We start from the raw sequence: 504,398 nt of genomic DNA, 5'->3' as shown, positions 1-504,398 counted from the left end.
AAGAACATGTTAAGAATTTGTCAACCAATTTCAGATCTTGTGAAAATAAAGTTGGGACAGTGATTTAAGCAAGTAATAGCAGCAGCCCTCGGAAAAAAAAAATGTTTCTGATTCTTAGATTTGCCGGCTTCAGATTTTGCTGCATTCACAATCACAACTTTTACAGCTGTCTCTATGTGCATTCTTGTCATGATTTAGGAATCATCCAGCTTTGTGTGATGATATATTTTATTTTACTGTTGTCAGTCTTGTAATGAAGCCCTTTCAACACTCGAGAGGTGCTGCATAAATAGCGACTTAGTGATTCACACAAGTAACTGTAATGTATCATTACAAATCTAGTAAATTTTAGGGGATTCAGTTGTCCGCAAAATAATTTTCTGATTTCCAACGTATGGGTTAGCGCACAATTGTGGGCCAGTTCAGGACAGCAACAAAGGCTCAGCTTGTCAAACTCAGCTCTTTGCCAATTTCACAGTACAATACATTCATCAGTGCATACATTTGTCAAGTTAATAGCTCAACATCCATAAAGGTGCTTTCAGTGACTGAGCAGGGATGGCGTCCCTGCCTCTACTGTAGGTCAGCAGCAGCAGCAGTGAGGAGAGGGAGAGCATCTGGAACGGTGGATATCAGTGAAATGTACTGTATCAGGACCAGTGCATCTGCTTGGGTATCGCTGTCTCAAAGCGCCCTGGTGTCATACTAGTTTAACAGGCTCAGTTATGACTTTTGAGAATACTGTATTAGCATGCTACATTTGAGTGAACATTTCATACACGCAAATATGTTTGCGTTCATAGCATTGCCATCATGACATTTACGTGCCAACAGTATCCTCTAAAAGATGTGTTTATACTGATGTAGAGCTGACTTTGACATGCTGACGCCAGGCGTACTGTAACAAGCTTTAGATGGCCACAAAGCACTAATCAATAGAGATGCAGTAAATAGGGAATTTGTTCAACATTGGACAATTCAAATGAAATTGTGACATTGCTACATTATTATTATTATCATTATTATTATTATTATTATTAAGTGCCTGTTATCTATCCCTTTAACACATTTAAAGCTGGAGAAAACTTATAGATGATACACAGAAGAGTGACATTGAATTAGCTTCAGAATTTTAGACCATAAATGTTGATCAATTACACACTTTTCATCTCCTCCTGAGAGCTACGCCTTTAAGGGGGGTTGTGCATGTGGGGAAATCAACCACCAGACAGAGACAAAGGATGACTTGAAGTATTGGTGGATGTTTTATTTTTGTCCCCTGTTGTACAGTATATCTGTAAATATTAACTCTGTTACAGTAACAATGCTCTGCTACAGTAACAATATTATAAAATATAACAGCATTGAAAGGGAATACAAAGACTACTTCATAAAAGCCCTCCATTTGAGAACACTGGCACAAATTACAGGGCACTCATTTCTTATATATCTAATTAGAATCATTGCAATTTATGACTGTTTTTATATTGTCAAAACATACTGTACATTGCAATTTAGTTTGAGCCACTGCAAGGTCCATAAACAAGCACATTTACTCGTATGGCATTATGCTACCACAGTGTTGCTTACATGTATCCATGGATATGTCTGACAATTTTTACACCTAATACCTTGCCTATGTACTTTTTTGCTGTTCTGTTGAAATCATTATATCAGCTTATTTCAAATGAATGTTTCATATAATAATCTATTTCTCATTAAAAGGCTATATTTAATAAGAAGAGCAAGGCTTGTTTGTACCATTTCCCTTTATAGAAATCATTATGAATATTTTGCACACAACAATGCAGTGCATACTCTGTAAAAAAAAATATTTACCCAAACTTAAGAGCCCTCTAATTTTAGTACACTGGCATGGTCAAAGGATTGCCAAAATACTCTTTCTTAACTACAGCCTTCGGTTCCATGGAAGATTGTCAGCATGAGTATTATCCTGTCTCTGAGGTTTGCTGATAACAAAGATTTCTTCCTTGGCCGACCAGTTCTTTGTGTGGCTTCACATTTTATTGTTTGCTGAATGCAGTGAAATAAATAATGCTTGTGCCTAAGGATTCACATTCAGTAAGGCAGTGGAATTCATCACCACCAGATTCTGCATTGATTCCCCTATCATACAGACCCAGCAGTACTGTCCATCTATTTATCCACTTAATCATACCCTGCTTTTGTCTTGCAGCACTCTGTTGGCTTGAAGGGGTGCTGGTACAAGGATCAGAGCAGAAATGCTCTTAGTCTTTAACATTTATACAATATAATATGCTCCGATGATGATTTGAGGGATATGTAAGCATCTGTCACGTAGCTGCAGCAATGACTTGAAGGGGGTTGCAAATGCAGAACTGTTGTTACATTATGACTTGTATGTCCACTTTGCAAAATATTTTTCAACTTGACATAAAATCAAATCCGATCAAATCTTTAGTATAAGTGTAAGTATTTTATGGATCATTAAAAACATCAGTTCTTTTGCTTGGAGCAAGGAGACAAGAGGCTTCCTAGAGAAGGCTTCAGTGAGGAGAAACAAGACTATCTATTGATTGTCAGTCTGTTAAGATAAGTGTCTCTGTTGAAATTGCAGCACTGAAGTTTTAATATTGGGTGGGTCGCGTTATAGCACAGCTTTTTCTGCACGATGCATTCTAGTCTCATAAAAGGCATCGTGCCCCTTACCGCACACATCCACAATAAGTACAATTGTGCCATTAATTATTAATAAAAATTCTAACAATTTTGTTGAAGAGGTGAGTAGAAATTCTGTTGACACTATTTTTTTTTATTTTCCTTATTTATTATCCAGTATTATGTAGAGTATATTATTATAGTATTGCATTTGACATTGCATACTAAAATTAACCCCCAAAATGTATGTGTGTGTGCATATATAATAGAATACAGATAGCCATCTCTCTTCTAAACCAACAGGGCAAAGATTTACCCTGTGTTGCTACTCATTCAGTGGTCAGAAAATAAGACAATTATGCTTGTAGTGATTAGAAAGGATGGACTCCACTAAACTAAATCAACCAATCTTTGTTTATGGACATCTTTGTTTTAGCACAAGCAGTTCATCAAGTACATCTCAAAAATGTATCCATGAAACACACAGCTCATATGATTATCACTTGTTACAAGATGTGGTAAAGTGTGAAAAAGAATGCAAAATATAAAATGTAGCATTAAAAAAAGTAACTATAGTTAATCATTATTAACATTTTGGTACATTATATTATTACATTATGCGCAGTGAATGTTTGCTTTGTTATACATCTGTACTGCAACCTTTTTGTAAGACAAGTGCAAGAATTTAATAACATTAGAGCAAAGACGCAGTGAACATATTTTTTTAAAGGGGAAAACGTTTTATTTGGTGGGCATAAATGATTGCTTAGTCCCCCAGAGCTCCTTTCTTTTCAAAGAAAATGGTTCTGTCACCCCAGGCTGTGATTTGAACTAAAAGGATGGGACTTACAAAAAGAAACAGAGGGATAGCTTTTAAGATAATTTGATTCAAATGCAATAGAAGTGAAGCTGTTCAAATGGCTACCTCACATACTGAAATTCCCTTGGTTGCAGCATATACCATACACTGTTGAGATTTCACTTCAGACACTCAGCAACAAAGATTCGAAGTTACTCCAAAAAAATAAAAAAAATGTTAGAAATGTTAAAGTCGATTTCTGCATTGTAGTGGGTGACTGTTTGGCTCATCCTCCATGAATCAAGAGAAATTGAATAACACATATTGGGTTCCCCTCTACTTTTATTCAACTGAAAAATACCTGACAAGATATTGTAATCCGAGCATCTTAAGTGTAACACAAAACTTGCTAGCCATCTCGCCATCTCTCTCACGTTTAAGTACAGTGGCACCCTATATGTTTAGAGCTTTCTCTTAACTGTAGTTGGTGAGTTGTTATAGAGCCATCCATACTTAACAGTGAGGTCATAAATATTGAATGAAACAATTTCACCTTAAACTTTTAGTAGTGATAGCATTTGCGTTGTGTGGTCACTCTCCAGGGTATCTGGCATGATCCTGAATGGCAGGTTAGCAGACCATTAGTAATTACCACGAAGATCAGGCTCAGAAATACAAAGTACAACTGAGAAGCACAAAGAAATGCTCTGAATCGGAAACCAAAAGATAAGAGAAAAAGAAATGACAGCCTACAGAGTTATGCTGTATCTGTTTTGAATGCAAATCCCATGTCTTTGCATTTCTTATTGGCGTTTTTTTTGTCATATTTAGGAATGTTGTAGGGTTTTTTTGGATGGCTAGCAATCGCCCATTTATTTGTGTTTTAATAAACAGACAAAATGAATCCCATAGACCTGGCCACAAAAGCATTGCTCCCAGATCAGAATTTAGTAATAGACCGAGTCTTCAAAGCTGTCAGATGCGCTGAGTCACATCTCACAAAGTCACAATTGTTTACCTCACCCTACTGTGTGGTGCCTACATCTCTCAGCTTGCATATAGTTTTTAAATAATAAATGTTACAAACTAATGTGTTCAAATGTAATATTTAAATGTTGCACCATTAGAAAAATATTGCTTATATGGCACAGGGCCACAGTGGAAGCTTTAGTTAAATTGAAAACACTTTGATACTGATGAAGATACAGATAAAGGATTTCAGCATGTTTTATTAGAATACCTCCAGTTGCTTCTACAACCTGGTAACCCCTACTTTTTATTATCAGTGACTTCAATTCTCATATCAATATTTCTTGTGACCCCCTTGGGTAAGATTTCTTGTCACTTAATAGACATGATTTGCTTTGTACATGAAAAGACCCATTGGAACAGTATCACACTTGATCTCGCTTAGTGTATCACTGTTTCTGATGAAATACTTTTTACCTCAGCAGCCATTGTATCTGATCACTATGAGATGAAATCTGTTTGGAACTGCTGTATTAAAAAAAACTACCCAGGTCAACACTTTCAACGCCAACAGTCATTTTGTATATCTGCCTAAAGCTCTATAAAGGTATTTCCTGAACAATATTAGTCTCAGCGAATTAACTCATGATAATTGCTTCACTATTGAGTGAGAACTACAGACATAAGGGCCTTCCTGGATCTCAGAAGTCATCAATGCTAATAAAAATACTCATTGGTTTCTTTTTTTGACAAGATAGCTATTCTAAACCTTCTCACTGACCACATCCTTTCCGTTACCTCCAATGATTTCTTGACATTCGTTAATGACATATTCGACTTCTTAATTTTCTCCAATCACAAATGATTGACCTAATAAGACATGTAATTATCAATTTAACTAATGAGGTCTCTGGTCTCTCAGTGAATGCAAGCCTAGTGCTTTGGTGCCCACCAGCATAACACTGTCAGTGAGAGACAGGCTTACTAGACGTGTTTGCAATTAGTGCATGCTGCCAAACTAGCATCCTTTCCGTTTAACCTGCTCACTGCCATTTCAAAACTCTGACATTAATAAAGGGATATATATATTTTTTTTAAATTATTGGTAGATTATTAAAGTCTACCAAGTGCACGTCAAGTCCTATTCCAGACAGCATATCAGTTAGTACCTGTATCGCAATAATCTTGCAATAATACCAAAATGTTCCTGGAAACCCCAAAACTGATGGCTCCCAGCTGTCACTATACTTCAACACTTTGCTCCGGCTCAGTCTCGGGCCCCCAGTGAACCATAAACACGCATAAAATGCAGTAAGTTCTGAGTGTGAGATCACTCACAAAATTATATAAGGGTATATAAATAAGATCTAAGGATTATGATTATATAAAACATGAAATATATGAAATGTGATTATTTTCAGGTCAACATACAAGAAATACCTATCACACTCCCAGTCGAAGGCCTCTCTGCTGCTAGCCACCTGGTAACCCTTTCTGTTTCCTGATAGGGAGCATCTAAACTCGACCATAAACACGCCTATTCATTCAATTGTGGGGTGTCTCCATGAGATGGTGTTTTCTTTTCAAAAATATTCACAAATAATTTGTGACAAATGTTAATTTCAGCCTAAAGCCAAGCACGGGCCTTGCAAGGATCTGCCGTGGATGTGCCAGGGCCTTATTATGGCCCAGATAGCAAATGCATATATTGTGTATTTGCATATATTCTAGGTGAATATATGCAAATGAGCAAAGTTCAACTTTTCTCCGTGACACCTACACCAAGAGCTCCTAGCAAAGTCTGCGGGGTGACGTGAAACATCTGTTACAGTAGACTTTTGCCAGCAGTTGGGCAGTTGTTGATTTTAACAACTAATGTAACAACAATAAAACAATTATTGTTATTTTCCTAAGTCAGCTATTCATTTGGCCAAGTGAATAAAATTTGCTGTCACTCTCAGAAGCATGCCTTGTGGTGGGTTTGCGCAGGATGCCCCGTGTTGTGCACGTGACGGCGCTAGCGATGATTGATGATTTCACCAGTCAGTGGTTTCCACCTTTGACTACAGGCTCAGATAATTTGGGAACTCAACAGCGCGGTTACCAAAAAACTTGGTACCAAGTACTAGCCGTCATTTTTGTCAATGGAATACCAAAAAAAGAACAGTTCCAAACAAGTACACTTGAACTGTGTAATGCAGTGGAAAAGGGGGTTATCAGTGACTCACAGCTCCTAAACAAAGCATGTTTGTAGGGAAGTTTTCCAGCAGCTCTTATACTTAATATACTACAAATGTACACAAAAGCGGATCATCAGGAAAAAAAGCACAGCGAGAAGTTAATATACTTGTGTAACTAAACACACAACAAGGTTAATGAAGATAAACAAACATGAAGATAGAAATAATGTAGAGTCAACTTAATTGGCTGTTTTTCACAATTTGATTCCTTATGTTTACTCATGTAATTCAGTCAAATCCTGCTAATACCAATAACTTATTTCCTCCATGGTTTAATATATATATATTCTAGCTGTAGCAATGTTAAAAAGTTCCCTCTGAATATTAAAGGTATTCAGAAACATCTTTAGTGAATGCATTTCCTGCTTAATTTGTGCATGGACAACTACAGAAGCATAATTTCCTGTGTACTATATTTACAATTTTTTCCGGCTTCATCTTTCCATCCAGCTCAGTAAAACGCCGTTATATTGCAATATTTGAAATGAATGAATGAATGAACAACATCAGGGACACCAGATTGTGTTTGTGACATGCAGTAACCACCCATATCTGCTGTAATAATATACCATTGAGCCTACAGCTGTAAATGTTCTGTGTGCAAAAGAAAGTTTCTTTTTTAGAATTAGTATAGTATTATATTCTATTATAAATTCAACTAATCTTTAAATATGTTTAAAAAGGAACATAATTACAACACAAACTATTTACTGTAATCTACCTTTGACACACTATTATGTGTTTTTTTTTAGGATAAGCAAAAGTAGCATTGATTTTATATACTTTGTTTATTTTCATTATTGTTGTGCACTGCAGCACAGGAACAGGGAATCTAGAGAAAACAGATGCCTTCTATCAAACGCATTGTATCCAGTTAGAATTTGAAGGAGAAACAATGCTCTGTGACTCAGTACAGCACAGCAGAAAGTGGCAACAATGTGTGTCACAAGGCTTAGAAAAAAAGAAATCCAAAATGTGATGCATTTAAATTTACATGGGATGTGCAAACACACGGGAAGTTCAAGGGAACAAAGGATATTTTGAAGCACAGAAAAGAGAAATGAAACATGTTTGTTAGAGTTCACAAAGCACAGAGCCTCTAGACAACAGGAAACCAAACTAGAATGATAAAAAATGGGGACAATGAAAAACACACACCCCTATATAATGGATAAGTGGGGAAATGATCCAGCCTTAAACAAATGTCAACTAAATAAAGCCCATTAACAAGGAACAGGTGAACTTATTGTTGAGTTAGTGCTTTCCTCTAGGCAGGAAAACAGCTGACAGGAATAAACACACTTGTTAGTGTACACTCTCGCCTTGCAAGGAATTAGACACAACCTGGCAGGTAGCTCTCCTGATAATTGAAGACACTACACCGTAAACACCTCAAGGCTGTTGTTATTCTAGAATCTTGTTAACAGCTGCGGATGACAGGAATGTGTGTGTGCCAATGTTAAGGGCATTCTACAGAGTGAATGCTGTGACAAGCCACACAAAAATAATAGCATGAAGTATTTTAGGTGCAAAATGTTGTCATATGGCTCACAGCTACAAGAATATGACTTGAAAGACTGTAATGCAGTTTTGTGTGTGGCTGAAAACTAGTGTGGTTTGATGATCTGTCTTGATATTATGATGTTTTGAGTTCAGCAGTGGTGTTATTTATGATGGCCCTCAGGTACAGAGCAAAATCTCAAATTTGCAAAGAAAACATGAAATAATGAGTCAAAGCAGCCTTTCAAATCACAAAAAAGCACAGTAACACAATACATCAGAGACTAACAGAGTGATTTTATGAACAATACAAAGGCACCAGACAATTAATCACAAAAAAATCAATCCAGAAAACAAATTTTCATGAACCACAACCGCAGAGTGTGTGATAAAATCAACACCCAAGACTACAATTGGGATCGGTTTGTTCTAAACAAATCTTCTGTTTTGATGCACAAATGGATCTGTAGCCTACATGCAAACCAGAAGTTGTTATTTGAACAATGCAATTCCTCATTCAATCACAAACAAGCAAAAAAAACAATAGTGTTGTAATATCCTACATATTGCTATTATTTACTATTTCATGCCTCAGGCTGAACAAAACACAATGTAGCACAAAGCAAGCCCATGTCCATTGTGTTACGAAGGCTGTACCCTATGCTGGGTAATTACAGTATAATTAGCTATTAGCCACAGGTAGCCGCGATTCTGCAACATCAGTGACTGGTTTAATTTCTATACTTTTGTTGAGCGCTAAAATATAATGATCTAGTTCTGTACCTTCTGTGAAATCTAAATATGTCCCGGATGCTTAGGAAGGTGACGACACATGTGCAACTCATTTTCAAGTGTCTATGGTGGTATGAAAATCAGTCTACAAGTTATAAGAGCAGCCAGGATCATAGGCGTTAATCCGCCAGAACGGCCTTTCAGTTTTAGCAGAGGAGTTATTGGACTGACTTAAACTATTTCTGGGTGTTCACGCCATCATTTTATGGTAGATTTGCGCATCTACCCTTTGGATGTAGATTTACGAAGCACAGTCACAAGCATGACCGAATCCTCTGCTATAAACCTGAATTATCAGCTGCCAGCTTTAGGCTCTTCAGATTCTGCACTAATGGTAAGATTGATGTTTATGTAAAGTGTGAAGCTGTTGCTGTCGTTGATGTAACTGCGGTGATGGCTGGATTGGGTCGTGATAATCGGATATGTAATTAATGATGCAATATGCTTGTATGTACATAGTACATCCTGTAATGTTCTGAATTCTGAACATTTTCTTTCTTGTTTCTTGTCTCGACTGAAACGATCCTCTTTTTTTTTCAAAATATACTACTTCTATAATTTTCAAGGTGTTCTTGTGGTCTTCAGTTGCTGCTTTAACTAGTTTTGGTGTTGGTTTGGAGCACTTACGACACATATTTCACTTCAGTGTACATTCATTCTATATATTGAACATAACATTCATTTCCATTAAGGCTTCTACCAAATAACTTCTATTTGAAGGCTGACAAAGCAGACTTTTTTTTTTTAATATTTAACTCTTTAATGTATTAACAATAGGTGAAGAAATAAAAGGTGGCGTTTCCAGTATTACTGCATTACAGATTGGTGTTGATAAGGAATCAGACTCTTTTTTTAAGCAGCCTTGAGCTTGCTTGCTGGATGATGAATGGCTATGTGGTCTTCTGTTGTCTGGTGCCTTGTGGAAGTAAGTTATAAAAGTAATACTTGGTTTATATGTGAAAGATAATATAATTTCCATCAATCTTTGTGACAAAGTTATCTAGACTGTTTAAATTTTTCTGTCTTGAAGCTGCCATTGCAGCAATCATCACCATTTTACACAAACAATAAGTTTGAGTTGGCCTGACAAAATATGAAAAAAGATGTAATGTCACTTTTGCTACCCCAGGTATCTATATTAATTGTCATGTTTTTATGACTTTTTAAATCCCAGTATTAACCAGTTTTAAACAACTGACATTCCCCTTTTATGGCAGAAAGAGAAGAGCCCCCATTTAGCCTTGCAATAATTATTCTAAAATGCACTTCATGAGTGGTATATTGTTTTTAGTTTGAAGTTCAGGTGACCTATCTGTGAATTTAGAAAATGCAACAAATTTGGAAGAAAATTATCATCATCATGTCCATTATGTGGGCATAGATTTTTTTTAAAGGGTTAACAGGGTCATTTGATTAAAACGGGGTCAAAATATGGACGGTCAAATCTGCCCAACATGTTGCTTCTCCCCAGTGTATATATGCCTGCAAATAGTCCTAAGAGGCTGTTCATTAACACAGGACCTCTAGTTTCGCTGCCCTAGTTTCACTGTTTGATTGACAGAATGGGGCAATTTATTTACATACTGATGACCGACAGCTTCACCTTTCCCACTTAGTTCTTTGCATGAAGCTGCTGGCGGCTGTTTTGTCTCTGAGGCCTAAGAACGGTGTAGCATAACACACTCATCTTTTGTGAACACTAACAAACTAGCTCTCCAGCCCGCTTGATCTAGACAGGCACTGGCGAGATTGATGGCTGTGACTTGAAAGCTGTATTTCAGAAACTGCCTTCTCTCCCCTGACAATATTCTATAAACTGCTTCCTCTGGTAAATCTGGTGAGTCCCACTCCATCTGTCTCTGTCAGGGGGGAGACACACACACACGCACCGTGATCACAGTTTGAAAACACAACCCAGGGACACCTCTCAAGTCTTCCCTTTCTACTTTCTAGGGATTGTAGTAGGATGGAATATTACATAGACACATCCATTTATCAGTATCAGGATGGGTGGGGTCCAAGACAAGAAATTTGTCTATTCGAGGGGTCACTGTGCTACTTTTATTAAGGACCTGCTTCTGTTTTAGGGACAAGCTCCTCCTGGGTGTTGAAGGGAGCTCTGAGAGCTAAATGCCCAATTAACCTTGCCTGGCCCAGGCACATTTTTACAAATTTAAATGGTTCCCAAATGGCAATAGGTAATTAATTAATTTTAATGGGACGGCATGCTCACCTCATTGTTGAAAGGTGCTGAGTTCATTCGACACTAATCAATGGGATTACCTTTGGCCTTATTTTGCATGCTATGGAGAAGAATCTTTGGCAAAACAAATTATGATTTGTAGGACAAGTAATTAGTCTATGCTGATACCACACTACTCAGCCATTGTAAGACAATGAGAAAATGTATCATTTTGACATAGCAATTTTGCTGCTAACTGATATATCTGGAGAATATAAATACAAATGTTTCTGGGTGATTACCTTAAAAAAAAATCTTTTGGAGGGCTTTGCATATTGAAACTTTTATGCTGATATTTTGCTGAAATTATGATTGCCTCTTAGCAAGAGGGTTATGGGTTCTAGCTGGCTGGCCAGCTGGGGCTTTTCTGTGTGAGGTTTCCATGTTCTAACCATGTCTGTGTGACTCCCACAGTCCAAAGACATACAGATGAGGTTAATAGGTGACTCTAAATTGCCCATTGTCCATCTCGGTGTGTGTCAGCGTTGTGATTGAATTACCTGTCAGAGGTGTATCGCATCTCTCAACCATGTCAGGTGTGATTAGCTCCAGCCTGCCTGTGTCCCTCCAAAGATTTTTAGAGATTTTTTAATAAAAACATTTCTACGATTAATGTGATAAATGTTAACAGCTTCTAACAACAGCTACTGCTAACTGCCTCGGAATCAAGAAATAGGAGAAGTCAGACTGAATTACTATGTGAAGAGAAAACAACATTTCTGTCTAATTGTCAGGCTGATCATGAATCGCTTCTTCAGCCAGCTTTCATTTGTTTGTGGCAGTTCCTTTGTTGAACCCCAGTGAATTGTGAATAGGTAGTAATAGCATATAGCTTAATTTTGCCCCCCTTGCTGTGCTGAAAAATATAAAAACATTAAAACAGATGAGTTGTTGTGCCATTCACGTTGTGTTTAGTTCTCTCACAATCAGTAAACAAACTTAGACACGTCTGCAATGATTTTATCAGCTCCTCCAGACTGTTGAATATATTAAAGATCCTTGGCTGAAGCATACAGTAAATGGCAGTAGGATTACTCTGCTACCTTCGTGCTGTACGCCGTAGTTAACAAGCCTGTCACCTAGCAACCTTAGCCACGCGCATTTGTTTTTGGTGTAATGTCTTTAGGTTGTTTGCATTATTTATGAAGCCGTCTCGGTTTCATTTGCATTATATAGAAACTAAAATCACCACAGGACCCTCTTCAATCACAACAAATAAGGCAAAGGCTTGTTGGCCTGGAATGATAGTCAAGGCTGATCTCTAACAAATGAGAGCGTTACAAGCTGCTATTTGAAGATTATGTAAATGAATGTCAAGAATGATACACAGGCACCTTTGAACCTACATACAACTGAGCCGTGCTGCACATTAGTAAGGGATAATGTACAGCAAGCCGGTCATTATTGCAAAACGAACCCCAACAGATCTTGAAGAGGTTCATTTTGCAATAATGACTGTCACGGTACCTTATCTCGCTTATCACATAGCTCCGTACTAAAGAAATCAATAATTTGACACAAAATATCTATTTAAAAATGTTTTTATTGATTTCCAAATAATTTTATTGCTTCTGCCATCAGAACTGCACCCACAGCAATGGTCTGTTATACATATAGTTATATAGAAATAACAGAATACCGTAACTGATCATTATTCAACAAAGCCATGTAACAAACAATAATAATACATGACAAATAAACCATGCTGAATAACTTCCCCTTGACATGCCTAAATACAGTATACAGTACTTTCACACCAGGAGGCAGCAAAATGTTGTGTATTTCAATGTACATAAAGTGGCAACTTTACTGCTCACCCTAGTCACAGAGGCAAAGAGAGGCCAGCTGGCTGCCACCCCATGGGAGAGCACACAGTTTTGCCATCTGCCACCAAAATTTAGCAGGTTTAATATGTGCCTCTTGCCGCTGCAGTAACAGCCAGGAACCAATTCTGCTGCCAATCAATGATAGGATGAAATATTACACTGACAAACAAAGCACAAGACACAGACTATGTTGCATTTTTATGTGCATGTGAATGTACACGTTTATGTAATGACAGATATGTTCCAAGCTGTGTATGACTGCGAAATGTGACAGGGTCACTCATAATGTGGAGTTCACAGTGGAGTGAATACACAACTCTGTAGCTCTACAGAGCTTTTGTTTTGATTTTATCCCAGCATGTTTTTCTGTATGACTGAATCCAAGCAGATCCCGTATAACCCCTGCAGGAGACCATTATGTGATCAATAAAATCTATAAGCTGAACATATGTGGCGTGCGTCTATCACTTTATATTGATGCTTTTCTGTCCCATGTTGACTAGAAAATCAGTTAATGCTGCTTTAGAATGGACACAGTGGCAATACACACACAGTAAATGCCTCTAGAAGGCTGAACACTGAACACTTATTCCCTTATGCGATGAATTCAAACATTTGCATTATCAAAATCTGTTTTCAAAGAAATGTAATGCTACTCGCAATGTTCCTTCACTGTATCAGACACAATTTTCCCATTCAGCATACCAAATCCAGCCTGTTTTCTCAGGGCATCAATAGCACTACTTTATCACCCCCTTTGGCATCTGATTCCACAACACCAGGCACCTTTTGGTGTCTGTAGGAGATGACCCAGCAGACTGTTCTGTGTGAAACTGAAAGTGCAGCTTAAGTTATGCAAATTATGTAAGATATGTTCTTATTCTAACACTATACTGTAATATTTTCCTTAACCTAACCGACCAGTAGTCAACTGCAACAATTTCAGAGTGTTGCAGACATGCTTTTTATTGTTACCATGACGACGAAGGTCTGGTAAGCCTGTGGCATTATTAAATGGCTAGGTTTGTCAATATTTGACGAAAGGGAGGTGAGGAATGAGAATGGGTTGTCATATCTGTAGAGGGTTTGCTGTTAATCAGCTGAGTATCCCTTCAATATGCATCCATATCAACAAGTTGTGTCATGGTTCAGGTCCAGCAATTACACATAATTTGTAAGGGTAATAGTTAGACTTTGGTTATGGTTAATTAAGGAGATTTACACACATTTCAAAGAGTTTACGTGTGCACATCACATTTTTGTCTCTTTACAGTCTCTGAAAATTTTGTAATTTGATCACATTTTTTCCATCACTCACAGTGTTGTCTGTGACAATGTTGTATAGGACCTCAGCAATATTTGGTGGATGAGGCCTAGTCATACAACTCTGAGACTTAAAAAAGTGCATCCTAATTTCAACTAAAAGAGCAGGGACAAATAGCATTGCTCATATCTAGAAGAGTGTCACCATTGTTAGCCAAATACAAGTATTGACAATCAAATCCATTGGTATTGCCTGGCAAGCAGAAAGCACCAACCTCTTATCAATTCTAAAGAAGTTCCGAAATCAAACAAACGGTTATCAATATTACCCCACCACCACCAAAAATTCTGAAATATCCTTAAATATATTCTGTCAGTTAAATGGATACAACAGAAAACCTTTTGGCTTCACCCCAGGACTCAGGCAATGCACACTAATGGAGACTGGCAAAGTCCATGCAAAACTGTCAAGGCTGATGAGTTAAGTAGGGCAGGGATTCATCTAAATTTACATCAAATTTGTAACCTTGCAAAGATGAGTGTGACTGATTCACTGTTCGAATTGATGAGTTGATAGCGCAACTCATGTTGCCCACTCCAGGACGGAGAGGCCATTAAATACAGTGACCTTTTGTCTTTCAACGTGACAACAATGAACTGATGAATAGGACTGAATATTTCAACAATTTAATCCTGCCTATTTAAGTCACCCTCTGTCTGCCCTGTGCTCCATCTCTTACTTTTTACACACTGTGTCTCTATCCTCCCCATCTATCTCCCATTTTTAATCCTTTGCTCTGCTCTTCCTCTCTGTGCATTCAACCCCCTCTCAATCTGTTTTGATCCAATTCTTAACAGCCGTGTGCACTTCTGTAAGTAAGAGTGAATCACCCAGGGGGCTCTCATCAAAGGGCTGCCAGGAAGACAAAGAGGCTGGGCACCCCTGTGCTAACTGCCAATGTCCTTAAAGGGGACTTGCTGGCAATGCCACCTTTGATCAGTCCACCATGTCTGTATTCCCCACAGCACTGGGACTGTTAGATAGCTCTCTGTGTCATACTGTAGCATTTAAACCAACACTGCCGGTTTAGGTAGCCTCTTATCAAAACAACTTATACCCATTGTGCTTCCTGCTCCCTATTGCTCTATATTTTATTGGAGGGAACTTCCTTTTACAGTTTTAGTAGTATCAATTAGCACTGTGTCCAATATGAAATCTGGGTCAGTTAAAGCTGGAATAGGCATTTTATTTTTGGTGTCATTGTGCAAAAAAAAAATCAATAATAGCCTTCAGCATATTGTAATTAAAGTGATCTAAGATAAAACTAGACTTCGGCACCTCCTCTTGGGTCTCTTTTCAGGCTTTAGAAAATCAAGCCTGTGACAGGAGACTTTGGCCAATCACAGGTCCTCTCAGAGAGACAGCGTTCATATTGGCTGCCCTGCAAATGCAGTGTGCATGTCACCTCAGATGCCGGAGAAAGCCTGATTCAGTGGCAGTTAGTCCTGCAGAAAAAGGTTCTATTTCGGCGTCAGCAACAACTGCCTACACTGCCAAGCAACCCGGAAAGCAGGGAGATGGAGTGTGAAAGAGAAGCTGATGATAAATGCAATAAAACACGAGTCAATATTGGCAAAGGGTTTCACAGATACAGAGAACTTTGCAACAAAGCTGCGAAAGTCATTTTCCTGTAATGTGTTTAAGTTTAAATGTGTTAAAGTGGTTCATTGGAATGTGTCATGGATGTAACGTTATTATAAGACCTCCTATAATACATCCACATATATGTAGATTTACCATGAAAGCAGACAATTAATAGCTAAGTTGAGTGATGCAGATAGTTTAGCCTGAAATGTTAACCAAACGCTCGTAGCTGCAGCAACTTCATTTTACCTGTACACATCAAGTGCATGCAAATGTCTGTGCCACTGACCCATGCTCGTCTCGTGGGAAGCTGTATTTTTCAAACTCTGCCTCTGACTTTTCTAAAGAACGGCCTTCTCTAGCTTTAAGCAAGAATATCCACTTGATACATATGAAAAAGGTTTTTAAAACACTCAGTCTTGCTGTGCATCATCTTAAGTCAGGGAACTTTTTTACCCCACTGTGATTTCAAATTTGTGATGACGCATCCTGGCATTGATGTCGCAATGGGGGATGATCAGAAGTAGTATAAGGGTTGGAGTGAGGGTCCTCCTACTTCACGCAGAGTAGCAGGCTAAGGTTTTTGATATGGCAAGGTCAGGCCAAAGTTTAAGCCACCTGCTGTCAAAGCACAAGGACAAGGGCAGCCTTGCAGCGCTGAGCCAGTGCAGTGTCTGTCAAGCTGTGCACCAACACAACTGCCATGGCCTTCCTTTTCTTTCATACCAACAACTTCCTTCTTGCTGCCCCTCTACAAAGGACGAGCAGAGGGTGGGAATGGTGCTGTGTCCCTCCCCTCCATCTGGTGCTGCATGCCTCTGTCAGGATGTCAGCCTGCACATAGTAATGAAGGGTGTCATCAAGGTTACTGCAGGCTGGAATGTTGCCTGCTCCTCCCACCCCTCCCCCCTTTCTCTCTCTCTCTTATCTCATCCATTCACTTGAAGCTGACCAATGAACACACCTTAAATTAGTTAGAAGTGGTTTTGATTCAGAAGACAGGCAGAAGATAATGAAATATTATTTCATTTATAGGATTTTATTTTAGGCTGAGCTAATGAGGTACTGATAAAAAGGTAATAGCTTTAATTGTAGGGCCTACAATGCAATATGTTAACTGGTGCAGGAGTTACCTGGCATGTGATAAGACATGAGTAATTATTCATAAAAAAGTAATTAGTTATATTAGATAATATTGAATATTGTTCTAAGATGAATAGTTGGTTACAAATTAAATATACAGTAATCATAAAAAAGTCAAGGTATTTTAAGGTAAACATGTAAATAGTTTTTGGACCTAGATGTGCAAGAATGGACAAAATTTCATACAGATTCAAGATCTAGCTGTACAATTATGATAAGTGAGGCATTAAACATTTCATGTCTTCTTCATGATTGTCTGCCAAAATCGCCCAGAAGTGCTTCGATTCTGTTGAGTTCCAAGAATTGCAATGATCATTAACTAAACATTAACTTTTAATCACTTCATCATGTTTGTGACCCTTCAACTAACATGATAAATGGTATCTTCCTGAAGACTAATCTATAATGTGTTATTAATGATAGCATAATTAAAATAGCGGGCCTCTCACTGAGAACGGCTCATCTTATTACTCCAGTTATCCCAACGTCGCAGAGAATGTTCTGCATATGCAGAGTTTGTTCTTGAAACATCAACCTCTTAAACCATTCATTTAACTACTATATGCTGGTTTTTAAAATGCGCATAATGTTATTAGTGTTTAAATATGTGATGCTGTGGAACACTGTGGACAATGTATCTTATCTAATGTTGAAGCAACATTACAGGAAACTTATTGCCACCATGTAGCATTTAAGATAAATTCAACTCAGGCAGAGGCAGAGACAGAAGGAAGCCTGATATTTACTTTCCTTCAATATAATGCTGTGTTGAGGATGAACGTAGTTGATCTCTCATGTGTCTAGCCACTGAGCAAGATGCCATCAGTGGCATCTCTGGGCTCTGGATCTCGGTGACATTAATTTTCCCAGTGTCAGTGCTGATGTATGGGCCTATTGGATGAACATGGTAGGGAGGGCATGCTAACCTTGTGGGAAACTGTTTGGGGTCAAACCTTACCCCTCTTAGAATCTGTGCCGAGGAAAAGCATGCACATTGCATATTTTCACACTAACAAAATGGAAACTCTGCAGCCTCAATTGTTTTGTATATTGTTTATGCCAAGATACTTTCTAACCTAAATCCCATTTGCCACTTTCTGACACAAAACTAATAAATCACTGCAGCTGACACATCAAATAAATTGATTATTTTATCAGTTATGAAGTATTCAAATCTATCACATTTAAATGAAGTTGTAATTCCTACTTTTATATGGAAATTGAAAGATATACAGGACCTGCATTAGAAGACAATTTTGGAAAATCTCTGCCAGCGACATTCAAGTTTCAGCCCTCTGGCTCCTAAAAGAGTCAGATAATAAGACTGAATTAATTTCCCTGTTTCAAACCTGGTGGTGAATAAAAGGGTTTTGTGTCTTATCTCTCAATGGTATCTGCCTTGTAGGGATACAATACAGAAGAAAAGAAAAGAGGAACATTCTCAACTGCTCACTACAGATCCTTGGAATGAGGGCATGACACTGCACCCATGAATCTCTTTGTGCAGCATAACGTCTCTTTGAATCAGGATAGACTCTCCATCCACACACCTGAAATAGTGCTCTTGTGAGAGGGGAGAGTGTAGAGTGTAGGTGTGGGACAAGGTGGACTCTGACCATTGCTGCTCAACCTTGTCAGACAGCAAAGTGAATACACCTTTGCCAAGCTTTTAAAGAACCATTACTGTCATAGGGAGTATTCTGACACAAGCTATGAATGGGACCACAGAGGGAAGTAACTTGACAACCTTGGCTTTATAGTCCACAGACACAGATATGCTCTAATGGTGCCAGAAAATACTGGGTGCAGTGTCAATAATCTAAAAGGAAAACTATTGCTTTTCACAGAAAACAGGTCAAAGATGTACACAGTAGATGTCCTAGCTTATGTAACTATGTAACATTTTGACAAAAGTACAATTCAACCCCTTGTGAGATCCCTTTGTTGTGCTTACGTCCTCATTAGGATTTAGTCGCCAAAAATTATCGCGTATGTTGGCATGCTAACTTTTTTCCACGCGTATGTGACTGTAAGTTTTAGCAAAATCTTTTTGCTTTTATAGCAACACAAATAAACAACATTAATTCAGGCCGACTATGTCCTTCAAGAACAATTAGGTCTGGGAAGGAGTATCATTTTAAACTCTATAACAAATATGCAGGGATAATTTCTCTTCTGAAGGGAATTCCATAGTTCCAATTATTAGCACTTTAGCCAGATTAACTGCTCTTAAATTCGGCTTAATTATCTCACCTGCAAAGAGAATTAGGCCTTTATTAGAAACAGACACAGTTTTTATTTAATGCGTTTTCTCTAAGTTTCCCTGTTTGGTAAGCTCATTTTTTCACCTTAGATAGTATTATTTGAATAATAAACTTCCATTGTTTGAATAGTAGCTTTTATTTGATCATTTACTTGCTTAGAAATGGCAAGCAGTTTTAATGCTACATGCATCATAATGTATTGGCCACATAAATCCACTGTAAATACATTATCTGAACTGTTACCGTTTTTTTTACAGTATGCAGTCTACAGTACATGTCAATAGGATTTTTGGGCTACAGAGATCTTGGTGAAATATTTTAACCTTTCCTTTCTCTTACTAAGCCTAATAGCATACAGTGATGTAAAGACATTTGGGTCATTGATCACTTATCTACTGACAACAACAAAGAATGTGGTCATGTTAAGGTTTTGTGGTTACCACCCCGCTATTTACAACTCAACTCTAATGACCTAATGAAATATAGAACATACAAATGCTACACAAATTTCATGTATAGTCAACATAGTTTTATTTTAGTTCTGTTTGAGGAATACGGAAAGCAAAAAAGAAAAAAAAAAAAGATTACCATGGTCAGTGGAAAATATTAATGGAGGAAGAAGAGCTCTGTGGCTTTTAAATCCCTGGCCTAATGGACTGTATTGACCACATTAATAAAACAGGATATGTGTTTCTAATGTCCTCTCCGTGGTGCATTAGGCTTTGCTTGGTCTGTGGTTCCATTTGTTTGTCTGGATGGCAGCTGGGTGCAAGCAAAGATGTGAGTCCAAAACTCATCTGATCTCTTGCCGAATGCAGTCAGAAAATCATCAGATCGCCCCACCATGCTGTGCAATGAAGGTTTCTAGAGAGTATTTATTTATTTTTATTCTTTCAATGTGAGTCAGTGTTGGGGGACATCCTTTACTTTTGATTGTTGATGGGTCATCATAATAAAACTGTGCAAAGTGTGTTCACTCTGATAGCATTGCCATTATTAGCATTTATTTTCAGTTACCATGATTATAACATACTGCTTTTGATTAGGATATTTTTGATTCACCGCAGTGCAAAATTACACTTTGCCATTTCCAGTGTGCGTATTCTTCAAACAGCTGAAGCCATCTATTTGTTCATAGCTTAAGTGACAGGTTGAAGCAATGCTCTCTGGGAATTTTAACTACGCTCTTTGAAGATGCTAATGGCATGAGGACACATTCTCTGTCTCTCTGCCAGCCCCTTCAGCTTCAGATTCTCATTTCCCCCAGGTCTTTGCATTTTTATTGAACTTTCTAAACCTGCAATTTCCTCCCTGTCCTGCAGTTGTCCCAAGTGTGTTCCACCCCTTCCACATTACCTGAACTCCACACCCACCAGCTCATCTGCTCCTCATTTTCTCATTAGTGCTTTAGTATTTGAAGCAACCATCCTCCTACAGCAATTACTGCCAGACTGTCTATTGTGCCCCTGCCATATAGCTTTCCAGCCCTTCTTCTTGTTTGCCTGCCTTCTTGTTCATCTCCTTTTATGCCTTTTTTTTTTTTTTTTGCTTTCTGTCTTTTTTGATTCTTTTGCCTTCACTGATTGACTGTCCGTTGCGGACTTCTCCTTCGAAACAAGATACAGACACCTGAGGAGTTTGTTACAAATCAAGTTCAACGTAGCCGGGCCTTTCTTTGCATGGGCCCTTAACTCGCAATCAGTGGTAAGTGACATCACAAAGATTGTTATCAATTTTCTTTGTTAACCCAGGCTCTCCTCCTCAGGCGTTGTGCATGTTTCCATGAAAGTGGGCACTTAATGTATCATTTGATTTTTCTTTCACACAAAATCAACCAATCACATGCCACCTAATTTGGTCAAGAGGAGCAGGTTGTAATAATGAAGAGCTATTGACAATATTGTTGCAAGTAAGGCAAACACAGAACACTAGCAGTATAAGTTAATATTCATATAAGGTTAATATTATTTCTATTGTGGCAGCAGTACATTGTAGAACTCTCAAACTTGATACAGCATCTTTGAAGATTATATTTAAGAAGTACATTCAGGTCTGACACTGTCCCATAATGAGGGATACCTGGAAATCACTTTAGTTTTTGGCTAAGTCATAGTGAAATTAATTTTATTGATTGAATATTATAATAAATATCAATAGACTAATCAATTTTCTAATCTCTTCAACTAGCTTCAGTGTAAAACAGACTTGGCACTGCAAGCATGAAAACACAACACAAAGTGGTTATCATCATTATCAATAAACACGTCTCCGTATATCATGTATTCCCTCAGCTGAGACTCATAAAGGCAATCATGGAGAATAAAGGCCACTTTCTCCAAGTGATGAGTGAAAGAGCACTTCCTTTTACAGCTTTTTAAGCCAAAACTCAGAGCATAACCTGGTGCGGACCAAATCAAGTTTGCAGCACAAGTTACCATGGTTATCTAGCCAGTATAAAGAGAGACACCTGTGTGACACTGAAAACTCTGTACACCCCTCTGCTGTGTTCTCGACTTCTACTTCAAAGTCCAAACATCCACTAGCAGATCTCTACAGCTAAGCTAATTAACCAATGCCAGAGAAACAAAATCAAGCTCTGGCGCACACATGGCAATTACACATAGGAGATACATTTCAGTGTCCGGCTGTGCTCTTTAAAAGGAAGACAGTGCTTTTCTCTCTGTCTGTCTAAAAGAAGACCTTTTAACTTTTTAAACCAGTCAAGCACAAACTCAATGTTGCGTTCAGTCCTTTTTCACCCTTGAGCAAGCATTGTAGAGTAGAGATTCATGGCTTTGCTAATTAAATTTTTCTAAACCTGGTGGAGCCCCTGGCAGCCATTATCTGCCAACAGGATTTTGATTAACTGGACATGAATACACTATTATCTAGAGTTACTGTTTGGAGCTTATAAACATCAGCCCCCTAATTAAAAAGAATAATGCAGCACATATCATGTCCAAAGCAATCTGCATCTTGCTCAGCTATCATGGGAAAAATGAGGAAAGTCAAACACCTCTTAAGTTAATGCATAAAACATGATAAAAGCAAAGTGATGATTTGTGTTTTGCTGTATATTAGGGGTTGAGTAGAGCAACATTCAGTGTTTTGAATCCTGTGTAAAACAAGGCAAGTCAGAGAATGAGCCTGCTGTTTTGTCACAAACTGAAATGTGTGTACTCTTTTTACATACAGGCTCTTAATGGTGCATCGTCCTTTTGCATAGTCAGTGAGATGTAGGGCGACATTTTCAAAGTGTAGGGAACATTCCTTACTGTGTAAAAAGGTAGAGTCGCAAAAAAATGTGGCATGGATTGAGTGTTCTCGCACTAAATATACTGTATGTAGTAGATTCTGCGCAATCCATTTCATATGACATGGCCTATTTCTCTCTGGAAAGACTTGGAAACAAAAAGGCAGTTGCCCTCTTTGGTTAATATTAAATTATAAATACAATCTCATGTTGACAATCTGCAGGTCCAACAGCTTTGATAACAAGTCAGCTTGTCAAAACCCACACTGACTTTGTAGTGGTACAGAGACAGAACAGGCCGGTGAAATAAGTAGGTCAACGAATAAAGTGAAAATTATTATGAAAACTCAAGTCAATAATGGCTTTTGTCAACTTCTTAGATACATTCAGTCATGTCAGGGCTAAGCACGATCAAAGCAAACACCTCTGTACAATGTAATACAATCCAAGGGTAGGCCTTACACAACATCCAAGTTCTTTTCTTTCATGGTTTTTTAAATGTTATGTGTAGTCAAGTTAAACTCTTGATCTCATGAGCAGAATGACTACAAGATGCAGTGACACTAATATTTTATTACTCACAAAAGGGAATCATGATGTTAGATGCAGATCATACATGCACAACCGCCACATCTTATTTTCATATTTCTTCTCTCCATCATACCTACATACATAGAGCACACAAGATTTCCATAACTTTTGGACTGGTTTACTACTGCTAACATGACAATTAATTAAACACAGTGAGATTCCAGATAAGAAAAGCAATCACGCCATAAAGCAATTTACAGGTTCTATTTTAATTAGCTTCACCACAGAAAATAGGAAATTTTGTGGACAGAATGACAGCCAATCACAGAACTCAGCTCCAAACAGGTAGTACGGTATATTTTTCCCCTGAGAGATGTCAGGGCAGAAGAAAGAAATGAGAATGAAATAAAGAATGCTGGCTGCGCCGGAGATGATGCCCATCATTTGACGCCTCTTGTGCAAACAGGCCTGCATAGCCTATTCAGAAATCTATTGTGTGTGATTCACCTGCAGAGTCAATCTTTCAGCTATTCCTCGCTAGCCAATGACATTTTTAGTATTAGCTTTATAATACTGGGACTGCGGGTCATAAAGGTCTAAGCATTTTTTTTTCCTCACCGTTTTCTCCTGTACATTGTGACATCTATGAGACCACAAACGAATGTCACCTGACAAGAGAAGAAGGGGAGGTGCAGCAGGATATGCCAACCGTTCAATGAGTCGCAGAGAAAAAAAATAAAAAATGCTGCTTCTCTGAGAAACAGGGCACGTGCGTACTCGGTCCTCTTGCACTGATGCAGTTGCATTGCTTCTGCAGTCCATTTAAAAGTAGATAGTAATAGACACCACAGGTTGATTTTTCGATTTGTGTTTTATTTGTATATAGAAAAGTAAAAAAAAAAAATCAAAAAACAAGATTATGGCACTTGTGTTACTGAACCTGGTAGGAGTTGGTAAGGAAGCAGTCAGCAGCGTTGCTTTAAAAGAAAAGCAATTGTTAAGAGGGATTGCTGTTTGGTGAGCCATATGCCTTTTAGTTTTTTGTTTTGAATATACATTAAGTATTATAATAAATAATAATCACTGAATTCAAATGACTGATGCACATTCAGTACTTCAGTAAATACATCATTTATGTCCATGAGTTTCAATCAGGGTTTCCTTTTTCCAACACACATTCAGACAGCAGTGTACTGTATCCGTTGCTGTGTGACTACATGTAGCGAGGGAGAGGAAAAACATACTGGGATTAATCTAACATTCATTGAACATCTATGAAAAATGTAATCCTACATGGATGAATATGTTCCATAAGTAATGCATGACTTTGCCTCAAATAATTAAAAATGCCAAGAACCGGTGAAATAGGTTCCTACGATCATGGACTGATCCAAACCCAGATAAAGTAACCTTGCAAACCATTTTTTCAGTCCCACTCAGAGGAGGACGGGCAATTACATGTGAGGATCGCCCTTTGAAGGTTGCCCTTTGAGGATGATATCTTTTACTTTGGCATCAATCTCTGGAATCAGTACGGACCTTCCACAGGATGTTAACGCAATAGAATGTAGATATCACCCACACAGCTTCAAAGGGACTCTAGATGTCTTGATATATTTTTTTTAATCTTCTTGTGATAGCTGCTTAACGGAGGTACTCTGAAATTATGTGAATGTCTTTGCCTGACATTAAGTGAGGAATGATAAGATTCAGTAGCATTTACTGCTTGGTGTTTTCCTGATAAAATACAGCTGCTGACCTGTTTTAGTGAATGTTGAGACGATAGTCTTTTGCCATCAGATGTATTTCTGTAGTTTTCATTGTCTTTACTTTCTTGAACATACACTGTCGTAGATTTATCTAGATTTTGAAGCACGGGCCCTACAGCAGCCAAGGCTTCAGCTGACTCCCATCCTCCATGTAATTTTGTTCTGCCTGCCACAGGCCACAACATAATTTGACATAACGGAGTCTTACCTCTTCCCCCGCCTGAGAATATTGTGACCTTTCAGTATAAAGCTTCCATGAATCCAGTTCATCACCATTGCTTAGGGATTTGGTAGTGGTGGAGTGGATTGGTTTGAGAGAAGCCTACAGGAAGCACTCTTCTTAATGCTGGCACTGGAGTGATGTTAAAAGTGTTCCAGGGCTCTATAGCAAAGACCCTTTCCCTCAATTAGATTGATTCAGAAGCCCGTGGCTTTAACCTCTGCTGGAACACAATTTGTCTAATTTCTCTCTGATTTTAGTATGTCTAAAGCAATCTCACAAGTGCCTACAGATTCGTGTCTCTGAATGCTCTTTGCCTTGAGCATCATTTCCACTTTCATCCATCCTGTTTGTCTATACAGCCCACCTTTCTGAGACATTTAGCAATAGATATCCAGTACAAAGTTGCCTTTATTTACTAAGAAGCAAAGACTTTTGTGTGTCAAATGGAATGTTTAAAGCTGATTCATCTGATTTATCTCTGTACCTTTGATGTGAAATGGTCAACACATAACTAACCTTTTTACTGTGGCTCGCACCCCCAATTACTCCCATGAAGGACTGAACATGTGTATCTATATCAGAGTGAACGAGGTGTTCATGAAGAAGAGAACGCCCGCTCGAAAAATCCCTGAATAAATGATATAACGAGATCTGTACTGTAAAACCATTAGCATAAGTCTTTTACAATTATTTGCTTAGTGATAGGTATGGTACTTCAAGTGCAGCCTTGTGTGAAAAGCACTGACCAGGGGGCTTATTAATAACCAGTTTGAAAAGTCAAAAGAAACCCTACAGCTTCCAGCAAGTCATCCCAGGTTATAAGAGAGACTGTGAAACTTTTTTTACGAGAACTCAAGGTAGGAATGCGCAAGAGCTTTTATATCAGTGAGGAGCTGTGGTTTACACTTCTGTGCAAGGTCAGATTGCTTTGTTCATTCAAGATCATTTTCATCAATAATTTAGAATGCTCAAAAGGAACCACAATGACAAGCTCAACTGATACTTTCCAAACTACAATTTCCAATTTGATAAATAGATACTACGCTGAAATGATTTTGAGATGAAACATATTATATTTTTTTATTACATTTACATTGATTTGACATTAGGAGCAGGTGAAAATAGCTCAAGAAATTGTCTAATTAGTGCCATTGAGTCACTTATGTTGGCAAGCGCGACTGCCAACACACTGATGATGACATGAACATGTGTCCCAACAATGCCCCCAACAACACTGAGAAAATCTACTATATCCATAAATTCTGTTGTTGGCTCATAAGCTACACACATTTGACAGAAATAAAAATCAATGATGGCTCTGGAACTGCTTCATTAAATAGCCTAAAAGCTTTACTTCAAGAGTGAGAAATCTGAGGTAAAGATCAGCCAGACACATTGTCCTTGCACAATATAATCCGCAGCACTTAAGTAAATCCCTGCTATTCAGCATTTGGTCAACTTCTCACTTTGCAAAAGAAACATCCAAGGTGCATTCCTTCAACAGCTCTTCACCTTTGGCACTGTCTTGTGAGCACAGATGCCTTGTGAATAGTTTTATCTATAGAAAGATTTAACTTAAATATCCGGAGCAAGGAAAATGTCACCACTTTAGGAATGTCCTGAAAGGTTCAGCCAGGGCAAAACCCGGAAGGCTGAGTGGTCAAACACAGATTCAAGGTATTCTGAGTCACCAAGTCAACTTTTGTAGGTTGGGGTGAGTAAAGAGACCTCTAACCCTTCCATTTTTGTAGTCTCCTTCAGCTAACCCATATATTGGACATACAGTAAATGTAACTATGGATTTTATTTTAACATAAAGGCTCTGATTCTTGAGTGAGAAATAATTTAAAAACAAGAGAAAGTGAAAGTTCAGGCAATCAATGCTACATCTATGGGGAACCACAAAGAAATAGAACCAGCGGGTAAATAATTGAGAGATAGTGGGGCATGACATGCATAAGTAACAGCAGGAAGAAACGAGCAGCGAGTTTGACATCTTAAATTAACCACCCTATTGGTGAGGACAGTATGCACACTCAGCAGATCATGGATGCAGCATCATGAGGTACATGAAGGATATGTTTCTATTCAGATCCTCGAGCCAACCTGAGACCAGATGTAGCCCTAGGGAGAAACAGGCCTTTTTTTAGCGATGCAGAGGAGATGACATTGTTGTAAATATTTATAGGAGTGTATCCAGGTCTGATGTTGAGATGGCGCCGACTTTAGAAAAAAAAAAAAAAAAAGAGGATCTACACGGCTCATTTGCCTTAGACAATAGATATGATACTAAAATGACAAAAATGAAATAATTGCATATTATCAGTCAGATGGCAGACAAGTCATTGATGCTTAACTTTAATCTCTCTGCTTAGCATGGATTCAAATGTATGGATAATGATCTCTTATCCTTCTGATGTTGCTATTGCTGCTGGAAAAACATTCAGTTTCTAAGCTAACCTTACAGGGTTTGACTTTGATGACACTGTGACTCTCCCCATTGTCTCAGCTACTGCATTCTATAAAGAGATAGTGGCTTAAATAGGATTTTCTCCTCGGGTGCAGGAGCAATAATCCACTTTGTAACATTACCTAACATGACAGGCAAATTTCTCAATTTCCCCTAAGTGGTGGGGAGTCAACACTTTGCTTAGGTTTGCGTTTCAAACCTGAGAGCACAAAAACATTTGTGTATTAAAATGTCAAATTCCAAAAACAATAGTAGACTCACTGGCCCTGTTGTGGCAGCAGTTTTATTATCAAATGCTTTTCATTATTTGTCCTACATTTGGTATTGCCATTTGGTCAAAAATGACAAGTTTTTTTTTTTCTTCTCTCAACCACTGCCCAGCCATCTGTAGTGTCCTGGAGTGGTCCCTAAACGCAACTCTACAGTGGATGCTCAGACATGGCACACAAGAAAGGAAGAGAAAAACATGTCATCAATCATAAAAGCTTAAGGCCAGGAAGGCAACAGCACCATCATGCCATTCATCTCTTGCTCTTTCATTCCTTCTATCTTTCCTGCCTCTTTACATCCCTGATTCCATCCCTCCCTCCATCCATTTTTATCTCATGCTGATCCCTCCTTCCTTGCCATTTGCCTCCATTTTTTATCCTTCCACCCTCCCTCCATTTTTCACTCTCACTCCATCCCCTTACTCCAGACTTAATCCCATTTTTTCTTCATCCACTCCCCTGCCTTTTTTTTTTCCTTCCGACTTCCAGGCTCTGTCCATGTTTGAGTTGTGTGTGTGCATGTGTGGAATAGTTGACCAGCAAGCAGGTGTTTCTCTAATGTTATTTCCCAAGGCAATGCTCACAAGTACCAATGACAGTGGTAGTCTAGGAGATTGAAACACTGTAAAGATATCCCGTTAGCTTGTGTTGTCATATAAAACATGTAAATTAGGAATTCTGTAATTCATTTAGTCAGATTGTAGACCTTTTCTGTTCTTCCCATAGCTGGCGCTTGTTAATTTAACAGTTCTGGAATCACTTATGTTGTCAGACACAAATTAGAATTAGCAGCATCATGATTGCAACTTGTAAGCCTTTACAGTGATTTACACTGATCAGATGAAATGATTCTGTACCATTTAAAAATCTTAAATTGAGTTTGTGAACTCCACAGGTGCACAAAACAATATTCCTTCACATCTCTCCTGAAGACTGCAATACTATTATATTCAATGAAAGTGAAGGGCAGGTGTGCCAGCTGTTTCTACACAAACTGGATCAAATCCATTTTTATCTTCATGGAATCTTGTAATTTATATTATGTGTCCACAAATATGAGATATTAGTTTTTTTTTCCGTTTGACATGCTCCCAACATTGGGCTATATAGCATGCCTGAATTCAATCTAAATTCAACTTTCATTTATTTTCGATTATATTCGATGTTGAAGTGTGTGGGTCTGAAATGTTCAGCAGTTAAAACCCATGACCATGGCTTTTTTCCCTGTATCCTGAAAATGCGATCAAAACACAGAATAAAACACTGAAGGGAGAAGGTGTAAGCCATGTACAGATTGCAAGGCAGCTACATCTGCAGCTTCAAAAATAATGGCTCACTGTAGTTTTTCAGCTGCGGAACAGTTTAATCACATTTTTCATATGATAGGGTAAATATTAGAGGGAGGGTGGAGAGAGGAAAATGTCTCAAGGACAAAAGCATGATGCATGCTTTGCAGTGTGATGACTGGAGATAGGACTTATCTCCTGGATATCTTTTATTGCTTTTATATTTGCTCCTGTCCTTGGGTTCTTCGTGATTTGGAATTTGTTTCCTTGAAGTGCATTTCTCCCTGCACACAGAAAAATAAGCACATTGAAATGCCAGGCAAAACACTTACCTCTAAAAGATTTTCAGGTAGAACTGCTCCATCTCAACAAAAGGCATATGAATAACACAAAAAATGTATCAAGTCATTCTGTGTGTTACCTTGTGATATTATGCAGAGAGGGCGTGTCATTTTATGCACGAGTCTCAGAGATTACCTAACTAAATTGTGACCATCGCCTGAAATGTCTCTCACCAAGCTTTATTTAAAATTGTAACTGGATATTGTTTCTCAGAGAGCTTTATTTTGAAAGTGTAGCCGGACGTCGCATATATATTACTGCTAACTTGACTGCGGCATAGTTTTGAAGCATAGGTGAGGCGAACGGCGTTAATTGGTACACGAAAAACTTAAACTGCATAGACATGACACGTAAAATGTTCTTGAAAAAGGGGTGCTAATAATACACCATCCCATGAGACCACACTGAGTAGAGCAAGACTGTCAGTTGGTTGCTCTAAAAATCTTTGGTAATGTTTTAGATGTGGGCGTAGATGACAGATGTGACGCTATGGAATAAGGGGGTGACAACATGGGATCTTACAAACAATTTATGCCGTTATTTTTATCTACAGGGTCTATATGACTTGAGGAATCAAGAGAAAATTTGTACTGTAGTTGTTATTTAACCACTGGGCACCTATTCAAACACGGTGCAGTATGAGCATAGAACTGAGCAAAAACATGGGCGTTCAGGGAGAATGGAGTGATCTTCAATAAAAGAGCTCCATAATTCACTGCTAATAAACCCCATAACCTAAAGTAATGACTCAATATGTTTGTTTATTGTTAGTGATGAAAGAAGTGGTCTGACCTGTGATGCATTTCAGATAATGACTGCTCTCTTTTGCTTTTCAAAAACCCACCACAGCAGCAGCACTGCAGAGTTCCTGCTTCATTCACCAGGCCAGAACACATTGAAACATACGTGATGTAAACATATAATAATATATATAATATGATATTGAAAAAAATGTTTTATGATGAGCTTGTCTAAAATAAAGCATTATAATCTCAACCTTGTCATTCCTATAATCATAATACAGTGTCTGCTTAGTGGTTTTGCAAAGACTAACTCGTTTGTAGACTCAACTTTAAGTGCAAGAACTGATGAGAAGAGAATGTGGGAGCACACAGAGAGTTGAATTTTCACTGAAGATCAGATACAGTTTCAGAGCAACTGAGGTTTTATCAATTTGATCAATTCTGAACTAATGAATTCAGATCCAAATTATGCTATTCAGATTCAGTCTATTCATGTTGAGCAACAGAAATTTGTATACAAATGCGCTCACTATAAAATGTCCTGTTTGTACACCAGTTAGTAAGGTTCTGCCAAGTTGTTGTCGGACAGTATTTTAGTCAAATATTAACATATGTATGACTCTGATATAACAGAGTTTTGGTCTATTAATTAGGTATAGGCTAAATAAATGTGATCGTCTGTGTCAATGGCAACTTCAAGTGTTTCAATATAACATTATCATAGGTTCTAAAAAGGTTCTGAGCATCAAATTGCAGATAATATTATACTGTGCAAAGGGGACACTACAATAAACACTGGTAAGAATTTCATAAATCAATCCATGTTCACTTATATTAATGAGTGGTAGAATATAAGATGCCACTATGTGACAATGGCATCTTTATGAGACCAGTCCTGTTCATGACATCTAAAATCTATTTTTAACTATTTGATTAATGCTCTATGACCCACCTACCACTATTAAACACATTAAGTGTGAAACCACTCACAGTCGTCCCGTCACCCAGCTATGATTTTGTGTAGATGAGAAGTTAAAGAGAGGTCACACATGGCTGAGTGTGTACAGTGCAAAACTGAAGTTTCAAAATGTCTGTTTTTAGCTGGCCAGCAGGTGATAAAGGACAGCCAGTGTGCTTATTCACAGATTTTAACAAAGTGAATGAATAACCAAGGTTAAGGTGCTCTAGCTTATGCAGCTGCCTCACCCATGGGAGTGAGTGGATGGCAAGGAAACCATGGGGTGCTGTCACTTTCACCATGACAGGGAGCATGCAAAGGCCTAATGGTTTGCACCCACTGTCAGCTGAAACCATCCAGCAGACCTCACCAAGGACTGCTTGGGAGGTGTGTAGCTTTGTCGTTTACCCCTTGTGAGACAGCTTGATGAATGGATATGTGAGTGAGTGGATAAATCCTTTGCCCCCATAGATTTGTTGCCTCATTCTGTTGTGGCGAGTTCCCATGTTCCCTTCAAATTGTTTCAATAAATAATCATTCAAATATGTCAGGAGACAATGCAAACATCAGAATACAGGAAAATCTCATGGTGCCTCACAGAAATGGTAAAACAATAATAGTCCAGCATTAAAACTGATTAATTTACACAAAAAAAACCCCAATGGAAGTATAAACCAAAATTAGGGTTAAAATTAGATGAATAAAATTAGAAAAAAAATATTTATATGAGAAAGATTAGATTTAAAAACGAATGGGTCGGCGGCCCTTATCATTCCCCTAATTGGCCCCAGCGACGAGAGGGCACAATTTCCCATGCTTGTTAGCTTTGTCCTTGGCAAATGTAAAAGATTTGAGCTGCCAGACCTGAGTGCCTGGGGTGAGGCCTGAGTGGTGAGGAGCTGCTGGTATCATTTATGGCTGTGAACACCGGGAGGAGCAGCCTAACGTGAAGATAATCCATTGGTTTATTGGGAGCCAATGAAAGGTGTGGAGGACTGGGGTGATGTGCTATGATTTCCATGTTTTGGTGAGAACCCGGGTGGCACTGCTTAGGACATATTGAAAGCTCTGGATAGTTTTAGTTGGTTGGTCTTTAGGTGACAAAAAGACAAAGTTACTGTGTGCATCAAAGGACAGTGATTAGTCCAGCTTGACACTCAGGTTTGTGACAATTGAGGGGAGAAGGATGGAGTGGAGAAGGATGATGATAAGGGTAAGACCTGGCAAAGCCTTTTTTATTTGATGGGAGATGCCAATGAAAATGACTTCTGACTTGTTGCCATTTAGCTGCAGGGTGGTGTGGCTCATCCAGTGATGAATGTCATTTGGTAGCCTGGGATAATGCTAAGTGTTTGTCGGGATAAGTCTGTAGGTAGAATAGGCATATCATCTGCATAGGAGTGGAATTTAATGTTATGGCCATATGGCTATTTATAAAAAGAGCAGGGGCCCCAAGACATGTTGCATCTCATCTATGAAAGGCAGTGGGTGCGTGAGATTAAAATATGCTCATGACTCAAGTGCTTTCAATTAACATTGTGTAATCTAAGTGGGAAACCCATCCGCAAGTCTTTCATGAAAAAGACACATATATGGACATGCAGAAATGTGCTTCACTGCTGTTCTCTCTGTCACTGATACAATAGCATGATATCCATTAAACCACTGATGAGTACAGAATGACTGAAACACGTTGGATTCTCACATGTACCTCTTAAGTGATTTTAATTAGCCACAAGATCATCCACAAAGGCCTGGGCTTCAGTGTACAGTTACTCAAGATGTGGTCAGAGGATGTGAGGATGTGTCGCTTATAATAAAGAAAAACAGTTGTATTTCATTCACTGCATGATCATAGATTGCATGATCATACATCTTAATAAAATGTTGGTGTAACTGCTTTCACAACAGTATTTCACATACGGTAAAATATCCACTCAAACTGACACATTTACAGAACAGTATTTGACAGTTTTACGTAATTACAAACCGCCCCTCGAAAACTGAAGAAAAAGTTTAGCAGGCCTTTAAATTATAGCCGTGGTTGTTCTGACATCAACTGCATTTAAAGGGGCGGCAACAGCAACGACAGCACTGGATATCAAGGTCAGTCTGGTGTTTCACTCCTGCTGCATTACATCCATCTCTTCTGCTGCATACCAAAAATGAATTCTTGCCGCATACTTTCCATTACAATATTACAGCACATTTAGTAGACAGCTTAGGTTATTTCCTCTCATGCTGACAAAAACAATATCCCTCTCAGGTCTTAATGAGGATTGCAGAGCCTTTCATATTACGGTTCCACATAGGTTATCGCATCTTGGCCTCTGTGATATTGATGAGAGGCAAGTGACTGCATTCATGAAATTAAGGTCCTAGAGTCACTGCAACAGAATTCACAGCAGTTAGCATTTCTAGTGATGATTTAGGGGGTCTATGTAGTGGCAAGTGCGTGGTTTATAGCTTAATTCATGCTCGTAATTCAACAGCAACATCATTATACACTTTGTAACAGTCATACACAAGGTGAAATAGGAGGGTGAAAGAAAATAGGCACAAATGATCATGATGAGGACAGAGAGAAGAAAATGAAAAGCGAGTAATAGTATTTACGGGAAAGAACTGGAAGGTGAGAAACAATACTACAATTGAAAAACCCTGTTACGGTGGTTGGCAAATAGTGGTAAATGGATCAAATTTGGCTGCCCTGCAAAAAAATATTCAGTTCATGTTCATGTTCAATGAAAAGTTCAGTTTTTCCTTTCTTAGATTGCATCAACACTTTTGCAATTATTTTCAGAAATCCTCTACCGCTACTGCAGGTCACAGTATCAATAACAGGCCTATGTAAGTCCCAATAAACATGACTTGTCTCAAGCACGAATAGGTGGCAATCTAGACACAGCATGCTACCTATTTGAAGAAACAACAACAACAGTATTTCCATCTACCACAAATGGAACAGGTCTCTGTTTATTGAGTGCTGACAATTACATTTCATCAATTGCAATTTCAACTTCAAGTCTTGTAGTGAAACACAAAGCACTGATTTGTGTATATGATTTAGGGCTAAAACTATTAGTTTACAATTATTGAGGATTTGATTCTTTTCTCTGCTTTATATAACGCTTCACACTAAACCTAATATCTTTGGGTTTTGGACTGTTGGTCAAACAAAACAAGACATCTGAAGACATCACCTTGGACTGTAGGACATTACAACAGACATTTTATGCTATTTGAAATATATATCTATATAGATATCTATATCTATCTATATCTCTATCTCTATATCTATATATATAGATATAGATATATATATATATATCAAGGCCACGATTCATGACATTGCACACAATGTACTAAATACAAACTGTATTTCATGGGCAAGGAATAATAATAATAATTATAATATATAATAGAAATTATATGAATCTGTTTTATTCTTAACAGAAAAAAATTCTCAAAATTCAAATACACACTGCATATATAGCTGCGTCTCCACTGTGCCTAGAAATGATCTAAAAAATTATTTATTGTTCTTTAATTAAGATGGGCTTAACCAGAGGGCGTTTTTGGATGTTACACCTGCCAGTGTTTACATGTCAACAATATGGTAGTGGAGTGAAATGAAGCATGAAAAAATACCATTGTGGTATTAAATATCCATATGTAAGATGCCTGAATGAAGAGGAAACTGTTAATTTCATATGTTTGTTTTCACTGCCAAACCTGGAAACCTTGAACCTGATAGGATGGGAAAAAAAGCCCACTTAATTTTCAGCACAAAATCATTCCTCACAAATATGATGTTTTCCTATTATTTTTGGAACTGCCCAAATGTAACAGTGATGTCACTACTGTCAAACTGGGAATGTGACAATGTCCATTGAAGTCACACACTTTTGTGAACAGCCTGATTTTGCTCTAGCACATCAATTTGTGCACAGCCACTTTGTTTTCCCTTTGATGTAAATAAAAAATGAAATTCTACTACATTCTTTTGCCAGATCTGTTGAAACAAAGTAGATGATGCACTCATCTGTTGCATCCCATTAACCCAGAGTTATGTTAAGAACTGAGAGAGAATAAGTGGAACAGTAAATCTTGAGAGAGTTCAATTATGTAACGATGAGACAGAACCTTAAATTGTTGTAATTGTACATTTTTGTCATCGTGGAATTTTGTACACAGCGTGTGTTTCCAATGAGCCCTGATGAGTTTTCACGCTCCTGTTGGTTTCAATGCTTGGGACAATGTATAAAATAATGAATCCGTAAGAATCAGTGTGATTTTCATAAGAACTAAAACCTTTGTGCGGTTGTTTTGAGACGACTGGATGGTGGTTGTGCAAGATTTAATTAAGGTGACCACAGCGAAACTACATGCACAATGTGCACCACTGAAATTAGAGGCTGCAGATGGAGCTTACCTGCTGACTTCAGATGGCTGTAAAGAGAGTTAATCAACTGAAAGGGAAGGCCCTCATACATGCAAGCTGTTGTGGATGACATATGCTATAAGAATCACAATCTATCCTCTTGCCTCACAGCATTATTGCCCTAATCAGATTAAAGCTGTGTTTTTTTTATGGTTCATAAATACATAAAAGGGGTCTTTATGATTTTAAAAGGTTTATGTTGGTGATGAAAACATCCCAGAACAAGACTGTTGCAAGAAGAGGTCAATCTTGACACCGAAATTGCAAGTAACTGCACAATTTATTACTCAGAGATCTGACAGCCTGGTAGCAACTGTTTGTTTGCTTAATTTTCTTATTTTTACTGTAATTAGACCCAATTTCCTTATGAGACATTTTCATTCTTTTCACTCTTTTCTTTCACCATTCCAGACATTACTACAAAGCAATTTTCTGGAACATCACCATCAGATGTCATAGCTGTCCCCAGGAGAGAGTGCAACAGTGTGAGCTATTCAAAGACAGGTCAAAAAAATGGTCAAGCTTCCCAGAAGGCAGTTGCTGATGACAACAACCAGTTGACAGATGGAGAGGGACCCAATAACTTAAACTAAGACTGATGTGACAGGGGGCTGCCATTAAGGCACTGACCAGCTGACAGACTGTGTCATACAGACAGACAGAGGCAGGCAGACTAAAGGGGCAGATGCACAGACAGACATTAGGCAGAAAGACGCAAAGAAGGGTCTGATGGATGACAGACAGATGCAGCAGCTATTGGCAATTTATGTATGAAACTTTGATTTAACATGATACGGACTATGTAAAAGTGAGGCACCAGACGTCAAGAAAATGTTCATTTGTTTTTAGCGATGCAGCCATGAAACTCTATGAATATTTTACTCAGCATGTGCATCATACTGTAGCTGAAATGAAGAGGACAAGCAGATACAGGACCTTATTTCCGCTATCATCACACTATATAAAATGCTTGGACTTTAACGCTTTTGACATTTCCCTCCATGTTTGTGCTTGCGTTGTCCAATATATGATCTCCATAATGATGGTGCCCCTGGTTTTGCATTAAAGGTTCAATAGGTAACTTTGATAAAATATATCTTTCTGTCAGGTTTGCTGAAACTGCCATTCTATCCTGACAGTAGGACATGAGACAGGCAATCTGTGAAAAAATCAACTTCTTCTGGCCCCTCCTACTGCTCATAATTGTCATTCGCAAGTATCCACCGTGTCTGAAGGAAAACAACCAATTAGAGCAGGAGGAGTCTGTTTTGCACTGTCAATCAATTCCCGTGCACACGCTGCACAACACCCGCGCACTTGCTCTCACCTGGTCAAGCTCAATATGTTCAGCTGCAAGTGACTTTTCAAACACTGTGGTTTGAGAAACAACCACCGGCAATGAAAAACATGTTATTTCAGCTTTGTGGAGTATAGTTTGTGTTTCATTTTCACTCTGGGGACACACACACACACACACACAGGAGGTGGACACGCAGCGAAACCGTTATATGTCGATTCTCTGCAAGCAGCAGTTTGCAGGCTGCGCACAGCAGAAGTGCGTTTCTCCAGGCCAGTCAACAAGCCGCTCAGCTCCTCTGCTCCTTTATAATCACACGTAAAGCTGATTGTTATCAATAACCTCATGGATTTATGATGAAAAGCCCCCCCCCCACCTCTCTCTGGCTCTGCCTGTATGTCTGTGTGCCATCTCCCACCTAGACCTAGACTCAACTGACAAATATGAGAAAGTTTGTAATTTGATAAACAAAATCACAAACAGTAATATTAACTCATTTCTAATGAATATAATAGATGTGCCTTTGACATTTCATCATATGTGGGGAAAATAAATAAATAAATAAATCGGGGGAAAATCATCAGCCAGCAGCGGGCAGGAGCGTTGATGCTGTGGTCCATGATTTCCACAGTGGGCTACCTACAATTGGTGGCTGAGCCATAACAGGGCCCAGATAGGCTCATGACATATTTTCCTAACTGCTGGGTACCTCACCAAATAATTGTGAGAATAAATCATTATCATTATTGACAACCAAAAGGAATGACTCATAGTTCTCAACAGTTCTCAAAACATCACCAGTGTTCTTTTAGCTCAGACGGCTGTATTTAGCGCTGTCTGCATGTATACAATCACTAATGTCTACCAAAGTAATGAGTATGAACTGGGTGTTTGAACCCACAGCTTCACTGTTTGGGTTCACTCTCACCACTCTCTGCTGTTTGCAGCAAAAGATGCTCTAAAAAAAAACACTGTATGTTACCTTCTCAACACCAAAGGGCGGCTAAACATCAAATACAAGCCTACATTATTCAGGTGGACAAAAACTTGAATGCTAATGTTGCACTGTAGCTACTGGATGTGTAAACAGGCAACTGTTTGCCAACATGTTAGCCATATCAACTTAGAATATATATATCTAAGATTGGTTACTGCCACTTGAAAGTCTGTTCAAAGCAAGGACATTGAAAATGACCCATACTGAAATCAAGCAGTCCAGTCAGTGGTATCACACTTTGTATGTGGCACAATTTACAAATTTCACAGTGGGTTGATTCAAAGGAAATGCAGTCTCCACACTTCATCACGTGACGCTCCTGCAGTCTTTTTTTTCCTTCACAACGTCGCTCTGGATCGTGTGGACTGTATCACAAAGGCTACAGCTTGAAAGCGACAAAGCGAGTGATTTAAAGTAGGAATTACACTGTTCATGAACTGCACATAAAACATATATTTCAAACATTACTTTTTCATGTGAACTGACAGTATACTTCACAAAGTTACATAGACATAATATGTATATGTACCTTAATACACCTTCAGGTCAGGATTCAAAAAATAGTGAAACGCAGCATGTTGGGCAAGACCATGAAGTGCTCACTTTATGCCCTTCCCATTGTTATGGAAACAAAAGTGGCAAGCCTGTCAGTTATGTGAATGAATCATGACAGTGAGTGTATGACATGATGATAAGCGTTGCTGCTTTGATGGCAGCAGTGCGAGGCAAACAAATATCGTTGGCATACACTGAAAGCTTCATCGAACAAATTTAGCAACCATCAAGTTAAACAGCCCTCGATGAATCTGTATTTTTTTTTTTCAACATTATTTATAGACTTGCCCTTCTGTTTGGTTTTCTCAAAACTTCAGAATGTGAAATGTGTTTTGCTTTGTCAATTGGACACATACTCGTTATGCTGTTGTGATTTTTCTGGTCTATCAAACATTTTAGCATTCTCTGCATTACTTAACACTGCAATAAAAAGCAAATATTTAAGAGATGACTGACCAGTCCCCCAAAAAGACATCACCGCGATACTTCAATTTGTCTGGAGAATTCCAGATGAATAAATCCACCCGTCAAAAGCGTCAGCTTTTGATACACCACCAAGCTTCTTTTTAACCTTCTGCAGTCATAATCACCAATTCCTTTGTGTGACCTTGCGTTTCACCTTGTGGTACCCTGAATAGAGCACATCAAAGAAACTTCAAGCACCACATCTGGCCCTCTAGAAAAAAAGATGAAAAAGTGCTGCAACCTCAGGCATAACTCTTAGAAGTAGTAATCTCCTGTGGTTTAAGGTAGCTCAAAATCTAAAAAAGGACTGTATTGAGAGACTAAATGAAAAGGAGAAGAAATCATCTTTCCATCTCTCTGTTCAGCAATCAGTTATCAGCTAATCTTTCCCCTAAATGCAGGTTCATTTTTTTTCGCTGTAGGTAAATTTAGTTTTACAGGCTTTGTTTTCCCTGTCCATAGAGACTATGCTTGCATAATAACAATGGGTTGACTTGTTGCAGTGTGTAATACTGTATGTGTGGATTTGCTTTGACCTGAGCATATGGGAATATGACATGTATTTTTTCTCTAAAATATAACAAAATAATCTCATTGTGATTTCATATTACCATGAAAATGAATTATTCACCATACAATGTACTTTGGGTCGAACACCTTAATCACAGTATGTGGCTCTTTCCCATTTTCTTCACTTTAGGAGATAACTGTGCATGTCCAGGGTCCAGGGTCATGACAATTAAATGATCTTGATATAAGGCAAGGCATTACATGCTGGGGACTGGTTAATGTTTGCCGGTGTTATCATCGTGTAAGGGTCATCCCGTTTTCCCTGGGGATGCTGTGGTGATGGTGTTGGAGTTAATGATTTCTCAGGGGACGTATCAATCCATGCTACACTCAAATGTCACTTCAATTTAATCATTCAGTTAAAGCGCTTGTGATTTCGAGGCATATTATCAGACTCTCTGAAATGTTTCCTACGCTGATAATTCATATTTTGGACATTCCTTTTTTAGTGACGCACATTCTTTGGTGTCTTTGCCGTCTTCACCTAGTTTACTGATAAGGCAACAGTATGTCCAATCATTGAGTGACAATGCATTTTGCATATGCCACCTACTGGAATACAAGGGGTGGCCTGTTTATACAATGTCAGAATTTTGTTGAATTTGGTCAGATCATCACAATTAATTCAGTTTGTCCATGTTCAAATGGTGTTTAAAATTCAAAATTAAGAGTCAGAGCCCTACTAATTAGTGTGCCTTGCATGCTGTGGTACAATGATTATTACATAGAAACAACTGTTACCCCACACAGATATTCTTTTGTCCAATTTGATCTCTCCTCAGGGTTACCAGTTCAAACCTGTCTGATATCTCTCTGACTAAGTTTTGCCACGCCTGCAGAACAACTTGAGGAAAGGTGTGCTCCATTTGGCCTTTCCAGTATGCTACTTTTTGCAGCAGTGGTGGGGGAAAGATGTTCGTGTGCCGGCAGCAGGGTGTTACTTGAAATGTTTATCAGCTGATGATCAAACAGTGGCAGGGTGTCAGAAGGCTCCTTAGAGACGGTATAAAGCTACGCTTTCATCAGTGGCTCTATGACTTTGATGAGTGCCTCGTCCATTTCCACAACCCTACCCCCACCCCCAACTAGTCCTGTTCGCTCCCATCCCCTCGTCTACTTGAACATATGAAAACACGTAGAATATGAATATAGGTGGAAGGCATTATACAGACAACTATTTGACTAACTAATCAGGCCGTTTAGCATTTTAAAAAGTGACACTGAGACAGTCACACACCACAGCCGGTTACACAGAGGAGGGAGAGGCGGTTGTGATCAACTACATGAAGGTGTAAAAGAGATAGGAGGAGAATTACAAAGAGAGAATGAAAGAGGTTGAAATGAAGAAATTGAACTCAGAGAGCATGCACATCAGATAGGGCATACGAAGGCATAGAATTACATAGACAGAGTGAAATAAGATTAAATTAAGAAGAGGGAAATGGGCAGCGAGTATAAAGAAAAGGCAGCAAGTATGAATAAGAAGATAGGAGGAGAGGAAGAGGCGAATATGAGTGTGATAACAAGAAATGTGTTTAATGATAGCAAAATAAGACAATTTCTAAACCCATGAAGAGAATCGAGATTAAAAATTTTCAAGGTAACAGGACAGAAGGGTTTCAAAACATGATAGACCAATATGATAGGGCATTATGCAAACGCACGATATATTGAAATCTGAATCAAGTGTTAAAAGTATATTACAGGAGTTACAGCAGTGTTTGGAATGACTGGTGCAGTCAAATTTTCAGATACTAAGATGATTATTGATAGAGCCACAGCATTAAAACAATAAATGGCTGCGGACCGATTGATCTTATGTTTCTTGCCTCACGACTGAAGCGGCAACAAGGAACAGAAAAAGCTCTGAAATCACAAGACAAATAGTTAAAAAAAATAATAGATAATTCTGGATTATTGTTTCATGAGAAAATAAGAGAATAAAACAAGCTCCCGTGCTCCTTTCTGTAAAACTGGAGAAACAAAAGAGTTGGAAACCAAATACATAACTTTTAGTCTTCCTTGAGATTAACCTCAATTTAACAGTACATTGAAAATCACCACCAACAAGGCTTTGCCCACCTCCCACAGCCCAAGCAGCTCCCCTAACCTCCAAAGAAAGAGGGGATAAAAAAAGAAGAAATGCCAGCTCTGTGCTTACCTTTGTAAGGCACGCGCCAAAATGATCACACACGCACTCATGAACACACAGAGACTGATGCACCCTCCCAAACACACACAAATCTATGTTCGTGTCATTGTCATTTAGTTGAGTCTGTATATGTAGAATAGGATAATAGAATGACTATTCTTTCTGATTAAAATCACATCAGTCAGTTTTGATGAGAAACAGGTGTTGATTATGGCCGCCAACAACCATATGAGCTAAAAAAAAAAAAAACATCCTCTAGACAAGTGTGATGATTTAGCTTCTCGGAGACACTGAGGGAGGCTGTTGGGGGAGAAACAGCAGCAAAAGCTTTGTCACCTTAAAGTTTTCAGTCTTGACCTTGGGACAGCCAGAAGTCCCTGTTGCAAGGACATGCAATGAATGAGAAAATAGATAATGGAAAAGATGGCAAGCAGGCAGGTCATTTTGCCAGAGGCAGGGTGATATTTCTGGCATGCAGGGCGAGTCTGTCTGAACTGGTAGGTATAGGTCATATTGAAAAAGCAGTACTGCAGTTTTTTTTGCTGCTAAGCTGCAGCATCAGACACATTGTGACACGAGGCTACATTTCTCTTGTCATGGGGCTATGTGAAGTTCACAGTGCCATGATGAGGTGATTATGAATATTTGAATAAGGTTCAGAATATCCACAACGAACTGTATTTGGTGACAACTTTGGTCTTAACTTCCTGAAAATTGAACCTGTGATGTTTCATGGTGAAATATCTTAAGGCGAGGCAACTTGTGGCAGTTCAATTATATTTATTAGAAAGTGGCTCAGCCAGTATATTTTGGTTACATGGTGGTCTTTCTGTGATCCAATTTTCTCTTGGATCCCAGTAGGCCCACCGTGTCCACCCCAGCTTTATGTCCACTTATTGTACACCTAGTCTTGGACACATTTGTGAGAGCAGAGGATAAGTTTCTACTGTTTTCCATCAGGATACTAGAATAGGCAGTACATGAGTAAGGCTTTCAGTCATAATTCTATGTGGTTCATGCAATGATGTGATTTTTCTTTTTCTTTGTCAGGCTCAATTTGATCTATTTCTTCGCCCACCACATGCCAGATTATCTACAATCCACAAGGAACGCAGGTCGTCACATTTTATGACTCAAAAGTCACGAGGGACGCAGAAAGCAGTGCTCTCATTGTGCCTGGTCAGTGCCCAATTACTGATCTACACAGAAAGATATTCATTTGAAATGTGAACAACCCTGTCTGTTCTGCTCAAGGGAAACTTGACCAGTGGATACAGAAATCACAGGGAGAAAGAAATGAGGAGATAATAGAGCAATTTCTAGGCTCACAAGTGCTTGAGACAATAGTCCATGTTGCCGTTGAATCCTTCACTGCAGGTCAGGTTCTGGGGGCATCCACTTAATCAGTAATCAAGATACAAAGCACAGGTTGGGGCACATAGAGTTCAAAGCACTTGTCAAATTATCCAGAGAGTATTGATCCTGTATTGATCCTCCCATCCTCCCTCCAGATGGGAGTGTGGGAGTGGGCGCTGTCCCTGGTGCTGATTGGTATTAGAACATCTTGTCCCGGCTGGAGCTCACAACATATTGTCTCATCTTTTCCCAGGCAGTGGGAAACTGCCCGACAAGGGAGGAGACAGATGACGGGCGATATTGAGACAGATAGTTTGAAAGAGAAGTGAAGGAGAGACACTTTGTAAAGTTTTTCATTTTGCCTTATTTCAAAAGCAGACAGCAGCCAGAAATATAAGGAGGGGGGGCTGAACCACAGATATTACAGGATAAAAATGCTCCTCTCAGATGCTTGGACACCAGGTGCCATTATTTATATCCACAGATTGTACAAGACGCACTTTCTGTTTAGCCCGAGGGCTGCTAAATTCCTTAATCTACTGCAAAAGGTTAAAGAACATATGACCAACACAGCTTCCTGCATGTGTGATTCTTTTGTGTCACACATTTGTGGCTGACAGGCACTACTGTGGTGTATTTGGTGAGGACTTACACACGCATTTCACGACACGCAGTATTCTGACAGCATTAATAGGAAATCGGGTGTACCTGGCAGCAGCAGTTGTGGGAGGACAGTCCATAGATTTCCATAGCATAGCAAAAAGCACCAGATGGTGATGATGTGACGGGCTATCGAGTCACAGGCAGCAGTTCTTTATGCCCTCTTATTCACCTTGCTATAATGCAACTTTTTCATAGAAGGTAGCTGACAAGAACAAGCATTCACCCACTCCGCAGTGCACAGCAATATTAGTGAAAGGAAAACTAGACTGTGATGTAATGTGTAAGGGCCTGATCCCAAAAGCAGCATTTTGAAGAGGCAGGGGGCGACTTTATTCAGTTCAGTCAAAGACATTTTAAGGAATGTCAAGGAAATTACCTTTTATACCAAATATAAACATCTATCTAAAATGGAAGGTCTCTGTCTGTCCCTTGATTTTCCCCGACAATCTTTCATCCGATTAACTTATCACTTGGGGGTCGTATTGCTGTGGAGTCCGTTCATGAGAGCACTGCAAGCGGCAGTTCCAGGGGCCAAGCAATCGGCCCTCTCCAAATGGGCACGTGTCGTGGACGGCCATGCGCTCTAGATAGGCATGTCCCCTGACTAGGCTGCAAGCAACAATGCTGGGAGCAGGCACCCATTCCACCAATTGGGCACTACTTCAAGGGCAGTTAGATTTGTCAGAAATGCTCACCTGTTTGTGGGCGTTCTCAGAGAATCTGAGCAGCAAAGATGATTCTGCTGGGAGACCTAATCTCCTTAACACACACGTGTACACACACACACACGATATCTTAGTTAAATCAGCAATGCCAGAAATCTTCCACATACAGTATGTCCAAGGCTGTTGAGCGGATGTTAGTAAACGAAGACAGCAAATTGCATGTTAAGCTACTATGTCAGTCACTAGTTAGCTGGTAGTCAAGTGGCTGAAGAATGAGAATGAAGAAAACAGATGATCAGTTGCATCAGCCAATCAGCTAATGCATCTACAGTGCTCTGCCTAAACTAATGCTAATCTCCATTTATTTTCACTGCAAAATAATTGCTCTCCATGCTACTTAAATATATAAATGCCAAACTAATGTTTCACTCAGGCAAGTGGTTGTTAGGTCACTGTATTTGTCCATGATTTGATTATGACTTATGTTGATTAATGGGAAGATTTACCGAAAACTGTGCTTAGAAAATGGCACTATCAATTCTCAGAAAATACGAAAGGAAAATCAGTAGGAGATAAACTTTCCACTTTTAAAGATCTATGTCCTCGACATGTTGTTTAGTCAACTGTTTATTCAATGAGAGAGATACTGTGGGTTCTTTTGTTCTAAATGCACGGATGCTTTCTCGAGTCTGCCATAGCTGGCGCTTTCCTTCACACAATTTAACTCTGAGCCACAGATCATTCCAAATCACAGAACACTACAAGATGGGTTCAATCCACAGTTGTACACTGATTTTCAGCCAGATATTACGTCTGCATGCATCTACACAAACACATCTCCCTGCAGCAGGAACAGTGTTCTCAGAAAATAAGGCCCTCTTGTAATGAGAACAGCTCAGAATACTTCTGGTGTCAAGGAAGTAGTCACATTCCAAAGAAACACAAATATGCTACTATTCAGAAATGTCATATTCATACTTCTCTTATATTGTATTATAAATGCATGTAAATGTGAAAAAAAAAAGATTGATATTGACGTGGGTCTTTTTTCTACAACAGATTTTTAAACTCTGATGGGTGCTTGTCAAAATAAACACAAATACTCATTGTAATCACTATTTACTTAGACTTGTAATATAAGCCAAATATAATGATCTCTACTTACTGGTTATAGCATCTGGCCTGGTAAAGACCAATCAAATGAGATCTCCATAAAAGTCTGATTTACTCGTCTTTTGGATAGTTGCTTTGGCAATAGGTAGTGACATGGGCTGCGCTAAAAGTCCCCTTTTGGGGCTGTATAAAGGGTGTGTCTAAAATGTGCACATGCACTCTCAGGCAAGACCATCACCACGCCATCTGTAGTCACTCCACAGGAACATAACCAGCACCATTTATTGCACATATGATTACTGGTTGGCATACTTTTTTTTTTTCTTTTACAAGCCATCTGCTCAGGAGAGGTGAGAAGGGATTTGTGAAATGGGAACACTGTAGCATATTGATTCTGCGCTTTAACACATCGATTCTGAGCACTTGGGTGTATTTTAATTGTATGGGGTAAATGTTAATTTCTAGGGGCTGATCTTTGCATTACATAATGAGCATATACTGTCATATTTGTTGTCTGAGAAAAATTCACAGAATCAAATGGCATCCTGTGCAACACATCTCTCAGCCACACAATATTTTGATCACATATTGCTCCTGTTTGTTCAAAAAAAAAACAAAAAACAAGCTGGCTCTTTTAGGTGAATGATGGGAGCTGGCTCATGTATCTGAGGGGCCTTGTTTTCGTGTGTTTGTTTTTGAGCCCATGCACCCACAATGTCTGACTCATTTGGTAACAAAGCTTTGGAGACAATTCAAACAAGACTGGAGGAGTGTCTGTCTCCCTCTGGTGTGTCAGTGTGTGTGTTTGTGTGCATGAAGCTGGGAATCAGTGCCTGACTGTTACTGTAGCCTTTAGAGGAGAGCTCTGCGCGGTCGTAATGAAGTGTGATTGTACTTAGGTGTCGCTGTTTGTTTTTTAATCCTTTTTTACTTGATGTTCTGAGATTTTTCAATTAGGGGTATAACTGAACACTAATTTTATGTAGCTTTATTTAACTTTGATGTGTACTGAGGAGTCTGAGTATTGTCCAAGCACTTTTCTCAGTGTGCCATTTTTTGTGGTCTTTGTTCTGATAATTTAGCATGAACAGTTCAGTGGTTGACTTTAATGGTTACTTTGCAATTTCAGTGGATTATAAAAAGCCTTACAATTAGTCCATACATCTAATGCGACTAACAATATTTTTTATTTAAAATATATGAAACATATTTCAAAATTGCTCTTTTAGAGCTGCAACACTGCAGTGCAAATATTCAGCCTCTCTATATTTTCCTCTGCACACACTGGATGATTCTGCAGTACATGATTTATATAACATTAATCTTGAATAATTTACAATGAACAAAACAGATTAATTCTCCTCGGTCACTGACATTGCCTTTGCCTTTGCACTACAGATGAGGATACAGTGTACTAATGATGTCAGTATAAATAAAAATATACAGATTTATAACAGCCAAATCCAGTAATCAACTTGTTGTTAATTGTCGCTTAATGTGACGCTGGTTTTAATTTAGTATATCTGAAATGAGCCTGTCTTACTCCAGTCAGGTAGCATCATTACAGATGAATTGTAGGGCCATGGGGACTGGAGAGAGTTAGAGTAATCTGAACACAGGATGCTTTAAATTTATAGTACAAAAAGCAAGTCATGGCTGCAATGTGACCCAGCAGAAACAGAACAGAACTTTACATTTGTGAACAAGTGTGATCTGAGAAGGCAGGAATGCAGACTTATTTTCTTGCCAAAAATTATACTGATGTGCATAAACACTTAATCATCTGTGCCACTCTGCCCAACACTCAAACGGTTCACTTGGCAGTAGCAGAACACTTTGGGCCAAAGATCAATGACTGACTTTGTAGCTGTCTCATTAGGCTTGAGGTGTTATGTCCTGGGTGAGAAGAAGAGCTGAGCTGTCAACTGATCACCACCTGGTGGTGATTTGGATCAGATGGTGCACAAGGGAGTATGTAAGGTATTGTGGTGTGTGTTACTGTATGTACAGTGTGGATTTGTTTAGAACATGTCTGTCCAAAATGATTTAATCTTTCACCTCTAAGCAAACTTTTACCAAATGTGGGCAGAGGTCAGGGACATTTTCAACATTGTTCAAACCCTGCAGCATGGTCACCGTCAGTGATTGAGGCTGTTAAGCTGAAGAGGGAGGCCATCCAAGCCTGGCTGGCAATGGTTTAGCTCCAGACTCAGAGGACAGGTTTCCACTGGCCAAAAAGCCTGTGTAGGCCAAAAGGCTACTGTGGTTGCAGAGGTAATGGGTGTGCTTGGAGAGCATATGAAGGATGACTTTTAAATGGTTTCAGTCTGAATAGCAATTTAAGACTCCTCAGCCAGGCAGAATATTGCTGATTCAACTGGGGGGTATTCATATTATATTTAACATTCATCTCAGTCTTTAATATTCATTGTAATAATTGATATATAATTTGCTTTGTTTCTGTATGCTAGGGGACTGTCTTCTTCCTCATAGTGTCACGGTTGGTTGTGCAGGTTAATGGGGATACGACCCAAATGCAGACAGAGGAGGCAGAAGAATAATTTTCCAAGATTTATTTATTTTTTTTCCCAATAACTAAGGCTTTCCAGCAAGCACAAGCAGACAGGTTCAGGTTCTAGCTCAAACCAACATTGTAACAGAGACAAAATCACACAGGGACAAGCAGAACCAGGAGAGTGGGAAAGGTTATATCACTGCAGGACCGATTGTCAAAATGGGAACAGGTGAGTAGATGGGTGAGGCAGCCAGGTGATCAGAATGAGTTGATTGCAGGACAGATGGGAGTGGTGGGGTCTGGAAAGCAAGATACAAAAAGTCTGAGAGCATGTGGGGAAAGACAATTAAGAGGGCTGAAGAAGTGGGAATGCAGCTTGAGAGACATAGAGCCAAACTGTGACATATAGGTTCTTTTATCCTCGGATTAACATGAAAGTATCCGCATCATGCCACCGATATGCAACACGGATCACCACTGTTATATTGGGATGATAGCTGGATCTGTTGTTTTTGGGGTGTTTCTTCTGCTAACTCAAGGCTTAAAGGTGGATCAATATTGTGATTTTTGGGTTTTATTATTCTCCCATCATAATCTCACATGCTGCCTGGTCTCACTCGGGGAGTGCACAGAAGCACAAAGCCCCTAATGCCAAGAGCAATTGCGAGCCGTTTGTTGCAATAAATGATTCTAAATCCTTTGACGCGTCTGAGTGAAATTGTGTGAGTTCAGGCGGTGCACTGAAGTCATGCACACCATTAGCTGATAAGTACTAGCTGACTCTTACAATCACCAGACACATTCAAACAAGTCAGTAGGACAGCCTTAATAATCTAACAAGCTTACATTCTTATTCTCAGTCTTCTAATCATTTATGCTGCCTGTACATCTACTGGTTATGCTGCTTACTCCTGCTGCATATGCAGATTTTTTTTTCCCTCCTCCACCTCCTTTTGCACTTATTACCATCCTGGAGATGGCATCTCTTGCCTTGTGCATTATGTATATCCCACATCTCACTGGTACGTACCCTCTGGGTTCACTTCTGTATATTCCTTGTAGTTTTAACGTGTTTCCTCAGAATCTCATATGCTGCTTGGATTCATTTAGGGAGCGCCATCATGCACAGAACCTTTTACCTCTGAGTATGGACATACAGTGGGGCAAAAAAGTATTTAGTCAGCCACCAATTGTGCAAGTTCTCCCACTTAAAAAGATGAGAGAGGCCTGTAATTTTCATCATAGGTACACTTCAACTATGAGAGACAGAATGGGGAGAAAGAATCCAGGAAATCACATTGTAGGATTTTTAATGAATTAATTGGTAAATTCCTCAGTAAAATAAGTATTTGGTCACCTACAAACAAGCAAGATTTCTGGCTCTCACAGACCTGTAACTTCTTCTTTAAGAGGCTCCTCTGTCCTCCACTCGTTACCTGTATTAATGGCACCTGTTTGAAGTGGTTATCAGTATAAAAGACACCTGTCCACAACCTCAAACAGTCACACTCCAAACTCCACTATGGCCAAGACCAAAGAGATGTCAAAGGACACCAGAAACAAAATTGTAGACCTGCACCAGGCTGGGAAGACTGAATCTGCAATAGGTAAGCAGCTTGGTGTGAAGAAATCAACTGTGGGAGAAATTATTAGAAAATGGAAGACATACAAGACCACTGATAATCTCCCTCGATCTGGGGCTCCACGCAAGATCTCACCCTGTGGGGTCAAAATGATCACAAGAACGGTGAGCAAAAATCCCAGAACCACACGGGGGGAGCTAGTGAATGACCTGCAGAGAGCTGGGACCAAATTAACAAAGGCTACCATCAGTAACACACTACGCCGCCAGGGACTCAAATCCTGTCAGTGCCAGACGTGTCCCCCTGCTTAAGCCAGTAAATGTCCAGGCCCGTCTGAAGTTTGCTAGAGAGCATTTGGATGATCCAGAAGAGGATTGGGAGAATGTCATATGGTCAGATGAAACCAAAATAGAACTTTTTGGTAAAAACTCAACTTGTCGTGTTTGAAGGAGAAAGAATGCTGAGTTGCATCCAAAGAACACCATACCTACTGTGAAGCATGGGGGTGGAAACATCATGCTTTGGGGCTGTTTTTCTGCAAAGGGACCAGGACGACTGATCCGTTTAAAGGAAAGAATGAATGGGGCCATGTATCATGAGATTTTGAGTGAAAACCTTCTTCCATCAGCAAGGGCATTGAAGATGAAACGTGTCTGGGTCTTTCAGCATGACAATGATCCCAAACACACCGCCCGGGCAACGAAGGAGTGGCTTCGTAAGAAGCATTTCAAGGTCCTGGAGTGGCCTAGCCAGTCTCCAGATCTCAACCCCATAGAAAATCTTTGAAGGGAGTTGAAAGTCCATGTTGCCCAGCGACAGCCCCAAAACATCACTGCTCTAGAGGAGATCTGCATGGAGGAATGGGCCAAAATACCAGCAACAGTGTGTGAAAACCTTGTGAAGACTTACAGAAAATGTTTGACCTCTGTCATTGCCAACAAAGGGTATATAACAAAGTATTGAGATGAACTTTTGTTATTGACCAAATACTTATTTTCCAACAATGTGATTTTCTGGAAGTTGGAGAACTTGCACAATTGGTGGCTGACTAAATACTTTTTTGCCCCACTGTATACTGATCAGTAGGTGCAAGTCTTTTCTCTCATCCAAAGTGTGCTGGAACATGTTCCAGCTCTGTTTGACCCTGAACAGTATCTATTCATTTGTTATTCACGTGTATGTGACAAAATTTTAGGGAAAATATAACATCATCTTTGCATTCCATTCCATACACTGTACTGTAAGAACACTTGCAATAGTTACCTCAATGCACTAATTAAGAAAAGTATGATTTCAACACATGGTTTAACTCCTGGAATAACGAAGTACATGACAAACTGTAAGGAAAAAAGAAAAAAACAACATGATATACACAGGTGAAATCTGCCCATGTTACCCTATCTTTCAGTCTGCCATATCTGCTGCACCAACTGATGGGTTAATGAGGGGCATACATGTCCTGTCCTATTTCCTGCAATCAGCTCACTCAGACATTTTGACAGGAGGCAATTATGGACGAAAAATACTGAGGAGGCTGCAAAATTGCTTAGACACACATACACAAATATATCTATTCAGAGGGTCAAAACTGCATCAAGGATAAGGTTTGATGCACCTGATTGGCATACACTTAGGAATTAAGCTTTTCCTGGACCATTTAAACCCAAACCTCAATCACCTTTACACAAAAAACAGTTGCTATACAGTGGCTACATGACTTGGGGTCATGAACAGATATATTTCTTCCCATGATTAATGGGAAAAGTTTTTATGGTGAGCATTCATTAAAATGTAAAAGCAGAATGATAGCAACTATCGAAAATTTAAACTTTCTTCACATACAGGAGACTTTACATATGCTCACCTTTTAGGTCATATGGGACATTATCTTTACACATCAAAGGATAACCCCCATATTTTTAAAACATTGTCTTATTTTTACATATTTTGGGTTTGAAATGACTGCTGAGCACAAAAGGTTTTGGAACTGGTCCAGTAGATCGCCTCAGCTGTCAGCTGTCAGCCATACAACAAGCCTGCTATTGTTTCGAGCTATTGTCATTTTACCTCACAGAACACGTGAGTGGCTGATCTATGTTTTACACCAATGTTCTAACTGCTCAAGGCTGAGCTGTAGACTAGCACCTCCTGAGCCTGGTGGTTTGTAGAAGGCGACATAACGGCTGTTTCTGATGTAACAAAAAGCATCTTACAGGTCTACGTCAGTAAGGATCCTTTCCCCAATGTTGTCAGACACATAGAAAAATAATCCGAGCCTGTCAATAGCAAAAACAAGCACTTTTAGTGGATGTACTCTGTTGCAATTGCCCTGCTGACGGCTAACGAGTCATTTCTAACCCAAAAGATGTAAAAGAAAGAAGAAAAGGGGCCAGGTTTAGATATACCTGAGTATTCATTTAAAATAGGAGCAGGCTTGCACAGCTTTGATTTTGCATGAACTACAGTGGCGAGTAGCTAGCAGCTGAGATTATCTGCTTCTGACTAGGGTGGAGGTTGGGGTCATTAAAACAGTCTGCCTGTGCATCTCCATCTTGCTGAGTGATTGAGTGATAAGGCAAGTCACAAATGATGCTGGCCAGGCATATATCAACCAAATACCCGCCTCCATACCTGTGCATCCCCAAGGTGATATTGACTAGAGCTTGATAGAGAAAGGCACAAGAAAAATGTCTAAACTCAGCATGCTAACATCATACTTTAATCAATCTGATATGTCAGAAGCTATAAGTGTACTATTTTGTATGCTGTTAATTAGAAAAAGCCTGGACCATTAATGTATTAGGAGTCGCTATACGTTTTTTTAGCTTCAGTATGTTTCACTCATATGTGTTCATTGACATGCAAAAAAATCATTTGGGTATCTTCAGTAACATTCAGATACTGCTTCTAATTATGATCATCCTCCCTCTCGAACGTTTGCTAATCAAGGTATAAGACACGTTTAAATAAAGGGCTTAAGAAACACATTAAAAAGCCTTAGACTAATTCACAGATGCCTGGTTTCTGACAAGAAGCTGATTTAAAAAACGAAAAGTGTCTCCTAATCTGCCCTTCCACCTTGGGCAATCTGTCATGATTGACAGTGTGTGTTCAGTGGTAACAACACAAACATTCAATCTGACTGTCGAGGCCCCACAAGGCATTTAATTTCTCTCCAATGAGACAGCTAGGGAGTAAACCCTGTGATTACAGGTATAGCACTGGTTAAAGTTCAGCTTGGCAGGATACTGCTCTCTGGTGATTCAGGCGCATTAACATCCCAGACACTCAAGATGATTTGCATGCATTGTCAGCCCTTTTAAAACATCACACAAAGCACTTGAACAGCCTGCTGCTGCTGGGGCCAAGAGGCCTCAGACCTCCCTGCTGTCAAAGATTTGTACACTCACAACCCTAATCGTGGTGGTGGTGAGGTTATATCTTATCTGAGGAGAGTGACTGTAGAGGTAGAGCTAATTCATTTTGTTTATCTCATTAAATAGCTTTAGTGGGTATTAGGTAAGAGCTGCAGTATAACTTGACAGGTTGAAGGCTCCAAAAATAACATTTTTGACATACAAATAGTTTTAAATGAAGTTAATTTGATTGACTAGGATTGATTAAACTCTGCTAATATGTTCAGATTACCTGGTAACATGACCTTGAGCACAGGAGTAAGAGCTGCACTTATCCTCTGCCTGGTTGAAACACTGTCAGAATTTAAAAAAACTGACCCATCCAGAAAAACAACTATGGTGGGAAAATGTTCTGGGCAGTGAAAGATAATCATTTAACTAAATCTACAAACAGGCACAAAATGAACACCCACAATGACTGAGATGGACATCAGACAAATTTAGCCAAGTTTAGATAGCAGAAAGAGGCCAGCATTGACTGGACAAGATTAAATACTGTTTGTTTGGAATTTTTTTTATAATATTTTAATTACTCATATTCATATAAATTTGTGTCTGACAAACATGCATTGATATTTTAGCGTTTCAGATTACACATTTTCAAAAAAAGATTCCCATACCACAAGCATATGGAAACAAAATTAGGGTCTTGTTACATTGTCATTCATCATGAATAAATAAAGACTGACTAAATAAAGATAAATAAATAAAGACACACACACACATGAGGAGGATGGAGGAGGAAGAGGATAGTCCATAGTCCATTACAGTTGCCTTGCTGGCCTGTCATCTTGTCTTGATGCTGGAGCAGCCATGAATCTTCAAACCCAGCTGCAAAATAAATAAAAATGATCGAATTGATTGTAATCTGCGAGGCATTTAATCAGCCTTTTTGCTTTCAGATTTCCAAATGTTAGCTGCCCCTTTGTTTCTGTTGGCAATGGTTGTCTCGATTTGTTAGTCTTTGAAAAGAGTTTCAAGTCCTTTGTTTGCCTCACACACATAGGAGCTCACTCTGCGTTGCCAACCAGATCCAAATCAAATAAAATGAAATGTCCAGTGAAACTCTCTGCAGTATGGTGCCCCCCCCCTATTGGCAACGACCTCTGCATCTCAAATTAAGTTTTTCTCACCGCTCCTAGTGTTTTGAGTAATATTTTTTATAAAGGTCCTTGTAATAATAGTCAACTAATAGGTAATAAAGCCCTTGTAATCCCTTATAATCTAACAATAAACATGTTTATGATGCCGTTGTCTCACAGCAAAACGGTTCTGTCTATCTCTACTGTATCAGGCCTATGTGTATCTTATATACTGATATATGTGCATCAGCCCTGTGACTGACGACCAGTCCAGGGATTGGCTTCAACCTTGGGTGTGGCCTATTTTTATTCGACCAAGGAACTTGACTACAAGGTGGTGCTATGTGGTCCACATCTCCAATTCCATTGGTATCCTGGTAACAAACATGAATAAATAAAAAAAACTAGTTTGTGTATGTAGTAAGGAAAAAAAAACAGCCCTAATCCTATATGTTGTTTTGTGCCACATTTCTTTCTTTTTTTTTTTTTAATAAGTATTAAGTGCATCCCGCAAGATGTCCCCAGTCCTGAGAGACTCAGAATGCATGTGTGTTGTACTTCTGCTCAGATCATGCACCCAGCATGGTTGTTGCTGGGGTTACTGGAACTTGATGAGCCTGTACATGATGTCCCGGTTTTCTCTGTGTGACACACCCTTTCACCACCACACACCATTTTATATAAATCCGCTCACTGGAGAGGACAGAGTATTCTTCCAAGCATTCTGTCTTTGTAGGCTATATTCCTTTTTTGAGGAAGGGAGTTACGAAGTAGGTTAATTGTAGCTAATCAGCTATGTCACGAGAGACAGTGCAATCAAAAGTGTTTAAATGGAGACAATTTAGCATATGATTATAATATTTTCAAGACTCTTGTCAAAAAACCAGGGATCAACCTATTAAACTATTATCTAAAATCTGCGTTGAACCTTTTGCTACAAGTAAAATGAACTTTTGTTGCCTTTACAATCCAGAAAATGGTGGTAGGGAGATCTATATTGAATTGATTATTTAATTAAAATGTCTGTATTCAATTTATATTAGATTTCTCTGTTATGGGGAAGGTCAACAATATGCTTTGCAATGTTAGTTGTATAGAAATCATGCCACAGTGTACAGCATTCCTCCCTTCTTCATATTAACACCCTCTGTTTTGAAAGGTGCTATATAAACAAAGTTTGTCAAAGACGTTTCCAGTCCTTCGCCAATAAGAGGCTCACGTGAGTGTGTCAGATGGTTTAGACTGCATCCCACTCTGCTGCACACAGGCGTACACCATCTAACCAGCAGGAGTCACAACTGTTGTACCTATGAAGTGATCCCTCACTAGCCTCCCACTAGAGAGCAGACTGGAGTGTTCAGCAGGAAGATTTTCTTTAGGCTTGGTCAGGAATAGGTTATACATATAAACTGATGTGACTAAGTCATGGATGCAGCACAAGCTTCATTCTAATGTGTGTGTATGTGTGTGTGCATCCTGCATTGTTTTGCCCATCTTGTTTATGTCACTGAATATCTCTAGAAGATAACCAAATTAAGTAAGGCACTCCTGATCCATCAAGACATCTGCTTGATCAGGCTTTTTGTCACACAGAATGAATGCTCCTTGAGCTTGTACAAGCATTCCGACTCCTACTCATGACTTGATAATGGCTCCATCCTTGAATCTAGTGAACCTCTTTACAAAAAGTGTTTATGCATGTGTGCAATAATCAGTGTTGAGGGGTACTGAAACAAAGTAATGCGTTACAGATTAATGTAGTACTTCACTTTTGTCTTCCCAGTAGAAAATATCACGTTGTACTTCTTCTTACTACAACTTGTATTGCTTTTGCTTTACACTGCAATATTGCCTGAGATGCATTGTGATGCAGTGTAATTGCCAGTTAAAAACATAACCGTACATATTTCCACATATACGAATAAGGAGGACATACACAAAATCACTCTTTTATACCACAAACCAACAGCAAGGCTGGTAAAAAAAACAAAAAAAACAACCCAAAGCTCACTACAACGGAAAAAAAATGTTGTAGTGAGGCTCAATTGCATGCCTAAGAGATTCAAGGAGGCACTGGCAGTTTGCTATGACTGCATCGAAATGAACTCTAAATTACATCAACATATAAATGATATAAAAGAGGTAGATACGCTCCTCTCTGCTTTTGTGACAATGTGACAAATTCAAGCTTTGGTAACTTAGTTGAGCATCATTCTTGGTTTGGGGGTCTTTTGCCACTAGCACTGTGTCAGCTTGTTGTCTTAGCAGGTGCATGGAGACATTTTCTGTCATGCACACAGCAGTGGATATTGTCTCTGGCCTTGGCACCGTTTACCATCTTGTCCTTTTGCGCAACACATCCAAAGTGATGTGCATTCTCTATAAATCAAAAGTTGTACACCACTCTGCCATTTTCGTCTCATCTCCTGCACGGACACGAGCCAGTGTCACACAAAAGGTCAGACGATTGTTGCACAAGCATACGTGATAATCTGCCCATTATGTAGATAATCGAAGAACTTGTGTAATGCAAGTAACAACATAATAGTTTGATCAGTAACTGTATCATTATTGAATTTACGAACTGTATCCTGTTACATCACTACGCTACAGACAAATATAATGTCTTATAAAACAATGCATTACTTTTGAGCAGGTTATCTACAACACAACACAGTGACAGTGACAACATGTGGGTTTTGGGAAGATCACACTTCCCACACTTCAAGACTACTTGAAAACAATGATTCCATGTGATGTTTTACATGTAAATTTACATTGATGTATAAGCGGCAAGGATACTCTTACTCATACTCATACTTACCTCTTAGTTGCATCAGTTTCAACCAGTCCTGCATACCCTCCTTAGGGTAAAGAGCTTATATTTCAGACCATGAGTCACAGACTTCTGGTTAACACAGGTGAGGTTTTTGATGATGCTGCAGAGATTGCTTTCACTTTTTCCTCCACATCATTACTTTTAACACCGTACGACCTGCAATCATTGGATATTTTCGTTCATTAGTCATTTTTGGCCTTTAAGTAAACCAGACATTTACACGAAGCTCTTCTGACATGCATAATATTTTCAGCAGCAGTTATGATGTAATCTTGCAGATGCATGAAATTGCCATGTGTCATTACTACATCATGGTTTAATGATATTTTATGCTGCATTATTCTTGTGTGTGCAGATTAATTCCAATTAAGTTCAAGGCAATGATATTTTATTTTTATTTCAAAGTTTTGTATGAATACAGTTGTCATGTCTCGTTAATTATGTGCATTTGATTTAGTTTAGTCACGTCTCGTGTCTATGTAGTCTCATGACGTCCTGTTTTACTCCGGCGATGAGTTGTGTGTTTGTGTTCATGTTTCAGAGTCCGGTTGTGAAATCAGTGTAGTACACACATGTCCGCAGGTTACCAAATACTAGTCCAAGTAAATTATCAAATCTTTAGTAATGATTAATTTTAATTTTTGAGTTTCCATTTATTCATCCAATTAAATGTATGTGGTTTTTATTATATCAACATAAAGCCAAAATTACAATCAACTTCAATGCTCTTAACTTATGTTTATTCTTATATCAATTGATTAGAATTTAAATTCCAAAGAATTCAGTTCAGCTGTCACAGGCTACATAATATTTTTATGGTTGAATACCATGAGCTTGCAGAAATGTTTACTCAATATGCTCAAGGTGGCAAAGACAGCTTGGAACACAGCCTGGCACAGTATACTTAGAACTGGTTAGAGATAAGGATAACATTTGAGAAGCAGCTCTAAAGTGTCCAATCAATCAGGATCATGTGCCTCTTGGCTTACCAATTACTTTTATTTATGTCAGCTATTGCACATTGCAAAACAATTAAGTTAAAGTGAAAGTGACCATGAATGTGAGCAGAGAGGAGGAAAAGTTTAGCAGTACATTTTTGTTGCTTTTTTTAAAATGGCAGCCACTTCTCAAGAACAGCGTAAAGCTCCTGCGTGTTATTTTGCTGGGAAGCTAAACAGAAAAGGTTAACTGTGAAAATACCATAGCAATACATAGCAAAATGCTGAATTCCAGGAATCACATGCATTTGACACTCTACACAGGAGTGCCACTGCTGCCCAACCGAGCAGCACGTCCGGTACAAAGGGTAAATCTATACCCTGTTATAATGGCATCAGCAGACGAAAAGACCTAAATGAAAATGAATGCTGTACAAACATTCTCTGACAGACACTGTGTCAATCAATAAAGCACTGAACCAAAAAGCAGAACCAATGATGACACCGGTGTCAACAAACTCGTATCAATTCCCATCCCTTTGTAGAATCCACGTAAAGTTTAAATTAGCTTAGCTTCTTACATCATCACATCTATCTTATGTAATAGCAGTGAAATCATATTAACTTGCATCAGTAGGTTCTAGAGAGCAATCGTGGCTAGTTGCCCAATAAATGTGGTAGATTTGGTGGCGGTACGTAATCTTTTGTATCATAATGCAAACTCACCTGCTCTCACCACTACAATCTGTCATGTTGCCGCAAAATTAAAGACTAACATGTCTGGATATGCTTTTAAATTTAAATTTTATTTAAATATATTATTTGTTTAGTTGAACTTTAATGATGAAAGTATTGTGTAAATGTACCACCAATTAAAAGAACAGTGAACAACTGATCAGCAGGGGAGGTGGAGAGGTCAGTCAAACTTTGTCTGGGTACAAATAAACAATAGCATAATAAACTGACCTATTGGTCCCCCTTTTGGATATCATTAATGAGTTTAAAGTATATTGCTAGCTGTTTTCAGGGTTTGGTGTCTCCCAGAGCGAGGAGCCAGGGTCAGTCTGCCTTTCATAACAAGCTGCCCTCATTTTTAAAAACAGTGCCTTCACACCACTGTGGCAATGGGATGGAGAGTTCAGAGCAGCTTCTCTTGAGAGGAATCTAATATTTCAGACCTGTAAAGTTGTAAGTTTGAAGATACAGCAGTCCAATTATGATGACAACAGCCGATGACATCCCTTTTTTTAATTTGCATTTCAGAATATAGGCCATTGACCGTTAGCAGATCACATCTTTTAAAAACGTGATGCTGTGAGATTTTACTTGGAATTACAGGCCCCTTTCAGCAAGACGATCATTGTCTGCGCCTTCCAAAACTGTTACATATCAATGTTGGAAAATAAATTAGCTTTATGATCTAACAACTATATTAAGGTTTGGTTGGATGTGGACACAAAAACAGCTCGGTTAGGTTAAGGAAATGATGGTGCTGTCGGTTAAAATGGCTGAGATTAATGGCTAAGGCTAGGGGAGCTTTGTCATCAATTAATTAAAGTTCGGGAACAATCTTGGTCAGGAAAGACAGCTCTCTCCCATGTTAAAGTCCAACATTTTGTGGCAGCAGCTGCAGTCCTTTTATTAGTGCCTAAACTGGATGTACTTCAGCACTGTTCTGCTGGGCTCTAGAAGTGGTTTGGCAGTCAATGTAGTTACTTCTCACATTGCAGCTTCACGCGTAAAGGGCAAGCCGGTACACCGAGGTGTAAACAGCTGTATTGACTAAAATCTACTATCTGTTCCTGACGGAAAAAAAACTGTGAGATAGATGGTGAGACGCAGAATTTCTTACACATAACAATGTCTCGAACACAGCTTGTTTTATGTATTTAAACAAAAGATCACAAAAAATCAATGCTGTCTTGTTTTTTGTTCTTGTTTTTCAATGTAAGTGCAGAAAAAAAGGACAGAAGTGAGGTACAACATGTGTAATTAGCTGTTGATTTGCTCCAAGGTGGCAAATGGTGTACAGTGGAAAACATGGTCAGTCTTGACACCAAAGATGCATTGCACTACTGGACTGCCAGCGACACTCACTTTCTGTGCTTCTCCAGAGTTAAGTTGAAGTATCAGTCAGTGAGGAAAATTACATCGTCACTCATGCTCACTATATCTTTAATATTCTGGTCTTTGCTTTACTCACTTTTGATTTTTGAGTGATTGTGCGCATCTTTTTTGCAGCACTTTTCAAAACAATATGTGGACTGTGTTTTGCATTTGTGTGAATAAATTGTAATGTGATTACATGGACCTTTTTGCTACACAAGGGCTTTTGTGACGATATAGAAAATAGCATCCATTGTATCACAACAGCATGAATTAGGCATGCTATTTTCACATGATTTTTTAGGATAGAAAAGTAAAATCAGTATTTTGGAATATGGTTTTTGTCACAATGAGAGAGGAAAATGTTCAGCTTTATACACTGTCAAACACTTGTAATAAGTGGAGGCTGGAGCCTGAGTCACGATTGTAATGAGCAAATGTATCACCCACCTCCTCAACTGCAAGACTTTTTTCATAAAAAAGTTTTTACTTTTTTACATCACCATTTCATGGTGGTAAAATACTGTTTGAACATAAAGAACATTTTTGCATTCTTAGAAATTACTAGAGACCAGTCTTTTGTCAAACTAAAAAATAGATGTGGGTGTTCTGAAAATGCCAAATCTCTTCTAGGCTTAGGAAAAGAGAGTAATCAATTCAGTTGTGCCGGTTGCTTGGTAACTGAGGTCACGCTTGGACATTTTCATAGGTTATATATCTACTCACAATGATGTCCCTGAGCAGTAAACTAGCTATGCTACTTCACCAGTTAAATATGTCTGTCCTTGTGCACACATCAACACAAAGCATTTCAGTATTACTATCTACCTACAGAGAATCAGGAGCTGCAAGTGAAACAGCTACGTGAGCTGCATGGCAGGCTTGGTTTTTACCTTCAGGCACTGGCTGTCAACATCTCGACCACAGAATTACAAATGACAGAGCAGTTCCTAGAATCACAACCATCAGTTACTGCAACCCAAAAGATGGTGGCCATACGATGTTAGTGAGTTTTGTGTTCTGGAAGTCATGAGCTGAAATGGATTACGAATGTAATGTCTGATGTCTCTCCTTTTCTTTTTTTTCTTATTTTGCTTGATTGTTCTTTTTCCAGTGTGCTGTGCACTTTATTTAGCTCATCTGTGCAAACCACTGAAACCCATCTTATACTGAAGCATGGAATATTGATATGAGATGACAGCATATGTCAACAGCCACCTTTCAGGAGTCAGAATGAGCCTCAAACACTCATTCTGCTCTTTATTATTTATGTACAAGAGTATTGTGTCTTTAAACAGTATTAATACTGATTTCCCTTTGAAATGGAGGTGTATTTCTTTCTTTTTGTGTCACGTTAACAGCCGATGGCCTCTTTGTGTTTATTATTTGTTTATTTGTGTTCGTTATTTGGGAATATAATCAGGTTGGTGTGGGACAAATTGATAAACCTTCACCACTCACTCACTCACAGCCAGATTGTTATTCGGTCCTTCATGCAAGACTCTCCAACACTCATTCTCGGGCTGATCGCCTGTTGCTGACACAGCCTGTCTCTGACCAACCCGCCTCGTCTCTGTCCCGGTAATCACCTCAGCCTTCTGTTTCTGACCACGAGTTTTGTCCCTGTCCTTCCTGGATCCTGTTGGTTTGTGGCTCCCTGGCTTTCGACTGCTTCGATTCCCCGGGCTGGTTTCCTGATCCTCCGCCTGGCTCAGACTCTCCCCCTGCCTGCTATCTCCCGGTTCGCCTGTCTCGCCCAGTGCTCACCCGGCTCACCCGCTGCTTCGCAGAGCTGTGCTCCTGCTGCAGTCCTCACAGTACCACCAGCTCCCACTGGACTGTCCTCCGTGAGTGTGAGCTTTCCTCACCGATCCAGCTTCACAGCTGGAGTCCTGGGGCGTCCTCCAAACACACAGACTCCAAACCAGGTTGTTGTTCTGAACAGAGGTGAATTTTAGAGGCAGTGCAATTGCATACAAAGTTAATGGAGAAGACATAAGATGCAAATTTGCATCTAATTGAGTTCAAAATGTTTCAACTTCATGAAAATTATGAGATGAAAAAGGGTATAGACTGGAGGGATACAACAAAAGTGTGTGGTCAGAGGCTGAGCTGAACACAAGCATAGGCACACTCCTCCTGACCTTATGCAGTCTGCTCCTTTTCTCATTTGTCCATCTCAGAAAATTGTACATTCTCATTCCCAGGCACATACTCTTGAGATAGACTTGCAAACTGTTGCGGTAGCTGTTCAATTATAAACAGTGAGAAGAGAAATAAAAGGGGAGATGTCAGGTGAATGAAAAAATAGTGGACAGGCGTAGGCAGCTGAGACATGCACTTCTGCAGCAGGAGGTGGAGGTGAAAAGGCTGCCATCTTTACACAGAAGAGAAAACGGAGTGAAAAATGAACCAAATAATACTGTATTTATTAACACAATGTTACATGGATGTCACAAAGGTCACGCTGAGCTTCAGCAGGCTGTTAGGGTTGATTAGGAAGAGCGCAGCATGCACAGTAAACGTTAACGAGAACTATAAGCCCATCACCAGTCATTTCAAGGTCATGTGGCTGAAGTTGCGAACCTCTGGGACATGCCACTTGATTAAATACGTAGAAAGACATTTCTTGTCCTTCGGGGCTGTCACTGCATCTGATAAGCTCCACTAATCAAATGTTTTAGACAGACAGTTGGGGCGGGCTGGGGTAGGCTTGAGACAACCGTCATCTAACCAAGGCAAAAATGTTTACAGCCATAGTCTATACAAGGTGAACAGTCTGCCATGCTTTCTTAGTTACAAAAATTCTGAGGGGGTTCGATTATTGGACATGCACTTTGCATGCTGATCCAGTTGGTGCCTCACAGAGGAGGTAGGATTCCTATATAGCCTATATAGAAGAACTTCTGAGGCTGAATTCAACATAGAGCATAGAGGACCCATGCCAGGCCAATCTTGTATTAATTATTTTTTACTTTTGCATTTATTCTAGGGCAACAATGTTTTGTACCTTTTCGTTTTTGTGCTTTATTATTCAATTAAAGCACAACTTAACTTGAAATACAGAATACACAAGAACAAAAACATGCTGCATATTACCAGCTGTGATATGTTACAGAGCTCCAGCATGGTACCATATGTAGAGGAAAGTCACAGTAGAGTGCAAGACGCATGCACATCATCATCTGTTCACAATTTCACCACGTTATTAAAACGTGAACAGGAAAATTGCCATATGTGCCGTCTTATGTCTGCAGATCCACTATGCACAGTATTTAAACGGAATTATCTTTTGTTATTCTGAGTGACATAAAAGAAAATGTTTCTATGTACCGTAGGTTTGCTTTTATATGTATTCATTTATTTGCCTTTTTTGATAAGCAGTGGGGATTATTCTTCTACTACTTTAGATTTAAGTACAAATTGCACATCTCCAACATATCTCTCTCTATACACATGATTAGAGTAGCTATTCAAGTACGCATTTTCCCTTCTTTAATTCTGTGAGATCATTATAATTTTTAATAGGGTGATGTTACAAAAGCAAACGCCCTTGGAATACATTGGCTGTAATGTGCTATAATTAAGATTTGGATATTTTACAAGGTGAACCACAGGACAAGTTTTGTGCTGCTGTAATAAAGCAACAACGCTGTTTTGCATAAGATTTTACCACAAGATGGCATTGTGAAAACAGATGAGATATGTCACACTTCTGTTACCTACAGGAGGCAAATATAATGTAACTTTGTTATCAGGATTTTTATCATTTTGGACTAGTCGATGTCATTCCGAGAAACTTGATTAAAAATGTGTCAAAACAAAATTTTACTAAAATGTATACCATCTTTTGACAAAAATATAGAAAAATATGGATATAGCACCAGTGTATTTTTGGAAAGGTATGCTTTGAAGCCTAGCTTACTGTTTGCTGGTATCTTTCTTTTTCCATTTCTGAAGTTAGAAAATCCAAATTTGAGCAAAGCTGAGGAAGCTCGGGTGCTGCTGAGGTGATACAATTACCTCTTACTGTCAATCAGCAAAACCAAATGTCTACTCTTTAAATCTAAAAGCTTGAGTGAGGAGAAATTACATCACGCACATGACACTTGCTCAGTCATTTCTGCTTTGATTTGCATAGGACAATTTAGATTACCTCTTGAAGCCAAAATGGCTGTTATAGGGCTTCTTGAAACAATTCATGTGAAATCATGTTTATTTGGAAAGTAATGGGAGGCTAACCCACATGCACGTTGTTTTGCACGAGTCGTTCCACTGAATTGCAATGAAGGTGGTTATCCTCAGAACCACTAACCACATTTATGGGAAATATGCCCGGCTAAAAAATACTAGAATTTCCCTTTAATTCCCTCCAAATCACCCCCAAGACACACATTAAATTAAGTGAAATGAACTATTCAAAGCCTAACTCCGTGTTGCAAAAGATGTGTTGATTGCAGCTGAAGGCACCTCCGCCTTGGCATCACTCAGATATGCTGGTTAGCTTAATGCTGATTTTAACAAAAATATTAAAAAGTAGATCTAAATTCCAGCTACTTTGCTTAATCAGGCTTGCTCAGACTTCAAGTGTGCTCAAGGCAGACGCATTATTTTATCATATATCCCACTTGGGACTCAAAACAAATCATTCTAAGCATGAGCAGCAGGTAGGCCTGCCAAGGAGCTATTCTCTAAGCTCAAAATTATGAATTAATTATCATAACTTCCCCACAAGGAGCAAATGGACCCACAATCAGATGCAGGCAGTTGTTGCAACAAGAGAAGGTGCCCCCTGCTTTAGTCATTTTTCTTGTAATAGTTTCCTGTAATTGTTGTTTTCTTCCCAGACAATGGTGATGACACAATGAACGCTTCACTATGACATAAAGGGAAGCTGCTTGAAAGCTACAGATTGATGGTGATTTTGGGTCCCTTGTGCAGCTGCAGAGGCAACGTGTTGCACATAAACGTGCCAAAGCAGAACACCATGAGGATTTCTACTCCTCCGTGAAATGAACGCTCCAATCTGCAGACAACAGAGTAGAAGCGTGCTGACGTTTACTATGCACTTATTGATACAAGTCTACCTTTGACTTCATCTGTCAGTAGCTCTCTCATACATCTCACTCGTGCGCCATCTACATTTTGTTCCTGCCGTTTGCTCTTTCGCTCCCTTCTTCCTGTCTGTCTTCACATGTGGAAATATTGTGAGAAGTATTGACAAATGCCTGGATCATGTTGCCAAGAGCTAATTGCATCATATCGTCACAGGCATGAATGCACCTAAAGTGTGATTAAGTGCTTCTGCTGCACCAATGAGTCTGAAAACACATGCAGCAACAATCAGTGACAGTTTTTAAACTCTATAGGGCAACAAATCTGACATCTGTACTGTCTCCACATCCATGCTAGTGAAGCTGTTCCAGGTTGTCAGTTAGAGATAACTTGAATGGTGTCCCTGTCTTATGTATGATATGAAAAGTATTACTATTGCATGATTGACTAACTGTGTTAGCCTCCCTGCAATGCACTCCAGCTCCTTAGAAACATCAGTGGAACACGTGTCAACCTCTTTGTGTCAGGGGGCCCAGCTGACCTTGTCCATCTTCTGCACCACAGCCGAAGTCCTTCAAAGTCATCCACGGTGATGGTCAGCGGTGGTAACAGCCTTTGGGAGGTTTAAATCAAGAATCAAGGCGAATGCTTCTCAATCAGAGTGACTTCTACTTCACCTTTTCACTGTATGTTCCAGTCACTTGCTGTGCTCTGCACTATCTGTGAGAGAAAAGACTCAACCCAAATCTAAAATAATACAAAGTATGCAAAAAATAGTATACATCCTCATAGAATTTATGGCCAGTAGCTTGTACATTCCATTAAAGACACATTAGAGTCCTTTGCACAAATCAAAAGGCAAACTATAAAAAATTTTCTGGCTTTTCAGCAAGACGCTACAGGTGGCTAGGGTAAATATTTTACTAATAAATATCGGCATGCAACTTCTCCAGCTGGTTAGTTCCATTAAGATATTTCCTTTTTTTTTTTTTTTTTAAATGTTTAAATATGCAATTGAGGTATTATCTAATTAACCATGTACTCATTTGAAAACATTTTCAAAATAGAAATCTGAACATTGGATGAAGCCAGTTTCTAAATTCTTGTTTTATTTCATTGACGTATTAGAGTCTAAGCGTTTTACAAATTAAATGTTGGATATCTTTGGATATCCTTGCATTTTTTATCAAACCATAAATCAGAAGCCGTGGAAAAAACAAAATTTTGCCATGTTTTTAGGAATAAATTATATATAAATCGGGCTATGAATGATATATGAACACATTTTCCAGTAAAAACCTTCAGGATATAGATAGGAATAAAAATGTTAAATTTGATTTGGAGAAATTGTCAGATGGAAATAGAAAAAGTATAGGAAGATAAACACTTACATTTTATATTTTGGATGTTTTTGTTCTAAATGTTCGAAAGAAGACATGTTGTGGGAGCGACAAAGCCCAAAATCTCAAAATTGACGAGTACATGAAAAAACTATGTTTTTACCTTGCCTTCACACAATGCCTGGAATGTCAGCTTTCTTCTTCATGCAGGAAAGAATCTCCTATGTGCAAAGTATTTATGCATAACATAAAATATCACAACATAAACTCTTAATTATATGCTTTTTGTCTTCTCTTTTTTTCACCACTGCAGAGAAAGCGGGTGTTTGGTTACCAATAGCGTGTTTCATACAAAGCCTCTATAGGTTGAGATACTTACTGTGAAATAACAATGTGCATGATGGAAACAGTATCCGGTAAACATACAGTCTCGGTTGTGGCCTTTCTCAGAAGCATATAAAATCATCTGCCAGAGGTTCACAAGGGAGACATTTTGAGCTTTATATACAGAGGAATGGAAACTCTGGAGGGAATTTTAATGTGTTTTTACCGTTCAAGTACATTGTATGATGGCAGAGTGAGGAAAGAAGGGGAAAGGGATTGTGTGGGTAGTAAATAGGTATTTCAGACTCTGTACTAAAGACTATTTATGTATATCCTCCATTAGATGAAAGATGTCCTTGTTGGCAGTTCATACAAGATGCCTTTTTAGCACATATATCTACTATGTATTTGAGCATTTTGCAGTGCACATCAGAGATAGCGACATTTCCATGTTTGTCTTGGGGTATAGCCATATCTACACGAGCGTACTTGATTAGTGAAGCGATCACTTTTCTGCACTCTGTGAAAGTATTAATAAAACATAAAATATTCTAAAATAAACTGGTGTCTTAATATTTTTACCACTGCAGAGAAAGTGGGTGGTTACCACGAGCATGTTTCCAACAAAAGGCTCTATAGGTTAAGATGCTTACTGTAAAATAACAAGCTGTATGTAGTGTATGCAGCTGATGTGGTGCTTTATATAGCATTTAACAGGGAGGCTGGTGTGTCGGAGACGATCAGCTGATTTCATGAGGGACCTTGCCATACCATTAGCACTAATGTGGTATTGATATTGCTTGTGGCTTACAAATAGGACTATAACAGAATTTCTTGAATCAAATGTTTTCTTCTTTATTCATTTCTATATCTCACGTGATGCTGTGTACAAGACCACGTGAAAAATCTAACAACTAGATATTCAGATGCCATCATTTAATTTCTAGTTTAGTAAGTAACTTTTGCCTCCCACCCTCCACCAGCCTTTTTGTGTGTGTATCGTCTGCTCTCTTCATAATTACTTGACAGTAGAGTCTATTATTGCTTTTGAAAAACTCTGCCACCCCAAGTCATATCCATTTTATGTAATATGGCAAATATATTTGAACTTCCTATTAAAGGCTGCTGTCACAGTTGTCCTGCCAAACCATTTCTTCCGGGCATATTAAAAATATTTACTGTTGGTGCTTGTCCCTGGTGTTTATTTGTTGAAATAAATTCCACAGTGCTCTAAATGCTGTCATTGCTGCTGAGCAGTGCAGGTATTTCACACCATCCATGTGGGCCACAAAGCCTATAGACATCAATGGGGGAATGTTGGGTGTGTGCGCTGTTATGTCTCCATAAAACTGTGTGTAGTGGAGGGGTGCGTTGTGTGTTTTGCAACAGGGCACAGCATGGCCATATTCTGTTAATGGCACTGACTGTTACTGTGGGACTCTGCAACAGAATCTTAAAATTACCAGAGCTATTGAGGGTGCCATAGGAGCCAAACCCACTGGTTTTATAGTTTTCTCTAGAGATACTAAAGTTTTTATCCCCAGGGACCATAAAGCGGGCTCATAGAGCTGTAGCTCCCAAACCAAATACTGAGGAGTGTCTTCACCTCACATTAAACAAACTGCATTATTTTACACAGAAGGTGTGGATTCTAGACCTTGCCAAAGATGGAGACGGCTCTCCTGTAGGGATGCACCTGTTCACTTTTTCTTTATTTTCTCTGAAGAATTTATTAAATTACATGCTGCCTTCCAGTCAGTGTGAGACCAAGATTGAGTACAGCCTATACTTTCCTGCTGTCTTTCCTGTCAATCTTAATAGTTATTGCTACAAATTCAACACCCCGAAGGCTGCAGCCAGCTTCCACCACAAAAGATTTACCCACAGCTAGGCGAGGCCAAACAAGCCTCATCAGATATCCTTAGAAGCATATAAAACCATCCCCCAGAAGTTCAAAAGGGAGACAACGTGCCACTTTTATCACGTCTTTTGAGCTTTATATATGGAGGAATGGTAACTCTGGAGACAGTAATAGTGTGTTTCTGATGTTTCAAGTACATTGTATCACGGCAGAGCGAGGAAAAAAGGAAAATAGGGTAGTGTGTGTAGTAAATAGGTATTTATTAAATGTATTATTGCTTATCCTCCATCATCCTCCATTATTTTCAACATATAAACCCACTATGTGTTTTGTGCATCCTACAGTGCATCTCAGATATACTGACACTTTGTTTTGCCTGGTTCTCTCCTCATTTGGATCCTAGTCCAGTCCCATCTCAGGTCTCCTCCCTCATGGGCTCTGCTGCAGCCCAGCTCAACCCTTGCACCTCGTCTCGCCTGGACCCCTGAGGGTCTATTTCCAGGCCTGGACCTTTCTCCTCCCTCTCCGGCCTCAGTGTGGCCTGTACACAGCAGAACCACTTTTTTTTCATGGCAGCGACATGAAGCCCTGCCTGAACCAAGTTTCTCAGCGCCAGCAGGTATGACCCGAAGTCTGTGAGCTGATGTTCAAAGCAACAGGAGCACACAAGCAAGTTAGCACCGAGATTGCTAACTCGCAAGGAACACAGGAGCGACCATGCAACTAGCCATCCTTTCATAACCTGGCACCTTCATAACCCACACTCACACACACAGATTTACAAATAGGCCTCGACTGAGAGACAACTACTCCGTCAAGAACTTAGAAATCCTTCAATTAGCTATCAATATAGTGGTTTTGGTTATAGTTATTATTAAGTTAAATCAAGTTAATTATTAATAATAATGACAAGTTGATAGCTTAGTTATTGTATGAGACTGAACAGGCTAAACTGGCTTTCATTTTCCTTATTTATTGAAGCGGTGCCCCTATCGAGGTGTACTTTACAGAGTACTAAGCACAACAAAGTAGAGTAAAAATGCATAGAAGAGACGTATAATAACCTGGAAAACTCATTGCCTTTAGTGCATTCAAACACGAGGAGTTGGCAGCTGGATGTCACGTGATGTCACGTGATTTAAGCAATTTCCCCCTGGGGATCATTAAAGTAATTCTGATTCTGATTCTGATGAAGACGCATGTGGGTTTTTTGTTGACTGTTCTCTTGTCTCTTGCATTACTCTTAACGTTCCGGCTCTAAAAGCTTTCCTTGAAACCTTCTGTAACTTACTTGACAATAACACATGTGCTTGTTACGCATTCATTATTCTTTCATGGTGCTTTTGTTCACTCCATTTCACAGCGTACACTTAGCCTTGACCTTACCTTCTGATTAGGTTCAGCTGTTTTCAATTAAGTAAGAGGGCATATCACCTGTCCACCCACACCACAGCAATGCGATAAAGGCCACTGGCATGAGTCAAAAATGCGATTTTTTTTTTTAACAAATTGGCTGGATAAAAACAAATTGGAAGTTCACAAAACATTTTTTGACTAGTGGATTTAAGGACATAATGATACCTATTTGATTCCCTCAGATACCACGGATACTCTTTTTTACCTACATAATCACAACACACACCCATGGCAGATATTAATTTGTATCCAGCCATGCTACCTTGAGAGGTGTAATATCCCAGCAGGCCTTTGTATTTCTCATCATCATTGCTGTCTTTATTTATGCACTCATTACATTTTGATGCAGTAGCTCCAGCTGTTACTCGCGCATACCATTTAGTTCAATAAAAACTTCACACTTTAAGCGATTGATATAGCAGAGCACCTGCCAAAAATGAAAGGCCCAGTCAGCAGCATGCACATTTGTTCACCTGATTTGTTTTGTTTTGCCTCTCCGCTTTATCTGACTTGTATATCTTCTCCTGTAGGCTCGTAAATGTACCTTGTACATGTGTTGAGGTGCTTGATAACTTCAAATGTCTCTTTTGTTGGGGTGAAACCAGGAAAACTGGTTCTGAGTGAGCATCCTGGTGCATTTGTCTATACTACACACTAGAAACTGTCTGTAATGAGACAGCCATGTACATTTGCAGTACCACTACCTAAATGCTGAAAAATAAAATTACTTACACATGTGCTCATCTGTAAATTGGAGGTGGCTGCCTCTCTGGCAAGTTAATTAAGCAGTGTAGATGCGTACTGAGAGCTGGTTAACAAATGTAAATGAGTGGCTGATAAAAAAATATCTGTCCAACTGTAACTGTATCCAGAGGCATTCTGTTTACATGTATGAAGCTGACCTATAAACATAACCTTTTCAACCTGCAACGCTAACTAGCTGTTGGAAAACAGCACAGTGAATGGGAACACACCGACTGCAGCACTCCAATAATGCATCTTAAACTTCTGTGTCCTCCTGGCTTTGGAGGTTATGATCTTATTATCTGCTGCATATGTTTTTCACAACCCAGTAGTGCTGCTGTTTCCTGTGAATTTGTATATCAGATAGTATAGCAGTACTTTGTCTTTATATTAGGCATGTCCTAAAGGAGCCATATATTTTGTTCAAATAAGATCTTTACTCTGACAGCCTTCACTTCGATCTCTCAGTTCCTCCACTATGCAGTAAACAGAAAATACATTTTCTGGGATACTGTCCCCAATTGATCCAATCAGGAAAGAGAACTCCTCAAAGAGATGATCATCTCTGTGCCGTGGGTGTATTACAAGACCTTATATCTTATTAAGATCAATTAGAATTGCTTGCCTGACAGCATATGCCAAAAAAGTTTCTAGCTTCCCAGCTGCTTCCCAGTTACTTCCCAGGATATGGCCCGCTTAATATGTGCAGTAGTGTTAATCCCATCATGCCTATGGCCTAACCAGGTTATGTGAATGGCTCACACAAAGCGATGATGTCATTAAGAAAAAAAACCTAAACTTTTTTTGGGCTTTGCAAAAGTTTTTACAAAATTAAACCCCTTTGGCTTAAAAATATATAATAAAAAAACATCTGTTTTATAATGGTGGTCTATGAGGAAAATGCTTTTTGGTCCACAGATGATTATTTGTTGCAATTCTGTAAGTGGCCCTTGGGAAAAATTGGAAGCAAGGCTGAGCAGCAGACTTAAAATATATCCACGTTCATGTGCAGGCAGTAGAGCAACAAACTCTTAATACCACACAGCTTTAATGCATTGTTAGTCTGTGACTTTAGTTGCTAGCAAGCAAGATTTATTGCCACTGTTTGACTTTATTGTACATACTGGTTAGTAGCAAACCAGTCAGTACCAAACTGATACTGTAAGATGCTGTGAGGAACAATGCTGCGTGTTCATTTGTTGATAGAGGGAGAGAGGTGGGGAGGAGAGAGGATGTGGAGAACAGACAGGAAGTTAGCCGTAGCCATATAACTGGTATCGAATTGCTGCCCCTTTAATGGAGCCAGCACTTTTTGTAACAAGCGACTTGTTTTTTTTTTACCGTTTTTTCATTATAAAGGGGAAGGCTTATCTCAAAATGTGTCGACTCACCTGTGAGATCTTCATCTAGGATGAGAGTAGTTCCCCTCAGTTTATGGTCCTACTTTAATCTAAATGCACACAGAATGCATGCATATATTTTACATTTAAAAATGCATGTTACTTGCTTGCTTGTTCACTCGCTTGTTTACTTGCTTGCTTACAATTGATTTCATTTATGTTGGACAGTGTGCCGTGGTGCACAAGTGTGCGTCCTGGGGAAAACAGGGCAGCTCTGTAAGAGGCCAATGATCAAAAGATGGACATGACTTAGCTGCACAGTTTCTTGATCTTTGTTAAGATGACAGTTTAATGCAGGATGATATGATTTGCTCAGTATTGTAATACTGAGTGAGGATGAGTGCAGGGAGTTTCTTCCAAACAGCACATATGTGTGAGTATGGAGCACAGGAAATGCTGATGAGAAAACACATACATTTTTAATGATTTGAGACTTTGGCCTAATGTGACACTGGCAGATTAACCTACTATCCAAATGTGATGCCACATCCCAACAGAAGACATTGCAATTCCTTGGCACAGGTAAAGCAATTCATTTAAGTCTTAGATAATTAAAGTGTTTTATCTTTGTGACATTTATAATGTCCATCTCCTTCTTGGTAAAGGGCAGGAGGACTGATTAGTTCTCATTAAATTTATAGCTTATAATGCTGTTGAAATCCTCAAAGACACAGTGGGCATTAAAGATTGAAGAATGAATTAAAAAATATATCATCAGCAAAAAGAACTACTTTTCCAGTAGCAAGTTTGATTTGGTAAACTACTTGCACATTTGCATCTCTTTTTTTCATTTATCTATTGAAATTATGAGCATATCATCAGGCTAAACACTCAATCAATCAAATAATATTTTCCTTATGACAGAGGAAAGGCACCAAAAAATTCAAAGCACTCCCTGGTTATATTCATATTTTGACTTCCAAGATTTTCTAGTCAGCTGAAGAACAAAGCCAAATCCATGTTATCCTTTTGGAATTTATTTTACAGGTATGACAACATACTTTGTAAAAGCAGTGGTGGCTGGACGCTTGGATGGCTGGAGCCACAAACACTCAGACACAACACACACTGTTTTCTTTTTTTCCAGCTTGAACAAGTACAGTACTTAACAAGTACAAGGGGAATACAGAAGGAATACAGAAGTAGGTATACTCTGCTGGCAGTGAATGGTAAAGCTATCAAAAGCAGTGTAAGTCCCTAACATACACAACTCCAGTTATATAAGGGTTTCAGCTAATGAGTGATACCATGGCATGCCTCTTGCACATACACATACACTTTTTCTTTTGTCATTTACTGCTCAGTCCATGCTAACATTCACTTAGGATCCAATGTGTAGTATTTCTACATTTACTGCAGAAAAAAGGTGTAATAGCTAATTGAAAAGCATACAAAGTAAAAGCCTCACTCCACTTATCTCCTCACTAGAATCAGCCACAGTGTACTAAATATTCCTGCCAATCTGAAAAGCATGAATATCTTCCATCCTGCTTTGTGGTCACATCTACAGCTGGACAGAGTCACAGACTTTGGATAGAGCCCCAGATTTGTCAAAGACAAGCTTATGTACATGGTTGCTTCTTCTGTTGCCCAGCAACTGATCTCGTCTCATCATGCATGCCTCACCAGATGCGGTGGTTCAAGAAGGACTGGCACTTCCAACAGCGACCATCAATGGAGAGTGCATCCTTTGACTTTCCAGGAAAGCCATAGTTGATGAAAGTCTTCTAAAGAAAGAAGTCCGTGTATCTTAATCCAATTCATGTTGTTTCACCGACTCAAAATCCATGTTAAATTTCCAAAGACTCTCCCTTGTTGCAGTTAATGTTCATGGCTAGTGATTAATAGCCTTTTTCAGCACTCACATTATCCTATTGTATCATTTAATGATACAATCAGTGACTTTTTTTTTAACAATGGTAACCAAAATGATTCTTTTCTGTCGATTACAAATACTCTGCTAGTGGAAAAAGACCTCAGTTCACAAAGGCATTACGTCACAGTAAGGTGGGGGTCTGAATGAGTTAAAATTAATATTAAGACATGGTGTCTCAATATGCTAAATTACTCTGCTTCTTATTTTTAATACTTTGACACAGTAACAGCCCATATTAGATGGGCAAAGAACTAGTTTAAGCCACTTCTTATTTACATTTATTTGATCCTCATATGTTAGCGTGAGGGAGCAGCCATTCTTCTTGGCGTTCACAAACCAAAAGGAACTTACTAGCTCGAACAAAATGGAAAAAAAATGACCAGAACAATCTGCAGCCCGGACATTGAACTGTTTGCTGTTGGTCTTCGTCCACGTTGCCTGCCACAGGAGTTTTCACATGTTGTCATGGTGACTGTTTACATTCCTCCTTCTGCCAACCCAACCTCGGCGTGTGACGTCATCCACTCCGCCATAGCTCGGGTACAGACTCTACACCCGAGTGCATTCACCGCTATCTCGGGTGTCTTCAACCATGTCACCATGGCAAAGGCACTGCCCAACTTCACCCAGTACGGGAACTGTTTCACCAGAGAGGACCCTGGACTCTGGACTCACCTGATTCACTGTTGTGTTTGAAGTTTATTCTTATTCTTTTGGAGCCGTGTGTAACAAAAAGCAATTGCCCCCTGGGGATTATTAAAGGAATTCTGATTCTGATTCTGATATTAGTGTTGAATTAAGCTCACGGGCATAATGCCAAATTTGGCACAACTAAACATGTGTAAGTAAACTTGTAAAAAAGGTCTAAGGTGTCTTAACACTGACCCACCTCACACATGTGTAGTAAAACAGCTGAAGTACAATTATGGTATGACATATGGACTGAAACAATCCATTTATAATTGCCATAGGAACTATAATACATCATGTCAATATTTTATTTGCAGCCAAACCAACTCTGCATGGTTACTGGAAGTGCTTTTTTTGAGCTGCTTTTTTGTCGTAACATCTGTATTATGGATAATGCTAGCTATTGCTCTTCGTATGTTTCAATACAAATCTGTTTTCTGCATCAAATGCAGTCTGGTTTGTGCAATAGCTCTGCAGTGTTTTCTGTTTGGGAATAATGCTTATGAGTACAGACACAGTTTACTTTGTGCAGAGAAATAAACAGACAGACTAGATGAGATGCAAAAAATTTTAGAGTCCACATTTCTTTGACAGATAGTGAAAGCACTCCGAAGACATGTTTGGTCCACTTTTGCTAGGATTAAGGGTCTGAATTAAACATACAGGCATTCCAGCTGAGAAAAGCACCTGGTAAGCTTCGAGGAAAACATCTCATAAGCCTGTGTGCTGCTGGGATAAACAGGTACAAGCCATTCAGAGACACGCTCCAAACACGGCATCAGAGGCTCATCGGAAATAGACCAGTCCAGCTGAACAGGAGAGGATTCTGCCACCAAGCCAAGTACTCCGCAGAGAATGGGTTGGGTGTGGGGAGGTATGAATAGCTTGGAAACTTCCCTAATCTCCCCGTCAGAATTCCAAGCTTGTGAGAAGGAGGCATAGTGCTCATTCCTAGCGAGTGGGATGTGCACTGTGATCTCCTAGTCATTGTTTGGTGCAGACACGGGGACCTTACAGAAAAGTTCATTTTAGCATGTACTGGCAAAGCATGCTGGCAAAAGAAACATTATGAAATTATATTTAAAACATAAGTTTCTACCTACTGATCTATCATTACCAATGGGCCCATGGACCCATCTAGAGGGTTCAATTTGTCACAGCTGCAAAGACAGTCAACAAGAAATGGGTGCTAATTTCAAAAGCACAACACAAATGTAATTGGCATACATTTCTTTTTTTATTGATGTCATCTATGTTTTAGGTCACCTCTGTAAGATCCACAAAAGGCATTTTCCACTATCGGTTACCTGAGCCGTTTTTTAGCCTATCTAATTGAGATAAATGTCCCTGAATAGACCTCTGCTTGATTTTTGGACTGTGCTGGTATATCTGATGGGCCTGTCAAGGGAAACAAGATACACTGATTGTCTGAATCACATATGATAATCTGACCCTGAGCATGAAATGTGCTCCTCTCTGATTCAAGGTTCACTTGATTAAGTCAGTGCTATTGTTATAACAAGTGATGACATTCAATGCCTGGCTTTACTGATGGTGTAGTTTTTTTAACGACAAAGGTCGCATCTATATATAACTGTCTGCATGAAAGACAAAATTCTGTTTGCTTGAGGGCTTTTTCACAGAGACATTAACATGTCTGTTTATCATGTGTGCAAAGAGCATTTGCAAATTTCATTTACTCAAATGGATAACTAAGACTTAATATTCAGCCTAGTCTTTTATTTAAGGTAAATATTTAAAATTTCTCACCTGAAATATAACTTAGTCCAAATGCATTTCTTGGCCACTACTATTTTAAATGTCTTAATATAAAACACAGGCCTGAGTATCACAAATTGACTTCCCTCATTTCATATACAGCACCTCTTTATCGTGTTGTAAACTTATTGTGTTTTGATTAATTTCAAATTGCTTGCTTTGCTTCAGTAGAGTGTGAAATGCACTTTCCCTTTTGTAGTTTTTCAATTTCTATCATTGTGAGCAGGGGGAAAGAGTATGGGGCAGGCAAAGCGAATGAACACATGGATGTCTAGTGTAATTAAGAAACTGAAGTATTAGAACAGGCAGAGCCTTCACCAGCTATAATTCATCAAACATGGTCTTAATTAAATTGTTTACACAGATGTCTGCAAGCTGGTCCCTGCAAAAGTCATTCCATTATAACAACACAAAATTATTATTGGACGCATAAGGAAAGTTTTGTGTTGATGTCCACTGCACTCTGTAGGGCAATGTGAACAAAAAGAGATCAATTCCTGTTTTAGATGAGCAAATTCAAACAAATGCTATACCTCCTTGGAAGTGTGGAAGCTGCTATGAAGAAGGGTCTATTCTTTAGAGTGGCAGCTGTAAGGGGGGTTGGCAGCATGATGTTTATGCATTAAATACTTCACTGTCAACACATAATTGGATTTTGATGGGCAACTGCTAGGTGTTTATAGTTCTTTTCAACATACTGATTCCACGAATTCATAGTATTTTATTTATTTTTTTTTGCAAGCCTTAAATGTTGAAATACAGTAGCCGGCTCCTCATACGGAGCTGCAGATTTGTTTGATTTCACTGTGGATGTTTAAAGGATGAATAAAATTGTCTTTTTTTTTTTTTCTCACACAGAGGAGACGCCATCATTTTAGTATTCTGTCCATTACATGAGGTGAATGAAATTATTCCACATACAACAGTCAATGGGGCTCCAGAGTGAAGAAAGGGCTCAGGGCTGCTTCCCTTTTTAGCCTGTTAACAAAACACTGTATCTTTAAAGTCTGAGTCACACCCTAACAGGGCCATAGGAGGAATGTAACCGCTGTCTCAAACTGTCTCTTTTATTAGCCCAGAGCAGACCAGTGGTCTGACTGCTCTCATTCCCAGTGTTATCTCAGGGATTAAGGGCTTGCTGTCTCTGACCACCCTCTCTTCGCCTGGTCACACAGATATAAACAAACACTCTGAAGGCCTTTCTCAAAAACACAGGCACACAAACACACACTCACCCACACATGAGTTACCCAGTGGAGTTAGAGGGGAGTGACTGACTTTAGGTTAGGATTTGGAGGATATAGTTTGAATTTTTTTTCTCTGGCTCCATTGTGAACAGAGCCTTGGGGTGGCCATAGTGAGAAAAACATATATATGTGGAGGCCAGGCTTTATTACACTGCTATGCTATTGCATGCATACAAGACACAGTTCGCGGCCATGTTCGTGGCCATGAGATAAGTGTACACACAGAGAGCGATACACTGTGTGAGCCGGACCAGCTGCAGGCTTTTGCGAAATGCGCGGAAGCTTCTGCTCAGCGCTTTCAGGCCGAACCCCCCAATGGGTCGCCTGGGAGAATGTTCCGACATGAGCCAACAGCAGCTCTGACCTGACATGTCTCCATGACGTCACAGTGCATCTCTGTATGCCTGCCTTCAGTGCCACTTGAGTCAGGTTGGGACACACGCACAGCTCCTCATACACACCTTGAATGACAGGCTCACAGAGAAAGGCCAAGTAAGGAAACTTTTTTGAACTTTTGATGGCGCATTGTGGCCCACCGATGCGGCTCCCAACAGGATTCGTCCCCATATATGCCAGATGACCAGTACATCATCAGAGGCAGGCCATGCCATATCTGCCTGGCTCATGTCGGACAGCTCTCCAGGGCAACCCATGGGGGTTCGGCCTGAAAGGGCTGAGCAGAAGCTTCTGCACATTTCACACAAGCCTGCAGCTGGCCTGGTATGCACGAGCTCAGAGCCAGATGCTGCATGTCCAGCTCACAGTGTGGGAATTTGTTCATCAAAAATGTATCCCGTGACCATACTTTGATTTATTTGTGCCATACAGTTTTGAATACAGTTTTGTTTGAAGGGCAGAAGAATACAACCACACGATGACAAACGCATATTAATAATTAATTGGTTTATTTTGGCTTACCAATGGAATTTGCAGGCTGTAAAACCAAAAACAATGGCCCAAAAGAGGCTAAAAAGCTACATAGAACATGTTGTTTTAGAAATAATTGTGTGTATTCATCTCCATTCATCTTCATGAGCAATGCCCCATGAGTTCATCACCATGAGTTATCACTTTCACATTACCCATAGTGGTGAGACTATATATAAATATTATTGATTAGTGCAGCTTAAAAAATAAGAGAGAAAGTGTAGGCATAAGAGTACGACACTATAGGTCAACACTACAGATCCATACAGGTTACTGTAGCATTGTGGTATTGATATTCAGTAAGAACTGCAAGACTTGACCAGACAGTTGTTTTTTTTTCCTTTAACAGAAAGGATGTCATGTTTGAGCGCTTCACATCTGAGGGAGACAGAGCAGTGAATATGTTTACATGTAATGTTATGCATATGAGTCGCATCCTTTTTTAATCATATCTCCCTATACATGATTGTACTGTCATCCAGGTTCCTGATCAATGCCAGCTTTCTGCGCAATTGTGTTGTCAGCTCCTTGACATGCCCATGAGTCTCCACCACTATAACTCCACTGACAAAACCCACAATATAATTTGAAAGGACGCTATTTGTTTTATGCCTGCATGGACACATGCATTGCAACACTGTAATTCTGCTGTGCACTGTCACTCCCTGATTTTAGCTATTTAGTCTTATTGCCAGATATGGAACACAGCAATGACAAGGAGTATCTCAACATCTTTGCCATGTAACATATCTTATGTATAATCACGTTGGTTCTTTTTTTTTATTTACTCTGTATCACTCAAGCTGCTGATGTGCTTGTGCAAATAGCAGACTGTGATCAGAACCTTTGTGTCTTAATACTTTCAATCTTAAAAGCTGATCATAACAAGAGTACTTAAAAAGTAGTGGCGTACCAAAGTTTCAGAAAAGCTTTTGAAAATGAGAGAAAATCAATTCAGATGATTTTTTTTTTTTTTTAAATCTGATTAAAAAAAATGGCTCCATTCAATGTGTACAGACAGCTGACAGCTCTTTATAGATTGCAGTGACCAATGAAATTACCACTTTGACTTCAGTTGTTGAAAACAGTGATTGGTTCAATTACTGCAATAGCAGTGTACTGACTGAAGTCTTGTTTGAAGGAACCTGACAGAAAACAGGAACAATAACAAGTCTGACCCTCCACCACCCATCCAGCCAACATCACATCTGGGTACAGACAAAGCTTCTGCTCCAGAATTTTGGTGGGATGCTCAAGCTACAAAAAAAAAACCAAAAACTGACCATACAAAAGTTAGTTTTTCTGTGATACTATTTATTTGATGTCATATTACTCATACTGGTCCATTCAATAAGGCGTTTACCTTTGCTGAAGTGTAAAGATGCCAACTAGTAGCCACTGTAACTATGAGATTACCATGAATGTGAGAGGCCTGGAATTAAGTCACTTTTAGGGCAATGCCATTTTGAACTTGGGCCACTGCGGCCAATATATGGGGCCCCAAAGTCAGAACCAATGCTGCATAACAACAAGTAATATTACACTGTATTAAGATAAAACAGTATACAATCAACAATTAGGAGTTAGTGTATTAAAAAAATGTTAAATTATATGAATATAGATCGACAAATATTCAGCTGTACATGGAAGACATTTCGAGTCGCTTGCAATTACAATGTAATCAAATTAAATTACAAAACAAAAAATAAAGTGTCTAAATAAAACATACTAAATAACATTCTGCCCATATGAAGTTGAGAAGTTACTGCATTTATGTTATTGTCTCATATGCGACTTTGCTAATTACACAGTTGTCGGCTGTCTCTCTCCTGCTAATGGCATATACTAAATGTAGTTTATTTACCGTGTTGGAGACATGGCAACATCCTGGTAAACATACATGTATCAATACTTACACTGTACAGTGTTTAGTTGCTTATCACATAATGGTAATTGTTGTTAGCTAGCAGGTTAGCTGTTAATACCGTAAATATGTTAACATAAACGTTAAACATATAATGCGATGTATGGTTGTGGGAGATATGTCATGCTCCTGTTGACGTCCAGCGTGATGATGGAGACACTGGGAAACGCCATGTGAAGTGAGGAATGAGGAAAAATTGTGAAATCCACAACTTTCTTTTAAGGGGACAATGGTCAGTTGAAAACAGGGTATGCCAAACTGGCCATTAGAGTAGTTAATTTTAGGAGGGGCATTACAGTCACTTTCTGGGGCACCCACCACGCTGGCCATTTGGCTGTGGTATAATTGTATATGGCATTTCAGCATAGGTATTCTATTTAGCCTCTCTTGCAGCGGACACAAATGTGCACATACCCACTTGCAAGTACACACCAAAAGGCGACAAATTAGCTGCCAGTTTTACTAGCCATGTGACCTCAAAGGCAAAGACAAGGGAGATAATGATCTTAGTCTAAGGACAACTACACACACATACACACACATCTGAACACCACACTGTCTAGTGACTTCAAGCTCTAGATTGACGGATCAGGGGGGAATGGCATGAGGATAAAGAAGGGTGAATGTGATTATCGCATGACAGGCTGTAGCCGTCTTAAACTGAGTTGATAAACTGTGGCGCATGCATAAAATTTAAGTTGCTATGATTAAAATTGTGGCACAGAAGTGCACATCCTTTATATAACCTCCTAACCCCCCACCCCATAAATGAAATGAATGTTTTGTTTGTTCATTTATCATTCACTGAAGGGTATTACAGAGCAGTCATCTACAGAAAGCCAAGTGACATATTACACATTTATAAACTAGACGCAAAATGGAATTGCCTTGCTTGCTTTTACCCTGCAACAAATGCCACACTTTACATAGAGTTGGGAATGCGAACACAGTGGACACATTTGAACCAGGCTAGGTGTTGCCAGTAATCTGAATACATGGTATTTTTGGTAAAAGTACTGTAATTATAAATTTTTCTACATTTTAGAAAATAAAAACACATTAATTTAGTTTTTTCTATTTTATCATATAGGAATGATCTATATATAATTATATAAGCTGCTTTGATTGCTCTGCTCAGGCAGGTAGGCCACATACACTGTATATTTTCTTTGAATTGATATTGGCTCTGAATGTGTTTCTAGCATTTATAGCCTTAAGTGGTTGACCTTTCCAGTACATTAGCCTTTAATAAAGCATTAATTAAGAGTCCCTTTAGGATGAGAGCTTGCCAGGTTCCTAAATATGGTGGAACACTCTAAGCTGTAAATTACAGGAGGGAAAATGCAATCTATGATTCATGTGTTCATGCCAAAATACCAAAACGTATCATTGAGCAGTGATACTATCCAAAGAAAAAGAACGGTTTGGCAGACCTTCTGTCTTTTAAAATCTATAAAGCCATGGCATAAATTCAAAGGCAAATTGTACACATTGCCCTTATGTACTATTATTTTATTTTTCTCAAAAGAGAAAACCATCCTCTTGTTAAGATTAATATGCAATAACAAGTCCCAAAGTGTGCTGATCCACCCAGAGACATCTTACATAAAATAAAAATAATAAATCCCCAGCTACAATAACATTCTGAGAAAAAAAGAACATTGTTCCAGAGAGCAGTGATTGCCATACTTTCAGCAGTTAGCAAGCAAAGCTATTTTGGGACCCCTTTCCCTCATGGGCTGATATGTTGGCTGCGCTCTGATCCCTTTGTCCATCAGACAGACAGAGCATTTTCAGCCTAATGCAACTGGACCCCCGCTAATGACAGCAAATAGCCCTGTCGGCTAGATGACAGCAGCTGGGAACAATACTTAATGTTGACATCACTTGCTATGGATATCTATTTCAGGTTTCTTCCTTTTATAGGTGTGCTGCTGGAAATTGTTATCTAGCTCCCCAGACAAAGCACATATAAAAGCTTCGGAAAAGGACGTGACCCTCTGTGCTTGGGAATCACTACCAATCCATTCTGAGTTTTGCTTGTTTCTGAGGAAGTACTAGCTCACCTCTATATCCCCAACAGCATGGCACCGAAGAAGATTGAACCAAAGAAACCGGAGCCCAAAAAGCCAGAGCCTAAGAAAGATGCTGTTCCAGCTGCTAAGCCAGCTCCTCCTCCAGAGCCACAGCCTGAGCCACCCAAGGAGCCTGACTTTGATCCAAAAAGCATCACCCTCGAGTACAGTGCTGACCAGATTGAGGAGTTCAAGGAGGCCTTCACCTTGTTCGACCGCACACCAACTGGAGAGATGAAGATCACATTTGCCCAGTGCGGTGACGTGATGCGAGCTCTTGGCCAGAACCCTACCAATGCAGATGTGCTCAAAGTGCTTGGGAAACCACGGCCAGAGGACATGAGCTCTAAAATGGTGGACTTTGAGACCTTCTTGCCAATGCTGCAACACATTTCCCGTGCAAAAGATCAAGGCAATTTTGAGGATTTTGTGGAGGGGCTCAGGGTTTTTGACAAGGAGGGCAATGGCACCATCATGGGAGCGGAGCTGCGTCATGTGCTGGCAACACTGGGAGAGAGGATGACAGAAGACGAGGTGGACAGACTGATGGCTGGACAGGAGGACGCCAATGGGTGTATCAACTATGCCTCCTTTGTAAAGCACATTCTCTCTGGGTGAAAGGGACCATAAAGACTTCATTTTACCACTGTTTTCTCCACTATCTGGATCCTTGCTTAACATTTGCTCATTTAGAGGTGAGAATGTCAGTTTGTGACATTCTGCTGTCAAAAGCAGCAGTTAATGTTTAGTGAAAAAATATTGGCCCGAAGACCTATGAATAGTTCTTTTTAATAAACCCTCTGAAATATAATGAAATGCCAGTGAGATAAGGATATTGACATTCATAAAGAAAACTCTATTAATAAAGGAAATATGATTACAAACTGCCTCACCAATGTCATTTGAATATACGCAACATTTAGTGAAGTGAAGAATTACAAAAGATGACTCATGCAGGATTTCTGATAAAAGTGCTCACTTTGTGTCTATTCAACTTTTTACATCAACTGTGTTAATGTGATTAGGGAAGAGTATTGTTGGGACAGCAAAAAACAAATCCATCTGAAAATAGAACAGATTCGATTCTATTCTAACTTAGACAAAGAGCATTTGAATGAGCATGCTTGTTATTGTGCTTGAGGGGCAGCTGCTGTAGATTAAGATATACTCCCACATTCACATTCACACATGCACGCAGACGTCCAGTTCCTTTTGACAAATACATGACAGGTGCTCCAAGGACAGGCCCTCATCTGTTTTGCAATGACTGACAGAAGGATTTGTGCTAGCTTTTTAACACAAAACTTTAATACTATCATTATCATATTTGGTGAACAATGTATAAACAACATGTTTAGGTTTTACAGGTTGATTGACAGTTTTTTTTTGTTGCAGAGAAAAGTGCCATGCACTTTGCATGAAAGTCCTCAATTATAAGAATGTGGCCACCTCTTGTCGCTGTTACTCACTTTAGGAGATCAGGACATCAACTTATTCATGTCTCATTAACTTTAACACCAGTAGTTAGGATTACTCCCAAACAGCCACATCCTCCACATTGGAGAATGTTACATAAAAAGCTTTTACTGGTGCATTAAACATTTTTTGACAACTAGGGGGCAAAAAGAATCGTGGTTAGATTGATACATGTTCAACCTTATTCAAAAGTCAATTGTGCTTTTTGGCTCATCATTATTTTGCACTGAGTAGGGAGCATACATTTAGCCTGTGCGAGTTCATGTAATGGAAATGGCCGACCATAGTTTATGTAAGGGCATGGTGAGAGCTGGAACTCAACCACACGGACCAGTGAGCTGAAAGCAGTTGAAAGCTGGAAAAAAAAAGAAAAGAAAAAAAAAAAGGTGCAGAGTGGGGTTTTCATTCACAGTGGAGTTGGCAGTACTGGAAACCCACATCATGCGAAACCACTTTTTCAATGTCAAAATCAGACACTGAGCTTGTTTGTGTAGTTTGGTATTTGACGTTTAAAAGCAACTGGGGTACAGCATGTCTCTTTCTGCGAGTTGTATTTCTCTGCTCAAACAATTCTCACCAATATTCAGACCTTTCTGTGGCACAATGTACCAATGTACCACACAATACAACTCAATCATGAAACATTTCCATTTTATAATTGCCATGGAAAGGTGAGCATTAAGTTCAGTTAGTAGGAGTATTCCAATTTGGATGAGAAGTTTGTTCTTTCATGTCAGCTGTTGTACAGTAACTCTCCTTTTGGAGTCTTGTTTGTTGATTATAACTTACATTTTAACAACTCAGAATTATTACAATTTGAATTTCTTGCTTTTAAATATGTAGAAATACAAGTCAATGATAGAAACCAAAGTTGGAGGGCATGATTGTCTCCTTTTTAGTTGGAGGACATGATAGGCTGCTGACGATTGCAGAAGATAACATGAGCTCAGAATCACACAGAAGGAATGAAACCATTTGTTGCTTAAAAAAAAACAAGACACAAAACTGTCCAAGACATTTGGTGCACTGATTTGGAACAATGACTCATTATATTTCAAATGTACACTTATTTTTCTACAGGCACATCTTGGAGACTGAAGACCTGAACTTAATGAATCAAGTAGATCAATTAAACAAACACTGATTCAAACCTTACAGGCAGGGGCAGAATAGGTCTCACTCTTACCCCCAGGAGTTAAATAATGCACAGTGGTTCACCTCAGTCTGGTAAAGGTTGCAGAAGATGCCAGAAGCCAAAAAAAAACCATTAGAGCAAAAAGACAAAAACATATTCTAGTTTCTGTGATAAAGACAATCTATAATGCTACACAAACACATAAGTCAAACCATCTGGACCTACTGATAACCTAAAAAATAGCACCTCTTTGCATTCTTCTGACCTTGTCTCATTATCACTGGGCTGACATCTCTGTGGCTGAAGAAATAACATTAAAAATACGTACAACCACAAATAGACCACAAAGTTCTTCAAACTTTACAGTGAATAATAGAAACAAACAGTTCATGAAACTAGCCTGAGCTCCCATCAATAGCAATTGTTTCTTGTTTGTTTCAGTAAACACTATTTCAATGTTTCATCTCTCAGACTGCTATGCACAGTGTCATTATTTGCTACTGAATAATTCTAATTAACTTTGCTGGCTAATTGTGTCATAGCCAGTTTAACTTTTATCGCTTGAACTACCCAACTTCATGGAATATATCCATTATTTTAATGCTATTGGCTGCAAGCTGCTCCAGTATGCTTGTCGTTTCAAGGCGGAAACGAGGCACTGACTCTATTCATGTCCCTTTTTGCTCTCTGTTTTGAGGACGTGTACATGTGTGGATAATCCCCTGGTGTTGGTTAACATGTTACCAGTGTGTGTTTCAATGTGAAGACAGCCAAAAAATACTAACAGGCGAACAGAAATAGGTAACTCAATCATGCTGAGAGAAAAAAAAAAAAAAACTTTTTCTCAGCGTGTTTTTAGAAGATGATGCATATAGTTGGTTGGATTACTTTATGCATTCTTCATTGTGTGTTGTAAGTCAGTATAAAAATCGTCCATATCGTATACATTCATAATATGCATATGCATAATATAAGAGTTACGGTTTAATCTTTTTCTGCAGTACAGATGTGTACCAGCACGGCCTATACTAATACATGAATACAGGCACTTTGATGTGAAGATGTGAAGTAATGGAATAAGGTGGTAACACTTGGCGACTTTGAATTTGTCCTCTAGTTATTTTATGGTGTAACTATCCTGGTCTAACTATTCTATTGTTATAGAGTATGTATGGCCTTCTTAACAATAAGCTGGATGTTTGGAAGGAACTTAGAGAGAATTATATTGTAGTTATTGAGCCTATTCTATTACTATATTTTCAGCTAATTTAGCAAGAGAAACACAAGGTATGAATCACACACATGGTCAATATACTCTTCTAACAACAAACTGTGTGTTGAGGTAAGTGAAAAAGAAAAAAAAACTGTTATCACCCTCTTCTCTGTACTTACACGGTAAGTTAGATATTCGGTAGTAGTTCTCCTCTTGGTGCATTTTGTTACAGGTAACTACAGGGTATGTGGGCTGTAATCTAAGCACTGAACTGTAAGCACTGTTAGTTCTGCCCTTGTTGCATTTAGCTGCAGGGTAAGAACTGTACACGACCATTTTATTACATTTTGATGTCATTACTAAATTGGGCACCATTTCAATGTTGTTCTCAGTTCTAATATATTGTCTCAAATGTCCACAACCTCAACACCCAAGACACAAGTTACCCTGCTGGCTAACCGACAAAGCAAACGTTTGACAAGGACCTAAAACGATCCAAAACAGAATGGTCATCTACTGACGAACAATGCACACACACTAAAGGTTAATACTGTGTAAAGGAAGTACTGTTGATGAAAAAAAAAATACTTTCATACCTTAAAAATGAGTCGCAACAGAAAAATTCGGACAAGTTTTTCACTAATTCTGTTCAGTGCAGTTTGAAATCTCACAAGTCTCCCCTACATAACCCCTTTGTTGAAGTTGTTGAAATAGAATCCAATCAGATTTCTCATCACTCCATCTTTCCTGCAATGCCCCTGGAATTTTGTTTAGTGGTATGTGATGCTTACAGAAGTTGTGTCACAAGTTGTGTACACAGAGAGAGAAAAATTATTGCTTTTTGATGAATTATTTATTGAACCACTGATTATGTACACACAATATGTACCCACAAATAATAACTAACATACACATGAAAGAATGAGTAAATGCAACTATGAAGTAGTGAATGAATGAATGAACAAAATGAATAAAAACAAATGAATGCAGTAAACCATGGATGAATAAACGATTGAATGAATCTAAATATAAATGCAGCAACAAACTTCTGCAGGAGAACCAACAAATCCCATCAAGCACATGATGCATTAATTAGCAGAAAGACTGGATGAAAATGAAGTGGATAACACTTAGCAGTGAGCAGTAAGTCACCAGTGATTCTTGATGTTAATTTGAGGATCTTATTAATCTGACGCAATTAAGGAATCTTAACCAAAGCCAATAGATGGGGAAAAAAAAAAAAGTCTGTTCTCCTTTCCCCCCAGCTGCCAGTTACAGTGCGAAAACTTCTCTCCTCCCATGTTAAACTTTCTGTTTTATGAATGTATTTCTCCTTGTCAGATATGTATCAATGGGGTTAGAAAACTACTGGCCGATCCCAAACACCCTTCATGCATAAGACAGGTTCAATCCAGGTTACATTAATTAGTATATAAAATCAGTACATCAGTACAAAATCTGTGTCTTGTACCTCTTTTCAACAGTTCCAATTTTATACTGCAGAAAAGGGACTTGGTGGGCTTTCAGCTGCACAGTTTGTATATGAAAGACACTAACAGTAGTTTATCCAGAGGCTGCACTGAATTAGAGTAACTTAATATGAAATAAAGGATTTGTATGTTTGTCAAACCAAAAATTAAACAAATGCAAAATACAAATATGTTTAACGGTAAAGGAGCTGGTTTGTGAAATAGTCTTTAAAAGGAATACAACTTGTCATACTCTGAATAGATAAAAAAAAAAAAAAAAAATAGCTATTTACACTGGGTACAAATAGCCAGACAGGGACTATTGCAACACTCGGTTTACTCGGAGCGAGGCTACATACAAGACTGCCATCCAGGGGATCAGGGTTTGTGAAACTAGATTACTTATAGATCACTTATATATATATATATATATATATATATATATTGTAGACTTTATAAACTAACATATTTCAGTTTTCTTTTCTTAATATCAGTTTCACGCCGGTAAGTTTAGGAAAAGGTCATGATTTGGGTTGATATAATAAGTCAAATGCAAATACAAAAAGCACTTAAAACTCTTACCAACATAAACGTGGGTGGAAATACTATTTGCACCAGAGGCATATTGTTGGCTACTGACACCTGGGTGCAAATAACATCTACTTAAATAAAAAAAATTAGCAGATGCAGGTCTGTGAGCTTTGGTCTTTCAACTTGAATTATTTTTCATAATTCAAGTTGAAAGACCGAAGTTGAAAGTTACTGATTTCGTACATGTATGTTAATACATTTGTTTTACTATCTGTATAAAGGGACTAAACGCATGTTCCAGCTTAATGTATTAAAGTTTGTGTTACCTCATTTTCTATTATTTAAGCATCAAAACATTACCATGTCATAATAATATGATATAATAATGACAGCAGTACTTCTCAAATGGTTAGTTCACATAGCATATTTTTTTATAGACATTTTATTTCTGCAGGGTTGTCATTTTGCTCCTCCATTTGTACATTTCTTGAGTTTTGGCTGCCCTGTTTTTGTGACCCCACAGATCATGAAAAACCAGGTTCAGAGTGAAGTTTCAGTCTCTGTAAAAGAGAAAATTCTTTGGTATCAGTTGAAAATGAAAAATGTATTTCTTTATCACTCCAGCTTGATAACACTACATCTCTAATAGTTATAAAATATGTACCTAACAGTTAAATAATAAGTAGTGTATACATTCACTCTATGTTTCTCCCATTGTTACCCCCATATTCCATCACTTTATATCTTGTTCATGTATTAGGGTGTACAGTGCTGGTACTCTGTCGGTACAAAAGATGACATTGTAACTCCAGAGTTATTACAGTGGGCTGTAATCTAATCTTATCTACAATTGAATTTGTATGTGTGACAGACTGTGTTTCAAAGCTGTTTTTGGCTTACTGTACAAGGAGTAGAAAGATGCATCTAAATGGAAGAAGAACAGAAGTGGCACTTAGTCTATGCAGCTGTCAAGTACATGCAAAGGAGGTTCTTAGTGCACTGGGCATCCAGCGTACCCGGCTGAGAGGCAGCCGGTAATTTAGACCCATCGTGATTAATCAGCAGCTGTTAGCTTTAAAGCCCTTTGTCAAATATGTGGGTCTCTTGGCTGAGAGGCTCCACCAGCTTGTGTACATAAGTTTTCATTTTGGTTGTTCAGACCATTGTCTGAACAAAAGGAGGACACAACATGTTAAATGTTTACAGAATGTGTCAAAGAGGTGATATGTCTAATTTTCATAGCCATGGCTTCTGCCTTTGTTGTTTTAGAGTACATTATATTAAAATGTCAGATACACAAACTGCTCTCCACATGGCTCTAGCAGCCCAGGTGGCAGCATAAAACACCACACTACACACACACACACACACACTAGCGTGGAAATATCAAGTGGCATTTCTCATTTAAAGTGGTAATTTGTGAGATCTTCATACTTTGCCAAGGGCAACGTGGGGTATTTGGTGCCAAGCAGTTATTGCAGTAGCAGCCTTCACTGTACTTTATATTTGGTGTCACACTGTAATGAGTACTGAGTTGTCTCTTACAATGAATTTAATATTTTCGTACCAGTCTTGTCATTATTGTTTTTCTTCTGCCAGAAATGCACCCCAGTTGGTTGTTGGAAAGGATGTTAATGGGGAAAGATAACAGCAAATATGAATATGACTATGAACTTTCATGAACTGTAGATTATCATTTAAGCATTTCTTTATAATAGAGCAAAAAGTGTATAGATTTCTGATGTCCAGTTTAACACTGTTAAGCTCAATAGATACCAATTACTACGGGAGTAATGACAAAGATAAATGGTAACCTTGATAATAAAACAACCAGGAGTCAAAGAAGGTGTTTCAAGGTCAAGATCAGCCAGCATCATTTGTTGGCCGCCTATCATTTTTCACGGGGAGCAACAAATTCACCACTCTATTAAGAATAGATGAACTCATTTCATTTGCTCGGGAGTCTGACTGGATTTTGAATTACAAGAGCAGGTCTCATTCATGGCTAAGGCCTGATTTAATATACAGTATATGATATACTGTGCGCAAAAATTCTTTGAATATGATGAAAAGGAGTTAATCGAACCTTGAAGCTACAGACCCCGTCAGCTCCTTAACATTGTCCTATACATGATGAGATTGCTAACACTGCTCAGTAGCCGAGAATGTAGACACTTCAAACCAGATACAGCATGATGGCATGAAACACAATATCTACTTCTGAAATCCACTTCAGCCAACTGTCTCAACTCCTAATTCACAGCCTTACGTGCCACATCGATGATTTGGAATCTTCTCTTAGCTGACACTAAATGAATAAAAACATGTCAACGCTGATATCTATGTTTGCACTTGCAAATGAAAGCAGTTAAATAGTTAAATGGTCTCGGATTTGAGCCCCTTGAGATAGCTTTCAAAACTAGTATCCCTCCTCCTATTTGCAACAAAGTCACATTGCAGATTTGTAAAACTTTGTGTACCAGTGAGTAACAAAATCAGCAGGCACTGAATTGCTCATATTGTCATTGTGATGCACGACAGCAGTGCAAGCTTGTTAGCACTAATGACATTGGGCAGTGGGCATGTGTCCTGTTGGCAGTTAAATAATCACAGTGATGCTGTGCTTGAAAGAAATTATAGCTAAGGTATGGAATGCACCACTTCTTTGGTTAAGGCTGATTTTGTCCATAAATTCGAGTAGTAATATAGTCCTGAAGCTTTTGAGCTCTTAAAACAAATCAATTAGGTGGATTAATCAACCATCTGGTATGCTCCTGGGGCCAGTGAATGCAAAATCAAGGTGTTAAGCGCATAAATTAAACATTCTATAATTGCTGCAATTACCTATTTTTAAATCACATCATGCAGGTTTAAAGCCGAGAATCACAATCTGAAAAAAAACCCCAGTGCAAATGCCACAGCTAATTTGACGGCATTTCTAGATAGACATCCAGTTTTCTTTTGTCTTGTTTTAGATTGATACAAAACACATTGTTGGAGTGATAACAGAATGAGAAGTTAAATTGCAGATGATTGACAATGTCAATACAGTCTGTAGCTCTTTGATAAGCCTTTTGTACGAATGTCCTTTATAGCACACTGAAGGCAAAGCCTCTATAATAAACAGTCTCCATCCACACAGCTGCTTTCATTACCGTTCATTCAACACATACTGTGTCCGGGGATCAATACTTCTTCACCTTGTGTAGCGTAGAAGCCAGATTAGATGCAGCTCCAAGGGCAATAATGAGGAGTGCTTGAACCGCCTTCTCACACACATGTGAGCCTGTAATATTTAAACTGATCTGTCTGAGAGACATCAAGGCCAAGTGCTTTAGCATTAAAACACAGTTTGTGATATTTGCATACAAAGAGATGCAATTCGTAATAAGGGAATAATTCTAAGCAATTACTCCTAAATATGATAGATGCACTGTAAGCTTCAGTATGATTGGATAAACCCACAGGACTCAATTGAGCACTTGAGTGAAAGTGTAAGTATCCTCTGAGAGTGCTTTGGAATTCCCTTTTGGTTTCATACAGTTTAACTGCAAATTAAAAGCTGTGATTGGATTATTTTATTTTTCTCTTAAAACGGAAAAGTTTTCCCTAAGATATTGATGCATACTTTCATATTAAATTATTGAAGAGCATCAGTTAGCACCGTGGCCTTTCTCAAGGTGCAAAAACAAGGTGCACGATTTTCTACAGATAATCAGGCATTTTTTACATGTTCCAAATTCCACTTTATACAGTAAACACTAATCGTCCCACGCCATGGTCACACTGCATATATCTATACAGAGTGAGACAACTCTGATAAGCTTTGAAGCTGCTGGGGCAGTGTTCTTCCTCTGTGATTTATGGATGGTATGGTGTTTTGGATTTCTCTCAGATTTCCCTAATGGTTTCCTAAAATATGTCTTAATTAGAGTGTCTTATTGCATTATAGGATGTTGAGAGGCAACAGAGAACATAATCATCAACCTCGTTTGTCTTATTAAAAGTTCTGAAGTCAACTCCTGAATTTCAGAGAGAAAGCTGAAGCTAAGTTAGTGTGGAGACATAACACAGGCCTTTATTGGTTCATATGTCTTGGAAATGTATTAGGGTGCCTAATGAACCTGTGTGCCATCTTGTAGGCAGCAGCCCACCACCATTCATTTTATTTCAACACAATATATCTAAAGACTGGCAACACAACATACAAATGGTTTGAATATGGAGATGCTTATTTGTTTCCAAGAACATTACAGACTTCACAACACTCCACAACAAGACTATAATGTCTCTCTAATGCCTCATAGGAAAATGAAGCCTTAGAGCAGAGCTACCACTAAGATGTGTTTCACCTTTAAAAAAATCCTTCATTTGACATTTATTATTCTAGTTGGCCTATAAATAAAAATAATTTCTTAGTGAGGACAATGTTTTTCTGCCAGTTCCATGCCTGCCCATAGGGAAGGTGAGCCCTTGCCTAAACCTCCAGAGATGTCTCCTTTGCCATCCTCAGCTGCATGAGGCTATTATTTTTCTGTAGTCTGTGCTTTTCGACAAGGAGTCAAGCTGACAGTCATGCTCGGAACTTAACACCTCAGCAACTCCTATCAGAGAGAAATAAGCCAAATACAAGTCTGACTCGTGACTCTGAAGTGTTTTTTTTATCAAAAATATTTATTCATAATGTCCTTTTTAAACTGGTTTAACATGTTTGTGTCATGTATACTGTTATTTGATTCATCCATGAGCTTTCACAAAGTGCTCTGACGTATTGTGAACATGTAAATGTGCATTTGGTATATTTTTTTAGCATTTCCAGAAAAATATGAGGAGATACTGCGGGGGGGGGAAAAACAAAGAACCATCAGTTGGAATGCTATATTTGACAACATAAAGACTGTAGATATGAATGTTAATCGGCTGCCTGTTGGCGAGTCACGGTGATTGGACATATTCATTTAAGATTTCATTTCATTGTAAGGATGCCACCCAAACCAATTTCTCTGTGTTTGTAGGCGGGTGCGCATAAATTAACTAACATATCAGTTCTGAAACTGGCATGTTGTTTAAGACCTTTTTGTAAAAGAAAAAAAAATGTCTTAACGTCTCCGCGGCCACATGGAAACGCAGTCCCTACTTTATATTCTGCAAAGTACTACTTCTGAGCATATATGCACAGGAAATTGTAAAAACAGAACACAAGCATGGAAACACGTTGAAGACATCGCTGTTAACATCCATGTCAATCACAGGGAATTTAATCATTTGGCTGTACGTTGTGTTGATGTTTTGCAGTTCTAGAGGGGAACACTTAATGTAAATCTATGTCCTCAGGTCTAATCTTAATTGAGTGTTCTAGACAGTGTTTTCCTTATTTTTTGCCGTAACTGAGAAACCATTGTAGGGATTACAGTCACAGCCTCTGGCCAAAACATCTAAGTAGCACTAAGAGGAAACACTTTCTTACATTTCTCATTAAATATTGCAGATTTGTTTAGCTTCAAGTGTGCTTTGAATTCCACGGCGAAACTAACTCCACACTCACTTTCTTTTTTTTTTTTTCTGTTTTTCGCTCACAGGTGCAGTCTATCATGCTGCGATTGTACCCCTGACCCCCAACAACTACCCACTGAACCTGTGTCAGACAATTAAAGAAAGTGTCTTTAAAGCAAAGGATGAAATAGCAAAGTATATCTTTCAGGGAAGGAAATTAATTAATCCGCTGAAGTAGTTAGGCTTCATTACAGCAAAGAGGATGCCTATTTTCCCCTCCTTTTCCATGTGGAATTAATTTCTTTTGATCAGTAAGCGTTCTCAAAAATACATTAAATATCAGCATCAGTCGTAGCCAAGGGATTCACAGTAACTTTCCGCTGTGATGTTCTGCGACCCAAACAGTGACGTTTCTGATGAAGTGATTTATCTGCATCTAAACAGTCGCTGTGGACAGACACACTAGGTGGATTATTAAGTGAGAAGGAGAGACGAGAGCTGTTCCCCAGACAGAGTGGACAGATGACACCTTAAAGCATTCATGTTAACCACTTTCCGAAGTCTGAATTATCAAGAAAGTCCGTCCGTGCAATCATGGCTCGCAAAAACAGTTTGTGTTTTTTTTTGTCATCACGATCATGGAATATGTACAAATAAATCCTGTTTAAAATAACACAGTAAATATGTTTTAAAGAAAAATGTTTCAAGGTATATTTCATGTCATTCGGTTTAAGTCTATTCTAATGCTACATGAAGATAAGTGAAGCTGACACGGCCATTGTAATCACATCTGCTCACAGCGCCAGTGAAAATGTGAATAATTGTGGAGTCTCACGCCCGTCCACTCAGTGTGAAGAGCTCTAATGCACAGTCCGCATAATATCACCCATACTTTGTCTTTAATGGTTTCATGGTGCCACGGCATGTTATTTTCTGATAACCAAGAGTGTCTGTCTGTCAGTAAAGTTCTGGATGGGCTTTCAGCACATCAGAGTAGAAAATGGCCGGCCTATAGATAATAACTAGCACATTGTCTGCTGTAATACATCTAATTGGATATGGAAAGACTATGGCAGTGATGTGACAGCTGCTTTTTGTTTTTTTTTCTTCTAAAGACCAGAGACAAAAGGGACGGAGTAAAGGGCTATCTAATAGTGCTGCCAGCTAACCAGAGCAAGGGGTCACTGTAGCTTGTAGAATTGAGCGCCACAGACTATTGTTCCTACACTGAATGCTAGGAGTCATATAATTCTTCAAAGCCTGCAAACAATGGGCCCACCCCATTCTTTACCTGTCTCCCTCAAGTGATGAAGTGTACCTTGCACATCTCTGTAGCAATTTATTAAGCACCCAACTTAGTTTAAAAAAAGAATTGTTTTAAATAGCAGCCAGCTTTATTAATGTTGACACTCACAGGTCGTATCATTTCAGCTATAATAATGCAGCAAGTAAGCAGCATCACGCGGAATTTAAAAACTTTTGACTAAAGACGTGAACCTTTGTCCTCATTAGCTGTCACATGACGCACAGCGTTTGCTCTTCGCCGTGGGGTACATGAAATGAAAAAATGTGATTTACAGTGGCCTCTGCGTGATGTATCTCACCCTTTATAGCTGATTCAATCCCTACAGCCAGGAAGGCACGCGTCTGCCTCCAGACTGCTGCAATATAGCCTGTAAAATTCTGAGCACACTTGAAACTGTTTGGTTGAGTCAGGCCAAGAGCAACAGACTCCAAGAACAATAATCCAATTTAATCCAAGAACAATAAGTTTTTGAACTGCAACCATTTATCATTTATTTCATTTCTTTAGCATTTTTACAGTAATTGTGAAAGGGCACTCCTATAGCAGAGACATACTTGTTAATTAACTTTTTTTTTGATAATTAGCATGGTCATTGCAGAATTTCTCAGATTTAAGCAAACTATTGTTTAATTCTCAACTTTGGCTCAACTTTCATGTAAACACAGTCAAGCGTAATGTATTAATGAATTCATTGGCAACAACATGCAGCAGATAAATGTAATGGAGTGAAGTATATCTTCCTCTGGTACACAGTACAGGAGAAGTACTGGTATAAGTTGCACAAAATCAAAAAAACTAATAAGTATATTTGCTGAGGAACTTGTATCTAAGTTAGCTACCTATGAAAGAAACAGACATGAGAGTGGTCTGACTCTCAGCAAGAAAGCCAATAAGCGTATTTCCCAAAAGGTCAAATTATTCTCTCAATACAAAAAACATGCATGTCTGCATGATGTTAGTTTTCTCTCCAAAGAAGTTCTGGACTCAATATTAAAGTGTCAGTCCATCGTGGTAGAAAGAGAACTGCTTTCTGAAATGGATAAGAGGAGCTGATGTGGTTGTTAGCAGTCCCTGGCAACACCCACTGATATGTAATGTATTACAATGTATTCGCCCTAGTTCCAAACAAGTAGCAAGCCCTATGTCAGTGCGCTGCATGCCTCCAGCCAAGGCCATACCAAAAATCTACCTCGCTCTCTTTCCACTGCACGCTCCTCTTTGCTTTCTGCAGTCGCCGTGATCCACATAAATAAGGCCCTAAATGTACAGAATTCCATGCAAGCTACACCCAGTAAAGAGCCCATTAGGCTCCAGCGTTGTTGAATACTGTCAGGGCAGTGCTCTGAAAAGCAGCAGGTGTTCCTCTCCCTGCTTGCTACATCTGCGTGGAACCTCAGCGTGCTGTCGACAATCTCCAGGAGCCTAACAGCCTCCCAGAGTATCGAATGTTCCCCATAGGATATAAATAAATGCTGTGCAATATACGTGATGTAACGTGTTGGTTATGGACAAATTAGGTTTTTGCCAAAGTAGTGAAACCATTCACGAAGGATTATAATTAAAAACACGTTTTAGAATGAAATAATTGAATTGTTAAAGTGTGTAGTGTGTTAATTTATAAGAGTAACTCATTTTCCATTAATCAGTTCAGCCCCTTTCCTGCAGGTACACAAGTTTGACAACTGTCCATCATCTGGATCCTATTAGTCCCATTACCGGCAAAAATATGTACACATCCACCTCTGCAAGGCAGAAAGAAATGACAGTCAGTTTTGTCTGACCTTGTAGTAAACTAAGGCCTCCCAATTTAACTGTATAACCTTAGTTTTTGGCAGTGCCTGTCAATTCCAGACCCTAAATATGCCCCAATTAGCTCCACTATGGTTGTCACTGTCCTTGACAAGACGGTTAGGGCAAGGAAGAGCCTTTCAGGGTGAATATTTTATATATTCATTTTATTTTTTTGCAACACAGGTCTTATTTGACCATCATTCCTTCAGGCTATGTTGACATTTCAGTAACCAACTTGAGAGGTGAGATCAAGGAGGTGATGATACAGCACTGCTAGAACAAAGTCGAGAAAGGCAAGTAACACAAATGATCAGGCAATCCATTTGTATTTTTTTGTAGTAATGCACGTAGAAACAGACACACACAGACACAAATGGTGATTTGACAGTTCTGACAGCCACCGTAGCATCTATTAAAGAAAAAATGCTGCAATGCAGTTTTAAGAATGCATTAAAGAAAGATTGCCTCTAGATTCCCACTAGCTTTACCTTTCCACATCTCAGATCAATGTTGTCTATCTAGTGAGAGCTTTTGATAAATGGGGAGTCAATGCAGTTTCCTTCTCCCCACTAAACCACGGGCATGCTCTTTTATCAAAACAAAACTTGAATGCTTATCATAACCCAACCTTTTCAAAATATTTAGAAATTGTTATGAAAATGAGGAGAGACAAGATTCAGCATCCAGGAATCCAAGCAGAGACAAATTAACGCTAACAGTTGCTCTTACTGTGATCTCTTAATTACCGCGCCGAGGTAGCTGACTCAGCATTGAGGTGTGGACACGGTGTTCCTAAACCCGACTTCATACAAAATGCTTCCATCATTTTTTTAAATATTTTTTCTTCTTGCCACATTCACTAATGACAGATGCTTTAGAGGCTTCACTAAGTGTTGCAGTATCTCCAGAATGGTAAATGTTTAGAGCCGACAGCGGAACAGAGGATTCATATGAAAGACGGTTATAATACATTATTTATTACAATATTTATTTATTACATTATTCGTGACAGTTAATCAAACAGAATGTAGTATCCATATCGTGGTGTATAAAGTGAGTCAAATGTGATGCAAGTAGGGAAAACGTACACAGCTACAAGACAGTATATCACACTGCAAACCACATACTGCAAAAGGCAAGCAATAACTGAAGATGCAAATAATACAACAGTATATTTGTAAAGTATCCTAATACAAATAAACTATGAAGAAGAACTTTGCTCTTGCCGCCCTCGCATACAGCACAGGTGTGGAGGTGGACAGCGTCTCTGGGAAACATGATGTTAGCTTCATGGGTCTACAGGAGTTAGACATGAATGCTGCAGGGAATTTGACACTTGAACAAGCAGGAAAGAAAATGTTGGCCATAATGTATTTTTTCTTTTTCTTTTTCCACTGCTAGAGAAATATCATTTGTAAGTTTTTCTACCTTTACCTTTAGAAGAAGGAATTCATTATGCAATCAAAAAGGATTTATTAGTGGATAAGCCCCACTGCCCTCTTCTTCATGGGCTGGTCTTGACTGAAATTGTATCAACAATCTGTCAGGAGTTATTGTCTCTGGCCTTGAATGAGATTCTGTGCTGGCTGTGATTAGAGCTTCTCATGTCGTGTTTTTTTTTTTTTTTTATCTCCTCCTGTAAAAAAAAAAAAAAATGGAAATGAAACAGAATGACAAGTAGGAGCACACAAGCAGAGAATTGCACTTAACATGGTCTCGTGCAACACAAAGAGAGAATGATAGAAATAGCCGAAATGTTTTTGGCAGGCTGACATTTGTAAAACACAGCCAACAGGATACCTTCCCGTGTTGCATTGTATCGTGACAACAGACAGAACCTGATTGGAATGTAACCATATGGTGCTCTTTCTTCCACCCCACAATCTGACAGTGACAAAATCTAGCACATGAATCAACATGTTTACCTCGCCATATTGGCAGCGCTGGTGCTGTGCTGGTGCCAGTCAGAGAATGCTTCTAGTGTTGGAAGCATGGCGTTAAGTGTTAATCCGACTGTTGATTGAACAAACTGTAGCTTTTGAGCCAGACGAAGACTTGTAGAAGGCCGTGAATCTCAACACTTATTAATTAGAGCGATGAGAGGGTGCGGTTCGAATAAAGTATCGCAAAAAGAGAGAAATACATGATGGTCGAGTTAATAGACAGTATGCCTACGTGCCCCCGACCCCCTCCACTCGCTGATCCAAGGGAATATATGAGTGGAGCTAAAAACCCTTTAATCCACTGGCTTGTTCTCTGAGCAGGATCTCTTTGAATGTGCACCTTATCTGTCTTTTGGAGACATATCTAACTACCTCCCTATTACTCTCCCATTATACGCTGCCACTCTGTGGCATTTTCACAAAACCTTTGCTTCAGTGAGAAAACACGATGGCCCCCAATTGAAAGCATGTTAAAAAGGTCACACATCCAAACAAATGCCAACAATGCCAAAGTATTTTCCCCTTAAATAAACACTCAAGCAAAGCAGAGGCTTGCTGCACACACAGGGAGAACCCAGGCTAGTTGAAAGGACTTGATGTAATGTGAGCTTGGCCTTTAATTAAACAGCACAGGATTGATTTTTTTTTTTTTTTTTTTTTTTTTTGGCCACAGCTGAATGGGAATGTAGGAGAAACTGTCATTATGACGTCATAGTGTCCAAAATGATGAAATGGCTTTTAAAGGGTAATTAAAAGTACTACTGTATCTGCAAAGTTCAAGCCTGTCGTTAGAAAATGCTGATTATTGCTTGTTTTTCTTATATGAATGTGTCAGCCTCTCTCGGTTTCCAAACGGATATTTTCTAGTCTTTCCTCATGAGCCTTTCATAACAATTGTCGGTGAGGACTTGAGCGCGGCTTGCATGCATGATAAACAGCAGCTATGATGTTGAGAGTAAAGGCTGTGCATTTGACTTCACTCCGTAGCTGACAGCTCAACTTGCTGTGGATGTATTCAGCGTGACTTTTGCCAAGGTTATATAGACATTTATCAGTGCTGAGCTCTCGCTAAACACAATAGAAGAGGAAGAAGAATGAGGGTGCTTTCCTCAACTACAGGGCGCTGTCTGAGCCGGAGATCTCATAAGGCAAATGCCATGTTAGCGGAGAGACAATGGTGTCATAGGAAGCAATATTTTGTTAATCTACTCCTCCACATACATTCTGGTACTAGCATTCATTACGGGGAATCTCTGTTGGAAATCAGCCATAGACATGCATTGCCCTCTAGGGGTACTAGCTGATTTCAGTGAACTGTGTAAGAAAATCAATAAAACAGGCAAAAATGGATTTAATGAATGGATTTTTATTCTATTCCAGGGTCACATATGACAGAAAACTATAGGGTGGGGGGCAAAAAATAACATGTGAACTATTGAGTCATTACAGTCCACCATGACTGTCTTTGGGGAGACAGCACGAGCACTTGATTTACTGTAAACCAAAGTGTTGCTTGAACCTTTGTACGTCTTGCTATGAGGCAACACAAACTCTGAGCCACTGAGAGTAAATATTGAGATATGAAACAAATATATTGACAGTATTTATAAGCATGCATGAACACCCTTCATATGTCTACATCCAACATTAGTGGACAGCACATTTTCATGCACATGAAGTTGCCAAACATGTACTACAGCAGCCTCTTTTACAGTGACTACTCTTTATGAGGAACACATACACAAGTTAATGAGGCAAGCAATGCTGCATTTTAGGAGGCAAAACTATGGTGCTGGTTAAAACCAGGAATTAATTTGGATCAAGTCCCCGAAATTTTAACATCCATAATGGTGGAATTTGTCAACATAATGAAGAAGTAAATGGCGTGGGGTAATAAATGAATGTGTTAAATGAAATGGAAAATGAAAGGTTGATGTAGAATGAGCCTTTTTTTTGCAGTTTCATTGTATTCTGTGCTACCATGCTAAACCCCTGCATCAGTGTCACGCAGGCAGGCCCTGCCTCGGACCACAAAGTAAACCTCAATCAGGGCTGTCAAACCTGAACAACACAACACGGAGTGCAAATGTGCTTCTTCTTCTTGGTGATGACAGAAGAGCATTTTGTGAATCTGTTAAGAGGGTTCAATATACAGTCAGCAATGCTGGAGATTTGGCCGCTGGCCAACCATGGCAGCTCTAAAGACATATTTAGAAACTTTGCAACATCCGACTTGATACGTCCAGAGAAAAACACGAGAGACCATACACGGAAGCCAGGAGAAGAAGAAGTAAAACTTTTATGGCGTATGTGCTGGACCAGCAACTTTCATTGGAAGAAATGTGTGCCATCTTAAAACAGCCTATTCACAGTATCCATTTTTTGTTTTTTTAGCAGATTACATGGACTGACTGACAGAATTCTCTTGCAGATAGTGATTGTATGTATGGCTAGGATTTGGGGAAAAAAAAACATTGTACACAATGTTTCTTCCTTCCGTATTCACTTTTTCAAACTCTCTGTCGTGTTCTTACAAAACCAGTCTTGCGGGAAGTGTTAATTTAATTACAATCTTCATATAATGTGTTTTGTGCACTACTCAAAGTTTCAACATTCAAATTGTTTCAGTTTCTAACATACTGCAAGACCTTTTGAAATAATTCTAATTGTATAGTATGTAATTACAGCAAGTAGCTGACCTATGAGGTAGAGGTAGCAATTAATCAGTCAGATTTACAGAATCATTAAGCCTCTGCCTTTCCTCAAGGTGGAAGTATGGATATATAACTACTCAAGTTTTGAAGTAAAATGATTGAACGCAATACATAGCCTACTATAAAGTATACCTGTATTCATGTAAATTACTTACTGTTTAATTGATTACCTTTATTTGGTATTTTGTATATCTGAGGTTAAAATCAATACAACTGTTCAGATTAATTTAGTCTTTTGATTTAAGTTTCATGTATATGCTTTCATTTGGATCAGGGCAGTTTTTCATAAGCACATATATGCACACCTGATGAAATACTTTCTTTAATAGCACATAGGGCTACAAATCATGTTTGATTTTTTTTTTTTTTTTATTGATTTTAAGTTCTTCCCTGGTGGCCAAACAATGAAAGCACCTGCTATTTGAATGCAACTCTCTACCGTCTTTTTCTTCGTCCTGAGCTCCTGCAGTGATATCATGAGGTAAAAAGCTCTCTGGGGCCTCTGTGGAAAACTACCCTCAAGCTCCAGAGGTGCTGTGCAACACAGAAAGATCTTCATCCCACACAACAGCTTGACTTGATTGATTAACTGCTTTGCCGATCTCCTTGGTCTCCTTGATATTAGAGGAAAGTAATAATGCTCATGCCTCTAGGTATTTTGGAGAGCTGCACAAGGCAAGACAGGACCAAATTGCTTACCAAGAGAAGAGGAAGCCTCCTCATTCTGTGAAGAGTAGTTTAGCCAGTTACAATGATGAGTACAGTGATGACCTCAGCAGGTTTAGGGTCAAGACATTCAGGGTTTGTTTTTCAAGCGTGTGCATGAGAAATGACTGAACTTTTTTTTTGAGTCTTAAGTAGGATGATTGCGATGCCATCCTACTCTTTCCTTTAAAGTCATAAAATGCAGCATTACAGCAATGTCCAACTGTAGTGTGGTAGAACTTTAAAAAACTTTAATTGTGAAGTTCAACCTTTTTAAGGTGATATTTGGAAGAAGGATGTACTTTTATTTTGCTCATTTAGAGCACATGTTTTGAGAACAAAACATTATTTGTTCAGTCTTAGTTTGCTTCTTAGTCATTTGTGCTGTATTACATTCATGTTTTGTATTTATATGTTTAATATGTCAACAGACGCTATTAAAAAAATTAGCAATTAACAAAATTGTGTTTTTTGGCAGAATACTGTTATGTTAATACACAAATCAGATATCAGATATCTATTCATGCATTTATGTGTTTTTGATAATGATCTATGGTAACCTACTTTTACATAGTGCACAAAAACTGAAGCTAGCTGCAAAGGCTTACTGTAGCCGGATAAGACACAATGAAAAGACATGAGCCCCTTGGTGGGGCAGTCAAGACAATGGACATTCAAAATTAGTTTCATGGCAAAATCAACAATGATGAACATGAAGGCGAGATGGAATCTTTGAACTGCTTCAAAGAAGTGCCCACAGAGGTGGAGCCTGCTTTGCAGGTGAGCATTCAAGCAGCAATACCTGCTGCCCCTCTGACGTGGGGATTATGGTCCTGCACAACCATTCATGCCACAGTATTCTAAAACTGCTTTCGGCATACAGACTCGAGCCATGGCTGTATTTTATGCTAACTTTACTAACTTCAAAGTGCTTAAGTTGACCCTCTTAGCACTTTCGGGGACAGTGACATGAAAGATCCATCTCAGAGATGCACCAGGTCAGAAACTGGGTGGCTAGGAGAGACTTTCCTATCTCTCACTTCTCTACGAGAGAGAGGCCTAACTAAGACAATTTAACCTGAGCAGGTTGTTGATGCATATGATGCAAAGGCTCCACGGTGGATACTGCTTTTTTTTTTTTTTCAAATTAAATCACAGTTTCATGTATGCAGCCCACTGATATAGGCAACTGTTTTATGCATAAACAAGTCCTACAGAGAGTTGGTTTTGAGTTGTTTCTTTTGTTTCTGCTCTAATTATAGCTTTTATCAGAGAGAGACGCAGGACAGAGGTCCACACTGCCATCAAGAGCACCGGTGGGCGTAACTTGGATTGTGGAGTGACACCCTCCCTTCTAATTTAGCTTCCCTATAGAGTATATGACAGTAAATGTAAATAATCTAGTATGAGGAAAATTATTTAGCTTCGTGTTTAGCGGATTTCCTGCACGAAATGTAAATACAACAAAGTATATATATGGCATCTCTTTGTTACCCTATGTGAGTTTACATCAACTGGAAAATGTAAGGAAACTTTATCATAGCCATTTTGTAACCTGAAACCAAGATTTGTTTTTAGTTTTTATTTCATTTTTTTTATTTAAAAAACTGTGTATAGAAGATGTTTTTAAGGATTCACGAGACATCGCAATGGCAAGTTAGCAAATAACACGGCAGCTTTGAACAAAGTAATGCGACATCATTCATAATATTGTCCTCAAGGATAAGTAAACATTCAAAATAAATTCAGAGTTTTCGATAACAAAAATATAAAAGTCCAAATCTGTGTGGTGTCTTTGTTGCCGTGAGTGAATTTAAACGGTCTGTAAAATGGCCATCGGCCTGTCCACTCCTGCTGCACTCTTTGTGAATCCCTCTCTATCCCTGTATTCATTCTGCAGCAGCCCGTCTGTCCTCCTTCCCTTTCCGCTCTCCAACCTCTCAGCTCTCTCTAATGCCTTCCTCTCTTGCTCTTTTCGCTCCAATGGACTCCTCTCCCTCTTCTCCTTTCTCCTCTCCATTTCCTGAAGCTACACCAGCCAGTGCTCTGGCTCCTCGTGCTTCATAACTAGGGTGTCCTCCTCTTCACAACCTGCCCGTCTTTTGCCCTGTGCTTGTGGTGGAGGAGAAACCGCTGCCGCGTCCTTGGGGGAGTCACACTGGGCCAGAGGATTAATGTGATGTTTAGGTCTAAGCGTATCGTCCATCATCCTGTACCACTTCCAGGATGCAGCAGTAGTTTCTCTTCTCTCTGTTGCCCATCCCTGTGGGTGGGTACTTTAGCGTCTAAAAAGAAATAAAAAGACATTCTATTATTTTAAGGTGCTGTAAAATGGCTTGAGCTGTCATAAAGCACTGCCTGTACTTTTCTTTGAAATTTTCCCATTCACCTTTTACTATTTGGATATATTTTTCCCACCAGGCTTTTCTTTCATTTAACCTGTATAAACGCAGCTGCACGGTCAATGACAATCAGAGGGAATTTGCTTGTAACCTTTTAAATGTGATTCAAACTTACTCTTCCTTTGTGACACATTTTAATATCTTGCCTTTTCCATGAGCCGTTTCGTTACTGTTAGCTGTTAGAGCCGTTTGGACCAGCAGCCAGTTTCACGGAAGTGATTTCACGACTGTCACTTGTAAATTGCAGATACCTTTGGAAGTTCTCCAGGGCTGTTGCATGCTCATGCATATGTGTGTGTGTGTGTTTGTCCCAAGAGCTCATAATAAAAGGGAGAATAAATAATCTCATGCTAAAGATTGCATTTTGCATTAAACTGATTATGTACGTAGCTTGCTAAAAATCAAAAGGAAAATCCCTATCTACTTTACATCTAGAGAAATGACCAAAAATACAAATAGAAAAATCACTAGGGGTTCTACTTTTAACCAAGAAGTTGTTTAGTCAAGCAAATTACAACGGCACAGAGGCAGTATGGTCACAGCGGTGGTTATCTACCTCTTAATTTTGCTGAGATAAATAATCAATTAAATTGGTTTGTCAATTGCAATGTTAAGACCCTATTGGTGTAGATAGTTGTTGAATATTTGTGTCAAGTACAACTACCCCAAAATTATAGTAAGTACTTCTCATTGGCAAAAAGGTAAATGATTATATCTGTGGAAATCAATGACCTCCTGAATGCCAAGACCAAGGATGAGAATGAAGCACAAGGTAGGCCCTACACCTGGATTTTCGCCCTAATTCACCTTGCACACAGCAAACATCAATGTTGTTGTGATGCGATGACTTCAAAAATGTATGAAGCCAAATGTGACACTTTAGCTTGGACTTCTTTTAATATGCAATGCTTCTCTTAATATATTAAACCAGATAATACAGAGAAAATAATGGCAAACCTTCCATGCACAATTCACATGGTCCGAATTTCAGAACCCATCAGCTATTGGTGTAACCTATATCCAGAGATAATCAGGAGAGACAACCAGACAACATTTCAGATATTTTTCAGATACATGTTTTTAAAAGTTTGAGAAGATAGCTGATGGCTTCTGAGACTGCATTTCAGCCAATGCATTATTTTGCTCTGACTACAGTAAGACTACAAACAGAAACCAGAGTGCTTCTGATCCCCAAAAATCTTCATACAGACATCTTCATTCATATGCAGAAACCTTCATAAAGAGATGAGTCTAGTAATGACAGCTGGGCCCTAACTTCAAAACCCCTAGCATTTCTGCTCAAAATCTGGAGGTGGAAATGCAGATTCAAAGACACATTGCTCTATAGGCTGTATTAAGTAGTGGGCACATTCCCGCTAATGTATCAGCAGGAGAAAGAGTGAGTTGACAGGGAGTGCATGACACATCGCAGACAGGGGAATAGTGTCATCTGACTCCAAGGGCACTATCCTTTTAGCCCCTCGCAGTATGTACGCCGGCTGCTTCGATGAAATGTGAAGTGACAGCTCTGTGATATACAGTACACTCAGCCCTTAACATAATCCAGTGCCCCTTTGTCACAAATGTGACTCCTTTGTTTAGTTTTTAACACGGTGTAATGCTAAAAAGATGGAGTGATGAAAGAGATAAATTAACAAGCATGTCGTTAAAGCATTTCAAATGTGAGGACAGAGCAAAAAGATAGTTTGAAACATGAAAGCAAAAACTGGCGCTGATGTTGGTAAATCATCCTTCTAACATGATATGATATGATATTGCATCTGTCATAACCCAATAGAGAATTTCAGAGAAAACATTTCAATACCAGCTTTGACACTGTTATTCAGGCTCTTGCTGTCCTATTGTGCTAGAAATGTTGCCAAACTAGCATTTAATAAATTAACTCTGTCTTACAAACATTGGCTAATCTTAACAGGTGACTAAATGTGTTCCCTTAAATTAATCTAGCGATGTAAAATCAATCAGCTACCTGAAATATAGAAGCAATTTCATGAAAAAAAAAGAGAAAAAAGCATTTAAATAATGAAATCTCAGACAGCATGTGTGATGATGCATGAAAGCTTTACTGTCATTTATCTAAGTGAATCAATTTTTATCGTAAAGAGCTATGTGAGAAAACAATCACACTTCTATAGATGAGTGTATCTACCCCACCTTAACACAGTAGTTAACATAATGATTGCTGTGTTAATATTCCTACTGAAATGAAAATAGACTGATTTCACTTGTTTAGTTGTAGGGAAAGTACATTTAGTGCAGTGAGAATGTATTAGGACACTGATACATTTCTTCTTGCGTTGTCTTGTGGCCACACAAACACATCAATCCATCCAGTCTCTAAACTGTTGTCCTGTTCAGGCTCGCAGGGGATTGGAGCCTTTCCCAGCACACGTTGGGTGAGAGACAGGGTACACCCTTGACAGGTCGCCAGTCTGTCAAAGGCTAACACGTGTAAACAGACAAACACATTAACACTTGTGGCCAAATTAGTGCCCCCAAATTGCTGAATGTCCTTGGACTGTGGGAGGAAAGCAGGGCATCCAGAAGAGACCAATACATACCAGAGAGAAGTCCACATAGAGAGGACCCAGTCAGCCTGCCAAGGATTTTCTTCATGTGACGCGGCAGCGCTGACCACTGAAATACCTCGCTATCCAAACGCAGTCATCATGAACAGGATATTAGAGTTCTGTCTAATGTCAGCATTTTAGAAATGGAATGAACTTTTAGACTGTCCTCACTCGGAAAGTTACATCATTGATCATTTCTTAAAATGCTTAATATAAAGTATGATCTTCCATCTCCTAAAGACAATATTGGCTTGAAGGAATTCTTTGTGTAACCTTACCAAGGGTTAGGGTTAGGGTTACCAAAGACACTGCTAAATTACCCATTTTGTTGTTTTGACATGAAAACGTGATGCATTCAAATTTTCACTTTCACTCACTCTCTGACAGTAACCACACACACACACACATGCAGATTTGCTAAAAACGAACAAATAAACCAGCTATAAACTGAACTGTCAGCCACTCAGTAGGAGACGAATACCAAGCAAATGTGGTTGACGTGATACAAAAAGAGAACTATATTTACAGCACTCTAACGGGCTCTTTATTTATCTTGTGACAAATTAACAATATATATTTATTAGCATGCCTTGAACAGCTTCTGGTGAACCAGAAGTCGTCCTCCCACCTCAATTATATTTTCCTCCTATCATTTGATTTTTTCCAAAACATTAACACCCCTACATTCTGCATATAACATACCTTGGCTACAGTTATATTTAAAGATAGAGCAGAACTAGGTGACTTTGTTTAAAAATCATTGCATGAAAATACTTTTGACACAAGTCAAATGTAATGGTGGTGTGCAATTTGTGCCTTTTTTAATACTTAATATTCACCCTCCTGAATGGTCGTGCACTGAGACACACACACTCACACACATACACAGACGTAAGCACTCAACTTTTCACCACCCTAACTTTTGTATGAATAATACCCAGCTCTGCCCATCTGGCAGCTTAGGAAGCCAAGTGGCCCCCTCAATAAGGAACAGGTCAGTGCTCCTCTGATTACTGCCATTACTTCTTCGAACACCACTTTGAAGCCATTTTATCATCTGCAGCAAACACTAAAGATTGGGAGGGACTACAGGAACGCACAAGAGTAAAAGGAAATAGGTAATAAAAGTGGAACATTACAGAAAGGTTAAATACAGGAGCGGGTTGTGAGGGAAAGTGAATGACACAAAGCTTGAAAACAACTGCTTGAGTGGTTGGCTGCGCTGTGTGTAGTATGGAGGAATAAATGGCAGCATGCTCTATGTTCATAAGTGCAGAGTGACAGAGCTAATTATAGCCATCGGGATGTACTTGCGTTCAAAAGACAAAGACAAGCAAAGAGAGAGCATACTCGGCAGGTGGAAGCAGCTGTGCAAAGTCCCTTGGGGACAGCAGCACATTCGTTAGCATGCGCGACTCTTCTTATTAGTTGCATTTTCTGCGTAAGAACTGTACCACTGTGTCCTTGTCGCTTGTAAGGTTTAACAACTTTGATGATTTTGCGTTTCTCTCCGACTCTCTGCTCGAATAAACTTTATTTTCTTAAAGCATTTCCACCCACCTCTTATTCCCTCCCTTGCCAAATCACTATTTCATTGCAGCTGTTCCTTTTTCCACCATGTGGCATGCACTACTTATCCACTGTCACTGAGCACATGACAGATGTTAAAGAGGGTCAAGCATCTGCCAAAAATACAAGGTGATAGGCATTCAAATGATGGCTTTTTTTTCAAATGTGTCTGTCTTTTTTCCACCTCCAGCTACTGCATTATAATGTGAAGAGTCAAAGACCGTTCCACATTTACCATAAAAAAAGAACTGTTTAATGTAAAGAACAGTTTCTCAAAGCTGTACAAAGGTATTGTTTGGCAATTCACAGGGGGTTATTAGACAATAATTGCACTAACTTTCATGCTGAGCGCATGAACTGCTTAATTGTTGGCTGAATTTATTCAAGAGGGTTCAGTAAGTCCACTCATGTCTTGGTGGGGGACATTTTAATGAGAGTAAAAGAAATATATTTTGGCAGATGTTTTGTATTCCAAGTGTAATTCAAGGCCAGCAAAAGTGTGGGTGGAAAGAGAGATATCAGTGCAACCTCCAGTCCATGAAGAGGGGGGGGGGGGGGGCTGGAAGAATAACACTGTAGCAGCAAAGAAAGTAGAAGCAGAGAATGAGCAGAGTGTGTGACAGATTAAAGTGGTCGCCCAATCGTTTTGTGGCAAAAAGCAAGCTCAGCTGATGCATCACCTGTTCTACGACACAGACCCAGCAGTCATTATCCAAAGACTTTTATTTGTTGCTGCCAGTCAACTCCTTTACTGAATAGAAAGAGTTTATAAGTATACATGTACATTTTGTCGTCATTTTACCATCAATCATCACAAATCATCAATTCTTAACTTTCTCATATCTACAATCAGTGTTTGTTTAATTAGGATAGCAATGTAATTTCCATGATTTTAAGACTAAATTGAATCTTGAACCTTGAAGTATGAATATATGAGACTATTTTGCATTCGCAGAATATGGGTGCAACAAGTACCACCTGAATTCCACTCAATTCCAAATAGCTCACACTGAAGCTAGTATTGGTATGTCAAAAAAGAAAAAAAACAAGGAGCCAGACTTCATTATATCATATACTGTTTGGTTGAGTTTCACAGGAAATTGTAGCAACTCTGATGCAGTTGTACAAAAACTGTGTTGACGCTGTTTAATTCACTTATTATCAGAGGAAGACTTAAACAGCGTCATGGTTGACATGCTAATCTCTACAACATTCAAGCAGACTTTTGTGAAAGTTACAGATGGTGATAAATTTGATTAAAAATACATTTGAATGAATTATTTTTTTTCTCTTGCTCTAATGAAAACATACTATGAACTCAATATAACTTTACCAAGTTACCTGGGCTTTTTGCGTTACTACCCTGCTTCAGTGTCTTTGGGTTTTCCTCTTGGCTATTTTTTGCTGTGGGCCTCAGAGCACTCGCTGAATGCACTTGCTGCTAATTTTTCAGGCCCATAATAACATAATTAAAGTGCAGAATTGCAGAAATGTTAAAACATATTACCATAGAAAGCGATTCCAAAGAAGATGTAATAGACTATTCCCTAGTTGGATTGTGGGCCAGTTAATTACAGTGCATGGGAAAAAAAATTCTAACTCCAGGTCTCCACCCCCCATCAATTGATTTTTCTTTCATTCCATTGCACACAGCAGAAATGCCCACTCCATCTCAATTGTCAGAGGCAGCAGGATCCACTTATAGGTTCTTCTCAGGTAATTGCAATGCAAATGAGGTTCTCCAAAGACAAATTATCCACCCTGAAAGAGAGGCCATGTCCTCAGTTGGCTGTCTGTCTGGTGGCTAGTCCAATGGAAAATAAAAAAAAAAAGTACCAGCTTTGATTAATAAAACATGACTGAGAAATTCTGATGATGTGCATGGGAGACAGCTTTGATCTCTATCTAACAGCTGAGAAACACCAGTGTTCTGTGCTCGCCAGTCTAAACGACAGCCTGCAAACAATGGTCAAGGCGATTCTCAGTTTCATAGGAGGAGAATGGATGAAGGGGTTGCTTCGAGTTGTCATTGAAAAGGTTTTTTTGGTAAGGACATGTTCATATGTGTTGGGTTTTTGGATTAGTCATCAAGATTAAAGTCAGCTTCTTATACCAAACATGAAATAAGTAGCCAAAGAATCACATTTACCCGGGAAAACCTTTGAAATTCCGATTTTACTCCCCCCTTTTAAATAAACATATTTTATGTTTTTTGTTGCGTGACAAATATTTCAAAGAGCAGGGGAACATTTGCCTTTGGTTAAGTGTTGATGTGAAAATATGCTTAAACACAGTTTCTCCTCTTTGAGAGCAGCATCAGTTACAATGCACGTCCACTCACCCCTAGAAACAAATAGTCTAATTCGGTCTGTTAACATTAGAGTCATGTAGAGTCTCCAACTGGGATAACACAGAGTGAAATCATTCATGTTAATTTGTGCATACACAAGGTGCAACTGTGTGAGTAGCCATGCATTTTAATGAAGCTGACACTGAACTCTTGGGTGGCAGTGTGTTCAAGTGTGGAAAATATGTTGGTTCGAGCGTCTTTGGCACTAAACCCTGACTTGGCCCTGTGAAGGGGACACAAATTGTAGAGCATGTCTGCTGAGAATTAATGTGTGCACTGTCTTATTGCAACTCAATTTAGTACTGCAGTGATTAATGAAGTCCTAATTAGCCATAACTTACCCCTACCTTTTCCATTTGTGCTTTGCATATACAGTAGACACTGTACAACAGCATATGATTCACCAGATTGCTAATTTCCTTTCAAAACAACCTATATTTTTCCAACAGTGTTCAACAGATGCTCACTTATAATAAGATTTAATGAACAGGGAGTCAATCTGCTTGGAAGGGAGCGCAATGGAAATACCTTGGGAGTTTTAAACCTTTGACTTTTGACTACCTGATGAGAGGCCAATGTTGCCTTTATCTGATGTTTTGCAGCAGCACTCCACAGAGTCATCCCGTATTTCTATAGCTCATTAACACTGAACTGATGAAGTATAAGGCAATTAATGAAAGGTCACACCTGTCAGTTCTAAGAACCTCCCACAGAATGTATGGCACCAATCCAAAAACTGCAGAAAAATCAATGAGACAGGCTCCCCCGGGATTTACTGGTGACAAAATGGATTGCATATAGCATTCAATAATCAAGTTTTGCAAAATGCTTTTACTGTATTCTATGAAATAGCAGCAATATGTAACCTCAAGTTTAAATGAAATGACAAAACAGGCACTTTATGACTGCCCCCCAGACCAACACATGATCTGATGATCCTACTGGCAGGATGATGTCATTCCTTCCAAAATCATTAAAAACCAATGATGCAAAAATAAAGCTTTTTTACTGATCTCACACGGCTATGGTAAAAGTTGAGGTTCAGGCACTAACTCAACTTGGTTGGACTAGGGAAAATGTCATTGTTAGGGCAAAGATTACTACTTTGTTAATGTTAGGGGACTTTTCTCCTGCATGGGTAGAATAATAATTACTTGGCCAAGGTCAGGGAAGGATTGAATGAGGCCAGCACTTACTGTTAGTAAGAAAAGGGAAACAGAGAGCGGTACACTGAATTTAAGATCTACGTTTTGTTGATCTATCCAAATGCTCCGGCCTTCTCCGTTGGTGGACTTTGTTGGCCCTACAGCCAGATTTCCAAACTGTGATGCAAATTTTAAACAAATTTCGAAAAGAAAAGCGAATTAGTGTGACTTGCTACTACCTTTATGGTGTATCAGAAATTGGTTAATCAAAATACAGCTAGTGGTGGTGCTAATTCTGTCTTTGGGTGTCATTAAACCAACAGATTGTGGGTGGGGTGCAAGTAAACCCTGAAACAGCTGAAAACAATGTAAATGTAAAACAAATGTACATGATAACACATCACACTACTGTATTTCCTCCTTTCACAATACTTCTGAAATTAACATTTTGTTTTGGGGCATGACACGGACAAACTTGACACATTATCAATTTTACGGGACCAAAGAAGCAATGTGTGGTGTAAGCCAACTACAAAATTAGCATTTTGATCAAAAGATTCCAGTATATCCCAAGATACCCATCTATGACCCCTTCAAAGTGACTTGAGATATGTGAATAGGGTCTTTAATCAAACTAGGTATCAGCCCACATGTTTCCCATGGAATCCTCCATGAATGCAATTTCTGTCTGAGCTGGACAGAATGTCTTTTTGTTTTGGCCTGCGCTAATAATGCACACCACTGAGTCAGATAGTGTCGAAAAATGCTGAAACACACTTGTTAGTTGCATCATGTCTCCAGGTTTAATACAAACTCCCCCATCTTTTGTGGCCAATCTATTCTCCCGCTCCCCAAATCGTTGAGGAGAACAATTAGTTTGCTGAGCTGTTTTTCACAGCCATTCTAATGCAATAAAAGGAGTGTTGGCTCTATAATGTTGCGGCAACATTCATGAAAACATGTTCAGCGTCATTAATTATTTGCATTTTACACCCAAAGTGGATTGATTTTGCTACAACACAATTGGAGTCACAATTGGATTGTGCTGCACAAGCTGTTCAAAGTAACTTTGCAGTAAGTTCTGTTGTTTTGGACACTTTATACGGTCTCAGCAGCTTTACTTGTTTTGGAGACGGCTGGCACAGAGCTGCACGCAAATACCTTTTTTTTTTTTTACTTTATGAGTTTTAGCTTCATATATATGATGTAGAGTAGATAATACATTCATTTTTGATTACAAAAAAGTAATCGCAATATTGCTATTCACATCACTTCAAAATTCCAAACAAACAAATAAATAAAAACACAAGTAACAGCGGTATTATTTTTCACATTTATTCTCTGTCCTTTAATTCACCTTTTAGGACTGTATTGCGCGTGAACATCTGAACAGTGAGAAGGTGCTTGTAACCAAAACCATTTTCAATTTGAAAGACTCGTGCATTTCAGAGGGAAGTTATCTGCTGCAGCATGTGAACACAGAGTGATTCATTCAGTTCACAAGGTTCATTGTGGAGTGCTTGCAGATGGCCGTAGAAAATAAATGAGATTTTCAAAGTACGTGTAGGTGGAATATTTCTGTGTAGATGCGCAGTGCCATAAACACAATTATATGTCTAACCCCTGACAGCAGGTTGAGAGACAGATATAGCAATAGTGTTTGCAGATATCATCTTCTACTCTGACATCTTGTGTGTGTATCACTGATTAAGTGTGTACGTGGTTACAGTAGAACAAACCTGTGCACTGTTATGTTATATTGTCATAAGCATATCCGGAAAAGCAGGGGGGACAAAATCTCAAATAAGTTTGAGATAATTCAATAATTTAACAGCCAGTCCTACCCAGCACACAAGGAAAGACACACTGTTTATGTTGGCATTGGTTGCTGCCCATTAAGCCCGAGGATGCACCAGCTCTGTTGAGGAACTAATTGTGGTGGATAGCATCCAAGATGAACCAAAGTACATCCCTGGACTGAAACACCAGTGTTTGTACATTAATATCCCCTGATAGAAGAACACACTATAAAAAGAACAAATAGTAATAATGAATTACATTTTTGATGAAATTCATAATACTTTAATACGAAGCCCCGTTCAACGCTTTTGTCTTCAGCAATCATGAGATTGGCAACAATGATGTTGGAAAGCATCAGAATCCAACTGTGCTGATGGGTTAGCGCAAGCAAATATTACATTCATCAAATGCAGAAGGTACTTGTTTTTCTATTTTAGATTTTCAGGCTTTTGATTTAATTAGTAACGATCAATAAATCCCTGAAAAAGAAAAAATACTAAAGCAAACTTGGCCTTTCTGCCTTAAACTGTGAACCAATGGCTTGTAATAAAACTTTCCAGGTTATTAAAGAAAATGTTTCCCTCCTGTCCTCCTCAAGTAGTAGCAAGCAAGTAATTAGGTTTGCCTCATTCAGCGTTAGCTTCCACAGCTAATGCCTTTCATGCGGCACTGTCAGAGAGTCTGAGGAAATATGAGTGTTACAGGACCATCTGAGGTCCACAGGGATAAACCACCTGTGAGGGTGTGACTTCACAGAAACAGGATAACAGCCAGTCATGGACAAGTGGCTATTGCTGTAGGCAGTTTGAGCAGAGCACAAATAAGTGATTTTTATCAGCTAGACTGTAGGAGACTTTTTGTACTGTAGACTTTTTTTCATGGATATGGCACAGTGGCATAACATACAGCATCTGCTACATGAATTAATCAATGTCCTGTTAATTATGACTATGTTTTGCAGTCAATGTTTTATCTAACTACAAATGGAATAAAATCTTTTAAGACAAATGAAGCTCAACATGTGTAACAGTGATGTGTCTAGATTTTATTTCTTATTTTAAAAATGACCTTTACTTTTCTGACAAATAAACATAAAAATGCATAATGTTTAGCAATGTAAATGACACGCATGTTTGGTTTTTTCTTTGCTTGTTTTTGATTAATTAATCCGTTTGTGACCACCAGTGGTCAATGTGTGTTAGTGCCCACTGCAGTCAGCAAAACCCAACGGCCTTGCAAAATGCAACGCCACTGTTACACATGAGGAAAAAGTACACAACATTGGAACCCGCTCAGCAAAATACAGTTTGACTGATCAGCTGGCAGTGAAGATTCGGCAGGGTACATTTCAACTCAATGTGGATTTGTTTGACTGTACTGTATATGCCACAGTGGATTGTAACGTGATTAAATTGGTCAGTTATGTCTGTTAAATTGCATAATTCAATATACCTCTCAAATGTAAGCTAAGAAAAAGAAAATATAAATACATACATATATTCATGTATGTGTGTGTTAGGTTAATGAAAAAAAGAACCTGCAAGGAGAGTTATCTCTGACTCTCATCTGGATTTATTTAATTGCCACTCTGGTTATTAAAAATGTGTTTTCAGATTGTATGATTTATAGTCAGATGGTGGGGAAGGAAATGGTAAATTCATTGCCGTGTGTTGCACCAGCTAAGGCACCACCTGCTCAACAGCATGTCCAAAGGGAATCACTGCAATCTATTACAAGCTCTCTCTAGAGCACAGCTTGTTTTGTCACTCCATGCCCAGTGGGTAATTTGGAACGTAGCCCACTGTTTTCTAAAACATCCAGGACACTTATACAACAAACTATTTCAAATGCAGAATCGTACACATTTTTATCCAGTAAGTAAAAGAAAGTTAGTGATACGCGCTTTGCTACACATAAAGATGCACATTGGCAATTTATAGATGATCATGGTGGAGAAACTAGTAGTTTCTAGTTTCTAGTACTAAGTAGTAACAGCAACGGCAGCAAAGATGTTTTTTTTTTTTTTTTTTCTATTAACTGTATAGTGTGTCTGTATTGATCTATAGTAATATGTACTTGTTATCAAGGGTTGCTGGTCCAATCGCCTACGTTGACAGTTTTATTAAACATGGCCCCCCTCATATGTGCATTGTAATTTGTGCTGAAAAGGGAGTTTTATGCACAAACTCAGTTTTATAACACTACAGTCGCAAACAGTTAATTAACTTTGAACTTGAAGGCAAGGATTGGAGTCATGGAATTTCTTTATGCGCAACAACATTGCTTTTACTTTGAGTAGCGTTGCCTGCCTACCTTTCCATAATTAAGCACATCATCAAGAGTGCTTGAGTAAGCAAAAAGCCAAGAAGAACAAAGCAGTAATATAAAACGGTAAGCTCAGTGTTAAAAAGTGGCTAGTAAGACAAATGTTACTTTGTGGTTTTGATGCTGTATATACCAGTAATATTTTTAAAATGTATCTTACTTATATTGGTATTTTATGATTGGAGTTAAAGTGGCTTACAACCAAAAACACCAAGTACATCTCAAACAAATGAATGTTCTTCTTGAAGTTCTTTCTTTTTTTATGAATGTTTAAGCTGTGACACAAATCTGAGATATTCAAATTCATTCTAAATATAAGATTTATGTGCCCTGCCACAACGCCATCATCGCGATGTCTCTCGCCTGTCTGTAGCCACGGTGTCTCTAGCCTACTGTTTTACGATGTTAGCGCACTGGATGACTTACGGACTCACATACGCTGACATGCACACAGCATAACACACACAGAGCGAGTGTGACTTCATTCTCTGCATAGGATGCCTTTAATGTCTCTACTTAGCAAATAGTTGTTTGCTGCTATTTTATTGTTCTAAATATCGTATCTAGGTCCTTTAAACATTTATCCGTTAACTGCACTCACTTTTCAGAAAGCACTTTTACCCACTCATTCGACATTTTTCACCCTGATCTGTTTGTATCACCATAATTCACTATCAAGTTCATACAAACATTTGGTGTGCCGGAAAGCACAAGTTTTTTAGAGATGCCTTACTGAACTTAGGCTTGTCTCATTATTCCTTCCACACATATTTTGTAAGAAATGCATGCTAATAGAGATACTAAAAATGCTAATTGTTGCAAGCAAGTTGCCATTACTTTTTTTTCTCCTCATTGTTTAAAAGATTTTTTTTGAAAGACAACTTTTTGTTTCTATTCACTGAGAATGTAGTGAACAGGGCAGACCAGCAGGTGTTGATGTTACTTCATAAATGTCAGCCAGAAACATCCAGGCGTACAAAGAGAAAAACACAGCACTCCTGTCTGTCCATTTGTATGCTTTGCCCACTTGCCGGACACTGATGCTTCTTTCCTGGACTGATGGATCTGTGTGTGTCAACATGGAAGCAGACAGTTGTCATTTTGGTCAGTTATTTTCTTTATGTGGAATGATAGAGCACCCCTGACACTGTCATGACATGATATTTTTTTTTGAAAAGCCAAACTATCCCATTTTGTGCCACTGACTTTCTTTTCTTCCACTAAATGAATAACACATCAGACTAGATTAAGTTCTACAGGTTAATTTGTTTCTCCTCGTCAAACTGTCACATCAGTTACAACTACTACCATTATTCATCCTTTCTTCACAGCGCTCATCGTGTTTATCTAGCTGCTGTTCTGCCTTTTGATTTTTGCTTGCACATGACATTCATTATTCAGTCGCATCATTAAGCTGTGGAGGTGAGCAGATCGTTTGCAAGAGCATGGTAGACAGAGGTGAAACGGGTAACTGTAATCGTATATCTTGAGAGAGGGGAAAGTTGTGTCATCACAATGTTTATAGACAAGTGTATGCACACATTATCATCATGCAACAGCATACTGTGGCACTGTGTGTGCAACTCGCATGGATGCATGCATGCATACCATCTGCGAGCTTAGTCATGGGTTTTGTTGAAGAGATGTCAACACTGGTATTTCAGTTTGCTGTCATGACGTATGTTTTGAACCATGAACCACCCAATGTGGTCAACAGGTTGGTGGCTGTTTCGGAGTAATCAGCAAAAGTGCTCCCATGTGTTTAGGACCATATATGCACCGTTATCGCATTGTGGTTGAAACTACATGGTCCACATCCCTTCAGCATCTGAGCAAGCCTGTACCTAACTTGACACGCCACTATTAAAAGGCACACTGCACATCACAGGTACAGTGTTTCTGCTTGTGGAAGACTAACCTAACCTAATCATCTAGAAAACAAATGGAAGACAACATTGTAATGACATCCATTTTGTGCCTGTATTTAAGAAATGAATTTGATTTTTGATGACTTTTTTTCTTTTTTTAGAATGATGCATGGGCTGGGTTTCTCATTTAGAAGTAAGTTAACAAAGCTGTAAACAACAATGGGCAGCTGCTGGCAAGATTCCACCAAAAAAGTGACTGTTGATTAGAATCCAGCAAGAGTACCTGCACCCCTGTTGATGAGTTCTCAGAAAGTAGGTTTTGTTGGTAAAGTCACTACTGTTCTCACAGCAGGAGAGTCTTTATTGTTTCCTCTAGGATTTCTGTTTTAAACTTAAGAGCTATGTGTCTAGGTACAAGAGATGCGCTCTGTTCCCCTCAGCCAGATGGATAGCTCTTACCACAAAATGAACAATAGGATAACAATCAGGTAGAAGTCTTGTTTTCAGACATCTCTTGTTGACAGAAGTGATTCCAGAAAGCTTCAGATATTGCAGAGAGATTTGCAAAATGGACACAGTAATCTTACTGAAACTCCTAAGCCAGTTTAGTTTTAATGCAGTCTTAGTTTAGGTAATATAAGATTTAGCCACTAATATGCTGTAAAAATCTGTACAATCTGATTTAGTAACATCAACATTTGTGAGCTAATGTTCCTTTCAATGCCTGTTAACTTAATAAAGTCCTCTTCACAGGAATGAAATTTTGTCACAGCATGAAATGTGAAACAATCATCTTCAGGTTTACGTGCACCTAAGTGGCTTATCGTATGGCTTATCTTGTGCAAATAAATTAATGAGTAAATAAAAGGAAAAATGAATAAATAAATACATAAGTAAGAAACCTTTGTGGTCGTAACAGCATGGAAATGTCGCAAGAGAAGCGGTGAATCAAATACTGACAAATTCAAGGAAAAACCTGGCTTATGGATGGAGAAAAACAATGAATGCAGAATGCAGGTCATGGCGAGGTTTAATGCTAAACAACTGTGGGAGATTTTAGACCAACGTGTTAGACAGTGCACGGCACCACCATCATCAAAACACAAAATAAATGATGATTATCTTTAACACATTCACACACAGACACACTTTGGTCCAGACTAAAATAACTGGATTGACATTAGACTTTGTGCAGTCATGGTCTCCAGAGGATAACACCGACTGACTTGATCCCGACTCTCATAATACTACACTGTAATCACTGCACCACGTTAAGAGCTAATTGGGACATGTTGGCGAATATGATTTGCATTAGCATTAGTGTGAGCATTGTCATTGTTGGCATGCTGACGTTAGCGTCGTAGTTCAAATCACTGCTGTGCTGAAGCATCACACAGTTGTGTTTATAAGTAAAAGCAAAGTAAGAGTATGAAAGTATTAGCATCAAAATACATTTAAAGCACCAAAAGTTGAAGTATTCATTATGTACAATGGTCCCTTTCACAGTAACACATATCATATCATTGGATTGTAACCACTGAAGCATTAGTGGGTAAGTAAGTAAGAAACTGATGTTGCTGCTGGTAGAGGTGAGGCTGATTTTAACCACTGTACACATTGACCGATTGCTCAATCCACAATAATAAATCTTAATTTTAGTTAGTTGATCATATTTTGGATTCATACCTAGAATCTACAAAGTAACACGTAACTACAGCTGTAAATAATAAACGTAGAATAGTGAGAAGTACAATATTTGCCTCCAAAATGTAGTGGAGTAGAAGTACAAGTAGCATAAAATGGAAATAATCTATACAAATAACGATAAAGTACAGATATATCAACACTGTCCTTTATTCAGTTTTTGCACCACTTCTAGTCTTGTGAATAGCTTATTGTACATGTACTTGGACTGTTACAATAAAGTTGAATTATTCAACTGAGCTGAATTTAGATTACCAAGAAGCATAGTCTCACACCAGTAACTTGGTAGAATTCCCCCCACTATCATGTCGTATGCCCACGAAACAAGACACGTTAATCACATAGGATTTATTCAAAAGGGTTTGTCTCACGAACACCCTGTCCCACCACGGTATGTAACACTTAATTAACTTGCCTCCAATTCCTATTACCTCATGACTACTGTACCAACATATCTCCTCTTCAAAAGATTAACTGTGAAGAAAGTGTGAGAAATAACTTAGAAATGTCCCGGAGCTTGTCTTCGAAGAATACGAGTTGTCATCCGTCACATGACTTCTTTTTATCAAGGTAGCTTCCTTCCTTCATTCTTTTGATGTGTGTCATAGTCGCTATAATTGATTCCACTCTCTTCTGTCATGCTTTTGCCTGCAATTTGCACTGCAATATGCCACCCTGAACTTTTTGAACCCATAGCATAATGGAAAAGCTGTAGGGCCTGTGAAGCGTGAATTATCACCTGGTCTTGCACATAATGCTGTTGGCACGAGAACACAGACGCTCAGTGTGACTTCCGCAGTAACAGAATTACATTTCTGATGAAGTTAGAGAGAGGAGCTATTGTTGCTTGACTATGGGATTTCCAGATGACTCATTAGATCATTTCTCTTGAAGTCTTGAGTTTTTGTCTCTAATTCTCTGAATGAAAATTTAAGGCTGAAATGTAATCAAAGCTCAATTGTTTCTCAGAAAGAAAGTCTACCAATACTACTACTACTGATAATAATAATAATAATAATAATAATAATAATACATGTAAAAAATGTCAACACTGGAAACTTTTATACATCTTTTATATATATTTATATATATATATATATATATATATATATATATATATATATATATATTTTTTTTTTTTTTTTTAACTAACAATATTAAGTGGTCTCAAATATCAAATGCCTAGCTCTGTTACTAATGAATATATTTCCTTTTCCCTCTTTAAACTGTGGCATATGAGCCAAGATGGAAGCAATAGGGTGTGCTTTCTGTCAGCCAATTACTTCTGGTGCCATTTATTATCCATTAAAGCTTCAACGTTTTGTTTGTGCTGATGTTGCCTTTCACTAATACAAAACTTCTTGACGGGGGGAAAAAAAAAAAATGTTTGCTGCCATGAAAAGTCTTTGAAATACGTAGCGCTTATATAAATAAATTTGGTTGTGTTTATTCTGTCAGTCTCCTGATTACTTGGATTCAGTGATATTTTCAAGATGAAACAAGTCACAAATTTGGCTTGACAAGCAAGGAGGCATTATGTATGAGAAGAAAATGTGTTCATATTATGTTTTCTGTGTTTTCTCTACCTCTTTACATAAGTGGGGGCTCCCACTAGTATTTGGGAGAGAGAGAGAGTGTGTGTGTGTGTGTGCGTGTGTGTGTGCGTGTGTGTGACTCGTGAAAAAAAAAATTTCTTGGAACTTAAGCCATTTTCTAAATGTCAAATCTGACAGTGGACTTAACTTTTATTTCTTTTAATATTTTAATTTAGCACGCTGCATTGTTTAATAAGAATATACAGTAATGTCTTTGATGCTGACAGCAATATCAAACTGCAGTACCTTCTCCCACTCCAGTGTCATTTTGACTGCTGATCAAGAATGTAAAAGCCTATACTGACATCCATTAAAATTTCTAAAAGACTTTGGTAAACTCAATCCTGCACAATGATTAAATATGCATGATCCCTTAAACCCTTTACCCAATGAATTACTCACAAAAAAAAACATTCATGAACACAGCAGGCATGTGCACATACAGACAAGCACGGCTTTAACAACCTAATGCAAATGGTAACCCAGAAACAAGTACAGCCTAGAGGAGGGAAGAGTCAAAAGATAAAACAAAGTGACTGTGTTCTTTGCACTAATAGTATACACTGTAACCCAAAATGTTTCTCAAAGTCAGCTTGGGGCTAAAAAGTCATTTGTTTAATGGTTTCTGCCCAGCAGGAAGCCAACAGTCTATTTTTAAAAAGTGATACTGATAGGAAGGCCACACCTTGAGAACAACCAGTACATTGCACCACAGTGTATCCCCAAATGGCCTCCGCAAAAGTGCATTTGCTCATTTTCGATGCATACTTCTCCGATAAGGGCATTAAAACGGGATGACTTTCTAAAATAATGGTGACTCAGTGAGAACAATAAAAGAGGGCAAGAGAGTGGGGAGTGAAAGAGAATGAAGAGCAGGATGTAAAGACTGGAAGAAAGAAGCGGAAAGAAAGAGACACCTTAGCCGGCTGTATACCTGCTTAAATCAAAGGTTTCTGCTGCTTTTTCTCCTCTTTCATGGCTTTTCCTGTGCACCACTGTTGCTGCTTTTCTGTTGGTCACGGAGCTTTTTCAGTGTGACTTTCTCAGCATGGTGAAGCTGAGCCACCATCAGCAGAGAGCGAAGGGGTCTGAGTAGACCTCTGCTACCACCTAGAGGTGTTAGCGACAGTGGCATCACATCACATTTCAGCTGTCAGAAAGACCAATCACAGCCCTGTATAGAGTATAGATTGAAACTTTGGCCGATATGGCAGGGCACCGTGGTGGACAGAAATAACTATCAGCTGTTTTTTGTTGTTGTTTGGTATTAACATACCCTGTTAGAGCTGGGCAAAGCAACATTTGACGAATGATTTTAGAATCTGTACTTTTTAGCACATTTGAAAAACAATCTTCTTTGTCCCGAGATGTGACTCATGCATTTTTCTGCCCTCGTCCATCAAAGCCTGAGCGAGACAGAAAGTGTGGGGGCTTCAGACAGATAAGGTTTTGGTTTCAAAGCTTCCAGCAAGGGGAGAATTTATAGCACTACCTACATTTGAGCTTACCTTCACTTTTAAAAAAAAAAAAAAAAGAAAAATTCATGGACATTAGTGCCCCACTTAAATTAACAGTACCAGATAGACAAGTATATGATATAAGTACTTCACAGGCTTATTCCTACCTGGTGAGACGAGGGTGGGGGTGGGGGATTGGCGAGAATCAGTTTCTTTGATTTTGCCAGTACTTTAAAACCATCGAGCTTCTGCTGGTTGGGGAGAAGCTCATAGGGATGCACGGGGACAAGAAATCAGCCTGCCTCAAAGGCTACAGTTTGATAGCAGCGCAAGATTTTCATCATGGTACAGAACAGCACGAGGACAAGCCGAGAGAACCGCGCCGTCACCTTAAATATCTCACACTCAACACTTGGTCAGTACATACGTATATTATCTTATGACTCATCTATTGCAGAATACATCACAGGTGGCGAAGATGTAATGGAGAGCACACAAAGCACAATGTAAAGTGCTAGGTAGGTTGGCAGGAACTATAGATACCCTGGAGGCAGTAGCAGAGGGTAAAGTAGGGTCTATCTCAATTCCATCTTGGATATCACCTCTCTCTACCTCTATAATGAGCTGATGCAGCTTTGAGCAACTTGGGTCTCACCTCACCTCTTGGAAAAGGTGCAAAATGGAGTGTTTCCGTCACTGTTTTGTGCTGACAGCCATCAGAGTGTACAGCGCTTCCTACCAAAATTGTTCCAACCTCAGCAATTTAGGATGCTGGCGAAGCAGGACACAAGAATTGTCACACGTCTTTCACATTTCTCTGCTTCTGACTAATCCATGCAAGATTTCCGTACATGGTTCAGAATGTACCGCGCGCATTTATTTTTCTCTGCAGTCTAGTTATGAGTCAACACATCCATTTCAAAACATATATTAACACACAAGCACACTATCAGTTTGTACACATACAAACTGACAGTTTCATGTATTTTATACAATACATGGAATATAATGACCCTGAGGGCGCAACCAGCAATGTACAGGTGCAAGTATATATGTTATTTTCATCTAAGCTTACATTTTCATTATTCATGCCTTCACAAACTGAGACACTTCCTATTATCCGTTTGTATTTGCACCTTTTACAATGAAAATTACAGTGTGTAATAGTAAACACGAACACAATTCATATGTATGAATTCTGGGAGACCCTTGCAACAATCATTTCCAGTTGTTATTATGTTTTCTTTTGCTTTGCTGTATCTAAATTGTTTCCATTAGAGTCAAGGCTTTTCAGACAATGAATCTGGCAAGCATCCTGCTTGACATTCGAATAGAGGGGTAGATCTGTTGCATAGGGGCTGAATGCAGAGAGTTTGCATGAGATAACATTTACAAAACTACCTTTGTAACTGTTTAACAAGGTCAAACATTCATTCATCTTGTAGCTTAGGCAGCAACACATTTCAGGGGAACTTTAAAGTGTACACAAATTTGTGTTGTCTCTTCGGAATACACCAAGGCTTACATTTAATTGAAGATGTCAACACAAATCACGCTAGATAAACCTTTAAAATAATTACAAAGAGCTTCAGAGCCTTTAAGCCCTTTAGATTCCGAGACAGGGAATCACAGCTGACCACTGGAATCAGGGATTTAGGGACCCTCAATACACAAGACTGGCAACAAACGAAGCATAAGAACAAAGCTTTGTGCACACAGCCAAGTCTGTCTTTTGATATGTTTACTGGGTCGTACATTTAAATCTCATACTAGATTTTTCTGACTTTATTGCAATGCATTGTCGCACGCATACTCACATGCTAAAAGCTCATAGGCTGATTTACCAGTATACACACACACACACACACAGCGGTGGTTATTTTTCGAGCAGCTGGGAGACATGGCTCCCATGGCTCAAATAATGTCACAGAATAGTGTATAATCTTTGGAACAGCTGTGGCTGTAGATAAAACCTTAATCAGGTGAAGGGAGCTCGGTAATATAATAACCTGAAGCTAGAGAGTCACCAAAGATGCACCGATAGACACAAAAGAGCTGTGCCTGATAATCTTACAGTACTTCAGGAGCTTACTTAACCTCCGTCACTATCATGGCCCACTCAGACCTGGACAGGCATGATTGGAGGACTTAATGAAAAATCCATTCATGTTGCTAAGTGCACAAAGATAGTGGGAAAAGATGTAAAAACAGGAGGAAAAAGCAGGCAGAATGAATGCATTTTAATTGAACTCTTTTGAATCCTGACACGGACTTCTTTTTAATCATACAGAACGTGTTTGTGATGGTGTTGGAGGTGCGCATTCTCATTTGGGTGTAAAATTAGTTAGATAGCCGGAGATAACTAAAACTGACATGCACTTGCACTCAAATGTAGCATGTTCCACTAGACTGAGTCACAACTGGAATAATAATCAACCATAGTTTTCAAGTACTGCATCTTCAGCCGTACTTCCTCTGCATGCAACGTCTAGGTCGTCCCCTCTGTTCATGAAATGTTACAACTAGTTTTGTCAAAAACTGGCACAGGGTTCTTTGCATCAATGTACAAACTCTATGAAGTCTGAAGGCTGCATTTGAATGCGAACACAACACATCAAATGGCCCAGTCAGACCGAAAAACAAACGCAGTTCCATCCATACTCAAGTGCTCAATACTGTAAACAGAGTATTTGAGTATTCAAATCTTGCTTTTGTAACAGCAGGCTGTGGTTCATTTTGTATACCTGTATTTTTAAAGGTGTCCAGAAAACACAGTCCTCAAGACTCATCTACAATGAACAAGACGAACAAGCACTTAGAGGTTCGTTTTACTGCTCAGCACAGATCAGCTTCACACTTCAAAAATACACATGGTGGCTCATGAGAGTCGGTGATGGAACCTGTCGTGTTTTTGTCACAAGAGAGTTTCTATCATTTGGCCACTTTCACATACTGTATACAGCTTTTTTGCTTGATGTTTTGCTGAAGAAAAGACTCTGCAGCATTGGCCAAAGTGTTCACTGTAACCTTCAGAAGTGTGACACTATTAATAGCATGCTTAAGAATAGGGAGGCTTGCAGGTGTGTGTGTGTGTGTGTGTACGCATTAAGATACCTTCACATATATCAAAATGAATGCGTCACAAATTTTTCTGCAGACTTAAAAAAAAAATACATTAGTACAATGACCAATGAAGTGACTAAAGATAATCCATTATTGATTATAGAGAGATATCTGTCTCCCCCAAGTCCCCAATACTTATCCCGATGACAGGGTTAAATGAGCAGACAGGACAATGTTAGGCTGTTGCTATTTTGACTCCTCCTACAATATGAAAATAAGCTTTATGAGGTTTTAAGGTAATAACAAGCTTAACTGTGTAAAACAACCATACATATTTAAGTGAATTCAGTATATAATTGATTAAGATAAGGCAGTGTAATTCTGGTCACTGGCGCTCTTGAGTTGTAATTCCAAATAAGTATGGAGCAGGTATACGCACCGATGGTTAGACCAACAGACGGAGCTGATCTTCTGTTCAGAGGTACAAAAATGAATAAAACACAACTCACAACATCAAGAGTTTCTTATATACAATTCCTACGTGTTTTTTATGTTAATGCATGCCACAAATCTAATAAAAGGGCTACATGAGCAGACGAGACAACATTAGGCTGTCGCTGTGCTGACCCCTCATAGCAGAGTGACAAGACAGCCAATAAGAGCACAAAGCAGAGATTCGGTTGGTTGCCCAACATCCTGCTGGCAAGTACTGATGTTGAGTATTGAATGAAAATAATAAGTCCACAAAGAATGAATGAAAGCCTCTAAAAACCTATAATGAGTCATCAGCAAGAGTTGGAATACATATAATTATCATCCCATGAAGTAGATAAGACAGTGACCTGATCTTTTGAGCGTGTCACACACTCCCAAACAAATAAAAATCGCTCCTGACATTGTGGTGATTGTGCGTTGAAAGTTCAAAGGTATAAAATTCAAATTTTGTGCAAACACATTACAAGCAACATATCTTTCATTCCCTTCAGTGTACCTCTGTAGGGATGACATGAAGGCACAAAGGAAGTACATGGCAACAACTGGTTTAGTATGATAAGTCACTGTTTGTAGACAGTTCCTTCTGATGTCCATAGATTAACCACCTATTTCTTGTTCGTCTCTGATTAGGTGGTGTCAGTGGTAAGGGTACAGGTAGGTATCTTTTCTTTCCAGGTAATATGGTCTCTGATGATGCAAGTCAGTACAGAGGCACAGATGGTGAAGGTAAATCAGCAGATAAAGCGTTAACTAGGTGTAGCAGGTTTGCGCGCACAGTGCAGGTCCTGCCATCGCCCCCTTCTTGACGTGTCTTGTACATATGACCACTGTTAGTCTACTCTTTGATAATCTACACACTATTCTCAATAAGATCTTATTTTTCCTAGCCTCTCTCTCTCAGAGACTAATATGCTCCTTTTCCACATATCCCCTCAGTGACAAGACTTTTTCCCTCTGCCCCCAGGCTATATAAAAGGTCTACAAGCAGATAAGGATGGTGGCCATACAGTAAGTAGAAGGGTGAATACCCCATCACCCATCCTGCCTTGTACAACTTTAGGCGTGGACCATCTGTGGCAAGTGCTCTTTTGATCTCTTTTTTTAATTCTCTCTCACAGTCTGATGTAGTCGCAGAGGGGTCCTGTTTAAACCTGTCTATCGGGCTAGGTAGGTGGTTGGGTGTAATCATACAGTGCCCGAATCCTGACAGCTGCAGTGAGGTCCTGTATAGCTTATTTTCAAATTCACAACCCTAGTTGTGGCAGAGCTTCATTGTGTTGCCACATCGTGGAATGAAATGATTAAATAGCTTTTCTGCAGCTGTCTTCCCTGATTTATTATAGGCGTGTGCAAACCAAGTGAAACGTTCCACTGCAACCAACACCTATTCAGATCCTCCTGCACTTATAGTTATATGTAATAGTTGCATGTAATAAATAGACACCAATTCAAGGGGTGCTACGGTGTTAATAAACCACAGTGGGGCCCTGACATGAGACACAGATTTATTTTGTTCAACACATGGACAAATTTCTTTCTTCATGTATGACCAATAGAATCTGTTTCTGGCCAAGCTAATGACTCTCTCTGTTCTTACGTGACCCATTTTGTCATGGAAATATTCCAGGGCAATGGATTTATAGTTTTCAGGTAAGATCAGTTTTTACACCAATGCGTCCTATTTTTACCTCCTTATTTTTATTAGCTCTTCATGACTTATTGTTGACCAATGGTGTATGTCTCTGAGCTTTCTTGTGACAAGTTTAAGGAAGCAACACAGGCCACATCCTTTTCCTTGGCAGCCAGACTACCTTCCCATGTTGCCTGGATTCTCTCAAAGTTGCACTGGGCATGCAGCAACATATTCAGTGATGCCAAGTGGCAGTGTCACCATCAATGTTGACTATACACTATATATATATATATGGCATATACCTAATCATAATGATATCCGCCAGTTCCCAAGCCACCTGTGACCTACAGCATTTAATTTGGTGGTGCTTATTACAGTTGTCAGAGGGTTGTGGTCCCTATAGAAGCAAACGAAAGGTCCTGGATTTGTCTGATTAACTGTGCAGCTCTCTCAGTTTTTGGTTTGTCATTGGCTGGTGGTTGGGAGGCAATGCAGGTTCTGTGTTGCTGCTTTTTGGCTGGGACTGCATGCTGCTGCTGGTCACAGGTTGGCCCTCAGCTGTGGTGCTGCTGCTTTTGCGCTGGCTTGCATCTCTTTAGACACCCCACTGCACAATATCCCTCCTCACCACATGCAAAACAGCGATGACAGTTTTTGTTCAGTGTAGGAAGGGCAGCCATGTAGTCTCCCCTACTGTGGTTGTTGCCTCATCTGATAACCGGTGGAGTGGCATGACTGTTGAGATGGATGCTGAGATTGTGTATCAGACTGCTGCTTTAAATGTTTTAATGACTCCACCATTTGTGTTGATGCTTTCATTCGTGCACTCTTCATCTCAATGTTTAGGATGAGAGTCATCCTTACTGTCCCCTGGCTTCTCTGAGTTTACCTGACCACTTTGGGCTTAGATGAATTTGATGCATCTGTTACAACCCAGGCGTCATCTCCTCTCACTCTCTTCCCTGTTTGTTTTGATGACTTATCCCACTAGGGCTTCATCGGTGGCAGAGCAGTGGCTTTAGCTCTCTCCTGATGTCATCGTGCTTGTCACTTAGTCCCTTGTAAACTGTGTGTATGACTACACACTGCAAAGCCTGTGCCTTATATTTGATTTCAGTGTCAGGCAGACTGACACTGAAAGTCCCACCGTCTTATACATAAATTGTCGTGGTGTTCATTGTTCATGTCTTTGGCTGTGCACATATTACTGTAGCCAGTGTCTGCTGTGCCATCACCCATCTGACCACCCTGTATTTTAAACTCTTTTCTGTGGAACAGGATCAAATCTCTGACAGCCACTGTCAAGCGGGGACTGAGTAAAGGGGGGATTAAGTACCACTGGTGCGACAACGCCCCCCTAGAAGTCTCTGACTCAGGTTATTTTCTAATGGTGGTGAATGGTAGATATTACGAAATGGACAAGACACATGAACTTTTAAAATAATTTATTGCAGGATAAATATAAAGATAAAACCCTCAAATGTAGAATAAAAGCAATGTTTAAAACAACCTATAAAGGCTTAAAAGGTTTTTGGTCTTTGAGGCATAAAGGACTGTCCAGTATGAAATGTCCTCTGGCGACACGGGTACTGGCCTCATCTTGAATTCCAAACTCCAAAACTCTAAACTGTAAAGTTATATTGCATGCTGTTTCCTCTGTTAGCTCTCATTTTCATTTCAAGAAAAGAAATATGAGAATAATGTCTATAATAATACATGTACCTTGAAGAATGATTAACCTGTGGCATCATACAGCAGCAGGAATATTATGCTCATTTGAAGCTGAAATATGCACTGCATGTAATTATGCACAAACACTGTGCTCCCTGATTAATTGGTCAACTCAGTCAATTAGTTGAGGCATGAAGCATATCTAGAGTCAAATGCATCTCAAGGCACACGATCAGCAGGGGGTCTTCGCAGATATTTAAAGCTGATTGGAGGACATGGACAGAGAGGGATCATTTATTTCATCCCTGTCACTCGTTATTGAACATAACCCTCTCTATAGGAGACATATGGACAGTATTTCTTTGACTGGTCATGTGTAAGGTTTTTTGTTGGTGAGCAGAAAGACCAGGGCAGACACTCGTACTACCAGACCTTTGTTGACTAAGTACCGCCATTTGAAACGTGATACCTGATCTGTGTTCGCAAAGAATGTGTCAGTTTTGAACCACACTCCTCGACAAAATGTTAGTCTTTCAATCAATCCCTCCTTCTCTATACGTGTGATCCAACCAACCTGTTTCCTCTATTGTTCTCACAGAAAAAGTGCACTGTGAAAAAAATATACTGACTTTTAAGATGTTGATACACCAGCAGGACATTACATGTATCTGATGATCAAAAAAAAGGGCCCACGCTGCTGTGGCTGAAATAGCAGGATTTTCCTTTTAATAAACCAGTGAGGAAAAGCAGACATTTTGTTGTATTGTCCACAAGAAAAATTTGATTTTGCTAGAAACGTCTTGTATGAGCTAAATATCCATGATCGTGATTTTATCAGTGTTCAGTGGACATCTTTCTTCCTTTGATGAAATGCAGTAGGAGGAATATAGAGCCTGATGTACTTATAGTAAGACTGCTAGTAAGTAAAGCCTTCAAGGCAGCCAGAATATCTTTTAATCCCAGTCTAGGAAAAACATAAAATGTTTTTCTCAGGAGAAATCAGCTCTTCGGCCATGAGTTATAACAGCCAGCCAGGCAAACGAAATGATAAGAAACTGCATGATGATTTAGATGAAATATAGAATAAGTCATCATTTTACATAGATTCATCCAAACCAAAAGAGGTTGGGGTGAGATGAGTCAGATGAGAAGTCTTAGTCTCTCAGTTTAACTACAGTAGACAGTACAGCTCTCTCCATGCTGACAACAATCTTTCCTCATCTTTTGATGGGGAGATACCCGGTAGATGCAGTTCAGAGAAGCCAACCACGAATGCAGTACAGACGCCATGCTGTAACAGATCAAGGAAAAAGTAGAAATAACACATAATTGTTTCTTGTGAGTTAGTTTTCACTCTAAACACAGCAAAAAAAAAAGTGTTTGTTCCCATGTTGTATCTGTTAACTGGAGAGAGACGTGAGACAGTTGGCAACATGGCAAACCGCTCTCTCCTGTCCAGCGGCTGGATTTTTCAGGGTTTTTTGGGGAATACAAATAATTTTTTAACAATAAACATGCAAAACAAAGATAGACAAATATTGATATCTGAAGTTCATTTGAATAAAACACCACTATGTCCACTATGCAGGTTTGGCAAAAATGAAATTCTTCATTGTCTGTGACTGCAGACAGATGCAGGTGAAATCAACACTTTCATTTATCCGCCAATGATGAGCAGAATGAGCATCTACGAGACAGTGGTGATTCCTTCAGGGCTCGGCCAACATGCACTGATGATATTAGGTCCAGCCTTTGCCAAGGATCAAACAGTGACCCACCAGTTCATCAAATACTCCGAGCTGGACATTCATAAAACATGCTCTCCCCAGCTAGCTCTTGGCATAGGCTCAGATGTAATAAATCACATACTGTATATTTTATGACCTAACTGGTCTAGGGTTGTTTCGAAGGTTTCAAGACAGTTGCCTTAGATACTGAGGATAGGATTTGCTGCATGTTTAATCATGGATTTAATCCTGTATTACTGACCACCGCCGCACCACACTTCTAATATGAATTCAATATTCAGTGTAGCCTTTAAAGCTAAAGCAAAAATATGTATTTCCAAAGAAGCTTGTGTGAGATCAGCATGTACATAGAAAAGATACACTGATATGTATTACTTTGACATGTATACTTTAAAATTTTTAACATTTTATAATCATTTTCTTTAGATTATAAAGGTTTACCGCCCTACCATACTTATGACCCCCTTATCTTTCAAATGGTACATGTATGCATGTACACTCCCACACACACACACACACACGCACACACACAAATGAACAATTTTCCTTTTTACAGCCTTCTTGTTATCGCCAGTAAACTGCCCCCTTGTTATTGCTTCCATGTATTTCCAATTATTTTATATGTGAAAGAGGGCAAAGGGACAAATGGAGTGGAGACAAGAGAGAGAAAGAGTGTAGCAAGCCAAGACGCTTTGTAATGCCATAGGCAGGTTATAAGGAAGATAAATAGCGTGACACCTTAATGGAGCCATACAGTTATCCTTTATGAATAAAGTGAGATTGCTTCATAAAAGGTATCGTCCATGATTAATGATCGAACTGAACCACTTGCATCGATCTTGGACATAAAAGGACTCTCCAGTATTTACAGCTGTTAATGTTATAACAAATTGCATTATAAAATCTGGACGTACAGTGAGTCCAATAAAATGCTGCATACTTGGGAATTACACTAAGACTGTGGTGGCCATTGGTATTACAGCGTTCTTAGAATATTTAGGTGAGGAGACATTGATGGTTGTACAGAGACACAAACACAATGGAAGACAGAATGCAGCACATGTGCAAAGTCCTGCAAGTATTTAGATTTACCAGCGCAGCTGACCAAGACAGACAGCAACCTAAATATAACTACAAAGGCCACAAATTAGAAATGTGTGTGTTATACAATTTTTTTTTTTTTTTCTGCCGTGTACCATCTGATTGAACTGAATTCAGAGGTGAGTCTCTGTAGGCCTATGTGTGCACTATGTTAAAGGATCAGCTGGCAACTTTTATAAAATTAGCTTTTTGTCACATGAGTAATGTAATCTGTGAAAACAATCCAGGTTTCTTTGGCTCCTCCTAGTGCTCCCAATGGCATTTGCAATAATCCACCGTGCTTGAATGAAAACAAGTCAGAGCCAGGAAGGCTTTCATTTTCCCAACCTCAACCAAAGTGCATTTGTCGCCTAAACTTAACTACGCACCAGAGTTTGGATGCAGTTTGGACTCTGGTGGGACATTCCTGCACTTTGTACGCCCTCCGGTCCACCCTGACCCTCTCCATGTAAATTCATTGCACAACATTAATGTAGCATTTCACTTACTTGAAAAAGTTGTGTGTGAACACGATCCAGGCAGCGATCACGTTTGATACTAAAACATAATTAAGAGAGTAAATTTGTCCTGCACGATTCGGCCAGAGCTAATCCAACCCCTGAAACTGAAAAGGCCCACATTAAAGGTTTCACATTCTACAAATGTACTTTACTAGAACAGGTTTACATGTTTAATGATTTTTTTACTTTAAAGACTTTTGAGTGTATTGTTTGCACTTCTCTTGCTGTGTCTTGTGGTTTTGTCCAGTCATTGCTTCCTGCTTTATTTTGTATCTTGCCTATCTGGAATTTTCCCATATTTAGAAACAAATCATGATTGCAATTCTGATGATATTTGGGCTGTTAAATGTCCCATGATGAATCATCTGAGATCATAGTTCCCAGTATCAATTAACATTAGTCTAATAAATGCTTTTAGATGTTTTATTGCAACTCTAAGCCACTCTACTCACTTTGTTGTTTACCTCTGAGGACAAACCACCAAATAGAATGTTGTTTTTTTTCCCCCAGTGGTCCAGAATAGTGATATTGTTTGTTTGGTCCAAGATCTGACCGACACATGATCTATTCTTGATGTCTTAATCTCCAATCACATACATTAAGATTTTTTCACACCAACCTTATGTTTTAGATTGATGATCTGGAAATGAAACATGATTAATAGATTTTTTAAAAAAGAGTCTGGGTTTTGAATTTTTCAGGTTGAAGTTATTGGAGCCAAAACATCTGATTTTGGGCACCAATGTGGGGCCTTTGTCAACATAATTGCATGTTTTAAGCCAGCGTTTAGTGGCAAGTGAAACTGCAGTTCCAGTCAATATTGTTCTCAATAAGCTCAATAAACTGAGTCAAATTAAATATTATAAAGACACTTTCTTTTTTTCTCATGTTATCGGTTGAATATGAGGCTAAACATTTTGTTAAGACACACTTCTTTTGCAATATGTCACTGTCTCTTGTAATGATGACCAGTGAGAGGAGAGAGATGGTTCAGATCAATGGTCTTTTGGATGGCCTGTTGAACTTGGATCAATAGCCGCTAGTTGAGTGAGGACTTGTCCTCTGATTTGGTGTTTCTCACTGCCAGACACTTGCTCATAAGCTACAGTCGCTCTTTCAGCTATCCATCCCTGCACTAAACACACACACACACACACACACACACACACACACTTAAATACACTTCCCTCTCTATCCCTTGCTCTCTCTCCAGGCTAAATAGTTTGCTGGCAGTCCGTGGTGCAGCAAGGTTAAGTCATCATGCTTTTTGACAGAGATGGAAAGGGTTATTATCTGACGCTGCTCTGGATTCATGCTGTGTGCGACAAAGGTGCATTTGGATCAATACACATATACAGTAAGTGCTGTGGCTGAGACACTGAGCCTAGTCTAGTACATCATACGTATAAATATAAATCTGACTGACTATCAAGGGGTCAAAGAAATATGGTCATTTGTGTTTTGTATTCACAATCTTGAGGTGCTTTCAAAATACACTTGGACCTATTGTAATTGATTGAAAATAAAACATTGGGGAAAATGTAATTGAACAAAACAGCTTTAGGGGTTTTAAATGAGGTTTTGAAAAAGAGTTAAACCCTACTTGTGCTGTTGCAGATTATTTTTTTTAAAGGTCTCAAGTTTCCAATTTTTACCCCATGCCCTGAACAGCACTCAGTAACAACACACTCATGCTCATGTCCAATTATGTTTTGGAAATGAAATTATCTATCATTGGGAAACCACTGACATTTTGTCCCTCACTTGCAAGCAATTCCAACAAAAAAAAGATACTGCAAATTTAATTGGTTAATGGAGTTGCCAGTGACACAGAGAGGAAAGGCAATAATTGCATTTGAATTGCAGATTTTCACTACTAAATCCTAAGCTTCTAAGGCATAGGAAGGAACAAACATCAGCATTTCACCCTAGGAAGAAAAAAAGCAAGGACAGCAAGATGGCTGACTGCTGCTAGACAATAAACAGCTGACACTATGGGTTGCCATGCACTGATGTACCCCCACTGCTATGTCTTGTGAGGTAAATCTCTCACAGAAATTCCTGCTCTTTAAAAAAGTAATGCATAATCCCGGCCTCCAAAAAAGTGAGGGAGGTTAAACTTAATGATATCAGGCCAGTGGCTTCTAACAGCTTGTGAAGACCTTTGGATCCCCTGAATTTGCATTTCTGCTGTAAATATGATGTTTTTTCCCTTCGCATGGGGTCTGTGAACACCTGGAGAGAACCAATAGTGCCATCAGGTTTCTGTTATTTTACTATCGTAGGGCTTTTAACACAGTACAACCTCATAAATCTGAATGTCAACGCTCAATAAAATGGATTCTGGTATCTAACCGAGCTCAGTTTGTTACTTAAAGGGAACATGACTTTAGATCAGATCCACCAACACAGAGCCACACTCGCAGTGTTGTGTAGTCAGCTTCCTTGTTTATCTTGCATACAAAGGGCGTAAAACACAATCAGGAAATTAGACGTGTACAAATCCTCCAGAGAAATGGCACTTGCCAGTTGGATTTTTTTAGGCTCTGATGAAAGGAGTGAAATCAAATCATTTTCAAACAGTATCTTCATTTGGGGAAAGTGTGTAGTTAAGAACGAGGGGAAAAGAATGTATTACACGTAACTCGAAAAGAAACAAGACTACGAGTTTACATCAATGCTAGCAATTCTGTGATGCTGTATTTAGGTGGAACAATGCTTGGAGCTAAATGCTAATATGTTGATATTTAGCAGGTATAGGTACATCTTAATTCATATATAAAATCTTGAAATGATCAATGCACTAGTGTTTGTACCCTGGTACCCTGGCTTGTCGAATTACAGACTACCTATTGGTATTATTTCAGTGGAAGGCTACTAGGCTACTAGGTTAAATCTTATCAGCTCATTTTTAATGGTGAAATTTAACACGCAGAACTTTAACACGCAGTGAAATACAGGATCTGACAACAGTGTGGGATTTGCAGCAACTTTTGCACCTTATGTGACGACACAATCACCAAATTAGACATTATGATCAGTGACATATATATATATATATATATATATATATATATATATATATATGACGCAAATATTTAAATACCAGATAGGTTTTAGGTTTGACAGTTAAAACACTTGCCTAACCCTGGTCTCCTGCCTTTGTGTGCAGACGTAAATCATGCATTGCAGAATTCCCCAATAAGAATGTAATCATGGGGTAACTGAGCTTGATGTAAAGGTATTCCTTGAAAAATGTCTGGGGGTCATTATTTTTCAACCACGTTTCTTTTCTAATTTATCTATAATTGAAGTCTACAATGGTGAAAACACAGCACATTCAGTGGTTTCATCTCAGACTCCTTCTTGCACTCCACAAATCCCAGTCACAGAATTCTCTTCACCATGACCCATTATAAATGTCTGTATGCTCTGAGCTCTTGCTGTTGTCTCTCCCTGCCCTCAACCCCACGAACACACTCTCTGCAACCTGAACCTCATGTTCACCCTTTTTGGTATTCTGAGGACAACCCTCTTTGGACACAATCTCCTACCAAGAGAGCTCTTGATTTGAACTGTACTATATCGATCTTTCACTTCTTATGGCATAAGAAACTACTTTTCTATCCCACACCTTTGGTTCCGAGGCTCCATTCATAGAATCCCATTCCCAATTGAGACCTTGTGTTTCACCCTGACAGAGTGCTGTGTTAATTCATCTGTGAGTTTAATATGAGATTTCTGCCACCTGTTGAGTTTTCCCAAGCCAGTAAAAAGCTCAGCCAATGTTATGTTACACTCCGGTTGTGAATTGTGTATAAAAACCATGAAATAGCATCATGTGGGTCACAGACAGACTTACTCCCTTACTCAAGAACCATGACCATTGTACTGTGCCATCAAGCCCAGGGCCTCTGATACAGAACAGATTAGAATTAGATGGCAGAGGAAGAATTCTGCACAAATCTAATGCTGTGTTTAACACAAGAGCCTCGACATACACACCACAAGAGACACACAAATCCACAAACTACAATCTGTATTACTGACATTATTGCACATCAATCACAACACTTAGGAACAAAAAGTTATTTCAATCACGCACTTCAGGAGGCTTTTAACGAGGAAAAGTGTATTGTTATGTAGCCACTCAGAGGGAGCATTGATGTGCAAATCATCTCTCACAAACTCCCTACTCTGAGCTGAATACATAAGAAGTCCACTTTCCATTAAGTAAATAGATAAATATAGTAGAAACAGAAACATTCCATAGGGGATGAACATGCTATGGTCCAATATCCCCTTATTCTTTTCAAAGAAATCCAGAATTTGCCAGGGAGACGCAGCTTCAAAAGAGAGTCACTCCCCATTGAACCTATCTCTTGACTCTTTGATTGTTAGCTATTCTAGCCATGTATGAGGTATTGTAGAGGCTATAAAAAAAAAAGTATGACCTCATGTTTTATTCATACTTCTCCACTTTCATAAGATAAGGGGTGTCATTGTTGCACTAGCACAAAGTTAGCAGAGCTTCTTTGTGAATGTTTCACCTTCAGCTTTGGTGAGCTACTGCATTGTTCTAATCGCAGCTGCATGTTGATCTTGGTGGAAAAATATGTGGCAAAAGAAGGCAGAAAAGGCAAACAAGATAAAGTGCTCTCTATTAGGCTCTAATATGTTTGGCAAATGAAAGTATCTACATAGCCGCCTGTAATGCCCTTTTCTCTTAGGCTATGGTTTTCTATACCTTCAGAATACGTGTATCATGCATGAACACACACACACACACACAGATATATATGCATACAAAGCAGTCCATGCTCAAATAAGAAAAACAAACATGCTGCCACCTTCCAGTAAACATATTTGTTGTAGATGGAATTTCTAGTGAGGTCAGGGGAAACGCAGGGAAGGGCTCCCTGAAATGACTTGCATGGTATGTTGTGCTGCTGTACGTGAGTCTGATAGCTTGTGCTGATATATTTGGTCTGACATTTACGATAGCCCCACTATATTCCCTAATTATTGAACAATTTCAGCATAAAATCTGATTTAGCGGTTTAAATGAAGCTGCCTGAAGTCATTTGGCTCTGGCCAGGACTTATCTCCTCTGGTGGTTTTATTCATTTGTTTTGCTATATTTTCTTCTTTTGTCAACCTTCCCACTGTACAGTATATGCTCCATAAATTTTTCAGCACTGGAGTCTAAGGGTGAAGTGATCGTTTTAATCACAGAGCAACATTGCCCCCTGTTGGCCGCACATGAGAACACCTTTTAAATCTTCACTGATGGAGCCATAATATGTATGCTGAAACTACACTTATCCACTTAGGAGTCCCACACTTTCTGTTGTTACCGCTGATCACTGACCTTGTCAACATGCCTATTCAAATATTGCTATCACATTCATCTCCTTGCATCTTAAGCAAGAACAAAATAGGAGCAATTACCATGTCACCACGAAGTAACTCCAGCTTCCACGTGAGTGAATGTAGGTATATCATTGGACTTATCAAGTGGTTTGGCGCCTTGCCTCACTGATGGTTCAATGAATTACACAATATACCTCAAGAGGGCTTAACAGTAGATTGCAAATCCATGGGTATGACTATAGCCTACTGTGTGCACACTATGACTGCAAGAGGCAGGCACTTTCTTCTTGTATGATTAGGTACAGTGATTGCCAGCACTGTACCCAACTGGCATTGCTAGTGGACACTTTTGCAGGATAACATACTATATATATATATAATCACATTACAGCAATGCAATGCATTTAGCAATGCTGGTACCAAGACAATCCGCTGAAGTTCAAACTAAGTATCAGAGCAGGAAAGGAACGATGATTTGAGTGACTTTGAACACAGCATGGTTGTTGGTGCCAGATGGGCTGGTTTGAGTATTTCAGAAACTGCTGATGTACTGGGATGTTCACGCACAAGCAGAAGTTTACAGAGAAGAAAAAGAAAAAGAGAAAATCGAGACTTCACGGGGCACAAAAATGGACTTGTTGATGGCATAGGTCAAAGGAGAATGGCCACACTGGTCTGAGCTGATAGAAAGGTATCAATGATTTAGATGATAATAAGGTTTGCAGAAGAGTATCTCTGAGCGCACAACACTTCAAAGACTGAAGCAGATGGACTATGGCAGCAGAAGACCACTTCATTAGGTTACTTTGTTGTACTTAATGAAGTAGCTGGCGATTAAACATATAAATATATATGTATAGATTCAATTTGTGTAAATTAATAGACCCTCTGTGAGAGGACTGCACATATTTCTGTCTTTGAGGGCTTTAGCAGCATGTAGCCTAGCAAAGCACAGTTTTGCAGAATTGTTGTGACCTTTTGTTGTTATTTTTGTTCGTTGGTCTTTTGCTATTTGAACTTTAAAGATTTTATTTTTCTTTGTGTATTTTGAGTCTTTATTCAGGCCATTTTTTCTCTCAGATTTTGATTGATCAGTTCTCTATATACTACCCTGTCTAAGCTGTCAGCAGTCTCCTCTAGTGCATGTAAATTCAGCAGCTGCTATTTAGCTTCACTAGGGAACCATAATGTGTGTATTGACACTCGTTAGGACTTGGTATTGCAGCAACAAGGAAATGATCACTCACCAGCTCCCCACTGAGTAAACTTAAGTTATTTTAAAGGGGATGCTACTAAAGGTATTAAAGAAAAGGATTTTTACTTGTCATTTCTAAGCGAACAATAAGCTTGCATGTAATGTCAGTAAACTCAAGCACAGAGAGTATTAAATTAGGTGATGTGTATGTCAAAGGTGGGACCTTGTTTCTATGTTTTAAGTCACCTTTAAAAAGAATACAACAATTTTATCATATATTGCTGAAATGGTTAAGCTGAAAATGCCATTGCCATGTAGTGGAACTCACCCTTGTTGATGACATTTGGCATTTCCACAGAATATAAAATGAAGGCAAAATTAAATTTGCAAATGCACAGTGCTCAGAATAAATACTGACTGCTTGTGCTAGGGTTCTTTCCCACAGCCTCTTTCCATTAACCAACATTACAACAAACAAATGGTGTGTATACAGCAGCAAAGCCTGCACGTGTCTTTAGAGTAACCATATGAAAAACATTCAGTGCATCTTTTAACCCTGTAAGAGCTGTCATTTCATCTGTCATTCTGTCTCCAAAGCCACTGTAGGTACCAAGCAATCTGTAATGGTGTGCCCAGAAAAATTGGCAAAAATTCTGCCTGTCGTGATTACTGGCAAAAAAAAAAAAACATTTTCCTATCAAACAGTCTGTTGCTCTGAAAATCTGGCACTGTATCTCATTTACAGGTTTTTTGTGTTTGTGTCCCTTTTTCTTTTAAGTTAAAAAAAAAATGCACCGGTGATATTTGGAGCTAACACTGAGCCACTGTGGCAAGCAGCACAGCAAGCGTTTGATTTGATACATAATCCATATATAATCTGGTGTTGAGGAGATAATCCACCTGGACAGAAGTTTTCAAGATAGTGGGTTGTCACTTGTACGTGCTTGAGGCTCCTGAATAGCTCCACTTGTCAATCGCGGGAATAAGTCTAGCAGTGTCGTAGCTACAGAAGTAGTACTGTTGAGAGCTAATGTATGGTACACTTTTTAGTGTCCTGTGTTGATTGCAGAATATTGATTCATTATTTTGGTGTTGATTGTGTGGTCACCCCCTGTTGGGGTGTTTATTACTGTCATAAGATGCCTACACCACAGTCATCTTGTCAATTAATTTACTGCCTGCTATTTACTGCCACCTGATCATAGCTTGATGTGCTCTCACTTGTTGAAGCAGGTGTGGGAACCAGTGCCCACGCTGAAGATAACGTACATGTATTCAAATGTCAGTGTGTGCGGATGTGTTTGTGTGTGTGAACTAATCAAGAATACTAGAGAGGCGAATGTGTGCAATAAACTATAAAGATAAAACTGACGCAAGATGACCTAAATTATGTCTTCATCATATTCTATAATCCTAGTTTTAGCCAATCAACATCTTCATTAAATGTGATATAATGGGGTTTGTGTGCAAATTGTGCTCAAAAAAACATTAAAGTAGTGTAGATTTTGCATAAACTCATGTTGTTGGTCTTATTTTTCAAGATCATCCATCAGACTAAAAATCACATTTTAGGAAATATCAATATTTTTCCCAATTCTTGCTGTAAATAAGCTTTAAGATTTCATTGTGACAAAGGACAATGACAATGCCACCGGACAAAGGCTTCACTGTTCTACTGAGTAGTATTCTTTATTCATTTATACAAATGGGTTTTTGTACTGTATATTAATTAAATCTGATATCCTAGTTGGAGTTTGTTCTTGACTGTTAAGCAGGTTTGTAGCAACCTTGTATTTTTTTGCATCTCAAGTGTCTTTCCCTGTATGACTGCACTCTGTATCTGAGAGAGCACATTTGTAATGCAGATGTTGCCTTGTTTGTTCTGTCTGTCAAATAAGCTCATGAAAAGAGGATGAGCACCCAGCGTCTGACTAGCTCAAAATCTAATAGGAAGCAAGCAAAAATAACTACGCACACATTAAACTGCCAATATTTTTATCCAAAAAGTAACAAAAGATGGCACATTAGTACCAGGAGAGGGAGAGCAATGTCTTGATATCTAAAAATCATGGTAATTATGCTTTCGGGTGTACTTGCGAATAGAATAGGCTAACTCATCCTTGAAAAACTTCCAAAAGAGTATTAGCAGTATAAGGCTTGATGTTAAAATGCATCCCCACTAAAAAGGGGATATTCTGCTGTACTTCACAACAGCGGCTGTATCTAATCACATTCCACTGAAGATGTGATCCAAAAAAAAAAAACAAAAAACTTCCAGGATCATATTTAGTCACAGCGTTAATTATCAGTTACTCTAATTGCGTTCTGTGTCCATCTAATTAGTTTGAAGGCATGGATTTTATGGCAGTCAATGTGTGGGAGGGTCATGTCAGGAACTGCAAATTAGGTCCGGGGTCTTACTGATGAGCCAGGGGCATTGGAGTACATGCTAGAGTGCACCATGACCAGATGAAAGAGATACAGCAGTGATCTAATAATCTCTGCTGCAACATTAGCAACTCAGGTCCTTCCCCTTTTCCTCTTTTGGATCTGCGCACAGTTCTTTGTTTCTGTATCAGGTCAAGAGTACCAGTTACATAAGCTGATATGGACGCTAAAGATGAGCAATATGATGTAGATTGCTGAGTTCAGTTTGCAGTGACATTTGGTTCTCAGGGGATGTGTTTCTGCAGCCATATAATAATTTTAACTGGTTACACTTTCCCTCTTTCTGAGATATTTGTTGCAGAAAGGTTAACCTTCCAATATGAAAGGATGGCATTGGATGGTGAGATGTGAAATTGAAATTTTCAGAGAACAAAATGTGTCCTCTGTCTCTCTAACCCTTTAAGTGTAACAGCCCTGGTTTTGTACATGCCTCTGAAATTGCAAGTACATTTTCTTGGCATTTATTCTTTTAACTCATGGCTATTTCCTTTAAAATGCTCTAATGATCTAATTGTGCAAGAGGAATGAAATATATATATATATATATATATATATATATATATACATACATACATACACTACTCACAAAAAGTTAGGGATATTCGGCTTTCAGGTGAAATTTCAGGATGAACCTAAAATACATTCTAACCTTTCCAGGTGAACTTAATGTGACCTTCTCTAAACCTTTGAATGCACATGTCCAACTGTTCAGTGTTTCAGTACTTTTTGCACAAGTTGCTGTTCTCTGACAAGAAGCTTAACAGCAAAATTCACAACAGGTTTGATCCATGAATCGACCAATACATTTCCTGCTTCAGTCAGAACTGGTATTTAAACAGTCCTCCTCATCATGCTGTTCACATTCTGACATCATGTGACCAAGACGACACCTAACAATTGATCAGCAGCACCTCGCCATTGCGAGGCTTCAAACAGGAAGTCCTCAGACAGAGGTGTTCACTGAGCTTAGAGGGTCACAGAGTGTCATCAGGAGGTTGTAACAGTGATACAGAGAGACTGGAAGAGTCACAGAAAGGAGAGGAGTGGACGTCCTTTGGCCACATCCCAATTTATTGAGACACTGAAAAGTTTTTGTTGTGGTATACCCACCACTGTTATTAGATTTTCTTTCAATAAATTGTTTAAGATGAATAAAATTACCATTGCATGCTTCTACTTAAATGCCCTACTTTCATGATATAATATCACTGTAGCATTCACTTTTTACATTTTCCATATATTTCACCTGAAAGCCGAATATCCCTAACTTTTTGTGAGTAGTGTATATATATATATATATTTTGCTTTTTTCGTTTGCTTTGTCCACTGATGGTGAGAAAAACAAGACTCACATGAAGCACTTTAATAAAATCCACTCCTAATTAATGCTAAGTTTGTGTGGAAAGACAAATCAACACATGCCAAATAAATGAGAACAAAAGATGCATGTTGAACAACACAAATAATAGAGTAATCTATTTAGATAAAGATGATATCTAAAGTGGTGATTTTAAGCATAACTTCAGTTTTAATTACATTTTTCAGAGTGGTTGCACAGTCCAGATAACACATTACCATTGGAGCTTAGTCAAGACTAAGGCATTGACAGTAAGATATATTGTAGCTGTGAGGATTTTACAAATGTGTGCTTTGGACTCATTTACTGTTTTAGGTGCTAGTTTGTCAAATGCAAATATAACTTACGTTGGATTACACATAATTTTCAGTTTCTCCATGCAAGCGTCGGCACTGGCCCACCTTTCATCCAGAAAACCAACCTTACAATGAAAGTCTTCAAATCCGCTTGAGGCCAGTAAAGTGAAACAGGAATTGATTTTTTTATAGTCTCTGTTCTTTGTTCTAGTTTGGGGTATGACTTCAACTTTGTGCAGAAATGCATTAAAGCACAGGACTGTAGTTTTTAATTTGGGAAACAAAATATAGTAAAGTTATCAACTATTAGAAACACAAGAAAAAAATCTAATTAGTTAATATGGCAGATCATCCGGTTTTCTCTTATGTGTGTGCCAGGTGAGTTCAGAAAACCAAATGATGAGATCAGTGTTGGCAGGAGTCAATGGTGATGTTCTTACATGTCCAACATTTCAGCCAGACAACTTATCTGATTGTTATTGTGCTTCACAGTTTCACAAGCACAATAAATTCCATCAGCACAGTAATACAGAGAAATATTACGACTAGAGGAGGTGGAAACACATAGATGTAAAGGCGGCTAAGAATAGGTGATGACAACGTAGAAGTTACCCAGAGCAACACTGAAATTAGATTTGACAAATCACTTTAACAGCAATATTAAATTGTCAATATTAAAATGAATTTGACATACTGTAATTTCCACTGTCCTGCACTTGTTTTTTATATAATTATAATTATTCAGTCAATCAACACCTATGCAATCAAGCCGTGTTACAGGAATAGGAACGAAGTGTCCAAACAGTGATTTAAATTCTCTTAAAACTCCAGAGCAACTTTCTGCAGTAGAGTCCAAGTGCAACAGCTTAAATGCTGTAATAAAACATGCCTGGGGGGTAGGAGGAATATATTGCACTGCTCTTAATGCCGGCGACAGATGGATTGGGGTGAGGGGGTGGGGTGGAGGAGGGAAAGCTAAAAGTAATGGCAGGGAGCGAGGCCAGAGTAATGAGTGTAAGACCATACTTCTGACCTTGCCTGACTGTCCCACCTACCCCGTCCGTCACCAGCGGGACTAACGGGTAGGTGAGTCAGTGGTCCAGGATGTGGGCTGTAAACAGGGGTGACAGCTGACCTGGCACTTCTCAGTGCGGATGATGGAAGAGGATATAAGCAGGGGGTGGGGTCATCCAGAGGTAGATTTTCTAACATTTGAGTGTGTCAGAGAGCCACAGACGTATCAATGAGGTGGGGACATGGCCCTGAATGACAACAGTCCATGGATATAGTGTAGCAGAGACATGAATCAGCTTCATGATTCCACTGCAGCAGGAATAAAATACCAGTGGATACAGGCTGGGGCTGGTCTCTTGCTATTGGCACAAAAAAGAAAATGTTCCAGCAAAAGGTTCAGACAGAAACTTCAGAAGTGCCAACTGCATACCTATTCACATAAGATGTCCACATATGCCTGCTTAAAAGTAAACCTTTATTTTCATTTTACATTATGGCATTTGTTGAAGACATCATGACTTTGTAGAGAAAACATTACTTTTATAAACTGACCATAGGAATTGCACAATTTTATTTGATATATTTTGAAATATATTTGATTTGAAAACAGTTATAAGATTTAATCAAAATTAAAGGAACTGTGTATACCTATGTTATTTTTTTCTCACACATTTGTATCTTTTTTGAGAAATTTTGTTTAAGTGTATGGTCTGTGGTTAGAAGGTCCATGTTATTGTATTTGTCCTCAGCAAGATGTCACAATATTGATCAGCCCAAAAAAAAAAAAATATATAAAATTGTGAATATCAAATTAAAAAGGGTTATAAATATATAAAACAATGCATTTAGTGAATGTCAAACAGTATAATACATATCAAAGTTGTGTCCTCACTTTCTGTCAACTTTTTTTTTTTTTTTTTTTTTTTTTTATAAACCTCATTAAATCAGGCAATAGCATGGTCAGCTATATCCGAGGACCCCTTTTTTGTCTTCCTGGCTGGCTGTGCTGAATGCAAGACTACCACACATACTCTGGTAAGTTTGAAACTTTTTGATATTTTAGACAAACAGTGTCAATATTCCTTTGGTCACAGCTGGACCATGTCAGCACCGTCTCTCTGTTGTGAGTTTTTTAAACCATAGTGAATTGAATTTAAGCATTTTAGTGAGGTTATTGGGACAGCTAGCAACTGAGGAAAAACCAACTAGCTACAGTGTACATGCTACATGCTACATGTACGTACACACACACACACACATATATACACACTCGGCACATTTCAGAGTGGCCTTTTATTGTGGCCAGCCTAAGGCACACCTGTGCAACAATCATGCTGTCTAATCAGCATCTTGATATGCCACACCTGTGAGGTGGGATGGATTATCTCAGCAAAGGAGAAGTGCTCACTACCACAGATTTAGACAGATTTGTGAACAATATTTGAGAGAAATGGTTGTTTTTTTTTGTATATAGAAAATGTTTTAGATCTTTGAGTTCAGCTCATGAAAAATGGGAGCAAAAACAAAAGAGTTGCGTTTTTGTTCAGTGTGTATACAGTCAGTTTCTTCAGTCAGAGCTGCTGCCTGTGTAATCATGAAATAAACAGTGAATTCTCCTGTCATCTGTGGTGGACAAGACTTAGTGAATGAAATGCTGATGACAAAGTAAAGATTTAAAAAAAAGAAAATCAAAATTTTTCCCCAAATGTTCACTCAGTGAAAGGAATCCACAGTTGAAAGTGAAACATTCATAATTGCATCCCAACACACTTATCTTTCTTGATTTTATAAAATGAAACCAACCAGTGCTGATGGAAGCCATTTTGAAGAACCGTGAAATTTATCAAGGTCCGACCCACGCATGTTACATCACTCAACAAATTAGGGGAACAGATTTGAAGTTTCTGTACTTTGAACTAAAAGAACTTATCACTTGCCTGCTGTACATATTTGCTGGAATGTGTGCTTAGTACCCACTAAACCGATTTGTTAGATGGTGTTTGCTGTGTCTTTCGTGGGTGTGTGTGTGTGTGTGGTTGTGTGTTTGTCCTCCAGGTGTAACCCAGTTTCTAAATGAGGAGCTCTTTGTTTACACCTGCAGAACTGGGGCAGTCTCCAGATAACTTAAACTAATCAATTAACAAAGATAGCACAGGAAAACACTGCCAGTGCAGCACAGCTCTCGGGACTGTTTCTGCTCAAACCAGCTGATGAAGAACAAGCATGTTAGGATTGTCATTGCGAGCATGTTAGCATGCTGACATTAGCATTTAGCTCCAAGTGCTACCGTGCCTGCACGTGCATACACGTGGAGCTGCTATCATGGCATAGACTTTTACTCTTTTTCTTTAAACCTGTTCAAAATCTTTTGGGAAAAACATTTCTTATCTGAAATAAGAAATTACTGACTTTCTCAACAGTGTAGCAAATGAGAAATAAAAGGCTCAGTCTGCAAAAGCTTGTACTGAGTGCCTAATTCCTCCCACATGAGGATAAATACTGTATATCTGCCTCTCACATTGGTATCATTGCTGTGGCCCCCATTGCAGCTCTATAACCTGTTTCTTTAGCAGCTGTTAGAAAAAATCTGTTGGCTGTTCAGACACCCACTAATTTATGCAGTTCTCTACAGCTGGCCTTTACCCATGTCCACCTAAAGATTCGGAGCTCACTAGTTTTACTAAACTTATTTCTAAATCTAAATTTGCTTCCCTTGTCTGGGGATTTAGACTATCACTTTAGAACCTCTACATGTGGGGCTTGGTATTATGCCATATTCCCAAGTCTGGTGTCTAATGGCATCGACTGGACAGATAAAGCAGAAAGACAGGCTTCTCAATCTTTTGCTGACATCAAGCAACACTCTACCAGTATTGCTTAGGGAAGTGGGGAGGGAATAGGTCGGGTCCTTCGCTCATTATGCCGCAGAAATCTGTTTAACCATCTTTGTCCAGGTGCAGTGGATGTTAGCTTGTTGTCCATCAAATTCAATTTTGAGAGAGTCAGAGGCTACCACGGCATTCAGGTCGAAGCAATTTCCTGAGCAATAAATCTAATGTAACCAACCACAGTGCTCCATCAGCTAATAACAATGCAATTTTCCTTTTCCATACTCTTTTTTTTTTTTTTTTTAAGTTGCTATTTGCAGCTCTCTGCCACCCCACGGAACGTACCAACATCAATCAATCTTACCTGATGCCTCGTTACTGTTTGCCCATTACAGGCAGAGAGTGTTCAATGAAATCTATCAGCAAAAGAGGTTATGTCTGAAAACTACGGCATATGCTCCATGGGCCCACACCAGATCTCTTCACAGTGTCAGCACTTTCACTAGGAGGACAGTGAAGCTTGTCAGATTTACCCTTTAGGCTAATCTTTGTAGCCAACTATTCTATCAGGAAATCCTTATGACAAACTGACTAAAATGTCAAATTAACACAGAAGGGAAAGGGAGAAAGTTGCTCGAAATGCAAATTACTGTAGGGGTGGTGGAGGTGGCGGTAACTTAGATGGATTCACTTTGATGTTAGCTCTTCAAAGTATGGATTAAACACTGGAGCTACAGAACTTAAACAGTGATTTAAGGATACCAATTAGCTTGTAACTCTGCTCATATGTTAGGTGTCACAAGCAAGATAACTGGGATAGCTTTCAGTTTTACCTTTTAAAAAAACAGACTGTAGACACACAACTGACAAAATGACTGTGACTTCAACAGTTTAAAGAGTAGAAAGAGGTCTATGTGATGGATATGTCATATTATAAACGACGGAATTTAAGGAAATGAAAGATGAAAACACACTTGATTTGGGTTTGCATGTTTCACCGTGCTGAGAATTTGCGTTCTTCTATCATTGTGCCTTTCTTGATGTTACTCTCCTGCTCTCTTAGCATCTCCCGGTTAATAATGCAAAAACGAGGTGCAAGGAGAAGCTGGGATGACAGCGGAGCAGGGGAAGCACGTCCTTGCCTCTCAAGATTCACAAGCAAAGTTGGCGATTTATGACGGTTGCATAGCTGGGTGGGCTGTCAATGGGGCAAAGTGCTCTGTGGCATCACTGTGGGTTGTTCTCTTTTTTTTATTTGCATGGGATGCACTGCCCAAATAATAAGGGTACAATGTTCCCTTTGGTCTAGTTATTTTGAAATTTGCCTTGACATAACAAAATAGACTGAAAAAACACTGCTATTGTCTCTTAAAATCACCTGTTTGACAAGCACCTCTCAAACAAAATGGCCAAAAGTGAATATAGTGTACTAGGCAAGAAACCAGGACTTATCTTGAAACATCTTGGACTGAATGACTGGAAACCATGCAGAGAAAACCATGCAGAGAGACTGGCGTGGGATTATTTCTAATCCTACACCTGTGGCACAGTACTTTAGAAGTTAAATGCCGATTTGTGTGACATATTTTTGGTGATTTGGTGCAATTGTGAGGGGGATTTAAAAGATGTACCAGCATGCGCTTAGGGAAATTTGGGGCCAGTTGTTCTGTTCAGTTTTTGTTTCACAAAAATACAAATAAGCAGGAACAGCAATACAACAACAACCTTACAATTAACCAATATCGAAAAAGCAGAAATTCGTATTCAGGGCAGCTGAAGGAGTAATACAATAAAGTATGTGATAACACCATTTGAGGTTCTGCCGAACATTCACAGTGTTTATACATGAATAAAATAAAACATAGAGATCAACATTGAAACTGAAAATTGAGCAGCTTTTTAATACACCCTCAGCTTCCCTCAGACTCTGGGCAGTTTGTTATTGATTTATTTTTCTTAAATCATAGCCCCACCAATATTATTTAATAGATTTGTTATATTAGGAAGACTTGAAGCTCATTAGGAAGACCATTCGATGTGCTCTCGTCAATGCCACACGGCAAGAAACTTGAAGACCTTAGTTTCTTTGTGTTTGCATTGGTTGGAGAACCTGATGATAGATGCATTACCACCAACAATGGTGCCGGAGACCATGATGAATTATCGGATACACTTAAAATCCAATAACTCTGACTACTGCTTCCTTCAGTTGTTTGGGTAAGTCTGCATCAGGTTGGGGTTTGGTCTGTCGGCTGCAGCTCATGCCCAGGAGAGTGCATGCGCTTCACTGACTGAAAAGGCCAACATACAGCGCTGAAATGAGCATTCCCAACATTCTACAGCAACCCGATGGAGCACACTTTGAAATACCAAAGAAGTGCTTATTGACTCTGTTGCCACGTTTGGCAACTTGCAAGATCCTTTTAGTAATTATATTTCTAACATGAAGGCGCTTTGGGCAGACCTTAGCTACTTTTCCTTTGAAAAAGATCAGTAAATACGCCATCATTTCTACCCCGCATGGTTGGGGCTAATCTGTGTTCACTCATTAGGAGAGCACAGGCACGTTCAATCACCCACACAGCAGCAAACTGACTCAGGGAAATTGAGAATAGGGATCGATGATATGCATGAAAATCGCATGCTTCACTTGTTCGGGTCAGTCTATTGTGTGGTAGCAATGCGTCGTACTCGGGAGAAGAAGGCTTGCTTAGTCTTTTTCAGAGGGAAACATGTATGCGGCTAAGGTGGCATGTTATGTGCAACTAAGTACTCATGACTGCAAGTGTGGGTACTGGAACAGACCCTGTGACTGACAGTGTGTTTGAATATTTCAGCACCATGGAGAGAGGTGGAGAAAAAAGCCTGGCACAATGGCCCTTTTCCATATTAATTCTAAGCAAGTTTGGCGTGAACAGTATGTTCAAGTAACAAATAATGATATTTGAGATGTCAGTATGGTTACAAAATGTGTGTTTTGTGGATGGACATCATTGTCCAGCAATGTAATAAATAAAGGAAATGACAGCTGCGCACAGCTGGGGGAAAAAAAATAAAACAAGTTGTTCATGGTGGTGAAAGAGCTTTCAACAAGACGACAATAAAATATTAAATGTTTGGTAAAATGTTTTTGCTGTTTGTTTTTTCAATTTTCAGTCTAATTGACAACTGTGCTCCCATTTCGCTGTATGATTGATGTGTTTTGGTGCATGTCATCCTTTCCCGTTAGTGCAGTTGGAACAGAAGGCTACATTTATTTCTGGGCTTCTAATTGCGAAAATGTAATACTATGAAAATCAGTGGAAAAGTACTCCACCAGTGTAGTAACATAAGGTCACATGTGTGAGCGCTGTGGAGAGAGCACGAGGATGCTGACTGGCTGCACGATGACACGCTTCTTATTTTCCATTTTTGTCTGAATGAAGAAGAATTTGAAATGTGAAAATGCTGATAGGACGTCAGTATTGGTGATATATCATCAAATACTGGTGACCCATCCAGCTTGATGACTTAGGGTAGTTGAACAATTGTGACCTTTTTGACATTAAGTGAAGAACAACAAATGTTGCAGTTGTGTTCATTTTATGCTTGTGGTATTGGATTTCTTTGAAGAGCACCTTTATGATTTTTCTGTCACATTTTGGGTAATTCTATACCAACCGAGGTGAAATGAACTTTAGTATGAAGCCCAGTTAGTTCAGTTCTGTTAGTTCACCTGGTAAGTTCAAGACCTCAGGCCTCATTTATAAAATGAGGGGGGCAATCACCAGTAGTTCTTACGCATGTTTTTTTTTAAATACTGTTTCTTATCAATAACAATTTAAAGACAATATCTTGCATTGTATATTAATCCTTATATTTTACTCATGAATTAAAGGCAGTGTCCAAGGCTGTCAACTGAAAGTATTACTCAGGCTGGTTTAAACAAATCAAGACTTCCTTTACTTCCCCACATAAATACTCGATTTGCTTTTCAAATATTCCAGATACTTGAAAGGTGAAATTGTTGCGTCAACTGCTGTTTGCAAGGTCGAAAAATGAAGTGCAAGCCTCAACACAGACGGGAAGTCCTTGAAGTGCTCAGAAATAATAATAATAATAATAAGAAGAAGAATTAATAATATCCACAGCCACATGGCATGTGGCGAACTGGCATCTGCTGAGGAAAACCATGTGATATCATCAAAAGCTCCACGACAGCTACTAAATGGACCTTCATATTGATCTATTGACAGTGTTAACCTGCCTCCAGGGTCAAGAATGAACTTTGAAACCCCATCAGGATGTGTTAAGGAAGGTAGTCTACATTTGTTTAGCCCTTTTTATATTTGTATATTTATAAGAGCCCAAGATCAGCCTGAATTAATGATTTTTTTATCTAAAAAAAAAAACATGAAATATATACACATATATGATTGAAGACAGTTTATTTTTCTTTTTTTTTTAATGCATCTTTTTTGACAAATCCACGGGACATGATGACTAACATGCCGACTCGCATCTCTCTTTAAAAGGACACGTGCTTGTCCGTGTTGAAGTGATTTGTTGTCCCACAGTGGGAGCACAGATGGATGCGCGTGAGAAGCCGAGAGATGTCATTCTCACTACACCTGTGCTGCCGCCTCCTGGACGGACGCGACTCCTTTGCAGCGACTGTACTATAAGTGAACGGACGGCTCATGAGCCCCCACTCAAAGCGAGGGAAGCACACGCACGGAGCGGGATGGCGAGGATTTCACTGCTGTACCTCCGCGTCCTTCTCGCGGGGCTCTTCCTAACGCAAGCCGTGACAGTCCGAGCAAACAGAGGGGCGACATCGGCCGACGAAGAGCGGGACAAAGAGAGCGACGCGGAGACGCCGTGTGAGGTGAAAATCGTAACCGTCTCTACCCTGCCCGTACTCCGGGAGAACGAGTTCAGCTTCACCGGCGGAGCCCCGGGGAACGTGGTCGGAGGAGGAGGAGGAGGAGGAGGGGGTGCTGCTGCTGGAGCAGGTGGTGCTGGTGGAGGTGGAACTGGAGGAGGAACTGGAGGAGGAGGAGGAGGAGCAGGAGGAGGGGGGGAATCCCGACTCCTGTTATTCGTTAGAACCGACCTACCTGGGCGAATTTCCGTAATGGATGATCTTGACAACACAGCTCTCCCCTACTTCACACTCGGTAAGAACTGCTTTGGTACTGTGCCTCCCCTCCGCGGTGATACCCACTCAACCATTTGTGCGCAAAGGGACCATGCGCACCGTGTTTGGCTGCCTTCACCCTCAGATACATCTCTAAATCTTACACGCACTCCCTGGCGTTTAATCACCTGTCCAGTCTCCATTACCTTGCTTCCATCATGATTTATAATGTTGTCTAGCCAGCATGAGGTTCAACCAATAATCCAGGTAAAATTCTGACAGGATTTCTCTCACCAGTGTTTCACTAAAACATTCCTGCTTCTGTACGGAATGCAAACTACCACAAAGTAGCAGGCTTGTTTAAGTGACTCTCCATCTCCTCCTCTCACCCTTCCTGTCTTGGCTTTCCTATTTTGTGGTTAAATATGATTATGACTTTAAATTTCATGCATACCCTAAGTATGGTGCCCCAATCAAGGAATGCAATTTGGCCCTGCAAATATGCATGAAATTGGTATTTTATTCTCATTTGAGCACATAAATCAGAGCACACGTGCATTGCTGGTGGTGTAAGTTTTAACTAGCCTCTTAAATGTCAGGCTGGAGTTTGCACCACTGTCAACATTTGGCCATGACAGGTTTAAGGGAACCTACAATACTCATCCCCCTTTTTTTTTTTTTTTTCAGCTTGTAGTCACAGATGACTGTGTGAGTGAAAACAGCACAATGCTAGTGCTTGACAGGTCATGTGAAGTTCTCGGTGAAAGCCATCAGTGATAGCGGATAATCATAGGGGACATAATAACAGGAAAGCATTTCTGCCTCACACCAACCAAAAGGATATCTGCTTTGTGAGATGAGCAGACTATGCATGAAGGGAACTTGCTTACCTTGCTTTCTCCATCCCTCCCACACACACACACACACACACACACACACACTTATGTCACAGAGTCATGCGAAAGATGGATGTTCGTATACTTTCCCCTTGTGGCGTGTGAGACTGGTAGATGTGCAGAAAGTGCGTGGCACGCAGTAATGTTTGTTAAAAGCAATAAGCCGCACACCATGGACCGTAATTGCAAAATGCTGTACAGTGTATGTGTTCCAGTTCACAATATGTTCAGGGCAACTGTACTGGCTCAGTGTGATGGAGAACCTGTTATATGGCAAATACAAAGATGCATGACTTGGTGGAGGTCAGTGATGTGGCTGCTGAGAGAATCCGTGTCTCATTACTGCAGTTTTTGGACTGTGGCTTTGCACTTCCACTTCCTTTTTTTTTTTTTCTGTTTTTTTTTTTTTTTGTTTTCTCCGTCCGCGGTCTCAGTTTCATTCTCGGTATGAAGAGTGCCAGCTAAACTGGCTGTGCAAAGCAAAGGCAGGCAGGCAGGCTGAGGGCTGGAGCATTAAGCTAGTAAATCACTTTCTAGTCTCATTAAGGACAGCCGTTGACTGGTGAGAAAGGCCTCTCTGTCCTCCCAGTCAGCCAGCTAGCAAATTTGCTGCTTCACCCTTCCAGCGCATGACTGCATGCTGTGGAGGGAGGAGGAGAGAAGGGGTTTTAATAGTTTCACTGCAAGCATGTACGCTCCCGCCGCTGACCACATTGTGAGACAAAAGCACCTCTTGCAAGTAGCTCGATCTGCCACAAGCTGTCACGTTCTTACAACAAAGGTGACATTTATGACATTAGATTAGTTTCTTTCTTAAAAAAGAACAGTCTACTGATGTTTTTCTTTAATAAATGCCAGGAAATAGTCAGATAATCCCAAACTGAATTCCCCCGTTTTTGTATCAATCATATGTAAGAGTATGTACCACACACCGAAAGCCAATGGCGACGTGAAATCTCGTACGTTATCATAATTGTGTTAAGATCCTGACAGAGGAGTAGACATTTTGGTGTCACCTGTGTTCTCCTTGTATTCAGTATTCAGCACCGTAATGCATTTAGGCCATCTTGACAGCTTTCCTCTTGTTGGATGTGTCAGTGGCTGTGCTCTGCTCGAGAAATGAAATGTTGTACCTGACATCATAATAATACGCAGCGTTGTTCATTTAGTAGAACAAAACGGGCAAAATTTAATTACATAGGCTGTGAATATTATCTGAAGTGCATTTGTGGCAACAATATTCAACCTTATCGTTTTCTCTCTCCTATTGAAATTGTGGATCTCGATGCTCCAGGATGCTACAAAAGCTTAAGCCGCACCAGATACACAGTCACACACTTGTATTATGTGGGCTTAAGCATGGGCATTGTTATTTTTTTATTAATTCCTTTTTTTTTCCATTTTATGTTTTAATGCCCACTAAACATTATATGGGACCGCATAGTGTGTGGATTGCATTTGACTGAGGCAACCACCCACCAACACTCTGGTCTGTACTTCTAAAGTCTGTTATTCTGAAGCTTTCAGGAAGCTGTTAACATCAGTGTGGAAAAACAGAATAACAGCACTGCAATTGCTGCCTCCGCTAATGTAATCTGAACTAGAGGTCCAATGATTGATTAGTTGTCAACTATTAAGTTAAACGCCAGCTATACTGATAATCAATTACTCTTTTTCCGTAATTTCTTTTAAAGAAAAGAAAAGTTAAAAAACTCAGATTCCAGCCTCATAAATGTGAATATTCTCTGGATTCTTTACTCCTAAACCAAATATCTTTGGGTTACGGGGAGAACAAGACATTTGAGGACATCATCTTGGGCTTTGATCAATATTTTTTCACATTTTCTAGACTAAAAAAATTATCAACAGATTGATCGACTGCAAATAATCATTAGTTGCAGCTCGTAGAAACCAATGCAACGTCTTGAGGAGCAAAAATTTAACTTTTTCTTGCTGACTCTAATACCAGAGAATAAACAACTTGAATATTATATTGTACTATGTGTGCTCATTATTTTTGCTTTAACATGTACTGAGAAATTCCTGCCTCGGTCAGTGGTTACCAGTGTGCTTGAATGGTGTATAAAGGTGCCAACCATGTGTTACATTACACCTCCTCACAGCAGTCGTATTTCTCTCTTTTCACAATTCATTTGCCAGTGCCACAGAGATCTCCTTATTAGGCAAATGCCATCCGAACCGTAATGAGCACAGTCTCGTCGCCGTTTCTCCGATACTGTCAGATGTCCGATTGCTTTGTCAAAACAACCAGTCAGAGGTTGGGGATGGGTGGGGTGGGGTGGGGAGGTATGGGGGGGGCCGCAGTAAGTCCCCTTTCCACTGTGGCTTGCCTGCTCAGCTTTGATTTATTACCTCAAGTGTCATGGAGAATGGATGAACAGAAAGGGCAGTGCAGAGGAAATGTACAGAGCTCCTTCCCCTTCCCCCTCTCTTGTTTTCTTTTCTAAGCCCTCTTCCTGTGTGTTTAAAAAAATGATAAGCAAACCATGAGAGAAATCGATGTATTATTGATATAATACCTATCCCCTACCTTTAGTGAAATGATGCGCATTGGGTTTTCTGATATGTTTTATTGTGGCTTTGTGTGGGTTCAAGCATGAGGAAACAAGGGTTTTGTAATTAAACCACATTCAAGGAATTAAGTGTTGATCTTCCCAGTGTCGGGGGGTTTCCTTTCCTTTTCCAAGTGCTACACGGTGATACTCTACTGTCGCACCATCATTTTACTTTAAAAACTGAGTGTCAATGCCAATTCTTAGTGCAGTGTGCAACATATGTTATAAATGCAACTTTGCAGCGTTATACTTTGAAATTCTGGGGGAGAGAATCCCCTTGCTGCTACGCTTTGTCACACAGGATAATTTCCTTGCTCGTTTTAAGTGGTGTGTTGACTGCGTGGAAATCGATACGTTTAGCAACATGGCTGACTCAGTAAACACCTCATTAGAAGTTCACCTTTTTGAAAACCTTCGGGCACTTAACACAGGATCGAAAATATTCAGATGTTTTTATCCTTTATCTTCTCTGTCCATCGTATTGGACTAAATCTTTACACTTTTCATTTTCCACCACTTCTTCTTCTTCTTATTTTTTTTGACATCTTATCGAACTTGGGCATATCAACCAGCCTTTTCCTCCCTCTCCATCCACCCTCTCTGCCTCGCTGTATCTTTCTGAGCAGCCGTTAAAGCAAACCCTGCTTGCTTAGAGATGGTAGATTAAAACCAACAGTGGTAAAGTGAAAAAAAAGTGCTTGTACCAGAGCATACTGTTCCCTGTGGCACAGAACATGTACACACTGCACTACATCTCAATCTTGTGTCAAGGGGTTGAGCTTAGCACTGCAGGACAAGCAACGGAGAGGGGGAAAAGGTCAGCAGGAGAGATGGGAGTTATTACATGCTGTGGAGCTGAGATGGTGGCTTTAGTTTTTAAATTTTAGCATAACACTTAATTTAGCGCTCTTTTGAATGGAGTGTTAGTTAGGAATCCTGCAAACAAACTCATCCAACTGACGTACTGAGGGTGTTAAGAGACCGTAGAGAACAGGATTCATGGTGGAGCTCGTGTGGGCCATGAAATAGTCTATTTGCCATCTTTTGACCTGCTATAATGGACCTTTAGCAAGCTGTCATTTTATTTTGAATGCTTTACTACAGGCAGTCTCATGTGTAGTGTGGATTCAGTTCCGAACCACACTCTGCCCTGCCACAATCTTTTCAGTCTCGTGTCTTTTGGTTTGACTATACACGCCAGAATTGCAAAAATGTAGTAAAGGCATAGAGCATTTTGTCATGATCATTGCACAGTGTGTTAGCTGGTTAGCCAAACTGCCCTCACCTATTAGAAAGACATGTCTTTGATCACGTTGGCTGCAGTGTCACAGTGTCAGATATTCTATTCTTATTGTAATTTATGTTTTACAACTTGTCGTGCGTGCTTCCTCTGTGTTTGACAGATACTTAATCTGGCTGTGGATGCAATTACGTACAGTAACTAGGGTCCGTATGTAGTAAAAGTGCAAACACACAAAAAAAACTTATTGATGTGAAGTGATGCAAATGTGCATACACACCCAGTATACAGGCGCAAGCGAAGTGTGACGTGGTGACGATGACATTAAGATTAAAGGTAAGGACCAAACCTAACATCAGACATGATTGTTTTTCTATCAATTCTAAACTTTTGAAAAAGTTTGATATTTTTTTTAGGCCACTGCTGATGATGGCTTACACTTGCATGTGTGAAGGATTGATGACTCTAGGTGTTAAACACAGCCACGGCTTTGTACTGTACTACTGATGCTGTTGGGCATCTTTGTCAATGTGACACAGGATGTGTGAGAAATTTAAAGGGGGGGAAAAAACCCAACAAAACGTGTCTCAGGAAGGTGTTGAGGCACAAGAGCAAAGTCTTTGCTAGTCTCTACTACTACGTGAGTGATGGCCGCAGTTCTTCCCTTATTTGGTGCTTTGATAAACTTATATAGATGTTTATCCATCTGTTCCCTGCAGTTACTGTGAGCTTACTGATATCTGCAGCATCATGCTGGTCTAAATGTGCTAAATGCTGTTCTGTTTTTTTAGTGTGTTCGTACAGAGACACACGCGTCTTTCTTTTTGCAAGAAACTACACCTCCGAAAACAAACAACAGGTTGTCCGGTTGTATCTCGCTCATTGGGAAACTCATTTGACAGGCAGAGAAAGAAGAATCATGCTCGTTTAGCTCAATGGTTACAGGCCCAAATGATGGCAAGGAAGGGATAAATGACTTGGGGTCAGTGACTCACGCCGAGGGCCCTCCTTTGCAGAAACTGTTTTTTGTAATGTTTTGTTTTATTAGCAGTGTCTCTAGTCTTGCCTTATGGTAATGGTGGACGGCTTTGATCTCAAGATAATCATTTGATCATTACCATTGCTGAGAGGCGCATTGTAGTTATGTTTGACGGACTGAACAAAGAAGTTTATGTAAATACCCTTAATGAATGCACGAGCTCAGATTTCCCAGCCTTTTTGTCCTCCGATTTATGCACAGCAACAACAGGCACAATTGTTTATTCAATTTTTTTCCCCCCATTTTATTAATTGGCAAAGAAGATCAAAGATAATGTTCAGCAAATAAGGGAAATGTAAAATTCAATAGCTTTTCATTTTGTTTGGATTTTTTTTTTCCTTCTTTATCATATAATGTATGTTTAAAATGAGCCAGCTAAGATGCAGTCTTTAGGGGTTATTTACCATAGCAGGATAAATAAAGAAATGGGTGGATGGTGATAAAGTGTTTACCCTTCCTTACACATAAACAAGAGGTGCGGCCTCTGTTTACTTATGTAAAAAACAAATGAGGTTGTCTGCTTATACATGTAATACATGCTGAAGCTCCATGGAATGCATTTAGAAATCTGAGCCGAGCATGCTGATTTTTAAAATACTTGCACATGCATGTGTATACAACTGCTGTCACTAGCCTGACAGCTATTCCACCTATTAACATTTCACACAAAACCTCCACCATGGCTTTGAGAGCTTTCATAGGTTCAGTGACAGGCCCAGGGACTCTCATCAGTAATATCATGTCTCTTTATATGTAAACTGAAACCAGCAGCCTGCATTTATTTAGACATTAGCATCAAAATTAGAGGCATCCTAAACTTTTTCTTCAGTTTATTCGCCTGTAAGAGTTTGATCACGCCTTTTCAGATTGGTACCATATAACGCTGCCCATCTCCCTGGTTATCTCTGCACTGTAGCTTCTATGAGCATCGTTTAATGTGGCTGTGCCTCTCTAAGTCCAGGACAACTTATCTCGATATGTCAAGCTGGAGCAGTATCAAAGAACGACCTGGATGGTGTACCTAACGAGAGCAGATGCCCAAAAGATTCATAAACTTTCTACTTGTATACTGTAGAGAGGCTTCGTAGTCTGTGCACTGAATGCATAATGTGACACTGATTTATAAAAGCAATTCCATTTAGTTGCTCTTTTTGCTCCTTGGGCTCCTCTGGTGTGTCCCCACCACATAATAGAAGGCCCCATGTGACAAAAACTGTGTAATGTATTTGCTCTGTTAGTAAAAGACTTTTTATAATGCGAGCCAGACATTTGGGGCACAGGGAGTTTGGGTGAAATCCATCAACCTGCACAAAGCATCTTAAAAACCAAGCATGATATGCAGACATGTTGAATATTTTACAAAGTTCAAATTTGCCTACAGATTACTGAGGTCATCATCTGGGGGACAACACACTTGCCTCAGACGGACTGAGTGAACTGCAGGAGGAGCACACGTAACCTTTCAAACAAAGCTCTGATTTGATTGAATGAAAGACAGGAAATACAAAGGCCGTTCTCCATTAAAGGTTAATTGGATGAAGGCATCGCTTTGAATCCTACTTTTCAAAAAAAAAAAAAAAAAAGATGAAATCAAGGTTTTCATCAGGTTTCTCAGCTGATTAACAATTGGGCACCAATTGTTCAAAAGGCCCAAAACCAGTGCTTCTAAAGAATGAATAAACTCAATTTCTATGATTCCATTATGCAATTTGATTGGTTTTGTTAAGTTCATGGCGAGTCCAGCCAGTCAGAGTTGATTTCTTTTTCTCCACCGCTTCTATCAGAATGTGATGTTTTTCTCTCCTGGTGTTCGACTATTAAAGTTGGCCAGATCGATACCGATGTGATCCATCCTGACGTTTAATTTTTAGAATTGATCTTCACATAAAAAAGTATTGATAAGCAAGCATTTCTGTAACAAAGAACTGCTTTATTTTTTTCGAAAAAATTTATTTGAGGGTTTGGAAAAAAAGAAATGCAGCAAGCTGCAATGTAGGAATCAGATGTATTTTTTTTCCATTGGTTTCTTCTTCACACAGGCACAGATAGAATCACAAAGAGGCAGAGAAAACAGCCAGACAGTGACTGCAGCTGCTATCCCAAATGAACATAAACCATTTAAAAGGATTGTTTGGTTTATTATTGAATTCAATTGGTATTTGATTAATTCGACAGAATGTTGAAAAGCAATCTTAATCTTTTAATCAGTGCATACATATATATATATATATTCTATAATTGCAGGTAATGACCAGAATTTGACTGCTAATTCAATTGAATGTAAAAACCTCGAAGTGACTTAATTTCTTGTGTCTGCTTTTACAAGTTTTCTCTAAAACGTTTCCGCCTTCCTACAGACATAAGCCACGATTAAGCACTTTTCTGAATGCCTTTTGCTTGTTCTGGCCCCCATTTTTACTGACCAGATGACACCAATGAACAGGATAGCGACGATAGTGGACCATCTGACCTAAAAAAAAAAAAAAAAAAAACATGAGCAGAGAAAAGGGCTTGTGCGCTCACATGCTGGATTTCTGCTCGGAAGCTGTGCTGTTGCTCTAAAATGTGCAGTTCATCCTCATGTGAGAGCTATCAGGGTGCTCGAGAGCAGATGGAATTTCCTTTGCCTGGGCAGTGCTCGCACTTGTGTGCAAGCTCTAACTTATCTTGTGAGGACTGTAATGGAAATGCTGTATGCCTACCTGCTGATACTCAGCCAGTCGGTTGCAGACTGCTCTGTGCCAACTCTTTGTATGATGCACAAGAAAAGCATCTTTGGATGAATGGTAGTGCTGCTTTTAGAGTCCTCAATGAAGCTGCTGTACTTTTTGGTAGACCATTTATGGATATGCTGACTTATTAGTGAATTTATCCCATTTTTATACATAATTAATTTAGCGCAAATCAAAGGATCAGTCAGTCATCAGTAGAAGCAATTTATTTTCAAAGTCCCTCTTCCCAGTGGCATCCACTTCTTGCCAATAACAGAATTGGCAACAAAGACCAATCCAATATTTTTGGATTAAAAGTATTAATGAGAAATATAAAAGAGTGCATTGCCAAAAATAGGCTGTAAAGTGTTTTACTCTAGCCTCATTTGTCCATTATTTTCCCCTTTCTACTTTTCGCAGTGTTTTATGTTGAATTTTCATCGTTTTTTGTTTTTTAGTTATAAATTGTCCCAGTGTGGTGGTGGTGGGGGGGGGATTTTGATTTCACAAAGTGTCCTTTTCGCGAAGGGAAATTGAATTGCCTCAAATTATATTTACTCTTTGAGCATGTGGATGGGTGGGTCCATCAAATTACAAAACGCTGCCCCGCCACTCTACTATAACGAAGTGAGGAAATAGGCGGGAAAGGGAGAGCCTGCATCAAACTGTCACTAGAATGCATGTTTTACCCAGAACCTGGCTCAGTGGAATTCAGTTCCACCTCCCCACCCCCTCCCACCCTCCCTCCCTCCCTCCCTCCCTCTCTCTCTGTCTTCAAAAAGACCAAACAGCCTGTAAATGTCCTCCTACTGGTTGACAGGTTAGACTTCCAGATCATAGGCAGGATGAAAGCCCAGTTTCACTCTGTTTGGGCTCCGCTCGCTCTCACTCCCTCTTGTCCTTGCTTCTTTCATGCACACTCCATATTGTTCACTAACCTCTGCTTTTATTCTGAACTTGTCATGCTTGGTTTGTTTTCTTTTTCCCGCCGCTAACCGGAGACTGTGTTCTATTTCTTTTGCTTTAGGATGCAGTAGAATTTTTTTTTTGAAAAACAATTCTAACAAAATGTGTTTATAGTGTTTAAACGTGTCTTTTGTCTTTTTCTGCAATCTCATACTGCTGTATATGGAGAGTATAGTGTGCGTTTATAGTACCAATATTGTGCGTATTACTTCATTATCACCGTGGCAATGTAGTTAAATAGCCTCGCCTAACCTAGTTAATGGAATTATTGAAATCACATAAGAGTCTTATTTTGCAAACATGACAAGCACTGTGTGTGTATTTCAAAGAGGAAAAGGAGAGTCATTGTTCATATAAGCTGGTCACAATGATGTTTAAGACCCATAAAATTTGATTCCCACCAGAATTTGCTCTGCACCTTGGAAACGTGCCAGCTCTGTACAGCTCGCTACCTTCATATCCCCATGGTTCCTACAAAAGATTTTAAACCTTTTATCTATGCTGGTGTGTTTGTACCTATTTGCATTCCCTCCAAGCTGTACAATCTCTGAGATTTCCTCTCAGATAAAGAATGTGCACCATTAATCTCCCCTCAACTGATGGATTCCCTCCCACATTTTTTTTATTTTTTATTTTTTTATTGCTCCATCATGTACATCTGTCCAAGTTCCTGTTGGAGTTGGCTTTATCTGCACAGGGACACATGTTCTCAGTCCTCTGTTTTCCAGCTGTCAGTCTGGATAACATCAGCCAATTGATTTCACACAAAACATTTGCATTTCGTTCACTCTGATGACCAAACAACCTGTGTGATGTATGTTTGTTTGTAGCGTGGAATGTATTGGTTTGTTACATAACGGTTGCATCGTGCAGGTTAATTTTGAGAGCCACAAAGAGAATCACATGTACGGTAATTAGTAATCATTTGGTTTGCATGGTTGTCTATAACATCTCCTCAAAATATGTTTAGAGTCGACACTGTTTTCAATTCTGACTTTTGTTTTTGGCTCATTAAGACATTTTGTGAAATCATTATACATACTGACAGATTAGTGCCCGTGAGGTTTTACAATCGATAAAGTGTGGTATCTCACTATGTCTGTATTATGAAGCTCCAAACTCCACTTTGTTGTTTGTCGTTTTAGAACAGGTCTCAGTCAGATAGAATCTTTCCCTTCATACAGCATCAGTGAGACTGAATAGAGGTGTTTTCAGCACAACCATCCACTTCTGATAAGCCTTAGGGGGAAATGGGCGTTTGGCCTCACACATTGTATGCTTATCCAGAGGAAGCTCATTGGTATGTCATGGCTGTATCCTTCTTGCCTCCATTCGGAGGCACAGCACACAGTGTACATTTTTTTTTTCAGGTATTTTGTCTGGCTCTGGATTAGCTCTGATCTAACAGCAATTACCCTTGGAAGTGTAACACAGCATAGCATGCTCTCCCGAGGTCACTGGTGGGTGATGTGTCTTCAGACTGGTTAAGAGCGTTGTCAAGGTGAGCAATGGGCACACGTGGGTTTACAGCCCTTTATTCTGTGGCAGGTTTGTGGTCGTTAATGTATAAGGTCTTTTCATGTGTTTAAGGAGCTGTCCATCATTATCATTTTAGTGCGAGAAGTGGACTGTTTGTAGAGCTGCAGTAATTAAAGCTGATTTGATTAAGACTTTACACAAATACCATTTAAGTAATGCAGTCATGCATAGACCCAACGGTGATAAAACAAGTGTTGATAACTAACACGAATAGGCATGTAGACATATCCTCCTCCCATCTGTTTCACAGCATTACACTTTCACCGGGAGAATGAAAAACACATGTAGCGTATCTGTTTTTTAATTTTAATGTCACGTTGCCTAAATAAATAAATGCATCACACATCAAGCAAACAGGGAGAAGGTCTGGAGCCAATTGGAGGCAACACAGTAGCTGCAGTGCAAAGGAAAGAAGACACATCCTCCTTTTTAATCGCCCTGTGTTATGGTTCTGAAAATAAGCAGGGCATCAACTAGTTGACAGAACTGAAGTAACAGCCAGATAAATAGTAATTTCCATGGCAACATATAACTGATTAATCAGTAATAAAAAAAATAAATAAATTAAAAAAAACATTAGTTGCAGGCATAGTCGCATGGTTTATATTAAGTGTTGTGTTACTACCAGCTCTTTTGGGAAAATGTTTTTAACATCTCTGTGGACAAGATCCCCAAAGGCAGCAACATATCTGTGTGCGATGGTCACCACCAGAGGATAAAGATGATAAACTGATGCTGCTTTTGTCACCAGTGTATACTCTATCTTCCCTTCTGCTTTAAGGTTTGACACCGCAGCTTTGAAGATTACCTTTTCTGACAGGTGGGGTTTAGTGGTAGATTTATTTGACCTGCATGAACGTAGGCATAATGACAATTTTCCAGTTCTTTTCCAGACTGCTCCTCCAAGTTATTGATTTGTCTAGTTAGCTGGTTGGTAACTTTATATTCCAAGTTGGCTTCATTTTATTTAAATGTTTTAGTTACTTCTTAGACTGTCTAACAACTTACTGTAAAGGCATTAAGATATCACCGTGGGATCTTGTAACATAGTGGGAATCTGTAATTACTGTAAGTAATGTTCCAGTCCATAATAATTGATTTGAGCCAGTTACTGTAAATGTAGTAGAAGGCAGAGCACATGGTTGCTGGTGGCATGGCCTGCATCAATCATGTTGCACATAGTAACATGCAATTACTGATTGGATAAAAGCTATAATTTATTTACACGTGGTTGGTGTTATACATGTAATGCACAATGTTTTGTTTTTAGTGTAGATTCTTTACAAATGAACGATTTTACAGAAAAAAATATTGAACATATTTTTTGTAGTGTGGATAGGCGTAAGGAGAAAAAGACAGAGGGTAATTCATAATGTTGTCCTCTGTTCTATGTGTTTTCATGCCCCTACTACCTGGAGAAGTATATTAGATCATAAGAAAATCACATGTAGTCTCATTTCTGAGTGATTCTCAAGATTACCTATGCTGTAGTTCTGAGTAAATTTATGAAAATATAGACATTTTAGTCAGATCATCATATAAAGATGTGTGTGGTGTGTCTTCCACCCATTAGTCCAACACTGTGATCACTGTTCCATAACATGACCGCAATCAGGACAAATGCACTATTAACTCTGTAATGAGACAGCTCAACAAACAGAATTAATGGGTCCATTCAAAATGGCACTCTCCAGCAATCCACACTTAGTTAGGTTTATAACTAAGGCTGTCAGAATCAGGGAGAACACTCTGCCTGAGCTGAGGCGACAACACAAATATGTAGATTGATTTTTTGTAGTTTCTAACTTCCAGGCAACTTTGCCATACACAAACTAGAACTTGTATCATTTTCAATACATTAGTAAATTCTTAAAAAAAAAAAGTAGGCGTCAGTCATGAAATGTTTGCAAAATTACGAGTACATTTTCACAGAGAACATTTTAGCCTATGTCAGACATTTAGCAATCAGTGGTACTCCTCTGCATATGTTAATGAATCTCAGTTTCATATTGTACAACTTTATCAGGGGAGCTTAATTATCAAAGAGCCTCTTCAACCTGAACGCCTTTGGTCTAATGTTGGGAGCACATGAGAGAACTGTCAAAAAATACTCACTGCATGTAGTGCATCAAGAGCTTACCTGTCTCCTGTTGAGCAAAAATATGATCCCACGCCTTTAGTTTTTACTGTAAATACTGCCAACATTCTCACCTCACTTGTGTTCACAGCATCACTGTACTGTATGTTTTAGTGTTATATGCCTAGTTCCTTCAGTGTTGGGTACATAAAAGGGCAAAATGCATGCCAGCATTTCTACCTAATACTTGTTATAATTAAGTCCCTTCCATTAGCCAAAATAAAATTAAAACAATCATACTAAGACATTCACAATCTTAGTCATTGTATGTGTTTTTAATTCTTAATTCTAATAGTTTTGGTCAAACCCCCGTTTCCTGACACAATAACTAAAAATTGGAAAATGAAATTTGGACTCACTGTTATGTATCACATCTCACCGTGGAAAGTTGATGCCCATGTAGATATATTCCCAAGCTAGAAATCAGTAATTAGGATTCACACCGGTCTTCTATCTGTCAGAATTTCTGTAATAAAGATGTAAAATGAATGTCAAAGACCCGGTGATTGAGCTTGATGTTTATTTAAGTGTACAGGACGTGATAAAAGTTAGATAGTCCTTGTTTGAACACCACTGGTAACATAGACATTAGATCAATAATGGCATCCCGAATGACTGTACATCTAAAGCAACACAAAAGTTGGTTCTAAAACATATGCAGCATTTTTCACACTAAACACTTGAGATTATTCATGTCACGTTATGTTCTCTTTTTTTTTTTTTTTTTTTTTTGGTATTTATATCTACATTTTTGCCTTGTTGGATACTGTCAAAGCCAGATGATTCAACATTAATAAACCCCCCGACAACCCAGTGATGGATTTATTCCTTAGCTCTTTCACTATTACATCCACTGATCTAATGGGATTTTCCAGACTGACTATTATGATGAAGTAGGCAAATGATTGTCAGGATGTTGCCACTCATCAGTCATATTAATTGCATTTATATGTCATTATTACAGTCTCTTAATGGATGATAGCTGTTTGCAGGCTGGCTCTCTTCTCCTTAACCTAATTGAGTTTGAGCCAATGTTTGTCTCTCCCCATGCAAACTGCAACTTGAGTGCTGTCTTTTTTTGTTGTCTCCATAAAAAGAGTTGCCTTCTTTGACTACTTAATGCTATTTGTCAGTAGATTTGAACAGGCTTCTTAGTTTGCAACCTATTGATCCAGTGACTGGTAAAGGTTACATGGCTTAAAAAAGTCAACATCTAATATACAGGGATCAAAACAAACATATTTTTAGTGTATTGATTAATTTTTTTCGCTGCAGTGATGCCTGCCTGGCTGGACAAGTAAGCAGAGAGCTTGCTTTTCAATCCTTTTTTAAAACATTTTCAGTTATACTGAGCTAACAATGTGATACAGTATAACATTTACAGTTTTAATACCCATTGATAAATTGATGATGAATTCGCTGTGAAGAATTTAAAGCATTCTTTAAAGGTCAACACAAATGATTGCGAGGCAGTCGAGAGACATTATAGATACAAAAAGTAATTATATCCCGGAAGTTATATATCAAATCTTTGCAGTAAATTCTGTCACCTGTAGTCTGAAATGCATTTCACGAATTATAAATTTCATACAGGGCAAAATGGCTGGTTCATGGTTACATTGCTGGCATGCCTGTTGGCCTGTTTGACTGGCAGAAGCCGTTTGATTAGTCATTAGGCCATATCCCTGCTAAGGTCAGACAGTTTCCTAATGATGTGTTGTGTGGTTTTATGGACTCTTCCCTGAGAATTGGTTATGCTACTGTAATAAGCTGTCACTGAGGCAGAATGGCCCATTAGAAGCCACTCGTAAATGTCCACATATTCTCCAGACGTGGAGGCGAAAGTGCCTCAATCATGTCACCATCATGGCAGTTTGTTTAGCTTGCAGGCAATTAACCCTTTCAAGTCAAACAAGCTTGTGAAAATAGACTAAAAATATCTTCGAAGCACAGTCAGGAGTGTATCAGCTGGTAAAACCACAAATCAAAATGTTATTTACTCCTGGCAGTTTGCTGATTTTAGGATTTTGCAAAATTCTGTCATAACAACAAACAGCAAATCGTCAGAGTCAGAAAAAACTCTTTCACAATGTGACAGAACTGAGAATGCCAGAGGGGCTTTCATTGTCTAGGACTTTTCAGGGTTGACAGGTTGACAAAGCATCAACACTGGCATTCTTTGGTCCTTATTATAAGTCAAATCATATGTCTCACATTCTATATTGACATTCAATAAACATGCATGTTGTTTTATAACAACCACTGACAGAAGTTGTAATATTGAAGAGATGCCCCATTGTGAGGATTTAGTTAATTGGAATTTAACGTTGCTCTAATTTCTGAAACATATTTTTGAAGGGAAACACAAGGCTACAGTACTTGTTTGCTTAGCATGGCATGCATGCAATTACTCTTAATCTGCCTCATGGTGTTTATCTCAGTCCCAACACACCAAAAATCATCTTCTAGGCCTACTTATAAGTGAGTTTTTGTCATCATGTCTACACTATGTCGGTCACTTAAGGCACATGGCACTACAGTGAGAATGGTAATTGCTCCAATTATAGTGATACTAATGCCGCGATTGCATTAGTGGCATATCTGCATATGGGTCTGATTCTTAAAAAGTAAGCCTACACAGGTTTCCAGCATCTGTGTGATCACCATAGCTGCCTAATAATGTTTGTATGCTAGAATAAATTACTTTTCTTAAAAGGATGTAACTTGGAAGACAAATGTAAAGCAAACAGATAAACAGGCAGATGAAAATAAACATGTATGCTTAGAAATGTATAAATGAATTACAATGCTCTTTTGTAAAAGGGAATAAGCTCGAACCAAATGCAACACTGGCACATAGAGTCAACAAGTCTTTAGCAGAAAAATGTTTGCTTTCTCTGGGACCATCCTAGACCTCTCTGTGCTAATGGTTTCTCCAGCTGACCTGACCCTAACCCATATTGCTGGTGGTTCCACCCTCACTTGAAATTACCATTTTACAGGCATTGCAACCAGTGCTGTAGTCATTCTACATGAAATGGAGCCATATTTTGGATCTCCATGACTCCTTACTGTTTTAGGTTTACAGCTGTCAGAAAAACATGCTGGCATCAATAAAAGGAAGCAATAAGCTCAGAGGCATATAATTCCAATAGACTGGACAATTGGAAGTGGTTCTTGAGATGGATATGACATCATCTACGGTAATTTACTGTACATCCAAAGTAGGTTTTCAAATCCATCAAAAAAGAAAAGTGGTGTGACTACAGGTTATATATGCACTATGTACTACAGTACATCTGCTGTGTACCATATTACCTTCAATGGGCTTTACTCTAGTGACAGCAGCTGATTGTTGCAGTCAGTGTGGAAAAGCCAAAAGATGTAATGTCTAGATGGCTGCCATTACGCACTGAAAATTGTTCGCACTGCTTTGAAAGCCAACATTATTTTTGATGTAATGAAAACAACACCTTGGCACATATGTTGTGGTCCCTTATTTAACAGCAACAAACAGTGGAACAGGCACATGAGATTATATTATAAAGCCTGATGGTGAAACTGTGACTCACTGTCTAGTAGCGTTTCACTGTGATATGTTTGGAAGAGTTTGATCAATAAAGTTGAGAAGATATACACTTTATTTATCAAGAATAAATCACACTATCACAATCATTTCACGAGAAGAGGTAAAAAACATTTTATTCCAACTTTATGGGCAGTGTACAGTCTATTTAGTGCCTCTTCATGTTGAACAAATGTAGCTATAGTACCTGTGACCTCCATGCATGCTTTTTAAAAACTAAGTCATGAATAATTCTACTGCACATAAATTGTGTCAGCAGAAGGCTTTTTATATACCTTGAATGGATCCGCACTTATGTGGCTGGTGAAAGTCAGGGAATAAATGTCATCCTTCATATATTTGAACAAAACGTTCAGCTGTAAAATCAGGACAATATAATAGTGGTTGTTGATGGGTTGATTTGACTTGTACCATTGTTACACTTGCTTGTCTACATGAGCTGTCTCTGATATCACTCTCTTTATTGTACTATATTTACTGTGTGCCATGTTAATTGAGATCTGAATTCAGAGTGTGAAATTTATGCATATATTCCCACAGTGGAACAAAACAAGATATGCCACGTGGTATATAGACGACTTTCTGCTAACATTTCCACAATGCAATACATGTCTGAGTTGACACCTGTCAGTGATAACGCAAAAGGATGATGATTTATAAAAGAGTCAAGTCTCAAATTACTGTTAGATATAGAGAATATTGAGTGTATTGAGTGTCTATTATATAAAGAGTGAGTAGGGTTTTTTGTCTCTATACATATGATGGTTAAATCTGGCCACGAATCTGTTTTGTTTTTCTGTGATTTTAGTGTGACTTTACTGGGCAAGAATGTCATAGTAACCTTTTGGCATATTGTAATTCAAGTGGTCTAAGGGTAAATTTTAGACTTCTGCACCTCCTCTAGGCTCATTTTTCAGGCTTTTAGAATATCTAGCCCGTGATAGGAGACTTCACTGCTGACTGACTCTGCTAACATTTTCCTGTCATATCTAAATGTGTTGCACCGGGTTAAGGCTGTGTTCGTAGATTTGCTATGAAAGCAGGCGATGAGTGGCTATGTTGCTAATAGTTTAGCCATCTGCTAATCCTAGCCAAAGGCTTGTGGTTGCAGCTAATACCAGTTCTGTTTATGTAGCCAGCTAACCTTGTATCACTGTATGTCATCTCATGGCCCACAAGTTTGTAGAGATAAGAATACAATAATACTCATAAATTCCAGCTTTTTTACAAGTGCTGTTTATTAGCTATTATTTCTACCTCATATTCCCACTGACATTCCCAATGACATATACTTCTATGTATCCCCCCATCACCTCCATTCATATGTGCAATAAATGAAGTCTCTCTATTGTTGGCCTCTATTCTGCTTAAATATGAGACTGCTTTTTGCTCCAAGTGATTACCAAGGACTGCCAAGCTCCTACATCTACATCCGTAATGCCAGGTTTTGTGTATATAACAGCTTTTCTTTCACACTGTAAATGGCTCAGGGGCTGCTGCATAATTTAGTGGTCTAGAGTGGTGACCTCATCCAAGTTGTGACAAGGAGCATTTATTATATTCTTCGTTTTTCTTTTTTTTTTTTCATATTTGTGTGGCCTCTGGGAGCCAAAGTCTTTGTTCCTTAACAATCTGCATTTTCAAAAAGATGATTAATGACATCCAAGAAAGACTCAAAATTGTGTGTATGTCTCTCTTTGCTTTTTCCCCCCGGAGATATGAATGCCTCCCAGAGGAGTGTTTTCTGTCTATAATGTGTTAATTTAACTCACAGTTTCTAAAGGGATCCTTCAAGACCGCTCCTTTTTTGAAAAAAATGAAGGTTGAAAGGAAAAAAAAATGTAGCTATTTTTCAAATGACAAAAAAAAAAAAGATTAAACGGCCACATCTATTTAGCCTTTTTTAATCTGTACTGGCAGTTTTTCAGCACTGGCATTTCATTCCAATTCTACTGTCCTGTCTCAAACTACTGAAACATGGGACTTCTCTAGCTCATTCCAGTAGATGGAGTTTCAGCTCTGGAGAGCTCCTTCACTGTACTTCTCTACTCTTAGGTTATTTCCCACAGGCCCTGAAAACAACAGATATGAAGACCCTCTTAAAAAAAAAATAATAATCTAAACAACTCACCAATGAAAAATCACAGGCCCACATCAAGCCTTTCATTTCTAAGTAGGCTAGTATAATTGAAAAGGCTGTTTCTCAACAGCTTTACACCTTCTTGGCTTGGCTTGGATTTGTCCACACCATAGGACCACGGTTGTTCTTGTTTACATCTTGAGTTACATCCACTCACCAACAGACTGATATCATTAGATCTCAGAGCTGAATTTTACTCAGTTGACCACAGCATATTACCAGACAGACTGGAATTAAGTTTGACAGGACGCTAAACTGGTTTGACAGGGACTACTTTTGTGTGAATTGATAATTAAATATCTGAGTGTACAAAAATGATGCTCCCCAAGGCTCCATTCTTGAGCCTCCTCTGTTCAACTACATGTTCCCACAAGTACAGATTATGGAAAATAACGCAATATTTTTGCTATACTTTTGCAGACCGGCCGTGAGAAAATTACAAAATCAGTCTACTATCATCATATGAATATATCAAGAAGAACTTAGGACTTAGAAAAATGTATCCATGTGTTTATCTTCAGTAGACTCGACTACTGTTATGCTGTCTTTACAGATCTCTCTACTGTTTCATTAATCTTATTCTATTTCAACCCTTTTATCTTCTATTTTTCTTTTATTTTACTATGTGTTTTTTTTTTATTTTATCTTTTTATATTGCCTTGAGTTTCTTTTATATCTTAATGCATTTCTGTCATATGAAGGCCTTGATACTGAAAGGTGCTGAATAGTTAAACTTGCCTTGACCTGCCTAGCTAAATAGGAAAGAGAAATCAGCTCTTGACTAAACAGCTTATGTTTTATTTTCACAATAATGCCACAATAGGAGAAACAGACAAAAAACCAAGAAGAATCTAATGAGAATACAACGTTTGTAACCCTCATTGCCTCGCAGATTATACAAGGCCACATAGCTCATTTTATGAGAATGCTATGTAGAAACAGAGAGTGCTTTAAAAGACTGTTGTGGGTCTTTCACAGATGGAGATAACCATGCATGAGTGTTGCTTTACAAAAATCACAAATCACAAAAAAACATTCTCATTTACGCTTAGTGGTATTCAATCATGAAGGTTTTTGGCTTTATTTACCCAGTTATTGAGATTTATCTTCAGAGATTATTCAGGTCGTGGAGGAGAATTACATTTTGGTTTGCTGTGCTCAAAACATTGAAAAAAAGAAAATAGTTTTCATTGGAGATACCAAAGAAATGCCTCTAATGAAAGCCATTGACATTGGCGTCTGTGAATTGTTCAAAGAAACTGTCACATTGCTCCTGAAAACAGACATTACTTTCAAGTTGTTGAAACATACCTTGTCAGGGATTTGATCAGGACAAATAAATTCAATTCACAAATCATTGTAGAGGAAGAACACGTTTCATGCACAGATATCTCCACATAAAACAAAAACTATATGCATTGTACTACTGAGCAAGTAAATATGCATTTTGTGTTTTAGATGAACTGATCCTTTAAGCTGTTCCCAGTTTGAGGGTATTTTTTCTATGCCTTTGTCGGTGCTTTGGTTTATCTCAAACCTTGGCTTCTTTGTCCTTTCCATCATAAAACTGGGCCATGCACAATGTCAGGGTTTTAGTAAAGGCATCTTTTTTTTCCTTCTCACACTCTTTCTTACACACACACACACACACACTCTTTTTTTTATTAATTTTTATGCATATATTATAAGTGATTAGCGAGGCAGTGGAAGCATCACTAGGGAGAGGGGGGTGTTCATGCCCATCAAAATGATGAATATTGATTATCTGTTAATCTGTCAGTGTGATGCAATCAACATTTGTTTCATCTGAACATTGATTTTCTTGGCTTAGTTTTGTGTAATTCGCAATCATTGTCCTACTGCTTTTCGCACTTTCCAATATATGTGACACTTTATCCAGCCAGTGTAGTGGATGTACCACCTCACACTAAGGTGGAGTGGTCTCATGTTATCTAGAGTATCATGTGAGGGATTTTGGCAGTCTGCAAACCATTGCTCAAAAGACAGATAATCTAATGACTGAGACCCTCATCATGTGGAGCACCAGAAAACACTGAGTATCTATTAGCACTAATGCATATTTAATCACTTTTTTTTCAGCCTGCTCTGTGCAGCCTAGCAATGCCTATGATGACTCTGCAATAACTTGGCACATCAACAGCAGGAAACCTTATGATTCCTTAATTGTAGAGATGTTTTTGAGAATCTGTTTGGGATTTGTGCATGCACATGATTACATCTTGAATATACAATATGTCTATGTACTAAATATGTGATTTATTTGGTATCTATTAGTGCAGATGACTTTACATTAGGCACCTTCTATAACTCCCAGTGTACTGTAGGCCTTTGGATATGTAGTAAAATGAGGATGCACAATAGTGCGTCTATCTCTGGCTTGGATTAAAGAGTGTTTAATTCCTTAGTCTTAAAACAACTAGGCTACTTTGATAATTCAGGAAGTGATCACCGTTGTAGGTGGCACCAAATCCATCACAGTGTCAACAGTTCAGGTTTCTGTAGAGGAAGATTTTTCAGTCTAAACATGATGTTGGGGAACTTAAATGCACTCCTTTGAAGATATCAACCGAATGAACATTTTTACTTTTCAATGTGGAAGGATCTTGGAGGCGGCAACACGGAGTGAAGAGCAGAAGGAGAGGGACACAGCCAAAAAAATCAGTGGAGCCAAAGGAAGGATAATCCAAGTGGTCAGCATCTGCTTAAGTAGACTGGTTGGCACCTGTTAAAATGTAGGAGCACAGTGTGTTTACACACATAAAATCACACTACAAATACTAAAACCACGTGAAAAGTTGTTAACTCGGTCCAAAGTTACTTTTCATTGCTGCAAGAAATACTTTCAGACACACATTTATCTTACCTTGAGCTATATTTCCGAAGGCATACCTTGGAGGCATTTATCATAGATGTGGAAAATGAATCTGTGTCATTGGCCGCGTTAAGACTGTGTGTGTTTTATTGCTATAGACATCTGGGGCTCATCACACAAAGCAGTTACCTGGATAACTTCTCTGGGAAAAAACGTGATCCCACTCAAATCAGAATTGTGGACTGATGTAGAAAGGAGTTGTTCCAGGTTTACCCTGTGGAGTTAGTCAGCTAACTTAGTGATGCCGCTGTGTGAGACAAGGCCGCTGGTTGTTGGCATGAAAACAGCTGCATGTGTGAGTATTTATACATGCATTTATTCAGCGTGCTTGTGGGTTTTGGTGTCTGTTTCTCCTGCCTTGCGATGTTTGTGTCTTAACACTGTCTGCTGTCTAAAGGAAACAGAGTTGATAGCTAATGACATCTGACAGAGGCCGTCTGTTATGGTCATGTGATACAGTCTCAGAGCAACGGAGGCCTGCATAAGAGATGTGGTCTGACCATAAATCCATGCAGCAAAACAGAAAACAGAAGATTGGCCACAAGTCCTCATACTGCATTATATAGGTGGGAGATATGACTTCATATACCGTGAGCCCATACCATGCCATGCATATAGGGTATCTATCTCTTTTGCATTTCTGGTGCTGTTGGACCAATGTTGGCTATGTTGCAGTGATGTTAATGTTGCTATATTAAGTTATACATACTGAAATATACAATTTTATCCACATCACTCACTCCTAATGCAGAATATTAAGTCAAGTAGTACTCACTCAGTGCGCTACAATTAGTGGCATTACTCGTTTAACACCATTTCTCAGCACCACGGTGGTAGCCTCGCGCTTGTCTAAATCAAACAGCTTTTCAGTAGCTTGACTCTTTTGTGGATTAAGCAGGGCGGAAGCATCCACACAAGCTACATTTTCTCAAGCATTTCTGAAGCGCAACACTGTCAATGTTTCTGTGGCGCATCAAATTGCTCTGAAAGTGATCCTGTTCACCACTGTCATTGGTGTCATAATTGTGGTGTGGATTCTGCCATCCACTTTAGATAGAATAATTTTTAATCACTGTATTCATAGTTATTATCATAGGGATCTTGCTTGGTGTGGATGGCCGTTCACAGCAGCCACTTAACATAAATCAAAAACAATGAGGTAGGCAAAAAACAAATAGGATTAAAGACTGAATTATATACAATAACTCGATAGGCTAACTCATTAAAAAAAATACTATAGCTAAAACTAGGATAGAGACTTAAAAACCATAACTATACCTCTCATCTACTATTTGCCAAGTAAACATTTGCTTAGTAGACTGCTTTTGCCATGTTGCTACATTTCTCTTAATGAAGAGTAACTGATAGCGTAGTTTACTGCACTTTTCAAGAAGCTTGCCTAACACATACAGTTACACAGTGCTCACATGGGCACATACAGTGTTTCATTCAGGCATCCATCACACACGCCCACGTCTCCTCATCTGAAACTGCGTTGGCTTAGATATGAATCAATGTACCAGTCAAGCGAATCCAGGTGCGATAGAAATCCACTTACAGACCTCTGATCACAATCAGTGGTGGAGAAACCACATGGAGGCAGGTTTACCTTAGCTTCAAAAACACAGGGCTGGGACTCAATGGGGGACAACTACGGAAGGGAAAGCGGAGGAGATTACATCTCAGACTCTGCAGGCTGCTCTGTGGGAGGTGCTGGTGGTGCTCAGGAAAGAACACATTGAGCTGAATTCAGAGAATTCAGGCTAGTATGTGGTTTAGGTTAGACGGTGCAAGTGATCTGCTTTGAGTGTAGCCGGCTGATTGATACATGTGGTGCATCGGGTTTGTTTGTGTAGGTGGAAGAAAACAGATTGTCAAACAAATAAAAAAGCTACAATGATTGTATATTGTTCACTGGCAGACATAGTATTTGGACACCGTAATGAATAATGGTACATGGAATATGTCACCCAAGGTATAAAGCCATCAAATGTGATTTTGTGCAATGTGGAAGTCAGTGGGAGAGCACGCCAGGGCAACATTTTTGATTTGATCACTACATGAACACTGTGTTAAGTCAGAGAACGTGACGAGTTATTACTGTTTCCTTTAACATCTTTTGGCTGCACACTGGAATTTGGCATCCTGTGATGTGCAGTGCTGCAGTGTGAAGGCACAGTACAGTCATTTTTGTGTTTATTTTTTTTTGTGATTATGTTGCCACCAGAAAATAATGATAGAAAACACGCAAAACTCCAAACGTTATAAAAAAAAACTAGGTAGGAAAAAAAAAAAATGAAATATGTCACACTTAATTCCAAGTATGGCATTGTTTTCATCTGCCAGATTTAGGCCTATCTGGAGCCCATACCTTTCTTATCTAAAGGGACTACATACACTGTATTCAGATCTGTGCCAGACCACTTAGCTACCTTGGCTGCTAGGGCCTGCTTGTTGAGCCTGCTATATACTGGAAACCTCTCCAGGAGGCTGTTGGCCATAGAAAATAATTGATATCATGCTGCAATAGCAAGCCAACAGTAGAGATGTTGGAGGCCAGACAAAGAATTGACACCTTTATGTAATTTCCTGTTGTGGCGAAGTGACTCACTGTTGTTAGACAGTTATTCTCTGCCACTCCTTTTTTTTTTTTTTTAGCACTGTTTCTTCTTAGAAAATAAGTACACACCTACACAAGATGATCCTTGCCTTTTTTTCTTTCATGTCATATCATGTTAGAGGTTGACACCTTGTAACATCGATTATGGAATATCGTACCGCTCACTGGGTGATTCAGCCTCTCTCCTTTTGAGAACTGCTTTTTGAAGTGAGTGAGGAACAGGTGAACTGTTGAGCGAGGTGTGTCCACGTCATTTGGATTTGTCACACCCTATTGCTCCTACCTTGATGTACAAGGACCTTCCATAATGGCACATCAACTCTACTGCACATGCACAATCCATGCAAACAATTATGCACAACCCGCAATCAAGGAAGAACATTTACACACGCATTGTTTCTGACAACCCATGAAGAATATATTAAATATTTCCTAGGCTACCAGTTTTACATCCTCATGCAATGTTACAGCTCTGCTCTGAGACCACTGTCTGCTGCTCAGTTCTTCAGGTGAAATTGTCATTATAAGTCAGCACATTTAATAAGAAATGTCTGTCCAATGCAGTCTGCAGACAGGCTGTCTGTCTGTGTCAGCAAAGCTTTTTCAGTGCTTAATTATCATAAAGACATGCACTTTTCTTCTCTCTGGGAAATGGAGCAAGCTGTCAGATTTTCCTGTCTCATGTGCCTGTCCATGGGACAGCCCTGGTGGTGTTCATGGGTCGAAGCATAACTTGTCAAAAAGTGTTAACCTAAAAGGTACATCTATAGTCAAGTGGGTGAGCAGAGCAGGAAATGTGTGCTTTCACAGTGATATTTAAAAATCAGACCGCACAAACACAGTTCTAGTTTTTAAATTGAACAGGAAAAAAAAACAAAGCTTAATGTCTTAATGTCTCACTTCAAAATGAGCCAATACTCTAAAGCAAAATGTCTCAGTTCAAACAATTACGATTGAATTTGGTACCTCCTTCATTGTAGCCAGGAGATTAATTCTAATGATTTGGTATTATTTTTCTTGCACCACCACACAGGTCAAAATGTTCACTTGCCAATGCTTAGCCCATATGATAAGTCTGTGGATTAGTTTTTATTTTTCTAATTATCAAATTCTTATGAAAGGACCTTTCCCCTGGATGCTCCAGGCTCCTCCCACTGTCCAAAGACATCCAGATCAGGTTAATTGGTGGCTCTAAAATCGCCCGTAGATGTGATTATGAACGCAAATGGTTGTCTTGTTGACTGTGCCCGCCCTGTGATTGACTGGCGACATGTCCAGGGTGTGTACCAAGTGATCAAGTGACCAAGTGTGATACAAGCCGAATGTGAGCTGGGATCAGCTCCAGTCCCCTGTGCCGCTAGCCTGGATAAGTGTTCTAGCTAATGGAATGGATGCATTGTTGGCTTATTAGCTCTATTTAGTTTGTTGGTTTTGTAGAGGCTCTCTGGCATTAGGGACATGATGAATTACGATCGATACAAGAAGGGACGAAGCAGCAATCAAGGGGCAAAGATGAGTTGAATCTATAAAAAAAGGAGTTGACGTTAAATGACCACAAGATTGTGAGGCACAACTTCCCTCTGGCTTCAAAAGTCAGCTCAATGAATAGATATGAATGAAGCTTTCCTCACAATACCAATTATTTACTATCAGCTGTAATGAAGGGGATTGGTAGGGGACAAGAATAATCCTTGATTCATGGCCTGCAGTTAATATGTGATGGATATTTTCCCAGTTTCCTCCTCAGAACAGATGTCACTGTGAATATTGATTGGAGCATAGCCTTTCAAGTGGACCCCCTTCCACTGTACTTGTTGCATGAACTTTTCATGATGTTTCTGTCACTTTCAATCACCCATGCCGTGAAGTCTCCATGGTCCTCTGCAGCGTTTCCTAATCTTCTTTTACTTTTTATTTTCATTGTCAGTGTAGTCAGTATCCAGAGCTGAAAGCTAATGCAGTACTGAGTGATATTGGAACTGGGTCCATATGCTGAGAATAAGCCTCTTACACTAATAAAGTATACCATGCCAAGATGACTCCGATTCCCCACTTATTTATTTTCCGGAAAGGAGGGGAAAACAAAAGAAAAGAAATTACATGGGATTAAGGTCTTTAGAGTTTTTATTCATTTCAGAAGGGGAAGGACGGAGTGTTGAGGACGTTAGCGATGGCTGGAAACCATCTACATTTACATTATTTGCTATGGATTAATGTATTAAATGTTATGAAATATTAACTGCATTTCATTTATTCTCCGTTTCAGTGTTTCAGAGTCTTTGTATAATTATATCGTTAATGAGGTCAGGTAAGCATGCTTTGAGGGTTTTAGATTTTTCAGTACATATCTCAAATTATAATCGTTTAATACAAAATCTTAAAGAAAAGCATTGTGATGTAACAACGCAGTTTTTGCTCATTTCATTTTAGCTCTTGATCTTCATTCAAGAACCTTAAAACATCCTGTTTTTGTAATATTTTATTTTATCGAACAGTCTACAGCCATTCTAGCGGCTCTGTAAGTCTGTGTTTAGACTGCAGCAGTGCTTCGGGTATGCTGACATGGTCACAATGACAACATGCTGATGTAAAGCAGGTATAATGCTTGCCACATTTTACCATCTTATTTTAGCATGTTACTATGCTAATATTTGCTAATTACAGTTGAACAAAGTATAGCTCAGGCTGATGAGAGTGTCATTAGTTTGGCAGGTATTTAGTTATAAATTTAAGTATTGGACAAAGAAACATTTTTACCAGATAATGGCTCAAGATAAAAAAAAAAAAAAAAAGTTATGGGTTTTCCATAGTAATTAAAATCCAGAATGAATTGCAAATGTTTAAAAACACTGTGCTGGAGTGATGAACATACTGGGAGAATATACTGAAAAGGGTGATATACTGACAAGTGTTGCACTCCAGTAAACAGCCTGTGGATATCTGTACGGAACATTAAGAACATGTAAAAACAGACATTGTTCTGCCTACATGGTTATGCACCATTCATTGGAAATGAGGTTGTGAAGAACTCTCTCTTGAATGTAGCTATAAACCTCCTTCGAATTCTTTATCAAGTTTGGAAAATTCACTTTGTGCTGTAAGTATCTCTCAGTGTATAATTTTGTCAAGTCTGTCATCTGACAGAAATTGGGTCAGCATAAAAAGTTAAAAGTGATTTTTAAACTGTAAGGAATAATCCTTAAAAATGACTATGTGAAAATGAAATATCCAGATTTAGAAAATGTTTGTTTTGGGTGGTATTTGCTGTGTCACAAACACCACCACAGTGGGATATTTGTAATCACATTTGTTATGGTGACTGTCCAACAATCTGAGTTATAGTTATCCACATGCACATTTGTCTCATGAGAAACAAAGTACTTGACCTGTGATCAAGTACATCCACAGTCAGCCCCTTATTGTGTCATAGGTCAGAAAGCCAGTTAAAATGAACATGTCGGACACAGCTGGGGCATGACGCCTTACAGTGAGGCACTGATTTATATCCAGTGACAGGGGACCCAACTCAGCATGCCAATGGCATTACCATCATTAATCAGGCGAGACACAGCCATGCCCACAGGAAATTAATTAACTCTTAAAAATCAGCATAGGCTCATTATTTATAGTGGCTAATTTATTGCCGGATTGTGCATGTCTGCGAACCCACATTCATAGATGAAGAGGGAAATTCATGTGCTAAGAAGTGAAAGAAAGAGGATGGCAGTGGAGACAGATGAACAGAGAGAATAAAAAACCAGTGCTTTCTAAAACAGTCAATGCCAATATAGTGATTTTAATTAGTGTAGGAATTTTCAGCTTTGACTAAGTCCCAGTGCTCCAGATGAGCAGTTTTAGTAGCTTAGAGCACACTCCTAAACGTCTGTCCGTGACATGGATGAGTGCAAACACAGGACTTTATGAAATGCCACCACCTCTTTTAAAATAGAGTTGCTCTACTTGTTGGCTCCTAGCCATGACACTGTAATAGCCAATAAAATGCTGTAGATTCGATCCCCATGCAGGTCTTATTTCAAAATCATTTGGACAATAGTTTTCTCCCCATATATAAAGAGGGAGCTGCTACTGTTTCAAGGAATGGGTTTAGTGAAAAGTTATGGAGTGGCTAGCCACAGTCTGTGCCACTTTTGGACCCATTGTGTGTTCAGCTTAATCCAGTGACTCTTTCTGGAATCCACTCTTTCTGGAACCACATGTAGCCCATATTGGCAAAGGCTAAGTCCTGCCATTTCTGTCTTATTTCCCCTCTTACCTTTTGCTCGCTTCAAACCACCCTGTGGACTTAACGAGATTATAAAGAATATTTAAAAGATATGCTTTTCACTTTTTTTTCCCACTCTCACTTTTAGGGGATTGTAAATGATAAACAAATACTTGACCCTGGCAAGTCGTGGACATTCTCTGTATTAAGAGACCAAAAGAGCATTAGCATTTCATCATATTAAGTGCAGGAGTGAGGGTACATTTCAACCAGATTAGGAATATTTTAATGTGTTCATAAAACTGTCATATTGAGTACATTTACTATATATGCATAAAATACATACATAAAAATTGCATTGCTAAATGAGCACACAGGTGTGGAAGGAATTCTATGAAGATGGGTTTGGGTAGTGGAGAGGTTTGATGTGTCAATACAGTACAATGATGTCTGGATTATATCCTTTTTTTGGCATACTCCATTAGTGTCAACCATGAACACTGTCCTCATTTGACAAAAGAAAAGTAGTGATGACCGGAGAGATGGGGGGAGGGGGGGCGGGAAGACAGCCAGGGCAGTTTGTTGTCAGCTCAAACTAAATTTTCTTTGAAAAGGAAACCTACACTGAGCTTCACATTGTCAACAAACATGACTGTGGGAGTAGGAGGAGATAAGAGGGGGTGAGCGCACTGGTCACAAAGAGCCAACAGATCCAAGGTTAACATGGTAATGGACAAGTAAATGTTAGACGCCCATTTATTCAGCTGTTGAAAATGAAATGCACAACTGCAAGTAACAAACAACTCTAACAACAGACACTGAAAAAGAACCAGGAGATCTGGTACCTTTTCAACTATTTCAAGAAGACGCCTGAAAAGAAATGAATCAAGTGACTGCAAGCTTGCAGCAGAGGTTGTGCCCCAGAACCAGCAGCCCTGGGAGACATTGAACGGAGACTGCCAGCAATTACTTCTCATCATGAATGTTGTCGCAGAGATTTATGAAACATGCCAATGAAAAATGACACAATAATAAAACAATGGTAATTCGGGCTCAGTAAACATTTTTCTCAGCTTGCAAAATGGCAGCCACCTGGCAAGCTTTAAATAGAAAGTACCTATGAAGCTACTGTTTTGATGATACATTTTGATTAATTGTCCAAACCAAAAGAGGCACTTTACCTAAATACCTGCAACTGAATGGGGTGAAGCATATAGTGCAAAAAAAATGGAGGATGTGTGGATCTAAGGGCATTTTAGCATTGTTCTTCTAATAATTTGAATAAGAGCCTAATCAGAATAAAACTACCTCATGATCTGAGAGACATTTCATTCTTTTTTTTAAATATGTGGTTTAGATTAATTATAAATTCATTCATTCATTCTGATTACTCTGTATTTTTGGAAAGAATATAATTTTTTGAAGAGGTGATATTTACACAGATCTAAACAGTAGATTGGGGGATGATGTTCTGAAATTAGAAAATGTTGCTTCAGCACGCAAAGTACAGCAGTAAACCGGTAATAGTGTCAAGCATTCAATGCAGGCCCATCTTTTTCAGAAGCTTCACCAAGATGAAGTGCTTAGTTTGGTGTATTGTGCATATTAGACCTGTAATGATGTCTCTCTATCCAGCACACTAATGCTGCTTTGCCGCAGGCTTGACATGGAAGTCATTAAAGAATGCACTTTTATAGTGGCCATTCTGTTATAGGCTACAGAGCCAGAGCGTAGTGTCTCATGATCCATCTCTTGATTTAGACTGATTAAGACCTTCACGTATGTCACCACAAAGTCTGTGCCAGGCAGAAGCTGGATCCTGCAAGCAGCTGGCGAGGTGTCAAGCTCATCATGTCAAGCTAAATCAATTTCCGTTAAGATGAAAATAGACTGATTTTCCTTTACCTCTGCATACGATTTCAGTGCCAGTACTATGACAAAATTCATTAAGGTGCAAAAGAACTGCCTGAGGGACACAGCAGCTACCTAGGGCTTGTGCCAAGACCTGAATGGCTGGCTTAGACTTGTCAACATGTATGGATTTGGCTGAAAGATTAAGGTAAGGAATCAGCATGGAATTACCCAGATCTACCTAACATAGCAGTGGAAACATATTATCACTGGAAGGGGCTAACATGGCTGTAAAGCAACCCCCTCTGATTGTGCATCGAGGACAAACAACCTAAAGGTGCAACTTCAACTTCACTTGATGTATATATACAGTAAGTACAACTCAAAAGCAGAGAGAGAATACCGAAGAAGCAAGTAATTGAGATGCAGACAGGGAGCCCGCTGAGTCAAGACTTTGCCACAGAATCCTCAATGGTATACGCAATTACAAGAGTAGAACTTGATTTCTATTCTTGAAGCTATGTCAGGGCGAGGCTAGTGAGCAGAGGCTTAAGTCCAGCAAGAGAAAGGCAATATGATAGAAAGAGGCTTGAACCAAGTGGGAGCTGGCTGTGGACAGAGACATCCCATGTGGCGACCCTTGACAGGCATGACCCAATATATATCAAATCCAGGACCAAGCTATTTGCAATTTTATCCTCCTCCTCACTGCATGCAGAGATATGGAAGGCTCCCACATGAATTCCGACTATAAATTCATCCTTGACCAGTGTGTTTTCAGTTGGGCACACTTAACACATCATGGTCTGCTGTTACAAGGCCATCACTGTTGGTGAAGGCCATTACTGCTGGCCCCGGAATCACGACTCACACAGGGCTATCGCCGAAACCATCCAGCAGGTTGAGATCAGTCTGACCAGGACAATACAGCCCATAAACCAGGCTGCCAGTTTCATTCAAACCTTAAGCCAAAAGCTGTGTGAACCACCAAGCTTCGGTTAACTCGAACTTTATATAGTTGTTTCCTATCGATTCCTCACCACAACAGTAGCTTAAGTAGACAAACTCTGCAACAGCCTTTCACTGGGACAGATAGAAATTCAAAGGGAAAATCTTTTTGGCCACAAAACCATGATAAATCTATAATCCCCTGCGTGAATGCTTTTCAGGCTCAGGTCCAGTGATTCAGTGCAGTATGATTCAAGCAACCAGTAATACTTCATTATGAAAATTAAATAAGACTTGTATATCTCTTTACAGCAACAATCTAGTCAATGGAAAAAAGAAAAAAAATTGCTTATTGTGATGTGTTACCTGGTTCATACCATCATTCAATCACTGAGCTTTTTGTTGGGTTTATGACATTTGAATGAATACACTCTTATCCTCTCTACAACCAACGGTCCAACTGCAGAAAACACTTCTTTTACACCCCATTGCTTTCCAGGCATGTGCAACACTTGTTAAAGCTGATTGGCATCAGATATTTTCAGTGGGACCTTGTGCAAATCAAATTAACTGCGGTTGGGCTCATTTACATCTATAGTCCTGGTAAACGCTGCACTGAATTGAAAAATGTTTGTGATGCAAATGTTTCACCACAGATGGTTATTTGCAGTAGGCAAAATAAATGTCCAGAATGTACAGAAAGAAAACTACATTGGTTCTTAATCGGTCCACATTACACATCTGAAGGGCATAAGCATTGTTTGTTGGTAGTCACATGCACATCAGAGGAAGCTGGTCTATAGAGGCTGGAGGTTGCTCCTCCTCTATTTTTGAGACCAAGAGGGAGATCAAAATATTAAGGGTAATGGGTTGAAATAAACTGTTACCAAATCTCTTTTATAAAATTATAAAATGTATTAAATTATTTTACTCTCCTCATTGAAAAAAAATCCATTATTGAAATTCTTTTTAAATGCTTTTAAATTATAAGAATGCTTTAACAGAAACACCTGCAGGGCAGGCAAGACGGGAATGAGCAGTCTGTGTGAAGTGGTGATAGGGGGCAGAGGACAGGATCTGACTGTTCTCCCATAGGTTTGAACCTCTTATATCAATTTAAGGTAACTCATTTTTCTTCATGCTTATCTGTTGTTGGCCAAAACATGTAAAATAATTCTCCAAGGGATGGCATCTTCCCCAACCAGTGGGAGGCTGTGGGTCGTTCCTCAATCGGAAGGTCGGTGGTTCGATCCCTGGCTATGTGCCAGTCAAAGTGTCCTTAAGCAAGACACTGAACCCCAACTTGCTCCTGAAGCATAGCTTCAGTGTGTGAATGTGAATGTGTGTGAAAGAATAGTGTCTTCCAACTTAGATTCCTCCTGAATGAATGATGTGTGAATGGGTGAATGAGGATGTGATGTAAAAGCGCTTTGAGTGGTCGAAATGACTAGAAAGGTGCTGTACAAATACAGACCATTTACCATTTAACCAATCAGCAACCAGAATATATTATTGACATCATGTCAGTCAATGATGCAAAAGTTAGCTTGTTGTGCGACCCTGACGGACTGTAAAGCAAACAGCGAGGATAGATCTGGACTGGGGAGGGCGCGGCAGCAGCAGGACACTGCCAGAGAGAGGATGCTGACGCAGCCTTGGGCCCCCCGCTGCCTCAGCTGTCTGGGCTGGACCCATAGCGGGACCATGGTGTGCGTGCAGTGGCCCAACATGCTGCTGCACTCCTCCTCTCCTAGTACTGGATCCTGATAGGGATGACAGGCTGCTGCATTGGTTGAACGGCATGGATGATGTTGATGTTGGATGATGTAACTTACTGGGCGCTGCGTCACCCCGCTTTGGACTGGACAGGCCTCTAGTGACACGTGCATTCACACAAGCCTCGTTCCCATCCAGAGCCTACAGTGATTGTTTTTAAGAAATCTTAGCTATTGTTTGATTATTCATTGAACATAAGAAAGCTGAACTAGTGTAATAACATGATGCCATGGGTTGCTTTTCCTCATACATGTTTGCAGATTTTTTATTTTGTCTTGCCTTGGCCCAGTATTGACATGAATGCTGTAGTTGCAGTTTAAAATCACTGCTAATGTATTCTGCCCTCACTATTTGACCGAGGTCTCAATTGAAGAGGCCAAAACAAAGGATTAGTAAATCTTAATGTGTGTACTATTACACCCAAGTCTCCCACTTTGGTACTGGCAGACAACCCCCATCGGTGGACACGCCTTACATGTGAAATCAGAATAGGTCTTGTTAATGGGATTGTAGTGTTTCAGAAGAAGCCTATACACTAAACACTCAGCAGATAAGGGGACTGTTTATCCTGTTAATGTGTCACTTTAAATACATTAGGAGTGGGAGGGCTCCTGATTTTTTTTTTTTTGGCACTCTGCCTCACTAATCCTGAAGAGGGTAGGGGACAAATCATTTGAAGATCCACCCATAAATTGCACTTTAACTGGTTTTTAGTGGAATAATGATGCTAAAAACATGAAATTATATTTTGACTTAATTGCACAATAAAATCTACAAAGAAGCAAATTTTCAAATATTGATTTTACATGATGTAAAATGAAGTTGACCTTGACCAACAATGGAGGCATGCACACACACACACACACACACACATGCATACATAGGCGTATGTAAACAAGCAAATGCACATGCACACAGACACATTAATGATGATACACTCAACAGAATATCTTCACTGCTAATGAGAGATAATCCAGGTCCCACTGTGCCACAGTGGGACCAGTGGCATGCTGCTATTTATTTATTCTATTTACACTGTCACAACAGGTTCCCAGAGGTCTGTTTGTCCCACTACAAAACAAATGGTACTCTACCTGCCATTGCAAGACGATGTTTAGCAATATTTGTCGATATGAATATGTTTGTTTGAATATATTTGCAAGCTGCATTATGTGGCTGTGACTTTCACATAAGTTATTGTATGTTTATAAAAAAGGATGAAATATCTTCTTTCCTTAAGGCACTCACTGCGACTTCCTAATTCTGTTACTGCCACGCCTTGGTTGTGCATTCTGAAGTCATAAGTCACCTTCTCCTTCATGCTGGGAGGCTCACTGGTGGTGTCTCTGAAAATATGATTGGTTTTCTGTAGGAGGCGGTCAGTGCGCAGTCCAACAGCTGCCGCTGTGATTGAGCACAGTAGGAGCTAGCGTGGGTGTGGACATCAGCGATAAGGCCTGAGTAGCCCTGGCAGGGTCTCTCGTTAGCAGGAGATCCTTCAGAGGACCTCGCTAAGAACTAAGGACAGAGTTGGTCTCACTGTCTTGCTGCTGATATTAACTAGAATGGCTGTTTTCTTTGTTGCACACTGTTTGCAGATGTAACAATCATACAGAGACTATACTGCATAAGTCACTGTAAATAGGTATAGGATAGTGTGGCAGTAACTAATTCAGAAACAGGTTTAAATAAGTTAGTTAGTGCCTTGATATAAAACACATGTAATCATCAGAGAAAATGGCATAAACTCTTTTTGAACATCTTTTTGATTATCATTCATGAACTACTGTAATTTAGTGGCTAGTCAGATTATCAGTGGTGGGGTCCTAGTTATACATTTAATCTTGAGAAATGGCAGGTGCAAAAGTGGTTAAAGTGGCATCTGCCGTGGGGAGCATGTGGGGATGTGAGGTGAAAATTGGGTCTAGAGAAACAGGTGTTGAGTCATCAGAATTGGATCCTACAGTGCTGATTGAGCCAGGAAGTCTAGCTACAGTCTACAGCACGTGGAAGTCTGAATGGAGGAGGGAAAACACTCAAAGCACTTTCTTATCTTTGCTTGTTTATGTTAATTTCACAAAGTGAATGTTCGATAGACATCCCAGTACTAGATTATTAGTATAGATTATTAATCAATCTCCAATAAAGATGGACGTCTTAAAATCACTTTTCATGCGACCCTCCTGTCATTCCATGTATTTATCCATACAATTTAAAACCAGAAATGAAACACCACAGAAGTAAAAGGACAATTTTTTTTCCAAAGCATACTACGGTTAATAAGATTTTTGATATAGCTTGCTCACAGTCACTGGATTTAAATAGTTTAATTTTGTTCAGAAAATCTGAATAAAACTTGCTTGACATTGGTGGACCATTCCATTGGCTAAAATGCATGTTTGCAATGCAATGGAAAACATACCGTACCTGACTTCTCATTGGCTTGTTGTAGAGGACTTTGTCCTTTTTAGTATTTAGCACCTGTCAGGTATTAGGTATTAAGCTCTAAATTGGAAAACCTAATTCAGCTTTATAAGAACCATGGAAGGAGGAATCATGGAGCTTCATTCCTGTTGTTTATTACTGAAATCCAGAATATCTAAATTTGCACAAAAATATGGGGCTAAGCTTCATAAAAGACTGTTGTCATGCTGCAAAATATAATCGCACAATAATTTTTGTGCACAGCAGGAAGTTGGTCTATTTTCATATCTTATTTTCTTAAGCTTCGTGGGGACCAAATGTTTGGATGTGTTTTCACTTCTTTTGGGCATGTGATAATATTTCAGTTCATCTTTCTATTGTACATCAAAGAATTCTACCAAAATTGCCTCTCTCTTCTTCCAAATGAACTTGGGTGTGGCTCATTGATTAATACTGGAGCTGATCTTTTCAACAGAAGCACACACACACACACACACACACACACACACACACTATACTAAATATTCCACTGTGTGTCAGCCCTGTGTAGATAACACTCTAAGACCTCATGAAAAAGTCACACACACACAAAAACAAAGAGTCTCGATACATTTTTAATTGTATTCATTTTCATTGGTCTTTATGTGAATGCCAGCTATTTCATTAGTGTTTGTGATGAGACATTTGGGTGGCATTTAGTTGCATGGGTGTTAAATTGGGAAGTGGAAGCCTGCATGCCTTTTTGTAGCTCATTCGTATTTGCCTTAATATTCCATAGCTCCTATCAGGTCATTAAGAACGGTACTAGAACAATTAGCGTTTTGGGAATGAGAGGATATGACATTAAGACCATTAAGTCGCTAATCAAGGATGCTTTTTTTTCTCCTACCTGTTTGTTTTGCTGCCAAAGAGCAGGCACCTGACAGTAGTGTGAAGTCAAAAACTGAAAAGATGTAGAATTTGCCTTTGTCACATCTGACAGAGACATTTTGCGGCAGAATTTGAATGTCTAGAAGGTATGCTAATATTTTTGAACACTTTTGATGAGTGTCAGACTGATAAATCCCCTTGCCTTTCCTGTCTCTTCCTCTCTGTCTGCTTGTCTCTCTTGCTCGCATACCTCTTTCACCTCTCCTTTTTGGTTCTTGCTTTCATTTCGGGCTAAGGTATTTGAAACCATTGAGTCCATCCTTATTCTCCCATATGAATTAGTGAATATTCATCTGTCTATTGTGTTGTCACAAGACATCCACACTATAGGCATCCTGAACTATGCGAGATGCAGTCACGGGAGGACAGACGTATTATGCCACATATGTAATGACAGGCAGCAAAGTGTCTTTAGGGTGCCAGCTTTCATCATAGTAAATGTTGATGACATGGGCTTGCTGCCGAGCTGACAAACTGTCATGAGCTGTCAGGCTTGCACAATCACTTAACTCTGTACTGCTATGATCACCTTTAATCTGATGAATGCCAACCTTGTGGTAACGTGAGGTTTTGTGTAGGCAGGCAAAGGACTCTGAATGTACGTGCATGCATATGTTTGCCAGCTCCTGTACAGTAGTTTGAACCTAGTCAGTCAGTGTCAACACACAGCCTGCTATATGTTGGCATATTTGTCATGATTTTGACTATATTGCATCAAAATAACTGATAATGAGAGTAATGTGTGCTGTTTTTGCTTTTTTAATACATGATGATGAATTATTATTATTATTATTATTATTATTATTATTATTATTATTATTGTTATTATTATTATTATTATTATTACAGTACACAATGCCAAGGACAGTTTTCATAAAGACCACAAGTTGAGTATCTCCAAACACTGACTACCCTCTCCCAAGCCAGCATTGAGGGTTGAATTGAAGATGTATTCAGGTAATACATTTTGGAGATGGTCCATTGACACTAAATTAAATTTTGACTCTGCGGGCTCGTAGAATTTCTGAGACATTCATTTCAAATGAGTGCCAGCTGTGATTCAGAAAATATACCCACATCCCAGTGAAATCACCATGGGTACCTTGACAGTGTTACAGGCATTTTTCATGATCAGTGAAGCAGCTTCAGGATTTGTCTCTGGATGACATCATTACCAGTCTTTTCCCTCTTGTTCAGCATAAGGAACTGCTAATCCTCACTAATTCAAACACTCAAGTGTTGGAACTGCAAATGTATATCAAATTTTAGGCTGGATTTTACTTTTAACAAGCTGATTAATAACTAATCATCAATAAATTATAATTGATTTATTAATGATTAATGAATAAACAACAAACAAATAAATCAAATAAATCCTACAAATAAACTACCTACAGTAGTTTGGTCATTTTCACTATGCTATCAATGTCTTTGTATGCATAATCACAAAGGCTCTTGCTTAACTGGGGCCAGCATAAACAAACTGTAAATAAAACACTGACATATTATCTCCCAATGAAGATAATATTGCAAATGTGTTAAAAAAAAAAAAAAAAAGAAAAAGAGTTGTTTATTTACACATCTAGCAGATTCGGAGTAATATTGGCTTCCATTTGGAGTTTGTCAGCCTGATAAATTTAAGTACAATATTTTTGTTTGGTCTCCACCACCTCCTGAGGGAAACTGTTAATTTCTCTGGTGTTTGGTACAGGACAGGTGTTGTACAGTGGGTTTTTAGAGCTTGCGTGCTGAAAACAGCTGTCTCTTGTGAAAAGAAACAATAATAATAATAACAAGATTGCAGTCAGATCAGATTTGCTCAGTACGCTGAAATTTGGTACGGTGATCGATGTCTGTACAAAGGAAGGCAAACAACCACCTGGTTGAAGGTGAGACAGCTGACTTTGTTAACGCACGGTACTGCTTGTTGTTGGTTCCGTGGACAGTGCTTTGCTAATCAGGGTGGTGTGCGTTTAATTTCACTGAGCAACTTCCAGCTGCTAATGTTAGTGCGTGTAACTCGGTGTGATGGAGATGGCAGACTGGATTTGGAAAAATACAGCATTTTGTTAAGATTTATCTGTAAAAACTTCCAACAGATGTATCTCCCCTGATGTTCCCATGTAGCTGATTTAATTGCACTGATTAAATCCTGAATTGAGCATGAAGGCGTTTAGGAGTAAAACTTTGTATTTTGTGTTTTTGCAGTCAATAGGGTTTTTTTGTTTTTATGGCAAGCAACCTGAATTTAAGAAGTTTTCAGGGTTAGAGTTGTCTCCACTATGTGGTGCCTCCCCAGACCTTCGTGTTTTTACTCCGTGGTTGTGGGCAACCTCATCTTATCAAGTATCCAACTCGGAGAGACTGCGCTAAGTGGAGACCACTCTTGCTCAAGGCAAAATTTAAAGAATGTGAAAAATACAGTACAAGCTCAGCAACTCGTATTAAACTCGACACTTCTATCCAAACATTACAAATGATGAAGACAAAAGATCTTAAAAGAGAAACAGATAAAAGAAAAGGGATAAAGGAAAACACAGCGAGACACAGAGAGAGCACTTATACGATCACAACCTGTTGTAATGAGATTTCTGCTGACATTGAGTGTTCAATAGATTTCACACATCTTCAGGCAAAGCAAAAGCGTAAGAAGGCTTTATCAAGGATTTGGACCAAACTTTCAATATTTCCATTCTTACCGTTGTGCAAACTTCATGAAAAGTGAAAAGGGAGGTTTTCACATTGATTTTTACAGCTTCTTTGTTTTAGGTACATTTTTATTTCATCCAGTAACTAACGAAAGATAAGTGAATAATGTGATAGCCATAATGTCTTCTCGTCTGTCTCCTACTGGAGATCAATGGCCGCAATGCTGATAATCCGGAAGAAAAACACTTCAAATGAGCTGTTTTACCCTGTATGGATCCAAGCATAATGACGTGTCACCGTTTCTTTGTGATCCATACAGTAAACGGAGGCAGTTTTTCCCCCCGCATTCTACGGAATGTTCACTATGGCATTCCTTTGGGTTATCCTTGGACTTTGCTGACACCCTTGCTGAGAGCAGTCACGCGCATATAGTAGATACATACACACATCCATGCACATATACACATTAATAATGTTTCTCCTAATGAATTACAAGCAGACCTTGAGGCCATACACCTATATCCCAGTAAAGTCTGGCTTGGTGCCCAATGACAAGCCTCAGTACAAAAGGCGAGGACAAATACACACACACACACACACACACACACACAATCCTTTTGTCTTTAAATAGCATGCTTACTGAGCTTCCTCATCTACATAACAATCGTCCAAAGGCAGGTAACAGCCCTAGCATCGCTATTACTGTCCATCCATCCTGCATGTGATTGCTTCTGTTACTGCAAGACTTCACATGAAAATCACTTTTAATTTCGATCAAACCATGTGTCAGTATTGTGCATAATCAGAGTTATTTAAAGCCTGAATCTGAAATGCACATAAAGCACAAGAGCAAAGTTCCAAGGTAAATTTGACAGGAGCTTGATAAGCTCTGTTTAAAACCATAACAGATGGCACGAGGCACCTCACTGTTGGCCCAGCAGACAAAGCGTTATCTCCTGTCAAGGTGAAAGGTCAAGCAGTGTGTCTTCAGCCTGCAGATTAAACATAAAGAGTTGAATAGCCAGCAGTTATGGCATTTAAGAATTTCACACCCTACAAAATTTTATCATAAGCTGTAGTCAGCAAAAGTATAGAACACCTCCCCATTGCAAGAGGGAGGATGTTTAAAGTGTACATTCAGCGGGGGTTTCAGAAGAGACTTGAGAGAATGTGTACATTGTCTTACTGCTGAAATAATCAATATTCTATAGTCAGAATTCAAATTGTTTCACAGCAATGTTCATTATTGATTATTCATGTCATTAATTTATCTCTAAACAATATTTGTCAGTTCCTGTTTTGCAGATGTGAGGATTTTGTGCCTTGTGCCTTTTGAACCAGATACAAATCTTTTTACTTTCAGGCTGTTGATCATACAAATGATCTGAAAACACCACCATGAAATGGACGTTGTGCTGGTCCTTCTCACTATTTTCTGACATTTTGTTAACTAAAGAATTACTTGATGAATTTAAAAAAGAAATGATATTTGGATCAGTTAGGGAAAAAGATAAGAAAAAGATAATACTTGGTAATTGCAGTCCTACATTGACTACATATAAGTAAGGTTACCTACTAGATAATGGAGCATTATTATGTTTATATACCTTATATATCATTAGTTGTGTCATTTTTCTGCTGGGATGTCTGTTCAACATGCTCTCCCCCTGCACCCGAGGAGCCATGGCACTATTGAGCATAGCTCACATAACCCTCCCCTGCCGTCCATGTCCTCTGACCCAGAGTCAGTGGGTTAATAACCAGCTGCACTGAAAGCCATTTGTCATTTGCTACCTGCCACTGATAGGAGATGTCAGCAGATGTCTATGCCCTTGTCACCCAGCCACATGACAAATACTGTATCAAGCCTTGCAATCTGAGGCTCCCTGAGGCTTCTCAGTACTCCTCTACTGAACAACAACTCCCACTTCATAGCATCAGATCCATGATCCATATCGAGATAAAACTGGTGATCCCCATGCTCCTTTTCATCTCCTGTTTCCATTGCCCCATAAACCCCCCCCGTTTTGCACGTGTTTCACTCTCCTTTGCTTTTAAATGTTTCCAGCTTTCCTTTGATGTTGGAAACTTAATGCCAGCACTGGCCTGGAGCTAATGGTTTTATATTGGTAGAAAATGTAGGATGATTTATGCAGATAGGAGGAGGACATTGAACGGTGAGACAGCATTTCTCCTACTGCTTTGGACGTATGAATTTAATCGAGCTTGATAAATCTTGGCTTCTCATTTGTAGAGTGTCTGTGTCTACATTTCTTGCCTGACAAGAAAAAGAGGAGGGTAAACAAAGGGATATTAACAGGAATAAGTCTTTCCCATCTGTGCCTCATTTTGTCTATAATTGAAGTGCTGTATTGATTGTGGTGGCTGGAACATTTGTGATGCTTGCCACTTATTAATTTCAAATTTGGACAAATCTCTGACTAATACCATGGGTGAAAAAAGTTGCCATCATAAAGATTTCATCATAGCAGCTCAGCAATGCATTGGCTTGACAGTAATTGTTACTAAGCCAATTGCACAAATGCACAAAATTATGACAGCCTACTAAGTCTGTCCAGCTGTTGAAGAGTTTGGGTTTCTAGTTGCAGCACAGTTTTGATCTGCACTGAGACAGAGCACTGTACTGGAATACTAATGAATCACATTTGAACTTTGGTTCATTCTTCACAGGCTATTTAGATATATTTTTCTTTTTAACTCTCACAAAAGATTTGGACAATATCTATTTCAGCATATGCAGTTTAGATTTTGATTTCTCATGAATTAATGTTGATCTCACAAAACCTTTTTTCACTCTCTGTGTTCCCTGCAGAGATGTCGGGCACGGGAGAAGATATTTCTCAAGTACACTGGAAGCAGCAGTGGTTGGAAAATGGGACGCTGTACTTCCATGTGTCCATGACTGAGTCGGAGCTTCTAGCTCAGACAACGCAACCAACAGCCCGGGAGCCTGCTCATGTCCTGCATGAACACATGCATCTGCTGCATATCTCAGTTATGGTGAGTAATGAAGCCTAAAAAACGTTTTTTTTTTATATACATAGAATTGCATATGAATGCATGTGTACAATTGCAAATATGGGCAGAAACACACCACTGATGACAATCATTTTTGGGTAAGTCTAACAGTCTCTATGCGGTCATCCACAGCATCATGTGTGGCTGGTGTTTGCTGATATTTTGGCTTTGTTTATGATTATCCTTTTCATGGCGTGTCATAGCTTTTGATTCTCCAAAAGAAGTGTCATATCGTGTCATTCTAGTCTGTATAGAGAACTATCTTCCCATTTGGTGGTTGTCATATGAACCTTTCTAAAGCTTAAATCAGGCCTCGCCAGAGTTGCACAGCAAATGTCATCCACAAATAGATATGGGTCGGTTTCCAGTTTTGCCAGTCTTGCTCGGTGTACAAACTTTAACCCTGGTTTTATGCAGACTGACTGAACTGGTATTTGTTATTGTCAAATGTTCTTGTGAAGTATTTTAGATCAGCAGCCTGATCTAAATTTATCTTGTATTGTGGTTACCATAATGTTAAGATTTTGTTTGTTAAGGCTATTAAGGGAGCCACGAGTGACTGAGTGCTGACTGAGTGTTTCGAGCATTGGATGCTAATGCAGTAGAGCTAACATTTGTCCTGTAAAATTCTTCATTGTTACCCAACCAGAAGATGCTGTATACACATGACCCACACGTAAATGTTAACTCTGCATTGGCCTCCAAGACTTCACAACGCATCCTCTGTGACAAATTTCTAGTTCCTTTTAAAGTTCAACATCATTTCTTAGATTAAATATTGGTGTTAAACTTCAGAAGAGGAAAAGTTAAGTTGAACGGTTGTTCAGTTGTCCTGATTGTGGTATCGATAGTTAAAATCAAACCAGTTTGAACATTTTTGGCCCAACCAGTGTTGCCAGGTGTACGATAATTATTGTATTTGTACGATAATTTTGCCCTCTGTACGATGTACGATCAATAATCCAAAAAAAGGCCAAAAGTACGATAATTTGACAGTTTCCGTGAACGTGTGGTTCCAATCAGCCTTGCTCAAATCTGCCATACAGTTTTTGTGAGCTCTGAAGGCATCTCTTATCATGTGACATTTCCAACCAATCGTAATTGGTTTAGCGTGAGATACGAGCACCTGGATACAAGTGACGTTGGTCTTGGAATAACGAGCATGATTGGCTCAAAAAAGTTAATGATTTAGCTCATTAGTTCCCACCTGTCATTTGTTTATGGGGGACACGTTAGTGTAACACAACTAAGTTGGAGCTGCTGCGGTGCCGTGAATGATCCATTCCGTACTGAAGTCACACAGCAGTGGATGAGGACGCTTTTGAACACATATAGAACGACTATATTTGACTATCACGTAACAGTAAGCTTGTTATTTTAGTTATGACGGGTGCACGATAATTTACCCCAAAATACGATAATTTCGAGTCTGTGGTACGATAATGCCACCTGGCAACACTGGGCCCAACCCTATCCATGAATCTTGGTGATGCGGGACATGCTTACAGAGCACTACTGCACCACTGCTATACTTGGCAAGCTAACTGTTAAAACAGCAGCCAGACGAGTCACAATAGGTCCTCCTCTTTTTTTTCTCTGTTCATCTATATTCCATCATCGCATTTAGTTCTCAAGATCGCATGGCACTCAGTTCAATGAAAGAGTAATTGCTGAGGAAAACAAAGCTCGCTAGCTCGGTCGCTAATTGGACAATAAGTTCACATGGTGAGCACAGTTGCACTGAAGAGCAGTTTATATTGTGCTTCTGTCATACTATTTGTCCTCTCAGCGGGTATTGAGGCTTTTTTTCCCACTGGAAGCATCGGAGTTAGTGGTGCTGATACAGTGAGCGGACAGAACAATGACTTTATAGGCAAGAAGTCTAGTGTGTAGGTTAAGATCTTCAAATGTCAAACTAATCTGGTGAAGGCAGAGGGTACGAGGGAGACTGAATATGCAATTACCAACTGTTAGTAGATGTTATAGAAAGCTGGTTAGACAGTGACCTGAGCTTTCTTTATACCCAAGCTGAAGCTCAGTGCTGTATTCTTGTATGTGTAACAGTAGTGTTTTCATCGCCATACCACAGGTTTATTACTGCGGTGTATTAAGATTTTCTATGACTTTAAATCTACAGAGGCTGAAGGTCTCTGTTAATATACACGAGTAAACACACAGCAATGCGGCTGATAACACTCCTCCTACATATTTCTGTTCTGCAGCATTCTTTGACTAAAATATTCTCTCCCCTCTAGACTTCATTGTTAAGACCAACCTCTGCAATATCACCACCTTATGTATGGTACATTTGCCATCCTCTGTCCCTCTGCCCGCATTTAGAAAAAAAACAAATTTGGTAACATCATCTCATCTTCACGAATGTCACTGTCTTTTAGGTGCTTCATCTCTTCTTGATTTATCGCTAATACACTCTCCTCCTCTCCCGGTCTCATCAACACCCCATTCACTCTCTCCCCGGATTTTGACTTTTCAGGATTCCGATCTCATGTTTCGCACCTACTGTATTCCGTTGTTGACTTTCTCTACCTCACCTCTCCTTGCACATCCCACCACCTTCTCTATTTCTGTCTCCACCTCCGTGTTCAGTCATTGTCCTCTCACCTCCTGTTCACAGCCCCATATCCTCCTCTCACACCCTAAAAACACGTTTGGTGACACATTGAAGGGGTGTGCCTATCCCATAGAAACTGACGGGAGCATGATTTAAATACAATGGATTAATATGAACTTAAAGATCACTTGGTTTCTATTATTTTCAGTGCGGAATTAACACCAAACATCTCTGTCTTGACAACTTGACAAACTGTTGTAGTGTAATAACACTGTGATTCCAAAGTTTGTCATTTATTTCAGCACTTGACTGTTGCTGTGTGTACTGTAAGCACACTATTACATAAAAGCTTATTCTAAAACCCGTCAAAGCGTTCGCATTTAAGCATTTTGACATTTAAGTAACATTTAAACCTGCCAAGATTGCCCATGGCTATATCATTACTGCACTTTGCCCTTAAAGTGACCAACCAAGACAATAATAATAGTTATAAACATTCATAAATCTGAACTTACAGTAGATTCATGTGTGATTTCACACCTTATGCACACACCTTGAAACAAGTCAATGCACTTGTAAGCCGATATTATTTCCATTGGCGATGAGATTTTTTAAATCGGGCTTTTTCTCAGCAGATATTTAATTTGATTATGAAAGCAGGAATAGTACAGGTGTACAGATAATAGCTCTGTTCTATTGAGGTGACAGTGAGTAGGCTGCACAGTACCAGGATCCTAAGACCAAAACACTTTTTACTGTGAATTTTCAAAATGTCCTCCATGACAAAGGCCCATTATTAAATCCTGTAGTTTAAATCTTTCTCCTAAGAGTCTGCATAGTTCCGCTTTCTGCAGAATTTTTTGCTTGTGACCTTCATTTAATTTCCAAGTAGTTTGAGCATACTTCTCTTAGATTAAAAATGTTTCCAGAACCACAACTTTGAAATGCCAACTTTGAAAAAACAAGACCTTAAACATGTTTGTAAGCTTTCTAGGCACTTTCAAGGTTTTTACTTCGATGTGACTTTATCATCAACTGGCCTGGTGGGTATCAGGTAGGGAAGTGTTAATACTCTGCAGTTGTCTGTAACAAAGAGTCAGAAAAGTTTAGCTCGACTGCAGCGTTTGTTCTCCTTTGTTAACTTAGGATATACGTAACAGATGACTTCCTGAGGTATTTAACACTGTCCTCTTTGTAGCATCAGGTACTTTACCTTACCGTACCTTACCTAGTTTTTTCAACTATTGGAGACATTGCAGTGTCTTCGGAAATTACATAAATAACCATAGCATATGTGAATGTAACGAAAACTGAAGCGCAGTGAAATGAATAATGAATGATACGACTTCTTCTGCAGTTACAGTATCAGTAGAACAACAACAAAAAAAACTCTCATCAAGTTGCACAATAAACAATAATATACAACCTTACAGAGAGTAACTATAATTTTACCTCTCAATACTCCTGCTGTGGCTGTGGGCTTTTTATTAGGAGCAGCCACTTTACATGCAAGCCGTGTGCTCCATTGTTAGCGACAAAAGACTGACTATAGCTGCTTTAAACATAATTTCAATTATATACATTCATACACTGTTTAAAAAAATAGGGATTAGTGTATACAAAGAGCTAAGAAGTATGGAAAAGAAGCAGAGGAAGCATACTGAGGCAGTCAGAACAGGACAGAAGGTGTGGTGGTTTGGCCTCATGGCCCCAAGGTGTCTCCTGGCTCTCTGAGTGAACATCACAATGTCTGATCCTGTCAGTTCTGGGCCAGACTGAAGTGTGAGCACTCTATTCTTCTGGCATTGAGCTGTCAGTTTCTCACTCAGTCAAGCAATCGTTCTCCCAACTCTCTCTGCTTTTTGCTGTCCTTCCCTTTACACTGTTTTTTCCGTCAAATGACAGCAGCACACAGAGACACGTATTGGTTTTAACACAGGCTAAAATGACAATTGACTGACACAGTAATCAGTTAGATTTGTTTTACGCAAAATGACTCACACTCACCTGTTGGTTGGTTTGACAGTCTTTTCTCTTTCATTGATTAATTAATTATTCTTACAAGTGAACATGTTTTATGTTTTATCTACTGTACCATGCGTTAACTATTGCTTCATGAACTTTACATGACGATTTTCTTTTGCCTTTTTTATTTAGTTTGCTTGTTTTTTCCTCTTACTCAAACACTGGTCATTGGTTATATCATTTTGAAGTGGTTTTCAGTCACTTAATAATACATCTCTGTTATTATGAATGCATAACACAGTGTTCTCTATTGATATACAGTATCTCTCAAATGAATTCATGACTGCAACCTCATAGTTATACTTAACATTTTGACACTGATGGTTCACTGATAATATGCTTTAAATGCTGAAATTTAAATTGAATTCCCCGGACGCCATTGATCAGAAGTAATCATAAATGCAGAGATAATTTACAAAGTTTATATTCTACTGATCCTTTTTCAAGACACTTTCCTGACATATCTATTCTTAAGCCAGTTAGTAAATGAGATTCCATTAATAACTACTGTATAATTCATTTACCTACTTCATAAACTGCCTTTGAAAGAGATAAAAAAAATAGATGAATGAGTTGTTGCATTAGCTCACATAGACAGAGACACTTACTGCCTATGACATGCTATGTTAAAAATAAGTTATGACACTAAAGACGAAGGCATATAATATGTTAATATGATATGTGTTTAAAATGTCAACAAAAAAAATAGCTATGCTAATGAGGATAGCGTCTCCTTAGATGATTTAAATACTTTACCCAGGCTTGCATAGAGCATACTGCAGTACATTCATGTGCATGTTTGAAATCAGGTTTGACACACCGTGTGTATAAGCCAAGATATTGTTAACCATTTAATTCTTTAAAACCCGCCACTCACTTCCCCTAACCACGTCACCCTTATTTTCGATGTCTGACTTTGACCGACTGCGTGCTACAGTCTGTCATGTAATGTAATCGAATGCACCCAGAAATACATCATCTTTTTTTTGCTGGCTTTTATCTGGAAATGTTTGATTTGCATTGTGTCATCAGTGCAATCGCATACACCGTAGCAACTATTGCAAAGATTTTATTTGTTGTTGGCTCTTTGTCAAACTGCTTTTAGTCTTTGCTTGGCTCTATTTGATTTGCACCTTTGAGCTGTGTTCTAGCAGGAGCTAAACTGTGATGGTAGGTCATTGGAAGGGTAATATTCTACATATCAGTATCACTGAAGTACTTCATTTGATTTCACTGCTGTCTGTCACTGTCTTACTGCAGCTTCAGACTAGTAAAATGTAGTTGTTGCGCAACTAGTTCAAAGCAAAAATGGGAACATGAGAGGCACTGAAACCTGCGCAAATACACACACACACATACACAGAATAATAGATCTGTTAACAGGCAAAGATGATTGATAGACTTTAAACCATTTCAGAAAGAACTTTAACAGCATTGCAGCAAGAAAAAAATGATGTTAGATGTTAATAATTCCATGAATCACATTATTTTTTGCCTCTAGACAGGAGTCACACTGGTGGTTTGATAAGACCTCTGAGATGTACTGAAGCAGCCTTTAAACAAAGCCCCCATACCACAGCCGAGACAGATCACAGAGAAAAAGCAATTTTCTCTACTCAGTGCAACCTCTACACCAGAAACAACCCATGATGCACAATGCAAGAAGCAATACAGAAAATTTTTTTTGGGGGGGAAAAAGAATTATATGTGAGATGTAATTGCATTTCTTTCTCATCAGTAGTGGGGATGATATAATGTGGTGGGAATTTGAATATGAAGTTCAGAGGAAACAGGAATCAGTCATACTGTGTGTAGCACTGTGGATGATTTTTCAAAGAAATGGCATGTTTGAGTTTACTGGGAGGACAGGTGGTATTTTGCTAAAGTAAGATGCATTAAAGGCTGGCACTTCTTAGTCTTTCTTATGCCACGTGACAGAGCACAATCATCGATTCCCTGAGATCTGGTTGCCTGTAGTATAACACAAAATGGTAATTAGACACGGTTCATTGTGTATATGGACGTTATGTTGAATACATCAGTTAGGTAACCACCAAAACAAAATAAATGACTAAAACAAAACAAAAAAAATGAATAGAAATAGATTTTTAAAATCAGTTTGGCTCCTTTCTTATAATTGGGCACATGCCTGGGGTCATTTAATATTCCTGAGCTCACACAATGTGAAGGGAGGTCTACTATTCTTATCTCTGTCCTGATAGATATGCATGAAGATACAGTGCACCCTACACGGTTGAAATGGCGTTCTTATAATTAAGCAGTCATTGGTGATATATGATCATCAGTGTGGTGGGTCATCGAGGCATTTGAGGCAATTGTGGCTCCTGCGGAATCACAGTCTACGGAAATTAATTTTCAACATGCCCTGGCACAGGCAGCCATAATGCCACTGTGGGTGAGGACATTTTTAATTATTACATTAAAGTCTAAGTGAGTTACATTTTAATTGCTCCAAGCTTTAATTGTTTCAGTCACCTTTTGGTTTCTATAGTTTTACATACGCGTATTATTGTACCATGAATACAAAATCTGTGCTAATTGAAATACTGTTAGCCAGCAGCTTAAGAGACTGACATGAAGCTTCTAGAGTTATGGATTATTAGAAAAGTGATTTGCTGAATTGTTCTTCTGTGCCATTAATGAAGCTTTTTTACCTCACCACTGCTCAATAAGTACTGCTTCAGTTCTACTCAGACATCACATAAATATTTGAAGTGGTACATCAAGTCTCAGTATTCTCATTTGCCAGCTTTTCAGCATTAATACCATAAAAAAGAATAATTGTAATAGATCTAATTAATATTGAGAAGAAGAATTATGTGTGCGTTGCCCGTATTTTCCTGGCGGTTTTAAAGACATGAGACTAGCTTTAAGATATCAGTTATTAATGAATGTCATGTTGCATGCATCCCTTTTCTGGAAAATGCAGATAGTAGGGACTCACCTGACACAGACATAATTGTAATGGTATTATACTGGAATAGTAAATGGAAAGAGTATAATGGTAGTATTATGCACTTGTATCAGTGCACCTGAACTTGGTCCAAAAAAAAGGTGTCTTTATATAGTTCTCATAGTTTTCTGACTTTATATCCTGTATGTGTCCTCATACCTAAAAGACGGTATATTGCAGATTCCAAAATGACCCATATGACTCTTCGTAAAACAATTCTCACCCCCACCTCTATTTCCCTTTTTTATATGTGTGTGTGTGAGCTATTTAGCTAAAGTGCCTAAGCCTCAGTACTGTTGCCAATGTTATCAGGGTACTTTCATGGTCTGAACAGCTACATATGTTAAATAATGCAATATAAAAATATTGATTAGTGCAGCTTTTACACAACCAAAAATAGAACAGTTTAGTTTATGTGAATGATGAAACAATTCTATACATCCATAGAGGGAAGGATGTTCTACTCCGACTTTACCCCTGGGAAATACATTGTGTAAGATATCACATAGTGAGCAAGTGAGCGCTGTGAAAGTGTTGGATGAAGGCAAATGTCCGAAATCTAAGCTCATATCTCAAATATCTTGAATTCTAAAAGATGAATGTGTTTTGTTTGAATTTGAAAGTGTTCATTACTGTTATTTTTCCATTTACCATTGGAATAGCAATCGGCACTGGAAGGTGTTCATGACCATTCTAATGTCAAGTGAAGAGCGCTCTCAAAAAGAAATCCTTTATCATTAACTTTTTTTGATTTAATTTTCTCTTTCAGCATACTCGATGTGTGCATGCACACAGGTTTTTTTACTTAGTATATTATATAAATTGCGCTCCTCTGGGTTTCACATTTATTGGGTTTTTATGTCTTTCAAGGCCACTTTATGCCTTGAAAGACAAGATACCTACATAAAAATAATGTTTTGGTGCCCTGGTAAAATATTTTAATTACAAAAGAAATTTTGTATTGAGCATGACATTCAGCTTTCAGCTACTGTTAAGTCAACCAAACATTAACTTGATTATCCACCTGAAAGGAGTTTTATTTATTTGGAATGTGAAGTACTGTACCTCCTCAGATATGGAGGCCTGGTCTTATTTCTTTTCATTTACTCTGAGCCCAATGAAATGATGACAAATCTGTTCATATTTACTGTTTTTTTTTTTTCATATTTACAGAACATCAAAAAAATGGAAATAAAAAGCTAAAAGTAAAACATTGCATTACTTATTACTGCAGGTATACATTTTAGCATGTTATATGTTATAATTTAAAAATGTATCGATACTGTAAATAGTTATTTTTCCCCTGTAAGAAGCAAAAATAAACAGTAAATAATAGCCAAAAAATGATAGATACATGGAATAATCTTCCGTTAAACACAAAGCGCACATTGTTCTTTTTTAAATTGTAACTTTTTGGTTACAGTTGTTGTATGTTGAATCACTCTGGGTTGGAACTCTTGATTCCATCTCAAAGAAACCAATGGTTTACCAACTGACCTAGACCTAAAGTGACGATTTGCCTCAAGTCTAAAACACATTGCCACTGCAGCGCAGCAGCACGTCATATGACACTTATCATTTGATGACCCAAGCACACACCAGGCATGTCTACAAGTAAAACATGGTTTGCTGCTCCGGAGTGCAGGAGTTCGGACATGATTGTGGCTTCTAGATGTCTGGATTTTTTTTTAACATCCACACCAAGCTCCAGTGTGACAGCTAAAACCCTGTAGTGATAGACATGTCATCACCTGATGAGAAGATGTCAAGTTATAGGAGCTAGGATATGCATAATCAAGGTAGCGTGTCTGTTTGTCTGTAGCATAGTCAGCGTTGGCACATGAAAATAAGACAGTATTCTTTTACAGACCCTGATGCATGTTTTCCTATCAATAAAAACTAATTGGGCCATCTGTTTCCACGTCTCATAGGCATCCGATGATGTGACGGTGTGTTTTGGAATCTGTTTCTCACAATGCCAAATTCAGAGAAAAGGTTTAGGAAAGTTTAATGGCAGATTGACCATCAAACAGCTCTATGGGTCCCAGACAGAGTGTATTTGTTGAATTAATCCGAAAAAGAATTTGCAAAGAACCTTTTTGAATTAAATGCAATAGCTTGAAAATGATTAGTGAATTTAATATTTATTCTTTTTAAATTGACTTTTCTCTAACTCAAATTCAGTTTTGTTCATTCTATTTCAGCCCTTATAACTGTAGGGGCCTTTAATAATGACTGATCGACAGTCACTGTGACGGCCAACAGTGGACTAACCAAGTCTCATTCTCCCCAGAAAGACCTGCAAATAATGTTTAAGTTGTATTGGGCAGGGATGATTGGGCATATTGGTATTTAACCAATGTGGCACTGTAGCCTGGCAGCCATGCAACTGACAGAATCATCTTCAGCTATGTTGCAGCTGCAGTCTGCCAACACAAGTGCACATTATTGTTCATAAATTCGCAATATGCTGAAGAGACGCTTTTAATCTGTGGCAGTCTAACAATAGCCAGGGCCCCTCGGCTTTCCCCTCAATAAATGCTGCAATGAGCTCTCTACATTGATGAACTTGCCCTCTGTCCAGAGTGCTTAATTGTTACTTTTTAGCGGGTTCTCCAGTGTTCTCCATATCCTTTATTTTGTCTTCTGAAAGTATACCATATGAGCTCATTCCACAAATAAGCATCCTCTACTCTAATTATTTGCTGCGTCATTCCAACAATCCATTGGAGATAAGATAGAGGACTTGGTAGGGATAACAGTGGATGACTGCCATCAACTGTAGTCTGTAATAGCTATTGATGATAGCTACAATGAGTTCTGGAGCAGCCTTTTCATGTGGTAATGTATTATTTCAGCCCATGCCACTACTCTAGTCCCCTTGCATGGTGTTCTTTTTCCACAATCCATGACAAGCACAGATGTTCAATAACAACATACGACATGTGTGCTGAACAGAGACGATTTTCTTCTTAGTACCGTATTTTTTCGGACTATAAGGCGCACTTAAAATCCTTTAATTTTCTCAAAAATCGACAGTGCGCTTTATAATCCGGTGCGCCTTATGTATTAATTCTGGTTGTGCTTACTGACCTTACTGTCCAAAAAATACGGTACTACCTCTCCAGGCATCTAAGACCCTTATGTGGCCCTTAATGTTTTCTAGTACTACTATAGATTTATATATTTCCTATGATCACAATTCTCCAGGAAGGCAAACTACTTCAACCTGTTATTAGGTGCTCACAGAAAAACAGCAGTTAGTGTTCTCCCCTTTCTGCAACATGCAGTCACATTGGGGTGACCCTCTCATCCACTGGGACTCTCTAAATGTGCCTAGTTGCAGGAGTGGGCCTTAGTGTCCCTATTCCTGGTATAGTTCCTTCTGGTTCTGGCTGGAAGTTAGAAGGGTCTTTTTGAAAGACTATTCGTCCTCTTACCTGAAACTGTTTTACCTTGCATGTCCCTATCAAGGCTAGCATTGGGGTAACATCAAAAGTTACCTTGCAACAGAACAGAACAGAGGATCAAATGTCAAGAGAACGCTATGGCTAATATTTAATATATCATATATTTCCTATTTCTGGGTTTCTCCTGTGTCCTACTTTACAGTTCGCCTGATTAATTTGACACTGCCCGCTACTACCTCCATTAACAATATGTGGAAGTATATGATGGCATAATCTATGTTAATGCCAGAGAATACGCCCATATCATACTCCAGGCTTTAGTCTCTCCCACTGAACCCCCTGCCTGCCAGTTGAAAACGGGAGTGTTTGCTGCCTTTTTATCAGACAAACATGTTAGTCTGCACCTTCCCCACTTGTCCATCAATTCAATGAATGACCTGCCTCACCACCTCGCTAATTGTTCTTAACCAGAGCCATTAGTGCCGTGACACACTGTTGGGGGATTATACTGTTGATGTAATTAGAAAACAAGGGACATGGTGTTTCATAATAATCCCCTAATAACTTCATGTCTACTGCACATTTATCATTGTCTTTAATTTTAGAAAATTACAGTTCTCATCATGTATGAATCCCACTTTGCCTTCACTATGAGCATGGATATGAGGTCAGTAGTACACTTGGGGCAAGTGTAAAAAGTCTAATTTCCTTTAATTAGTCCGTAAGGAGGACAGGGCCCTGTTACAGACCACTATTCAGCATAATCTTCTACAGTGAGAGACACCATATGCGTATACAGTAGGTCAAGGTGTTCTTTATGTGTTCGGCTTGGCCCTGGCCCTCCTCTTACTTGTATCCATAGGGGAGAGAATGGTACAAGCAGCCCTGCACCGAAGCTCCCTGGCATGGCTCCCACACGTTCTCATTCATAGCTGCTCTGTTCCCAGATTTTAGCAGGATACTAAACACATGGTCAGGTGCTGCGGTGCTGCTTCAAGGACTGTGCTACTGTCGTGATGGCTTGGGTCCAAGCTTTGATTGTGACATGAGTGTAGCAGAGAAAAGCTTTTTAGTAATAATGTCACCTTTACAGAGGGTCATTAGTCAGTTTCTTTGTCAAAAATGTCTCAATGAGCGTTTCCATTCTTGAAGTAGATGTTTGCATATGCACTGACGATAACCCAATGCACATTGATTCATAGCCATCTGCATTTTGGATGCACATCATGTCATGGATCGTTGCTCAGCATGCACAAACACACCCATTCACATTAAGCAGGTTGCATATTCTCCACAAGTGAAGTTGTTCTACACCACCCGCACACCAGTTCTACACATGCTAATGTGTGCCACTCATAGGAAAGGGAGTTATGTAGGCATACTGATGTCGCCTCCGATTGGCAAAACAACCTGTAGCTTTTGTGCCTGCAACACTTGACAGTCTGAAACACCACCTGCAGGCGATGAGTGCTCCAGCTGCAGTTTTCTTTTCTTCTGCTTCCTTCGTATGAAGATGGATTTTGAAGGGCTGTACATTTGACATTGCAATTACCAAGTACCACCAGTAAGTAAAATAGATATCGGATCAAATAAACATCAGCATGTCACACAAACTTCCACTGGATATGAAATACTCAAATAGAAGTACACTTAAAGTTGCAGCTGCAAAACATCAAATTAAACGGGCATTTAATTCCCCTTTTAAACGTCCAGGAATATGGCATAACATCATGCTTTTTCAGGCACTTGATCAGACAAGAGAGCCTCGTGTTAATAACATCCAAATCTATTGTTTTAGTCCTTACAGTCCCCCGAGTTACAAAGCCCCTGCAGTGGCAAAAACTCTTAGATATTCAGTAGCTAATATATAACTGTATACATGGAACTGCAAGTCAAAGTCACTGCTGTTGTTGCTTTTCTTACTTATAGGTGGCAGAGGTGGAACTTCAAGTTCAGACTTGAGGTCTGAATCTGCTGAAATGCTATGCGATTATGCACATGACTGTCTGTGCTACGATACATGCAGTTTAACAGAATATGTGAGTGGGCATGCTTTGATGTATGTGCAGGCTTCTCCCTTTCCACGAGACTTTTTGGGATCACTCACCCCTTTTAGAATTTGAATGGTTTTGTTGTATCCATCCATCCATTTTCTAAACCACTTATTGCGTGCATGGTCACAGGGGGCTGGAGCCTATTCCTGCAATCACTGGGCAAGAGATGGGGTGCGCCCTGGAAAGGTCGAAAATCCTTTACAGAGCTGTCACACATTGACAGACAAATGCAAATAACACACATATTCATGGGCAGCCGGGGTTTCCAAATTATTGTTTTTATTGTTTTTGGACTGTGTGTGATCGTGCAGACATGGGAAATGGAAAGACCACACAGATTGCCCATAGCTGGTTGATGGATTTGACCTGAAGACCTTCTTTGGTTGTTGTGTATTTAGATTGAATTCACTTATGAAAACACATAGTACTGCTTTGATACAGTAGTTCATAGCCAATATTCTTAAATGCACAACATAACGCTGTATCTGACTGCATGTTTTTTTTTTTTTTTTTTGCATATGTGCAGATGTAACTTGCCCTATATGTACATCTGCATAAAAAAAGTGTTTAGATAGTTCTCTTAACAATGATCCTTTTAAAGATCTATTAAGAAAACACCCTCTGATACAAATGTGCACAGAGTTACTGATGTTTCACCACATGCACAAACTGGCCGCCCCTCTTTCACACACACCGCAAGTGCATGCTTGAAAACACAAAGTGCTGTAATAGAGCACTTGTTTGGCTGGGCAAGTGTCATGACCAAAGCAAATTAGTTCCCTTCAGACTTCCAGTTGCTGTGCAAGTGAAAGAGGGAGGATACTATTAATAGAGACAAACTCAGGTAGAAGTGGCTACATCCTCCCCATCTTTGTTTTTTCGCTTTTTCTTCTGCCCATTCACTCACCTTCTCTCTGTCTGTTCTGTTGCCTGGGTAACAGTTACCGATGGAGACCAGGAGTTCAGGGGAACAAAAGAAAAGTCTGATGCTGAAGGGAGAGGATTACTGAATAACTGTTTATGCATGCGCTTTTGGCTGCTTGTGTGTGCATGCATGTGTAGATGCTGAAGTGATATGATTGCACATTGTCATTCTAAAACAGCTGATGTGCACAAGTGCATAATTGGTTGTGTGGAGAGGGAATGTACGTTGTTTATAAGATAGTTTAACTACATTGCCTAAGAATCTTACATATCCCCTTAAAACCACTGCTTACTGTACAGTAAATGGCTTACAACAATCTTTCTCTCTGTGTGTGTGTGTGTGTGTGTGTGTGTGTGTGAATTGCCATCAAAGCCTGCTTAATCAGTGTATTCAGAAAAAATGAAAATGAAGCAATTCATAGAAATTGTAGGTTTGATCGCCATTAAGTGGACCAGTCAGTAATGTGGCCTCTTTAGAAACATGTAATTGCAGCAGTAAAACACTAGGAACATTAAAACATCTGCTAACTGGACTTTAAATGTGAGATTGTATTTTCTGGCATGTAATTAGCAGAATATACAATCTCAGATTAAAACATACATACAGTTAGCCTGATTTTGACCTGAAGCTTTTTCTATATTGTAATTTTCATTTGGAACCATTTGGTTCAATTATTTGTCTTTGACTGTTTTTTATATATAATGTTATAAGTTCTTTTACTTTGAAGCATCTGAATATGTATCTTCACCACTCAATTCTTGGTGGGAACAAGTGCCATAGTTATTTAGCTCTCCCTGTCACCGTTCTTGATATCATAGATTTTATTTTGTTTATTCACATGTTTTGTATTTCCCAGACTGCTTGTTTGGACCTCTCTCGGAGCTTGTCATCGGCAGTCTCGCGCGCAAAACAGAGTTAAAACTATTCAGGCATTTGTTAGGTAACCAGGGGGACACTTGTAACCAGGGGACACTAGCAAATAAGTATTTTCAGTTGCTGTTGACGCATCACTTCTGAGATGTTTGCTGCTGGGAATTAGACCATCCCCACTACATATACCATTAACCTCTATGAACTCTAAAGATAACAACACCAAGCTGTGCCATACTAACTACCTTAAGATGGTAGACGAGCGGCTTTTTTTCTCATCTCCTCCTCCGCCTCTATACCTCAGTATTGATTCGTCCCAATTCTTGCTGTTCTTTTAATGGCCCCTTAAAGCACAGTGATTAAAGTCTTGGGGAAATTTCCCATTAATGTATATTTGAACTGCTTGTTTTCCCTCCCCTTAGTGCTAATGACAGCAGATGTGTTTTGCTAGCAGCCATTAATGACTCAAGCACCAATTGGGAACATCTGTGCTATTTGAATTGAGCTTGTAAGTGTTATTCAGACCTGTGCCATCTATTAGCATTTTCAAAGCAATCTGAAACCATTGCATGTTTTCTCTGCAGAAACATGTACTTCTATTCCCCCCCCCCCTCCCTAAGCCTGATGGAATGACAAACGGACATGTTACCTGCAGACTTCTGTGTTTTAACCTTGAGCCTTTGTGAAAGCAAGTGTCAATAGGAACACTCTATGCTGTGTATAACATGAAATGTGTGGTGTGGAGCTGCCAGTGAAGAGAGGAGGCATTGCTGTGATATGAGGAGCATGGGAGAGACCAGGGATTGCAGCGAGTGCAGGAGAGAGGGCGAAAGTGAGTTTTTGATTGCATCTGGCACGAATGGACAAAGAATACCTTCCCCTTCAGTGGCTGGCGCTCGCTGACAGGTCTACTCTCACAAGCTGTTGTGGTAACACTTGGTCGACAGCTGCAGATACAAATAAAGGCCTCACGTCAAGCTAAACGACAGGGAATATAACAAGGGCTGAGGCCCCAGCTGCCTCTGATGGAGGTACACCGGCACAAGCACACACTAACACATAAAAACACCTATAATCACACATAGCTCCATTGCACCATCCAGCTTTCAAGGCAAGGATATTTCTTTCTCTAACATAGAGTCAAAAATAAAGTCATTCATTTCACAGTTTCAGTCCCATGTTTATTCGGTATTCTTTTAAATACCACACAATTGCTCCTGACTGCACACCATAAAAGGACAATCTGAGTAATCCTTGCAAGCCTTGAACAACATTTAAAAGGAAAAAAAATGGCTCTCCGAGAAAAATGGAAAAACAAAACGACTGCGTATGTGTCCACCATTATTTTCCCACATGCTGCTCTTTACAAGTATGCACCATTGTCCACACTCCGATGCCTGTATCTTTACAAAAGCGAAAAAAATCCATCCCCTTCCCCTTTCACTCCTCAGCCCTTCCTTTTTCTCAATCAAAGTCACCCCAAGGGCCTCATTGTCCAGGCCCTCTTATTGCCTTGTTATCAACAGCTGTAGAAAGCCTGCATTGGCCCCTCGTGACACCACTGCAAATATTGGCATTATGTTTCTAATCACATTTCTTCCTCTGAAATGTCACAGAGGCGGGCACGTGTGCTTACAGTTGGCTTACACTGCCTCAATGTGAAGATATCATTTATCTCTTAAAAAAAACAAATGAAAGAGCCATAATGTAATGTGGGTGGGCGGGGTGGTGTTAGACTGTGGGGGCATTGCAGTCTCTTCTTTTTCAGCAGTATTAATTTGCCACAGTAATGAGCAAGCAGCGGTGCATGGTCATCAGGCAATTATATTTGGTTACCATGCAAACAGTAAGCATCGTGGGATGTCATTATACTGAGAAATATATGCAGGCTCCATTACAATGGTGGGTAAAAAAAAAGAAAACAAATGCTAGCCATTATCTAAATGCAGAACCTTTTTTATAACGTGTGTGATTTTCAAATGCAAAATCCTTTCCCCCAAGGGATGACCTCATGGGTAGCAAACTAATGCATTCATTCATCTTTTTTTCAACTATTCCGTTGCTTATTTATTTATTTAGATATTGTATTACTAAGTGTAATTACATTAAATAAAACTTATGGAGGGATTTCGAATGGTCAGCTCTGTAATTGTTTTGTTTGTAATGTGTAAAAATGACTCAGTCAAAGGCTATCATTTTATAAATCAAAAAAAATAATAAATTAAAAGCCTAATTTTCCTTGAAACACATGTATCCAGACAACAAACAGACTAGTGGACCTGAAAACAAAGATAACTGTTTTCATTCATAAGCCAAAACAAATGTATGTATGATTACACTTTGAAATGCCCATTGGGTGGTATAATGAAAAATGTTTAACTGAATGCGCCGTAGATTTTAGTAAATACTGATGTTCTCTGTCAGCCATGCTGCCAATAGCTTGATATGACACAATACAGGGGTCCCATTTCCTTTATTATGAAACAGATCCAATTTAATTGCTGTCATGCTCTCAGAACTCACCGCTCTTTCATGGAGTGGTTATAACAGTAACATTTCAATATCAAGTATACACGAGACTAGAGGATGTAATGCTGGAGGATACCAATTTTCAATAATCAATACTAACAATGTCTGATAAGGAATATTTCTAAAACAGTGACAGAAGCAGTTGGGCTGTTGTCGTACATTACAATTTTAGGAAATCAACAAAAGTGCATGTGATGTTTACATTTTACAATGAGTGTTTGCAATGGCACTGGAATTTAAAGCGCTTTGGAATGTAGAAAATAATACATTTTTTCATATTACAAACTTTTAAAAGGGTACCTTTTATGGAAAAACGACTGTTCTGCAAGTGTTGCATATGTATACAGAACTCCCCCTTCAGCGCTAAGATGTCATTTATCTCTGTGTGGATACACACTTCATCGTTCTGTTAAGGTCCCGAGCTTGGATCCCCTAAAACTGACTTATTGTTAGGCTGGCTGAGAGAAAAAAAAAGTGGTGGGTGTAGGGCATAGGCTAAAGCAAGAAAAAGCCTGGGAGAGAGGCACTGGGTGGGCGGGAGCACCAGCAAATCAGCCCTAATTCTCTGTTATAATTCACAATGCCAGGGCTCAAGACAGTATTATCTGCCCTCAGATCTTCTCCCTGTGTAGGATAGAGCACTGTGGCATGTAAAAGGGGAGGATAGAGAGGTGGAGTAATGAAAGGCTAGGACTCAAGACGATGGAAAAGGGGATGGGGAGTGGATGATAGAAACATGTATTAGTTCCCATGGCGAGAGGGACAAAATGGAAAGGTCGACCTGGTGCTTTCCAGTTAAGCTGTGGGAGATTTTCATTCAGTTTTCAATCACAGTGTAATCAGATTTTATGATTAGGTACGGGCTTTTGGTCAGTGTAATTTCTCTAGTGATTTACATAGCCAGGGCTGTGGTTACTTTAGAATAGATTATTTCACTGGCATCAAAAAACTTTACCTAACCAATCGAGATATGTCATATTTTTTTTGCACAGGCCTTTTTGTATTACATTTTTCAACAGCAGAAAAGGGAAAAATAAACCTTTATTAACAAGAGCACAGTGTTGACGCAAAGCCACTTACACACTTACATGTATTGGAAAGGGGGAAACAAAAGATCCTGGTTTGGTGTGTTTGTTGTCATTATGTCGTACATCAAAACTGCAACTAAGACTCAGACTCATCTAGCAAGTGAGTGAGTCATTGCATGAATAAATGGGGCAGACAGTTGAATCTGTTTTCTATGTAAATTGAAACAACCAAAAGTGCCAAAAATCTCCCGGTCTACCACCTTACAAGCCAGATCATGTGAAGCTAATATCATCCTGGCTACACTGTGTCTGTATTATGTGTCTGGGGCTAGTACTTATTTCTTCATGAGCCCAGGTAATGGACAGACATGATTTCTCCAAGGTGAATTAGCCAAGTGGAAACATTAACCAGAGAGCCAAGTCCTGTCATTCATGCTGTGACTTCTGGTTGGACAGAGAGAATAGAAGAGCAGATGCTAGGGCACATGCCACTTTAACTTCCTGGTGAGAGAGGAGGGGGTGGGGGGGCGGGGGGGCAGGGATGGTAAGAAAGAGTGGGAGGTGACAGAAAAAAAAAAAAAAAAACTTGCAGAGAAAGGTAAAGAGTGGCATTGTTTGTCTGACACAGTGGCATGAGCACAAAAATGACAGGTGTGTTTGGCTGCATGTGAAGCCAGACCATGTATATGACAACGTGTACACCTGTGCCATGTGTGCGTTTGCCTATACTACCTATGCTACCTAGCACGAGTGTCCAATGTTCCTAGGCATGTCATCTGTCTTTTATGTCACCTGCTACCTTTATTTCTGTTTCAGCATGTGACTATTTCACAGTGGCTTTCGCTCTTAAGAATACACTAAAGATTGCAGTAGTCCACTTTTCCCCTGGAGCGAGAGGTGCATGGTTACTAGGGGTCCAGTGAGCCGCAGCCTCCACTGTGCACAGATGGTGGCTAAACCAAAGAGCATATGTTGGCTCTGAGTAGTGTCGTTTCACTGCATAAAGGAGCTTGTATAAATCATAGAGAAATCATAGCTGTGCCAAAGTACATATAAAAAACTTCTACATTTAATTCTCTACAGGAGTTATTTAACCAGGAGTGAAGAGTGGATCAATGTAATTGAACATTAAAACTTCCTGGCCATTGAGAAGTCTGAAGTGGTTTGAGGATGTGATTGAGCTTTTCTTCGTTATGTGTATGGAATTTGTGCTCTTGCGTCCTTGCCACCTAGGTGTACAGTCATAATGTTTTCTTTCATGGAAGCATGTAAAAAAAAAAAAGAAGGAAGAGGGAATAGAAAAATGGATGGTCAACAATATAGACTCATATCAATGTGTCTACAGCTCTGGAAAAAATTAAGAGACCACTGCAGAATTATCAGTTTCTCTGATTTTACTCTTTATAGGTATGTGTTTGAGTAAAATTAACATTTTTGTTTTATTCTATAAACTACTGACAACACCCCAAATTCTAAATAAAAATATTGTTATTTAGAGCATTTATTTGCAGAAAATGACAAATGGTCAAAATAACAAAAAAGATGCAGTGTTTTCAGACCTCAAATAATGGAAAGAAAACAAGTTCACATTCATTTTTAAACAGCACAATACTAATATTTTAACTTAGGAAGAGTTCAGAAATCAATATTTGGTGGAATAACCCTGATTTTCAGTGACAGCTTTCATGCGTCTTGGCATACTCTCCACCAGTCTTTCACATTGCTGTTGGGTGACTTTATGCCACTCCTGGCACAAAAACTCAAGAAGCTCAGCTTTGTTTGATGGCTTGTGACCATCCATCTTCCTCTCGATCACATTCCAGAGGTTTTCAATGGGGTTCAGGTCTGGAGATTGGGCTGGCCATGACAGGGTTCCTTCATCCACACCTTGATTGACCTAGCTGTGTGGCATGGAGCATTGTCCTGCTGGAAAAACCAATCCTCAGAGTTGGGGAACATTGTCAGAGCAGAAGGAAGCAAGTTTTCTTCCAGGATAACATTGTACGTGGCTTGATTCATGCGTCCTTCACAAAGACGAATCTGCCCGATTCCAGCCTTGCTGAAACACCCCCAGATCATCACTGATCCTAAACCAAATTTCACAGCGGGTGCGAGACACTGTGGCTTGTAGGCCTCTCCAGGTCTCCGTGTAACCATTAGACGATCAGGTGTTGGGCAAAGCTAAAAATTGGACTCATCAGAGAAGATGACCTTACTCCAGTCCTCTATGGTCTGATCCTTATGGTTTTTTGCAAACCTCAGCCTGGCTCTTCTTTGCTTTTCATTGATGAGGGGCTTTTTTCTAGCTTAGCACGACTTGAGCCCTGCCCCCAGAAGCCTGTTTCGAACCGTTCTCGCCGTGCACTTCACCCCAGCTGCCATTTGCCATTCTTTTTGTAGGTCACTTGATGTCATCCTACGGTTGCTGAGTGACATTTGAATGAGTTGACGGTCATCTCGGTCAGTGGAGAGTCGTTTTTGCCCTCTGCCGGTCTGTAGTTTTGTTGTCCCCAATGTCTGCTGCTTAACCTTGTTCTTATGAACCGCTGTCTTAGAAATTTTAAGGATCGAAGCAACCTGATGCTCTCTGTATCCCTCTGCCAGTAAAGCCAGAATTGAACCCTTCTTTTCCTCACTGAAAACTTATCTTTTCAACTCTTTTGGCATGGTCAATAGTTATTTTTGTGATTCCAATTACTTTTGAGGTACTACTCGCACTGATTTTGCCTTCCAGCTGGTCCTATTGCAAGAGGATAGTGATGACCACAGCAGTGGTTTTTATACTTTTCCTCATTAAATAAGATTTGGTTCAGGTGATCACCTAATCAGTACCTCATTAAGTAGAGTGAGGTGTGCTTGTGTTGGAATTCAACAGACACTGGAATGGAATGGCTGTCATACATGTAGAGATGCTGATTTCAGAAAAATTTGCAGTGGTAATTTTTTCCAGAGCTGTATATTGTGTCACACACATTTTTATTTTCTAAGTGCTATTTAGATACTTTTTAGTGAACAGACAAACTACCATGCATGTTAAGTTAAGTTTTATCGCTTAAATGACCAAAATCAAAAGCAGGATTGACAATTTCCCCCAGTTTTTTAGCTATGTTTAAATCAAATCAAGAATCGTGACACCCCTATTCATCACAATATATGGTTATTTGCATTTTCAGTATCCATTAGAAAAAAACATTACTTTACATTCCTTATTATTCACATCATTTTTGATACAGAATCAGGAAATCAACAATTACTTTTGCTTTCATTGACTTCATGGCGCTCACTTACCTTTGATTAGAAAATGTAACAAAGCATCTAGACATCTGCTATTGTAGGCTCCTTTTTTTTTTTCGATGAATGGGCCAAAGAGAGGTGACACATCCAAGAGATTCAAGATGACAGTGCTATTTCTGTCCTCAACCAAACAAATGCCATCAGAATGAGAGTCACATTGCGGAGATTAGATACAACGGCATAAATATGCAGAAAGAATATCACAGCTTAAAGCACCCACACAAATCCACTGAAGGTGTTGTTATATTGTTGCGAGATGCTGGCAAAGTAAATGTTAACCACATACCTTGCAAGACAACCTAAATGGTCAAAAACGGGTTCTAAAATGATGATTTTTCATGAGAACACGGGAAACGGATATAAATAGTTCTCTGTGACTCTTTGCTTGATAAGAAGCAATATAAATGTGAATATCAGACTGTACTCACCATTTAAGAAGAAGTTCAATCCTGAACAGGAAATTGCATTGGAAATGGCTTATGCAAATAATATGAGTGCAAACTAAAGGTTCCATTATGACTCTTAAACAGACTGAAAGTTAAAATTTAACAAAAAATCCTTCATGCCAGTATGGCTTATTTTAAAGCTTTACAAAAACCCTACCTTGCTTGATGCTACTTCATTCATTAACACACACTTGCTGCTGTCTACAATTAATCAGTGATTGAATAACTTTAATTCAAACTCACCTCAATTAAGCTTAATGATCAAGTCTAATTAGTTTTTGCTTCTGGGTTTCTTAACCTATTGACTTTCTTACTTCTCGATTTACTATAATCAGGTATCAATGTTGTTGATGTGGTCAAGCACCCATGTAAACTGTGGCAGTTGCACAAGTGTAGCTCTCTTATGTGTTCATAAAAAACCCTGACAATAAATCAAATAAATAAAATTGCCTCTACTGTGCACATAATGATGTTTAGTAGATTCCCCTGCATGTTGGTGAGTTGACCTTATTAAAACTTTAATGAGATGCCTATCAAGTTTTGTTGCAAAAGCTACTTTCACTGTAACCCTAACAGTATTTTATATGAACAAACAGCCAGAAAACAGCTGTGTTAACTGCATTGCATTTTTCTTTTTTCTAGGCCAGCCATCTAAAGTTCTATTCATTGCTAGCGTAATGTGTTTAGAATCTCACCAAACGCAAAAACTGCACCAGGAGGTTTTATTTTTATGCAGAGCTTTAGCAAATTCAGTAAACACTGGAATAATGCAAAGTAGTACAGTTTATATGCCCTAGTGGCAGTCTAGTATCTTTTTTTTTTTAACTGTAAATTCCTTTTTCTTCCTTATAGCATTCTCCACCACTTTTAGATACATTCCTAGGTCATACAATCAAACCATATCATTCTGGCTATCACTGCTTGCTCTTATATGCACCAAAAGTAAAGTACAAACATACTTCTGTCCTTCTCCATCTGGAGTTTTAAGGTGACTTCCATCTCTAAATCCGAGGAATTTGGTGGAATTAGGTCTGTTGGAAAAAAAGGTTAGCAGAAGTGTTGAATAATTCACTGTGGTGTTTGTAGCCAAATTCTACATGCAGCCTGTAAAAGAATACGGATATAAAGTAAGTGAAATGGAATGAAAAGGCACCAAGCCAGCCTGGCAGGGAATGATGAAAGAAAAGAGGCAACATAATCCACAGTAGAGAGGGGAAAAAAAAGGGGAATGGGAGGGCTGGAAATGAAAGGTAAAAAGTAGGGACAAGATGGTACATTTACAGGAGAAAGCTAATGGGAGAAGATTGCAGGGAGAAGAACAAAAGGCAGTGGGAAAGAATAACGTGCAAAGTGATTCAGATGGGAAATTATGGAGCATAATATGGGGAAAAAGCATATGGGAGCATTATTATGGAAAAGGAATGCAAAGTAAGGAAAACAATCACAGATTCAAGTAAACCTATACTACAGAAAAAAAAGCAAAATTATGGGGCCTCCAGCCACTCTCCTCCCTGTGAAGTCACTTAGGACTAAAGCAGCAGGGATTTGTAGGGTCTGAAGATGAACAGAAAACCCATTTTCCCTCATGGCTACATCTGCCACTGTGAATTTATATGGCTGTTGTACTGAAGAGTGGAAGACAGATGTGATCAAACATGAAGTGGAATGGAGACTGAGAGACACACGGTAGTGGGGAAGGGAGAGAGAACAAAAAGCAAGAACGGTGGGAAGTGCGGAGAAAACATTGAGAGATGATACGGGAAAGGAAATTTGAGAGAATCTTAAGGGCACTGTGTGACAGAGACAGAGTCAGATTAACAGAGATATGAAAACACAAAAGCTGACATGTGGTACAGTGCAGCATTTTAGTAGGTGTGCTTGCACTTGGCAAAGCTTTAAGACTGTCTGTACTGTAACATTACTTGTACCAGTCTGCAGAATTCAAATTTAAATATAATAAGCCTAATTGAGGTGTGAAATGTGAATGTAAACGTCAGAAATGTCAGACTAGTGCACAAGTGTAATTGTAAAAGGTGCAATTAATTTCAATTTCCATGAGCATTTTTTTCTTTTCTGTGCAGTGGCAATCAACTGGCGTGTTACAGCAGCGTTGAGATGAATAAAGACATCACTGATCAGCAGAAAACACTTCTCTCATGTTTCAGGCTGCTTAAAGGAAGATAATTTTAAACTGAGATTTCAGCTTTTTCATTCCAACTTTACATCGCCATTTCTCAGCAGCTGCAGAGCCATTCAGTGTCACTCCATTATCGCTCGGCTGCTAAAATGAAACATAAGCCGTCACATGTTTTTGCTGTTCTTCAGTGGGAATTAATGTAGAAGTGCAGGCTAAGGGGAGTTTGCGGGGCTGCATTTCTGCAAAGCTGCCATCGTATTGGAGATTAATGAACAAGTTTGTCCGTGGTACTAGTACTCTCTGTGCCGCCTCTCCTCTCAGCATAGTTTGATTTATGGACACCCAGCAGTGCATGAGTTATAATTTCAAAGGGGTTTGTTTTTCCTCATGAAGATGGAATTTTAAATGTTGTGATGAATGACCCTTGTGGATTTTATTTATTATTCTGCTGTGATTTAGTTTGTGTGGGTGTACGTGAGCGTGTGCACACGTGTTCCCTGTATTCGTGGATGTATGGCTCAAGTTCAGACACATGCGCGTGTGCATATATGTAATTTTGCAAATATCATTAAATGTGTGCTTGCAAAAGTGCAGACTCTGCATTCTCTGTCTGACATCCTGTATATATCACCTAGAGGTTGCCTTGTCTTGCTGAATTAAACTACGTCTCACCTATTGGATGTCATTGTGAAAAATCCAAGAATAAGTCATGCCCTTCCCTTTCTTTCCAGCATTCTGTCTGTGCATATGGATTTACTTTATCATCCAGCTACAGCATGTATGGCAGGGTGTTTGATGTTTTTGAGATGGCAAGATATTGAATGAACCATGAAGAAATGTGATGCTCCTTTATGAATTTACAGGACCATGGTGACTGCTTAGGGAAAAAAAGAGAGCAGCAAAACAGCCTAACAACCCTGGGGCATTGGTGTGTGTGACACTTTAAAGATAGGAGTGCTAATGCAGCATTGCTACAAAGGAAAATAATTTCCACCCCTGACTTCTGTGTATATGTGCTGGAGACACACACATACACACGCAACAGAAACACTTACATGTACAATATAATGCAATCTTTCCTCGTATCCGTCCTATAATTTCATCATTTGTGAATCTTATGGTGTCCAATTATTGTTGAGAATGATTCAACTCATTATTTTAGGGAGTAGTTTATGATATTGTTGATGATGATGGGCCACATTATATTATAAGGCGTTACTGGTATGCTGTCTATCTCCTGTACACGATGATTTCAGTATTTAAATGTATGTAATTGTACCCTGCATGTTTGCCTGCTGAAAGTGCACAATGTGCTAACAAAGTGCTGATTTTGAGGGCTAAAAATCTGCAATGTGCTGTACAGCAGTTTCATTGTGTGTTGAGTGCGTTTGTATGAGTGTGTATGCGAATCAGTGTATCTCTGTACCTCCTAATTACTTGCTAATGTCATCATAGCTACAGGGGTGTCCTGTATTATCATTCTTCTTCTTTCTTGTCCTAAATAAGTTCAGAAATACTTAAGGTTCGCACCAGCTTCCTCTGTCATATGAAGGGGCAAGTCAAAATAACAAACATTTCACGGAAAAAAGGACTAACTTTAAAGCAACAAAACATTCATTCAATAATAATAATAAAAAACCTGCACTTTTTTTTCAAATAATAAAAATAAATGTTCTTTACAGAAGCATTACAAAAATGCATTTGAATGTTAAAAGTTCAACAATAAACATTGTTAATTACCACAATATATGTGTTATTTAGTTTCTTCATAGATTAAATAATGTTTTTTTATGAAGCATCCCTGCTTTAGTTCTTATCATTATGCTCAAGTCTCACATATTTCTAGACCTCTTTAATCACAGGCAAATGGTGCTAATTGACATTCAGTCTAATAGAAATGGCATTCACTTGCAGTAAATGTTATTGTTAGAGGTGAAGCCCTTTTTATATTAGTTGTTTGTATTGTTGTGAACCACGTGAAATATCAACATTACCGTATAAGTGTGAGCGTCAGAGTCGTCCCTGTGTGCTTCCCTCACACCCTCTCTCCGTCTTCTTCTCTTGCTTTTGTACAGGGCGGCCTCATTGCCTTCCTCCTCCTAATTCTCCTCTTCACCCTCGTCCTGTATACCCGTCACCGCTGGTGCAAGCGCCGCCGCATCCCCCAGAAGAGCGCCAGCACCGAGGCCACCCATGAGATCCACTACATCCCCTCCGTCCTGCTCGGACCCCAGGGCCGCGACAGTTACCGGGGCTCTCGAAGCACACACCAGCACGGAAGCTCCGTCATTGGTATGCCCATCCGCGAGACCCCCATTCTTGATGATTATGACTGTGATGAGGAGGACCCAGGTGGACACTCACTTAATTCCACGCCCAACCAGCTCCACACCAAACTGAGTGACGGGAAGGTCCAGGAGGACTATGGAGTTAACATTGGACACACAGACATGATGTGCAAGGAAAATGAGGTGAAGCATAACTTTGAAAAACGAGGTAAGTTGTTTGTTCAAACAATTTCCCCTTGAAAAACAATTTAGTATAATGAATCTGATGACCATATGCATACAGTGGAGATTAATTATCCGATAGCTGTAAGATTAACAGCGTGATGCTGGTTGTGTATCTATCATTCAACTATGAGCACTTGTTGTCATACAAAATCTGTTGTGCTCAGTGGTACATGTCCTGCTTTTGCAAGCGTGATTTGTACATCCGCGGAGGCTCTCAGTGCCAGCTCCCCAGATGGACCAGCCTGGACAGTTCACTTTGGCTCCGGCCAGCCCACCCATGTTCTTGATAGCACAGCATGTACTGCTTACATTTTGTCGAAAATAAGCAGTTTTGCATGACTCACATCATTATTTCACCCTCGTAATAATATAAAAAAAAAAGCAATGTATTCCATGAGTCATATTATTAAGTATGAACCGTCTTCCCTTCTGAGACCGCATTGACAGTGAATCCACACTCTTTCATAGCCACTGCTCCCTCTCAGTTAACATATCCATTGACTCTGTGTGCCAAGCAGTGATGTAGTAGTAATGCAGTGTCATATAATTTAATGTAATGCATAAAGGTCAAGTGACTGGGGGCATCAGTCACTGATGTGTGTCAGTTGCTGGCCCAATGACCCTCGCTAAACATATTCAGGGGTCTGCATTTCTTGCGAGGGCAATTCTATCCTGCCATTGTCTAGCTCTGTGGAGATATTCAAACAAGTTATAATCTCAGGCTATGTAGCATTTGTTGATATAATGTCCTGTTGAACCTGGGGTGCTCCTCTGCAAAGTCAGGCTTAAATAATTGAAGGCTGCTGACTGAGTTGGAGGGTGCCTTGGTTATTCATGTCATACTGAATTATGCATGGGTGAAGTTAGTGGAAATGCCCTCTTGCTCCCATGGTATTTATCACTCTGCTTAACCATATTTACACAAGCCGTTTGCAGGTGAATGCGTACATTACTTACTGCAAATAGGCAGAAAAAGGACAAACCACTGCTGATATTTCGTTCAAGTTTTAAGTTAACATTATTTCATTTAGTCTCAAGTGCAGTACTGATTCATGGTTGAGCTATTGAGGGGAAGTCTTGACTAAAATGCATGTTGTCCGTTAACCTGTATGAAGTTAAATTATATTATTAAATTATATCCAACTTACAAGTCAACCATGAAAAAAATGTAACATGGCTATATCATGTTACATTTTAAGTATTACCTTAATTTGCCTCTCACTCTCTGTATCTCTGAATTCCTCTGATTTCACTCAAACATGCAAATAAATTCAGTACAGGGACAAGTAACAGGAGTAATCACCGCAATTCATGCAATGACCTCCCTTATTTACACCGACCTTAAAGGTAAACGATCTCTTCAGCTGACCAAACAGAGATATTCCTCTCTTGTCTTCTCTCCCTTTATAATTAGGACAAACTTACATTTATGGTTCCATGATGTTGAATGCTACCTGCTATTTCGTCCTTTATTTAACACAGACACTCACCCCAGTGTTGATTTCAAATAAAGCAGCCATTATTTAGAAAGGAAACTTAGAATTATGCAACAAGGTGAAGGGACAAAGGTTAATTTCTGCTCCATCCTCAAGAGGAAAGGCAGAATGTTGGGATTAGACTCGGGGGTGGGGGGGGTGGGGGGGTAAATGAAGGGCGGCAAAGGACAGAGAGGTCACGGTACTTACTGTACAATCCTGTCTCTTGGGCTAATCACCAAATTATGCCATTATCACAAGAGAGCAAATGGGTGACAATTGTCCCCAAATGGCTCTAAGAAGAGAGCCAAGCAAACTGGTTGTAAGCAGCAAGACATGATGCAAACACACACATGAACCACATAACCACCAGCCATGAACAGATCCCTAAATGTACATCTACTGATGCTGAGACACCATGCAAAGATGAATCTAGAGTGCCACCATGTGTAACGTGAGATAAATTAAGGTTATGATTTGATCATTTATTCTTTATGTGCAAGTGGGAGAAATGGTGAATCTCTTCTATGCTGTTTCAAGCCTTGATTAAAGAGATGACGAGCAATATACTTTTTGATCTTTAATAAGAATATTCTCAATATAGCCCGACAAACTCCCAAATTGTTTTTTCAAAACAAAGTTAAGATCTAGCAAACTGAACTTTTACGAATCAGTATTTAACTACAAAATAACCTGAATCATGTGTAACATGTTTAATATATATATATATATATATATATATATATATATATATATATATAATATATAATATCATGTATAACATATAAGGAAACAGTTGTGCTAACTGCAGAGGTTACGTTCTGTGAGCAGAATGTACTGCAAAGCAAAGAGTCATTGTGCGATATGTAAAGGTAGGCTGGCAAAGAATTCTGATCCTGAATGAAAAAACATCCTGCCTGAGTTCTTTACAGGGATGCTGAAAAGCTCAATTTGAGCTTGAGCTCTATTATTACTCTACATATTAATTAATTTCGTCAGTATGTGGATAATATGATGTCCAATTCCAGGGATTTCACAATGACTTTTATATTTTGTACAAAAGCAGGCTAATTTATATGTCAGACTTTGGTGGTTTTCTTTTTTCAAAAAGCCATCCTTCCATCAATCTCATAAATAATCTGGTATTTTCCAAAAGATGGCACACACACCATTTGATTTGATGCCACTGCTTCCCCATCTGTACTCTGCATAAAGTGGCCACATTTGAATACAGGGCCGATTAACTGCTGTCCCACCTGTTCTGTGCTGCTCAGCATCCCAAAAGTCTCCAAATACCATTCATCCTTTATCTGTCTGTCCTTGCTGACAGATAACCCCATTCAACTGAACTCAATAGTATTATCCCCAGGGATTATGGCTATGCCTCACAGGGCTGCGCAATGGCATTGGCTTTTGTTACACAGACAACCAAACAAATGAGGCCTGTCAATTTTATTATTCAGTAAGATTCCCATGGCTTCGGGAATGCATTGGGCAACTTGGGCAGTGTAAATCAGGTGCAGAAAAACCATAGCGGCATGCTGAAACTCTTGCTCTGTGGCAAGTACTCAGGGACCAGTAATCACTATCAGACTGCCATCATCACGCACACCTCTGCCTCTCAGTTTACAGTGCACAGCAGCAAGCTGCACTTTCCACTTTTAACCTATATGTGCAGCCTGTATTATATATATTTAGAGGGGGGAATCATACATACATGCGATCATATCAAACAGCTATTCAAATATTATACAAAATAATATGTGATTAATGAATAATTATAAACAGTCCAGTTTTATTTATCAGTTTGGAAAAAGTTATTTTCGAAAAACAGCTGTTACTGGGTAGAAATCAAGCCTTTTCATTGGTGTGAGAAAAATGTTCCCGGTATGGTTTGGTTCCTGGTTTTAGGCAGGTGCGAAGAAATGCTGTAAAGTATGAACGCTTTCAAAAATATGAAAATTGAATTGTTTGTTTTTATCAATTCACAAAATGCAAAGTCAACAGAAGAAAAATCTAAATCAAATGAATATTTGGTGTGGCCACCCTTGGAAGATGGGGCTTGCTGCTGTGCACTGTAAATGAGAGGCAGAGGCATGCGTGATGATGGCAGTCTGATGGTGATGGTGACATTTTTGAAAGCATTCTTACTCTACAGCATTTCTTCACACCTGCCCAAGACTTTTGCACATTGCTGTATATTCACAGTCAAGAGGGTCAGTAACATTTTCTTTTCTTTTGACCTGCAGCTACAACATTTTTGAAAACAAGGTGCTTCTCTATCGTTGCAGCAGACCTTGAGAGATTTATCTTTGCTTTTATATTGTCAATTGGAGTGCTCCTGTTCAGATCATAAAAAAAAAAAAATCAGCTTCTAACTCATAACACTCACATATGTTGGGGCCAGCCATATTGCCATTGCTTTAGTGTCTTGCTAGCAACAGTCACAGCAAATAACAACAGTTCCACTGTGACTAAAAAATCAGTGGCGCACTTACTGGTCTGTGCTGTTCTCTTGTTTCTTTTGGTTGTTTCCTTAATCAAAATGAAATAAACCAAGGTTGATGGATTTATGCACAAATGAATCTCAAATGAATCTCTTAACACAACCAAATTGTGCTTGCCTCTAAGGGGTGATGAACTATTACATTGCTGAGACTGACCATGTAGATGAGTTGAAAATTTGGTTTGTATGAGTTTCCAAAATCTCTTAGTTAATAGTAATAGAATTTGACTGAAACTCAGAAAGTTCAATGAAAACCAATTTTTCAAAAGAGATCCACCAGAAGACCAGCAGAATACAGCAGACCACCAGCACCAGGGATTAGAGCTAATAGCCGAAGGTGATATACAGCTAATGCTGCTATTGTTCTGGCCGGTCAACAACATCCTCTGGGATGAAACGGCCCCAGGCCTCAGCCTCAATATGTCTGTCTGGAGGAAAAAAAAGGCAGAGACTGTAACGTGGTCCATTACTGTCAACTGTAAAAGCATACATCATTTCTTCTTGGCCACTTTTCTTTCATTTAGTGCTGAATGCACCATGCTATTCGTTTATAGATTAAGTAATAGTTAATTAGATTTTTTTTTTTTTTTTTTTCACTTTTATCTGGGCTTTGCATTTTTCCCCATTCAAGACCAAAGACGGCTATGGATTTACTATCTGTGTATTGAAGTTTCAGTAAGTATGCTGAGAGACTGAGCTGAAAATGACAATGGCTTGATTCAGAGAGAATGTTATTTTCTCAACACAATACCAGTTCATACCATTGAACAACAACTAACAATCAGACGTGACTGGGCTACAGACGCCATTGCTCTGCCAAAACTAGTCCTCACATTCATAACACTTAGCATTCATAACCTTAAGCACATAGCGACGGTTAAGCAGCTGTTAATGTTCATCTATGACTACCGTGCGAATGCTTTTTTTTTTTTTTTTCTTCCTGCTGTTTCTCACCTATTTAAAGAGGTCATATAGACTGCAGAATTCAATGTCACATTATCCTTTGATTGAACTGAAAATAAAAGTTGTCAATTTGATAGCTGGAATATCTGCTCTGTGGACAGAAGGTCACTTTTACTCCCGCTTTAAAGATGCAAGCATGTGTCACCTGGTGTTTGTAGATCACAATGGATTGTGTAACTTCTGAATATGTGGTAATTGATGTTTTATCATGGAAAAGTTGGTTGGTCAGAGTATTATCTGCTTTTTTTTCTCACTAATGAGTTTAATTATCTGATCACAGATAACAGTTGACCAAAGACCTTGTTACAACATTGTGATCATACTTTTGACAGCATCAGGGTTACGATGTGCACGCGTATTTATTTATTTTTTCTTCTTTTAACTACAAGCATGCTACTAAATCTTATGTAAAAAAAGCTTGGCCAGTGAGTTTCTGCTATAGTTAAGCATTTCAATATCCCCAAAGGCTCTCCTGTTGTGCCTCTTATCCCTTTCAGTGAAATGATGTTGTTTGTAATAACTGTTGAACGCAATTACCGGGTCTTTATTTTACATTATAAACACAGATCAAACCTTGGGCACCACATGTAACCCGCTGAGAATCTGCCGAAAAATACTTAGATTTTACAACTTTGAGGAAGCAAACATGTAACTAAATACTGCTTATGAATAGACAAAAGAGAGCCATGCAGTTTGACAAAGATCCCTAGCTAGTACAGTGGATTTAAATTTCTTCCCCGCCTGTGGAGCCACTCCACACATGCTAAACAAAAACACTCATTTCCCCCCTGACTCCAAGAACTACAGTATGTTGTTTGTTTTTCCAGTTTTTCTACAACTGAAGCATGGGGGAGGGAGCATCATTTCCTTTATTCAGGACATAAAACGACTAAACCAGAGCGAGCATTTAGCCTGACATTTTTTTTTTTGTTTTCATTTGAGACTTTGGGAGACCAAGGTCATAGCAGGAATAAACCATCCAGATATCAACTTCTATATATTTCATAAATAAGGGGAATTTCATACTACTTTATATTTTAGATTTACAGTGGTAATTATCTGTTGTTACTCACAAGAGAAATTAAGTAGCAACCAAGAAATAAAAAGAATAGTTTCATCACCCACAAGACCACTGTCATTACCAAGCTTATCAAGTGTTTACTGAGCTCTAATTGAACTCAAGACTGGAGAGTAATAATCCAGTGTCAAGCTTCAGATCGCTAATGTGACATCATTGATGAGAAATGGCTGCCAGCTTGGCACACTCTAGCTAGCTCAGGGTAATGTTTTGATTAATATGGAATCAGCCTTGTCATCGTTCCCCATGATAAATAGATAGGAGTTAATTACAAAGACTTCCCATTCTTCCTTTTGCCCCATCTACAGGAAGCATTGAAGTTGTGTGTTGTCGGTGAGGGCAGCGTAGTGAGATGAATAAAATGATTTAAAGATATGCATGTAGATCACTGCCTGATCAAGATCAAGCATGTCGACTGTGCGTTAAAATCATTTTCTAAGATATTGGTATGAATTGGTATTCTTTTTCTGCAGTTCATTATAAAATTGTAGTGTTTCTTGCCAACGTCGGTGTGAAAACAGTCGGTGTCAGTTTCATCAATCATAGCTTCTGCAATTTCAGGTGTCACACAGTGTTTGTACAAGTTTTAAAGGAGCACAAAATGAGCAAATCTATCCCATGCACAGTGTCGCAACTGATAAGATGATTTACAGCTGACAAAAACAAGAATATAATAAGTTGGGGAAATAATATAATCTGATCTGACATGCCCGAGACACAGACATAAAAAAATAAGACATGCCAGTAGAGATGCTTTAGTAAGCACCAAGGCCATACCACACCACATGGGTCGATTGTATGACAACTCATGAGCCATCTTCATGAGGCTGTTTTGAAATGTGGTTTGGCTTGCTCAACCGGAATGGAATATGTTTTAGTATGTTTTTTATTTTGTGTGTTTTTCTTCAAAATAAACTTCAGTATTTACTTGGAGCTGCTCGGAAATTAGATCTCCCACACTATGGATGGCTATATGTCTAGTAGCCATCTGAATTGCAGCAAGTTTCAGATTAAATTCAAAGAACGGCGTGCTCGCCTATACCCGTGATCACTAGTTATCCCTCCGACCTCAAGCAAAAATTGGTTGCCTGCTTTAAGATGTACTGGATGACTGCACTGGGCGGATCAAAAATCCCAGGACAAGGATATTGATTAAAATAAAGGAACCAGGATTGAGAGGAGGTGTGTGAGAAAGACCGTGAAGACGTGGCTGTCGGCCTCCTTTGCTGGTGATTACTCTGTCAAACATGCACTCGCTGAACAACAAAATTGATGAACCGACAGCAAAAGTTGAATATGACTGTGACTTTAGATGGAGCAAATCTGATATGTTTAACAGAAATTTTGGATAAAAGAGGACACAAATGGGTAAAGGGAATACACAACATAGGTGGTAGCCTATATATTTTTGTGGATAACAGCTGGGAAACATAATGTCATATCCATAAGCAAGTAAGCACCCTCAACTATGGACTTATATCTGTGTCTTTAAGACCAATCTATTTATTGAGGGAATCCAGATCACTATCATTGTAATCCACACTCCCAGCCCAGACAAAGGGAAGCAAGCGACCAAAATAAGAGAAAGCTAGAATAACATGCCCCCTTTTTTCAAATCAGCTGCTGTTTATTTTTGGAGATGTCACCCTCTGTGATCTTTCAAGTCATTTACCCCCCTTTCAACAGCATGCAAACTGCCCTACTAAATCCACCTGTGGGCTGATGCTTACAAGGCTGTGTGTCACCTTCCGCTGGATAAGTCAGATCACAGTGTTGTACGTCTGTTTCCCAAGTATGAAGCTTCATTAGTTCTTGCTCCATTAGTTCATACAGGCACGAAAATGGAGTTAGCCTTGCCTGCACTAAACAAACCTGATGGCCTGACCAGGCGAACGTTTAAAGATTGTGCCCCTCGGTTGCCAAGTGTTATCGCTCATTTTTTTCAGCTCTTCTGGACTACAGCACTGTACCGAACTCCTCCTATAGTGTTCACTCTGTTCTGTGCAAATGCATATAAAAGGTTCTATACAGTTCTGTCAAAGCACCTAACACCATATCAATCAATATACTTTATTAATCCCCCAGGGGAAATTCCGTAAATATGTGGCCTGTCATCTTGCCCCCCTCTAATTTGCATATAAAAAGCAACATGTACTGATGATGCAACTGTAAGAATAACATTCGCCAACTGACTACATATTATGCTAGAGTTTTATTTATCATCTCCGCCAGACATAAGTGTCTGTCTGTCTGTCTTTCTGTCCAAGGCTAATCTCTCAAACTACCTGACCAATCAGCCTAATATTTTTGCGCACATATATGTCTGTATGCTGAACAACATCTCACGGTTGCTGTAATTCATCATGTTCAAAAAACCTATTCTACTGACTGTAATGACCTCACTCTGAGCCAACATGTCGGGGCCCCAAGTGATCAACATTCTGGCAATCGGCTAGAAAAGTTTGGTCTCATTTTGAACCTGCAGATTAAATCCATACCTCTAAAGTTGAATGAAGTGCAGTTAAGTTGTTGTTAAATACATAGTCAATCGTATAGGGTCACTCACTTACCTCACCCCTTGCTGAATTAGTCTTATATTTACAGAATTTCTGCTTTGTACCTTTTGTGATAGGCCTATTGGACTGTATTTAATTGCCTATGGATGAACTTCAAGCTTTCCCAGTCTTTTTGACTGTTTTTCGCTATTGTCTTATTTGTAACCCATGTTGTTTGAACCGAAGCCAAAGACAATTTTCCACATTGTGGACAAGCATCTAACTGAACCTAATGGTCAATATATCCTTCACTGTCTCTATGCTCCCAGTATTTCAAAGACTCTTTGTTCATTAAAGTTATTATGCTTCTTATTTAAACTGTTCGCTTTTTTGAACTTTTGAATGCAGTTACTTTAGGTAAGAAAACAGAAATAAGCTAAAGTGGAAAAGCAGCGAACCATCTATTAAAAGTAAAAGTTAAAAGCTTGGACCCCTAAATAAATAATGTTTCGTCTCTCTTAGTAATTATAAAGACAGAGGGAATGAAAACTGAACAATGATTTATAGCTGATATTAACAGACCTGGTTATGCCATCGTAAATACACTATAAGACAACTGAAATATTGCAGATTTGAATATATGCATGCCTTAAATTGCCTTAAATTAAGTGTAAAACACGGCCTTCTGTCTAAGCCACCATGCATATGAATACCCTTACATTTTGGGTTGCTCATGAAAGAATCCAGACTGGCAGCTGTTCCCCTCAGCCTGCCTTTGGTCAATATGCAATTGTAGGAAAAATACTGTTGCTTGCAGCGTATTAAATTAACTGGATTGTTTCTGGGTGTGATGAATTATCTCAGTGTGTGATAAATTGGCACCCTATCGTAATTATATTTGCATAATGTCTTTTCTGCTTCATTTCCACTCCTACATTTGCCGGAAATTTCCCAGTAACACAATAACAGGATCTGGAAATAATTTTAATAATAATTAAATAATGTTTTTTTTTCTGTTCTGTTTAGAATCTGTCAAAACTTAAACATAGTTTTACCATTTAAGATATGATATGGTATATAATTATATCATTTAAGTGCCATAAACAATCATAAAAAGAAAATCCCAGACTGTAATTAAGCATATTCAAAATAAGTGGCATGACAAGAATTAGTTTTTAAAGGGTGAGATCAGTTTAGTCTGTTGGAGTCATGTTGAACAGTAGAATACACAAAACTGTCATAGAGTAAAATATAGAATCTGCAGTCTTCCAAAGCCACAAACTACAAAACAGAGTACATACTACTTTTAGATATCCCACATTACACTAAGATACTGCTAAGAATTACAATCAATTGTTGGAAAAAGACACTATCCACAGTGCTTTTTGAGAAGATAAGTATTCAGATGAAAACAAAGAATATGTGAAATGAAAGAATTTAATTATACATCAGGTGATGATAAATGCCTCACCACTTCACCACTCTTCAGTCGTGGTGTCAGATGTCAAGAGAAATGAATGGATGTCTCCTAAAAACCACCAGAATGCAGAAAGATGCCACTGAAGGATCTGTAGAGGATGGCTTTTAGTCAGGTATCAACCCCACTTGTCTGCCGACTGGTCACCTTGGCTAAGATGTTCAAAAGCCTCGTGCAGCTGCACACAGAGAGACAGATGACAGGTGGAGGAGGCTATAATCCAGGAGCAGAATAGCAGTGTTTTGACTCACATTTCTATGCGATGATTATGCGGAAACCTACCCTTTGAAAGAGGTAACAGCTAAGCAATTGGCTCCGGTCATGCTTAGAGTTTTCAATCAGGTCCAGACAAAAACATCCTTACTGACCAGAATCCCATTTTTATGAGCTGTGCAGTCTTCAGCTCCAAACAGGGAACCACTTTTTACCACTCACAGACTAGTAGAGTGTTCCAATGCAACACTGAGCAAAATTTTTGGAAACCAGAGAGAAATGGAATAAATACTTGCCATTTTTGCTAGCTGGATACAGAAGAGTTCCCCAGAGCAGCGCTGGATTTTTGCCATTTGCCCTGAATCTGTTAGGTTAGAGGTCCTCTAGAGGAGGTCTGTGAAATGTGCCTGAGTATGATGAGTTACATACTCATATTTCAATGAAAACAATCTTGGTGCTGATCTTGGATAAGGATCTGATGAAAATGACTGCTATGACTGAATTGCCCAAGCAAAGCAGGTAGTGCGAAGAGGCATAGTCTGGTGTGTGATGAGCAATTCTCAGTATGCATATTTGAGTCTTGTAAAAGTAGAAAAAACACTGGCAAGGTTCAGTTTCAGAGGTTCTCAGTATTTGACAGCTTGTAGAGTTCATTTGACAGCTTGTTGAGAGAGATTGTATGTGTAAGGAGAACGTATTTGCATGCATTTGACTTTGCACGTGATCCAGATTTGAAAGACCACTTACAATGCCACTTAACTCACATGCAGAGTTTACACCTTTTTTTTTTTTTTTATTGCGGAAAAGTCAAAATCCTAAAAACAATCATGTGTTTAAAAATTGTTTCTGTATCAGCATTTCCTTACCACCTCCAGCTACTGATCTGCCCTCTGCAGAATATTGCCTCCAGGCTTTACACTTGGTGTTTCTAGGTGTTTCCTGCCAGGAAATAAGTTGCACATCACTGTGGCATTGTTACTTGTTTAAAATTTAGTTTAAAATTAATCCACCGCTACTTTTTTTTGAGTCACCGTCTTCCACACTGTCACAACAGACACATTTATTTAAAATATGCATATAAGTTGGATCTCATCTCCCTTTCCATGACCTGGGCTTATTTGTGATTGTCAGTTAGGAGCATAAGCCTGTCTGGAGCAGCTGGAGGTCAGAACTTGGCCTGCAATGTTCAGCTGGCGCAGCATGGGGAGACACATCCATATTTTATTCTGGCCCATGGCAAGAGCAGAGCTATAGATAGCACTTTATTCTTGCTCCTCTGCAAACAGCAGAGGCCTTAAAATATACAAGCAGAGGCAAAAGCTAGCAGAAAGGAAAAGTCTCTGGATGAAGATGGGACATTACATGCTTTCCAGTGTCTGGGAATGACAAGGCATGAGACAGTAAATGTTCAAATCCTACAGAGAAAAGAAAGACACGGGGCAGAGCGGGGGAGTTTCTGTCTGTTCTTGGTGTTTTTCTAAGTCCTCCAGATGTCTTAAAGTGTTTTCAATTGTCAATATGTTTTCATTCTGTACTGTCTCGGCAATCCTCATAGGGGAAGAATGCACTGCCATCCATGTCTTTCTTCCAATGATGTAAGGAGAGAAATTGTCAAACTTGCAATTTCTCCCACTTTGGGGTATCCATCTTTCTTGTTTAATCTCCTGCCAAACCATTTTAAAGTTTGTTGCCTCCAACTGAGCCACTGTTTAAGGGATTTCTTGTACTATAGCATGGATGTACTATAACAGTGGAAGTGCCTTCAGCATCACCCCTTTGGTATTTCTTCTGATTTTCTTCTTCTTTTTTAATATAAGTTGTAGCCATCATTGTGGCACAATAAATGGTAAATGGTCTGCATTTGTATAGCGCCTTTCTAGTTATTTCAACTATTCAAAGCGCTTTACATGACATCCTCATTCACCCATTCACACCGCTATTTTGTGATTAGTGAGCAATACTTACAAACCTAAGATTGGAAATGATCAATTTTCATTCATTAAGATTTCTGAAATTATTCTATCATATGAGTACAATTCGGAATCATCCTCATTATTCTTACAAATGTTGATTAAAAAAAAAAAAATGGAGAGAAACCACAGTCCTGAACTGTTGCTCAGCTGTAACTGTACTTCACCCTCCTATTTGTGTCCTTTTTCCGATATCAACATGCAGTACATCCTTTTCCTTTGACTGATTTTATTTTCCCCTGTTTCACTGATTCCTTCTTACTTTATTCTCTCTCTCTCTCTTACTGAGTATTGAAGCTCAGCCTTTCCTATTCTAGCCCTTTTCCTTCTGTGATTACTGTCCTCACGATTATTATTTCCCAGTCGATTTTTTTCTGAGGGTTAAGGTCAGCTTATGCTCCTTTAACCTTTCCTTTAATCCTTCCCAGCTCTCTTATGTCTGCATCTCATTCCCAACGTCATCCTCCTTGTCTTGCCCTCCACACCCATGGCATCCACTGTCTACCCATCTTTTCCTCCCACTTCTCTGGTTCTATCTCTCTCCTTCTCTGTCATTCTCTATTCAACTCTGGATCCCTTGTCTTCGCCGACATTTTTGTCTTTTCCTTTGTATCTGTCTAACCTCTTACTCGCTTCTCATGTACCTGTCACACTTTCAGAGGCAGCGCTGTCAGAGCTTTGTCAGAGAGCTAGACTTGACCGCTCCTATTAAAACAATGGCAAATTTAATAACTCACAGAGGGAATCAGAGCTCAGGAAAGCCCCCATTTCCTTTCCATTGATTTGCTCTTCACTGATTTGATCCCAAGACCATGAATGGGAGGAGAGAAAACAAGGAAATAGAGATGCTAATAGATGGTGTGTGTGTGTGTGTGTGTGTGTGTGTGTGTGTGTGTGTGTGTGTGTGTGTTGGAGGTACAGGCAAAGCAAAGATGCGAGAAAGGGAGTAATACAGGAAATATAATGAAAAAAATAGAAATCTGCAGAAATTTAATTTCAACAACTCACAGTTTCTTTTGCTCCCACAGATTTGCTCCAAATTAAAACAGCAGGGGTTTGTAGGGTCCAAAGATCTACAGAAATGTGCCCAACAATTTCCTTTGTGGATACATCTGCTTCTGTGAATATCAATGCTGTCGGACTGCCTGGCAGGGTGGCTTTGAATAAGAAATGTCCATAATTATCAAAACATGCATGTGAAGGACGTGGAATAGTATTATCAATATGTTCAGTGATATTACTGTATATGTTCCACTTTGGGTAAACATTTGTCATTTTATTTAGGATACATTAGGCTGTCTTGGTATTATTAGATATATGGATGATATTAAACCTTTATCCTACATTTTAAATGGTGCCAGGGCTTTGCAATCACTCATTTTTCTGTGTTTTTGTAATAGAATTGTATCAAATTGCCAAAACGTTAATGCAGAAGTGTGTTCTCACAAAAGTTGATAATAGAAGCAATACCATAATCTTTAAGAACATAAATACATTAGGTTAAGGCCTGATTAATTGTGTAGTTTCTCGGTCAACATCGTGTACCCTAAAATAAGCACTTTAGCACAAAATGTGGTATAATATGGAATGGATGCTATAGAGTCGACTAACATATGTGTGTGTATTCAGAGCACTGTAATCCATCTTCCAAGCTGCACTGCAAGCCTTACCCTATCACCACCTGCCTCAGGGCACAGGGCAATGTTGAAGAGCCTGAAAATGTTGCCTTGTGTCTCACTGACTTTCAGCAGAGAGGAAATATCTTCTTGAGCCTAAGAGAAATAAGGGTCAAGCACTATTTATGGACTGGGAGTCATGGTCAAAGGTTTCAGTTTCTGACAGACAGTAATTCCCATAGGCTGTATCAGCGATTTGGTGGAAGCCAGCCTAGTCTTGTTCGTTTGGCTTTTTGGAGTAGCTAGTCCTTCAGTGTATTTTCTGCTGACAGAACAACTGTTGCCCTTCCTGGTGCTGGGTATCACTTTCTTTAAAGGTACAGGCATCAGATCCAGGCATCATTGTATTAGTGTTTGTTGTGATACCCAGCAATATATTTTTAGAAACCTCTGATTCTGCATATCAGTGCTTTACCCATGAGTCTTTCAATGAAAGACATACATGTGTGCATTCATTTATTGCTACATTCTCTGTTGATGGTGTTAACTTACATCACACCATTCACATTTATTATTAGCATACTGTTAATATTGTATTAGTAGAAGTTGTAACAGCAACTAAGGCAACTGTATTGTCAGTAAATACAACAGATAACAGATCGAACGGTTTTGATTGTGGCATATTGTGTACTGGATTCTCATGAATACTTGTCCTAAATTAATCGCACTGGGGTAAATGGTAAATCAATCAGTTTTCATGTCCTTACAGTATTATGATTATTTAAGCTATATTCTGCCACTTACATTTTCCTTGGTCTTGTTTGCCTGTCATCATTTTTTTTTCCAGAAAGTAAATACTTTTCACCAATCAAAGGAAAATAACAATGTCAGATTTGTTCAAATTGGAAGAGTCTCCCACCCATAACCTTAAAGGAGAGATTGATGTGGGAATTTGCAATGCGCGAATAATTAAAGGGACAGACTCATCCAGTACTGTTAGATTCTGTTAGATTTCCTCAGATATGAGAAGTAATTTTGAAAACGCATGGAAGCGTATATCCATCCATCCATCCATTTTCTATACCGCTTATCCGTCAGGGTCACGGGGGGAGCTGGAGCCTATCCCAGCTGACTTCGGGCGAGAGGCGGGGTACACCCTGGACTGGTCGCCAGCCAATCGCAGGGCCACATACAGACAGACAACCTTTCACTCTCACACGGGGAATTTTTTAGAGTTACCAATTAACCTAATGTGCATGTCTTTGGATTGTGGGAGGAAGCCGGAGTACCCGGGGAGAACCCATGCTAGCATGGGAAAGACCCCGGTTTCAAACCGGGATTGGAACCCGGGACCTTCTTGCTGTGAGGCAACAGTGCTAACCACAGCACCACCATGCTGCCCCTGGAAGCGTATACCCTGCAGTTATTTACCTAAAACTGTCAATTGTTTTGGCACTCATGAGTGAGTAGCAGTGTTAAAATGCCTATTTGTAAAGAAAGAAAGTATATATTTATATTTTGAGTATTGACAAAAGTCTTTGTCTTTTTTGTTGGTGCATATCTGTAATAGCCTACCTATTGTAAACACCATTACACAGCAGTCTGACAGTGAGTAGCAAACCTTTTGTGTTTTGCCCGGCTAGTGAGGCATTCCTGCCATCTTGGTGGACCCATAATGATAACACTGAGTACATCTCCATCAAAAAGCAAATGGCAGCACACTTTACCTCTCTGGGCCTGGTTGAGTGTGTTGCTCACCAATGAGGCCCCAGGGGAGGGAGGGAGGGAGAGTGTCAGAGATGCAGAAAATGGGAGGATAAAAAAGCAGATTGGCTGTTATTATGTTTGGAGTGGACGCTTCTGCAACATCCTGTTCAGATGCTTAATGTTGCATGGTTCTAACATTGGATGTGATGGTAGAGTTAGAACATAATTGTCTTCTTTGAGGATCTCATGAAGCTTCAAATTATTGTTTGTTTATTTATTTATTTGTTGCACTGCTTGCACTGAAATCATTCGGTTTGATAGCTATTTCCATACTCTGGTCCATGAAAACATGAAAATGGGATCTGGAGTCCACTTAATTTTAACTGCTGTGCTTTCCACACAGCTGTGAAAGTATACACACTCCATTGACAGGAAAAAAGAAAATAAAACGAATTGGGAGTTTAGAAAGACATAGACATTTACATACACAAAAACACACACATGCATACTCATAAGCACCTTCACGAAAGCCAAAAGTCTATAGCTGAATTTTCTCACCAGGAATAGGTTGACTGAGGCAGCCTGCTGTTGACATCCACTGCTTATGAGACACTGTTAACACACACTCAGCACTGATAAGGGAGTAACTGCAGATAAGAGAGATGAAAAGGAGAAAATAAAGGCACCAGAGCTTTAGCTGACATTGAACTCAAAATGAGAAGCCAGTGTGGACTTGGTCTGGGGAAAAACAAATGTCAGAATAAAATATCCTGGTAGCTGCCTCTGACAGAGGAGAGAAATTGGGGAATAATAGAAAAATAGTGAGAGGCCCACAGGAGGAAGAACACTGCAAAAAAATGAACTCATATTGTTTGTGTCATGTGTTTTCTGCTGATGACAAATGCAGACATTCATGTCTCACTTTATCTTGTACCTTAGAATTAATTCCAAAGCTCCATTCCATTGCTCTGCATATTTCAATATTGGCCAAAGAACACGTGTCACTTTTACGAGATGAAATGTACATTATGGTGCAAACACATCCATCATGATGTTTTAGTTTTTTAATATGGTTGATATTTAAGATGTGGGGAAGACGAAGATAAAAAAACCCATAAAGCATCAGCAAAACGGCTGTGAGAACATTTAGACACAAATTACATTTGTTTCAAGGCGACTGTGACTCACTTTTGCGTGGCCTAGCATTTCTTCATTCCACAAAACGGAACAAAGGAAGATAGATAAAGAGAGTACCAGGAGGCCATGAAATATGTATGCAAGCAGTTAACCTCAAACATTCTTTGACACACTCTCCTCAGTCATGGCGGGTCAAAGCTTAAGTGCCACCCACTCCTTCCCTTCTTGTTTGTTTGCTAACACCAAATACCTGAATTAGCCTAACACTACAATAATTGCCCTCAGGGAATGAAGCTCACATAACCATTTTGAGTGCCTCAGTTGTCTACACACTTTCCTTTCAAGGCTACCACTTCAGCTCGTGTGCCGACAAGACTGGTATGAGGTGAAGATGCTTTTGATTTGCACCTTCAACACAAAAAATAATCAATTTGTTATTGTTCCACTTTGGGTAAACACTTTGTCATTTCATCTAGTTTACTCTGTGTTGTCTTACTTGGCTTTCAGTGTTGCTATAATGTGTGAGATTTGCAGAATTATTTCAACCGCAGCAATGATTAGAATCATAACTAAAAATATATAATGCAGTAACATATTTTGCTAAGGTGTAAGTGTAGAGGCAGCATCTTTAAGGCCTTGGTCAGCACACCTGTGCCTTAAAACCTACCGTTTAGCATAAAATGTGGCACGATACGAAATGGATTGTGCTCCTGTAATCTATCTGTGGATTCAGTGTAATTCATCTCCCAAGCTACATCACCACCTGCCTCAGGGCACGGGGACATTCGATTTTAAAAACACAAAAAAACTGAATGTAATGTTCAGCCAAACATGGGTAGGCTGAATGTGTGTAGGCCTATACCCTAATTCACTGTGTGAGATATATATATATATATATATATATATATATATATATATATATATATATATATATATATATATATATATAATTCTTGATATTTTCTAAGTTTCCTTGCTGGCAATTAACGTTTTAAATTTCTTCTAAGTCTTTTAAACTGATCTACAGTTACTTTTGAACTTGCTGGGCCTAATTCTGGCAGTCACTCAGGGCTGGCATTCACTTTGTAGTCTGTCAGTGAACAAATATCTAAACATGCACCATTCTCTTGCAGTGAAAGGAGCCCATTTTTTTTCATATTGCAGGTCTCACCATGCACTGTAAACTGTAAACACCGGCAGAAGGTCAATAGGAGCCTCTAGAGGGGACTGGTAGACATTAAATTTGGGTTGTTTAGCCGCACTGCTTAGTGCCCTAGGCTCTGGAATAAAAGTTTCCTGGTATGTACTGCGAAAGTCTTGAGTTAAGGTACTGTAGTTCCAAACATATATAGTCAATGGACGGAAACAAATGTAATTATCAGAATATATGAGATACTTTTTAGAACAATAATATCTGTATCTGTATTTTCTTTGAAATTCACCATTTGTGCGTCAAGTTCCTTGACGTATTGTTGGTATATATTGCATGGACCGAATCTGTAAGATTATGTATCAACCAAAGAGATGCAAGCTAGCTTCTCTGCAGCACTGCAAACCATCCTATGCACTCATGTCAAACTTCGAGTGGTGTGAAAACTAACTCAGGTTTGGAGAAAACTGAGGATGGGAACTCCTTTGCAAGATGATGCCAGAAAATGTAGGGGAATCCTGTTTTTAGTTGCTGTGTCATGTGTTCAAATGCATTCCTTCAGCAGAAGGAAGATTCAGCTCACAGCCAAGGGTTGGAGTACACACACATTACCTTACAACAACATTGCCAGAAGCAACAGCTACACTAGCTGCTTCGGCATCAAAGGCATCATACAACCTGGAAAAAGTGTTATTTCAGTCAAAACATTTTTGTTGTCCTTTATTGTATTATAAATGGGAAATGCAATTGACTGCTGCATGATGGCTCTGTTCAAAGCATTTCCCTCGCCCAAAAGGCATTTCTTCTCCTCTAAGGCAGAGAAAATGATACAGGACAAGAGCAATGTCTAAATGTATTCTTCAGCGTAGCCTTGTGCCTAAATTTGACCTAAATTTGACCATGCTGACATAAGACCATCTCTTATGAATGAGCACATGTGGCCATTCTGTCAACACTTACTCAAACTCTGAGGAATTATCAACCTAAATTACTGCATTTTTCATTAGACTACATATGGCACATTTTTGGCAATAGTGCTTCAATGAATCGTGCGGTTCAACTGCTCCACCCACATTTGGTGTTTGGCTGTCTTCTGGGCATCTTAAATCAATTGTTGGGGTGTTTCACCCCTTTAATCATGTAGGAGGTGTTTGATACAATACGTCTGGCCGGTGGCTGGGGCCCAACAACCAATGTAAAGTGGATACTGTATTGTATGTATTAAAAAAAAGAAAACAGAAGAGCCAAAACACATCATAGCCAATTTCACTCATTCGCTCAACATTAGAACCGCTCATAGTGTCACGAGACATGAACAGTTCACAAACTAGACAGTTTTGTTTTTAATGCGTCTTCATGTTACAAAAGTGTTATGACTGCTATGCAGATAATGCTCGGTGTGTAATGAAGCAATGGTTTGTTCTTCAATCTTAAGGTATTTTGTTAATCTTGAAAATGGTTGTAAAAACTGTACAAGCTTTACAAAGCAGAAATGTCTCCGACCGGAGGGCATGAGCCAACATTTCTCCCCTGAAATGAGGTCAGGGTCACTTTGCATCATCTCTTGCATCTGGTTACAGGGATCTATTACCGTAGACATGCCAAGAACAATTCCCTGTGTGACAAAACATTAACCATAGTAGAGTGAGATTAGCTTGACCGCAAATGAATCTGAACAAATATGTATCACTGCAAAGATATTATTTGTGCTGAAGCCAACAGTAACGCATCTGTTATCGTTAACTTTTCATTTTTAGTATAAAAAAAACAACGTGAATACTTCTGCCTCTTCACTTTCTCCCTTATCTTCCTCATCTCCCTCTTCCACCACTCTTGCACAGCTTTTGGCATGCATGATGAGCATCCACAGGGAGCAACACATCACCATTATTCATGGAAAGAGTACACCTCTGAGCCAGACTGACAGATCAAAAGATGTTGATGATAGGTGGGGGGTAGTGGTAGTTGGGGTGATAAATGGCCCCATCCTTTTGAGATGGCTATACTGCTGTAGGTTTGGAGACAGAGCTGTTTTCACACTTTTTCAAGCATTTTGTTTTGAGCTACAGTTGTCAAACGCTACAAAAAAGGCTATAAAGGTATTTATCAGCAGAGGTAATAGATTCATACGTAGTTTAATAACGCTACCTTTTTTAGGAAGCCTTATGTCTCAACCTTTTTTTTGTGTGTCAGACACTATGAGGGGAGAATATAGCCTCCTTGTAATTAGTCTATATTTGCATAAATCAGCCAGAACATAACTAGATAGGTCACAGGAATTTCCTGTCCTTCCCTTTTGTAATTTCCTATTGTAAGAAAAGAGAAGCAAAGTCATCTCTCTGCTATACCTGCTTTTCCCCACAGCCAATTGTTTTGGAGTCATTCATCAGGAAGAGTGAGACTGAGCCATCAGGGGAAGCGTTGGCAGGATCCCTGTAGAGATGAGGCAATATTGAATTGATAGAATCATTTAAAGGCCAGAAAAAAATGGAACAGACGAACTAACACTGCTGCTTCTCTACAGTGTCTAAATGGGACAGCCTAGTGGCTCATTTTGCATATCATACCCAAATATCTTATCTTTCCAAAAGAAATAAAGGAAGAGAAAAATAAAGCAAGCTATTTTGGATGGGGTAGGGGTTGCCTGTATGTGTCTGTGTATGTATTATTACTATGGTCTGTCTGTTACTATTTGCAAAAAGATTTTCACTCTAAAGCCTCATGACATGCCTGCCATTTTCACTTTGGATCTCTTTTTCATAGCCATTGACCCAAACACGGAGTCAGTCGAGGATTTGATGCAGAGGTTCCAGGACAGTTTTCGTGTTCCCAACACGCCAACAGACATGTCTCACTACCAGCACGTCATGCACAGCTCATCAACAGGCCGCCGAAGGGTCCCTAGCCACACCAGAGGTAGGAACAAAAAATGACTTCAAAAAGTTTGTTGACAGAATGTTACAGACCTTGCAGTTAAGATAATTAATGATATTTGCACGTTCTATTTATTTTACTGTGCATACTGGACAATGTTTACTGACATTTACAGACGCTTCTGTGATACTAATTTTGTGGTTTTGGGCTGGATATTTGCCTTTGAACAGATGCATACTTTTGTGGGACGGTGTGCAATATGAAAGAAGCACGAGGCCACAAGTTATAGCTGTTTCCACTCTGCCTTAAAATCACTTTTTGAGTTAGTCATAAAAAACCAAACTGTGATCCTAAGATAAAAGTCCTAAACTACAAAATGTATTAAAAAGTGCTAAAAATGTCTGATAAAAATTTTGGGGCTGTGGTTATAGGTTTAAATAAGGTTATGATAAAGTGTAGCAGAGATCACCTGATGGAGATCTGCACTCTACTGAGCACACTTTCCTAGTCTGCTATGGGCTGGCAATTGAAGAGATGTTCATGAAAAACATAAGGACGAATAGTATGTGCAATAACAATAGTGTGCGGCACACTACATGTTACATATGTTTTATGCTTCCACCAAATTGTATCTAAAGCGTTTAGATTATTAATACATGAAACTTTTTCAATTTATTTTGACGCATTCATTTCAGTCTAACAGACAATACACATGAACAGGTAATTCAGATGCTCAGTTTTGCTTGACCTGCATAATTTTGTAACAAGGGAGGAAACATATGCCAACACAGCGATATGAAAACTCCAAACAAACACTTGAGTCTGTGATCTCTAGACGAACATTCACAGTTGGTTTCCTTCAAGTATTTGTGACTTAACATTTGATATCTGTAAAGCTTTTTAATATGTAGATTTTCTTTTGTTTGTTTGTTTACGTTATGAAACTGATGTAGACAAAGGATGTAGTGTAAAGGTATGACACATCAGGGATACCATAGAAAGAAAGTGATTTTAGATTCATAATTTGCAAGTGAGCATGTATCAATTTGCATATTCATCATTCCTGTTCACATCTTGCATGGAGAACACAGACCCAAGTATCTTGGGTGAGCGCATAAAAAAAGTACAAGCATCACTTAAATTCAAAATATCTTTAATAAGTTGATTAAAGAAGATTAAAGAATGATTGCTATTCATCATATGTATAAAAAAAAGAAGGGGGGGGGGGGCTGTCTATACCATTCTAACCTGCTGTTATCTTACTCTTTCATTAAAGATTGAATTGGAGTATAGTGGGAAACGTATGTTTGATGCAGTGTTGAGATGGAACTCAGTGGGGACACCATCCTGTGCCACAGCAATTAATTCAGTTCATTACCAGGAACGTTGCAATAATTTGAATCAGACATGTTGGAAAAAAAATGCATTCTGTGTCATTGGTCACACCGTTATGACCGGTGAGACATTAACATTGAAAATGAGACATTAACCATGATGAGTTCACCTACCTTTGGCAGAATAACTTACTGTCCTCTTGATCACTGTCATCTAGAGTAGATGCAAAATACAACACAGATCTAGAGTAGATGCAAAACACAACACAGAGCAATTCTTCTTATTATGCATATTTAGTCAGACAGGGATTCTTAATCCTTCCAGTCACATAGCCAATGGTTGAGGGAGTTTATATTCTTGATTATTTAGAACACTTCAGCTTATCTTATTTACTGTTGAGGATTTAACACTGTAATATTAAAATGTATCTTGTGTCAACCTTCTGAGCAAATACCGGCTCTAGAATTAAATCAGGTCAAGCTCTTGAAAACTCTGAAGGACAGTGCTGAGAGGTGTCCTCCCAGAGGTCAATGGTAAAAGGGTTCCCTTTGCAGGCTTGTAATTAGGGGTGAAAATGTGTCCTCAGTGCAAATGCTTTGGCCAATACTACAAACATGATAATGAGGCAAACTTTTAAACTGAGGAGGAAACTCTATTAGTTGAAGTGAGGTTAAAGGGTGAAGTTAATTGGCCAGAACCAGGAAGGAAGTGCTGCATAAATGAAATGAATGCCTTTTCTTGAGAGAGTTCTCATTTCTTGAGAAGTATACCAGGCATAGACTAGAGAGACATAGAGCGAATGTATACGAAGAACACACCATGACTTCTTATACGTGACTAATCATTCTTACTTAGAAATGATCAATGTCAAATTAAATGTTACCTGGAAATAAAAATGTCTAATTTTGATTCAAACTTGCCGCAATGTTTAAAAATATTCAAGTTGCTCAAAAAGTGGGGGTGCAAAAAGCAGTATCTGAGTTAACTTGATTCACCTTTATTTTAACGGAAATCATAAAGGAAAAACACACCTGAATATCTACTCAGGTGGAAAACTACAGTAGCAGATGTGTCTGCTCAGCAAAACCCTGCAGCTGTTCATCTCTTCTTCTCCTGGTGTCCACGTGCGTGCATATTGAAATTTTGCTTTGTGGCAACATTCCTTATTTCCCTGTCAGCGGGCATTGCCCTAGTTTCTTTTAAGCATCATCTTTTACCCGGACTTCTCTGAAAATGTTAGCTCATACCCAGTTTTTTTAGTTACTAGTCACTCTCTATTTTTGGCAGCCACCTTATTTGGAGGAATTTTCAAAACGTGTCAACTTGTGCATTGACAGCAATTTTAAGACATCATTAATCAAACATTGCATTCCTGTCAGTTACCATTTACACTTATCTATGTGATGATAAGAAAACAAAAGAAGATGAAGAAGAAGAAGAAGAAGAAATTGTCCAAGCCTAGCTAAATGCTGCCAACAAGGATTAGAGACAAGATAGAGTTTGATAGCTCAAACCACCTTTGGAAATGGTTTATATGTATTATTGCATTATTGCCATCTAGATGAATATTTAGCATGTGAGCGCTAGTCAAGACAAATTATTTTCTTCCTCATGAAGATGTATACATGTTGCTATGATAAACGTAACTTCCTGTGTGAGTTTTATCCGGATACATGGCGCAAGAAATTATTTGTATAAGTGTGGCCAGTTACCCTGTTGCCATTGAAGTGCCCAAATTAATGCTCTTTCTCTTGCCTGACAGAAGTTGTTGCATTCTGCTATCAAAGTGTGTGAGTCAGCAATTCTCTCATGCCATGTGAAGTTTGGAGAGAGGTTGGTTTTTCATGTTTTGTTCGCATCTGGAGTATTCCATCACAAGGAGACACACACAGTCGCCCTTTCTTTTGTACTCCTACAACCCCCTGCATATGCCCTTTTTCCTGTGAACACCGGTTCTAATGATCTGGAATTTACATGCTGTGAGCTGCTGTTAGTTGTCCCCTTTCTCTCTGAAGTTTAGTCAGGGGTGGCAGTTCATTGGGTAGCAGTTCATCCTAGACTTTTTCATATTTTACGTTCCTTGTTCAGAGCTTTTGATTTGACCTGTGACTGGTTTTATTTCCCTTATTGGCTTCCGCATGGCATTATGGGCGATGATGATGTTTTTTCAATTGAATAACTGACTTAACAGTAATAATTTCATTGTTAAGTCAGCTATTAAATCAAACAACAGCCCTTTGGTTTTCTGTCAAAATAGCTATTGTTCATTTGCGTATTCTACCTACATTGCAAGGACACAAAGTTGGTTGAAAATCAGCAAAGTTCCCCTTTAACATGTATTGTACTTAATCAGCCAATCTTCTTAGGAACATCACAACTAGCGATCTTGTTTTATGAACTCTGCTTGAATATAATTGCGAAGTGGGAGCAGCCACAGTAAGTTTCAATTAAAAATAGAAATGTGAAAGTCTAAGAGTAAAATAGACTCTTAGACTCACATATTCTGCCTCGCAAATGACTAGTGGGATGCTAGAATTAGGTCTTTTTTTTTTTGTTTTTACATACAAAAAATGCAGACGTTTATACAGAGACTAGCCTTTTTTTGATCTACAAAATAATATGTTGCAAAAAGTTGCCTTAATTTTTTAAAAAGTAGATCAAGTAGGATATTTTTACCAGTGTATGAGGTCTTTTAGAGGGTGATGCCTATATTTGTAAACTAGAGTAATAATAAATAATCGTCATTACTCTGGTTTGGCCACCGTCCGAAACTTTGAAGTCGCAACACATTTTGTTTAAGTCAAATAATGAAACTGTCCTTTAAAACGTACTCCCTTATTTGCATGCTCCTCTGTGCATGCAATTCCCCGCTGTGGTGTTAATGCATTTCCATGTGCTGGCTAGAAGCCGTGCTAGTGTTTTGATGTGTCACAACGAATACTTTGGCTCATTACGATGAGGATAACCTTATGGTTATTATCCAGCTTTTCTCCTGTTTAATTGATGCTTTGAAGTAGCACATGAAAGTTCTGTGCTGTCTTTTGTGTGTGTGTGTGTGTGTGTGGGTGTGTGTGCGTGCGTGCGTGTGTGAGTGTGTGAAAGAGCGAAAGAAAGATAGAGAAAAAGAGTGAGAGAGTGTTAGTGTGTATGTGTGTGTGTGTGTTCCGTGGTGCTAAAATTCATTCTGTGCTCAGATTCACTTTCAGCAGTCCTCAATCTTCGCTGCAGACAAAACACAGTGATTACAGCTGTGGGTCTGGAGCCCTGGGGCGTCCCAACATACACACCACAACATCATGCTTTTTCGAACACATCGCTAAGCAATAGTCAGTTGGCAGTAGAGGGGATCGTTAACACAGCTGTCAAATCAGGCCCAATGTCATGTCTTGAAGAAGCAATATGTAAAATCTTGGCCACTTGCTCCAAGAACATAGGGGGCAGCATTTCATCTCCTCCTCCAACCTCCCTCCTTCCCTAATAAACGTTGCAGCGTCATCAAATGTGTACAGCCATGGCCTCATTTCATTTAAGGTTCAAGGTTCATTTACTTGTCATTTTACAACACAAGGCTACAATAGAACATGTTGCATGTGCAGATAACTGCATTTAGAATAGCAGATGATCAAATGTAAAATAGTAAAATGAAAAAAGCAAAATAAAAAACAGATACAGCTAATTATACACATATATACATACACACGCCCATATACATCCAAAAAATAATTCTGTAGTACATTTTTTTTTTTATTTGCGTTTAAATTTAAACAGCAGCAACAGGATAGTGATGATACAATGGTTCTCATCACATTGAGAGGTCAACATCTCAGAAACACTGTCCATCAACTTAGACTGCATTTGAGCATCAACAAATCACTAAAACCTCAGCCTAAACGCTCACTAATTTGATTATTTCCTGCTTACGCTCTGACAGTACATGGATGGGCGGATCTACTTGAAGCAGTTGGGGGGAGGAGACGACAGTAGCACTTTTTTTGCACCTGCCTTACAGCATAGGTAGCCTATTTGGGACTGTGTAACCCCAAATCAGATGTGCTGTTCCAACATCAAGTGCACCTCGGCCAGCAAATCAAATTTCTTTTCCGCGCAATTTTCTTTTTCCACATTGCCGGTGGCCTTGCAGCACACTCGGCGGGCCAGCCCATCTGGCATTTACCAGAGTTGCCAGACTGCCAGGCCGAGCTTGCATACAGCTGATCTACTGCCAAGGCAGAACAGTGTGTGACTCTGTTTTTGTGTTTTGTCTGTGAAAGACCTAGAAATACACAGACAAAAAGGCAGGTCAACAGACATTTGTGATCTCTCTCTATGCGACCAAGTTTCTTTCCTCTAATTAATCTTCTCTTCATATGATCTTACTATGAAGGAAGAAATCCCTGTCGGTCGGTATGTGACTTTGTGTGTGTTTGTGTGTTCCTTGCTTTTCTCAACAACCATTCATCAAACCTGCTTCACACTTGGCGGGTGTATTGCTGAGAAACCAAGGAAATGCACTGTATGAAGTCGATTGGATGAGCGGTTCCCGTGGCAAAGCAATTGGACCGCTATGGACAGGCACGCCCTCCAACAACGCTGCATGCAGATGTACCAAATGTCAAGAAATCAACTTGTTCTGAATGGGCACGCAATTTGTTTGACCATTCCCCCAAATGGTCACTGCACTAGTAGTTGATAATTTTAGTTTAGTAAATAATAATAAAACCTAGTGAAATTATTTTTCATTGAATTTAACTAGGTACATTCTCAAAAAAAAAAAGTGAATTATTTTGAACTCATTCACTCAAATTTTCATGATGATTTGCTTTTTTAGGTAAAATAGATACTGATTTTATTCTGATTAAAAATAGATAAATAAATTCTCTAGCTCTACGGCTAGCTCTGTTTACTCATTGATTTGCACAGTTGAGTAAGATACACACCACATTATTAATTGGATTACTCCACATAACCAGACATATTACTCTAGTGAGCATACTGTAGTGTAGTTAAACAGTAACTACACATTTAATTTTAAGTAACAAAATGTCTCATGAAGTTATCCTAATCCTATAATTATTTTAGTATGCATAGATTAATGATACCTCCAAGCCTGATATTCCCTGTCCAGTGTTGTCATAAATTTAATTAAAATCAATATCACAGGGATATAACTCTTCTCAAATACCAAAAATTGATCCTGCTCAGAGAATCATCTCACTGTTAAAAAAAAAAAAAAAAAACACCTTAGATGTCTACATGTCTACTTATTGAAATCAGTGAATCATAGGTTCAAATCCCTGATCCAACTTATTTAACATGACTGCATGCACTCTGCTTAGTAGCTGCTAAGTGGGGTGTGTATATTCAAGTGGAACTTGGGATGTGCATTCCAAAAGCATGTGACCAATGCCCACCGGTTTTTCTAACAGAAAAAGAGAGGCTTGATGTCCGTCTAGAGAGGCCGTCTGTTGTACTTAAGCTGTCTGCTCAGGGACCATGTTGGTCCAAGTCACTGGAATGCAGTTATTTTGCGCACTTAATGATGGGGAACAATATTTATTAGTTTATTCAGAGAAGTGTGGCAGAGGTTATGAGCGTGCTCATACTGACACATGGACGGGACGCAGAGCAAACAGCTATGCAACGGGGGGGTTATACCCTGTCACAGCCAGCCATGTCTCTCTTGTTTGGCTGAGACGGGCTTCAGGAGCAGCCGGTGAAGTAATCCTTTGGTTCTCATTACTTAAAGGTCATTGTGATGAAGTTGGGGTGGCTGAGCTTTAGCTGAAGCAGGTATTTCTTTCTTTTTTTTAAACACTTGGTCATTTTATGCCAATCCTGTCTCCTAGAAGTTACATATTTAAACAGCTGATCTGCATCTGCAATGTAATGAGGAAAACAGATTACATATTCTATTACTGTATTGTATCATGAAAATGTTCACTGACAGCATATTTAATTTGTTCTCTGTCAAAATATCCAATTGCACCTTGCAACATCGATGTGTAGTGACTATTGCATTATTAAACTTTTTTTTGGTTATGTTTAGGCACTCACATCATTTGGTTAAGTTTAGGAAAGAATTATTGCCTTGATTTAATAAAGAAAAAATCCACAGTGAATTGAATTATGAATCACAAACTGATTTACATTGGAACAAAACCACAGTCTTTCTCCAACCTTAACCAAAATGCCTTTGTTGCCTGAATCCAACCACAGATCAGGATGTGATCATCCAACCGCACCATCTCCTTGTGACATCAGTTTGATATACAAATGTAGTGATTCATTCATTCAAAAAAAAAGGTTTCCTGTATACATAATCCAGGCAGTGATTAGTTTGTCAGCACAGTGTAAGTGGGAAACAGCTACAGTTCAAACAGTTAGATTACAGCCCACCTTTGAATATAATCTGTTGATACCATTGCTTAGTCCTTACTACACTGTATAAGACTTTGACTCTAAGAGTCTGGGGATATTCTTTGATGTTGCCTACAGTGATAGCATTAATATTCAGGAGGAAGCTTATTTTGGGGTATGAGCGTCTTCTTCATTGTATGTATTGGTCTTGTATTGTTGAGAGAGGAAAAGGTCAGAGGCTTTCATTGTTACAAATTATGTAGTCAAATAAAGTTTATGTATAATTTAGGTGCTCAACCAGAAAATAAATGACACGTAACAGGCATAGAAAGTAGTAGCAGAGACGACCTTAACTTTGTCTCTGTCATAACAGTGCTGAGTTGACTGATGGTTGTGTCCACTGCTTGTGAAAGTTATTGCCATCGATTTGCAAATTTTGTGTACGGCTTGATAATGCTGCTCTCATCTGAATGATGCCAGTGGGACCAAGTGAAAACGCACACACACAAAGTGGGAGCACTTTCTAAACGGTGGTAGTTTTTCATTTTGCAGCTCGGGCTTTTAAAGCGGCTAATCTAGTGGGTCACTGCAAGGGTTTTACACATAGATAGTTTTAGCTTAGAAGCTACAAATGTTCTTTAATTCCAATTTAACCTTTCACATCCAAGCTTAAAGGATTGTGTTGATTTATTTTTATAACTTTGAGTAACTTATTCTAAGGTATTTTACACATTCTTTCCTCTTTTGGGGATTATTAGAACCACCGTTGTCATTAGAATTACCTTTGTCTGTATTTAACTCAAAACATATTGCCAAAGGGATTTTTTTCCTGCTGCTTTGACAGTACAACCCTAACTTCAGCCTTCTTGCAGCAGTTGTCTTTTCTTTTTAACATTGCTTGTAACATTTTTTTATTCAGCTACAGCATGATTTAACTGTTCCTTGAGCCACATTACTGTTTTTTCTTTAACCCCCCCGTGAGGTAGACAGTACCAGACTGCCCTCAAGCAAAATTGAATATCTTTTCCACCATCTAAAATGTGGACCAGTGTAACCAATAAGTTAGAATGCATATACACACAAACTATGTTATAATAGGAGTTATATGACCTTCCAGTTTCTCCTTTTTCAACATTGCTGTGCTGCAGAGTCGGCTTACGGGCTCAGAGCACCAGGCTGTGCGTGAGTTTTCTTCACCGCCCTGCTGGGTACTGAGTTGCTCCACAGTGACTGACAAGCTGTTAGACTCAAAATTGGATATTCAAACAGATGAGAGATGAGACAGTTAAACCCATCAATGTCAGCTTAATGTGAAAAAGATGCGAATGTCACTGATTAATAAAAAGACAAAAAAAGAATGGATGAAAACGGGAGCCATCCTTTTGTCATGCTCCATTTTGGAAAGCTGCAGTGGCAAAGCAACACTTTTTTGGGTGACAGCTGCCTTCCTAAGCCACCCTCGGTGGTTTTAACACAGCTCAAGCTGGTTGATAAAAGGTGAGAAAACAACATACAATTGGGTGCCAAGGGCCACTGCATCTGAAATCACCCTTAACAGCCTGTCACACCTTTTCAGCAATCACATCTAAAATCCCTGAGTGGTCTCCGCACACTTTACCATTTTCGTATTAGCTCTAAATTGGCGGGTATGCTCTTAATGCAGGAGAGATACAATAAAAAATATAGATCTAAGTGTACAAACACTGAGCCCACTTGAGTACAAGAGCCAAGTGGTGCCTTGTTAAGCCTCCCACCTTTTCTCTCCAGCATAATAGGTAGGAACTCATAAATTTATGTTGTAAAATGTGTCAACAGGGCTTATATTGTGATGCCCTCTGTAATAACTTTTCAGCATGCCTAGGTTGTTTATGTATAATAGGATTGTGTGTGTGTGCATGTGTGCAGGGTTTTTAAAAGTACAATCTACATCCGTAGAGTAAAAAAAAAAAAGTATAAATTGGTATTATTTTGGATAGGCAAACAAAGCAGTGACAGAAATCTGGAGACAAGGACAGCTAGACCACCGTGATACACCTGTGGGCGTCCTGCACCAACATGACAGATTTGGCCAGACAGAAAGTAAATCACGGGTTCTACCTCCTGGATTTCCCCCTATCTCTCAGATTTCGTTTTTTTTTTTATAGTGTTGAATCCCTTTGCTTGGTGCGGCATGGCTACATCGAATGCCTCGGGCCTTCCTTCCTGATCCTAACCCCTGCAACCTGTGTTTGCGCTTGTGCTTGCTCCCAGCTTCACCAGAATGCACACCTATTTCTCAGATCATTCCATCACAGATCCGACTTGAAAGTGCAGCATTTACACAACATTTTTTTCTTAATAGTAATTATATAAATTTTCACTCACCATTTCAGTGGATGCTGTAAAGTTGTACTCATATCAGCTCACGTACATTTACAATATATTTTTCCACAAATACAACTCAATGAATATGACTTCTCACATTTGCTCTCGGAGCCTCTCAGATGCTGTCTTGTGCATTATAAATGGAAAATTTACATACTCTCACGTTTGACTGAATGTAGACGTCAGTTTGTATTGCGTACGAGTTGGAAATATTTGGCTCGCTGGTGTCGGAAGCCTGACTGCTGAATGCAGCTGTGCCTTAATGTGATTACCAGTTGCTGAGCCATGTGGGGACTGGTGTTGCTGTCAGCTTAATTTACTCACAAACACACGGTTACGGACGTATGTACTCAGGCACACATACAGCATGAGGACGCGCTTTCAACAGCAAATACACTGTACAGTACACACATGCGCTGACGTTTAGCTGTGAGTATTGTAGCCATAGGTCAAAGCAGTTCATCTTGCTCAGAGTCACAAAAATCGCCACGATCACATTGTGAGAGCCAACAGTCATGTGCACACTTGTGCATCCAGTAGAAGAGAATGCAGACTACTGTGCATACAGTATTCATGAGCACGAGGACATTTTAATGCACAAGCCACCTGTCAACATACAGTACATAAAGGCAGATTAAATATCAGACGTGGTTCTCTCTCATATTTACTATTTTCTGTGAAAGGTCTTTCCTCTTAAAACAGTCATTCGGGTGCTGTTTTGTAAAAACTGCACTTAACCTATTCATTTCTAAAAAGTTTGAAAATATCGTTTGGCAGGTAGGATTGCCACAGTTGAAATTAAATCTCTCCAATGAGCAGACTTCATAAAGGCACTATAAAATGCAACACATACACTGTGTATGCATTATACATAATCAGTCATAAGGCTGCCCTCCAAATGGGAAATGCAGGTTTGGGCTGTGTCGACAAACATCTGCCTAGCTGAAGTGTTTTTGAGGAGGACTGTCTGTCCTGGCATCTCAACTCAATGGGTGGTGTTCTGTAGCTAACCTCTATATATAATTTATTGTATAATCCATACACTATTAATCTCATCCTTCTTTTCACTGCAATACACTCTGGCTCTCCTGTACAGCTACCAACCAGAAAGGCACCCACTATATAGTTCACCCACTGGTTCACAGCTCCACTCCAGCTTCTTTTCCACCTTTCAGCCAGTCAAGAGCTTGAAGGCAATAACTCTCAGTTGTGGCCAGAACAAAATAAACAGGATTTTGAGTCCCCAGAAAACAGATGTAAATGACCCACTGTATTACACCCACCCATATGCCCCTAGATACCAGAATGAGATTTTCTTATATTAATTATCAGTAAAAAAAAAAAAAACAGGTCCTTGCATGTGTAAAACACTTTTGAGTGATTTTCTATATGAGACTCAGATGCCTTGTCCCATTTTGATGAGCCGTAACGATTGAGAAAACTCAAACAACTTACACCATTCTGTGCAGTCAGCTGTGATAATAATTTCCCACATATGTCTGTAAGACAGAATCTTTGACATCTGCATTATATGGCACAGATTGTCTTCCAACCTGGTAGTTTTAGCACGTTCACCACAGTATGATTTAGGGCTGCCACTAGCAATTATTTTCACTAATGATGAATCTGTTGATTCATTTCTTGATGAACTGATTAATTGTTCAGTCCATTATATACCAGGAAATGTCTATCACAATTTCCTAGAGGCCAAGGTGACATAACCAGACGTCTTCTTTTGTCCGACCAGAATTCCAAAACCAAATGACATTCTGTTACCTATATGGTCTATTATGGTCTATAAGAAAACCTGAAACTATCTACGTTTGCAAATCAAGAACTAGTGATTTTTTTCCTACAGTTTTGCTTTAAAAGACTTCAGTAATTTATTATTATCATAATTGTTGACTTATCTATGAGTGGTTAGTGTTTTCTCTAGTGATTGGCATTTAAGCTCTGTTATGAATGTTAAATTATCTGATGCCATAATGTTAGACCAAGTAGAATTCCTACAATTTATTTGCAAATACAGCACTGCCACTACCTTTTTGGATTAACTACCTGGACCAACATATGTCTTCAGACCTAACTGGGAGAGCACCAAGTCACCTTTCACCTTAAGGTTTGTCCCTGATCTACAGCCCCTAAAGAAACACTGGGCTGTAGATTGTACTGATAGTAGGTCTATTACTTCCATTCACCATTACTCGTTGGATCTGGAGATAGTTGTTTTGGCAGAGTTCCAGCAATTTCAAGGATTATTCTTCCATCAGCCTAGGAGGCTCCTCAGAGTAGATACAGGAGAAATCAAAGTATTGTCTTTAAATGTGAGGAGGGTAAATTGAGAAACAAGTATATATATTTACAAAGTGGTGTGCAATTCATGGTAATGTGAAGAGTGTTGGAGCTTAATGCAGTTTTATCACTCTCAATCTTATTTAATAATTTTTAGGACCAGATAAGGTCCATTAGGTTTGCTGGTGTGAGCTGTTTTTTTGCGCTGGTGTAAAATACAGTCTATCAGGACTAACAGAGTGTGATGTGCCCTTCTCCTATGCAGAAGATGATTAGCTTTTACTACTCGGATTGAACTCATCACTTCACCTCCCTGCTTTCCCATAACTATTAATCATTCTCATTACAGGGAGGATTGGAAAACTTCTCCCTCTCTCTCCCCTGTACTTTCTATTCTCTCTAACTCACACCTGAGTGTGTCCTTCCCGTATTGTAACGCTCAACAGCCACGACTCACTTACTTTCTCCTTCAAGCACTTTTAACATCAAATGGCATTATTCTTACTTCATATTTAATTGTTGTCTCTTTGTGTTTGCCTGCAAAGTTTATAGCTGTTGTCTTCTTTTCCTTTTCACTGTTGACTTCTTTTTTTTTATGTGCTTCCTCTAGCGTTTACTGTCTATTTTTGCTATCGGCTGATGTCTCCATTAATAAACTGGCACAGTAACTTAATAATGACGGTGAGTGAACATGCTAAAAGATAAATTGATTTTAGAAACTGTGTCAAGCAGTCACAAATTAAAACTCTCTCACAGTTAATTGTTTTCCAGATATTTAAGAAGTTGAAGTGTTATTATTAGTATTATTATTATAGAAATACACATTACCAAAATCCTGATTTGCTTATTTCTTGATAAATAATAAGAGCATCAGCAAAACATGAATCAAAAACAGCTTTTGCATGTCTGTATTTTTTTCTTTTTTTGGCTTTTGGATTTAAATGACATATTTTTTCCACATTATATGTATGCACAGTGAAAACTGGATCCAGTCCTTTCTGCGACTAACTGACGTTCCTTCCCTTTTGTCTGCATTTGTAATATGTATCCTGTGTAACGCTATGAGGTGAGGTCTGATTTCATAGCGTTTGAATTTCTGCACACTTCTGGGCTGTTAAGAGGCCATCCTTGCCTTGCCTGTTCATACTTTGACATCTGCATCTGCACCGCCCTGCTTGTCGTTGATGCTCCTAAAGTAGGTAATGAACTCTACTTCTGCAAGCCTGCTGCCTTCAACTGTGACGGGTTCAGTGCTGATTGTGTTCATCCTCATGATCTTCATCTTCCCCTTAAGTCCTATTTGTGAAGATATAGCTGCCAGTGTTGTGGTCTTATCCTGCATTGAGGGGTTCTGTGTGACATCAGTGCCACATCTTCTGCAAAGTCTGTGTCATCAAGCTATGTTCACAGTGTCCACAGGATTACATTCTTTCCTCCTTCAGTGGTTATTCTCATTATGCACATGACAGGCCAGTAGAAAAAGAATGGAGAGAGTAGACGTCCTTGCCTGACCGGCCTTGATCTTAAATTTAAAGTGGCTGGCAACATGTCTTTCATCACTCCAAAGGGTCTCTTTTTTCACACTGTTGATCACTTTTTCATCGTCAACAAAGCTGACATACAGTGACGAATTCCACTCTAATGGTTGCTTGATAATAATGCAAAGATTGGCAGTCTGGTCAACAAAAGATCAATTCCCTCCGAATCCCGCCTGCTGGTCTCATAGCTGGAAGTCAACTGCATCTTTCCTTCTAACTGAGATGACTCGACTTCTTCTCTTTTCTTACTTCGTGATCCTCGGTGATACTCAGTGATCCTCTAAACTTCTTGCTCATACTGATGAGATCTGTTTCATTCTCTCTAACATGGTCTAGTGGTGCACAGCTTCTTGCAGGGGAAGGTGCCTCCACTAAAAAGCGTATTCATCGCACGTTTCTCTATACACTTCTCTCCGTTCTCACTTAGTTCTCCAAGTCCATGTGTTCCTGTCATCTCTTCGTGTCAGATGTGATCTCCTCCAGCATGAAAATCACATCATAATCATCATAGAACTTATCTTTCACTTCATCTTGACTATCCTTTTTTGGAGCAAAGCATTGGATTACATTCATCTTGAATCTTCTTCTGAATAATGCTGTGATGATTCTTGGTCCATGGGCCTCCCATCCCATCAGCACTCTCTGTGTAGATCTTGATAGCATGAGCACTACACCCTCGGTGTATGAGGCATCACCCTCATCATGATCTGAACAGCATGCCACTCCTCTTTTCTGTTCCTATTGTGTCCATCTTGTAATTTTTCATTTTCTGCTGCTACTTGGGTGGTTTTTCCCACTACATGGTCTTTACGGTCCATGTTCTAATGGCCATGTTCCTGTTTGAGAGAGGGCCGATCAACCCTGAGGCTTCCAGAGAATCCAAGCTTTCATCTTATTACATCATAGGTTTTGAACTGAAGAACCTCCCTCAGGACGAAGTTCTCTTGTTGTTCTTCTGTCTGTGTTTCTGTAGCAATTAGAGTTTTTATGGGGCAGGGGTGCTAGCATTACACCGAACACTCATCCTTTCTCATCCATGCTTGGGACTGGTCATAGCAGAGCTGAAAAAAAAAAGAAAAAGACCTAGAGGACTCTAAAATTATCTGATGGACTTCAGGACTGTAAAAGTGAGATGGGTATGCTCCGGTAATTGAAATTTGTAGTACTGACATGCTGCAGTTTAGCCTCAGTGTTCTGGGAGTTGATGTTTTTATAGGGCTCGGTTTTGAAGGTATTACCGCTGAGGGAGAGAAAAGCAAGATCAAGACAAAAGAAAATGGACTGAAAGAGGAAAAAACATTGTGAAAAAGGAAGAAAAGCAGTGAAAAGACCCAGAGCCAGATTTCTATCCACTTTTGAACCTTATTTCAGATGTATTCTTGAGTATGTTATCTATTAAACTATCACACACACACACACACACGCCCACATACCCTATCATTTATGCATTGTATTAGAGGGAGGATCATGCAAATGACAGAAATATGTGTTGTTGACTTCATATTCCTCTGGATTTACTAAGCTTCCTACAATTTCTAATTTTCTCTGCAACTAAAAGTATAAATGTACAAAGGGCTATTAAAATATACTTTTAACTGGCTAGTTTTCTGTTCAAATCTCAATGAGAGCAGACAAAAGTTGAACACATCACAAAAATGTGCGAAGGACCTGCTGTAACACAACTGCTCACAAAGAGGAAACAGAGACTTGTGACTGTACTTATTAAACTTAAAACAGTTTTTGATGTTCCCGTGATTTAGCAGCTCTAAATCACTGCGGCAAACCCTTTCTTTTGATAATTCATTTTTATTTTGGTGGCTGTTTTCTTTTATATAACCAGTCCTCTCTTTTGTATATGCTTTTTTTGTCATTCCATCTGTTTTACATCGCTTGCGAGGTTTATATAATTATGTGCTAATTTTACAAATCTTTTCTATGCTTTAAAATTACATACTCACTTCATCAATGAGTAATTCTATTTTAGCATTACTACAATATGATCTCTCCTAGGAAGCAACTAGAAGTCGGCAGTCGAAATCTCTGATTGTGTAATTAGCTCGTGCCGTAGTAAATCAAATGCTAATCTGACGCAGGTTAAAAGTGCAAATTTAATGGAATTTGTGCTGTGCTTTCATGTGTGTAAGTCTAGCCAAGAGTATAAATGGTGCATGATGTGCATCTACTGTGTGTTTATTACAGTAGTATACTTCTATTTTGGTGGCAACCCCTTTTGCGCTTAACACCTTCAGAGTAGAGGATGTTTTTGAAAAGCAAGGACATTAGCCTGTCCTCATTCCATCAGTGGATTTTAGGGTCAGGGTTGAGGAACACAGCCAATAGTAAGCATGTTTGATAATACATAAATACATAAATTAATGAATAAATAAATGATTATAAAAAATAGATAAATACATATTTTTACATTTTCTTGTCATTTATTTTTTTCCCCTCTATCCAGTATTTAAAAAGTATCTTAATGACACCTTTTATCTTTTAACCTTCTGTTTTTATTTTACATATTAAAGCACTTGTGTGCAATACAAAGATTGCTATTGTCTGCGACCCCCACTTCTGCTGTGCCGTGTCATTCAATGCAATTTAACACATTAACTCAACTTACATTATGACTTAAACTTTGATATTAGTAAATATGGAAAACAGAGATTTTTTTTATCCACTCTGATTCTGTAAGATTAGTCCGGTATTAATCTATAGAAATAGAGTTTTTCATTACTTACAGCGTGAGATGCATCTTTTTCAGCGAAGAGCACTCGTTTCTTCTCTCAAAGTCATTCAAAGTTCAAATCAAATGGGAAGACTGCATGAAGCACACTGGTGGTTCTCGTTAGTGTTTATTTCAGGCCACATTCAAAGTCGAGATGTATATAGCTCTGATTCTTGGAGAAAACCTTTACCTCTATGCAGCCTAACTCAAAGACTGCACACATCCACATCTCTCACCGATTAGAGAGTCTCAGAGAACAATGAAAATTCACTTACAAAAGTGGGCAAAAGCTAGATGAAGTTTTGATGGGAGAGCATTTCATTGTGTGTTAAGATTTGAATTGTTGCTGGTACCCTGGGTTTTCAAAGTCTTCCCATACTGATAAATACACACATTTTAAACAATGTGGACAAGAACATTTTTAGGCAGATCTGTTATCTGCTGTTGTCGCGCTCCTTTTTTTTTTGATATATTCGCCCTACTCTTTGTTTCTGTCTCTCTTCCTCAGTCTGTCTTTGTCTCCATCCGGCACCTCTCTGGGCATGTTCTAACACGATGCATAAATTCAGAACCAATTTTACACCACATTGCCTTGGCTTCGCTTTCCAAATACCGCCAGACTCTCACACTCCAGTTCTAAGTCGACTCTCAACCTGTTTAAGGGCACCAGACCGAAAGAACGACTACAGCTTTCTGTATGCATCTTTTTACACAGACTTAATAGAACTTTTAATCATGTCTAAAATCTTTATGGGGCAGGCAAATTTTCATGAGTTATGACATAATGTTTATGAAGTGAGTAAAAGAGGGAATTTTACCTGCGTCGCTCGGCATTCGCCCATGAATTATGACTGTGACCACTGAACAAGGAAGGGAAAATATGTTGCGCTATCGTTGGCAAAATGTACATTAAAGCAGCTTGATTTAACTTTTTCTCGCTTTCATTTATACTTTTAAAGTAGAATTTCCATCCATCCTTAAGAATCACACTTATAGTAGATTCAAAAGAACTCCTTGTTGTGTAAAAGGAATAGGACACGTTTAGCAAGAGACATGGAGTCAGGTAATGCTATATAAGAAATGGTTTGAACGACATGTTGTCCTAATATGCAATATTGTTTATGATATGGAGATAATGGGTACATATTTCTCCCCTCCTTTGTTCCAAGTGACAGAACTAATTGTGTCAAGAGTGAGAAATAAAGAGAGAAGTTCAAACCCTGGTTCCTGTCTCACCTCTGCACAGCTGGCCAGTCCCAGCGTGAAGTGGATTAGAATGTTGAATCGTCTGTTTCGGAAAGTTACAGAAATGGTCAGACACATTAATCCAGTCAGAAAGGTGTGGAAAGAGGGGGGGGGGTTTCTGAAAATATTCAATATGATCAATATTCAATATTTCCCCTCTGTCCTTCACTTATTTCCAAAATGCAACTTTTACCAGATATTTGATAAATACATGCTGTCATCTGGCCTTGCACCAAGTATGTCTTCACCAGATTGACCAGAGTTAAATGTTTGAGCCATTATCAACTGTGTACACAGCAGACCCATTGTCCATTTTCTTTTTCTATGCCTGCTTGTTTTAATTTACTGTCAACAGGTGAAGCATTTCTTCTCAGATTCTGCTTCATAGCCAAGAGAAAAATATTGATTTTCTTTCTGTCCGTTATCCCCTTTCCACCTTGGGAGATTAAGAAGTGTAATCACTGTGATCCTGGGGATTATACAAGCAAAACATATGTACAACCATGAGGAAATTAGATAGATGTTATTTACATAAAATTGTTTCTTTAGGGTGTAGTTAGGCTACATTTTTTTCATTATAACTATGCTGAAAAATGTGTGATTTACGGTAATATACATATATCAGCTTTAGACTGTGGTTTGAAGCTATCCGCTCACGTTAGGTTATTTTAGATTACTTATTTATCCATCAGTGGCTTAAAACTTTGCAAATCCTTGGCAATTATCACTCAGTTGAAGCCCCTTTGCATTTAGCAGGGATTCATGTTTTGATGTTGCAATGGCAAGGCAGTACAAACAAAGCCTCTTAACTCCAACAGCCTCAATCTTGCTCTCACTCTGACTTAAATACAGACATGTACACATGGGCACACTCTGGGGATATGACCTAATTTGATTAGTAAATTAAGCTCCAGAGACCCAGGAACGATGGACAAATTACCAACAGTGGCCAACATCAGACAAGGAGGGACAGGAAAGGGTGGGGAGGAGGGGAACATCTTACGCCCTCAATAGGAGTTGAATATAGTTACACTGGGAGCAACTACATTCGGAAGGATATTGTGTTTTTTTTCAGGGCTAAATATGGACATTACAAATTAGTCAGTAAAATGAACGCAACTCGTAATTCCCAGTCCCTTAACCGTGGCATAATTTTAACCCAAACCCAGGTTTTATTCATTTGGCGGTCAAAGCATGTGGATGTTAGTTTGGGGTCCAACATTGTCATCTGTAATAATACTGTGTTTTCCTAAATGCCTCAGCAAAATTGAAATGGCAACAATAAACTAAGTGTCTTGCATGTATAGTATTTGACTTAAATTGACTTCGCACAGAATTTGAATTGAATTGAACCTGGATTAAAACTGAATCCCGTTTGTTGCTGTAACATAAGCACCATGGTCATGACTAACCTGTGTTGAAAAGTGCTCATACTGTCCTGCCAGCACATTTAATATGACATTTCTCTCCCCTGTGTTTTGTCTTGTGCAGAGTTTCTAAGCAATGATTTACCTGAAAAAAAAAAACACAAGTTATCAGTTGTCATCTTTTTTTTCATCATAATTGGGACCTAAAATACTATAAGCATTGATTGATTGATTCTTTTTGGATTTCCTTTCCACTTTTCTCCTCTTATCTTCCCACCGCCAGCAACCGGAGGTGTGTTCGGTCCTCAAGGTGAATCAGGGTCGGAGCCTGAAGATGACAGCCAAATGAAATTTTACACAGAGCAGCACAGAGGACGAAGACGCAGCAAAGGTGAGAGGGGGTGCAGGTGTACTTATTTGTATATCGTTATAAATTTGTTTCATTATAAACACATTAACCCGCACGGTGGGGGGGGGACTCTCTTATCCACTGCATACTGCTGAGAATGCAGTAAAGTAAAAGGGGAATAAAACACAATAAAACCTCTCGGAAAAAAAATGAATTCCAACCTTACATTGGTTGAATATGAGGAGGAATAATGGAGGGGGAACCTATAGCTGAGTGAAATGAGGCTAGACATTTCTGGAATTGTCAGCATAGCTAGAAGTAGGAAGGAGTCATGCACATTCCCGATGGGGTTTAAAGTGCTGCTCCATGGCACAGCTCAATGACACTCAAAGCAGATATATGAGCTGATGTAAATGGAGGCTCAGTGATGAGCAAAGCTGAGTCAAATTACTTTGATGGGAAGCATGATTTTAACTTCCCTTACCACATAGTGATATGTGATAGTGAAGACTACGTGCATGCTGCATTTCTGTGTATGCGAGTAAGTGACTTGGAGAAAATGAAACAGAAAATTAGCCTGTGTGTGTTCACTTGGGTGCCCATGTAGTAATTGAAAACTAATGGAACTCAATCTTTTTCTATCATGACTGAGGTCATTTTGTTGAGTTTTTTTTAGTGGTTGTGTGGCTATGGAGTCTGAATCTGTGTTATAAAGGAGATGCACAGAGGTAGACATGAAGCTAGAGAGGCGAAACACTAGTAATAGTAGTTTTAGCAGGAGTGTTTTTTTCGCTGGAAACTTTTTTGCTTTAGTATGTAGCCACAAAACAATAAGACAAGTCAATAGCCTTGCTTTTCTTTTTAAGTGGGGCTTGCTAATGTTTTTCTAATCATCAGCATTCAGCACTGTAATCTACCTCTGTAGTTCCTGGCTGGGAGGGAGATTCTCAAGCAGCAGTTATGTTTTTGGGTTGCGTGAGTTACCACCCAGGAACCGAAACTTTAACTTGGTTCCCAAGGTTAAAATGTTCCCTACAATTTCCTACAAAGTTTATTGAAGGTGCATTATTTTTGGTCAGAAATGATTGTATGGGTAATAGTTACTTAATAGATTACTTAAATTTGAATTGAAAAATATATCCTATTTTTCATGAATATTTTTCAGCACCTAAACACGCTAGCAGATTTTACCTCATGGTTTTAATGCAACCTTGTGTGAAATGGAGGGTAAGGATTGGGTTTATGATCACGTCGCTCTTAAATTGGCTATGTGTGCTTCAGTTAATTTTGTTATGAATTACACAAAAAAAAATGTTCACAAGCTTGAAAAAATGAAGGAGTCCTTGTCTAAACCATCAGGTCTCACTTAGATATTATTTATGAGAAAAGCACATAGAGACATGACTGAGAAAGACATAAAAACCCATGGCCGTGATCTGTGTTAAAGTTACAGCTCGTGTAAAAAGGTGTTGCTTTATCTAGAAGATTGGGCAGAGGGACGTAAAGAGTTTCTGTGCGTGAGTGCATAGACAAAGTGTTTGGTTTGTGGCCACAAAATAAGTGTTTGCCATCGTGAGTGTACATGCTTTTGTCTACTCAGTAGGCTTTTATATTAATTGAGGGACCCCTTCACAAGCCCAGTGACACCACCCACATCCCAAAGGGATTAGCTGCTCTTCTGCTTTTGCTGTAGACAGCTGTTGTTTCTGTCCCTTCACAGTGTCATGACATGTGATTCATTATTCCAACTTTGTCTCCGTGGTTTTGACCTTGAGCACCTATCTCGGGACTTTGAAACTTCTGATGTGATTCGCTGAACTCTCCTGTCACTGCGGCTATACTGATTAAACTCAGTAATAGTATAAATGCTTTAATGATGGTGCATTGTTCCAGTTGTTTCATTTGACCTTTTGTTTGAATATTGTAGTTGGAAACTATAAATCATCTGAAATTTTGCGTAGCTGTTTTTCTGAGGTACTCACTGATCTGGCAACATAACTAGAAAATAGGGCATTTGTTCAATACACATCATTTACCCAGCACAAGAATTTACTACCATCTGAGTTTGCCTGAGTTCCACTGTTTACAACAGGGAAACAAGAATAGGCAGACTATTACTGTTGACTTTTGTAACAAACCTGCATAGTACACGCTGGGTAGCTCTCTTCTTAGAAACTATTCACACGTTTTCTGAAGTCTCCACATTCTGAGCCATTGTGTGATGTTTAGGTTTGGAAGAAAAAGTAGTAGAGCACATTTTCAAGCTGTTCAACAGGACCAGTTAATTTTTTAACAGTTAGATCTTGTTAGAACAGTGTTTCCAAACCAGCTCGATTACTACCGTATCAATATCACATCCCAGTAAGCCTCTCTTCAACATGCCAGCTTCTCCCCCATGATAAATATCAGTAGACAGAGGTTAAGCGGCTAATTTCATTCCCTGTATCCTGGCTTGGAAATTGGAGACCTGACAGAGCTAAAGGGCAACCAAAACAACCAATCTATAACCCTGTCAGTGGCAATAAGATCATATATCACACTGGCAAATTATTCCAGGCTGTTCTGCAGGAGCTTGGGCATTCTAAGTCATCCTTTACTTACTCATGCCATACTTGAACCTTGCTTAGGTTTATAAATCAGGAGTACAATTAACTGCATTTTGAAGGATTGACGGAGGTTGAAGGGTGTGCTTTCAGCAAACTGTAGTGCGAAAGTGGATAATTTAGTTCTGGGTTTGTGTTATGTGTTTGCGTGCATTGTGCTCCCGGGTGCAGAAGTAGGATGCTGTCACTTCCCGTCAAGGATGTTCAAATATATGTGTGATTGAGACGCTGATAAAAGGAGCTTCTGTCAAACTGTTCACCTTTACCTTTTCTCTCTTTCTCTACCTCTAGGCCACACACACAGTCCTCTAAATAAGGTCACCTTGACGCTGATTACCATCAGCACATGTGTCATTGCCATTGTCTATGCTACGCAGGATTCCTGCCCTCTCACTGTCAAGGTTACCCTCCATGTGCCTGAGCATTTTGTAGCGGATGGTAAGTGCAACACTTTCATTAAACCTTGGCAAAATACTCAGCCGATCGACTATTTTTCATCATTCATCGACAATTTCATCTGTTTACTTTTATTTCACCATGCTCTCTTGCTGGGCTCTTATTCATATTAAGAAGCTTTCATGTTTCACAGGCTTATGTGTCCAACTGACAGAGATCCTTTGCAGTAAAGGGGAAAAAAATTGGTCGCTGACAAGACACTCGCCAAAGTCAGTCAGAATGAAACTTGGCAAGGAAGACTGTGAAATCATTTATCACTTTTGTGAAATTGTAGTAGGATAGAAATTGTAGAGGGATATACTGTACGTAGTACCTCTACTACACCTCCACTGTGGGTAATGTTGAGCTTTTTGTTAGCTAAAACAGGATATAGATTTGTGGAGCATGTCATTAAAATTGACACCATCCATCACGGTACACCTTGTTTCATTTTTTTCCAGTCATAATTGGATACAGTTGTCCTTCAAGCAGCATACCGCAGACATGTCTGTCGAGTAGGTACATGCTGTTATTGAGTGGTGAAAATATTCTGTAACTATCGTGTTTGTTGTTAGCAGGAACAGTTAATGGACCAGGGACAGCTCCAACATGCTTCCCCTGTTTTTATTTACAAATGGCTTGCAGTAAAATCGCGACCTCCTCAACCGTGATTTGTGGTTTTCAATTTCAGTTCTTTTCGGTATCAATGCCCCCTCTGCACAATTGATAAAGTACAAAAGACGCACATCCATACAAGAAAAAGTAAATCATGTGCTGGAACAAAAAAAATGAGCAAAAATCGGAACAATAAAACCCACACACTCCCAGCTCCCAATGGAAAAGAGGAGACTGATGAAGAGCGCTGTGCTCAAAACATGATTTTTTTTTTCCTTTGTTTTTGCACTTGGAGCCTTCACTGTGCAGGCCTCATTACATATGACTGCAAACAGAAGTTTGGAATTCTATCCTACTCTGTGGTTTGCACTTTTTCACTTGACATGACAATGATAAACATTCTCTTCAGCTAATGAGCTGTAAATGCTACTACTATAAAATCACAAGCTGTCTACATAGCATACAAAGAAGCTATATGCTCCACAGACAAAGAGACAACAGGAAAGTTGAATAAACAGAAGTTAAAGAACTTAGAATATTGAAACTAATCAAATATATAGACATGCAACAGCTTCAAGAGTCACCCCACTGAGTCTGCTTTTAAATTCCTTGTTCGGTAGGGAATAATTGTAAATTGGGTCCGTGTATTGGCAAGATACCTCAGAATAAACCTCAATAAGCGCTAAGAGAGGACAATATGGGAAATGTTTAAGGAGTTAAGTGAAGTAAGAGGGAGTGAGGATCTGAGGCAATTTAACTAATGATTGCCATATCTCTGAAAGCTCTGCATTCACATATCAGTCGATCAGGTGCTCTTGCTGCCTGGGCCCTCATTTCTAGTCCTCCCACACACTCATTTAATGGGCACGCTAAAAAAAAAAATCACTACACATAGCTTCAACTTCTATAGTACATTCTGTAGCTACATGCAAAACAAACCCCTGAAAGATATAATGTAAGCCAGTTTACTGTAAAAGACATCATCTTTTAATGTTTAGTAGTTTCCCTGAAGTTCAACCCCAACCAATCAAATAACATGTCTTTTTGCAGACCGTATCATAGTCTTGTACCAACAATATTGTGGAATGTACAAATGATTTAAGAGAAATTGTGGCATTCACTAATTTTTCTCATACGTGAAATTCACAAGTGGTCCAAATCTGTTGTATGAGTCACATATAGATATTCTACCTTTCTCCACAGGGTAAAAAACACTAGTTTGACTTGACTTTAAATATGATACCAAAATAAACTGAAATGAAATATGTCTCTAAGATACTGTAAATGTAATACAAAATGAATATTCTTTATTATGACTTTTGTCGGCATATGACTCAGAGGTAAGAGGCTTGTCATTGACGAGTCTCAAAGAACAAGTTTTAGTCAGCGTGCTTGGAAATTTAATATAGATGTATGTAGTCCCCTTGAATGATAATCGATTGATTTTGGAATTTCCACAAAATTTCCACTCATACATAACATTTTCTTAAAAGTTCAGATGCTCCTTGAGCTGACCTCTTTGGACTTAAGTGAAATCTTCCTGGGATACTCACGATCTCCCATACAATTGATCATTTAAAATTTGCTCACATTTTCGATGGTTTTTCCTTTAACGCCACCCTCAGGAAAAACGTGTAGCCCCACTACGAGTACTTTAAGGCTCTACGAACAGGAGAATCATCTCTATGTTAGGTGTTCTGTACAGCATTTATTTATTGTCTGATGAACATGACCAGTGCATCCTGTAGGAGCTATAAGCAAGGCTTTTGACTTTTGTTGTTTCTCTGCAAACTTGTGTGCACTGGAATTGGAGTTCGAAAAGCGAACACCCGAGTCAGAAGAGATGTGATAAAAGGCAGCTTAAACCATTGGTCTGGCTGGCATACAGTCGGCAGCAGGCAGGCAATCATGCACTCAGCAAACAAACAAACAAATCCAACAGATCAACAAACAAAGCAAATCCAAACTGGCAAGCCACGTATAAATATAAGTTAGGTCAGGGCTGGAACAGGCAGGCAGTAAAGGGGACCGTAATGCTACAGTATGGCTGGAAGGCATCACATATGATGTCTGTAAACCATTCTCAACAGTACATACTGGGGAAATAATGAGTGATTGGAGGCAGAGGAGTGACGAGGTCAGGTATCTGTGTGAGCAGAACTCAACAGCAGGAACTTATAGACTGGTGAGACATGACAGGAGATGCTAATGTGAAGGTAGGAAGCAGGAAGATGTGGAGTTTCAGTGGATGCAGAACATTAGGACACTTGAGTTAACATCATGACACATTCATTACTAAATCAAATATGGGTGGAATTAAATATATCTTCACAGTACAAAGGTGGTAATACAACTTCGTAAATTGACAAAAGTATAATTTATTAAGGCATGATATGGAATTATCTATCAGTTATTTGTCTAAGGTTGTATCTCAATTGCTATAACCACACAACGTAATGATAAAATCACAATACTGTATGTTAGAAGGCAGAAGCAAAACAAAGGCATAAATAATGAAGAAAAAACGTGTCAGTCAGTGTAAATTACTGTCAAGGAACAATTGTTGCACTTATTCAATAGAAAAACAATTGCTAGATATGCAGAGTTTCTTTAATTATCACTGTCACTATGGCACAGACGTGTGATACTTTCAATTCTACATCTGTTCCCAAAACAGCTGAGAGGGGGTTATTCTAACAAAATAAATGTCCCCCCGTCTTCTGCGCTCAATTCACTATATGCACAGCAAAATTGCCAGCAATCAGCAGTGTTCTAACTGCTCAGGAGGGGTTTCTTGTCAGGTCTCAGAGAAACCAACTCATAATCTAACAATTGCCTCCTCACCGTGTGAGCTCAAACCATTAGATTTCTCTTCTCTCTCAGCAAATGAGGGCTACTGGCAGTCCTGGTCACTTAGCTGCACTGCTGTAGGAAATCGCATTGTTATGCTCTTCTTTGGGCAGCCTGACCTGGGAGATGCTTTTTAAGGAGGATCCCTTTCGGAGAATTATATGCGTATTTCAGCTTTTTTGGCTGTTTGGTGCATACTGGATACTTCCTACTAACAACAGGCCTTGTTCTTGAGAGACTGACAGTCAATGATTGTTCAATATTTACTAAATCTATCATTTTAATAGTTAATTTCATGACTGTTGTGTGTGGTAGCAAAAGACACACATCTTGAATCACCTCAACAATAGTCTTTTTATGTTTTTTTTTTATTATTTCAGGTACAATGAAACTAGCTCATTTTGCTGATATATTACCTTATACAGTCCTATTTTCATAGACCACTCACATATGACATCAACATTTGAGGTAGATGCACTTCAGCTTAACTTCAGTCCATACGGCAGGATAATGGCAAAAAGCAATGCAATATTTACCTGAGAACAGCACGGCAGGACAGTTATTGGTCTACTCTGCACTGTACAGCCTAGATGAGTGGCTCCAGTTATGTTTGCCAGGTAGCCGGAAAATAAAACTTTAACATATGAGTGTATTTTTGTGAGCATCTGTGTGAGTCAGGCAGTCCCGGAGCAACACTCTTTTTTTTCTTATGAAAAGAAGCAGCTGGTGACTTCATGTGTGTAGGTGGATGCAAATGGTAGAGCAGTCCATTAGAAACAACAAAAATGCTGTGAATGAAAGGGACAAAAAAGAGTACATTAGGTTTGGGTTATTATTGCTTTACCAATGCACGGTGTAAGTGCAAGGAATTCTTCATGGGAGATTTCTCCTCTGAGTTGCGTATTTTAGTGCAGGGCATTGGTCCTGTAACCTTTCCTGTGACTCAGATTTGATTGCTGGCTATTGTCTAAGCTTTTCCATCTGCAATAATCCTCTCTTAAAAAGCCAGCCTGCAGGCCACCATTCGTGGGCTTCACGGCATAAACCGGAATAACTGTGCGAATCCTTTATAATCTCCCAATTGCCATCTTTATGTCCAAACGTGGTTTTGAAATACATTTTAAATTCACTTTGACACAGAAATGGATACTTACTGCAAATACGTCCACAGCTTTATCCTCCACAGCCCAGCCGTACACACATAATATAGCTGTATAAGAATCTTTGTGTTCACCAGAGAGCCGGAGCACAATCTCCTTTACGGCTCCCTTTGGAAGTAAAAGTCATTGGCATCAATTAGGGATAATCTTGTTCAGTGATCAGAGTTTAACGATTGGTCTGGGAGCAGTAAGAATGAAAGGTAAGTCAGCATCGGTGAGCATTGCATTTACTGATTGACTCGTGAAACTCTTTTAGCCCCTCTACTGCAATTACCAAGGAAATCCCATCAATACACACATTACAGGTCTTAATTTTCTCATTTAAATTCAGCCTGGTCAGGAGGGGAATTAAAATTACAGTGGAAACAAAAGAAACAGCTACTTTCCAATAGATTTTGCAATAAAACCAGAAAAAAACAATCACAATCAATTTTTTTTTACCTTTTTTATAATTTTTTTTCTAAAGCAAAATAATTTTGTTTTGTGCTTTTTATTTTCAGGAAGCAGTTTTGTGGTGAGCATGGGCAGCTTCCTGGATGTTTCTAATTGGCTAAACCCAGCCAAGCTAACCCTCTACTATCAGACCAACTCGTCCACACAGTGGGTCCAGGACTACTGCGGCCAGAGGGCCACTGAGCCCTGCGAGCAGATTTGTGATCAGGACACAGGTTAGTCCACACAAATGTGCAGACACACATTCACACACTTAGGTCTATTTGTTGGGCAAGTTACATCATTTTACCAACTATTTACCATACCAAGTGCACTTGGTACGACTATTTTGGTTCTCATAGTGAGCATGAGATGATACATTATATAGGTCATAAGAGCTCTGAAAACATAAATTACAATTGATATTTTGATGATTATATGCTTAGAATATTTGTAAAAACACAAATAGTTATTACACAGATAATTCAATAGAAGACAGTTAACATGTGCCAGATTGTATACAATTGGTTTGTAAGGTAATTATTATTAGTGATATAGAGCTCTGAGAAACTGGCTTTATAGGGCTAATGGGCACCATCCCAGCCATGCACTACACACTAATTACACACTAACACCAGCTTCCTCCAGATCCTGCCTCCATCTAATACAAATAAATGGGTGTAAAAAAAAAAAAAAAAAAAAAAAAAGGGTGCAGAAGAAAGCGCCCTAAAACCAATAAAGCAATGGGGTTTGTGAATGATTGGCTGAGTTGCCACCAGTCAAGAGCCCTCATTAGGGAGGCTCTCCCTGATTTGTATTTCTCATGCTAATACTGATTTTATCCTGCCATCAGAGAAGCAGAGCCTTTTAGTCTCTCTATTTTATTTTTTTAAGAAATAAACTATTAAATTAGGTTTAATATCGGCAGATGGCAGCAACGTGACCAAAAAGAAGCGGTCACCAGCAAGATGGCTTGGCAGGCCAAAGTTTTTATACGCACCACTGCATTTTGTCATTTTGCTGTCACTATCACATACGCCTTTAAATATTAACCATAAAAGCATAATATGACAACCAAGTCATGACAATATTTGTATTGTGTTTGTGAAAAACTGGAACAAATGTACATTTCAATTTAAAGCTTTTTCAAACCCAAGGGTTGTCTACACTTAGATTAAGTTACCAAGCTGAGCGTTTGCGTGGAGTCTGTTTTCTTTTTGTTATTCAGCTGTTGAGTAAATCTAACAGTTCTCTATAGTTAGAGTGAAGGCTTAGTGGACCAAGCTAGTAAACAACATCGTTGCAGTGTGTGAGCAGAAGTCTGCAGAATGACTGTTGCCCCACCCAGGTAAATAATCACCAGCCACCACTGCAGTTTGTACACAATAAGCTCATACAATTTTTCACCTATTTGTGCTGACATTAAAACCATACCGACAGAAGCCGTGCATGCAGTGTGATGATATTTATCTTCCCTTGAGTGGCGTAACTCCCCTGTGCATTTCGTGCCCAACTAGATAAAGTCTAAGCTCATTAGGATGGATTACATCTGTAATGTATGTGAAATTTATGTCACCCTGGTCAAGGGCATGTTGAGGGCTGATGCATAATGTATTAGAGCTCCAGACACTCAACTCAGTCAGTTCACATGAAGATGCCAAAGATGTGTTTGTGGATTCTGAATGTGTGCTGGCATGTGTGTATATGCCTGCAGCAGTCACTGTATGTATATGCACTGTGAGATCATTAATGGTTGTAATTCATTGTTGGAGTCATGCAGATCCCAGTACATTCAGCATTGTCACTTTATTACTACTTTATCTCCCCCTGTGTCCTTGTCTCTCTCCATACACTTCTCTTTTCACCTATTCTCTTGGCCTGGGACATAAGGACATCTCATTGTTCTCAGATTTTTCCGTTGTTCACGAGAAAAATGCATGTCCTCAGATGCAGAAGGTCTAGCGGTTCAGACAACGAAGGGGTAAAACGGCATCTATGTGTGTTATCAGCGTGCTTTGCTGTCTGCCACAGTGTCACATTTGAGCCATTCTCATCCCTCAGTTTTCCCCAGTTTGCAAATATTTTTGTATGGTTTTTTTTTGTGCTCTATGACCGCAAGCAAGGATCGTTTTACCAAGTTATCTCACACCACCTCTATCATGCGCCTCCGTCCTGTTTCAACATCATGCTGGGCGACTGTGACTGTTGACTACCAGTCACTGCGCTGGATGATCAATCCTCTCTGCCTTCACCTTCACTCCCTGCCTCAACTGCTAGCATAGAGGTTAGTGGATGAATAGCAGCTCTTATGAGCTACAGCCTGATAGCTTCTTGGAATCTAGCTGACCATAATTGGACTTGGGCCATAGGCCTTCTTTTTAACAACTGATAATGTAATAACAGCATGATACTGAGAATGTAATAAAATGTCCCTGTGACTGGGTTGAAAATACAATGTAATACATAATTTTTTATATATAAATGTAATACATTCTTTATATAGTAACATTATAATATATGACATTATTATATATAAAATATAATAACATCATCCCTATACGGATTATACATATAACACTGTTCTAAATCATATACTTATACACCCTACTAAGGAGGAATAGATTGCCGCCAGCACCTTTCCATCTATCATCATAACTAACCTCATAAAGACCGGTGAACCTCCTTAGCTGCTTTTGTTTTCCTCATTTGAAGTTATGTCTCCCTGGCTCCTCCAACTTCACCTAATTGGAACTGAAACTGCTGGGGTGTTATAGCCCTGCTTCATCTTCCCATTCAACACATACAGTACTTGCATGCACACACACACAGACACACACAGTAACTCCTATGAGAAAACATTTATATCGAATCTGCCCAAGGTCTTTGGTCAGAATGGCTTCTCCTCCTGGAAATTTTATAACAAGCATAAATTTGCATCACGGCAACAATAACTCTTTTCCTCGAATTATGATTCTCAGTCACGTGGCCACAGTGACATTCTAAAAATCATTATAATGAAACATGTCATTTATAACATGAGGCTGGTCATACAAGTGTTAGAGTGGAAAGAAATGATTTGTGGTGTCAAGTGATTGCCACTTGAACCGCTTTACATTTGTGGCTCTTAATTTAGAACAGAAGGATGGCTAAAGTGAGAGAGCGAAGGAAAAAGGTGGACAATGAGGACACAATAATTGTGACAAATTTTATTGGCAATCTAATACTGGTGTTTATCCTGCGCTATCCCCATGTGTAGTATCAGGTTGTGTGGCTGTGTAGAAACCTGCCAGGAATGTAACAGGAAAGGGACTGGGTGAGCACAGTTGGATAATTGTTGTCATCAAAGGGCCATTTCCTATCACAGGTGATTAGCTCTAAATTAGGCCGACAACATGTTCTTATCAGTCAAACATAACTTTTGGTGTCACTGAATAGGCTCTATGCACAGCAGAATCCCAGAAACACTATATGCTAGTATTCTAATAGTCATATAGCTATAAAAACTGTCAGAAAAGTGTTTTTTTTATCTCTGCCAACCGCAAGCCAGGAGGGGATCATGTGTGTTTGTTCGTGTGTGTGTGTGTGTGTGTGTGTGTGTGTGTGAATCTGTCTGTCCGTAGCTAATCTCTCAAACTGCTGGACTGATCAGCCTAATATGTTTTGCACACATTTATGGCTATAACCTCTTGTATTTGTGGTGATTCCCAATTTTTCACAACTTTCCACACATTTCTCATAAACTGCAGAAGAGATGGGCAGTTCCTGTTTGTGGCAAGGTGTTGGCTGCAGACTCCAAAGATTCACCACTAAATTACTTGCAAGATGCACACAGTCTTGTCTTGGCTGTACGGCAACTTTTGTTTGTTATGAGTTGTACAGAAAAAAAAGTCCCCTGCTAGTCTGTGTCAGCTCCATTCATCCCAGCCTACCAGTGACACTCGCTTGTCACAGTGACACAGAGCAGTTTGTTTATCTCATTTGAGGAAATATTAAGGCCTGTATCAAAACTGTGCTATAAAGTGTTGTGCAAAAAGTTTATTATAGAGATATGGTGCTCGTCAAACAAATTGATGAGATGATTCTCTCTTTCCTCCATCCAAAACTCTGTCATCTGAGCCAGCTGACAATTGGCTGACCCAACCAGTATACTTCACTACAAGCTGACTGGTTGAAGCAGGTGATGTTATGTTCTAAAACCAGCCAGTGGTGACTGACAAGCGGAGTCACAGGTGACATCATCTGAGATAAATAAATAAAGTGAGGATCCCCCTCTGGATGTAGATCACCAAGATCACGACTGCTGCTCCATCTCAGTGAGATAAAGTTCATGATTAAATACAGCTCAAATTATGCCCCTTTAGAAATACTGCTAATCGTCTAATTAAAACGTTTTAATTTAACAGACTGGTTACATGCCAAGGACGACAGGCCAATAAATTATTCTATTTGTGTGCGCGCGTGTGTGTGTGTATGTAGCCTTACATTTCATACTGTACCGCATTTAAAGCAATAAAATATCAAATCATGTTTCATCCGTTCTGTAACAACTTCATGCTGTCAGTCTGTAATACAAAGATATCATATCTGGCTGAACAAGTACAGAGCAGAGCTCCACTGGAAGAATCACAACCAAGTGCAGACACTTTGTTGATCTCACTTCAGTAAGCTTCAGTTATGACCTTCTATCTGAGGTTCTCTTCACTGCGTTTCTTCAGAGACAATTACGCAACCATTTTATTCATTTTCCAACTGTCGGAAATGGAAAGATTCAGTTTATTTTTAATTTGCAACATATGCACAAAGTACTCAACTGCCAAACTATGAGAAAAGGCCGCCTTCTCTATTTTCCTCCTGCTCCATTTGTCAGTAAATGTGTGTGAAGATTACAGTGTAGATTTTGCCTCACTTATGATGTCATAAGGGGATCTGTTGAACATGTGACCTCCTCCAGCATTTCTCAGATTCTTCTGTTTCTCTAAAACGGAAGGTGCAGAAAGAGGCTGAAAACAGCTGCAGTAGTCGTGTGTGGTATGAGAAAAAGAAACGTTTTTTTAACATTAAACCAAGGCAGCTTATTCTAGTAGGATCTCCAAATAGCAGTATATACTTGAGAAAGAGTGTAATACGGAACGTTTAAGTGCCTCGTCCATTCAGTGTACAGCTCACTTTATCTCTGAAAACCAGAAACATCATAAATCTACAGATCCATCCAAGTTCATCCAAATATGCTTCACCTACAAGCATCAGATGAAGTTTTGAGAAATTATTTATAAATAGTATTAACCTGTCCTCTTTGCTTTCATCAAAGTCGCTGTCCAGTCTGGTAAAATCTTACCACCACTGTCCTCAGGAGGAGTGAAATCCTCTAAGGTGACACTCGGAAGTGTTGGCATCTTTGACTTTGGGTCCTTTTCCTTTAGATCTGAGTTTCAGACAAGAAAACGGGGAATAAAAATCGCGAACAGAACAGCTGTAAAAATGTAATCTAAAACAATGTGTCGCTTGAATATTTGTGCGATCTCAATAAATTAATAAATTCACTTAAACATTCAGCCAGTAATTACAGACTCTGACTCATTGCTGTCTATAACTTGGCTTATTAGGGTTTCATTATCAGTCTGCAGTTTGAGGTTACGTTTATGATGTAAGGTTTATAAACTACCTCAGAATCTAAGAATATGAGAGTTGATTAGTTGACTTGTTCAGATATTCTTGATTTGGTCCTTGTCCCTTGAATTTCATGCTATTAACATGAGCAAACAGGCTACGCTTCTTATTTTGTGTGTGTGTTTAAATACTTGTTTGTGTTTACTACTTTGCCTACAGACAGCAAGCTTATCTTCGAACTCATCTCCTCTGTGCTGCTTGACGCGGCCAGGCTGCAGCTTCCATCAAAAATAGACCAGGAGCATATCTTTAGCGGAGTAGAGTGCCAAGCTGCTTCTTAGATGCCTCCGAAATGCGCTGCAGCACTTCTGGTGGGATTTGAAGCATTAACTAGAGTGGGTGGGATCAGCTTCGGTGGCCGCGTCATAGCAGGAACACGACACAGATGCTCCCAGTGGGATTTAGCCTTAACAAACATATCAATTAACTGGTGGAGTGTGTAAGTAGGAGAGACATCAGTCATGTTAGAAGTGGGTTTGTGAGTGAAGACAGGGTGTAATACATGATGGCTAGTGCAGAAAATCAAACAAAGGAAGAAGGTTGAGGTTAATGCATTAGGCCCGGCTGAGGGATAGTGAAACCCCCTGAAGGGAAGTCCTTTATGCCTTCATGAAAAGACAGCGCAGATGGGCAGGTACGAGCAAATGACCCTCTCAGCTCCACCGACCAGCTAAGTCCCAGCATCTGCAAAAGCAGAACAAGGCAAACAGGCTGGCAGAATGGGAAGGGTTGTCACATCGGCAAGCACAATCCCAGCGTGGAGTCATCTCAGATTGTCTAAAAAGAGTCCTATCCAAAATATAGAGTTTTGTGTGGCAAGCAATAATACGGTTTGCCTGCAGTGTGCCGACCTTTACACGCCGACGGTTTGCTAAAATGTGGTATGCCAAACAACATCAACCATTGGCCTGCTTGCTTTCTGGGTATGGGCAGCAAGTTTGGCTTGGAGAGATTTTCTGCTTCTGATGACAATGCAAGGTTTTAACATTAAGTATTATTTTCAAATAAATGTATTTAGATTGGGCATGTCAGGTATATGGAAATAATTGTATCTAAAATTTTCCATAGAAGATTTTTTTTTGTGAGCTGCATCGTTACAATAAGGACCAACTTTCTGTATTCTATACTTGGAGCTGTGGGCATTTGGATCTCAGGTGAAGCGGTAAATGCTCACCTGCCAATTTCTCAGAACCACTCCAATACACAAGTGGTGTTGGATTGCACTGAATTGTGTTGCCAAACACTAAACTCTCCTCACCTTCCGAGTGAGCTGTTTCCAAACTTTAAATTCCACTGCACTTGTAAAGGGTTGATATGTGTAACCCCTTATTTGTCTGAGAGGTCTAAGACTGTGTCTCCTTGACACGGACAGTCCATGTTGAGCATCTCATTCGGTGAGTGAGCACAAGATCAATTTTTCAGTCACAGGTACCATCAATTAATTGTGCACCGTTGCCTACTTCTTGGTTAACTACCAAAATGATTCCTTAACCCAGACATATAGATTTTGAAATTTTTGATTTAATGGTTTATCAGTGGTCGGCAATGGAAAATGAATACTCAGATCTGTTATTTAATGTTCAAATAAACAGGACTTGTGACACAGTATATATATATATATATATATATCTATATATATATATACTGTGTCACAAGTCCTGCTTTCAAAATCTAACTGAAGTACATTGTTTTCAGTATAAAAGTATATGGGATTGCTGTCACTAATGCATGAAGTGGCAAGTTCAACATATCCATTTAAAAGTCAATGCTGTGTCCAACACTTGTTTCTTTTGCTGCTATGTGGTCAAAAGATGCAGGCTTAAAGCTATGCGACATTGTAATAAACAAAATACTGTTCTTCATTAGTTAATTCTATGTCCAATCTTTTGACTTTAACTGGTAACCCACTAGCATAGGGGGCATAGAATAGGGGGCATGAGAGATGACATCCTTAGATGTAAGATGTGGATGCTGATTCGAAAGGATGCTGCCAGCGTTAACTGAGTTGTACCAGGTCCCAGCTTCACTCCCAGTTTGTTAGATGTCATTTATGAATCAACTGAGGTAATGAGCATGTGAAAACTTAATGCAATTGGAGCCACTAAATTGACTCTGAAGACATTTCGAAGTCTGATATAACATCAGCAACTGGTCTAAACTCCTAACATAACAGATGGATGGCACCGAGAGGGTTGATGTCTCTCTAGAATCCCAAGTTAACTCCAGCCAATGTAAAAGAGGTGCAGTTGCCATAGTGCATTAGCAATGAAGTTCAAATTTAATGACCACACAGTCAAAACTCCCCCACCCCCTCCTTGTGTGGCGTTTTTACTGCTGGCTTTATCTTTTTAAGAAGCAGGTTTTTATTGTCTAATTCTGCACTCCTTCTCTTCTTAGTCTCTTGTGGTTCACTCACCTTTTGTGTGCTGTCATTGAGTTTTCTAAATAATAGCTACAATCAGTTCAAGTTTCTCCTAACCATAATCGTTGTTTTAATATGCATGCACTGTACCTGCACCAGGCAGAGAAACTGACACACAAAACTGATTCTTGCAAGTTTTCTAAAAGTTAGTTAATCCAGCAGAATTTCTAATCAACCAGACATATCTCTTCCTGTTAATTGCTTGATCCTCCCGTTGCTTAAAGGAAAGGAGCCTCGTTTCACTGATTACTTGTGAGTGTGTGTTGCGTCTTGTGTCTCAGATTACAGGCAGCCTGTGCTTCTGGGCTGCTTCACCTCATCTGAAACAGCGTACAAAAGAATTATTAAACATTTTCCTCTGCAGCCTCCAGGCCTTCACACATATGGCTTTACAATACATGCACTTCTTCTGACTGTGCAGCTAGCCTGAATTGTGTGCTTATGTATAAGATACATGTCTAAATCGATTATTCACACTTAATTATAGTGTGATTACATGTTTCTGCCATTGTATACATTTTCCAATTTTGTATTGCTAATAACATCATGTGAACACTCCTCATGAGACCAATGTCTCTAATATCTTATTCAGGCGATAAAGGCAATCTGTCACTGGAGATAGGGCTGGTTGTATTTTGTGAAGTTGCATTAAATTATTAATATTGGCATATAGAACTGTACAATCTTATATAAAAGCTATGTTGACCTTTTGACACTACTGCAGGATCACAAACAACACCACAAGATGGCAAGATGAGACAGGAGGGGGCAAGTCTGCTTTCTGCTTGTGATCAAAGCAAAAGCTAAAACTAAAGCTTCTAGTTCAGAATTTCCAATTTCCACCCTTACCTTTCCAAGTCAGAGAGAGTTTTTGTTTCATGCTCTAGGACCCAGTATCTTTCATTCTAAACACTTTCAAGCAAAGACACAAATCAAAGCAAAACATTTGCCCACTTGCTTTTAGTAAGATGGACTCGTCATCTGAATTACGCTGAAATAACAACTGTTCACCGCAGTGTATCATCAATTCACATCCAAATTTTCTGCAGTTAGAATGCTAATGTTGAGTCAAAATAGCACAGGTCATTAAAAAATGTGAGCAAGCAATGGCAATTTTGTTTTGGTAAACAGAATCTGGATTTTAAACAATATGACTGTCTATGTAATGTTTTGGTGAGGAAGAATATTTGCATATATTTTTCTCTGATTTGATGGCAAAAGTGAATGTATTCAGCTTCGGCAAAATTTCTGCTTTGATACATATGCTACCTTTTTGCTACATCACCTTGGGGCACACCTAGGTCATGGGGAATATGCTAATCCTAACAGAACATATGTGTGGTAAAGACGAGGTAAAAGTAACCTCTGATTCTACTGTTTTATGAAAGTTTGGATGTTAAAACCATTAGTTAGAGTGAGGATCTGTTATGGCTGGGCGTGTGATAGAAAATATAACCATGATGTTATTGATATCAAATTCATGACATATACAGTCTGCTCGGGGTACGACTTGCAGACATACTGACGATAATATGCGACCACAGTATCGATACTGTGTAGTATTGATACCAAAGATATCACTAAACAGGAGATTCCTAATCATATTGTGATATATCCTGACATCTGTGCAACTGTTTTGATGATAAAAAGAAATTAAAAAAAAAAACTATATAGCAGATAAGTTTAAAAAGGCAAAAAAACAACAACTTTTATTTATTGCATTTTACCTTGAACACTGAGGTAGCAATCAAAAAGTTTATGTATGCTTGGCCTCTTTCACCTAGAGGTGCCTCTATACCTCAGTTTGGGAAGTGAGTGGGTGAAGGAGTGAATAAATGTGTGTCCTTCACCTCTGCTCTCGTCTCTGCATGGAACGCTGGTATGGCCTTCAATTGCTCACTAGGGATTTCATATTGTGCATCCAGGGTCTTCACCAATTTTTCAGAAACCTTTGTTTATAACAACGCTGTCAGGTTGTTAGGGCGTAACGATAGACTGTGTCAAAAGAAAAAAATTCTTCCAGGCTTGAAAAGTAAAGCCAATTCGGAAGTGCCTTAAACTTGCATTCTTTCTAAAGGCCCGCGGGGGCAGCTGCACTGGTTTCAAAAAGAAGTCTGATTATATAGAAATCTATGAAAAAATAACCCTCCTTCTTACTTGATTTATTACCTAATTATACATGTTCCTAATGAGTTTACGGCCCCCAATCACTAGTTTCAGGTCTTCTTTAATACAGCATGATGTTTATTTTGTAAATTATGGCCCCATTCAGCGTAAAATAGACTATAAAGCAGAGTATGCTTTAGGGCAAGACTAAATTGTGACTAAGCAATCAGAGGCGGGAAACAAAATGAAGATAGCGACGTCATGGTGGCAACGTCCACTTCTGTTGCAGGACTGTAGGTCTGATCGCCTGGTTTCCCAACTTTCCTAGAAAAAATTCAGGGTGATGTCAGATAATGTGGCTATGCATATTCATTTGATTTCCTTTGTATTAAAGTGGAGCTTGACAGGTTTTACACACCACGTTGTTTGTCGATTGTGTTCGTTCCATCCGTAGTAGAAATCGAAGTGCTCATAGACGTTTGACTTAAAGGAAAATGGTGGCTTTGTCACGTCTTCTTCTTCTCCCTTGAAAACAACATCTTTTTAGGTGAATGTGTTAGAGGACAGAATGTAAGTGTAGCATGGAGCTCTGTCACCGCCTCTTGAGTTCAGGCTTGCTTTGCCAGCGGTTCATTCAGCAAACTATCGCTCGTAGTTAAGGTATCAATCTGCTTTTTTGTTTGTTGTGTATGATATCCAAAGAAAGAATGTTCTATTAGATGTTTCGTCTTGAACCAAGCACAATCTGAGTATAACAGTTGTAGCAGCAGGCACAATCTCCCCCATCGCTCCCATCTCTCCTCTCCAATTAAGCACAGGTGCAGTCAGGCATTTTCACGAGCGCATCAGAGTTTGCTATGTAAATCTTTCCCAATTCATATGTAAGAAAAAACTTGGGCAACTATTGATAGCCCAACCACTAACAGACTACTAATGAAAATGCCAATTCAGCCAATAGCAGACTGAAAAGAGAAAAAAAAAAACGTTATTTAAATTCCCCCACTGCCATGTAGCTGGCAACGTGTGACCTCCATATGTGCGAGATGGATTTTGTTAAGCACTGCCTCTAGCTGTCAGGAAGAGTGAAATAGAAATAGGTTTGTGTTAAATGTGTATGTATATGTGCTTATTTGCATTTGCAACATAAATAGAATACATGCTTGTGTGTGAGTATGACCGTCTTCTCAAGAGAAACAGCATGTTATTGTATGGTTGCATTCAAGTTACAAAGGCCTCTAACAGCTATAGGACTTTTTGGAACAAAGGAGGAAGTACTTACAGAGCCACAAAGTTTGTAGACAGTTGGTCAACAAAATGTCAGACCATTACACACGAGACTGCTGTTTGAGTTCCATTTCAAACTGACAGTCAAAGTTGGTTTCCTTTACCCATGGCCATGGCCGTTTCCTAACAAGTGGTTATAATTGTAACCATGACAACAAAGGTCCCCTTATCTTGACAAAGAACTAAGTTCAACCCATACCATAGTCTTTCCCTAGCCATAATCAAGTATAACCAAGAATAGAAAGTGGTTTTATTTCTTAAACTGTAATTGCAAGTGTCGTTCGTTGAGACAAATCAGTTCATGGCATGGGTTACAATTGTTACTATTAGTTTTTATTCATCTCAAGCTCTTAGGAAATATGCTGTTGCAGAGTGAAAGAAAATTCAAATTTGATCAATGATGTAGATAAATGCACATCATGCATCATTAGTTATATATCGTTACACATTAGATTCTGTGAGTATACATGACGCCCTCGAAGAGCTGTCAGTATTAAGTTTATCCCTGTGTGCATGTGCAGTCATGAAGATTTTTTTCTTGCTTTTTGTACACTGCACATTTGCCTCCCTCAGGTCCTCATGTACAGTATATGGCAACATAAGGACTAAATCTCTGCTCCCAAAAAGCTAGCATTTTCTTGAGCTAAGCCAGTGAAGCAGGTAGCCTACGTCTCAAAAGGCAAGAGGGACTCTTTTTTCCTTCGTAAGGGCTAGATTGAGCGCGGTTTTTTTAGGGATAGCATCTTGAGAGAGATTTGGGCTATCAGTTCAAAAAGGGTATCCCCCCATGAGTAGCACAAGAGATAATTCCCCCAGATTTCTGTTGCACAACTCCTTTTAAAAAAAAAATGCTCCACCAAGGGACTCACAAAAAACAATCTCATTCCATTTCCTTCGTGGTAGGATGAGAAGGCTGCCGCACGCACTTCAATCGTGGATGGGGCAAATTGTTGTAGACAGTCAGGATTCACCTCTCATGAAGAACTGGATCGAGGCACAGTCAGCTGAATCACCTCAGGATTTCACTCATGCGGAGGAGTACAATGTCGACCACCATGTGACTTGCAAACGACATGCCCAGCAAACACACTCACTCACAATGCCATCACCACTCTGTGGGGCATGATGTGTGACAGCAGAGAGTTTAGTGCATGCAACCTTAGTGGGGACAGCTTTGTTCGGTAATGTAGGACAGAGAGGAGTAACGTAGCTCATGTCGACATCAAGGTAAATTAACAACTGGGTGGGGAGCGGAGAGCTCTTTTGCCAGTTTATGGGGAAACCTAGTGTTTGTAGATGCAGAAGGGCTGGCAAACGAGCTTGTAGCCTCTTGACATTAGTGTTGACATCCATGTATTCATGGGCAGCAGGCTTTGCCATGCTGAGCAGTGCTCTATTAGTGAGTGTGCACATGTCTGTGGAGGGTCTGTTGACATAGTTTGCAGCCGATTTACAGATTTCTCTGCTGCTGTGTGAAATGACTGCTCGATCGTTCATTACAGCTCATAGGAGAGCTGCCTTGGAAGGGCTGGCACTTGTCATGGCACAGGAAATGCATGACAGTGTCAGCGTTCAAACCCTGAGTCTGAAACAGGCCATGCTGGATGTGTGGAACTGACCAAGCTGCACTTGCTGCGCTGTCTTTTTTGTGGTGGCAAGCTTCTGTTTTGCATGGAGAGTGTTTTGGATGGAAAGCATGTGTTTGTGTCAAAAAGCTCAGTGAGAGCAGAAGTGGGATGGCTCAGAGGAACTGCTCTTCAGCTTGGCTCTGTAAAGGGCCATTGTGTTTCCTGTTTAAGCTGCATTGAGATGCACAATCCCTGTGCCCCATACTGCTATCAAACAAGGATTCCAGCGCTTCTGCTGGGCCTGAGAAGCAGCTTTGTCTCGGCCGCTTCCTGCAGGTGGGCCGAGGTGATGTGGATGAGTTGTCCACAGCTAGTTGGTGAGCCAGCTACTTGGCAGCCAGCTAGTGGTGGGACAGTGGGAAATCCTTCCCATGTCTCTATGGACTGGTGAAAAAATGCATACCTTGGATATCATCCAAGGTAAGTCCATAAAGAACCGGAGCCTCCATAAAGGACTGGAGCGCTGCTCCTGGTCGCAACCTCTCAGATTTGCTGCCTTTTTGATGGTGGTCGGCATATGGCTGACAGACTGCCTTGGCGAAGGAGAGAGCCGCAGTGGGGACAGGGAGATCCTCAGAGGCGGAGTCCTATCCCCATACTCAGGCTCCATGTCTCCCAAAGGGGAGATGGGAGAATTGGAAGGAGAGCCGGAGATGCAGGGAGATGACCTTGTCCAGTTTGTACACTAGTGGGTTGCCACCACGGTCAGCCAGGCTCCCATCACCACCTTCCTCCACCTGAACTGGTCCTTAGCAGTCAAGAGTGCATGGAGCTGACAAGCAGCCTGCAGAGTTTTTGCCCGATCAGTAGCCCGAGGCAAGCCTCGCAGCGGGGTTGAAGATCCGATGGTAGGATGTAGCCAGTGTGACAGGCTAGTGAGTGTTTGTGAACAGCTTCACAGCGGCTGGACTTCTCCCTATTCTGTTCTTCACTTTTTGACTACTTGATGCTGTAGAAAATGTGGGAGCAGAGATCAGGTCCTGACAGTGTCACATACTGTACATGAGGACCTGAAGGAGGCAACTGTACAGTGCAAAGTATTGGGAAAGAAAAATCTTCATGACAGCACATGCACAAGGACAAACCCTATAGCAGCAGCTCTTAGAGGGCAAAGCCTACATGAAATAGAAGAATCCATTACTCTACAATCTCTTTGCTCTCCATTCATCTTTTATTGTCTTTGGCTATTTACATTTTGTTGATGTTTACATGCGTTCCCATTTTAAAGTGAAGCTATTTCAAGAGCTCTTCTCCTCATTTAGCAAGGCCACACGAAATAGCCACAAGCGAATACAAACCATGTTTGTCGCTCTCTGTGACTGAAGCCTGGTGATGCATCACTCCGTGAGTCAGTCTTAAGCCTTTAAACTCAACCAGTAAATTATTAAACACTAGGTGATAAAATGTGAATGGTGTTGCTTGGGTGGCCATTACACATTTTTCCAGTGTTATGCCTCCATATAGGTCAACAGAACGCAGCCAGTAGCATTTATTTTGAGAACACTGCTAATAGAAAAGCTAGTAAAGCTATGACTTAAGATTTAACAAATGCTTGTATCCAAATATTTTATTCACCATATATGACCATATTGCTATTAAGCAATTTATAAAAATAAACAATACATATTCACTACTTTGTTTAATGTTGTCTGAGTAGTGCAGTGCAGCATAGCACACATATTCATATTGTGTGTGCAGGTACAGCCAGGGTAAGAGATTTTTTTTTTTGCTTTTCTCATTCATTTTGTTATGATGAAAAGGTAATACTGTTGAAACTCACTAGAGAAAGAAAGATATGAATTGGCTTGAGTATTTCTGTTTTATTTAAGGATCTCATTACATACATCGTTCACATTAAATGGTAAACTCACCAATTTTATTTTAATATTTTTACCACTGTACAATTTTTAACAGCAAGTTTTCCCTGCATTGTTACATCCTGTATCTATAGCTATAGGAGTAAGATCTATGCTTATATGTATGCACTGTAATAACCAGTCAGAGGTCTGCATTATGCAATTGCTGTCCATTGCTACATTAAAAAAAACAATAGATGGTTTTAAATGTAATGGCTAGCTGGTGAGGCAGCAGCAGGAAAACTGACCCGAGCTACACGATTGACAGCCTCCTGCACCAAAGCAAAGCGGTTCTACTGCTGTCTCAGTGTCTCTGGTCGTTAGGAGCTGTCCAGCCAACTGAGGAGAACTTTGTGGAGATCTTGTACATAAACACAAAACTCTCAAGGACAAAAAATACCTGGTGAGGATGATAAAAAGTTAGAGTTATACTTGGAGCAAACAGAAACCCTTTTTGTCAGATTCTAGCCGATAGACTCCGTGTCACTCAGAGTACCGGTGTGAGTGCAACTAAGCAGATACACATACATTTTGTCATGTGTAAAGACTTAAGAACGGAGCTCTCAGGTCAGTCAGCGCTCATATAAGAAAACAGCGACATACAGTCATAATGTTTAAAGCCTTATCAAACAGGCCCTTACCTTAACCGACATAGCTTGGAGCTTAGGCCCTTGGGGCTTAGGTACTATTCTATAAAATATTTAATGAAATAGCCCAGCTAATGGTGTTGGTGTTCACTATAAATGCACTCCAGTTTTGTTCACTGGAGGGAATTATCTGGAAAATTAGGTAGCATGGCAACTGCTTATTTGATAAATCTCTAATGAATGAGCAGGCCAGGGTCACTTACATGGTAATTTATTCAGCTACTGAGGATAAATAAATATGTGCCACTGTGCCCCCCCTTGTTCTCTCTGTCGCAGGAGAATGCAGGTGTCATGAGGGTTATTCCCCCGATCCTGTCCATAAACACCTCTGTGTTCGCAGCGACTGGGGTCGAAACGAAGGGTAAGTCCTGTCTGTTCTATTCACTCATATCTGAAAACTCACTTGCACCTAAATGACCTCACGGCTGGTTTCACAGTCCCTACTCCCAGCTGCATTAGTACACTATATTAACTTAACATAAAATAAAGGTGACTTGTTCGCTGTGATGGATTAGCTATATGGAGTTTCAAGTCCCTACAAGTTGATCTTCAAAATGAATGGAAACCAAGATAGAAAATCAATCTAATAATTTGCTCTATGATTTTGGAAATGGTCACCGTGAATGTAAAATATAAGCTATTTGCAGTTAATGGGCTAAAGCATGCAAATATACATACGGTCTTTTAACGTTAGGAAGTAGACTGTGAAGAGGTAATCAGAAGCATAGATAGAAGGAGGACAAGGTAGGAGGGAAGTTATAGTGTATAATGAAACAACCAGCGGGGGAGGGCAGGGAGTGTAAGAGCGAGAGACAAAGAGACAAATAAAGAGACCAGCACAAAAAAGCAAATACTATAAATTGATAGGCATAGAAAAGTAAGTCAAATGAGCCCTCTCTCTGACTCTGACTTTGTTTGGTAATTAGCTGGCTTGCCCAAGCATTGGTTCATTTAAGGTCCCACATTGTTATTCAACTCCACCTGTCATCTTCTGGACTCAGCCCAGTCTCAGATCAAATTTCTATTCACAGTTTTGTAGTAGCAACAACTGACAGAAGGTAATCTTATCCATATGAAAACACAGCAGTTGATCAAGAGATGTTAGTTTTGTCCTAGTATTTATACTTAGTTTTGGTGTATAGTTTATTATATACACCTTAGTATATGAATTGCAAAAAAAACATTCTGATCATCTTAGATTTTGAGTCAGATTACATGAATACATTACATGAATTGTAATTATGTGATTTAATTTTCAAATATGAAATGTCATATATTCCTCTCTCTGATGTGGTGGTTCCTCCTCTCTGTCCTGAAGTCCTTGGCCGTATGCTAACTTGGAGAAAGGCTATGACCTAGTTACAGGAGAGCAGGCCCCAGAGAGGATCTTCAGGTGAGTCCTCCACTTCTGGTGCATTTCCTGAGTGCATGACTTTCTTCTGCTGGCCATCTGTGACTTTGTAGGCGCACAATAGGAAGACGATGGTGTTCTCGGCATGGTTTTGTCTGTTTGTGTGCATCTGTGTGTGTGTGAGAGTGACGGAGCATACAGATGAGCAGCCAGCAGACACACAGACACAGTTGGATGGACAAACAAATACACCTTGTTCTGGGGTGAAGTCTTACACCCATGGGCTCTTATGTGGAGAAATAGCCCAAGGGTTAGTCCTGGATGGACTCCTTTCAAATGCTTTTACTGCCATTTTGTGTTACACCACTCATTCTCGATGGGGTCATCGTGTCTGACATTTTTCAAAAAGTGCATGGCGTAAAGGACCCATTCAGTATTGCCTAGCTGTTCTTTTTATAAGGTTTCATAATAGCATCCAATTGTTTATGCTATGCAAAATGTATATTTTGTTTTGTTGTTGTAACTTTGGCAGATTTTCTATTTTATCCTTGGTCTGATCACCATTACCATACACACAGGCTTTCTTAAACAAGCAAAATACTCAGTATAAAGCTTTGTGGGTAGCCCTTTCAACATATATTACTGATATAATTGACGTATATAATGTGCTTATATGGACTATACCTTCCTGATGGATACTTGTTCATAAAAACATCAATAAAAAGTCAACAACAGAGGTTTGTGTAGATGCGGGTAAAGCATCAGTTATACTGGACTGGAACTGGAGAGTATTTTTTAATTGAAAGAAGAGCAGAGAACAGCTCTTTTCCCAAACAGGTTCGGCAAGAGTTTTAACTATGTTATATGGTTTGTTGATCTGATTGTTTAAACTCAGCCTGTGTTAACAAATGGCTCCTCCAATTACCTGTCAAGTGTTTTTTTAACGTGCCGATCCCTTTACAAACAGCTTCTATGGACGACCTCGCGGATGATTCTGAGAGATAAACCACCGGGTGCATCTGGTTAAATGATCACTATTTTAAGACAAATATACCAGAGGTCTAAGTTATCTCCTGGCCATTATTTGTGTGTGAAACGGTGTGCGTTACTGTAATGCATTGCCTTGCAACCTTGTAACCTCAAGCACACTGACAGCAGTAATAATTATCTGTATCTATATCTGTACCCTTCTTGTGTGCACACCTTTCAAAAGCTGATGCAGTCAGTTCTTTTTTCGGTTTTATTTGGCTGTGTAACTTAACTGTGCCTTTGATTTTGTGAAATCTTTCTTTAATTTCATGCCCACTTCCCCTCCCGTATGTAGGCAGGAAGAGTTCTTTGTCACAGTAATCTTGTCCTCTTCACACTGACCTTAAAGAGTTAACCTTCACAGTGTGAGTCCACTCTAAGAAACGGGGTACTAAATCTGCACTTTCTGCTGTCTATTGCCAGTTAAAAGCACTACAGTTTGTTGGAGATGGTATTTTGATGGCGTCGGCATACATACACAAAGGCAGTAACCAAATCTACTACTTCGCCGAAGCATTGTGTCAGCCCTGAGTTTTTGAGAGGGAGAAAGATGAAATGACAGCTACATGTGCACACACAGTTGCAGAGCACAAATACTTACAGCCATATACACAAGTATAGCAGTAAAGATGCAGCGACCAAGTAGGAAACCCTCACTGGGTTCCTGCTGGAGGGTTTCTGTATTGCTGTGTTGCTGTGCTGTGTAGGGGGAGATTGGAGAAAAGACTGCGTTGCTCTTCAGCTGGACAGTGTGGGAGTCAGTCCTGTAGCAGTCAAAAGAAGAGCTTAATCGTGACAGGGATTGGTTTCGCAGGAGGGCGGCTTTGCAGAAAACCAGTGCTACCTCTCGCTTTTTTCCCAATGCCAGGAGCAATGAGAAAAAAATGAAGCATGCTGTGATCTGAAGGCATGAAGGTTGGATAAAAAATATGATTACAAAAATAAATAAAAATAATGGATTAAAAGTAATTATTTAAATGTTAGAGTTAAACATGTTGAAGCCAGGTGTGGTTTGAATTGTCGGATAGTGAGGGAAGGTCAAAATGAGTGTAATGCAATCAGATTTTTTGATACTAAGCAGCAGTGTTTAATGCGAGTCAAAGGTTTTTAATGCTGAGGTTTGGCAGCCCAGAAAACATGGTGTTCCAGTAATCCAGGTGTTGTACATCAACGATGTTTAACGGTGGATAAACTTACGTTGCGTTCTGAAAGTGAAAAAAAATGCTCCGAGTTACATCTTTTATGTGGGAGACAAATGAAAGCGTTTGATTAAATGTAAAACAGTCGATAAGACGAGCGAAACCTTTCATCCTCGGTTCCTAGGTTTGTATGAATTTGTGGTCTTGTTGCCCACCTGCTCAGATTCGTTAAAAGCTGATGATACAAACCACAGCCGCGTTCTTGTGTTGAACGCGAGGCCTCACCAGGTGTTGTTATTCCCAAGGCCCCTGCAGGGTGTCCTCCTGAGGATATTAATCTTCACTTGGGAGGGACATCTCTGGCAAAAACAAATTATTTTTTACACCATCTTTAGAATCGGCACACATGTCACACTCATGAAGTGGAGTTTTTCTTTTTTTTCTTAGTAATAAAAAGGCCAGCCAACTAGAGCTGTTTCCAATGTATTTCCCCAGGTTCAATTCTGTATCCAGCTGTGCCATAGATGCACCACATGCGGATATCTATTTAAGCAACTGCCACAGTAAAAGCTGGCAAATATTTACTGGAAAGCTAAACAAGTTCACTGTCACAACTTGACTGTCGTGGTATTGTCAATGAATTTATTTCCCAGTTAAATGCGATTTGTGGTGTGTGTTAGCAAACTCAATCAATCATACTACCACAACGTCATATTTTGAAAATTACTCATTGATATTTCCTCTGACTCCTAGCATAGGCCTACCGCTCCAGCAGCACCACCCCAGCACAATACAAAACCTTTCCCTATTTAAAAGAATCCTAAAGGAAACACTGACTATTGTGCAGTGATCTCCTCAGTGTGAGTTCTATGATTAAGAAACTTGTTTGTACACTGGTTTTAATCTTGAATATCACACAATATATAGAATTGCAAGCTATATTTCTAATGAAAAACTCCAAATGTTCCAGACTCTCATTTAACGGTGTCCCAAACTCTCCCCAAATCAGTAGCAGACCTTTCTTTGCCCTATCTGGACAGTCTCATTACCCTAAATGGAAGGAATGAATACAAGGAAGACCATGCTGCCCATTATATGTATTACCCTCAATGTAGAAAGTTATACAATACACCAGCTGGCTGTCTTTCTGTCAGGCTCTCACCACCCATGTGCTGACTCTATTTAGGCCTACACTTTTCATTGTGCTCACCCCTGCAATGGTATTGAAGCGTGCTTATTTGCTGCATGTGTATGGCTTGGAATATGTATGTGATACCAAAAGGTTGTAATGTGGCAGTACTTTTACTGTCAATTATCTTTGTGCCAACACAGATCATTCTACAGTCTGGGCCAAGGGCTGTGGCTGCCAGTCAGCAAAAGCTTTGTGGTGCCACCGGTGGAACTGTCAATCAACCCCATCGCCAGCTGTAAAACAGACGTGTTGGTGACTGAAGATCCAGGGGAGGTCAGGTCAGTCTCTGCTCAGAGCTTCTCCCTCTCGCTCTCTATACTGAACAAACAGTTACTTTGCTGTAAAGTATAGCAAAAAGTAATTTGCAAAATTATAGCAAAAAAGTAATTTGTACTTTGCTTTTAAAGTAAAACAACTCAAATTAAATACTATAAAAGGCAAATTACCCATTAAGCATTTAATCAGGTCATTAAATCCTCAAAGGCCTCAGATTTAGAGGACAAACTGACACACAAAGCAGCATAACAAAAACTTGACTTTGGTCTATGCAAATAGGGATCTAAAAAACAAATCCAAACAGTAAAGTACTGTCAACAAGGTTATGGATTTGGCAGTCCCACAGTGCAATAACAAAATATTGGCAACACAAGACTTATGTTTTTCTCATCCAACCAACCAGTAGGTGCTGGCATGCATCAGTGCAGCTAAACATCACAAAACATGCCAGAGCATCAGCTGCAGATTAGAACTATCATCCATGTATGGAATTTAGCTGACATCAATTTGAAAACCAAATTGTCTGCCATTTCTGCATAAGAAACGTTGCACTTTTTACATAATGCAAAAAAAAATAGTATTGTGATACAGGAGTACAATTCATGCCTGTGAATTACTACAATGCATTATTTTGCCTCAGAACATAAGTTTACAACATATTATAGTTTTTTTTTGTTATTTATTAATACTGATACAGCATATTTCTACAACTTACAAAATGCTGCAAAAACATATATTGAAGTGTCTCTAAAATCACATGAAGTCAAATTGCATGAAACACAAAAAAAATACATAATAAATTTAGCACACAAACTAAAAACATGATGAACTTCGATGGGTAGTTTTTGTCCCTTTGTTCACCCAAAGATGACTGAATTTTCCAAAAAGCACTTGGTCTTTTGCACCACACAGTATTTCCTACTCAAAACCATTACTAAATATGTTGTATATTTTCATGCCTTGATAATGTTTACCTTGCAAAGAGGGAAACATTAAAGACAGTTGTTGTATGTCCTTTTGGAGTGTAAAATGGACAGATTTCAAGTAGCCCCAGCACAACATGCTTTTCAGTTTTCAAGTGGTAAATGGCCGAATGATGTGGTAGATGTAGGTGTTCTTTAGGATGATGAAGACCTTCCTTTCTTCCTCTCATAATCCTTCTTTTTCTGGTCAAATGAATGCTGAATTTGTTTGGGAAAATAATTCAGGTGAGGGGCACTCAAACTTCTTTAAAAAAAGCTTGGTGAACTAGGTGACTGAATGCACACACTGAAATGGAGACACAAAAACTTGGACAGGACTTTCACACACCGTGTTTTAGGTATTTCTCCCTTAATGGATTCCAATTCATTTTGGGGGAAATGTACCCATACCTTAACATAACCATGACATGCTCATTTGAAGAGTATCCAGATGGAGGGTACTTTAGCAGGGATTACAGCTGACTCCTTCTGATTGGAATCACACTAAACATTTTTATGCCATGACAAGGCACTGTGGCAAGTAGCAGTTACAAGATTGGAGTAAGTGTCAGCCCCTGGACTGAGCCAACAGAGGACAATCACAGGAGAGGGGATTTTGTTGATGTTGATGCTGCACAAAGTGTCCCGTGACTCCAGCATGTCATGAGCTGCATATGCATATGCATGAACATCAGCCGTGTCACTGAAAATATATTCAAATGTATAAAAACACATTTATGCAGAACATGCTCACTTTCTCAAATACACTTTTTTCTTCAAATTTTTTTTCTGCATCCATCCACCTCTTGGATTTTTTTATGCCAAAAATGTATTAAACAAATTTGTAATTCAGACAGCCGAGATCGCAGTTAGCAATGAGTACTGAATTTTTATGTCTTATGTGTGTCATAGAAATTGTTGCAAAATTTATCCACGACCGCAAAAACCTTTCCCAGGCATTTCTGAAATTGCCTCAAGAGCACAAAACTCCCAAGGCAATTGTACACATCTGCCTATTAATGATGATTATTTATTAATTAGCCAAGGTATGTCACTTACTTTGAAAAAGGGCTGTGAACAGTGTCGGCGAGCCAAAAAATGAGGCCATGTTTCAGAGCAACAGCTTATAGCCATGTATCTGCTACATGCTGATCTGATCAGATTCAGAATATTTCTAAATGAAATCATGAAAGATTACGGTCTCTCTATTTAAGAGGTAAAGCAATTATTTAAAAGCTTAACTTGGTTTTCTTGTGCGTTTTCTCATTCCTGACTATCACTCAAAGTGCCGTCATTATTGCATGATGAATAGACCTTACAGGGTTACCTCACAACTGCAGGTGCAAATTGAACACTTCAGCAGAGCACAAGAACTTAGCTTTTGTTTACTTCCCAGCTCCATTTGAGTAACAGCAAGTTAAGCTATTCATCAGTGGAAGGACGTGCCTCCATGAGTGTGGCAAGCATGTCTGCGGTTGTCACTGCCTTAAATTGCACCAGTCTCTTTTTAGAGTGCACTTGTTCTGCCTCACTGTATGAGTTCCATTTTGAGATTGCAATTTAGAATATGTTATTTAGTTTAGTCAACATCAAGTGAGATATTTTATCTGACACTTTATGGTAGCATGGCATATTACATGGTGATAGGTTGCGTGTCTGCCAATTTGAGTTGATTAATCAGTCTAAACAACATCACACCAGGAAATGAATTAGACCTTTGAAAGAATTATTGGAGGAAATACACATTGTATGCCTGATTAAAAGCTCACTTCAGCTGGAATGATAAGCTAATGCTTTGTATTTGGTTAATATTGGTTCCTTTAACATAGGAGGATCTGTCAGATTGTCATGAATAATGCAGACAAGTCATTATCCAATGCATTTTTGTGGAACAGTGTCCCATGGGACCTTAAGGAGTTTCTGGCTGATGCACTTTCCTAAAGTGTTTATGCAGGCATTGATGTAGTCAGTCAGTCATGATAGACATGTTGATGCGGGAAGTGGTGAAATGCACTGTAGCTTTGGCATTTAAAAGGATGCATCCTCGTTTCACCTCTGCCCATCAGCTGGCAGACAGAACCACATGAAATTTATTCTATGTGAAAAAGATAAGTGAGTGTCAAGGTAAGTGTCAGCTTTACTAATCTCAGCTTTTAACTAAAGATATGTCAACATCACCCGACCTCACATTGATTAGGCTTCTTTAGTAAGCCTTCGGAAGTTAATTAGTTGGTTTTGGAATTACACACTCAAGGTACATATCACTTTCAAAAGAAGGGCCACTATATTCTTTCAAGCCTACAACAAGATTTCCCAGTTTTCTGTGGTTGTATCTTGCCGGGCTGGTGAGTTATTTTCCAAGTGGAGTTAAATAGATTTAGATTAATATTTTAAGACTTGAAGGAAGTTTACAGGAAGTTTGGAGAAGTTTCAATTCCAGCTATGTTTTAAAGCACAAGCATAATGAGGGCCCACTGTGCTCATCTCCAGGTTCATACTTTTGTTCAGGGGTCTTACTAGACTAGGTTTACATGGTTGAATGTTCACAAAACACTTTTTTTTTCATATTGCATGCAGCTGCTGTGCCTCTTTTCAGACTCTGTAAGAAACGTTTTAGCTCCTGTCTCTTTAAGGCATCTCTCCTGAAAAGGCCAGTCTGCTCTGATTGGTCAGCTCCCACAAGCCGGAGCAGGCACCACCCACTGAGTTTCTGCATCAACTGTGCTGATGCTGAAATCAGGTAGAAATGAACAACATCATTAACTAAGATTAAAGTTTTCAGTGGCGATTTCCTCAGGTAAATACATTTAATATTATCTGTATCTGTCTGCAGTACAATGTCACCCTAGTATGCACGCCGAAGTTCTCTAGACCCTAAACATACACACAGTTGTGAGAAGTGACCTACAGAGCATACAGTGAAGTAGAAAGCATTTGTTGTGAGGAGCTACAGAGGTAATCTGTTAGCATGTGCATGTAGCAATATATGAAACCCTTATTGTAATTACCAGGATGTAGGGATGGGAAGAAAAATATAAAACAACAGACAATATGAAACAGTAGGCAAGTAATTATTTCTGGTAAAAAAGACACCATCTAAACCCACTAAAATACTGATAGCAATAGTGTAGTGAATCACGTTATGCTGATATATCAGTTACGTTAGACCAGCGATACTCACTACGATGAGGCAGTGAGTATCCCCTGCCTGGGATATACTGTAGCCTTTGAATTACCATGTAAACATAACTGAACGATATATTGATCTTAGAAAGTAACTTATGTTCTTGAACAACTGCTCAGTAACCAAAGTATCTGCAGCTGCTGTGAGTTTCAGAGGAACTTGAATTTTTTCACTGGAGAAGTTTTAATGCAGACTATTGCCAGGATTATTCTAGAATCTGTTTGATACCTTTTCACAATACTGTGGAGTATATTGTATAATTTGTGATCTGTCTGTAATAAAGTTCAACTGTCTTATGCTGCTTACTGTCCTTACTGCCTGTAATAAAAGATTACAAGCAAATCTCTTTCCAATCTTCAGTGTCAAATTAGAAGTTTAGAAGTTATTAGAAGTAGACGTCCAGCCATCTCATCTGACCCAAGACGCTAAGCATTTGCATCATGTGCTCCACAGAATGGAATGAAATGGTGTGTGGAAGACTGGGGTAATGTATAGACGGGAAGTAGGACTATTTTTGCTTTATGCACCACTGAGCAACTCTTATAGAAATGAATGGGGGTCCCACCTCCAATGCTGTATCTAGTCCTAATACATCCAAGGTCTGGAGTCAGGTCAGGGACAACTGGTATCGACCCTTGAGCTAGTACCGTTACTGGCTGGAGTACACACACACACATGCACATTCCAGCTTTCCAGTCGTTGTGGGGATATTTCAGTCACATTTTCATCCAAAATAAAGTAAATCCACTGAGTCTTCACTTCCTCAGATGATAGAAGACATGAAGTCTGTTGTAGGGGTTCTTGCAGCCAACAACAGAGCAATTTGCTGCTCTGCTCTTACTTTCCACGTCTTAATGATACCGAAGCCGGCCTTAGGGAGGAAAAAACAGGGATGGACAGCGAGGAAGATTCAGCTCTAGTTTGAGTGTGCTCCAAAGTAGCTGCTTGGTGGGCCTTGTTAGATAGATGTGACATCACTACGTCATGATGATAAATGATGATGATAAACAAGACGTTTTTAAGGCAGTTCAGGAGCTTTTTGCCTTATGGCATGGACTTTGGCATTATATGTCCCCTTTAAATGACTTTACTTGTATACGTGTCATTTAATACACTGCAGGGGAAGACTCATTCTGGTAAATGTCCATTCAGGTGTATTGAAATACAAAGCCGTGCTCATGAGGATTATTTAATAGTTGTTATTTAGTCATAAATGAGTAAATAGATGGTCATAAATCAATTAATTCTTTATTTGACAGTATCTTTTGTTCAAAGTAAACATTCACACTCTTTTCACTCTTTAAGGATTTAGCAGCAGAACTCTGTAAACAGAATGCAAAGCATAAAATATGTTGCACTGTTTTGCTGTGTTCAGTGTTTGGTCTGGTTAACTGATCAATAACTGTCAGTGTTGGAATTGAGGCTGAGCCTTTTTTGTTGCTGAGATCCAGTGGGCCATTGTATATGTTGTACCTCCAAGCCATTATTATAATGCATACGTTTTAAGCTTACCCTGCACTTGCACAAAGCTAAAAAAAAAAAAAAAAGAAACGTATATCTGTTTCTGTAAAGTGGTGAAGCTGAGCTATATACATACATACATACATACATGCACACACACACACACACACACATATATATCATATTGTAAGAATTCGGTCTCGGACATACTGTCCCACTTGCAATGTTTGCAGTTTAATCTCATTAGCGTCGCACCTCTTCTGCTTATTGTCATAACAAAGTAAATGTGTCAACACTTCATGAACATAACAATGTACAATAATTAGGGCACTGTAAACTGCACACAAAGAGTAACATTTTTTTTCCAATAAGGAAATGCTGATTACCCTGATTAGCCACTGACACAGAACACTGGGGATTAATGACTTACACCCTCACTGCGATCAAGTGAACCATCAAAATGTGCCATTGCCAATAGTCCAATGCAACTGCAAGATGTTTGCACCAGGTAAAATAAAAATATATAACTGCTCTTCTCTTACTCCAATCCTCCATCAAAAAACATTTTACACCTCTGGACTCCAAACAAAGAATTGATGTATTAGTCTATATTTTATCACGTAGATTTACCTGCGTTTTTCACCCTCTAGACTTTTCCTCAGTGATTACAGCAAGCTTAAAGAAAATGCACTCTATTCAATGACGAAAGTGCTTGATGAGAGTCAGCATATTTGTGGGGAGCTAGAACAAGAGCATTAATCAACTGCAGGGGCAGACCAATAACAGGCTCCGTAATCATGCTGGAGCAGCGCTCTAACTTTGGGCTGCGTTGCCTGGTCATTCATCATCTGGAAAAGCAAGAGGCGGGAGGGAGATTAATAACAAGTACATTAGTCAGTGTTTAGATGCAACCAATGTGCTTCTGGGTCAAGGAACAGAGTCACAGTGTCAAAAGAGATGATCTTGATTAGCTAATAATTTGGGGGAAAAAACAATATCAGGATTTAAGTTTTTCTGTTGATTTTAGATATTTTTGTAGCAGAGTGATGAATAGTATGGGGCTGCTTTACTCTTCTGTACACCTTTATGGATCCATTTTCAGGCTCCTGCTAATTAAACAGGGAGAGGCAAGCATTGCTGAATTTTGCACACTATGTGGCATGATTAAATATGTTGCACATCATTTTAAGAAACTGTCCGGTGTCCTTACAGAGAGTTTTCTACAGCTCTTATTTTCCCAATTTTACTCCCCCCTAGACTGTCTTGCAACAGGCATCTTGGAATTGATTGTTTTTTCATCTTTGACTCAATATTCCCTCCATCCAGAAGGAGAGCCAGTTAGCATGCACCTCACAGCTGAGGCAACCCATTATTTTTTGTCTGCCTCACCTTCCCCACCCTCTGTTTTCCTCTGAATTAAGGAGTAATTTGTCAATGCTTTGAGTGCCTGCCAGAAAGAAGTGATGCACAGAATGCCATGTGTTGTCTAATTCAGAAAAATTGAGTTGCCAAATAAAGAGAAGAAGAATAAGACATGCGAGACCAAGACAGAGAATGAACTTTTTTTTTTGATACAATACAACAACAGTGCAATATTCCTTTGTGACCATGCTAAGCAAGGGCGCAACCCAGAGGCAGTTACTGAACCATAGCAAGGAGGATTGAGGTCTAAAAAAACGAACATCAATATGACATCAATATAAGTCTGAGTTGCAACCTGACTCCTCACCTTATGCACATTGCCGACATTTGCACATTTGTGCGCAGGGATCACCATAGTAAGGGCCGCTCCAAACCAGTTAGTGCTGAACAAAAGTGGATGATAAAACCGATCAATGACAGGCCCACACTGACTTTCCACTACTTCGAACCACAAGCACAGGTCCTTAATGATGAAGCAGCAAACATCATACAAATTTAAGTACTGTCTTGTTACTTCAGGCACAGAAACCTATAGCTACACTTTTCTAACTCTGCTTTAAAAAGAGGAAGAAAAAGATGAGGGGGTCTAGTAGATGGGGATCAGCTTGCAAAAGGGCAAGACTATACAGTCTTCTATTAAAACAGAAACAAATGATACAGTTTTTGCAACAAGATTATGGCAAATGAACCCAAGTAGATAATGGACCCAATCAGCAAGAGTGGTCTGATTATCTATGACTCACCACTTTCCAACACTATTTGTTTCTTTATTGATTATTATTATATTATTTAACCTAAGATTCCTAAAGTCAAGCATGATTCAGAAATAGCAGGATAGATTTGTTTCATCAACATTAAAACTAAATCTGCACTCTTTGTTAAGTAAATGTACACTTATTGCATCGTTGCGCCGTATTCAGCTGCCATGTCTCAAATTTAGGCGAATAGTTTATGGAGCTGTGGGATTCCCCAGGGATCTGGCCCAATGTGCGTGGCATCTTAGCAGCCACTGTCACCAAGCAACCAAAAACAAGCGCATATGCGCAAACAACAGTAATAGTTTTTCTTTCTGCATTACGCAGCCACATGATGGTGACCCTCTCATCCACCGGGAGAAAGTCCAACGGTGCAGCAGCCAGCCGGTGATTTGTCAGTAGTCCCACAACCGCCTGGCACATCTCGCCATGGACAATACCTGAGTAGGAGAGAGTCCAACGTCTATCAAGGAGTTTGGTTCCAAAGCCAAAGCTGTGCATAGAGGTGAGCCCAACTGCATTTTGTTGGTACCTCTCAACTCCACGCACCAAATCAGGCACCTTCCCCAAAAAGTGATTACATTCCATGTTCTAAGGGCAAATTTTCACTGCCTTTATCCACAATAACTAAATCTGTTCCACCCCTAGCCCCCTTTGCCCAGTAGCTATTGCACTGATCTCTACATTTTGACTTGCGGGGTCCTTGGCTCTGGAACAGTTTACCAGTGTGTTTGCACCCAGCAAATAGTCAAGTGGTCAGTGAGTCTTTAGATTTGGAAAAAGGCAGAGTTCCTTTAGGTATTCTGTGGGATGTGCTTTGCAGTATCAGGTGCCAGAGTCTGTGTTGTGGGCCATTCACTATCAACACACTTGGCATATGCGCTTCGCTTTTTGTCATTTAGTCAAGAACATAAAATGTGTGCTTTGGACTCTGCACCCACCCCCCTCCCCCCCACGCCGTTTTAGATATTTATCAAGGTGCAGCTCAAGTCTTGAGACTGTCCTGTTCGGTGATGATAAGGCAGCATTTGCAGTTTGCAGCTGTGTGACAATGGGACACATCAATATCCCCACGTTTCAGGCCCATTGGTCATACACCCTGAACCATCCAGGAGAAGTGACCAGCAGTCTTAAATAGAGGACTGTAAATATCTTAGGGTCATATGGAAAGTGTAGTATCAGAGATATGAGGCAGAGCATTTATTTTTCTATCTAGTCTTTGTCCTGACCATATAACTGAACATATCTTTGGTATGTAACCAAAACAATTAGATTGACAATGTAAGCAGCAGGGTCCTCCCCAAGTGGGCTGGTCATATTGTGCATTGTGCATTCACATCAAGTGGTTTAGGAATCTACCCTTCATACTGTGTCATTTGGGGGTGGACAAAATTAGACCTTAGGTAGACCCTGGATGACTCCATCTGTCAGTTAGCCTGGGAGGACTTTTTGATTCTCTAAGCAGAGATGGACAAAGTTGCTACAGAAAAGCATCCAGACAACACTGGAATTTTGTATTCCACCTATTGCTTAGAAGACTCAATTGTAGGCTAATTAATTTTTTCTTCTTTTGCAACCTGAATAAAAGGATATGCAATTATTGAAGCTGAAAGGCTTATATTCTGACCTATGTTTCATGAGAATATTTCACTAAAAAATGTATTACACTCAAAGATTGGTGCTAGAATTTAATGGCAACAACAACAGTCTTTTCACCAACTATCAAAGTAAACATGGAGAAACAAACAACTGTGAACTAACAGGTTTGTGGCATTCTCATTTTATGTAATTGGAGAGTTCAGTTCACATATCTTGTGGCTATCCTAGAAATACTAACCCAAACAAGGCTGAATAAATTCATGAATTTGAGATATTCTCCAGTGACTGTGAGTGGAAGACCAAAAGGTTAATTTCCAAATCTGAGTACAAATACTATTTGGCCTCACATCTTGGGGAGGAAGTTATCTGGAAAAGGGTTAGGGTTAGCTGTTTTTTAGGGAAAAATGTTTTGTTTAGCAGGAGGCTAAACTGTAAGCAAAATATAACATAGTTACACTGTTTAGCTACTTACCACCTGCTTTCATCGTGAATCTATGCATTATCATCTATCGATGCATTATAAGAGGTCTTAACGTTACATTCATGACACAACAACACAGCAACAAACCTCTGCAACACATTTCAGTAATACAGTGTAATTATGTTTGCAGCTTTGTTGCAAATTTCTCTATCTCTGGAATGCTTCGGCAATCTTGACTATTGTATTATTGCATTTATAGTCAGCCTGTCTTTCAGACTCTCTGATAAGCCCACCTTCCTTTTTTTTTTGCTTACTTTCTAGTGTAGACAGTGGTTGCCCATGCTGGAATAGCAACTTTTTCTGCAGGACTTTCCACCATTGAATCAGGGCATCACCAGCATCTGAAAAGATGTGCATGTCAATCTGCATTTGATGAACAGCCTTAAACACTCTCTCTCTGAGAGCACGTGTGATTGGCCAAAGTCTAGATTTTTTAAAGCCTGAAAAACTGAGCCATGAGGAGGCGCAGCGGTCCATTTTTTTCCCTTGGACCACTTGAATTACAATATGCTGAAAGATTTTTGTGGAAATTTTGGACATGTATGTTCCAAAATGCCTGTCTACTGCAGAGCTGCTCATGTGCCCAGCAAAACAGTGAACTATAATATACTGCTAGAAAAAAAAGTGTGTTTGGAGGGTTGCATTAGTGCATCGATCTCGACTACTGGGAATTACTCGGTGACATCAATACTACTAATGCATAATGGGTCTGCCATAACCACATCACCAGTTTCTATTCGGGACCATGAAACCATATATACATTTATATATATGGTTATAACACCATACACCATAGTATATCTGTATGTTCAGAGTGTGTGACAGTGAGTGATTTGATATCAGCACAACAATGTGTCAGGAATGGTGTGATTTTGCAAAGGGGACAGTTCCAATGTGCTGTCAGCAATTGGTAATACTTCACCGCTCACACTGGGAAGATGTGCCAATTATGGGCTGATGTGTCATAAATCTAACATGAAAGCCAGCTATAAACCAAGTATAAGAGTAGAATTCCTTGCTCAAAACAATGTGAGGTGTCAAACAGCATTCCATATGCCTATCACACATGGCTAGACAGTATGAAAAAGCAAGAAAGATACTGTTTTGTAATTGAAAAGGTAGCTAGATGGTGTCTGCCCACATCTGTGTGCAATACATCCCTGCTTAAATTAATAAGATATGAATTTTAAGGTATTTTTGTCGAGGCTGTTCACAGAGCATTCCTACCTTTTTGATGAATTTTAATGCTACGCTTCTCGTCTTAGCTCGAAGCCAACGACAAGGTCATAATATACAATTCTTTTCACAAAAATATTTAATAGTGAATACTGAGTCAATACAAGTTCACTTTGCCATATTTACTCACTGCACAAACATTGCAAGTTAAATGAGGCTTTCTTCCCACTTTGAAGAGATATTATTTAGAGACATTTAATCAAATCAACAGTGACAGCGATATGTGTATTATTGGTTCAGCGGCCTTATTTTTAGTGCTGAAGTGACATTGCCACACAAGCACCCAAGTGCACGGAGGTGAAGACGCACAACGGCGACAGTGACAATACTTCAAAATCTTCCTTGCTCAGCAGGGCATCTGTCTTCCCATCATTCGAGATCTTGTTGCTGTTTGTACAGTCAATTCGCCCTCACAACACTGTGGTCCCTGTGGTCCCATTGCAAGAGACAGCACTTTGCTTTCTTTGCAAAGAAAAACATAGGGGTTACTTACCCCTTTGCTCTCTCTGACAGCAGGCCTGCAGAGCTTAGTGTATGGGAATGGCTGAGCATGCTGAAAAGAACACAGCAGCTGAGCTATACAGCATTGGTCAAGATGACATTTTCAAAGCACAAAGATCCAGCAACTGGAAATGATAGATTCCTCCTTTGTTTATAATGATTTTTTTTTTTCAGAGTGGTGGCACTGGTTGAGGCAGAGTGACTGACACACACACACACACACACGCAAACACACATACTGTACACAAATGAATTTATGATCTCTAACTGAACTGAAACTTGAACTTTTCTTGGTGCTAGGCACGGCAATATCAGTCTGCCAGACAGCCACTTCACCACTTCATGCAGTCTAGACTGACATATCTAAAAAGCTACCCACTCAAAAACTACTGCCATAATGGGCTGCGATAGAGATATTCATGGTCCCCAGAGGATGAAGCCTACTGACATTGGTGATCCCCTAACTTTCTCTGCATAGCTAACATGAGGTTGACATTTCTGGCGCACACATTTATGTCCCTCCCAAGATGAATGGTAATAATTTTGGTGATCCCCTAATTTTTCTTTGAGTGCCATCACCAGGTCAAAATTGTCATTTGTCCAGTTCTTTGGTTTATGACTACATACCTGCTAACATGCTGATGTCCGCATGCTGACATTAGCATTTAGCTCAAAGTTCCTTCATATTTAAATAAAGCTTCACAGAGCTGATAGCATGCCTGTAGACTCGTAGTCTTAAATATATAAAATAAATCCATTCTAGATAGATGGATAAACTCTATATGAATTAACAATAAATGTAATTTGAATAAAGTTTTATTATGCATATCTACTAAAATACAGGCACGTCTTTCACGAAAGAAAAATGCCATTATAATGATCATCATATTTGTCGAAACAAATTAAGTTGATAAAGAAAATTAATTGAGTTAAATAGATTAGAAATCAGGAAATTAGAAAAAAAAACACTATTTAGCTCTTATTGCCGCTGTCTATCTTGCATATGAGTATGTTCGCATGCATTTGTCTGTGCTTTTCCTCTTTTCTTCTTCTGCATTCTCCTTCATCATTGGCAGCTAGGTTGGGCAAGGATGCAGTGTCCTTGGATTAGTCTTGAGAATTTATGAACTGAGAATGCTAATTCTCTAGTCCCTCCATCAACACACTGTAACAAACATGTCCAATTAATACCAATGATTGAATTAGTCTCAGACATGACCCATGATAAACCAAATGAGCCACTGCACATGTCACTTCAATGAAACTTTTAAAACAGCTGTTTTAAAAAAAAAAAAAACGAACCGTAGCCTAATATGTTACAACACAAGCCCTAGGATACATCCATTTTAAACTTCTTTTAGATCAGGCTTATTAACGTTTGCCTTTGCACTGCCAGTCACAAAACGAGGCTAAAGCTGACGAAGGAAACCTTTCATGTCAAAAAAAACCAAAACAAAACAACTCTGTATTAAATAAAAGCTCTGTTATTGTTAGTTTTCATTTTCCGAATTTACATTTCATTAATATTTTAGGCATTAAGCTGACTTTCATACCCTTTTAAAAAAAACATGAGTTGCAGACTTTAAAAGTAGTCATTAATTGCAGGTGGAATCCACCACAAGCACCAACGTTATGTTGCATTATGTGCAAGAATGAATAGCTGCTTAATTGCACTAGAAACAGCAAGGTTGTTAGACGGTGCTTTGCAGGTGTTGAGGGATTACATTCATCTGCTCAAGCATTGTTTTTCGTTTGTCATTACTCGTACTTGTATGTCCTACACAAGAAAACTGGAAACGTATGCAAATGTGTTTGTCTCTTCTTGTTTTTAACCATTTTTCCTTCCATTCCAGGGAAGAGGCCATGATGTCCACTTACTTTGAGACAGTAGAGGACCTACTGGCATCTTTTGGGCCTGTACGTGATTGCTCCAAAGATAACGGCGGCTGCAAGAAAAACTTCAAGTGTGTGTCTGACAGACAATTAGACTCATCCGGCTGCATGGTAAGTGTAAGCTTGTGTTCTATGTGTATCTGTCTGTCTGTCTGTCTGTCTGTCTGTCTGTCTGTCTGTCTGTCTGTCTGTCTGTCTATCTTCTCACAGTAAGTGCATAGCTGATGGGAATCAGGGGATGTGTGTGTGTCTGTGTGAGAAATGTAATTCATGTTATATGTGTTTTAGCCACAGCAAACATTTCCCAAAGGTTTTGGGCACATTTAATAATTAATGAAATAAAGCAACACACATTGATTAAGTTCAAATAATGACCGGTTCTTGTTCTGTTCAGTAGTTATTGCAGGAGCTTAAAGAATGATGAAGTATTGAAGTGATATAGTATGTATTCTGCTGTTCCTTCATTTACATAATTACCACTTTTTAATGTTTCTTTTCCAAGATAATGCCACTCATTAAATTTGCATGCCATCTGCTATATAGCTTTTGTGATATTTTCAAGCAATCTATAATATTTTATGTGCTGTTTACAGCCATAATAAGTATGATTTTGTATTACTGTGCTCTTTTAATCAATGTATGGACACTATGGGGCCTAAGGTTAGAGGCACTTATACCTCACGCTGTGTTCCTCTGTGGTCACTGTACACAGACTTAACCTCTGACAGTATGATGCTCTCCTTAGTCTGGTTAAGGTAAATGTGACGGTCAGCTTACAGTGAACTTACAGTAAGTTCAGTAAGGAATTTAGAGAGAGCAGAAAAATTGCTTTTGAAGATTAAAAACAGAAGGTGTACCGGATCAATATGTTCCAATGACAACAACAGCAAAGTAGAAGTAGTGCTACTATTAGTATTTGTACTATGTTTCTTTTACGCATTAGGATACTATAATTATGTGTAGAAAACACATTATGAGTACATATCTAATGGAGCTGTCCTCATACATCTCTCTTTGATTCACAAACCTTAGTTTTATTTTAGTGGCAGCATTGTAAATTTCAGTGCAAAAGAGGTTTAGTCCTGGCATATTTACAAGTACAGGGTGACTAGAAACTTCCAGTGCCAGGCTTTTGACAGCATGGGGCGGGTCTGGGTTGTAAAGTAATTAAATTGATGAGCCATGTCAATTGCCGGAGGATGGTTTGGTGAGTCATTAAGAGCTCGGACCGGGCTATAAATCGACGGATCTTTTTGTTGTTCGTGTCGACCAAAGACAAACACTGATACGGGATTGCTTCTGCTCCTATTTACAATATTCCTGAATACCTTCTCAGTGGAACTATTCTCCATGCTTTTGGTACACCCGTCATACACCCGTGTGACACCGATCAGAAATGATGAATAACATTCATGACACTGTTGTCGAGCATTAGTCGTGCTTGTATCAGTGTTAGCTATACAATATTTAATATTTTTTATACATATGAAGTCATTTTGCCCATGCCCTCTGCTACTCATCCCCCACGATTTACCTCCCACTGCGTTACCATGACGACTCCTCCACATTAATAAACCTGAGTCATATTCCCCATCATTCATCAGAACCAAGTCAATTTCCACCCTTGACATATTTAGAATATTGTGGCTGTTTCTTCGTGAGACGATATGTTTTTGTCTACATATTGTAAAATGGTAAATGCCTTTTGGCCCAGACTTGGCAATTTAATGTTCATCACTTTGTTACTGATAATATGATAACTCTTTATAATAACAAGGGCCTCTGCCGTTGTTTTGTGTTCTGCTGTGCCACCCAAGCACTGGCGATATGGATAATTTATTGAAAATATGCATGAATAGCGCTAGTGCACTGTGTCACCCTTTCCTGCGTGGCATAATTAAATGTGGCTTCCAACAAATGCAAGTATTTCATGCATCTCTTGCCTCGCTCTGTCTGTTTTATGACATTTTAAAGGCTGCAAAGCTTTCATTTATTCTCCTAATAAAGAATTACGCACATTATTTAGTGGCAATATTTAATTTTCTCACCAATTTTGTAAATGCCTCATTGAAATGTATAAAAGTAGGACTATTTGATTTAATGATAATTAGTATGTGCTGCCACACTAACCCATTTAACCCAATTGAACCGAAAAATCACAAAATTCACAAAAAATCTTTCAGATAGAGCTTTTTTGTCTTGCAGTAAGTACAGAAATTCAGTTATGATAGCACATGTACATGCTTTGCATTGTGTGAAATAGCAAATGTCTGCAAAATCATTTACAGTTACATCCATAACAGTGACCCCAATGATTTAAGTATTTTCACAGTTTCACAGTAGTAGTATTTGTATCCTACACAGGGCTGGAGAAAGTTTCTCGTACTAAACCTATGGCACTAAGATGAATTCTTACTGGACCCAGAGGTGGAAAGTAGTAGACAGTGGAAATAGTATATATAAAATATGAGTAAATGCTAAGCCTTTGGATTGTTTGTCAAACTCCCACTGCTGACCATCAGCACAGGCAGAACCATGTCAAAGACCACCCAGGATTTAGCATCTTAAATAAAGAAAAAGGAAAGAGAAGTAGAGGTTACACATACATACTCACATTTTCTGTCTTTCTCAAGCTCCTGTCTTCTTCTGGACCTCACACCTAAGGGTATAGTCAGCTCAGAAAGATTTAGCTTCAACTCACAGTTTCAGGAAGTATAAATGTTGTATAAAATATTACTGAAAATGGTTCAGAACAGTCTCACGCCTCCGTGTGCGACTGATTAATACGCAGACAAAAAGAATGACAAAGCCTTCTAGTCTTCAAAGATTAACTCGGGGGATCACAGACACAGTGGTATTATTTCCTTCTCTGAATCCTTTTGGTTGGTGTTATTTTAACCACCCTTGTCAGAGTGGGTGCTAACACAGAGCAGCGACATGCCACACGGAAGGCTTAAAATCCATTATCAGAGTCAGTCCCTCAAGGCTGTCTGCTGCTCTTAAGACAGTTGAAATGCATTTGCAATGAATTAAATTCTAGTCAGTGCTGAAGTTTTAGAGAGATTGCTTATTCCATTTTTGCCCGTGTTCCCTTGCTGCTGAGCCGGAGAGGATGACAGGTGGTTTATTCTTGTGCTCGCTAACCTCAGCTTATAACAACACCTGCTGTAAGTGCAGGTTAGCGATTCTAGACAAGTAATGTTTCTGTGTCAGTGCCTTCCTTTTTTATTACTTGGCTCATCAAACACTAGTTGATCGTGTTAAACATTACAGTAGAAATGTGCTGGGCAAAACTGTATGGTGTTTGTTTGCATTACAGCCTGTACCGCAGTTTTCAGTTGATCGCGCTTTATTCCACTGTGTGAAGTGGATAGTGGTTACAGGAAATGTTTCAGTGATAGTTGTGACTAAGCTAATAAAAAAAAATAAATCATTAATCCTTTATTTGAGCAGAAAACTTAGAGGAGGCTAGATATATGTAAATTCTGTTGCAGAAAGATTCAAATGCCAGACATCATGGGAACATGATGTGTATCTCAACTAACCCAGTAGGAAGCTCCTTTACTTTCCATTTTTGCACCATATGTTGCTTAAATAGACAGATACTTGCCAATATCTCGCCATAATTGTTACTGCGCAGTAAATCGTTCTTGCATGAATCTCTCATGCTTGAAACTGGTTCTCACCAACTGTTCATATGGTAGAAAAAGACCTTACAACAGATGATCTGCGCCGTCTGCCATGTTGAATGTAAATTGTAAAAGCAGATATTTAGAGGCCTCTTTTATTTATGTTGCAACGCAGTAGCAGAGAAGTGTAGGGAACTTCATTGGGCTGATGCGGGTTGTGTGAACAGCAACAATCTAGCATTTACCCACTGGTGTGGAATGAATGGTCAAATTCTCGTTGAACCTGTGGTCAGTGTGCCGTGTCATCCCCTGTGTTTGTGTGAGAAAGGGGTATTACTGATGCACTCAGTGAACTCTCCTGGGGCTGCTTGGTGAGGTTCAGAACTCTGTAAACATGGCTTTTCCTAGTAGCTAGCCATTTTTAAAGTCTAAGTTTGACAACTGCAGCATACTGTGGTTTCTGTGCTTTGAGGAAACGGTGGAATGTTTTTCTTTATGGCACATTGTTGTATCCATCTACAGTATCTGTCTTCCTAATGGAAGTACTTAGAGGCTGAGCAGATGGTAGGATATTAGTGGCATATCTTTCATCAGTTTATGTCCCTTTTGGGACATCTCTGGTAAAGTTGTTTGGATTCAGGGTTGGCAAAGATGTATTTTTTAACTTCAACCACTATTCCAGAGTTTAATTTTAGTCTGTCAAACTCCAGTAGTTTATAACAGTTTAGAGAAGACAGATACTGTAGTCTCCAGTCTCATTTTAATGTGCTTGTGTACTGTCCCAGTATGCAAGTGTTTATTAAAATGTGTGGCACACTCCAAAAGTCAGGAATTAAATGATGAGTTGTCAGTGTGGAGCCAGATTTTCGCTTGGTTGCCTCTGGTTTGCATAAAGAGTCAGCAGGGAGGAAAAATGGCAACTCCACCCAAACAAAAGTTGCAAACCCCCATCCCCAAATCCCTCTACCAACAATCCACAGTATGTCCCCACAGTCCCGTGTTCCTGACAAACGAACATCATGACTCCTCCTGCTCCACTGCACAGCAGTGGAGTTTACCTCATTAGAGCCCAAGTGTGAAAGTACCAGGGGCCCAACAGTCCCTGGCACTGAAGGTGTGGGGAACCTTTTGTTTTTGTAGAGATTATTATTTTTATGCTGTGCAGTGCCATTTTCTTGGGGCTTAGGATGCTCGAAAACTTAAGAAAAATTGGCACACACCATAGAGTGACCCCAATTGTAGGCAATGTTGGAAAAGGTTGTTTTTGATGTTCACAAAATTCAGTGGGATCATTGCTGTCATCATTATGAACCCAATATATTTTTCAATTTTTTTGGTTTCACCCAAGTCAGCTATTTTGGATGTTGTGTGTCACTTTTTATTTAATGAAACGATGCTTTAGGCCTTTAGAATGCTCCAACACTTCTGAAAATCCATGTTAGTAGTAAAGTAGTAAATATTTACTAGTAAATATGTCGATTTGATAAAGAAAGTGACACAGTGGCACATGGGTCGCACAGTGCCTTTTAGCCTTTGAATGCACTTTTTACACCCTTGGTATTGTATACTTGCACATATCAAAACCTGTAAGCATTGTGAGAATATATGGCGATTGGGGTCATGTGTGTTTAGTAGGCTCCATAGTGCCCCCTCATGACAAGCATCGTCTGACTGACATGAAATGTACATAGAGTAATACCATATAATTAGTGTATATCCTCTGGTGCCACATATTGTGCTCAGAGCATGATTTTGCAATGTCCAATATTCATGAAAATGTATATTCTTGGTAGGCGAAGTCCACTAAATATGATGAAGCACCCAGGTAACACGGCAAATGGCAACATGAAGTGAAGCCTAGGTAATGCATTCTTCTCCACTGCCACATAGACCACACGTAGAATATTATTTCCCTCATTCAGGCAGTGTCCAATAGTCTTGAATATTCAGAGCCACTTTAGCCAATCACTAGTAATGACATCACAGCTGCTGCTCCCCACAGTGCATGTGGGGGTGGTGAGGATTCATTCATCACTGCTTGCAGCTTTAATTACCACTGCATTTCAGGGTTCCATGGTTTAAAGCTAATTTCAATAAGTCCTTCACACTCTGACACTGTTGGTTAAATGCTGGATCAAGTGCGCTATGTAGTGTAGCAAGAGATCCACATAAAAGTGTGGCATCCAAGGGTGGAAGTTCCAGTCTGTGTACAATGGAATTCAGTTGAGTAAGAGAGAAATATTAACAATTAAATATTTACAGTAAAAGTAAAATGTGTGAAATTTTATAGATATTCTACATATTAATATTATAACTTTTTTATTAGAAGTTATAATGTTGATCATAATGTTAGTATAATTAATAATATTAGTAAAAATAGAGCATGAGCACAAGTGAACAACTTAGGCAGTACTTTAGTGTTATGTCATGATTGCACCAGAATCTGCTACTTTAAGACGTTTTAGATATTATGTGAGATATTCTTTGACAATGTAAGTTTTTCAATTGGAATCAGTTTCAGTCAGTTTATTCTGGTTCAGCTCCAATTGATTAAGACAATCACATTCCCAACTATTGCCAACATTATTACCAACTAGCAGATGAGATACCCAGAGAAAGATGTTATTATTAGGAATTTCAATTTCCCTCTCTCTTATAGTAATTTTTCGTTACATGTAGACACACGACATACACATACACATCTATTATTCTTGGTGTTGCAGCAAGAAATTGCGTAAAGGGCATTAAGATATAATTAAATCAAACAATTTTGATTTTGCCAAGAAGGAGCAGATTTATACTCACGTCCAGCAAGCAAGAAGGTATCAGTGTTTATTCTAAGTAACATATAAATGCCATGTTTTACTACATTGGGTACTCCCAATGTAGTAATGCTATGGCACGCACACAACGTACAATTCGTGGCCACATTTTGATTAGAGAGCTGCACTGGGAGTGGGACCTATTGGGTCCAATGCAAATTTCATGGGGGTGGATGGTTTGAGCTTTGCTGTAGATGGGAACGGGCAGTCAGAAAATAAGATACAATAATCTATCTGGATGAAAATTGTAGAAATGTGTTCCTTTTTGTGTGATTTAATGATCGCACAGTCTTGAAATAATCATTTACACACACACACACACACACACACACACACACACACACATACACACACACGCACCCTGAGGACAATTGTCTCTGATAGAATGGCATTTCAACTTTTCTCTTCTTACAAGCTATGGTGAATTAATTTGATTAATTTGATATAAAAATGCTTACTCACATTTGCTGTTCCATTAGCTAAATAAAAAGAGCACAGATCCCATCTTTATCTTTTCTGGATTAGTGGATATATGTAGCCAATTCTTGTTAGTTCAGGGTTTATTGTCCATGTTACAACAAAACTTCAGTACTTTTCAGGAGGTTAATTATGCATAACATATCAATTAATGTTTCTTTAACACTGTATGACTGTAAGTTAGTTTCTTTGTTCCATTTCATGAGTTCACAGTGCTGTGAAGTTTTCAGCCCACATCCTAGAATGTGGGAGTGTTAGATGAGTTTGCATCTAGACCTGTCGCAAATGGGTGATTGTCACGTAGTTTTCCATTAGTGTTCTCTTTGATTCTTTTGTAGGGTTTTTGTAAGAGGTTTAGGAGAAATTGTGGCAGCTGGTGAAAATACTCGAGGTGGGCCTATGACATATTCAGTCAGTTTCAGTTTATAACCAATATAAATTGTAGGACACCAGTAATGATGTATTTTGAATTCTAAACGTTTCAGAAAAATCTATCCCATTTTTATCTTTAGGGTGATTTTGTCAGGAAATTATCAAATATTCTTTGATTTCTGCTGGTTCCACTTGAAATTGCCATTTCTCGAAAGTACCGCTCATAGCTAAGAAGGAGCGATCGGCACGCATCTGTAGTTATCATAAATGACTGCTGTGAACATGAAAGACATGGTCAAGAATTGTCTAATCACATTAAATAAAAGAAAATTTTAAAAAAACGCACAAAAACAATACCAATTTGCTGCCAATGGAAGTGGGAGTGTCTAAATCTGAAGCAACCAATTAGAGAGCAGCCTCAGGTCACCTGCTTGCCAAAAGTTTAAGGACTTGCTTATATTTGGCCAATGCCTTTTACCCAGGAAGTATATGTATTCACATAGAAATGAACCAAATACAATTTGGAACCAGTTTTAATTAATGTTGGCACGCACTGACAGATTGTACAAGTAAACAACTTTTATTTCCTAATTATTTTGCATTATCTTAGTGCCCTGCATTAACAAATTAACAAACCACCACTGAGCTTGAATGTCAGTACAAGGAAGTGCATTTGTGTCTAAGTCCCTCTATTTATCTCTGTATGTCTCTACCTTGCAGGCTAATTGCACTTTGACAAAAGTAAAACTAAATGTGTCCAGTGTCAGTGTTATATGTTCTCTATATTAGCCTCCCTGATATAAACAAACCTCATTACCAGGCCATCAAATCTTCATCAAGCAGCTCCTAAACACATTTGGTGATCAAGCTGAGCAGCAGAATGTCTAACCCTAACCCTCACTCTTATGGTCATCTGTTATATGGTCACCACGAGGGAAAGGTGGAGAAGCGAAACTACAGCATGTCCTTTAAATACAGTCTATCTCCGCAGTGTGGAATGGACTCGTCCCGATTAGCGGAGCACGTGCGGATTCTTTTAACTGACCAGAGATGTGAAGATGAGTGAAATAGAACTCGGCAGAATGTTTTTATACAGTATGTTTGCATATGTAAGCTATTCACCCAAGTAAAATAAGAGGATCAAAATCCAAAAAGACAAGCTAAATCTGTCTTAAATAGCAATGTCTTCCCGTTCCCAAATCTTTTTTTGCCTTTGGGCAACACCATTCCCAGTAGCTAAGAGATAACTGTGTGTTTTCTCACTGAAGATTAAGTATGAATTTACATGAATATGAAGAACAAACAGCTGGGTTGAGACTTCTTATTTCTCACTGGGGACTGTATTGCACCCTGGCAAGTTTTTTTGCTCTTGCAGCAATAAAACTGTTGTGCCTAATTTAACCCATTTGAGCAGTGGAGGAGCTGCAGGGCATGCATCTCTGCCACCTCTAAACCAGATTAGGCTGTCAAGTATGCTTTTAGAGTATTTGATCCCCCCCTCACCTGTCAGTGTGATTTAGAACTATACTATTTCAAAGACATCCTGCTAATATTGTATCCTCATTATGCATATTTTTGTCACTTAAAAGGTTCTCTCCAGTCTTTAGTGTTTATAGCATTTCCCTAGCCATGTTCTGCTGTTGATTCCAAAGGCCGCAGATGGAATGCATACATATATACATAAATATATATGAATATAAATCCTTGATCACTGACTGTTCACACTTGCCATCTCTTCTTTCCCAGTTATGTGTGATGGTATGAACATCTGGCATCGTAATTTTGACAAGATCATTAGGAGACGGAGCTCTCAATAGATTATGCTCAGTTCCTGATTAAAGCTGAGGGCACTAATGGGTAATTAGGAAAATGAATAGCATTCATTCAGAATATGTGAACTTAATTTGTAAGGTTGATCTATGTGCAGTATATAATGCATACAGAAATGTATGTGCAGCGATATTTCATGCGCACTTAAGATTTTTTTTTACGTTTTTTCTTTGATTTCTTGCTTACTTTGTATTTTTAACCTTCCAAGTATTTATAGGAGTGAAATACCATCGCTCTGGTACTTAACGGTGTCATAAAATTCTCATTTGTAATTGCCCCCAGAGAATACATATAGTAAACCCTTAGTGTTTTATGCTGCTGTCATATGACTTCAACTGGAGATGTAGCAGATACACAGGTGTGAAAGTAAACAACCAGTGTGTCAAATTTAGTCTACCAGTTGAAGCTATTAATTATACCTGATTAAACACAGTTGTAAGCACAAAAACACCCACAAAGACACATCCACGCTTGTGTCTAATGTGTCTGTGTTTTCTGTGTGTGTTTGACATATTCGCTAATAAGGAAATACTCAATTGCCAGAATTGGATGGGTTTTTTTTTTTAAATGTTTTTCAATAAGTGATCAGATGCCAAGCTGGTAATTGTAGTAACAACATCTCAGTCAATAAAGTTGTTCCTGGCTTCTTAAGCAAGTGCTGCTCTGTGAGGCTGCAGCAGATGTCTCGGCCTGTTCTCATTGTGCTGCCATCACAGAATCACTACAGAAGAAGTGACTGAAAGCATTTATCTGAAATGCAAATCCTCCCCTTCCCCTGTCCTTGTGTCTTTGGAGAGTTGTCCGACCAGAAAGAGCAAGTAGCTTGTGGCCAGCGCTAATGGCTACCCTTCAGTCCTTTCATTCAACCATGGAGTGCCGCACGACAATTCTGAATTACAGATGCCTATTCCCACAGCTCTGCCTCAGTGTGATGAATGGCTCCAATCTCGTTCTGGTGAGGAAGTTAGCATTAAATTCATGAGAAACGGTACGGTAAATGGATCTGATACTGGAGAGCTTTTCCACTGAGTGTTGAACATATGGGAGTTTATCCAGAACTCACACGTGAACAATGCGTGACGTTTATTAACCATGAGTGATCAAAAACGCTATCACTCAATACGTTTTGTCAAATTTGAACATTTCCATGGCCCACAGAGAGCTGATGTAACTTTATTCTTATTCCTCTGGATTCATTTAATTGTACGAGATTGTGAATTTAATATGATAAACTGATGTTGAGAATCATCCCATAATTAGGACAAAAGAACCTCTTGATTACAATAGTCGAGTCACAATTGGTGATGGATTGTAATTCATGATCATTAAATAGCTTTTTGGCAAAACTAAAGACTCATAATAACATGAATCAGTCCCATGACCTGTCACCCCTTCTTTGACTAAGCTGACAACAACTGAGTCAGCACATATCTATTTCCATAATTGCTTTGGCAATTTTTAGAATATAAAGGGAGAGAGAGAAAAACCTCCCTGAGGTGAAAATTAAAGCCTGACATGGATGTGAGGGCCTTCCAAATGTTGAAACACATAATTTCATAAGCTTAAGGTGGCATCCTCATCTCAACTACCTGTTCTCTCTCCAGGTTGTTCCCTGGCTGCATTCAAATCTTGTGCTTGATGTTTTTTTTCAAAAGCCTTGGCAAGCGGCTCCAGCTGGAGCTGGAGCCTTCCAATGTAACAGTGGTGTGTTTTCCTGTTTTACATTATATGGCTGATGAGATGTTTGCAAATAAAAGTGGAGAAAGCATGATGTACTGCACAAGCTGTAAGATCCCAGCAACAGATTTGATTTGAGTCCACAGCTCCTCCTGCAATTTATCTGGCAGACAGGCTTCGTCACAGTATTTAAAAAGTATTTTTCCTCTTAACTTGAAAAGTTTTGAACGAGACAGCTAGCTTTTTATTGGAAGTGAAAATATTCAGGCATTTCACATTGTGAAGCTGTGGTTCATTCTTCGCTATGTATCACAGTTTGGCCTGTTTTATTCCTGACTTGAATTCCCTCCTAATTTCCTTGCACTACATAGCGATTATTAAAACTCACCAAATGAGGCCTAGAATTGCTTTTGTGACCCAAGGTTTATTCCAAAGGAAAATTGTGTTTACTGCTGATCTCGGGGACCTTGCAGAGCAAGATGTACTGACATTCAAGATCAGTCAGTCGACTTCTTTTGTTACACTCTTCGCTCTGTACAGTCAAAACATGGCTGTAGGGCTGAAGAAAAGAAAAAAAATATATTTTTTTGATGTTGTATTTTTCAGCATGATCTGGGTAAAAGAGAAAAAGAGTTTTGTGAATAGTGTGAGTGGAGGTCCCACTATAAAGTCTTTATTTCTGTGGTGTCCCTGAAATGTGATATCTGACATATGTATGAATAAAACAGTTTATCACTGACCTTCAATCACATAGTAAAATAGTAGAGAAATAGACTGCAGATGTTTCAAATCTGCAAATATACAGTGGGTACGGAAAGTATTCAGACCCCTTCACTTTTTCCACATTTTGTTATGTTACAGCCTTATTCCAAAATGGATTAAATTTTTTTCCCCATCAATCTACACACAATACCCCATAATGACAAAGTGAAAAAAGTTTTTTAGAAATGTTTGCAAATGTATTAAAAATAAAAAACTGAAATATCACATGTACATAAGTATTCACACCTTTTGCTATGACACTCAAAACTGAGCTCAGGTGCATCCTGTTTCCACTGATCGTCCTTGAGATGTTTCTACAACTTGACTGGAGTCCACCTGTGGTAAATTCAATTGATTGGACTTGATTTGGAAAGGCACACACCTGTCTATATAAGGTCCCACAGCTGACAGTGCATGTCAGAGCAGAAATCAAGCCATGAAGTCAAAGGAATTGTCTGTAGACCTCCGAGACAGGATTGTATTGAGGCACAGATCTGGGGAAGGGTACAGAAACATTTCTGCAGCATTGAAGGTCCCGAAGAGCACAGTGGCCTCTATCATTCGTAAATGGAAGAAGTTCAGAACCACCAGGACTCTTCCTAGAGCTGGCCGCCCGTCCAACAGGACAACGACCCGAAGCACACAGCCAAGATAACGAAGGAGTGGCTTCGGGACAAGTCTGTGAATGTCCTTGAGTGGCCCAGCCAGAGCCCAGACTTGAACCCCATTGAACATCTCTGGAAAGACCTGAAAATAGCTGTGCAGCGACGCTCCCCATCTAACCTGACAGAGCTTGAGAGGATCTGCAGAGAAGAATGGGAAAAATACCCCAAATGCAGGTGTGCCAAGCTTGTAGCATCATACCCAAGAAGACTTGAGGCTGTAATCGCTGCCAAAGGTGCCTCAACAAAGTACTGAATAAAGGGTGTGAATACTTATGTACATGTGATATTTCAGTTTTTTATTTTTAATTCATTTGCAAAAATTTCTAAAAAACTTTTTTCACTTTGTCATTATGGGGTATTGTGTGTAGATTGATGAGGAAAAAAAAGAATTTAATCCATTTTGGAATAAGGCTGTAACATAACAAAATGTGGAAAAAGTGAAGGGGTCTGAATACTTTCCGTACCCACTGTAGATATAAAACCAGCAGGGTGTGTAAAACCATATATTCTGTTTATTTTTCAAACCCGAAACCAAGGTGATAAACAACTGTGGGGGGATAAAAGGGAGATGCTCAACACCTCTATGAGTCTCTCTACAGTCTTCACTATAATTGGTATATTTGAAAGTATTTGACCACTGGCAGCAAGAAGAAACACTTCTTCTAAAGCTGTTTACACTGCTGGTCACTTCAGCACTGACTACCTCTACTTTTGTTTTTAAAGATTTAGATTTTTCTCACACAAAAATATAATAGCACACTGGCTTCACCGTCTGAACTCTGAGCAATGGAAGGCCTTTATTTTTGTATATAGCAGATATACACCTACAGACATTTTACTATATGTCATCATGTCTCACGCCTACAGTCAATCCCACACAGGCGCTCCGCACATAAGGAATCACAGATGAGTCAGTGGCGGTCAGTGAATGTGGTGAACAGTGCTCTACAAACTGTGAAATAATCTTAGAGTCTCTTACAGTCTTCATTTTAAAACAACAGAATTGTTATATCCATGTTCAATCAATACTCAATCTATATAATTTTTTAGCTTGTGGCTGATGTGAGAGTGTTAATCGATTGTTGGATTGTGGCTTATAATGCATTGCCACATGTGATGTGACCAACTGGCAACTCCTCTTTTAAAAGTTAAAGGCTCTCCAGCCTGCCCGCAACCTAAAGGAGAAGCGGAATAGACAATGGATAGATTGATGGATGGATAGCAATGAAGTGTTCATGAATATCTATTTGCACCCAGGTTCAAATAGTCAGATGGCTGCTATTCAGCTATTTACACCTGGTCTGGTCACTCAATATAAAGAAGAATACATTATTTTTTGAGCTCAGTGTTGGTGTGGTGGCTGAATGGTTCAGTTCCAGAACATTCACTCAGGCGAATGGGTTTCAAGTTCTGTGTGAGACTAGAAGCAAGTTTACTTGTAGACTTAGTTAACTCATATACTTCAGTTTTCTTTTATTATTATTAGTCTCTAGTCGCAGTTCGGTTAGGTTTATGCACCAAAACTACTTGGTTAAGTTTAGGAAAAGATAATGGTTTCGATCAAAATATTAAGTCAAATAGCCACATTGACTATTTACACCCAGGTGCAAATAGTATTGCCGGTTACTGACACCCAGGTACAAATAGGATCGGCCTAAAGTATGTACAATGTGTTGATATTTAATTCCCTTAGTTCCTAAATCAAATGCCAATAAGACTATTTAAAGAACATATAAAACTGATTACTATTGGTAATTGTGTTTAAGATTATGTGTTAAAGGCCAGCAAAAGGTTGATCGGAAACACTATGACAAGTGCTTCTCATCAGCCTTCTGCTTGCCTCTAACACATAAAGTGAGCCAGGAAAAAGTTCCTCAAGTGTAACTTCTTTGTTTTGTTTGCGTAACAATTTTTTTCATTTGCATCCAAGATGGATAATGCAACCCTAATCATGAACAGAAGGCTATTAATTCTACAAGTTATTAATGGTAAGTAAAATTACATTTTAAATGGACTCCAGTGTTGTAATAGAATGCATCTGCTGTGGGTGCATTCATGATTAATTAGTATTTCTTATGCTGGAGGGAATATAATTCATTAAAAACAAAAAACACTTCATGAATTAAATGATGTAATGTAAATTAGCCAATCTGAAGTTACAATATTTGAGCCGCTGTTCTCCAGATTTCTGTCCGGGGTGCTCAGGTGGATGTGATTTGTTCTGTGTGGATGTTGGTGGGTACCAATACTGAATGATGAACTGTAACTGAAGCTCAAAAACAACATAATGTTTCCCTGTGATCACCACTTGTGATATCACTAACTCACAACAGGGTCATTATTTTTAATTAGCCCAACTGTCACCACTGAGTTCGCTATTACTGAGAAGTTTCAAGTCTCAGTGCCCTCAATGTCATTTCAAGGTTGCCATTTCTCTCCAATATGGAATAGGCAATTCCCCACACATTAGATTCCTTAGCATTGCTTACACTCAATGTTTGCCTGACGAGGGTGTAGACGGTCACATCTCCTTGGATTAACATAGAGTCTCTTGCCACTCTTTTCCACCTGTCAGTATGGAGCCTCACCGGGAGAGCTTAATACATGTGGAGTTTTCTTTTTGGAAAGGAAAATAACAACAACACAGGCCTCTGTGTTCAACTGAAAGTGCCAGTAGAGAGAATGCAATTGGCAGTGTTTGTCTTTTTTGATTGTATCAAGATCTTCCCATTTTTTTGTATCCTATCAAATAAAATAATTGCCGTCTTTCATTCTTCTATGTTTAAATCTCTCTCTCTTTTCTTAAAATCCCACCGCCCAGCTCTTCTTCATCATTCACATCATACTATATTTGCCTCCTCAGTGCTGCCTGATCCTGATTAAAATGCACACGCTGACCTCTGCACTTACTCTCTTCTCCCCTCTACCTAATTTATGCCTTCCTCCTCACCCTCTCTCTACATCTCCCTCCCACCACCTCTCCTTCTTTCTCTGCCTCTCTTTTCTTGCAGTGTCCTGAGGGGCTGAGGCCAATGAAGGATGGCTCAGGTTGCTATGACTACTCCAGGGGCATTGACTGCACGGATGGCTTCAATGGAGGCTGTGAACAGCTGTGTCTCCAGCAGCTCGTGCCCCTTGAAGATGACCCCAGTTCCAGCAATGTGCTCATGTTTTGCGGGTGAGAATAACTAACACTAAAAAATTGAAAGGTGTCTGCAGGCTGGATATAAAGCGTCCTTGTGAAAAAGGCTTCATGAGTGATATTTCAATCAAGAAATTCTTCCTCTGGCACTTTCATGAAGGAAATGAGATTTTGTAGAAAAGTCCAAGTGACTGGCCGATTTGGAGATAGTGATCTGGAAACCAAATGCTGATCCAGTAACATTGATCACACCATGTTGGAGATTGTTTAATTCATATGCCATTGTTGGCCCATTTCTGGAATGACTGATGCAAAGTAACTATTAATACTTGTCTATATGCAGCTCCTGACATTTTTTTCAGTTTCTGACAAGTGGGAACTTAACAGAGGCAGTAGGCTGACAGGTGAAGGATATCCTAATTCTCCTTGAGATGTGTCAGGTCCACTGTGTGGGATTGCATAATTTTTCTCAGAATATGAGGCTCCCTCACACTACGGGTGAACAGACAGACATCAAAATGCAATTTTCACTAATGTCCATTTTCCCTGAAGCCATCAGTACAACTGACTTGGACTCACTTTTCAGTAAGGGAGGATGAACTTGTTTTTGTCGACCAAAAATATTTTCATCCAATCAATGCACAAACCCACTGTGACACACAAATGGCTCTAACAAAAGCTCTTGCACAATGGCACGGGTCAAGCCATGATTGATTCTTTCTTTGACTGATCAATGCAGAGTGGGGTACAAATATGTAATGGCTAGCTGCTTGTTAAAATTGGACTGTGAAATGAATAGATGACATTTATAAAGTAGACTGCATGGCATAGTTAGCATTGTTCAGTGGCTCAGTGAGTAAAAGCTTTATAGAAAGAGAAATGGCTTTGCCTTCACACCTCAGCAAGACACTGCTCCACCAGGTCTGCTGAATTTTCAGAACCTTGTTGCCAACAGCGGCTCCTCCCTCCCACTGAGGCGCTGAGACCTGATCAGCCGTGTGAGCCCAAACCTCAGCGTTAGCCAACAGAGGCACATACGCAACCTCGTCTGTAAGGCAGGAATGTGTAGTTAAATGGAGGAGGTAAAACTCTGAGTAATTGTACGGTCTACTGAATTCTGTGAAATGTGTGTCCAGCAGAGCACTTGTGTACAAAATCTCAACACCTACAATGGCAAGTGCATTGCTTCGCTAATGTAAAAGATACAACAATAAGAGCTAGATGGTTTGAATAAGAAAAACAAAAGATAAAGTACCAACGTTGCATTAATACTTTTGTACGGCTGGCTGCAAGTGTTTGTATTTAGCTGGTGGTCTGAGGATGGTGTAAAAAAAAAAAAAAAAAAAAGGTTCACTACATGACATACTATGGATTATACTGACTTTTCCTTGTTCCTCAGGTGTGTGCAGGAGTACAAACTGGCAGGGGACGGGCGCTCCTGCCTCCTACAGTCAGACAACTGTGAAGGACCTAAATGCCCAAGGCAGGATGTCCACTTCAATGACACCCTGTTTGGTGAGATGCTGCATGGATACAACAACAAAAGCCAGCAAGTCAACTTGGGACAGATATTCCAAATGACCTTCCGGTAACTTGTGTACACACATTTACACTTACACAGTTGCACGCTCACCAACAGAAATGCATGTATTTTCTTATTGTTAGTGGCTATGCAATAATGTTCTTGCCTAGAATCATGTCTTATCTTATGAATTATTTTTCTTTTGTCTCTTGCTCACTGTTTTGCTCTCCTTTATTATTTCCATCCATAGGCATAGATTATACGCTCTTCCCCTGAGACCTGTTGTTTCGCACCTTAACTGTTTACATTTTTCTGCGTCTCTCAAGACATATCATCAGGAGTTAGCGGTCGTCTTTTATCAGTTAGGAGAGAGAGAAAAGCTTGAGATATCAGTGGAGCACCTCTGGGAATCAGTAGTCAGGGTTTGCCATTGGGGTGCTGCATTTGTGTTTGCACAGACGTGCGTGTGTGTGTGTGTGTGTGTGTATATATATGTGTACGTGTGTGTGTGTGACAGAGAGAGAGTCAGAAGGGGATGAGAGAGTAATGGTAAAGTGAGGATTGAGACTTATCCCATGGCAGTTCTCCCTAAACTGTCAGCCCTCTGAAAAACCTGGCTCACTCTGATAAGTCACATTCTGTTTGTGGTGAAATGCTCCTGTAATCACAGTGAGATGACGAGGGTCTATCTATGCACAACTGCAGCACACAGAAAAGCACGCTCAACCTATATCTCGCTTTCAGTGTCTGTCATGCACACAAACATACACACACACACACACACACATACTATACACACAGACACAGTTTTTCAACTAACCATGAAATGATTTTGATCGGATCTGCCCTATGGGTCACAATGGTTGTGCTTCAGTAAACACTGCCTCATGATCGGTCTGCTGTAGGTCCTCAGGGTCGGGCCCATGTAACGTATTATGTTATGAATCTGGATTTCTACAGCGTGCATGGCACACTGGATACAACATTTATGGCAACAGATACCAAGTTAAACGTTTCTCCTTTCAACCAGTTTGATTTTATTCTAATGCATGGGGAATTTTTCTTTGCTGTTGTGTGTGAGATTTCATAAAATGACCGTGACATTGACCATGGCCATTGACCATGACTGTTATTAGTGCACATTCATTCGTTTACTTCACAAGGAGCCACTGAAAATGTACTGTGAGTGATGTCAGCGTTTAATGTTAGTAGTTGACAAGTGCATGAAAAGGGCACATCTGCCTTATATTATTATATTCTTAATATAAAAAAGTAGTTTTAAATGACATAAAGTTTAATTTATTTGGCACTGAATACACTGGTACTCAACTGTGCCAGCATCTGTCCTTGAAGATGTCTTTTGCATGTGAGCACCCAAGTGGGAAACGTCTGGCTGCTGCATGTATTGACTACAGTGAGTTATTTTTAAAAAGGCAGTAGATAAACATAAATCATTCTCATAGAATGGAAACGACTATTTGCATAAGAAGGAAGCACTGGTACAAATGTGTTTTTTTCAAGTCTTAGAGAGATTTCTACCATTTGGCAGCGCACACAGCACCGGGTGGTAAAGGTTACATTGTTTTACCCGCACTGAAGAACCACACATCGTAAGGTGGGACACTTTGGAGGGGATTACTAACTTTGATCACCTAAATAGCAAAGAGCTAAAATAAAAAAAACGTAAGAGAATTTCAAGCAATGAGTGACACATCTGCAGCCTCTCAGTAGAAGGGAAAAGGACTAAGAGCTTTATGTTCCCAAAGCTGAACCAGTTGGGGACTACTTTTTAATACGCCAAACGTGGCACAGTTTGATAGATGAAACAAAAGGCACAGTTTGAGGATTTTGAAATCAGGGGATGGATACAGTCTTGATCCATTCACCCTCGAGCAGTGGAGAGCACAGTGGGTCTTCTGCCTCCAGACTGCAGCTCTGCACACTGGGTTACATCAAACTACGGCCAGTAAAGGGATTTGAACTGAGGCCAGGGCTCCGGTGAGGTTATACACACACAATGGGTTTGAACTAGTCAAACACCCCTGCAGCCCTAAGACCACTAAACAAGCAATGAAAGATCTGAGTATCTTTACATGGGGAACAAGTATATAGAGTACACAGCACGCTTGGAATAAAAGATCCTAACTCAGTTCATGTTATTTAACTGTTCATAGACAGACAAGTTTTGGCTCTTGCTGTTTGCTAAATAAAGATACGCCAGCCAGTAAAGCAGAGAGGAAAAGTCACAAGTTCTTTAGTTTTCCATTTTCATCATTTTAGTGTCCCACTTCGTTCCAGCCTAGAACTCTTTAGCAAGGTTTCATCCAGCCCCAGAGAAACACAGCATTTCTCTGGTCCCATTCCCTGCCTGCTGCAAGACTCACAGGTCGAAACACGCACATGGTAACCATAAATAATGCGAGTTGCTAACCAATCCAACTTAAATTGGACTGTGAAATGAATAGAAGACATTTATAAAGTATACAGCATGGCATGGTTAGCATTGTTCATTGGTTCAGTGAGTACCAAGTACCAACGTTACATTAACCCTTTATAGGGCACTCATATGAAATAATTAGAAATTCAAGATTTCAACCCTAGACCATTACTGGTGGTCATTACAAGACTTTTTTTTACTTTTGTGAGTTTTTCAAAAAAAAAAAAAAAAGGTTCACTACATTCAAAATACGTTCAAAACATTTCCTTTAGTCCTTCCCTTTGTTTGTTAGATTTCTCATAAAATCTGAACAGAGAGCTAATGATCTTTGTAGAAAGATTTGTAAAAGATGGAAGCTCCCTATAGTCTCAAGGCAACTGCAGTCAAATGCACTCAATAAATCTTATCAAAAAGACACTATTTGCACTCACTGAAATTGAAATTGAAATTTAAAGATTACAGCTACAGCTCTCCATCCCCTCTTTTGTCTGGTTTTAGAAATTGGTCAGCTATTGTTGTTATTCTAAGAAGGTAAAACAGTGCTGCTGCCTTCTTTTGCCTGGTCCACTTACACTCCGCTGTGAGATTTCTTTAAAAGACACCAACTAAATGTTCTCTTTCTCACCTCAACTTTATAACTATATTACACCTGTTCAATTTGCACCTGCTCCTGGAAGCTAGAAAAATTTTCCATGCTAATTGCGAAATGCATAGTCGGCCACACTTATCATGTTCTCTGCAGTTAGAGGCACACTTCCCTGATTACATGCAGATGACAGGCAAAGTGCACTTCCACGCTTGTGTGCCATTTTGGATAAATAACACATGTGTCTCCAGGAGCGGAGTGGGCCTGAAATGAAACACAAAAAGCATTTATGCAACCCGACCTACTGTACACAGTTCAGCAGTTATTGAAGAGAAGGAAGACAGGAAGGAGAAAAGGTAGAAGACAGAAGTTACTCCCTGAATCCATGATTGAACTGAACACTGGATTGGTAAGAAAAAGCACTGTTTATTGTTCACTAGTAGGCATTTTGTATGCAACACCATTGTGTCGCCATCTTTGTATTATGGCCTTGATCAAATTTATGTCAGTTAACATTTTGAAAGTCACATTTTTCCTGAGCTATTCATCATTCTGAGTCTAGCCAGACAAGCTGAGAACCCAGGAGTATAATACTTGACTCCCTGTGCCTCTAATTAAACATGTGTATTACTGCATGTCATCTCAAAGTGCTCACTCTGCTTATCAAATCCACTGTGTCTTTTGTCAAAAGAACAATAGCGCTGACTTCTGAATGACTTGCTCCCATAAGATTCTACTTCACACTCAGTACATACACTATATATTTATAGCAATATGTATATAGTGTCTTTGATATGGAGATGCAAGTCTCATCCCACAGCCTCGCCCCCCTTTATTGCTCTGCCCCCTTCACTGATTCCCTCTGTCACACCACCCCATTCCCTTGCATTAGCACCTCAAAGTGAAACATTAAATGATTGAGATGAATTATATCATTTGAGGTACAGCATCACAGGTAGCGTTTTAATATGAAATATTCCCCAGGATTTATGACTGTTTTGCATGTTTTGAATTGATCTCACTTTGCTCAGCCGCTTGAAATGGACCAGGGGAGAGAATTTTGCAATTGGCTGTCACGAAATTGGGGAATAACACGATGTCATGCAAGCATGTATTTGTGTGATAAAGTAACACATGTTAAATGTGAACGTTACGGCTGAGAATTATTCTGCTACAATGATTATTACTAAGTTGCTATGTAACACTATGAAAACAGAATCCACCCAAAAGATGTTGTATATGTCGTTACCTTATTTTCACCTCAAAATTTTCTTTTAGTAAACTGATAGCGGATGTAGGCTAATCACAAGCAATCATCCCCCCCCAGCCCCCCCTTTTTTTTAAACATCCCTTTTTGAACTTCTTATAAACTTCAGATATTTAAATGCATATCAGCCTCTCAATCCAGTTTTCAAATCATCCACTAATTTATTTCTGCATAATAAATGAAGTGTTCGAGTCTGCAGTCGTAATGACATCTTGCTAGATAAGGACACACACAATGACCTTCACTGACATAATGCATTCCTCAGCTCCTTACTCCAGCCTTGACCATCGCAAGGTTCCCTTACCTTAACCTAAACCTACCGTAACCTTAACCTTACCAGCCCGTTGAAGTTGTGAGGACTGGCCAAATTATCCTCTCTCCCAAGGTCCAAAACTCAAATTGTTTCTCACAAAGATAGCTGTGCAAGTACATGCACACACACACACACACACACACACACACACACACACACACACCTAATGACAATAAGTGGAGAGTGGAGGATGGTGGTCCAGTAATAATGGTCAGCAGTCAGTCCTTAAGAGTACATATTTTGCCACATCTGTCTCATGCACCCATGCTGACATGCACTGTATGAGGATGTAAATTGAAACTGGGAGATAATAGCAGACTGGCAGTATTTAGCAATGGGCATTTATTGGAGAGACACAAATAACCAGACATACACACAAACACAGTACACTGACACACTGAGTAGCTCTTAACAAAACAAATCCAAAAGGCTGATTCCTCCCAGGCCAGGCAATTTTTAACTTACACTACCTACAATAGAGGTCTTTGGGCCTGATTACATTCATATTATCATAAACATACATAAGACAATTTAATTTGTCTTCTGTGAATTTAAAAAGTGGTGAAATTGAGTGAAGTCGCTTAGAATAAATATTTCATCAGGCACACGGCACACTGAGAAATGAATCCTGTTTGAAACAAAGCTCATGTGTTTATCTTTTGATAGGCAGGCAATCTGTCCTTAGTGTTTCCCTTCCCTCCAAACAGCTGCACAGCAAGAGTGCACCATAGTGAGCAACTGTTAGAAGTTTGGTTTGTGACAAATGAGAGGCAGTGGATGAGGAGATGAAGAGAGAGAAGTTTCACCTGCTTTTTCAATGTGATGCTGTCACCCATGTCACTCTGATGCTGAAGATGTTTTTTTTTTTTTACCAAAAGAAAAAAAAAGATACAGTAAGGAAGAAAAGCGACAAACCCGCTTTTGATAGGTGCTCTGTACTAAGTTCTCATCGCCACTCACCTCTCAAACTAAGACGAAGCCACAAAATGAATCATCTCTTTATCTTGCAGCCCACAAGGCTGGCAGGCACAAACAGCCACGTTTCTATGTTTCTCTGTAATTTTCAGTAATTATTTCCTTGGTGCACACACACAGGGTACATTCTGCTGGGTAGTTGAGTTAACAGGCATCGTAAGGCAATTTCTTCCCACATAATGAGTAGCCATGAGATAGTGAGCTAGACTGTCGGGGTGAAGGGTTAAGATGCTCAAGGTTGATGAGAAGCTTCTTAATTCTCCTCCTAAAGTATGTCGAATTTAGTGTTTACCTTTGCATTCTTTCCTGCGCTTGTGTGAGTGAGGGCAGAGTTTTGAGTTCATGCAGTTCACGTGTGTGTGTTTCTGGGTAGTACAGAAATACAAAACACTTTGATGCACACATCAGATAGTCACGTGATAATACTGCGCATGTACATGCATGTGTTTAGTTAATTTAGCCACAGTACAGACAGTGAGTGTCTGTACTGCTTATTTGCTGATAAACAACTCTGTTGTGATATTGGGCTATACAAATAAATTGAATTGAATTGAATTGAATTGTACTGTGTGCACACATGCAGTCGCTTTTACATAGATCTTATATGAAACATGTGTCTGATTTGACATGACAAAATACTGCTTCCCAATCCCGCTACTCTAAAAACTGGGACAGTTCATTTGCTAATTCGTTGTTTGCATAATTTAAAGGACCACTCCACCATTTTTATGCACGAAGGTCATTTTACTAGTACTACTCAACCTGTGCAAACATTTTAACACACCAAAGTGGCTCTGGAGGAGTTTTCTGTAGCAGAGATAACCCCTTATAATGTCATCAGTGTTATCGATGCTTGGGCTTGTAGTGTATTCGTTTTTTCACGGAAAGACTGCGCTACAAACTGGGGTCATGGCATATGAAAGACGTGGGCGTTTACCAGGTTGGGAATGGCTATTGAAAAGATGCTATCGAGCATTATGTGTAGTGTGGGATCTAACATTTAACATCTCACAGACTGATCTATACTGCATGCATCCTGTATCTGGCTATTATCTGGAAGGAGAAAAGCCTGTTAATGCAGCTGTAAATGCATACAGAAACAGAAATGCCATTGGGTGAACCAGACCACATCGGGAAGACGGTTGAATCTCAACCTAATGTAAATGCAGTCCATACAGTTTGGCCACATTCCACATAGCTTCTTCTCATTATCTACAAACAGCACCATTCTTGGCAAAGTAAAAACTAAGAGGTGCCTGCTGCGTCTCAAGACCAAAATGTAAATGCCTCATGATCAGATGTCATTGTCCAGATACAGACTTTGTTAAAATCAGGTGTAAATGGGGTCAAAGAATCAGGTCATCTCAGCTTTTGTTGCATCAGTATTGATACTTCTTTTCTTTACCTTTTTTTTTTCCCCCAAATCTGGCTCTTTATTTGGATTCCCATTAGCTTCCACAAAGTGTTCGCTAGTCTGTAACTTTATAACCAGAAGTGCAGTACCAATTGTTACGTCCCCAAGAAGGTATGGGGATGAGCAGAGCAACAATTGAATTTAAGCCAGGAAAAAGGACGAGCAGGAAACTGAAATATCAAAACAAGTCATAAATGTATTGACAAGCTTATAAGTAACGTGCTTATAAAGGCCACTGCAGAAAATGGTCTCACTGAGTGGACTCAGGTGTTAGACACATTTGCTAGACACTTATGTTACTTCACGTACCTGCAGGCCTTGTGGCACTTGTGTCGCGCAGTTTTGAGTCACTTGCAGTATTCTCAAAGGTTAGTTGAGTCTTGCTTAGTTTATTTATCATTCACAGGCTAGGTAGTCTTATCTGTTATGAAGAAAATGTGTGTCTTTTCTTCACATATTGCAGCAGCTGGCTTCCTGGAAGGTGTGGCTGTCATTTACACACTGACGCTGTAGCAGAAGGAATTCAGCATAAAAAGATGCACGTGTTAGAGGAGGTTCTTAAAGCTTCCGTGATTCCTCCGTCTTTGTGACTTTGTAGATATACGGTGAGCATGTTCTGGAGATTGCAGAGGCTTTGTGTGTGTGTGTGTGTGTGTGTGTGTGTGTGTGCGCTCAGACATTTGTGTGGATTTTTGTTTACCTTCGTGTGGGGGTGTTTGCTGGTGTGTGTCAGTGCACATGGATACGTGAGTGTGATCATTCCAGAGGCAGTCACGCTCTGCTCAATAACTCACATGGCAAGACAGGACCTAATAGACCCTCGCCTAATATCAGCTAATGTCAGGGAGGCTTATAGCAGACTACCTGAGAGTGAGAGAGAGAGAGAGAGAGAGAGAGAGAAAGGTGGATTGGTAGAGGTGGCGATAAGGGTTGAGAGGGAAAATGAAAAGGAAAATAAATGGACAGAGAAAAGGCTAAATCAAAAGAGCAAAGCCGAGCAAAAGTCAGAGAGACACTAAGAAAAAGTAACTATAAGAAAAATGCAAAAGAAAAATACAGAACGCAGTAGTGGACCAGACAAGGCTTCTTAAGCATCGTACACATGTGTAGTTATGGAGAGGAAATGGACTGGATTTAACATCCAAAGTTTAATCAGTGATAGATTTTTGTGAGGTCAAACAACTTTACACATATCTGAATTAATTTCATTACCCTTTGAGATATGTTATATATATACATGAAGAAATACAGTATAGCTTCTAGACATTTTGATGACAAGATAAGACAAGGATCCTGCTGCTTGTACACATACGAAGACTGACAGATGCCTTCATTTACATTTGAGAAAACAATCTACTGGATCACTATTTCCCTCCTGAGCAAATCTTCGGACATTGTTCCAGAACTTCCTATAGTCATATATAAAGATCCTGTGTCCATCACCTGCCATTAAAGTATACCCCTGCAGTCTTCCTAAGACAAATGGGCTCCGCCACCACAAAATAATCTTTGCTGGTCCATTGACCAAGACAAATTCAAACCAGTACAGCTCAGTGACTAATTTACTTCCGAAACCTCTCAAAATAACGTCTGTATTTGGAACGCTGAATCTTTTCAGCCATGAAGGTTGCAGTCGGTTAGAGTTAGCGGGTGGGTTGGATGGTTGCTGTAGTTTAGACGGCTAATGTTACCGACAAATGTTGGCAAGATAAATTGATTGCGTTTATGTTGTTTCTCCATTATACCATTGTATATGGGTTAGCCTGTATGTGCTGAGTTTTTTGCAGAATCAGAATGATAAATACTTTTATTTTCGTTGGTTTTCACATAACCTACAGGGAATTTGTTGGTTGTGATATGTTACAGTTAAACTGTAACATAGGCATCCATGAAAAAGCCATAAATACAGAATATTTCATGAATACACTGCAGGCTACGATAATAATTACATGTCAATCAGCATGTTTACATCACTTTTTCAGCATCGTTATAGCTATGCAGCCACACAGAGGCAGTAAGGAAGATTTAAGGCAGCAGTGAGGTCAACCTAATTGTTAAGATGGTGACAGACAGGAAGATTACATTACAGAGGAGGGGGGAAGACACACCAGTAGTGTTAGCATGAGATGAAAGCAAAACCACTGTACACCCCACAGCTTCAAGGCAAGGTGACGGTGAACCCAGTGTGCCGCTGACAGCTTCAGTGTCAGGTGAGGGAGAGCCTGGTGTGTAAACTTTGATAATGAAATCCCGCACTCTGCGACAATGAATAATGAGGAGGATTCAAATACGTAGCGTACTCCGGACAGCTCCTGCAATCGTGGCCGTCGCAGGGTCGGCGCCATGACAGCGGTGGTGGCACTTTTTTTAAGTTTGAAATGTTAAAAAGTCTAAACAGTTTAAAAAAATGACCCAATATAATTAACTCCACAATCTGTGTCCAGTGTTCTGATGTGCTCTGTCAAATATCGTTGTGCGTTTAGAAATGAGGGGCAGCATGGTGGTGCTGTGGTTAGCACTGTTGCCTCACAGCAAGAAGGTCCCCGGTTCGAATCCCGGTTTGAACCCGGGGTCTTTCTGTGTGGAGTTTGCATGTTCTGTTTGCATGCTAGCGTGGGTTCTCTCCAGGTACTCTGGCTTCCTCCCACAATCCAAAGACATGCAGACACATTAGGTTAATTGGTAACTCTAAAGTGAGTGTGAGAGTGAAAGGTTGTCTGTCTGTCTGTTTGGCTGGCGACCAGTCCAGAGTGTACCCCGCCTCTCGCCCGAAGTCAGCTGGGATAGGCTCCAGCTCCCCCCGCAAACCCTGACGGATAAGCGGTATAGAAAATGGATGGATGGATGGGTTTAGAAATGATAAGTATCCTCACAAAGAAAAATGGTCTGATTCGCCCCGTTCGCATGCTGTTTGCGTTACTGTGTACCGTGCGTGGTAAGTGTGGTAAAATCATTAATACCCTTTTGTCCACATTGTCGGTTCTTACCAGACCTCATTCTGAAAGACCATTTTAGGAGTGGGTTCCATACACGGTGCAGTTTAACAACTAGTTGTATTACTCCCCGAAGAGAGCAAAGGTGTTTTCTAAACCGTAGCTCTTCCTGCTATTTTTGTCAGCACTTGCCATCTGTTGTCCTGTATAAGTAGTTTTGCAGTCTTGTTCAACTAAAGAGCTAATACATCATTAAAATTAAAGTGTATTTTTTCATCGATTAAACAGCCTCTTCATTTCTCCACTTACAGACTTTTCAACTACATGGAGAATTTGACAGCATACTCAATTTACCCTGTGCATCTTTTTTTTTCCCTCAAGCCACCCTCTGTAACCTTTACCTCGTGAATTTCTAAATGTCTATTTCACATAAATTATGCTTTGGGAGCAACAAGAAATGAAATAAAAGGGAATGATTTTGTACATTTAATCAGCTTAGCTGGTGATGCTGTTGTGCACTCGTGCTAGACAGATAAAATCACTCGCATGTGCCGCAGCCAGCGAATCAATAGTAGACTGGAGGGTGAAAAATGAGAATATGCAGCATAAAGCATTAAACCCTCAGCCTCAGAATGTGAGGGAGTTGCCTCACAGGGGGGGTAGCTAACAATGCCAGTCCTCAAAAATGGCTTCAGCTGCCTCCCATTTTCCCTTTCAAGGAAAACTGCATGGAGTAATTTGTGAACCAGTGTTAAATCCTGAATTAGTGGCAAGATGTTTTTAGTATTGATTAATGAACTACTGCTACAGCAGAGAACTGCAGGGTGGCAGCACTTGTAATTTTGTATCCCCTCTGGACTACTATCTGTCTTAACTCTTCCCTTTCCTCATCCTTCTCCCCCCCATCACTCTGCCCTGCTTTCCCAAGATTGTTGCCTTATGCTGTAAATTTACCATTCATAAATTATTCATAAATATCAATTCATAAATACGTGGCAGCTCCAAGCCATTTTCAGTTTTATTCAACTGTGTGATTTTTGCTACAGTGAGTATTCGCCCACACTCACCTCTGCGAGGCCATACTATCGAGCAGTTAATTGCCACTTCTGTAATGTGACATTGTGCCAGCCTTTAAAGATGGGAATACAAAAAACAGTCATATCATACTGATAGACATATAACATAATAACATTTAATCACACCTTCATGTCAACCATAGCACTCGGTAATTACACTGTGAAATAAAACTACATAAAGACTGGCTCGCTGTCTTAGCCCCTTTCTAGCAGTCAAATGCGAGACAAAGGGACTGAGGGAAAAATTGAGATGAAACTCTTAAAAGTCTTTTGTGTATCTTTTATGTAGTGGGATGGCAGAAAATAAACCAGGCCTTGATAAAAGTGGTCCTTCTTCTGGTAGATGAAGGATGTTGGCTTAAGTGATGGATGCACACAGCTTGCATACAAAGATACACACTCGCACACATACTTCCATTCACTCACTTAAATACATGTGCATCAAGGTCTCCTGTTAAAGTTTCAGAGCTAGTACTTGTTTTATGCATGTTTTATTGGGCGAAAGCTCCCTGATATGATTTCCTGTGTGCACAGTCACCATTTTGACAGCATAAAATTTGAAGAGCTATGCAGTTTATTCTATTGTCTTCATAAAAAAGACAGAAAAATAGAAGACGGTCAAAGTGCTGTGTCTCTTGATTGTTGTGCCAAGTAAGAAAAGATTACCTTTGTAGTCTGATGAAATTCTCAGAAGTGTTTCTCTGTTTTCAGGGTGATGACATGAACAGAGTTTTTAACTCCTGGTTAGGCATCTTCGTAACTCTGTGGTGTCAAGTGAGTGACCAATCAGGATGGATGTTGGTTGTTGTGATGGCTGCACACAGCCCACACACACAAAGATACACACTCACGCGCTTCCATTCACTTAATTAAATACATGCGCATCAAGGTCTCCTATATCTCCAATGGCATTTCACAAAACGCGGCATTTTACATAACGCGACAATGTTCTGGAAAAAAAGTGACATTTCACGAAACACGATGATGAACAAGCAAGATGAAGGATGTTGGCTTTAGTGATGGATGCACGGAGCCTACATACAAAGATACACACTCACTTACTTACATTCACTCGCTTTAATGCATTTGCAGCAAGGTCTCCTGTGTCCCCAAGACATTTCACGAAGAAACATGTGACAAAACACAATGACAAAACCAGATTAAGAGTGGGACAACCCTGTCTTGTTTGTGAATGGACAGAACCCACGTTAATTCAGAAATGATTCAATGGATGTGTTAAAGTGAGTTAGGCACTCTAAAGGCCCCTTCCCTTACAGTTCCATCTCTTTAGGTATTCTTTCCGTAATGTTGTCAGACACCTGGAATTACAATCTGAGCCTGTCAGTGACGAAAACAAGTACTTTTAGTAGACATTCTTTGATCAGGCACACTGCCCCAAAGGATTATGTTGTAGCCATTACTCGGCTGAGGCAGCATTTTGCATCTACCTGTCATTTTGAACCCAAAATATGTAATAATGGGGTCCGGAGAGATCGTGCCTGGAGCTTCATCAGTTGCCTGACCGTGAAGGGTTGTCCCACTCTAATCTGCAATGTCGCTGTGTTTCCCGACATGTTGTTGGTTTCTGAAAAACAGCAGATTAAAAGAGACAGAAGTCTGTTAAGATGGATGGACACAGATGGGGGGATTAAGTGCAAGTCGAATAACAAAAAGTAGAAAAGCAATGGCTCTAAACAGTTCCACAACTAGCTGCCCCGCATGCCCCCTCACTCTGCATTACCGAGCGTCAACTCTATGTTAATGCTTCTGGCCACCGGAGTTCATTTCCACAGTTTCCAGGCATTCCAACAGAGATGCCAAGGTACAAAAAGTGTCTATGCACACACTATTTACAATTGTATACACAACCCAGGGGAATAAAAGTGAGGTGGAGTGGTCCGTGTGAGTGTTGAAAGGGTCTAAAGAGAGAGGGACAAAAACAATGAGTAATGTAATAGGCCTATTGTACAGAAAGAAACACTTGTAACTTGTAATTCCTGCACCGAGGCATATTTAAAAGTCCAATATTTCAACTTTTCTGTCTACATTAGAGTCTGTGTGAGACCTGCAGTGTATCTGACAGGAACCACAGTAATGACCACTGAATTCAATTGGCCAAGCAGCATCCTGCTACCTGGAAACTGTCTACGGGTCAATTGTCTACAGGTGTACGGTGAAGCTGTAGCTGCACGTGCACACAGCCGCTCATGTACACAACCACAAACACCATCAGAGGCTGTTTCATTGACAGCATCACCTCCCAGGGCTAATCAATATTGGCCATGAAAAGTCACCAGATCTCCCCCTCTCAGTGGAAACATTCATCAACTGAGCTGTGGCTGCAGCTATAATAAGAAATTGTGACTCAAGTCTCAAGGTAAACATCTCTGATTGCTTTATTACGCTGCATATTAGCCTGTTTTCAGATGCTGTCCTTTAATAACAATTTAATCCATCATCCGGGGCCTCTGCCCTGGGTGACACTGGGTGTTTTATCTTTGTTATGACTCATCCGACAAGCCCCACTCACACAAAGTGTTTATTCAAATAACAGATATTACAGCTATTAAGCATATTATATGCAATTGAATCGGCTAGACACCCCAGCTCTCATAAATCTTTGATAGTGCAAATTGGTGGATGACTCCCAAGGGCAAGTTGGGCAGCACTTTGAAAGCAATGGTGGGCAAACAACGAGAAGAGAGACAGTCGGATTGACTGATAATGTAGCAGGACACATTAAATGTCTGATTCAGAGATGATATGACGTAGTATGTAATTCAGCTACATTCGTTTCAGGACGAATGTAAATTGTGACTGTCTTGAAATTTCCTCCCTCTTCCTTTTAATATCAAAGAGTCGGTTCACTCAAATTGCAAAAAAAAAAAAAGAAAATGGAAAACTACAACACTGAAGTCTGCTGTCTGCATGGCTAGATACCACTAGAGGTTCAGTAAGTAAGAAATTGTGTTTTTAGTTGAAGTAACCCTTTAAATATTTGAGTGATTTGAGATGTACTGTACCAGCTAGCTCAAATATTTGGCACAATAGACATTATTACACAGCCCACACTGCCTGTCGGCCTTTGCGTGATACTGAGTAACACATTTGGATTCAACCCTAAGTTAACATATACACACACATGGTGTGTATATTTCGTGGTAGAGGCAACTGTCTTTGTCTTTTGTTGCACGCTTCTCTTTCAAACGTTGGATAATTATCCCAGTTAGGGCTGAATCTAAACAGTATGGCAGCCGTAGAAATTACAAGCATGCTGTGTCATGCTGGATGTCAAATTTTCTGTTGGTTGTTTTCTAGCTCTCTTGTGTATGTGGAAGGAAAAGCTTGGGAGGAGACCACTGATGCACCGATGAATGCACGCCACCTGAGCATAGCTAGCATTATCACTTGCTGCTGAGCCATGGTGTATTTTAGTAGGACAGTGGGGGTTTTTTCTACATCTTGGAAGATATTACAAAAGATGCAGCATTGTAGATAATTTATTATTATAAGATTGAATTTATATTATAATAAGATAATAAGATTTTTCATAATTTTCATTTTATTTTCAATGTGCAGGAAAATTAGGGAAGCAGCCTTTGCCAGCATCATTTCGTAAACTGTCCCACCCCCCCCCCACATCCAGTCGCATGGCAAAAGCAGAAACAAGAGCTGGTCAAGCACAAGCTGCTCCTACAAGAAGTTTTTGACCATAAAAGACTGACGTTGCTCAGAAAAGGTTTCTTTTATCAGGCCTGAAGGGCATTATCTCCTTCTATATTTCAGGCAAAGATATTTTCTTTTTCCCTCCTGGTCTTCATGCATATCCACTCTGACACCCTTTCAGCATACCCAGAATGCTGCAGCCCTGCTTGTCTACAGCCTCCATAAATTCTTCAACATACCCCCACCTCCTATCTACACCGCACTGGCACCCAGTGGCTGCTCACGTACAGTTCAAAAACACCGCTGTTAGCCTTCAAGGCTACCAAGGGCACAGCACGCCGGCATCTCCAGGTCATGATTCAACCCTACAGCCTCACACTCAGCCTCTGCTTCACTGTCGCTCCCATCTCTGCGGTTAACTGGCCATTGGTAACCCCCCCCCGTCCGAACTCTTCAACCCTCCCTCGGGTTGAGGTCCTCTCCCCTCTGCCGTCCCAGTGGACAAGTAATCTTTGCACCTCAGTCACACCTGCAATCCCTTCCTATCTGACACATTCTGAAAACACTCTCTCCCACGTCCAGTTCACCTGTGAACTCCAGCTCTGTGCCCTGCCTGACCCCCCATATCCTGCATCTCTGTCTCACACACACACACACACACACACACACACACACACACACAAAACAGCTCAGCTTTTTTCAGCTTTTTTGCCAGTGTCACTGTCATTGTTATGTGCCTGTTTATAAACTGAACACAATAGCTGGGAGGTCAACACTGCTTATAGTTAACACATTTACACTGTGGAATATCTAACAAACGGTGCTGCGTAGCGCTTCTTGCAGTCCTTTGAGTTTGTCAGAGCAAAAAAAACGAGAGAACCCTGCAGTCTGTGCATAAAATGCAATAACAAACACATAGAAACACTGATGCTGCGCCCTCACTAATCCTGACACCACTAGTCTGTCCTTTGGCACAGAGAAAGAGCAGCCTCTAGTGGTGAAGATTTTGTCTGTGCTTTTTCCAGGGGTGGAATGTAACTGAGTACAGTTACTCAGGTACTGTGCTTATGTGAAATTTTGAGGTACTTTTACTTTGCTTAATACTACAACTCCACTACATTTTGGCAGACTCTATTGCACTCTGTACACCGCTACATTTATTTGATGAGGGAAGTTTTATTTTCAGAGTACGAAATATCATCAAATAATAAATCATTACAGATTATAAAATGCAGAGCAAGCAGCTGAAATGAGCTCCACCTTTACCAGCTGCAACATTTATTAAAATAATGAACACTGTAATGCATTAATCAGTAGAATCCAATAATATTCTATATTCTGTTAATATAATAATAATGCATAATGAGTACTTTTACTTTTGGTACCTTTAGTACATTTTAATGCTAATACTATTGTATTTCTACTCATGTAACATTCTTAATGCAGGATTTCTACTTGTAACATGTATTTCTACACTGTAGTACTGCTACTTTTACTTAGATCTGAGTAGGCTACTTATTCCGCCAGTGGGTTTCTCACCTTTTCCCACCGTTCAGTTAGTTATTTATTCGTCATTACAGAAAGTGCAGACTCTTTGATTTGGCTCACGCCCACACAGTAACACCCCAGTGTTATTCTGTAAGTGGTCATTAAATTGTATCAGGATGTAGTTCAGCGCTGGATCATTTGACAGGATTTTATAAATGGAGTAGGACTATATAAAAGTAATTGACTGACATCAAAATTTGGATGCGGAAATATATTTGGCCTTCACCCCCAGCTCATATCTATTATAATGACGTTTTAATAATCAGTTTTTTTGTATACTTATGCCTTTTGTGAACCTTAGTCTTAAATTCCTTAATCTCATCCCAAGGATAAAAGTTATTTGTATGACATTACATAATGTAATTGACGGAGTTTCCCGACGGTTTTTGCCGTATTTGAAGCTATTATTCCCGCAATTTGTGTGAAGATCTCACTCATGATCTTAATACCTGAGCCACGGCGCCATGGGGAGTCATCACAACACAGTTTAACAACATGTTTCATGAGGCATTAGGCTCAAATTCAGTTTAACACAGCTAGCAACATTAAACGGTTTATTTGGATGTGAAGACGAACACGAGTACTGAAGTTATCACTGCCTATTGCATGTTGACGAGCTACTTCATTGTTTAGCTTTGACCCAAGAAGGTTACACGTGCTCAATTAGCAGCAGAGCCGGAACAGAGACTCCAATAATCAGAATATAGCCTTTGTAAGCTTGGCACCAAGGATTTGTATGTGTTTTCAATACTGGTTTCCACTGGGAATTAGGGAGTCTTTGTTAGTGCTTGCATCAGTCGACAAAAGGCAGCTTGTAAATGAGTGGAAAAGAGCATCCTGCATGCTTTACAGCTCGGTTTCGTTATTGTTAGGGGAGCTCTTCATGCCCAGGAGGTTCATCTCTGGAAACTATGGCTGCACGTATAATTCATTTTCTGGACTGATGGGTTGACTGTAACAGAGTTGTTTTTAAAATGGAAGGCCAGAATGTGCCGTTTCAAATCCGCAGGGTAGATCTATAATAAGCTCCTGGCAGTTCATACAATGCGCCCTCTAAATACTCTATTGTGCCTTTCTAATTACTTTCTTTACTTACTGTGCAATTTAACATAGTTCCAATACAGCGCATGAAACTGACGTGATAGTTTGCAGCTATTGCTCATTTTTAACTCTTGTCCCTAATTGGGCTTTTACATGCACAGTGTAGTTAAAATATACAGATGTCAATGTAATAAAGTCACATTACACTACAGATACTGTATTACAATAAATTGTAAAATACAAAAAAACAAAAAAGATTGATAGATGATTTCGATTATGGTTTCAGCTTTCCAGAGTCTGTCCCCAAAGGCTTATTTATGACTATTTTTGATTCTTGGTAGGTGTGTTAACTTCCTCTTCGGCAGATGAGTTGGAAGAAAAATGGGACAGAAAAAAAAGAAATGGTGGTGGATGTGATTGTCCAATAGAAGCCACTATTGAGAAGCCCCATTAGCCTGTATTGTTGTCAAGATAAATCTTGAAGTTGTAGATAATGAACTGAGATGGTGTGGAATGTCAGTGCAGTTAAGATGTAGCGAGATGAGGCTTCTCCACGGACGAAACGGCACAAGAGCCAATTACCTCAGACAATGTTTAGATAAGTACCACTCAATATCAGTTACACAGTCACAAACGCGGATAAACACTCGCTCAGACATATGCGCAAACACCTGTTCTCGCGCCTCACATGCACAAACACACAGGCATTTGAAATTAAGTGACTTGTAGCCATCACGGCTCTTATACACCCTGATAGAAAGACACACTTTCAAACCCACGCAGAGAGGCACCAAAACATTTCTCTAAATTGACTTGTGGATAGCTCTCATCTGTGCCTATCACCATAATGCCTCTGATTTGGGAGAAGAGAGCAGGTGTATCTGGGTGAATAAGTGAAGAAGAGATGGAAGGAATAAGGGATGCAGAGAGTCAACTAGAAAGGGTTACAGCTGGGGGACTAGGCTGAGCAAACACTGAACAATTGTTGCAGCGCATAGGAGAGATTTTGACAAAAACTATTCGCATGCAAGACTGTGTTTCAGCATGCTTTAATAATCCGACATATCTTTACTGTGTTTGAGTTGGAATAGTACACACAGGGGACTATGAGAGAAAGAGGGAGAGCAGAAGTAAGAGAGACATAGAGCTCCAGAAAATATGCATATGCATGAACTGGTATTGTATATATTTGCATTCATCCCACCAGGTATAATTTGTAGAGCTTGTGTTTTGGAGGTTCTCCGTCAAATGGGAAGGGTTTGCCACTTGTAGAGTCAAGTTAGGAGAGGAGGCCTGTTTGTTTTTTTTTGCCAGGAGGGAGCCCCGTGTCCACCGCCCTTAACGAACACACACGGGCACTAAATGAAACATGAGTAAATACACATTACCCCAGTGAGCTCACATGTCGACTGGTGTATGGGAGGTTGTTGAGTGTGGTAAGGCTATGTGTGTGTGTGTGTGTGTGAGTGTGACTTGGTAAAATAATGCACTGGGTACCTGGAAAGAGTATATTTTAAACCAGGAGTAGGTCTTAATCCAGTAGAGGTAAACCTGCTTTAAAAGAAAAAATATTCTCAATGTGGCGAATGGGGTCCTGGATAAAGTTACTGTTCCACCCGTGGTAGTCTTCATTAGTGGCAGTGTGTGCACACAACCAGGCTAAGGTTACTGTCTGCCACTGTCTGACTTCCTGATTCAAGAAATAATCCACCTCTATGGTGAATTGTTGTTTTTACACATTTGTACATATTAAACAGAAATAGAAGTGTAACTCACCATATCAAACCAACAAGATATAATGTGTTTCCTTGTTTCCAGTCTTTCCAGTCTAGCCAGCTGCTGCCTCGAGACATTACTTTAAAGTTTTGTCTGTTCGTTTAAACTTTAAACGAACAGACAAAACTTTAAAGGAGTGGTAACGATCTTCTCATCTCAGTGCTCGACAGAAACTGAATGAGCATAACTTTCCCCAAATGCCTCTCTATTCCTGTAATGTTATTAATAGCACCTGTGCTTCACTATGATGAACGACCTTTTTTGTGTCTTAGCAAATCGCTTTCTGAAATTAAAGCGCTGCCAAAGGAATCCTATCGTACATTTTTTTTGTCTTGTCATTGCAGGAAAAGCACAGGTCCATTTAAGTTTCAGTAAGCAACGTCAGCACACATTATTTCTATTGTCAGGTTTGCTGGTTGTTGCTCCTAAATCCTCGTTGAGTTGAATCAATCTTGTCAAATTGTCACTTCGAAGTGAGACAAGTTAGCCACAACCGGCTAATAGCTAAACCGTATTGTTAACATTTGTGTAAGATGGAAATTATCTTTACAACATACAACCGGCTCATTTTGTTAACCGCACTGGTATGTTTTGGTTTGTAGTGGTACAGATAAATGTCTCCTCCTGTAATGGGCTGTCAGCAAAATAGATAGCTTCAAGTTACTTTCCTGCCACACACTCACACGCACAAACACCGTCTAAAGAACTGCGGTCTCATCAAACCATGCAAAGAGAAATCTTCAGAATTCACACTTTGACTCGTCTGAATTTGCTGTTTCACCACTTAACCTCTGCAAGCGACAGATGCTACAGCAATCTATACTTGCCTCAAATGTTTTTTTTCCCTCGAGGGTAGAGGGGAAAAGAGAAAGGAGAAGGTTAAGGACAGTTAACGATTTTATGTGCACTCAGGTACTACAAAGAACTAAGGCACTAGTCTTTACCCATCTAAATAAGAGTCAGTTTGTGGTTTTATTTTTGAACAACTCTTCAAGCGAACGATGACATACGCCACCCTCTTCTACTGAATGTCTTTCAACCCTAGACTGTGGAAGGGTGTTGTGAGGAAAGTGGCTAAAGAAAAGCAACTCCTTGCAGAGTGTCAAGGACAGTCCATATCTGGGCTTGAAAATCCATAAAGCTACATATCATCTTGGTCCACACACCTCCAAAGGTTCTGTGAGCCTCAGCGTGAAGCTGGCTGATTTAATTTAGCAATCAATAGCCTACGTTTTCTGTGAGCATAAGCCACGGTAATCTTTTTTACAGCACCTCTTCTCTCCCGCTCTCCTCTCATCCCTTGCCCTTGAGTCAATCCTTCCACCTCTCCATTGTAACACTGAGGCTGTGATTGCGTCTAACAGGCTTTGTGGTTAGAGGAAACAGAGAGAGAGAGAGAGAGAGAGAGAGAGACAGAAAGAGAGGGACAGGATGAAAAATTGATATCAAGAAGAGTGAAGCTCTTGGTCTCTACGGCACAAGGTCTGTGCTCTGAGACTTGGTCCCATAAAAGTGGATTATGGGAATTGCTGCTTGCCGTGCTCTCGGAATGCAACAAGACAACTCATCTTTTTGACAGGAAATGAACTGCAACTGCTTTGCTTCAACCAGAACCGTCTATCTACTGAACAAAAATGGAGCTGAACATACGCCATCTTCCTTGCTTGTACTGCTTTTTATTTTGCAAGTGTGATAAGCGTAGGGTCGCAAAGAGGTGGGAAAGTGAAACACGCATGGAAATCATGTTTAGAGCTAATATTCCATTCAAACATATCAGCTCTATATACATTCATGAGTGTTAATGACCTCTCACTATAGTACATTAACCCCTTGAAGGTCCTCAGAAATAATCACGTTAAAGATCCTTACACACATAAATGTGTATGCATAAAAACAAGCCATAAAAATGTTAAAAATCTTTCTTTTTTTTTAATTTTTTCTAAAAAGTTTTTTAGACCAGCATCAGCCCTAATCATACATATCAAATTTTAATTAGTTTTTTAAAAAATTAACCCTTAAATTGCCATGTTTTTGTCATGATGCGCATCATTTTATGGTCTAAAATACACAAAAAATACATGAAAAAAATTGAGAACTCTGAAAAATTCACCATCTTGCAAAATTATAAGCAATATGCATGAAAAACTGATAAAATATGCTAAAAATAAAAATCATAACACACTAGAAAGTGCTGAAGACCCTCAAAGGGTTAAGAGCGTGTCTTCTTCTATCCTTCCTTGACACTCCTTTCTCATTACCATTCTCTCTTGTACTTATCGTCTCCGGCAGAGAGACGGAGAGATTCCAGCGGGTCTGTCTTATCTTTGGTTGCAGCTCTCTGTTCTGCCCTCTAACTGGGGGACGCAACCATTTGCTTTATTGGGCCGCCAAGCATCACACGGACACATACTCGCATGGTTTGGCCTTGACCCATCTTACTGCTGTTTACACAACCAGCGGGGAGAACTGTCACTCCGTCGCCTCGTGGCTGCAACAAATCGCCGCGATGACGAGGCATGAAACGGGGTGTACACAGAGGTAGACGTAGAGCATAATCATGGAAAAACTTCCAAGACGAAAGGGAAATTTCCCAAAGCCCTCTGTCTGAATGATTCAGGAGGGCGGTAGCTGGATGGGGCAGCTGGGGAGATTATAGACATCTATTGTTAAGTGTTGTTTTCATGGAGTTCAGAATTAGTAGCTGCAGCACTGACTGTTAGACACAACCTATAGATAAAGTAGAGTTGTGATACTGTGGGATCATCACAACAGATGAAGAATTCATTGTAAACTGTTGTCTTTCTTTCTTTCTTTCTCTCTCTCACAGGGACAACAACTTTATTAAGGACTTTCCCCAGCTAGCCGATGGTCTCATGGTCATCCCCCTACCAGTAGAGGAACAGTGTCGAGGGGTGCTGTCTGAGCCCCTACCCAACCTGCAGCTCCTCACAGGTGAGAGTTTGGGGATCGATAGGTAATAGACGGATAGATTTGATGCATTGCATTTTGCCTGCGGCAGTTGTTATCATTGCTATTTTCAATGCAAAAAGTTTGTATGTTCTTGTTCTGTCATGTGAAATCCAGCACGCAAGATTATTTAAAAAGATATTGGCTGGCCCTCGACTATTCTTGTATGCCACCGTTATGCATACACTGCATACACGCTATAGCACCAAATCCCCCGTTTCATCCTTTTATCCTTTTCTTGACTGTTCCGCCCCATCTTGTGAGGGACAGAGTCACTTAAACATTTGGCTTGAAACTTCCACCTCTGCTCCCTAATCCCTCCATTAGCTAAATTGGCATTTGGTCCACGTTGACCCCTGAGATTTTCACTTGGGTTTTGCTTTCATCAGAATTGAACACATATACACACACACACACACACACAGAAACCAAATTGCCCCTTTTCACTGTGCATGAGTGTCTCAGGTGTAAAACGCTTTCCAGAGGCACAAGATCAAGGTTCCTGTAAGCATTTTTTTTTTTTTTTTTTTTCCCTCCCCATACGCTTCACTTTTGTGGCTTTAGTTCTAAACTGGTGTGAAAGTTTGGTAATTGAATTGCAGAGAAAGGCGAGATTGCTCCCACTTCTAATGTCAGCAATCCAATTGGAGTTCAAGCTGCACTATATATCTGCCATTGATCCAGGAGCAGCTGGGATATGGGCTGTGATCATAAATGATGTTAAGGCTATAATGGAGAACAATAGATCTGCAATAAACTCTTCAAATGAAATGATTGATTTTATTTCTAAAGTCATTTATTTTGAACTGTACCTGCTCTCAATGAGTTGTGTAATTTGTTTTCAATAGCTGTCTTTCTTGTATCTCTCCTTCTGTCTTAATTTCCCCCCTTTGTTCTGTCTTTCGCAGGCGATGCCCAGTTCAGTGAGGCAGTGGGCTATCCCATGGTTCAACAGTGGAGAGTGCGCAGCAATCTGTACAAAGTCAAGCTCAGCTCCATCACCTTATCTACAGGTCATTGTCTGAGTAACATGACTTTGTGACTGCTTAACATCCCGACGTACCACGCAGATATAATTCTCATCAATGCCCAGCTTTGTGGTTACAAAATCGCCTCCCTCTCCCTCTCTTCTACACCTGGTAGGCTTTTCTAAGGTCCTGAAGACGCTATCAGCAGAGAGCACACGCGAGGAGCTGCTGGCTTTTCTCCAGCAATATGGCAGCCACTATGTGTCCGAGGCCCTGTACGGCTCTGAGCTCAGCTGCAGCATCTACTTCCCCAGCAAGAAGGCCCAGCAGCAGCTCTGGCTGCAGTATCAGAAAGGTAAGAGAGACAGGGAGGAAGGTCTGAAATGTTGAATTCTGAAAGGAGTGAATGGAGATCCTCAGATTCACTACATATTGCTTTTTATCTTCTTTTGTGGTGGGAAATGAATCAGAAGCAGAGATTTACGTAACATAATTTTTGGAAGCGTCTGCGAATGAGAGAGGTCCGTGTGTTGAGAAAGGATAAAATAGTGGTAACTTCAGGAGTGATGGGGCTACTTTCAAATGTAACCAGGACAACACATGCTTTTCTAAATCAAAGCAAGCAACCCATCACAAACACACAGTGAACAGAAGCAGAGCAAGATTTACCATAATTTAACAGGACGCGGGGGTTATACTGACTATAAACTAAACTGGGTTACGTTTAAAGATTTCACCCTCCCTTGATTCGCCTCCTGGTTAAAAGGCAGCATAAGCTGCATGAATTATTTCAAATTATCAGTGTGACCTTACAGCATCCCAAAAACATCTTTCAGCACTGTTCTATTAAAATTGTGTTTTAATCCTGTCGTGATCCACAAAAGCGCTGATTGATTGGCACCCGGGCTTCAACATAAATACTATAATAAATGGCAGCGGCATTTTCCTGACTCTTAATACACTTCATGCAGTGGTGGAAAGTAACTGAGTACATTTACTCAAGTACAACTTTGAGTTACTTTACTTTATTACCAAGGATTGTCCAGCAGAAGTTCTTGCTTACATGGTATTGCAATAACATTAATCCAGTAATACAATATGTGTATAGTAATGACAGTGACCATGCTGCTCCACGTGTAGCCTTATTTTTGATACTTTAATTACATTTTGCTGATGATTCTCATACTTGATTTTGAATGCAAGACTTACACTTGTGAATGTTAGAGGGGGTTTGAAGAAGGGCCGCTACAAGTTGTTTCATCATTTTTTATTGCACTCAGATAATCATCAATACAAACATGAATTTGACTACACAGAGTTGTCTGTAATGTGTTCGACACATCGTAAAATTCACAGCCTCCAAAGGACGTAACACCGAAAACACGCGGGAGTTTGGTTCATGGAACATATTGCAGTATTATGATCCAGTCATGAAAATAAATAAAGTCGCGTGGTGATGTGAGACACTGTGATGTTCAGCACACTGACACAAGGACACTTGATTTTTCTAGCATTTTATGCATTTTTTCTGTCACTGTTACGGTTTGAATATTCTCTAGTAATGACTACTTCTAGTGACCACTGGAATAAAGTGTAAGCACTGAAAAGAAATCCTGATGGCAAGATTCACATGCAGGTGCCACTATCTTGAAATAAAGTATGCTCGTTTGGTATGGAGAGATAGCACGACCTAGCAAGAAAACAAATACATCATGTAAAATAAAAGATCACGAGGGTATGACCGCGACAGACTTCACCTGGTACTTCTAGGGGTTCTTTTTTTTTTTTTTTCGCTTTGCTTGTGTAGAAATATTAAAAACATGTCTTTTATTGCAATACAGTTTGATCCTCAGATATGTGTATTTGTATGTTGCTGTTTAATAGGGCTCCAGGTGCAGAGTTAAGGTCAGCTTTGTGAAATCATTTACTTTTAAGGCTGAAACTGAGTCAGTATGCAACATGCTCTTATGAGCAAACCTGGACTGGAAAATACATACAGCTTCAGAGCAGGCATATTTACTATTTATGACTTTGTAGACATAGAATGCGTTACGTACGGTATTGATGGGCGGGTTTCAATGATTAACTTGATTCCCCATATTTAGGCCTCTAAATATTTTCATTAAAGGTGACGTTTATTGTTATTTTACCTGGAAGCATTATCTGTCTAAATGCTTCACATGGACCCAGAATTCAATAAATCTGCATGTTTATGTTTAATAAATGAAATACATGCAGATACAGACAAATTTAATGTTAACTAGCACTAGCACTAACTAGCAAAACACTGTATATGGCTGTTTTGGTTTTTTTTAAAACATATTTACCAACACAAGAGAACTCAGGTTACAAGTTGTCTAGTGCTGAATAAAAACCTGAGGGAGATGTAGAAACATGGAACCAATATCCCAGATTTGGTGTGTGATGCTGGAGGTTTCACTCATCATTATCCTAGCAGTGCTATTCTAAACACTCCTGCCAGTGATCCCTACAACGATTGTGTGACCACAACCCAGGCGCGGTGGAACCAATGGCATGAGACGATCTCGCTGGAATTAACATCAGGTTTGAACAAAGTTTTTAAACATTATTCAAGTTGTACATGCTTGCTGTGCCCTCACGCTTAATGTGGTCTGGCTGCAGGAGCTATTTAGTGTTGGCTATGCTAGCATTGCACAAGTAATGTATGGATGATCGTATGATGAAGCTCAAGACTCGCTCATAGGCCTTTGAAAGAAAAGTCTTGACATTTTAAGGGGCTTCCAAGTTACATCTAGGTCCTTAGAACTTTATGTGTCTGAAAAGAAGGACCAAAACCAGGGTCAGTGTTTGTGATCATGAGTAAGACTGCTCATAGTTGACTTCCATGCTTGCAGATGGTTATATCAGTCCTCCTTCTCATACGTGAGGCTGTAGCTGGGACACCACAAGGAGAAAGTTGTGGCAGATGTACACACAGACTAGCTAGGCAGTAATAATAATAATGTGGTACACAAATTGAACATAAGTAACCCCAAGTTTGATTGCATTAAGTCAGTCACCCTCAAATACACTATGTTTCCTATTATAGGCCAAAGACAAAGACTTTTCCCGACAATGTCAATAAAAAGTGTAGACCCACAGAAACCCAGTTTCATCACTATTGCTCTCTTACCTATAGGTAACTTAATATTTTACACTTAATGTTCCCTGAATGTTACTGAATGCAATTAAATGAATGCTGATACCTGGTTACTGTTTTGCCATTAGCGAACTGCACAGTAAACCTTAAAGCTGCCAGCTGCATTCAGCAACATTAATGTTAGTCTGTGCTACTAAAACCTAACACTAGGAAACAGTGTTGTGTCAATAATAAAGTGCTTCACAGGCCAAAAGCCTTAGTATGCTTTATTTCATATGGAAATACATGTTCATTTTCAGCTCTTGCTCCTCCCGTTTTTCTTCTGCAAAGCTGAGCCAAATCAGTGAAAGCCATGCGTCACACACGGTCAGGCTGAATGATAGATACAGCACTCAATAATAGAGGGAGGAAAATCATCAGTATTTTGTGCCTCGTCAATGGCTTCTTCACTTATTCTAAATGTGCTAGTACGTAAAAATGTTGCAAGGTCTGTTTTAGTCTTATGATGCGTTAAAATAATCAGGTAAGAGGCAGCCTAAGTAGCTGATTTTTATTTTGAGGTATTAAATTAAAATCCAAATAGGCTTTAAACCGAACCAAACTGACTAGAACATTAATTCAATAACGCAGAAAGTTGGAGTGTAATATGTTTGGACTGCAGCCAAACTAAAGTGACAGATAACAGTGTGTTTCTACCGTTTTCAAACTTCCATACACACCAACCAACACATACCTACTAAACCTCTTATGATCATGTGCAGAGAGACTGGATTGTTCCTCTAGGAAGTGGAGGAGTGCCTCCTCTGAATGTATGTGTAGACTTTGACACAGTGGTCCCAACAATCCAGGACTAGCAGCTGTCCTTTCTGGGTGGTGGCCACTCCCACAGGGCAGGTCAGCCCTTCCTGGATGAGAATTTTGAATCCACCCTCTTTGGGAAACTGGAGGATTTCTTTTCTGCCACTGTCTGTTACCAGCAAATCCCCATTGGCATCTACACACATGCCAGTGATGCAGCGGAAATCCTCTGTCTCTGAGAAGAAATGGCTGAGCTGTTTGCCTAGTTGGCCATCGGTATCTACTGAGCCAATAGAGAAGCCACCCTCCAGGTGGGGCTCATTGTGGCGTTTTTCAAAGTTCAGGGCCAGGCCCTGGGTGAAATAGACTGTTCCAGCTGCATCACACGTCACGAACTTTGGCCGCACAGCAGAGCACAGCCGGTTATAGCTGACCACACCTACATTGCGGTCCACTGCTAGACACCACAGCTTGCCACCTTCCACATCTGACACCACAAACTGACCTGATGGCATGGCAGTAATTCCCCATGGTTTAATCAGTTGGTTCTTATGGCAAGCCACACAGTGTCCATCCATCGTGTAGACTTTAACTGAGTTATCGTAGTTGTCAGTGACCCCAATGAGGCCTTGAGGAGTAACAGCAATGGATAAAGGGATGAGGTTAGGCAGGTCAGCCCCAAGGAAGCTCAGGACAAAGTTGTCGATGCTACTGGCATTACGCCGGATTTCACGCTGGAAACCTTTGCGATTAAAGATCTGGATGCGGTAGTTGCCACGGTCAGCCACCAGCACCTCACCTTGTGGTGTAACACAGATGCTGACTGGTAAATTGAACATGCCGGGCAAAGTTCCCTTGCAGCCCATCTTCTTCACAAACTGGCAGACTGGGGGCCCTGTACTTGTCCCGGCTCCTCCAGGTGATCCCCCACCTGCATCCATGGATTTTGACTTAAAGCTGCTTGGTGAACCACATACCGCCTCCTGTACGGCTGCAACCATATCGATATCTCTGTAAATATCCACAGGAGCCCCCATTGCACCACCTGTAGCCCCTTCTGCCCCAGCCACACCATCTACATCACCCTCAAGTGCAATCTCCAACCCACTCTCCTCATCGTCTGCATTAACAGTATAAGTATTTGTGGTCAACTGGCCTACCTCAATGGGTTTAGAGTGCTCTGTTCTGACAAACTCAAGGTCTTTCAGCTGAAACATGGTGGGCAAGCTGCTCCTCAGATCCAGCTCTTCATCATCGCAGCCTCCACCATCATCCTTTAGCAAAGCGATATCGCTCTGCCTCACCAGCATTGTCAGATAATCGCAGCGTGACACCACTTTTACCTCTGCAATGTTAAGAAGATACGTCTGCTCCTCCAGGACCTGCCCATTTAGCTTTTCCACTTCCGCCATGGAAGCTGTGAATGTCCTTCGTGACCTCCTGAGCTCCTCTTGAAGACGGAACTCAGCTGCAGTATAGTCCTGCTGCACTGCCTGGTACTTTATTCTCAAAGACTTAGTGATGTTTTCAATAGCAGACTTTTTCTTCTGAATTTCACCCATAACATCACGCAGAGCAGCCAGCTTGCCACCCAGTTCTTTACGACGCTGTTCAGCAGCCACCCTAATCGGCTGGACCGAATGGCCTTGATGCAGGTGGCCCTCTCCTTTACAGAGCTCACAGAGGACTGTGGCACAATCATGGCAGTACTGGCGTGGAAGGCGGTTGCAGCAGGACTTGCACATAAGCGCAGCGGCGGCAGCACTGCAGGATGTAGTGCAATCTAGGATCTTGAGCACAGTGAGATTATCAGCCAGCTGGGAGATGCTGCTCATACGGGAGACCCTGCTACAGAAGGGGCAGCGCACACCATTGATAGTATTGGCCAACAGCTTCTCTAGACACTGCCGGCACACTGTGTGACCACACTGCAGGAGCTTGGGTCTCATTTGCTCCTGGTTGTAGGTCTCCAGGCAAATGGGGCATTCAAGAACCTCTCTCATTAGATCTGCGTCCAGCGGGGAAGATGCCGCCGCCATTATGGCCCTTTCCTTGAGTGAGAAAAAAAATAAAAGGGAAGTGATGTTTCATATTTTTTTTTACCATTCAGTGTTACATTCTACAAAGTAGAGTAATATCACAAACTAAAGTGAGGAAATTAGTATCATTTTCAATTGTGTGATGCCTCACATTTGTATTTTAGAGATTGCAATAAAAGCAAGAAAAATAAGACAAGTCACAGTGATCACAGTACACAGTCACTGACTGTTTGACAATAAATGATACTGTCCTAAGCCTAATTGTAGTAGGATCGTTTGCAGTTCATTTACTAGGGAAATAAAAGTATGTGGCCACATATAATTAGCACAGCAAGCTAGCACAGCAAGCTAGCCCATCTCGACTCAAAAGTAGTTCGAAGTAGCTCAAAGCAGTAGTGAAGCGGATATAAACATTAGGAGAAAATCACTCATTGGGTGACCAGTTAACCCCTTAGTGACCCTTGTTCACTGACAACTATCCAGCGGTGTCAACAAGCTGTGCTACTGACTAGCCAACGCTACCGTGTAACATAACGTTACAGCCGACTGCACCGTGTGGCAATGGTGATAGTGGCAGGCAAGCTAGCCAGTTGGTGAGTTGTTGTCATTTATCGGTGGGCTAACTGACACATGACCCACGCAATAATGACAAGCTATGGGGGTGAGTAACGTTTAGCTAACTAGGGTACATGTGAGGGCGCCGTCGTGGTCTCGTGATGCTTAAAAATAGATCCAACGGTCCAAACGCAACGTTACAAACGAGTTCCGCCGAGAATTCTGTAATTTTAGACAACCCAACGTTAGCTAAATCGGAGGCCTCTCAACAAAAACACAAATGTTAGCGCTGCTCCCTGACACAACGCCAGTGTTATTCGGTATTATCACGGGGCCGGTTTTGATTAACGTGCATTCTAAAATACGATATGTCCGTCGTAATGCTTCTCTTTTGACATTTCTGCTTTAAAACATTACCTTTTCTCCACTGCTAGCTGGAAGTATAGAGGTTTAGGAGGACGTGCTGTCTGTCTGCAGCTGCTAGTGAGAGACTGCAGTGTTGACGACGTCACGTACGCAGAGCCGGGGTGTGACGCAAATACGCACACCTCCGAGCCCTACGGCTGTTTTGATTGGCTGCTGTGCGCAAAGGAAAGCCAGGGTCCGGATGCAGCGAAAGGGATTCACCATCCATGGATTGGGCAAAAGAATTTGTCATTTGTCAAGTGTATTTTATTAATTTGGATGAATATTACTCGCAATACTTCTCCCACCTAGACTGAAATTTTACAGTAATTGTTATTTATCTTAAAATGCATTAATTTCAGTCATTTTAGTGATCAGGAGGAAAGCATAGGCCTTACTTCATTAGTGTCACAGTGAGAGCTTGGAGTTCTGCTCGCAGGCTGTAATTGCACTTTAACACACCCAGATGTGGCGGCATGTCTGGGGTGTGTAGATGTGAGCCGGCAATGACAGGAAGAGACCACTAGATGTCAGAATAAGGCCTCTAGATGGAAGATGTCCATGCAGCACACCTGCACACAGACACGAGAAGAAGTGGCTGTGTGAGTTGGGACCATCTAAGAAACTTTGCTTTTCTTTGTGGTCCAGAACTTTTAACACAATTAGGTTGTAAAAACAAAACAGTACATTTACCCAAGAAATGTACTTGAGTAGAAATGTGAGGTACTTTTTTCTATTTTCTGCTTTTTCTGTTACTTCTGCTCCACTACAGCTCACATTTACATATACTTACATAACATTTATCTGACAGTTTGATGTACTTTGATAATTCAATAATATCCTGTATTTTATTCAGAAATGGACAGTTACTTTTACTTTTGCTACTTCATGTATATTCTGATATTAATGCTTTCTTTTACTCAAGTGATATTTTCAACTCAGGACTTTTACTTGTAACAGAGTATTTCTACAGCATTGTATCTCTACTTTTAGGTGAACAAAAAAATCTGAGCACTTATTCCACCACTGCTGAGGAGATGTGGATATTCATTTTGATGTCATTTTAAAATATTTGATAAATGTCAGTGCTAGTAAAAGACCACTGTAAAGTAACTTCAGTTGACATCATTTAAAGCAAGGTATGACTCAGTTGAATTTGAATGTGCATCATGTACAGTTCACACTGGTGCAGATTTTACTGTAGCATGCTTCTCTCTTGCTATACCAATATTGCGTAACACTGTAGAACAGAAAATAGGGAATGGGAGCTTCTGTAGATAACAAGGGTCTGCTAAATTCATAGATCTGTAATACGTGTAGCACTAGCAGCTCTTTTAATAAAGCAAAAACAACAATGCCAACAGTAACTATATCTGACAACATGGAAAGATATTTGACACCTTTGCTTTTGTTGCCTGGGTAACATAACCCTGACCAGAGGGGATGTGTCCCTGATGAGTAATTACACTGAAAGCAGTCCAAAAAAGACATTTTAATTAACAAAGGCTGTGCAAGATCAATGGCTAAGAAATTCTCTCCATTTATCTACTCAGTATGTTTAATGACAATGCAAATGTTAGTCAGGTTCACAATGTCCTGACTGCAATGTTGGTGGCCATCTTGGACTTTCAAAATAATGACCACCCATAACTTGTTTTTAGCTGAACCCTTCATGCTAAATCAAACTGGCTTTCAAGTTAAGTGGCTAATTGCACATTTTTCAAGTCCAGGAAATAAATGGTACCATTTGCAACACACTGACGATACAGTCTATTGCTCCAACTGCTTATAATGTGCGTGTGATCCAAGTAGATCTGCAAGAATGAGCCAGTGAGCATCCAGAGTCGCTGCTACTGACAGCCCTTCCCCTCCGTTGGCCTGCCTTCTTTGCATCAGACACTGCCATACAAAAACCCAAAGTACTCCCTGACCCTAACCCTAACCCAGCGCCAAGTCAGCAAGCAGGGCTTCTTACACATTTAAAGTTTAGAAATAGCTGGAGCTGGATCATTTCGACCCGGAGACCTCTAATTATTCAGATAACATCATGGGATTCTGAGTGTGATTTGCATGTTGGGACTGTTACGGGTCTCCTCCAGGATTTCATCTTGCTTCACACTGCCCAGACATAGTTCACCATCTTTGGGGTCCTATTGCACATGCCTACGGTCCACCTCCTCAATGGTATGGGAAAAACAGGCCGATAGTGCGCCCGACCCTGTGGGCTAGGATCCGGTATGCACCACGCCTATTCACCCTTTGCTCACACATGTGTTAATGCATTAGACTCTTTGGTCTGTGCTTCAAGACGGATCAGGTGGGTTGCTGACATTAAAGCAGACCCCTGCTGCCTTTTATTCGACATTATTCCTTTCCTGGTGGTCCAACACAATTTGGACACTGATGGCGGGAGTAGGGGTCCACCATCCTTCCCACTAACAATTACACGTATTTATGGTTCATCAACTCCCCAAGAATGAAAATACTGCAAGGAACTGCATTATGTTGCATAAGCATCACATTCATTCTACACAGCAAAGTGGCGTCATAGTTTATAAAATAAACTAAATGACGGGCCACTCCTTTAACTGCAGCTTTAACTGTGGTTTGATTTAATTCCTCCCTGTGAAGGGTGTCACCGTCAGTCAAATGTCAGTGAAACTGTACAGTGCACAAACACAAATAAACAGACACACAGACAAAGTACTTCAGTGATCCCAGATGGAAATTAAACGTTTCAGCAGTCTGCTACCAGTCTCAAAACAAGATTTATAATAAAGACACTTAAACAGAACAAAAATAAGCTGTTATCCCCAAAGTAAACATAGCAGAAACGACATTTAGCAGGAGGACAATCCATTCGTACTATTAATGTATGTATGTAACCCTCACAATCACATTACTGCGGCCATGTTTTATTTTGTCCACAAATACTTGACAGTGCCGAGCCTTTCGTGAAATGCACTTGTTTAAATAGATGTAAACACACGTGATCTCGGCTGAAATGATTTAAGGGAGGGAAGAGTGAATAAGGCCGACGAGCCACAGCCAACCTGAGCTATGGGGCTTTACCCTGAGCGCTCTTTTCGACAGCTCTTTTCTGTGTCTGTGTTGCCTCAAGAAGTGCATGTAATTGGGCTCTTGGGCCACTCCTTGAGCCTGTTTACATGCACATGAAGTTACCACCCACCCTTTCAACTGCCTGCCAGTGTCTAACAGACACACGCAGGGAGCAAGGCACAAAGACATGCATAAAAAGTATGTATGTAGAGACTCAACTCTTTCACACACACACACCCACACACACACATCAGGGTCAGAGCTACTACTGAGGACAAATCGGTCATGTCCTCTTTTCTGGATTTTCTTTGTGCATTTAATAATCGAATATTATACATTGTAGGGTTTGTTGGTTTTCTTAAAAGCTGATACCAATGTATTTTTTTTAGATAAATACATTTTGCATCTCCTTTACCAGAATCTTCATTGGACTCATGACCCCGGTAATGTTCCATCTTATTTTGCTAGGTTGTTGAGTCTTGCCTATTAGACTTACATCAATATCTTCCTTCATGTAGTCTTCTTATGATGCTGTTATAATGCTTATAATGCTAGCCAGCATTATGTGCTTTTAATATTACAAACAAATTTACAAGTAAGTATACTTTTATTTTCTTCTTTCTTTTCAGTTTCAATGTTTCAGACAGAATCAGGGTCCTCTTTTAGAATGTTGAATATGCTGTTATAATGAGTTTAAATATGGAAATGGAAGATGTAAGGGCTTCCTATGCACATGTTAGGCGTAGTTATTGAAGTCAAGTCAATTTTGCTCTCTGTTTTTGTTATTAGGAAGTTGAAAACTCACTTGAGATATATTGTGATTAAATCATGCTTTTTCATGATCACACATCTTCACATCAACTTGAATCAACCTCGTGTGATTTCCCACTACAAGATCCTGGCAAACATCACAACCTGTTTGGTTTGTCCTTGGTTTATCTTAGAGCTGTTGAATACCTGCTGGTAAAGCACATGTTGGCATGTACTTGTGTAGGAGAAATGAATGGTTGAAAGCTTACGCACCCCTTTTCAGGTCTTGGGTTAACTTATTTCACGTTGTTGACATTAGGAGTCCAAGTGAAATTGCACATTCAGACACATTTAGACTTTCTGTCTCTCACACAAACGCACACACTGTTTGAGTTCATGCACTGTATGTTGTCTTTTTACCACTGACAATAGTTTGACGGAGGTTTAATTTCACTGCCATTAAAACTGTTCACAGGAAATAAGTCATTTAAAATATTAACCCTAATTGGCCCCAATTACCCCACCCTGAATAATGTAGCGGATTTACCTTCTCCTCGCTGTTTTTGCTCCTTGTATGCATGTTCTGCAATTGTGAAATTTTGTATACATTGGTAATCTGGATAATCCACCCGTGTGCCTCTGTATGTATGTGATCATGTTATCATAACTTAAATATTTGTACATTTATGTGTTGATTATTCTCACGCCTGGGATTGATGGATAGAGTTAGTTTTAGTTTGTTTTAATTAGGACAAAACTACATTACTCAGCAAAGGGTGCAGGTAAGTCAGTATTTTGTTAACCAGCACGCATGTATAATACACATTCAGCGTTTTAAAGTGTAATATCGAGGGTATCATGCATCATCATCATGTAGCCCCGACCGATGATGCATCTTATCACTCATTTGGAGAACTCAAATATGCATCATCTGTTCTTGTCAGGCAAATAGTCTGAAAAACACATCGGCCACATCAGCACAGATGGCAGGTCTGCTCCACCGTAACATGTGGCTCGATGTGTCCTCCAAGCGAAAACTCTCAACGCCCAAGTAGCATTCTCTCCTGTCCCTGCACCCCCTCCTCCCCCCGCCGCTGTCGCTGCCTCTTCTTTCCGCATGGTGTGTTGTTTTCTCATTGGAGGAGGAAATGATGACAAAGAACCCCCCCCACCCCTCCACCAAACTCCAGTGAGAACATCAAACAGTGGTAATTGACACTCAGGAGAAGAAGCCAGTGACACCCCTTCTCCCTCCCCCCTTCCATTCATCCTTTGCCTACAAAAGCTGATGACAGTAAGGGATTAGTTGTTGTTTTTTCTTCTTTTCCTTGGCAGCAAGCAAAAGTAAATCCAGATGCAGACACTGTTTGCAACTGAGGGATTGTGAATGTTCCAACTTAAGATCCATAAATTGTTTTATGGAAATAATAAAGAGAGCGTTTGGGAAAAGGGGATTGTTTTTTTTAGTTTGGAAATAATACATGTGAAAGTGAAAGAAATGGCTATTTTCCTCCCTCTTCTTAAATGTACATAAATAATTATTGTTGTTGACTTTATCTATATCTGTACCCCCTTCTACCTATACCCTCCTTCCTCTCCTGCCTTCCCCTCCAGAGGCAACAGACCAGGGGGTTGGCGGCGGTGGGCGGCGTGAGCTGAAGTCGATTCCCTTCATCAGCTACCTGTCAGCACTGCAGAAAAGCCAGCTGTTGTCTGACGACATGGTGAGTGGTGTGGAGATCCGCTGCGAGGAGAAAGGAAGCTGTCCAGCTGGCTGCCACCTGTGCCATCACCAGGCCATGATGGGAGGAGTGTCAGGGAGAGGCCGCACTGGTAACAGCAGGAGTGGAGAGCAGCCTTCCCCCATCCCTGTGCTACTGGAAGTCAGCCGCGTGGTGCCCCTCTACAGCCTGGTCCAAGACAACGTCACCAAAGAGGTGAGAAAGCAGCACGGGGGTAGGAAGTCTGTGTGTGTGTGTGTGTGTGTGTGTGTGTGTGTGAGAGAATGACCAGAGAATGAAAAAAGAGAATCAAGTGAAGAGATGTGATTCATCAGCCACCGGATTTGGAAGTAAAACCAACAACAAAAAGAAAAATAACCAAATCCAGAAATGAACCTTTGCCAGTATGTTGAATCATCAAGAGTACTTTGAGTGAGAGGAATGGAAATCCTCTTAAAGCCTGGCTTTCTTTTAAATTTGACATTTTGTGGATTATTAATGCATATGAGTATACACTGTCAACTCAATATTAACAAATTCACGTAAGAGTTGGCACGTGATTACACTACTACTTTTGCGAGTTAATTGTAAATGTGAGGCAAATAAACACACGCATTGTGCTGCTCTTTGACTAATGGTGCACTAAGTTCCAAAAGCGTATCTGCTTATTTTCATAATACTCTATTCACTTATATACAATCTCATGCCATGTGGTGGTGGCGTAATCCTCTCATACTGTACATATCCATTGTCCTCTGAAGCGTCGAACAGATGTAGTTGTAACGCATCACCTCTAGGTGGCATTAGTTGGTTAACTTTGACCACTGGAAATGAGCACTGTAATACAGAGGGCATGAAAAAGATGACATCATGGTTTTCTCCCCATGTGGGATGGTCGATATGTGTATGTGTGACATATATATGTGTGTCTGTGTCTAAACAAGCGTGCACAGCTGAATGTAACATCAGCTAAATGGCCACATGTTGTGTTTATGATTCATCCTGTGCGAAAAAGATCTTTGTGCAGTGAAAGTTAATCCTATCAGATTTCTTTTCCATAAGGTAATTCAGGAGGGGGCTCTGGCTTCACTTGACATTTAGTTTACCACATTTTGCTCTGTTTAGGCTTCATCTTGACATTGTCTTCCTATCTAATATCCGTTACATGTCTTCTCTGTGTAAGCCAACGCAGAGCTGTTTGCAGGTGACTCACACCCAACACACACACGCATGCACACACCATAGGGAGCAGACTGGTTCACACACCCCCCAATCAAGCATCTAATTACCTTACCTTCTAAAGTTACTGCAGGCAACAACAATACCAGTGGCAAAAAGACAAAACACACACACATATATGTGTATATATATATATATATATATATGCACTCACAAATACACACACACAACAAAGCCCCCTGTACGTGCCTCCCATAACAAGCACCCCAGCCCCAAAGAAAAGAAGGCACAATCAATAGCAGACGATCCCTAGTGGGCCTCATCAATAGCTAAACGTGAGGAAGAGCAAAATGTCTCTTTTCCCTCTCTTCCAAACACCTCGCTATCCGTCCTTCTCTCTCCCCTACCCAACCCGTGGTCTTCTGGGGATGTAGAGAGTGAGATGTATGAGGAGGAGGAGAAGGGGTAGACTGCAGTGGATCGCTCTGGCAAGCCCTTCTGAGGTAGCTCGAGGCAGGATTATTAGCTTCTTATTGATGTCATCGACCTCTTGGGAGGGAGGGGAGTCCATCACTCGGCTCCTCTTTTCCCTCTGTTTCTCTTCTTCTCTTGGCCGCAACTACTGCTGCTGCTAGTCTGAAAGGCACATGCGTATATTGCATTAGAGACGAGCGACACAACAACCTGCCCCTCTACACACACACACACACACACATAGAACTGCTCGTTCTCTCTCTCTCTCCCTGTCTTTGTGTGTGTGTCGGTCTCAAACACACTCTTGCCTATCTTTCTACTCGGCTGAGTCTATCAGGAAAGACAGATGTCATGTTGCAAAAGCTTTCTAAGAGATGAGGTTCTTTTTTTTTTTTTTTTTTTTTTTTACCTTAAACCCCCTGAAGCAATCAAAATAGAGGTTTAGTCGTCCAGTTTATGATTAGGTGGACTGAGGTCATACCTGTATGCCTATTTTTGCGTACGGCCACTATCCTGTCACTCTTTCTTTGGCTCCCTTCCTCCCCCCTTTCCTCGGCTACCTGCATCTTTCAGTGGCCTCTCCCTCGCTGCCTGACTCTTTGACAGGACATGTCATGTCCCTTTCACATAAATCTCCTCATTATTAAGCCAGAGGGGGATTTTGTTACATTGTGAAATTACCCCTTTCCTTGAACAGACTACTTCCAGGACTGAAAAGAAACAGAATTAAATGGTAGAAATAGTAGCCTTCTTCTTAGCTTGCTCTGTGTGACTCTGTCAAAGAGAAGAATGGGGAATAAAGTATTTCTTTGTACATGTTCCCGCTACTGACGTTACCAATGACTAGTTAAGGATTTGGGGGAAATGATACCTAGAAGACTGATCCTATCTGACAATCTTGGATAGATGCCTGAGTATTTCCTAAAAACATGTGAGGGGTTGACATGTTTTGGTATACTCAAACAGAGGAAAAGAAACACACTGTCTCTCTTACTTATCCATCCAAGACATCCATTGAAGTGTCCCGATTTTAAGATGCCCATCCCTTATATATTTGCCTCCGCCCCGAGAACAATGGGAGTGAATGGCGATAAGTTTGTGGTGTTCACAGCACTGTAACATGACTTTTAAAAAATCCAACAGCAACGTGTCCCTCCAGAAACAATGTGCCTTCTGCTTATCCACAGGCTTCACTGTCCAACTGTTGCTATAGGGACTATTTCTTCAGTAGGAGGAAGCCCCAGTGAATAATTCCACAAATAAAATTCCTTTCACCTCAATTATATTGTATTTTTATTATCAAAACCTTAACAAATAAGACCAGAACTTGCTACTTTTATTTTGTGTTTTTTTTTATTAGATGGAGGTGGGAGAGGGTGAACTGACCCTTTAAAATAGTGAATAGTGTAATATAAAACTAATGATTATGTCTTGCATTTGGAAAGAAAGGTTTGAGGTTTAACCTTTGTTTGTCTTGATATTCTCAACTTGTTCTGCTCTTGGGCTTGGCTTGCTTTAAACCTGGTCTTGACTTGAATTCGACTGGAACCGGTCTTGGAATTGGTTTGGACTCGACTAAGGTGGTCTTGCTTACAGGGCTAGTGTGTGCACGCAAACACACACACACACAGACACTTACCTATGTCAGTGCCAGAGAAAAAACCCCAGTGGATAAATAAATAAATGCTTGTGGAGCTTGCCAGTGGTCCTATGTCCTGTGTTACTGTGACTGACTTATGACAAACCTTTTGAACAAATTGGTTGAGAGTCTAGTGAGTCAGAATGCTCTATATCTTGCAGAGTGGCCGCTGTCATGCTCTCACCATAGCACACTACTGCAGCCCCTCGCAGGGGCGTGTCTAGAACATTTGCAGTGGAGACAAGAGATGGCGCAGAAGTAAAAGAGCAAAAGCATATTTGCACCAAAACGACAGACGTAGCAGCATTACACACAAAAAGCAACACGCCCAGGATGTTGCTGCCATGTCTGGGCAACGGTCTGCCACAATCCAGCAGGTCTCATAATCTATTGCACACATAGAAAGAAAACCACATCACTTCAGTACCAAGGAGAGCGCACTCACCTATAGATCATTAAACAGATTCACATAGGATAAATTCCCTGTGGCCAGTGCTCACTACACTCAGATGCTAGTTTATTGGCTACACCTAGCTAAAACAAATGATCAAATGATGATATAATGATCAGTTTTACTGTATTAGACAAAGAGGTGTGTTATGAAGATTATTATTATCATTATTATTATTATGTTTGCCTTTTCTTGACTCAAACAGATGAGTCAATTTACTCAGGTCAGATTAGCTTAGAACAATGTCAGAGTTTACACACCTAAAAACCAATACCTGCTGTTTGAGGGATCTCCAGTGAAACGGCAATCCCCCATCAACCTTTAGGTGAACCAACCCTCCAGCTGCCCCCAGTGTCCCATTTCCTTGAAGTAATACTTCTGACAAGGTTCCTAGAACCAGCCCATTGGTTCCTTTGTTAACACCATTAGCCCTGAATGATTGGAGAGGCTACGTAAATGCATTCGTGTGTGTGCGCACACACACAGACTTACACGCTTAGGTCACTATTGATGGTGTCCTGTGTGTGCTGACTTAGACTCTTTACCACCACTGGTGATCATCTTATAAATCAATACTGTGGGCCAGCTGGCCAGTGTTTTCATGTATTAGCCTCCGAAGACGGACAGTAATGTGGTCAGCTTAGACTAGACAAACAGATTAATACATTAAAGAGGTCACAATGGCCTTCCTTGCCTTCTTGTAAGTCACGACAGGCTTCTATGAAAGAGAAAGGTCCAAATAGTATTTTGGTGCCAGTGAGTCTGCAGGGTCTAAATGATGTCACGGCTTGGAATTTGCAGTTGGAGTTGTTGCTGATGCTCAGTGGCCTTGCTGTTCACTGATCTTGTCTTTTGTTCAGTGCAGGGGGTGATTACATTTCAGCTCAATTTGCTCAGTATCGATAAGGTCAATGGAGATGAATTGTGGCATATTTGTGAAACGATAGAACCATGTGTTATTGTAACCATAGGGGCATCACCAGTTCCTGAAAGCAGATCTGTCATGACTGCACAAAAACTGTCTTACATGGTTACAGTCAGTGCTCAAATAGGGCCATCTTTGTCAAAACACCTGGTTTTCTAATATGACGCATAATGGATATGGTTTGTCTCTTACCCTTATCTGGCCAACACATAATGTATATGGATCTATAGTGTTCTGGGAAATGTATGATCTGTGCTTAATCAATACAGTATAGGGTATCTTCCTCTTTTTAGCCATGACTTATCAAGTAGCTGCATTGAACACAGATGCACTCTCTGCTGGGCATTTCAATGTGTCTGTTCATCTGACTACCTTACTGACCCAGCCTTGTTTTTTTTTCATGCACTAGCAGGACATATTGCTGTCCGCACCACCACACACTTGACATATTATCACTTGACATGCATTAGCTCTTGCTTTTCTCTAAATCCTCATCTCTGTTCTACCTCCTGTGCCCCCAGCCCAACCCCCACCTGATTGTCTAAACCACAATTAGATTCCCTGTTTACCCAGTGGAGACTGGCTTGCATTACTCGTCAAACATAAACATGGCGGTAATCGCTTTGTCTATTTTTCACATGTGCAGCCATGCAATCAAGCGCACAGACCCATATGGGGTTTTTCTAGGAATCTGGTGGTGGTAAATGCATGGCGGTCCTGTGGTCTTTCTCTCTTTTGCCCCTAGCAGCGGAGGTCATTTCTCATTTCTCATATTTGTCTAGTCTGTGTGCGTGCACAGACCTTGAGTCCAGGTTTTTCTTGTTGGCTTTGTCTGTGGCCTGCTTCCCATTGACATGAGGTGGCAAGACCCCTGCTGCTGTTGTTTTCTGGCAGCAGTTAGCTACATGGGTTCAGGCAAGGGGGGAGAAATGTAATTACCTTTTTCCCCTTTTTGGTTTTCCAGGGGGTTATTATATGGCCATGGATTACAGTGCTTGCCTACCCCCTATAATAACTGCTCATTCAGCATGCTCATTTAGAGGGGCTTGTGTTGGAGGATAAATAATGGGAAAGCCTTGACTGCTGAAAGATCTTGATCCTTTTCCACAGTAAGGTGGGGAGTGCTTTAATGGCTGGGGGTCTTCTTTTTTCACACCTTTGTTTCCTTTGTTCATCTTGTTGATTTTCTACTGTTCAGTAGAAAACTGTTTCAGTTTTCACTCTTTCTTGCCCTGCTGCTCATTTAGGTCACTTTCACTCCCAAGATATTTTGCCTTGAGTGAAAGCAACTGGTAGTGGAAGAAGTCAGTTCCCATGAAAGGCTGTTGAGCCTCCTTTACAGCTAACAATGCAGTGTTGTGGAAATGCTAACATCAGCTTCTGAGTGCATACCCTGACTCTTTTTTTGGCCAAGCCGTCTGCCTTTCTGGTCAGGACTATACCCAAAGTCATCTCAAATATCACTTTCACTAATCAACACACTGCAGAAATCTTCCTTGGCATTTCTCCAATGAAATGAAACAACCGACTGTGGAAATCATTCCTTAATTGGAGTGTGCGTTCATACGTGCGTGTTTGTATGTGCCCAAGTGTACACACTGCATGTGCGCCGTCGTCTTAAAGATGTGTGTGGTCTCATCAGTTCCTTTGCTTTGGGATAAGTGAATGTCATGGTGTATTGGAACAAAGGAGTGGCTTCTCTCTGCTCTTTGTTGGATGCCTGGTACCCAGTGATAATGTTTCCGCATGGTTCCAGTGTCCTATTTTTGTGACCATGATCAACTACATCTCCAAAGTTGTCTGCATGAGGCAGCACTGCCAGCCAGTGAGACCACATAAATAACTGAGTGCTCCATTGATCCATAGTGTGACAGGGGGAGCCAGAGTGCTTGCGAACTCCCTTGAACTCGCTCTCTATCATGCCTGTGGCTTTAGGGAAAGCCCTGACATTATATTTTATTGCTTTGACGGTTATATTGGCATTTTGCTGCCTTTTAGAGGATGACTGAGCTTCTGCCTTTGATTTTTTCCCTTTGCCTGTTAATGAAGCAGCACAAGAAGATGTTAAGAGATGATGTCATCTGCTAACACCCCGCCCCCCTCCACCCACGCCCCCCCCCCATTCCCTTCACAGACAGACCGACAACACCACCAACTGATCCTCACTCGCACACAAACATACACATAGAACGGAGGAGGTGGGGAGTGTCATGGCTTTCACACCTCCATCATAAAAGTCACAGTGCATCTATGATATCACAGCGTAAGCTTGTCGATGTTAGTGAGATGTTCCTGCCTTCCGGTAATTGGGAACGGTGGGTATGAAAAGGTCATTCCTTGTGTGTGGGTGTGTGTATGTGTGTGTGTGTGTGTGTGTATATACCCGTGTGTCTTTGTGAGACACATTTTGAGTTCTAGACCTTCAGAGACTATATTGCAGATATTTTGCAAAGTGAGGAGATTTTGGCCAGTCCTTACTTCATCAAAGGGCTATTAAGGTAAGATTGGGGTTTGATGTGTTAGCATTTATGGTTAATATCAAAGGATGGGGAGAAAAACAATATAGTCAATGGGGAGTCATCATATGGACAGAGGTACATGAATGTGCCCCTGTGTATATTCTGGGATATGGAAGGCACTGGTGGAGAAGGTGTCCTGAGATGGGGGTGGGGTAGGCGTAGATGGACAGGAAACGCATGTTCCAAGAGATAATTGCATTTCTCTCACCTGTTACCCTTTATAGGCCTTCAAGAGCGCCACAATGAGCTCATACTGGTGTGCTGGAAAGGGCGATGTCATTGATAACTGGTGTCGCTGTGACCTGAGTGCCTTCAGCAAAGATGGCCTGCCTAACTGCAGTCCCCTCAGGCAGCCAATGTAAGTGTAAGGTGACACCATGACACCTAGGAATTCATGCACAAGAGAGATTTCATGGATGCATGCACCGATGCACCACAGGCACACTCACATATGCGCATGGACATGCACACACATAGACACATACCTGTCTCTACTGACTCCTGGGGGACTTGAGAAAGTTGTAGACACAAGCACAGTCCCCAATGTTCTAGTAGCTGTCAGTCGGCCCTTACACCCTCTGAAAAGAACATGCTCTCATCCAAGGTGTCCTAATAATACTTCTTAGACTTCCAACCCAGCTATCGTTGCCCTGAGAATTTCACAAGAGAAACAGGAAGTTGAAAGGGTAAGGCTCCAGTGGATAAGGCAACAATAAATGCGTTCAATTAAAGAATGAAAATAAAATATGCCCATTAGTATATGACATTCTAGAATGAATGAGAGGCGATGTTTATTGGCAACAGTGTAGACTAACATTAAAAGCTTAACAAGGATAAAATATAGTGTCGCTGCAGGAGAGGATTCAGGGGTTCAAGACAAAATTAATTCGCATCCAGTGTGGTGATTTTTTTAAGCAAAGTGCCTGGCTCTTTGAATTTCTGAATATTCCTGAAGCTAGACCAATTCAATTTGAAATCAATATTACCACCAGCATCAGCAGCGTAGGTGTGCTGATGTGCAGGAATACAGTTCTATGGTTGAGAAAATGTAGTGCCAAAGGAAAAGGCTGTCTGATGGCAAGGTTAAATGGTGAAAAATTCTAAATATCGCATATAAAATTCCACAAAAACTGGGCTCTGTTGATGAATATGTGATATGATCAAATCTGCAGAACAGCTACTACGTGGATGTTGTAATAAGGCTGGTCTCAACTCTTTAGCTATAGTTTAACAAACGTACTAATATTCAGGATATACGCATTGATGCATGAGATTATGCTGCACAAGTAATGCACAAGTAGTTTGAGAGGCTTTTATGATGGTTAGGGTATTGTTTTATTTGTGGATTGTGGTTGTGGAATGGGAGAGGAAGGGCGTGGTGCCACAGCCAGAGTTTTGGTCAGGCTTTCCCTGAGCCCATGCCTGCTGGCACAAAAGGACCCGTGAATGGTCACTACAGCAGCCAAATCTCCAACTTAGGCCAGTGTGGGGGTGTAAGGCCAATAAAAACCTGCAGCACCTATTATTATTATTAGTAGTATTAGTATTATTATTGAGGATGAAAGCAAGCGGCATGTTTTTTACGAAAAAAGGGATAACCTACGTCTCTCAGCCATTGTGACAAATACAGCTGAAGGGCAGGCAACATGGAAATATAGTTATTTTATCTCTTTTGAAGCACTGCTGGAGAACAGGTGGCATAATAGCGACTGTTTGCCATCTTGTAATCCAATGAGATATAGGCAGTCTCCAATCAATACAACTCAATAGAACAATGACCACTAGGTTTACATCTGTACTTAAGGCAATGGACACATGCATACACAGAGATTCATTTGAAATTTCACAAAATGAGGGCAACAAACAGTTGTGGTAGCCTTTTGATCTCATTGTCAATACTTATCCACATCTTGAACCTTACCTTCTTTATGTTGCTTCATCAGTTTGCGCCTAGCCCCTTACTTGGAGCCCTCAAGCACAATGGTGGCCCTGGAGTGGATGGACGTGGAGCCTCTTATTGGCTGCAAAGTTTCTGACTACATCATCCAGCATAAACGAGTGGAGGATCCTTCAGAGGCAGAGGTCTACACAGGTAGAAAAACTAAATTCCAAGCCTGAGTTGATTTCCTTTTTTAAACTGTTTAGCTTTCAGTGCCATGCTGTGATGAAATTAGCTTGTCTGTTGACGGTTTGATGTGATTTGAACTTTCTCCTCCATGCCAAAACCAGGTCAAATCAGTTATTTTACCTTTGTAAAAATGAAACTTACTGTACTATGCAATATCTTGGTTGAAGTTATTTGTTTTGGGACATTTGAGGTCACATATTGATTGATCCCATATCAGCTGGGAAAGCAATGGTGAGCCATGCCTTAGTCAAGCTGGAATCTGAACTAAGTTATCTTTCTGCCTCGTCTAACCTTCTTTTGCATTTTCTCCTCACAAGAGTATTCTTTTAAAATGATGATGAAAGATGAAGAGGGAAATTCCAGTGAAAGAAAGGAGAGTTGAATGCCACAGGTAGATGAAACTATAAAGATGTGTCAGTGGGTTGAGTTTAAGTTACATTTGGAGGGAATGAGGCTAAAATTTTGGTCTAGATACTGAACAGAGGGAGGAATATAGACAGAGGATAGGAGAAGATGACATAGGGTAATTTATCAAGTACCATAGATGGTGCTGACCATTGTGGAAGTGGTCATGACTGTGACGAGGGACTGGGGTGAGTCAGAGGAAGGGTGATGGGAAGGAATTTAATAATATTGGAGAAATGAGGTGGTCTGGAAGAAGCTAGCTTTAGTCATTGGGAAGTATGGACAGGCCATCCATCACCCCTGGGAGGAATGCTGATGAAGCGTGGGCACCAGCAAGCAAAGAGAGGGTACAGACAGCTAGACACAGGCATGCTGGCAGAGGTGAGGTACGAAGGGGCAGATGGTATGGGTGACTCACTCTGCAATGTGCCAGTCACCACTATAAATCATGTCATAACAGACAGTATAATACAGATTAGAAGTCATTGTCTTTGTCTTTTGCCTTTTTACTATTTATCTCTGTCATGTCTGTCTTGTTTCCTCCCAACTGTCTTTAAGCATCTTGATAAAGTTGAAATAGAACTTTAGTAAGTAAAAAAAAAAAGAACGCTAACTTAGTTGAGTGCAGTGCGTTTAGTATATGACCCTCTCGCAGAGGAATTGGCTATATTAATTGGCAGGAAACTCTTGCAGACGCTGTGTTCTCCTTCAGTGGAAACATCATGTATCATGAACAGTATAGGTATGCATCTGGGTAGCTCCTACTTCCACTGCAAATACTGAAAAGTGTAGCCACACAAAACCTTCATTGTTCTCCAGAACGGGGAAGGGGGGTGGGGTGGATCAAGATTGCTGATACAAACTTGGAAGTCATTGCAGGGGTCGATTTATGAAATAATAGGGGCCTCTTAAAATGATGAGATCTTGTTCTCTGGACTCAGCAAATAAAAGCTGTAGTGTTTCAGACGTGTCATTTTCTCACACTTACTCTGACTTATTTTCAAATTATTGGATTTGTACTCCCTGTACCCATTGCTGGCCTCTTATTTAAGGACCATCTTTGAGGCACTTGGAAATGGAAGTCTGTAAAATAACACCAAACGTCCAGAGTCGCCTTAAACCCTGCTCACCTTTAGGATACACAAGGTAGCAAGTACTAAAATCATCTCATGCTCTCAAGTTCAGTCATTCCTCAGTGCTTTTTCTCAGGAGTGGTCCTCTTGACTTTTGCACACACACACACACACACACACACAGTCAGATTCCCCTGTTGAAGCTGCCAGTGAAACCAGTCCTGTACTGTTGGCCACTGAGCACATCTAATGGAGCAGTTTGTGGATAAATACTTGGATAAATACTTTGCTCAAGGGCATCTTAGTGGTTTTGTGGAAAGCAAGTGTTTCTCCTTAATTTTCCCAGTTCATATTTTCCAAGACTGTGTGATGATTTTAACCAGTGAGTTTGCAGTCAAGCCTTATTCTCCATCTAACATCTAAGGGTGGGTACACACTAAAGGATTATTCGGCTGATTTACGGTAAACTGTATTTGACAATCTCGACAATCATAGGGAAAAATCCTGATCCAGGACTTAGTCAGGCCTGATGTTTGGCAAAATAGAGCAGTGTGAGGTGTTCAGGTTCAATTTTTAAATGTTAAAGAGAAAATGATATGGAAAACAAGATCCAAGTGAAGCACAAAGACGGTAGTTCTGCTGGTCTGCACGAATAATATTTTTTAGAACTGCAGCATTTTACATAGCATACAGTTGCTGAATACATTTTAAAATAATTTCAAAAGGAAAATATACGGGCAGGCCAGGGCAAAAAAAAGACGCCTTGGCTGCAATATGTGCTGGAACAAAACAGCACAAAGGACAGTCCCATTGAAATCAGAAGGTAGATGAGACGCAGATAAAGATGGTGGGACGGAGAGATGGGATTTTGACCACTGCCTACATCATCAGTAGTAATGTCAGCGCATACATCCAGCGGATGGGATTCAGTCCGTGTCGACATCCGCAGAAGCCGAGGCTGCGCGCACATCCATTGCCAAGTTGAAACACTGCTTCAGGCTGGTGTCTGAGAGAGAGGAAAGATAAACAGACAGCCACACACAGACACTCAGCCATGCTGAGCATGAGTCACACACTCAGAGCACACACATTCAGCCATGTGCACACTCATACAGATGGCAGACAGAGAGTGAGCGTTGAGATGCAGACACTTGGATGCAGCTCTCACTGGGTTCCCAAAGCCATGTTTCTATGTCAGTGCTGTCTAGACAAGGATATGAGAATATGCTGTATCCCTCCAGAGGTGGATATTGTTAGGGTCATTCATTTAACAATCAGAATAAATAGGTCTTTGTTGGACGGTTTCCACAGATTTGGCTTGTCTATTTGTGAGAGGGAAATGATTCCAGAGATTCATCTCATTGGGAAAACATTGTATGCCACCTACACCTATCCTACTGTTTTCAGGGCCATCCAAACAGCTTGATATAAAGTGGATTGCAGGTAGTTTTTTATTAATTAAAATTCTATTTTTATAAATTACTTAATATACGCAGATGTAATCAAGAAATCAAGTTTAGTGGCTACCAATTACCTAGGTCGAGCCATATATCTTTGAGTTAATGGTTGTATATGTGAATGTACCTTTGCTGATTGATGTAGACCTCAAAAACTCCCTAGCAACATCAACAGAGTAAGAGTCATTCACGAATTTCATCACTTCAGTGGGGATATGTGAGGATAAGTTGTCTTTTTAAAACCAAAACCAAACAGTTTTATCCATGTTAATAAGCTGATTCAAATGATGTAATATGCCACCCTTTTCAGTCGGGTTTTTCATCCGTAACAGCTTCCTGCATGAATGGATGCAATCATAGAGTCCTTGAAAATCTTGACAGTGAATGGTATCTTCTTCTAAGCTAATATCCAGAAATGTTGCTAATGTGCCTCCCTCTTGCTTGATGCACATTATAGATGTGATATTACGCCTCAACATAGGGGTGCACATTTTCTTGCAGTGGTCTATCAATGCTTGTTGGAAAGGTCATGTCAAGCTTTGAATGTGTTGTTGGAGGTGCCTTTAGTTATGAACCTTCAATCATTATAATGGCTGGTATAAGGATCAACCATTTTTCATCCTGTCTTGGCCATTTCTGACTTTCTTGCTCTGTATATTGCGACTGACTTCCGAATCTTAACACAAATGCATTGTCATTCATTCATTACATCCGAATATGCACACACAGGCCAGACAGTTTGCCCTTCTACCTGTCTCTTCACCTTGATTTGAGAAAATATGGACCTGAGTAAACATCTCTCGCCGTTTCCTCTCTATCACCTTATCTTCTTATCTTCTCTTTTTGTGTATGAGGAGTGCTTTAGAGGGATTAGGTCATTTTGTAGCATCACCCTGGTGCTCTCACATCTGCACAAGCCATGAGCAGCAAGGCCCCTGTCTCCAGTCCCTTTAGATCGCCCCAGTTATCAGTGCTGTTTAGTAAAAGTTAGCTGGTTACTCATAAATCTTCCCTCTGAGGTCAACAGTGGCTTAAAGATAGACCTGCCGCTTTGATGTGCAAGGAGAGCAGCTGAGCCCTTAGTTCATATATCTCTATATATGGACATGATGCTGTACTGATGCTCTACTGATATACTGCCTGCAGTACACCCAGGTCAGACATGGTTGTACAGGGTTTGAGAGAGAATCTTCCACTACCTATGAAAATATGCAACACCTAAAATCACATCTCGAGTTGTTTTCCTTTTTTATTGGTGATTATCATCTGTTGACATCATCTTTTTATCGGTCAGTTTAGTTTATCTTGAATTAAAAAGACCTCTAATCCTCTAGCTCTGTAAGCTCAGGGGACATAGTGGGAAGCCCTGCCATCCTAAAGGAACTGCATCACTGCATTCCTACCAGTGAGAACCCACTATAAACCATGACTGACTGTGATAACAACAGAAATTAGGATAGCAACACTCAACCTTATTCTGCAAAAACACAGGGATGCTGTCAACCATTCCTGTTGGTCCCTGAAGAGACCGAGGCATTGTTCCACATTCACTGTCCATTTGTCAGTGCAGAAGGTCCACAGGGACTCAGACATCCCACCATTTTGACAGACCCAACACACCCAAGGCAGGTCCATGGACAAGCTGTGATGATCTCAGCTCAGAACAATCGACCCATCCTTGCAGTAAAGTTGAAGGTGGGGACACGGTAAAACCCATTTAAAGAGACAGGGAGTGCAATGAAGCCATCATGTAGTTTGCAAAAGTTAGTTTGTAGTCCACAATGCAGGGTTAGCGCAGGGTTAGTAATCCATTGAAACTGTCCTAACATTAATCCACTGAACTGAGCAGTCTACGATTTAGGAGCGTGCTTAAATGGAGGGTGAGATACAATCAAAAACCAATTTGCTTTGATAGGGGGTTCCCAGGAACTCTATTGCAGATAAGAAGCTGTGCACTCAACATAGCATGTCAGCGTGTGCAATAGTAAGGCAGAGAATCGAGAATTTTTGAAGCAGGGGCTTCTACCGCTGAGTCCGTGGAGGGCGTCTTATTCACAACATTCATTCTGTCTTTGTTTTGAAAAATTTAACAGTGAGAATGGCAGTATTGCGGACACTGTTTTTACTGCCAAGAACCGGGCCCCACTGGGTTAGCATAGAAGAAGTCCGGAATACGGCTAGTGCCAGATGTACAGATGGAGCAGACAGAGAGGGATCACCTGTTTCTACAAGGCCAGTAATGCAAAGGAGGCACCGACTTACTGAGATGAAGCGTAGGTGAAGATGAGGTCATCCCAGATTGCAGTTAATCGTCTCCATAGGGTGCATTCAAGTGCAGACGCAAAGGTGAGTTTTAATGGCCATGCACAGTCTCCAAACATGATAACTCATCCCGATTGGCAAGCAAATTCAAATGTAAATTTTTGTTGGCTTGGCAGAGGAGAGTAATTTAGCTTGTAATTGTAGACCCTGTTAGAGGGCACTGACTGTCTGAATCCCAATTATACATAAAGTAAACCCTGAGCATCAGTATTTTAACTCCTTAGCAAACCATACACCTCTATTTTATCCCTCCCTGTTCTCTTCTTACACCTAGTGGACCTAGTGACCGACAATGGAGGGAAAAGCATCATATTCTGGAAACCCTATCTGTGAATAATATTTAATTATCTACCATCTTATACACAGTAAGCCGCATCAATAGAATCGGCACATTTGAAAAGCAGATAAAGATACGTCGGATAAAAGGTTTAAAAGTTTATTGTTGCCTTGATGACTCACCGTAATAATACGTATATCAAACAAGTAAGTAAACCAATTTACCATTTCAGGAGAAGGGTATTGTTGCCATTATTTTAATGAACAATTGATAAGATAGGCCTATGGAGTCTTGGGTACTATACTCGGTCTTACATTTCAGACCACTCATTCATATCTTAAGAGCCTTGGACCCTTGTGTAGTTTATTTAACAAGCCTCTGCTCCAACTCTGATTTCAGTCACATCAGTGATGGATATGAATGATCCACTTCACCGGGCCTCACACAGGCCTCTAGATGGCACACCAAGGCAGAGACAGCATTCACAGCAAAGCCGGTTAGATAGGCAGTGCTGATGCATTAGTGTGGGGCTCAGCATTCCTCTACAGCAATAGGTCAAACCAGCTGTGATATGTAAGAAGATATTGAGGATCACAGATGATATTAAGAAATTTGATAAGAGCATTAAAATGAACAAATGCTTGAAAAAGCTTTGATATCTTCATCAGTCAAAAACAAGTGACAAGGCAACAAGGAATTTGTGACTTTTAGTGCTGAAGATAATATATTTACATTTGGCACATGACCTTTTAACGGGATATTTTAATTTGTCATTTGTAATTAGATCAGTAATAAGCTGGTTTCCTTTAAATATTTAGTTATCTCAGGCACCACAGCCAGGTAATCAGCCTCTACCATTAAAACATCTACTTTGAAACTGAACACCTTATACAGTGGTTGCAACTGCAGATTGTTTTACAAAAGGATGCAGAAGTCTATTTCCACTGTATGGGAATAATTAGTGGCTTACCTACACTATAATGCCAGACATCCTTCAGCTCTGTTTCTTGTCTATCTCACTGGGAGACCCCAGAAAAAAAACAAAAACGGAAGCTGCCAAAAATATTATGACATTTCTTTGTCTAATAAAAGATTTAACCAAAAGTGTCCCTTATTGGCTGAATTAAGAATGCTTCTGGGTTCCATTATTCCATTTTTTACAATCCCTCTATTGTCTCGTCAGCTGCTAATTTGGGTGGCTTGTCCTTAAATTGCAGTTATGCTGAGATGACACTTTTTTTGTGAATGCGTTCGTCACCGTAGCGCTGTGCTTCCCACAACTCTCGCACAAACGCACGCACTTAACGCTAATTAAAAACCTGTGCGTCTCTCTGTGTTGCATCACTGCTGTATGATACCTGTGTCTGCGGTACATAGAACAACTGAGGGCAGGGCAGAGCAGTGGAATTACACGAAATTGTCAGGAACAAGAAAGTGAGAGGAGATCGTATGAAAACGTGGAACGACACAGTCAAGTCAGAGGAATCGGACAGAAAATGGACGGAAAAGGAAAGATACAGGAAAGAAAGGAGAGATTACAATATAAAAGAGTGGATGAGGTGAACAGACAGCAGCAAAGCTGAGGGTTACACAGCAATGATGTCACCTCATGCTGGCACTGTTGGACTGAGAAACAGATTAGCCATTTGATCTTTGCCCTTACTTTAGTTCCAGTTTCCTCCTCCCAGCTCTCGCAGCCAGTTTATTGGGATACATGGCATGTGGATCTTCCTGTGCTTTACCCTCCTCCGCTGTCACATACCTCATACCTCTCTTCTTTCCTCATGTCCCCCTTTCTTCTGCAACCAGGGTCAGTGGTATCCCCCTCCCCTGTTTATGTAACAGCTCCATTATTGGTTGAGACCAAGAATGCCCCCCAATGCGTCGATAAGCCCTCATTCAAAGAGATTGAATTATATGGAGATAAACGGTGTCCTTGAGCATGGGTGAAGATAACAGATTGGAGTGACACAGCTGACTCTCTTTGTTTTGTTAATTAAAGATGACCTCATCGCTAAAAATGGACGCTGTGCATCTCCTCGTCACGAGCCTCGCCATCAGCAGATTGCAGATTGCAGGCAGGGGGCCAAGGGCTTTCTGCATTCCCTTTTCCTTTTTGCCTCCTTTCCCATTTTGCCTTTTCACACGCACATTGTTAGTCTCTCTCTTCGCCATAGGTCTAGACTTTCCTGGTTTCATTTTTTTTTGTCTCTCCATAACCATGACACTCCCTCCGTGTCCCTTATGTAGATATGGACACTTAATGTGTGTTCACGGAGCCTCTAACTCACATTAATGGATTTGTGCTGGAACTGTAATAAAGACACGATAAGGATGCTGCCCCTCAGTGCCTTCCTTTTCATTTATCTTTGTGTGTTGTGGATCATTTTGTCCTCATCAGTTATAAGGATACTAATGAGATCTTCGTGTGTTATAAAGGCACTGACACAAGTTATGGTGGTCTGGACTTGATCTTTGTTGAATTTGGCACTAGTTAAAAATCAATTTAAAATGCATTTAAGCATTAAATTGGGATTGAGTAGTCTCACTTTGCAAATCAGGGCATTACAAACAGTTAAAGTGGTACAAATAAGTATTTACTCATGATGGAACTGCTCTCTGGATTAATTAAACAGGAAAGGACCAACAACCCTGCCTGTATTTATTCATAATCATTCATATTATATCTATAATAATCATTACCTGGACACATTTTGCTGCTGATACTTTATTCGTGCTCCTGTTGCTGACAATGCACAACAAAAAACAGAACCAGAGTTATAATTGTCCAAAATCAATGTATTTTCCCATTTTTGAATAGTATTGCATTATATTGAAAGGTGATTCTAATTGTTTATCCACCCTAAAGTGAACGTTTTAATTCGATACATTACCATGGTAATGTGTCCTAAATACCTCATCAAAAAGCCTACCTTGACCTAAAAGATGCCAGTGCACTTCTCATTTAACCATGTGAAGAGAGTTCTGTGGCTACAGAGAACTTCACCTGTACAACAGATAACCTCATTTCTATTTTACATAAGCTTTGCCACCGTATGTGAAAGGGCGACACATACCCAGTTATGAGCCTGACTGACATCTTTTAAAAAAAATCACATGAAATGACCAGCACACGACTCGTATACTAGCCAGCATACTGGGAAAGTTAGGTGGTCTCAGTGTAAGAGGCAATCAACAATTGCTCACCTTACACAAGTCTACTCCACAGAGCCAGCTGAAGCAACCAGAGCCCAGCAGTCTTGTGATACAGCAGGTGGAGGATGCAGTGCACATCAAGCAGTCAATACAGTGCAGCATCTCAGTGAGACACAAGCCAACAGCCTGTCAACACCCACAGGTCTATTCTTAGTGCCAAGTACAGACCCAAGGGGAGACAGAACCACAGTAAAAGGAGCCAGGGGCAGTAAAAACAGACCACACACGGGTCGCATCAAAATGGCAGACATGGATCCAGGGGGCCATTAGCCTGTGACGAACCATCACACCTGACCCAATTTCTTGCTATGCATAAAATGCAGGGGCAGCCCATTGTCAAACAGCACATCACTCTCAGGTTGTCAGAGCCAGTGTGCCACATAGTTCTGCAGAGGAGCCCAGGAAGGTCTGACACAAAGAATCTAATGAACATTCAGGGCCATCAACCATAGCAGAAGTAAGACGGGGCTGTTGAATGTGGACAGTTGCTCAGGACATTCATATTGAATGAGGGAAAAAATGTGTTTGCATGATACAGCTCTTAGTTTGACTGACAATGAGGAACTGCATATTTGCTATTTGGGGTGAATGCCATTCAGCTGTTACCTCATTTGACCTTGTGCCTATGATATCATCAGTCCACAGAGCTGCAGAAATATTATTGAAGTGTATGATTGGCAGGTGAAATTAAACATAAAATTTGTCCTAAAGGATGATCAAATAATTAATCAATTTTCCCATTACATCTGCTGAACTTGTCTTTCCTATATGTTACTTTAGCTTCTAATACCACATCTTATCTTTGATCATAACATGGCCTGGGTGAAAACTCAATTATTATTAGCTGGAGGAAAGTTGATTAATTTCAGATAAGTGTAAGGCTCCGAGGTAATACTCTTATTTCTTTTCACTGTTTGTTTTTTATCTGTGTCTTGTACGGTGTCCTTGGGTGTTTTGAAAGGCGCCTATAAATAAAATGTATTATTATTATTATTATTATTATTATTACTCTTGCAAATTTACCAGTAATAGTTCCAATGAGCTGGCCATTGATTTACTGCTCAACAATATGCAACCTCATTAGTCAATGCATTTAGTATGTTTTGTAAAAAAAAAGATATTGTGGAATAAATTAGTAAAAGCTAAAGCTAATAGGTTCTATAGGTGTGGAGCTGCAGTGGTTATTCACTTTGGAAACGCATTATTTCTGCTTACCTGAAAACACTGCCAGGGTTAGGATTTGAATTCCCACTGGGGGCACCGATAATAATGTCTGTTGTATTTGTATATAATTTGGATTTGTTTGCTGGATTGATTGACGGATTGAGGCAGGGGACTGTTATCACTACATCTACCAAATGTTCAATTCTTGGAGCAGTACACTTTTTAGCCACACCGGCAGCATGGCTCTAATGTCGGCCATTGGTTGGTTTGTCACTTTTTTACTAAAATTTGCTATATGGACTGGCACAAAATTCTATTTTACAGAAATGAATCCTGATTATTTTGATGATTTCGTGACATTTCCTCTTTGGCCACTGAGACATTTCATCACTTGTGGCTTTAAATGGTAAGTCTGCACAAATAATGGATGCATTGCCATGAAATGTGATGCAGACATTCATGTTGTAACCAAATACCTGCAAAACTAATGGCATTCCCTATAACAATTATTAAGTGCCAATTAGCAATTTTTAGCAAAAATGGTGGATATAGTATATATTATACCTACTGAACATCAGCATTTTAGCATTGTCACTGTGAGCACATTGGCGCGCCAATTTTAGAATTAAGCACAAAGCACCACTGAGCCTAAGTGTAGCCTTGCAGAGCTGTTAGCATGGTTCTTTGTCTTGTTCAAGTATATGCTGCTACTTCTGTGTCACAGAATCAGAGATCAAATAGAGAGCTGCCTTCTTTTGGTTATTGTGCTGATGAAATGCAGTAAGACCTTTCAGTCAAGCGGAACAAGCTAATGTTCTGGGCAATGGCTAGGATAGTAAAATGAGCAAGAAAGATCTGTCCAGTATACTGTAGAATTAAATATACATACATGCAATGTATATTTTCATATTAAAAAAAAGTACCATATTTGATGTTGATCAATGAATGGTACACTAAATTTTAGAATGTAGCATAAATTTTACATTTATAACAACGTTTACAAGATAATACTGCTGTTTTGTCTTTCGTTATTTATCTATCTATCTATCCATCTATTTATTTATTTACACAGTATACAAGACAATTGCTAAGCCGTTTACATGAATAATGAAAATTACTATTCTGGTAGTGGAACAGCTGGAACTGTTTCTGCCATTTTGGGTCACTCTTCCATATCAACAGGCCAAAAACCTGCTGATATCCAAGTCTTTCAAAAAGTTTAAAAGTTTTCACCGGTAGATGAGAAATGTTGGCTTTTCCTTTGGACATGAATCTCCTCTCCAGTCTTGCGAACTGTTTGCTAGTTGGTTTGTTTACAACGCACAGCTGACCGTAAAAAAAGGCAAGAAGCCATGAGTTGCAAACTGCAGTAAAAACCACAAATGAGATCTATATTCCACATACACTGTGTACATGTTCAAAGAATGCTCCTAAAACCAGAATAATTAAGATATATCTTACATGTCTTAATCTCAAAATGCTGCATATGGAATATCCAAACAAATTACAGTGTTTACATGACCCGTTGCATATTTTAGATATTTGCAAAACGAAATAATAGTGGAACATTAGTGTGCATGTGAAGCGTAGGTACTGTACTGACATGAGGATAGTCTGAATTGAGTTTATGAGCACATAATGGCAATGATTCTGTGTCCAAGTACATGCACACAATTCCATTCCAGTCTATTTTAGCTTTCTCTCTCATTTCCTGAAAAAAACTGTTTTCATGAATAAATGATGTGTCTTTCTGCCAGCACAATGCCTCAGCAGGGTTGTCCAAAGGGATGTCCTTCTACCTGATTAGAAAAACTTGGACAATTATGTGCAACTCAGCCTGCTATTTCCCACAGTGCTTTGTTCCTACCTCTAAATATCTGCCTTGGATGCCATTAGTTAATCCCCACAAGTCAAATGCAACCCCCCTCCCACACACGAACACACTTATATGCAAGCTTCTTTTTTTTTTTTTTACTTTGAACTTCCTGCCATAGGTGGCATTAGGTTCCATGTCACAGTTTGTCTATTGCTTTGTACGTTTTTTATGTGCGTGTGTGTGTGTGTGTGTGAGAGAGAGAGAGGCAGGTGACATGTGGGCTTAGTGTGGGCAGTGGAGAGTTGAGTGCTGACAGTTTAACAGAAGAAGTCCCAAGCATGTTTGGCAGCCCACAGGAAATATAAAGCATGTGATGTGTTTGTTAATATAAAGATTGTGTTTTGTTTGTTTAAAAGGAGTCCTGACAGATGAACAGAAATATACTTAAGGGTATATTGGTATATGTTGATATATCAATGCAGCACGTGATCATTTGAATCTGAATTTAGAATTACAGTATGTGAATTTATTACATCATTTAAATTTCCAGTGAAATTATAATCCAACACCTGCCTATGATCATGAAGTTGCGGAAATGAGTTCTTCACACTCACATGTGCCCAGGTTTGTGCTACCAATTGTGTTTGAGCCAAATTTTAGGATATTAGTGACCTGTAAGATTTTATTTTCATGTGACATTTTATGCCACATTGTTATTTTATAATTTTTTCAATTCATATATTGATTCTGTGAATCACTCAAGACCTTTTTGTTTGCATGACAAACATAAGAGTGTCAGATTAATTTTTCTGGGCTGTAACGTTCAATTTCCATGTCTGCTCAAATGGCAAAGAAAACAAAGCTGGCACTAACTAGCTAGTATATATTAAGACATGTAAGACACATGTATTGTTGTATTAATACACATGCCTTATATTTAAAGTAGTATAGGTAAAGATGCTGCACCTTACATAATGTGAGCATAATGTGTGTTAGTGATGATTAGCGATTATCAATTTGATTATTGCATTTTCATTTCAGTTTTTCCTCAAATAACACGTAGGTATGTGAAAAATTATAATGCTATTTTTGAATTACATTTTCATTGTTAAGTTTACATTATCATTTTGAAATAGTCCCCTGAGAGACTTGCATAGAAATGCACAAAAACAATACATTACCTGTTTTACTGTGTACCCTGTAATGTGTGCATACATTATAGAAGAATTACATTACTGCCTTCATTCACTCTACAGAAATGCAGATACATTTATATGTCATCTAAACTATATTGACCTTGTGGCCAAGAAAGTGAATGAACAGTGCCTTACTACTCTGTTTTTGCATCTGCCACTTTCCCTCAAATTTCCTCTTTGAGCAGAAAAAAAAAAATGTGTTCATGTGTGAACCCACTGACCTGGAGGATTTACAAGTATACTCTCTCTAACTCACCCACACACATGTACACACACACACACACACACACACATGTACACACACACACACACATACATATTCAGTTAATGGCTGAGGCAATTACACTGTGCCTGAGTTCAGTAGTGTAATTGAAATGATATGTGAGAGATAACAGTATAGCAAGCCTAGCATCCAATATCAGGCGGAATGCCACCATGTGCACACCTGTCTCCCCATCCAGCCACAGAAGGACAAATAGGATAAAACGTGTGTTGTGCTTGAGTGGGCAAGCGTGTACATGTGCATCCAGCACATTGTAAATTGTGTATACGTTCATTTTGTATGCATGTGTTGCTTTATAATCTCACTGCTGGGTTTCAACTTTTTCTACTGTTGCAACTTTCTGTTCACTCTTTGTAATTGCCCTTTCCCCGCCTACGGCTACTATTCACCCCATGTTGCTATGGAGGAAGGATTTCTCTTTGATTTTCCTTGTCCTGTGTTCACCCCCAACCCGTTATTGTGTTTTGCTGTGTGCCCGTGTTTTTGAGAAGGATTTTCTTGTTTCCTAGAGAATTTTGGTGAGTCCAGGTCAGACACTTTTGCTGTTGTGGGCCAGCAAAGCCCTTTGAGACATTGTATATGATATTGGTCTGTATGCCCACAAATAAACTTTACTTCTTTGCAACTGCATCATAGCTATGAGGCCTGTGTGTGTTTGAAGCAGAGTTGTTCTGTCTGTATGCTGTCTGTCAGCCCGTCTCATCATGTTCCCATGTTTTGCTATTATTTGTTCCCCTCTCTGCTTACTAAAAAGGTCACCTGGCATTTACCATGAGGTTTTAATCGCCATGTAAGCTGGAGAACACGCAAAATGGCTTTTACCGTAATAGAATTTCGGGGGCCTTAATTTTTGCCAGCTGTGTTCTGTTTTGGCTTTGGTATTGACACAAATGTTGACGGACCACAGGCCTACCCATGAGGAATCCCTCAGAAGGGTAGAACCATAAATGCTGCTTCTGGGTGGGTTTTGATATCTTATTCTGCAGTTAATGGATTTGATGTTGTGTATCATTAACTAATTCTAGATTGGTATGTAAGCACTCAAAAGCTACCACCATGGAGGCAGTAGATGATTGAATGCCCTCTGTAGAAATGAGCAAACTTCCACAGACAGTCATATGTGTGTGCCAAGGGCTTGTAAAACACTTCCAGTTTGGCAGTTGAGTCATACCACCATTTTGAAAATGGTCATGCCACCATGTGTGAACACTCCACATTTGATTCATTAGCCTGTGTCATTTCCTCAGTCCAGTCTCCGCTTCCTCAGATGTATGCACGCACACACACACACACACACACACACACACACACACACACACACACACACACACACACACACACACACACACACACACACACACACACACACACACACACACACACACCACCCCTCTTCATCACTTCTCCTCTTCATTGATGTGCTCATCTTCTTTGCACCCTCTCAAACAGACGTCTGTAGTAAGCAGGAGGGACGAGGTGTTAATATGAGGGTATGTTAAAGCAAATGGGCACCAGATCCAGGCATATGTTTTTAGGTTGAGTGATAAATTGTTAGCACTGAACAAGAAAAAATATTTATTATTTAGCTTATTGCTTTTTTTCAAGGTTTTTCAGGGTTGTTAAAGAAAATCAGTCAATCTGACCCAAATGCATGTTTATAAAGTTTAAAATATGACAGTGGTCTCATTCTGTATCCTTCCTTATCAGGCAGCTGCATGATTCAACGTAGAGAAAGAGGAAATTCCAGAAACGCTTGTATAACAACAGTTTATGAATCAGCAGCACAGGTAAATGGTGATGGTAAATGAACTGTACCTATATAGCGCCTCTCTAGTCTTTTCAACAACTCAGAGTGCTTTAACACTATTACTTCATACACTGAGGCTGTGCTTCAGGAGCAATTTGGGGTTCAGTGTCTTGTCAAGGACACTTCGACAAGAGGACTGGAGGGGCTGGGGATCGACCCGCTCTTCCTCATGGGCCCCAGCTGCCCCACGTCCTTAACTAAATGATTGTAAATAATGTCAGCTTTGCTTGGTAATGGTTACATGCAGTGAACAGTATTTTGAGGTGCCAGCATCATCTGTCAGTGCTCATGTGGAGGATCAGTTTGCAACTTTAGGTAATGCCATCTTGGATTCGAGGTCTCTAAAATCAGTTGGGAGAGAGGGCAGGTACACTAATTTGACTATTTCTTTGCCTTCTGTTGAAATAATGCTGCTTTTTACATAAAAGCTGCTGTCATTGGTCTGTATATAATGCAAATGTGCGATTATGTTTTATGACATTTTATATAGTTCCCTGTAAAACAATTGTTCTATTTTAGTTATATTAGAATGCTTTAGTATTTGATTTTCATTACTTACCATTGTAACAACATTTACATGTAGAAAAGGCCAATGTCAGCCCATTTACTGTGCGTACATGATAGGACATTGTGAACCCCTACTAAGCCTGCATACTGGTCTTCTGTTTATGTAATTGCATAACATTTTATAGCTTTCAGATGGTTCTGTTTAAAGAGTGTTTGACCCATGGAATGTGCGGGTAGAGTTTTCTAGGTAAGGGTATAAGATTGTTGAGAGAACTAAAACACAAACCGTGTTCTCCTGCTGCGTCCTTCAATTGATAATTACACAGTAAGCTACTCAAGAGCCACTGAAGACCAGACCAAAGACATTTGTCTTTTGTTTAGTCTTCCACATGGATCAAAGTTACTTGGCACTTTTTTGTGCTGTCAGTGACATAGGTGGTATATTCACACTGTACATGTGATTGCCAGCTATGACATGTTGCCTTATGTCACCACGAATTAGCAACAGTCCAAAGACTATGATCAACACATGAAGTAATAATAATAATAACAATAAAAAACAACAAACAGCTAACAAAAGTAAAAAGGATCCAATGATAATTGATATTCAATAAATAAATCAGAATTTAAATTAATAAAATAATTACCAATATCAATATCTAGCCTTTACATAATAGAAAACAAAAGGGTAGCCCTTGATGAGCACACTCTCTATGCTACATTAGCATGTGTCAATATGCCTGCCATTTGATTTTTGAAGTCAAGGTGTTATAATTTCATACATAAACCCACCGCCACCGAAAGACTCACAAGTGTTTGCCATTGAACTGCACTGTAGTCGTGCATCAGCTCTTTGATTTATTCTGATTATTAAAGCATCCATGGCCATCATCATTCCACTCCATGACCACATCCAAAATCATAAAACATCAGAGCACTCACCATCCTTTTTCTTTCCTCTCCCATTGTTTGTCTCTTTCTCCCCTGAGTTCGATTTTTTCTCGTTCCTCCCCTCCTTTTACTCCACTTGGGCCCATGCTACTTAGCCTTTGTGAAGTAGCAGAAATCTGGCATTCCTGTCGTAGTTGCCTGCAATAAAAGGTAGGGGAATGGACTTGAAAGCCGTAATGAACGCAGGGCAAGTCAGGTCACCAGTCAGTCAATCGTAAATACAGTAGAACATTATCCACAAATGATTAAGTGGTCTGCAAGGAAAATTTTATTGTTCCATCAAATGTTGGTGTGTTACATACTTGGCCCATTTAATACACTAACTGCAAGAAAATTAGGACAACTGAACACCTCTGCATTGCCTGTAGTTTTCAGACAGTGAAAATTCAAAAAAAAAGTTATTAAGGCAATAAATATGCCATAAAATGTTGGTTCACAATTCTGAATCAGTACAGCTGGCACTAACCACCTGACAAAGGTGAAGCTAGTTAAAAACACTGAGCCAGGTTGTCCCTGCACAATGGCAACAATAAGCTATAAGTTACTGATTTCATGCTTTTATCACACCTAAAGAGTTTCTAGTTTAGTGTAGCCCTTCTGAGCATCAGGAGCCTTTGCTCAAATTAAATACCTGAGTGCACAGCTACTGAACAATAAATCTGATGGGAAACTCGTGGATCCAATATCATCTTAGAAATAAATCTACCCTTCACCTTCAGTTCAGCTCATTCACTTTGTTTCATTTTTCATATCTTTAGATGATTCTCTTTCCTTGTGATTGATTGTGCCATCAATGCTGGTAAAGAGCAAAACAATACAGTCTATTATTGATCCACAAGTATGAGAGTAGGCCTATGAATAATTTTTGTCTTACAATTATTAGAAAGAGGAAAGTTATTTAACAATAGAAAAAAAAAACCTAAGTGAAGCTTTGCATTATAGTCAAAAGAGAAACTTTTAGTTACCGTATTTTTTCCAGAGATGTGGACATCAATGTGAAAGCTAGCAGCAGAAAAGCTGCATACAAATCACAGAAACATTACCAGGATCACAATCACAGAAACATTACCCTTACGGCGCAGCAAATGTTCTCTCCATAGTGCTGTATGTAGGCTTGGACCACCTACATTTTATAGTGGTCAAACCCACGTGGATCAAATGACAAAATAAGATTTGTGATACTGATGTCCTCTCCTGTATTGGCAGGTTGAGTATCCATACCATGCCTGGAAACTGACACATGCACTACAGGATTCCTTATTCCAAATGTAGGGAAATGCTCAAGGAAATGGTTATTCTATGATGGACACTGACCAAGATGACCAGGTGTCACATTTTGAGTTCTGTCTGCATTGACCTTTTTTAATATTTAACCAACACCACAATCTTACCCTAATCTTAATGAGGTGCTTTGAGTTGTCTAATGTTATTAAATGTTTGACTGATATGTTCAGTATGATCTTTTTCCAACTTTGCAGATACATTCATTGAAAATGTTCCCTCATTATGGATGTTGATAAAACACAAGGTTGAGGCAAGATTACATATGTGTGCATATGTAATTTCTAGGCTGTATTTAGTATCCACATAGTATTCAGTCAAGAATTAGCCAGTTGTACATTTTGTTAATAGCTAATGCAAAGCAGATGGCACAGCTGGATGGTAAAAAAAATAAACATTTCGAGGTCAACCAAATGAAGGGTAGATCTGTTCCATAAACCATAAGGTATAAAAAAGGGTCAATGATGGAAAAGTATTTAAATCTCACTACTGAATTTGAAGACAGTGCAATGATTCTATTGCGCAAGTTTACATTTATCAGTACTAAAACAATACTGACTTTGTTATTATGTCATAAAATGTAATTGACCTTACTTGTACTGAAAATGTGAAATGTCTGGCTTCTTGTTGTTGGCTTCTTGTTGACACTCCAAGATAATCTGTCTGTCTGTTTAATGAATACTTTTCAAGAATTTATCCAAGTGTTATCCAAATATAAACACTTTACGCAGGTGGCCTTGAGGTTTGAGAAAGTTGAAAAATGAAGTATGAAAGTTTGTGATGACGTACATTGTTTCTAGTGAAAGGTAACAGATGGGAATCGGAGCTTGAAATGTATAGTTCAAACACGCTCAATCAACATCCATGGAGGATTGTCCAAGATTTTGACAAAAACATTAAAATTGCAAATGTGGACATATATTGATATTAATATTGACAACTTGTTTTGCACACCTAAGCAGGTTTTAACAACAGAATAAATGAATTCAAATTGAAATTCATGTTTAAAAAGGTAAAACCTTGAAGAGACCGACCCGATCCTGCAACAGTGCAGGAATGTGTTTTGGGGAAACCTCCTATACACAGAGCTCTTTCTGTGAAAAGGTCAAATCATTCATTCGTGCAGTTCTTTTTCCTCTCTTCTGCAACCTTTTCTTACCATCCCCTTGTGCCCTACCAGCCAGACTTACTCCCTGTGTTTATAAGTTGGCCCATGTATCATAAGCTAAAACTAAGCTGCCCTTTACCTCGTGTAGAAATAGTTGGAAATCCAACAGTTTGAGAGCTTTTAAACTATTTTGACAGCTCCCTCTTTTTTCCATCACCCCCATGAGCACTGGAAACTGGCGTCGTGTATGTGTGTGTCTAAATGAACAAGTGAGCGTCGCTCGCCTTTCCCGTAAGCTGACATGAAAGATATTTCACAACTTGTGAAGTAGTGTTTTGTGAGACGCCAGGGTGCTCAGTGAGATATCATTGTAACAGTACCATGTGCCTATAAAGAAAAGAAATCCTGTTTTCTTACAGTTCTAAAACATAGTGTGTAGGGGTTGCAGCCAGTAAAAAGTCATATTTAATTTAGCCTTGGGCTTCGTGCTGAGGTAATGGCTCCCACTGGACCAGGCAGAGGTAAAATTCACCACACCACAGTCAAACGGGACAATCATTGATAAGCTTAGAAATTCATCCATGATGAAGATTATGTTGTTCAGCATTGTTTTTCCTGTGCTGAAACACAGTGGAACCAAAAGATAACATTGTTTAACTAAGAACAATAGATGAATGATATTGTTGGAAGATATGTTTGCTTTTTTTGGCAAATAATATGATTGATGGTAAAACATCCTTATAACCTTTGTCTAAGATTTCGTCTTTCTTTCTTTCTTTCAATTTCATCTCTACCAGGTGAGGTTCTGAGCTTGATGGATGATCTGTTCTCTGGTTTGGGTTCATCCTGTGTTGTGGCCGGGAGGAGGATTGGAGACCATCCTCACTCTGTGCTATATTCAGTGGTCTTCAAGTGCCTGGAACCAGACAGTCTCTACAAGTAAGTCTCTTAATGCCCTTTGCCAAGTTTTCAGTTGTCAAGTCAGTTGAGTCACTAATTAATTGTGGATGTTTATTTCTTCACCATATGAATACACTGGTCATGAATTGTGTTGTGTTTTAATTAGTAAAGAAATAGTTTCAAGGGTCCTGCACACGCCTGTATAGAAGTATAGAAAGTCCAGAATTATTTGTAGATCTTAATGTGTTTATATGTAAAAATACAATGAGCATTAAAACTAAAATGTGTGTGTTACTGAAGCTAAATACAATATATTAGAAGCTGGAAGAGAATTGCCATCTGATCGTGGTGTTGTGTACCTCTGTGAGCCTTTTATTGCTGTGCTCTGGATCTCCTAGTAGGGTTTATCAAGGCACGGTGGTCTCAGTTGAGGGGCTAGACTAAAACTCTCAAATGTCTATATGGTCAGCATCTTAAAAGAGACCTTGCCCTGAACAGGGAACGTGCTGCTCCATCTTGCAGCCAGAAGAGCTTTCAGCGTTCAACATTGTAGTCATATAAAAGCATGCACTCCTTAAGAAGGAGTACATGGTTTGGGTGTAGCCAAACGGCCATTATGTGGCAACCCAAGATCCCGTTGATGGACACACGTGGTAAAAGAAGCTGTTAGGCTGAAGAAGGACGCTATGAGACTTGGTTAGCCCACAGTCTCCATAGGAAGTGGTCTTGTGTGAGAGGGGTTTGGTGAAGCCTGGGATAGAGACTTCTGTTTGGTTTTGGCGAGGTTATGGCAAACCATGACACAATTCAGGCAGCAATGCCTAACCACGGCGATTCTGAGCAGAGGAGACTTGAAGGAACTCATGAACCCAGCTTACACCATGGCCGTGAAGAACACAGAGGATTTTTTTTGGAGGATTCTATGGAAGTTTCACCTGTCTCTTTGGTGGAGTTAGGCAAAAAGTACCACAATGGCAAGGTACGGCTGGGGTGTTGAGATTTTCCCTGATATTCTAAAGGTAGAACATGTGTTTTTGGCAGTCTTGATTGATACATGATTGATATCATGTGGAGGTCAGGCAATATGTCTATGAAGTGCAGAAGAGGATGGCGGTTCCCATTTTTCCCATCAGCCAAACAACAAGTCATTTTTTTATTCAAATCAGGATCAGGATTCATTGTAGGGCATTTTGAAACATATTGCTATTTCTAAACATTTTCTATTATTAAAACTAGAAATCTAGCAATCCTGTATTTACTCATTTACAGAATTCTGTGACACTGCTCTTAGTCTCTGCTTGCAATTTATTGCAAACCAATTGACTTAATCCTTCTTCTGACCACATTTTTATGAGTTCAGTGTTTCCCATTACCATATAAAGACCTTGCATTCAACATTATGATGTGGCCATGTTTGCCTCATTCTCAAACAGCAATGACGGGGCAAATATCAGCAATACCACATCCTCCCCTGGGTGTCTACAATTCCAACTGCAAATGTTATTTTGTTTCAGGGGGTGAATTTTGTTACCTACTCCTGGACAACAGCTGGGTCGAGTTAACCAGGCAAGCATACTTAGTCTCACCATGGTGGAAGTGGTGGATGCTTCCGTTCTTTTATGTTCTTTTTCGTCAGAGGAGAAAATGGTTTTAGTGAATACAGAAGGATCCCTGTTAAGATCCCTGTTAAGTTGACAACTCTGTGTAGATTTTGGTGGTCATTTAACAAACAGACCTTACCTGAGGTCATTAGATGGCCATCACCCTCAAGAATCGTGCATTTACAATAGTAAGCCAAACTGTGACAGCATGAAAATTGGGCAGCAAAGTATATTTGCTGCTGCTGGTGTTACTGTTGAGGATTTGCTAGTAAATTGGATTAGTTATTAGAGTTGGTCGCATTAGGGTTAGAGTTATGTACATCATGTTTTACAAACATTGTTAAAGTAACTGCATGGTGGAGTAGTCCTGTACAGGATTGCATTACTCTGAAACTTGTTTCTAATATTTTGTTCACTTCATTTACATATACGGAGGAATGAAAAGCACCAGCCCAGTCAATAAACTGTTTTTTTTTTAAACGTTTTTGTTGGTTTATTGATTGGGCTGGTGCAATGATAATTACAAAAATAGAGCAGTATTAAATAGTATTATATTGTATTAAATAGTTTAAGCAATTGGACTGTTGTATAGGTTTGCACTCTATTTCTCTATTAACTCAATTTATTGTAAGTTATATAGACAGACATTTCAGACTATAAATATATTTGTCTTCAAATTGAGGCAGAATATTCTTTTTCCTTTCTTTTTTCTTCACTTGGTATTTCTGTAATGTGAATTTCCTATGAGCAATATTTGCCTCCCTCTAAATCTTGAAAGAAAGTTGCAAGAGCAGCACTAATGGGTGAACCAGACCAAACCCAGATGTTGTTGTGGCTGTCATTGGACACATGAAACACACTGTCTTCTCAGCTTTTGACTGTCTTGTCAGGTTTTGTTAGATGTCTTATGTTTGTAATACCCTTGCTATTTGGTGGCCTTGGTTTGTTTTGGGAACCTCAACATTGTTCTTCTAAAAGACGCAGCCAGGATTTAAAGCTATGGGAAATCTGATATATTGTTATGTTTTCCCCAATCTATATGCATGTGGTGTACCGTCCAAGTAACAAAAAACAAATAAGTTGAAGGTTGCAAACATTGGCATTGTAGAGGTGCTTCCATTAAATGCAAATCAAGAAGTAAAAGAAAAAAAAATCCACATTGTGATTGCTATGACAACACACTAACTAAGAGATACATTAGTGAAGGAAATAGAAAGATTTTAGTCCCATACTGTATTATTGAACCAGAGGACCTTTCATAACCTAAACTTTAATCAGCAAAGATTGTCTAGTCGTGTCAAAGACCATCAGAGCAGGGAAACAGGTGAGAGATAGAAGCTACATCACATGCATAACAAGGCCTTTGTATTGGTTGGATGATCTGATTTAAATGTTGATGGTCAAAGGTCAAAATCACAGTGACTTCATGTCCATCCTATTCTTGGGATTGCAATGGAAGGAATACTTGAAGGGACTTTCATTGCATCTGGCACAAATGTCCATTTGGGTTGATAATGTATATAAAGCATTTATATACGCGTTTTAGAAGTCGCAGCCACTTTGCAGCAACATCCATATGTAAATCGTTGTCTACTGTCATGGATGCAATTTTGTGTTCTATCAGAATTATTGGCCATGCCTGTGAGTCTTTTTTGTTTTTGTTCCCCTCAATGAACTTACTCACTAAGAGACATTCAGCACAGTTGGAGTCAGCTCTAGTCTTTTTAATAATTTGGACTATTACTGATTTGAACTTTGTACTTTTAAGAGTCCACCCTCTTCAATTCCTCTCCTTGGGTGACAACCTGGACAGGGGGGGGCTACTGTTCTAGTTGCCTTGTTCACCTGGGCATTTAAACAAGGGAGTTAAGATGATAAAAGAAATTGAATAAAAGATCCTAAAAGCCGTCAACATTTACTGATGGCAATGCCAACGACATGATTACCATCTATTTAGTGAAAAACCCTTGATTTTGAGTTTTCTAACAGCTTTGACAGTAGATGACGAATAGTGGAGGAATAACTATTAGTTTAATCTGTAACTCAGGCACAAAAATCTGCAACGGGAGCCTAATTTCCAGCTTTGTAGCAGTGTTATCTTTGTTTAGGCATTCTCCACAGTGTTATTTTTCTCTGATAAGAGCAGAATTACGTCGGAATTACGTCTGAGGGCAGGTCTGTTTGCAGCCAACTCCGCTTGTCTTAATCAAGAGCCTGATAAGACCTCTATGGGTATTGGCTTTACACTTGATCATTACCAAGGCTGCTATGGCCCTAATGTTCGCCTACAAACCAAAATGCTGTATGCTCTATGAAAAGTTACACATACTAATTTCAACTGCTGCTTTTTTAAGAGTGATTAAAAATATACTGGATACAATGTAATAGTTTTTGGTGCTATAATCCACTGATGCCAAAAAACCTTTATCGGCATCAGCATGTGCTAAGCTAGAATTCTGTAATTTTGTGTTTGTGTTGAGTTTGTGCATCCAGACAGCTAAGTAGAGCCAATCAAATTGGTGTCTTAATTCACTGATGTAGAGTAAAGGTTTAATGCCCCTTAAGGGGCAATTTGGCTTACAGACTGCAGTTAATGAATAATACATACAGGAAAGTACAGCAATGAACAAAAACAACAAAAATTACATATGAGTGCTCAAGTAACCAGATTTGCACAGATGTCACTGTTGTCCAACAATTTTTAAAAAACAAGACAAAGTCAGAAACTGGGGACCACCCTGTTGTAGTCACAGCTAGTAAGAGGCCAGTTGTTTAAAAAGCCAATAGGTACTATAATAAAAATGTGGAATGTTTGCATCAGATTGATTCTGTGCTCTTTCCTGTTTTTTTAGGAAGGTTTGTTATACTTTGTACTGTAAAACAATCATGCCTTGGCTCTCTGCATCACTTGACAGATCCCGAATCTTCCCTAAATTGTCTCAGTCCCAGCTGCCCTGCATCTTCCTGATTGCTCCTCAGCTGCTTCTAATCGCTCTACACTACTTGAGGCAGTATCTCCAGACACCTTGTTTGTCTGAATTCCTTTCCCATCCCATCTATGTTTTTGCATGCCTTAACTTCTGAAATTATGCTGTACTTATTTTTTCCTCTCTGCTGTTGCTCTGGTTAGCCTTTTTACCAGTCAAGACTCAGCCATTTCCTGCTTGTCGTCTTGTGTATGGTTAACATTAGTGTTCATCAATCTCAAGCTGTAACATACATCAGTCTCCTTGAGCAGCGTACCAGCAAACCATTTTCCTCATTCTAAACTTCAAGAATGATTAGAGACATGAATGCACAAATGTTGCTCAACAAATCTTCATTACAAATAAGTAAGTAAGTAAGTTGACTATTGACAGCTATATATTGTTCAGGCTCTTCACAGTAAATAGATGTGGTTTAGGGTATGAATAAAAGAAAGCTCATTGTGTTCTGTGAGTATAGTCTGGAAGAGGAGTTTGAGGCCTCCGTTTTTTTCCTGTGAGGCTGTGTTTTGTGAAAAACAGTGTATCCACACATCTTGATGGGATTTCTGTGAGAAAGAGTTTAAGGAGTAGCCACAGCTGGAATAACCAAGGATAAGATGAGAACAATGAGAGACTAAGACCAGAAGGTGTCTTGACCATATTTGGAAGGTCAAAATAATGTGCTTCCTGTTGCTGGCTACTGTGAATAGTATGAAGAGGCAGCCTCTCTGCAGTCATATCCTTGTCGTGCTGATGACGGCTCATGCTTGCAAGCATTATGATTACCTTTGCACTAGACAAAAACAGATTTTTCAATTTCCATGACAAATATCTTTATAAGATTGAAAGGTGCACTCAGGGCAGCCACATCGTGATATGATGATCTCGCCTTGATTTTGTCGAATGCTGTTAAAAAGCATTGTCGGAATAATGGTCATGTCAATTTTCAAGAAAAATCTCAGTTTCCAGAAATATCTGGTGCGTACATTTAAAACCATGTTGAATGACTTTTAATGGGGTGTTGTCATCATTACATTCATTTGGACTGTGAGTCTTGCTGATCTGCAAGTGAGATCATTCAGAGCTGAGCTAATTTTTCTAATTTACAATGAAAGGCAATGCAATTTTATTTAGGGCTGTTGCACCAGTGTAATGCCACTTAGATCTGAGGATTTCAAAGTCATGAGATACTGTAAGCTGCCATAAATTCTTCAGGCAGTGAGAGACAATTCTTTGTGGCCTTGATTGATTTGTGGACTGGCTCAACTGATGTGTGTCCAAACCCTGATGTCATGGAAAAGGCATCCCCTACTGCCCTGGCTTCTCTCGGCATGCCAAAAATACTGCTCTAATTGATCCTCTCTCACTTTCTCTCATTCCTCCTCTCTTGCTCTGTCTGTCTCCGAGCTCTCTGTCTTGTCATCTCTTCCTCAGCCATCTCTCCACTGTCTCATTAAATTAGAGGACAATGGTTACTTTAATGGCAACATTGTTAATTTACACAAACATTAATCTGCCATTTGTCCACTTCATTGTTTGCTGAGCTTTCAAAACTATGGCACGGGGACAAAACCAAGCCACTTCCAAAGGAGCCGTGTGCGGCCAGACAGCCTTGGAATAGATGTGAGACACAAGGAATTAGAAAGATGGATAGACAGAGCTGGGTTATAAGCAAGCCATGTAGATAGATAAATGGAGAGACAAAATACAAAGAGGGGACAAATTAAAGGAAAAACCTAAATAAAAGATCATATCACTATATGTTAGATGCTGTATATCCTTTTTTTGGCTATGTTGCTATGTATGCGATGTTTTTCTTCCTGTCTGCTGCACTCAGGTCTCTCTTTCAAAAAGAGAGAGTTTGATGTCAGTGTTATTACATTATCATAATACAATGCAGCGCTGTACAATGAAATGGAAGTTGAAACTCCTCCATTCCACAAACAGAACACATAATTAAAAATTTAAAAAATGTACAATATATAAAGTTAATTATGTACACACACGAATACACCCAGGAAATAATTAAGCAGTGCATTTCTTTATATTTCACCTGGATGAATGTGAACAGCAGCAACCAGATGGTGGTGGAAATATGGTCTTCATCTTCACATTAAAAGTTCAACATTTGGGAAACACCATCCACCAACCCTCACTAAACCTGACCACCAAGCACCATGGATGCTCCCATCTGTCTCCCCACTGGGGTTTTCTTGCCTTCCTTCAGCTCAGATCACCCTGCCTGTCGAGTGTAGTAGCGTTAACGTGAGCTTCATCTTAGGTGTTGAGATGAAGCCAGCAGCCAGGTTTCTGTAAAGATGTGGGCGCAAACAGTCTCTGATTTCCTGTTGCTTGGCCAGGCCGAGTCCTATCACATCCACTCCACCTTCACACAGCTGGACATTAACCAGGAGCAGCTGGATTAGCTTGGCTGGTGCTCCCTCTCTTTCCTCCAGGGGTGGTCGCATCAACCACTGTGGTGTTTTGGTCTAGCTGACGGTCACAGATCGCCGTGGACAGTGATAGCCGGGTCCGCGTTTTCAGCAATAAAGCTGAAAATCTGAAGGAGCCACCAGCCGCTGCATTTGTAATACCTAAAGTTGTGCGTATAAATGAGGGAATATTTTATGGAGAAATGGTGTTCATTCCTCCAATAGAATTCCGCAGACATGGCAAGGAGTACTGAAGTTGTTCTGGAGGCTCATGGTGGCCTTTCTCCATACTAAGACACTTCATGTTGTTTTTTCCTTTAATTTGTCACCCATCTGTATATCCGTGTATGTGTGTGTGTGGGTGGTGGGTGGCCGGAGTGGTTGTGTGTGTCTTGCCAATTCGGTTACTTGATGTTTTGACATTCTCATGGCAGGCCAAACAATGGCTGGTTACTTTGTTCTCCCAGGCGATCTTTATCATCACTGAGTGGCTGTGCTGAGCTCAGACACCACGCTCTATCCATCCAGACCCTTTTTACTATCTGTGTCCATGAACAGTATGAAGAACCCCTGGCCAAGGTTCCTTTGCATGACTGTGATCCAAAAGTTGTAAAGTTTCTCATACATATCCTGTAAAATGTCAAATTTCCCTGCAGAAATGAGCATGGTATCCCTATTTTACCCAAATAAAATGCAGATCTCCAAAGTTGACTCTTTGAGAGGCTTAACCTTCTGGCAGAAACAGCTTTATCACAGTACATAATAATCTTGTAATTGCTGTAGGAGCTGTAGAGGGGAAACAGTACCTGTCATTGATGCCAACCATTTAAACAACCAAAAACAGCAATAAAAGGCTGGCAAGCATGCATCCTTGGTCCCAAACAAAACTTTTAACAAATTGCCTTGATAAAACTCCTGCCTCGTTGTCCTCCTGCCTCCTCCCCTCTCCCACCTCATTGTATCCATCTGCACGTTATGTGGCCACATAATTTAAACAGTGTGACTGTAACATGTCAGCATTGTTTTGCTGGGCAGAGGAGCCAGTGAGGCCTGTGCGTCTTTTGTGAGGTTGTTGGGGGAATACCGCATCAACCCTGCTGAATAACAAGACCAGACAAACTATGTGAGCAATGTCCAAACAGGTCATGTTACAAACAAAACAATCATTTGCCAATATTGGGACAGCTCTCGAAAAACATTACATGAGGAAAAAAAGCAAATGGGTTTAGGAGGAAAAGCAACTTTTGTAAAAACAATTTCCTAATTTCTTTATTTTAATTTATTTCTAAAAGTGTTTAGCATTGAAATGCCATCTCAGTTGTTCATTTGGTCTCACTGTGTTTTGTGGTTTCCTTTTTGTCATTCTGTTGTTTTTACAGTGGTAACTCTGTGGAAATACTGCTGAAAGCTTACAGTTTTTCATAACTAGTTACAAACATTTCTCAATACTAAAATCACTTTTTCAAAACTTACCCTGCAGTAAGAAAAACAGTGCATATTCAGAAAGCCTTCACCTGAAATGTACATTATAAAGCTTTGTTTAACTGTTGGAAATGGAAGGAAATGTCAATCAACACAGTCTGGACATGCCTACACAGTCCTGTGAAGAGGTCCAATTAGCCAAAATAAGTAAAATCACCTGTTTGGGTTTACCATGGGTCTGCAGGCCCTGCAATACTTTTGTTCTGAGTATTGTAATTATTCAAAGATTGAATTCACTTTACTGTGGCATTTTTAAAAAGTAAAAGCCTTGAGTTTTTTTGTAGGATATGCACTTTTGGCTAACATGAGGGAGGCTGTGGCTCAGGAGGTAGAGCATGTTGTCTGCTAATCGGGAGATCAGCGGTTTTATCTGACTCCTCAAATCTGCATTTCAAAGTGTCCTTGGACAAGATACTTAACCCCAAATTGCTTCTGAAGCTGTGATGTGTTCGGTGTGTGTGCATGTGTTGGTGAACGATTAGACACCTCCCGATGAGCAGGTTGCCACCTCGTATGTATGATAGCCCCTGCCATCCTTGTATAAACGTACAGTGGGGCAAAAAAGTATTTAGTCAGCCACCAATTGTGCAAGTTCTCCCACTTAAAACGATGAGAGGCCTGTAATTTTCATCATAGGTATACCTCAACTACGAGAGACAAAATGAAAAAAAAAAAATCCAGAAAATCACATTGTAGGATTTTTAAAGAATTTATTTGCAAATTATGGTGGAAAATAAGTATTTGGTCAATAACAAAAGTTCATCTCAATACTTTGTTATATATCCTTTGTTGGCAATGACAGAGGTCAAACGTTTTCTGTAAGTCTTCACAAGGTTTTCACACACTGTTGCTGGTATTTTGGCCCATTCCTCCATGCAGATCTCCTCTAGAGCAGTGATGTTTTGGGGCTGTCGCTGGGCAACATGGACTTTCAACTCCCTCCAAAGATTTTCTATGGGGTTGAGATCTGGAGACTGGCTAGGCCACTCCAGGACCTTGAAATGCTTCTTACGAAGCCACTCCTTCGTTGCCCGGGCGGTGTGTTTGGGATCATTGTCATGCTGAAAGACCCAGCCACGTTTCATCTTCAATGCCCTTGCTGATGGAAGAAGGTTTTCACTCAAAATCTCACGATACATGGCCCTGTTCATTCTTTCCTTTACACGGATCAGTCGTCCTGGTCCCTTTGCAGAAAAACAGCCCCAAAGCATGATGTTTCCACCCCCATGCTTCACAGTAGGTATGGTGTTCTTTGGATGCAACTCAGCATTCTTTCTCCTCCAAACACGACCAAAAAGTTACCAAAAAGTTCTATTTTGGTTTCATCTGACCATATGATATTCTCCCAATCCTCTTCTGGATCATCCAAATGCTCTCTAGCAAACTTCAGACGGGCCTGGACATGTACTGGCTTAAGCAGGGGGACACGTCTGGCACTGCAGGATTTGAGTCCCTGGCGGCGTAGTGTGTTACTGATGGTAGCCTTTGTTAATTTGGTCCCAGGTCTCTGCAGGTCATTCACTAGGTCCCCCCGTGTGGTTCTGGGATTTTTGCTCACTATTCTTGTGATCATTTTGACCCCACGGGGTGAGATCTTGCATGGAGCCCCAGATCGAGGGAGATTATCAGTGGTCTTGTATGTCTTCCATTTTCTAATAATTGCTCCCACAGTTGATTTCTTCACACCAAGCTGCTTACCTATTGCAGATTCAGTCTTCCCAGCCTGGTGCAGGTCTACAATTTTGTTTCTGGTGTCCTTTGACAGCTCTTTGGTCTTGGCCATAGTGGAGTTTGGAGTGTGACTGTTTGAGGTTGTGGACAGGTGTCTTTTATACTGATAACGAGTTCAAACAGGTGTCATTAATACAGGTAACGAGTGGAGGACAGAGGAGCCTCTTAAAGAAGAAGTTACAGGTCTGTGAGAGCCAGAAATCTTGCTTGTTTGTAGGTGACCAAATACTTATTTTACCGAGGAATTTACCAATTAATTCATTAAAAATCCTACAATGTGATTTCCTGGATTATTTCCCCCCATTCTGTCTCTCATAGTTGAGGTGTAGCTATGATGAAAATTACAGGCCTCTCTCATCTTTTTAAGTGGGAGAACCGTACAAAAGTGGGAGAACCGTACAAAAGTGGAAAACCGCAATTTGCTATAGTATTCATACTGATGTTTTCAGTAGTGTTCAGTAGTGAAATTAAGAATGATTGTCTTTTGTTAGCTGAAAAGAAACCCTGTATTTATATCTACTTATGGAGCAATTATCTTCCATGGAGTCCACAATGTTGCACTGCCATGTTTCTACAGTAGCCCAAGTTGGGCAAACAGGGCCTTGAAGAAGAAGCTTGAATTAGGTAGCACGAATGCACTGGTTGGCAGACGAATAAGACATAATAAGAGAATCATTTGTATTATTTAGAACAAGAGAAAAAGCGAAGCAGCGTGAATCCTGGTCGGCCACTGTAGCTTCTCCTACATGTTTGGAAAGGAAGGGATAAGGCGAGGGGTATTCATTTGATTGCAGTCTACAGCCTCACTGCTTGATGCCACTAAATCCAACACGCTGCACCTTTAAAGGTTGTTTTCAGACAACATCAGTGCCTCCTGCTCGGCAAACCCAAAAAATACTCAAATAGCCTATTCTAATATCATCACGTAGCTAAAAGGCAGCCATCAGAGCAGACATTGTCACATGTCATAGTAGAAATAACATTACAAATGATGCAACTAATCATCTCAGCCATCATTGACATGTCACCATTTTCCTATGGTGACATGTCACAATGTCTTCTGTGGCCTATACAGCTGGTTGTAGCTTAAAATAGAGAAAAGGGTCAGCAATGTGACACAATTTATACTGCAAGTTTAGCTGAAGAAACAGAATAGACCCTTGTTTTAATTTATGCGTTTATCCACAGGTTAGTGTTATTCAGGAAACTAGGAGACCAGGACACGTTGCTTGTGTGTTTTCCTTGGTGTGGTTTCTCTGGTTGTCATGGTCACACTGAGCCACAACAGCAAGTTAAAAGTTCAACCATCATCAACTTCACTGCAAATGGCCGCAATGGCAATGGCCGAGAGCAGCTGCCGCCCTCTCCCTCTCTCCTTGCCGCTGCAAAGGATATTGATGGCTTAATCTGTGCCACCCTTGATCCTTTTTCAGATTCAATGTGACCGGTTCCTCCTTGTATTGCTTCTTGTTTCAGAAGCACACAGATTGGCATTTTCAAAAGGACATGTAAAGGTCATTTGTTTTCTATTCCAAGCTGTGTGGGCCCTGCATTATTTGAGATGGGTTATATTTCCTCAGTATTTCTTGTGTCCTATTGTCTTAAACTGTTCGCTGTTGAATCTTATCAGGGTACTGAGTGGTCTTGAAGTCTGTCATGGAACCTAGAAAATTCTGATGTTTGACATTTTCAGAGAGGAACTTTGTCCCTATAGAGTGCTTGGAGTCAAGCCAGATGCCCCTTTACTCCTCTCTCCTCTGCTGTTGTGGCACTGGCTGCACTTATTTTCAGATGATTAAATCCAACAATCCCTGGGTACTTGTTCAAAAGACATTTTCGGGAAAAGTATGTGATGTAAGTATATGGTTATATATGAGCAAATGTAATCTCACCCAGCAAGACCACCATCTCATCAAGCCCATTATCCGACAAGCCTGTCAGAGATACATTATTTACTTTTATTGGTAGTCAGATAACCACTGCCATTTGAATGGCTTCGACAGCATATCCAAATCCTCATTATGCCAATCGTATGTGTAGCTGTAGTTTGAAATGTCTTGATCAAGACACTGGTAATGGCTTGCAAGCTGTTTTTCCTGCATATTTCTTGCTCGCTTTTGCCACATTATCTTGCCTGTTGGGATGTCAGTCACAAATAATAAACCTGTCTGTTGTTTTTTGCCATCTGCAGGTTTACTCTCTATGCAGTGGATAGCCGAGGCAGCCACTCCGAGTCAAGCTTTGTCTCAGTGCGGACGTCTTGTCCAATGGTGGATGACAGCCGAGCTGAGGGTACTCTCACCTTGTGCACTTCTTTTTATTTTCATTTTTTGCTCACCTCTTACATCATTTTCACCTAATGACCATTGGCCTAAATGGGTGGTCTGCTTATCCACAGTGTACATTTTTGTCAATATATATTTTTGCCATTACACATAATAATAAGTTTTGCTTTTTTTCCCAATTATATTTTATATGTTCTCCATGTTTACAAGTCAAACCTATAATTTTGAATTTGTCCACATTCTTAATTACATATTGTGATTTTTACAACAAGCATGGAGTGGTATAATGGGAAGTATTTGGAGCTTGACTTTTATTAGGTACTAAAAATCAAGATATCACTGCATCTGCTGTATTGATTTTCACCATCTGTCCCTTGCAAGTCCCTCAATGTTACTGAAGCACAATGCCAAATTGGTGAAGTTCTCTATCAAACTGTTGTCACACACTTTTATCTGCTTCTTTGCTTTCCTCAATCATGTTAAATCCATTCTTGCCCCTCGCTATCTCTGTGTCTCTCTTCTGACTTTCTCAAATCTCCTCTCAGAGATAGCAGACAAGGTGTACAACTTGTATAATGGCTACACCAGTGGCAAGGAGCAGCAGATGGCCTACAACACGCTGGTGGAGATCCCTCCTCCACTGCTATACAGAGTACAGCACCACTACAATTCCCACTATGAGAAGTTTGGAGACTTTGTCTGGCGTAGTGAAGATGAGCTTGGCCCAAGGTGAGAAGATCTGGACTACAGCGGTTTTCTAGTGCAGGCTTAAAAGATGTCTCAAATATTTCCAATTTTACACTTTAATGTAAAGCCATTGTTTTTTTTTAGCAATGTCCTTGTTTTTTCCAGTCTGCCACTGTTTATCCGAGTGTCCTTGTCGTCTTGTTTGATGATGTTGTTTTGTTGTTTAGGATCAATTACAGTCGCCCTGAGGTTTCTTACGTAACAAAAGCCAAAGCTGTCTAAACTGGTGCTGCCAGATTCAGACCATTAAGCCATTTCTCATGGCATTGTCTGAAACCCTTCTAAGCAGGAGCACCATTGCACAATTACACCCCCCCCTCTCTTTTTCCCTTTTCCCCCCTCACCAAAGTGCTTCTACTGCAAAGCAAGTGGGTAATGTCACTGTTAAAACTCTGGGGTTGCAGTTGCTCCTCGCATTACCATGGTGATGCCAAAACAGTGTTTGACAGCCAAGCCAAACACTAAATTTGATAGTCAGCTAACACTAACTCAACTTCCAACTTCGTTTCCTCTTCTTTCACATAAAAATGCTCCTCTGTATCCACAACATGCCACTCCGACATCCCCTCAAGCATGACCCTCTTAACAGGAACACCCCCATTGATTGTTTGCCCTGTGAACACACACCGAGACATTATGACTGCATGAAGACAAATGGAAGCTCACTGACTAACAAAACTGCGAGGGAGAGAATATAAACAATACTTTTAAAAAAGTATAGAACAAAAACATTCATGTATGCGAGCCTGACAAGGCAGTTGGTCCAGCATTGATGATAGCAACACGAGATCTTAAGTTACGGCCCAATGTTTTGGTTTGTCCACCCCCACTGCCTGGAAGCACTCCTTTCAAGCCATAAATAATATAATAATTGTGGAATAACTTTGGTCTGTCGGAAGATTATGCTTCCCTCTGATTGGTGAAGGGGGGTGGGAGGCACGGGTTGGCCATTGGGACTTAATATGGGGATTGGTCGGATGGTGTGTTTGTGTGTGGGCAGCTGTGAGGGGGAGGGGGTTTGGATGAGCGAGAACGGATTATTTACTGCCTGAAGTTGGCAGGGTTGAGCCTCGTTGGGGTAATTTACAAGCAGGCTCTATTGGTGGTGCCTTTTAAAAGGTAAAAGAATGGCCAAGTGAAATGTAAGCACAGTCAGCACTCCTCCAGGAGCCCAGAATCCCAGGAGCCCCCAAATGTCCACCAGCATTGTTACAACACAACACTAGCTCTTTCATAATTGTATTGTTCCCTCACCAGGCTATGATGCCTGGTTACTGCTTTTTTTTCACCTTTTCTGTAAACACAAGTATTATCGTGAACTGCAATATACTTTTCCTATTTTCACACATCAGTCTCTTTGATTTGATGTTGTTTTTAGTTCTGAGCCGCAATGCCTTGAAGCAGTGTTTGTGTCACAATCAATTACCTAGATTCAATCACTGAAACACATGATGCCAAATCTTCGACTTAGTGGCTGCCTCAGTTACAACCTGAAATGCTGTGTGGAAATATTGTTTTAAATGTGTCTTTTTTCCTTTTTTATTAGTAGTTTCTTTGTTTCTCATCATTAATGACACTAAATGTGTTTAATTTGTCCTTTGCTTACATACTTGCAAGCCTCCCTTGATTATGTGTTTGGTATTCTGTTGTTTCAGACGTAAGAATTTAAGGGAAATGAGAAAATGCCCCCCCTTTTCAGCAAATAAGTGAAAAGGATGTCTGTACTCCTTGCTTAACTAAAGACAGATGTTGATGCTCAGCAGACACTGCCTTTCAAAACAAATGGAATTTTGCCCTTCTCTGCGTGTGGTTTCCTCATTTCTGTATCCATATGAGCTTGACAACCTTGAATTGAATACTTATACTGTAGGTGTATTCTGTAGGTGGACCCCTGTTTTGCAGTTACGGAATAGGTGTCTGTGTGTGTTTGTGTTGTGAGGCATCTTTTCTAAATTAAGGTGGTCTGACATATGGCTCCTTCATGTCATAAACAGCAGCCCCAGACTCTGGACTTTGGAGACAATATTCTTAGTTGCAGTCAATCCAGACAGCTGGCTCTTGTGTTTTGCTCAACAGAATCAGTATCTGAGAATTCAAAATGCAATTAGATGCGGTAGTTTTGACCCAAACTGCAAGTCCCATCAGAGAAACAGGAAAGACACCATTACAATTCTTTTGATTCTGGTAACATTTAAAGCCGTGCTATCGTGCAGACACAAAGCCAGTGGAGGTGGAAATGAAGGCACAATGCTATATTTGTCCGTTTCCTGTTTCTTTCTTTTTTGTGTGTGTGTGTATATATATATATATATATATATATATATATATATATATATATATATATATATATACAGTTAAGCCCGAAATTATTCATACCCCTGGCAAAGTTACTTTTATTCAACCAGCAAGTTTTTTCTTGATTGGAAATGACTCCCAGAAGATAATAAGATGATGTACAAGAGGCATCATTGTGGAAAAAAAAATATTTCTCAGCTTTTATTTACATTTGAACAAAAAGTGGCAAGTCCAAAATTATTCATACCCTTTGCAAACTGTCACAGTCAATGGGAAAATCCAAAGTTCTATACCATTCCAAATAGTCCAAGCTGTTCTAAAGCATCCTGATTACCCTGATTCATTGGGAACAGCAGCAGTGGGAATAGTTTTAATCAACTCAACAGGTGAAAAACAGCAGCTCTCTGCAGTTGGTTTGTGGACAGTCATGGCTAAGACAAAGGAGCTCACTGAGGACCTGCGGCTGCGCATTGTGGCTGCTCACAAGTCAGGAAAGGGCTATAAGGCCATATCTAAATGTTTTCAAGTTCCAGTGGCTACAGTGCAAAGTATTATTAAAAAATACAAGACGTTCCGCACTGTGGAAAATCTCAGAGGACGTGGTCAGAAGCCAAAAGTGACACCTGTGCTGGCCAGGAGGATAGTGAGAGAGGTGAAAAAGAATCCCAGGATCACCACCAAGGCCATCCTGGTGAATCTGGGCTCTGCTGGTGGCAACATCTCAAGGCAAACAGTCCAACGGACACTGCACACTGCTGGGTTCCATGGACGCAGACCAAGGGGGACGCCACTTCTCCAGATAAGGCACACAAAAGCCCACTTGGCCTTTGCAAATGCTCATCTGGACAAAGAAGAAGACTTCTGCTCTTCTGTTTTATGGTCAGATGAAACAAAAATTGAATTGTTTGGCCACAATGATGTGTCCTTCATTTGGCGTAAAAAAGGAGAAGCCTTCAACCCTGAGAACACCATCCCCACTGTCAAACACGGTGGTGGGAATATAATGCTTTGGGGGTGTTTTTCAGCCAATGGACCAGGGAACCTAATCACAGTAAACGACACCATGAAAAAAGACCAATACATCAAGATTCTCAACAACAACATCAAGCAGTCTGCAGAAAAACTTGGCCTTGGGCACCAGTGGACATTTCAGCACGACAACAACCCAAAACACACAGCAAAAGTGGTGAAGAAATGGTTAGCGGACAAAAACATTAATATGTTTTAACATACGTTTTGCAGTAGCCCAGCCAGAGTCCTGACTTGAATCCACTTGAGAATCTGTGGAGGGAGCTAAAGATCAGGGTGATGGCAAGGAGACCCTCCAACCTGAAAGAGGTGGAGCTCATCGCTAAAGATGAATGGGCAAAAATACCAGTGAGACATGCAAAAAGCTGGTCAGCAATTATAGGCGTTTGATTGCTGTAATAGCCAATAAAGGCTTTTCTATTGATTATAGAGAAGGGTAAATAATAATAATAAAAGTTAATAAATTATAATAAAAGCTGAGAAATATTTTTTTCCACTATGATGCCTCTTGTACATCGTCTTATAATCTTCTGGGAGACGCCTGTGCCTTTTCCAATCAAGAAAAAACTTGCTGGTTGAATAAAAGTAACTTTAAGTCAAAACTTGCCAGGGGTATGAATAATTTTGGGCTTAACTGTTTGTATATGTGTGTGTGTGTATATACACTACTCACAAAAAGTTAGGGATATTCGACTTTCAGGTGAAATATGTGGAAAATGTAAAAAGTGAATGCTACAGTGATATTATATCATGAAAGTAGGGCATTTAAGTAGAAGCATGCAATGGTAATTTTATTCATCTTAAACAATTTATTGAAAGAAAATCTAACAACAGTGGTAGGTATACCACAACAAAAAATTTTCAGTGTCTCAATAAATTGGGATGTGGCCAAAGGACGTCCACTCCTCTCCTTTCTGTGACTCTTCCAGTCACTCTGTATCACTGTTCCAACCTCCTGATGACACTCTGTGACCCTCTAAGCTCAGTGAACACCTCCGTCTGAGGACTTCCTGTTTGAAGCCTCGCAATGGCAAGGTGCTGCTGATCAATTGTTAGGTGTCGTCTTGGTCTCATGATGTCAGAATGTGAACAGCATGATGAGGAGTACTGTTTAAATACCAGTTCTAACTGAAGCAGGAAATGTATTGGTCGATTCATGGATCAAACCTGTTGTGAATTTTGCTGTTAAGCTTCTTGTTAGAGAACAGCAACTTGTGCAAAAAGTACTGAAACACTGAACAGTTGGACATTCAAAAGTTTAGAGAAGGTCACATTAAATTCACCTGGAAAGTTTAGAATGCATTTTAGGTTCATCCTGAAATTTCACCTGAAAGCCGAATATCCCTAACTTTTTGTGAGTAGTGTATATACACATATATATGTGTATATATATACATTGCTTTTTTTGGCAGCACAGTCGCACCGCTGACACACACTAACACTCCCTTTGAATGATCATTAAATCATTAATGCAATAAGGCATATTTTTGTCCCTGCTTGATCAGAAGATATTTCTTACCAATATTATCATTCTCAACTGCACATGGCTTGTGTGAAAATCTTTTGAGCTCTTGAAGTCCTTTTATACATTTACCAGCAGAACTATCATGTGTCATCTGTATGTCTCAGTTCTGGAGGTCAACTTAATTTGACTTAACTGGTGATTAGATTAATTAAATTACATTTGTATAATGATGTAATGATGCTGAGCTTTGTTTTTATTTCTCCTCCATAGAAAAGCCAACCTGATACTACATAGGGTGGAGAAGATTAGCCACTACTGCCGGTCCCTCCTGCGCAGCACCCACATCCAGAGCCGCACAGACACCATGGCGTATGTCTACTGCAGGAGTGAAGAGGGCCGACCTCCCAGTAACGCATGGCATAGCTCTTTACATGAAAGTCGCACCTCCTGTATGGAAAAGCTCATTTCTGTGCAGCGTAACACATACAGCAACACCAAACTCCGATGAGACAGGTGTTTGGAGTCAAGTGGTGCCCTTTTTTTTCTTTCCTGCAAAATGACTCCCACTCTGCAGCAGGTGTCTCTCAAGTGACCGGTGCATTTTGAAAACCATGAGAGCCTAAAAAACCTCAGATTTCACTGGACATTGAGCTAAAGCTACCGAAAAACATATTTTTGTGTGGCCTACTTTTATTATGAGATGGAAGATTAACAAAAATCAAAAAAACTGGAGCGAGCATATTTCTCAACTGCAAAATGCCAGTGATTGCACATATCAATGGGAAACTGCAGTGTGAACATGTAAAATATCATAAAGCCAAGAGAAAACTGGTTGGCTGAAATACTTTGAATGTAATATTGTAGTTCCTTTTCGGTGCTTTGAGCTTACCTGGAACAACTTAAAAAAGAGAAAAAAAAAAGAAAAAATCAATAGCATAACTTATTTGCCTTTACTACCTTCATTTGAAAGGAGAAACTGAAATGTGTTAAAGCCATTGGAAAATCACTTTTTTGTTTGAGTTTATATTAATTAGAAAAGTCAAACTTTGCTTCATGAATTTAAAATCAGTAAGTGAGAAACCAAGTAGTTAGTCTTGTATTACATTTGATAGATTCAATTGAAATAGCAAGGCTTTGTGTGGTAACAGGATTGACAAACAGCCTGTTGAAATTATGCAAAGAGAGAGATGAGTGGCAGTCAAACATCATATTCATTCATACACTTTCAACTCAGAGCTGATTTCACTGCTGAAATCTAGGATTCCTTTTGTCATCATCTCTGTTTTAATACGACAGTGCCCAAAATAAAAACTATGGAAAATTAACTTATTTCAAGGATATTTATTTCTCAGACTAGAAAAGGGCCTGAACTCAGTGGATTACGCACCCAAAATGAAAAAAATGCAATGCTTTTGCCACACTTAAGTCTTTTAAAGTAAATGCTTTACATCATTTTTTTTCATTTTTTTTTTTATGACTCAACACAACTAGAGTATTTGATGCTGAAATTAAAGAAATCACATGCTATAGCTAGATGTACTGATTTCTGCAAAACTAATATGCTTGTAATCTAAAGGCTAAAGCCCACAGGGAGCTCCTGGGGGGGGATCTGTGCTGCATTTTGACTGCAACATGTCTGTCAGAGCTGATCGCGCCCACTCCAGTTAATGCTTTAAATCCCACCAGAAGCGCCGACTGCATCAACCAGAACAGAGAAAATGAGGCATGCAGGAAGTCAGGTAAAAACAATCGAGCCAGTTTTCAAAATAAAACATCCCATGCAGACTTTCAATCGTATATTCCACCACCACATCAGTATAATTTTATAATCATTAGCACCAGGCCAAACATCAACCAGTCAGAGGGTTTTTTAACATGGACGACAAGAGGTTCGTCTTGGATGTGGAGAAACACTTTGACCTTCACTTTAGCCTGCTGTCTGTAGACTACAGCGGTAAAGCAAGAAACACATTTAAACTACACAATATAAGAAACTTAGCCTGTTTGCTCATGTTGGAAGCACGAATATCACAGGAAAATGACCACAACAACAAAATGTGAGTCAACTATTCAAGAGGCAAAACGCTCTGCTTCTGAAATGCTCCTGGTGGGATTTGAAGCCGAGCAGAAGACCAGACCGCAGCCGGAACACGCCGCGGACGTGCCCGGTGGGATTTCAGGGTAATGATGGGTTACAACTTGTCAGTGGAATGGAGCTTGTCATCATGGCAGAAGTGTCAGACAAGTTCTGCTAATTGAAAATATATGTCTCAAAATAAGAGAAGCAGTATTAGACATGACATCACAGTGACTGATTGAAAATCAGACCTATGACTAAATATGCTGACCTTTGAAAAGTTCCTCCCTCACAAGAGAATTGAATATTTGTTCATATTTATGTGTGCTCATAGAAAATATGGCAGGATAATAGAATAATAATTTTAAGGCACATTTTCAGGTACCCAAACTGCTTCTGTTGTAAACATACTGTCCACTGAATTTTGAAGAATCTCTGATTTTAGGGATCACCTGTGGTCCTTTTAATCCTCCTTATTTTTCAGTCCAGTGTCATATCTCCAAAGCCATGGATATTGTTTTAATGAAGATAAACAATGCCTTTTTTTCAATAATTTCATCTCATGTTATATGAATTCTAATAATAAATTATTATATTGTAAATTTTAAATTGTAAAAAAAAAGACATATGTATTATTATGTGGCTTTGATTGTCTTTTTCTGAAGAATGTGAAATATTAAAAATGTATATAAAATCTGAAGACTTTTCTTTCATAACTATAATGGAATAATTTAAGTTTAAAAACAGCAGCATAAGGCAAAAGAGACATATACAATTGATTTTCCGTCACGCTCTCCCAATTTTAATGAAGATTTGTTATTTCCCACCTGATAGTTATTTTCCTGCCCGGACAACAACATTGAAAGGTTGAAGAATCTACATTTTTATTAGCTTGGGAACCAGACGAATCTCATCAGCAGTCACATGATAAAGCAAATGGATGGTAGCCCATTTTCATCGGAGCTGTTGACTTAAAATAAAACAAACCTCTGAACTTCTTTACCTACAATTTACGTGCATGTACACACCCCTGCCAGGGGAAAAAAATACCCTGGACCACACAAACTACAAAGCCCTCTCTCGACCCTACTTTGGACATTCAGACCACATTTCCCAGCTTCCTCTACCCACTTAATCCCAGCTGATGAAACGGGTTGAACCATCAGTAAAACAGTTAAAAGTGGAAAAACAGTTAAAGGACATGAATGATAAAGCTACAGCAGGTCTACTAGACAGTTTTGAGTGCACAGACTGGCTCGTGTTCAGAGATGTCGCCACCTAGGAGAGCCACACACATCAATCTAGAGGAATATACATCAGCAGTGACATCACACAAATCAACAAATGTGTTGATGTGGTGATCACAAAGACAAAAAAAATCATTGCCCAACCAGAAAACTCAAAAAGCTGCCTTTTGGTTATGAGATAAGGAGCCATACAACATCATGTGAGGGAGACTGAAAGCTGGAATCAAGGAGGCAAAGTGGAGACATCGAGAGAGACCTCAACACCAACAACACCAAAGATATGTGGCAGGCGACCAAGAACACCACAGGCTACAAAAGCAGGTGTGCCCCCATCATGTGTGATGCCACATTACCAGATGAGCTGGACCCTCGCCAGTTTGTCTTCTGAGCCAACAGATCCACAGAGGAAGTCATCCTCACTGCCCTCCACTTAGTCTTCACTCACCTTCAGAACAAATAACAACACCTACATCAGAATGCTGTCTGTTGATTTCCGCTTGGCATTAAACACAATCGCCCCCATAGAAGTGATGCGCTTGAGTACTACATTTTGCAATTAGACACTGGACTTGTGGACTCACAAACGGACCCCCACAAAGTCCGGATTGGCTATCTCATCTTATCCCAGTGCTGTGTGCTCAGCCCCCTCCAGTTTATGCTGTACACATGACTGCAATCAACAACGTGAAGAGGACTGTATGGTGAAGTTTGCGTACGACATCAGCCAGATTACAAACAACAATGAGAATTTATGTTGGGAGGAAACTAAGGAGCTGATTATTTATTTTTGAAAAAAGGAGATGAAGACACACACCCATGAAAAAAAAAACAAATAGTAAGCATCCTGACCTGAAACTTCAGAAATTGGTATGGGATGTGCACAGTCCAAGACAGGAGGACTCTACAACAGCCCAGAACATCATCTGCAGAACATCAGTGATATTGGTGAGGTGAGGTGCCTGTGCAGAATCCACAGAATTAAAAGGATTACAAAAAAGGATCCCTAAGGATTAGAAAAAGACCAAACCCACCCCAGAAACAGCCTGTTCACCCTGCTGCCATCTGGCAAGAGATACAGAAGTATCTGCTGTCATACAACCAGACTCTAGAGCAGCTGCTTTCCTCAAGATGTAAGACTCCTTAATTCATCTGATCATCTTTTCACCATACCATCCTGAGGAGAAGGAGGTGAGTTATAATCTTTTAATTAAGGAAAATGCTAGATCAATTCAAAGCTGCATTTGTTGTCCTTGAAGATTGCTCTATTGATTGTAATGGTTGTAATATTTGAAGGTGATCTTTCCAAGAGTAAGCAAATAATTGGCTTATCAGTTTAGATTTGAAAAAAACAAACCAAAAACCCCAAATGCATGTAATTCAGTTTGTTTTAGTAATGCACTGGTAGGTAAATGTTTTTTATAGCAAACATTTGAACCAAATGGTTAGCCAAATTAACGTTAAATATTAGGTCAATTTTAACTGAACCTACTGACATTTACTTATTGGAAATGTTTATGAGTCAACTAATTTTATTAAGTTTTTTAACCTTATACATTAAATATACATGGTTCAATATATAAATTAAGAAAATTACATCAAAAGGTCTGTTTTGGTGTTGTTAATTAGTGTAACATTGTTTCTATATATCAAAATCAACTCAGCCTCAGTCGCAGCCACCCTGGGCATAATGGGTTATAATCAGTGTAAGTGTTGTTTTGCTACCTGGGTGGTGCTCCATTGGACTGATTAATTTGAATTAAACAAGATTTACTTAGTTACTTTGTACCTTTTAGTTACAATTTCTGCTTTGTGATGCAATCCGATGGAGCCCAAAAAGCCAAACAGTGACTCAGACATGTCTTTCCAACACTGCCATTGTACATCTTTACGGATGAATAATCACCATAGCATAGCTCATTTGATACTTTGGTACTGATCCAACCACACGTCCTTGTTTAACCTTGATGGCTCGTCATATCAAAAAAACCAAAGAATGGGATCGCCATGTCAAAATTTTATTTTATCCTAAACTATGGTTCATGACCACATACATGAAAAACTAGTGTCATTCCCATTTGCTTCAACTGCACATTTTGTTTAATGCTAATCAGACAATGTTTGAACATGCTAAACTAAAATGGTGAACATGGTACACATTACCTGCCTAGCATTAACGTGTTAGTGCTAATGTTTAGCACTGAAATGTGTTGTCACTGTGACAAGTCATGCACATTCAAATGATTGCACATGGCTATATCTCATTGCAGTGTGTATTACTGTGTTAAGAGTATTTGAGTTTAAGTTTAATAGTTTGAGTTTACATTGTTTCATCAGACAATATTGGGTTTGAGTGAAGGTAGGAGGTGTGAGCAGCCCAAGCCATCAACACCTACATGTAGCTGAATAGAGAATAATGGAATACTTCTGATTTGCTAAGAGGTCAAACTTAATCTGACATGGTTTTGATCAGCTGATGTAGTGCACATGACTCATGTGTTCTGCTTGATCTGACACAGGCCTCAGTGGAGACAGGCATCTGGGATGCAAACCACCACACTGAAGTTGCACAATATCACAATAATATTTGGATCAGAATCAGTTGGAAAAATGGCTAAATGAGACTCTGATGAAAGTAACCATATTCAGATTTTAACTTAGCAATTGTCGGATGCAGTGCAATGCTGTTATTTCCCAAGTTTTACCCAATTTAGCACATGTTCCAGCTGAAAAATATTTACATTGAGCTGGAAAGGGGGGAAATCAGTCACTGAACTAACAGACAGCTATCCCCTATGAATTACTCTAATTTATATCATTAACTGAAGGTGGCTATGCCTCTCTGCATGTGAGCTGCTGGAAAGCATTTTCTTTTTCCATCTCCCTCAACAAACTATTCCTTTAAGCTTAGATCCAGTTACTTTCCAGTCATGCAACATTAACTGCACTTTAAAAATCAGTAGCTTGATGTTCATTCTCACAAATTAGGCCATTAACGTCATTGGTGTGCCAGGAACAGCACTCACATTTCGATGCCAATGTATCAATGAAGGCTTAAAGAACGAGTTCCTCTTTTATAACCACCTCACTTTTTTGTTTTGAAAAGAATGAATCACTGTGGGTTTTTGGTGCCTCAATGACTTCCCCAGAAAATACTTTTTAGAGGGACACGAGTTAAAAATACAATATAAAGCAAATCCAAATTGAACCTGGACACACTTTTGCACGATGTCTTCAGCAAAGATGGGACAAAAAACAAAGAAGAATCTCACTTTCAAAGAACTGACCACACTCATCCCGCTTATGTTCACTTTAACCAGTGTTTTATTTCTACACAATAAATGACAGCAAAATGAACATGATACTCATCTTTATGACTCTTCCTTATGAAAATATAGTACACATCAGACATGTTTTGCCATGTACCAGAGCACCAAAAATATATATAATTGCAACTGTGAAAACAGAGAGAAATATCAACTGAAACATAAAAGTCCAATCTGTTGTATATGTGCCTGAAAAAGTGCATAATGTGTAAGAACTGAAGAGAGAGGAGGCCATCAGAGGGAGGGAGGGACTACTGAGTCTGATGGCTACCTTTACAGTGTTGGTGAAATTCTCAGCAAACACAAAGGCATAGGGATAAGACTCAACAATATACAGTATGGAGTGAGGAAAAATGAAAGCTGTTGGTTGGTGCCAGAGAAATTTGAAATGAACTTCTCGACGCGTAACAAAGATCAGTCAAGTTTGATTATAAGGATCGATTTCAACAGACTCCTAAGACCCAGAAATGACCATTATGATTTTATTCATCTTGACAACAAATAAATAATTTATGACTGAATGGATAAATTCATGGTTTAGACAACTGACAACAGTGCTTGTACTAAGCCATTATGAACAAATAAATGCTGACAGCGAGTGGTGTGGTAAAGCATCACAGGTCTTTTTTTTTCTTCTTTTTTCTGTCTTGCAGGTGATACTTTGACACAATGCACAACATATTCACGGTTCATCTCTTTGTATAATAGTTATGATAAAAATCAATCCAAGAGCTACTCCCAAACAGTTAGTACATGGTTTGCAAATACAATCATCATATAATATTATTATTTACATCTTAAAATATATTTGTTGAGCAATCGGGTACGAAACATCGCAGTAATACCACTAGATATCCATATAATATGTAAATACACTTTTTTTGTACTTCCCACTTAGAAAAAAAGGACAATTCACCTTTTTTATTTATTGAGGGATTAGGAAACAGACATAAGTGGATCATTCTATAACCAGAGGCCTGTGAGAGGTACTTCATGTGTTACAATACACAAAGAAAATGTCTTACAACAAGATGGCACATCAGTATTTTTCTCCACAATGATCTCAGCAAAAAACATTAGGGCTTCAGACACTCTTTCTTACACTCCCCATCACTTTGTAATGAGTTAGACACTACAAAGTTTCTGCCATTTTTAGACAAGCAATACAACGACCAGGTGTTAAATTAGAAACAAAGGAGTGACTGTGGAAAATGTGGAGAGGTATCAAAGCCTGTCAAAAAGACTGCTATACAAATCATATTATATGATAAGCATAGGCTCTAGGTTAGGAGAACTGTGTTCACTCAGCCTAACTTCAAAAGGCTCTGTAAGCTGGGCAAACATCCTCTCTCATTTTCACAGGGCCAGCTTGACCCTGGCAGCCCTGCGCAGGCATACCTGACAGTGACAGATGAGGCAGTGTGTCGAGGAGTGGGGAGGTGGAGGTAGGAGGGGTGAGGGAGGGGGTGGTGGGAGTCCCAGAGAGGGATGGCTGCCACCCCCAGGAGAAACTCTGACTCATTGGCCTCGGCTTGTTGCCAGTCAGCGCCGGCCACCCCTGGCCCAGGGGCAGCCTCAGTGAGTACACATTTTCACACCTGGACAAATAGCTAGACAGGCCAGGAAAAGCAGCCCACCCATCCCTACCTCTCTCCCTGCCCACCTTCTACTTTTCCCCCCATCCAAGAACACTACACTCTATCTGGGGCACCATCAGCTGCCTTCTGACCTCCAGTCCTTCTTCTCCTTCATTTCTGATCCCTCACTTTGCCACTTGCCCATTTTCTCCTGCCCTCAGCTGGCTGTGTACATATATTTTGTGTGCCTTACACTGGTATCTCAAAACATTATTTGCTATATTATGGATTGATGTACTTAACCATTATATACTTGGTTCTCTTTTCACAACTCCTTGTATGTATGGCTAATGTGTGCATTTAAAAAATAAGCAAACAAAGAAAAAAAATAAACTTTACATTCTTGTTTAAAGGAAAAAAAAAACGATACACTGCACTCAGTAACATTTGAACATGTGGTGAATCCTCATTGGATGCAAGCAGTGTCCGTCTAAACTTAATGACCAATGAGACAAGTTCTTGGGTGGTTGTGAGCCTGAAGTGTACTGTATGTGTGATCAGTGCTCGAGAGCAACGATCACAGCCGAGTATGACGACAGAGACGAAATGACAGCTTTGGCTCACAACCGATAATGTTTTTGTTTATAAGAACAATGTAAAAAATAACTTACATGGACATTAAATATAACTTAAAAAAGTATAACACTCTCAATAAATAGTTCTACTATTTACATCATTGTTATGAGACGCAAAAATGTCACTAAAATACCAAAAATATTGAAGCAGCAAACATTACAGGCATGAGGTACAGCAAGGGATCCTGTGATGACTACAGTAGAGAGGTGATGTCCTCATCCAATGCGTAATCTTATACTTCCTTCCATGAATATCTTTGTTCGCTATGGCTTATGGGTACCTTCTCCAATATTAAGAATGCAATTTTTCAAGTTGACATGCTGTCACATTCTGTAGCCTTTTTGATAGTAATATCGATCAGTTGTTTTGGCATCCAGACATTGACTGATGATACAAGTAATTGTTGAGGAGGATATTTCTGTGTTGGTCAAAGTATGTGGAAGCAATGACGGGTTATGTTAACTCTGACGGGAAGCATCCAATGACAGATTTCAGATTCATCCATTCAAACGGCTAGAATTGCTTTCCAGTGACCTCAATGGCAGATGATGAACCACAGTACTGCATGTCATTGGTATAGCGTAGTGATTGCAGGCCAGTCTCTCCCCACTGGTAACAGTTCTATGTGAAGCAGCAGTATCTGGAGTACTAATATTACATATAATTTGAAAACATCAACATAATATAAGTCTTTTTTTTTTCTTTTCTTTTTTTTTTTAACCAGGGCTATGTGTTCTTTCATATAAAGTGTTAAATGCAATCTTTGAAGATCATGTAGCCTTTACAACGTCCTTTCCAAAGTTTCATGTTTCATAAAAGTTAAAAGTCTCTCAAAAGTCCCCTTTTAATGGGAATTCCTTCATTTAAGCTTTTCCTTCCCCTTCGACATCTCTTGGTTTCTCTGTCAAAATGTACACCTTTAACCTAAGATGATGTATTACACACAGATCAGGGCAACGCAAAAGAGAAAAACAAATTTGAAGTCTAGCTAGAACTTAAATATGTGACAATATATTTCAAAATATAAGATTTTGGTGTCTACCCTATCTTAAGGGGGATTTGGGGCCTGTATGGATGATGGATGGATGGATATATGGTTCATAGTGACAATACTTCCCTACATCATTGATAACATCAAATGCAAAGTCAGTTTAGGTTGGAGAAGAGTATCTACGGCCAGATACAAATAAAACAAATGACAGGAAAGCTAATAGCAACACAGGGAGTCAAACGATCGTATATCATACAGTTTGTTTCAGATCACCATTCTGACAATAGCAGCTTCTAAACATTTTTGAAAGATATACTTTTTCTTCTTACATGGAAACTAAAAAGTGCAGTAACTGAGGTCAATAATACAAACACTGATTAAATATGACATTTTGTAAAAATGAAATACATGAAAATGAAAACAAAAAAACCTAAAAAAAAAAAAAAAAAAAAAACATTTTTCAACGCTCCTGTCCATCAAGAACATATAGTAATATTTACATAATATTTTTTGATTTTTTTTTCTTTGTATTTGGTGGAAAATAATACCTTCTCACTTTCTCTGCATGTTGTGGTATTGTTTTAGTTTTTCACTAACATTGGTTTTAAAATGACGTGAAATTGGTCTTACATTGCCACTTGTACACCTGGTTATGTACAATGATTTATAAGAATGAGCTGGAATGCTATAGCAGCCTAATATGAGTCAGAGGGACTGTGCTATTGGCCCAAATGAAATCAAAAATCATAATCATGCTGATTGTAACCATGACTATGGTTGCAGCTAAGTCAGAGCAGCAAAATTTGGACCAATATGCCAAGCAGCCTTCATTATCAAATGTGCATGAGAGAAACTGGTGTATATGTGTCTGGAATGAAGAGTAACAAAATAAAAAGCTCTTGTAGCAGCCATATAATCTAAAGAAGTTAATTGGTGGGGACGGACGCCCAAGTTCACAATACTGAAAAGTGCTGATCAGAAGAACCAAGTGCACTTTTTACTGCAGAGCCAAACGTAATGGTTAAATTAATTACTTAAAACACTAGACCCAGCAGAGAATCTTAGGGACCTTTGATCATATTGTGACTGCAAATGCTGTGTTGACATATACATCCAAATGTCATTTTCATGTACAACATTGTTGTCCGCAGAGCTACAACTGAGACTACTGAACTACTACTGGGAGGGGAGAGAATGAGAGATATGTGTGTATGCATTTGTAAATGTGTGTGTGTGTGTGTGTGTGTGTGTGTGTGTGTGTCAGATGTGGTCTCCTTCCACCTATACTCATTCTCACTTAGAGCCACGGACTATATCCGAGCCCTTTTATTTCTGTACTCTTGTGTGACTGTGCTATGCAGAACTGTGCGATCAAAAGAAACCACAGACTCCTGACAAGCATTTACTACATTCTGAACAGGGCTGGGATCATTTTATTTCCAGTTTAAACACTTTGAATCAGTGCTTGATGTAACAAAGTTATCAAGCGCCGTGAGGGAGGAGTTGAAACTGAAACTAAAATCACCCCAACCTTAAGTGAGGTGTTATCGATGACATTCTTAAAGTCGTGGTCAAAGTCTGTAGTATTTTTTTGAGCAGTTAGGTTCAACGGTAACGACAAGTGAGGTTCTGGGGTTTTTTTTTTTTTTTAGTTCTTAGTGCATTTGATATGCGGTGCTGTCAACATGTATTCTCTGAAAGTATTATGGACTAACATGCAAGCGTGAATGAATGCTATAAAGAGGTACTGTAAGCAGCAAGGCAGACAAAGCTGTCTAACCCTATTAGATATTATGATGTGAAGATGGCAAGTAGCAGCAAACACAGTAGCAGAAGCCATGCTAAAAATGTTTTAATTATGCATTCAGGATTTTGAAGTATAAAATTGTCGTAGGAAATTGTGTCTGTGGTTGGCCAACAATTTAGTTGACATGCTTTGTGTGTGTGTTTGTGCATTTCATTTTGGCTTTTGTGTTGAACCTGTGGCTTGAAACTTAACAATATGGCTGTCTCATTCCCCACCAAGCTAGGAATAACCTCTAAAGCCTCTGATGTGCCTATGAAGAAACACACTTCACTGAAAAGGACATAGAGATACAGGATGTCTGACCACTTTGAAACCAGGAATGATATAAGCACAAACTTCTAGCCCCTCCAAAAAGGTGTTTAACATGCCTTCAAAGTGTTTTAGGATTATTTTTAACGTTTGTCTCGATTTCCTTCATATTTGCAAAATACAGAGCCAACACAATCAACACAATCCCCCATTTCCACATTTTGATTTACCTTTGGTTCAATCATGTGATTGTAGAGCAAGGTCACTAACATAGACACTGAAGCCAGCACAAAACTGAACAAAAGGCATGCTACCTAGGCTTGGTTATGTTTTTGTTTAGGTTTTTTTTTTTTTGTTCATTTGTTTTCTTATTCTGTCAAAAAAATGTCTGTTTCATGTAATTTCTTTTTTTTTCCTCCTTGCTATATATGTTTAATGATGATATTGCAGGGTTACTTTCCTTTTAGCTGAGAAATGAAGTTTTCTGTGGAGTCTCATGAGTCCCAGCCTCTAATCTAGATCTTTCTGTGATGTGGAGGTGGAGGCATTTCAGCTGGTTGGGGTTGCAGTATGGATGGAGAGGTATGCCTGTTAAGCAGCATGTGCAGGAAATTGGAGGCCGAGAGGAGGATGAAGGAGGGGTCTGCCTCGGCCACTCTGGCTGTGTTGTGTTGGAGCAAGGGTCCTGGGACGTTGAACAGAGGTCCCTGCTCAGGTTGGTCACCCCAGGGAATGGACATGTTCATCCTTTCGGTTCTCTATAGCATTGGGATCCCGACAGGAGCACTCATCCCGTACGTCACAGGACATGGGGAATGGAATCACCTGGGTGGGAGAGAAAAACATACACATTCATAAAGTTTAATACTGTAACTCTACAACCCAGTGGCTCATTGGCTCAAATCCATAGCAATGATTTCAAATTCCAGTCAAGATGCCATGTTCCAAAAACACCAAATATGTCATGCTGAATTTCAGGGAAATATATGAAAAATATGGTGTTGGTTGATGCCAAGAAAGACACATTTTCTGTTTCTCATTTTCTGATCTTACACTGATATGGTTAAGGTTTAGTTAGGTTTAAACACAAAAATAACTTGTTAGGGTTAAGGAAAGATCGTGGTTTAGTTTAAAATGACCTTGTTAAGGTTAGGGGACCTTTGTTCTTGTGGTTGCAATAATAACCATATGGTTAAGGTTAGATCGCGGCCATTTAAAAAAGTAGCATTGGCTGTCAGTTGTAAATGGGTAATGAACAGCTGTCTCCCTTGTTAAAACCCAGTGTTCTGTTCACACGTCCAGACACCGCGACTTCCTCTCTCTGCAGTCTTTGTCATTCTATAACAGCGTCACTTGACTTCTTCCGAAGCTCCCATCAGAATTAGGCTGCTACGGCCGCTTAAGGCCTTTGTCACACGATCATTGTTTTTTCTTGGGAGGACAGTTTTGTAAAATCAACAATTTTTCCATTTGATGTAATGGTGCCACCATTTAAAAAGCGCTGTAGCAAGTAGATAACAAGCAGACAACTAAACGATAACATCCTAAGAGGTGTGTAATATTTGTTTTAATGTAATGTTTTCAGTGGACATGCAAATTACCCAGCTTTCACCATCTCTCTGTCAGTTGCACCCACACACACACATACACAAGCTAGCTCATTCTCTTTCTCTCTCACCATGGTTGATAAAGACCAGATTCTTGCAAATCTCAAGCAGGTTTGAAATTAAATTGCATGGTTCTCATTAGGCCGTTTGCCTCATTTTGTTATGGGTACACAAACTCTGTGTACAATGTGTACCAAAGCTCAGAGCTGAACTGTTCACTGCTGAAGCCTGAATAGTGTTGCTACCATAACAGTTAAATATTGTTGCATCAATTTAGAATGACATGAAAGGAAAAAAAAACTGTGTCAGAGGTGTGCAGTAGCAAGAGATTAAAGGACACCTGCCATTCAATCAGAAGTGACAAGTCTGTATGTGTGTCTGTGACAAGCAGTATACATGTATGACACGTGTGACACTGTCATGCAGTATCAAAAGACTACTTGAAGTCTTTTGATATAATTGTTGTTCAAGACAAACTGTCTTCGCAGAAGACGATAGCACAGTCTCAGAGTATCAGAGACATCGATACCCCAGCTTCTCTGATAGGCTGATGTCAAAGTGAAATACTGTAGGTGAAAATAGAACCGGAAGATCAGTGGCCATTGCCCCTGGCGTTTGACGTCACTAGATAACGTTGGCAATGCGTCACCAGCACCAGCTGCTGCTGCCTTGTCTGCTTGTCTCTCGGGGGGGCCTGCTTCAGCTGTTTGGGCACACAATTGTGTCCCCCTTCTCCAGGCCAAACAAGGAACACATGTGGTCCAAGTCATGGAAGGCAGGCAGCAGACCAAGGGCATGTCTGCATTTGCGTCCTGGTGGCTTATCAGATCAATCTGTGGGGGCCTGCGGCCAGTGTCGCTTTTCCTCGTTCAGGCTGAGTGGTATTGCCTTTTTTCTACAATGGCTCTCTGTATACAATGTAAATGGAACAACAATACTGGCCACTGTAACCAACATAGATACTTAGTTGACAGTATGCCTAATGCCAAAGATGGCTATTTGTTCAATGCTATTAGTGAAAGCTGTCTGGCTGCTATGGGAGGAGTCGTTTCCAGGCGAGGGTCATGGCGCTATTTTCTGAATATGGAGTAGCTGCTGTATAATTACCTCGGCTACTAATGTAATACCATCAAACAAATTGCATCATCTAATACTGTCTGGGAGGGTAAGTCAAGTAATTACTAAATACATTTGCAAAGAATGAGAAAGAAATGAGAATTTCCCATCCACTAAAAGATGGTTTCATTACAGTGTCCATTAAAGTTTGGGACTTTGAAGCTGATTCATGTTCACGTTCTGAGTGATGGACTAAACATAACCTAAACCAAATTCAAATTCATGCTAAACATGATTGGAAACCCCATAGTGAGCCGTGCCACTGAGCATAATTCTTTTTGTTTTTACCGATTTTCACAGAAAAAAAGGAGCAGGTATCTTTAAAATGATTTTGATTAATGTTCCCATGTGCCTGAAGGTTGTTGTGTTATGATGAAAGAAAACCGTGGGTAGAAAAGTAAAAAAATAAATCAAGGTAAAGGGGAGTTTATTTGTATAGCACCTTTCAACAACAAGGAAGTTTAAAGTGCTAAAGACTTGTATTGTGTCCGATTTTTTTAAACAAAAAATAAAAATAATGAGCCCTTCTTATAGTTTACCTATGTGTGTATGAAACCTACCTATGTATGAAATTAGTGTCACATTTTAATTTGGATATCTGTGTTAAATTATGGGTCAGAATGTTATAGTTGGTGGCGAATATATCAAACCGGAAACACCACCAATAGTTTGTGAAAGTCAGTGATTCGTAGACAGTGGGTCTTTGCAATGACATGGGGGAGCATGCTAATCACTGAGGAGCAGTGACGCAGGCTCCCCTTTGAAAAGGGGTATAAAATAAGTTGTTTGTGTGTGTGTGTGTGGAGAGGGGTGGGGGGGTTCCTAATGTGAGGGCCAGGTGGGCAGTGCCCAGACTCTTCTGAGAAAATGAGGCCTGCATGTGACGACTTTACAAGCCCAGGGCCGGACACACTTCAGAAACAGCTGTCAACCGCATGAGCAGTGTTTCCTCTGTGGCATTTTGAAGCCAAGAACATGGGGCTCTTCGCTCCCACCTGACTCTTATTCAGTTTAATTACACTACCTCTAAGTTTCACACTTTCACCTTGTCTCTTTTAGAGTCTCCTCCTTGCTTTATTACTTCTCTCTCTTGCAGCACACATTCCGACTACCCCTCCCACTTCCCTTCTACACCTCACTTCCCCTCCAAGGCCATTTCTGTTTATCTCTCTATCTAGAAAATGATGGTGGGTGGCAAATTTGACATGGTTTCCTTTGACCTTGACCTCCAGGGTGGCTGGGCCAGCTGCCACATCTGGCCCTGACTTGAGGTTCTCGCAGGGTGGCTGGGAAATGGGACTGGCTGGCCTTGTGGGCCTGGGGGGCCTCATGCTGCCCCTTGTCCCAGGGCTGGAGGAGGGCAGGGGGAGGACACCCACTAACAGCAACATGAAAGCCCTTCTGAAGAACGCAGACCTTGTCAGAGCCCCATCCTTCCATCTCAGGAACAGGTCAAAATAACACAGAGTTCCTCTCATTTCTGTGTGTGCAGTATGTGCGTGTTAGCCTGTGCTTAAAGGGGAGAAGGTGTGTAAGGGGCACAGGCCTAGGGAAAGGGGAACTGGTTGATCTAGGGATGCATAGCACACACAGAGTTGTTATTGGAGTGAATCATAACCAGTAATATTTTTGTAACTCTTCAAAAAAAAAAAAAAAAAAAATATATATATATATATATATATACAGTTAAGCCCGAAATTATTCATACCCCTGGCAAATTTTGACTTAAAGTTACTTTTATTCAACCAGCAAGTTTTTTCTTGATTGGAAATGACACAGGCGTCTCCCAGAAGATAATAAGACGATGTACAAGAGGCATCATTGTGGAAAAAAAAAATTTCTCAGCTTTTATTTACATTTGAACAAAAAGTGGCAAGTCCAAAAGGATTCATACCCTTTGCAAACTGTCACAGTCAATGGGAAAATCCAAAGTTCTATACCATTCCAAATAGTCCAAGCTGTTCTAAAGCATCCTAATTACCCTGATTCATTGGGAACAGCGGCAGCGGGAACAGTTTTAATCAACTCAACAGGTGAAAAACAGCAGCTCTCTGCAGTTGGTTTGTGGACAGTCATGGCTAAGACAAAGGAGCTCACTGAGGACCTGCGGCTGCGCATTGTGGCTGCTCACAAGTCAGGAAAGGGCTATAAAGCCATATCTAAATGTTTTCAAGTTCCAGTGGCCACAGTGTAAAGTATTATTAAAAAATACAAGACGTTCCGCACTGTGGAAAATCTCAGAGGACGTGGTCGAAAGCCAAAAGTGACACCTGTGCTGGCCAGGAGGATAGTGAGAGAGGTGAAAAAGAATCCCAGGATCACCACCAAGGCCATCCTGGTGAATCTGGGCTCTGCTGGTGGCAACGTCTCAAGGCAGACAGTTCCTGCTGGGTTCCACAGACGCAGACCAAGGAGGACGCCACTTCTCCAGATAAGGCACACAAAAGCCCGCTTGGCCTTTGCAAATGCTCATCTGGACAAAGAAGAAGACTTCTTGTCTTCTGTTTTATGGTCAGATGAAACAAAAATTGAATTGTTTGGCCACAATGATGTGTCCTTCATTTGGCGTAAAAAAGGAGAAGCCTTCAACTCTGAGAACACCATCCCCACTGTCAAACCCAATGCTTTGGGGGGGGTTTTCAGCCAATGGACCAGGGAACCTAATCACAGTAAATGGCACCATGAAAAAAGAGCAATACATCAAGATTCTCAACAATAACATCAAGCAGTCTGCAGAGAAACTTGGCCTTGGGCACCAGTGGACATTTCAGCACGACAACAACCCAAAACACACAGCAAAAGTGGTGAAGAAATGGTTAGCCCAGCCAGAGTCCTGACTTGAATCCAATTGAGAATCTGTGGAGGGAGCTAAAGATCAGGGTGATGGCAAGGAGACCCTCCAACCTGAAAGAGGTGGAGCTCATCGCTAAAGATGAATGGGCAAAAATACCAGTGAGACATGCAAAAAGCTGGTCAGCAATTATAGGAAGCGTTTAATTGCTGCAATAGCCAATAAAGGCTTTTCTATTGATTATAGAGAAGGGTATGAATAATTTTGGACATGCCACTTTTTGTTCAAATGTAAATAAAAGCTGAGAAATATTTTTTTCCACAATGATGCTTCTTGTACATCGTCTTCTAATCTTCTGGGAGACGCCTGTGCCATTTCCAATCAAGAAAAAACTTGCTGGTTGCATAAAAGTAACTTTAAGTCAAAACTTGCCAGGGGTATGAATAATTTCGGGCTTAACTGTGTATATATATATATATATATATATATATATATATATATATATATATATATATATATAGAGATATATATATAAACTCATTTAAAATGTATCTCTGTCCACCAACAACAATGCAATGGACAAATGGAAACATGGAGGCACAAGAACAGTCAGCTGTCAAACAAGTGATGCTCTTACAGTGTCGCGATTCCAAACAATCTTCCATGACAGCTCTGTCACTTGGTCTTAATATATCGAAACTACTGTGTCAAGCATGACCTAAGACAAAAAATCTATAGTCTTCTTAAGGGGAACATATTAGGTGGATATTCAAAACTTGAACAGATGTCTAAATGAGAGAGCAACTTAAGGGCAAAAAACTGAGTTTGGCAAAATAACTGTAAGCACTTGGCATCAGCAAACAGCCAAAACCCTAAAAAACTGCGGGGAACAGTGGGGAGTGTTTAACTACCTTTGCTCAGCTGTGTAGAAAAGTCCAGCTCCTCCCTACACATTATCCTTGCTTCTCTTTCCACTTAGATGCATTTTGCGGCCCCCTACCCTTGGCAACCACTTCTCACACAGATATACCCCAAAAAAATTGGAAATAGTGGAAGCTATGGCATGCCACTGCTTATTTAATGATTTGCCACAGGCATTGCATTGCAGTGGCTTGACAAAAAGAGAGAAAGTCCCGTCCGTTAACTGCCCTGGCAAAACCTTGGCAATGGGTAAGAAAGTCATTGCTGCCTTCAGACATTTGAAAAATAAAGAGCTGTTAAAGGCGTGCACTTTCGGCAATCAGGTCTTGAATCATCCTGAGGGGTTAGACCGCCACTCGTTGTACATTATTGCACTTATTTCACAGCTTTACACAAAAGAAATCAACAATAAACTAATTTCACTGATTTAGAAATGATTCTATTGCTTCCGCTAGAACGTTCTGCTATATAGAGATAACAGACCCAAAGAAGAAAATGGCATTAGTGATATGACTTTGAAAGGGCTTTTTCTGTGTGAATCACCAACAGAGACCAAGAACAGAGGTCAACTGTGGCTATGGTGGATATCACGGACCATCAGCTAAGACAGAAACATCAATTGTGACACATAGCATTTCACATATTGACCGAGCCGGACTGAGAATTGTAAACAAGGGTGAGGGACTGGCAGGGATCTCAGCGCATACACGAGACCCCACCACCAACGCAGACAGAAAAACCTACGGGCACATTTAGAAAAAGTTGTTTTAGAGAGGCCAAGCCGTATAACTATATAATCGGTGCCCTCTGCGTACAGCTTCCAGCATCCAAGAAAGGAATTCCTTCTTAACGGGGGAGAGGGGGGTACAAAACAAGTCTTACACAGGCAACCCTGAGAAAGGCATACTCCATACCCTTTGCCTCCTCTCCTCCCTGCCTGTCCAAATCAAGCCAACAGCTTGCAACAATTAAGGGGAGATCCTGTGGTGACCTTACGTGCAGCCAGTCCTTGCACCTTCAAAGCTCCTGGGGTGGAATAATACACAGCAAGTCGTCCAGAACTCCTTAATACACAAATCTCTACCAAAATAAAAGACGAGAGAACCATATGCTGGGAAGGGGAGTAAAAGCAAATGAGCAGTTGAGTTCAGTTGCTTTTCACAACACTGCTCCTTTTTTCTCTCTTTTTTTCAGTTATTCAGTTCTTATCTGGATGAAAATCTGAAGTACAAAAAAAGAGAAGTAGGAAGAATTGGGAAAACTTTAATAATGGCAAATAACTTAATTCCTACAATAGCATTTGAGCCACTTTGGAAAGAGTAGAAATTGCCCAATTGTTGTATCTGGAAGAAATTGTATTAGTACATTCCAAAAATTACGATTTTTCACATTGAACCATTGATTCATTTCAGATTCGAGAGGCATGTTGTTTGATGTTTGGAAACACAATAATAAACAATTATGCAACTGCTGTAAAGAAGTCACTTAAGCATCTTTTGCTAAGGAGGGGTGAGCAGATGTTTTCACCAGTGTGTTACATCTCCTCCATCTGTAGAAAACATAGTAGTTGTATGAACATCAGGCTCAAGATCACAGAGTAAACAAGTGCAAGTGCAAGTTTTAACTGTTTTTTTTAACTCTTGGGGGAACTAAAAAGATGTATGATAGACGATGGGGGTAGAATTTAGTCTGTTGTAAAAATTTTAAATAGTAGATGTAAACGGTTTTGGCAGAGGAACAAATAGGAGGTGTCTGTCTGTGAGTGTGTTTGCAGGGAAAGGGGTTATATCATTGCTTTCATGTGCTGTGTCACAACACACTGGGGGACAGCAACACTGAGCTAGATTCCCACTGAGTCACCAGACCTCTCGTGCATAACAACTGGGGGCTAGTGTCCGTTCATGTGCGGGCGTGTGTGTGGCGAGTGTGTGAGAGAGAGAGAGAGAGAGAGGGAATGTGAATGAGTATCTGAAAGTGAATGAGTAGGAGAAAGACTGAATGAAGGATGCAGTTGTTACACATGAACAGTTTTTAGAGAGGTGTTGGTTCTACAATATGGGCATTTTGGATGAAGCCATTTGAGGTGCTTTTGAATTGATGTTTCTATTATTTTGTCCATTTACTGTACATTAGTGAGGGTGGCTAAATAACAGAAACACGTCCTCTCTATTATCCAATAGCATGGCACTGTGTCTGTGGCACCAAGCACATTTGTTCCTTTAACAACTGTATGTTACTTTTTAGAAAACATTACTTACCAGTGTTAAGTAATTTATTTTTTTGGGATGATTTCCAGGCGTGGATTAGTGGACACTATGTTAGCTGTGATGAATGAACATCTCATCCAGTGCAACACTGAGGCACATTGGTGTGTGCTTATTAGTTTTGGGACAACTATGGAGCTCTATGGCACAGAGGAATGAGCTGTGTCGGGCTACGGCAGTGCAGACCACTCTTGTTAGCAGGATCGAGCCATTGTTGGTTTTGTTTTTCACAAGACTTATGAACAATAAGAACACTGCTATCATTTAAAGACACTATACTGTTTCAATGTATGTATTTTCCGCCAGAAGGAGCATGTCAAATCATAAGCGTCATATGGTTTACAGCACACCCACACAGAAATACACTATATTTCACTCTACCTCTAAATTACGTGGGCAGATCATTTTTTTGAGAAACAAGCTGTATTATGATTCTTTTTTATGCATTCTCGCACCTTATTTACGTAAGTTCAGGTACACGTCTTAATCATTGAAAAACTTACATGAAAACCTCAAAAACGTGTATAATTTCCAGATTAATTGTGATGCAAAAAATGTATTTAAGTTTCCATTAGCTTATTGGGATATTAAAAGGGGTTTCTTTCACTCTCATGGCTCACACACACACGCACTCATGCAAACACACACACATAGTTTGCGCGTGCTGTCTAAAAGTGTCTCACGGGATCGCATAAATTTGGCATGTTTTTCGTACTGCTCACTCGGTAGGCTAACCTCTTACCGTTTCCTTGTCTTTTGGAAAAATTTTTAAGTTGTTTTTTTTCCACCTGAACCTGCGCACTCTGCCATGTCTCCCCTTCTTTTCCCGCCATAACTTGAGTCCCACAGCGCTGACCACCAGACACCCTCTTAGAAGAGTCATATAGCTCCTTTAGAGAATAGGGTTGTGCGTGGTGTGTGTGCGTGGCGAGTGTGAGGTTGAGCGAGTGAGAGAGAGTGAGTGCCGTGAATGCGAGCTGAGTGGAAGGGGAAGGTTAGCAGTGAAGTTGTCTGGCAGTAGGTTTACATTTAAAATATGATTTTTCTTTAAGCAAAACGATTTTTGCTTCAGTTGAGCAGAGCTATTAAAGCTTCTCTATTCAATTTTTCAGCATCTCAGACCACAACAAATGTGTGCCTCAACCCTCAACAGGCTCCTCGGCCGAGTCTCTTGTTCGGTCTGAACCCAACTGCTGCCTGACAGCCTCTCTTAGCTGTAGTGCTACTGTGTTAGCTCAGTAGCTTACCTCAGTATGTCTGGGCAGCTGTTTCAGCTCAGTTTGACTATGCTACGGGTTCACTCACTGAACAATGCAAAGACTCACATGCGTTAACATGCATGCGCTGCCATTCCGATGACCAGAGCAAAGGACAGAGAAGCTCGGATTACAACACACTCTGAGCGGTGCCTTCGTTTGCCATTGCTCCACTGCATCTTTACATAGCAGATAGCTGTTTAATGTTCTAATGATATAGCATATATCTAATCTGGTATAGATAATCCTTAAATACCCTGTAAGAATGCAATGAAATAAATGCCAGGACCAGCAATAAATTCAGATATCTCATAGTTGACATCAAATGACCTCTAACGTGACACAGACAAAAGAATCTGTAACAAAAAAATCTGTGTTCAAGAACAATTAAACAACAAGTTGGGACAAAGTCTTCACTTGTGGTCTGGAAAAGAACATTGATCTCCTGCATAACAGGAAAAAACACTGCCTGTCTTTGTCACCCAGCAAGTGTGTTATTCAGCAGCGCAGAGGAGAGAGACATCATAAATGAGTTACAGATTTCTTTGGTCATACATTGTGTCATTATATTTTGTTTTTCAGAGGTTTTTCTGAAACTCCATCCTTGCTCGCCTGCCATGCATGTGTTCAGTTTGGAGAAAATCAGAATCAGGTGCAAAATACCCTGTTTCTGTTTTGACTGAGTTGATCAAATAGTAATGACTGTGATGACTGTAAGCTTTGCTCAAGAGGAACAAACAGCTAAATCCAAATGCCGAGACAAAAAAAAATCTAAATAATAAAACAACAGGATAAAGTTATGAGGAAGGCTGTCTTGCTAGCAATTTAAAACTGACATTAGGGTTAATTTGAGTTTCATGCAAATAAGGTATGTTTATATTAGCCAAGGCAATACAACATGTGCATACAAGCAAGCTGCATCAATTAGGTAAAGGGGTCACAAACTGATTCACAAAAAACGCATTATATCAAACATCTGGCTTTCCTCTGTTCCCATATCAGTTTCACATATCAGCTTCATTCCTTAGTGTTTCCTTTTTTTTTCGCACCCACAGTGACCTTCCTTGCCCCCTGCTCCTGGCAGCCGATAAATCAAATTATGATTGGTTATTTTAGAGCAATTTTTCGTATCTTTCTGAATAGCTTCCAGGGAGCCTACATGTGGAAAACACCAGTCAGACTGTTTTCTTCAAACAACGCCAGGGCAAAATGCCTTCAAGTCGAATTTTGACAAGCAGCCTGGAGATCTTGAGCAAGGTTATCTACTTACTGTATCACAGTATAGCAGCCAACTGAAAATAACAATATTTCAGTAGTTAGAATAGAACTGCTCTTAATCCTTTTGCTGGTGTGACAGAAGTTAGTATCAAATAGGTAATTTGACCCTTCATTTGCCTGTAGCTATTATTCAGTAACTAAATAAGGAACAAATAATGACCATCAAAGATGCTGTCTCTGGAAAAATGCCGCTAACCAGGAATGAAGCCAGATTATTTCTGTCCTCATGACTAACTACTTAAAACATATATGAAAATTTCTGTGAAGGTGGACCAGAATTAATCTTGGGAGCGTAATTGTTATTTGGAAGATGGCAAGATGTACCTTCTCCATTTTTCCAAAAGAGGCGATAAAGAGGTTCTCCAGTCAGACACACTTGCATAGCTAGTGATACACATGGACTGTGATATAAATCCAGCCAGACATACAGATGGATATGCCAGGAGTACAACTAAAGTCCCTCGCCAGATTCACAGAAACAGGCCAGGCCAGAGAAGCAGATGCTGCAGCACAGAAGCTACGATACACTTCCAATCAGATCCTTTGCCAGCAGTTGGCTGGAATGAGCCAGACAAAGTACCTCCATGAATTAAGAGAGTTATGACCACAAGGATGACCAAACTTTTTGTCATGCTCAGCTTATTGCTGACATACAACACAGCTGATTGAGTGCTGATGGATAAAAAAGTTTGTTTTTATTAATCAGAAGAGGAAAAAGTAAATGATACTCAAAGGTCTCATAGTCATGGCCTATACTTTGTGTAATATCTAAATTTAGCAATAACATTTTGGGTAGTGGGTAGCATCACACAAACACAGGTACACCAAGCGAAATATAGATGTTTTACCCATTAGAGAACTGAATACCAGAGAAAAACAAAGACTACTGATGAAGTCTGAAAACTCCCACTCTCTTGGATGTGGATCATTAATCTGTCTACCAGTACCACCTAAAGTACCACCTAAAGTTGGACACAAGGCAAAGGAAGGAAGAATCTGTTTAGAGATGTTCCAAAAGGTGAAATACAGCAGCCTTCAACTGTATATTCACTTGTGGTTCCCACCATAATTACCTTGTGTAGGTACAAATGACCATTTGTTCCACTGGATGCATGGTCGTGAGAAAGTGGGTTAGGCACAGAGAAAAAGAAAAAAACGTTCGCATATGGGAGGTGAGATTTATTCCTCACATCTTGTGTGACTTCAGAGTTGAGGAACAAACACTGACTGTTGATCAGTGTGACCAGAACCAAATCCATCATCATATCTTTGCCGGGAGGGGGAGATTTATTCTGAGGTACAAGCATGCCACTAACCTTCTTGGTCTTGACAGTGGATTGGCAGCAGTCTCCTCCATCATAGTTACAGAAGGCTCTGTTATTGACCGAATCACAGTAGTTGTCTCCCATGAACGGCTGTACCAGAGAGAGAGGCTTCCATTAGACAATACTGAACGAGAAAAGTGCCACAAGTGCCACATGTAAACTGGCTGATGATGCTGAATAGGTCCTAGTGATAGTTTTCTATCAAGCATTTTAGGTCCTTTTAGGGGTCTCTGGATAAATTTGCTGATGAATCTGTTACATGAAATTTACCTCATCTTTCAATGTGACTTTTTAAGCCCTTAGTGGGCCTGATCCGTAAATCAAACCGAGGACACCATAAACTATTCACTGCACAAAACACTCCATTACAGTGATTTATTGGGTTGGACCCACCCTCTCCACTTGGGTTACCAATCAGGTTATCCAACTGGCTTAAACTGAGTAGATGATATCATTCCTCCGTGAAGTAAAGTGGAATTCCTTTACATATTGTATTCACATGTGAATGCACCATTCTTAGAGAAAAGACAGGTTTAGCATGCGATCACATGGTCACGTGTGTAAAGATTATTGCAAGAGATAATAAATCAGTAATTAGATCAGATTAAAGCGAGTCAGCAAGTGTCAATGACCCACATCAATTAGTCTGATACCAGAGCAACGGCATTTTTAACTGGTTTACAAATGCTTAAACGACTTCTGCTAGACTGCTCTCATTCCCCACTCATCAAATACCGCCACTTTGTCACCTTCTTTGGTATTTGATACCAATGAACAAGGCACCCTATAGCATCTGAATGTGATGTATGAATATCTATACATAAAAAGTGAGAATCTTAATTTACCTAACATACATGTTTGAAGTGTTTTTGTCATCTAACATACTTATCTTAACCCAAACCATTATGTTTTCCTAATCCTAACCAAGTAGTTTTGGTGCTTAACGAAACTGCAACCGTTAAGGACATTAAGCACATGACTATTATTCTCACCATGATGATGAGGATGATGATGAAGACCAAGGTGAGTGACAAAGCGGCGGTATTTGACAACCTGAGAATAACAGTTTCAACAAGCACCTGTGCACCATTTGCATGTGCAATTGACATCCGAAAAATTCAAAAGCCTCAATGTGGACAATTAATTGCCAATGTGTTCAAAAACGACGATTTTTAACTCCACCTCTATATCTGCTGGCCTGTAGAAAAACCAAAAAAAAGTCACTGTTCTCAGCTCTACCTGGAAGTATGTATGATTTATGGTTCCAAATATTCTTACAAGAGATTCAGTCATCACCTACAGTAAAGGTTGAGTATTTTACTTGTCCAGCATCTGCCAATTTTCTGTCCAGATCCATTGGCCAAAGATCACAAATAAAACTTTATTAAGCTGTCAAGCCTGAGATTAATGTTTTAAAACTAACCGTTGTTGCATTAAACTGGGTTTCGTTGTATGACAGATGTCACCGATGTTCACAGACAAGCACGTCCATGTGTATGTTTTGTTATTTTCTCCTGTAATATTTGCTGGCGCACAAGTGTCGCTACTAAAATCTGGCAACATATCAGATCACTTTTCTCATCACTATGTTTGATGTGGCATCAAGGAAGGTGGAGGGATTAAAGTACTAAAGTCTCATATGATAGATGAGACTATTACTCCCCAAATACAAAAAGAAAAATCAAATTCAGGTCAAGCTCTTACCTCACAACCTTTGATGCAGTGGAGCAATTCTGGGTGTGGATACCATTTCAGTCCCATTGTGCAGACTATACTCTGGAAGATAAGACCGAAGTTGACGCGTAATTAATTACACTGGGCATTGTTTGGATTGTTGTTTGTGAAGCTTGTGTAGCATTTTGACAGCTTTGCCACAACTGTGTTCTTTTTACCAGCATTTTAGTCCACATATCTCTAACCCTGACTAAAACCACACACACATTTACACAGTGAAACATATGGCTAATGTGCTACACATGGAGGCTTTTATAGTGACCCATTCTTTGATTTATACTCAACCTTCTCCACCTTTTTCCAGAACAAAGCTAAATAAGTTGATTCTGACTAGATATGACTTGATTAAAAAAGTGTGTGTGTTTTTTCATAGCTGGATCGTGGCCCCAGGAGTGAGAGAGACACAGAGGTAAAGGGTACCATGTTCTCAAATATCTTTGCAGAATGTGTGGAATCCCATCCTGCTCTCCCACTGTGCTCATCATTGAAATGCAACGGAAAACATTTGCGCTCAGGGGAGGTGGGCAGCACTGTGCATGGAATGTGTTCTTGCATGTGCAGTACATGTATTCAATTCATTCATGTCAGCATATATGCAAATGTTCACATGACTATGGACAGGCATGTGTGTCTGTGCTGTGTGAGTACAGGCATGTCTTCATATTGTGTGTGTGTATGTGTGGTAAGCGTAGGGCCAGTTGCATTTTTGAGTCTCCTCGAGCCAGCAGGTGGAGAATGGTTTTGTTTACAGCACAAGAGTGACCCCGGACTTCGACAGTAGCGTGCATGGGGCAAAAATGCCATCCACAGCAAAGGACTGGCTGACCTCAGATGGTCCATTTCTCAGACCCCCTTTTGTCCCAATATCTCACAAAGTTGACGTGCTTTTCTTTTGTTGCTGCAAACTAAGGTATTTTACATTTCAGTGCTGTCAGCAAATCAATGCAAAAAAGAAAGAATGGGAGGGTTGAAGGTGGAGAGAAAGAACAATATAGCAACTGAGGACAACTGAGAGGTGAGGGAGTAACTGCTTTACTATTGGGATGTTGTGCACGTCTATGGTGTGTACGCATGTGTGTCTGTATTATGGTTAGTCCTATATGGTGGGAGATTAAACATGGTATTTTGTCTTAGAGGTGAAACTTCTTACAACTACTGTACTTTTATTCTCTTTTTCCCATGCTCTGCTATGATGATGTCATGCAGAAACTCCTTCTCTTCCCCTCTCTCTCATTTTCTCTCTCTCACTCTTTTTTTCCTCTCTCAGCAAGGCCGTAAATCATGATAATCCATGATCGTCGCCTGGCCTCACCCCTCACTACGTATAGGATCCTCACCCTCTGAAGCCTCCCCGGGGCACTGATACCACATATAAATAGATCCCTATCTCAGCGCCACCACAGACGAGGTCATGTCATGTAGAAAATGACTAATTCCACAGCAAGCCCGACAGGGTAATTTTGCTGATAAAGGGGGAGGACGGTGCTGGGGGCGCAGAATCGTTAGAGATAGAGGGACAGGAAAAAGAAGAAGAGGAGGTGGAGGTAAGGAAGAAGAGGCGAATTCTAAGTGGGTCACTCTAGGAACCGAAATACAACTAGTTTAAAGGCAATAAATCAACATCACTTAGTAAGGCGGGAAACATTAAACTCCAACTCAGCAAAGTAGAGCTAGAAAGTGGATTTCAGGACATGAATTCTCTTTTAGATACTGTATGAAGAATCCCATCCTAGAGGGGAGTTTAGAAGTATGTTATAATGTCTACTCCTACTTACTACACTTCTTCTGTTACTCCAACTGTTAGCCGCTGTCGTGATTGATTTGTTTTTCCACTACAGCAGCCTCTTCCTGTTCTTGTTCCTTAATATCATTTTGCGAGAGCCCTGTGCATTTCTTGTATCTTATATCTCAGCTATATGTGTCGGTCCTGCTTGCTTCTCCTATGGCATTTATTTAATTTACTATTGCATGTTTTCCTACTGCTATAATTAATTTGGCAGGACTCTCAAGGTGGGTCATAAAAGATCCCTTTGGACAAATGCATGTCCTACAAATGACAAATGGCAAATTTCTGTCTGGTCATCATTGGGATGTTTTTAATCATTTTGATTACTAGTGGGAAGATGTTGCTTTTGTGCTTGTGTGTGTGCGTTTTCTGATCAAAGCCGCTGTCCTTGAGTTATGTATATTAATACAGGTTTTCTAGAATCAATCTATTTGGAATCAGTTGACAGGTAGCGGCACAGGACAAGAACTCTTTATCCTCCAAACCTCCTAACCCTGGTTCATGTCTGAAGGTCTCACCCCTCCGAAACTCTCCCACCCTACCACCCTGACTTCTCTTATGCTATCCACTGCCCCCAACAGCATAGCCTCAGTCTCAAATTACCACTGAGCACAAATCATATCAGTTACACAAATCCATGAAAAACAGATCATTTCATGTCCACGTGGCCCGAGCCACCCCTCTCCCCCAGCATCCACCACAAAAAGCTGCTGACTCAGTGTGACTCCGAAACAAAAACAAAAGGAGTTGTAGGAAAAAAAATACAGTGAGAAATACAATGTGTTCCTTTACTCAGCTGTGGCTTCTCTTTTCTCCTTCTCTAGTTACAAAACTTGATGCTATTTAGTAAGATCCTTCTCTGACTCTACAGCTAAAAGGGCATTAAGCTGACAAAAACACTTAAAACTAATTGCACATCATTGACATTAATCAAGTTAAATGGGGAGAGTAAAATTAGAAGAGTAGGCGTGGTTAAGTACTTTTTGCCCACCACACACATACACCGCAGCCCTACCCCCGCCTCTTGACCCAACCCACAAGCTTCATAAAAATCTGATGGGGGTGGGGTGCAACCCCCCATCGGATTTTTGGCTCTGTGTTTAATGACATCCCTCACCATGACCTCTAACCTCTGCCGGTTTCAGCAAACAATACGTAATCAATACAGTATATCTTAATCTAATGAGGCCAGAAACCAGTGAGCATCATAGGTCTATTTCAGTTTTAAATTACAATGAATACTGATGACTAGACATTTGATAAGTTTTTACAGGACTTCTACAGAATGTGTTTTTTGTTTCGTTTTGTTTTGTTTTTCTTTTTACTATACTGTCTGGTTAAGAGAAGTCCACAGGAAACTAAATGCTACATATGGCATAAAAACTACTGCATCTTTTTACACTTCCAATCAAAAGTAGAATGAAAATGGGTGACGGCTTGCCATGCTTCGAAGACAAATATTTGCCCTGCATTGGGCACAAAAGACAGACACAAGCTGGCATTTTGCATTGTGGGTAATAGAGCCAGGATGTTGATACTATACGTGAAATTCCTTGTAGGAGAGTTGTGGATCACAGAACTTTGTGAAGTGCGTCTGTCAGAGCGTCTGTGATGTGGACAGAAACACACATACAAACTTACCTTGACTTTGTGTGGGTTTCTCCAGTGCTCTTTAAGTACACTCTCTACTGTCATGTTGCTAGGGAGGATCACCACGTCATTATTACTCTCTCTGCACGTCAGCTCACACTCCTCACCTGTGTGTTTGTGGGTGAGCAAGAGAGAGAAAGAAAAACGAAACCAATAAAAGTATGCACAAACCACACCTTGATCAAAGACATTTGAAAGGGCATATCCTTACCTCTCCCCCCTTTACTTTCAAATGATTATGATACTGTGTGATATTCAAAGGGCCCAGAGTTACATAACTATGATTTAGACATTTTGTTGACTCTCATTTAGAACAAATTAAAATTATTATTAACAGTACCAACTGAAAAGGAATGAGTAATGAGCAATGAAGAATAATAACATGGTCAACAAAAGCTGTGAGGGATATGAACAATGACAGATGACATCAGCAGTAAGAAAACTGTATTGTTATAATAAAACAGTACATTTGTGCATACAGACCTATGCCGTGTCCTCGCTTGCATGAGTACTGTAGGCTATAATGGAGGTTTTGAGGTAAAGAACACTGGCCTTTGCTGTGCGGGCATAGGCGGAACGACCCTGTCCAGTTTCCATCCTTCCTACAGCGGATCACATTGGACCCTGCGCCCTGAAAATAACACATATATTGACTAACAAACAATTACACACACACACATTGACACGCAAACACTGGCAGGCCAAGGACATTGAGATGGCATCCCATTGCAAAGGGGGAAATACAATCCAATTTTTATCAGGCATCCAACCCACAACGCCTGAGAGGCAGAACAGATTAAAAGGTGTATACATTTCAAAAGTCTGTGGCAGCAGGACTATTCTGGAAATCAATAGCAATCTAATTAGCATGGCGTCAAATTGAGTAGGGCTAAGGGAGACAGGGAGAGAGACAGGCAGTGAGAGACAAGCGCTCAGACAGTGGGGGCAGTGTAAGAAGCAATAGATAAAAGACAGCAAGGATGCTGAGTGTATTTTTGTTTCATTAATTCTGCATCTTATCATCAGCTGTCATGAGTATATCGTACCTGTATGGTGTTAGAAAAGAATATGATCACAGTAATAGTTTTTCTTTTTCAACAAACACGACTGATTGTATTGTGAAAGTCCTGGGTGCTAAATATCCATCATTACAAATACTTCAAATGGATTATACAGTATTTATCTTTATTGAATTAATCTCTATGCCTATGCCATGTTGTGCCTAAAAGTGGTAGAACAATAAGGATGCAAAGAAGGGAGAAAAAGAGAGAATGTCTACTTTTTATACACATGACAAAAAGAAGACAAATATATAGGTAAAAGCAAGAATAGAAAGAGGGGAAAGAGATGGACAGACCTGCTTGCATGGAGCGTGCAGCAGCCTCACCGTATGGGCAGAGCCTCCTGTGGCGGCGATAGCAGTATTACCGGCAGGATCAGAGCAGTTGAGTCTGCAGACGCTGTCAAAGCGGAAGCCATCGGTACAGTGATAGGAGCCATGGAAAATGGGAGGAGGGGGATCACAAGTCACTGGCTCGCATGCCCCCTCTAGCCAGCTGCCATCTTCCGTGCACTGGCGCTTAAATGCACGCCTAGAGGGAAAGGAGACAATTAACACTTGGACTTATGGATTTTGTGTAACTTTAGTGAGGTTTAGTCTTTTGATGGAATTGATTCCAAGCTCTGCTTTAAATTGAAAACATTTTATGATGATGAACCAAATAAATCAACAGCAATACTCTCTCTGTACCTTTTAGGTTTGTTGGTGACATGGTAGCCTGGCTTGCACTTGTACTTGCAGAGTGTGCCCACTTTGAGGCCTGTCTCGTTGCAGCGCTTGGTCTGCAGCACAGCATTGGGTACAGGAGGAGGGGCTGGGCAGCGAAGCTCACAAAGAGCCTCCGGGAAGGACCACAGGCCGTCCTCCAGGCAGGTAAGAGTGTTGTTTGTACCTGAATAGAGAAAAGAGAAAGGGATAGATCAAAATGTATAAACTGAAGAACAGAATATGAAATGTACACTTGTTGAATGACTACTGAAAAAGAGTGTAATGAGGATGATTAAGTGACAAAAATGAATAAAATAATAAAACCACCTGTAATTATGACTCTAAGTTACTCCAACCTTAATGTTTTAGGCAGTTTTATAATGTAAAATCTATTATATCTCTCACTCCACCATGCATCTCACCTACGAGCTGGGCAGGTTCTCGGCACTGAAAGGTGCTCTTCTTGCCGTAGGTAGTGCCCTCAGGGAAGATGAAATGGGCAGGATGGACATGGTATTTGTCTGGCAGACCACAGTCCACAGGCTCGCATGACACCTGCTTGTTCCACTTCCCATTTGCGCATGTTATAGTCACTGAAGAGTCCGACTGGAAAATAAGACAAGATATCAAGTGAGTGTCAAATGGATATGTAGATTGCAGACCTACTCCGCAGTTTGCTATATGCATAAGTATGCAGTGACACAAGCAATCACTTGTGCATTGTTAGGACAGATTGATGTCCCACACACATCCTATAAATGTTTACCTCACTAAAAATAACTACAGCAATTCAGCACTCACTCCGACGAGTCTCTAATCAGCATGTAACCTAACAAAGCTTAATCAGGCTTGGTTTACTGTATGTCAGTAAGTCTCACAGGCGACCCAGCAGCTCAAGTAACTGCTGATAGCATTTGTAAGGTCAAGTCATGCCACTCAGACAACTGATATCCAACAACTGCACAATCAGCCTTAACACAAAACAGATTGGCTTTAGTGGAAGTGTGACAATTTCTGAGAACACACACACACACAGAGGAAATCTTGCACAACTGTAACACCAATCTCTTCTTCTGTGTTCCTGTGTAATTGTGAGACTAATAAACTGTTTATATTCACTTAAAACCGTTGTAAAAATTAATCAATTTAAATTAATAAATGGTAATGCTATGCAATAAATCAGTTTTGCTGTTAGGTGGAAAACAGAAAAGAAGAGAGTGGGGCGGGAGTAGATGAGTGGCTTTTGTAAAAACACAGTAAAATCAAGCAGATTTTCAGACAAATTAGTTTTTGTCTTGTAAAGTTGGCTAATGTCATGCCATTTATATTGATAGTCAATTATGCAGCCGCCTGTCAACAGCAGAAAACCAACTTTTCTAGCATTTCCTCCTGTGCAAGCTTCTCAAAATCAACCTAGACTGCCTCACATGTTCAAGGCTACAGAGTGCATCCTGTGCGATTGGGCCCTTACATGTTGTTGGAATGTGGGAGGAAACTGGAGAACCCAGAGGAAATCCATACATGGGGAAAACATGAAAAATCCACAAGAAACGGACTCGGGCCAGGAGTCAAACCCAACAGTGGTAGCACCATTCTACTATGACAAACAAAGACGAGCTGAAGTCTACAGCACGATATAAGACGTAGTATAAGAGATTAACATCCCTTCCATTCCCATTATGGGCCTATCATAGAGAATAGCCCTTGATTAGAAACAGCAGCCATTCAGGTTACTGCTGAAGGAGCTATGACCTAGCAAGGTCTGACTGAGACGTGCAAAAGACCACATGTCTTGCATTAATTTTGTGTGTGTATGTGTGTGTGTGTGTGTGTGTGTGTGTGTGCATGTGTGTCTGTGAACTCAGTGTTTATACACCCTGTACACATCAATGTATAACCATTCCTGATCAAGAGTGATGAGAAGATTATGCAGAGAATATAGCATTAAGAACCCAGTATTTGCTGGTATATGAGTTCCTGGAAACTGCAGCGGCAACCAGAATGTTTCCAAAACATTGCATTTCAAAATTGCAATCTCTTGTTCCTACTTTTTTTTTCGCCAGAAACATTTCCTGATCTTAGGGTCTATTTCCTATTAGAAATAGCTCCGATTCCTGTAAATTATTTGGCTTGTAGTGTGATATTTGCAGAGATGAGACCAAAATGGGGAGCCAGTGCATCATCCAAACCTCAACTGTTTTCATCCTCTTCCATTAAATAGCACCATGTAACGCAACAGGAATGCCTAAATTGATAGTGGTGCCAAGAAACCTCACAACAAAGCTGTGACAGCTCAATCATTTTGACTTTTGCTTCTTAGAACAAAAAAGGAAAACCTGCGTTTTACTATGAATCGCATTCTACCCCTGTTTTGGTTGACCTTAATTACACACATCTTTTTAAAGAGCGGCCAAACCTTAAGACCACACAAGCTGGACTCAGTTAGCATTACATATCTATTGCTTCATAACCTTCTCTCTCTTCCCGTGTATTTCTATCTTTCATCTTGATCCCATTATATGATACTGCATAACAGTATCAGGTTCCCTCAAAATAAATAAGCTCCTTTCATATTTGGATATCCAACAAAGTAACATATGCATCACATGTGAGTGCCTGCTGAAAAATAAGTGGGTTTAGAGTTGAATGAGTCAATAATGATGGGAGATTGTGAACAAAGTCTGCATGGAAGAAATGTTGAAGGATCTATTTGGTGTTAATGCGCTGACTGTAGATATATGTGCACATGGAATGTTAAGTGAGTTTGTGAAATTGTGTATGTCTGTGCTAAGTTACAAGTTTTGCCCATCCTAAAACATGTGTGTGTAAAACTGTGGTCAAGTGTATGCACATACAAACATGCACATAGAAACCTATTTGCATTTATGTACATCTGCCATGAGCAGTTTTCGCCTTTCATCAAGCATGTATGCTTAAGTGTGTAAGTGTGCGTAATGTGGGTTTGTGTGCCTGTGTGTGTAAATCTGTGGGAATTTTCCTTCCTTTAAAAAATTTACAGCTGAATATTTCTCTTCCAGAAGCGATTTTAACAACTTTTGGCCACTCTGTCTAATTCAAGCCAGACAGACTAACAGACAAATGAACCAACGGACGGTTTGCCTTAGCTTGGATGGCACACAAACACAAAAGCACATAAAAAATATAACACTCAGCTGCACATTGATAGGTAGAGTTATTACAGTATCACTTAGCAGTGGGATTAAGTATAATTTATTATTGTCTAGTCTTCATGGAAAAGCCCTTAGGACACAGTTTTACTTTGAAGCAGGGAGGTTTTATTTGCCTGGAATATACAGACGTTCAACAGTTGCACAAATGATTCTGGACAGGAATGTGTTCAGAACAGTAACATGCCGCTGGGTGTTACTGAGAATCCAACAGTACTCAGAAGGAGACATGCTTCTAATTACATAAAATTCTGGGAGGGTTAGTTTCTGTAAATGATAACCACGTTAGAGTGGATTTCAAACCAACTTGTGTTACAAACCGCCATGTGAGAGTGTTTGTTTTGAGTGGAAGATTTAAGAGTTTACATAAATGAAAATGTAGTCCAAAAAGAGAGCAACTATTTTCCCATTGTGGACAACCCTGAAGGTTGCACACGCTCTCTTTTAGGAGACATGGAGTACAGAGGTAGGCTCTATGGTTTGACCACTCTTCAACTAAAAGTGTCAAATCCCAACTCGGCATCCACAAACCTTGAGGAACAACAGGGTGAGAAAGTTAAAGGGCTCCATCTGTGCTTTAAAAACTAGGATTATTGTGAAATGTTGCTAAACTCTTATTGGTGCATCAAAGTAAGCATTTTCCCACCGTAGGTAGCCCTGTTGCTACCCCTGGTGCATCAACCACCGGTGTACCTGCCTCATATGAAGAAGCTCCTGCCATATGATTCAGAAGGCACATGATGGTCAGCGTCATTACTTGTTGAACCCTGTGGATTTCCTCAGGTCAGTGATGGTCAAAGGCATCAGCGTATTTTTAATACAGTACCTTCCACACGATGGTTGGAATAAGAACTGGATTCAGTGTTTCCGAGATTGATGACAAATAATTTCGATCAAAGTTGCTCACTGGGTACAAGCTCTGAAAAACCTCCTCAGACGTCCGCATTTGGATGCCCATAAAACATGCACATAAAAGTCTTTATTTGGCCGAGCTGGCTGACCGCCCACTCATATCAATAAGAAGAAAAGATTATGTTCATATGGCTCTTAATGGCCGTTAAATGTATATTCTCAAATCATACCAGGGGTCATTTCTAAATGTGTGTGAAATTTTCATTAATTTGATGAGATGTGAAAGGGGGCCTTTGGTCATTTCAAGAAAGTGGACAATCAAACATATTGTGATCAGATCCGATGAGCTTGTTTTATGTCCTAAGGTTGGACAGTGGTAAAGTATGTAGAGCCTGCTGAAGGAAAAGCCTCTGTGAAATAAAAGTATCTCTTTCACTGCCAGCAGCCAGTGTTCCCTAACCACTTCAAAGAGGGAGAAAGATAGGGAAAACAGACAACAATAAAACACACATATACAAATCAAGCAAGTGAGGGAAACAGATTGTTTCCGAAGATAGCATTATCTGAGAAGGTGGTGTTCCCAGAACCACTTTGACATCACTGAAACAAGAATGTAATTGGCTAATGAAAGGAGACAAGATTGTGCTTCACGCTGCACTTTTCAACCTCAGTGAGGAGGTGTGTGTCCGTGTGTGTGTGTGTGTGTGTCTTTGGAAGCACTTGTGTTGCTAAAAAAAGAAGGAAAGAAATAAATTAAGAGATGTATGCTTAAGGAATAAGGAAAACCGGTGGTAAAGTTATATTGTATTTTATGTTGTTACGTTTGTGTTGTTCTGTTTTTGATGTTAAACGTAAATCACTCTACTTTTTGCATGGGGTTTTCACCCAGTCTGAGAGCAGAGGTACTCTGTAAACCTGGCCAGACTGATTTATTACTAACCTTCTGACTAAATCCTATAACTGCTTGACATAAAGCACATTTCCTTTACTGCATTTGATTGTGAATGGATGAGCCCGATGCTTCTTTCTAATCTATATTGTCCTATTTGTGCAGTTTTGTCCTGTTGTCCTGTTTCTATTTGTCCAGTTTAGTCAGTCGCAGCAGTGCTGCTGTTGCAGTCAGAGAAACAACATACCTCTGCCCCCCCACTTCAATTCTTCAGCTAGCAATAAAACCTGCTTCAAAATGTTGCATTTTACTCTTGAAAAAAAGAGTCGATGTCGAAAGCAACATAAAAAAAACTGTAGTTTATACTGAATGGTGCCCATGTGTTTATTCACGGTGAGACTGGTTCTGCGTTCCAGCTTCCAAAGGCTTTCGGGAGGAGACTTGTACTGGCCCTGGAGGGATATGCAACTGGTGAAATAATTTTCCAGAGAATTGTTTCACTGTTTGAGGATAAAAGTCTGGACTTGAAATAAATCAACAAGCTAGTAATAGAAGGCACACCTGCTATGGCAGACAGAGTGAGTCAAAAAAGGATTGGATTCTGTTATGGTAATTGTAAACATTATTCAGTCTGCACATCTAGTTTGTAGCATCAGCTTTTCTGCTGAGCACAGTGAATTCCATGTCCTTATTGACATTACATGGCTGAGCTTAGAATGATTTCAGGTCTGAGGGAAAGGATTTTGGCACATAGATTTCTGTTGCTCCTGCTGAATGAGTGTGTATGTATGTACGATACGATATGCCATCATTTTAATCGTCCAAAGACGAAAAGAAGTTCTCATTACATCTGTAAACAACAACAGAAGTTGAGTAGCTAACACTTTACCATGTGCCTGTATTATCTTTACATTTCAAAATGCGACAATTCAATATATTTACAAAATGAGCACCAGGTGGGCCAAGAGTACACATCTAAACCATACCTTGCTATCCAGTGAGGAAAACTATATTGTTTATTTATCATTTACTTATCGATTTTTTTTCTTGTTTACTTTTGTGGCCAGCAATCATCTGAAGCTTCGCTGCTCTTCATCCAAACCTATATTTTTCTGATGCCTATGAATGTTTCTCTGCCATAGGTAATACCTCTTTCAGCAATAAAGCCGCGACCCGATGCAACAGGTTCATGACATCTAGCTTTTGCTATCATTTCTGTTAATTCACAGCTGACAGTCAGTTTCAATGGCCTTGATGGTTTTATTGGAAATCTGTGGTTCACGGGAGAGTTCAAGTTTAAAACATGCTATAAAGCAATAGTATTCTGCATTTATATATTCTTGCTTTGTGTTGATTCTATATTGATTCTGTGATTATAAATTCAAACATCCATTATTTCAAGCTTCGGTGTGAAGAAAAAAATTTGATTAATTACAGCAAATTTGCGATTGATTCGTTATTTTTCTAATTGATTGGCAGCCCAATAACAATTAACTGCAAAATGCTAAATTGATGTTAAAGCAATAAAATCTGACCTGATGTCTTTTAGTGGAGTGAATGGATGCAGAAAGTCATTCATAAATAGCAGGTCCTCTAAATAACTTTGAACTGTCAGTCATCATTTGTTGTACACCTTCGAAGTCCAAAAAATTATATTTTGCACAGCCCTACTTTCTTTTCTGTTCACTCCTGTCACCCACTTTCTCTGTGCTATCCTGCCTCTCCCTCTCTGAAAAGCATAATTTATCACTAAATGAATTGACATTGATGAATAGCCACATAGCGCACTGTCAATCAAAATCTAATGCAATTAATAGTCTGTGCAGACTCAATGGAGAACTATTCTGGTATTGTTTATACATACAGTATGCGGGGATACGAATGTAAATGTGCTTCTGTGCATGTACACACTTAAGCTTACTAATGCAGATGACGTATGCAGTATGTACGTGTGTGATTAAGGCCATCTGAACAACTTTGCAGTTCAAGAAACCCTCCAGTTATGACGAGTTACAGATCCAAGCAAAAGCCCATGCATCCCATAGACCATCACAAATCAACGTGCCACAGTTCCAGACTGGAATTTACATGAAAACAAAATTTATCTTATTCTCTAAACCTCCCATCTCTCTGAGGGGAGCATTAATAGATTGTCTTGCACTGCTTTACAGAGACGTGGAGAAAGATGAAGCATTTATATGGCCTTTACAGCAGCTTGGCCCCAATCCAAAAGGTTTACGATGCAGTGTCAAGTGCTCTGTTTGTTTGTTTACTTGTGGTGTGCATACATCGTTGTGTATACTGTACCTATCCGCATCTGTGCCCTGTTTATGCAGGAGATTGTCTGTACTTCGCGGTGTGTGTGTGTGTTGGCATCTACGTGGTAGCATTTAATGTGTGCTGCTGTGTGAGAGCGGTAGCAAATCCCTGCCCTTTAACAGAGACTTCAATGTGTGCGAAATGAGCAGGGATGGAGTGAGGGAGGGAGAGGGAGCAGACACTATGCGATGATGTCATCGTCCCAGTGGAGTAGTGATACAAAGTGACTGTTTGAGGTGATGGTGCAGCACGCTCAGCAAGAGACTAAACACTATTATGTCGTGAAAATGCGTGGTGTGTGCGTGCATATGCATGTGCGGGCATGTGTATGTCTATGTGTGTTCGTGTATGTGTAGCAAGCCAGCAGGAGGAGGAGACTGGGGCGTCTCCACTCCTCAGTGCAGCACTCATCTACCTGGATGTTCATGATGTCATTCTCCCTGGAGGCTTGCCTTGCCAAGCCTAGTTTTTGCAGGTGACAAAATAAATGCAGAGATAGAGAAGAGAGCAGAGAGAAAGCGTGTTTGCACTTCTCTCTTATGGGCCACTTCTGTACTTGAGTTTGCATCAATGCACGCATGAGCATGCGTGCATTGATGCAAAGTCATGTCTGCACGCACATTCCCTTATGCTATAGAAATGGTTTTGCACTGAAGCATTTTTGCCTGTGCACATTTATGTATTAATGTGCACCAAGCTCTTTGACTGCCTGCCTGTGTGTGTGTGTGTGTGTGTGTGTGTGTGTGTGTGTGTGTGAGAGAGAGAGTAAACATGTGTGTATCAGCATTTACCTGGCTCTTGATGATGTCATCATCCTGGTGGACTTGCAGGACGTATCCAGAGTTGCAGGAGATGGTGCAGCGGTCTCCATTGTAGAAGTGGCGGCCAGGGCTACTGCACTTGAGCTCTGCATTGCGGATTAAGGGTTCCTGGCAGTCAATGGCTTCGCACGAATAATGTACACAACTACGAGTGAGTGTGTGTGTGGAGTTGGGGAGGGGGTTGGTTGGTAAAAGAAAGTGAGAGAGGGAGAGAGAGACGGTGAGAAAGACACTAAAATCCACATTTAAAGTTACGACCAACATAAATTCAGTGTATAAAATAACACTGCAGACACTCAAACATGGAAGCAGTCACACATTTGCTCCCAAACAGAAAAGCTACGCATTGAGTCAACCACATCCATCCATCAATGACTGCTTAACATATCAAATCAATAAACCACATGGCGAAAACATTACCATATTTGCTATGTGCACAAAAGGGGTGTCTGCGAGCACACACACACACAGCAGAGTGTACTTTGTGAATTAAGAGCGACAGGATATATTATGCACAGGCCATGATGGCAGAGTTTGGCCACAGCTCTATGTTGGTAGCCTGATGGAGAAGGCATTTGATGCTCTTGGAATGCTTGGATGCCCAAGGCACCTTTTTACAAAAAGTTCACATTCTACAGTATGGGTTTCTCTCATGAAGGAGAAAGAAGGAGAAAGAGGAAGAGGGGAAGGTATGGGGGCACAGAGAGAGAGGATGTAAGAAAATACAGGTCTGGAGGAACATTGTTAAACTCAATCCTGCAAGAATGGAATCCCTATTTAGCTTTTTCTCATCAGTTTAATTTCCTGCTTCTGTTGGCCACATTTTCTTTTTTACTTTTTATGCTTTTTTCTCTCAAATTATTAATGATGCAAACCTTTTAAGCACATATATTATTCCTTCTGTCTGTCATTGTCCTATCTCAATGTCTCTCTCGCTGTAAAGAACTTAAAATAACTTGGTATTAAAAGAAAGCAAAAGTAAAACCAAAAGAGCTCTCAAATTCAAAGCTTATAATCAAAACGCTAATGATGGCAAGTTACTAAGCTCCGCAGGTGAAGACCATTTATCAAGCACCAGAGTAGCAGTTCCAAATATTTAGCTTTTTGAGGACAAACTAAGGATAGCCTCGAAGCCTCCTCTGTGGACACTTTGGCTTGGAACAAAATCTCTTTGTGGTTTTCTGCTAGTCACTCTGGAATTTCTGACATAAATTACAATTAACTACCTGGAAAACTATCCTCCTCCCCAGCGAATGAGAAGTACAGTATACAGCACAACAGAATGAACACATGAGCCACAAAAAGAAGAGGAGAATAGAAGAGGGGTAACAGAACAAAGACTCCAATGATTCTCAATGTAGAGAGAACAGAAGAAAAGGAGAGAAAAGGGAAAACATACATGTGCACACACTCGCAGACAAGCGTGGAACGTAAAACTGAGTCATGTTAATAGGTCCTGTTGTTAACAACTCAGGGAAAAAGGGATGTGGTGTTTTGTGGAGGCATAAGTATTACGGGAAATGTGCTGCTCAGCCCAGGAGAATGAAGAGTGAAAGCGGGAGCAGGAGGCACAGAAAGGGGAGAATTAAGTAGAAGGAGATGGCAAACAGTTAGAGGGAAAGGAAGATGACGTGAAAGTGAAGGATGTGAAGACAGCATGGGATAACATACGATGAAGGGGAAGAGGAGGAGGGGAGATGTGGAAAAGCCGGGAGAAGGAATGGGAATAAGGGGGAAGTGAAGATGGAGTGAGGTAAAATGGAGAAGTGAGAGAAGAAATTTGGAAAGTGGGGTAAAGACAGAATGCAGATAATGAACTGGAGTCAACTGAAGAGAGGTAACAGAACGATAATAATAATGATAACTGATCATAGTCCTACATCATAATGTCGAGCTTGTGGCATGTTCAAGTCAAAACATCCAAAGAAGGCATATTAGATTGACTTTCCATCATAAAAAAAAAAATTGTTTTCAAGAGCCTCTGGAAATTAGATGAAGAGCAGTGAATATGAAAGAAAGAAAAGTCAGCAAGAAGTCTGGGAGGAAGCAACTAGTCTGTGTGTGCGCTATCAAACAATTTCCTGGCTGTTGCAGACACACAGCAGTTTTAATCTATCTAGGTGCTCTTGTTGTGTCTCACTGGCACACAACAAAAGCTGCCAACAGCTCTATCTCTCTGCACAGACCCCGACCATCCATTCTTAATGTATTGTGGTGTTTACTGTTGCATTTCTTGTTGAAAGGGTTCTGGGAGCATCATCAGTATGAACTGTCTCATGCATGACGGTGGTGTGGAAATTGGTAAATTGTGACTCCGTGTGCATGTGTGGTCTGGTTTAGCGATGTTTGTGAGGAATGACTTGACATCATATGGTTAGTTATTAAAATGTGAGGTTACTGGGGACAAACAAGTGAATTTGTAGCAATTAGGTGTTTTTCTTTTTGATGATCTTGCCAACTCTTAAAAATGTCTTTAGTAACTGTTAATTTAAATGTAACCATCTTTTTTCCCCAGAGTCAGATGACATTTTTTCACATGTTAAGAATGGTTTTGTCATACACTGAAAAATGTCTAAATATGGGATAGTGCTTTAGCTTTGATGCCTGACTGACAAGCTGTTTATCTAATCAACTAGCTACAGTTGAGAAAATGATAACTGACAACTTCAATATGGTGCTGAACAATACAAAATCTATTACAGGAGAAATATGTCCACTTTGGCAGGACTTTTGGAGGAAAAATAACATTTGTATGCAGCGGGCTCTTCAGCTGAACTCAATGCAAAACAAACAGGGGTGGTAAACAAGATTTAGTGCTGGAGGCAACATAGTGGCTCAAATTTTTAGAGCACAGCAACAAGTCCAAATTAATTGTAAATTACCAGGGATAATGTATTTGTTACCTAGAACATTTTATTGTTGTAGCTGTAGCTTTAGGGAGACGTCTAACATTAAAGGATAGAGGATCATTTTCATTTTCATACTTGTATTTGGGCTCCTACTAGAATATGTTTAGATGCTGAAATGTCCAAACAGCACATATGTTTCTCATACTGTGCATATTGCAGAGTGCTCTTTTTGCCCTCTTTCTGAACGCTTCGTTTTAGCTCCTGTCTCTTTAAGGCCCTCCCTCCCAAAAAAGGCCAGTCTGCTCTGATTGGTCAGCTCCCTGAGCAGGCACTGCCCACCAACACCCGCATCAGCTCCTTCATCTCTGAAGGGGAAGCACGTTAGACAAGCAACATGCTAACGCTGAATGAAGTCATTTGTTCAAAAGGTCCCTGCATGTGACATCACAGCCAGGGCCGAAACGAAACAGAGCATTTTTACACATACAGTGGGGCAAAAAATATTTAGTCAGCCACCAATTGTGCAAGTTCTCCCACTTTAAAAGATGAGAGAGGCCTGTAATTTTCATCATAGGTATACCTCAACTATGAGAGAGAAAATGAAAATCACATTGTCTGATTTTTAAAGAATTTATTTGCAAATTATGGTGGAAAATAAGTATTTGGTCAATAACAAAAGTTCATCTCAATACTTTGTTATATACCCTTTGTTGGCAATGACAGAGGTCAAACGTTTTCTGTAAGTCTTCACAAGGTTTTCACACACTGTTGCTGGTATTTTGGCCCATTCCTCCATGCAGATCTCCTCTAGAGCAGTGATGTTTTGGGGCTGTCACTGGGCAACAGACTTTCAACTCCCTCCAAAGATTTTCTATGGGTTTGAGATCTGGAGACTGGCTAGGACACTCCAGGACCTTGAAATGCTTCTTACGAAGCCACTCCTTCGTTGCCCGGGCGGTGTGTTTGGGATCATTGTCATGCTGAAAGACCCAGCCACGTTTCATCTCCAATGCCCTTGCTGATGGAAGGAGGTTTTCACTCAAAATCTCACGATACATGGCCCCGTTCATTCTTTCCTTAACATGGATCAGTAGTCCTGGTCCCTTTGCAGAAAAACAGCCCCAGAGCATGATGTTTCCACCCCCATGCTTCACAGTAGGTATGGTGTTCTTTGGATGCAACTCAGCATTTTTTCTCCTCCAAACACGACAAGTTGAGTTTTTACCAAAAAGTTCTATTTCGGTTTCATCTGACCATATGACATTCTCCCAATCCTCTTCTGGATCATCCAAATGCTCTCTAGCAAACTTCAGACGGGCCTGGACATGTACTGGCTTAAGCAGGGGGACACGTCTGGCACTGCAGGATTTGAGTCCCTGGCGGCGTAGTGTGTTACTGATGGTAGCCTTTGTTACTTTGGTCCCAGGTCTCTGCAGGTCATTCACTAGGTCCCCCCGTGTGGTTCTGGGATTTTTGCTCACCATTCTTGTGATCATTTTGACCCCACGGGGTGAGATCTTGCATGGAGCCCCAGATCGAGGGAGATTATCAGTGGTCTTGTATGTCTTCCATTTTCTAATAATTGCTCCCACAGTTGATTTCTTCACACCAAGCTGCTTACCTATTGCAGATTCAGTCTTCCCAGCCTGGTGCAGGTCTACAATTTTGTTTCTGGTGTCCTTTGACAGCTCTTTGGTCTTGACCATAGTGGAGTTTGGAGTGTGACTGTTTGAGGTTGTGGACAGGTGTCTTTTATACTGATAACGAGTTCAAACAAGTGCCATTAATACAGGTAACGAGTGGAGGACAGAGGAGCCTCTTAAAGAAGAAGTTACAGGTCTGTGAGAGGCAGAAATCTTGCTTGTTTGTAGGTGACCAAATACTTATTTTACCGAGGAATTTACCAATTAATTCATTAAAAATCCTACAATGTGATTTCCTGGATTCTTTCCCCCCAATCTGTCTCTCATAGTTGAAGTGTACCTATGATGAAAATTACAGGCCTCTCTCATCTTTTTAAGTGGGAGAACTTGCACAATTGGTGGCTGACTAAATACTTTTTTGCCCCACTGTATTTACTGAAAGATGGAGCAGGAGAAAAAGAGAGGATGGTCTTTTCGTGGTCCTCATAGTTTGAAGGCTTGGAGAAACACCAAGGACACATATTTACGTTGAAAAGACATTAAAAAGGGCATTTTGCATAATAGGTCGCCTTTAAACAGCTTGTTGGCATCATTAATTAATGCATGCCTCCAACCCCTCTGGCTCAAATATGCACACACAAGCACAGCTCTTCGCATCTCTTGTCTCCCCTTTTGTGTGGATCGTACTCTTGACTTGCATCTTCTATGTGTGTCTAGTTCTTTCCAGGTGGTAGGTGTGGAATTTTCTTTATCCATGGTGAATGTTGCTTGATTTTAAACTCCTTAAGGGACTAACAGAACTGCCTCTACCAGGTGATGGTGACTATTAGATGTATACCTATATAGAGACTTGATTCTAAATCATGTTTCCTTTACCTTTAAGGTTCCTTTTAAGTCTGTGGCTGCATGTACATAATCTTAGGATTTCATATGCGTGTCTTTAGTTTTGATGTGTGTTTAACATATGTAGGCCTCATGTTCACCGATCTTCCATTTCCCCATTTCTCTGCCTCACCTCTGGCCTGTGGGGTTGTAGATCTCATTGCTCTGGCAACCACTTATCGTGATGGGGTCGAAGGACTGGAAGGAGCGCAGGCCTACCCCGGAGAGGGCTACAAGGCGAGAGGCAAACATGACGAGGATGGCCTTGGTGTGGTAGAAGGCCACTGACAGGTCATGGCTCACTGGGATCACCAAAGGGTTGGTGCGGCAGCTCAGGCGCCACTCACCTGTGGAGAGGATATTGGGGATGGAGGTGAGAAAAATAAACAGTATGTTGGTGTTGAAATAGTGATACTATTTCAACAAAACATTTGTATTAAGTGGAAAGAGTGGAAGAGGGTGATATGCACTTAAAGTGGTTTCATTTTGTATGATGTCTGCTCAACTATTTGTCACATCAGACACCAAAAGTGAATTTAATGGGTTGCGATTGACGAGTACAGTAGACAGTTCTCACCTAGGCTATGAATGCCCTCCTTAGTGTCCACCAGCTGAACAGTGATGTTACACTGAGTCTGATCGAGGTATCCAGTCCCATCAGCTGCCAGATGTATAATCACTGCTGCTGCCACCATGGGATGAGAAAAGTGGGCCTGAATGAAGGAAAACAAAATGTATAAAGTACAAATTTTGGACTGGAAACGAATGTATCCTCTCTCCTACTGTAGTACTATCTGGAATTGAATGTGTTTAAGTGTTTATGTTTTTCCTCATTTGAGTCAAGTTTCACGCATTATATCTTGTCAAATTGCTACATAATTTTTTAGTTTTCTTATTTGCATTTTCCAGGCCACCATGGTATGAGTAGCTTAATAGAAACAGTGATGTAACACTAATACAAACCTTCATAGGTGCAACACCATTATTATTTTCCAATTGATGTCTTCTATTCTTCAGAAGACCAGAAAAGCCAGTCTTTGTGCTACGACCACAAGCAAGGTTTCAATCTTACTATGCCTGGGAACCTTCAGGATATATAGCTGGTTTGAAGTCAGCGCCATTTTCTTTTAACAAGGTGGGCATTTTCACTCATTTTGTATTGTGTGTATTCAAATCAACTTTTAATGCCTCCTTTTCCAGACCAGGCACTTTTTACTTGTGATACTTGTGTATCACCCTCTAAAGCTGCATCAATGTCAGATGACAGTAGAACAGTTTAGCATTAACTATAGTATCCCCGTCACGTCATCGTGTTTTAATTCCTTCAGATGACAGAACACTGCACATAAACTCAACACTCTGCTCGGATAGGTCTTACCTTGAGCCAATAGTTAGGATATCCCCAGGTTGATTCATGGGCCTCACGGCAGGGGAACCATGCATACTGGGACACACCATCTGATAGATCAAACACCTTGGACTGACATGTCTAAGGAAACATGAGAGAAAAAGATGGAAAGTGGATGATTTTGTATGTATTCGTCTTACTGAAGTTGCTGTTTTATTGTACATGCAAAGGTTTTGGTTTTCACCGACTAAAAACAACTGCTTTTTTAAATGGCAAACAGGGAATTACTACATGGATAACACCTGCTAAAGAAAAAAACAAATTGATGATGGCAATAATGATGTTGTTAGTAATGTTACCATAATAGTATCATCAACCCATGCCAGCTTGTGAGCTAGCAAATTATTACACTGGCTGCTGTTGTCAATTATCATCTATTTGCTCATTCGCTCACCTTGTTTCTCATCACAAAGTTGGGAAAAAGTGATTCAAAACACAACATGCTAAAATGAAACAAAGATTTCAGCTGTTTGGGCTGACATGCAGCTGACATCCATTCTGTGCAGCACTGTTTGTTTGTGTGCTGTGAAAAAACCTGGCACCCAGTCTTGCTTTGCACGCCTCACATTCATCTTCCGTTCTTCTCTCTCTGATTCTCCCTTACACTAGTCTCCATGTGTTTTTGTGTACTCACCTTGTGCTGGCTTTTTAAAACCCTGTCATGCCAGAACCTGCCCACTAGAAGCCCTCAGTGAGTTTTCATGATTCCATGCAGCACCTGAATTGGTCGCCTGTGTCACACACCTGTACTGTATTTACTCAGTACAGTTAATTGTCTAGCAATGCTCTCCTGTTGTGGAGCTTTCTGAGTTATGGTGAGAGAGATGAACCCTGAAAACATTTGTCGTGGTAAAATGCAAAATAAAGACAATGCGAGCTAACTGTGCAGGAAAAAAAGATTTTTGAATCTGTTCTGGTCCATTTTTACAACAGCAACCAAAGAGAAGATGCATTTGTTCCTCAAACCAACCAAGGACGTGGAAAGTATTGATCACCTACCAATACACTATTGGAAGCTTTGATTTATTTATTTTTTTTTGTACTCCTGTTTGTGTAACTTTGTACCTAAAGAATACAAGTAATAAAATAGGAGGGATGTTGCTGGTGAGTGCAAATACAGGTATGAATATAACAGACAAAATGATTCATACAGAGGTGTAGCATTATCAACTTGTGTGCTTGCTTTCAATCACAGCGTTTGAACAAGTAATTTTTTTTCCATTTTTGCTGATTGTTCTGGCAAACCAAATGTATGTGTGTAATTAGGTAGAATATTCAAGCCTAAACAGCTCAAGTATGGTGATTGGCTGCTCGACCTCTCACTCTACCACTGTCATCCTATCAGAAGCAGCGATAATGGTAGATAAAGGACAAGGAATGTAGTATAACTCAGAACTATGCTTGTATCCAGCAATTAGAAATTCTATGATGTCACCTCATAACTGTGGCTTTGCTGAAGATTAAAGGGCCCCCCTCTATCATTTGTGTCCCACACATTACCGCCTCATTGGTGATGTTAGGATGATGTTCGATGAGGTACGGTGAGAAGCACCGACAGAGAGGATGTGAATAAGACAGGGATGAGAAGATACAAACCATCATTATAATCAAAAAGAAGGAAAAGCGACAGACGATGGACACGTCGGTGAAAGACTATTGAGCAACACAAAACACAGACAAAGGGGAGAGAGGGCACATACCCAAGGACGGTAAGTTTCGCCTGCTGCCCTGAGCTAGTGAAATGAGACACCAGTAACATGAGAGTTTTGCTAGAGAGGCTACTGTAAGATCCTGCCACCGTGGAAAACTGGCAAGACCAGCTATCTGTCTATATATCTGTCCCCTGGATCTGTTGACGTGACCTTTCTGCTTAGAGCTGAAGTGGCAGAAATGAGAAATGCAGGTGGCAAACACCTGAGATCAGTTGCCATGAGACTTTGGGCCCACGTGAGTGCAGCTGCGTAGATCTCCATTTTGTATTCATCAGAAAAAACATAGCCTTTTGCCAAATGTTAATGAAAAAAATACAGTAACAAACTCACTTTTCTCTGGCAAGTGCAGGGCTTCACAGAGTCCAACATTGCATCCCAACCCAACTCTGACTTTGTTCTAAGCCCCAAAAACCCCTAAAACTCCATGTTCATATGACTTAACTAACCAATGTCGTGTCTTTTTGTTATTAAAGAGACTGTGGGCTGTAAATGAATTGATGCAAAGATGAGCTGGTTTCCATTGCTACCCTTTTTCTAACGGGACAGGTGACAAAACCCTTTCCGTGTGCAAACTGATGACTTATTCATGTAAACACAGGTGGCATTAACTACACCTTACTCCACACCCCTCCTCCTCATCTCCTGTTGTGTTTTTCTAACAGCCCACTGTTCTACACAAGTCGAACACTACGTGTCATGCCAAAGGCCTTGTTCAGACGTGGCATTAACATGCATCTTTTGTGATCTGATCACAAGTGCACAGCTCTAAGCGCATGTGTGAATGCACTCAAGACACACTGAGTACGCATTGGGATCTGATCGCTCAGACCACATCGGAGGTGGTCCAGGCCACACATGGTCACAGTCTTTTAGGAGTGTGTACACCTAAGTGTACTGGACCACATTAGGGACCACCTACTCAACTCATGTTTTCGTGGAACGGACATCGATATCGATACCGATGTTAAATAGAACATGATGCTTTGATATTGTCACACCGAGCGCAGATTTTGGCTTTTTAGTAAAATGTTCACACTCTTTTATAAATATTTGTACAAATGATGTACTTGTTTATTTGCATATAGAGTGTAAAGACCATGTACTCAAGAAGCATACACCCCCTTACGCCCCCACCCCCCTGTGAAGCATCACACCAGTAGGAGGCAATTCACACGTCTCCCATGGCTCATTACACTTCCTCCAACCTCCTCCCTATGCAATGGCAAGAGTCAAAGCACTCTGAATAGATTTGTCATTGATTTGATTTAGTCATTAAAAGAGGGGGCAGTGATGGTAATTCACTTTTACACCCTTCCAGTACTAAACCCAGCAAGGCTACACTGGGGGATTGCAATGTGGACACATTGTTAGTCTATCACAGAGCCGTCACAGAGAGACAGACCATCATTTTCACTCACTTTTAAACTTTTTAACAGGCAAGTTAGAGTCGCCAGTTATTCTAACCTGCATGCTTTGGACCAGAGGAGGGAACTAAAGCACATGACAGAAACCCACACAAGAGCAGAACACACAAACTCCACTGCCCTTTTGGATTCTTGGTTGTGAAGGCCTCAGATACTTTTGACTGTAAATGTTTTACACTCTATTGTTGGCATCCAGGATAATGCCTTTCTCCTCTTATGATCACTTTGTTTTGTTTTTTAATTTTACAGTCTGTTGGCAAACCACTCTCCTCCCTTTGTGTAAATCCATGTTGAAATGTTCAAGGTTTTTCCTTTTCAAATAAAATCAACAAAATATGGCTACTTTGGAATCCATGTTAATCATTTCTTGCTCTGTGACACACTGCTATATTAGTCGTTAACATTCACCTGCGAGCTCAGGTCCACAGTCCCAAACATGGGTCCTTTGTAACAATGTTGATCCTGGCAAACGTTTTTATTAGAACGTTCAGAGATCTTTCGCCTAAATGCGTCAGTATCTTACATTTTCTCTTGCAAAGAAAATTCCAATCCAACTTTCTTCAAGAAAACCAGAGTACAATCAAAAGTTTAATCTGTGAGCACGCCACTAAGATTTGGACTTTGTAATCAGGTTAATTCACACTCCATCATGTTTAGGTAAACAAACTTTTGAAAGGTTTTTTTCCTTCCCATTGCTGTTGCTGTTGTTGCGATATTGAATAAAGAAGTCACTGTGAATGGGCTTACAGTACAATGACTTATGGTTAAATTGGGCAAAATGCTTCTCTTTGAGGGTGAAAAGGTGTGTTTAACAATCAACAGTCTTATCCATGAGTGAAAACCTCACACATCCAGTCAGTTCTAGGAAGGCGGCAGGAGGCTGTCCTCCAGATGAAAACAAAATTCAGATTGCTGGAGAGCAAAGACAAAAATTCTTGTGTCTCATTTGTACCATGATCAGGTGTTGATTAAGGGCTGGGGTAAATGCATTCTCAACAGTAAGTCCCCAAGGATAGTAAAAGGCATGTGCATTGATTAATGCGCTGAGAGGAAAGGGATGGGAGCCTAGAAAAATTTATAGCATTCCCATCATTAAACCGGTTAAGCAACAAAACTCACTAACACAGAATTTGCATGTTCACAAAAAATCCCAGTGTTATTATTCCATACACCTACTCTAGTGTAGAGAACGTACCTGTTATTGAAAAATACAAGTCAACTTCTCTGTATGTCTTTGCCGTGCTTTTCTTTTGTACCCCTTTCATAATCTGTCTCAGGAACTTTTATGGCTAATACATTAACTGAATCTAACGAGACCAAATAAAAAACAGATGTCATTTCTTCTATTGTAGACATACTGCAAGCCCAGATCAATCAGCCAACCCCTAATATTAAGAATATTAAATTACTGAAAAACATTTGGAGGAAAAAGTCATTGGTGTCAGAGTCATTATTTACTGTATTTTTGTAAGATGTGCGTGTGCATATGTGATGTAACACAAATAGAATCATGATAACAGATACCTTATGTATGTGTTTCAAATGGATTTCGAAAAGCACTGAATAACCTTATTGACACCCCCGACAGAGAAACAAAGGTGACGCCAAAAACAACATTCGAAAATAAAGATTAAACCGCCCCTCATTCAGTCATTTAGAGTTTAAATGGATCATGTAGGAGTGGGAAAGTCAAAATATGGAAATTAAGTAAAGAAACGGCACATATGTAGCTAAACTGAGACCTGTTTTTGTTTGGCTTCCTTCAATCTGTTATGCCTATAAAACATACCACCTGCTAGCAGACTGCCAATGGATTGCTTGATTACAACTACAATATCACAGCAGGAACTGTTGACAAAAGACAGTCAAAAGAAGCCTCTCAGTTGGAAAAAGTAAGGGGAGGATATGGCAGATCTGTTATTTTTGTGAGGTAAGAATGGATGATTAAAACCGTTACAAGTGACAGGAAACGCTAATGTTGTATAGCTCATAACGCGTAATACCTTTGTTCCAAGGATTTGCCTGTAAGTGGGACTGTTGTGCAAATGGGTTGACTGCTCAGTAAAATAACGATTCTAAACACATTCATGCAAAACACATGTTTTCCTTGTTCTGATGCATAACAATGACAAAACAGTCACTATCCCAGGTACAAAAGTGAAATGTTGAGATGTCTGCTTGGAACAAAACAACTTATCATCTTCCATGGAAAACAGTGACAGCAACACTAGAGATGAGTTCAACTTCTTGACTCAAAAATACACACACACACACACACACACACAGTCACACACAGTTACACACATGGTCTTAATTTGTACCAGCTGGCTAGTCAGACAACAGCCAATCCCTGGTGTTTGTAAATCACCACTTCAGATAAAAGGAGAGCTAAGTGTCTTGAGCCAAGGGGAAACCAAAGGAGATAAAGGTGAGGAGAAAGAAAGTGCAACTGTCTGCCTCGTTACCCTGAAAATATGTCTGTTCTGTAAAAACGTTCATTAAGGGCATAAAGCAAAGCATAAACTCTGAAAGGGGGAAATGGAGAGTGGCGCTTTTAGTAAAGATAGAGTAACGACAATAATAATGGCTCTAATAGCATAATGGAGCTTTGGTGCCAGGGTGAAGTTAGATCACCCCCTACAGAGGGATGCCGACACATATACACATACACATACACATACGCTACACCCATTTTGGCTCACATACTGACGTTGAAGCCTCCAGATTGTCAAAATGTCCTATCTTGGAGTCATATCAATAAATCTCACAGACACACATACACAAACTTGGGCCATATGTGCTTGGAAGACTATTGAGGCCCTCAGACATTTAGGAGGCCCCTCGTAGGTCCTCCCCGTACCCTCCAAAAACCAGAAGATGGGCCAGGAGTTTGAGTTTAGCTATACATAGGTTTTTTTTTCCGGATACTCCTTACTCAGGTGTTCTTGCTTTGCATTCAACAGAGCACAACGCAAAGGAAGAGGGATGTAATTGTTCAGATTGGTATGCCCTCTCATTATAAAGCCATGCCACACCTAATGGGGTCAATAGTTACTGTAATACATTGACTAGCAAATATTTATGCGTCAGTGTCTTGACAAATCACTTCTGGTATGAATATATGAACTCACAGCGTTAAGGTGATGCAGCAGTTTCATGGCGATTGGTTTTGCAGTATGAGGCTTTGTTTATGAATTACTGAGTTGCAAAGTGGTGATCATGAGGATGTATCACATTACAGATAGACACGAGGACACCATCATGACAATATAATGTCTCACATATGATGGACCATGTGGAAGAATGCAAAACAAATACATCCCTAGTAGATATCATCAGTGGACTGGGTCGTAAGAGCATTTCTGTTGTTAGACTTTATCTATGTCAACCAACTTTTCCACAATCCCCCTTGTCTGCACCAATTTACAAGTTCCCATTTCTCAAAAATGTTTCCAACCCCATTGTCTTAACCTTCAGTATTCTGTTCATGGTTTTTGCCTCCATTCAGTCACTAACTTTAGCAGTAAACATAATCACTGCAACTAAACTGTTCATTCATTTTGCACGATCCAATCTCTTTATTCTTGTGAGCAGTCGAGGATACCCACTGAGCATTTCAGTGTTTATCCTTTGTTTCAGATCCTGCTGCATGACTCTGTGAGGTCAGGCAGGGACCTGTTTTTTTCTGGTTTTGTGGAAATTTTCGACCCATGCAGATTAAGATAACAATATCCTAAGAGAATATTTATCCTGTCACAGCACCTTCTAAATCATGTTTATTTCCATCAAAAGGTATTTATTTTTCTCCTTTTCCATTGCTCACTCTCTCTCCCTTATATATATGAATTTGAAGCCTTAGCATTGGAAGCGGGAGTGAGCATCTGTGAGGCATTTGTGGAGAGACAGAAAGAAAGAGCAACAGAGAGAAACTAGTATGAGTTTCCAAGCACCATCCCATGGTTTACTGGAATGCTGGTGAGCGCCTGGTGTGTGAGGTAATGTCCTGTCACCCAGCCCCACCCATACCCACTGAAGCTCACCGTCTCATTGGTCCTGGGCTAATGATGGGCCACTTCCATGGCCTACTGAGAATGGGGCTGTAAAAGTTAGCGAGTGGGTGCAATTATGCAGTTTACCTATCCCAGTCTCATCAGGGCAGACATGAGTAGTGACTGGGTGGTAGGGAGCATGGACCACAAACTAATGTATAGGGATTGGGGAGCGTACAATGTCAGCAAGTTGAAAACAGATGGCTCTGCGGAGAGTATAAATGTCCCTCAGTCAGTGGCCCCCTATGCTCAATAAAACAGTGCCAAAACCCTGCATATTAACAGCTTGAAAATGTTATGGGGGGTCATCAGTGCCATGAAAAAAATCCACCAGTCACAATGAGGTTTCCACATGGCAGAACCACAATAATAATTGAAACGGGAAAAGTAAAAGGGAAAAAGGAACGCCATCCCAGAGGTTTCTTTTTAATGTTACCACACGCTTATGTCACTGGCACTGTGCCTGACGAGCGCTGTGCGGTTTTGGGGGAATGTTGGTGAGAGAGACAGTGCCAGAGAAGCTGGCCTTCCTGTGCTTCTGAAAGAAACAGCTCGGCTACTGTAAGAGCTTTTGTTTTTGTGGGCATGTACGTGTCTCTGTGTGTGTGTGTGTGTGTGTGTGTGTGTGTGTGTGTGTTTCAGCTTGTGCAACAGAATGTGCATGTTTGTCTGTGTGGTCGTTTGCATGCATATGTAAAGGAAAACATTTGTAAATGTGCATGTGTGCTCTGCAGTAGCCTATATACAGCAAATATGTATCCCACACTTACATACACAAACACACAGTGCCTGATTTTTTTGGGACCCGTGTCAAAACTGGGCCATTTATTGTTTCCTTATTTTTACCATCCTCCTCAGCCCTCTCCTTTCCCTCTGAAGCATTACTTACCTTAAGATGAATGTGGTGGGGGTTATTTAATTCAGACCTCATGCACATGTTTGTTTTACATCTTAAGATGGGTGAACTTCATATATAGGCAATTTCTTGTAGCGTGAGAGGACTAAAATGTTATCCCTTCTGTTGCTTATGTATAATTAAGGGGAGTGTTCTCCAGGGGTGCCCAGGGGTTGCGTCAGAGATTGCCTGGGCAGCAGCCCTCTCTGGAGAAATCACCTGGCTTGCTGTTTGATCTTAAAGTTTGAATGCACACACGTACTCCCCGCTAACACAAACACATCTACACACGTGTGTGGAGGCAAGACACTGCATACGTACACAGACACATGCACATGGCAAGCACACACACACATGCTCACACTCTCTCACACACACACACACACACACACACACACACACAGGTTAGTTGCTAAGGCCAGTTCTTCAATCCAATCCCCCTAGAGCAAGTTGAGCTGGCTCACCATATTCCATGGTGTGGTAGTGGGGGAACATTATGTTCTGCTCCACAAAGACAGCAGTAGTACATTTCAGTCCCCTATGGACCTGCCCTATAATCCTGCATGGAGTCGGCAGTGTGAGTGTGTGTGTTTCCCTGTGAGTCTCTGTCTGACTGTGTACCTGTGTGTGTGCTTGACCAGGAAAGAAAGAAGAATCATTTAAATGAACTGAAGCCACCTCACAGCGTTCACAGATAGCCCAATATTAGAGATCCCATACATTTTCGTTATGGGTCCGACACTGAAAAAGGGAACAGAAAGGTTCGAGAAATTAAAACAGCATGACTATCAAACCTGAATAGAATGTTTTTGGCAGTTTGGCATTTTTTGTGATCATTAATGTGGCTGAACTTTATTAACTTCATACACTCTCTGGTGTCCATATGGCATTTTGATTGGATCAAACTGCTTATTTTAGGACATTTTAATGTGGAAATGGCCAATAAGAGTGGTTTTGGAACCTTTTTTACTTTCACAAAAACTTTTATTCAATGATGTATTTTCTTTTGAATGCAGTTTGACTGTTGGTCAAAAAAAAAAAAAATCCAGATTGTTTTACCTCCATTTACAACTATTAACCCAATCTGTCCATCCATCCGTCCTTTGTATAATGTATCTTGATACATTTTACTTAAATCTAACTTTTGCTGGTTTTGAAGCACCTGCTGTTTGCTCTTTCATATTCATTTTCATTTTAAAATCTCAGCTTCTTCTCCATTCTCGCAATCCGCATGGTTACTCTTTTTTGGTTTTACTCCCCGCCATTACCTGTTCTGTATCATCTAAGCACAAAAAATTATTACTACAGCACCGCCATTGTAGTTTATACCTCAATAGTGTGCAGTGCTCTACACATTAGTGCTGGGACTCACACTCTATGACCCAAAAAAATGAATGTGAGTCATTCTTAAAAAGATCTAGCACACATTTACATTCTGCAAAGGCAGACTGCAGGCTACTAAGCTATTGTGTACAAAAGGGCAGTATGTATTTATGGCTCTATGCACCATTTATTCTTATGTTGCTGAACCCTCCCTCAGCAGTGGTTTAAATGTGGGAGCATTCAGCCATCCTTCTCCTTGGCTTTGCTCTGGTGCGTGGAGATTCAGAAGTTAAGAAAAAAAAAAAGTTAGGCTCTCATGCAAAATGCTGCATATTTAAATGAACATTCACCATGGTATTTAATGCACTAAAGGATGTTTCAGTTAGTGTAGTTCTGTGTGTAACACCCCCAACCCCCCACCCACCCACGCATACACACAAGTACATAGCACTTGAGATTTCGTGCAGATACATGATCTTTCTTTTTCCTCAAGTGCCTTCTTGTGCTGTTGTTGCTTTCTTGCATCCGCAAAGATCCCTATCACTGCTGCCCGTCTCGTTTTCTCTCTCTCAGACACAAAGACACACACAGAATCAACAGTGTCTTTAGACATCAAACAGAACTGGTACATAAATCCAATACAGGACTTGTTTACTAGATCAGGAGGAAATGATGTACTACCCCCCAACACTCTCATTCAGAGCAAAAAACACTCACAAACACAGAGAGAGTTGGTTACACTTTAGCATTGTGCTGTATCAGGGCAGCACATCTCTCAATACCTCTACCAAAGAGCTGTGAGCCATGAACATGGAAACATTATTAAATGAAACCACAAAGGATTAAATGAGCTATTACTGTAACAAGGCAGGACAATGTGCTGTTGGTTTAGAAAAAAAAAAAAATCCATTGGCTTGATCTTGTATGAGCGCCAAAGCAATTGCATTTGGCAATTACATAGTACTTTTATTTAAAAAGTATTATTCAATAAATATTAGGTATAATATGGCTCTGGTTCATAGATCAGTTGCTGTTCTTAGCCTTCAGAAATGAGTGAATATACTTTAGAATAACGGTATTCATTTCTCCAGACGAGATCCAGAGATTTAGAGGAATGGGGTGGTGGGCGGTGAAGCTGTTCTGGTGGCTTGCGGTGACCCAGCACCTTACTAAGACACTTAATGTTGGATTTCTTTGTCCACTTCCTTTGCACTTATAACCTCTTTCTCTTCTCTTCCTCTCTTTATTCATCTCTGTCTCTGTCTCTGTCATACACAAATGCACACCAGCACACACACAGAACAATAATGGTACATATTGTGGGATGGATGCTAGTGGTTAACCAGTCACTAGCTCCAGCGGAGAACTTTACAGTAATTTTGGCTTTGTGCCGTGGTAATAACTTTGTCTCTGGGCTGTGGTTGGCTGGGATCAAAGGGTTAAACTATGTGCCAAGACCGCCAACAAGAATTGACGGCTGCTGCCCCCAACCTGTATTTTAATTGTTGATCCTGTCAAGCACAAGAATCTTGCTGTGCTCATTTAGTATCGTGGTTGTAAATCACTCTCTGTAAGTTTACTAGAGGGATGAGTGAATGACAAAGAGAGAATGAGTGTGTTGTAACCACAGTGCGAATGCTATGTAACCCAAGAGCCATTCCAACAGCAGCTTAGCTAGTGGCAGGGTCACCCTTAAGCTTATTTATGCAATGGTCTCAACAGTTCTTGAGAAAAGATACTATGTCGCATAGTATGCTCTGCATTTATACGTTTAACCTTTACTACCCTGCAGATTTTGGCAAGGCTACAGTTTATTCATTTTATATAAATGTGTCATAGAAATGATCATATTGTCACAACCTTGTTTGCCTTGAAGTTGCAAGCAATTTCATGCGAGTGAACTATCCCATGACACTGTATGAAAGTCCTTAACATTGTTACAATTGCAATGTTACAAAATTCAAAAAGTGGGAAAATAGACTTTGCCGCCATCAATTAAAGACGAGCAGCAGCGTTTCTTTGCTTACTACTGCTGAGAGATTCTCGTTATGTGCAAGCTCTTCCAACATTTCAATGATTTCACAAAAATTGTGCTGATCTGAAAGATAAGAGCAAGAAAAAGCAAAGGTAACTACAGTATACCTACTTCACCAAATGCACACCAGCCTTTAGTTCTGTAGACCAATCAGTTCTCTTGAAATGTCCCAAGGAATCTGCTTTCCCTAAAAAAACTGGACCAATACACACAACTAAACCAATACACATTTCCACAATTGTATTTAGACTAAATGTATTGTCAGTAATCATTGATCTGTTACCCACAGAAGGTACACTTCTCTTTACCATAGCGACATCAAACTATGTTCCACAACAACAGACGTCAGCTTAGTGTCAGGGTACTGCATGTTATTACCAAAGCTAAGATTTGTACCATACCCATGATGCAATGAGGTGACTTCAGGAGTTGAGTTCACACTCACTTTCCAGTTAAAATGGAAAGTACGCAAGAACTAATGCATTCGGTGTCATCTCCCTTGAATACAAGAAAGAAGCCCTGCATCCCAGCAGCAGTTACCATTTCTCAACCCTCACCATTCTAATACTGATGACAGTCATCTCAAAGTTGCCAAGTAATTTACTACCCCAACAGCTTTCTCCCTTAACTCCCTGTCAAGGGTGATATGTAAGTCTGTATCAGCAAAGCAAGCAGTGCTTTTGGCAGACTGCTCAGAAAAATTACATCAAAATCTCAACAAAGACTGTAGATCAACACTATACCATCATAAGTAACTATGCTGCTCTGGGGCTTGGACTTTGGATCTTTTGGTTGTTATCACATCAAATGCCTACAGGCCTTCCGCATCCCCTTCTCCCAACAAATCTTCAAAGTCACCCAAGAAAATCAAGCCCCCTATGTAAACAATCACCAACAAACTGAGAAAACTAGAGAGAACTCTAGATAGGGAATGCGATCCAGATGCCTGAAACATGACTATTCATTGGGCACTCTATGGCTGATTCCTGTTTGGCAAAAACAGCAATTAAAATACCAGATGTGAGACATCACTAAAGGCTCCTTCGAAATAGGTAACATCTACAATAACTTTTGTTTTGCTACTGATCAGCCATTGTGGTGTTTTATTTGTTGTTCTAAAGTGACCACATTTAAACTGGATCAGTGAACAAAGGCAAGCATACTGCCTGGTCTTCATCTCCAGAACCAATCCTCAGATGCTTCTTCTGTGGCATGAGCCTCCAGGACAGTCGCCATAGCCACATGCATGCAATTGCACAGTTGCTTGGAAGTGTTGCCTGAACAAGAATCTCAGCTCAGTTATTTGAAGCCATGTTATGTTATCTTTGTTTTCCAATGGACTACCATAATCAAACAAGTGTGTACAATTGTGTGTGCGCAGTTGTGTGTGCATTTCATGTGAGCAGGTTGTTTTTTCTTTGTTTGTGTGTGCATATGCTCCAAACTGCAAGGACACAGTGTAATCAAAGTTAATTTGGAGTTGAAGAGATGGCATTTGATGCTGCTGTAGTGCATGTCACTGGAGTGGAAAAATAAATGTCAGCGATTACATCAATGTGTACCGATGCTGGTGAGAGAAATGGGCTTTGAGGACACAATTTTCAATGTAACAGTGTACCCACAGGCTTTTGCAGCTCACAATGTAGTGGCTAGATGACAAAGTGTGTGAGAACTTACAGAGAGTGAAAAAGGGAGATGGAGAAGCAAAGAGAGATGGTGACAAGACCGTTGTGTTTTGTTAACCTGTGTTTGCATACTTTCCACACGTGCACATACACTGTGTCCAGTCAGTGGCCTTGTAATGAGGTGATCTCATCACATATGACCCATGGGGAATAGTGTGTTCTCCACAGTAAAAGTGCTTTTTGCATGAACAATGTGTCCTTCACAGCACAAATCCTTTCTTTATGGTTATATGGACATGTTCCACTAGTGTCTCATTCCTCTCAGAGAATAAACCATCTGCAATGTTGCTGGTTGGAACATACTCCCTTTTCTGCTCAGACAGAAGCAGAGCCATATAGATATCAAATATCAAATCAAAAAATGGTGTTGGATAATCTCCTACCTTTGTTTTGCGTAAATCCTTGCCAAAATGTTCTTGAGCAAGGCACCTGACCACAGCAGTGAAAGAATGCGTAGTTCACTGGCTTTGTAAAATGCATCATCAACAGTAGAAACAAGCTCTACAGCCAACATCACACACTTCTAGCATCACACACATGCCTCTGAATAGAGACCACTGTCTGTGTAGAGGTGTGAAGCCTAACAGTTTCAACACAAAGTCTTTTCTTTGTAAGTTAAAATATCTACAACTATACAATTTAAAAATGCAAAGAGATGTTGCTCTCAACGTCAGAGCAAGATACTGCAGGATATTTGTTTTAACGCTTGGTTTGAACAAATACCCCCCAAGCTATTAAGAAACTGGACAAAACTTTATTGAAATAATAAATTGGGTTTTAAAGGAGATAGTATACTTCAGCAACGTACTTTAGCTTTGACCAAGAGGGGATTAAATAGAATTGAGCATAATGCACTTCTGCGTCTGAAGCTTGGTGTACATGAATGAATGCCTCACCCTAATGTTTTGGGCAATCAGCCCCTTTCTACGTTCCAAAGCAACAGATCAATGCTTCCACCGGGCTTAGTTGGAATCAATGGCTTCTCCTTTCGTCTTCCGTAAGCATTACTTTAATGAGAGCTGCAAACTTCTGCACCCACCCTGAGAGACATCTAAATTAAATGTCTCAATTTCTAAAATTACTTAATTGGCAAATAGCAAACGAAGTTGTTTTGCAAATGTCTTGCAAAAATTGAGGCTTCATTATAATCAGTGTGTAAATTGATTTATGGATGAGGAAGCAACAGTACTAACTCGTCAAAGAATCAAAGACCATACCAAAACAATGAAGGATAATGTTAGTTTGCAATGACCCATTATAACCCAGTTTGACAAACTATGTGTGGCCTTACCTTAGTAACAGCGGGGTACCCAGCAGCCACCTCACCAGAGCAGTAGGGCTTCTTTTCATGGGATACTTCGACAGTGGAGGCCCACTGGTCAAGGAAACCATTGGGCGTGTAGAGGCCACAGTCTCTCACGCCTGTCTCTCGCTCGAAGTCCTCACACACCCCATCACCGTCATAGTAATAGCACATACTTGGCTCCTCTGCAGGTGAACAAACGACAGGAAAATGATTTAAAAAATTTTAAAAAGTTTTCATTTGCATAAAGCTATACAGGTGAGTTTTCACACACTTCAACCTTTGCTAATCATTCCACTTCTCTCATCCTTTTTTATAGAACATATACACCCACTGATCCTTTGGGAAATCATTTATTATCTCTATTATTTTGACAGTTGAGAGGGAGAGGAGCAGATAAAGAAGGGGAAAAAAGGTGCATGTAAAAAGGAGGATAATTTCTTGAGTGTATTACGAGGATATGCAAAGAGTGATGACAGAATATGTTAACGTCAGAAAGAGAGAAACAAAGGGAAAGTATGAAAAGGAGAAATTAGGGAGACAAAAATGGAGGGGGGCAGCAGACAAGTCAAGAGGTAAAGAAATATACAGCCATCATTTCTACAGAAGTCCCACCCGGAGTTAAGGTCTGGAAATGGTAGCTTATGGACTGGAGGAGAGGAGAGCAGGGAGGTTGCCTGGGCCTCATTGCTCTCAGCTCTCAGCTAAAGCAGTGTCAGCCAGTGGGGTTCCAGTTAGGGGGAAAGGCGGCATTCTGTGCCAAGTTGGCCTGGGCCTCCTCCTCGAAAATTCCAGCCCTCTCCAGCACAGCCAAAAACTCAAGTCAGTTCTGTGCTCTGGCAATGGTGAAACGAGGGGCTACTGAGGGGGCATACAGAATATGCTCCCGCCACTCACTTGGCGGGAACATAGGCAAGGAAGAAGGGAAGGAGTGAGACTGAGAGGTAGCTCAAACAGTGGCTTGTGAAAGCTGCAGAAGTAATAGGAAGAGCGTGAGCTAAAGAGAGAAGAGGAGGAGATGGATAGAACGGGAGAAAGAGACAGAGTATTGCTACAGTATTTGAAATTGGACAAGGCAAGGATAAACAGATAATGGAAAAAGTGGAAAGGTGATTGATTGCAAGAGCAAGCAGTTGGAGAAACAAAGAGATTGAAGAAATGAGCTCAGGTGGATGAAGACATTTGGTTTGGTAGGGGGGCAGCACACCTAGTAAAACTGACAAAATGTCAAAGCAAGGGGAAATCTGGCCTTCCAAAATCATCATTTTTGTGATAATGGGAATCTGCGAACACGGTTTAAGAGAGTCAAATTGGATTCCTATAGGCTTCAGCTGCACCTGTGTTTACTGTGGCTTGGAGCCCTACTGAGACATAACCACTGGGATCGCTACGCCACGTGGGGTCATGTGAAAAGAACTTGTTGATTTTGTCAATTCCAGATATAATTCGGCTCAATCGTGTGAATAGCCAACTAAAGCTCATCCAGACTGTAGCACCTTGGCCCTGTTGTATACTTAGTGTCAATTCTCCGTCCAACTCTCTCTTTCACTATCAAACACACTGACAAGCAGGCACTCTCTCACACATACAGACAGATGGACAGAAGGTCCCATCATTATAGTGTCAGATTTCTGTGCAAAACTACAACTATATCAGACAGTGTCAGACACACACAGACGCATGCACACCCTTGAGCGCTGCAGTTGGTGGAAAAACAGAGCAGCCAGTGCAGTCATCCAGCAATCTGACAGGGATTAAGTGGCCACTTCACAAGGGCTCACACATGTGTTTGCATGCATGCATGTGCTGTACGTACACAAACACACACATGCACACACACACACACACACACACACAATCACAACAGGGGGCAAAATGAATGTCAGACAGCAGGAGAATTGGACAGGAAACCATCCATCTATTCATTTAAAAGAAAAAAAAACAACATAAGAGATGCCAGTCACTCAACTGTGTAAAACGACTCACCCTTTAAAAAATAATGATTTCCAGATTTTTTTTTTTTTTTTTGCAGGAGTCAAAGTGATTATGATGGCATTCTTATTCTTTTGACAAAAGACATGAAGTGCTTCAATAAAAGACGCCCCAAATGGCCAAAATGTTCATTCACAAAGTTAGCCTGTGGGTCTCATCGACAACTTTGCAGCCTTTCAGTTTTGTGGAATAATATAAGAACAGTGTCGGACAAATCCAAGCACACAGTAATATCACGGCACAGAAGAACACAGAACTGTAATATTATGTATATAACTGGAGGCAAGATCAGTACGTGTCATTTGAAATGTCACTTTTGGCCAGTAAAATAAGTTTAGAAACTCATCTGTCAATATTATTAAAATAGTCAGCATGCTATATGAACACATCACTTTTTTTATATATATTTTTATTGCTGAATGTGCTCTTGCTTTCATTTTTTCAACTTCAAACATTCTTTTTCTCAAGAAATCACTTAAAGTGACACAACCTTTAAGCAGTTGTGCATTCTAAACTGTGTTAGCCCTGGATGATATTTGCAAGCAATGCCTTGCTATATGTCACACAGAGGGTCACCCATCCATCTGTACCGCTTATCCTTATGGGCTGCGGGGGGGCTGGAGCCAATCCCAGCAGACACTGGGTGAAAAGAAGGGTACACTCTGGACTGGTGGCCAGTCAATCACAGGGGTCATACAAGGTCAGTAATTCAGAACTACTGATATGTATTGCAATTTGTTTAGTTGTAGATTATTTAGATTAGTTGATTCTTATTATGGACAGACCCAGACGTGTATATAATCTGCTGAATTAAAAGTGAGCAAGCATTCCTGTTGTAACCATGACAATATACAGTACTGTATACGACTTACCGATGCAGTTGAAGAAGGGCTCTTTCTTGCATTGACTGGAGCAGCCATCTCCATTCATAGAGTTCATATCATCACATTCTTCTCCTTTGGAACTACAATATCAGGATGCGTTACTTAGTAAACATCCACATATGCACAAACTAATAAATACCGAATCGAACCCAGTAGGAGTAAACTTTATATTTTTTAAAATGCTTCACTGCACACCTGTATGCGTGCATTTTACTCAACATATTTTGACCATGTGATTGTGAGTGTCTGTTACCTCTGGATGCGCCCATCCCCGCAGTATGGTGCCCCCAGTTCGTGCACCAGAGGTGGGGAGGGTTCACTCTCACTCTGGCTGGAGATGGTTTGGACCTGGTAGGTGTACACAACATGTGGCACCACGTCCCTGCACAGAGAGAGGTAAAAAAGCACAGGAAGTCCAAATTTTTATGGATAACGCGAAGCTTTGAAGAAATGTCTGATAAAGAACCACACATAAAGAAAAGAGAGTAAAGGCACGTACACTGAGAGAGAGACTCAGACAAGGTACTGTGGACGGGTCGATAGGACTACTGCTCTTTTTACGTATGTGTGTTGTGGCAATCTTTTAGTAACTACCACTAGGTAGCACAAATGAAAACATCTGCCTCAGCTTCCGCTGATGTGGCCCTGTTTAGCCGCTTTGGGTCCAGCTTTGTTTTGCTTCCTTATCATAGTGATTCAAGGAACCATCACGATGAACACAAAATGGACAGGAGAAATATCGGGGGGGGGGGGGGGGACTACTCACTTTGCCGGTGTAAGTCGCCATGATGGTTTCTTGAGTCACCATGATAAGGAAGTCTGAAATAAAAGTCTGAAAGGAAAAAAAAAACATAAATGAGAAAACCAAAACCATAAACCAAAAAAAAAATCCAAACTGTAAATGAGGAACCAAAACCAAAAGCAAAACAACAAAACAAAACTTGGGGAAAGAAAACTGTACATGAGAAACAATAAAAGTGCAAGTGAGGGTGCTGTCATGACAGTAGTTTCCTGTTTTTATAATTACTTTATTACTACTCTGCTCTGTTGTTTGCCTTTACATGTTACTTGCATTACCATCAGGTTTAGTTGGACTATGGCTCTGTTTTAACTATGGCCAGAAACATGGAGCTGAGGCAAGTAGTCTGTTTTATGAATCCATATTAGGTATTGTTTCATGTTAATAATTTCCTTAACAGGAGACAGAGCTATGAACAAAGGTTAAGAAACATGTAAAGGCAAGCAAGGAATCTAACAGTTCATGTATTTATCTATTTTGACAATTCTGAACAATAAAAACAGGATAACTGATTTTCACACCAGCACTCTCATTTGCAACTGTATTGTTTACAGTTTTCTTTCCGTTTTGACTTTTTTTTTTTTCCTTTTGCTTATAGTTTTGGTTTCTCATTTCTAGTTTTGATTTGTCGCTTATGGTCATGGTTTCTCGTTCATGGTTTTCTTTTTTGGCTTTCAGAGTTTCAGACACACTACATTTTGTGTGTGTGTGTGTGTGTGAGTGTACAGAAGACTGAAAACCAAAGTTAAGACGTCATTCTAGTTTTGATTCAGACATGCACACAACCTAATACGTTGTGATGAACATGTGTCTTGTGTTTTGGGGCGAATTCTATATTATGTGCATTGACTGTTGTCTGAAGATTGTACTGAGCACACCACAATTTCCATTTATTGTCAAATATTGATGTAGTTGCAATTTCATTTTATTTGAATGGCAGGTAAGATGAATATGTTAGGTTGCAGAGAAGGAAATTGCTGAAAAAAAACGTTGTTTTGTAATGTAATGTTTATTACAATAATATTTTCACGGATATGATGTGCTCATTGACTTTGCTGGAAAAATACATTCTGATCAATGGCCTGCAAATTAAGTGAATTATATTATGCAATTATCTTAGAATTCTAAACACAATATGGAACTAGAGAGAAAGTATGCAGTTTAAAAGTGCAAAAAATCATATGGGGTAGGCCAGCATAATTGTTGTGTATAGTATAATTTTAGCTACTATTGGTTAAGTGCATGGCAAAATTAGATAGAATATATGGGTGGGGAACAACATCAGTAAATGAGGGTAAATAAGACCAATAGGTTAGCAACAGATCATTTCATGTGGACCATCAAGTACAATAGGCCTAATTTTGGAATGCCCTCCACGATGCTGTATATGCATTGACAGGAATGCAGGAAGATGGTCCTGCTTACATGAGTACCAGGGTATATTTATGGAATAATATACCCATTCCAAAAAGCCACTCACATGTGCACATACAACACAATGTCAGCCAACTGTAGGCTTTAAACTTAAAAAAGAGCACCATATAATAATGACTCTGCAACACCAGCGGCAAGCATTGCTCTGGTACCACCGAGGTTTCAGCCAAGGCCTAAGCTAAAGTCAGCACTCAGACTTTGGGTCATGTGTGGGAGGGCCACGAGCTGTGATGAGTCGAACCATTCAGTTGCCCATGTTTGATAAGGTAAAGTAGTGAATAAGAGGACGACCAATCACAGGGTTAGTGGTTCAATCCCTGGTTTCTCCTGTCCACATGTCAATTTGTCCTCTGGCAAGACAATGAACCCCAAATTGATTGCATGGCAGCTCTGTCATCATCGCTGTGAGAGGGTGTGTGTGTGTGTGTGTGTGTGTGTGTGTGTTGGTGAATGAAAAGCAAATTGCAAAGAGCTTTGCCTGTTAAAAAGCACTGCATAAGTGCAGTCCATTTACCACTCATATATGAGTGCAGTCAAAGAACAACAAAATGTTCTAAAAGACATATTAAATGAAAGAAGCAGGTATTCTGCATGCCCATGCACAAACATATCATATACATTGGCACATTGCATGAGAGGTGGACAACTGTATGTTTGCTTGTATGCAAACATGAGCTCACACTCTTCCCGTGGAGATTCATACAACAAACAGAAAAACTAAAGATTTATCACAGGAAAGAGCCTTTTCTGTGTGACACTTCTGTGTGACTTGTCCATGGCTTTTGTTTTTCCCCCCGTCATCTTCATTTCTCCTGTATTTTTTCATTACATTCCTGGCACATAGAAGTTCAAGTTAGCTGCGCTGCCAAAATATAAAAACTGATGGACCTTCAGATCAAGTAACAAAATGAATTTCCCCACAGCAAAATGTGTGCCTAGGATGAGATATTTATGTTGGCTTCATTATTATCAACACAGAATGTTTGACCTGACAGACTCTCTCTTATACTACACTATGTCCTGTTCTGCAAAGTTGGACCATGCCGGTGCAACTCCGGGCCACACTCAAACATGCCCCCTCTAATTGAATTAGTTTAGCCCCTGGAAAAGTCAAGCTGTGGGAGACTTTATCTTTGAGGAGAGCAAACACACAGAATAGATGGAAAGAAGAGAGAAACAGATACTGCTTTGCAGAAAGGCATTTACTTTTGAGGGATAATGAGAAAATTCTGGCTGTCATACTGTAGGTAATCCATCGCACAGAGAGTAATTGCACTGTTTGATCAGGCCACACCGAGAGACATAGTCAAGCAAAGACAGAGAAGAAGAAGACAGGGAAAAGAGAGGAGTAAATGGTGACTTCTCAAATAGGGTCTAGATGAGTTGTATGTATAAGGCAGGGGGCTTCTACGGAAAATATGATAAGGCAACAGTCATCTATTGCCAGTGTTATTTGTTCCATCAATGGCCTCACAGGTACAAATAGCTTTGAATCAGCTGATGTTTAGTCAGTCGTGCTGCAGCCACTTATTGGAGATTTGGAGACCACACTTACAGCATTGTTTGCATGTTCACACTGTCCTGACATGTATGTCTTGTAGTCCTGGTAATAATGATGGTCCTCTTTCAGGTGGAAGTAGATTGATATTGGTGTACCACCACAAAAAGTGCTGGGGAGAAGGTGGTCGAGGTGAATGACTGAGCAAACAACCATGATCTTGTAGAACACCGGCTTTACCTTGCGTCCACAGTCAATGTTGGTTTTCTTTTGCAAGTCTATCTAGGCATTCAAATGCAAACCAGCAGTGTCAATAGCAGCCCAGTGCAAATATGTTTTGAACCAGACATACAATTATTTCTAAAAAGCCACTATAGCCTTAGGTCCTTATAGGGCAGTGCTTCCCACCAAAGTCTTTCCTTACCTTTCAAGCTTATTGCTTGAACTCAAAACATGAATTGCTGAACTCTACCTATACCATCCTAAAATATTTCCCCAGACTACAGTATGGACTCCATTTGCCAATGCATTCTGGGTACTTATGCTCTGTCACATATGAGGGTACTGTTGCCTTTCTCCATACTCCAAGATCAGACCTTCTTTGCCCAGTGTACACCTTTATGCTTTTTAGGGGAAGCATTTGGCTTTTGTCCGTTTGATGGTCTTTTTGTTTGGTACAAAGATTAAAAATGATAATTGATGACGAAATGATGAAAACATGATTTAAAAATGTATTTTAAAAATGATTGGACAGACAGACAGGCACCTTTGGTTCAATGGCTTCAATTGTGATACTCCTTATAATGTTTAAACACGCTTTTCACCTAGTTCATTTAGATGCATATTTGATTCATCCTGACATCATTGTTAATAGCCATGCTGTGCTTGGTGCTGCCGTTGCCAGAGAGGAAGAATGAAGTAGAACATGTGGTGCAGATGTAACACAGTTCCATGATTTCTCCATTCCTCAGAACTTGGTGAGTGGGACATATAATAACAACATTTAGAATGACAGGGCATAATTCAACAGTAAATCTGTTAAAAGCTTTATGGCCAGCATCAGCTCTAGGTCTCACTTGATGTGGGACAGTCATTTGACACATTTGTGTGTCTGTGATAAATAATAGGCAGCGATAGACCTGACTCCTGGCGGCATTCCAGACTTCATAAAACCACACTTTAATCTGTAACTTATTAGATAGGATATGTAACTGATCTGATGTGCAACTCATACTACGAAGGACTTTACTCCGGTCGCAGACAAGATGTCACATTTTAAGATTTGATCTTTGGTGATTATTTGTGCATCTAGACATACTTCTAAAGAACCCTGTTGGAATAGAGGTTTTATCTTGGCTCACGCTCAAAGGCACTGTAATAAGCCTTTCAAAGGTGTTTTGATAGTACCAGGTGATTACACATGGAAGTATGTGCTGATGTTACTGAGAGCAAGATGAGCGTTGGTTTGTGTTTGTGTTCATCTGTGTGTTTCTGCCTTCACTTACAGCATCTGTGCACTGGGGCTTAACTATTAATGAAATTCAAACCAACATCACAATGTAATAAAACATAAATTTCAAAAAGCTGCAATGACAAAAAAAAAAGTGTGAAAGCTCTGCTCTCCATGTAACATACGAATGAGAGTAGATTAAGAAAACAATTAGCATAATGCTATGTGAAAGCTTTGATGCTGGCAGTGCTGCAACGTGAAAATGTCCTCTGCAGGACCAAACACAGAAGAGCAAGAGGTGATGTCAGGGGAACAGTACGTCGATTGTCTGGCCCTTTTTGGGTTTGGACAATAAGATGCTCAGCAGAGTCAGAGTTGTGCAGAAAGTGTCATGCTACCGTAGTTACAATACAAGGCAACACAAGACTGACTGGGGATCAGTAAGTATTCATGTATATTTTATTAATATTGAAAGTAGTGTTTACACTGGGCCTCTGGTGCGTTCGAGGAGAAAGGATTTCATTTAGACGTGAAATTTCCATATTCACACGTTAATTTATTGTTCTTTTTTCAGATTTATTTAAATCACAGCAATTATATTACATCTTTACAAGGCTTGAGGTGATCAATATTCTACTATGATTGAAGCTAAATAAAGATGTGTTATTTGTATTCGTGAAATAATTCATCCCTTTTGATGATAACATATTGCCAACATGACAGAGCAGTTTATATGTTGACTGTATCCTGTGTTGTATTACTCAGATAAAAAATTATTCATTGCGTGTGTATAGTGAATAATACAGAAGATAAGGAACTTTAAACATTATTAAAAAATGTCATACTGAATCGCAATTGTAATATTGGTCTCAGTAATCGCAATTAGATTATTTTCCCATATTGTTCAGCCCTTGTGTGCACTTGGCTGATGTGTGAGCATGCATATGGATGTGTTTCCATTCTGTAGCTGCTTGTTGTTCTTGGCTGAGAGATCCCAGATGAGAAAAGCAGATAAATTTAAGGAAGTTGAGAAAGTATCTTAGATTGAGCCTGCAAGAACAACAAACAGGGTAATACTTCTTTTGTCAGTGTGGAAGCTGAAATGCATTTGAGATTAATTTTGCAGCTACAATGTTTCTACCAAATTAATCCCGCATAGTTAGACTCGAAAGAGGCACTTTAAAAGAGGAGATAATTGAATGGCAAATGCATGCATTTGTAAAAAAGGGTGTTGCTATAGTCAGTAGTTTGTTTTGCATAAATAACCACATCTTTGTGATGTGGATATGTCATCAAATAAATTTAACTTAAAATATTTCAGTCCTCCATGAACTCTAACCACTTACCTGAATCGTGGCTTGGATCCGTCTTAGCCCCAAAACCTTACTTGTTAGTTAGTTAGTTAGTAATTTATATCCTGTGTACGTCTCAACATTAACATAAACACTAAAAAAGTGAAGTTGGTTGCTAATACTGCATTAAACTGTTGATAAATCTGCTAAATGTCTTTACTGCAGCTATTGATAATAATTTTTATCTTTACATGAAAAAGACTAGCGTGATATTCAGCCAACATCCACACTAACAAACCTACCAACCCACTTCTGATCTCCAGTTTGTTAGTCCCAATTTGAACAGTCCTAATTTGAATAGTCTAATTTGTATAATTTGTATGTTTCCTATCCTGAGTGCTGGAGTGAGTGTACTAGGCATGGTTTATATTAGGAGGATCAAAAAAGGCTAATTTCTAACATTTCCAACATCGTCAGTAATAAGAGGGAATAAAAATGTATGGGGAAAAAAATGCCAACATTTTCATAGTTTATTCGAAATGTTGTTTAATTTCTTAGAATGATATCAAAAGTTAAGATAAAAAGTTAGAAAAGTTAGTCTATTAATACCAACTTCAAAATAATACCGTTTAAATTTGAAACATATTGTCATTATTGGCATTGTCAATGAACCAAAATTGTCTTTTTTTTCCATGTGTGACCATACATCCCAAAGAAATACTAAATCTGCTCCATACTAAAGAAATACTTTGATGATATGTTATCCAACCATGTGGTCAAACATTTTATAGCTGATGTGAGTGGAATGAAAATGGAGGGGTTGAAAGAGAAGTTACAACCTTGCTTATTTTCTCACAGCCCCACACCTGGCCAGTCATACCGTGATATGGACGTGAACATACAATTTTCAGTCTGAGAGTGTTAGAGAAATTGTAGGACACAGTAGTATCAGAGTATATTTGTGCCCTTTTTGGTGCTCAGGTGGAGATACTCACAATGATGAGCTCTTTTCACATTTAGCCAGCAAGTATGGAGCACAAAAAACAGCAGCTATTGCATCTTCTATTTAAGCAGACACATGAGGTAGACTGAGCTCTCAAGCAGCAGCAGACTAGTCAAATTAGGGATGGGTGAGGTATATAATAGGAAAGAGTTGTGCAGAACTCGGGTAGAACAGTGGGGGTGAGTGGTGATGGTGGGGGAGCTGCCCTCTCTCTCTTTTGGCTGGGAGGTCTTTTCACATCAGCTCTGAGATAGGCTTTGACTGAATGACAGCTCTGAAACCCGCATCAGGAAGAGGATTAGCCCATGGACAGCGGTGCCTCAGAAGGAAGGGGTCAAACTAACCCAATCCTCCTACCCTCTCTCATCGTAGTTTCTCGACCCCCTAATGTTCACCTCCATCACCTATTGGCCCCCTTGAGCCTTGCAATGATTTACCCCCAACTGGTCCAACCTTCCACCCCTGCGTCTCCTCTTCACTTCACCCTTCTTACTCCTAACCATAATTTACTTTGTCACCCTGACCTCCCAACCCTTAGCCATTCCAGACAAACCACCACACATGGATAAAGCCAAAGGATCCAAGATGTCATCTGTCCTCTTGCTAAGTTTGCCCCAGCTCAGGTGAAGGCCAGTGGCCTGACAGTGGGAGGTCAAACAACCACCCCCATCAAGACCTCCATCGCTCCATGGACACATGTTGCAAGAAAAAGCAGTGTGATCAACAATCAAGCATTTTAGCAGCTGGACATGATGATCAAACAGAGCGTGCTGCATGCCAGAACATCTGAGTGAACTTTGCTCTTAACTCAACTATGTCGAAGGCTATGTTTGTTATGAGATGCCGAGTGTGATGGGGCATTATCTTAGCCATCAAACTTACATCACAGAATACAACATCTTGGTCTTGCTGTTTGATGGATCTTTCCATTTGTTTGTTGAAAAATGTCACAGTAGAACTACTGTGACATTGTTAAACCAACGTGTTTGCTCTCAATTGTTTGTTTTTAATCTTGTCATTATGTTTTTTAGAATTCGTGTTTTTTATGTTTAACTGTTTTTAGGTAAATGCTTTATTTAAAAAAAGACAACATAAATATATTTATTTAGTTAGAGTTAAATTTTGAAAACTGGAAAACATGTACTTGCTTGCTACGAAATTTCTCTGACCATCAAACACAGACAAGATCCCATGTGCCCTAACAACAGAAAATAGTCAGCCAGTGCCACTGACCACTACCACTGGAATGCAACCACGGCTAGTGAAATATACCACAGCAGCGAGACTACCTACAGTACATCAATAATCACTGAAGTGTGCCAAAACCCCAAAATAAATACATCCCTACTGCAGACAGCCTTCTACAGACACTGCAATTCACCCAGGAGGTTGTGTACAGACACTTTATGGAACTATGGTCCATCAGTCACTCCATCACTCCATCTTGCATAACATGCATACTCACCCTTTCGCCTCTTATCAAGCACTTTCCGTCTCATGTGAACCACGCTGACAGCACGATAGTGAGATGGCATAACACACAGCAGTGCCATGTATAGCACAATCTTTATTGAGTCAGCACATTCCATGAAAGCAAAGCACTAAACTCTCACCACGGTGTGCAGATAAAACCTTTAACAAGCCATCTGTTTGCCTTTGCTTCATGGAATATGGGAAAAAACAAATGTGGGCAACGATTGACCTGTGACTTAGGAAACAAATGTTGGGCTGCAGATTTGAAACTGCAGAAGCAGTGGTGCCTTGCTAGTGCTCCTTGGGGTGTTGAAAAGGATATATGGTATTACATGAACATATTTTTGTGAATAGTTTCCACAGATAGATAAACACCTTCTTACTGGCATGTCCAAAAACCCCTAATGACATCACACCAAAGCAGGAAGCTAAATGGTAATTACTCAGCAATTGTCAACTTAGAAAAGAAAATACTTTGGGTAAAAACAATTGTTTCAAGCCAAAGTATGTCCAATGTATTATATGGCTTCCTCCAACTGCTGGAAGGAAAGGGCTGCCTTCCAAAAACCATGACAAAGCTCAGGAATGTCAGGGAGAACAACTTGAGTTCTAAACATGTTGCTGACTCTGTCAGTGATGACTGATGTGGATCTGTGTGTACTCATACAAAATAGTTCACCTACCAGGTTACTCACCTGTCTGTATATCGGCGGGTGGGTTCATTCAGCATAAGACCATGTGGTGCGTGGGTGAAGGGTGGCTGGCGCAACAGACGGTAACGTAGTGGTTGGCAATGCCTACAAAGTGCGCAGTCTGGCTTGGATGCCAAGAGGGTGGCATCAATCTCTAGATGTTGCTCCATAGTGAAAAACTGTACCCCATACACCTCTTCCTCTATGTCCAGCTTCAGGGTGAGTGGGGTGTCACAGAAGACATTACTGGGTCCCAATGAAATGTTGTTCCCACTGACAGTCAGTAGCAAGATGTTATGGATAGCTGGTAGTGCTGTTTCCTCAGGACTGAAGAAGGTGACCCACACAGTCAGGGATTCTGGCACCAGTGGGTAGGCAAACTCTAGCTGAAGCATGCAGCCCTGGAGAGGACACTCCGACAGGCCGACAACACCTTGCTCGATCCCTGCATTGGGGCTCCAGGTGCGCACACTTGGCTCACAAGCCTGCTCCACATCTGGAGGGCCTGTGGGATAAAGTTACAAAAAGACAACATGTAAACAACAAAGAGTTGTCAACTATGTTCCAGATAAAATTAATTTAAATTAAATACAAATCAGACACAATTGGCCATTTCCTACACTAGCATGATGAGTGATTGTTATATCACATAAAGACATGTAATGATGAATACAAATGTTTTATGTTACAGGCCCTTAATTTCCCCAAAGGATGCAGAAAAAATATCTGAATAGTCAAGAAGGTCATTTTAAACAAAATTTTAAAGCTAATAGTATTTTCATGTGTGCTGACAGAACAGGAATTTGCATCAATGATTTTTTTTTTTGTGTATCTACACTTCTTGGAACATCAAGGTAGAGGTGAAACTGAGAGTTCATTGTGAGTCCATCTGCAGAGGAAAGGCAGAGCTGAGGTGTGTACCTTCTGAGAGGGGCCTGTGCAGGGTTCTCACTTCTGCCCAGTCATTACAACCTCTAACAGTCACACTCCAGCCATATTTGGAGTCCACACACAGCTAACTCGCATTATCCCAAGTGACGTACACTAACATTCATCAAGCACTTTTAGAAGCCAGCAAGCAGCAGACACTATGTTCTCCCTCGATTTCCTTTTGTGCATTTCCAAGCTGGCAACCAAAGAAGCCATTTGCTAACCTCATTTCTGGGCACCGTGCAAAATTCCAGTGTTTAATCAAGTGAGGACTGAATACGGTTTCCAAGCCACATTATCTCAACACATTTATTATTGTACTGTAAGTGTGTGTGTGGCCAGAGTGGAGGTGAATTAAAGAAAAAGAGAAAGAGAGACAAGGAGAAGGAGAAAGAGAGGGAGGGAGAAAGAGGAGGAGAGGTTGGGAGAAAATGAACAAAGATACTCCAAGAACTTGGCTTTGCTCAGCTCATGTAGTCCTGGCTTTCTGGGTACATTTTCATTGAGTTTGCAAGGAAAGGGTCTGTAGCCACTGAAAATATTTTGTAATGTCAGCTGTTATGATGGGCCCTACTCCTGCTCTGACGCTGCTGCTAATGTGGTTGGAGATTTAAGAGGAGACAGAATAGGGGTGTCATCCACTGTGAAACCTAAGGCAATGTAAACTGTATTTCAAAGATGCAAAGATATTTCTATAATTGGCAATACAATCTGTGAAAGCACATTGTTTGAAATCCAAGATCCAAACCACAATGATTTGTATTTAATTACCTCTGCCAAGGAGGTTATGTTTCCGGCACTGTTTGTCAGCAGGGTTATAGAAAAACTGCAGACATGATTTTCATGGTGGAAGAGATGGGCCATGGAGGAACCCATTCAATTCTGGAGCAAATCTGGATCCTACTCACGAGCAAGCGATAATATTGAACAAACCAGTGGACTGGACATTGGAATTCACCTTGGAATATTGGGGTACACTGTATTGGTGTCCGTCATGGAAAGGAAGCGCACAGGTGCTTCCAGAGTACAATGTTTACAACTGAATTGTGGGAACTCGGGTGCCCAGTGACAGATCCCCTGACTGTTGCACATCAAACAGTAGAGATGAAAAAGCAACTGAGTCAAGTTTCATAAAGTCTTATATTCCGACAATGACCTCAGAACAGATTAGCACACAATCCGTTGCTGTTACCGGTGGCTTTGGACATGGTGGAGGATGTGTATCTGTCAGCTGGTATGATGTCTGTCTCACACTCACATGAACTTCTTTGCTAGAAGCGCAACCCTACATTTTTGGATTTTTTTTGGCATCTTTAAAGACATTTTTCTTTTAATGGTTAAACATATTGTTTTGTAATAATGTCACTCCATCTTGTTATGGTTGATATGGGCAAAGGGTTGTTTTTTTTTTTTAAATTAACACATGCTAACTAAATTGACAGTCATGCACTCTGCAGGGGTCATTTTTCTGTCTTTTGACTTAGACCCAGTCATCTGATAATCGGGCAAAATCAACCAAGTGGGAATTCCATAATCAGCAACTGTGCCAGCCAATTAAGCTAATCTTTCCCATGCACAGGTAAAGAAAAAGCTACTGGTATTGTGCTGATATTTGATAAAACTTGGGGAAATCGACTAAAAAAAAAAAAGTATAACTCCAGGATAGATGCTGGTGCCTGCCCTCTATCCAGTGATAATTCCTCTGCTCTGGAGAATCATACTGATCCACAAAAAGTCCAGAGAGCCGGATGAATAAACAGACAGGGATATGTCCGGGCATGCACGCTTTATGCTTTCTAAGAAGTGTCTGGCTCTGGCTCTCACTATTGATGACTCACTGTCACACACTGTTACACACTTCCTCACTCAGAAGGCAGACATCAACCCCCTCCATCCCTTTTGCCCTGACGCATACACAAACAAAGAGACACTTCACAGACACACTTTATGAAGGCAATAGACACACCACGATTTAGGAAGCAATGTCACATCAAGTTGCATTCAAGGTATTTCGGAGGTTAATCCGTCATAGCTGTTGAAAACTGTTGGGTTTTTTAAAATCATATGGAGCAGTTGACACTGGTGCTACTTTTGGGTACAAATCAGTACGGATTTTTGACTGACTGAAGCGAAAAATAAAAAGAGGGGGTAACAGACATTACCATCACAGACTGATGAAGGCAGCCAAGGACAATGGCCAGTGTTGATCTTGGCAGGTAAAAGGATATCACTCTTTCTCTTTTATCACTTGTTTTGTGTTTCTGTGCACCTAATTATGTGTTAGAACGACGGATCACAATGGGGGCCACCAAAGTCATTCTCTCTCATACACATTCCCTTATCTTTGTTTTGTTTCACAGACACTTGATTGGAGTACAACTATTTGGCAGGATGTGTTAAGGAATTACCTCATCAATTTGATTGGATTAGGTAAGTGCAAATCTACTACAGACAGGAAATAAGAGAGTCAAATAATGCCATTATGACTCTTAAAACTAATGGATGAGTTATTTGGTTGACCAGAATGCCAAAGATGCAGTAGTTTTCTGGGAGAATGTGAGTTAAAATAGCCTGTATATTAAGGCAATTACGAATCACAGGAGAGTCTCAAAGAGTAGAAAAGAGCACAAAATTTCACATTAAATTTTGTGTTACACATTATATAACAATCAAGGACAGAGTCATTTTCGTCCATATTGTGGACCTGGAGAATGGCGTAAATTGAGCCTTCTGGTCTTGAATAATGTTGTGCAGACAAACCCTGCGTGGCATCACATTAGCCAGGAAAGCGTAACACTAGTATTTCTTCTAGTCTTCTAATAATATCTTGGACCTACACATACAGGCACACACATGCTTGCTGTTAAGACTTACTGAGTAAATCCACACGCATTTACACACAAGCAAACATTTTGTACATTGCAAAGGCATATGAAGACCATTATTTTGTAAGTGTGCCTCCATTTGCACATACAAAATAACATGAATGTGTGTTCTCATTGAGCTACACACACACACACACGCATATTCCCACATAAATATGATGGTGAACATACACATCCTGGACCTTTCGCTTCCATTCATGCACACTGCTGTTTTCAATCAACCCAGGATCCTCCCTTGTGAATGTCACTAACCACATGCAATTCTCCTAACTATCTTGGGTGGTTTCCAGCCCAGCCTCTTTTAGCCCCTCCCTGAATCCATATCCATGTGTGTTTTTGCCTTTTTTTTCATTTGAGCTATTTTTCCTCCAGCTATATTTCTCTGGGGCATGGAGTGCTAAAGATTTATGAGAGGTACTCTGGCTTTCTCTGACCACGCCAGTGCTTCCCAGTCAAGTAGTGTGAGGACACAGCTCACAAGTCCTTAGATAACAGGTTCCATGTGTATGCATGAGTGTTGATGAATGCATGCAGACACACATGCACAGTCACACAAGTGCACATGTTAACAGCTTCTAATATAAGGACATTATGCCAATACTTAATATGCCAATTCTTTAGTTTACAGTGTCTTAGTATCAGCACTTTGCCAGAATGTCTATTGGAAGTTAGTAACTCCTGGACTCAAATGCACCATCATAGCAGGAAACGGCAGCTGTGGTATCCAGTGAGAAGCTGGCCCAAGCAGGGAATGGGGAGCTGCCACAAACAGGGACCCCTTCCAAGAGGGAAAATAGAGTACAGTTTACACACACAGCATGTTAGACAAGCCCAGACTTGCCTCTGGTACACACACTATAGCCAGTATGAAGGTAAGGTTCACAGACTTTGTGTTTATGGATGTTTGACATAATATTATTATAATGATAACTGTTGTCGGTGTGGTGCTGCTGGGGTATTATTATGAGCTTTTTGATGCAGGTGATAGCCAATTGATAGTTTACACATGGAAGCACAAATTGCTTTTTCCATCCAGTTCACAAATCAGTGGTCTACATACAGGTACTGTTGCAATATGCCTGATGCTCCTCATGAAATGTTTAGTGCAAGCATGTGGTAACATTTTAAATGGGTGAACTTAAGATAAATGTATCTCGATTTTAACCAATTTATCACGCTGACAAAATATTGGTTTTATAAAAAGTTTTTTTAAAATACATGTTATTTGTGTGCATGTCTATGGTTATGTACTGGTTTTTGGAGTTCAGCTCACATTTGACTACGTCACAACTAATAATTTTACCTTTTTATTGTATTGTATTGTTGTGTGATCATCATTACTAGTAGTTAGTATTTGTTTATGTATTTTGATGCTATCTGAAGTAGCTGACAGATTTAGCTGATATATGGCGAAGGATGGTTCCAGAGCATAGGGGCAAAACAGTGAAAGCCTTGTCAGCTTTTCAGGTGCTAACATGCAGTTGTTGACAATTTTACATTTTAACTTCTCAAAGAGAAGATGCATTGACCAGTTTTCAGAAGTTAAAGCTAAATAATAAGACTTACTTAGGACCTAATGTCCTGTTTAGTTGTGTTCATGGTAGTGCTTCTGTCCTGCTCATTAACATTACTGCAGGTAGGACAGTTTATCCACGACACATTTGTCAAATTTAAGGGGGTAGTTCTTGCCATTGACGCATTTTCTCTTGTCAAAGTTAAACATATTATTTGAAAATACGTTTTAAAAAATGTAGCTCTCACCTTCGCATATCATTCTTTCAGTCTGTAATTTTTAAAAGCAGGGTTTTAACATTAGCACTGTGACACTGTCATTTGACCGATTGTTTTGGGTTCATTTTTGCAGTTAGAATGTGAGGAGACATAATCCACTTTTTACAAATATATTTCATATTTGACAAATATTTATAATGTGGAAACCTTTTTTCCTTTTTTATGTATGTGTTAACAGAAGAAGTTTGTAAAATCATGGTGTCTACTATCAATTAATAACCCTATCAATTTCTTCTGTGGCGCTTTAACAAGAGCCAATAGGTTAACTCCCTGTAGTGGTTTGCACTTGCATGCAACAACCCACCGTGGACATACAGAGATGATGCCAGGAGTGTGAGACATAGAGATATGTGACTATGCAACGGCTAGGGCTAGTGAAAGTTAACTGAAATAGAGGCCGTGTTAATACAAGGTGCAGCTGCGCAGTGATGACACTCCTGAACGTTTAACTGAGCTTTTGGGGCTGACCTTTACCACACACACTGCAGATTGGGATGTGCTTGTTAGCTTCGCAACATTAAGGGCACAAACAACCCATAATGCAGCGTGCTCTCAATGCAACAGGCCCGCTCGGCCACACAGCTGATATTGGCGTGCTCCATTTAAAGAGAATGTCTGCTGTTGTGAATAGTAGTGACATGTCCTCAAGAGTTATTTGACTGAACACAGCCTTGCAAGGCCTGACATCTAGTGTAAGTTAAAATGTTTATTATATATGTATTATGTATTATATGGAAGAACAGCAGCATGCAGACATAGCTACACGTAGTCACGTACATGATATCCAGATTATGCTTGACGGTGCCACTGCCAGATCCACAGAGTAATCAGAGGGGGACAGCAACTATCATTATAACTTGAATGCCTTACCCCTAATGTCCAGTCCCTGCATAGTTGTTCTAATATGGATCTACTAGCAGAACAAGAATATAAAACCAAAAGAGAGAAAACAGCTTTTTTTTTCTTCTGCCAGCATTGAAATTTTAAAAAAGGGGGAACCACTGCTTTCATGATCTTTAACCTTGGTTTTGAGCCTGAGTTCTCATGTGGGAATTATGGTACCATGCAGCAACATCCATTGGGAAGCGACCCTCTTGATCCCTTCATGTCGTCCCACGGCCCAAGTGTCCAGTGAGTCATTCGCATGTTTTGAGGTTGAATCACCGAAGTTTTTGCATATTAGAATACTTACTCAGAAAGTCAACAGAAGCAAAACTTCAACCCATGTTATCATACAATAAAACGTGGATAAAAGGTGGATGTGGCTTTACTTTCATATTAAATTTGCTGTTAGTCGAAACAGCTCCTGAAGATTCAGTGTAGAATGATGGATAAAGAAGGAAACCATTTACATTGATAAGCATCAGTACATTTGAGCCACAAAAAGAAAAAAACACCTAACAATGAGAGCGTTCAATATCAAGAAACCTATCAACCTGTACATAGTGCATAGTAATCGTACTGTACCTTCGGCCTCTCGAGGGGACCAGTGTCCAGAGGGGGCACATGGTCGTGGTGAGGAGGAATTGGAGGCATACTGCAGTAGAACTCTCCCTTCAGTGCATTTATCACACACTGATCCCACTTCTCTAGGAAACCAACATACAAGCACAGCAACCAACTTAGATACAGGCCAAATACACATAATCAATAAAGTATATAAAGACACAGCAATGACAATAAGTTAAAAATGATGTGACAAATGATTAGCATTTAGAGTTTTAGTGTTTTACGATGGTGCTTGCAATTACTTGGCTCACTTTTAGGTGTTTTAGTCTGTAAACAAATCATTTACTGTGAAATTACACTATCATTATATTAGCTCAAACAGTAATCAATAATGTAATTAATCTCTGTCAACTTTATTACAGAACACAAGCGCATTTGTTTGGCAACCTATGTAGCTCATTTCACCTGTCGTAAAAGTGTCCAGAAATTGGTGGAAACCATTCCAGGGTGATGGAATTATGATGCTGCTCAACCACTTGGGGTGCCATTGGCACTGGAGGGGGTTTGGAGGCTGGTTGCCAGGTCTGGTAGATGAGGTCCAGGTAGCAGTGCATCCTTGCCACCTGGTTCAGAGTGAAGGAGTCTGTGCAGGCGTCATCTGCACGTAACAGAGGTAGTAGGTTGAGGTGGTTTTTCCATTTAACTACGACAACAAAATATGTTTTTGCACAAAAATAGTGACATGAAAGGATGTGCCACCTGCTGTGTTCTTCCCATGAAATGCCCCTGCTAAATTCCACACCTGTCTCAGTATGCACACACACTCAACAAATTCCTCCATGGTGATCTCTGCGTGCCACTTTTTGCATGTGAGAGGTATAACTGTAGGATTTTGCCCAGGTAAGTACCAAATACATGCAGAGGCTCCATCTCACCTGCATAGCTCATGTAGTTGTTAAATGGCGTGTGTGTGAAATGCCGACAGCCACAGGTTTCGTTGCCCGGCTCAGGATCGTGGCAGCCTTTGTATTTGGGAGTGGGGTTGGTGTCCGCACACAGATCTCCAGTCTCCATTGAGGGCTCAGTCTCCAAACAGGCATCATTGCATGACTCTATCTCTGATATACCTCGAAACACGTGGTAAAGCCCAAGGCTGTGGCCGATCTCGTGAACCATGGTGTCAGTGTGACCAAATGTACCATAGAAGGAAGGGTTCAGCACAATTCCACCTGAAAAAATACAAATGAATAACACACACATACAGACAATGTAAAAACTGCAAACACTCAAGTGAGTGTGCACACAATACAAAAGTCTGTTCCTGGTGTAGCGTAAAGTAACTGTGGAACTGGAGTAAGATTCAGACAGTGCATTATTAATTGGCCTCTTCAGCTTCATTATCACCTTCTCTCCTGTTAGAGCTGTGATGGAGACAGAAACTGCTTGGGGCTTGAACTGCAATTACTCAGGATCAACAATCTGGGCTGCCAGAGAAAGGATGTGCGCATGTGAATGTGCATGCATGCATGTATGTGTTTTCATTTTTTCTTCTACCCAAATGTGTGAGGGCCTCTTTGTCCCAGGGCCAAGTGGCAACACCCGCCAAATCTTCATCAGAGGAATTGGCAAAGAAGACATTCAGGTGAGTCGAACCATCCAAATGCAGAATCTCTTTCAGCTCTTTCACATCCAAATAGGCTCTGGAGAATAAAAAACAAAATCAAGCATCAAGTTAATCGCTCTACAGTAAGGATAGTACCTTCCTAGAGAATACAGATTTCACCGAGGCAAAGTTCTACAAATAGGCCAAAGAGTTTATGTAGTGTTATTTTTCAGCAAAACAGATCTCAGAATTAGGTCCTTGTTGAGTTTAAATATTTCTTTTAAGTGTATTGGCAATTGCAATGGCCCCTAAAGGAACAGAATTGCAGCTTGAATAGGAATAATTGACTCTGTGGGGTTAAAACCAATTGGCGTATTAACCAATAAGCCCAAAAAAATAAAGCCTTTTAATATGACTTCTTTAATATGACCTCAGCATGGTGATGAAGCGGTTAGCACTGTCATCGCATAGCAAAAAGGGTTCTGGGTTTGAACCTGCTCCCTCTCTGTCTGGAGTTTGGATGTTCTCCTTGTCCCTGCATGGGGTCTCTCTGGGTGCTCCATCTTCCTCCCACAGCTGAATGTACCAATGTTTTTGGACTTTTTAATATTATGGTGTTGCTAAATGTTTTTTTAATGGTCTCACAGGTTGGACTGCAGTTAAATGACACTTTTTTATTTTATTTGAATGGACTCCTAAGTGAAATAAAAAGTGAGTGAATCTCGTGTGGCTGTCAAATCGTTTGCATATTCAAATCTGGATGCTAGCCCTGAATATACTATGCTAGTGTGGCCATGTAACAAAGCTACTGTACGTATGCCTGCAGCAATACAGTTGTTTCTTTATTTAGTTCACAACGTGACACATAAAATACATTTTATTTTTTTCTGATAGAGCCTCAGCCTGACTCATTAAAGTCAGCCTGAGACCTCAATTAATTGCTCGGATATTCTGATGTGTCCCTATCTATGCTACAATGTTTTGCCTCTGCTCCGGGAATACTAACAGCACCACTAATGACTGCAATCATTCAGCACAATGAGATGTCTTTCCAGCAGTGAAACTGTCATTCATTTTATGAACACATCAAACAAGTTTTTTTTTTGTTTTTTTTTTCTATGAGCCTGGCTGGTGGTCCTGGCAAACAGTATCAACAAGCTCAGTCATCTCTTGGAAGAGTCAATAATCTGTTGCATATGCTGAAGTGATTGTGTTTATTCCTTTCTTTTGGTCTCTGAAAGCTTTTGGAAATAGATATGCAATGGATACAGAAACGGGAGTTCATCAGAAGCAAAACATGACATTGGCACTACGATCACAAATTAAGTCCTCTTCAGATGTGTTGATCTAGTTTGTGTGACCCACTTGGCCGCGTTATATTTTGTACTCTTCTTTTGTAAGTGCTTATATTTTAAGATTAAGTGCAATAGCACTGAGGCTAAAACAGCATGGAGAGTTTCCTCTCAGCAAAATGAGAGTACTAAGTGATTCCACAGTTCCTCTTCTTTGGTTAAATGTGTATCAACTTAAAAGACTCACTAACTTCAACTAAAATTCCCTCTCACCGAACAAATAGCCTTCACACTGTTGGCTCTCTTTTGTGAATGTACCCGGCTTCTTAGCACATCTCTAAATCAGTGCCTAATTAATGGAATGACGAGTAGACTCTGGTTTTGTGTGTGCTGGAACAAAAATGGACCTTGATGAAAGGGTTTAGGTGAAAATGAAGTGGGGTGCATAAAAGGGTGAAAACATGAATCATGTGGGTGGTAAACAAGGTGATGGGTTATGGTGTTGTGAAAATGAGACTAGGAATAGGAATGGCACTTTATATGCCAAATAATAGAGACTGATCGCTCATTTCTGCATTGCTACTGCTATGTTGCAAGGTTGATTTTCACACATATTTTTGTTGACACAAACTCCATATCTGTTTTGATACCTTACAATTTGGAAATAGTTTTTAAAATATATCAATTACATTACTTCCATATACCAAAAACAATATCAAAATATCTTGTCTGTAAAGATTTTGCCAATTTCACTCAATTAAGGTCTTACTTAAGATATACTACCTTTAATCTTTAAAGCAAAAAATAATAATCCAAAGTCCTGGAGTGTGCGATTTATATTTACTCTCCTACTCATCAGCTGATTTGTAATAAAGAATGTTTCTACTGTGTATTGAATTGCTTGAATCAAGATGGTGTACAGTTTCACTGAACACAGACAGTTGATGTGATGTGTTTTGCATACATACATCACCGTAAGAGGGTGAAGTAATCACTGACAGTACAGCCTGCACACTGGTAAGATTTCACTACCTACCGCCCTTTAACAATTTTCTGAAAAACTACAATCAGCAAGGCTCTCTGACACAATTTATGATTAATGGTGCTGTGATAACAAAAGCCAATTTATAGCTATTTATTTGGTTGCCAGGAGAAGTGCAAGTGTGTGAGTGGTACAACGTTAGGCCCAGTATTAAGCTGGTTTCTCTTTAGAAACCAGTTTTCTTTCAGTGTAGTAGGGAAATTTCAGTTGCTGCTTCTGTTATGTTTAATAAATCATTTCTTCTTATCATTAGGTCATTTGACCATTTTATTTGGTGTCAAGACTTAGAAAATTGACTATTTTATTAGACCTGAAGAATCTATTTTGCACTCGTAACATCTTTTTAATCAATTAAAGAAGCCCTTAAAACTTATCCAGCTGCTCTTATGTCCTTTTTTCCTTTTTTGGTTAGTAGTACGAAAAGCAAGTGTCTGCATAAAATATTACATTTTTTTTGTGTTAAACCAAGCTGTCTCATAGCGTATGTTCAATGTAGCCTAAAGGAAGCAATTTAAAAGTCAGTAACACTTGTGTTTGGCAGTGTTCTGGAAGGATTTACACCAGTGAGATACTTCTCCCACCGCAACAAGCCTACTAAGGTTACTACCAATGCAGATTTCATATGCAGCTACACGAAATGCTTCATAACATCTCTACAACGTTTGTTAGACAAGTCTCTCTGCCTCAAATCACAAGTCGGATAAGCAGCTGTTTGGTGAAGATGCAGCATTCCCTCAAAACAGACGGTTTGAATAAAGGGTTCAGTGTAGCAAATGCTTTCTTCAAGCCTATGCGAAAGCAACTGGGGGCACTCACTGGGGCCAGGTCTAAAGAGAGAGACGGAGGGAGAGAGAGAGAACAGATGATATAAGGTCCCTCTTCCTAATAATTTCAGGAATTTCATTATTTCCTTTGAAAATATTTGTCCAGAGTTTTTGGACATGCATGAGGGGGGAAAGGGTCAGAGGGTTTTGATGCTGAAATGACTGAGTCAGCAATGAAAAGAGCAGCAACTTTACTGTAGGGTCAAAACCTAGCTAATCTGAGTTCAATTATTCTAACGCCCAAGGCCTTGTTACAAAAACACAGCGTGCATCACATTGTTGCACTGAAGAACTTTCAGAGCAAAAGCAAACAGTTTTAGTATGATCAACTGAAAAAGGCCTTTTGTGTGCCTGCATGTGCATACATGTGTGTGCATGTTTTTGATTTCACATTGTCTAATGATCATGTTGGTGAAGATATGGTAGAGGCTTTGGTTAGCTGCCACTGTAGTGGGTCGGTACCAAATGACTTCACTGTGAGGGTATTTGTAGTAAGAACAGTTTGGACCTTTCAAACACTTTCTGTCTGTCCATTCACATCTTACTCAAACCTCCTCGCCAATAACCCTTTACCCAGCCTTACCCCGCCCCCGTTGTTCTCTCTCCCTCTCTCACACACCCCTCAACTATTTCCCCATCCCATAGCCCCTGTTCCCCTCTCTTGCCTCTCATCATACATTTTTTCTGCCGAGATGAGCCACTTGGGGAAGACAGGATTTTCCATGCATTTAACCACACCACTTTTCAGACATGTCCTGGGAAAAAAAAACAACTTTTAAAGCATTACAAAGAAAGAGAATGAGAGGGAGAAAAAACTGAGGGAGGGAGAGAGAGAAACGTAAGGTGAGTGCAGAAAATCGAGCTTTGCTACATTCAAGCATCACTGCAGGGCATGTGTTGGAGGGAGCTCCAGGGGTGCGCGAGGCAGCTCAAACTGCCGTGTTAATGCTTTTATATCTGATACATATTAAATGGGGGATTATGACTTCATCCATTTACACCCATATATAATTCATATAAGCCCATAAATTTGCCTTGTATACATATGTCTGGGGCAGTACAGTGTGAAAGCTGGGGTGAGCTGGCATGGCAATGACGGTCTCACGGCCAAGAACACTTTTAAAATTGGAGGGGGCCCTCAGCTCCCCTGTCATCAAGTCGGTCAACACCACAGGCCCTAAACCCATCATTCATCTCTGCCTTTATTACTATACTTGCTCTCTCCTCTTTAACCTTCCAGCTTACTCCTCTGATTATTTTTTCCCTTCCAAGGAAGACGTATGTATAGGAACAGATTCCAAAGATCCTGTCCTGACTACTCGTTGCTGAGAGCAGAGTTTGAAAAAGCAGGATTAGTAGACATATGGAATGGACAATTGTATGGTGCAAACGCTCCCCAAGTCTCCCAGTTCCTATATCTGAAGTAGAGGCTCTTAATCGAGTGCTGGGGTGATTATTCTCAGTCCTGGCAAAATGTGTAATTCTCTTCATCAATGCTGTTCTTGTCTTTGGAGCCACACTGACCTCGCCAAGGCATTATCAGCTGAATTCCCTGGTGTGCCATATTTTCAAAAGACCACCTACAGTATCTGGCAACAAATTATCCATTACCAGATGAAACTTCCCTTCCCGCCTAGTGGCCCACGTTAAGCCCCTCCCTACTCTACTTTCTCCTCAGTCTCTTAGTTAAGCAGAGAGACTTCTATCAGCTCCCATGAGAGGGGGCACAGGTGAAACTTCAACAACAGGTGCTTTTATAAGTGTGCTATGACTTTAAAGGGGAAGTGCAAAGTTCTGGTATTTACGCCCAAGCACTCCATTATGTTTTATGGGACGGGGGCTTAAGGTTTAGATGGCCAACTGTAAAACACCCAAGTCAAGGGCCCTGGAGATCAACTCCCCGCTCTGAGCTAGAATACTGCAGGGAAAGGGAGTGAAGGAAAGAGAAAGAGCGGTCCATCCATTAACCTGCCACAGGCAGAGGTATTGACTCAGGAGGGGGAGAGAGACAGAGGCCAAGGGAAAACAGATGACCTATTAGCCTCTGATGAAGCCAGGCCAGACCTCCATTTCCCAAAAACATATTGCGGCTGAAATGGTTCTACTATCCACCTTGCAAAGTTTGTGTACCCACCTTGCTTTAGTTTGGGAGGCAGTTCCAAATAGCATTTTAATTTCTGAATCTGGTGATATTATGGGACTGATTTTCTGTTAAGTTGCTTGAATAATACATTCATCTTTCATTGATAGTCAAGCAAACACATCAGCTTCTCAAACAACTTATGGAAAGGACCATTTGTTTTCTGTCTTTTTGTACACATATTGTAAATTCTTGTTGTACAAATCACAGCTGCTATTTCAGATGTCCCTAGCTCCAGACATAAGAATGTTCAGTCTTACAATAAATGCTGTCAGATAGCATCAATAATACCACCAAAACCATAAGAAGTGTCAAAACCAAGGGCTGTGAAAACAATGCAAAATATTTCTCTCAGCCAAATGTGGAGGGAGGGAATGGGGGGGGCTGTTATTATCAATGGTATTTTCAGAGGAGAGACTGTTTCAGGACCACAGAGTTGCCTGTGTCCTGTGTTAGCCAGATTTTTTGAAAACACTACATGTAAGTGGTAACAGGCGCAAACGCAGCAAAAATAAATGCAGGACCTCACAACCATTGTTCCCCTGCATACACAGTACATTGTTCATCCAGAATTCCATAATTAAGGAGGAATGTCAAACTGTTTGTAGTGCAAGTCTCTCCAGACATACCATAATCAAAGCAAAATAAGCAACCACTTGGGGAGATTATATCTATTTTTTTAGACTGAGAATTCTCTTGTCCTCTTCCTTTCTATCCATCTCTTTTTCTCTCTTGCTGGTAACCTTCCTTTCACAAGCCCATCCTTCAAACGCCCGCAGGGAGGTTTGAACATTGCAACGGCAAGCGTTTTGCCAATGGCTGATGTCTAAATGAAGTAGTTTGCCTGCCACTTGATGAATGAGCTTCTAATGATGACTAAGCTGGAAGGGATGTGGTTGGAATTGAGAGATGGAAGCAACGGCAAACCCACCTGCTTTTCCCCTCTGATGTTGTTAATTAGATGTCATTATTTAGCTATTTAGCGGTCATTTTAAACAACAGGATGGTGCCAAACAGACAATGCTTCCAGCTTAACTGTGATTGAAAACAGCCTGGTTCCCTTGATTCATGCTATCAAAAAGACCCAAACAATCCACCACACACACACTACTAGTTGCTCTCCCTTTTGCTTGTCCCCACATGACAGTGGCAAGAAAAACATATGAATTTCAGTCATTTTTGTCTCATTTTCTAGCATAACCATGAAGACCCCCTGCATTGTCCACAAAAATGTCTCAGTCTACTGTGTTGAATTTCATTGTACCCAGAAACAAACAATCCGGCTATTGGAGGTCTGGCATAAACCTTATTGCAGCAAATTCCAGAGATTTATTGTCCTTGCCAGCTTTTACTCATCATCTGCAAGCCACAATGCGATTACCACAAAAACAAAAATTGCATATATTTATGAAGGCCTCTGTATTCTCCTAAAGTAGCTGTGTGAAACCGCATAATCTCTTGCTTGATGTGCAGCGCACCTAGGTGATTCTGTAATTCTGGTATTCACATGCAAGTGAAGTGAACTTTCTTCTGTGCTTTTCCTGGAAAATTCTTTCATTCACCTACGTTTAGGGACCCATACCTGCCTCCCCAGGAAACACGTCTTCCAGTGGTTTCCTGAAGAAAGCGGTATGTCTTTGAAATTATTTCCATTGCTAAAAGCAAAACCCGTGCTTGGACCTTTTTTTCTGACCTCTAATTGCCCTTACACTCTTTTCAGAATGTCACTCTTTCCAAACCAACTCCGTTCTCCAATCAAGCCAGCTTAATTAGGACCACAGGGTATAGGAGACAGAGTAGAAAAAGGTGGGAGAGTTGTTGAAAATTGATACAAAAATGAGTGGTCTGGCCTGTGCATTTGCTACCAGAAAAGTCATCCAGTTGCGTTTGTTTTGCCCTGCCTAAGTGTGGAACACTGATTGAACCAGGCCAAGGCTAGATTGGACTAGCTGGTCCCAGCGGATTTCCCAGGCCACACAGGCTGGGGCTTATGTTACACTCAGCCTCAGCCCAAATAGTCAGGAAACAGTAGGACTAGACATCAAAACCTCTCTTCAGGGACACATATATGGAAAGATGTGTTGTTTGATTTACTCTAGGCATGTGAGGCCATAGTGTAGTGTTGGTTTACCAAAATTATTCAATCATGTCAACCAAAAAATGTATCAAATTAAGCGAAGCATGTTGTGGTTAGTTGAAGCTTTTTGGTGAATTGAAGTCTTCTGTTTCTTAAACAACTTCTTAAGAGGATTACTAGTGTTGAAAACATGATAGCATGTAGATTGTGAAGAGAGTGATCTTACTTGTGTGGAGAAGAGCGGTTGAAGCATGTCTTGGTCACATCCGTCACATTGGGGTTACAGCAGTCACCAAGGTCATAGAAGAAGTTTTCCGAGTTACATTCAGGGTCACATACACCATTACCCTGCTTGTGCTCAGGGCAGCGGTTCCGATGCCCAGACATGCAGTCACCTGCATCAAACCCAGTCAGCGGATGGTTGCATTCTGGGTCACATGCGTCATCGCCAACTTTGCTGATATCACAGTTAGCTAGAATCAACCGATTTCTAAGAGAAGAATTGGTCACATTGTGAATGCTAAGCTCCCAGGTGATGTTGTAGGGGCTAAAGGCATCATTTAGCTGCTGGTGCTGCAGGCTGATCTGATGGTCTGATACGGTTGGCTTCATGCGTGCATCGTCCCAAATATTTATGACACGATATAGTACTTTCTTTGGTCGACGGAAGGTCCAAAGCTGGTTGTAGTTCTTGATGACCTCAACATTGTCACATACAGTTTGACCACAAGTTGGAGGCTCGAGTGTTGTGTCCAATAATCCCTCCGAATTTCCAACTCCACCACCACCTGGAAACCCTAATCTTCCTGCTCCTCCCTGCTCAGGCTGGGGAAAGCTACCATCCTTTACAGTCAGCCACTTCCGGCCAGGGTGCTCGAATGTTTCACGAATGACCAGCTGAGGTAGATCTTGGGGGTCCTCATGGCCCTGCATATCCCTGATAATCTGCCTCTGACCTCGGGCCTGCCTCCATAGACCCACCCTTTCCACGGCCCCCCTGTAATTATGATTCAGTGCATTCCCCCCAATCATCAGCACTTTGCACTTTTTGGTCAAATGGCTGAAGACGTCACCCGATTGCTCCCGACTGACACCCACCTGGGCACCATTGACAAAGAGCTTCATGTACACGCCATCATATGTGACTGCCACATGTGCCCATTGGTTGGGTACGTAGCGAGCATTGGAGTGGATAGAGGTTACTTTGTGGGCACGGTCAGTTTTAAGGGAGAAGAAGAAGCGGGGGTCACGATTCCCATGTTCACTGACCGCCTGGATGCCAAGCAGCCAGCCGCGGTCACTGGAGGCGTAGAAACATTTGTCGTATAGGCCTGGGGAGGGAATAAAAAAGATAAATGAATATGTGAATATGATTTGTTTTCAGATGTGAACATGAGAGAAAATGAACAACAGTAACGAAAGCATTGTTCATCAGTCAACTTTAAGATAATTGACACTTAACTGACACCACATCTTCTCTTTTCAATGACTGTTGGCGATCTACACAAGTGACATCCATACAATCCTTAATGCTAATTTAGTTTCAGATTTGCTGGTCAAAATACCAATCAGATTTCAATTGACACATTTTGAACACTATAAATCTATATGGAATATTCTAAAAAGTGTTATTTCCAAAGGGGTAGTGAAAATGTAGTCAAGATTGGGGAACTAATGTATTAATGTGATACATTGTTTGATATCTATGTGCGTGTTGCTCTGGAAATTGGGTTGAAGTGCATGTTTAGCTAAGGGAGACCCCATGGAAATCTCTCTGTACAGGCTTTTTCGTGAACACTGAGTGCATTTAAAGCTGTTCGTGTAAATGTCCCTTGCCAGCGGGGTAGCCAGAAAAGGCTAGTTTTATGCTAAAGCCTTGTTTTTGTAGAGGCACCAAAACACCTTTTTCCTGTTTCACTTGGACCGTGTATGTCAGCTTCAGCATGGTAATGTGTTTTCACTTCTTAGGGGATCTCTGAATGTTAACTGTTTGTTTGTTTAGCGCTTGTTGAGGTACGTGTGTGCAGGCATAGAAGTTCATGTCTGTGCATGTGCATGTGTGTTTGTTAACGCATGCTTGTGACTATATGCATATATCCATACGGTCCAGTCAAAGTGTGCAAAGATACTAAAGCATCTCGACACACATCACAAAGTTCACCTAAGCATGTGAGAGTTTGTGTGTTCACAGGTGATTCTGGGGAGAGAGCAGAAGTCCACTCTTGTCACAAGAATACATTCCTGGGATTTGCTAACATCAGAGATGAACTTCTAACCATGAGCTTTCTGGCAATTATATCTATCCACAAAGAGACACTCAATCTGTGACCTACACTCCTAACCCATATCAGTGTGGAGTGTCCTTTACAATTGCTTCTGAGAGTTGTGCATCTCATGCCTGTAAATACCCTTCATATTTGTCTCTGCTGCCTTAAGTATGGCCTGAAATTATAAGATGATTATCATAGTGATGATCACATCTTTGCCTGAGCGTACTTGTCCACTCAAATGCCTTTATCCCCCATCGATTAGGCTACCTGAGCCTGCAGTAAGTGGCTGGTTAATGGTGATTGCACAGACATCTTGCTAACTTTGACCTGTTTCTAATTAGATGCACACTCCAGTATGCATTCATTAACTTGGTATTTCAACAGACTAATGTTCAAAGAGCGAGGGTTGGGTTCAGCGTCAAGGTCAGTCCTTTGGTGGATGACGTTTTCAGGCTTTCCACTACACTGGAAGGAAAAAGCCTTCCATCTGTCAGCTAGTGCACTCAAGGCTAAAAGGTGTGCTAAAATGCTCGTAGGGCTCCTAGTGTAAACAGCTGTCATAATTCTGCCATGCTCAATTAATCTAACACACTACACTTTTCCAGACCCTGCACTGTGACTCCTCTAGCTCACACAAATACACCTTCACACACATATGCACATACTTATACAGGCATACATATATGCTTATGAGCACATACACACAGTCCCACATGCACAGAAAAATTAAATGCCGGAGTGCACATTTCTGTCCCACCAGAAATACACATACAAAAGGACTTGCATGTGCGCACGCTATGGTAGAGAGCTGTTCCTGTCAGGTTCAAAAGCAACCTTCCTCGCAATTGCCATTTGTCTTCTTCCAAGAAAAACACACTCAGGAAAAAAGAAAAAGTTAAAAAAAAAAAACACACACACACACATACACACACAAAGAAAAATGTCACAAGGACTTGATAAAAAGCAGGGAGGAAGGGAACAATGAAAACTCCGTTTACTTTTGAGGTGTTCTGGCTCTGAAAGGTCAAAGAAAGGCACTTTTCATAGTCATACTAAAGTGACTAAAGTGACCGCCACACCAATTTCCCTGAGGAGACAATGGAAAATTCCATTAATATGTTCAAAACAAATTGAACAAACATAACAAGGATATTGAATATAAAAATGTCATCATACCAATTCACGAAACACTTGACTTTAAACATTTGACTTGGCCATCAAGTTTCACTGTATTAATTCAGCTAATAGCTGGTTTTAATGAGTCATAAATGATCTACCACTGGTTTTGCTGCACTGTAACTTTCACTGTGATGTTGTCATAACAGAGAAACCTTCCCAGTAAATGTAAGGACATTAACCGAGATTTTGGGGTACTCAGCAACACTTTTCTAAGCATTCATTAAAGCACAGGAAGGAACCCGGTGAATGATAACGATTCAAACCAATGAAGAGACTATGAGGATGTTTCTAGTTGAGGAAATGATTGCTAAGTGTTACACTCAATGCTCGACTTGTGCTTTAAACTCCAACCACTTGCCAGTTACATTTGACCAAGATGGAACAAAAACAGTTTGTAAGCATGTATGAAAAAACAGGACCCTCAGCAAGCAAAATGTTGTTTTCGAACAACTTTTTGTGTGCATCATCACACTAGGTGACAGCATCAAAATATATCTGTTATCATAGCAATTATCTGCCAACGTCTGCAAATAATTGTCCTCAGCAGGTCATGGAAGAGAGCCTCCGTTCCTCTTGTGATTTATTTTCCTCTTCCTTTGATGCGGGACAACCCAGCATGACCCGGATACAAGGGCTAATAGGGCACAACAAAGTTTGAATAACATTTGGACACAGGACTTGATGTTCTAATTGTGTGGTTGCGTCTGTGACTGCAGATGGGTGGGGGTGTGCACGTACATATGTGTGTGAGTCTGGATTAACCCTTTCTTCATTTCAAATGCATTTAAACCTGGGTCATCTGTACTGATCCCTGAACATTGTCCTTTTAAGTAATTTGGTTAACTCCACGCAGACGATTGAATTTCATCATATCATCAAATCAAAAAAAAGCACATACAAATGCAACTTTAATAACAAGTAACTTGAAGTTTCTCCTTTATATGTCATAATGACTTTAATCATCTTGGGAGATCGCTTACAATCCTCTCATATATTGTTACCAAATGGAAATGCAGAGTTAGAAGAAACGTGGGTGTCCAATACACAACTCAAAAACAACAACGAGTCACCAGAGTTGGCCAAGGATGCAAAAGTACCAGACCACTCCGGGGCTTCCAGTTTTCATTTTTCAGGCACAGACTGTGCTCACTGTATGATCCAATTGCACAAAAAAAAAAACACAACAACAACAACATAAATCAACGTGTAACAAAAAGGTAAACTGGTGAAAGAAAGCAAAAGAACAATTGAAAAAGGAAAGAAAGAGAGAGAAAGAGAAATGTTGGTGGTCAAAACAACACAGTAAATAAAACAGCTGCTGCAAACAACACTCTTCTGGGATCAAAACAAGGGGATGGAGCATTTTTGAGGCCTGAATTGGATTTAAAAGATTAGGCTTTATTGAATTTGTTTGGTCATCATATTTTTTCCCTTTACCACCACCACCACCCCCACCCACCCCCCCTTCTCTGGCACACTGATGTGAGCACTAAGGGAGCAAATTTAAGAAATGAATGCCTAAGATAATACATGAGCAGTAATCTCTAGTAGGCAGAAGACAGTACAAGATACATAAAGCCTGTAACGTTCATCATTTTCTTGGTTGTTTGTGTTGTTGGAGTACTGGATTGTATTATACTGTACAGATGTTCCTGTTATTGTGTCCATCCTCTGTAAATCTAAGAGTCACCCAGGTCACAACAGACCCTCTCACCCCCCTCCAGTTTGAGACTCTTACAAGGGATTGGTTTTGCAGAGCATGTCCCTGCCAACTGGCTAGCACAACCTAAAGTGTATTGGCTACACACACACACACACACACACACACACACACACACACACTCAAGTGATTATTTATGTGTGTGTGGAGAGAGGGATTGTTTTGAGATGAGCCAGACAAATAGAAAATAAAGGATGATGTAAATTTACTCGTATGGTTTAGTGAAGTACCCAAACGTGCAGGCTGGCGTACAGGAGGCTGAGGAGGACTGAGTTCAATTCAGTTCAGTTCAGTTCAAAGGCAGCCATCTGCACAAGTACTGTAGCAGGCAAGGAGTTGTGTATGCAACGCTCCCTATCGGCAAGGAAAAGCAACACACAAAAAAAATGTCCTATACAGTAATGCACAAAACCGCTATTGGTTAAAACGGGTGATGCAGAACTGTTTTAACACCTCTGTGGTGCTCGTTTACGCATGGCTGCAGACCTGGCAGGACAAAAAGGAGTGCGCACAGATGACAACTAAAAAAGTGTCAAGCCTTCCTCTGAAGCAGGGGTCTACTCGAGCCTCTGCTCAGTCAGTGAATAGAGATGCATCACCACTATCTGATTGCGCCTTAAATTAGAAACTCGCCGAATAACACGCAGCGATTTCGCACAACAGTCTGCGTTTTTGGAGAGGCTGTGCATGACACCTCCACTCTACGTAAAAGCGCACCGCCACGGCACAGCAACAAGCTGTGACATTTTTTTTTTTGGGCAGAAGGGGAAACCCTGAATCTCTCAGCCCGGTCCCGTAACTCCGGTAGCCAATCCAAAGGTGTCGGTTTTGGGGGACACTCGAGCATGCGGCTTGAGCTGCTCGCCTTTGAGCGCCTGCACACACACACACACACACACGCACGCACGCACGCACACACACACACACACACACACACACACACACACACACACACACAACCAATCTCTCCCGCTTTGTGCCTGACGTGACGTGCTCGCTCACAAAGTTTTGGCCATTACATCATAGTTTTAAAATAGCCAAGTCGGTTCAGAGAAATTATATTTTACGCACAGTGACATCAGCTGCCGGTCAAACGATGCAGGAGCCTGCATCTGCTCCTCACTTAGATTTTATGATCCCAACCCGCATACAACATCATTCTGAAGTGGGAAAATGGGGTGTAAATTGATTTGCAGAAGAAAAAAAAAAAAATTTACACCACATTGCGGTGATTTTCTCTGCGTGCGGTGGCCAACTTAAATGTGATCAAGATCTTCAGTGACCCTACGCTTGCACTACCTAAAATATCCGCTGTACTTTTCAGAGCATTACATCATTGTCTGGTCTGATAGATGAACTCATTTTCAACTCGCTGAAACTGCATGTTGCTTTGTTTGATAGACTTCATGACACCGGGACCAAATGCTGCACATTTGCATGTTTAGTTCTCGTTTTTCTATTTCACTCGCTTTGGAGTTACACTAATAAAAAAAAGGAGTTGGGTTGATAATTGGATGGAGGATGAATAGACTATCCTACCTGCAATCACTGTGGGTGATCGTTGACCTCCCTCCGGTTTGATCCACATCTCCAGAGTGAAATTTCCTCTGGGTATCTCCACGCCAGGCTTCAGCCGTAGCTGGTCTCCCCTGCCGGTAAAATAGACAGCTTTCCCCCGGTCTGGAGAGTTTTCCTCCGCCTGAGAGGAGCGCCGACGCTGCCGAGGCACCCGTCGCTCCAAGCCGGGCAAAGAGCGTTTGCCCCGGGGCAGACGTGTGGCACAAGCCCCTGGGAAGGTGGCTTTCGCCTCCCTTATGCGCACCAACTCCCTCTTGGATCTCCCCTTTCTCCGGACTGTCCCGCACTCTGATCCAAAACACAAGATGAGAATCACCAGGCAAGACACCCAGGGAGATGTCCAAAGTTTCATTTTTCGGGAGAGGAAATGGCAAAAAAAAAAAAATTTAAAATAAGAGAAAAAATAATAAAAGAACGGAATAACTAGAGAAAAAAAATGTATGTCCACAATGTTCTCCTCTTTGGAATCCTCTCGAGTTTTTCCTTCTCTCTTTTTACAGCGGTAGAATGTCAAACCGTAGAAACTGTCTAAATAAACCCATAAAGCTATGCTGTTTTTCCCTCTTTATGATGCTAAGCCACGACCCCCTCTCTTAAGCAAAACTACTCTGGAGACATTCAGGGGACACAGGAATATTTGATTCATGTATGTGTTCCACGGTGCCTTTTCAATGGGTCCCATTTAGCCAAAGGGATGACTAATAACTAATCAATCAAGAGGGGGGTCCGGCCGATGCCCCCCTCATCCCCTTTGGACGGTAGGAGTTACTCGCAGAAATCCACAGTTGTCCGCCAAGCTCTTGTCACACCTTTTTGTTGTTTCCTTATCCCACCCGTAAAACAGCATAAGAAATGGCACATATTAAATTCCAAAGAAAAGTGACAACAAACCGACCTCTCATATTTATTACAGGAAACAAGAGGTAAATTGTGATCAAAAATGGAATCCAAACTTCCCTTTGCCTGTGTGCCTGTACAAAAGTTGAAATGCACTATAATGTCTGGTAAGGCGAATGAGAGGAAGAGGGACAGAGAGCTGCAGAAGTAAGCATCGCGGTCCTCATTGATTGCCTGAAGCAGAAACACTTGGAGGAGTCGGGGCTCGTCGTCCGCTTTAGAGCCAGTTTCTCTCTAAGTCTTTTTAAGAACAACTCATGTTTCAAATGTTCCGGGGCAGTGTTTTTTTTTTTTTTTTTTTTTTTTTTTTTCAAAGTGGGAAGTCACACAGGTAGGCAACTCTCACTGACGGCAATTCTGTCCATGGCACGCAGTGATAGGATGGTGTTTACGGAGTTTGAAAGGCGTATATGTATCCCTCTAGCGGTTACAATTTAAACAATCAAACACTTCCACCAAGTCCACACCACAGGACCATAACCAAGCAGCCTGGAAACATGAAGGTATTACTCCAGTCCTTGCTGTTGTTTGCTGAAATCCCCCCCCCACCTACCCTCTCCCCCTGAAGGCTCTGCCCTCATGTTAGAGTCATTTTAAAGTCATGGACATGTGACATTCCTTAAGATATACATTAAAACTTAGTTGAACAGATGGTTAGACTATTCTTTAATGTAAATCTCCTGAAGATATTGTTACATAGAGATAGAGACTGTGCCAAATATAGTTTAGAGAGCAAAACCTTTATTTTGTAATGTTAAAAAAAAATTCTAAATTCTATTTGTAATTGATAGAGATTGATAAAATACAACATGTTTTGCACTATTAGGCTTTGAAGAAGGTCCTCCGTTTTAACTTTGGCAAAGTAAGATGTATTCTATATAAAGGCAGACCTCACTGTCCCGTCAAAGTCGTGTTTCCCATTAATGTCTTTTCAAAATAAAGCAAGCAGTAGATCAAAGAAGTAATGGGAGAACAATGACAAAGCCATAGCAGTTGTCTTCCCTTCTTTACTTCGCTTTATTTAATGGATCATGTGTCCTTTCTTCTTTCCGTTTTAAAGCCATAGTTTGATGTTTTTGACCATAAAAATGGCAATAAATTCACTTATCTGTGTATTTTCTACCTGCGCATGTTCTTTAAAAGTCAGTTAACTCCAATCTAAGTTTATCCCAGTTTACTGCTACCGCCACGCCACAGGGAGTTTTGTCGAAGGGATTTGGAAGTTACAGGTTGACTCACACATCCTAATGTTTACTGAACCGTCACTTTAGATGGATGTGACTTTCAAAACCACCGCTCTCGCCCGAGGTTTGTAAGCATTTAGGACCGGCGACAAAGCCTTCTCTGACTGAAATGAAAACGATCCTTTGGTCATGTCGCTGGTGACTCTGAGAGCATTGTGACACGGAGAAGACAGTGAATTTACCTTTAATGGCCTTCCATAGAGACGGTGAGCTGGAATGTCAGCGTCTCCTCTCTGTACTCTCAAGGGTTGCATGTTGTAAATGTGTGTTTAGATGGCCAAAACTTGCCACCTACCTACCATAAAGGAAAGAGAGAACAAACATTAAATATTTGCATTCTTTTTCATGTGGTGTTGCGACTTTGGGCCGCATATTTCCTTTTGTGTCTTGAGCAGGGGGAAATGACATATTGAAAGGTGTTTGACCTTGAAAGTCGCTGGGAGCAGAGTTTGACACGGACCACATATTTAAATCCTGTCAAAGGGGATAGTGGATGACTTTGTGTGTCCCAACCTTCACATGACAAGCTGTTAACACACATTTTCCTTTCAGATGTGGTTGTGTGGCAACACTCCTTGAAGGAGTTTTTGTTTAGGTCCTTCTCTCAAAGACCCCTGATTCCCATGAGATGGCTTGCTTTTGACGCACACTTTGCAGTAAAATGTATGTTTGTTTTTTTCTAAATATAATTGGGTCACTAAACGTAATTTAGTATTGCAATCTACTACAAGTGGATTTTCATCATTTCATCAGAAGTTAACACTGAAGGAAAATGGACTTGCAAACCCACTAAGGTGCTTAAGCATCATGACAGAAGGTGGAAGACTTCTCCAGTCCTGTAATTGCATTCTTCACGTCTTCAGACTGTCACTCTGTCTCTCTGCAAAGGAACATGAGCTCTGAAGATAGACAAGATGACCTAATGTCTTACAGTCAGCATCCGTTCAGGTTGGTACACTATGTACAGACTGAAGAGGTGGGGGGGCCTCTGAAACATGCTCACATAAAGGTCATTCCCCATCCCTCTGTTATGCAAGGAGATTGAGTTGAATTGTTTTAGTATAGTCTTGCACCCACCACCCAGCCCCTCAGGCCATGGACCAATCACCATGAACAAAGTTCAAACCGTGCGCCTGCCTGGTTCTACCATTTGCCAGCGAAATAGCGTCACAATATCTCTCCTTTTCAAAACAGGCTGATTCCCAGTTGTTCCTGGATTTGATGGTCCAGGAAGACAACATCCCATCTTAACCTAATGACCTGTGATGGTTCATGTCACGGAGCCCTTGTGCAATTGTGCAAATCCCACCGCAAATCTGACGAGTCCATAAAGAAGAACCCACTGCATCGCTTTCAGAGGGGTATGATGTTAAGATCAATCAGGGGTCAGCTGTGAATAAAACCCCAGAGGACAAACACAAACCTTTGACACTAAATAAAATAAAATAGAAAATAAAAACAAATGCAGCAGTGATTGGTACATCTTGAACAACATTATGTGTGTGTATGAATATATATATATATATATATATATATATATATATATATATATATATACACACACACACACATATGACATGACACTGTCAGGATTTTCAGCATTTATTATCTGAATGCATACAAACACTTTTTTGGCCTTTTTTCCTCTCTCTTGCCACGCACTTTTGACCCAGGAGATGAGATTACATCTGTGCTGTCTAAAACTAACAGCTTGTGGAGATGGGTAAAACATGAGCATGTTCCATGGATACAGAGCCGAGAACGGAGCAAAAATACATGCATTTAATGGCCCTTTGAATTTTCTTTTCTTCAATTACAATCCATTAAGAAATGAAACTGCATCAACTTCGTCTAACAGCACGCAGATCACAAGTGTCTTCTAACTTCTAACATCTCTAGCTCCACTTTGCTCCCATGGTGATGCAGCCATTGCTTCTGTTTAGAGAAAAGTAGTTGCAGCATTGTACAATAATCCCACTACGTCATCTGACTGACTGAGGAGCAGTGCGAGTCAAACGGGAAAAAAACATTGTCCTATAATCCATTAATGCACTCGGCTTAATCTGTGACTGTAGCTGTTCTAAAGTGCAAACCTAAATGCTTTTGCCTTATTTTTTCTGTGGATGATCTGGAGAGAAAAACGATATACACTCGAGTGTCAACAATGTTAACACATTAAAGAATAATGCAGATTAGGTGCACACTAAAGATGTGGGGAATTCTGAATGGTTGAGAAATGTGAAAGGAAAATAAAAGCTGCAGTGACAATAGGACTCCATAATAGTGGCCAGAACCTTGTAAGGCGGTGGCTCTTTCTAAATATAATGCCGTTACAGAATGCCCATTAAAGCCCTTAAGAGTATAATCCTGTGCTACCTACAAACTCGCACCAGGTCCAATTTTCAGTGATTCCATGACAATTGTCACGCAGGCAGTTTCGAGTAAAAAAAAAAAAAAGAGACGACTTCCAAAT

The 504,398-nt window shown here is 39.8% G+C and overlaps 4 protein-coding genes across 4 annotated transcripts; 2 read left to right on the top strand and 2 right to left on the bottom strand.

The window, feature by feature from the left end:
- The first annotated feature begins 82,525 nt into the window (after positions 1–82,525).
- LOC139218576 (myosin light chain 4-like) lies at positions 82,526–83,407 on the top strand. Its single transcript, XM_070850202.1, has one exon. The coding sequence runs from the start codon at positions 82,591–82,593 to the stop codon at positions 83,197–83,199; it is 609 nt and encodes a 202-aa protein (XP_070706303.1). The 5' UTR covers positions 82,526–82,590; the 3' UTR covers positions 83,200–83,407.
- A 69,190-nt stretch (positions 83,408–152,597) lies between these two features.
- Positions 152,598–404,315, top strand: LOC139218828 (astrotactin-2-like). The gene is made up of 23 exons (XM_070850535.1): positions 152,598–153,044; positions 194,981–195,168; positions 221,526–221,946; positions 242,514–242,666; positions 262,131–262,238; positions 265,091–265,237; positions 270,360–270,527; positions 286,178–286,262; positions 287,220–287,294; positions 290,753–290,890; positions 304,343–304,493; positions 319,628–319,794; positions 321,158–321,346; positions 343,140–343,264; positions 344,188–344,292; positions 344,423–344,602; positions 356,590–356,912; positions 364,108–364,241; positions 365,827–365,975; positions 385,672–385,813; positions 398,178–398,278; positions 398,817–399,000; positions 404,078–404,315. Exons 1-23 carry the CDS (start codon positions 152,609–152,611, stop codon positions 404,313–404,315), a joined length of 4,107 nt encoding a protein of 1,368 aa, XP_070706636.1. The 5' UTR covers positions 152,598–152,608.
- On the bottom strand, positions 346,995–351,236 carry trim32 (tripartite motif containing 32). The gene is made up of 2 exons (XM_070850538.1): positions 351,178–351,236; positions 346,995–350,217 (listed from the first exon to the last, which is right to left on the bottom strand). Exon 2 carries the CDS (start codon positions 350,203–350,205, stop codon positions 348,148–348,150), a length of 2,058 nt encoding a protein of 685 aa, XP_070706639.1. The 5' UTR covers positions 350,206–350,217; positions 351,178–351,236; the 3' UTR covers positions 346,995–348,147.
- A 12,119-nt stretch (positions 404,316–416,434) lies between the features above and the next one.
- On the bottom strand, positions 416,435–500,136 carry pappaa (pregnancy-associated plasma protein A, pappalysin 1a). The gene is made up of 22 exons (XM_070850805.1): positions 499,746–500,136; positions 493,264–494,368; positions 485,614–485,759; positions 484,995–485,288; positions 484,525–484,717; positions 484,078–484,199; positions 477,008–477,509; positions 467,617–467,745; positions 467,352–467,443; positions 464,476–464,672; positions 450,032–450,142; positions 449,231–449,366; positions 448,787–449,000; positions 443,250–443,424; positions 435,633–435,816; positions 435,193–435,394; positions 434,800–435,034; positions 433,926–434,073; positions 433,434–433,549; positions 429,977–430,048; positions 428,264–428,362; positions 416,435–416,539 (listed from the first exon to the last, which is right to left on the bottom strand). The coding sequence occupies exons 1-22, from the start codon at positions 500,134–500,136 to the stop codon at positions 416,435–416,437; spliced, it is 4,968 nt and encodes a 1,655-aa protein (XP_070706906.1).
- Between the last annotated feature and the right edge of the window lie 4,262 nt (positions 500,137–504,398).

Source organism: Pempheris klunzingeri, chromosome 19, assembly GCF_042242105.1.
Source record: "Pempheris klunzingeri isolate RE-2024b chromosome 19, fPemKlu1.hap1, whole genome shotgun sequence".
Lineage (NCBI taxonomy): Eukaryota > Metazoa > Chordata > Actinopteri > Acropomatiformes > Pempheridae > Pempheris > Pempheris klunzingeri.
This window is presented reverse-complemented; position numbering and strand designations above follow the sequence as displayed.

What these genes read in the sequence shown, in the direction of transcription:
- LOC139218576 (XM_070850202.1), top strand. Translation starts at nt 82,591, where the DNA reads ATGGCACCGAAGAAGATTGAACCAAAGAAACCGGAGCCCAAAAAGCCA.
- LOC139218828 (XM_070850535.1), top strand. Translation starts at nt 152,609, where the DNA reads ATGGCGAGGATTTCACTGCTGTACCTCCGCGTCCTTCTCGCGGGGCTC. An exon ending in GGTCCCTAGCCACACCAGAG is followed by an intron (nt 242,667 to 262,130) that starts GTAGGAACAAAA and finishes TCCCACCGCCAG; the next exon opens with CAACCGGAGGTGTGTTCGGT. An exon ending in CAACCTGCAGCTCCTCACAG is followed by an intron (nt 343,265 to 344,187) that starts GTGAGAGTTTGG and finishes TGTCTTTCGCAG; the next exon opens with GCGATGCCCAGTTCAGTGAG.
- trim32 (XM_070850538.1), bottom strand. Translation starts at nt 350,205, where the DNA reads ATGGCGGCGGCATCTTCCCCGCTGGACGCAGATCTAATGAGAGAGGTT.
- pappaa (XM_070850805.1), bottom strand. Translation starts at nt 500,136, where the DNA reads ATGAAACTTTGGACATCTCCCTGGGTGTCTTGCCTGGTGATTCTCATC. An exon ending in GGGGATGGGCGCATCCAGAG is followed by an intron (nt 467,444 to 467,616) that starts GTAACAGACACT and finishes CTGATATTGTAG; the next exon opens with TTCCAAAGGAGAAGAATGTG. An exon ending in GAAACCCACACAAAGTCAAG is followed by an intron (nt 430,049 to 433,433) that starts GTAAGTTTGTAT and finishes CTTATCTTCCAG; the next exon opens with AGTATAGTCTGCACAATGGG.